Source organism: Homo sapiens, chromosome 3 (assembly GCF_000001405.40).
Source record: "Homo sapiens chromosome 3, GRCh38.p14 Primary Assembly".
NCBI lineage: Eukaryota > Metazoa > Chordata > Mammalia > Primates > Hominidae > Homo > Homo sapiens.
In genome coordinates, this window is record NC_000003.12 from 108,249,169 (window position 1) to 108,819,281 (window position 570,113).

At 37.9% G+C, this 570,113-nt stretch overlaps 5 protein-coding genes, 4 long non-coding RNA genes, 1 other non-coding gene and 2 pseudogenes across 39 annotated transcripts, besides 10 other annotated features; 4 read left to right on the forward strand and 8 right to left on the reverse strand.

Moving 5' to 3' along the window:
• Positions 38,093-38,142: a silencer, noted in NCBI's record as "silent region_14596". NCBI's record gives its function as "represses an Ori minimal core promoter by ATAC-STARR-seq in GM12878 lymphoblastoid cells {active_cell/tissue: GM12878}" and the evidence as "EXISTENCE:reporter gene assay evidence [ECO:0000049][PMID:35858748]".
• Positions 47,380-129,117, forward strand: HHLA2 (HHLA2 member of B7 family). Of its 14 annotated transcripts, none has more exons than XM_005247080.4 (11): positions 47,380-47,431; positions 61,487-61,573; positions 79,102-79,179; positions 102,620-102,709; positions 104,259-104,612; positions 105,947-106,213; positions 108,676-108,993; positions 113,174-113,278; positions 126,582-126,632; positions 127,325-127,389; positions 128,090-129,117. In XM_005247080.4, the coding sequence occupies exons 4-11, from the start codon at positions 102,646-102,648 to the stop codon at positions 128,108-128,110; spliced, it is 1,245 nt and encodes a 414-aa protein (XP_005247137.1). In that variant the 5' UTR covers positions 47,380-47,431; positions 61,487-61,573; positions 79,102-79,179; positions 102,620-102,645; the 3' UTR covers positions 128,111-129,117. The 14 variants fall into 14 exon arrangements, with proteins under 14 accessions (XP_005247137.1, NP_001269488.1, XP_047303325.1 ...); NM_001282559.2 differs by having other exon boundaries at positions 104,521-104,612; XM_047447369.1 differs by having other exon boundaries at positions 47,380-49,886; positions 127,325-129,117.
• On the reverse strand, positions 76,340-77,646 carry HNRNPA1P17 (heterogeneous nuclear ribonucleoprotein A1 pseudogene 17; annotated as a pseudogene).
• Positions 127,621-128,820: an enhancer, noted in NCBI's record as "CDK7 strongly-dependent group 2 enhancer chr3:108095636-108096835 (GRCh37/hg19 assembly coordinates)". NCBI's record gives its function as "activates an origin of replication core promoter dependent on BRD2, BRD4, P300/CBP, MED14 and CDK7 cofactors, with strong dependence on CDK7, by STARR-seq in HCT116 cells {active_cell/tissue: HCT116}" and the evidence as "EXISTENCE:reporter gene assay evidence [ECO:0000049][PMID:35650434]".
• Positions 129,118-131,199: 2,082 nt separating the features above from the next.
• On the reverse strand, positions 131,200-301,904 carry MYH15 (myosin heavy chain 15). Of its 2 annotated transcripts, XM_011512559.3 has the most exons (43): positions 300,243-301,904; positions 280,095-280,223; positions 261,275-261,419; positions 256,555-256,661; positions 252,544-252,687; positions 250,950-251,106; positions 250,287-250,314; positions 248,884-248,977; positions 246,612-246,704; positions 243,946-244,009; positions 243,332-243,427; positions 237,255-237,358; positions 235,923-236,061; positions 227,229-227,347; positions 221,530-221,679; positions 220,874-221,044; positions 215,470-215,646; positions 213,943-214,075; positions 211,132-211,199; positions 210,194-210,281; positions 207,598-207,715; positions 206,568-206,691; positions 204,838-204,974; positions 195,472-195,727; positions 191,850-192,092; positions 190,569-190,745; positions 188,386-188,531; positions 181,664-181,754; positions 179,324-179,713; positions 171,920-172,046; positions 167,644-167,762; positions 165,064-165,260; positions 161,415-161,764; positions 159,112-159,236; positions 156,170-156,285; positions 149,907-150,099; positions 149,469-149,672; positions 144,863-144,988; positions 142,592-142,762; positions 139,802-139,906; positions 135,519-135,614; positions 134,427-134,561; positions 131,200-132,391 (listed from the first exon to the last, which is right to left on the reverse strand). In XM_011512559.3, exons 2-43 carry the CDS (start codon positions 280,095-280,097, stop codon positions 132,377-132,379), a joined length of 5,841 nt encoding a protein of 1,946 aa, XP_011510861.1. In that variant the 5' UTR covers positions 280,098-280,223; positions 300,243-301,904; the 3' UTR covers positions 131,200-132,376. The 2 variants fall into 2 exon arrangements, with proteins under 2 accessions (XP_011510861.1, NP_055796.2); NM_014981.3 differs by lacking the exons at positions 280,095-280,223; positions 300,243-301,904 and having other exon boundaries at positions 261,275-261,428.
• On the forward strand, positions 132,372-138,886 carry LOC124900545 (uncharacterized). The gene is made up of 2 exons (XR_007095998.1): positions 132,372-132,483; positions 137,812-138,886. It is a non-coding gene; the product is annotated as an uncharacterized LOC124900545 (long non-coding RNA).
• Positions 137,034-137,328: a silencer, noted in NCBI's record as "tiled region #5857; HepG2 Repressive non-DNase unmatched - State 24:Quies, and K562 Repressive DNase matched - State 24:Quies". NCBI's record gives its function as "represses a minimal TATA promoter and a strong SV40 promoter by Sharpr-MPRA in HepG2 and K562 cells {active_cell/tissue: HepG2 | K562}" and the evidence as "EXISTENCE:reporter gene assay evidence [ECO:0000049][PMID:27701403]".
• Positions 138,876-138,925: an enhancer, noted in NCBI's record as "active region_20218". NCBI's record gives its function as "activates an Ori minimal core promoter by ATAC-STARR-seq in GM12878 lymphoblastoid cells {active_cell/tissue: GM12878}" and the evidence as "EXISTENCE:reporter gene assay evidence [ECO:0000049][PMID:35858748]".
• Positions 139,786-139,995: an enhancer, noted in NCBI's record as "active region_20219". NCBI's record gives its function as "activates an Ori minimal core promoter by ATAC-STARR-seq in GM12878 lymphoblastoid cells {active_cell/tissue: GM12878}" and the evidence as "EXISTENCE:reporter gene assay evidence [ECO:0000049][PMID:35858748]".
• Positions 157,659-157,758: an enhancer, noted in NCBI's record as "active region_20220". NCBI's record gives its function as "activates an Ori minimal core promoter by ATAC-STARR-seq in GM12878 lymphoblastoid cells {active_cell/tissue: GM12878}" and the evidence as "EXISTENCE:reporter gene assay evidence [ECO:0000049][PMID:35858748]".
• Positions 157,819-157,878: an enhancer, noted in NCBI's record as "active region_20221". NCBI's record gives its function as "activates an Ori minimal core promoter by ATAC-STARR-seq in GM12878 lymphoblastoid cells {active_cell/tissue: GM12878}" and the evidence as "EXISTENCE:reporter gene assay evidence [ECO:0000049][PMID:35858748]".
• On the reverse strand, positions 275,573-278,120 carry LOC124909406 (uncharacterized). The gene is made up of 2 exons (XR_007096000.1): positions 277,542-278,120; positions 275,573-275,757 (listed from the first exon to the last, which is right to left on the reverse strand). It is a non-coding gene; the product is annotated as an uncharacterized LOC124909406 (long non-coding RNA).
• On the reverse strand, positions 294,206-294,707 carry RPL13P8 (ribosomal protein L13 pseudogene 8; annotated as a pseudogene).
• Positions 300,696-340,270, reverse strand: CIP2A (cellular inhibitor of PP2A). 3 transcript variants are annotated; one of them, XM_006713716.4, is made up of 21 exons: positions 340,106-340,270; positions 335,897-336,044; positions 333,809-333,912; positions 332,940-333,034; positions 332,247-332,343; positions 330,398-330,520; positions 330,113-330,258; positions 327,103-327,178; positions 320,221-320,439; positions 318,987-319,146; positions 317,329-317,470; positions 316,187-316,286; positions 313,958-314,076; positions 311,481-311,673; positions 310,786-310,860; positions 310,589-310,699; positions 308,050-308,246; positions 305,208-305,321; positions 304,480-304,562; positions 303,066-303,205; positions 300,696-302,151 (listed from the first exon to the last, which is right to left on the reverse strand). In XM_006713716.4, the coding sequence occupies exons 1-21, from the start codon at positions 340,205-340,207 to the stop codon at positions 301,981-301,983; spliced, it is 2,715 nt and encodes a 904-aa protein (XP_006713779.1). In that variant the 5' UTR covers positions 340,208-340,270; the 3' UTR covers positions 300,696-301,980. The 3 variants fall into 3 exon arrangements, with proteins under 3 accessions (XP_006713779.1, NP_065941.2, XP_011511359.1); NM_020890.3 differs by having other exon boundaries at positions 333,809-333,915; XM_011513057.3 differs by lacking the exons at positions 330,113-330,258; positions 330,398-330,520; positions 332,247-332,343; ... (2 more) ...; positions 335,897-336,044; positions 340,106-340,270 and having other exon boundaries at positions 320,221-320,408.
• On the forward strand, positions 325,397-325,530 carry LOC124900556 (small nucleolar RNA SNORA70). The gene has a single exon (XR_007096303.1). It is a non-coding gene; the product is annotated as a small nucleolar RNA SNORA70 (small nucleolar RNA).
• Positions 340,271-340,341: 71 nt separating the features above from the next.
• On the forward strand, positions 340,342-445,672 carry DZIP3 (DAZ interacting zinc finger protein 3). 13 transcript variants are annotated; one of them, XM_005247916.4, is made up of 34 exons: positions 353,624-353,739; positions 353,851-354,066; positions 356,167-356,270; positions 358,921-358,990; positions 362,006-362,161; positions 367,373-367,489; positions 375,276-375,356; positions 376,677-376,801; positions 379,894-380,008; positions 383,785-383,904; positions 385,703-385,804; positions 387,448-387,540; positions 388,328-388,380; positions 393,270-393,346; positions 394,996-395,613; positions 397,449-397,481; positions 398,775-398,944; positions 399,750-399,794; positions 401,969-401,994; positions 404,977-405,142; positions 412,709-412,804; positions 412,962-413,089; positions 420,513-420,581; positions 423,392-423,488; positions 424,910-425,013; positions 426,618-426,705; positions 428,329-428,430; positions 435,048-435,173; positions 437,277-437,416; positions 438,808-438,928; positions 439,425-439,568; positions 439,655-439,756; positions 441,619-441,735; positions 444,192-445,672. In XM_005247916.4, the coding sequence occupies exons 3-33, from the start codon at positions 356,239-356,241 to the stop codon at positions 441,727-441,729; spliced, it is 3,627 nt and encodes a 1,208-aa protein (XP_005247973.1). In that variant the 5' UTR covers positions 353,624-353,739; positions 353,851-354,066; positions 356,167-356,238; the 3' UTR covers positions 441,730-441,735; positions 444,192-445,672. The 13 variants fall into 13 exon arrangements, with proteins under 13 accessions (XP_005247974.1, XP_005247971.1, XP_005247975.1 ...); XM_005247917.4 differs by lacking the exons at positions 353,624-353,739; positions 353,851-354,066 and adding an exon at positions 340,342-340,401; XM_005247914.5 differs by lacking the exons at positions 353,624-353,739; positions 353,851-354,066 and adding an exon at positions 340,554-340,928.
• Positions 340,469-340,748: an enhancer, noted in NCBI's record as "active region_20222". NCBI's record gives its function as "activates an Ori minimal core promoter by ATAC-STARR-seq in GM12878 lymphoblastoid cells {active_cell/tissue: GM12878}" and the evidence as "EXISTENCE:reporter gene assay evidence [ECO:0000049][PMID:35858748]".
• Positions 428,705-428,876: a silencer, noted in NCBI's record as "fragment chr3:108396720-108396891 (GRCh37/hg19 assembly coordinates)". NCBI's record gives its function as "represses an EF-1alpha promoter that drives an FKBP-Casp9 reporter gene in an ReSE screen in HepG2 liver carcinoma cells {active_cell/tissue: HepG2}" and the evidence as "EXISTENCE:reporter gene assay evidence [ECO:0000049][PMID:32094911]".
• Positions 445,673-464,380: 18,708 nt separating the features above from the next.
• On the reverse strand, positions 464,381-478,462 carry LOC105374033 (uncharacterized). Its single transcript, XR_924321.1, has 4 exons — positions 478,007-478,462; positions 475,680-475,725; positions 465,126-465,196; positions 464,381-464,912 (listed from the first exon to the last, which is right to left on the reverse strand). It is a non-coding gene; the product is annotated as an uncharacterized LOC105374033 (long non-coding RNA).
• A 14,858-nt stretch (positions 478,463-493,320) lies between these two features.
• Positions 493,321-499,094, reverse strand: LOC105374034 (uncharacterized). Of its 2 annotated transcripts, none has more exons than XR_924323.2 (6): positions 498,768-499,094; positions 496,263-496,343; positions 495,115-495,535; positions 494,236-494,323; positions 493,934-494,139; positions 493,321-493,358 (listed from the first exon to the last, which is right to left on the reverse strand). It is a non-coding gene; the product is annotated as an uncharacterized LOC105374034 (long non-coding RNA). The 2 variants fall into 2 exon arrangements; XR_924322.3 differs by lacking the exon at positions 498,768-499,094 and adding an exon at positions 496,634-497,486.
• Positions 494,934-496,133: an enhancer, noted in NCBI's record as "BRD4-independent group 4 enhancer chr3:108462949-108464148 (GRCh37/hg19 assembly coordinates)". NCBI's record gives its function as "activates an origin of replication core promoter dependent on BRD2, P300/CBP, MED14 and CDK7 cofactors, and independent of BRD4, by STARR-seq in HCT116 cells {active_cell/tissue: HCT116}" and the evidence as "EXISTENCE:reporter gene assay evidence [ECO:0000049][PMID:35650434]".
• Positions 499,095-506,469: 7,375 nt separating the features above from the next.
• Positions 506,470-508,242, reverse strand: RETNLB (resistin like beta). The gene is made up of 3 exons (NM_032579.3): positions 507,891-508,242; positions 507,340-507,420; positions 506,470-506,737 (listed from the first exon to the last, which is right to left on the reverse strand). Exons 1-3 carry the CDS (start codon positions 508,015-508,017, stop codon positions 506,610-506,612), a joined length of 336 nt encoding a protein of 111 aa, NP_115968.1. The 5' UTR covers positions 508,018-508,242; the 3' UTR covers positions 506,470-506,609.
• Between the last annotated feature and the right edge of the window lie 61,871 nt (positions 508,243-570,113).

Below are 570,113 nucleotides of genomic sequence, written 5' to 3' on the forward strand. Positions count from 1 at the left end.
CAGTGGAATAATAAAGCCCTATTGGTGAATATCTGTGCAGCATTCAGCATGCCATAGCTAAAAGAAGGAGACCCTTTGTTTAGTTTTCCTTCACCCACGCGAACATTCTTGGAAAACTGCTAGGCCCACATTTTCTTCTCCCAAAAAGGGGGAAGTAATAAGTTATCCTCACCAGGAGATTTGGCCATAGAAATAGCTCTTACCCAAGTTCCTATCTATTCAGTTGACCTCACCAATGCTACCCACCCTACTCTCCAAGAGCTGCGTGAGAGTTTTGGGGCACAATCCAACACCAATGATAACCCTGCAGATTATAATTGGGGCCACTTTCAAGGATGTGATTTACCCAGAGAGGTTAACTCTAGTGAAGGAGCTAGATTAGGAAGGCTTCTGGGGTCCTGGTTTGTACTAGGTTGTGTTTGCAACAGATACATGGTCAGAAACGTTTCCCACACTGTTAATAGGGTTGCCCACTTCACCACCCAAGCCATCAGGACACAGCAGAGTTCCTTAGACAACCACATTGCTATCGACTATCACCTCACTGCACAGGGTGGTGTTTGTGCTGTTGCTAACACTTGCTGCTGTACCTGGGTAAATATTTCCAGTCAGGTTTAACTGGGAACACCTAAGGCCTACAGCGAGCCAAATCTCTGAAAGGGACACCTTCAGGGAGCCTCCTAGCTGAACCTGGTGGGTACAATTTCCAATGTCGAGATATTTTCAGAGGATTTCTCCTAGTATAGGATTTCTTCTGTGTTTCACCCTGCAAGTCTTAATGATTCCCCTTATATTTGAGCTAAGCATTTAGCTCCTCTTTAAAATTGTTCTAGCCTGTTTTAACAGATGTCTGTAAGAGACCCCCACCGGGATCTTGCTCATGCAATCTTTGAGACTTTAAATTCACTCCAGCTGGAAATCAGAACAACCCAAGAGACTTTGGCTCAAATTTAATAGGTAGCTTAGTGCCTCTCAAAAGTAAGTGGGTCTAGTTGTTCAATTGGCCACTGCCCTGCCTCTAGGATCCCTGAAAGGGACCAGATGGACCTGAAGCAGGTAGCCAACTACTTCTGCACTGTCGTACAATGCAATGTGGTCCACCAACAGATTTACGCCAGTTCTTCAAGATGGATCCTGAGTGGCTAACTGGGACTCCATTTAAAATAGAGCAAAGCAGCCATTTGTTGAGTAGGGGTGACATACATGCCCTGAGTTCCAGGAAAGCCTGCAGCATTTAACTTTGAGGCTTTCAGGATTCACCTGAACCAGTCAATTAAAGCTCACCCGAGTTGGCTAATCAGGGCTCAGCTATATTGACCAATCAGAACTAAGTCAGTTTCAAGTTTCAACACTACATTTGCGTAGACAGTCTTGATTTGGAACCTGGGTGGAAACTTTTGCTATAAGACCTGGGGTTCTGTTTGTTCTCTGGAACTGGTAATGTTGTTAACTCTTTATGCCTTTACCTATAACCAGATAAAAACAACATCTGAAATGTAACTCTGACACCAGGGCACTAAACAATTTCATTCCTCTGACCAAGGTCTACCCCGCTAATCAGCAGGAAGTGGCTAAAGTAGTCATAGCTCGTATTCCCTCAAGATTGAGGAATGGATATAAAAAAGGGAGGGATGTGTAGCTGCACCAGACCAGTCTGGTTCAACTTTTATGTAACAATGTTGTAAGTTGTTTTTCAGTTGCCATGGACCCTTAGGTCAATCAACCTGAGCAGGCCCAGATGAACCAAGTATGTAACCACAGGAGGAACCTCTAAGTACTTGGACCAAGGAGTGGGAACTAAATAAATAAGCAGATCCAGGATCCAAACAGATCAAGCTTTTGCATCACCCCATGGCAGGATCCAGTCAGATCATACCCCCTGGCATCACCTCATTACAAGATCCAATCAGGTCACAGCTCATTACCCTATGCTTATAAAACCTGATCCAGCCCCCAGCTTGGGGAAACACTGCTTTGGGAACTAATGCCCAGTGTTCTCCTTACTTGTTACAAGTAATAAAATCCCCTTATTAAATCCTCCTTGGTTGTGGTCATCGGACTGATACCCCCTAAACGACCGAACCTACTCATTGTGTGGGTAACATGCCTAGTTGAGTTTCTCGTTTTTACACCTTGTCCTAGAATCTGTTTAATAATCACTTATCAGGTATAACATAGAGAACACAGGAAACAGTTGCTTGCTAAGTAATTGTTTTGATTCTCTCTCCTTCATGACAGCTAGCATTTAAGAACTTATTATGTGTGAGGCGTAGTGCCAAGGTTCGAAGTACAGTGTTTTATATATCTGATTTAGATATTACCTTGCTTAAGCCTTAAAAGAGATCTCGTGCTTTGTAGATGAGGACACTGAAGCTCAGATTGCCCAAGGTCACACAGCTGGTATGTGGTGGGATGTATTTGACACAAGGTCTCTAATGACAAAGCCATAATCTTTCTACTACAAAGTGAACATTACCATACTTCTCCCATACCACAGTACTTGGCTAATATAGCAGCCCCTAACAGAATTATTTATGTAATAACTATACAAATTAGACAAATAATTATACAAAAAAACTCCATTCCCCAGCTCTTCAGTGAAATTCTTTTATAGAATTAAACTTAATTTTGAGGTAATTTTAGATTCACATGCAGTTGTAAGAACAATACAAAGAGATCAGATATACCCTTTACCCAGCATACCCCAATGGTAACATCTTGCAAAACTATTGTAGTACAATATTGTCACTACATTATTGACATTGATACAGTCAAAATACAAACATTTCCATCACCACAAGGATCCCCCATGCTGACCTTTTGTAGCCACATCCACCTTCCTTCCTATACCACTTAACCTCTGGCAACTACTAAGCTGTTCTCTATTTGTATAATCTATCATTTTAAAAATGTTAAGTGAATAGACTCATACAACAGGCAAACTTTGGGGACTGGCTTTTTAAACTTAACCTAATTCTCTGGTGATTCATCTAGGTTCCTGTAGATAGCAATAGTTGATTCCTTTTTATTGCTGAGTAGTATTTTATGGCGTGGAAGTGTCACAGTTTATTTAACCATTCACCTATTGCAGGATATCTGAGTTATTTCCAATTTTTGGCTATTATACATAAAATTGCTAGGAACACTACTGTATACATTTCTGTGTGACTATAAGTTATTATTTATCTGTGATAAATGCTCAGGGGCACAATTGCTGAGCTATTTGGTAGTTGCATGTTGTGTTTTCAATGAAACTGCCAAACTGTTTCCGAGAGTTGCTCTATCACTTTATATTTTCATCAGCAACGTATGAATGATCCAGTTTCTCTACATCCTGGTCAGTGTTTGGTGTTGTCATCATTTTCTATTTTAGCCATTCTGAAAGGTATGTAGTTATATCTCATTGTGATTTTAATTTGTGTTTCTTTGATGTCCAATAATGTTAAACATCTTTTCAGGGGCCTATTTGATATCTGTATATCCTCTTGGATGCAATGTCTTTTTATGTCTTTTGCTCATTATCTCATTGTAGTCTTTGCTTTTTCACTATTATTGCATTTATTCAAGATACTAGTACTTTGCCAGAAATGTGCTTTACAAATATTTTCTCTCAGCCTGTAGATTGGTTTTTTATTCTTTCTCTTTTTTTAAAGACAGGCTCTCACTCTGTTGCCCAAGCTGGAGTGCAGTGGCATGATCATGGCTCAATTCAGCCTTGACCTTATGGGCTCAAGAGATCCTCCTGCTTCAGCCTCCTAAGTAGCTGGACTACAGACATGAGCCACCATGCCCAGCTATGAATAATTTAAAATTTTTTGTAGAGATGGGATCTCACTATGTTGCCCAGGCTAGTCTCAAACTCCTGGCCTCATGCAGTCCTCCTGCTTTGGCCTCCCAAAGTGTTGGTATTACACAGTGGTGCCTAGTCTCTCTTAATGGAGTTTTTCACAGGGTGAAAGTTTTAAATTTTGATGAAGCCCAATTTGAAACTTTTTTTTTTCATGGAATCATGCTTTTAGTGTCAAGCTCAAGAACTTTTTGCCTAGCTTTAGCTCCTGAAGAGTTTATCATATTTTTTTCCTAAAAAGTTTTACAGTTTTATATTTTACATTTAAGGCCAGGCTTATCTTCGACATTTACTATCCTAGTGCTAGAATCAGCAGTTTCTCCAAGGAGCCCCTGTTTCTTTTATTGGAGAAAGGTATTAGAAACCAAGATCTGGGTGCTAGGCATGCTCATTGTTGTTGAGGTGTCATTGCTTTTAGGTTCTGTCAGTCCACAAAGGAAGAAAATACACTAACCCATGTACTAAAGTTTTCATATATGTTTCAATAAATATTTTATATGCAAATATCTATATTTATATTAAGCTAAACATGAGTTTATATTGATATTGATGTCTTCCACTCTACTCTATTGCCACATGGATCGTTCTATCTTCCTTTCTTTGCTTACTTGTAAATTCCCAATACTGAGAAAATTGACTCCTGTTATGTACCATCTATTTACTTATTCATTCTAGTATCCATGTGTAGAGGTATCAGAATTGTTGGGCTGTACCCCAGTGAGAAATAACTTTACTAACTAGAGTACAGTGTATATGTACAGTAACTTTTGCTTTAGTGTTGGAGACTCCACTCATTTCCAAAGTTACTTAGGTCAACACCTATTTCCTCACCCTCTTCAGTGAGATTGTTCCATACATTTGTAATACAATTGGATCATTTTATCACCATCTGCATTCTGTCCTGAGATTTCCTGACCTTCTAAATGCTTTTTTAAAATGTGGATACATTAAGGTTTATTCTTTGTGCTATAAAGTTCTATGGGTTTTGATAAATGTGCAATATCAGATATTCACAATTACATGATCATAAAGAACATATGCCCTAAAAAAATCTCCTGCACTTCACCTATTCAGCCTTCTCCTTTCTGGAAACCACTGTTCTCTCTATGGTCTATATAGTTTTATCTCTTCCAGAGTGTCATATAATTGGAATCATATGACACGTAGCCTTTTCAGACTGGCTTATTTCACGGTGTAATGTGTGTTTAAGATCCATCCATGTCTTTGTGTGGTTTGAGATCTCATTTCTTTTTTTTAATCTCTGATTAATATTTATAAAATTAAGATTCACAATATCCAATATAGTGCATATGGACACACCATAGCTTGTTTGTCCAACAACAATTGAGGGACATCTTGGTTGCCTTTAGTTTTTTGTGAAGATGAATAAAGCTACTATAGACATTCATGTGCAGATTTTTGTGTGAACATAAATTTTCAGATCAGTTGGGTAAATATCTATAAGCATGATTGCTAGATGTATGGTAAGACTATTAACTTTGTAAGAAATTGCCAAACTGTATTCCAAGATGACTGTACCTTTTTGCATTTCCACCAGCAATGAATGAGGGTTCCTATTGCTCCAGATCCTCACCAGCAATTGGTTTTATGTGCGTGTGTGTGTGTGTGTGTGTGTGTGTGTGTGTGTGTGTTTTAAATTTTAGACATTATAATTGATATGTAGTAGTCAGTTATATTTTTTATTCTTAAAAACTACCAAAGGACAGCATTTTTTTGTTTTTTTTTTTTTGGCAATGCAGGAGAATTTAAGGCAAAGATACTGTTTAAACACCGAGAATCACTGACTTGGCCTCCATCTTAAAAAATGAGGATTGGCCTCAATGGTAAGGAATTTGCTTTAAAGCCTGGGAGAGCTCATGTTTATAAGATTCCCTTAAATCTATGGTTCTCAGTCCTATCAGACTCAATGCTCCCTTACAATAAATCTTTGTAATGCCCTGTTTGCTATGCCAAAATGAAAGTTATCAATAATATAACCTAACTATACAGTTTTTAAAAAATCAGTGTAATACCGTTACATAAAAGAGAAATTTTTAAAAATTAAGAAATTCTATGTCCCAATACATAAATGTTCAGTCTTAATCACATTAAAAGACAATGAAGTAGTGAGATACCACTACCTTCTTGAATAAGTAGGTGAGAAGAGCAAAAGTCATTCTATAGAAGACAAACAGAAATTGAAGCAGTGATATCTTAGTCCATTTGGGCTGCTATAACAAAAATATCATAGATTGGGTGGCTTAAACAAACATTTCTTTCTCATAGTTCTGGAGGTAGATCAGGGTGCCAGCATGGTTGGGTTCTGGTGAGGGTGTTCTTCCCCATTGCAGATTGCTGAGTTTCCATTGTATCTTCACATGACTGAAAGAGAGCTAGAGAGATCCCTGGGGTCTCTTACATAAGGGTACTAATCCCATTCATGAGGGGGGCACAGACATTTAGTCTTTTGCAAGTGGTATGGGCAGACACTGGAATAAAATCTAGTATTACTCTTGCATATGAGAAAAAGAGGGCTTATTTGTATACAATGAGAGGGAACAACCCCAGTCAAAGTGTGAATAAATTATAGACTTGAAGTGGAAACAATGAGGATATATGGTTCTTGCAAATGAGCTCAGCATTACAAGTATGCTGTTAAAATTTCCTATATTATGATATAGGATATAATAGTGACAAAGTGTCACATCTCCTCCTATTTTGAAATCCCATTACATATTAGAGCGTATGTTCAGTCTTGACTAAAAAGGCATGGGAAGCTATATTCTTCAGTAGGCAATAGGGATTATAGAGTGGACTAGAAAGAAACAGTAAAATAAGAGGCTATACAGAAATTGTGTGGTCAACCATCAGGGATAGCTGTGAAATAAGAACTGAAAACAGACAACCCCAAAGTAATTCCAATGCTGGTTTCACAACACAAGGTTTTATCCTTGTACTATAAAAATAATATAAGATGGTAAAATGTGAAATTTAAAAAAAAATTATAGTGAAATGTAGTGAGATCTCCATGCGTTCTGATAATTTAATAATATTTAGCATCAAGTCACTTAAAAGAAGTCCCACATCTATTATGTATTTGCAATCTGCCTTGTCATTTTTGCAGTAATTTCACTTCTGCACTAAAACCCTTTTTAACTAATATGCAATTGGAAAGCTACACTACATTGAGTAGATGGAAAGCAAAGAGTAAGTAAATTATTCAATAGTTTCAAAATAATGTCTTTATCCCATTTAAGCTTTTCTCTCTGTAACATTCTTCACTTAAATTACATTGACTTCTTGCATAAATATATGCAAATATTTTCAGTATTTCATCTAGTAAAGTATCGTTGATTTATACTTGTAGTGGGTTTGGCGTCATGGGACATTAAAACATTGTGCAAGAGGGTATTTCCTGCATTGGATTGTCCTGTGTGTTTTAGAGTATCCAGCATCCTTGCTCCTACATACTAAATGCCTGAGCTTCCATGTCTCTGTCCCCAGTCATCAGACAACCAAAAATGCTCCTATGTTTCCAAGATGGCCCCTAACCTACAGTACCTGACTTGTTAAGAATCACTCAGCCTAAATCTATGGATTCTATACTTGCATGAAGAGTATTATAAGTTTCAGCTGTTTGATTTTATAAAAAGAAGTTTGGACAAATGGGTTTTGTAATGATTTCCTGGTCTCAGAAGAGGATATAATATATATATGTTTGATGAAATGGGAGTGTTGGAGCTGAGGTTAAGTAAGTGTCATATTTTTTAAAGAGGGGTACAGAAAATGTTCTTAAGGAGTAAACCAGCTATTAGCAAAGAAGACAGCAGGAAAGCTTAGATTAGAAACTAATTTGCTCTTATTTTGTTCTTGTTCTTATTGTTTTAGTTCACAAAGGTAGGTTAGCATAAGGGAACTAAAAAGAAAAACTGCTATGTAAGCATGTACCGTGTACCATGTACCAAGGCTCTGCTGATACTTCCAAATCTAATTTCATGAAGCTCTTTCAGGAGATTGTACTGTCATCACTTAATAGTGGAGAAAAATAGTTTTCTGAGAAATTATACCTCTGTTGCAAAATAGAATCTGCCAAAAAGAAGAACAAGGAGAAAACTGAATGTTGGAAATGGAGCATATTGGAAATTACCCATTCTGTTGAATAGACAAGCAGGCTCATCGGGTGAGCCACATCAATATGTTTTGAGGGAAATGGAAAGCATTTGTAAACTGGTAGGTCCAGACTATCTGTACTTTTTAACTTGATCTATGATCTTTTGTCCAAGTTGTAACAATATACCACTGTTGTACTTTGTTCCTTATGGGTAATAACAAAATAGACCACCCAAGGTTTAGGCTTTTTGATTCAGGTCTAGCTAGACCCTTGTTAAACAATGGGGTCTAAGTTTGTGTAGTAAACATTTCAATCTGAACAATGTAAGAGGTTTCCCCTAGTTCAGTTTAAAGAGTCAATGCAAGTGAAATGAATTACTTTCTGAGAGATTATGGACAGGAAACCTCTAAGTGTTTTATGTGCCACCCTTGGCAAGCTCTACATTTAGATTACTGTATCTCATGCTTTAATTCTGGAGTTTCAAAGGCAGTGTGCTGGAGCATGCTCCTACCAGCTTGTGAAGGTCAATTGTTAAATTTTTAAGAATTTCGCCTGGGAGGAGCCAAGATGGCCGAATAGGAACAGCTCCAGTCTACAGCTCCCAGCCTGAGCGACGCAGAAGACGGGTGATTTCTGCATTTCCATCTGAGGTACCGGGTTCATGTCACTAGGGAGTGACAGACAGTGGGCGCAGGTCAGTGGGTGCGCGCACCATGCACGAGCCGAAGCAGGGCAAGGCATTGCCTCACTCGGGAAGCACAGGGGGTCAGGGAGTTCCCTTTCCTAATCAAAGAAAGGGGTGACGGACGGCACCTGGAAAATCAGGTCACTCCCACCAGAATACTGCGCTTTTCCGACGGGCTTAAAAAACGGCGCACCACGAGATTATATCCCGCACCTGGCTCAGAGGGTCCTACCCCACGGAGTCTTGCTGATTGCTAGCACAGCAGTCTGAGATCAAACTGCAAGGCAGCAGCGAGGCTGGGGGAGGGGCGCCCACCATTGCCCAGGCTTGCTTAGGTAAACAAAGCAGCCGGGAAGCTCGAACTGGGTAGAGCCCACCACAGCTCAAGGAGGCCTGCCTGCCTCTGTAGGCTCCACCTCTGGGGGCAGGGCACAGACAAACAAAAAGACAGCAGTAACCTCTGCAGACTTAAATGTCCCTGTCTGACAGCTTTGAAGAGAGCAGGGGTTCTCCCAGTACACAGCTGGAGATCTGAGAAGGGGCAGACTGCCTCCTCAAGTGGGTCCCTGACCCCTGACCCCCAAGCAGCCTAACTGGGAGGCACCCTCCAGCAGGGGCACACTGACACCTCACATGGCAGGGTACTCCAACAGACCTACAGCTGAGGGTCCTGTCTGTTAGAAGGAAAACTAACAAACAGAAAGGACATCCACACCAAAAACCCATCTGTACATCACCATCATCAAAGACCAAAAGTAGATAAAACCACAAAGATGGGGAAAAAACAGAACAGAAAAACTGGAAACTCTAAAAATCAGAGCGCCTCTCCTCCTCCAAAGGAACGCAGCTCCTCACCAGCAACAGAACAAAGCTGGACGGAGAATGACTTTGACGAGCTGAGAGAAGAAGGCTTCAGACAATCAAATTACTCTGAGCTACGGGAGGACATTCAAACCAAAGGCAAAGAAGTTGAAAACTTTGAAAAAAATTTAGAAGAATGTATAACTAGAATAACCAATACAGAGAAGTGCTTAAAGGAGCTAATGGAGCTGAAAACCAAGGCTCGAGAACTACGTGAAGAATGCAGAAGCCTCAGGAGCCGATGCAATCAACTGGAAGAAAGGGTATCAGCAATGGAAGATGAAATGAATGAAATGAAGCGAGAAGGAAAGTTTAGAGAAAAAAGAATAAAAAGAAACGAGCAAAGCCTCCAAGAAATATGGGACTATGTGAAAAGACCAAATCTACGTCTGATTGGTGTACCTGAAAGTGATGGGGAGAATGGAACCAAGTTGGAAAACAGTCTGCAGGGTATTATCCAGGAGAACTTCCCCAATCTAGCAAGGCAGGCCAACGTTCAGATTCAGGAAATACAGAGAATGCAACAAAGATACTCCTCGAGAAGAGCAACTCCAAGACACATAATTGTCAGATTCACCAAAGTTGAAATGAAGGAAAAAATGTTAAGGGCAGCCAGAGAGAAAGGTCGGGTTACCCTCAAAGGGAAGCCCAACAGACTAACAGTGGATCTCTTGGCAGAAACCCTACAAGCCAGAAGAGAGTGGGGACCAATATTCAACATTCTTAAAGAAAAGAATTTTCAACCCAGAATTTCATATCCAGCCAAACTAAGATTCATAAGTGAAGGAGAAATAAAATACTTTACAGACAAGCAAATGCTGAGAGATTTTGTCACCACCAGGCCTGCCCTAAAAGAGCTCCTTGAAGGAAGCGCTAAACATGGAAAGGAACAACCGGTACCAGCCACTGCAAAATCATGCCAAAATGTAAAGACCATCGAGACTAGGAAGAAGCTGCATCAACTAACGAGCAAAATAACCAGCTAACATCATAATGACAGGATCAAATTCACACATAACACAATTAACTTTAAATGTAAATGGACTAAATGCTCCAATTAAAAGACACAGACTGGCAAATTGGATAAAGAGTCAAGACCCATCAGTGTGCTGTATTCAGGAAACCCATCTCACGTGCAGAGACACACATAGGCTCAAAATTAAGGGATGGAGGAAGATCTACCAAGCAAATGGAAAACAAAAAAAGGCAGGGGTTGCAATCCTAGTCTCTGATAAAACAGACTTTAAACCAACAAAGATCAAAAGAGACAAGGCCATTACATAATGGTAAAGGGATCAATTCAACAAGAAGAGCTAACTATCCTAAATATATATGCACCCAATACAGGAGCACCCAGATTCATAAAGCAAGTCCTGAGTGACCTACAAAGAGACTTAGACTCCCACACATTAATAATGGGAGACTTTAACACCCCACTGTCAACATTAGACAGATCAATGAGACAGAAAGTCAACAAGGATACCCAGGAATTGAACTCAGCTCTGCACCAAGCGGACCTAATAGACATCTACAGAACTCTCCACCCCAGATCAACAGAATATACATTTTTTTCAGCACCACACCACACCTATTCCAAAATTGACCACATACTTGGAAGTACAGCTCTCCTCAGCAAATGTAAAAGAACAGACATTATAACAAACTATCTCTCAGACCACAGTGCAATCAAACTAGAACTCAGGATTAAGAATCTCACTCAAAACCGCTCAACTACATGGAAACTGAACAACCTGCTCCTGAATGACTACTGGGTACATAACGAAGTGAAGGCAGAAATAAAGATGTTCTTTGAAACCAATGAGAACAAAGACACAACATACCAGAATCTCTGGGACGCATTCAAAGCAGTGTGTAAAGGGAAATTTATAGCACTAAATGCCCACAAGAGAAAGCAGGAAAGATCCAAAATTGACACCCTAACGTCACAATTACAAGAACTAGAAAAGCAAGAGCAAACACATTCAAAAGCTAGCAGAAGGCAAGAAATAACTAAAATCAGAGCAGAACTGAAGGAAATAGAGACACAAAAAAACCCTCCAAAAAATCAATGAATCCAGGAGCTGGTTTTTTGAAAGGATCAACAAAATTGATAGACCACTAGCAAGACTAATAAAGAAAAAAAGAGAAGAATCAAATAGACACAATAAAAAATGATAAAGGGGATATCACCACCGATCCCACAGAATTACAAACTACCATCAGAGAATACTACAAACAGCTCTATGCAAATAAACTAGAAAATCTAGAAGAAATGGATAAATTCCTTGACACATACACTCTCCCAAGACTAAACCAGGAAGAAGTTGAATCTCTGAATAGACCAATAACAGGCTCTGAAATTGTGGCAATAATCAATAGCTTACCAACCAAAAAGAGTCCAGGACCAGATGGATTCACAGCCCAATTCTACCAGAGGTACAAAGAGGAACTGGTACCATTCCTTCTGAAACTATTCCAATCAATAGAAAAAGAGGGAATCCTCCCTAACTCATTTTATGAGGCCAGCATCATTCTGATACCAAAGCCAGGCAGAGACACAACCAAAAAAGAGAATTTTAGACCAATATCCTTAATGAATATTGATGCAAAAATCCTCAATAAAATACTGGCAAACCGAATCCAGCAGCACATCAAAAAGCTTATCCACCATGATCAAGTGGGCTTCATCCCTGGGATGCAAGGCTGGTTCAATATACGCAAATCAATAAATGTAATCCAGCATATAAACAGAGCCAAAGACAAAAACGACATGATTATCTCAATAGATGCAGAAAAGGCCTTTGACACAATTCAGCAATGCTTCATGCTAAAAAACTCTCAATAAATTAGGTATTGATGGGACATATTTCAAAATAATAAGAGCTATCTATGACAAACCCACAGCCAATATCATACTGAATGGGCAAAAACTGGAAGCATTCCCTTTGAAAACGGGCACAAGACATAGATGCCCTCTCTCACCACTCCTATTCAACAGTGTTGGAAGTTCTGGCCAGGGCAATTAGGCAGGAGAAGGAAATAAAGGGTATTCAATTAGGAAAAGAGGAAGTCAAATTGTCCCTGTTTGCAGATGACATGATTGTATATCTAGAAAACCCCATTGTCTCAGCCCAAAATCTCCTTAAGCTGATAAGCAACTTCAGCAAAGTCTCAGGATACAAAATCAATGTGCAAAAATCACAAGCATTCCTATACACCAACAACAGACAAACAGAGAGCCAAATCATGAGTGAACTCCCATTCACAATTGCTTCAAAGAGAATAAAATACCTAGGAATCCAACTTACAAGGGATGTGAAGGACTTCTTCAAGGAGAACTACAAACCACTGCTCAAGGAAATAAAAGAGGATACAAACAAATGGAAGAACATTCCATGCTCTTGGGTAGGAAGAATCAATATCGTGAAAATGGCCATACTGCCCAAGGTAATTTACAGATTCAATGCCATCCCCATCAAGCTACCAATGCCTTTCTTCACAGAATTGGAAAAAACTATTTTAAAGTTCATATGGAATCAAAAAAGAGCCCGCATCGCCAAGTCAATCCTAAGCCAAAAGAACAAAGCTGGAGGCATCACACTACCTGACTTCAAACTATACTACAAGGCTACAGTAATCAAAACAGCATGGTACTGGTACCAAAACAGAGATATAGCTCAATGGAACAAAACAGAGCCCTCAGAAATAACGCTGCATATCTACAACTATCTGATCTTTGACAAACCTGAGAAAAACAAGCAATGGGGAAAGGATTCCCTATTTAATAAATGGTGCTGGGAAAACTGGCTAGCCATATGTAGAAAGCTGAAACTGGATCCCTTCCTCACACCTTATACAAAAATTAATTCAAGATGGATTAAAGACTTAAACGTTAGACCTAAAACCATAAAAACCCTAGAAGAAAACCTAGGCATTACCATTCAGGACATAGGCATGGGCAAGGACTTCATGTCTAAAACACCAAAAGCAATGGCAACGAAAGACAAAATTGACAAATGGGATCTAATTAAACTAAAGAGCTTCTGCACAGCAAAAGAAACTACCATCAGAGTGAACAGGCAACCTACAAAATAGGAGAAAATTTTCGCAACCTACTCATCTGACAAAGGGCTAATATCCAGAATCTATAATGAACTCAAACAAATTTACAAGAAAAAAACAACCCCATCAAAAAGTGGGCAAAGGATATGAACAGACACTTCTCAAAAGAAGACATTTATGCAGCCAAAAAACACATCAAAAAATGCTTATCATCACTGGCCATCAGAGAAATGCAAATTAAAACCACAATGAGATACCATCTCACACCAGTTAGAATGGCAATCATTAAAAAGTCAGGAAACAACAGGTGCTGGAGAGGATGTGGAGAAATAGGAACACTTTTACACTGTTGGTGGGACTGTAAACTAGTTCAACCATTGTGGAAGTCAGTGTGGCGATTCCTCAGGGATCTAGAACTAGAAATACCATTTGACCCAGCCATCCCATTACTGGGTATATACCCAAAGGACTATAAATCATGCTGCTATAAAGACACATGCACACGTATGTTTATTGAAGCATTATGCACAATAGCAAAGACTTGGAACCAACCCAAATGTCCAACAATGATAGACTGGATTAAGAAAATGTGGCACATATACACCATGGAATACTATGCAGCCATAAAAAATGATGAGTTCATGTCCTTTGTAGGGACATGGATGAAATTGGAAATCATCATTCTCAGTAAACTATCGCAAGAACAAAAAACCAAACACCGCATATTCTCACTCATAGGTGGGAATTGAACAATGAGATCATATGGACACAGGAAGGGGAACATCACACTCTGGGGACTGTTGTGGGGTGGGGGGAGGGGGAGGGATAGCATTGGGAGATATACCTAATGCTAGATGACGAGTTAGTGGGTGTAGCACACCAGCATGGCACATGTATACTTATGTAACTAACCTGCACAATGTGCACATGTACCCTAAAACTTAAAGTATAATAAAAAAAAATTTAAAAAAAAAGTGATAAAATTCTGACACATGCTGTAACACAGATGAACCCTGAAGACATTATACTAAGTGAAATAAGCCACAACGAATAACAATACAAAGTAACAAACAGTTGGATCAGAGCCACACCCTGATGACCTTTCCAGCACGTCGGGAAGCCAAGGCAGGTGGATCACCTCAGGAAGCCTGAGGTCAGGAGTTTGAGACCAGCCTGCCCAACACGGAGTAACCCCGTCTCTACTAAAAATACAAAACATTAACTGGGTGTGGTGGCTGGTTCAAACTTCATTATCTCCATAAAGGCCCTTTCTCCAAATACAGTCACACTGGGTGTTGGGGCTTTAACATGAATTCTGAGTAGACTCAATTCGTTCAACAGCATCATGTAAGAGGAATCATACAGTATTTGATTTTTTGGTGTGTTATTCTTCATGTCCTTATAAGAAGAGACACAGAGGCTGGGCATGGTGGCTCACGCCTGTAATCCCAACACTTTGGGAGGCTGAGTCAGGCAGATTGCTTGAGGTCATGAGTTCGAGACCAGTCTGGCCAACATGGTGAAACCCCGCCTCTACTAAAAATAGAAAAATTAGCTGGACATAGTGGTGGGCGCCTGTAATCACAGCTACTTGGGAAGCTGAGGCAGAAGAATCTCTTGAACCTGAGAGGTGGAGGTGGCAGTGAGCAGAGATTGCACCACTGCACTCCAGCCTGGGCAACAGAGTGAGACTCCATCTTCAAAAAAAGAAAAAAAGAAAAGAAAAGAAAACATACTTTCATTTCCAAAAAAAGAAAAAAAGACACAGAGACTTCTGTTTCTCCCTGCCACCTGAGAACATAGTGAAAAGGCCACAGCCTACAGCTAGAAAGAGAGCCCTCACCAAAACCGACTATGCTGGCACTTTGATCTCAGGCTTTTGGCCTCCAGAACTTCAGCCTGTCTGTTAAGTTACCCAGTTTGTGATATTTTGCTGTGGCAGCTCAAGCTGACCAAGGCATGCGAGGGACCTAGAGTAGTCAAATTCACAGAGACAGAAAGTAGAACAGTGGTTACCAGGGGCTAGGGGGAGAGGGGACTGGGAAGTTACTGTTTACTTACAGTTTCCGTTTAAGATGACAAAAAATTCTGAAGGTGGATGGTGGTGATGGTTACATAGCAATATGAATGTATTGAATGCCATTGAACTGTACATTGAAAGATGATTAAAATGGTACATTTTATGTTAAAAAAAAAAAAAAAGAATTTCGCCATGTGTTAGTTAAACTGTTGATAATTTAAAATCAGCCCATGATGGGAATATTTACATCACAGAAATCAGCAAGCCCTTCAAATCAAGTCTCTACTCCTCCCATCCAGAGCCGGTTGTTAAACATTTATCTGCATACTACTGTTATAAAATCATTCTCCTATGTTTACTGGCCTTTGCTTACACTCAAAGGATCTTGGATTTCTCAGGGTTTGTTTATAGGGCTTAAAGTCTTTTGTCATATGACAATCACTGAAAAAAATATTTGCTTTCTGGCTATAACCAGTTGGAATGAGGAAAATAACAAAGTTACTTATTTGGGGGTAGATGTCTAGTGCAGATGGTAGTGATAATCAATTTGTGGCTCATTATCATTAAGGCTTTTATCATTTCCATTTATCTTCATTCTTTACTCCCATTGTCCTCTGGTGTCATTGGCAAACATTCTAATCAATTTAATGTCAGTCCTCTTTTATATATGTTCTTGTAAAATGTGTACTGTTCTGCATAAATCTATGAACTTACAGAAACAGTTTGTCTCATTCTATTTTATTCTATTTAATACCGTTTACACCCAGAACTAGTTTTAAGGATTCTTCACTTGACTGCATTGGTGACCAGTTGCCCTGTGGAAAGACTGCACTAGTCCACTTCCCATCAGCCATTCTTGAGGACTTCCTTTTCTCAACATTCTTGCCAACAGTTAACAATTATCTAGCTTACTATTTCCAGGCTAATAGGTATAAAGTGATATCTTTTATAAATTTACATTTCTGATTACTTAAGAGTTTGAGCATCTTGTTATATTCTTGCTAGCCTTTTGGGTTTTCTTTTCCATAAACAGCCGATAGATATATACTTTGCACAGTTTTTTTTTTTTTTTTTTTTTTGCCATGGAGTTTCTGTCTTTTATTATACATTTTAAATATTAATCTCTCATCAATTTCATATCCTGCAAATATATTTGGAAGAACAAATTTAAGCACCATTAATAATCTATTCCTTAGAAGCCCATAATTTTATACTTTTTAGGGATGGTGTAAAAAAAGAAAACGGGCCAGGCACGGTGGCTCACGCCTGTAATCCCACCACTTTGGGAGGCCGAGGCAGGCAGATCACAAGGTCAGGAGATCGAGACCATCCTGGCTAACACGGTGAAACGCTGTCTCTACTAAAAATATAAAAAATTAGCTGGGCGTGGTGGCAGGCACCTGTAGTCCCAGTTACTCAGGAGGCTGAGGCAGGAGAATGGCGTGAACCTGGGAGGCGGACCTTGCAGTGAGCCGAGATCGCACCACTGCACTCCATCCTGGGCAAGAGTGCGAGACTCCGCCTAAAAAATAAAAAAATAAAAAAAGAACGGTCCCTATTACCTTTTCCTTCATCTTCCCCATTGGTTCTTTTATCAGTCAGCATTGATTAGATTATGTTGCACTACCAAACATCCCCCAGATCTCTGTGGCTTAAAAGAGGCTGCAAGCCTGAGTGAGAAATGAACTGTCAAGTATAGATCAACAGAGAGTTTTTGCTTGTCATAGTCGCTCAGGGACTGATGTATCAGCTATCACTTTAAGCATTGCTGGCTGCTAAGACAATGGAAAGAGAATTCTGGAGGGTCTAGCACCAACCACTAAATAATTTGCCTGGATGTGACACATATTGCCCACAAGTCACTGGCCAGGAGTAGTCATGAGGCCTTATGCATTTCCAAGAGAACAAGGAAGTAAAATCCTGCCATTTTCTAAGAAAGCAGAGCAATACAAACAGTCAACAAAATACACTAATTTGCTCTTCTGGCCACAAAATAGGCAGGTCACTTCTTTTTTTCCCCTACTGCAGACAAAACATCCTTTTTTGAGAGAGACCGCCCCAAAGCCACCTTCCGTCAGCACATACAACTCAAAGCCCAACATCCCAACTCAATGAGAGATAAAGTCTTTACATCAGGTCCAGGTGTGACTCTTCATTACCTGAAAACCTATAAACTAAGATGACAAGTTATTAGTTTCTCACACACTCAATATACTTTGCCAGAATAATGAATGGATAACAACAATAAACAGTCTTGTTCAGGTGGGAAAAAAAATGGGACACTTGGGGTCAATGGGATGTAGCAATTCTGAAATCACCCTGTACATATGTGCAGGCCCAGGGCCCTTTATGCTGAGGCTGGGGGGTTTCTAGTTAGGGCTCAATTCTACTTCCTGGGAGAAAATTCCTAATTCCCTGTTCCCCAGTGCCTATGGCTTCACCCTTGGGGAGTTTCTTGCTTCTTATCTTCCTCGGCTCTATCTGAGGAGAGCATGAGAGAATATATCCTTCTTAGTGGTCGAGAAGCTTTCTCAGTCTATGCTTTAGGGCCCAAGTGTGATTTTAAGTTTCAAATAGTCATCAAATTTTGGTCTAGTTTAATGCTTCTTTAGAGTCAACTATAAATGTAATTAGGTCTTATCTGTTGGATTACAAGCAGCAGCATGTGCCAATAGACATGTTCACAATTATTTTCAAGACTGTGCTACTTTTAATTAAGTGCTCAGCTTGAGCTTACAAGGTTGTAGTGGGAAAATCATAGCCTTTGTCTCCTTTTGCTCAGCCTTATTGTCCTCTTAAAAGGATGCTATAACCTTAACGGGCCCTGTGCTCTATGATAATTGATCATTCAGAAGTTTTAAGCTTTGGCCATGACTTTGATGTGGTTCTTGCTGTAAAACTAATTTCTAATAAATCTTTGTTACTCAGAAGCCTTCCCATTTTTCTCTTTTACCAGCTGGAGATGAGAGGCAGTGCCTTTCCCAATAGGGCAAGTTTCAAACCTTCCAGACCCTCTCTGTTCCCTTTTATTCTTGCTTGTAAACCAGCCAATTCTTTCCTGAGTTAATTAATTTCTTGTTTGTTGACAAATATAGCCAATGGTAACTAAAATTCTCTTTTCCAACCTCTTGTCTCACAAATACAAGTTTAGCAAGCATATACATGATCTGCCTACCACTGTGTCACAAGTGACATTTTTACCAAATGTTTCACCACTCTTTAACATGGATTGTTAACCTTCCAGCCTCTAACCTTCTTGCCACTTAACCCCTAGGTCAATGCCAAACAATTTGGGACTTTAGTTATAGTAATGCCCCATTTCTATATGTTTATTTGTAACATGATCCAGGTGTTCTTCCCTCCAAGATGGATGACTAATTTAGCAGTTAACTGTGAGGTCCTGCTGTTTACTGGACTATGTTTCCCTGTGTCACTGAGTTAGAAGAAGAAGACAATTAATTGGTTCATTTTCTTGGTATGGTTTGGCTGTATCCCCACCCAAATCTCACATTGAATTCCCACATGTTGTGGGACCCAGTGGGAGGTAACTGAGTCATGGGGGCAGGTCTTCCCCATGCTGTTCTTGTGATAGTGAATAAGTCTTATGAGATCTGATGGTTTTAAAAAGGGGAGTTCCCCTGCACAAGTTCTCTACTTGCCTGCTGCCATCCATGTAAGACATGACTTGCTCCTCCTTGTCTTCCACCATGACTGTGAGGCCTCCCCAGCGACATGGAATTGTGAGTCCGATTAAACCTCTTTCTTTTGTAAATTGCCCAGTCTCGGGTATGTCTTTATCAGCAACATCAAAATGGACTAATACATTTCTCTTAAGGCCTAATATTTCTGAGTCAGTTGCCCAAATATAACATTGAAATAACACTGAATGAATATCAAAATCTAAATCATCAGTATCTACAATTAATAGAGCTAATATCTCTTTTCCCCCTTGCTACAAATGTAGTGATATTGAGGAAATTCCTCATATGATTTGCCTTCTTACCGGACATTTTAATACTGGTATAAAGAATAAATGGATAACTTGGTAATACCCGTCTTTTGTCAAAATTTGTTTGCATAATCAGAAATTTTCAGGGAATTACATTGAGGTTACTCAGGGTCCAGCCTCATGGATTTGTCCTTTTAATGGATCCTTGAGTAATTTTAGACATTAGTGTATTGTAGTACATATTTTGAGACATAAGAGAAATGAATGATGCTCCTCTACCCTGGGGGTTGGGGTGGAAAACAGACTCTTTCATAAGGCTTGAGGGGGCTGGAACCAGCTTCATGTTTAGAGTAGGAACAGGACCCAGAACCATGTGACAATGCTAGGACACAGGAGGTGGATGGAGAAGGTAAAGAAGTCTGAGTAGGCTAGAGAAGGCCAAAGCAACCCCTAATTAACCACATATGAGCTTAACATGAAGAAGACTCAAGCTCCTCATGAACCTAGGTGGTTAACACTTGATCATTGATTATAAGAGCACAAACACCACAGAACTGGCAGATGGAGAGAAGTGACGACATCGAAGAGAAATGTGGGCCAGCTCATGGGATCCCTATGTAGAGCAGTGGTTGGCAATTTTTTCCTCTAAAGGGCCAGATTGTAAATACTTAAGGCTTTGCAAGCCATATATGGTCTCTGTCTCTCCTCTTTCTTCTTTACAATCCTTTAAAAATGTAAAAATCTTCATAGTTCCTAGGTCATACAAAATCAGGCTGTAGGCCATATTTGACCATGGGCATCGCTTGCCAGTCCCTGGTATAGTCTGGTCAAATCTTCGAAGGATCATGTATATTTGGAAGCCACCGGGGAAGCAAGGAGCATCTGCAGGAAAAACTCATGCCATATGATGGAGTCCTCATTGACCAACGTCTGTGCTATTGAAGATGTCTGTGCTTCTTTTGAAAGACCAAATCTCTAAGCACCAGCAGCTATGCAGAGGAACCTAGAAAAGATATGGATGTCCCCTTTCTCCCCACAGCTTAGTGGACATCACTTCTCAGAAACCCAGACAGTGGATGAAGAGAAATCTTCAAAATGTACCTTTAAACATGAATGCAATTAAATATTTTGAACTTGGCTGGAAAGAATTGTTGTTTTAGACCACTTTTTCTGGTGCTGAATGGTAATGAGGCTCCAGAGCTAAGAAGAAATTGATTATAGAGAAAGAGTTTCTGTTATATTCTTTCCAATTTGACTTTCAAATCTATACGTTTTTTATGAAGATTTTTGAATAATCACCAGTGAATATTAGGGGCAATCAACATACATCTCTCTGCCATGGTCACTTTGAGTGTCAAGCTTGCACACTGCCCATTCAATACCTCTTTTACTCTGTGGATACAGCTTTTGTACTCCTTTTGCCTTACGTACATTTAAACCTCTGATAAGAGATAAACGTATCTCAGAATCCCCAATTATTTTTAATCACTTTGTACAAGTGAGGTAAGATCTGTTTCCTAAATACTTTATTTATTTAAACAACTTTTCTAGACTGTGAAAATTTGGTACTTTCAAACCAATCCTGACAATACCAAACCCAAGGAAAGATACTATCAAAACTTACCTGATTAGGAAAAACATTAACACTATCTAGGCTATAAGAAAATATCAGAAAAAATAATTCCAATTACTGGAAACATTCAAGCTTTTAAAACATATCAAAAGTTCAATTATAAAAATAAACTTCAAAATAACTGCTATACTTGTAGTTTGCTATTCTCAATACAAAGATCTGTAGATCAAAGATGTCCTCAAATCTCGAGCTAATATCTATGAAGGGTTTTTTGGCTCCTTTAATGCCTTGTGGGTTTTTTAGCTTAAGAAGTAAGAACAATCATGCTCACTTTTGGGGCAGTTAGACTCTTTTAATTACAACTTTTGAGCAGTAACACTGGGAAAATGTCTTTCATGGTTTGAGAAGTCCTAGTCCATGTGTTCAATTTTCATGCCTCTTCTTTTGAAAGTCTTACTGGGGTTTTTTCCCTGGTTTTTACCTGTGCATTCTACCTGCAGACACATGTCAGGAAAGAGTTGCACAGGGTTTGAGTTAGGGTGGTACATATGGTATAAACCAGGTTGGGCCCTGTGGAATCCCTAGGGCCAAGGCAAACAGGAATCCCGGTACTGGAGTATGGCTGTCAAAAGTGTATATACACCAGTTTCATGTCTTTGCTGTCTTTAATTCAGAGGCAGCCCAGGTCCCCCTGCCTATTTCTATCCTGACTTTTCAGTACTGTAAAATTTGGATTTAAAAAGCACTTGCCAGTTTGGAAGGCTGAGGTAGGAGGATCACTTGAGTCCAGGAGTTTGAGACCATCCTGGGCAAAATAGCAAGACCCCACCTTTAAAAAAAAAAAAGCAGCCAGGTGCGGCGGCTCATGCCTGTAATCCCAGCACTTTGGGAGGCCGAGGCGGGCAGATCACAAGGTCAGAAGATTGAGACCATCCTTGCTAACATGGTGAAACCCTGTCACTACAAAAAATACAAAAAAAATTACCCGGACATGGTGACAGGCACCTGTAGTCCCAGCTACTCAGGAGGCTGAGGCAGGAGAATGGCATGAACCCAGGATACGGAGCTTGCAGTGAGCCGAGATAGCGCCACTGCACTCTAGCCTGGACAACAGAGCGAGACTCTGTCTCAAAAAAAAAAAAAGAAAGAAAGAAAAAGCTGAGCATGGTAGTGCATGTTTGTAGTCCTAGCTACTCAGGAAGCTGAGGCAGGAGGGTCACTTGAATCCAAGAGTTTGAGGTTGCAGTGAACTATGATTCTACCACTGCCCTCCAGCCTGGGAGACAGTGTGAGACCCTATCTCTAAAATTTAAAAAAATTTAAAAATGATACTTGCATTTTATCTCTTGGTCTTATATACAGTAAGATTATATACTTGAGATGACTTAGGCATCTTCAGAAAAACTTGAGCCAGCTGTTTTTCAGAGACAAGTTACTGTTTTAACAGGATCTCTACGAGATAGGCAGAAATTCTTTGAAGGGCATGTAGTATGTGCATCTGGGAATGATTCTGTCCTGGTCAGTCCCTAGTGTATCCAGTTACTCCTTGTCTGACCAATCCTTGAGCAATAGAGAGTATAACAATGAATGGTTCTGGACATGTTTAAATTTTGGGCATGAGTGAACTTCACGCAGTTAGTGATCTTCTTGAAGTTAGCATTTGACTTGTAGGTCAATTCACCCCAGCAAGATCTTGAGTCAGCAGTTGACCTGCAAGTTCTCTGGAGAATGCTTCTAATGGTTGAAAGTTACAACCATTAAAGTCTCTAATGGATGTAACTTTCCAAGTCTGTTAAGAATCTTTCTACTTTCCCAAAGGATTTGGGGTTAATAAAGAGTGAAGTTTCTGAATAAAAGACGAAGACTTTTCATAAACCATGAATAATTGCCCCCATAAAATGTCTTTCCCTAGCAATGAAGAGGATAAATGTGTTAGGATGGCCTGGATTGAAACCATGAAGACTAAGGTCTCTCTCTCTTTCTCTTTTTAAAAATTATGCCACTCTAATTGCTGTGACTTCAACCTATCCAGAAAGTAAACATGCTATTACTACTACATTTTCACTCATAGTGGACAATTTTATAAAATTTATTTGAAGATGCTCAACCAATTCTGTCGTTCATGGTTTCAGTCTCTGTCACTTTTACAGTTTTTTCAACATTATATTAGTTACAGATGAGACATGAAAGGACATATCTTCTCTTATTCTAGAAAAGTTTCCACATCAATGTTGAGTATCAGAGCCAATTTGTCTCAGTGGTAATAAATTATACAATGGAAGATTTTAGCAAAGTCCATTTGAAGTTACCTGCTGACACCAAGCATCCTTCCTGGATTTGACAGACCTTCTCTTCATGAATTTTAAAACCTGATGATTCCCATTTATTTTCTAGCACTGATGAGTACTAGTTGGCAGTCCAGATTTCTTTGGGCAATGAGAAAGGGACAGAGAACCGATGTCCCCAAGGCAAAACTATAAAGAAATTTTCTTTGTTCTATGTGAGTGCAAGTATTTCTGATTCTCATTCTTGATGAGGCTAGAAAACATTTATTAAATTCATGGTTGCATACCATATACCTGAGGCCTTATTAATCTTCTCTAGCAATGCTATCACATCCAGCATAGTGGCTATGATACAGGCTACTGTTTGGTTGAGCTTATATAATGCCTAAGGTTCTTGCCTAGCCACGCCAAAGAATTGGTGTAGCGGCTGACCTCGGCGAGTGATAGAGACACAGACTGAGAGAGAGACAAAAAGCTGTAGGCTTTATTGAGCAAAGTGAAAGTACAAAGCTTCCACAGCGTGGAAGGGGTCCCGAACGGGTAGCCAGAGTTAGATTCTGTGATTGCCTTTTAAACTCTTTTTTTTTTAAATGTAATATTTTTCTTTATTGTATTGACTATTAAGGCTTTTGTCCATTTTGAACTTTTTTCACTTTTGTGAAATGCATGAATATTTTCTAGTGTTGTAAGCATGTTTGTATTTAACATACCAACTTTTTATGTCTACCTCTTTCATCTTTATGTACCACATGTAACAAATTTTTATCACAGTGACTGCATGCGTCTAGTCTAAAAGTGTCAAAGAGAATTGACAGTCTTATAATGACAGCTGTCATTCCTTCAGTAACGTCAATCCAATTCCCTGGAGATATCCTATTATGTCCTAAGATCATTCCTCTATACTTTTCTTTTTTTATTTTATTTTATTTTATTATTATTATACTTTAAGTTTTAGGGTACATGTGCACAATGTGCAGGTTTGTTACATATGTATACATGTGCCATGTTGGTGTGCTGCACCCATTAACTCGTCATTTAGCATTAGGTATATCTCCTAATGCTATCCCTCTCCCCTCCCCCAACCCCACGACAGTCCCCGGAGTGTGATGTTCCCCTTCCTGTGTCCATGTGTTCTCATTGTTCAATTCCCACCTATGAATGAGAACATGCAGTGCGATAGTATGCTGAGAATGATGGTTTCCAGTTTCATCCATGTCCCTACAAAGACATGAACTCTTCGTTTTTTATGGCAGCATAGCATTCCATGGTATATATGTGCCACATTTTCTTAATCCAGTCTATCGTTGTTGGACATTTGGGTTGGTTCCAAGTCTTTGCTATTGTGAATAGTGTCGCAATAAACATACGTGTGCATGTGTCTTTATAGCAGCATGATTTATAATCCTTTGGGTATATACCCAGTAAAGGGATGGCTGGGTCAAATGGTATTTCTAGTTCTAGATCCCTGAGGAATCGCCACACTGACTTCCACAATGGTTGAACTGGTTTACAGTCCCACCAACAGTGTAAAGGTGTTCCTATTTCTCCACATCCTCTCCAGCACCTGTTGTTTCCTGACTTTTTAATGATCGCCATTCTAACTGGTGCCAGATGGTATCTCATTGTGGTTTTGATTTGCATTTCTCTGATGGCCAGTGATGATGAGCATTTTTTGATGTGTTTTTTGGCTGCATAAATGTCTTCTTTTGAGAAGTGTCTGTTCATATCCTTTGCCCACTTTTTGATGGGGTTGTTTTTTTCTTGTAAATTTGTTTGAGTTCATTATAGATTCTGGATATTAGCCCTTTGTCAGATGAGTAGGTTGCGAAAATTTTCTCCTATTTTGTAGGTTGCCTGTTCACTCTGATGGTAGTTTCTTTTGCTGTGCAGAAGCTCTTTAGTTTAATTAGATCCCATTTGTCAATTTTGTCTTTTGTTGCCATTGCTTTTGGTGTTTTAGACATGAAGTCCTTGCCCATGCCTATGTCCTGAATGGTATTGCCTAGGTTTTCTTCTAGGGTTTTTATGGTTTTAGGTCTAACATGTAAGTCTTTAATCCATCTTGAATTAATTTTTGTATAAGGTGTGAGGAAGGGATCCAGTTTCAGCTTTCTACATATGGCTAGCCAGTTTTCCCAGCACCATTTATTAAATAGGGAATCCTTCCCCCATTGCTTGTTTTTGTCAGGTTTGTCAAAGATCAGATGGTTGTAGATATGTGGCATTATTTCTGAGGGCTCTGTTCTGTTCCATTGATCTATATCTCTGTTTTGGTACCAGTACCATGCTGTTTTGGTTACTGTACCCTTGTAGTATGGTTTGAAGTCAGGTAGCGTGATGCCTCCAGCTTTGTTCTTTTGGCTTAGGATTGACTTGGTGATGCGAGCTCTTTTTTGGTTCCATATGAACTTTAAAGTAGTTTTTTCCAATTCTGTGAAGAAAGTCATTGGTAGCTTGATGGGGATGGCATTGAATCTATAAATTACCTTGGGCAGTATGGCCATTTTCATGATATTGATTCTTCCTACCCATGAGCATGGAATGTTCTTCCATTTCTTTGTATCCTCTTTTATTTTGTTGAGCAGTGGTTTGTAGTTCTCCTTGAAGAGGTCCTTCACATCCCATGTAAGTTGGATTCCTAGGTATTTTATTCTCTTTGAAGCAATTGTGAATGGGAGTTCACTTGTGATTTGGCTCTGTGTTTGTCTGTTATTGGTGTGTAAGAATGCTTGTGATTTTTGTACATTGATTTTGTATCCTGAGACTTTGCTGAAGTTGCTTATCAGCTTAAGGAGAATTTGGGTTGAGACAATGGGGTTTTCTAGATATGCAATCATGTCATCTGCAAACAGGGACAATTTGACTTCCTCTTTTCCTAATCAAATACCCTTTATTTCCTTCTGCCTAATTGCCCTGGCCAGTTCAACACACGCAAATCAATAAATGTAATCCAGCATATAAACAGAACCAAAGACAAAAACCACATGATTATCTCAATAGATGCAGAAAAGGCCTTTGACAAAATTCAACAACCCTTCATGCTAAAAGCTCTCAAAAATTAGGTATTGATGGGATGTATCTCAAAATAATAAGAGCTATCTATGACAAACCTACAGCCAATATCATACTGAATGGGCAAATACTGGAAGCATTCCCTTTGAAAACTGGCACAAGACAGGGATGCCCTCTCTCACCACTCCTTTTAAACCCTTTAAGGCGGGAAATATGTGCAGCGAGAAAATGCTACCAGAGCAAGAAACAAAAGGCAATTAACCGTTTGTGACATGTCTTAGATCTTGAGGAAAACCGGAATTGCAACTTAGGTTTTGTCTACTTTATGACCTTGCAGCAGCATGGCAAAAAAGACAGGATCTTACAGGACTTTACAAAGTATGTTCACAAGGAATTGGAATTGGGAGGATAGATAAGGCCTGGTGGTCACAGAAAAACAGGCAGTTAACATTCCTTTTAACTTTAGTTTTGTGGGAGGGGGAAGGGAGAGAGGGAGAGAAGGACACAAGGAAACTTACAGCAACATTTTTGCTGTTTATAGCTTTCTTGGGGAAGAAAACACATGCACAAATCCTGGTGCTAGGAATAGTTTAAGCATATATCTTCAATATTATCCATCCTGGACCGAAGTAAGTCCTGATGCAGGAAATGAGTAAGTTTCACAGCTTTCTGAGCCCCTACTCGACCCAGGAAGCCCAGCCGGCCCCTCCTCTCACTTGCAGTGGTCTGCAGTTTTTCTCCAGGATTCACTCAATTTCTTTACAGTCAGAGTAATAAGCTAAATGGAGATGTGATAGGGACCACCATGCTTATATCCTTCAGATCTTTAGGGATAGAACTCTTCTCTGCCACTTTTTCTGAAATGTGGGTTTTTTGTTTTTTTGTTTTTTTGAGACAGAGTCTCACTCTGTCACCCAGGCTGGAGTGCAGTGGTGCGATCTTGGCTCACTGCAACCTCCACCTCTCAGGTTCAAGCAATTCTTCTGCCTCAGTCTCCCGCGTAGCTGGGACTACAGGCACATGCCACCATGCCGGGCTAATTTTTTGTATTTTAGTAGAGACAAGGTTTCACCGTTTTGCCCAGGCTGGTCGCAAACTCCTGAGCTCAGGCAATCCACCCACCTCTGCCTCCCAAAGTGCTGGAATTACAGGCGTGAGCCATTGTCCCTGGCCTCATTTTTTACTGTCTATTGAGTGTGGGGTATTTCAGAGACTTCCACTTGATCTTCCCTACTATGATGGTTCCTACCAATAGAACCAAGACCCAATTTGAGAGTTATGCCAACTTCCAAGTATGTCAACCCTAGTTATACACTTGAAGACTAGTGAAATGATAACTGCTAGTCTCATTAACTAGCATTAATGAGAGCGGTAACTGCACCCTCATTAACTGCTAATTTATTTTGTCTCTAGAGACACTGCACCTCCTTGTAGGCTAAGCCCCCTAGGCTGCACCTCTGTCCCTGCTGGTTGAGACATAATTTTGACCACCTAGTTTCTGGCATATAAGCACCACCACCCGGTCCCCATTGTACCTCATTAGCTCCAATGCTATTAGTGAGCCAACCTAGACCAAGTAGATATACTGTAAGCCAGAATCTATTTATTATCTGGTGTTTGCATGCCAGCTCTAACAGCAGAGACTTGATTTTGATCCTTGGGTATCAGTGTCAACTAAGAACCTATATCTAAAAGTCCTTGAAATGTCTGGGTATTCCCCTTTTCCTTATGTTCAAGTAGATCTTGTTGGGAAATGACTGGTGGAATCATTACAATGGATGGTTTTAGTAGTTCATTTTCATGCTGCTGATAATGACACACCTGAGACTGGGTAATCATAAAGAAAAAGAGGTTTAATGGACTCATAGTTCCACATGGGTGGGGAGGTCTCACAATCATGGCAGAAGGCAAAAGGCATGTCTTACATGGCAGCAGACAAGAGAGAATGAGAACCAAGTGAAAGGGGTTTCTCCTTATAAAACCATCAGATCTTGTAAGACTCATTCACTACCATGAGAACAGTATGGGGGAAACTGCCCCCATGACTCAATTATCTCCCACTGGGTCCCTCCCACAATATGTGGGAATTATGGGAGCTACAATTCAAGATGAGATTTGGGTGGGGACACAGCCAAACTGTATCATTGTGACCCTGGTCCCTCCCAAATCTCATGTCCCCACATTTCAAAAGCCATCAAGCCTTCCCAGTAGTCCTCCAAAGTCTTATTTCAGCATTAACTCAAAAGTCCACAGTCCAAAGTTTCATCCAAGACAAGGCAAGTCTTTTCTGCCTATGAACCTGTAAGATCAAAAGCAAGTTAGTTATTTTCTGGATACAATGGGAGTACAGGTATTAAGTAAATACACCAATTCCAAATGGAAGAAATAGGCCAAAATGAAAGAGCTAAATGCCCCACAAAAGTCTGAAATCCGATGGGGCAATCAAATCTTAAAGCTCCAAAATGATCTCCTTTGACTCCATGTCTCACATCCAAAGTGTGCTGATGCAAGAGGTGGGTTCCCATGGTCTTGGGCAGCTCCACCCCTATGGCTTTGCAAGGCACAGCTTCCCTCCTGGTTGCTTTCACAGGCTGGTGTTGAGTGTCTACGCCTTTTCCAGGCACATTGTGCAAAGCCATGGTGCACCCCCTTCTGGGGTCTGGAGGACAGTAGCCCTCTTCTCACAGCTCCACTACACAGTGCCCAAGTAGGGACTCTGTGTGAGGGCTTCAACTCCACACTTCCCTCCTGCACTTCCCTAGCAGAGGTTCTCTATGAGGGCCCTGCCCCTGCAGCAAACTTTGGTCTGGACCACCAGGGGTTTTCATACATCCTCTGAAATCTAGGTGGAGACTCCCAAACCTCAATTTTTGACTTCTGTGCACCCGCAGGCTCAACACCACATGGAGGCTACCAAGGCTTGGGGCTTTCACACTCTGAAGCCATGGCCAGAACTGTACTTTGGACTCTTTTAGCGTGGCTAGAATGGCTGTAATGCAGGGCATCAAGTCCCTAGGATACACACAGCAGGTGGGCCCTGGGTCTGGCCCATGAAACCATTTTTTCTTCCTAGGCCTCCAGGGGAAGGACTGCCTCAAAGGTCTCTGACATGCCCTGGAAACATTTTCCCCATTGTTTTGGCAATTAACACCTGCGTTAATCATAAATTTGCAGTTATTTATGCAAATTTCTGCAGCAGGCTTGAATTTCTCCTCAGAAAATGGGTTTTTCTTTTCTATCACATTGTCAGGCTTCTATTTTTTTTTTTAACTTTTATGCTCTGTTTTTCTTTTAAAACTGAATGCATTTAACAGCACCTAACTCACCTCTTGAATGCTTTGCTGCTTAGAAATTTCTTCTGCCAGATACTCTAGATCATCTCTCTCAAGTTCAATGTTCCACAAATCTCTAGGGCAGGGGCAAAATGCTGCCATTCTCTTTGCTAAAACATAGCAACAGTCACTTTTACTGCAGTTTCCAACAAGTTTCTCATCTCCATCTGAGACCACCTCAGCCTGGATTTTATTGTCTATATCATCAGCATTTTGATCAAAGCTATTCAACAAGTCTCTAGGAAGTTCCAAACTTTCCCACATTTTCCTGTCTTCTTCTGAGCCCTTCAAACTGTTCCAACATCTGCCTGTTACCCAGTTCCAAAGTTGCTTGCACATTTTCAGGTATCTTTACAGTAGCACCCCACTCCTGGTACCAATTTACTGTGTTTGTTCTCACACTGCTAATAAAGACATACCTGAGACTGGGTAATTTATAAAGAAAAAGAGGTTTAATGGACTCACCGTTCCACGTGGCTGGGGAGGCCTTAATCATGGCGGAAGGCAAAAGTCATGTCTTACATAGTGGCAGACAAGAGAGAATGAGAACCAAGCGAAAGATGTTTCCCTTTATAAAACCATCAGATCTCATAAGACTTATTCACTACCACAAGAACAGCAGGGAGGAAACTCCCCCATGATTCAATTCTCTCCCACCAGTTCTCTCCTATGTCATGTGGGAATTATGGGAGCTACAATTCAAGATGAGATTTGGGTGGGGACACAGCCAAACCATATCACTAATGAATTCTTGCAGTTCATTTGGGACTCAATTTCTCTTCTCCCTTAAGAAACCTGGCACACCATCAGCTGGCTTGTGCTGTGACTTAACCCTAGTTATCAGCCTAAAATCTAGGAGACAAAATGTGGTCATTTCCTGAAATGAGTGCCTGATGCCTTGTGAGGAAGAATCCTTTGAAGAATCTTCCTGCATGAGGTCAAAGTTAGCCTTTAATAGGGAGGACTGGGCCATTTTTATAAGTTCTGTCTCAGGGTGTCCTCAGAGCCACAGTTCACAAGGACACCCATCCAGACACCTTTTTACCATGTTTTCCCAAACAGGGCCTTGTCTTTAGCATTGCAAACATTATCTTAGCTGAGCATTATCTTGAAAGCAAGATAATGATAATTATTGCTTTCAATAGTCTTTGAACCTTCTCAGTTTTAATTATGAGATTTGGAGTTTGTTCATTAGTTGGGTCTGCTCTCCTGTTCTGAAAAACATAAGGGCTTCTTTGTAAGTGACTAAACAGGCCCTCTAGTTCTCACACTTAGTTTTCAACCTTTTTAACTGCCTTTAGTGTCTCTTGACCCCTCTGTAGTTAGTTAATGCAACTTATTAATAACCAGCCAATTCTACTTTCCTTGTATATATTGTTACTCTTATTATCTTTTAAATGCCTGAGTTGTCCCACTGGCAAAGGTATACCTCCATCAGAATATTTATCTTGTCCTAAACACCAGTGAAATTTTCATCAACTGGGCCTCTACCTTGTGGCAGGGAGTAGCCTTGCCCCATATATCACTTAAGATGGGGTACTTCTTACCACCCGGCTGGTGAGTGACAAGTCCCCAAACTGCATCTTACTACCTGCCTTCTTAGACCATCCAGGTATATCAGTTGTGTTAGATTTGCCTTCCAGGAAGCAGTCACAAAGACAGAGATAGGAATGCATGAGTTTTATTGTTGGTAATGCCTATGAAACATAAGGGGAAAGTAAACAGGAATAGGGAAAGCCTTCAGACTGTGATGCAGGCCTGACACCTATGAAAGAAGGCAGGGAATGAAAGGGGATTGGATAGAAGCAGCATGAGACTGAAGTGCAGCTTTGAGAGTCTTGGCCAGCTTGATAGAGAGCTCCAGAGCAAAGATTGCCTATCACAGGAGGTTTGCATTGGCCATAAATAGCTGTGCTTTGGGATCCCTGATGTTCTAAGTCATTGACTGGGAGCTGTCTAGGAAGGGTTGTCCTTGGCTCAAACACAGCAATAGATCCCAAAGGTGCTGCAGCTAGAGGCTGTCAATAGACTACACTCCTCATTACAGGTTCTCTCTTAAAAGGAGATCTGAGCAATGCATTTTTGAACTATTATGCTGCCAAATTAGGTATTAGCTACAGGCTAGGCATTACCTTTTTTACATTTCATCCCCTTCATCTAGAATTATTTCCCATCTGTTTGAATAACATTCATTAGAATTTACTAGAGAAGTTCTGGGTTGAAAAAAATAGTTTTTAATATCCTGTTTTCTTGAGAATGTCTCTAGGTATAGAGTCCAAGTTTTCTCTTTTCCCTACTTTCAATAAATCAACTGTCTTCTGTCTTCCGTGCTACTCTGATGGTTCAGTCACGATTCTAATTATCTTTATTTTGTAGATTATCTTTCATTTCTTTCTGACTACTTTCACAATGTATCTTTCTGCAACATTTATGATGTGTTAATGTGTGATTTTATTTTTATTTTTACTGCCTTGGACTTCTAAGTCTTGGCTTACTAGTAATTATAAAAAGTTACCAGCACTATCTATCTCTCCCTTAGGCTCTCACATCCTTTTGGAACTCTGGTTAGAATTCTGTTACTTTTTATTCTATTCTCCATATTTCTTGCCTTCTCTTTTATATTTATATATCAATCCTTCTGGGTGTGTTTTGGAAGTCTCTTCAGGTTAGACTTCCAGTTTAGGCAGAGCAAAAATAAAATGTATAGCTTAATTCGTGCTCTAAATTTCACATTTTATGTGCTGTAGTCTTCTTTTCTACATATTCTATTTGATTGTGTTTAAAATCTCTTAGTTCTTATTCTCTAAAAATCTCTTCTTCCAAGCTTATTTTTAAGGATCTCATTTCTTTAAACATATATGCTTTTTATTCTGATTGATAATTCTGATATCTGAAACCTTTGTGGTCTACTTCTGCTGGTTCTTACTCATAGTATGTTTTCATTATTATTTTGTGGTCTGTATTTTGATATGTGTGTGTGGATGCTCAATTTTCTGGAGATTTAACCATGGGAATTCCATAGGACCTGTTAAATTACTCAGAGAGGATTGATATTTTCTTTTCTCAGTAGCTTGCTGGTATGACAAATCCAGGAATTCAAATTAAATTCTATACTTCAGTTTTCCTTGGACCATACAGGTTATTTGAATTTAGACAGCAAACCTGAGAACTGGTATATGATTATGTGCTCTCAGGGAAGAATTTATTTTCTTTTCCCTTTACCTACAACTAAGTTTGAGAAGGTATGTTTCCTTGATTTCATCTTTTTTGGCAACTTTTTTTTCCTTATATCCTGAAAAAGTCAAAATTTTATGCAGGATCTCCCCCTAGGTTCCCCAACTAGATAGGCCATAGGATTTAGTTCTTCATATTAGCTCACAAAGAAGCAGCTCAAAAATCTCCAGAGTTCAGCAGAAACTGACAGGTCAAGAGGCTGATTTGGTGATACCTGAGTATCACCCAGCATTCCTAGTTTTACATAATTTGAAGAATTTTTCATATTCTTTAATTCTTTACCAGCCTGTTGACACTTTCTAAAAGATTTTTTAAAATATTTCTAGTCATTCTCTTAGATTCATTGGGTGGGGGTTTTTTAGGATATCTAATCTACCATACTCCTGGAAATATAAATATTGATAACTCTTTATCTATTTTTCATGGAGTCCCAATTTTTCCCTAAATGTTTCTTACTGGGAAATAAGATTGCATATTCTGGCAACTGAGTACTTTAAATAAAACCAACTTTCAATAGGAATCTAACTTATCCAAAAATATTTCTGTGAGAAAAGCCCCCTGTTAAGGAGAAAAGAAAAAGAAGTTAACATAGTCCAGGACAGATGAAGAACCTGTTTGTCACCAAAGGATTTTTTTTTCCCAAAGTAAACTTGATGCTTGCTATATTATCTAATATATCTTGATATCAACAAATTTCCATCTCTTTCTGGTTTACTCACACTCAATTTCTAGAACCTGCATGTTTCTTTCTCTTGATCGCTCATCTGTTCCTTTCCATCCCCACTAGAGTCCAAATTTTCAGGCTCTGTTTTGAATGTTCTTAAGTTAAAGCAGCATTCAATCCATTGGAAAGTAGACACCTACATTTCCACCGACCCTTGAAAGACCCTATTCACATCTGTTTCCCCTCCACCTCTCACTAAACCCTGTTGCCACACCATTGTCTGCTAAACCATGGCCTCAATCTTGAGTGTCTTATTCCTTGCAGAACACTCAACTTGAGCACTCAATATGTTGCAACACTTTAAATAAGTGTTTGAGTGGACTCCTTTTGATTGTGTGGTTTTTAAAAAAAATCTTTTCACATTCCTTTCATTCAATTAATGCTTATTAGTTTCTAGGCAGTTAACTAGGTGCTAGGGTGACAAGGAAAATAAATATGACCCCTGTCTTCAAGGAGACCTTTTAAATAAGTTACATAAAGAGTAAATAGTTTCCCTGTGACTTGAGACATTCTTCACATCCCTTGGTAACCAGAGAAATATAATCCAAAATCTGGGTAAACCTGGTTTCTACGGAGAACTAGGAGAAAAGAACAGATGAAGGTGTATCAGACTATCTGAAGATTGCAAGCCTATATTTTTGAGCATGAGAGTTCCTTCTACAACATGCACAACATGCACAAACAAAATATATTTCCACAGAGGAAAACATCTGATATTCACATAAAATAGCCTGTTCTTAAGGAATCTTATCTTCCAATTCCCTTGTTTATGGTAAATAAAAAATTTTAAACAGACTACTGGTATTACAATCTGGTTACCATATCTTAGGTTCCTCAAAACACTTGAGAGAATCTTCACCTTAAAATCACCTTGACTTGACAGAATGCAGAAGCTGAACCTATTAACCTTGAGATTATGATTTGCATACCTTGTAATTTTCTCCAGCTCTAAACCTGAACTAATTAAGAATTAGTAGTAACTAATAACTATTCAATAACTTAAAGAACCTATCATTGTACTTCATTGTTATATAGGTCTAAAATTAATTAAAAGTTAGTATTCTTCACCCAATAAATGATATATTTTTGAAATGTTATAGTTTAGACTTGCTATGCAGAGCTCTCATTCAACAATTTGACATAGAAGAAACAAGACTTCATCTATACATTACACTAGCAACGTATCTATAGTGCTGTTTTATAGTAAAGGAAAGCCTGATCTGTGATTACCAGAATGGAGTCCTGAGTTTTCCCTTGTGGTGGCTGTAACTCTTTTACAAGGTAGTCCTTGAGTTTACTGGCAACTGTCTCTACCTCTGTTCTACTGGCATCACGATAATCTTACTCCACCCTGCTGTGAAACACTGGGAAACTGGGAATAAGAACAGGGCAAGACCCATGATAATAGCAGGATGTTATTGCAGTTATGTGCTTTTTTTTTTGGTAAAAGGTGAAGATATTATTCAGAAGAGAGTGTTTATATGTGTAGCCACTTTGTTCCTATGAAATATATGTCAGATGTCATTCCCATTTTGTTACTGAGGAAATAGCCCTGTTGCTGAGGATGGGCCTAAAGACTCACTGTAAAATCATAATAGTATAGGAGGAACTTGCAAATGATTAGGCATTTGAATGTCTACTATGTGCTAGGGCTTTGCTAGGGAAATCACATTTGCCTATACATAGCAAAATCACCAATCCCAAGCGGGAAAGTCAGGGGTAGTTCTAATAGCGTTGAGAAGTTATGAGGGTCTGGCAGATATTAAGTCTCCCTGGAACTAGAAAATTCAGAAGTCTTTTGTGATATATGTTTGAAAGATCAGAAGAATGGTAGCATAGTTTCATTTCAAAGAAGAACAATTCAATATTTCAGTATAAGTCAAATACTTTTTATAGATTTCTTGTTTAATCTTCTAACCACCCTGTGAGGTAGATGTTTTCCCCCTCTCGAAGACTAAAAAACTGTGATATAAAGAGATTAGGTAACTCACCACAATCAGTAAAGTAGCAATGAAAGACTTCCAGGAAGATCAAGTTGAAGTACTTGTCTATTCTCCTTCCACTTAGTACAATAAAAAACCTAGACATTATATTTTACACACACACACACACACACACACACACACACACACACACGGCCCTAAAACATAGAGAAAAGGCCCACAGGCTAGGAACCCTAAGATCCAAGATCAACAGGTTGGGGTATTCCCAAGGCTTTCTTTTAGCCTCATATATCTCAGAGGTGGAACTGAAATGGCTAGCAAACTGGAAATGCCAGTGGGCATAGGCCAAAAACATCCTAACAAAATCTTTCTTTCTTTACTAAAACAATCAGGAAAGGGGGAAACGTAGCAAGGCAGAAAACTTTTAGTAACAACTTCTCTACTTCAGCCAAATATCACAGAAAAAGTGGTGGAGAACTTAGGGTTTCACTTTCTGGAGGCTGTAAGGTGGTATCAGGAGGCTGAGTAGGGAATGTGGACTTTCATCCTCTTAGGCAGTATCAAGGACCCTGCCCTCACCAGAGTGTCAGTGGAGGCTGTGTGGAGTACCTGGACTTCCACCTCCACTCTGTAGTAATGAAATGGCACCCCCATTTTCCCCTGCTGAAGCTGTGTCAGAAAAAAAACAGCTGAAACACCATGTAAAAATAAGATCTAAAGTCTCATAAATGAAAAACTTTCACACTGCAAAAGTATCTGTTAAGAGGATGAAAAAATAAGCTACAAACTGAGATAAATTATTTGCAAACCATCTATTTGACAAAGGACTAGTATCTGGAATGTATCAAATACTCTCAAAATTCAACAGTCAAAAGAGAATCCAATCTGAAAATGGGTGAAGGACATGAACAGACATTTCACCCAAGAGTGTATACAATTGGTAAATGATAGTCATTAGGAAGAGTGTATACAATGCTGAAAAGATGTTCAACATTAGTAGACATCAGGGAAGTGAAATTTAAAATTACAATGAGATATTACTTTACACCTATGAGAATGGCTAGAATAAAAAATACTGAGAACACCAAATGCTGATAAGGATTTAGAAAAATTGGACCACTTATATTGCTGGTGGAAATATAAATAATATAGACATTCTGCGAAACAGTTTGGCAGTTTCTTAAAAAAACTAAACATTCCAGCAATTGCACCCTGAGTATTTCTCCCATAGAAATGAAAACTCATGTTTACTCAAAATTCTGCACATGGATATTTATGCCAGCTTTATTCATAATAGCCAAAAACTGAAGACAATTCTGATATTCTTCAATGGATGAATGGTTAAACTGTGGTACAACCATACCATGGAATACTACTCAGCAATAAAAAGGAATGAACTGGACAACCATCTGGATGAACCTCCAGAGAATTATGCTGAGTTTAAAAAGACGGTCTCAAAAATTATATACTGTATAATACCATTTGTAAGACATTTTTGAAATGATAAAATTATAAAAATGTAGAGCAGTTTAGTGATTGCTAGGGTTTAAGTGGGCTGTGGCAATGAAAGGTCAATATGAGAGATCCTTGTGGTGATAGAAATCGTCTGTTTCCTGCCTGCATCAATATCAACATCCTGGTTCCTAGGGGCCAAATTGTGTCCCCTCACAATTTGTCCATTGAAGTCCTAACTCTCATTACCTCAGAAAGTGACTATTTTGGGAGACAGGGTCTTTAAAGAGGCAATTAAGATGAAGTCATTAGGATGTGCCCTAATCCAATATTTCTGGTTTCCTTGTAAGAAGAGGTGATGAGGACACAGACACATAGAAAAGGAAGACCCTGCAAAGACACACAGAGAAGACAGCCATTTACAAGCCAAGCAGAGATGCCTCAGAAGAAACAACCCTGCTGACATGTTGGTCTTGTACTTATATCCTCCAGAATTGTGAGGAAATCAGTTTCCATTGTGTAAGCCACTCGGCTTGTGGTACTTTGTCATGGCAGCCCTAGAAAACTAATACACTAGTTATAATATTGTACTATAGTACAATATTGTTGTTGTCTTCCAGGGAAACTGAGTAAAGCATACATGGTATCTCTTTATATTATTTCTTACAACTGAACGTAAATCTGCAATTATTTCCAAATAAAAAGTATCTTTGTGAAGTTATTCTGAGGTTCAAATGCAGGCCTGTCTGTTGCTAAAGTTTATGATCAAACTGGCCCAAACTTTTGACTCGGTCCTGTGTCAGAGCAACTAATTGTGAGGCTATCAGTTATCCAAACTATGAATTCAGACTCAGGAGTTTGACATAGAGTCTTAGCAGTGATGGGTCAAAATGTAGCATTCTATGGGGTTTTCTAATTTTCTTTCTTGTGGTTCATTACTTCTGGACTGCCTCCTTCCGCAGAGAAATGACCCTATCTCACAGACCCAGAGCTTTGCATAAGGAGTGACCTCAGTGCTGTTGCTTTCATCTGTAAGTGAAAAGGCCTTAGCAATCTTAAAGGTAATTGATGCCACATGGTGTTCTGAGACTTTCCAAAAGTCATACTACATAATTTTGAGTGCAACCATTTTGTAGTCTTTAGGAACATATTGCTTTTAAGATGTCATTGGCACCAAATTTCCCCTAAATGTAAGCCACCTACATTGGGTCTGCAACTGAAAAAGTAATAATCAGAACTAAAGAAATAGTAATTGTTTCCATGCTTTAAAAATAAAATAAAAATCTCCTGTCAGACTCAAGAAGCTTCTCTCTGTTCCTTATGTGGTAAGGGATTTTCATAAGGCATTTTCAGGGGTAATTTTGACTTCATGAATGTTTTGCTTCATATGCTGACTTTAGAAATTAACCTCCTCATAAAATTCAATCCCACTTTGCTATTTTGACATTTCCTTTGTTTGAAAGTATTCATTAACATTTCACATAATTGCCCTGTTTCCAGAGCAAGTATGTAATTTCCTACAAAATGAAGACCTCATAATGCATATCCAATAAAGTCCACCCTGTCTGCCACTAGTTGATACCTTAGCCTTATCAAGGGATTGAAAGAATGATTTTTCTGCTGTTGGTCCTGTTGGATCCTGTTGAATCCTGTTGGTTGTCTCCACCACTAAAATGTGACCACCAGCCACGGCCATTTATAGCACCTACTATTCTTCAGTCATTGTTGTTCTCTTTGTTATGAACTCCTGGCTCTTTTTCTTTTTTCTTCTCTTTTCTTCTTTTTTTTTTTTTTTTTTGAGATGGAGTCTCACTCTGTCACCCAGGCTGGAGTGCAGTGGCACGATCTTGGCTCACTGCAACCTTCGCCTCCCAGGCTCAAGTGATTCTCCTGCCTCAGCCTCCCAAGTAGCTGGGACTACAGGCGCATGCCACCATGCCCAGTGAATTTTTGTATTTTTAGTAGAAATGGGGTTTCACCATGCTGGCCAGGCTGGTCTCGAACTCCTGACCTCGTGATCTGCCCTCCTTGGCCTCCCAAAGTGCTGGGATTAGAGGCGTCAGCCACCATGCCCGGCACTCCTCGCTCTTTTCTGAATATGTATACTGCCAGTGATTATTGCCAAGTCAGCATATAGAATGTCAAGCAAATTGATTAGAGTACTTTCATAACATTGCCTTTACCGAGATGGCCATGTAAACAACAATCAAATTTTCATACAATTGGATGCTAGGAAAAGCCATGATAATATACCTATGAGAACTTACATTCCAGTAAAATGTGAAGTCAAGGGATGGGCTTATAGGAACAGAGGTATTTCACTCTCTGACCAAAGAGTAAATTGCACAGAGCTTCAAGAGGAATTTTTAAAAATGAAATGTGTGTGTGTGTGTGCATGATTAAATATATTTAGTCAAGGGATGGGCTTATAGAAACAAAGGTATTTCACTCTCTGACCAAAGAGTAAATTGCACAGAGCTTCAAGAGGAATTTTTAAAAATGAAATGTGTGTGTGTGTGTGCATGATTAAATATATTTAGTCAAGAGATGGGCTTATAGAAACACATATAAATATATTTAATTTAAATATATTTTTAAACATTTTTAAAACATATTTATATATAATTATATATATTTATATATATTTATTTAAATAAAAATATATTTTCCTAAAGGATTAAAAGCAATTATGTAAACAGCTTTCACTTTATAATTTTTTCAACTGAAGTAATCTGTTCCAACAAACTATAATTAAAATGTTATTTAATAATTTTATCATTATTAATCATGTGGATAATTCTGGTGTTCAGATTATAGAATAGTAACTGACATAGGTATCTCTATTCTTTCAGGGAAATGGATTACTTGGCTAATCTATACAAATTGTTAATGTGTTCTTTAGGCAAGTCATGGAATAAACTCAATCGGTTGCTCCACAGTGTTAAATATTTTAGTTACTATATCTAAGATCCAGAAACTGGGTCTTAGTTTCCTTTCTTCATATTTATAACATAACACATTGCCTCTCAATCTTTAGTGACAAGCAAGCACAGCAATGTTTACCCAGGCTGCTGATTCCTGGTATCTGTCAAATATTATAAAGTGATACTTGTTGGCTCTTGTATTAGAAGCAGTGTTGCCAACTGATCTGATAGTCTGCATACACTGAATAGAATTGCTCCCTTTGGACTACTATTTAGGTCTAGATCTGTCCTTTCCAAATCAAGAATTGTTTGATATTCAGCAGTTGGTTTTTCTTGATCTTGTGCTCGTATGCTGGTAGCAAGATTGTACTTCATCAAGAGTTTTCATTTATTTTTTACTCAATATCCTTATTGTACCAGAAATAAATATAAATGGCCATGTTTCATTCTTATAAAATTATTGAAGGACAAAACTCCCTTAATACATATATGCATATATAATTACACCTGGCAAATACTGATATTATTGCTATTTTAGAACTCAAAGCTATAAAGACGTCATTCTGTTTTCTCTCCTCAGTGAGGCTGTTTGAAATAAGCCATCAATATATCTAAAATAAGCCATAAGAATAATCTTATGGCTTATTTTACATCTTATTAGAAAACATAGTATGAAAGGAAGCCAGGCAGAAAGCTTTATAGACCTACCCTAGAAATGTCTTTGAGTAAAGATAGTTACTTCCAGCTCTCTCAAACCATCTGTTGAATAGCAACTTACGTGTTTTTCCTTATATTTATATATGCATCCTTCTTCTTAAACAATTGCTACCTTAAAGGTCATCACAATTCTTGTTATTAAACACCTAATGTGTGCAAGTGATACAGAGCATAAAAAGATTATACTTGGTTTTCAAATATTAAATCTTATAGCCTTTGTCTGTGATTGGAAATTAAAAAAAAATGAGTATTGAATTTCAGGTCTGGTGATTAATAGGGTAATGAGAAGAATGAACCAGAAAAATCGAAAGAATGTGTTTGTAGCCTGTTTCAACTGAGATTTTCCCAAGCAGAGCCTGAAATAAGTCTTTCATGCAAGTACTTTTTTTTAATTCAGAGAAAATGTCCTTTAATATAACCCTTTCAAATTGTTTTCTTTATTTTTAACTTTTATTTTAGGTTCAGGAGTACATGTGCAGGATTGTTTTATCGGTGAACTCATGTCATGGGGGTTTGTTGTACAGATTATCTCATCACCCAGGTATTAAGCCTAGTACCCCATAGTTATTTTTTCTGTTCCTCTCCCTCCTCCCACCCTCCACTCTCAAGTAGACCCCAGTGTCTGTTTTTCCCTTCTTTGCGTTCATGAGTTCTCATCATTTAGCTCCTACTTGTAAGTGAGAACATGTGGTATTTGGTTTTCTGTTCCTAAGTTAGTTTGCTAGGGATAATGGCCTCCAACTCTATCCATGTTCCCACAAAAGATGTGATCTCCTTCCATTTTAATAGCTGCATAGTATTCCATTATGTATATTACCACATTTTCTTTATCCAAGCTGTCATTGATAGGCACTTAGGTTGATTCCAAGTCTTTGCTATTATGAATAGTGCTGCAATATACATTTGTGTGCCTGTGTCTTTATGGTAGAATGATTTATATTCCTCTGTATGTACCCAGTAATGGGATTGCTGGGTCAAATGGTAGTTCTGTTTGTGGCTCTTTGAGGACTCCTCCCCACCTCACTCTATGAGGCCAGCATTATCCTGATACTAAACCCAGGCAGAGACACAACAAAAAAAAGGAAACTTCAGGCAAATATCCTTGATGAACATTGATGCAAAAATCCTCAACAAAATACTTATAAACCGAATCCAGCAGCACATCAAAAAGCTAATCCACCATGATCAAATAGGTTTCATCTCCAGGATGCAAGGTTGGCTCAACATACAAAAATCAATAAATGTGATTCATCATATAAACAGAACTAAAGAATAAAAAACATGATTATCTCAACAGATGTAGAAAAAGCTTTCCATAAAATTAAACATCCCACATCCCTTCATGTTAAAAACTCTCAATAAACTAGGTATTGAAGGAACATATCTCAAAATAATAAGAGCCATTTATGACAAACCCACAGCCAACATTATACTGAATGGGCAAAAGCTGGAAGCATTCCTCTTAAAAACTGGCACCAGACAAGTATGCCCTCTCTCACCACTCCTATTCAACATAGTATTGGAAGTCCTAGCCAGAGCAATTAGTCAAGAGAAAGAAATAAAGGGCCTCCAAATAGGAAAAGAGGAACTCAAACTATCTGTTTGCAGATGACATTATTCTATATCTAGAAAACCCCATTGTCTCAGCCCAAAAGCTCCTTCAGCTGATAAACAACTTCAGCAGTTTCAAGATACAAAATCAATGTACAAAAATCACTGGCATTCCTATACACCAACAACAGCCAAGCTGAGAGCCAAATCAGGAAGGCAATCCCATTCGCAACTGCCAAAAAAGAATAAAATATCCAAAAGTACAGCTAATCAGGGAGGTGAAAGATCTCTACAATGAGAATTACAAAACACTGCTCAAAGAAATAAAAAATACAAACAAATGGAAAAACATCTCATGCTCATGGATAGAAAGAATCAATATCATTAAAATGGTCATACTGCCCAAAGCAATTTACAGATTCAGTGCTATTTCTATCAAACTACCAGTGACATTCTTCAGAGAACTAGAAAGAACTATTTTAAAATTCATGTAGAACCACAAAAGAGCCTGTATACCCAAGGCAATCCTAAGCAAAAAGAACAAAGCTGGAGGCATCACATTACCTGACTTCAAACTATACTACAAGGCTACAGTAACCAAAACAGCACGGTATTGGTACAAAAACAGACACATAGACAAGTGGAGCAGAATAGAGAGCCCAGAAATAAGGCCACACACCTATGATCTTCAGCAAAGCTGACAAAAACAAGCAATGGGGAAAACACTCCCTATTCAATATATTGTGCTAGGATAACTGGCTAGCCATATGCAGAAGCTTGAAAATGGATCCCTTCCTTACATTATATACAAAAATCAGCTCAAGATGGATTAAAGACTTAAATGTAAAACCCAAAACTATAAAAACCTTGGAAGACAACCTAGGCAATGCCATCCTGCCATAGGAATGGGCAAGGTTTCATGACAAAGACACCAAAAACAATTGCAACAAAAGCAAAAATTGACAAGCAGGATCTAATTAAACTTAAGAGCTTCTGTACAGCAAAAGAGACTATCAACAGAGTAAACAACCTGCAGAATAGGAGAAAATATTTGCAAACTATGAATCTGACAAAGGTCTAATATCCACCATCTATAAGGAACTTAAATTTGCAAGAGAAAAGCAAGTATTTTATTTTGGGAAGTGAATCCAGGGAACAGGGGAGGGGCCCTTGAGAAGAGTAAAACAGGAAGGAGGGAGAGCTAATCCAAGAGTGTGCTGTTCAGCTGGCTATGCCTGTGGGTAACTGGGGCTTAGTCTTGGTGGGGATGCTTTAAGGAACCACATAGAAGACACTTCAGGATTGTCAACCAGAGAGAAAACAGGGGAACAGCCTGACCTCCATAGGCTAAAATTAACACTGGAGGGTTTTTATTTTCTCTGTTTTAGGAGTCTCACTAGAAAGCAGAGAATCCCTGGGATAACAAGCAAGACAGACGCATAGTACAGCTGGGATGAAGTGCTGGTAAGGGCACCTGTGTAGAGCCTGTTGCCTCAACAATGTCCAGGACAAAAAGGTGAGCCAAGGGGATGTGAGAGGAGTATGGCAGATGTTTAATGTAATGCCCAACTTTGACACTTATTCATTAGGTGTATCATTTGTTCACTCTTAGCACCTGTTTCTTCATCCTAAATGAAGCAGGAGGATCACTTACCCTGGCTGTTTCCCAGAATGATCATTAAGAGAGTTGTGAAAGCACTTTGAAGCAATTTAAAAGCTAACTCACTGCAAAACTGAAGGTGGTTGATGCTATTCTAGACCTGAATATGAAGCAATACCAGGAAAACAGAGAACTAAGAATAGATCACAGAGAGCATCTAGAAGGCCTCAGGAAGTCCCTGCACTGATGTGGCAGTTCTGTTGTTACATTAACTAAGAAAAAAATCAACACAGATGCCAAAGAAAGTAGAGTATATTTGGGAAAAAAAGAATTGCAATTCAGGTACACTGAATTAGGGCAACACTAAATAGTGTCCTTTAAGGCAAGTTCAGGTTTTTAATAGGAGATTTCTTGAAAAAGTTGTTTTGAGGGGCAATTCACTGGCTGGACAGAAATCCTAAATTGCAGAGCTGTTCTGAATTGTTAGTTAATTAGGGTACTCCCAGCTGAGAGATGTTGAAGTCCAGTGGATTCTGACTTAAGGTGTTATCCAAGTCTGTTGGAACCTTCTGTGGCTTAACATTTAGCAGGTATGAGTGCAGTCCTCTCTTGATCTTCCAATTCCACTTTAATGCCTAGGCCTAAATTACTTTATGTCCTTTCACAGCAACAATGGGCCAGGAAGGCATGACATGCACAAATGATGACAGGCACCACACTTAGCATCTTGGAAAATGAATATGTGAGTTTAACACCTCAAGGTTTTTAATAGCTGAAATATTAGGAGACTTTTTTGCTGGAAATAAATATTGATTGAACTGATTCAGTAAATGCCTAATATATGAGGACCGTAATTCCTTATCTCCCTGTCAGACCAATTTAAGATCTACATTTTAGCCATGTCTGTCCACCTCTCAGCTTTAGAGTTTAAATTCACTTTCTTCTGCAGTATTTCGACAACTGAAAGACTCCAGTTGGATGACTAATTTCAGCCCTATTTGATCTGAGGATGCAACCGGTAGCTGCTCTCACATCCTCAAGTTACATGACAGTTATACTTTTTACTTCCTCAGAACATTTGCCAACTTAATAAATGTTCAATGCCAACATTAAATTCTCCCCTGAGCCTTAGTGTAGGTACATGTGCATAGATATAATCAGGATTAACCATATTTCATATGCCGTTTCTTCTCCCAGTCACTTGAAGACATCGTGGAGGCACTTTGCAGAAGAGAACCAAAAGTGGTGTTGAAATGGTAACAGATCCCAAAGCCTAACAGTTGAGCTCTTGCAAGCAGTGGCCCTACAGGTTCCCCTAATATAGGGTCCTAATGGTTCATCCTACTTCCTTTCAGGTACCCCTTCCTGAAATGAAGAATATGTTGCAAGGGAAAGGTTTGTAACCTAAAACTGTTGATCTAGTCTTCAATAATGGCATACATATCATAGCCACTTTCTCTGTGACATAAATCTCAGAGAAATTGTTCTTTCCTTCCTCAGCCATTGATATTATTTAAAACCGTGATTCTATTTTTACCTTCAGCTTGAACAATCTCTGCATAACAGGTATGTTTGTATGCATACGGCATTTCTTCCTAAAACTTCAAAAATCTTCAAAAAATATGTAATTCTTCTATTTTCAAATTCCGTGAGAGTCTGCTCTCCTCATGTGTATGCTTTAGGAGCTCTGCTATTTCCCTAAACTAATATTACAGTGGTGTGATGTACCATTAACTACATGGCCATGGAGATTCAGAGGTGAAAGCAGGGATTGCCTGCATCTTTTAAGTCCCAGTTTGATTTTGATTTCATTTCATAATAGATCTTATTAATGATAAAAGTTGGCGGCCGGGCGCGGTGGCTCACACCTGTAATCCCAGCACTTTGGGAGGCCGAGGCGGGCGGATCACGAGGTTAGGAGATTGAGACCATCCTGGCTAAACCAGGAACCCCAGCAAAACCCTATCTCTACTAAAAATACAAAAAAATTAGCCAGGCGTGGTGGCGGGCGCCTTTGGCACAGCACACAAATCCCCTGATCATATAATCATAGGGCCCTGTCTAGCTTTATAGCCTTTGGACATTACTGACCACATCAACTTTAACCTCCTGCCACACATGCACACTCAGGGGAGAGGGCAAGGTACATTTGGGGAACTCCCCCTCCTCTTCCCCATCTCTTCCTTGACTTCCTTCTTCTCTAGTCAGAGTCATCCATAGTGAGCCTTCTGCTGCCCACTGGAAACTGGGTTGAAAGTCCCAGCTACTCGGGAGGCTGAGGCAGGAGAATGGCGTGAACCTGGGAGACAGAGCTTGCAGTTAGCCGAGATCGTGCCACTGCACTCCAGCCTGGGCGACAGAAAGAGACTCTGTCTCAAAAAAAAAAAAAAAAAAAAAAACGAAAAACAAAAACAAACAAAAAAGAAAACGTTGGCGTGGGTGACTTTGGGGATTCTAGGAAGAGCCCTGGCGCTTTCAACCCAGTTTCCAGTGGGCAGCAGAAGGCTCACTATGGATGACTCTGACTAGAGAAGAAGGAAGTCAAGGAAGAGATGGGGAAGAGGAGGGGGAGTTCCCCAAATGTACTTTGCCCTCTCCCCTGAGTGTGCATGTGTGGCAGGAGGTTAACGTTGATGTGGTGAGTAATGCCGAAAGGCTATAAAGCTAGACAGGGCCCTATGATTATATGATCAGGGGATTTGTGTGCTGTGCCAAGGCTTGGATGGCATCCTTTGTTCCAGACAGAAGGGTCCTGTTTATTGTCCTCCTAAGGTAATTTTTGTTCACTTTGTAACTTTTGCTCCCATGCACTCAGCAAACAGATATTGACCAGCTACTATGTGCTAGTAAGTAAGTGGTAGTTGTTTGGGATACAATAGTGAGTAAAGCATGACTCTTAGCATCTGTTGTATGTGCATGCATGCCATGCATGTGACACTGAGGGAGAGAGAGATTAAATGATATGACAGCATAGAGGCTGGGCACTGCCCAACTTTCCATGTGGAATTCAGAGAGGTCTTTATTTCTCTGAAGTTGAGTTTAAGCTTGGGTGTTCTAGCGACCAGAACTGTAATGGGAATTGTAGGTGCAGATGAACTTTGTGTAGGGTTATGGTTCTTTCTCACAGAACTATTGGCACCCACTGCAACCAGCTACACAATTTTCTTTACAACTCTGCAGCAAGCTAGACAGGTCACAGGCAGTCCAACCTCAGGAGGTTGCCTGTATCATGTTGATGGTGAAGCTGACACCATAGCATGGAAACCAGAGTCCACTGCTCCCACAGCTCAATGCTTAGCTGTTTCAATATGTTGTCTGAAACTGCATCTTCTAATTCCTGGACTTTTCAGATCTGTACTGACTCAGATCTGGGTGGGGCTTAGTTTGAAGGAGGGAGTCCTTGGTGATGATGTGATTTCCTTGGTCTGTCATAGGTAGCAAATCAAACGTACCTTGGACTTTACTCTCTGAGAAACTCATAGCTGAATTCAATGTTTATTCTTATGGACTACTTAGCATTTGACTAGACGGTATGAATTTCTAAGTAAGGTAAGGATTTCTTTCTAAGTTGTTTATACCTAGAACTTAAAAGTGGGCATGAATAAATCAAATATGGGTGGTTTTTAGTTGACACTTTATTTTCCCGTTAGGAAAAAATTAGTGACTGATCTTTTAAATTGATTTAGTGCATATACTATGTATTGTGCATATGCACCAAACAAATACTTAGTAAAAGGTTGTCTTGAAGGAACATGCTGATATATTTCAAATAAAAGAACTTAGCAAAAATGAGGAAAATACCTAACATTCTGGTAAGACAGTGAAAGAGGGATGAGCAATGTTTGTTTTGAAAATTATCTGCGAACTTTAAAAAAATCTCTAAGAGTGTATTCTTACTTGTAATTGTTCATCTAGTTACACTACAGAGTTTTATTAGCTGCTCCAAGATGCACTGCGTTCCATTCTGTGGTGGAAACAAAAGGACCGTAGTAGTGGTTATCTAGCAGAAGAATCGTGATCTTTGAATTCTAATACAAGAAACTTAGAAGTCTCCTAGATATTTCCACTGTCTCAGGGAAGAATCATTAAGTTTATGTCATTTTTTAATAACTAAAACAAGATTCAAAAAGTTAAGATTCAATTCTCATTGGGTTTCTATTGTTTGGGACTTTGGATAATAGAAAAAAATATGAACAGGTAATTTAGGTTTTTTTGTGTTACTGGTACCTGACAAAACAAACTTGAGCTTCCCATTTCCTAGAAACTTGGAGGAAATAATTTCTGTCCAGAATGGCAAATTGGTGTCATATCCCATTATAAGCATATTTTAATCAAAAGATGCAATAAAGTGTAGTGGTCAAGATCATAGTCTCTAGAGTCAAGTAATCCTTGGTGCATTTACCTGCTTCATCATTAACCAGTTGTATATTTTTCTCAGAGCCAGTTTCCTAATCTGTAAAATGGGGGTAGACTAGTATTGCTGTGAAGATTAAATGAAATTTATTAAAGTGCTTAGCAAAGTGCCTGGTATGTAGAAAGTGTTTAATAAATATTATTATTTCAGAATATAGATGTAAAAGACAAATGATTTCCTATATAATCATATTGAGTAGCCTGAAAGTTTGGTGGCTCTTAAATAAATCCATGAATGAAGGCTCTGCCTACTTTTGGCGTGTGGCCCACCAGCATGTTCTATCAGTTGGCCTGAGCTGGGAAAGAAACCAATTCCTGTGTTGAGTTTTCCTCCAGGTGCTTAAAATAGACCATAGCTTAATATTTTGATCATTAACCAGTGATTCTGGGTGGCTTCTCCTTGCTCTGGTCAGTGACCGGTGTAGGTCACGTAGTACAGCATTAAACAAGGTGTTTTTCCTCCTGAGGTTGTCATGTCAACTCTAAATTCCCAGAGACTTGCCTAGGAGTGGAGAGTTTGTTCTGAGTTACATAACCAGCATTCTCTTTGAGGCTTTGAATGTCTGTCTAACTGACTTCTGACTGCAGGCATGCAAACTTTTCCCCTGCCTAGTAGGAATGAATACCCCTTTTCCAAGTATCTGCATAGCAGCGACCCAGGGGCTATCCAAGAGCCAGTTGCTTCCTGACTTAATTTCTGGGAAGACCAATTGCCTATTCAAGAGAAATTCCTTCCTCCTTATTCTTCTGTCAGATGAGACTAGCTATTAGGTATTCCCTATCTAGGACTCTGACCTGACTCTCCTAGAAAAGAAAATGAGGATCCAAGTCCATTCCGTTTAACTGGGGCTATAAACATATGCCACCAGAAAAATCCTGCTATTCTGGCTTATTATAACTTTAGGTTCTCCTTTCTAACACAATACTATCTTTATAACATGTACACACCTTTCCTTGGTATTCAGTTGTAGTGTTTATATGTTCAAAATCCTTCTAATTTAGCCCCAACTAAAGTTTCCAGTATATATTTGCAGGCCCCTTTTACTGCACCATCTTCAGTAAAATGCATATTTCTCTTTCTTCAGCATAGGCTTCACCCTTAGAAGCTTGCTTTTCTCTGGATATTCATTTCCAGCAGGTCTCAGAGATAATGTACTGTATTGCATCTTTTTCTGTTGGAGACTAGAATGCAGTTAGCAGGTGCAGCTTGTTATAATAACTGCAGATTCAGATTTTTTCTCTCTGTAAATACTGTTAAATGTCCCCTCAGAGGCTCATTTTAAAATTGAGTAACGAATGGGGGCTTGTTTTTCCTTAGTCCTCGATCTTGGAATCTTAGAGTCTGTCATTGCACATTGCTGCTTACCATTTAGAGTTCAAACCACTAATTCCCAAGTGATAAGAGATTAAGATACAAACCTGAGATAGGCAAATGTACACTTGCAGCTTCCTTGCTTTAATACTTCTGTTTCAGGTGGGATGTCTTCTCCATGGCTATCCAGGTCTGTCCTAGACACCACCTTCGAGAAATGAGATCCTTTCTATCTAATTTAACCTAGATTAGAGACATCACCAAGAACACCTTCTGAAGGTGAAAACCTTTTACCTTTTCTTTTTGTCCCATACTCTATATTCCTTAACTGCAATCACTACAATATCCTGTCAATTACACAAAATTAATGTTACTATGACCAACTTTGATAATATTTCTATTTCCAAATTGACAAATTATATTCCTAATCTAATTACATTCATGCAAAGCTAGTAGCTCTGTAGTTATATCAACTTGGCAACAAGGAAAATAAACTTAGTTTAAAAAAAGACTCAAAAAGTTAAATCACTTTTGTAAAAGACCCAGAAAAAATATATATATATAATCATATAACTATTATAATACATAAATATATAAATGTTATATAAATATAATACATATTTATTATAGATAATAAGTGAAAAGGGTGAAATTGATGGAGTCAGAGCTTAGAAATCTTGTTAGTGTGGTGGGAGGAGAGAAAGGTGAGGAGTAGTCAGATTATGAAGAATTCCGTCAGAGTAGTATGTTCTGAGTTGCAAATTCAGGGGTGGAACAGAAAGTTCTGGGTGATAAGTGCAGGAATCTATGGAAATGCTACGCTGAGTGGAGTAAAAGTAACTAGTTTTGGAGTTCTTGACTTTTTCTTCCTAGAGTTTTAGATTTGCTGATAAGAGAGGAGGAAGGGACATAGAAAACTCAGATGACCCAAGTGGCAAGCATTTCTTAAATATTTCAGACCCATAAAGGTACAAATTATACTCTAACTCAACCTTATATGCCCTATCCAGCTCAAATACTATTGACATTCGCTAGGTACCATTTCGTGTAGGAGCAAGGGTCACTCTAGAATAAACTTAGATTCTCACAGTGAGATACAGAATCCCTAAAGGTACAGGAGCGATGGCTTGGAAAGAGCACAGTTGGATGACGAGAGTCCCAGCTTTATTTTCAGATTCCAGTGTGGCGAGAAGACGGGAAAATGAGCAACTCTTCTTAAGAAAAAGGAGATAGGGAAATGGCGCTTTGGGGAAAGAATTGAGTTCCATCTGAGGAGGGAAAGCAGCAGGAATCTGAGCAGGTTTTGGGTAACAGGCAGTTTATTGGGTAATGATGTTTTCAGAGTACACAAGGAAGAGGTTTGAAAGGACCAACAGAAGGGGAAGGCTGGGTGGGTCGAGGGGAAACAGCACAGAACCTGGGAGAGACAGTGTGTGAGAAGATGAGTAAGCAAGCGTCCTGTTCACAGCATGAAGTACCAGCTTTTGCAGAGACAGGAGGCAGGGTGGGAAGAAACAGCCCAGGGAATTCAAGGACAACCTGCCATGGGGTTTCACTGTATGCCTTTGTTTCATAGAAAGGATTTCACCACAAGGAGTTGATGAGTCAAAGATTCAGGTGCAAGTGATTTATTAAAATAGTGCTCTTAGACGAAACCAGTTAGGGGGTAGAGAAAGCCAGAGTGATGGGTAGATTAGGAATATAAACCAGGTGAGCCAATAATAGGAAAAGCATGGTTTGCTGGGGCTTCCAGGAAATAAGCTTCTCTCCTTAATAAGAAGCGCTGGTGAAGCTCCAGTTCTTTTCGTCTGGGTTTAGCGGTGTGTGAGGTCAGGCCTGAAACATCTACAGCCACTTCATTATCACGAGGGAAGCTAGGTTGTGTATAAGGTAAACCCACAGGAGGCAAAGCAGAGACGTGAAACCTAGTGACATACGTCCTGGGTAGAGCTGGCCAGAGGCTCCTAGAAGCCTCAGTTATGTTTCTCAGAAGATTCCCTTTGTTGTCTAAGCCAGTTCCAGGATGTTGCTCTTATTGCTTGTAACAGAAATCTAAATTCCCAAACACTTTATTTTAATAATGCTGTCATATTTATCTAAATGTTCTTTAATCTGGGAATTGAGAGTAATCAAAAATGACTAATGACATCAAATATTTACGTTTAGCTTCTAACACAGCTGAAATATTTCATAGCAGTACAATGAAATGAGAGAATTTCCTTTCTCTCATTTTCACTGAAATTTTCTCTTCCTTTCACTGGAAAGGAAGGAATTATACATGCACAATATCTCTTCTAATTTATGTCTTCTGATCTTGGAGTTAGTCTCCTTAAAATTTGAGTGTGAGGAGACCTAGGCCCTCCAAACCAATGTTCCCTATTGAATTTAGCGTTTTATTTTATATGCAAAACATTATATCCTAAGTGTGCTTTGTAGATTACATTTCTAATTCCTGTTCACTCTTGTGCTTTTAGTGTTGCATGCTCTGACATAGTTCTGCAAGCTGTCTTTGAAAAGCTTTTTACCTCTTCTTTTTACTGTACTTTTGTCTTCCCTGTGAATTCCAGAGACGTGACTGCAGAAATAGATGACTGAATACTAAGTATGTATAGGTTCTATTTTCCCACTTTTATTTACGTTTCTGAGGATTCCAAACACGTTTGTTGTTCTTGAGGCATTTCTTCTAGAGTTATCTTCTTACAGTCTTTTTTATTAAGGTAACTCCAGTTCAATTCTTACCCCTTAGTTCCTCCCCACCCCACCACAATTTTCCTCCCCTGCCCCCAATTATTTCAATTGTCCTTGTCTCTTATATTCCTATTTTCTTCCGTAGGCTAATTTGAGAGACTGCATTGTTTCTCTTTCCCTTTTGGAAGTTGAGGGTGGCCCGTGGTAGTTTTAATCTGCTTGGCAAATTCTTGTAATCTTTTCTCATAAGGATTCTACCCCTTTCTCCCTCAACTCAAGCAGCCTCAAGGTCATCTTGCCTCCTCCTTTCTTCTTGGAACCAAGCAGCATGCTTTACTTTTCACTTCTTCCTGCTTGCTACCTTAACTCCTCTATTGTTTCTCTTCTGCTTCTAAATTGGTTTCATCCGAGTGACTCGAGTGACTCGCATTTACCAAGTATTGCCTATGAGCTCTGTGGTTTGTGTGCTGCCTGTACAATATAAAAGGTAATCCACATAACTGAGCTGAGGTAGTGGGTTGATATTCTCATTTTAGAAGAAAGTTGAGATATGCTATAGTTTAGGAAATAAGACAAGTAATCTAGATTTGATTTCTGTGTTGCTATTTATATTAGTAATCTAATTCACACAAGAATGTATACTTGTGAGTTACATAGATCTGATTTTTATAGTAGGGAAATGAATATTAACATGAAGATTAAACAGTCTGACTTTAAAATGGTATATAAATGAGTTTGAAAGAGAAAATACCTGATTTCATTTTCTGTTCTGTTGTAGTAGGAGGGTTAGTCTTTCGATAACAGGTCTGAAATAGCATGATACCTGGAAACCATGATTACTGGAAACTGTAAATATTTTACCATCCAGGGTTCAACCTCCTACCCCTTATTCTCCTGACAGTACGCTGAGACAAACATTTTATTAACTAACATCTCTCTCAACATTTTCCCCTGCTAATTGCATTTTGATTGGTTCAAATTCCGTGTGGGGATTCCTTGATTCTGACAGTACAAGACATTCAGTTCTCTTCAAGTCATGTAATCGACTTTTTTGAATTAGTTTTCAGTTTCATTTTGTTTTCCCTAATTCAAGTTGGGAACACTTCATTTTCCCCAATTCAAGTTGGGAACACTTCCTTGGTATTTCCTTGCTACATGGACTTTAGCAAATGCTACTTTACTCTCCTTCCAGCTACTCAGGAGGCTGAGGCAGGAGAATCGCTTGAACCCGGGAGGCGGAGGTTACAGTGAGCCTTTTCCTAGTTTTACTGTTGGAAGCCTAACTCACAGGAGAGATTATGCAATACAGTCCTGAAGTCAAGGGAGGAGAGGTAGGAAGGGAGAGGGGAAAAGAAGTTCCTTGAGGGCATTTACTAGAAATGCCTCCTGGTGCTGCCTTTTCTGTTCTGGGCTAGCTGTCTCCTTGAAAACAGCACACACTAATAGGAAATTTAAAAAAAATCCTGGACTCGGTATGCTCTGTTGTCTTTTGTGGAGAAGTCAAAGCACCTTCTTTTTCTTCTCCACCCATGCCCCATCTCTTTGTTGCTTGTTTAGGCAAAAAAGTAAAATATTTCTTCCCCTTATTTGGCATTCAACTGCTTAATTCAGTTATGTCTTGGTTCTGAGTTTTCTGTATCAACTTTTCCTACAATGTGGAAACTTTAGATCAACAGATTCAATTCTGTCTTCATTTTAGAAAAGTTTTCTTACATTGTATTTATGTATCAACTCCTTGATTTGATGAGTTCTTGACTTCAGGGGCCAATATCAATTATCCTAATACTGTGTCATTTATGTGCTATAATGTAACCTCATCTAATTGCATTCAATTTATGTTCTATAGCTCAACCTCATCTAGTGCATTCATCTCTTTCATCTGAATTCATGAAGATATCACAAATCTTCCTCTACTTTGGCTTTCAGTGATATCACTTCTGTACTTTGCTAGCTCTACATTCTTATTAGTTATCTCTAGAAATTTTAGTCCATATTTTGTTTCCTCATATCTACAATCCTCTTCTCATCCTATCATTTTGTTTAGCTTGTTTTTGAGTACTTGTTTTGTTGTGTACATATGCTGGTCATTAATTTCTAATATAAAACATATAATTATTTTGTATATTTTTTTCTAGAGGGTATAGACCTAATTTAAGTGAAGTTTTCCTTTCTGTTCTTTGAACTGTTTTATTCCAGGTTGGGCTTTATTTTTTGGTCACTTGCATGCCATTCCTGTACCCCACCTATTTTGGATTATAGTGTATATTATGTAGCATGTCAGTTTTTTATTTTGCCCAGTTAGTGGCCAGGTAATTAAATCAGTTCTGACATAGTAGGTACGTGATGGGCTCTTGATTTTTTTTTCTCATTTTGTCTGAGACCTATAATCCATTATTGCAACCACCATCGCCACCACCTCACAGCAGGTGACTCTGGTGGTTGGGTATTTTGTGTTCTCTCATTTGCTTAGGCTGAGTTATTGGCAGGGGTGGAAATAAACTTTTTGTTAGATAATTGAACTGACTCTCATTTTTGGACCTACTGAATATCACATTCCAATGTTTATATCATTTAGTTGGTGGTGTGTATACGCGTGTGTAGTGTTCTAAAGGGGAATGCACTGGCGTTTTGAGTGGCTTCTCTCTGTTCAATGTATCATTGTATAAGCTATGCTCCCATTGTCATGTCAACGCCATTGTTTATGTTCCCATTTGTTTCCTACTCCTTCCCAGTCAAGAAAGAAAGAAGAAAGATTTCTCTCCAAATTTAGGCATTGTGTTACTTTCCTCAGGCTCCTTTAACAAACTACCACAAATATGGTGGCTTAAATTAAGAAAAACATATCCTCTCAGTTCTGAAGGCTAGAAGTCCAAAATCAAGGTGTTGGCAGGCCCACACTTCTGAAGATTCTAGGGGAGAATCCTTCCTTGTTCTGCCAACTTCTGGCGACTCCTGGTGTTCCTTGTCTTGTGTCAATATAAGTTCAGTCTCTGCCACCGTCTGTGTCTCCTTTCATACCTCTCATAGGACTTAAGACACAGCCTAATCCAGTATGATTTCATATCAGTCTTCACCTTAATTACATCTACAAAGACCTATTTTCAAATAAGCTCCCATTCTGAGGTTCTAGGTGGATGTGAAATTTTGAAGAACAACCAGTCGATCCACTACAAATATATTAGAAAGGACTTTCAGGGCTTCAGCAACACACCACAAATCTACTGTGTCTGAGAGTGGGCTTCACCTCCCTACTAATGGTCTGTTCTGCAGATCGCTAATCTCTCTAGATCTGGTAAATTGCTCCTTCAGCCCAGGATGTTAGGGTACTTGTCCATGTTGCTAGTCTTGGGGGTACAGCATCATTCTTGTTAGTTTCACTTAACCCTGCCTGCAGCTGTATAAATAGTCACATTAGTAAACTATTGATGATTACCACAATATGTTGTCATATTTGCTGCCTGAGTAGGATTACTGGTTGACTTTGCATCCTTGCCTTATAATTGATTTTTACAGGGACTATTTCTAATGTTTCCCCATTGAAGATTCTGTCTGTTTTTATAGGGTTTTCAGACATATTCTTTGTCACATTAAAACCTTTTACTCATCAATGAGGAATTTGCAATTACTTTGTACATTATCTATTTTTTTCTGCATGGATTCAGATGATTGGTTTTTCAACTCTAATCTGCTTAATATGCTTTTAGCCTGGGTTTTCTAGAAAACAGAACCTGAGCAAGGATTAAAATGCTGATGCTTTATTTGGGAGGTTAAAAACTCAGGGCTGTGAGAGAGAAGGAAAGCGGAAGCAAGGCAAGGGAAGATGGGCAGCTTTGTAAACGGACAGATTACCATGCTGGCTACTGCTTCACGAGTAGTCAGAAAGACCCAGCAATTCTCTTGGTCGTAGCATTCATCAGTGTGAAGGACTTTTCTGAATGGGAATGTAGAAAACCGTGCCTCAAAGTCCTCCACGGGAGGAAAGAAGATGGGGGGATTCATCTGCCCAGATCTAGTCGTTCCTGTTGGTTAAAATTTACCTCACAGGAAATAAGCAGTTCCATATATCCCAATGTCATCATCTAGTCCCTTTAATAGCAGCTCAGAGTGCTGAGTCCCATGCCCTGCTGTATAGAGTTCCATTCCATTCCAGAAGTATCAGGAGGAACCAGACACTCCAGGTACATGCCTGGTTGGCTCAGCTCTGGGTGGTGGCCAAGGAGGAAGGCTTGGCACTCTCAGGGCAAATGACTCAACAGAGCCTCACAGTGACAGTTAAGGTCAGTGACACATTTGAGCCAAGGAAATCTGAGGCACACAGACTTTGGTCTGATACATGTGATAAATCACATTTATAAATCTTCTAATGGTAAATCTTCTTTGGATTCCTGGAGAAAACCCAACTTGGTCACTGTGGCAGCCATGAAAATGTGGGCTCACATCTGCTGTGGGGAGTGTGGGTGATTGCAGCCCCAGGTGCTGCTGTCTGGATCATCACCACCTTTGTGTCATGGCCATGACTGATCTCAGCTGATGCTCCACTGATTATTCATTCCCTCAGTGATTGAGCACAGTGGCAAGGCTAACAAGGGAATCCTCTAATGGATGACTTTGGTGCAAGGGTTCCCCAGTCATCTAACAAAACTTTCTTAGAACTGCTGCAAGCCTGACGTTCCTTTCACTCCATTTCCACCCTTCCTCTCTCCTTTAACATCACAGTTGGAAAGTTCTCCTCACTTCTGCTTTCCCCCTTTATCCTTCACAGGAATTTTCCTCACTAGCATCCCTTGAACATCGTGTCCCATCTTAGTGTCTGCTTCTTGTAGAACGTGATTAGCACAGTCATAATACATTATCTGTTTTAATATTGTTAGATTTGGTTTACAACATTTTGTCCAGATTTTCATATCTCTTTTCCTGAGTGAAATAGATTATCTTCTGTCCTCATACAGTCTTTTCCTGGGTTTAAATAATGCTGTCCTTGAAGTTTGGTAGAATTTGTCTGGAAAACCATCTGGGCCTGCTCGAGCTCTCCCTCTCTCTCCCTCTGTGCGTGTGTGTGAAGGTTTTAAACTGCTATCCAATTTCTTTAATAATTATAGGACTCTTTAAGATTTCTATTTTGTGTGTATGTCAGTTAAGGAAAGATTCTCAGAAAACTGTTTTTAAATCCACTGGCAGAATGTTGCTGATACTATTATCTTTTCACATCTCTGCTTTATCTGTAGTTAGGCCAACTTTTTTAACATACTACATTTTCTCACTTCATTTTGCCAGAAGTTTGTCTATTGTCAATTTGTAGTCTTGTTAATCAATTTTTGACTTCAACCTTTTCCATTGTATATATATATATTTTTCTATTTTATTTCCACTGTTATATTTTCCTGCTACTTTTTTGAATTTTTCTTTTTTTGAGACAGAGTCTCGCTCTGTCACACAGGCTGGAGTGCAATGGCACGATCTCGGCTCACTGTAACCTCCACCTCCCAGGTTCAAGCAATTCTCCTGCCTCAGGCTCCCAAGTATCTGGGATTACAGGCATCCGCCACCATGCCTGGCTAACTTTTGTGTTTTTAGTAAAGACAGGGTTTCACCACGTTGGCCAGGCTGGTCTTGAACTCCTGACCTCAGGTGACCTCAGGTGAGCCACTGTGCCCAGCCCTTTTTAAAAAAAATTTTCTAACTTAGATTTTATACTCATTTAATATCTGCTTACCTTTATTCCTTTTTAATACAAATGTTTGATTAAATTCTCCTTAAAACTGCTTTTATTGTATTCTACCTCTTTGTATATGTTGTGCTTTTTCATTTGGTTCTGAGTAATAACCATTTTTATGTTAGAATAATTTTAGAGTTACAGAAAAGTTATGAAGATATTATAAGAGTTCTTGTTGGCCAGGCGTGGTGGCTCACGGCTGTAATCTCAGTAATTTGGGAGGCCGAGGCGGGTGGATCATGAGGTAAGGAGTTCGAGACCAGCCTGGCCAACATGGTGAAACCCCATCTCTACTAAAAATACAAAAATTAGCCAGGCCTGGTGGCAGGTGCCTGTAATCCCAGCTACTCGGGAGGCTGAGGCAGGAGAATCACTTGAAACAAGAAGACGGAGGTTGCAGTCAGCCAAGATCACGCCACTGCACTTCAGTCTGGGCAATAAGAGTGAAACTCTGTCTCAAAAAAAAAAAAAAGAGTTCTTGTTAACTTTTGCCCAGCTTCCACTTTGTTAACATTGTATATACATGGTTCATTTGTCAAAACTTAAGAAATTATCATGGTACAATACTACTAACTAAACTACAGATTCTATTTGAAGGTCACCAGTTTTCCCAGTAACTTCCTTTTTCTGTTTCAGGATCCAATCCAGAATACCACAATGCATTTAGTAATTAGGTCTTTTTTTTTATTTTCAATTTTAATTTTTGTGGGTACATAACAGGTATATATATGTATGAGATACATGAAATGTTTTAATACATGCATGCAATGTAAAATAAGGACATCATGGAGAATGGGGTATCCATCCTATTAAGCATTTGTCCTTTGAATTACAAATAATTCAATTACACTCTTAAAATTATTTTAAAATGTGCAATTATGTTATTGATTATAGTCACTCTGTTGTGCTACCACATAATAGGTCTTATTGATTCTTTCTAACTATTTTTTGTACCCATTAACCATCCCCACCTTCCCCGCAACCACCACTACCCTTCCCAGCCTCTGGTAACAAACCTACTCTCCAGGCCCATGAGTTTAATGGTTTTGATTTTTAGATCCAACAAACGAGTGAGAACATGTGACGTTTGTCTTTCTGTGCCTGGCTTATTTCACTTAACATAATAATCTCCAGCTCCATCCATGTCGTTGCAACTAATTGGATCTCATTCTTTTTTATGGCTGAATAGTTACTCCATTGTATATATGTACCACATTTTCTTTTATCCATTTATCTGTTGATGGACACTTACGTTGCTTCCAAATCTTAGCTATTATGAGCAGTGCTGTAACAAACATAGCAGTGCAAATATCTCTTTGATATACTGATTTCCTTTCTCTTGGGTATATACCCAGCAGTGGGATTGCTGGATCATACAGTAGTTCAATTTTTAGTTTTTTAGGAACCTCCAAACTTTTCTTCATACTGTTGTACTAATTTAGATTCCCACCAACAAGGTATGAGCATTCCCTTTTCTCCACATCCTTGCCAGCATTTGTTATTGCCTGTCTTTTGGATAGAAGCCATTTTAACGGGGGTGAGATGATATCTCATTATAGTTTTGATTTGCATTTCTCTGATCAGTGATGTTGAGCACCTTTTCGTATGCCTGTTTGCCATTTGTACATCTTCTGAGATATGTCTATTCAAATCTTTTGCCCATTTTTTTAAATTGGATTATTAGATTTTTTCCTATAGAGTTATTTGAGCTCCTTATATAGTCTGGTGATGAATCCCTTGTCAGAGGGGTAGTTTGCAAATATTTTCTCCCATTCTGTGGGTTGTCTCTTCACTTTGTTGATTGTTTCCTTTGCTATGCGGAAGCTTTTTAACTTGATGTGATCCCATTTGTCCATTTTTGCTTTGGTTGCCTGTGCTTGTGGGGTATTGCTCAAGAAATTTTTCCCCAGACCAATGTCCTAGAGATTTTCCCCAGTGTTTCTTGTAACCGTTTCATGGTTTGAGGTCTTAGATTTAAGTCTTTAATCCACTTTTATTTGATTTTTGTATATGGCAAGAGGTAGGGTTCTAGTTTCAGTCTTCTGCATATGGATATCCAGTTTTGCAAGCACCATATATTGAAGAGACTATCTTTTCCCCAGTGAATGTTCTTGGTACCTTTGTTGAAAATGAATTTACTGTACATATGTAGATTTTTTTCTGGGTTTTCTATTCTGTTCCACTGGTCTATGTGTCTGTTTTTATGCAAGTACCACACTGTTTTGACTATTATAGCTCTGTAGCATAATTTAAAATCAGGTAATGTGATTCCTCCTGTTTTGTTCTGTTTGCTTAGGATGGCTCTGGTAGCAGTTAGGTCTTCTTAGTCTTCTCCAAACTTCAAGTTTCTCCTTTTTTGTTTTTTTGTGACCTTGACAGTTTTGAGGTATAATGCTCAGGTAATTTGTAGACTATCTTCAATTTGACTTTGTCTTATGTTTTTCTCATTATTAGACTGGGGTTGTGGGTTTTGTGGCAGAGTACTACACAGGTGTAGTGCCCTTATCACATGTAGGGATACATAATAGCAACATGACTTACTGATAATGTTAATCTCAATCACATGGTTAAAGTAATGTCTGTCAGGGTTTTCCATTATAAAATTACTATTTTTTCCCCCATGCTCTGGTTGTTGGAACTGAATGACTAAATCCAGCCCACACTCAAGGGGAGGGAAATTAAGCTGCCCACCTCTTGGAGGAGGGTAGTATGTTTATATATATTATTTGAAATTATTTGGTATGGAAAAAAGTTATGTATTCAACCATTTATGCACATTAGTGGATTATTTATATTACATGGATTTTTTATTCTTTGGGTTATAATCTAATATTATAATTTATTTTGCTGCTTAAAATTTCTAGCTGCTTTGGTCATTACAGGCTCTTTAAAGTTGATGCCTGTGTCCTTTTGACATACCCCTACTTTTTAAAAATTAGCACTTTCTTTCTCCTCCTCATGACTCCCCAAATTTGTATTCTTATACCGCTTATATTTATCTAGATCAGAGAAAATATATTTTTCCAGAGAGAAATTAGGCTAAATTAATAAAAGATGTTATATTAGTCCCAGTTTTGATATTTATAGGAAAAACAAGTCTTACATGAATAAAAAGCAATTATACATTTTACATATTACCTTCAGGGGAAACATACCCAAAGAATTCAAAATTCATCAAAAATACCTGTTAATATATTTGTGTTATTTTCATCCATCATATTCTGTAGAGATTAATGACATATTGTTCCCCTCTTATTGGAAAAAATCAGCTGGCTTAATTGTTAATTTTTTTGAAATTTCTTGGCAAGTCAGAGTAATTCATTTGGATTATCAAGAGAAATGTTCATAGTATAATGATCTGAATTCTGATTCTCACAAGTCATTAATCACTGAAAATGAACTGCATCCCACATCCACATTGGCAGTGAGAATAAATTTGCTTGTTTGTTATGATTATGGATTTGATTTCTCATCTCAGCACATATAGAACTGGATGCCCTTGTGGTACATCTCAAGGCTGATTTGAAAGCTTGAGAGACCATCAAGAATTGGATTTGGGGAAGAGGTGAGTATTTGCTATACTATATTTTACTCTATGTGTATAAATTCCTTGAACAGAAAAATTTTAATACAACATTTAAAAGACATATTCAGTCATCATCTTTAGCACAAATGAAGTTTTGGCAAATGTATGCAGATATTCCTACACAAAAATACTATTTCTTGCACAAGAAATAGTATTACCATTCACCAAAATGCACTATAAATCTGGTAGAGGGTTGTAACTTATAGACCTTCCATGTTGTTTTAAAGAAATATAGAATTAAGAACATTTACAGAAATCTGTTGTTTCTCACTTTACCAAGTGTAAATAGGGGTATGTGTCTGTATCTAGCATATGTACTTAGGAAATTGTTCTACTCATAACAAACCTATGGTCTTTTATCAGCGGTGTGATTTGCAAGTAGTAGAGAACAACACCTGGGAAGCTTGTCTTTCTGTGTTTTCTAATAAGCCTGTAATCATTTTGTTAAGCCCCTTGGGATGGCCTTGGTCTAAACTGCCTCTTGAGTAATCCCAAGTACTGACACAACTTTGCAAATAATAATCAAAGACACATGTAAATATGCCAACTAAATTTGGACCTATGTTTAATGCTTACTTATGTTATTTAGTGCACAGTGAAATATTTAAAGTGATGGCTAACATTTTGAAAACATCAAGTAATATCAAACATTAAGTATTATTTACCCAGATATAAGAAGGAGAAAATGGAAATTCAAGTGAGAGGAGCATCATGGTAAATCAGTCTGTGCCAAAATTATGAATGAAATGGAGCTGCATTCTTGATACTACCTTCAAAAATCCTCCAACTTTTCTAGAGCCAAGCTCTAGAAAAAGCTTATCCCTTTTTCTAGATTTAAGATTGGGTATTGGGCACAAGAAAGGAGTGTAGCTTTCAAGGTTGGTCTTTTCCATAGTTGAGAACTAGAAACTGAGCTAGAGAAATCATACATGGTATATACACATTTGATTGCAGTAACTAGGGCCTGACATAGATTTGATTACTTCTATTTTAATCTCAAGAGATGTCTATGTCCCCAAACTAGTTTACTCTACATCATAGCAGAGAAAATGGACAAAACACAGCTGTTTTGGTAAGTATATAACTCACTTGGTATGAACAGAATTGTGCAGATGTACTGCAGCGGTGTGTCAGTGTCTGCTTATCAGTTCTTGTTCTCTTTTCTGCCCTTCCTCACTCTGCTATGTGCCACATTGCAAGAAACCACATTTCCCAGACTGCCTTTCCCTCTGGCTTCTGTGTATGTCCAGCCAATGGCAGGCACAGGCGGAAAACGGGAGGGCTGGAGGAGAGGGGAGGGAAGAAGCCACGTTCCCCCCATTCACCATTCTTACTTCCTGAGGTGTCCTGCCAGAGGCTGCCTCTCTTCTGCATCCTCTTAGTGGCTCTAATCCCCCCAGACGGTCCAGACTCTCACCAGTTCCTTCTTCTGTTATCCCTCCAGCCTTATGGGTTATAGCAGCTTCTTGTTACTGCTAATTTCTGGATTGCCTCACTCACCCCTATTGCTTCCCAGCCATCACCCATGTGGCCAATTTTCTGTAAGATAATAAATTTCTTCTTTATCAAAAACCTGTGGTGTTTCTGCTCCCTGGCTGGACCTTGCAGACTACTAGCTATGTCAAGGGACAGGGAAAAGTATGAACAGTAGGGCCTGTTGATGTCCTGCCCAGATCCCCTTTTCTAGGCAGGTGCACCCAAACTCCAGCTGCTGTGAGTGCTGGCTGCTAATGGCCTTTGTATACACTCTTCCAGAGATTTACCTTTGCCCAGAGATGCCTGGGAAGCTATGATGTTTCCCCGGGGGTGGCCCATGCCCAATGACAGGCTGATTTGAGGACAAGCTGGCCCCTTGCAGCAAGGGTGAGCAAGTCTGTGGTGCCACTCAGGTTCCAGTGCTCCTGATGCTATGAGATAGAGACCAGACCTCAGCCAAGCTCATTTTTTGCTTGGCTTCTTCCCTTTCTCTGTCCTACTTCCTTGATTCCTTACAATTTTCTCCTGAAAGCTCACCCTCAGTAATTCCACTGCATGATAATCACCATTTCTGGCTCTGCCTCAAGGGAACCTGAACTAAGAGTATATTTTACAGAGGGAATGGAGAAAATCTGTTTAATCTGGTGAGATGGTGAAATGGAGGTTGTGAACAGAGCTTCAATGTAGTGATGATGAAACTAAAAAAACACAACAGCTGAACATTCTTGAGGAACGAACAGTTGTGGGAGGACTCAACATTTTGAAATTAAGGAGAAAAGTGGTGCCTTGCCAAAATTAAGGTCTGGAGAGGCTAGTTTTCATGGCAAAAGGATGATACTGTACTTCTGACCAGTGTAATATGGCATTCCAAGAGTTTTCAAGAGTATCAATACCTGTGGGGTAGTTAGAAATGCAAGTCTGTTTTAAGACTAGAAATATATATTCTGTGAGATAATTATATAAAGACAGTTTTTCTCAGGCTTGAGTCATGCACAATTCTTTATTTTGGAAAAAGGCTGGTGTGGGTAGTCTTGTACCAACGAGCAGGATTGTGATTCGGGGGAGTGAAACCAGCAGTGAGGGAAGGTCAACACAGATGTGTTACTGATTGGATCCCAACCATTGGGAACTATGCTTAATCCCGGGGGATTTTCTGGAGAACATTAGTAAATATGTTTCAGAACCACTCAACAAGGGCAAGGAGTGGGAGCATTTATTCATCCTCTCCAGGGCCCCCACGGATATTACCTCCTCTCTTTCTGGGTTGTGTGTGCATGTGTTGTGGGGGTGCTGAGAGGATTCCTGTGGTGCTCTCAATCTCTGCTTCAGAGCTCTTTGGGCAGTGGTGCAGCACCAAGGCAAAATGCCACTGACTGCCCCTGTAGCTGCCGGTTAAAACCTTCACAGAACTGACTGCTACAATGTGGCTGGAGTAAGAGGTGGACTAAGTAGGTTGAAGTCCTGCACAACAGGTGTCCTGTATGGACCCTACCTGTAGTTATATCCATGGGGTAGTGAAAAGACTGGATATGGAGTAAGGTCTGACTCTTTGCCACATAGACATTAACCTCTGTGACCTTGGGCAAGTCAGTCCTAACTTACTAGCGTGGAAATCGAAGCTAAGAGTGTTCAGGAACTGAACTCCGAGCATACATCTTTCAGGGTTATGATGACTTCATCAGACCCCTCCTTTTTGTCTCCAGACCCCAACTAAGTCCTTCTTAATTTAAAATGCACTATTTAATTATCTTTGGGGACTATGATCAATTTACAGAGGAGGTATCACTTTCTCTTCTGAGTTCCATCATTCCTAGCATTAACTCTAGTACACACCGTGATGTCGCATAATTGTATATACCTTTACTTCTGCTGTGTGGAGTTCAGATTGATTTTTTTTTATCTTTGTGCACACAAACACTAGCAAGCTGGCAATCTGTTGTACTAAGATTTGTGCCTATGAATACTTGATACAGAGAAAGAGGTCAAAGGAGAAAGAGATGGAGGAGATTGGGGGAACAACTGTAGCACTGCATTCCATATTCTTGTGAGCACTTAATCTTGTCAGCAGGAGCAAAGCAAATCCATGGCCCTATACTGTCTCTTAAAAAAAAAAAAAAAATTCCTACTCCTACATCCTTAGGCTGGCCTTTTTTCCATTTTGTGGATTCCTTCCCCTTTTGAATCTTTTCTTGAAGTTATTGAAATTCATTGCTTCCCAATTTTTAAATAGGATAAGAATATTGTTGGGCAGTGAGGAAGATTGGCAGGGATGGGGAGGGGTTTTCCTGACCCCAGATACCTTGAGGCTGGGCCTGGCCACACCATGGCTCCTCTCTCCATGTCACCTGCAACCTCCCCGGTCAAAAGGAAAGCTGAGAAGACGGGAAGGTGAGGAGAGGGCGGTAGGCTGTGAACGAATATTTGTGTACCTATTATAGAGCCAGACATTTTACTTCATCGATTGATGTGTGGATGAAATACATTATTTTTATCCACTGCCACCTTGAACCTCCATTTCACAAGGAAGGAAACAGTTTAAAGATTATCATATTATAAGTCATCTCACTTGTAAATTTTGGAGCTATAAGTCACAGCCAAGCCTGACTCCAGAGCCCATGCTCTCACTGCTTCCTGCTGAAACACCCACTGGGTTGACCCCAAGGCTCAGGTGTCACCACTGTCAAAGAAGCCTGCCACTCTGAATTGGGATTTTTTCCCCTACTTATCTGAATAGAAAGTTTGCTGTCCTACTAAGCAAGATATCAAGCTCCGGGCCAAAATTTATTTTCAGCTCTTCAGTAGAACAAACACCCTTATTTTCCCAGATGGGTGGGAAATGGTGCTTTTGTACCCACGTTAAGCATTTTATCAGAGGCTCTCACCCTGTGGAATTAAATTCAAGGGGGCTCAGCAAGTGTGTGCCAGGGGTGCATCCTCTTGCCTCTCTGCCCTTAGAAGAGCCTTAAGTTCAGAGCTGAGCCCTGGATATTCCATAAAAGTGCTGTGCATGCTGATTGAGACTTGCAGCTTTGGAGACAAGAACTTCAGCTATCAGAGAACCCTCAGATATGACCAAGATGGATCCTGTTCCATAGAATGGGAATTACAGTCTCTTATAGCTTAAACGTGTGTCCAGGATCCATGTCAGTATACTTTCTCAGAGCAACTACCCTATCATTGCATGTGATATATGTCTTAAAGGCGTCATTAAGCCAATTAGGATATGTTGCCTTCTGTATATTTTGTGCTAAATCCTCTTTATTAGAAAATAATCAGAATTTGAAGCTTGATTGATGTTTGGCCCAGTTTTAAGTATTATTTACCAAACTAGAGATAGCTACTCTAATCCATTTAGAATGTTAAGAGCAGACCTATATAAGCCTCATGGGAGAATAGAGTCGTGATGCTTGTTCAAAATTTTTGGAAAGCACCCCAGCTGGCAGCTGGCTTCTCTTGGTATTTTAAAAGGGCATATAATAAGCATAAATAGAAGTATATGTGGTAGTTTTCTTATGGTTGTTTGTTTGTTTTTAAACTAGAATGCTATACCTTGCGTTTTCTTTTATCTTGATTTTTCAAACATCTACCTGGCCCTTAAAGCTACCTCCTTCACAAGCCTGGTCTATTTGTGTGGTTTATATGTGCTGGATGTTTATTTGGGTAATCTAAGGTAGCAGAAGAGGAATATATTTAGTCATCTAACCTTTACAATAAGGAACATTTGAAATGTCAGCATTTTATTTCAGGAACAGGTGAGCTATTGCATTATAAGGCTTTTATTTATTTATTTACACCCTACATGTTTCTGAAATTTGAAACAGCTTAGAACAGCTTATGACAAACAGTAAAAAAAAAAAAAATGAAAAAAAAAGATGAAAGAGGAAAGAGTAAATATTCCAGCCGGAAAAGTCAACACAGTTGCTGTGATAAAGTATAATCCTGTGTCTAAGATTCTTGGAAACAGGGCAAAGTGAGAAACAAATTATAAAATCTTTAATATTCAGAAAGAAGGGAAGAAGTTCCTCTGGTTAAAAACAAGTACTAAGGTGGCCAGATACTGGGTCAGGTGCCAGAGGCAAAACTACATAGACATGAATGCTATTCTCATGAAGCTCACAGTATAGTAGGCATGATAAATATTAAATCTATCGATATATAACTAATTATGCTTAGCTTTTGTATCATTTATGGAAAAGTAAGAGTTCCTAAATTTGCTTAAATGTCTCTGGCTTAGAATCCTTCCTTGACTCCCCAGTCTAAGACCTGAAAGATTAAAAGGCATCACCCAGGTTCAGAGACCAAGAGAAGTGATGGGGTAGGCTGGAGAACCTGCAGACAACTGGTGTACCTTGGAAGAGAAGGGCCCAGAGGATGCTGGAAAGGGAGACAGTTACAGCTAGGTCAACCACATCCCAATGCACTGATTAAGCTTTACTTTATCAAAGAAAAAATGTGGATTTAGGTAAACAGCTTTTATTTCTCCAGAAATATTGGCTTTTATTTTGAAATTACTATGCTTACTAAATCGCACGCTTTAGGCCCTATTTTTTTTTCCAAATAAAATTTGGCAACCCTATGTCAGTTCACGAAAACCATTTTCTTTAGGAATTTAACTGGTCCATGAAATCCAAAAAGCTGTGAACATTGGTCCACTAAGACCCTCAATAAATATGGCTGGAGAGATAGGAGGATAGAAAAAGTTTAGAGGTGAAGCATGACTTAGTGACAGGATTTCTTCATGGGACTAAGTTAATGTCTTCTAAGCACAAAAATCATGGCTGTTGTGGACAGTTATCCAGATTGAACAGTGTACTAGGCTCATGGGGTAAATAGAAATTGCAATCCAGTCCTGGTTCCTCTCACCAAAGCATGTACCATGGTAGGAGGCAGGGTCTACCTGGAAGAAGGGGAACCTTTTGTCTTTATAGAAAGACACTGTGGCCAGTGACAGCACATATTCTTCCTGTGATCCAGCTTAATCCAAGGGTAGAGTTTAACGAATCTGTAGAAGTGGATATACGGTGTGCAACTAGGATCTCTGTGACATTTCTAACCAGGATTTTTTTAAAGTATAGACACATTCTTCACTATCCTCTAGTAGGGTGGTCTAAAGTCCCAGCTGTTGCTGATTAAAGATGGCTATGTAGGCTTTAGAAATTAAGCAGGCAAGTGGAGGACTGAGCAGCAGTGAGGGAAGAAGGGAACATCTGGATGTCCCAGCCCTTGAGGTTGGTACTTTATTATTTTACATAGGCAGGATGTAAGTTTACTAATAGAATCCTGATTAATCAAATCTGTAAGAGGGTGAGGTAGCCTAGGATAGTAGGGAGATTACTTCTTTTTTTTTTTTTTTTGAGATGGAGTCTCACTCTGTTGCCCAGGCTGGAGTGCAGTGGCACGTTCTTGGCTCACTGCAACCTCTGCCTCCTAGGTTCAAGCGATTCTCCTGCCTCAGCCTCCCAAGTAGCTGGGATCACAGGCACGCACCACCACAGCTGGCTAATTTTTGTATTTTTAGTAGAGACAAGGTTTCACCATGTTGGTCAGGCTGGCCTTGAACTCCTGACCTTGTGATCCGCCCGCCTCAGCCTCCCAAAGTGCTGGAATTACAGGCGTGAGCCATCGCACCCAGCCTGGGAGATTACTTATTAAAGAAAATATTGTCGGGCATGGTGGCTCACACCTATAATCCCAGCACCTTGGGAGGCTGAGGCAGGCAGATCACCTGAGGTCGGGAATTCGAGACCAGCCTCACCAACATGGAGAAACCCTGTCTGTACTAAAAATAAAAAATTAGTCAGGCGTGGTGGCACATGCCTGTAATCCCAGCTACTCAGGAGGCTGAGGCAGGAGAATCACTTGAACCAAGGAGGCTGAGGTTGCAGTGAGCTGAGATCATGCCACTGCACTCCAGCCTGGGTGACAGAGTGAGACTCCATCTCAAAAAAAAAAAAAAAAATTCAATATTAGCTTTGACTGTAGCCAATTTTGAATTTGGTCCTTATGGAGCAATATTTTTCTTCAGACCTCACTATAAAGCAGAATAGAATGGTTCTAGACAATAACTTTTCATGGAGGGTATAGCCAGTCATCATCAATGGCCATGGATAAAATCCTAACTAAAAATTCCACTTTGACAAACATGGTCTCCTAAATATGTCTACCAGGATGCATTAGCTGCAAAGTGCATCCATCCATGGGTTACAGGGTAAACTGACCTTCTCTATGGAGTTCTCTTATAATTCACCAGTTATATTGGAAACTATGCTGAAAACAATGCCTGCACTTAGCTAATGCTCAGTCTAATTCCTGGAAATAAAAAATCACCCAAATTATTTTCCTTTTCCCCCAACATCTTTTTCTTCGTATTATACTAATTCATGTTCATTGAGGAAAAATTAGAAAATGGAGAAGAAAAAAAAATCACAACTCTATCATGTAAAGAAACAATACTAACATTTTACTCATGCTGTCAAATATTTTCCTACCCACATATATTTTGCCTGTGTCTGTCTTTAAGCTATAAGTTGTGTTGATCCTGCTTCTTACAACCTACTTTAGATCAGCTTTACTTCCATCCTACACCATATGGAAGTGCATTCTCCAAGATTCCTGGAATTCCCCAGAGATTCATATTTATCTTTGTCTCTTTGTCAACATTGGTTATGACATCTCATTTCTTTCATTTTGTAGCTATTTCCTTTTCTCCACTTCGCAAATAGCTCCATTCTCCCCAAACACATACAATATCACTCACAAGGTAGCTCTAAGTTCTTTGGCCACTGACTACCTTGTTCCTATGCTCTTTCTCTGTTCCTTCTCTCTTCTCTCCTTCCCACATCCGAAATTCCTGTTTATTTCTTATTTATGGTACCTTAGGAACATGCCTTGATGAGATAGTTCAGAATATGAGGGCCTGGGTGGGAAAGAGGCAAAGACCCTAAAAGAAACCATAGTGATAGCTAGTAAAATACTTTTTTTTTTTTCTCACACCACATCATGTACTTGACTTAAAGAAGGAAAATAGAGTCATATGACTTTGGCATACAACTTCTCCATTGGTCAGGCTGAAGCTTTCTTGGAACCCCACTCTAATCTGAGACTCTTCCCACTTGATCTTCCTTCCTTCCTCGACTCTTTTCAAGTGTTAGAACTTTATTATGATCTTAAGCTTCTTCTTGCCTTCTTCAGCTCCTTCTCCTTGTCCTTCTTGAATATTCTACCAATAAATCTTCTGCAATAATTCTGTCTTGGCATCTGCTTCTCTGAAGAACCCAAAATAATACACACACACACATTTACCAAGTGACCATAAAGAGTCACAAAACCTGTTCTTGCAAAACTTGGTGATGTGCCAAGCTCGTTTCTTTTAGGTACTTGAAGTTCCTTTCATGACAAGTTTACTAGAGGCAGACACTAAAATATTCTAGTGCTAACTGCTCTTGCGGTTTCTATCATACTCCTATTAATGCAAGAGCAGATGTGCTTGTACATTTTTCCAACAATAAAATATTTTGAGTATCTCTTTTGCTAGTTAGCAAACCCGATACTGATGGAGTTAGTTCTCATTGAAGCACTTGCAGTAGCTGCTTCTAAAGCACAGATTTGTGGAGTGCTTGCTCTGAATAGGATTCTTCAGATATCAACTAACCATCCCTGTGGAGCAGATTCGCCCCGTGCATGCATGTACATATCACATAGCCTATGCATATTTGAAATAAATTTCAGTATAATGTCGACTTTACCCATGACAGTAAACAACAGCATGTCATGACTGCATAATGGTCAATTGCATGAATATCCCACTTATTTTAATAAATTCTGCAAGATAGGTTATTTTGGGCTCCTAAGTTTTCACTGTTTCTGATTTAGCAAATCTGTATACTTTGCAGTGTCCAACTTTTCATAGACTATTTCCTAGAAGAATTATTGGCTTAAAAAGCATGGCCAATTTTAAGGTTTTTGATATTTGTTGCCAAGAAGTCAGCCAGGAAGTTTGTTCCAATTTACACTTGAACCATTTCTATATGAGTAGGCTTATTTCTTTTCCTTTTATTTTCTGCATGTGAAATTATGTGTAAAATGTACAGTCCAAAGAACAACAGAAAAAAACCTAACCCTTGAATCCTCCACCAAGGTTATGAAATAGAATTTATTAAGTTGGTGCAAAAGCAATTGCGGTTTTTGTCATGACTTTTAATGGCAAAGACCACGATTACTTTTGCACCAACCTAATAGAATCCTCCTGCATTTGCTGATTCTCATCATACTTCTTCATGCCTCCCCTCTTCACAGGTAAATCATCTAGAATTTAGGGTTATGCATTCCCTTGGTTTTCTTCATAGTTTTCATAGTTAAATGATAGAGTGTGTGTGTATATATAACTATTTGTAGTCCTAAATATTATATAGATTTTTTAAATGTGGGCGGCAAATACAAAGCTAGTTGTGTGAGGAGGGTATGGTCACCGCTGTTAGGTAAAGTTGTCTAGGACAAGATGAACTTGCAGTCTTCTGCATCCTGGGACTTTATAAGGGGGCTTTCTGGTATATTCAGAGGGAGAGACCATGAAGCTCACCACAGTCCATACATTTGCAAGGACTGTAATGCAAAGCAGGTACTAACCACGTGATCAGTGGGAGTGGCATGAATTACCCTGGGTTTCTTGCTGCTAAGCTTGTTCCAGCTCGCAGAAGTCAGTGATAACAGAACACTTTGGCAGAATGAATAAATGTCCACAGTTGATTTAGGCAGCAGGACCTGGAAGAAAGAATAAGGAATTTATTAGCAAATTGTCAAGATCACTAGATTCGTATCCGGGCCAGTCTCACCAGAACATTTCTCCAGGTGTTTAAAAAAAAAAAAAAAAAAAAAGACTGTGCCAAAGCAGTGGGGATCATGGTTCTAACAGGCAGAGGCATGTCCATTTAGACTCACTCCTCTCCAGTCTGGTCCAGATTCCAGCTAGCATTTTGGAATGTCTGTTCACCATCCTCCTAGGAATCCCTTGACTCCTCTTCTATTTTGAACTAATTTTCTGTATCACGTTGTCGTCTTTATTGGTTTATACTCTTATTTTGGTGGAGCACATTTTCCCATAGCTTCTTGAAAAGAGAGGATGGGTAATACATTTATTTTGTTTTTGAGATAGTGCATGTCTGAAAATGTCATTCTGCCCTCCCGTTTGGGAGTTTGACCATACTTGCAAGTTACAAGTAATTTTTCTTTAGAATTCTGGATGTGGTTGCGTTTTCTTTTTGCTGGCAAGTCATGCTGTTGCAAAGTCTGAAGCCACTATGATTCCTGGCCCTTTCTATTAGCTTTTTTCTCCTGGAAGTTGATGGACTCTTCTTTTTCCCTAGTTTTCTGAAATTTCAAAATGGAGTATCTTTGTGTGAATGCTTTCATCCACCACTTTTATTCAGTAAGCTTTTTTTCAGTAATAGCAATTCATTTATTATTCTGGAAAATTTTCTTAAATACTTTTGTTTTCTACCCTGTTTCCTGTTTTCTCTTTTTCTCTAGATTTTTTAGAGTTGTCACCTGATTTTAAAAATCTTTTTTGCTTATTTTCTGCCTCTGTGTCTATTTACTGTCTAGGAGACAGTCTCTACTTTATTTTCTAACCCTGTTAATGACTTCTGCTCTTATGTTCTCAATTCCAAGATGTCTTTTCTGTTAATTTCTTATGCCATTCTGTTCCTTTTTTATGAATGTAACTTTTTCTTATCTCTCTGAAGATGTTAGTTATAGTTTTATTTCATTTGTTTTTGTTGATTTTCACCCTCGCTTGCTTGCATATTTTTATTTACTCCAGGATGTCTTTTTGTAAGGGAGGTTGGTTTCATTTATTTCTGTCTTCTGTGACAGCTTTCCTCAGGGTATCTGGTAATCCCTCAATGTCTGCTTAACATTAAGAATGAGGGAAGCTTATTGGAGGCTCTAAGAGCTCGGACTGTGGGCCATGCCTCTCAGGCGGAAGTCACTGGAGGGTGATACAGGCTGGGTCTCTGTGTTCAGCATTAGATATCTGTTTGATAAATTAGTCTTAACCTCTACCTTAACTCTAATCTGTGCCTGGACCATCAATTCAGACATTATTATGCTTTGTTTCTCCATGGATTTCTCCAAAGAAAGGGGCAATTGTTCAGTAAAGTGGAGTGCAGGAGAGAATCTAGGGGGTTTAACTTCTTAAATCGTTTAAGAGTCTGACTCCATTTTTATCTTTGACTGCTGAGAGCTTTCATGCCCACCTCCTCTTTCCTCTTCTGCCTCATATTTGAGCAAGTTGGTAAGAAAGCTGGTGCTGCCCCCTGGACACAGCAGAAAGTTCAACCTATGTGGGGGAGTGGATTTTCCCTCATCCAACCGCCTATCTATGATAAAAACCAAGTCTACTTATTCTCATTCTTGCTTTCGAAACGTTCTCAAGCTCATTCCAGACTAGCCTGGGTGTTGTCCCACTATGTTTAGAAAGTTCCATGATGTAATACAATGTGTTCTCACCTCTTGGTGTGTACATGGCGTCATCAGTCAGGACGTCTCACCTATTAATTGGGAGGGGTTCATCCCACCTGCATTGGATGGCTGTAAGAAATAGCTTTCCTATGAGGTTTTCTTATCTTAGTCTTTTTCTTTTTTTTCCATTACCAGTTCCAAAGCAGTTCCTATGTCTTTTGAGTACTATATGGTACAAGTTGGTGGACTTTCACATTTTCCCATTAACTACAGATTCATTTTCTTGGGTTTACTAAGTCAGTTACTACTTGCCCATTTTTCTCTAGTTTCCAAATTTTTGCTGACTTTTTTGTTTGTTTGTTTGTTTGTTTTGACCTCACCTCTTTTTCTGCTTTATCCATTTCTTAAAAAACAAAAACAATCCTTCCCATAGTGGGGGGGTCTGTGGTTGGGGGGCAGTGAGGTGGGGATGGTTAATGGAATAGAAAGAATGAATAAGACCTACTATTTGGTAACACAACAGGGCGGCTATAGTCAATAACTTAATTGTACAATTTTAAGTAACTGAAAGAGTATAATTGGATTGTTTTTAACTCAAAGGATAATTGCTTGAGGGGATGGATACCCCTATTCTCCATGATGTGCTTATTTCACATGCATGCCTGTATCAAAACTTCTCATGTACCCCATAAATATATATACCTACTGTGTACCCATAAAAATTTAAAAAATTTGAAAAGAAAAATCCCTTCCCTAAATTTTTATTGAGTTAAGGAGATAAGAAACAAAATTATAAACATGTATTTAAGCTGCTGTCTTTACCCAGAAATCCTGAGTGGGCTCATCTCTTCACACCTTGTCAACAATGGGTGCTTTTCTCATTTATTTAGTAAATGGATTTCCCTGAAATCCGTACTATGTTCTAATTGCTTTGACAACTGAGATTATTCATATTATTGGATTCTGGTCTAAACTACTTGTTCATATAACTAAAAGCCTAAAGGACAATTTCATGATTTGTGGCAGATTCTCACATTTAGCCATTTGGTTTACCCTAAATTTGCTTCCATTTTTTAGTAGTGCTCTATTGTAATGCAGATGGAAAACATCACAATGTTCTAGAAGGGAACTGAAATGAAAATGAATTATCTATACCTATCTCCACTCCACTTATGTAAGGGAAATTGAAAGATAATCACTTCATGGGTATCCATTTAAAATAAAAGCCACTTTTCTTTTCTTATTGCTTGTGAAAATTCAACCCATCTTTTGAACAAATTTAGCAGTGATTTACAATTTTTGGTTAAAAATGCCAGACTTAAGATTTCAAAATGCACTCCTTTGTTAGAAAACAATGATTTCATCAAATGGTAACCCTACTTTGTCTTAATAGTTAATTCACAGGTTGGTGAATCTATTTATTATTAAATGTAATTCAAAGGTTATTTTCACAGTAAAAGCATACAGATAAAAATTAGCCCCTTCTCATAAATACCAGAGTCCTAGTCTCCCCTCTCAGAGGCAGTGGACTACATTAAATTTATTATTACATACGTTTTGAGAAATTATTTATGTGAATACAAGCATATATATGAATATGTAAGCTTTTTTCATATAACAAGAGCATTTTTGCTGTTCCATGCCTTATTTTATTAACTGTACATTTCTGAAGATTTGACTGTATCAGCACATTTAGATCTTCCTTATACTTTTAATATTTTTGTGAAAATAGAATAAATACAGAGAAGTGCACAAAACATAGCTAAATGAATCAACACAAAACAAAAGCCCACAAGATAACCACCTGGTTTGCCAGGCAATCAAGCACTCCTAGGCTTTCACAAGGCTCCTTCATGTCCCCTCCAAGTCACTACCTTCTCTGTCTCTGTCAAAGGAAAATACTTTCTAGCTTCTAGCTTCTATGGTAATCCTGTCCTTGCTTTTCTTTAGTGTTATACCTAGGTGTACATCCTTAAACAGTACAGTTAAGTTTTGCCTGTTTTCAGAATGTCAGGTAATTCAAATCATACAGTAGGAGTTATTTTGTGTCTGACTTACTCCGTGCTTTCTATTCATCTCATCTATTCTAGGGCTTTTATATGCTCTAAATTTTTCCTTCTTTCTGGGCCTTGCTGCAAATTTGTAATTCTGTTTCTCCCCCTACCTCTTTAGAAGTTATGCATTCTATAGTTCTTTTACTTGTGAACCACCAAATTATGATATACTTCATTGGTTCTTAAAACCTTACATTAATTGGTATTTTATACTTTTCATGGGCAATGAAAAGATTCTATATTCCTTTCAGACATCTCACTTTTTTTTAGCCCCTTCTAAAGTCTTAAGCCATTATTAGGTACTTTAATTCTGTCTTTAATCTGTATTTAAAATATGAATGTCAGTGTGTTTTATTTATGTTTAAAATTTATATATTTAAAATCTTATTATTGTCATTAGTCTCATTTATTTTTTAGAAAGACATTTATTCAGTGTCATGACCAGACTATTACATTTAGAAATAAACAGCATGGGTGCAAAAAACAAAAAAAAACTATGTTAAAACCCTTTGATGGAATGCTTTAAACGTTCCACAAACAGAAACTAAAATAACCTCTAATGCAATTAGTCACAAATATAGTTCTTCAGTTTTTTGCCCATGCATATGAGTATTGTCTTAAATGTGTCATCTTTGTAGCAGGTAGGCCTTGCCACCACTGTGCTTGGCTGAATTCACAAATCTGTTGTAACCTGTACCTCCCCTGTCACTTCTCTGGCTCTCCTCTCCTGTTAAGCTTTGCTTCCTGGCAGTAATTAAAACCTTCTGCTACTATTGCTACTGGAACCATCATAGCCATCTTGGTTTTGTAGTTTGGCAAAGTATTGGCCTCCCCCACCATAGGAACTAGAGTTTCTGCCTCCAAAGTTCCCTCCCTTCGTAGGCCCAAAATTTGAAGATTGATTATTGTAATTGCCAAAAATCGTTATAGCTTTCTCTACCTTCAAAATTGTTTCTATCTACCAAATCCATTATAGCCGTGCCCGCAGCCACCATATCTACGATCACCACGGCTGCCACCAAAGCCACCACAACCATTGAAGTTTCCTCTACTACCAAAGTTGTCATTCCTACCAAAACTACCTCCACGACCACCACTCACATCTCTAGAACTACTTTGACCTCTTTGGCTGGATGAAGCACTAGCCATCTCTTGCTTCAATAAGGCTTTCCTTATTTCATGATTGTGGCCATTCACAGGATGGTATTTCTGAATGACAGTATTATCCAGGGAGTCATGGTCATCAAAAGTTATGAAAGCAAAGCCCCTCTTCTTGCCACTGCCTCAGTCAGTCATGATTTCAGTCACTTTAATTTTCCATACTGTTCAAAATTATTTCTTAGGTGATGGTCTTCGGTGTCTTTTTTTTAATGCCACTACAATCTTTTTCACATTTAAGTGGTTACCTGGTCTCTGAAGTTCTTCATTTGAGACAGCTCTGTTTGGTTCCACAACTCTTCCATCCACCTTGTATGGTGTATTCGTCCAATTTGATGCCACTGATAAAGACATACTCAAGACTGGGTAATTTATAAAGGAAAAGAGGTTTAATGGACTTACAGTTCCACGTGGCTGGGGAGGTGTCACAATCATGGCAGAAAGTGAAAGGCACATCTTACATGGCAGCAAGCAAAGAACAAATGAGAACCAAGCAAAAGGAGTTTCCCTTTACAAAACCATCAGATCTCCTAAGACTTATTCACTACCATGAGAACTGTATGGGGAAAACTGCCCCCATGAATCAATTATCTCCCACTGAGTCCCTTCCATAACATGTAGGAATTATGGGAGCTACAATTCAAGATAAAATTTGGGTGGGGATACAGCCAAATCATATAAGATGGCTTTGCATTCATGGCTATATCTACCTCCATGGTGACATATGGGACAACCCAAAACCCCTGGAGTGCTTGGTGTTTGAGTCTCTCATTACTACACAGTCCATAAGAGTTCTCACTGCTCAAAATGGCTGTAGAAACCCTCATCAGTTATTTCAAAGATCAACCATGTGATGAAAAGCTTCTGCAGCTGTTCAGGCTTTTTAGGAGACTCTGACTTAGACATGGCTGCTATGGAAAGAGAGACTTTAATGATGCTTCTGCAGCAGCATCCATGGGGAGAAAGCTAGTCTACTTATTTAAATTTGCCCTATATTCATAGCTCTTCATCCCTTCCTGAATTTGAGCTTCCACCTGGTATCATTTTCCTTCTGCCTGAAAAACATGCCTGTAGTATTTCACTTAGTGCAGTTCTACTGGCTTCAAATTATGTTTTCTGTGTCTGAGAATTATTTCACTTTATTCTTGAAATATTTTTGCTACAATTTTGGGTTGGAAGTTATAATTTGGGGGTTGCAATTTTGGGTTGGAAGTCCTTTTCTTTGATCACTTAGAATAAATTTTTCTCTCATCTTTGGCTTCTATTACCTGTGTTTAAAAGTCAGGTATTTGCCTAATTGTTGCTCTTTTGAAGGCAACCTGCCTTTTTTGTTGTGCCTTCTGACTGCTTTAAAAGTTACTTTCTCTTTGGTTTTTAACATTTTTGGTGAGGTACCTGGTTGTTTATCTTGTTTGAGGTTTATAGGGCTTCTTGAATCTGTGAATTAATGTCTTTCAGTTTTGGAAAATTGTCCTTCATTATTTCTTCAAATAATTCCTACACATTCTCCTTTCTTTTTCCTAGGATTTCACTTATGCTTTCTCACTGTGTCCTCTGTTTCTCATCTTTCTTTCTAATGTTCCATCCTTTTGTTTCTCTTTGCTTCATTCTGAATACTTTCTTACAGATCAATATCCAGGGTACTGGTTCTCTTTAACTGTCTAGTCAGCTGTTAAATCAATCTATTGTTGCTAATTTCACTTATTTCCCAGTTCTTGTAGTTTCTGTTTGGTTCTTTATCATGGTTTTCAGCTCTCTGCCAAAATTCTCTATCTTGTCTTGTCTCTTTGAACAAAAAAAGTATGGTTAAATTCTATATCTAAAAACTAACATCTGAAGTGCATGCGAGTTTTATTTTCAGTTATCTGTTTGATTGTTTTCTTGTCTCTGAGTGCCTGGCTATTTTTTACTGTGTGTCATTGTATTTGCAAAAATGTTGTAGAGGCTGGGCATGGTGGCTCATGCTGTAATCCCAGCACTTTGGGAGGCTGAGGTGGGTAGATCACCTGAAGTCAGGAGTTCGAGACCAGCCTGGCCAACGTGGTGAAACCCTGTCCCTACTAAAAATACAAAAATTAGCAGGGTCTGGTGATGGGTGTCTGTAGTCCCAGCTACTTGGGAGGCTGAGGCAGGAGAATCACTTGAACCCGGGAGGCGGAGGCTGCAGTGAGCTGAGATCATGCCACTGCACTCCAGCCTGGGCAACAGAATGAGACTCTGTCTCGAAGAAAAAAAAAAAGTTGTAGAAGTAATTTTCAGTTTGGTATAATATTTTCTTCCAAAGGGAATTTGTTTTTATTTTACTGGTCATCTGGGGCATTGATACTCTGGAATCACCTTAATCTAATTTTATCCACACAGCATGTAGGAGAATACTAACCCTGCACAGATTGTGATGGTGATGTGGAATATACTAAAGCCTAGAACGCACCTCCTCTGGTAAGTAGGGAGATATACAATGAGGTTCCAGTATTATCTGTGCAGCTATTTATTTGAAAATTACTGCATGACCAGGAAACATTTTAATTGCTTTGCAAATATTATTAACATAATTCTTATAACAGTGATTTGGAGGTGAATATTATTATCCCTGTTACTAGATGTGAAACTGAGGCAAAAAGGAGTTAGGTAACTTGGACAACAGTACACAGCTTTAAATAGACCTGGGCTTTGAATCCAAGTAGTAAGAGATGATGCTGTTGAGGTGAATTTAGACTTTGCACACTATATTATTCTGAGAAATGGTAAATTTTGGAATTATGGGGGAGGGCAGTTAGGAGTGGCGTTTTTTACTTTGTCTTATGACTATAAATTTTAAACTGCATTATCTATGTGCTACTTTGATAGTGGTGCTGGGGTGTTCAGGAGAAAATTGCAGTAGTAGTTGTTATATAGGGAAGGGAACATGCCAGGAAAGATCTCAATTTGTGTTCACTCATTGCTGCAGTTCAGAATTGGGAGGAGGCGGAATTGTGGATTAAGTATGGGGTCTCTAAAGACTCTTTTGCACTGAGAGCAGCAAGTATGAAGAAATTACATCTTAGAATCAGAGTTTGTGCTGGATTCATGCGTGGGATTTGTTGATTGTGTTTCTCTCCACAATGACTGCTCAGGCTGCTTCAGCATGAACAGTTGGCTCAGTACCCAGAGAGTGTTTGATTAGCTAAGTTAGGATGCAAAAAGCCACACACTATAGAGGAAATTTACCCTGGAATAAATGTAGATCATTTAGTCAAATTGCTATGTTCTCAGCATGTTAAGACTTCCCTGTAAGAAAGTGCCACAGGAGCTTTCTTAGAAGTACAAGTAAACAGAACTTACTTTCCAGGAAACCTGAAAAGCATGACCTAACATGTGATTCAGGATCAGCCAACATGGCCTTGGAGGAAAAGAGCCCCTAAAAAAAGAAACGTCCTGACTGAGTCGTGAAACTGATCCTATAGGGGGTTTTATGAGTCAAAACTCTTGGTTGCAAATGACAGAAATCAGATTGAAGCCTAATCAGAGGCATCAAAGTAGGGGAGGGGTGGGCAGCACAAATTACTGTCTTTGGCTTGACTGCATTGCATATTGGTATAAATTTGTGCTTGCTGGAGTTGGACAGAGACCCAAAATGTTTTCAGCGGGTCTAAATATACTTCAAAGATTCTGAACTTAAAGGGGAGTGGAGGAATGTATTGGCTCATGATACTGGGAACAGGCATGGCACTAATTCACAACTGACTGGGTCCGGTCCAGAGGCTGAAAAATTACCACTGCTGATCTTGCATCATCAACCACTCTCGATGTCTGCCCCTCTCTTTGTGGGCGTGTTAACTTCTGCTGCACCTGTGCTTCTCCCGTATTGCTATGGAAGAGGGACACAGGCATCTTTCACTCTTCCTAGATTAGTCAGCCCTGGGTCAGGTATTTATGAACAATCTACTACTGCATAACATATTACTCTAAAAATTAGCATCTTAAGACAAACATTTATCATCTCAGTTTCTGAGGGACAGGAATCTGGGAGCAGCTTAGCTGGGTCATTCTGACTCAGGGTCTTTAATGGGGTTGCAGTTAAGATATTGCCCAGGGTGTCCATCATCTGAAGGAGCTGGAGAAAATGCTTCCAAACTCATTCATGTGGCTGCTGGTGGGAGGATTCAGTGCCTTGCCATATGGGCTCTCTGTGGGGCCATTCACACAGCACAGCAGCTGATCTCTTCAAGAGTGAGTGATCAGAGAGTGAAAGAAACCAAAATGGAAGCCACAGTGTCTTTTATAACCTCATATCAGAAGTGACATATCATAATTTCTGCTGTATTCTATTGGTTATACAGACCAGCCCTGGTACAGTGTGGGAAAGGACTATACAAGAGTCTGGATACCAGGAAGTGATAATCAGAGGCTGTGGTAGGACCACTGCAGGCAGAACTCTAAGGTGGCCCCCAAGATTCTTGCCCCCAATGTACACACTATGTAATTCTCTCCCTTTTAATGTGGGCTGCACCTGTGAATATGATTGGATAGTCACTGCTTTAATACGGTTACCTTTCATAACAAAGGTAAAGGAATTTTGCAGATACAATTAGCAATAGCAATAGATTTTTGAGTTAACCACAAAAGAGATTATTTGGGTGGCCCTGACCAAGTCCAGTGAGTCCTTTAGCAGAGACTCAAAGACTTAAAGCAGTGGCCCCTGATGGCCTTGAAGAAAGAAACTGGGATGATGTGAAATGGTGGGTGTCTCTAGGGTCTGAGGGCCTCAGTGCTACCGCTGCAAGGAACTGAATTCTGCCAACAACAAGTGAGCTTGGAAGGGGATCCCAAGCCTCAGATGAGACTGGAACCCTGGCTGACAGCTGGACGGCAGCCTGGTAAAAACCCTGAGTGGAGGACCAAGCTGAGCTGTGCCAAGATGCCTAACCCACAGAGATAGTAAGATAATAAATGTATGCCATTTACCTGCTAAACTTAGGGCATTTCGTTATTCAGCATATAAACATATATAATGCCTGCTTGTGAAAGATAAGGGTTAGGTGAAGGTCTTCTCTGTCCATATTTCCTCAAATTGTGAATTGTGGTGAGGTCCCCAAGGAAAGAAAGTGCTGTTAGAGGGACAAGGGGAATGCAAAGGCTGCTAGGCAAACAGTCTACAGCTGCCGCAGTTTATTAGGGTGTTTCAAACCTGGGCATCCCACCCGGTTCGAGAATATGTCATCAAGCAAACAGTGCTCTCCATTGCCGTCTAGAACATTGTTCTCAAAATGTGGTCTGTGTACAACCAGTGATGGAACTCTCTGGAGTGTTTGTTAAAATGCAGGCTCCTAGGTCTCACTCCAGATATATTGACTCAATCTCTATGGGGATTTGTATTTTTATTTATCATTTCATAGTTTTTATATTTTGAAGATTTTTCAAAATCAAAAAAAGTTGAAGGAAACAGAAGTGTGAGCATTTGTTTGCCTCTCACTGAGGTTCATCCATTGTTAATATTTTATCCCATTTTCTCCTCATATACATATTTATGTGTATAATTTTATTGCAGAACCATTTGAAAGTAAGTCACAGTAATCATGACATTTCACCCCTAAACACTTTAGTACACATAGCCTACAAATAAAAACTACCTCATATAATCACATGCCCTTCTCACACTGTAGAAATGAAACATTGATGTATTAGATAAAATACAGTGAAATTTTTCCAATAGGCCTCAAAATGCCCTTTGGAGTATTGCTTCTCAAAATTTGATCCTTGGACTTGTAGTATAGCACCAGCATATTTTAATAAGAACCCAGTGAATGACAAGCACACCCATTTGCCCTGTAGCAAGTTTTTGATTGAAGATCTAATCAAAGATTGTATTACATCTGGCTATCAAAGTTTTCTTTACTCTTTACCATCTCTGAGCTAGAATAGTCCATTTTTTCCCTATTCTTCCTTCCTCTGCTGCCTGCCTCCCCCTCCCCATTCTACCTTGATGAAAACAATCATGAAATTTTAAAACACTCTCATGCTTTTGAAACTAACCACATAAAGTTGTATAAGTGCTTAATGACTGGTACAAGCAAGATGGAGAGGAATCTTGTGGCAAGCGAGATCACTAAAAGTTGACAGATTTCATGAAAGACGTGGCATTTCTGTAGATCTTAAAATTGTAGACCACGTTAGTTTCTTTTGACTAACTAGTCTAGGAAACAAAGGACATTCACTTTAAAAGGTAAGCTGGAGCCAACTGAGGAATTTGGTTCAAAAGCAATCAAAATTTTAATTTTTAAAAATAATTTCCAGACTCAGAAAAATGTTAAAAATAATTTCCAGACTCAGAAAAATGGAGGCTACTTAACTGGGCACAGTTACCTCCAGGCGGTGGGACTAGTGAGTTCCAATATTTTAGTGTATTTTATGTAATTCCTTTGCAAAAAGGCATTATTGTAAAATTCTGACTTGCATTATAAATTTCATATGAAAATTTTCCATAACAGTAAAAATCCAGCATTAAAAATCATTTCATAAATAATGTACATTTGCATATCATAGTTTTCTTTCTTCCCTGTCATTGGACATTTAAGTTGCTTCCAAATCTTCACTGCAATAAGAAGCCTGTTCATACAATTATTACTTCTCTGATTATTATAACAGAGTCCTAACAGTAGAGTTGCTGAGACAAAGCTTACAATAGACTCAAACTGGAGTGTGTGCCCAACTCATGCAAATTCATTTGCAGGCTCTGATAGTGCCATCATTCTCAGTCTTAACCCTGACCGTTCTGAGCCAGTAATAGAATATCTAGATTCAAGTTGGGTGAAAAGAAACCTGGAAAGCTGACATACAAACAGGGAACTCTCAGGTGAGGATCTGGTGCAAAGATATCAGGCTTCTAAGCTGGGTTTTGATGTTGCTTCTCCTGTTCCTCTCCTTCCTGAAGCTGGTTTATGTAGCCCTTCCTTAGGTTGTGTGAGCAACCTTAGAATCCTTCCCTCAAAACTCCATGGTTTGCTTGTTATTCTGGGTTCCTTTCTGTTGCCAACAAAAAAAGAAACCCCCAAATAATATTGATGGTGGATTGTATATGATAGACACCTATAGAAAGGTAATATTTGGAATTAGCCATTGGACTTCATTGGAGTAAAAGGCAGTAAGGCTCCTTTCTGCATTCTGGTGCAGAAATTTAAGAGCTCATGGTAAGTGATGGCCAAACAGCTAGTACATCTATCACCCTCAGGCAACTGGGCATCTCTTTGGAAGTGAAACTTCAGGTGTCTGGATAGCTGATACCAAAACGAAGAGAATGGAGGCTGATGAAGCATCCCGACTTCATAAATTATGTGGCTAATTCTGGTCCAGAGTCACATAGTCATTAAGTAGAGGTGACGTGATTCAAACCCACACAATCTCATGTCATAACCTTAATTCTCAACCACTTCTTTTTATTCCCTTGCAAAAAGCAGCAAAGTCTCTTTTATATGAAAAGAAGTGAATGCCAATGGCTCTTACCCATAGAGTTGTCAGATTTAGCAATTAAAAATACAAGATTCCCAGTTAAATTTGAATTTCAGTATAAGTATGTCTGAGGGCTAGGATATTCTTGTACTAAAAAATTATTAGTTTATCTGAATTCAAATTCAACTGGACATCCTGGATTTTATCTTGCAACCCTATGTGGTCCAACCCTATATGTCTTTTCAGTGTTGCTCTCTCAGTAACCAAAAAAAAAAAAAAAAAAAAAAAATTAATTTAAATTCAGCACATACATGCCTCAGAGGATAGAGAGGAAAAAAACTTTTTAAGAGGAAATTTTAGAAATTCAGATCTCGCTGAAATCATTGCTATAGTACTCACCAGTTAGTCTGTATTCAATGAGCTAGCCTAGGCAGCCAGCTTTAATTTCAAGTTTGATGGCCTGATGAGTGCAAACCATTGCTGAATGCTGTCCTACGCTAGATGACATTGAATTCCTTCCCCTTCATTATGCTGGGGTCTTTTTGGCTCAAAAGATTGTAAGAGCTAGTATTGATTTGGACACATGTATCTGTGTGTCTCTGACCCACCTATCTCTCATTCTGTTCTGCTTCAGGACCCAGAAGAATCTTTTCTTCCCATGGGAAGTAAATTGCGAAGGCAGGCCACAGAATCCTTTAAAATGCACATTACTGTTCTTCATAGGCCAAGACTGTGAAGTGGGAGGGTGCAATGAAAATGGGGTTTCTAAATGAGCAGAGTTAGGAGGAGTCATGCTGAAAACAGGCAACTGGAGACTCCAAGTGGGTGTAGTCACAGATCCAAAGGCAATGCAATAATCAGGGCTCAGGAAATGGTCAGAGAAGCAGAAGTCTCTGGCTTAGATTAAACATGGAATCTTTGGGAACCAAATTGATGAGCCAGCTTTTAAGGTCTGTGTTTCAGTTTTACTTTTTGATACAAAACAAAACCCAAAACTTTCATTGCCCAAGTGTCATCAGTGCTGTATCAATGCTGAGAAACTAGATGGGAATAAGGTACGAGTATCTGCATGTATATCGTTCAGTCCTTTGAAAATAGCCTAGGATGTGGTGTTGCTTCTGATCAACTATTTTAAATGTATGAGGTAAACAAATTACTGCCACTTGGCTCTCCTATTGTAATAGACTTTTTGAAAAAGGATGGGGAGCTAATTTGTGGATTCAGAAAGTTGCCAAGGATAGACATCCATCCCTATTATATACTCAGAGACAAATGTTTTAATTATATCCCACAAGGCCTATTATGAGTCACTTTAACTGACGCACAGGTATAATCTATCCAGGAAAATAGTATCCACCAAGTATTTGCAACAGAGGGGATTTAATTCAGGGAACTGGCAAATGAAATCAAAGATGGTGAGGAGTGCAGGTAACAGCAGAACGTCACTTTCATGCTGGAAGGATGCTATGGGATCCCAGGGGTGAGGTCACCTTATGGAAGCTGGAATGGCAGATCTGCCCATCAGGAGCTTGAGTCATGGAAAAGATGGAGCTGGTGCCAGAAAAGCTGTCCAGCATATCATGACTTAATCAGGTGGTGATTCTCACTGCAACTGCTGTTCCATATGTTGTCCCCTCATTGGAGCAAATTAATGCAGTGACTAAGGCAGATCTGAATACTGAATGATTCCTGTGGCAAATCCTAATAGAATTGCAATAAAAGTTTCTAGATCTTGGAGAAAGGCTTTGCTCCCTTTAGCAAGTAATTAATTATTCTTTTCAGAAAATGTATCTGAGTGAGTCAGTATACAGTGCATGAAGATGTTTGAGTTTTAGATTCTATGATCAGGGATCCAGGATCCACAAGAAAGACAGGGACAAAGTTGAATGTGCCTGGCCACATTCCATCAAACCCCTAAAGAATAAATGAGTTGCATGAGCAGATTGTTTACATGCCCACTGAGCCCACCATACTGCTGTTTCATCCACAACCTGTGCTTGTGGCCTCATGGGGAGTCCCTTTAACAAGCTATTGAGTACAAAGGATGACTTTTCAGGATAACAACTACCACTGACTATAAGTAGATTTTGCAGCTTTAGAGTCTCTGACAGGGCTAACCCTAAAAGACGATGGAGAAGGGAAAGCCTCCCATTAGGTAGAATGTTGGGTAATACATGTCATTGTAACTTTACCTGAATGAAGATGAGGCCTAAAGTCAGGCTCTGTAACAAGTTCTTGGGCATGTTGGTCAAGAACATAGAAGAAGATTGACTATACAATTAAGAAAAAGGATGCAATCATGGAACATTCAATGGATCCAGAACATGAGACAGTTAAGGAGTGTGTTGAGCAAGCATGAAAAGGAGGCTGAACTGACCTGACGGTATGAATGCGTATTCATGTGATTGACAGCTGCTGCTTCGGACTTTCTGATGAGCATCCAGATAGAACATGACTGAGGCAGCCACAAAAGTAGTGATAGGGGCTTTGTACAGACTCCACCACACAGTATTTCCCTCATCAAAGCAGACCATGCTAATACAGTAGCTGAGTGATCCATTTGTCAACCTTAGAGACCAGCCCACATCTCTGATATGGCATCATACCTAGTAAACACAGTGAACTCCTTGTTGTATTATATCTAGTTGCTCTCATTATGGAAGGGAACAGCATTCTCTTTTCCTACTTCCTCCCTGTTGTGCCCCTGCCAGTACTACCAATTATGAACTTTCCAAATGCTTCATACACTATCTTGTTATCCCACCCAAATTGGCTATGAGGGGAGTTATTTGATCAAAAAGAAAGAATAAAGGCAATGGACTAATTAAAATGTAATTCACTGTTTTATGTTCCCTATTTATGAAGTAGTTAGCCTTATGACATTGTGCAATGGTCACTAAAGACAGCACCGCAATCTCACAGGGGATCTTCTTCCATCTGATGATGTAGCTACTTTGTAGACCACTGGTTAGGCACTGAACTAGTGTTTGAAATAAGAAATACTTTCCCCACAATTAAAAGACATGGATCTAGGAACCAAGGAGTGAGGAGGGACTGATGTGTCTAACAATGATAACTAATTAACCTATTCCCAAAATTTTTACTTGCTGTCCTTCTTAGGGTGACCCATCTCTTGTTAGTACTTAAGGAATGCTTTCATCATGTAATATATACTGTGATTCTTCTAAATTGGAAGCTAAAACTGGTAATTTGGGCTCTTCCTGCTAGGGGACAACAAATGGCAGAAAGTGGGATACTGTGTTGGCTGAGGTGACTGACCTTGCCTAGTAAGGGGAGATGCAATACTGCTGTACAACTAGATCTAAGAGGAATGTGAAAGGAACTCTGTGGATCCTTACTTTTCCTCATGTGCTCAGTGGGAAAGATTAATCAAAGATGATTGCCCTTCTATGCACAAGACCACTAGGAACTGGAACAGCTCAAGAACCAAGGTTCAGGTTATTCCATTAAAAAAAAAAATGAGGGGCCGGCCAAAGGTAAGGAGATTACATTATGGGTAATATCAAAGAGAATACCTAATACCAGTTCTGGGTTCTGGCTTGGGGATAAATGGCAGAAAGATCTGTTTCCTTGCTTGATGTGTCATGACTTAGCGCAAAATATTTTCTCTCCATATTTTACACACAGTGTGCTGGTGGTGGTAAATTATGCCTTTTGGACCAGAGGTTGAAGCGGATTTGAGGGGAAATGGCATTTCCAAGAGTAGTACTATTCAAAGTGGGGGGTCTGCAGACTGATGCTGGTGTGTGAACTGTTTATTACTGGTTCATGATGAGAGAAATGCAGAACTAGAGTATTTAAAATTATGCTGTCAAGGTAGCATTAACATTTCTATGCCTATTGTATATACTAATAAAAACTGAGGCTTGCATTTGATGTTAATTTCATTTTTCTAGCAATTCATTTTTATTACATTTTCCCAATGAATTTGTCCATGACAGATTAGAAACAAAAGTTTACTGCCGCTTTGCTACTTATAGTTTGAGAAACACTGATCTTAATGAGCAGTGGCCTTGTGAAATATATTGTAACTCCCAGATGCAGCAGCTGTGGGTAACTTTGGTCGCTTGCCACTGTGAAGATGAGTGAGCTTGCCATGGTTCATAGAGTATTTAGGTGGGTTAGGTGGAGGTATCTTTGTCTATGTGGAATCTATGTGTTTGTACCGTCAAAGTTGAATGAATAGAAATATACCAATGAGTTAACTGAGCAGCTTATATCTTGATGTCCTCCCTTAATCACTGGATGTCCTAGTCATGGCCAACTTTCCCAAGAGTGGAAATACATAACGAAAGCTCACCCTCCCCAGAAACTTTATAAGGTGGAACAGAGACCTATCCAGGTGGAATTTGATTGGAACTGAGTCACTGTATGACAGAACCCAGGAAGTGTCCAGGGTTCCTGTGTTGACTTTCTTGGAATTGTCTGGGCCTTTGCTCTTTTTGGTGCTTGGTCATTCTTCCTTGAGTTCTGGAGTTACCAGTGTCCTTCTAATTTCCTTCTTGCTTATGTCCTAAACCTATTTGTTGCTTGTCACTAAACTCACCTTAAATGATACAAAAGGTCTTGCAATTTTAAAGGCATTTGAAAAATATCACCAAGTTACTTTCTAGGAACTTAATTATCAGTGTATGGCCTCACCAATAATATAAGCCACTGTCTCCAGGTATTTTTCTCAGAACTGAATATAAAATGTATATAAGTGTATGTACAAACGCACACACACATATGTATATATGTAGCGATACCTGTCTATATATATAGAAATATATATCATAGATATCTAAATTTGATATCTATGTATCATATATCATAGATATATAGATTTGATATCTATATATCAAAGATATATATATATATCTTTGACATTCTGCCAGGTAGGATATTGGGACTTTAAAATATTTCATATATTTGAATATTATTGAAGGTGAAATTGTAGGAGATATGAGGTGTCAGTACACTTTTATGTGCAAGTTATAGAAACACATTTCAAATGAGCTTAAGCAGAGGGATTTTATTAGCATTACATAGAATAGCAGGTTACTGGGGAAGTTTGTAGAATTGAATTAAGAAGCATGGGAACCAAGTTATGAGGACATGCTTGTTGGGGGGCACTCATGTGTGCTCCTATGCACTTGACTGTTTACCATCAAGCACTCACCCTCAGCCTTCCTGTTCGCTTCTCATCATTGATTGATTTCTTTCTGTTGAAGTTCTCTTTGTGTGGCAGGAATTATTGCTGCCAGCAGTTCCAAATATATGTTTTCTCTCCACAAGCCTAGCAGAAAGAGCCCTTGTTTAATTTGCAGTAAGTAGTACTCTGGCCCTTCTTGGATCACATGTCCCCCTCCCACCTTGGACAGGTTGCCATGATTATTCACACCTGGATTAGTTAGCCTATCCTTAGATGGAGTGGTGGAGCAGACCATTGTGATCAACAGTGGTTAATAATCCCTCCAGAATGAGATAAAACAGGGAGGGAGAGTTGTCCTGGAGGCAGGATTTCTGGGCATTCATAAATGTCCCCTACACACTTAGCAAGAGCTCTTTGCCTTTTGGGCAGATGTATTACATATTCAAATCAATGTTTTCAGGAGACTAAGATGGCAATGGTACATAAGTAGCTTGATCATATAATTTATCATTCAAATTGGGACACTTTTGAAAGTAAAAGAGGCTACTGTTAATAATTAATGGAATGCCTGTTTGCCACAGGAAAGCTGAGCAACTGAAAGCAGACAAATGATTTTGGAGTTGTTGCACTAACTTCTGATGTGATACAGGTCTAACAGTAGTTATGACTATAAAACCATACACAGTTTTACAATCACTATCAACCACTTGCTGAGAGGAAATAACTTTTTGGAACCAGGTATAAGACTCACAAAAAGGTCAAGATTCACAAAAAGATTAAATCTACAATGAAATAAACTATCAGCTTCTCCATAGTTTGTTCTCAGGGGAATCACCCTGGGGTGGTGCTGTGACCTGTGAGATTTCACAGTAGAGTGGTTAGTAGAAGGCCTCAAAGTCATAAGCCCAACTTAATTTAGTCTTGACTTTGCTGTTTGTCAATTACAAGCTTGAGCAAATTACTTAACCTCTCTGAACCTCAATGTCTTCATCTATAAAATGGAAATTATAATACTTCATGTGATTGTGCCTAGAATTATGGTGTATTACTATATGCTATATTAGTATATAGCACATATATATATATGTAATGCATATATTAGTATATGTTTAGTAATACTGAAAGGTTAGCATTAATACTACCAAAAGGGTTAATAAAACGCAAGAGAAAAGAGAAAATTATTGATTTTTCTTTTAGCAGGTAAAATCTCCTAGTAAACACTGTTCATTGATTCTTTCTTCCATCTGTTTTTACTTACGTGGTCTGCTCCTCTGATCTGACAATTCCTCCTGTCAAACTTACCACAAGTACAAAAGAACACTCCATTTGTTGGCCAGGGAAGAGTGGCTGGACCTCTCTCATTTGGTTTAAAGATGTCTTTGGTTTGTCAGGTGTGTCACTTTTGCCTTTCAAAAATAGTTTCAGGATTGGTAAGAAAGAAAAATCTGGTTCAAAAGACTTTGAATAGTGAGCATGGAGTGAGGAGTGGCAACAGATGTGGCCCCAAATAAGACTTGGACGGTAAAGGTAGATGGGAATTAGGATCATAACTAGAGAGGACAACAGGGTCAAGGAATGTTACTCAGTGTGTGGGAGCCTGGGGAAAGAGCCCATCTGTGAAGGGCCAGGCGGATTAGAAGGAGGGCTAAGGTTTAGGGAAAGATAGGAAGGGAGAGAATTGAGGCAAGGAGGAATTGCCAGAGATAGGTTAAATAGGGAGAAGTGTAGATGACAGAATTTCTATTTCTCAAAGAAGGTGGTAGCTGATCTTTAGACAGTAAGAGATTGGAAGCCAATGCAAGGAGACTCATTCTCTAGTGACTCATGCTGGGCCTGGATCTCACTGCCTGAGCAGATGGGGGCATGGGTAAAGATGCCCCACTTAAAGAAATCTTCTTATTCTATAAATCGCTCAGCATTGGTTACACATGCTCCCTCTCTCGCCTAAATTTGCCAGTCTTTACTAAACTCAGAAAACTTCGTTGGAGAATTTCTAGTTATAGAAACAAATAGAACCAAACAAAGGTTGACCTACCTGGTATATCTGGGCAGCTTGATTTATATAAACAGACCAACATACCCATCTGTTCAAATGCATCAAACTCAAGTTCTCTGCATTTGAAAGTCTATATACCAAATTAAAGCTTTTATACTCTCCCTTCTTTAGTCTTTAGTGTTGAATTTATAAAGTTAAGGCATTGAAATACAAATAGTTATGTCATAAGATGTCAAATTCATTTTTCCTACAAATATTTAAGTCCCAGCTATACAATCTGAAGTTATTTTATTACCTTATAGCCTCATTTTTAAAGATCTCTTGAAAACAAGGATTTACTCTTTTTTTTTGTTTCTTTGAAAGAAAGAAAGAAACAGGGGTCCTGGAGAGTAAAATAGCCAAACTCTTTTCTTTTTTTTTTTTTTTCCTTCCTTCCTTCCTTCCTTCCTTCCTTCCTTCCTTCCTTTCTTTCTTTCTTTTCTTTCTTTCATGGAGTCTTGCTCCGTTGCCCAGGCTGGAGTGCAGGGGTGTAATCTTGGCTCACTGCAACCTCCGCCTCCCAGGTTCAAGCAATTCTTGTGCCTCAGGCTCCTGAGTAGCTGAGATTACAGGTGCTCACCACCACGCCTGGCTAATTTTTGTATTTTTGGTAGAGAAGGAGTTTCACCATGTTGGCCAGGCTGGTGTCGAACTGCTGACCTCAGGTAATCCGCCCGCCTCGGCCTCCCAAAATGCTGGGATTACAGGGATGAGCCACCACGCCCAGCCTCAAACTCTTTTCTTGTATAAAAGAAAATTCCCACATTTGCAAGATAATGCTTCAGTTAATAGTATTTTCCTTTTAATGTTGACATAAAAATAAATAGGAATTTTTAAGTTAATGTGGTTTTTCTGTCAGAAAACTCCTATAAAAACCATAAGGCACATTAAACTTACTACAAACTTCTAATGGCTCATAACTAACGTTTGTTTTAGCTTCAAGATTAAAAGTGTTTTTGCTACCATTACTAAGCAAATGTGTGTCTCTTACATTTTACATTACTCTGTTAAAATATAACACATCTTCTTTCAACATTTTGTTGTGAAAGGAGACATTTGTTTTTCATTGATTTATTTAAACAAACAAAAAAAAACAGAGCCCAGTTCTTGTGTCAGTAGCTCTTCATCCCTTAGTTTTCTTAATTAATTATCTTCATTATGCGTTACTTTCAAATGTTTGGAGACATTTGAAAATCCAACTCACAGTAGTTTAAATGTATTACTTAATTAACAGGAAGACTAGAGGTAGAGGACTCAGCACAGACAGGAGCAGAGACTCAACAGTGTCATCACAAACCCAGCTTCTTTCCATCCATCTGCTCTGTCATCCTTGTTACTGTGACTTCTTAATCCCCCTACTTGTTTCCTCACAACTGTAAGATAGAAGCTCCAGCTCCAGACATCAAATCAATGCTCTGAAAGTAGAGGGACGGGGTTTGCCATCATGTTCTGCTCTTGCATCCAATTTAGAGGCTCTCACTTCCATCCCAAGCCGGACATGCTCATCTCATTTACCTTTCTGAACAATTTGTCAGTTCTTTTCAATAGAGGCAGTCGCGTCCTGCAACACAGCTTGACAGAGGAGTTGTTAGCAAGGAAGGAGGGAAATGGTACTGGTGTCTGTCACAGTGTCCTTCCAAATTTAATCATATCCTACTAAAGTCTTCTTTTAATGGTATTCTATTACATTTAGCTAGTTGATGCTTATCGGCTGGCTCCTTTTTCTTCTTTCTCTCTTTTTTTTTTTTTTTTTTTTTGAGATGGAGTTTTACTCTCGTCACCCAGGCTGGAGTGCAACGGCGCGCTCTCAGCTTACTGCAACCTCCGACTTCCAGGTTCAAGTGATTCTCCTGCCTCAGCCTCCTGAGTAGCTGGGATTACAGGTGCCTACCACAATGCCTGGCTTATTTTTTGTATTTTTAGTAGAGACAGGGTTTCGCCATGTTGACCAGGCTGGCCTCGAACTCCTGACCTCAGATGATCCACCCACCTCTGCCTCCCAAAGTGCTGGGATTACAGGCATGAGCCACTGCGCCTGGCCTGGCTCCTTTTACTCAACCACTGTAATCCCACTGGTGTGATCTTTCTAAAACACAATCTGACTTCATCATTAGCTTTCTAGTATGGCTTAAAATAATGGTCATGCTGTACCCCTGGGACATCTTTCCAGCATTTTCTCTTCCATGTGGACTGCTGGGTATTATTATAATCGCATAGGATTTATGTTCTCTCTTGCTGCTGCATCTTTGTTCTATTGTCTGTCCAGAATAACCTTCTACTCTTCCTTATAGGCCAGTGTCTCTTTGTACCTCAAACCTAATGCTTTGAGAGGTCTTCCTTAACACCCTGCCCCTTCCAAGCTCAAGCGTCTTTCCTGTTTCCTTCCACAGCACCTGGTGGGAGCCCTTCTTCCTGCCTGCATCTCTGTATTATGATTTGTTTATGTAATTCACCTATCTTTTGGTACCAGATGGAGCTTTCTGAGATTAGGGACTGACTCATCCCTGTACAGTTTGTGACCCGTAGGTGATGCTGAAATCATATATTTTTAATGGCAGCAAGGATGTTAAAACTTTCTGGATGACAGTGTGGGGTACCATACAAAGAATGACCTAGTCCTGTTTCCTAGGAGGTCAAGATAAGTTGGAGGGCATTTTATTTTTTCTTGTTTCTCAGAACTTGAACCTTTCCTGGCTCTAACTTACGTATGGATTATGAGTAGAAGACAAGGCTTCTGAAGCAATGAAGCTTTACAAACCAAAGTTATTTGGAAGAATTGACTCTGAGCACCAAAAACTCACTGGTACAAAGCCAGCATGATAACCACTGTACTTAGGAAATGACTCACTGAACTGCATACATAGAACTAGGCCAGGAGATTTTCTTTTCTTGTGTACCAGCTAGTCAGGTTAGCAACCGCTTTAAATTCTGAGGACTGATAGCCACTAATTCAGATGTACATAGGTGCAAGTACTTGATAGAAAGCAGTCTATTTTAAAGTATCACTTAATAAAAGCTCTAAGCAGTCTATGCAGGTAGGAGTAAGTCTTATAAAGATTGGATTTGCCTATTCTTCACACCAATTCCTTGATTCTGATATTCAGTTACAGGTCACCCGCCCCAGCACCTTGATATGTAGATACAAGTAGGCGTTCTTTACTTTGGGATATGAAAAGATGACAAAGGGATTGAGTGGGAATGATTAACCTCATACTGGGGAATGACGATTGCTGGATATATCACTTACCACACAATAGATGTATTTAAATGTAACAGCTGTAACCAGCATAGGATGGAATTCTGATATCAGGAGTAGGTGATAAACTTAAATTGACATTGGAAAAGAAGTTTCCAGCTTCGTAATTCAGTTAGTCCAGATGTTTTGACCCCACAGACTGTTGATCCTCCTCAATGTTACAGAAACTTGGTCCCAGATTATGTGTGTTGAGAGTTCACTGTATCATTGTAGAGCTTTCATTACTTCAGTGGAAGTCCTTACATCTGACATAATCAGATGTGTCTAGTTAAAAACTAGTTAGTCTAGCTAAGAAAAAGTTATTCAAATTATACACTTTGAATGTTTTAAACCTAAACATAAAAGTCCACTCATTTTCTAGTCTTTTGGGAAAAACAGTCAAAGCCTTGTCCTGAGTATGGTGCCACTGTTTGATTTTTTTTTTCCTGTATCCATAGAACAATTTAATCAATAATGCATTATTCAGTATTTCCAGTTTTTGTTTCTTAAAAATGGCCAGAGACCTTTGCATTCAAATATGTACAAAAAAGTCCAGTTCCTCCTAGGCTCTACAATTGGCTTTGAATCTTTTGCCATTGTCTCTCCCACACCTAATACAATAACTGATTTTTTTTCATCTTTGTTGTGACTTGCTTTTATTTAGCTTTTCCAAAGCATTCATCTTATTCAATTAGTCATTGAAGATAGACCAGGTTTGGTCTTGTCCTCCCATTTAATCAATTAACATAACATTTTGTTAAATTATTTGATGATAACCCACTGAACTGCAGGGGGTAGAAGTGTACAGAAAGAGTGCACTGGCTTTCCAGAAGCACTTGGTGTGCCATGGGCATCTAGCAATATGTTTTACAGAGAAAAAGGTGACTAAGAAGTCCTTGGCCTCACATGTGCACATGTTCAACACTAACTTTATTTAATGGAGTTTTGTTCAATTGCTCACTACCTTGATGTATTCGACAAAATGCCTGCTGTCTGCCGTGTTAACCCTGGCAATTTCTTTTGTCTGTTTTCTTGGCTTTGCAGCATTCTTGCTAAACAACAACAACAACAACAAAACCCCACTCTGTCTAGCTATATTCTTTCTGATATAGAGAGCTATTAAGGAGGATTATATTATCTACCCATTTGACAAGAAGAAACATTTCGTGATTGAAGGCTGAGCTGGAAAATGGTCCCTGGAAGCAGGAGTAGTTCCCTGGACTTTACCCCACCTTGTGTAATGTGGATTCCTATTCAAGTGCTTCATCCTGGGCTCTGCTTCCAGGGAACCAACCCCTCCCAAGATGGGGAATTGAGGGCAAGTAAAGAGAGCAGTGTTCTCATTAACTGTATGAAAGCTGTAAGGAAGATTGAGAAGGAGGATGACACAGAGAAAGATGCTAAGAAAAAAATGTGGCTTCAGGTGAAGGCTCAGCCTGAACCCAAGGGAGCTCTGGGCTACAGGATGTTTCTTGCCTTGAAGCCACCACTGGGGCAGGGAGTTGCAAAGCAACATAACCTGAGAACTGCAGCTTCCATCATCCAAGTACAATCCTCCAAAGAAGGCTGAAGTTATGTGAGCAGGTAGCAGCAGCTAAGCAACACATGTGTGAAAACTAAATTGATAAAAGCAGTAAAAGGGGATCTTTGTAGGTGATTAACTGCAAATTCACAGAATATCAGATAGTAAATGTGTGGTATTGTTAAAATAACTACTTTTATTGGACCCAATTTACGAGCCTCCCTAAATTTTCTGGGTTTCTCTTGTCTCTTGGGCCCTCAACTGGTTAGACAAAAAGAGACCAGCCCCAATTTCCAAATGTCACCAGCTGACCCGTCTCCTCTGGGAAAGCCAACTTCAACATGTCCTCTATTATGCCTTCCTCCTTGGGAAGTGCAGCAGCTGCAGAATCCAGACATGACCCAAGGAAACACACAGACTGCGGTTTCACCTTTCACCTGTTTCCAGACTCAAACACAAAGCATCATACAGTTAAAATGCCACACAGTAAGGCATGGCATTTGGCTTTCGTAGTGCTTTTCCCAAGGGGCCATAGGCACAACCAGGAAGAGCATAGGAGCTAATGCCAATGGGGAAAACTTTAACCACTGGGGGGCAACTTATAGATAAATTCCTTTTTGCTCTCTTCCTCTGATGGATTGTTTTGAGCTGCTGTGGTTCTGTGGAGCATGTCTAGAGATTGTCCCTTGTGACTGAGCAGGTGGCTCTATTTTCCATTCTGAATCTGTGGCTGGCAAAGCAAGCACCACCTAGTATCTGTTTTCCATTCTTCCTTGTTTCACTTCCCCTTTTCCCTCACTCTTCCTGCCCTGCAATTGCACCTCCTCACCTCCCCCAAAACGTTAGCACATAATCTTAGCTTGATTTCCAAAATCAAAAATAAAAACACACCAAAACAGAACCGAAGGCAAAGACAGCACCCCTAGAGATCAAAGTTTCAGTACATGTACAAATCCCCTAAATGGTGGGATTTCACTGTGAAACATCAGGAGAGATATTTTGAGTAAAGAGAGGGTAATCCTGAAATTGTTCTTTTGTTCTTTTTCTGTCTAAACAGTCAATCTTATTAAAATCTAAGTGGATGCTAAGGAACATCCCCAGGATGCTACAAAGAGTTTTCCTTTGTTAAGACGTCTTTTACAAACTAGCTCGGTGTCATGAGCACTGTGGTGAGGCACAGAAAGTAAAAACAATGCAGAGGAGAATGTAGCAACCTAGAAGCTGCTTTTCCTCAAAGGAGTGCAGAACATTCATGAACTGGCATAATGATGAGAGTGATGCAAAACATTCTTATGTTTCAAAAAAGAGAATTGACCTGTTCTTGTGGCTCTGGTCAGATTGAGACCAGCAGTTATGAGGCCAGGACTAGTCTTTTAAAAAATATATTGACAGATAACATTATATGTTTTTATCGTGTACAACATGATATTGTGAAGTACACATACATTGTGAAATGGTTTTGAGCGTTACTAATGTGCAGGCTAGAGAATCTGTCCCAACTGCAAGTGATGTTTGCATCATCATGTCACAATTAGTACTGATGGCTGTGGTCAATTTAGTCTGGAGCTATTAAGATGGGTATGGGGGAGCTGTTCTGTTTTCGCTATTTTATGCTTGTAGAAATGGCCTCAATTTTCTCTTCTGTCTGATTAGTCTTAGCATATGGATTTCTTTTTTGCCATATTCTATTGCAGAGGCTGCCTCTCTCTGCCTTTCTCCCTCACATCTGGAATCCAGCCAAAAGTACCAGAACAAGATGCTTCTCACATTTGGGCCCTTTTGTAAGGGTGCTGATTGCAACTTGGGCAACTTCAGTATAATCTAAGGTGGAAGCTTTCTGCTGCTTTTGGGGAAAAAAATAAGTGTCTAAAAATAAAACCTAGGCATAAAAATAGGGCCAAATACTCATTAACTGCCTCACTTAGCTGAATGCTGAAATTATTTCAACAGCACTAAATCAAGCCTTTGTGTAGAAGAGGTTGGGCATTTTTTTATTCATAATACTTTATCTTAGATGATAAATGGGTTACTGTAATTTCTCACTTTATTCAAAACATGAATTAAATAGTCCTCAGAGACTCAATTTTTGGCTCATGCTCATGCTGACCCTTGAATTGGAGCACTTGTGTTCACAAGTCTCCAGGAATGTATTTTGTGGGCTGCTGTGGGAAAGGATTGGGGGACAGACAGGACCAGGAGTGGTGGATTAAAGGCTTGGGATGCTAGGGTTAAGAATTTGGATCTTACATTAGGTGTGGTGGGAAGCCACTGGAGGGATTTAATTAGGAGAATATTATAGAATGACTTCTTTTTTTAAAAAATATGACTCCTGACTGCTGTATTGACAGTGGATTGGAAGGAGACAACAGTAGGAAAAGGGTAACCAGCCGAATGCGTATTTGTAGATATCCAGGTAAGAAGGGATAGTGGCTTTGGAGCAGGATGGTAATGGTAGAGTTGGAGAGTAGGCAAATAATGGAGTTTATCTAATTCATTAACAACAACAAAAAGATTGGTTAATAGATTAGATATGGGGCATAAGAGAATGGAAGAGTCAAGATTGATTTCTAAGTTTCTGACCCAAACAACTGGAAGAATTTGGTACTAGGTGAGATGAAGACTGGAGAAAGAACAGGATAGTTTCTGCTGTTTTGTTGTGTTTGGGGTGGGTCATAGAGAAATGGAAAAGGAAATGAGGTGGAAATGGCTCATGTTAACTTAGGGAATCTAAATGAACAGTTCAGAAGAATAGTTAAACATATGACCTTGATCCAGTAGATAAGTTTGAGAATCCTTGATGTACAGATTATATTCAGAGTGTGAGATGAACTCGCCTAAGGAGAGAATAGAGAGAAAGTAGAAAACCTGGTAACATTCCATATTTCCACATAAATAGGGCAAGCAGAAGAGAACCAGTAAAGGACTTAGAAGGAACAGCAGTAAGGAAAGAAAAACTAGGAGAGTATGATGTTCCAGAAACCAAGAGAAGACTCTTAACAAAGGCAGGTAACAGTCAATTACATTAAATGCTGCTACGAGGTTGAGTTAGATGAGGACAAATAATATCACTGTTTTTGGTGTTCTTGGTAATACTGACAAGGGCAGTTTATGACATGTCATGCAGAAAAGAGCCGAGAGTTGGTAGGACATTTTAAAGTGGGAAATGAAGACAGCTATTTAGACAATTATTTCAAGAAATTAATGGAGCTGAGAAATAGATAATCAAGAGTAAGGGGAGAATTTTTTGTTTTTTCTCATGTTTCTAAGATGGGTGATTGGAGCTTTTATGCCTATAGAATTGATTCAGGAGAGAGAGAGAGATCCTGATGATGTAGTAGAAAGGAAATATGATTGCAGGGACAAATTTCTTTTTTTTTTTTAATTATACTTTAAATTCTGGGTTACATGTGCAGAACATGCAGTTTTGTTACATAGGTATACAGGTGCCCTGGTGGTTTGCTGCACCCATCAACCCGTCACCTACATTAGGTATTTATCCTAATGTTATCCCTCCCCTAGCCCCCCACCCCCTGACAGGCCCCGGTGTGTGATGTTCCCCTCCCTGTGTCCATGTTCCACTCCCACTTATGAGTGAGAACATGCAGCGTTTGGTTTTCTGATCTTGTGATAGTTTCCTGAGAATGATGGTTTCCAGCTTCATCCATGTCCCTGCAAAGGACATGAACTCATCCTTTTTTATGGCCGCATAGTATTCCATGGTGTATATGTGCCACATTTTCTTTATACAGTCTATCATTGATGGACATTTGGGTTGGTTCCAAGTCAAAATTAAAAGAACTAGAGAAGCAACAGCAAACAAATTCAAAAGCTAGCAGAAGACATGAAATAACTAAGATCAGAGAAGAACTGAAGGAGGTAGAGGAACAAAAAACCCTTCAAAAAATCAATGAATCCAAGAGCTGTTTTTTTTAAAAAAAAAAATCAACAAAATAGATAGACCACTAGCCAGACTAATAAAGAAGAAAAGAGAGAAGAATCAAATAGACACAATAAAAAATGATAAAGAGGGTATCAGCACTGATCCCACAGAAATACAAACTACCATCAGATAATACTATAAACACCTCTACGCAAATAAACTAGAAAATCTAGAAGAAATGGATAAATTCCTGGACACATACACCCTCCCAAGTCTAAGCCAGGAAGAAGTCAAATCCCTGAATAGACCAATAACAAGTTCTGAAATTGAGGCAGTAATTAATAGCCTACCAACCAAAAAAAGTCCAGGACCAGATGGATTCACAGCCAAATTCTACCAGAGGTACAAAGAGGAGCTGGTACCATTCCTTCTGAAATGATTCCAAACAATAGAAAAAGAGGGAATCCTCCCTAACTCATTTTATGGGACAAATTTCTTGAATACAGAAAGGTGTGAGATGCAGAGTACAGTGAAGGGTTTGGCCTTGGATAAGAGCAGAAGGAGAGACAAAAAGAGTGCACCTAGATGTTAATGGGTTGGTTGAGTCAGTGATAGGAGGATGAGGGAGTAGCCATAATCAGTTACAACAATTATGAAGTAAGAGCATCAGCTGGAAAAGAGATGAGAACAGGGAATGTCAGTTTCAAGAGAAGGTAGCAAATATTGGAGTCATTCTAGGCAATGGGAAGATGAACCTCTAGCAAGACAATGGACATGGAATGTTTCAGGGTTACGTTAAACAAGGTGAATTTGAGTTAATTTTTGCTTGGAAAGAGACAGTAATTAAATTTCAAGGTTTTTTTTAATGGCATATAGAGGCAAAAGGTATTATTACATGTTTACATATTTTCATAGTAGAAAAATGAGTTTAATGATTACTTGTAATCTTACTCTTCCAAAATAATCATTGTGATATCCTTTTATATATTATACATGCAAATACTTCCATAGGAAGAAATATAAAGGTCTCAATTTTGATAACTAATACTATTTTGGAGCAGTTTTGACTTTACCAACTATCTTAGTTATTGCTCTAAGAGAAATAAAAGCAATTGGACTCATAACTTTGTCATATTGCAAAAGTATTTCTATATTTTGTTGCTTTTTCCATTTTTATAGAGATAATAGAAAATGTACAGTTTTGTTAAAAGGCCTTCTTCCTAAGGTCGTGTTTTCAATAACTTTCTTATAGTCTTTAAAATGTAAAAATGAAACTCTAAATTATTAATCTACCAGGTTTTATTTTGATAAGATGTGATGAAGGAATCTAATTTTACTTTTTTAAAAAAATTGTTATTTTAACAGGAGTTACATGTGCAGGCTTGTTACATGGGTATATTGCATGATTAATTTCACTTCTTAAAATAGTTTCAAGTCATTCTTAAATCACATACCTCACAACAAATATAGAATATATTCTTGTAATAGTAGAGCTCCTAAATGGTATCTTTTTTATTTATTTTATTTTATTGTTACTTTTTTGAGACAGAGTCTCACTGTCTTGCCCAGGCTGGAGTGCAGTGGTACAATCTCGCCTCACTGCAACCTCCACCTCCCTGGTTCAAGCAATTTGCCTGTCTCAGCCTCTTGAGTAGCTGGGACTACAGGCACATGCCACCACACCCGGCTAATTTTTGTATTTTTAGTAGAGACAAGGTTTCACCATGTTGGCTAGGCTGGTCTTGAACTCCTGACCTCAAGTGATCCTCTTGCCTTGGCCTCCCAAAGTGCTGGTATTACAGGTGTGAACCACCATGCCCAGCCACCAAATGATACCTTTAAAACTTTCTTTTAGAGATTTTAAAACCAATTGTATGCTATTCTTTAAACAAGCTATTTCTTACAGTGTAAAAATTAACTTTAATCCTATCATCTGGGAAAATCAGTTACATTGTACTTGCTTGAAACTGTATTTTTGTGTATACACGTTTTGCCATCTATATTTTCTCACTTTTTTGAGTTTTTGAAACATGCTTTGTAACCCATGAATTTAATGGCTTGCACTAGTATTGGATATGTAAAAATATATTTTCAGGTTTTAGTTGTTCTTTATGTGTGATTATAAATAACATCATAGTTTACACCACTGGCACTTAATATTGAATTTAAATTGGTTTTAGTATTTTCTATCATAAAAGCAAATGTGTCCATGTAGAAAGCTTTAAAAATAACAAATTATTATCCAGAGAACCACTGTTGCAGATATACTAAATCTTTATTCATTCAAGAGCCATGTTTCAGCACCTGTTAATAGCAGTCACTGCTTCAGATATGAAACCTGCTCTTCAGAATTAACATCCTCATATACTTAGTCATATATCTTGTCAGTATCCTATGATCAGAAATGTGTATGTTTTAAAAAAGGAACCATGCTATTTAGAAATTGTATTGTAATCTAATTTTTCTCCGATAACCTATTAAGAAATTCCTTCCATGCCATTGAACCATCCTTTACAATATTATATTTAATGGCCACAAAACAATTATTTGTATGAATGTACCACTCTTTTCCAATTCCCTTTTGCATTTTAAATCCATAACATGTGCACTTTACTTCTCTTTGATAGCATGACTAATATGTTCTGCACAAGACATGAAGGCACAGACAGCACTGTCTTTCTTCCTCATTCTCATAACATCTCTGAGTGGATCTCAAGGTAATTTCGTTTGTAATACAAGTGTTAGTTATTTGCATTATCAGATAGAAACATGAGCACACAATGCAAGGTGGCTATTTCCTCCATAGCCACAGCATCGTGAACTTTCCTAAATCATCAGTTAATCAGAAGCAAGGAACAGGCTGGAAGTCTGCATGAAGACTAAAAATTATATATATTTTTTCTGTCCACTCTGATTAAGACTCTTTCTAATCTGTTGTCTGCTACCAGAAGTAAGTTCACTGGAAAGGCAAGTTTGATTGATTGATTTTTTTTTTTTTAAGTGTAAGCTTGGTACTTACCACTTGACAGAAGGCATTATCAGCTTTGCTAGGTCCTATGACAGGCATTCTTAATTATCCAGTGAAACATTAGAGGGGTTTAGCAGAGCAATTAGAGAGATCGACAGTCACTCTTTTCCTTTCCCATCTTTCTGTGTCTTTCTTTCAGCATGATGCCACATCCCTCTAGCTCTCTGCAGAGAGATTAAGTCTCTCTGAGGAAGAGAGGCGGGACATGGTAGGGTAGAAAGAGCCCCAGAAGGGAAGGTAGAGGATAAAGACTGTGACAGAGCCACTTGGGCACGCAGTTCTTCCATCTTGGGTGGCCTGGGCCATGAGCCAAAGGAGTTACTCCATTGTCCAAAAAATAAGGTCCTTTCCAGTGCTAATATCTTAGAATCCATAGACAGGGCACAAGATCTACTTAAAATATTTTGTAAATCAAAGCAGTTAGATTACCTCCTTCAATGATAGGAAGTGTCTGGGTATATTTTCTTTGCAAAAATCTCTTATTCTGTTGATTTCATTTGCTTTTTGAAATTAACTTGTGAAGTTGACAGTGAAAAGAAAACAAAACAAAATAAGTAAATCAAGAGAATTGGGGATTAGGCTTCCAGATTTATCTCCAGATATTCCTTACCTACATTTTGACCAACTCAGGATATCCTGAGAGCAGTCTTAAACTCAAAGCAAATGAATGACTCTCTTTCCCTTTTGGACTCCTCCTGCTCATGTCCTTCCCTATTTAGATCTAGTGTACAGATATCAGATTCCTGAACCCAGCATTGTCTTCTATGTGCTCCAAATATTTTCTTACCCAGTCAAGCTGAGTTTATTCCATTCTTTTAGGGCCTGCTGGCTGTTGCTAGCTGGATAAACTAATTTATTGTTGCTATAGTAGGAGTTAAATGTGAATGTGTTCTGGGAATGAAATCCAATGGAGTCTTTTAACATACATGATTTCCAGGCCAGGATTGGAAGAGAGATAAGATTATTGATCAAGTGGGCAGCAAACCAGTGTTTCTATGCCTTGGGCTGTTACCAGTTCTCCCAGTTACATTGCATAAAACAGATATTCAATTAAAATTAAAACTCAAACACAGAGCTTCACAGGTTTGTTTCTAATAATCAGACAAGTGTTTTTGATTATGTGGTCTACTAATAATCAGGCTGCTAACCTAGGATAGTTCTTCTGGGTAGTTCTGGTATAATCCTGAACAAGCACATGGCATTAATTCTCTTTATAACTTCTCTGCTCTTGACTGTAGGCATATTCCCTTTGGCTTTCTTCATTTATGTTCCTATGAATGAACAAATCGTCATTGGAAGACTTGATGAAGATATAATTCTCCCTTCTTCATTTGAGAGGGGATCCGAAGTCGTAATACACTGGAAGTATCAAGATAGCTATAAGGTTCACAGTTACTACAAAGGCAGTGACCATTTGGAAAGCCAAGATCCCAGATATGCAAACAGGACATCCCTTTTCTATAATGAGATTCAAAATGGGAATGCGTCGCTATTTTTCAGAAGAGTAAGCCTTCTGGACGAAGGAATTTACACCTGCTATGTAGGAACAGCAATTCAAGTGATTACAAACAAAGTGGTGCTAAAGGTGGGAGGTAAGTGTGCATGTAAAGTTTCATGAAACAGCAATGACATCATTCCATGTTATTAGTAAGCGTCTTTTTCCTAATATGCCATGAGCTTCCTTCCAAGTCAATACATGGAAATCTACTTATTTTTAACGCACAGCAACTTGTAGTATACTAATGTTATAAATGATACAACTGTTCCCCTGTTGGTGGGTATTCAGGCATTTCCAGTGTTTTACATTACATGGTTGTGATGAACATCCTTATAATTGTACTTAATACTGGGAAATAATCTGAAAGCAAAGTACCAGAAGATTTAAATGGGTTACTGATACTAGCAGCATAAGACTATCCACTTTCCCCTTAGTCTTATCAGTACCAAATAACTGCCAATATCATGACTGAAAAAATATTGAATTGCTGATTTAAATTGCATTTTTCTATATTATAAATGAGGTTAATTTTATATTATATGCTTTCCTTCTCTGTATTAGCTATATATAACACTATACCTATATAACTATAAGCCATTAATATAGTTAATACATACAGTTATATACAGTTAATATCACTCAGACAGAGCTTCATGGTGGTTATATTATACAGTTAATATAACTATATAATATATTAACTGTATTAATATATTAACTGTTGCTAATTCTCATAGTTACATTGAACCAAACAGGTATTAGATTAAAACTGAAGAAATTCAAAGAGCTTCATGGCTCCTAATTACCGGATTACCAAGAGTTCCTGATGATGTGCTCTGTTAATGATCAGGCTGCTGATCATTTATATGCAATATAGTTAGTATGCATTATAATATATAGAACAATCTTACATATAGATATATATACACACACACACATACATGCAGTATTTTCTAATGGGTTGTTTTTCCCAGCACTTGTTTCTTTTTCTTCTGTCCCTTTTAGCTGCTTCAGACCTTGATTCAGAAATCACAAAATTATGTGTAAACAGTCAAATAGGTGCTCTGAGTCAGTATTTGAGGAGTGTAGAGTGCCGCATGAACTCTACTTTATAGACTTAGACATCCTCATTTTGGTTTTTCAATGAGGCCATTAGATTTCTTTTCCAGCTATGTTTCTAGAAAATTGAGATTGCTAGTTGCCACATACCCATGCCTGCTCTTTTTTTATTTCTTCTAGATAACCACACTATATCTTAAGGTTCTACAGAGGTGTGTGTTTGTTGGTTTGTTTTCCCTTTCAGTAACTGCCAAGTTTTGCTCATAAAATTTAGCTTTTCATTTCATGGATATTAAAAAGTATTCTGCACAGACGGCCTATAAAGAAGCTAATGATGGCAGTTTTTCATGCGCCCTTCTTTCTCCTATGTAGTTTTTCTCACACCCGTGATGAAGTATGAAAAGAGGAACACAAACAGCTTCTTAATATGCAGCGTGTTAAGTGTTTATCCTCGTCCAATTATCACGTGGAAAATGGACAACACACCTATCTCTGAAAACAACATGGAAGAAACAGGGTCTTTGGATTCTTTTTCTATTAACAGCCCACTGAATATTACAGGATCAAATTCATCTTATGAATGTACAATTGAAAATTCACTGCTGAAGCAAACATGGACAGGGCGCTGGACGATGAAAGGTAGGCTCCACAGGACTTTCTGTGTACACGTGCTGTTTCAAAGTTGGGGGGTAATGGGGACTGATTTGCAAAAAAAGAAAGGAAGATGAAAGAAAAGAAAGCAAATCCATCTGCAGCGGTTAGAAGACCAAGACCGAAGCCCTAGGGCTGGTTCTTCTGGCTGTATTACATTAAGCAATCATTCTTACTTTTGAGCATTAGTACCTCATTGATAAAATAGAAGTAATTCTTACCTTGCTATGTATTTATGAGTTGAGTGAAAACATTCATGAAGTGGAAAGAAGCAAATCTATTCTTGAATATTAATGTATTTGTCAATGGCTCATCCTTCAAACAGGATTTTCTACCAGCATTGCTCTTTAAAAGATCAAAGGAGAAAGAATACTTGTCTTTCAGCAGATCACAACTTCCAATCTTACAATTAAACAAAATATTAATGAGTATTATTGCTTCTTTTTAGTTTCTTTACATAGTATTAGCCCATCAATCTTTATCCAACACCTCTATCACAACATGGTCAGTTTTTAGCGCTCGTTCCTCTCATTTATTTGAACAGATCCAAACTCTGATCAATCTCTATATCCAAAACCTGTTTAATAAAAAGTAATTTGCTATCTCCATATCCAAGTCCAAGAAAATTTGTTTTCCTTTTTTTTTTTTTTTTTTGAGATGGAGTCTCCCTCTGTCGCCCAGGCTGGAGTACAGTGGCATGATCTCAGCTCAATGCAACCTCCACCTCCCAGTTTCAAGTGATTCTCCTGTCTCAGCCTCCTGAGTAGCTGGGATTACAGGCACATGCCACCACATGTGGCTAATTTTTGTATTTTTTTAGTAGAGACAGGGTTTCACCATGTTGGTCAGGCTGGTCTCGAACTTCTGACCTCGTGATCCACCCATATCGGCCTCCCAAAGTGCTAGGATTACAGGCGTGAGCCACCGTGCCCAGCCTGTTTTTCATTTTATTAGTAACAAAGCAAAAATTTTCTGTCAGTCTCCCTTATAGGGGGAAAATGGAGGTTATCTTTTTTTTTCAGTCTTCTCTTTCCTAGCATCTCATATTCTCAAAATGCTCACCAAAAATATACTGAAATTGTGGGTGATTCACCACATTTACATGAGTCCAGTGTTAAAGGCATGAGTACCCAATGTTCATTCTCCATCAGTCAGGCAGCAATGGAAACATGGGAAAGGGTTGCAAATGTTAATATTATAAATATTGCCTTTGGAAAATCCTAATTTCTCATGTTCATTTAGAATTGAGTGTCTTGAAGCATGAACAGTTCTTTAGGCTCAGTACTGTTTGGTCTCATTGAAAAGCTATTACGTGCCAAGTTTTGTTGCTCACAGACTGTGAACTTAAGAACATGGTCTCTACTGATTTCTGGATCCACAGCATCTAGTACAAATATAAAAATTAAACTAGGAACATAGCTTACAAAGGGAGTGATTAATTCTATTCTCTGTGGTTGGACATGAATGGGGTTGTCACAGAATATGTGCTTAAGAAAGTTGCATAAGGGTAGAATTTTAGAAGAGTAGTAGGACATTCCAGGAGAAGAAGAATATTCCAGGTAAAAAGCACAGAAAAGTAAAATTGCCTGGATTTGTGGAATCAATGGATCAAGAGATGAACCTGGAGAGGGAGGCCAAAAACAGATGAAAGACCTTTTACACGTTGCTAAGGAGCTTGTTGAGTCTTGGAGGTAGGATAGATCAGAAGAGGGATTTGAACCATCAGAGAGGCCCTGGATTTGCCTTTTGGAGGGCTTACTTTGGCATCACTCTCCTGCAGGTAGACTGGAAGCCAGGTGAGTCTAGAGCCAGGGGGAACAGTCCATGACAGTCCATAGAGGTCAGCCTACAACACTACAGAACGGGAAGGACAAGATGGAGCTGGGTCTGGAGGGGCAAGCCAAGAAAATTCAGCAGTCTCTCTTTAAAAGAGCTCAGTCCAGTGGGGGTTGCCTGCACACAGCTGGAAATATTCTTATATGAAGAAAAAGAGATTTTGTCTAGAAAAAGAGATTAAGAAGTAGTGAGGCCATAAAAGTTAGAGACCACTAGGGAGTAGGTAGGGTACCAAAAGGGGTGTTCTGGGGACCACCAGCATTAGAGGGGCCAAGAGAAGGAGAACATTGAGTTTAATAGGCTAGTAACTGGTAGCAACATTCCTGAGTGCTTACTGTCAGGTTCTAAGAGTTAAAACAAGTATATCACCCCTCTAGCTGGCCCTGGCTTAGCCCTCCTTGAAGGTCTAAACTAACCTTGGTGGGAAACTTTAAAATAGTGGTAGTAAAACTTGTCTTTTAAGAAACCACAGTACAAATATAATTACTTTCCAAAAAGTTATTTCCAAATATATCAGTATTAGTGCCTTTGTTCTCTGCTTTCTAAGTGTAACTTAGAGAATTCTTTTGAAATGTTTATCTTCATTGATGTTTTCTTTTCTATTGTGTTGTTAGATGGCCTTCATAAAATGCAAAGTGAACACGTTTCACTCTCATGTCAACCTGTAAATGATTATTTTTCACCAAACCAAGACTTCAAAGTTACTTGGTCCAGAATGAAAAGTGGGACTTTCTCTGTCCTGGCTTACTATCTGAGCTCCTCACAAAATACAATTATCAATGAATCCCGATTCTCATGGAACAAAGAGCTGATAAACCAGAGTGACTTCTCTATGAATTTGATGGATCTTAATCTTTCAGACAGTGGGGAATATTTATGCAATATTTCTTCGGATGAATATACTTTACTTACCATCCACACAGTGCATGTAGGTAAGTTGCAAGTAGGTTTGGATAATGGGTTTTGGCTGTAGCATTAGAGGTTTGTGAATATCAAAGAGAAAATTAGGTTGACTTTTCAAGAATACATTGATACCCTCTCAAAATATAATCCACAGGGATATTTCTGGTCAGGATGTCGATTACCCTCCCTCCTTCAACCACACAAAAGTCCTGTTTTGAAAAAAAAAATTACTCCCACAGATTTCCTTTCAGGATTTTGGGGCTTCAGAAATGAGGAGGAAACACATTTTGATGACTCCATGCGCTGAGCATCTTCCATTTCTGCTCACTGCTGTGCCTAATATATACCTTAGGCCTAGGGTTTGGGGATTCAAGGCTAGAGACACATTAGGAAGTTACAATCGGGGTCCTGAAGAATGCTGGGAAATCATGACAGTGTCTATGAACTTGGAAATAGTCACCACACAATATTTGAAGCACCAAGTATATATTCCTAGTTCAGTTCATTTTTACCTCTGTTGATAGTTCACTGCCAAAAACCATTATCTAAAATATTTCTAGTCAACTAACCATCAAGTCATGGAATATATACTCATGAAGCTGACCTTCTAGGTGAGCTGGATGGTCCCACCCTTAAACTATCAACTTCACATCATGGCAGACCATGGCAGCTCTTTCTGTCCTTCAATAAAGGTATTTGAACCAGTGGAACTTATGTTTTAGAAATATTTCTATCATTTCAATTGTGAAAATTAGGAGGAATAACATTTGAAGTTTTGGTGATTCTACGTAGTGAGATTTGGAGACAAGAGCACAGAGTTGTCCTTTAGGTTATGTGATCTTCAAATACTTGGAAGCTTCTGGACATTGAGTAATAACACTCCCTTTGTAGAGCTGCCACTTTGAGAGTAGAGAATGAAAAACTGGGGCTGCATTTGAAGCTCCTATTTTTCTCCAAAAATAAAAGTGTCAGTTTTATGTAAAATACAGTTAAGCCTGCAATCTATTTTTAAAAATGTTGCCTCATGTTGGATTAATTTTGGAGTGTAAAAAAAAAAATAGTCAAGAAGAAATGTCCTAAAGACTACATATGGCCCGTCTTCCCACCCAGAGATCTAATTTTCAGTTCACACAAAGTGAAACATCAGGACCATTCCATCTCTGACAAAAGAGTATTTTCAGAACCTCTCATTCTCAAATAAATGTTGGCCAGGTGGGGCTGGGGGAGGGTGTGCTCACCCTTCCCCACGAGGAAGAGGACTTGGCAGGAGCCACCCCAGCAGGCCAGGGAACAGGGCAAACAGTCTTGGTACCTTAAATATCATCCTTTCAAGGATGACTTTTCCATTTGTTGCCTTTCCCAGGAGGTGCTACAACAAGATGGGGGGTACTTATGATTCCTCGAATCTAGATCTGCTCAATTAAGGTTGCACCAAGCTGAATGGAATTAAATAATCCTTGCTAAGTTCTGCTGCTGAATCAATATGTGACCTTGGGCAAATATCCTTACAGATGGGGGAACCTGAGGGTCACGAGTACAGTGAGAAGTAGCTATACCTTGTAGGATTTCCTTTAGGAGGAAGAAAAATGCATATGAAAACCCTGTAGAAAGTCAACCTAACATTCCTACTTAATCTCTCCTTTATATAGGTACAGTAGTCCCCCCTTTCCTTGGGGGATATGTTCCAAGACCCCCAGTGGATGCCTGAAACTATGGACAGTACTAAACCCTATATATGCATTCCCACATGGTACGAGGATTAATCTGTCCTTCCATGTTTATGCCTTGGTGCCTCATTCACACTTCTATGAATACAGGTTCTATTGGGCATCTTCTTCCAGCAGAGCTTGCTTTCATTGCAATTAAAGATTTGCTTTAGATGGAAATGTGGCTGTAGCTTCTTCATCAGCAGACACAGCCTCTCCAGTAATTTTTATATTTTTCAGTCCAAGCTGATTTCTAAATCTGTGTAGCCATCCTCTATCCTCTACTTGCAATAAATGGCCTGTTTCAAGGGATCTCTTGCTGAAGTCTTCATATAAGCCCAAAGCTTTCCAGTGCAACATATCATCAACCAGAACACATTTCTGTTATGTCTTCCACCCTCAAATTTAATGCCATTTCCATCTTAACTCAGCATATACAACACACTGTGGCCATAACTGTTGTAGTTTGAGATGTGACTGCAAAACTAACACAAATTTTCTTCTTTCTTTCTTCACAATTTTACAGATAGAAGATTCATTTTCACCATAGATCTCAGCAACCTCAATATATGATTTTTCATAAGTCAAGGGCTTTAATTGTTTTAGTTCAAAGAAGCACTTTATGGCTTCTTTTTGGTATATCCAAATTGCCAGCATCACTACTCTTGTGCTTTGGGACCATTCTTAAAGAAAATAAGGGTTACTTGAACACAAGCATTGTTATACCATGACAGTCAGTCTGATAACTGAGATGGCTAGTAAATGATTCATGGGGGTAGTGTGTACAACGTGGATATGCCGGACAAAGGGCGCAGTCACGTCCCAGGTGGGATGCAGTGGCGTGACACGATATTTCTTCATGCTACTCAGAATGGCACACAATTTAAAACTTAAGAATTATTTATTCCTGGAATTTTCCATTTGGTTATGTTTGGACTACAGTTGACCATGGGTAACTAAAACCTCAGAAAGTTAAACCAGGGATAAAGCGGACTCCTGCGTGGAATTTCAGAATGACACAAATAGGTGGAGAGATTAATATTTTATTAGTTGTAAAACACTATAGTATGTTCATAGAAAATTACATTTGTTATGTAAAAAGAGGTATTCATTCTAAAGGATAGCCACAAACATTTTCCCCCTGAATTGACCTTTGTGCTCTAATGCTTGCTGCCCTCGTTTTAGCAGAACATAGACCATAAGGTTAGCAGGGTTCTGACTTTGGTAACCCAGGGTCTCTGGAGTCCCCATTTCCATTAATACTAATTTCAACAATTCTAGTCCTGACCAAGATGCTGGAGAAAGTTTAGGCTCCTCCAGTTATTTCTGAGGAGCTCCAAACACTATCAGCAGGTCCTCCTTTTCTGCAGTTTGTTACACAAAGTCAACCACTGTCTGAAATTTTTAAAAGGAAAATTCCAGAAATAATGTTTTAAATTGTGTGCCATTCTGAGTAGCATGATGAAATTGCATGTCATCCCGCTCCATCCTGCCTTGAAGGTGAATCCTCCCTTTGTCCAGCATATCACACCGTGGATGCTACCCGCCTGTTAGCCCTCCTGGTAATCAGATCTACTGTCATGATATCGCAGTGCTTGTGATCAAGTAACCCTTATTTTATTTAAGAATGGCCTCAAAGCACAAGAATAGTGATGCTGGCAGTTCAGATACACCAAAAAGAAGCCGTGAAGTGCTTCCTTTAAGGGAAAGCTCTCAAGAGGAAAAAAGAGCCTATGTCGAGGTTGCTAAGATCTACAGTAAGAAAGAATCTTCTACCTATAAAACTGTGAAGATGGAAAAAGAAATTAGTGTATAGTATGCATAGCGTTCAGTACTAAGGTTTCAGGCATCCACTTGGGGGACTTGGAATGTATCCCCCAGGGATAAGGCGGGGGACTACTGTGCCTATTATCTCTGTGGTCACCTGCCACCTCTAACTCAAGACCAGGGCTTCTACTCATCTCCTTTTATCACCTCTGAACTTACCACTGTTCCCTTAGGACCCTGTCTTCTCTAGGCCAATGGCAGACTGCACTCTTACTTCATCCTCCAAGGTGAACACTGGGCTGAGGCTAATTTATGGACATAATTATTCCTTTATAAAAATGTGTTGTTTCTTATTACAGTATAAAGCAATAGAAACTGAAAATGCATAATAGATGTATTACCTCTCCAGTTTTCAGACTTTTCTCCCAGCTCCCCCACCTCCACCAATCTCCAATAATATTATGGTATCTGTAGGTTTCCCACAATAGATACACTGAGACTAGGAGATATTTATGCTCAAGACAAACTCTCCTGTCCAGTCTGGGCTCTTGGCTTTATCCTAAAGGACGTTTTTATTATGCAAAGTGTTTTCATATGAATTCAGCCTCCTACCTGTAATGCAGAAATAACTAGTTTTTAAAATAGTAAACATACTCCACCCTTACCCACCCACACATTTCTTATCTGGTAATTTTTCTTCCAGTTCACAGACTTTGTTTCTCCTTTTTTTTTTTAGAACCGAGCCAAGAAACAGCTTCCCATAACAAAGGCTTATGGATTTTGGTGCCCTCTGCGATTTTGGCAGCTTTTCTGCTGATTTGGAGCGTAAAATGTTGCAGAGGTAATAGAAGAATTTGGGCTCTGCCCCACGTGTTCCACATCACGTATATTAAAGATAACATGGAAATACATGCCCAAACAGCTACTGGGCATGTAATTGATCTGAATTTTCTGGAATGTCATTCACAAAATTCACCCAAAATCTTTTAAAATGCTCCTACATTTCCACCTAACCATTCTACTTCTAGGAATTTATCTCACATTAAATGAGCAGAGGTACACCAAACTATATACAAGCATATTCACTGCAGCACACTGCTATTGCCTTTAGGTTTCCTACTATTTTCAATAAATAATTGGGAAATTAATTAAAGATCATACTTTACTTTTTAAAATTTTAATCTAGTATTAAAATGATAACCAGGATGACTTAATCATCCTGCATTGAAAAGTAACTGGAAAGAAAAAAGCCAAAGCTTTAAGATGTTGCCTTTGGAGTGATAGGACCATGAGTTCTTCCTTACCCTCACACCTCAGAAGGAAGCCAGATACCTCCTTAAGCCCCTGGGCTCTGCCTGTTCTCCCTTGCTCTGAGTTTAGTCAAGGTTGGTGCTCTGATTGAAACTGCATTGTTCTTTTCTTATGGGTCATTTCATTTTAATTGTTGTTCAATTAATCTTTTTCTAAATTTTAGGCAAAAAATCTTACCAGTAATTTAAAATATCTTAAGATGCCATGATCATGGGAAGTACTTTTAGGGAATACTTTCCTAAAGTACTTTGCTTTTAGTACCAGAATTTTGAGCTAGAGAGCATCTGGGCAAAACTTAGATCTAGTTGATCTCCACATTTTACAGATCAGGAAACAGGAATCCAGGAAGTTAGCTTAAGTGCCAAGTAGGCATGTGAAACAGATTTAGGTGGATCATTTAATATCACCAAGCCAGCTAATGGTAGAGGCAGGTTGAGGCCCCCAGAAGCCCTCCCTTATTCCATTATCCCCCTGAGAAGGCTCTGGGTGTCCTGGGAACTTGAGATAGATCCTATGTCTCTTTTATCTGTCCTTCTGGTTGATATTTGGCTATTGCCCCTGCTGAAGTTAGGAGATTAGGGTTATAGCAGAAACTATTATTGAAGATACAGTTTTAGGGGCAATGGAGAGCAAGCATTTCACCAATTCTAGCCCTGTGATCATTCGTACTAATAAGCAGGATAGTTCCTGTCCCTTGGCTGGCCAGATGGAGTAAGACCACAGGCAGTCTAGCCTGTCCACGAAGATCAACCGTTGACCTAATATACTGATATTTGTGATTGGATTAGGTTCAAATTATGGGAGGTGGTGCTACATCCTACTCAAGAATGATAGTTTAGTTTCTTTAGTGGAAGTCTGCATAAGTCAGTTCTCAACTGAAAACACATGGCACACTCAAAACTGGATAAAGAACTTATGAGACAGTATATTCATGGCTGGGAGCACCCGAATCACTAGCAAACTTAAACTTGAAGGGACAAGGACAGAGAGCAGTTCCCAAAACTTGGAAGGAGAGAGTCACGTAAGATTAGTTGCCTTGTAAGGAGAGTGACTTACTTCTTTTTTTTTTTTTCTTTCTTTTTAAGTTCTGGGATACATGTGCTGAACATGCAGGTTTGTTACATAGGTATACATGTGCCCTGGTGGTTTGCTGCACCTATCAACCTGTCATCTAGGTTTTAAGCACCACATACATTAGGTATTTGACCTGATGCCCTCCCTCCCCTTTACCCTCATCCTCCAACAGGCCCCAGTGTGTGATGTTCCCCGCCCTGTGTCCAAGTGATCTCATTGTTCAATTCCCACCTATGAGTGAGAATATGCGGTGTTTGGTTTTCTGTCCTTGTGATAGTTTGCTGAGAATGATGGTTTCCAGCTTCATCCATGTCCCTGCAAAGCACATGAACTCATTCTTTTTTATGACTGCATAGTATTCCATGGTGTATATGTGCCACATTTTCTTTATCCAGTCTATCCTTGATGGGCATTTGGGTTGGTTCCAAGTCTTTGCTATTGTGCATAGTGCTGCAATAAACATACATGTGCATGTGTCTTCATAGTAGAATGATTTATAATTTTTTGGGTATATACCCAGTAATGGGATTGCTGGGTCAAATGGTATGTCTGGTTCCAGATCCTTGAGGAATCGCCACACTGTCTTCCACAATGGTTGAACTAATTTACTCTCCCACCAACAGTGTAAAAGCATTCCTATTTCTCCATATCTGATCTCTAGCATCTGTTGTTTCCAGACTTTTTAATGATCACCATTCTAACTGGTATGAGATGGTATCTCATTGTGGTTTTGATTTGCATTTCTCTAATGACCAGTGATGAGGTGCTCTTTTTCATATGTTTGTTGGCTGCATAAATGTCTTCTTTTGAGAAGTGTCTGTTCATATCCTTCACCCACTTTTTGATGGGGCTGTTTATTTTTTTCTTGTAAATTTGTTTCAGTTCCTTCTAGATTCTGGATATTAGACTTTTGTCAGATGGGTAGACTGCAGAAATTTTCTCCCATTCTGTAGGTTGCCTGCTCACTCTGATGATAGTTTCTATGGCTGAGCAGATGCTCTTTAGTTTAAGTAGATCCCATTTGTCAATTTTGGCTTTTGTTGCAATTGCTTTTGGTGTTTTAGTCATGAAGTCCTTGTCCATGTCTATGTCCTGAATGATATTGCCTAGGTTTTCTTCTAGGGTTTTTATGGTTTTAAGTTTTATGTTTAAGTCTTTAATCCACCTTGAATTAATTTTTGTATAAGGTGTAAGGAAGGGGTCTAGCTTCTATTTTCTGCATATGGCTAGCAAGTTTGCCCAGCACCATTTATTAAACAGGGAATCCTTTCCCCATTGCTTGTTTTTGTCAGGTTTGTCAAAGATCGAATGGTTGTAGATGTGTGGTGTTATTTCTGAGGCCTGTGTTCTGCTCCATTGGTCTATGTATCTGTTTTGGTACCAGTACTATGCTGTTTTGGTTACTGTAGCCTTGTGGTATAGTCTGAAGTCAGGCAGCATGATGCCTCCAGCTATGTTCTTTTGCTTAGGATTGTCTCGGCTATATGGGCTGTTTTTTGGTTCCATATGAAATTTAAAGTACTTTTTTCTAGTTCTGTGAAGAAAGTCAATGGTAGCTTGATGAGAATAGCATTGAATCTATAAATTACTTTGGGCAGTATGGCCATTTTCACGATATTCATAAGTATGAAATTTTTTTCCATTTGGTTGTGTCCTCTCTTATTTCCTTGAGCAGTGGTTTGTAGTTCTCCTTGAAGAGGTCCTTCACATCCCTTGTAAGTTGTATTCCTAGGTATTTTATCTTCTTTGTAGCAATTGTGAATGGGAGTTCACTCATGATTTGGGTCTCTGTTTGTCTGTTATTGGTGTATAGGAATGCTTGTGATTTTTGCACATTGATTTTGTATCCTGAGACTTTACTGAAGTTGCTTATCAGCTTAAGGAGATTTTGGGCTGAGACAATGGGGATTTCTAAATATACAATGACATCATCTGCAAACAGAGACAATTTGACTTCCTCCGTTCCTATTTGAATACTCTATTTATGTCTCTTGCCTGATTGCCCTGGCCAAAACTTCCAATACTATGTTGAACTATGGTGAGAGAAGGCATCCTTGTCTTGCGCCGGTTTTCAAGGGGAATGCTTCCAGCTTTTGCCCATTCAGTATGATATTGGCTATGGGTTTGTCATAAATAGCTCTTATTATATTGAGATATGTTCCATCAATGCCCAGTTTATTGAGAGTTTTTAGCATGAAGTGGTGTTGAATTTGATTGAAGGCCTTTTCTGCATCTATTGAGATAATCATGTGGTTTTTGTCACTGGTTCTGTTTATGTGATGGATTACATTTATTGATTTGCATATGTTGAACCAGCCTTGCATCCCAAGGATGAAGCCAACTTTATCATGGTGCATAAGCTTTTTGATGGGCTGTGGATTCAGTTTGCCAGTATTTTATTGAGGATTTTCGCTTTGATGTTCATCAGGGATATTCGCCTGAAGTTTTCATTTTTTATTGTATCTCTGTCAGGTTTTGGAATCAGGATGATGCTGGCCTTATAAAATGGTTAGGGAGGAGTCCCTCCTTTTCTGTTGTTTGGAATAGTATCAGAAGGAATGGTACCAGCTCCTCTTTGTACCTCTGGTAGAATTCGGCTGTGAATCTGTCTGGTCCTGGGCTTTTTTGGCTGGTGGGTTATTAATTACTGCTTCAATTTCAGAACTTGTTATTGGTTTATTCAGAGATTCGACTTCTTCCTGGTTTAGTCTTAGGAGGGTGTCCGGGAATTTATCTATTTCTTCTAGATTTTCTAGTTTATTTGCTTAGAGGTGTTTATAGTATTCTCTAATAGTAGCTTGTATTTCTGTGGGATCAGTTGTGATATCCCCTTTATCATTTTTTATTGTGTCTGTTTGATTCTTCTTTCTTTTCTTCTTTATTAGTCTGGCTAGCAGTCTATCTATTTTGTTAATCTTTTCAAAATAGCAGCTCCTGGGTTGACAGACACCTCATACAGGAGATCTCCAGCTGGCATCAGGCTGGTGCCCCTCTGGGACAAAGCCTCCAGAGGAAGGAGCAGGCAGCAATCTTTGCTGTTCCGCAGCATCCACTGGTGATACCCAGGCAAATAGGAACTGGAGTGGACCTCCAGAAAACTGCAGCAGACCTGCAGAAGAGGGTCCTGACTGTTAGAAGAAAAACTAACAAACAGAAAGCAGTAACATCAACATCAACACAAAGGACCCCCATACAAAACCACATCCAAAGGTCATCAGCCTCAAAGATCAAAGGTAGATAAATAAATGAAGATGAGGAAAAACCAGCACAAAAATGCTGAAAATTTAAAAAACCAGAATGCTTCTTCTCTTCCAAATGATTGTAACTCCTCTCCAGCAAGAGCACAAAATTGGACAGAGAAAGAGTTTGACAAATTGACAGAAGTAGGCTTCAGAAGGTGGGTAATAACAAACTCCTCTGAGCTAAAGGAGCATGTTCTAACCCAATGTAAGGAAGCTAAGAACCTTGATAAAAGGTTACAGGAACTGCTAACTAGAATAACCAGTTTAGAGGAGAATATAAATGACCTGATGGAGCTGAAAAACACAGCATGAGAACTCGTGAAGCATACACAAGTATCAGTAGCCGAATCGATCAAGCAGAAGAAAGGATATCAGAGACTGAAGATCAACTTACTGAAATAAGGTGTGAAGACAAGATTAGAGAAAAAAGAGTGAAAAGGAATGAACAAAGCCTCCAACAAATATGGTACTATGTGAAAAGACCAAACCGGTGATTGATTGGGGTCCCTGAAAGTGATGGGGAGAATGGAACCCAGTTGGAAAACACACTTCAGGATATTATCCAGGAGAACTTCTCCAACCTAGCAAGACAAGCCACTATTCAAATTCAGGACATACAGAGAACACCACTAAAATACTCCTTGAGAAGAGCAACCCCAAGACACATAATTGTCAGATTCTCCAAGGTTGAAACAAAGGAAAAAAATGTTAAGGGCAGCCAGAGAGAAAGGTCAGGTTACCTACAAAGGGAAGTCCATCAGACTAACAATGGATATCTCTGCAGAAACCCTACAAGCCAGAAGAGAGTGGGGGCCAATATTTAACATTCTTAAAGAAGAGAATTTTCAACCCAGAATTTCATAACCAGCCAAATTAAGCTTCATGAGTGAAGGAGAAATAAAATCCTTTACAGACAAGCAAATGCTGAGGGATTCTGTCACCACTAGGCCTGCCTTACAAGAGCTCCTGAAGGAAGCACTAAATACAGAAAGGAAAAACCAGTACCAGCCACTGCAAAAAAACACCATAATATAAAGACCAACAACACTATGAGGAAACTGCCTCAACTAATGTGCAAAATAACTAGCCAGCATCATGATGACAGGATCAAATTCACACTTAACAATATTAACTTTAAATGTAAATGGACTAAATGCCCCAGTTAAAAGACACAGACTGGCAAATTGGATAAAGAGTCAAGACCCATCAGTGTGCTGTATTCAGGAGTCCCATCTCACATGCAAAGACACACATAGGCTCAAAATAAAGGGATGGAGGAATATTTACCAAGCAAACGAAGAGCAAAAAAAAAAAAAAAAAAAAAAAAAAAAAAAAAAAGCAGGGGTTGCAATTCTAGTCTCTGATAAAACAGACTTTAAACCAACAAAGATCAAAAAAGACAAAGACGTTACATAATGGTAAAGGGATCAATGCAACAAGAAGAGCTAACTATCCTAAATATATATGCACCCAATACAGGAGCATCCAGATTCATAAAGCAAGTTCTTAGAGATCTACAAAGAGACTTAGACTCTCACACAATAATAGTGGGAGAGTTTAACACCCCACTGTCAATATTAGATCAATGAGACAGAAAATTAACAAGGATATTCAGAACTTGAACTCAGCTCTGGACTAAGCGGACCTAATGGACATCTACAGAACTCTCCACCCCAAATCAACAGAATATACATTCTTCTCAGCACCATATAGCACTTATTCTAAAATCGACCACATAATTGGAAGTAAGGCACTCCTTAGCAAATGAAAAGAATGGAAATCAAAACAGTCTCTCAGGCTACAGTGCAATCAAATTAGAACTCAGGATTAAGAAACTCACTCAGAACCACACAACTACAAGGACACTGAACAACCTGCTCCTGAATGACTACTGGGTAAATAATTAAATTAAGGCAGAAATAAATAAGTTCTTTGAAACCAATGAGAATGAAGACACAACGTACCAGAATCTCTGGGACGCAGCTAAAGCAGTGTTGAGAGGGAAATTTGTAGCACCAAATGCCCACATCAGAAAGCAGGAAAGACCTAAAATCAACACCCTAACATCACAATGAAAAAAACTAGAGATTCACGGGGGGAGGAGCCAAGATGGCCGAATAGGAACAGCTCCGGTCTACAGCTCCCAGCGTGAGCGACGCAGAAGACGGGTGATTTCTGCATTTCCAACTGAGGTACCAGGTTCATCTCACTGGGGAGTGCCTGACAGTGGGTGCAGGACAGTGGGTGCAGTGCACCATGTGTGAGCCAAAGCAGGGTGAGGCATCACCTCACCCAGGAAGCACAAGGGGTCAGGGAATTCCCTTTCCTAGTCAAAGAAAGGGGTGACAGACGGCATCTGGAAAATTGGGTCACTCCCACCCTAATACTGCGCTTTTCCAATGGGCTTAACAAATGGCACACCAGGAGATTATATCCTGTGCATGACTCAGAGGGTCCTACACCCACGGAGTCTCGCTCATTGCTAGCACAGCAGTCTGAGATCAAACTGCAAGGCAGCAGCGAGCCTGGGGGAGGGGCACCCACCATTGCCGAGGCTTGAGTAGGTAAACAAAGCAGCCAGGAAGCTCGAACTGGGTGGAGCCCATCACAGCTCAAGGAGGCCTGCCTGCCTCTGTAGACTCCACCTCTGGGGGCAGGGCACAGACAAACAAAAGGCAGCAGTAACCTCTGCAGACTTAAATGTCCCTGTCTGACAGCTTTGAAGAGAGTAGTAGTTCTCCCAGCACGCAGCTTGAGATCTGAGAACGGGCAGACTGCCTCCTCAAGTGGGTCCCTGACCCCCGAGTGGCCTAACTGGGGGGAACCCCCAGTAGGGGCGGACTCACACCTCACACGGCCGGGTACTCCTCTGAGACAAAACTTCCAGAGGAACGATCAGGCAGCAGCATCTGTAGTTCACAAGTATCCGCTGTTCTGCAGCCACCACTGCTGATACCCAGGCAAACAGTGTCTGGGTGGACCTGTTTAGTGGACCTCCAGCAAACTCCAAAAGACCTGCAGCTGAGGGTCCTGACTGTTTGTTAGAAGGAAAACTAACAAACAGAAAGGGCATCCACACCAAAAACCCATCTGTACGTCACCATCATCAAAGACCAAAGGTAGATAAAACCACAAAGATGGGGAAAAAACAGAGCAGAAAAACTGGAAACTCTAAAAATCAGAGCGCCTCTCCTCCTCCAAAGGAACGCAGCTCCTCACCAGCAACGGAACAAAGCTGGACGGAGAATGACTTTGACGAGTTGAGAGAAGAAGGCTTCAGACGATCAAACTACTCTGAGCTAAAGGAGGAAGTTCGAACCCATGGCAAAGAAATTAAAAACCTTGAAAAAAAATTAGGTGAATGGCTAACTAGAATAACCAATGCAGAGCAGTCCTTAAAGGACCCGATGGAGCTGAAAACCAAGGCACGAGAACTACATGACGAATTCACAAGCCTCAGTAGCTGATTCGATCAACTGGAAGAAAGGGTATCAGTGATGGAAGATGACATGAATGAAACGAAGCGAGAAGAGAAGTTTAGAGAAAAAAGAATTAAAAGAAATGAACAAAGCCTCCAAGAAATATGGGACTATGTGAAAAGACTAAATCTACGTCTGATTGGTGTACCTGAAAGTGATGGGGAGAATGGAACCAAGCTGGAAAACACTCTGGGGAAGTTCTCCTGGATAATATCCTGCAATCTAGCAAGGCAGGCCAACACTCAAATTCAGGAAATACAGAGAACGCCAGAAAGATACTCCTCGAGAAGAGCAACTCCAAGACACATAATTGGCAGATTCACCAAAGTTGAAATGAAGGAAAAAATGTTAAGGGCAGCCAGAGAGAAAAGTCGGGTTACCCACAAAGGGAAGCCCATCAGACTAACAGCTGATCTCTTGGCAGAAACTCTACAAGCCAGAAGAGAGTGGGGGCCAATATTCAACATTCTCAAAGAAAAGAATTTTCAACCAGAATTTCATATCCAGCCAAACTAAGCTTCATAAGTGAAGGAGAAACAAAATCCTTTACAGACAAGCAAATGCTGAGAGATTTTGTCACCACCAGGCCTGCCCTAAAAGAGCTCCTGAAGAAAGCACTAAACATGGAAAAAACAACCGGTACCAGCCACTGCAAAAACAGGCCAAATTGTAAAGACCATCGAGGCTAGGAAGAAACTGCATCAACTAACGAGCAAAATAACCAGCTAACATCATAATGACAGGATCAAATTCACATATAACAATATTAACCTTAAATGTAAATGGGCTAAATGCTCCAATTAAAAGACACAGAGTGGCAAATTGGATAAACAGTCAAGACCCATCAGTGTGCTGTATTCAGGAAACCTATCTCACGTGCAGAGACACACATAGGCTCAAAATTAAGGGATGGAGGAAGATCTACCAAGCAAATGACAAACAAAAAAATGCAGGAGTTGCAATCCTAGTCTCTGATAAAACAGACTTTAAACCAACAAAGATCAAAAGAGACAAAGAAAGCCGTTACATAATGGTAAAGGGATCAACTCAACAAGAAGAGCTAACTATCCTAAACATATATGCACCCAATACAGGAGCACCCAGATTCATAAAGCAAGTCCTTAGTGACCTACAAAGAGACTTAGACTCCCACACAATAATAATGGGAGACTTTAACACCCCACTGTCAACATTAGACAGATCAATGAGACAGAAAGTTAACAAGGATATCCAGGAATTGAACTCAGCTCTGCACCAAGTGGACCTAACAGACATCTACAGAACTCTCCACCCCAAATCAACAGAATATACATTCTTTTCAGCACCACACCACACCTATTCCAAAATTGACCACATAATTGGAAGTAAAGCACTCCTCAGCAAATGTAAAAGAACAGAAATTATAACAAACTGTCTCTCAGACCACAGTGCAATCAAACTAGAACTCAGGATTAAGAAATTCACTCAAAACTGCTCAACTACATGGAAACTGAACAACCTGCTCCTGAATGACGACTGGGTACATAATGAAATGAAGGCAGAAATAAAGATGTTCTTTGAAACCAATGAGAACAAAGACACAACATACCAGAATCTCTGGGACACATTCAAAGCAGTGTGTAGAGGGAAATTTATAGCACTAAATGCCCACAAGAGAAAGCAGGAAAGATCCAAAATTGACACCCTAACATCACAATTAAAAGAACTAGAGAAGCAAGAGCAAACACATTCAAAAGCTAGCAGAAGGCAAGAAGTAACTAAAATCAGAGCAGAACTGAAGGAAATAGAGACACAAAAAACCCTTCAAAAAAATCAATGAATCCAGGAGCTGGTTTTTTGAAAAGATCAACAAAATTGATAGACCGCTAGCAAGACTAATAAAGAAGAAAAGAGAGAAGAATCAAATAGATGCAATAAAAAATGATAAAGGGGATATCACCACTGATCCCACAGAAATACAAACTACCATCAGAGAATACTATAAACACCTCTACGTGAATAAACTAGAAAATCTAGAAGAAATGGATAAATTCCTTGACACATACACTCTCCCAAGACTAAACCAGGAAGAAGTTGAATCTCTGAATAGACCAATAACAGGCTCTGAAATTGTGGCAATAATCAATAGCTTACCAACCAAAAATAGTCCAGGACCAGATGGATTCACAGCCGAATTCTACCAGAGGTACAAAGGAGGAGCTGGTACCATTCCTTCTGAAACTATTCCAATCAACACAAAAAGAGGGAATCCTCCCTAACTCATTTTATGAGGCCAGCATCATCCTGATAGCAAAGCCTGGCAGAGACACAACCAAAAAAGAGAATTTTAGACCAATATCCTTGATGAACATTGATGCAAAAATCCTCAATAAAATATTGGCAAACCGAATCCAGCAGCACATCAAAAAGCTTATCCACCATGATCAAGTGGGCTTCATCCTGGGATGCAAGGCTGGTTCAACATATGAAAATCAATAAACGTAATCCAGCATATAAACAGAACCAAAGACAAAAACGACATGATTATCTCAATAGATGCAGAAAAGGCCTTTGACACAATTCAACAACGCCTTCATGCTAAAAACTCTCAATAAATTAGGTACTGAGGGGACGTATCTCAGAATAATAAGAGCTATCTGTGACAAACCCACAGCCAATATCATACTGAACGGACAAAAACTGGAAGCATTCCCTTTGAAAACTGGTACAAGACAGGGATGCCCTCTCACCACTCCTATTCAACATAGTGTTGGAAGTTCTGGCCAGGGCAATCAGGCAGGAGAAGGAAATAAAGGGTATTCAATTAGGAAAACAGGAAGTCAAATTGTCCCTGTTTGCAGATGACATGACGGTATATCTAGAAAACCTCATCGTCTCAGCCCAAAATCTCCTTAAGCTGATAGGCAACTTCAGCAAAGTCTCAGGATACAAAATCAATGTGCAAAAATCACAAGCATTCTTATACACCAATAACAGACAAACAGAGAGCCAAATCATGAGTGAACTCCCATTCACAATTGCTTCAAAGAGAATAAAATACCTAGGAATCCAACTTACAAGGGATGTGAAGGACCTCTTCAAGGAGAACTATAAACCACTGCTCAATGAAATAAAAGAGGATACAAACAAATGGAAGAACATTCCATGCTCATGGGTAGGAAGAATCAATATCGTGAAAATGGCCATACTGCCCAAGGTAATTTATAGATTCAATGCCATCCCCATCAAGCTACCAATGACTTTCTTCACAGAATTGGAAGAAACTACTTTAAAGTTCATATGGAACCAAAAAAGAGCCCGCATTGCCAAGTCAATCCTAAGCCAAAAGAACAAAGCTGGAGGCATCATGCTACCTGACTTCAAACCATACTACAAGGCTACAGTAACCAAAACAGCATGGTACTGGTACCAAAACAGAGATATAGACCAATGGAACAGAACAGAGCCCTCAGAAATAATGCCGCATATCTACAACCATCTGATCTTTGACAAACCTGACAAAAACAAGCAATGGGGAAAGGATTCCCTATTTAATAAATGGTGCTGGGAAAACTGGCTAGCCATATGTAGAAAGCTGAAACTGGATCCCTTCCTTACACCTTATACAAAAATTAATTCAAGATGGATTAAAGATTTACATGTTTGACCTAAAACCGTAAAAACCCTAGAAGAAAACCTAGGCAATACCATTCAGGACATAGGCATGGGCAAGGACTTCATGTCTAAAACACCAAAAGCAATGGCAACAAAAGACAAAATTGACAAATGGGATCTAATTAAACTAAAGAGCTTCTGCACAGCAAAAGAAACTACCATCAGAGTGAACAGGCAACCTACAGAATGGGAGAAAATTTTCGCAACCTACTCATCTGACAAAGGGCTAATAACCAGAATCTACAATGAACTCAAACAAATTTACAAGAAAAAAACAAACAACCCCATCAAAAAGTGGGCAAAGGATATGAACAGACACTTCTCAAAAGAAGACATTTATGCAGCCAAAAAACACATGAAAAAATGCTCACCATCACTGGCCATCAGAGAAATGCAAATCAAAACCACAATGAGATACCATCTCACACCAGTTAGAATGGCGATCATTAAAAAGTCAGGAAACAACAGGTGCTGGAGAGGATGTGGAGAAATAGGAACACTTTTACACTGTTGGTGGGACTGTAAACTAGTTCAACCATTGTGGAAGTCAGTGTGGCGATTCCTCGGGGATCTAGAACTAGAAATACCATTTGACCCAGCCATCCCATTACTGGGTATATACCCAAAGGACTATAAATCATGCTGCTATAAAGACACATGCACACGTATGTTTATTGCGGCACTATTCACAATAGCAAAGACTTGGAACCAACCCAAATGTCCAACAATGATAGACTGGATTAAGAAAATGTGACACATATACACCATGGAATACTATGCAGCCATAAAAAATGATGAGTTCATGTCCTTTGTAGGGACATGGATGAAATTGGAAATCATCATTCTCAGTAACTATCGCAAGGACAAAAAACCAAACACGGCATATTCTCACTCATAGGTGGGAATTGAACAATGAGAACACATGGACACAGGAAGGGGAACATCACACACCAGGGACTCTTGTGGGGTAGGGGAGGGGGGAGGGATAGCATTAGGAGATATACCTAATGCTAAATGATGATTTAATGGGTGCAGCACACCAACATGGCACATGTATACATATGTAACAAACCTGTATGTTGTGCACATGTACCCTAAAACTTAAAAGAATAATAATAATACAAAATAAATAAAAATAAATTGTACATCAAGTAAAAAAATTAAAAAACTAGAGAAGCAAGAGCGAACAAATTCAAAAGCTAGCAGAAGACAAAAAATAACTAAGATCAGAGCAGAAATGAAGGAGATAGACACACGAAAAACCCTTCAAAGAACCAGAGAGTGACTTTCAATTGAAGGACAGAGCCATACCAAGGTGACCTTACAGGGAAACAGCTGGGAGAGTAAATACCTAATTTCACTCTTCCCTGTCTCTGATCTACAGCCCAGCTAGAAGCCAGGAGGAGCAGACACCCTGCTGATGGAGCCCAACAAGGTCAGCCTCCCATGTCTGAGAGAAGAATGGATTCTGGTTCTGGAGGAGCAGTCAAAAGATATCGGCAAAAACTCTGTCACAGTATTGGCCACTTTAAAAAATAGATATATTCCATACTTCTGCAGTGAGATGGGCTGAAAATATATTTGAAGCTGTTATATGAAAAGCCACAAAACCTTTCCTAGCTCCAGCTCCCTGGTTGTAGTTTCATGACTGTGGTTCATATGTTTTATTTTTAAATTCCCTTTTCTATTACTGTTTTAAAATGTACTTTGTCTAAGATATGTATTAAAGGGCCATATTTTAGGAAAGTCCATAAGGAGACCTTCTTTGAGAAATGACATATCCCTTTTTCTTTAACCATCACTCTCATCCCCTCTTTGGCTATGACATTTCCATTGTTAGCAGTTGGTAGGAACCAGGCCAAGGATCACAAGGAGCCAGGAATTGCTGAGCTGACTGAACTGCCTTTATTCCCCGGCTTTGGAGCACCTGGATCAACCATACACATTTACTGCTGCTTCTGATGATGTGTTTTTACACTGAATGCATTTTTCATGTTGTTTGTTAAAGATATGCAGGGAGAGTAACTCAGATGATTCTAATAACATGATTATATTGAGATAGGACTAAGGGAGAATTTTGGTGTTTGCAAAGAAATTATTTTTAAGTTCTCTTTTTTTTTCCTGTAGAAAGATGTTGTGTCCCTCCTGGTGAGCGCTGTCCCAGTGCACCCGATAATGGCGAAGAAAATGTGGTAAGGCATTATTTCCTTTATCAAACCATATACAGTATAAAAATGCTTCTTTAAAAGGGTAATTGAAGTTCTGACTGATTCACATATCATCAAGCAAGACTTTTATACAGAAAAAAACAGCAGCAGGGGTTGCAGGATAATATAGCACGAAAAATATAATTAGGCTTTTCCCAATGTCTATAATTAAACAGGCTCTACTTGCTTAAATACATGGTTGTTCTTCTTGTCTCCTATTGTTATTTGTAGAGAAGATCTCCAATGGCATTGTGCATATGAGGGTGAGCCAATGTACTTATTCTTATGATAGAAGCATGAAACATGGGATTGTATACAAGTGGAAAGAAACACAACTATAATTCACTTGCAAATTATAGTTTGATTGTATACTTCCTTTTTACTGCATTCCTTTTAGTATTTATGTGTTCCATTAATCAGAGTATAAATAAGGGCCAGGAGTGTGGTAAACTTGTTTTTTCCACTGTTAAAAACCATGAAACAGCTAGTAGGGAGATTAAAATTAACTGATAAGACTCAGACTTATTTTATAATGGTCTCATGGATCTTTAATTTCAGATGCAAGCAATAGACTAAAGCTTTTTGCCGCCCACCCCAAAACACTACTATCAATAAATATTTAAGATATAAATGGTTATTCTGACTTGAACAACAGACATTTAGAGTCTATTTTTCTTGCTTCTAGCCTCTTTCAGGAAAAGTATAGGAAATGAGAGAAGACTGTGACAACTCATGACCTGCATCCTTAATATCCAGTGACTTCATCTCCCCTTTCTTCACCACAATTCCAGGCAATGGCCTGTCGGAGCAGACAATTCTACCACTGCAAAGAGTTGTAACCATTTTCTGGTATCACATTTATTTTTCAAGACATACTTTTCAAGACATCATTCACTGACCCACTACCTGCATTGAGTATAAATGCCTGGATGTTAAGGATTCCAATTTAACTTTGAAAAGAACTGTCTCATTCATTTACATTTCTGTTACAGTCAGCCCAGGAGGTTACAGTGAGCTCTCCACTAAGAATCTGGAAGAAATGCATCACTAGGGGTTGATTCCCAATCTGATCAACTGATAATGGGTGAGAGAGCAGGTAAGAGCCAAAGTCACCTTAGTGGAAAGGTTAAAAACCAGAGCCTGGAAACCAAGATGATTGATTTGACAAGGTATTTTAGTCTAGTTTTATATGAACGGTTGTATCAGGGTAACCAACTCGATTTGGGATGAATCTTAGGGCACCAAAGACTAAGACAGTATCTTTAAGATTGCTAGGGAAAAGGGCCCTATGTGTCAGGCCTCTGAGCCCAAGCCAAGCATCGCATCCCCTGTGATTTGCACGTATACATCCAGATGGCCTAAAGTAACTGAAGATCCACAAAAGAAGTAAAAATAGCCTTAACTGATGACATTCCACCATTGTGATTTGTTCCTGCCCCACCCTAACTGATCAATGTACTTTGTAATCTCCCCCACCCTTAAGAAGGTACTTTGTAATCTTCCCCACCCTTAAGAAGGTTCTTTGTAATTCTCCCCACCCTTGAGAATGTACTTTGTGAGATCCACCCTGCCCACAAAACATTGCTCTTAACTTCACCGCCTAACCCAAAACCTATAAGAACTAATGATAATCCATCACCCTTCGCTGACTCTCTTTTCGGACTCAGCCCACCTGCACCCAGGTGAAATAAACAGCTTTATTGCTCACACAAAGCCTGTTTGGTGGTCTCTTCACATGGATGCACATGAAACTATGAACATAAGAATCTCTGAAGTTAGGTTACACTTGACCACACAAGGCTTGCATAGTTGAGTGACTAGCCATGAAGATAATTTAAACAACTCTTCTGGCTCAATTGGCATATTGCTAATCAATCTTCTAATAAATTTAGATTTTCATATAAATTTTTAAGCAAGAGAAGGGAGAACTCAGCTAACCTAATCTGTTTCCCTTAATTTTAGTCATCAATTTACATAAAAGAAACAGTCTAATGTTAATGCTTGTGAACTTGTCACTATAACCAGGCTTTTGTGTGACTTAGTAGATCAAGGTTTCAACTCTATAAGAGAAAGCAAATTCTGAATTGTGGTGTAACTGCCACCTGGTCCAATTTTATCTGACCTCAGTTTCACAATCCTCTCCTTGTATGTAGTTAACTCTGTTTTTGCTACAATGTTGTGATGGGTTATCACAAATAGCAAAGTATTAAGAATTCCAGTCAGAATGTTAATTATTAAAAAGTCAAACAATAGATGCTGGCAAGGCTGTGGAGAAACAGGAATGCCTTTACACTCTTGGTGGGAATGTAAATTAGTTCAACCATTGTGGAAGACTGTGTGGCGATTCCTCAAGGATCTAGAAACAGAAATACCATTTGAACCAGCAATCCCATTACTGGGTATATACCCAAAGGATTATAAATCATTCTACTATAAAGACACATGCACATGTATGTTTATTGCACTATTTACAATAGTAAAGACATGGAACCAACCCGAATACCCATCAATGGTAGACTGGATAAAGAAAATGTGATACAAACACCATGGAATACTATGCAGCCATGAAAAGGAATGAGATCATGTCCTTTGCATGGACATGGATGAAGCTGGAAGCCATCATTATCAGCAAACTAACACAGGAACAGAAAACCAAACCACATGTTCTCACTCATAAGTGGGAGCTGAACAAGGAGAACACATGGACACAGGGAGGGGAACAACACACACCAGGGCCTGTTGCAGGGTGGGGGGCGGGGGAGGGAACCTAGAGGACGGTTCAATAGGTACAGCAAACCACCATGGCACACATATACCTATGTAACAAACCTGCATGTTCTGCACGTGTATCCCAGAACTTACTTAAAGTAAATTTTTTTTAAAAAAATAAATATAACTTAGATATCTTTTAAAAAAATTCCATTGTGAAGAAAAACTCCATTGAGATAATATTTGTCTACCATCTCTGCTTCCCCCTAGCCTTGGTTCCTTTTTAAAAATTGTGTCCTAGTGAGAGAACATGATACTTAATAACAAAACTGGATGCATCCCCAAGCTGAAGTTTTACTTTACTGAGTATGTGCCTGGGGTGTGGAGAAACAATAGCATCCTAACTTCAGGATTGGTAATATGACAACAGCAAATTTCTAAGAAAAGGTTTGGGATATAGAGATGTTTCCTGAATATAAACATTGGCTTATTAAAGGATAATTCCAAACATTTTTTACTGAAGTTTTAAAAAATTACTATTCCAGGAAAAAAAAAAAACCCTAGAAAAGTTCCATGTTAAATGTTTCATGTTGTTTTCTCATTGCGTTAAGACCGATGGTAAGAAGGAGCGACTGCTTTGGATACAGCCCGACACACATACCTGCTAGTTCACTCTGTGGCTGTGCATCCCTCTCCGCCAACCACAAAACTCAAATTTGGTTCACCTTGCTCAAAATGGTACCCTGATTTTTCAAGAGCATCCACTTTGATCTGTCTGAGCCAACCCTGACAATTGCAGTCCTCTTGCCACTAGACTGGTTCAGCATAAGCAGATAAAGAAATCTGCTCACTAGGGTATGAGGAAAATTATTCCAGAGGTCTGTTTCTGGGAAAGTGTTTCTCCATTTTAAGAAGAGACAGGTTATCGTATGGGGAGAAAATGCTCAGGACTGCTGAAGTCCTCTTACGGCGACAAGAGATTCCGACAAGAATGAACCTGGGTCCTCTGATACCACTGAGTCCCTGAATTAATCGTCAAGCTACCCATATGAGTCAGGGTTGGATCAGGGAGGCAGAATCAGAGAATGACAGAATAAAGATTTATTATAGAGCTTCAGCCTTACACAATTGTGGGTGCTGGTGGAGAAGTCTAGGCCAGGCTGTTCCCTCTGCATCTGGTTCTGGGCCTGAAGTCACTGTAGGTCGACTGTGAATGCAGCAAGGATGAAGGGAAGTCCATAAGAACAAACAGAACCCATGTCTGTCTCACGGCCTCCACTGCAATGCTGTGTGTGATCTCAGGAAAAGCTGATGCTGGTTGCCATGGAGCTGCACACACACCTGGCCAGTACTTTGCAAAGCTGAAGGAGGAGGCTGGCAGGAGCTGGAAGAGCTCTGGGTCCAGGGAGCTGTCTCTGGTCTCTTCTAGCTCCCCTTTTTGGCCTGGAGTCATATTTTCAAGCTGTCACCATGCTTGGGTCTGTACACTGACCTTATGAGTATAAAATAGCTGCTGATCAAATTAATGCAAATTTCTTTATGACCTACTCCAATCCAGAACCATGAGAGAGAGGAATTCCGGGACATGTTCCTCCAGCTGAGCCAAATCGGTACTGCACAAATCCAGCATATTACCTGTCACTGAATGTCTCGTGTGGGGTTACCTCCATGTTTAAAGCATGTACCAGCATATAGCCTACATGTGTGTTGATTAGGAGAGTTTTGCCTACATGTTCAAATTGCCTAACTATAGCTATATTTATATCACAATGCTGAGGAGATCTTATGACTTCCATTCTACCACTGCTGGCTCACAATATACATTCATAGATTTAGGGGTGAATCAAGCCAAAGTTGCCTAACTTTAGTAAAAACCATTCACCAACATGCCCTAGTCCCCATGAAGCGTGACTGGTCTAAGGACATCTTCTATGAGTCCTACCCATTAAGAGGAAATATGGACAAAGGATCAAGTATTTATTCATTTTTTAAACATCAGAATTGAAAAGGTTCTTCCATTTATTTAATCTGTCATGTGAAGCATTAGAAGGTAGTTTACTTGCATTTGAGGATCAAAAAATCCCCATTAACTGTGGAAGCAATGATATTCCCTTTAATTATTTTTCTAATTGCCTTGTTTATATGGTGTGAAAAGCAATTTAAACATGTTTTTAAAAATGTTTCCATGCAACCTAAGTTTTTGGCCATGAAACAGCACCTTCCTTGTACTTCTCCAGCTGTTGTCCTTTCAAAGCAGGGGATGCTATTCTTCTTGAACCTGAAAAACAGAATGTCAGTGTGTTCTGTGAATTTCCTGTGATTTTCACCAGTGGAACACATGTCCAGAACCAAGCTGAGTCCCTTCCAGAGGTAAGCAGGCCTTAGCCAACTCTTCATTAACTTCAAAGGGAGGCAGGGAATTGAGGCAATTATCTGCATTACAGAAAGCAGACCCTGGTAATTCACCCCAAGGGCATGCTCGGTCACTCTCAATTTTCTGCCTGCCTTGTCTTGCCAATGAAGGCAGCGCCCCCCTTTGCCAACCCCATAAGGAGAAAGATTCTGCAGCCACATCACCAGTTTGCTCCCCAGCCCTGACACAGAATTCTATCAGCAAACCTCTTCCTTGTGCATATGACAGTTGAGGATTTTTTGGCTTTTCTTCTGTGAAGGGGAAACAATTAGTCATTGCACTGCCAAGGAAGGTTTTCCTATTCCTCTCTGGCCTCTCAAAAGCAATTTCTACTTCACTCACTCTGTTCTTTGTTGAAAATAACTGTGACAAAGTCGAATGCATGGCATCTGTTTTGAAGGCCCTTCAACCTCCTGCAGCTGAATGCAATTGCAGCACATGGGAAGCACCTCCCTAAACAAGTCATTACATGGGGTTGCTGGTGGGCTCTGCAGAGAAGACCCTAAATCCAGTGCCACAACACTTCTCAAATTGAGGCCAAAGTTCAAACCACTTAATTGCCCCTCTCGCATAGGACTTATCCTTGAGGCAGCTATTCAGGCATCAGTAAAAAATTTCTGGAGTCTCTCAATGATTCATATTTCTTATATTTAGATCTAAGTATATTCAATATAACCAACTCTTAGGCTCTCCTTCAAAAGAGATGCTTTTGACCTCCCTTAAGGTAGTATTTATGCATATTATTGGCAACCCTATCAACTTACCTTGCAGGGTTACTAGTAATTCAGTTAGGGCCTGGATTCATTTGTATAAAATAATCAGGAGTCCATGGAACAAAGATGATTTTAAAAAGCACAGATGGATCGGCTCAAAATTTGGAGTGAACTCTTTCCATAGTAGACACATGTGTGACTTTTTACCATGTCAATATGGAGTCCAAGAGGGAAGACGTTTAAGATTGAGGCAGTGAAGGAAAACAAATGCAAGAGTCTTGCTTTGTAGTTCTCTGCTTTATATTCCTGATTCTGCCCGAAAACACAGAGAAAGAGGGCTGGTGATGCACCACGTTTAAAAAAAAAATAATAATAATGAAATGATGGTGCCTAACTATGCCAGAAGCTATGCTCAGTGATTTCAGGCAATCTATTAGCTAATACCACATTATCCAATCTCCTTTGATTCCTTTCGCCTAAAGCCAGACCTCGTTTAAAAACTGTGTGTTCCTGGGAAAATTTCAACAAGGAAGCCAAGACTACCTGACCCTACCAAACATTTAGTACATTGTTCTTTGTCACTCTACCAGTAAAATCAGGGCAATGGCCTCTACCATTAGATTAGAAGAGCCATTTTGTGGACCAAAGAGACATAGAAAGATCCTTTCTCTGTGTTTTTGGGCAGAATCAGGAATATAAAGCAGAGAACTACAAAGCAAGACTCTGGTATTTGTTTTCCTTCACTGCCTCAATTTTAAACATCTTCCCTCTTGGACTCCAAATTGATATGGTACAAAGTCACGTATGTGTCTACTGTGGAAAGAGTTCATTCTGAATTTTGAGCCGATCCATCTGTGCTTTTTAAAATCAACTTTGTTCCATGGACTCCTGACTACTTTACACTAATGAATCCAGGCCCTAAATCTTAGATCCTGCAAGTTAACATGGAAGTAAGCATTTGAAAAGTATAAATACAATGTGCATGTCACTCAAATGCTTAGCATTTCATCTACCAGGACAAGTATAATTTAGCAAACATGGGAAGATTTTATTGGAACCCTTTGTTCTTATCTTTTAAAAGCTTTTAAGGAGAAAAACAAATTTCTTGTTATACTGGTCCATGCAATGACATCAGCCCTAAACAAACATGATTAAAGAGTTAGAACAGAGTTGAATATCTGCCATACCTTTTTCCCAAACTCTCTTGCTTTAATTTTGAGTTTATTGACTTGAGATTCTGCCACCTCTGCCCTTTCCTTCACTTCATTCAACTCATGTTGCTGTTTCTTATACTTGGAAAGGTATTGATTGGCTTGTGTTTCCTATAAAAATAAAAAAAAAAAAAAAGAAATCTCCATGCCTATATAGTCAGGTGTTTTTTTTTTCTGCTCTGACATGAGAAAGTTGAATAATGTGAAAAGAATCTAAACTTCTGAGTATTGAATGGGATATCATATTTTGGTATGATATATTAGGATTCAGACTTTCTAGCAGGTATAAGATCCATTTTTTTATAACTTTTGTTCCTTGGAAATTCAGAACCTAGTTGGCACTTTTCATCAACTGGATGCAGTAAAGCTCTCACAGACTGAAAATGTGCTAGAATAACCACAGTTGTCTATTTTGTCATGAGTTTAACATCCTATTCTACCCCTGGGTAGAGGGGGCTTGTCTTTAAAATTATATGGGTCAACAGGTAATTATTAGACCTTGGGCTAGAACAGGTAGTGTTTTAGGCCAAATCATTGAAATAATCAAAACCCCTCAAGAGTTAATATTAGGGATAAATCAATATATATGACACTTATCAATTACATTCCCTGTAGTTATAGATACTGACCCAGGGATGGCAAGTACATTTCAATTTATGGTGGTTTTGTCCACAACCATATCCAGGATCATCAAGAACAAATACTGTGAACCATGTTTATGTTTACCCAAGGTTTTGGGATGAGGGAGGCCCCAGGGTGACTACCTTGCCCAAAACTGGCCTTCCCTACGTGACACTCTGCTTTTACCTATCTCATTTCTTGTTGTGTACCTGTTTGGGTGCAACCACAAAGGTAAAGGAGAGAGCTCTGGCTTCCTGGAGGGAAAAGCCACGCACATTTTTGCCATGGGTGAGAATTCTAACTTGAGAAAAAAAACTGAGGATGAGCAGACTCTAAGCTGAGCAGGTCCTCTCTGACAAGCTGCTTGCTGAGCTCAGGGTCACAGATCTCCCTTAATCAAAACAACACTGGGAAATCCATGAGGCTGAAACTTCCCCAGGCACTCACCGCCACCTCGACTTGCTGCTTGTAATTTTGCACTTTTAGCTGAAGTTTATCCATCTGAGTTTGCATCCTGCTCAGATTCTTCTTGTCTTCCTCTGCCTGCAATACATAGGCATGTATGGGAAGGTGATTCAGAGGATCCAGCAGTCTACGTTGGTGTAGTCTCATGTGGGGAAATAAGGATCAGGGAACTTTATTAAACATCATCTCAGAGTTGTGATTTTAACAATGGGTTTAACTCACCCAAGTTCCAAGAAATTGATAAATAGAACTGTCAGTACTAACAGTCATTTGTCCTGATCCATCAACCTTTGCTGAAATGGGAGTTAAACCCATTAGGTTCAGTTTGGGTCTTCAGTCTTTCCAGCTCAACCAAGCTATATCTGCCTGAAGCTATATCTGTATACTTAAAATTAGTAGTGAATTATCTACTGTTATATTTTACTTTAAGGTGGTGGTAGTGGGGGTGCATTCAGATGACGAAAACAGCAATAGCTTTAGCTATAGCTAAATAAAAAGCTGTATCTTTATTTAGCAGGAATGAAGTGCATTATTATAAAAGCCACATATGCAAAACTGAAAACCAATTGCTCCCCAATCAAAACAACTATTCCTTTGAACTTTCTAATTGACTCTTGGTTTTGAGTAATAGAACTATAGAAAAGATAAATTTTCTGGAATTCTGATGCGGAGATAGCAAGGAAGATTCTACAAGCTGTGGGGACCATGGTGTGCCCATTCTCATTGCCTCAATTACAATCCAGCCTCGGGCTGAAGAAAGGAAATCTGGTGGGATAATGTTTCTCAACTGTGCTCTGCAGAGCCTTTGGTATTCCAGAGAGAGAGGAGGCTAGAGGCAGGCAGGTAGATAGGGGTCTGCCTGCCCCCTCTTTCCTCATGCCCCTTTAACTGGAATATTTCCATATTGGAGCTATTGTACTTTTCAAAGGAAGAAAATATCTCAATTTGCTCAGGGTTGAGAAGCTGATTTAATCAAGAAAGATCTACTACTGCTTAAAATTGTTTTCTGGCTCCATTTGACCTATTCCATCAAGTATGAACTTTTTTGGCAGCTTTAATGTTCCCCCTACTTACCTTCCATTCCCCCCACCACCACGAACCCACTCCAACCAGGTCACATTCTCCTGTTTCCCCAGAGCTCCCCTGCTCACTCTGTCCTCCTTAGGTTTAGCCAAGCTATTCTCATCATCTGGAATGCTCCCCCGCCACACACACCACCACCTTAAAGTACCATGTAAAAGTAGATATTAATAATTACTAATTTTAACCATCAGGAGGCAGGGATGAATATATATGAAAGAACCTAGTTGGGGAACTGAGACAAGTCTGGTTCAAATAAAATCCCTTCTTTGTTTTTATCTGCCTATCCCTCAACTTGTCAGGTTTATAAAATTCAAAAGACTCATAGCATTATGTGCTTACAGTAAATTATAAAATCAACACAGGTTTAATTGCTAATAATCAGTTTACTGAGAAGAGAGTAAATTGGTCATAAAGGAGGCCACACAGAAGAAAACTGAAAAAAGCTAGAAGTGGTTGCTGATGTTACTGATGTCCCTCCCACATGGGAAGGCAAAGCCATTGATGTTAGGCCTAGGTTCCCATCTCAGCTCTAGGGCATTGAGTAACTGGTGACCATGACTATGCACGTCCTAGATTTCCTATCAAGAAAAGAACTTGACATTCAGCTGTGAGAAGTGCAGTTACCTGATAACCTCCAACTGCAGTGCCTTTGGGACCCGCCACAGCATTAGCATTGAGGCCACACACTTCCCAGGCAGCCCCCAGGCAATAGCTGGGCATAGTGAAGTCACTAGTGTCTGGCCATTTCTGCCCAACATGGGAGTCCTTTCTGGGCAATCTTTGTGCTGGAGACTTGCCCAGAGCTGCACTATAGTCTGACGCTCTTCCCTTCTCCTCTTCCTCCCTCAGCCTCTCCCTTCACGTCTCTGCCCCATCCTGCTTGCTTGCATCTTCATCCTTCATAGATGTTACTTCTAATAGATCTCTTGTACATCTAACTCTATCCTGGCATTTGGTTCCTAGAGAACCCTCTCAACACAGCAACTTAACCAAATTGTATTTCCTTATCCCTAAAAATGATACTACATTCTTGACTAGATGTGTAAAGATTAAATAATATCTATACAGATTCCTGGATGTAGGAGGCAGTTGATGGTAGAACCGAGTAGATGGGTGGAGAGTGAGGGGCAGAGGAACTATCTTGACCTTCTATAGCAGTTACAAGTACCTAATCTTATGTTCTGCTTTATAGCACATTTTTCTAGGTGCTGGAGAGAGAAAATAGGACAAGTTTCCAAATGCTAAGGGGATATAAAGGAGAAGATAAATGCAGCATGGGGACCAGCCATAGAACTGTCATGGAGTGGGACCACACTTGACTCCTTTCCAGTAGCAGAATCTTCCCAGAGGACTTTTCCTAAGAAAATGATATTTGTGTCCCTTTCAAAATGACATTTTTAATTGCACCTAGGAATGGGCTATCACCAAACACCCTGCCTCCTTGTCCTGGTGGTTATTTTGATGATTGAGATGACTCAGCGTTAACCTTGAACACTTCAAAACCAAGTACCAGGAAATGTGGAGTGTCCTCTAATGTCTTTTTAAACTTACAGGGTCTAGCCTAATGATATTAGCTGATTTGATGGCAGAAAATAGGCCTATCTAAGCATTCTGCAGACACTTGGAAGAAATTAATAAATGTACCTCATTCTAGTACATGAGAAACACTAGGATTATTACAATGAAGAAACAAAGGTAAGACACGATAGAACAAGAATGCATTCCTTGGGACAATGAAAACCAAAAAAATATATAACTTTGGTTTTTTGTTCCATAATGAAGTTGTTTACAGAATAAAACAATAAGAAGAATCAATGGGAAAATAAAAAGGAAAATCCAGACATTAAAGCAGCATTTCATGTCATCAACATGGGTGGCTTCTCCACCTTCCTCAAAGTAGAATAGCAAACTTTTAAGTTCCCAAGGTGTTTACCTACTTAGCCACACATACCATGGGCCCACTTCTCAGTGGCTTTGATATACCTAGCATGGTCTAAAGAAGTGTCAGACTAACTCATCTTACAAAAGGAACCGCTTAATAATAAAAGAGCTGTGCAAGTAGCTTGTTTCATCTTAATTAGCCCAAGATGATGCTTCTGAAGTGCTGTGCTTTCTTATCTATCCTTCCTGCTGCAAGGGAAGAAGACTTTGACATCTTTAACAACTCAGCCTCAGGAACCAGAATCAGGAGTAGCAGATCTTGCATTGGCATTGTCAAAGAAGCTGTAAAAATGGGTGCCTAAAATAAATTTGCCTTTGTATTGGAATAAGCTGTCATGTGCAATGTGAGAGGGCTGGGATAAGCTATCATGTGCAGTGTGAGATAGCTTACTGTCCAGTGTGAGATAGCTGGAACAAGCTATCATGTGCAGTGTGAGAGGGCTGGAAAGTGACTTTTAGCATCTGTGTTCAACAGTGGAAATCACACATCTACTGTGTGATAGGAGGATGCCAGACCCTGGAGGGGAGAAAAATACAGTGCCTCTGCCATCAGAGAATCTATGTTGACTGCATTAGAAGGAAAAGGGAAGCAATGGTTGAAAGTGAAAATGTAGATGATGATATTTTTACTTTAGAAATGCATTAGTCACTTGTAAGAAGTCTGCCCACCTCTTTTCAATTATTGCTTGAGACCAATGTTAGTCAACAGGTTAGATTCAGAAAGCTTCAGAGGTCTCTCTTTAGTATTTTGTTTCCACCTGGCACCAGCAACAGTGTCCTCAGTGGCCTTGAGTGTTTGCGCAACCAGAAAATAGGAGTGGAAATGCCCCCCGCTGCAATTGAATCAGCATCCCATGTAACCTGCCAGCTGGGTAGCCACCCCGAGCCTCTGCCATTAACTTCATTTACACATTGTTCTCACTCAGCCACTCACAGGAAGGCATCTTTATGAAAGCACTGCAAACACTATGTGTGAAAAAATCCAGATGGTATAAATAGCTTTTCACTTCTAATTGCAACTTGCCCCTCACATTTTGTTTCCTGAGAGCTCTGAAAAGAGACCGATCCAAACCACTAATAGCACAGGAGCTCTGGGAGGGTGAGTCAGTGTCTACTGCTGAAGGAGAACAAAGATGAAGAGAGAACGGCAGGAGTCCCAGAAGGCCATTTCAGGCTTGAAGGAGTACTTTTCTGCAGGGTAGTGCCCAGCCAGACAAACAGGGAATGGTTTCCTGGAGTACCTGATAGGTCAGCTCTTTGATGCATCGCTCAAGTCTGCGGGCTCCCCTCTGGGCCTCTGCACTGCGACGGATTTCACCCTCCAGTTCACCTTCCAGTTCACGAACCTGCAACCAAAACGTGACCTCAGACCAGACGCTGCCACCAAGTCTGGCATTCTATTTGCTGATTGGCACAATCATTTGAAAGACAGCAAAGTGTCAAGGGAACATGCACACACTGTTTTTGGTGCTTAAACAGGACAGTGTCTCTGGGAAAACTCTCTCGCCAAAAGTAAGATCTTTTATGGATTCATAAAAGAACTATTTAGACTGAAATATGTGAAAGGCTAATTCACACAGATATGAGAAGCTTTTTTCTTGAATTACAAAACCACACCCAAAGTGTATGTATGAATGTATATGTAAGTATAGAGAGTAAGCAATGTGTAGCCCATTTGAGGATTTGGTCAACATACTACCTAATCTTAAGCTGCTTTCCCTATGTTCAGCTCTGACTCTCTAAAGAAATCAGATGCTGAGTTTATGTCACATGTATGTCACCCACAACCCTCCAGTCCTGCTTGAGCTGCCTGCTGCCTTATAGAGTTACACAAATGAGCTTAACATTCATTCAATGCAGGTGCCTGCTACATACCACACCCCAGTGCTAGCAATACAGCAGTGAACAAAACAAACAAAAATCTCTTCCCTGAATTAGCATACGTTCTAATGAGGGGAAGCAGACAGACAAAACAAAGTAAAATGTAGGCTATGTTGATGGAGATAAGTGCCATAGAGAGAAATAAGGCAGGAGAGGGAGTAGGGAGTTGATGTTGGCTGCTCCCCCTGCCTAGGGGGCTCTTACCCAGATATCCTCTTTTCCTGCCTTCTCCTTGACGCCAATGCCACCTTCTCCAAGGGGCCTTCTTGAGAACGGGAAGGCCAGTGCCCTGAGGCAAGAATGTGCCTAGCACATCTGACCCCACCTCTTACTCCCCACTGGAGCCATTCTTCCCTCCTGTACCTCCTCAGAGAGGTGCAACGTGAAGGGAGGGGAGCAAGTGTGAGACTTCCTTGTGGATAAAGCCCATTTAAAGCAATCTTCTGACACCTGCTATATAGGAACCTGACACACAGTTCTGTCTGTCGGGATGTGAGCTCTTACAGGCCCCTCTACTTTTTTTAAGCACTCCTTAAGAATTTTGGGGGGGGATTAAAGTGATTAAAACACCTTGGGGAAAAACTGCTCTACTAAAGCAAATCCTAGACATTATGTAATTCCACCTGTAAATACTATTGGATATCATTCTAATAGGTAATGATGGTATCATGGTTGTGTCTTTAAGAATATTAACCATAATTCCTTAGTATTATCTGATATTAAGGAGTTCATTGCTGGTCGTTGCTACTGAGTTATCACTGGTTCTAGGCCATAATAGTGAACAAACAGCAATTGGAAATAAAACCTGGCAATCTTAAAACTGAGTTGGAAAAACCAGTTTCATGTATTTTTTAGGGGAAAAATGCATACTTTTAAATTTTATACCTATATGCCGTTTCTCTTATACCAAAAATCTTGGTTCTTATATATGTCATTGGATAAACTTACTGCTAATAGCAATTAAATGTTGGTATTTTGAAGTTATAAATGCATGGTTTTTGCCATTCTTTTGTTATTTTGTCCTTATATTGAGGGATGTATGGACAAAACATTATGTTTAAAAGTCACTGAGAATAATTCTTACTTGTGTATGTTTAATGCCCCCAATTTAATATATCATTAACTTCATTTGCTTCCATTGGTGTTAAAATTTTAGAGACTGCTGAGTTTTTTTCTTTGACTTAAACTTGTTTTTTTAATTATAAAGTATGCAAATGATTTATATGATTTTCCAATCAAAACAACTAAACAAGGTACATTAGGAGGGTCCAACTGTCATCTCTGTGTTATCCTCTCATAGATAGCCATTTTTATTTTTCTGATTTATCCTGTTACCATTTCATTTTGAAAATATAAGCAAATGTGTACACCTTCATATTCTCCCACTTTCTTGAACAAAAGGGTATATACGCTTTCCACATTGCCCTCACTGTATGACTGTATGGAGGTACCCGAAATGGACATGGGTATTCCATTGTATGGATATACCATAAACATGCAAAGGTGATACCTTATTTTTTAGAGGCCCTTTTGAACAATTGAATCCTAGTTGAATATTCTTTCCATTCTTGTAGCATTTATCATATGCCTTGTCTGTAGTCATTAAAATTGATTCAATAATTTTACAAATCTTATTTTCAAGATGCTATTACTCATTTTTAAGCTCCCTGAAGGCAGATACTACATCATTTCTGTCAGTCCTTACTGTATCTTCTCTAAGTCTTTCTTGATCATTGATTTAGTTGTTTTCTCTCTCCTTTCTCTGGCTGTCAGAAAATGGGCATTCTCTGCAGAGGAATTAACGGGAGAAAAGGCACAGAAACAAGACTGCCAGGGGTGTGTTTGGAAACACCAGGTAGCCTTGGAGTGAGAGCCTGGAGCTGGTGAGGTGAGCAAGAAGGGCTGCAATGTTAGTTAGCAAGAGGGAAGGCAGATTTCATCCAGTCCAAGGAAAGTCCTATGTGCTCACCCAAAGTCAAGCAAAGAATGAATGCATATATTGAGATCTGACACTCTTAAATATCTGAAAGTACTAAAAGCAAAAGTGATAAAGGGTATGTGTGTTGGGGGGCAGATCTAGTGTCACATTCCAGGACAAAGAGGTCTTGAATTGGGGACTGTCAAGCCCTCATGATTACCCAGACTCCTACCCTGGATTCTAGTTTCTGGATTTGCTTTCTACTCCCCATCAGGGCCATCTGTTCAGCTTCAGCCAGCCTTTTCTGTAAGTCTGTAATTGTCTGCTCCATATTTTCTCTTGTCCTTTCCAAGTGGGCAATGGTGTCTTGCTTCTTCTTCAGTTCTTCTGACAAGTTTGCTGCCTAGGGGGTTAAAAAAAGGGACTGAGCTAGTTCAGCAGTCAATTGATCTTAACATTTTTACCCATGATCTTTAGTTCCTGGTCTGACTGGCTGCCACGCCTTGCCTCTATGTATGTGATCTCTTCCCATTATAATCTCCCTAACCACTACCACCCTCGAGTTTGTTAACAGTAAGGCAATAGAGACAGCAGTAGCTACAGGAGAGAACAGGGTAAGGAGTGGTGGAAACAGACTAAAGATGAAGAAACATATGAACATTATTATGCAACACCTGTATTAAAATAAAGATGACCAACTGAAGCAATGGCTTTTAATTGAATAAAGCACTGGGATGACTGATTATTGAATAAAGTAACCGGTGTCACATTAATGCACCAGGAAAGATATGGAGAAGTGCCTACAAAAATCTTTTCACATCTCACTTCTATAATTCTGTGATTCACTACACAAACAAGTTTGGCTCCAGGAATTTGGCAGTAACAGATGCTCTCACTGCCAATAATCTGGCAAGAAAAAGGTTAATTGTGAAGCCTGCTCTTGGCTTTGGCTGTGTGTACAAGGGCTTGGTGTCTCAATGCAATCATTAAGAACTGTTTTGAGAATCTCTAGGTACATTTAATGTAAGAACATGGCCCTCACAGCCCAAGCTTTTCTGTCTATCAGGTTACCAACCATCTGCAGAATTTAAGTGTGAGACTTCTATGCAGATGGTGAGGGCAAAGAATGAATTACATTCTGTGATGTGGGGTTGGGACTCAGAGCTAAACTGTGGGAGGCTTGGAGGCTGGGGTCAGAGATGAGTTCACTTTTCAACACTGTCAAGAAAATCTTATCAAGGCAAGATTAAGCAGAGAGCATCTTCATAATATATGATTGCATATGTTTATCAAACAGGAGCAGCTATTTTTATTCCTTTCTACCTGTGTGGATTTTCATAAATGTTACACATATTTGTTCCCTTGGCCATCAAACATCTTCAAGATTTCACACACCTCGTTTTCCTCAGAGATCAGAATATCCGCCTTGATACAAAAGGGATGAGTGAATAGGCATGGTTGCCCATTCTTAGAGGGGGCTGGATTCTACAATGATTAGGTGGTTGGGATTTGGTGCAATGGTTTTGTTTAGTTCCCCAAGTGTTAAATAACTTGAGCAAATATAGATACAAGCTCTTCACCTCCTTTGAATTTTAAAGTGACTAATGTAAAATATAATCAAATGTCCTGTCTCCTAGTTTAGCAGGGGAATCTGCTTCCCTTCATGTGGGAGGATCAGGGCTGTTGCATGTGGCTGTGCATTTGATGGGCTGCACAAAAGCTCTTGATGGAGAAGGGGTGAGCAGAGACAGAAACCAACCCCAAGCCCCACTCTGCAAGCTCTGGGACCTTCAAAGCTGAATCTGCCACACACAAACCTCCCCCTCCACTAACATATTTTTCCCAGTGGTACCTTCCGCTAACCATGCCCGCTGAGAGAAGTGCTGCATCTGCCCACAGGGGGTGCCCAGAGGGTGGCCTTTTTTCAGTCCCTATGAAGGTGCGCCAAAGCTGGCAGCCAACTCTGAGCTCAACATCATTTAGGAAAATCACTGCCATCATCAACTGGAAAATAAAGAAAGTACAGCAGCCCTGAAACCCTTTTTTACCAACCTGATTTTGCTCTTCAAGCAGTAGTACAGGTTGTAAAAAAAATAAGTGAATTAAACATTCTTTCCAAATCATCATCATAAAACTGTTATAGACCCTAGGAAAAATAGCTTTTTGTAAGGAAACACAGAAAGAATTGTTTCTAGACACTAGATGTATTGATTCACAAATGAAAAGTGGCTTAACCAAAACAAAAGAAGACTCCTGCTTTTATAAGGTTTTGCTTATAGCAATTCAACTGCTCCTTTTCATCACCAGGGTATGTTGGTGGGAGGAGCTAATTGGCCTAATTTTTCAAGATGAGAACAGGGAGGCAGAGAGGTCAGACTAACCTCCCCCTGGCTGTATGGGAAATCAATGGAATACTTTTTGGCTGCAGATGTGGCCCTGCCCCTTGGCCACTGCGCCAGTGAACTCTGGGAGACAGGATTGAGTACGTGGTCAAGGGACCCACCTCAATGGCTGCCTTCTTGGCCTTCTCTTCTGCATTTTGACACTCCTGCACCACCTCTTCAGCTTCTTTCTGCATCCGGGCAACATCAGCCTCCAGTTTCTTCTTCTGGCTGAGGAGGCTTGTGTTCTAAAGAAAAGCAGCATTCCTATTAGGCAAGTAAAAACCAGCAATGCAAATGCAAGCTGGTCTGTTCAGGACATGCAATGGGAGTCAGCTCTGGCCAGAAGCAAATTTTATTATAGTGAGCCATAGTCCCTTAAGCAGTGCTCCCAATCCCGAAAGGCTTTTGCCATCAAACTTGAATGGAAGGGATTTCACCCATTAGAAGTTCAAGACTAAAGAGATGGCAGCCTGAATCAGAAGGGAAGAAGGGTATCTAGATAACCTACAAGCCCCAAACGTGTTTGGTTTTCAATGGGTTGAGGAAATGTTTCTCTGCCACTTGCTTTTGGATGTGGTAGAAACAAGTGTTCTAGAGCAGAAGTTGGGGTCAGTTGCAGACATCTGAGGAGCAGAGGTTGGGGAATAAAAATTGTAACTCCAAGTATGCTGCTCCAGAAACAAACAAAAAAAATCATTCCTCTTCTTTTTGTACTTCCCTTCCTATCTTACTTTACAGTGAGGAGGTGGGGAAAGTAGTTCAGAATAAGCCTCCTCCAGCCCTTAGGTACCCTCATTACCACGGAGGATTCTTTGTGTTCTGTGGTTGGTGCTGCCCTAATTCTTTCCTTCCTGAGTTGTGACACTAGAGGCCAAATATCCTTTTGCTGCTATTTGGTCTGTGTTTGAAGCCCAGCTTTTCTGAGGGTGTGAAAACTCGCAGTGTATATAAAAGGCATAGGCTTTCTATTTTTTTATTTCTCCTTTCACTTTATCCGTTTCACATTCACTTGCCTCTGGCTAGTGCCTTTCTCAGTAGCAGGATGAAGACTTGGAAATAGAAGGATACTCCAGGCCAGGTGTGGTGGCCCATGCCTGTAATCCTAGCACTTTGGGAGGCTGACGGGGGTGAATCTCCTGAGCTCAGGAGTTTGAGACCAGCCTGGGCAACATGGTGAAACCCCGTCTCTACCAAAACTTTTACCAAAAATAGTTGGGTGTGGTGGCATACAGCTGTGGTCCCAGTTATTCGGGAGGCTGAGGTGAGAGGATTGCTTGAGCCTGGGAGGCGGGGGTTGCAGTGAACCGAGATTGCACCATTGCACTCCAACCTGAGTGACAGAGTGAGACTCCGTCTCAAAAAAGAAAAATAAAAAATAGAATGATATTCCAGCATCACTGGTTCTATCTACCCCATTTCTCTATGGCATGAAGCATCTTTATCAAGACTGCCATCTTTTGTCCTTATGGAAAGCCAGGCCCTGTATACCTCCTAGATTTCCACTGCCATGGCCTGAGAGATGGGGTGGAATTAAGTTGTATTTTCCTGAAGTGTTTTTTGGATGCTCACAGCACAGACTCCATAGAAACTATTTCTTTGTAGAGGAAGGTATAAGTACAAATACTAATTTGTTTGTACATAGAATCCTTTAAAATTTGCTAGGGAGACAAGGGTTTAAATCTTTGCAAACTGAATTACTCTCTAATTTGTTTTTTTTTTCTTTCTTTTTTTTTTTTTTTAGGAGAAAGGGAGTTAGGAAGTGCTTTGCAGAAAGGTAATCTAGATTGTCACAGCTCAAGTTTGAAAAAGACACCTGTAATCAGTCAAAGATAAGTTTAGCCTCAAATGTTAGTCCTAGGCTGGAGATCTGGAAATGCAGGAGGTAGCTAAGAAGGCTCCCTAAAAGGTTCAGTATGTTTTGCTTGATAATGTTCTAGTAACTGCAAGGTGCCGCAGCATGGTTTAGGTTGGGGAGAGGTCCTTGTGAATAATATCACCTAGACCAGTGCTGGTCAAAGGGTAGTCTTTCTATGAGCAGTAGCACCTGAGAACATGTTCACTTTCTAGGTCCCATTGCAGAGCTTCTGATTTAGTGGATCTGGGGTGAGATCTGAGAATTTACATTTTTGTGTTAGGGATTCTTATATGTACACATCAAGTTTCAGAAACTCTGCCCTAGAGACCAGGTCTCCTCTACCTAATTTTCTTCTTCCCCAAATCCTCTCCTCTCTATGAATGCTTTTTCTCTAGCTGATCCTCATCTCTCTCTAGGCTAGTGATTTTGCATCATATTGGATCCCACTGGTGCATTATCATGTATGATATGCATGGCAAATGATTTGTTACCAACAGCAATTAAGTACTATAGACCAGCGGTCCCCAACCCATTTGGTTTCATGGAAGAAAATTTTTCCATAGACCAGGTAGCAGGGTTGGGGGGAGACGGTTTGGGGATGAAACTGTTCCACCTCAGATTATGAGGCATTAGATTCTCCTAAGGAGCATGCAACCTACATCTCTCACATGAGCAGTTCATAAGAGCATTTGCACTCCTATGAGAATCTAGTGCTGCTGCTGATCTGACAGGAGGCAAAGCTCTCTCCCCTGCAGCTCACCTCCTGCTGTGCAGCCCAGTTCCTAATAGGCCCCAGACCTGTACTGGTCTGTGGCCCAGGGATTGGGAAACCTTGTTCTAGACAGTGGATGAGTTACTTTTTTAAAAAAAGTCTGTAGTCTATTTTATAAGAATCCAACTCATTGTATTTAAACTTTCTTGAAGGAGAAAAAAAAAATGTTTGAGTTAGCCTGTTGGGAATTATCTATAACCTACAGACTATTTGTTCTATACCACATGGTACCCAGACGGGATTGTGTCATACACATGGACACAAAAGTCAAACTGTAGGCACAAACTAATTACAACATCTTTCAACAGGCACATTTCTGGTTTATACTTTCTTTTATCCAGTATTTTTCAGTAGGGGGAACATTGGCATTCTGGAAGGGGCAGTTCCTTGGGATTATCCTTCACCTTGAAGGAGTTTTGGTATCTCTGGACCCTACTCACTAAATGCCAGTGGTATTTCCCAGTCACTGTGGCAACTAAAATGATCCCACAGATGTTTCTAAATGCCCCAGAGTGTAGCAGTTCTGCCCCTAGGTGCTTTAATCTGTCCTTCACAATAATCACCACAGTAAAACTTCCTAAAATGCAAATCTGATAACTTCACTCTTAGCTACTCAAAATTCTTCAGTGGCTCTCCATGAGCTGCAAGATAAAATTCAAACTCCATCACTCTCAGGCTCAGGGTCACTGGTGACCTGGCCCCACCTATCTCAGCATGATTTCTGATCCTTCTGGCTATCCACCGAATACTCTAGCATGTGAATTTCCCTTAGAATCCTAAACTCCTTCCCCCTGCCCCCATGTCTCTGCCCTTGACTTTCCTCTCTACCTGGCTGGCTTCTTACATGTCCTTCATGACTCAGAAGAAGCATACTGTGCAGCTACCTAACTCTTGGATTGTCAAAGAAGGCTTTCTGTAGGGGTGTGCTTGCTATATCATTATACTTTTAGCAGTGTACTACAATTGCTTAGTTCAATCTTCATTTTTTTAGGACAGTGGAGACATTCTGTGTCTATACCATCCATACCAGTCCAGGTTATGGTGGGGGTGCCCTATAAACACTTATCACACAACCCATTTACTATAGATGTTTGTCCTAGAAACTATGGCTTCTTCTGATTCTAGGATAAGGAGAAGGATCTAAGAATTCTTGCTTCGTGTCACTTACATAACCTTCCATTAGAAGCCAGAGTCCAGACGGTGTATCATATTTGTCAGCAGCCACTCAGAATTGTTAGGGCTTTCCTGGCTCCAAGACAGGAGCATTGTTTTTATCCTGGGATGCTGGGGAAGCACATGGCTTAGAGAGAGCAGGAGAACCAGGAGCAGGAGTGGTTCTGGAACATTAGGGAATGTTCATCCCTCCCTCCCCAGCATCCTGGCTGTGGATGCCCTGACAATCCATTCTTCTGGCATAAGGCTTATTGTTATGGGTTGAATTTTGTCTCACACACACACAAAAAGATATGTTGAAGTCCTAACCCCTTATTTATCAGAATGTGACCTTATCTGGAAATAGGGTCTTATTTTGTTTAAAAGGAAGCTGGAAAAAAGGGAGGTAGGGGGTAAATGAGTTAAAATGAGGCCATTAGGGTGGACCTTAATCAAATATGACTGGTACCCCTATAAAAAGTGGCAATTTGGACAGCAACAGACCCTCGCAGCGGGAAGATGCTGTGAAGACACAGGAAGAACACCATGTGAAGGCGGAAGGTTAGAGTGATGCATCCATAAGCCAAGGAATGGCAAAGATTGCCGGTAAGCCACCAGAAACTAGGAAGGGGCAAGGAAGGATTTCCCTACAGGTTTCAGAGGGAGCATGGCCCAGCTGACACTTTGATTGCAGGCTTCCAACCTCCAGGAATGCGAGAAAATAAACTTCCGTTGCTTTACGCCACCCTGTTTGTGGTACTTTGTTATGGCGGCCTGAGGGAAATAACACACTTGGGAACAAATGAAGAGTATGAACATGCCTTGCTTCACAGGCACATCCAAGACTTAACAGGGCGACTGTGCATGGTCCAAGGCCGCCCCAAGTGTGGGAACCACTGCCTTCAACCAACTGGCCCAGCTAATAGGGAGAGTATATGGGCCCCACCTGGGTATAGAAAAGATTGATTCTTTCTGTTGCTTCCAGGAGCTCTTCTTCTGACAGCCTGCGGCCACGCTCTGTCTGCTCTTGCAGGGACCTTAGATCCTCTAGTTCAGACTGAAGAAGAGAGTTGCGCCGCTCAGCCACAGCCACCTGCTCCTTCAGATCACTGTTCAGTTGTGTGCTGTCATCCAGCTGCATTTGAAGGTCCTGGGAGAGAAAAGATGGGTCTGGAGTACAGATCCCTCTGAGTTCAACATAGACTATGCACCTACACATGCATGATCTGACTATATATTTAGACATAAGCATGCTCCTTCTCTCTGGAAAGATTAGATTTGTTGTCCTCATCTTTACTGCTGAACACAATCTGTTGCTTAGTTTGCTTCCATAAGCAGAAACATTTTCCACCCCTCCCTACCCCATCTTACAGTTTTAAAATACCTTGATTTGAATCTGAAGCTGGCCCAGGGATTTGGTTGCTTCTGACACCTGCCGGTTGGCACAGCTAAGCTGGAGTTCCATCTCATTGAGGTCCTCTTCCATCTTCTTCTTCAGCCGGGTAACCTCAATTCTGCTCTTAGCTTCAGAATCCAGACTAGACTGCAGGGAGTCAATGGTACACTGCTGCTTCCTCCTAATTTGAAATAACATTTGGAGTGGGGGAAATGACACATCCAAATTAATCAAATTCACCTGCTATGTTTAAAACAGTACAAGAAACAGAAAAAGAATAAAATCCAAGATAAATTTTAAGTAACTAACAAAATGAGTCTAAGTGCTTTTATTTTAAAAACAGAGAGAATGAGAAGTTAGGTTAGTGAGTATATGTCCACCATAATGGACTACGTAGGGTTTCCAGACCAACTTCCCTGAAGAATTCAGGAAAATACAAGAAGCTTTTCAAGGTCCTGTGAGGCAGCTTTAGTCTTATCTGATATCCCATAAAGGATGACCTAGGGCAAGCACCTGGGTTTCCTGTGGTGGCTAAGGATGAAGGAAGGATGCTCTTTCAGACAGCCGTAATATTTCAACTACTTTCAATGATGAAAAATGTCTGAACAAGGCAGGAAAAAGCCACTCAGGTTGGAACAATTCTTGAGATGCAGCAATACTGCTATAGTAGCCTGGAGACACAACTCTCCTAGAATAAAATGGTTATCTTTCTCTAGGAGTTTGAGAGTACACCCAAGGATTGGCTGAGACAACCAATTGTGTGATATTGAATTACTTTAACACTTTAAATTCCTTCCTAAGAAAAAAAACTAGAACTAAAAACGTATTTGCAAAGTGACAGAAGACAATAGCTATGTGTTTAGGAAGGCCATAAAAAATAAAAAATTGGGAGAATCCATGGGAATTTGTATTTCCCAAACTGTTTGTAGTTAGTTTGGGACTATGTGACTAGATTCTGGTAAATGCACTGTGGAGAATAATGAAGTTTACCATTCCAGGGCTGGCCCATAGAAATGTTCACTTGTGAGATCCTGCACTCTCCCTTCCCCCTTTCTACCAAACTTGATGGCCACATACAGAAGGTCATGGAGTCACAAGATGGAAAGAACCTGGGTCTTTCAATGACTTTGAATGTTATTGACCGACTCTTCATCCTACCTCACAATGGCCTCAAACATAGGCAAAAATAAACTTCTATTTGTTTTAAGTCACCAAGATTTGGTGATTGTTAGGACAGTTTAACTGCTGTAATTGACACATGACCTGTTAAGCTCAATTCATGAAACAGGGACCTGGTGCTGGACAGATAATAGAGAACAGAGAAGGCAAAAACCTTTCTATTCTTCTTTCTCATAGAGCCTATCTCCACAAATCAGATTAGATCAGAATTAGATTCCATGTTGAATTGTCATCAAGCCAGTGTCCTAAGCTCTGTGAGGTCGATTAAGAAGGCATACAGGCCGGGCGCAGTGGCTCACACCTGTAATCCCAGCACTTTGGGAGGCCGAGGTGGGCAGATCGAGACCAGCCTGGCCAACACGGTGAAATCCCATCCCTACTAAAAATACAAATATTAGCCAGGCGTGGTGGCATGTGTCTGTAGTCCCAGCTACTTGGGAGGCTGAGGCAGGAGAATCACTTGAACCCAGAAGGCAGAGGTTGCAGTGAGCCAAGTTTGCACCACTGCACTCCAGCCTGGGCAACAAAGCGAGACTCTTGTCTCAAAAAAAGAAAAAAAGAAGGCATACGGCCTACAGGGGGAAGAGAGAGGTCAGAGCTTGAAATTGGTTGACAGGTGGAGGTGCTACTTTTCGTGACCCCCATTCTGCCCACTGGTGAGGGAGGCCTCAGAAGCAATTATGGAAATGTATAGAAAATAACTCTGTCTGGCTCCAGAGCCCAATGTGAGCACCTATCCTCTGCCAACCCCATCTCCCTGGTCCTCACAAGCTGAGGTTGGTATCTCATGCCTGTCCTTAGGCTCTGGGCTTTTGTCCAGCTTCCAGATCAGAATCCTGTAGGGATCCCACTAGGTAAAGTTAATATGGACTTTTAGGAACTGCATTATGTCCCCACCAAAATTTACACGTTCTTGCCGTAACCCCCAAGACTTCAGAATATGACTATATTTGGAGATAGGGCCTTTAAAGATGTAATTAAGATTAAATGAGGCTGTTAGGATGGGGCCCTAATCCAATGGGACTAGTTAGCATCCTTATAAGAAGAGGAAGAGACACAGGGATGCATGTGCGCAGAGGAAAGCACAGATGAGGATGCAGTGAAAATGTGACCGTCTGCAAGCCAAGGAGGATCATCAGGAGAAACCAAACCTGCCAACACTTTGATCTTGAAGCTTTAGTCTCCAGAGCTGTAAGGAAATACATTTCTGCTGTTGAAGCCACCCATCTGTGCATTTTGTTATGACAGCCATAGTAAACCAATACAGGGATGCTCACACTCACATCACCAAAATCTGTCAGACACTTATCTGTCCTACATTGGGAAACTCTCATTTTTGCCACAGCTGGCTCTCCTTACACAGGAACACTGAAGCATCCCCAGCCTGGTGTCAAAATCCTCTGTACAGAAATACATTCTACTTAAGCAGACAAACTGCATGTTTCAAACTGCACTTTTCCCACAGTTGTTTATGAAACTTCATGAGTGCCTGCAGACAAGTAAAAAGTGAGATGGTTTAAAAGGCATGGGTATAATACAGTCCTGTAGAATGGCTGCTGAACAATCAACATGTTTCATACAGAGTCAAGAAATCTTTAAAATGAAAACTCCCTCAAGTACATTCTTTAAGAAACATGATGCATTCAGGACCAAGGGCAATATAGGAAGAAGTACCTTCTTTTTCCTAAAATGTGAAATACAATTTAAAAAACAAATGCAAAGAAAAATCAAGATGATAGAACTTGGAAGAGCTAATGATTTAAAATCATTAGCTCAGCATTTAAATCATTGACAATGCAGTAGGTCATTTATTTCCCTTACGATATTGCTAATCTATGTATGAGAAATAAGAGATTTTTTTTTCTTAATCCAAATACATATGAGCCAGCTTTAAAATAATTAACAAGCTATTTTGCTACCATGTCTGAGTTTGAGGTTCTAATTTTCAAAGACACTCGAAAATATTTTACTTAGAAGTGAGAAAAGATTTGAGCATATTCTGGCAGAGATTCACTCAGACAATAAAAGAAACCAAGTCAGATGGTGTATATAAATTAAGACCACGTGGCAAAGTTTGACATGACTGAGTTCAGAGGAGTGGACTTTACAGAAGGAACATTACTATATACCTGGGGCTGTAGACCAGGGTTGGGAAAACTATGGGCTGTGGGCCAAATCCCACCATGCCCATTTATTTCCTATTGTCTATGGCTGTTTCCAACCTACAACTACAGTGTTAAGTAGTTGCCACATCTCTGTGGCAAACAAAACATGTAGCTAGCAAAGCATTTAACATCTGACCCTTTAGAGAAAAAGCTTGCCTAGCCTTTCAATCAGTGATCAACCCAAAACAAACAAGCACAGTATGATAGAATAAAGAAGTTCAGTGCCTCATTCCCAAAAACACCTCTCTGGGTGTGTCTGGGAGAGCAGAATACAGCTCAGAAAGACCATGGCTGTGGACCAGTGTGATGACTCTCACATTTCAACATTTCCTCCAATCAGAGAATTCCCTGAAGATGCAGGATGCACCTGACCAACCTGTTGTCAGCTCAGTCTTGGGCCATGCAGTAGGGCTTGACTAACATGGCAATTATGGCAATGATTTGGCCTTCAAGCTAGCCTTGTTTCCTGTCTAATAAGATGGGAAGATCAAAGCCAGCTACCAGCTCTTCTTCTCCTTCCATCAGTGACTGCACCGTCACCTCCCTACCTCTACCTGTGTCAACTATAACATTATTTATTTATTATAGAAATAAATGGAATACCCTATCATCCAAAAATGTCTATGAAGCCCTGACTAGAATATGAGGCACAGTGTCTGGTGAACATTAAGCACTCCAATATCTGTTGAACAAGTGAAACATATCACATACATACCAGCTGCTTGTACTTTTCACCCCCAACAGGCCTCCAGGCTGGGCTCATTCAGAATCAGGCCTCACCAGAGTGGAAGACATGGCTTGGCAGCAGAGAATTAGTTGAATGAGTTACCCAGTTTGCTGTACTATCAAGGTTTTGCCTTTGCCTGTGGGTCTCTTTCTCTTGCTTTCCTGGTCCCTTTAACTTACTTACCAGGTCCTGTCTTCCTGGGCACCTTCTGTTTCTGTGGAGTTAATGATGGGTTATATGGGCATAGGACCTTGAACCTGATCTTGCCCTCAGGCAATATTTTCCTTGTTCTATAACTTCCCTGGCTTATCGTTGATTGCTTGGAATCTTGTGTTTGGCTTTTTTTTTTTTTTTTTCCTCCTGGCATTCTATTCAGTTTCCTTAAGATGCCCTTGCTAGCCCCAAAGTGAAACTATCAGATTAAACCTTGGCAGTTTGGTACAATCTGTGCTCAGAGCAGAAAGGGTCTGGGCTGGTATTTGTGATATTTTGTAAGATAAGCTCATCTTTTCTTTCTGGATCTACCTATTATAGTTATTATGAATCATTAACTAAAATTTATGAATAGCTCACCCCCCTGCCTCCAGTCCACCCCTTCTTTTCTCAGCTCCTCATGGCTCATGCTTATCCTTCAGTTCTTTCTTCTTCCAGCCCTAGCTCTTTGGATCTCTGGCTTTTTTTCGCACTAAGATTATTATAATTGGTGAACTGCTCTACGACATTCAGATGTAGCTGACGAGACACAGGCTCTCTGAGGATTCATTTCTCCTCAGCTGGGTTTATTTATAGGCACAGGTCTGATATTACTTGAAATCAGTGTTATTTGTTGCTTTTTTTTTTTTTATCTGCACAAGGAGACATTCATTTTTATTCCTTGTGGAAAGAAGTAGGGCAAATATCAAGGCCCAGGGTTTTTGCCCTTCATCAAAAAAATTCTTTTAGACACTGACTCAGAACCTCTTAAGTAGATCAGAATTCCTCGCCACAGTCAGTCCTGTAGAAGAAAATGCCAGTGAGTGAGAGCAAAGATAACTCAAAGCACATAGAAGGCCAAATTTGGCTTGACACCCTCATTAAAAAATTGACCCCCTTGAGAGTTTTGTCTAAAAATGGGCTGTGGGAAAGAGGTCAGTTCAATTGAACATGTTAACAGGGTTTTTTTTCTTTTTCTTAAAAAAAGACTGTTTAACAAATACATTGAAAGTAAGTTGCCAGTTGAATCTCAGGCTCAAATGATTTTTCTTGCTGACATATGGCATTGACTTAAGGGAACAGATTAGATAATATAATCATCGTTAATTCCATGTGTTTATAATTGTGCCTTTGATCTACAGCGTGTGAAGTGCTTTGCCAACATCAGCCTACTGATCTTCCTCACCACCTTCTGTGACATGTAGGGACTGCTTTTATCCCCTCACTTCACTGAGAAGCTAAGAAGTGGAATGTCTAAAGTCATCAGCTTGTTATGACAAAGCTAAGAAAACATTCTGCAACCCATGAGTCCTGTCTAATTCAGTTTCCTGACTATTAAGACTCAGCTGCTTTAACAAGGATTCAATAAGCAGCTTAGCTCTTGGCTTCTGCTCCTCTTCAAACAAATGGCTACAGGTACAGGCAGGGGGTATGTGAAAACTTCACTCTGGTCTGAAAGTACAGCACTGAATTTTTTAATTTTTTAATTTTTTTCTCCATGGCTCAGCATTTTCAGTCAATTTCTTAATGCCCAAGAACGTGGCATTATAGGGACACGCAGACAGTATGCACAGTCCTTATACATATAATCATTTATTTGGTGTTGTCTTGAGTCTCACATGACAGTAGAAGCTCCTCAAATATAAGAAAATTATAAAATCTGGCAATAATCGTATATAGATAGCTAGTAAGCTCACCACTATTGATATAAAGGAATATCTGTACACAATTGTGTATAAAGGGATATCTAATTGTGTATAAAGGAATATCTATACACAATTGTGTATAAAAGGATATCTAATTGTGTATAAAGGAATATCTATACACGATTATAGATATTGTATATAAAAGAAAATAATATAGAGTTACACTAAGTTTCTTTGGTAATGCTCCAACAGGGGCCATAAAAGCAGCCAGACATAATGAGCTCTGTTTAGTCAAGGATTCAGAAATACATAATTGTTACACATCAAAATCATCTTAAATACCTAAAATTTTCTATTTCTTCATCTTTCTCTGAAAGCTTTCTTTCAAGTTCTGCTTTAGCTTCCAAGAGTTCAAGCTGGAAATGAAGAATCTTGCTTTCATTACGTTCCAGGGCTCCCTGGAATACATAAATAAAAAGCATTAAATGAAGTCCACTTTTAGACAAAATTGTATTTTTTACCCAAAACATATGTCGCTAATGTAGCTCTCTTAGAGTTACTGGGAGAGATATAGGTTCAAGCCAGGTCCCTAGAGATTGCAACACAGTGAGACAAGCAACTGCTTTCATTTGTCATTTCACTTATAGATTTGACATTCTTAGGTCTTTCAGCTGTAGCTCCAGAACTAGAATTTTAAAGCCTATTTTAAAATAGAAAATTTCACTCTTGTCTGTGACTATATTTAAACTTTTTAATGTATTACCCTTGACTTTTTCTAACATATTCCAACTTTGGGATAAATTTTAAAAAGTATCAGAGCTAGAACAAGGAAGGTGATAACTCCTACCTGGAATCTTCTATTAAATTCTGGACATCACGAGGGGATAGAGGAAAAGTTGGATGTATTCAGAGAACAAACAACAGGGTAGTGTCCAAATATTGTCATATGAAGAACAAATAAAGGAATTTACAATGTACCTGACATGTAACACTCAGTGTGAGCCATTAACACCATAATTGGTACCACTACTGCAAATGAATTTCTTTGACAGGCAGAAGATTCCTTGCCCCTTTGTGTATTCAAATATAGTTAAGGCAATTATTTGCAGGGATGTTATAAAGGCAATTCAATTCTAAAAGCATAGGTTTGGCTAAATCTTTAAAACCCGTCCTGAAGCTAAAAATGTATATAAAAGAAGAAATCCAAAAAACACTTACAGAATACCAAGGATATAAGGGCATAAGGGGTGATGCAATTTTGTGGTCAGTTAGCTACAGGCAGTCCTAAGGGCAGAAGTAATTTTTTCATAGCCTCTTTTGAGGCGTGCTTAGCAGATATGACAAAATGTAAAAAAGTAAAACTGAGTTGCAATTTTAAAATAAAAATAAAAAGATGATGGGAATTTTAATAAGACCTCCCTTGATGTTATCTTGATACTACCTTCAATATAAAAGAAAATAAAATTGCTAACGCACACTCAAAAACAAATGCTTGGATAACAATTTCCTCAGAGGGAATAGTGTAGTAGTTCCTTCAAGAGGAAACTGTCACCTCTAACCCTCTAAAATGCACTGAGAAAGTGAATCTTTAGGGAACATGACCTGGGATAATGTGAGTTTTATGGCTTTAAAAAAATCTGATAAAGTTTCTCATAAAGGCTCACCCAGGAAAATAAATAACGCAATGTTACAAATACATGTCCAAGTTGATGAAGTATTTATGGATGTGGCTGAGGACAGAAGTGGAGAAAATGCGAATAGAATGTGTTGCCATCTAGTGGTACTAAGTGGTTTGAGCATTATGGCCTTCCTGTCATTCTCACCCTTGACCCACGTGATGATCGACTGAATACACAAAGATGCCTCTGTGTTATACAGGACATAAATGGCCCGTGCCAGTTGTATTTTTCATTGGCTTGTCATAGTACTTGAAATTTCTATCATAAAATTTACTTCTTTCAGTTAAGGTGGTGGCTTCAAAAAGTCCCTTGCCAGGATAGCCAGAGAACCAAAGGGAACGAGTAAACAAAACAAAGTTCACCAACTGTGTAAGGACCAGCTGTGCTACAGGGCACCACACTGCCAACGAAAAGGAGTCTGTATAAAGTTAGATAGCCTCAGGAAACATTTATGTATAACAGGGTGAGAGCTGCTGCCTGACAACTCTATACAGAGGGTAATATGGACACATTTGCTTGGAAGTTTCTTCTGGAATCACAACGGTGAGGTAAATTTAACAGACAATGCTTGGCACAGAGTGGTCCTTTGGGGTCTTGTTTTCCATCGCCATACCTTCCAAGAGACCCCTGCCTAACACTGACTGCCACACCTTTCAAAAATCTTTTTTCTTTTTCTACTGGTGGGAGGATCAGGGCTGTATTTTAATGTGTCTGAATACTTGTTCAAAGGCTGAGTCAGGAAGATGAAGTTCAGCTCTGAGAAGAGGCTGCACAGGGCTTCTTAACCACCTAAGAATCATGATAAGATGACTTCCTTGTTAGTTTACCTTCTTTGGCGAAATGTCTTCTTAGAGGTCCTTTCAATTGCTAATGCACACCCAGAGATACAGCCAGAGACTTTTCCTGAACTGTGAATCCATAACACTGAAAACCCTCCTGTCAATCTGCACAAAGATGAGCTTTCAGAAACAAATGTTTGACAACATCACTTTGAATCTTATTTCTGAAACTACCGAAAGTTTTTGGGGAAAAAAAATTGAAAAGCTTTTGTGACTGACTCTTTAAAGAGGGGGCAGCTATGAGAATATTTATTCATTCAACATTTGACAAATATTTACTGAGCCTCTACTACATGCCAGGCAATGTTCTAGGCCAGTGCTTCTCAAATATTAATGTGCATATGAACCACCAAGGGATCTTGTTAAAATGCAGATCCTGATTCAACAGAGATGGGCAGAGGGCTGAGATTCTGAATTTCTAACAGCCTCCCAAGCGATGTCCATGGGCCACATGTTGAGTAGTGAGGGTCTGGGCACTGGGGATAAACTGGTGAACAAGATAGATAGTTCCTGTTTTTACTACAATCAGGAGATTTGCATTCACTGTTGTGTATCCTGCTCTCTGAGTCTCAATTTCCTCTTTTATAAAATGGGGACAGTAGTTTCCTACGGTGATTATATTAAAATTATGCATTTGGCAGAGTGCCTAGCATATAGTAAATAAACATTTGAATACGTGTCCTTTTGTTGGTGCTGCTGTTATTGCTGAATGCAGATCTTCTGCCTTGTCACAGTGAAAACTTTCTTTTCTCCCTGGTGATAATACCTCTGTTTCTTCCAGTGTCACCTGGACTTCTGTCTTCTCTTCTTCAATTAGTTTCTTGACCTTTTCCATTTCAGTTAAGTTCTTGGTCCCTTCTCTAACCTGGTTTGTCAGATTAGAAATCTCTTCTGGAGACAGAGGTAAGAAAAACAAAGTTAGTGAATGGGCTCAGTCTCAAACCAATGATACCAGGCACAACAGATTCTTCCAGCCCACTGGAACAGTGACCTCATGCCACCCTTGGTAACTTGATGACCTATCCTATATGGGACCGAGAAATTTTAAAAGGGTATTCATTTTTTCATATAGTCTTTTGCCATCTGAAAATTGAAAATTGTCTACAACAAATGGTGAGGGTGGTGCTTCAGAGTATTGTACACTGGACAACTTTTGCAACTTTTACATGACAGTCCTGCTCATTAGAGCCATTCCAGGTTCCACCTGGAGGAACACAGACCTGGAGTCCCTACCCTTCCAGTGTAAGTGCTTAGCTATCAACATTAGTGGCTGCCATTGTTTCAGCCACCACTCAACACTGCGACAGGAACTTAAAGTAAAAGCTGGATCAATATCTGCCAGCATTCAAGGCATGGCCCCAGATAGGCCAGAGAATCAGAAGGGGCCCAAGGAAGACAGTGGCTTTAGCTCAAGCACTTGAGTGTTTTTTCCTAGCCTCTCATGAACATAAGCCTTTGACAAACAGAATAGGGCATCCAGAAGTCACAAAACCTCTTCCACCTGATATTGTTATGGTCAGTTCTGCCTTTAGTACCTAAGAGGTGTGGTATAGGGCCAAGTAGCTCAGAGAATTACCCAGTTCAGAGGTGGTGGAAGGAGCTCAATAGGTCACCTGCTCCTCTGGTTCTGAGATCCTGGGCTGTGATGTGATATGATGAGAATTTTTAGAAGTTACAAAGACAAATATGTTAGATGGAAATTTTCATTGCATAATAAATTCTTCTCTGAGAAGTGCTCTCCTAAAGATGGGTTATCAAGAAGAAAATCAGGGAAGAGGTTCTCAACTCTGACCGCACCTTAGAATCACCTGGAGAGCTTTGGAAAAAGCTCACTCAATATTCAAACCCCGCCCCAGTCCAAAGGTGGTGCCCAGATCAGCAGCACCGGCCTCACCTGGAAAACTGTCAGAAATACAAATCCTTCAGACCTACTGAGTCAGAAACTCTGGGGGTGGGCCCCAGCCATCTGTGCTTTAACAAGCCCTCCAGCTGGTTTGGACGTAGCTAAAGTTTTCTAACCACTGTTTTAGCACCCGTCACGTCTCCATCTAGTGCCTTGATCATAGACTATGTAGGTCAACAGAAAGTAAGCTTCATTTACGCCTCCAACAGTAATGAACTTGCTTCCAGGGCATCTCAGGGTTTTCATGCACATTGCTGTTGGTGCTGGGATAAGTTGGCAGCCTCTTTGAAGGGCTGTTTGGCAGTAAATCAAAATTTAAAAATTCATTTCATTACCCCAGCAATTTCTTTTCCAGGGATCCATTCTACTGAAATATTTTTACATGTGCATAAATACATGTATAGGGATATATAATGTAGGATTATTCATATTTGTGAATAATTGGATCTAAAATGAATAAAGTCTAGTTAAATGATAGCCATCTTTATTACAAAACACTATGTAGCTATTAAAAAGCTTATGGTAGGTCTCCATGTACAGGCATGCAAAGACCCACAAGGTACGTGGGAAGGTTGCACAGCTCAGTAGTTAAGTGCGTATATGCTGGAGCCGTGCTGGCTGGGCTCAAATCCCAGATCTGCGACTTATCAAATGTGAATTTGAACAAGTTACTCAACTTATGACCTATATAACCTTCATTTTACAGATGAGAAAACTAACACTAGACTATTCTGAAAATTTAACAATAAATAGTTAAACAGTGCCTGGTACGTAGTATGGGCTATAGAAATATTCATTAAATCGGGAAATATATTCATATATGAAAAAAAGGTGTAGAACAATATGCAATTTGGGTAAAAACTACACACTTGAGTATAGCACACATGGAAAATCTTGGTACGGTTGTGGATATCAAGAAATTTTCAGCACTGGCTTCCTTTACAGAGGGGAACTGAAGTTAAAGGTAGGAAACTAGTCTTACTTTTAGAATTAATTTAATACAAACAGCATCTAAAGTAAAAAAAAAATAAGTCAAACAGAAGTATAAAAATTGAAAAGTTAAAACATGTTGGGAATGTGAAAATGCTGAAGACAGCCTTGCCTGTAGCCAGGGCTCTTCCTGAGCTACCCGCTCTGGCTTTGGCTCTGAGCCCAGCTCGGTGTACCTTGGAGGTTCTTGTTCTCCCTCCTGAGTGTCTCCTGGCCCACGATGCTCTCCTCATAGGTGTTCTTGAGCTTGAGGAGCTCTGTACTGAGAGCCTGAACTTCCTTCTGAGAGGCATCCAGCAACGCCTGGGACTCCTCGTGCTTCTGCTTCCAGTCGGCAAGGGCCTTGCCAGACTGCAGCTGCTTCTGGTCCAGCCTGGCTGCTGCAGAGCGGACCTTCCCGAGGTCAGACAGGGCGTCCCCGAGCTCCAGCTGCAGCTGGTGCCTGGCTCTCTCCAAGGAGGCATTTCTGGCATTGGCCACCCCCATGGCTTCGGCTGCCTCCTGCAATCTAATTGCCAGTTCCTTCCTGAGAAAGGAGGACACCCAAAGAGTGAGTGAGGCAATAACTCTCAGAGAGCTCATCAAGTCTGCCCTGGATTAAAGATAGAGCTTGGGTGCAAAGTAAGATGGCGCCTCTGCAGTGGACTTAGTGGTATAAAGCAACAGCAGCTCCTATCTGAAAGTGACCTCACTGTCTATGACCACCATCCTCTGCCTCCTGTGTGCATGGGGTCTTTATTTTCCCCCTTTGCCAACCTGCACTTGGAACTCAGAATCTCTTTGAATTCCTACAAATATTTGCTTATCCTAAAGCTCTAATAAGCAATACTGACTTGATTATTTCCTAAGAAGGGGGAGAAAAGGAAGATTGTACTGAACACCCTACCAACAGTAAGCACCTTACAAATCTGTAGCCATATGTAGTCACTAAAGAGCTCCTTGGCTGTGTTGCTTCTAAAGAACACTCTCTTGCTTTTTCCTGCTTATTTTCTCTCATCATGTGGCTCCTCAACATGACACAATTCTTTCTTCTCTCCGAGTTTGTTCTCCACCTCAGCTCCTCTCTCCAGATTTATATTCCCAAACCCATCTCATTATGCTCACTTAACAGGTCCTACTGTTCTTATGGGGTTTTTTAGCCCCCATCTGCTGTTCCTTGGGCATCTCTGAGATGGAGTAATTTATTACAGTGCTTCTTTCTCCACCACCCCCGTAATATGCTACTATTAGGAATTCTAATGGATGAAATGTGTTCTGTTTCTTACATCTCCTGCAGGGTTGCTGGCAGTCCCATTCTTACTCATTCATTATACTTCTTAGATGAAAAGTACTGTATGTACCAAAGCTTTTTCTCATCTACTGCTATTAAACAGAAAAAAAGGTTCTCCGGAATTAATAGGACTGCATAACTAGCCCAACAGAGGAATGTGGTAATAAAGTCCCCTTTTGGTGGAATCCTGCAAAAACCCCTATGTGCTCAGGATCCAGGAAGCATCTAGGCTCTAACAACACTCTGCCCCCGGCTTCCTAGCCATACTCACTTCACTTTTCTGCTTCATGTTTCTTAAACGTTAAGAGGATATTCTGATGCTTTACCTGACTTAAGGCAGTAGGAGTCAAGTGAAATAATTACATATATTTTAACTACTTTAGAAATGCTTGTTGATAAAATAGGAGTTTCACTTTGGGTGACTGATCATACTGGACTGCCTGGGACTGAGGGGTTTCACCAGGTGATATGGTTTGGCTGTGTCCCCACCAAAATCTCATCTTGTAGTTCCCATAATCCCCACATGTCATGGGAGGGACTAGTGGGAGGTAATTTAATCATCGAGGCGGTAACCTTCATGTTGTTCTCATGACAGCGAGTAAGTTCTCATGAGATCTGATGGTTTTATAAGGGGCTTTCCCCTTTTTTATTCACTCACTTCTCTTCCTGCCACCATGTGAAGAAGGACCTATTTGCTTCCCCTTCCACCAGGATTGTAAGTTTCCTGAGGTCGCCCCAGCCATGGTGAACTGTGAGTCAATTAAATCTCTTTCCATTATAAATTACCCAGTCTTGGGTATGTCTTTATTAGCAGTGTGAGAACAGACTAATACACCAGGACATGAGACTTTCAAAGCTAAAACAGGAAACATCCAGGGCAAACTGGACAAACTGGTTACCCTTGTTTTACCAATAACTTTGTTCTACGTTTAATATCAACTACTATTTTGCTCCTTAACTTGCCAACCATAAGCACCTACTTAGTTATCTCGAATATGTAAAGGGATATTGGAAATTAAGAAACTAAATCCTTATCCTTGGGGAACTTAGAATTCAGAAGCAGTACAATGGGTCTTAGATAAGCTTGAGTCTGCTAAACTAACTCATCATTTGAACCCCAGCCTGGAAATCAAAGCAGGCAAATCTTTAACTTTAATAATAACAAAAGAAACCAGGACCCTAGATTGTTTTGTAGCTGCCTACCTCCCTGAGGTGATTTAGAGGAAAAGCATAATACAGACAAAGTTTTATTTATTCTATGTCCCACCAATTTGAAAGTAAAAAATTGTCTTCACAGAGTACCATGTTTGCCCTTTATTTTCTTTAGTTATTACATACTACAGAACTAGTTCCAACAAACCCATGTGGTCATAAAGTAATCTATATTCTTTTGCTCTTTCCTACCCAATCCCAAAAGAAACCATCAAACAGAATGATAGATAGGCAATTTCACCTGAATTCTTCAATCATTAGAAGGGGGAAAAATCTTACTTCAGAAGTAAATACCATATTTGGATATAAGAGGGCATCTCAGTTCAAAGCCAAAACTTTCTGTGGTCCAGAGTTTTGATAAAACATCTACTGCAGGTATTTTTAGTATCTGTCATTCTAAAGCCCTTTTTAAGTTACTGTGGGTACAGAGATGGATCACTTGGTACCCCTTCTGGGACAAAACACAGCAGCTGTTCAGCAATTGCACAGCAATGCCTCTCAAAGATTTAGGTGAAGAACTGAAAAACATTATTTCTGGTTGAAGCTAAAGAGAAATGTATTGATCTTCCCTGGATTTTTGCCAAGCTACCAAGCCAGGGACACATTCTTTTGAGTAAACCTTGAATGATTATAAGCTGGGGTTTGACAATTTCTCTTAAAGGTACAGTTTCCTGGCCTCTAAGCAAAATGCTTCAGTTCTATACCCTGGTACTGAGTCTCAATTCAGCTGTGCCCCAAACTTGTGTAACTCCTAAAAACTTTTAAAACCTTTACATAGAAATGGCTATAAAATTGATATTCTAATCTTAGGGGTGGCCTGGGGATGATTTCTTTTCAAAGCAACCTTTGTCCTAGAAGACATGACGACAGATCCTAACATTTTTTTCCAGCTTCCCTGTCCATCTTCACAGACTACTTTGTAGTCTACAAGTTGTAGACCAGGGACACAACGACTTTGATGGAGACACGTACACACATGGACTCAATTATTATGGCGTTACAAATGAAATACAGGGTTTTAAACGATAGCCTATTTTCACACCACGGCTCAAAGTCACATCTTTTATGAAAACTTCCCTTGTGCCCCTAGAAAGAGCCTCCTTTCTCTCCCCAGGACCTCTTTATAGTCTCTGTCACTTTGTATTATACTTTTTATATTTTTAGTCCCTCTACAGAGTGTGCTTCTTACCAGCAGTGCACGTTTCAGCTTTGGTTTTGGGCTTGTTCCTGCACTCGGCAAGGATTTGTTAAGTGCATACCATGAGGCCTTGGAGACAGAGTCATTATTCTCATACTGCTCCATGTGAGTAACTCCAGGTTAAGGATAGCCTTGCCCTACTCACTTGGCATCCTCCAAGTCTTCTGTTCTCTGGATGACATTGTTTTCATACTTCATTCTCCATTGCACCATTTCAGCATTGACTTTGGATAAGGTCCGGTGCAGCTCAGCCTTGACCTCTTGTTCTTCCTCATACTGCTCTCGTAGAAGGTCACAGTCACGCTGAGCCTTCTGCAGGGCATGGGCCAGGGCACTCTGGGACTGTAGGGGACACACATTAACAAAAAGGTCATGACCACCATGAGCAACACAAGTCTTGAAAGTAAGCTAATTTTTTTTTTAGGTAAGATTAATAACAACCTGCCACAAATTCAAGCCGAACCTGAACCTAGTAAGATAACACTAGGGAGAGAATTTGAGACAAGAGAAAGGATAGATAGTATCTAATTGCTGCCATTAAAACAGGGAAGGGAATTCTATTTAGAGAAATGCCAGCTTGGCTCTGTGGACTTAGACAGGCCTGGAATTCTAGAAATAGTGGAGAATGCAAGGATAGCAAAGAGAACATTCACTATCATTTAGGCAATAAGATTTATATTTAGCAATATATTAGACTCAGAGCTTGTTTGAACCAGAAAGAACCACTAAAATTTAGCCTTTTTATTCCACTGATGAAGAAAATAAAATCTTTTATTTCACACTGAAATCTCTAAAAACCTCAGCTCCTAATACTTCAAAATAGTACTACTGCCCAACAGAACTTTCTGTAATGGTGAAAATGTTCTCTATGTACACTGTCCAATATGGTAAACACCTAGCCACATGTGGCTACTGAACATTCAAAATATGCCTAGTACAATGTGTGATCAAAACTGAATTCTTAATTTTATTTAACTTTAATATAAATTTAAATAGTTACCTGTAGTGTAGTAGAGGCTTCTATATGTATTGGACGGCCCTGCTGGGTTTAATAAACATTTTTATCATTTAAATGGTGATCTGGCTAACCTAGCAGCATTATTCCCCAGAGATAATCTAGTGTGGAAAGAACACTAGATCCTGACGGGTCCTCAAGTGTCCTTTATGCAAATTAGGAAAAAAGCACATTTTCAGGAAGATACAGCTCTGAGGGCACAAGGTTTAGTTAATGGCAGCCTCAGCCAGACCCCTTTGGGTGGTAAATGAGGAGCCACAATACACAATGACTCTGAAAAGGATGCAGGCTTTGGAGTCAGATGAACTTGGGTTCAAACTGTGACCTCTCCTCTTGTTTAATTTTATTTTTCTTTAAAGGAAAAACTTTTAAAACCTTTATGTGGCATTTACATGGCATATATTTAATTATAGAAGTAAACAAGACAAAGACAAAATCCCTGCCCTAAAGAGCCCAAAAGAAATAAGGGGATACACAAAATACACAGGCAAATACATTAATAAATAAAATTTCTAATAGCAGTAAAACAAACACAGCAGATAAACACGATCTAGAATGTTTGGCTCCTTCTCATCATCCCTCTAAGACTTCGGTGAAGGGCCTTTAAGCAACGGGAAGGGCAGTTATAAAAGTCCTAAGGCAGGAGTGATGGTGCCTGGTTTAAGAGGCAGAAGGGAAGCCAGGGCAGCTGGAGGGGAGTAAATGAGGGAAGCAGATGTAGGAAGTAGGTCACAGAAGGAGGCTGGAGCCAGATCAGGGGGGCTTGTAGGCCAATTGGAAGTCACTGGGAAGGCAGCCAGAGAGATCTTCTAAAATATAACTCATTTCACTATGCGTTTAAGTTCCTTCACAGTACATCACTAGGTGTATGACCTTGGACATGATATTTTTCTTCTCAGAGCCTTGGTTTTTTCATATATAAGGATGCAATTCTATCTGCTTCATTTGACTGATATGAAGATTGAGATAACATGACAGAAGTATCTGGTACAATGTCTGATGCACAAACAATGATACATTTTTAAATTTGTATATAATATAGAAAGTATGGAGAGTTAAGGGAATAAAATGGTACAATATTTTAAAACAGACTCAACTACCTGTGTTTTCACAGTATACGCCTTCATAGTATGGTCATGTACAAGTAAGATAGTTTGGGGTCTTAGTAATAAGATGCCTTGACTATGAACTAAGAATTCATTTAAATATCAGGGCTCAAAGAATTCATATCTCATGTTAGTCACTATGCTTTCATCTTCCAGAATCACTTCCACTGGAGTCACCTTCTAGCAACATTATACACTCATAGGAAGAAATGACTAATTTCTATAATTTATTGACAATTTAAAAGTAATATTGAGCTAACCCAGTCCCACTTATTTTATTCTAGGCTTTTATTTAATTTCACTTTTTTATGAGCAGTTTCAAAATCAAAATCCTGAAAGAGCCTTGCTGCCCTTCTGTTCAAGTACTTATACAAGATGGGAACACACACTTTGCTTGCTCTAAACCTGCAACGAAGCAATTTGAATCACCGAGGAAGATCCTTCAGTCATCAGGGTTCTTCCTGGCATGGTTTTTCCCCCATAACTTCTAGGGCATTTTCCCTTCTTCTTTTACAAAACATCTTCAGGCTGATTCATCAAGCACTATTTTTTAAAAAAAAAAACACACAGTCAAGAAACTAGTGAGAAATAATAGATACATTACTTTGGTCTCCTTTTCCAGCTGCCCTCTCAGGTCTTCAATCTGCCGAGTGAAGTTGCTCTTTTCCCTGGAAAGTTGGTTTATCAGAGCCTCCTTCTCTTCAAGCCTCCGTAGGAACTCGCCTACAGAAAGATTTCACAAAACTACATAATTACAGTCTTCCTATCTATTGCCTCCTTCACTTGACTTACTGACTTTAAGGGTAGCCAGAATGACTCCTACCCACATATTTTTGATATTTAGGAAGGGTCTGAGAGTCCTATTATTCAGCAAAACCGTGGCAATGATCCTTTCCAGGACTCAGAAGAGAGTCCTAAAAATGAGCTGATTTTTAGTAATAAGTATGAATCGATAACAGATGATATTAGTTACCATTTATTGAGAAACTTCTATGCTCTAGGTACTTAACGTATGTTATCTAGTTTAATTTTCATAACTCCTTGATAGTGTAGGTATTATACTAACCATTTTGCAGAGGAGGAAACAGAGCAACTTAAATATGACTGAAACAGAAACATACACAGTTCGTAATTGGTGAAGGTAGATTCAAATGAAGTTCTTGAAGACCACATTCTTCTATACCATACTCCCTTGTTTATTATATGTGGCTTTGTACACTTCTGTCTATATAATTTTTAGATAATTATAACTTTTATTACCTCACTTGTAAGATGAAGATAACAATAAGATTCTTAATGAAAACTAAATTAGTGTGAATATATTTTATAGACTGAAATGCTAAATAAATATTAGCAGTAGTCACTAAATGGTAGGAAATGTGACGATGAGAGGGAGAAATTCTATCATACTCTAGTCTATCGTCCCTGCTTAACTTATCCTATTAATTATAGTCGGGCCTTCCATATCTGTAAGTTCTGCTTTGTGAATTCAACCTACCGAGGTCCTACAATTTAACTCAATTCTGACACTATTTTCCTGGAGACAGTGTCAGATACACACACACACGTACAGGTATGTATATATATATACACACACACACACACACACACACACACACATATACACACTTAAACACACACATATATACACACCTATATGTACATGCATATATCTTTTTATAAATCACATCGCATACAATATTTTAAAAATCATATTTGTTAACATCACTGCTGAGCTCATCAGAAAAGTCCAAGAGTTGAGAGCCATCAACCTAATGATGGCATATACATGTTTTCTAAAATATAATTTTTACCTAAAAGCTCCTATTTTGTTATTGGCAACAAATGTTGTCAGTTGCTTTCCTTGAAGTGACAGGTTTCCTTTGTTCATTTTTGAGAAATCATCTGCCAAACATGTAAGCCTAAATAAGCCTAGTTTGTTTGTCAGTCATTCTTTCAAGTAAAAGTGATACTCCCTGAAAAAACTACTAGCTCAGCTCAGAGCTTAATCACACATCTTACTCCAGTATGAAACAGGAATTCTTTATGCATACTTCTTGTTTTGTCACACAGAATAGTAAAAAGATATATACTCAAGTTGAGATGTAATAAAATTCATTTTTCCTGCTTCTTAAGGACATCCTTAAGTGAAACTGACTTTTTAAAAAACCGTGAGTACATATTAGCGAATACAATTTTTACCAGTATGTTTTAGTGCTACTACCTTGACTTGTGATCAGGCTGCAGCAATTTTAATCATCGTTGCTTTTGCACCATCAATACAAATGGCAAAATAATTTAAGTTGCAAATAGTATCTTAGTACTATACTAAAATAGCTTCAACCTCATAGACCCCCTATAGGCTCCTGAGAATCACTTGGGATATTTAAATCAAACTTTAAGGGTATTTGGATGAAAACATCTTGTGGCTTTTTTTTTTTTTGACAGAGTTTTACTCTTGTTGCCCAGGCTGGAGTGCAATGGTGCGATCTCAGCTCACTGCAACCTCCACCTCCCAGGTTCAAGCGATTCTCCTGTCTCAGCCTCCCGTGTTGTTGTTGTTTTGTTTTTTGAGACAGAGTCTCACTCTGTTGCCCAGGCTGGAGTACAGTGGTTAGCTGCAACCTCCGCCTCCAGGGTTCAAGTGATTCTCCTGCCTCAGCCTCCCAAATGGCTGGGACTACAGATGCCTGCCACCACGCCTGGCTAATTTTTGTATTTTTCTGGTAGAGACAGAGTTTTGCCATGTTGGCCAAGCTGGTCTCAAACTCCTTGCCTCAAGTGATCCGCCTACCTCGGCCTCCCAAAATTCTGGGATTACAGGCATGAGCCACTCTGCTGGTCCAAAAACATCTTATTTAAAAGGATTCTGAAGAAATATAAATCCACTAGCTGGTTGAGACTAATACATCACGTATATATCACATTTACTATTGGTTTCCTCTGAAAGCAGAGTATGGTAAGCTGACAGAACAGGGCATGAGAAAGAAACTTTGGTGATAGCCACCAACAAAAAAACAAAAAACAAAAACAAATAAACAATCTGGAACGTGGACCCAGTGAGGGGAGGATAGGCTTGAATAAATTTGTACTTCTAATTTAATTTACACAAAAGCCAACCAAAAGGTAAAGTTAAAAAAAGGAAGAAAAAAATCCTGCAGCCTAAGCAGAATTATCATCTCAGACCCACTTTTATTTTACTCGCTACCCACTAATTTCCTCATCAAAAAAGTGAGTAGAAAATTAATGCCAATAACTAGGGGTAGACAGCCAATGCCTATCAAAATAGATTTTACACAGCACTTCCTTTAGGGCCAGACATCCAGGTATTCTCCAGCTTTGTGTCTGGACTGTGGAGTCTACATACCAACTAAATCCTAAATAGCACAGATCAAACTGGGGGCTTGGTAGCAAGGCCAGGTGTCACACACCCTGTGGGCAGTATAAGAAGAGTCCTATTCAGAGTCCTTAATAGAACCAAAAACATTTCCTTCTTCTAGATTTCCAGGTTTTTAGTTTTATCAACTAATTTTTATTTAGCTCTCACCCTAGATTTAGCATCTGGAAATAGAGGTGTCTACTGGAGGAATTGTGTTATATGTAGCCCAAATGTGTTCATTCTCTTTTTAAAACTGTGTGCCTCTTAAGCATCAAGAATACATTGTTTATTTTCATTGACCTAAGAATTCTATCTCTCAGAATATATTACTAAAACTGATTTTAGTTATAGATAAACATCTAGCCACATGCTATTCATAGCAGAGAGGCAAGTCAAGTTGCAGGCAAGGTTAGGTTTAGTCAATCTCAATGAATTAGAAGCAGTCATTATAAATGACCGAGTATGCAAAATACAAAAGCTTATGATAAATTGAAAAAGAAAAACCCCCAACAGATTGCTACAATGTAATAGATTGGAAAAACAGAAAAAAAAAATCCATAGTGGTTGATAATAATGAATAAACTATGGGACATTTTTCTACTTTTAATTTATTTATCAAATGTTTATGGAGGATCAATAAATGCCAGGCAGTGTTCTAGATGATTGACATACATCAATGAGCAAAGACCCTTGACCTCATGGAGCTTATATTCTGACAGATGGAGACAAACATATTTATTGTGTCAAATATGTAGTTAGTTTGAACTTAATAAATAGTATGAAAAGAGAAGCTCTTGAGGAAATGAGTTGACAGTATTCAAATGTCACCTTCTCAGCAGGGCCTATCCTGACTTTGCCCAGATCTCCACTTGATTAACCCTTATCCCCAAGTCTTTCCAGAATTAATAAGGTGTTCCAGGCAGAGTAAACAGCTAGGGCAAGACTCTAGGGTGGGAGTATGCCCGGGGTGTACAAAGCACAGCATAGAGGTCGACGTGGCCAACGCAGATTGAGAGTTCAAGGGCAAGTAGGAAAAGAGGTCAGAGAGAATGGGGTCCAATCATACAGGCTCAGGTAGCCGGCTGTACAGACCATTGGTTTTACCAGGTGTAAAGAGAGATGTAGATTCATTATCCAAACATTAAAAATTTTAAAAAATTTAAATATTCAATGAGGTAGAAATTGTAAAAATGTCATGACTAGTAGACTGTGGATTGCCCCTCCCATCCTTTGATCTTGAGAGTTGCTTCTACTGATGGCATATTATTATAATTTTCTACTTCTTGGAAGGGAACTAGGCAGGGGTTCCCAAGTGGCACAGAGGTAACACTTCCTAGACAAGAGGCATGTGTGTGGCAAAGCTGTCTCAGAGGCTGCATTCCTCCCCTAGGATCTTCAGATGCCCACTCAGCCTCAGTGGGTAGTTCATTATCTCAGTTGTGCCTTCATGAGTCTGCTGGGATTGAGAATTGCCTATGAGTCAAGCAGCATACTTACTTACCACTCTCACTCCACAGCTTTGTCTTTTGTGCTGCCAGGTCATTTGCCAACTGAGTCACCTTATCTAGCTTTGCAGTTGCTTCATGCAAGCGCTCTTCATATAGAGTACAGAGTTTCTCAGCATTTGCCTATAAGTTGAGAAAGAAGGGCTGGTCAGGGCTCACAGAGGATACTCTGAATCAGCTGCACAAAGGAAGAGGGGAGGAGTGGCTCCAGGGATCCGCATGCTCTCTTCTGTAGTAAAGAGCTCAGCCAGCATTGGGAGATCACATCTTCTGATTTCAGCAAGCACAATTAACTCTAGGGTCTGGACCCCAAGAGGCCTAAACTTTGCAGAGTATAGGTGTCACGGGAGACACCCAACTTCCTGGGTATTAGGATCCTTTCTAGAATTATTTACTTTTCTGGAGAAGGAAACATGTCAAACGCTAATGAGATACATGATCCTTTTCTGACAGTACATATTTAACTGTCTTTTTCACTAGAATATAACTCTCATGAGGGTAGAGATCCAGTTTAAAGATATACCCCCTATTGTATAGAATAGTGCCTGGCACATAGGAGAGCAATATGCAAGGGTGGAGAGGCAGACGAAGGGGAAGGAAGAGAGGTAAGAAGGGGAAGGAGGAGGAAGGAAATCTAGAAGGCTGCCCAAGCAGGATAGAAGAAAGGGATGGATCTAAGCCGCAACAGCCTAATAACAAAATGTGAGCTGCCAAAGCAACTGTACCCTCCTGATCACTATGGCTACAATCTCAAGATGACCCTGTTGGGTTAACACTTCAATCCCCAAACCCAACTTCTCAGAATTGGCTTTTCATGCCTGGAGAAAAAGATATGACATTGGCCTTTGCACTTTTACCCAATTAAAGTAACCAGTCTAATCGCCAGACTCTTGCCACACTCTGAGAACTCATGCTAGTGGTTTTGAGACCCAAGATCCTCAGACGGGACTAAGAGTTGCCAAATGTAAGATGAGGTATCCCCTTCACATACAAATTAACTATAGTTTGCATTCTTATTATTTATATGGTCAGAAACAGTAAAATTACATTGGTGGTGGTCTTCCATGGTTCTACAGATTTTACATAGCTGTTTTGATGAAACTCATGTATAAATTATCTTTTTATTATCTTTTTTTTTTTTTTTTGAGACAGAGGCTCACTCTGTCACCAGGCTGGAGTGCAATGGCACGATCTTGGCTCACTGTAACCTCCACTTCCCAGGTTCAAGCGATTCTCCTGCCTCAGCCCCCTGAGTAGGTGGGATTATAGGCATGCGCCACCATGCCCAGCTAATTTTTGTATTTTTAGTAAAGATGGGGTTTCACCATTTTGGTCAGGCTGGTCTCGAACTCCTGACCTTGTGATCCACCCGCCTCAGCTTCCCAAAGTGCTGGGATTATAGGCGATCTTTGAATGCCTTCCATCTGCCCCATCGTGGGTGATGATGATGATGACACTATTAATGATAATAGCAGCAGCAGTTAATTTATTGGGTGCTTGTTACATACCCAGCTCTCTTCTGAGCTCTATGTTTTAAATCTCAATTAATACAGCAGTCCATGAGGCCTTTGTCTGTACAAAGAAAGTATGCTATGGAAATGGAAGAACTGGGAGACAAAGAAGAGATTACACCAATGAAATTTTGAGAAAACAGTGAGGTCTGGTGAGATGATGAAAGCTGATGGTGAGCCTAATAGTTTTCAGTGTTAACCTAATTGTTATGATAGAGCAATGGCCAAAGGACCAGGAATATTTCAAAGGTGATGCCAGGTTTAGTCCTCTGGAAAACTTCTGTATCAGCCAAAACCTAGGCCATCTCTAGCTGGAACCTACGCTCTGTTTAAGATTGCTTCCTTCATGCTATGTTGCAGGACTTTTCCTTAGTTCAGCTAAAGATGGGGTTCTTTGTCCCCGGCCACAAAAAATCAGGCTCACAGACAATTTGAATGGTGAGTAAGACAGGGTTTGATTAGGTGAAAAGGAAGAAAAGGGGGAAACAGGGACTCTCACAAGGCCAGAGTCCCTGCTTGAGCGCTTGCCGCCCGCAGCTTGAATCCCAGGTTCCACACAGGAAGAGGAGGGGCCAGGCTTCAACCCAATGCAAATGGCGTGAAGTTTCCGAGGCTCCACTCCAGTGGGCAGGCTGGTTGGAGTTTCTCCAGGGACCCCCTCCCACCTGGCTGTCTCACTTACTAATGGCTATTCTCTGAAAGACTACTGAATTATGTCTTCTTATATCTCCAATGCAGTGTTATGTAGTTCCAGTTCACAGATGTCCTACAGCACACCCAAGCTTGGTAGAAACAGACTTAACAGAGATTCAATGGCCAGTTTCTCGAACGATGCCATCAACCTCACATAGGTTAGAGCATTAATGTTAAATGCCAGACATGCTCAATTGTCCCCACTCTCCACTCCTAACTAGAAGAAAGCTATAGTAGTGATCAATGTGACAATTTTTAGGTTGTCTGCACAGTTTCTAATTATATGTTGAATTTGTTTGCTCTCACTTCTGAAAATGACTTTGACAGTCAAAGTTGGCATGCTCATTTTCTTCCTCACGATATCTCTCAAAAGTTCAGATTGCCTCTTTCTACAAATGAGAAAACTGAGCACCAGAGAGGCTAAATAACTAGCCCAAATTCACACAGCTATTAAATGTCAGAATTGGAATTCGAACTGAAACTGCCTGTGCAGATGCACACACACACAGAAAATGTCAAATATTAGATTTCTAAACATCTGTTGTATGAAGTGGTGATAAAGGAAATATTAAGGATTAATCGACTTGATGTCCTAGGTGGCCCAAATTGTCATGAATCCTGGGTTCCAGAGGAAAATGGATAAAAATAGGATGATTATGAAAACCATTTTTATTTTATGATGTCTCCAATAGTAAATGACCTGTTAACTGAGCCAGGAGGAACATATCCAGGTGTGAAAAATGGCATCTGTTTAGGGCCCTGAATATGCTGTGCTATGCACCTGTGTGCTTAGGGTGAAAAAGCACGGATCTCTACAAGACAACTTAGTCAATGGTGCGTGGAAATGGTAAGAAAAAGAGCCAAAGACTTCCCAGTTTTTCAAGAGAGGTCTCCACGTGGTGAAGGCCAGCTGGGCTGTGTGTATCTGTAGAGTGGGCAGCCCACTTGGACAGATAGAAAAGGCACTTGCCCTTAGGTATAGCTTCACATGGTAGGTATCCACATAGGCACTGCTAACCACTGGTATAGTGTTTCCATGTATAAAGTATTTTCATAAACAGGATCTGCAAAAAGACAATTAGATTGTTTATCTAACAGTGGCCTATATGGGGATATAGCATGCAAAAGAGTTGTACCCTCAAAAGAATTTTTAATTTAAGCATAAGGATAAGCGGTATGTTTTGATACCAGGGATGAGAAGGTTAATAGAATAAGGCACATTTATCTTATAGCTGATTCTTAAAATGATGCATAAAAATGCTGCCTCCCAGAAATGCAGGGACCAATGGGAATTCAAAATAATCAAGATAATTGTGAAATTTCCTATAACTTCTAAATTGCCCTGAGCCTCTCTGTCAGCATAACATGCTTTTGAAAATGCTTCAGTCTCCACTGTACCACTCAGCATTGGCATTCTTGCCATTATAATTCATAAAATGATAAAGTAAACAATTCAAGGAACAGTTTAGCCTAATGTATATGCCTATGAGAGTTAACAGAAACAATTTATCATGCCAACAAATATTTAAAGCAGTAACAGGACATGCTCACCAACAGACATACACAGGATTTGGAATTGGAGTTCATCTCTTCCATAGAATTGTGTGACCTTGGACAAGTCACTGAATCTATGAGCTCCAAGAGGTATACGTAAAAGTTGATGCTAGTAATTGAGTGCAGAGACTCTACAAAGCACTGTAGTAAACATGAAAAATGAGACCTAGTTTCTGCTTTCAATGTTAGCAAGGTTAAAAGACTAGATAATGCATAAGTATAAAGAGGGACCCCAAAAGTGCTACAGGAACTCAAAAACAGGTAAGTCTTTAATGCAGGAGGTTGAACTTGAGCATTCCAAAGAGAATAATTAGTTTGGAAAAGGCAGATTGGTGTAAAAATGAATATTTGTTTAAAGGCAACCTGAAATGGAAGGTCCATGAAACAAAGCAATGGGATCTAAAACTGGCAAGACTGGTTGACTCTGATCAAAGGTTACAAGGTACCTTGAAAGCAGAAGTTTGGAGTTCATTTTTAAGCAGGGACATAATTCAATAAATCCGTGCTTTATGAATATTCTAAATACTTTACAAATATTAATTTGGGCATATAAATATAGGATGGTTTGAAAAAAGGAAGACTAGAAGCAAAAAAGATAATTTAGGAAACCACTGCAGTAATCTACTTAAAAAGTAGACAGACCTACATGGGAATGGGAATGGAAAACTATGAGATGGTAAAAACTGACCTGCTGCGATAATTGACTGAAAAGCAAATAGGGAGGAAAGAAGTGGTTGAGACTTAGAACGTGAGTTATAAAAAGAAACCAGGTGCCAGTGACAGAGATGTTCAGAGGAAGTGCCAGCTTCAGGAGAAACAAAGACACATGGCAGGGATTAAAGAGTAAGGAGGTAGTGAGATACACACCTACTGCTAGAAAAAGCCTATATTCCCATGAATGGAACATTAAGAATCCTTCTGATGAGGACTCACAAGAAGAGGAGAGCTGTAGAGAGAGAATTAATCTTCTTAGAGATAGTTGGATGGCTGTGATTACAATGCTGGTAGTAAAACAGACAGTAAAGGCAATTCTGCTGAGGTCTTAAATGGAAATGGGGAATATCCTATTGGAAACTGGAAGACAGACCATCCTTGTTACAAAATGCCAAAGAACTTGGCTGAACTATGCCCTGGTCCCTTGTGGAAGGCAAAATTTAAGAGTGATAAACTAGGATATTTGGTGGAAGAAATCCTTAAAGAAAGTGTTCAGGGCTCCATGGCTTCTCTTGATTGCTTAAAACAAAATATGAAGAGAGAGAAATAAAGATGAAATGTATAATCAAAGAGAAGCAGAATTGAAAGATTTAGAAAATTCTCAGCCTGGCCAGATTGTGAAGAATAAAAAAGTATTTTCAGAAAAAAAAAAAAAACCCTAAGGACATAGACAACCAAACATTTGATAAGGAAATTAGTAGGGATAGAAAGAAGACAGGTGCTATTCATCAGGAGGATGGACTAATGACCCTGAAGGCATTTCTGAGACCTTTGTGGCTGCCCCACCCACAAAGGCCCAGAAGGCCAGGGCCTTGATGGAAACGTGATTTCAAGAGAGGATTCCCTTGAGACCTCAGAGCTTGCTGCCCAGGGCTGCCTCAAGTCTTTGCTCCCCACATGCCAGTTCAGTGCTCCTCTGCCACTCAGGCAGGCCCAGGTTCAGCTCAGGTCACCACTCTGGAAGGCACATGCTGTAAACCATAGCAGCATCCATACAGTGCTAACTCTGCAGGAGATATGGAAGCATAGCTCTTCCACCTAGATTTCAAAGGATATTTTGGAGAGCCTTGGGGTTCAGGCAGAGAATTGCCATGGAAGCAGGACCACCACAGACAGCCCCCACTATGGCAGTGGTGGTACTGTGAGGGCAGAGCTGCCCCCAACACCCCAGACTTGTAGAGCCACCAGCATGCAACACTAACCTGGGAGAGCCACAAGCACCCAACTTCAATTCCTGAGAGCTCCTGCCAGGGGGGGGCAGTGCTACATGGGGCCCTGGGGACCCAAACTCCACCCCAGTATGTCCAGAAGGTCAGACATGGAGTCAAAAAGATTATTCCCCACTTTCAAGATTTAATGTTGTTTGCTGTGTTTTCTGTTGGGCTTTTCCCTTTGTCACCTCTTTTTTCTTTCTGATTTCTCTGTTTTTCGGAATGGGAATGTCTATGCTATGCCTGTTCCACTATTTTATTGTGGAAACACATAACTTGTTTGATTTCACAAGCTCACAGTTGGAGGAGGAATTTGCCTCAAGATGAATCATGCCTTGAGTTTCACTCCTATATGATTTAGATGAGACTTTAGACTTTTGAGTTGACGCTGAAATGACTTAAGTCTTTGGAACCTATTGAGGTAGAATGAATGTATTTTGCTTATGTGAAGGACATAAATTTGGGGGGCCAGAGGTAGAATGCTATGGACTGAATATGTCCCCCTAAAATTCATGTTGAAAGAATGGCCAGTGTGATAGTGTTAGATGGGGCCTTTAGGAGGTGATGAAGTCATGAGGATAGGAGCCTTCATCAATGGGACTGGTACAAGGGAGCATCTGTCCCTTTCCCCTTTTTGCTCTTCTGCAATGTGAGGATGCAGCAAGAGGCACCATCTTAGAAGCAGAGAGACCTCACCAGACAATAAACCTGCTGCTACCTTGATCTTGGACTTTCCAGCCTCCAGAACTGTGAAAAATAAATTTCTATTATTTGTAAATTACCCAGTCTGTGGTATTTCATTACAGCAGCAGGAATGGACTAAGACACACACACACACACACAACACACACACACACACACAGAGAGAGAGAGAGAGAGAGAAAGAGAGAGAGAGAGACTGTTTCTTTCTACTCAGTATGGTATTTAAAAGGAATTAATATTAAATATTTCAGAAACCACTCCATATCACTGAAGATATTCTACATTTTTCTAACCATAGTCCATGGAGATCAAGCTTTATTGTCAGGCCATGTCTTTCCCAGATGACTTTATAAAATCTGCTCACAAGGAGAGAAGGTTGCAGCAACTAGCCATTTGCTCTGCTTAATCTAAAGCAAAGCTCCTCTCAACTACCAAAAGACAGGGTCGCTGATTTCGATGATCTCATAGTAACCATTTGACATGACAGCTTGCAGCATATAGGCTAATGGGCTCAGTAAAGAAAGAACATGTGATGAACCTTTCTTATAGTACTGGCTGATTAAAAAGATGCCAGAGGACTTGAGGGAGAAAAAGTTCCCTCCTCTCAGCAAAGCTGTTTGTGTACACCATTCATTCAGATAGGTTCTAGGAGTATCCAGGCCATCACTGAGGAGCACTTATAACAAAAGTCATTCTTCAAGACAGACATAGATAGTGGCCTCAGATTTCCAGCTCACTTACTTGTGCAATCACTAAAAAAATCCATAAGGAACATGGATTTGAATTCTGTTAAAACCAGAGGCCACTGTCAGGTCACATTCTGGTGATGGCTGTGTGACCTTAACAATGACCACTAAGGTCAGGCCTGATCTATTCCGTCCAAAGGACTATAGTCTTCATTAGAAAATACACTGAGTCACTAAGCTGGCTTATTTTTCTTTTCCCTCCCCTCCCATTTCTTCCCCTCCCTACTTCCATGTTCAGAAGACCACGAGGATGGCATGGGAGTATCTACCTTAGCTCTTGTCATCTGCTCAACACGGGTCAGGAGGTCATCTACTTCTAGCTGCAAGTCACTCTTGTCTTTTTCCAGTTTCTGCTTGACCTGCTGTAGATTTTCTACCTGGCCCTCGAGCTCAGCCAGGCTGTCTGCATGTCTCTTCTTCAAAGATGCAGAAGTTGTCTCAAAGTGCAGAGTGGCCTCTTCCATGTCTCGGTGCAGCTTCTGGAATTTGGTTTCCTGTTTCTTAGTTATTTCCAGCTGAGCCAAACTGGATCCTCCTACCTCCTCCAGCCTCTCATTCAAGTCAGCCAGGTCTTGGGTGAGGTCAGCTCTCTCCCTTTCCATCTTGGCTCGAGTGGTCCTTTCAGCTTCTAGTTTCTCTTTCAAATCCTTTATTTGAGTCTGTAGCAAGAAATAATTTTGACTTTTACTAAGCACTTGTAGCAAGAGCTTTACTCTATTTTTTTTTAATCACAAAGCTAACATGAAACTTTTGGTTCCCAATTTACAACTAAAGAAAACAGAATACACAGAAGTTAAGTGATTTGCCCCAATTCAGTACCAAGACCAGAATTAGAATTTGCAGTTCTGCCAAATTGCTCAGCCCCTGATGATGGGCAAGCTCATTAAATTATATAGATGGAGGGGAAAGCTTAGTAAAGAGCACTTCCCAAAGAAACAGGAAAATATCTTTCATACGACCAAAAAAACTGTTTAAGAGCATTTATAAAAATTGGAATGGTAAATTTTATATACAAAAATCTTCCTCATTTGAAATTCGTTTATCTGATCTCAACTATCTAGGACTTGGGCAAAAATCTGATCAATAAAATGAACATCTTCAAGTTCAAGCAATTTAATTGTAAGAAATAGCATCAATTTAATTTTACACACAATTCTAAAAAACTTGGTTACTTGGTTTTCTAGTCTGCAGGAGATTTCAAGGAAGAGATTTGAAATAACAAACGAGAGCTGGTGAAGGAATGTGGACTACTAAAGCGAGTAGAGATACAGTATCATCAGAGGCAGGATTATTGGAAAAAAAAGGTGATAACAACTCTCAGAGCCCCAAGCCCTTTTAGTATAGGCCAAACAGGTCTACAAATCCTGAGAACATTACTGTATTACAGTACAATGAAGCCACTGATGTTATTATCATCACCTTAAGTAATTAGGCATAGATTAGGATAGGGGAGAAAACAAGATAGAAACTGTTTTAGAATATGTTTTCCTTTCCATTAAATAAGACTACTGTGGCTTAGAAAAAACTAATTTCTAGATTATATCAAATAAGTAGTCTATCAGTTCTATAGATGAGGTATGACAGAAAAGGTGCTTAAAGAAAGTATGATTTCCACATTCAAGTAACCATGATCCTCTTCCAACTGGTTATCATGGGATCCAAGAAAATATTTATCCCAAATAATACCACCATTGAACCAAACATTTCTGAAATGTTTTGTCAGAAATAATCTTTAGAGAACTTTTTGAGTCATCAAGGTAAGGAAATTTGTCTTTTGGATATATAGAAAAGTTTGTGTTTTTTTACTTTATTTTGGATAAAGTCAAGAGTCATTTGAAGACAAGCCCAATGAATATGATAACCACTTGGAGATTAATAGTGTGTCTGAAACTAAAATGTTTACAAAACATTGAGACTGGTTTTCTTATTTGGCTCAAAATATCTCAGAAGATAAATATCAGAAAGATGTTCCAAAATTATTTTGAGTCATGGTTATATTACTAAGATATTTATTTAGCTTCAAAGGGAAATTATCCATCTAAATGTGTATGTGTGCAATTGTGTGTAAAATTACTTTACAACATGGTCATATGCTATAAAACTCACATGGTCTAAAACTTATAAATAGCTATCCATTATCAAATAATGTTTTGAGGCCACAAGTACCTATAGAACTTACTGATTTTCAATCGCCTTCTAATCACAAAGAATAATCATCATAAAAATTAAATTGCTAACACTGAATGCATACCATGGGTCAGGCACTGTGCTTACTACTTAAATATATTGTTGCATTTAGTAATATGAGCTCAATCGTTGCCAGAAGGATTCATGAGTGAAAAAACAAGTTTTGGATTTTAGCACAATGCCTGGTTCACAGCAAACAGTCAACCAATTAGCTATTCATTTTTATTATTCTCATAAGGAAATTTAAGCTTAACTCTATCTGTGGAATGCCACAGTTTCCCTTCTTAACCACTGTTCTTTTCTGCCTCTGCCTGTGGTTGGCTAAGGGTATGAATACCTTGGCAGAGAATTAGTCATTGAACCACCAGTCATCACCCATGGATCTAAATATAAATACACAGGCATATTTGATAATTGATTACCTGAAGCTCTTTAACCGTCTTCTGAAGCTGAGCTACCAGGCCTTTCTCATTCTCCACTTTTGAATTCATCTGACTCAATTCTAATTCTTTTCTGTTTAGAAAAAGATATCAAATACAATTGTTCAGAATAATAACATTTTGTTTAAAGTAGTTAGAATTGTAATATTCCTAACACAAAGAAAAGATAAATGTTTGAGGTGATAGATATCCCAATTACCCTGATTTACTCATTGTACATTGTATACAGGCATCAAAATAGCACATGCACTCCAAAAATATGTACAATTATTATATATCAATAAAAAAACACAACCAGGCTTTAACCAAAAGTAAAAAATACCATTTTGTTTAATTATGTTTTAAATTATAGATATAACACAATAATTCATTCTCATTTTAAAACTTCAATGATTATACCTACATCTGAAGTTTTCTTGGCTATGATACCTGATAAGGTTTGGCTGTGTCCACCCGAATCTCATCTTGAATTTCCACATGTTGTAGGGGGGACCCAGCAGGAGGTAATTGAATCATGGGGGCAAGTCTTTGCTGTGCTGTTCTTGTGGTAGTGACTAAGTCTATCTAACAAGATCTAACGTTTTATAAAGAGGAGTTCTCCTGCACAAGTTCTCTCTTTTTGCCTGCAGCATCCACGTTAGATGTGACTTGCTCCTCCTTGCCTTCCACCATGATTGTGAGGCCTCCCCAGCCACATGGAACTGTAAGTCTGTTAAACCCTTTTTCCTGTATAAATTACCCAGTCTCAGGTAACTTTTTTATCAGCAGTGTGAAAACGGACTAATATAGAAATTGGTACCAGTAGAGTGGGGTGCTGATGAAAAGATACCCAAAAATGTGGAAGCGACTTTGGAACTGGGTAATAGGCAGAGGTTGGAACAGTTTGGAGGGCTCAGAAGAAGAAAGGAAAATGCGGAAAGTTTGAAACTCCCTAGAGATTTGTTGAATAGCTTCGACCAAAATGCTGATAATGAAATGGACAATGAAATCCAGGCTAAGGTAGTCTCAGATGGAGATGAGGAACTTGGGAACCAGAGCAAAGGTGACTCTTGTTATGTTTTAGCAAAGAGACTGGTGGCATTTTGCCTCCGCTCTAGAACTTTGTGGAACTTTGAACTTCAGAGATATGACTTAGGGTACCTGGTGGAAGGAATTTCTAAGCAGCAAAGCATTCAAGAGATGACTTGGGTGCTGTTAAATGCATTCAGTTTTGTTTTGTTTTGTTTTCAGACTGAGTCTTGCTCTGTCACCCAGGCTGGATTGCAGTGGTACAATCTTGGCTCACTGCAACCTCCACCTCCCAGGTTCAAGCAATTCTCCTGCCTCAGCCTCCTGAGTAGCTGAGACTACAGGCTCATGCTGCCCTGCCCAGCAAATTTTTTGTCTTTTAGTAGAGGAAGGGTTTCACTGTGTTGCCCAGGCTGGTCTCTAAGTCCTGAGCTCAGGCAATCTGGCCGCCTTGGCCTCCAGAGTGCTAGGATTACAGGCATGAGCCACTGCACCCTGCCTGCATTCAGTCTTATAAGGAAAGCAGAACATAAAAGTTTGGAAAATTTGCAGCCTGACAGTGTGATAGAAAAAAAAAAATCCCATTTTCTGAGAAAAAATTCAAGCCAGCTGCAGAAATTTGCATAAGTTACAAGGAACCAAATGTTAATACCCAAGACAACTGGAAAAATGTCTCCAGGCCATGTCAGAGGTCTTCACTACAGACCCTCCTATCACAGGCCTAGAGGCCCAGGAGGAAAAATTGGTTTCGTGGGCTGGGCCCAGGGTCCCCGTGCTGCGTGCAGCCTAGGGACTTGGTGCCCTGCGTCCCAGCTGCTCCAGCCATGGCTGAAAGGGGTCAACATAGAGCTTGGGTCATGGCTTCAGAGGGTGCAAGCCCCAAGCCTTGGCAACTTCCACCTGGTATGGAGCCTACGAGTACACAGAAGTCATGAATTGGGGTTTGGGAAATTCCACCTAAATTTCAGATGTATGGAAATGCCTGGATGCCCAAGCAGAAGTTTGCTGCAGGAGCGGGGCCCTCATGGAGAACCTCTGCTATAGCAGTGTGGAAGGGAAATGTGGGGTCAGGGCTCCCACACAGAGTCCCTGCTGGGGCACTGCCTAGTGGAAGTGTAAGAAGAGGGCCACTGTCCTCCAGATACCAGAATGGTAGATCCACTGACAGTTTGCACCACGCACCTGGAAAAGCTGCAGACATTCAACACCAGCCCATGAAGGCAGCTGGGAGGGAGGCTTTACCCTGCAAAGCCGCAGGGGAGGATCTGCCCAAGACAATGGGAACCTACCTCTTGCATCGGTGTGCCCTGGATGTGAGACACGGAGATCATTTTGGAGATTTAGGATTTGACTGCTCTGCTGGATTTCAGACTTGGATAGGGCCTGTAGCCCCTTTGTTTGGGCCAATTTCTCCCATTTGGAATGGCTGTATTTACCCAGTGCCTGTACCCCCATTGTGTCTAGGAAATAACTAACTTGCTTTTGATTTCACAGGCTATTAGGCAGAAGGGACTTGCCTTGTCTTGGATAAGACTTTGGATTGTGGACTTTTGAGTTAAAGCCGAAATGAGTTAAGACTTTAGGTGACTGTGGGGAAGGCATGATTGGTTTTGAAATGTGAGGACATGAGATTTGAGAGGGGCCAGGGGCAGAATTATATGGTTTGGCTGTGTCCCCATCCAAATCTCATCTTGAATTTCCAGGTGTTGTGGGAGGGAACCTGTGGGAGGTAATTGAATCATGGGGGCAAGTCTTTCCCATGCTGTTCTCATGATAGTGAGTAAGTCTCTTGAGATCTGATGGTTTTATAAGGAGGAGTCCCCCTGCACAAGTTCTCTCTGTTTTTGCCTGCCGCCATCCATATAAGATGTGACTTCCTCCTCCTTGTCTTCTGCCATGACTGTGAGGCCTCCCAAGACATGTGGAACTGTAAATCCATTAAACCCTTTTTCCTGTATAAATTACCCAATCTTGGGTATGTCTTTATCAGCAACATGAAAACAAACTAATGTCATACCCAATCCCTGCTTTCCCACTAGAGGAAACTACCATTATCCATTTAGTGTAAATCCTTCCAGAAATTTAAGTACTGACATATGTTTGTGCTTACATGTGTACATGTAGCTGTAGAGTTTCATTTTCCTTACTGTGATAGAATATCACATACATTTGCATGTATAGATTAACAACTTGATTGATATTAATATATTATTACATTAAGATATTGATAATAGCATTTATATTAAATATGTATTTAATATTAAATATTGTTGTATTTAATATTAAATATTGTTGTATTTAATATTTTAAATATATTATTGAATTGAGAATGGTTTTTTTTTTTTTTTGAGTTTCACTCTTGTTGCCCAGGCTGGAGTGCAATGGTGTGATCTCAGCTCAGCTCAATCTCTGCCTCCCAGGTTCAAGCAATTCTCCTGCCTCAGCGTTCTGAGCAGCTGGGATTACAGGCATGTGCCACCAAGCCTGACTAATTTTGTATTTTTAGTAGAGACAGGGTTTATCCATGTTGGCCAGGCTGGTCTCGAACTCCCAACCTCAGGTGATCTGCCCACCTTCGCCTCCCACAGTGCTGGGATTACAGGCATGAGCCACCACACCCAGCCTGAGAATGTATTCTTATCAATATATTAAGCTTAAAAATCTTAAGCTATTATATTTTAAGCTAATTATTATATTAATAACATATTAATTCAATATTTTTCTACACAAGCCTACACAGAGTACTCCATTTAAAAATTAACTATGACATAATATTTCACGATTTAGACATTCCTTAGTTTGAATTTCACAATTAATAAGCACTTAGGTTTTCCTTAATATTTTGCTTTTACAAATCAAACTATTCATAATCATGCCCCTTGTATACATGAGAGTGTTCCTCTAGAGTGGACACTGAGCAGGAAATTACTGGGTAATGTATAGGTGAGTGCTAAAAAAATAAGATAGCCCTGTCCCTTGCTCTCCATTAGCAGTGTGAGATCATTGCTTCTCTACATTTATTCTTAATATCATACTTCTGAAATTTTCTTAGAAAATAGATTACTATTTCATTGTTTTATTTTGAATGCCCTCGTTTACTAGTAATGACTGCATCTTGTCAACTATTAGTATTTTTAAATGGCCAGTAAACCAAATGGACCGCCTGTGTATGTTCTTTGCCCATTTTTCTGTTAGGTTTGTTCATCTAATTATTGAGTTATAGATTTTCCTTGGATTCTTGACATTTTTTATATTTGTTACAAATTTTTATCTCACTTTATAACTTGTCTCCATTTTATTTGTGTTGGCGTTTGCCACATGTTTAAAATTTTGATGTCAAATATATAATGCCTTCCTTTTGTCTTTGGCTTTTTGTGACTTGTTCAAGAAGACTTATCCTGTCAATTTCCTAAGAATTATTGACTGTATTTTATTCTAATTTTTTAAAAATTGTGGTAAGAACACTTAACATGAGCTCTACTCTCTTAAATTTTTAAGTACAAAATGTAGTATTGTTAACTACAGGCAAAATGTTGTAAAGCAGATCTCTAGAACTTAATCATCTTACATAATCAACTTTATACTCATTGAACAGAAACTCTCCATTATTTCTCCCTCCTCCCAGCCCTTGGCAACCACTTTTCTATGAATTTGTTTCTATGAATTCGATTATTTTAGATACCTCTATCAGTGGAATCATGCAGTCTTTTTCCTTTTTGTGACTGGCTTATTTCCCTTAGTATAATGTCCTCCAAATTCATCCATGTTTTTCCACATGGCAGGGGTTTCTTTTCAAGGCTCAATAATAGTCCACTGTGTATGTATATTTTATATACATATATATATATATATATGTATGTATACAGATGTATGTATGAATGTATGTATGTGTGTGTTTGGGATTTTTTTTCATTTTTAAGTTTATTTTTTATTTCAATAGGTTTTTGTGTATATGTATATATACATATATGTATATGTATACACACACACACACACACACACACATCACATTTTCTTTATCCATTCATGTATCAGTGAATATTTAGGTTGCTTCTATATATTGGCTATTGTGAATAATGTGGCATCTTCTAATGGTTTTATGGCTTTGTTTTGACATTGAGTTCATTAGTGCAACTGAAGTTTGTGTTTATAAATTGTATGAGGTAGCAATTTCTCTCACCTCAGGAAATTAATAGCTAATAATTCCAATACCATTTAAGTCTCTTGTCATCGCTAATTTGAAATGCCACCTTTATCGCTTATTGTTTCAGATATACATAGGTCTATTTAGGGGAAAAGTTTTATAATAAAGTTACAACTTTTTGAAAATATGGATTTCTAAAATGCTAAAACTCTTGACCTGTGGCCTACACGACATACAGTATCATTTACACTTTGCTGGTTATCATTTGCACTGAAACACAACTTCAAAATTGAATGCTAAGGGAACTCTATCATCATTTTGCTTTAATTATTCCATTCCATTCATAAGGTCGCTTGTTTCATCGTTTCTAAACACCTATTAAGCCCAGTAACTTGTTAGCAGAATATGAGTCAAGCCTCACCAAGAGCATGTATAATAGCATATGTATATACCAACAAGAAAGCCAGATGCTCACAGCTGGTCACTGGACTCTCTTCCCTCTTTCACTGTGGGCCTCAACCATTGATATACTACTATCTTTAATGTGGCCTTTTTTGAGACAGAGTCTCGCTCTGTCGCCAGGCTGGAGTACAGTGGCATGATCTCAGCTCACTGCAACCTCCGACTCCTGGGTTCAAGCGATTCTCCTGCCTCAGCCTCCCAAGTAGCTGGGACTATGGGCACATGCCATCACGCCCAGCTAATTTTTGTATTTTTAGTAGAGATGGGGTTTCACCATGTTGCCCAGGATGGTCTCAATCTCTTGACCTCGTGATCCACCCACCTCGGAAACCTGACCCATCTTACTCTTCATCCTCACTGTTTTCTTCTCTTATTTGGTATAATCTAAATAAATTGAAAATCCCTAATGGTTAAAAGAAAAAAAAAAGTCTAGTTAAACAGAGGAAGATGACAAAAGGGAGAAGGTGAGAAAATCCATGTCACTGACTAGTAGAACTAAACTGAGAAAGCCAAGTTGCCCTGAGTTCTTTGGGGTGTAAGGAATCCAGATGAATTGAAAGTTTCCCTAATTTTGATCATTTTCATGGCTTGTTTTAGATTTTAAGGTTTAATATTTATATAGTAAATTATTTCACCAAATTCCTATATAAATATTAAGTTATGTCTGGCAAACATATATTATTTAAGTAATCTGAGTATGTAAGTCTTCACATCAGGATCAATTTTTTTTTTTTTTTTTACATTTTATGCCATTGGTCTCGTCATGAGTAAAAAGAAGAGTGTCATTTTTATTTTTTTGACGTATAGCTGCAAGTTCCCAAAAGTTTACATCTCATATACCTTACACCATTCTTTCTCATTTGCTAGTCAGGTATTTTCTGTTACGTCCTTCTAGATTATGCATCTGGTCTCTTTACAACTATAAAATAAAGTCCAGTAAAGAAAAAAAAAATTGTTTCCTAGGCTTGTTATCCTTGCCTTGGGTCTTGAGCTATCTGGCCCTGGAGTCCTAAGGATAAATGAAATGAGAAAGCTGTTCCTTCTAATATAAGGTCTCCAGCAATCTCATGTCAACAGAAAGGTGGCTTACTTCCTCAGCTCTTCTGCCAGGTGTCGCTGGCTGCTTTCCAGGTTCTCCATACTTTCCCGATTCAGCTTTAAATTGCCCTCCAGTTTGTGCAGTTCCCTTTCACAGTTCATTCTCGCTTTTCTCTCCTGCTCAAGGGCACCCTCAAGCTGACAAAAGGAAACATTATTTAGCTAAATAAATAGGTAGAGTTTATACTTCACTAGATGTGTTCATTAACCACTTACCTTCTGGAAAAAGAAAGACACAAGCACAAATTCTATAAATGATGCCCAGTAACATAGATATTTCCAAATAAATATTGCATATGTCAATAGGTTAACAAAAGAATCCAGAAATCACAGGGATGGAAGAAAACTAGAAATAACAGAATATGAGTTCTGTCTTAGGGAAGGAACCAACAAGAAATGGCCAGTGAGCCCTTGATTGATCGTTTTCCAATGATAGGAAGCTCACTTCTTCACATGGCGGCTCATTTCACGGGTGGATAAGTCCATTTACTTGGGAGTGCTTCTTCATAAGAAGCCAAAATATTCCCTGTAAATTCTATCCACAAGTACAAGCTCTGCTCCCTGGAGCAACACCAAGCAAATCAGTTTCCGCATGATCATCCTTAATAATTTGCAAGAACCCCCTGGCATCACTGGCCCATTCAAACACATTCTCACATGTCATGATTTCCAAGCCCCGTCACCACCTTGGTACCCTCTTCCAGTTCATAACATTATGTCATATTCTGGTTCCTCACTAAATGTTCCCCATCAGAACATTCCAGTTTTGTATGGATTAGTATTGCCAGGAATTATATAGAGGTTAATTTTCCAGGAAGCTAGATAACAGTCACAATATGGCTTTTTATTTATTGATATGTTTACTTTAAAACAATGGAAGATATCCTCTGTAACCAGCCAAAGAGATGAAATTCAAATTGGGAAGGAGGGAGAAATTCTGGAAAGGATTCCAAATTCATACGCTGAAATCCTAATTCCCAGTATGATGGTGTTGGGAGGTGGGCCCTTTAGGAAGTGATGAGGTCATGAAGGTAGAGCCCCCATGAATGGAATTAGTCCTTATAAAAGAGATCCTGGAGAGCTCCCTTGTTCCTTGTGTGATGTGAGGACACAGGGAGAAGTCACCCTCCATAAACCAGGAAATGAGTTCTCACTAGACACCAACTCTGCTGGTACTTTGATCATGGACTTCCCAGCCTCCAGAACTGTAGGAAATAAACTGCTATTTATTTGCCACCCAGTTTATGGTATTTTATTATAGCAGCCTGAATGGACTAAGACACCAGGAGAGAATAAGTGTGTGGGTGGGTGTGTGGGTGTGGGTAGGTGTGTGTGATGTGCATATATAAGCACACATATAAACACCCAAAAATCCTTATGCTGAGGCTTTGTGAGATATGTTATTATTGGAAATAGGAACAAATGTAACACAACGAATAGATAATAGAAGAAATTTATATAGAGGCAGGAAGAAAGAGCAGCAGATAAGAAGAAAAAAAAAAAACCTAACCACTCTTGTCAACAATTTTATAAAGGCTACACTTTGGGGACTACTGTGAGCATAAATGCATACACTATGTCAGCTGGGGTGGGAAAAAGGAAGAATTATGAACCCACACATTGAAACTGGTGTGAAACAGCTTTATTTCACAGGGCATTTAGAGGCAAAATAGGGGCATCATCTCTAGAATCTTAAAAGTATTTTCCAATAGTGTAGGTAGAACACAACTTGTGGCTCACATATCTTTCAACCATAAATAAATCTCAGCACACCACTGGAAACACACATGGCCTTTAAAACTAATCCTTCAACACTAGTGGTAAATAGAGTACCAGCATATCTGTGGGGCAAAATACCAGGTTCTGTGGGAGATATGGGGAAAAGCCAGTCACCTAGAGTGATAACCCTTTACCATTCATCTTAATGTTCTTTTTCCATTGCCCAGGGTTGAATGAAAATTGCATTTAAAAACCGACAGATTATATGCAGAGACCTCTCTTATACTATCGTGGTTTTGTGTATAAGAAAAAGAACCCTTTTATTCTCAATAATCAGGAAAACAAACTATGCTACTAGGTTTTTCTGAAACTGTCAAGATAAATTAATGAAGTAAAAACTGGAGTTATGTGTATATGTAGACAGATAGATAACTAACCAGATACACCGTTACTGACCTCATCAACTTGCTGTTCCAGCTTCAGATTTGCTTTGCTCAGGCTGCTGAGCTTCTCCTCCTCCATGTGCAGGTCATCCAGGGTCTGCTGATGGGCCTCCTGCACAACCTTGGCTGCTCTGTTAAGTTTGCTGATATCCTCATTTAGAAACTCTACTTCCTCAGTCAAGTTCTTGACCTGTGGGAAGAAGATGACAGCTTCATTAAAGCCACTGCTGGAAAGTTGGGCATAACACTGAGGGTCATTTCTCTTCTGTCGTCCAAAACTACGCATGAGGTATCCAATGTCACAAAAAGCTGTATTTAGCCAAATTCCTGATACGCTTTCTAAAGCTACATTTAGTTTTTCTCCCACAAAAATGATCTGTTATCTGTCATGGTGAGGAAATGGAGTATTCTGTTTAAACATTAATATGGGTAAATAATTAACATTATTTATAATTATTTAACATTATTAATATGAACTAAATTGGATGGCCAATTTAATTCACATTATTATATAACAGTAACAACACTAAAAGCAATTGCAATTTCTTTTGAGGAGTCATGGCATGTACTGATTGTGTTGTGCCTCAGTATCCCAAGAAAGTGGCAGTTAAAGAAAGGTTCCAGCTGATAAAACATGCAAACATGGAAGTTGACTGTATCAGGCCCATGTGCTTTTTATGAAAGGGAATCAATAAAAATAAGAGTGCTACTTAATAGCCTGCCAAAATTACGGTGTCACTTTGGAGATTGTGTATCAGAGGCTTGATGCGGACTCCTCACTGTCCTCAATCCACACACAGATGCGCAAGTTAAAACCCTCAAACAAACTCTCAGCCAAAACAAAACATGAAAGCCCTTAACTAGAATTAAAGTGACATCTTCAAGGTCAAACTCCAAATCAATGACACAGCTGGGGACTCAGGCACATCCCAAATTATCTTTTAGCAAACCATATCATGCTCCCTCTCCTTCCAAAAAAAAAAAAAAGGGTTCTTACAGGCCCGATGAAACCATTTTACTCTATTACAGAGTTCAGATGCAATAGGATTGAAACAAATGAAAATGTTTCATTTGGGAGATTAAATAAGGTTCCATAAGTTCAAATTGGAAATCTGAATTGGGACAGCATAGTTTATCAGACTCTATATTTTGTGCCAGTTCTGACTCTCAATGCTGTAAAGTTGCAGGCCACTGTGTTAATTAACTTGAATAGAGCAAGTCAGATACCAAAACCTGATTTGAGAGTGGAATTCTGGCTGCTAGGCCTTCTTAACTAACATTATGGAAAAAGTACCTTGTGCTCTGTAGTACGCTTCTCCTTCTCTGACTTCACCAACATTGTTTCCAGGTCATCGATTTCTTTCTTCAACTCAAAACATTCATCTTCGAGTTTCCGCCCCCTGGCAGTCAGCTCAGAATTTATCTCCTCTTCTTCCTCCACCCTCTCCGACAGCTCCTTTACTCTGGCCTCCAGCTGGATCTTGGATTTAATCAGCCACTCGCACTGCTCTTCAACATTTGCCAGTGTCTCTTGCTCCTGCCATGATGAGGAGAAAATTGTTGCCAACAGCTGGAAGTAATTTATCAGCTAGGCGAAAATGCTGCTTAACACACAGCAAAGAGATAATTGCCTGCCCTCTGCCCAGCACTTTCACCTACCTTTCCTAAACAGCTGCAATAATATTCCCAGGTCCCTGATCCGATCACTGAGAAGTGGAGAAGTTGCTTGTGTTTGGAGGTGCTTTCAATCTCTCAGGCCAATTCAGTAGATTAGATTACTTCTTCTAAAGCACTTAATAGAATCCTGGTGGCCTAAAGGAGCTAGCATGCCTCCAAAAATCAGTGGTGTGCTGCTTAAACCACAGCTTCTGGAAATATCCATGTAGGCACAGAGTTTGAGGTTGATAACTGCTCAGGAAATCATCTTTTAAGAAAGCAGAGTTCCCTCTGAATATTGCACTGTAACTGTTATAAGTGCATGGATGTACGTGTTTAATATACATCTCTTCTAATAAATTGAGCTGAGTCATATGTTTTTTAAATTCATAGGCTAAATTTAGAATTCATAAGGTTATTTGCAAGTCACTAACTAGAGTTCACTGTTATTTCCAACTAAAATTTTTGCCTCAATGATTCTGCCAGCACGGAGTTACACAAAGAGCATGTGGTACTCTTTCATTTATCCTTTCACAGGCACTGCCTCCAGCTCTTACTGGGTGACCCATTGTTTCTGTGTTATGGGTCAAGTAAAAAGCAAAGGGGCTTTTTACTACAGAGCACCTTTCATAACTTTAGACCCCTCTAATTTGTCTTCTTTATTGGCTAAATAAAACCTCTTCTTCATGAGCAAGTTCTTAATTGTTGCGGGTCTTGCTGTAATATAACTTTACATACATTTTCACCTTCCATCTCGAGACCTCACCTATCCTTCATAATATGCCAGTTTGGGCAACATATTAATGATCCATTTGCCTCACTTAACTTGTGTCTGCTAATTAGATCAAGAGTGGGGGGCTGGGGGGAGGTAAAAATCCAGGCTATTGGCCTCTGAGTAGCTCCTGGCTGGAGAATGGCTGCCTACCCAGCAAACGGGGCTCAAAGAAGCACAGATGGAGAGAGGTATAGAATAATAAATGTACAACTTCACTGAAAACCCCAGAACAGGGGCTAAATAGAAAGAAGTATCAGGACATTTAGGAAGGGTCAATGCAAATCAGAGAAGCTTCCAATGTATGGGAAATAATGGGGACATTTTATCTTAGTTCACCCCAGGTTGACAAGCAGAACAGTTTTTGCTGCATTCCATTCAGCCTGTATACAAGACCTGTCACCATCACTGAACAAAGAGGACAGTCCAATCGACCATCATTGATCTCTTCATTAAACATGACAGCAGGATTTGGGGGCTGAGCAATGGTGTGGCAGTTTAGCAGTAGGAAGATTCTTTCCCCAATGGCAGCTCTCTGACATACTCACAATGTTAATTGAAATGGGGTCACTCAGTTCTGCTGGAATTTTGACTAAGCAAAGAAGGATTTCAAAATATTTCTTTTTTTTTTTTTTGGATTCTTTTGTGTTTAGCTTTCTCCCTTAAAATAATCATAAATAGATATTATATATAATAATATATAATGATAGCTCTGTCAACTTCTTAATCACAGTTACAATCTGAACTCATCTCAGCCTTCTTGGGTTTGCTCTAGAGTTTGCTTCCATGTGTTTCCCATGCTCCCTACAATGACCTTTGACATGCATATCAAGCTTTTGTCTACCATGCCCTACACAAGCTGGGTCCATTTCTATCTCCTGCATCACCCCAGGTAGCACTGGCTACTTTCCATCAGTAGGAAGAATGATAGAAACTGGGAGGCGAGGTCTCAACCAAAGTTACCTATTCCCTAAACCAAAATATTTTACAAATTGTGATTCTTACAGTTTCTTACAGTAGCTTTGAAATGGGGCCCAGGAATTTGTATTTTTAACAAGCATACCAGGTAAGACTGTATACATTGAAGTTGTAGAATCACTGCTATGTTAAATACGTATCAGAAATGGGGGTTTGGGTGTAAAGTCTTACATAAAATACAGCCTGTTGGCATGCTGGTAGATAATACAGCTCCAAAATATTAAAAAGTAATAATAATAAAAGAATAACTTGTGTCAGTCTGAAAGCACTAAATTTTCTGTTTTTAGTAGAGTTTAAAAACAAGAAAAACTGTTGTTTCTTGTTTAAAAAGCAAGATAAATTATATTTGAACACAGCATTTTTCAACTTAATGCTGTGCTAAGTAGAGAGGAAAGTATTATAAAGGTGGTTAAAATTTCATCCTGGCCCTTTGGGCTGTTTCAGGATCACAGTAGTCCGAGGGCTAGGGAGGAGTAACATGAAAGAGAGTGAGTAATGACACGTTAGCATCATACTGTAGACAGAGGCTTGAATGCCAAAACCAGGTGTTTGGAATCTAAAAATGTATGTATTATATGATCTGAGGGTTGCTCACCCATAAAGCGACATGATGCTTTTTTAAAGACAATGGTTCTTAATCTGGACTGGATATCAGAGTCACCCATAGAGATTATTTGGACCCACACAGAGTCTGCTTAATCAAAATATCTGAGAGTGGAGTCTAGGCATCTTTATTTTTTTTTTTTTAATGTTTCACAAATAAATTTGATACAAAGCCAAGGTTAAGAACTGTTTTAAAAACTCAGCTCATTGAACAATGAGAACACATGGACACAGGAAGGGGAACATCACACTCTGGGGACTGTTGTGGGGTGGGGGAGGGGGGAGGGATAGCATTAGGAGATATACCTAATGCTAAATGATGAGTTAATGGGTGCAGCACACCAGCATGGCACGTGTATACATATGTAACTAACCTGCATATTGTGCACATGTACCCTAAAACTTAAAGTATAATAATAATAAAATTAATTAATTAATTAATTTTTTTAAAAAAAGCTCATTAGTAATGTTGATTTGGACCCAGGAAGGGGAAGCAGGGAGACCAAAATCAGGATATCCGACTAGAAGCACACTGCAGCATTCCTGAAGATCTCAGTCAAGCTTTTCTTGGGACCTACTAAAATCCTGTCTGCTGATTTGCTAATGGGTCATGGGCTACATAGAAACTTTAAATTAAGACCCAGAGCTTCCTGGCCTCCATGATGTGCTATTATACAGTAAAAACCCATCTGATAATTTGTCCCTTTTTAAAAGACATCTTGCCAATTAAATCACTTCACTATGAAACAGGGTATCTCTTTGTTTTCATTGTCTTTGGTTTTATAAAATCCTTTGGTATTTGAAAACCACATGCATCTATTTTTTTGTTTCCGTGTCAACACTGCCTGCTTAACAAGGGAGTCTAATTAAAAACTTGATTTAAAGAACAAATGGTGGGGCTACTCACAGCCTGAAGCTGAAGAATCAGGTCATTTTTTTCCTGAGTGAGGGATACTTGCTTTGCTTTCAGTTCCTCCCTCTGAAACTCTGATTTCTCCAAGGCTTTCTGTAATTGTGCACACTCTTCCTTCAGTCCAGCTACTTCTTCTCCTACTTCTGAAGATTTAACAAGAGGCTTGATCTTGAAGAAGAGCCTCATCCAGGGCCAGTTCTTCACAGCCATGAAAGCTCTTATGTTCCATTGGATCAAAATAAGTGCATCCCTAAATCAAGAAAGAAAAAAGAAAAGCAAGTTAGCCCTGACTATAGGAGAATTAGTTCCCAAATTAAGATCCTCAATAAACACATATTTTTAGGAGTCATAAAAAATTCTTATTAGTCTTCAAAGCACTTTTATATCTGGACTTTCACTTGATTCTGGCAAAAACTCTCCAAGGGATATCTGGGGTTAGCAGTATTATGGACTAGATATCCTAAAAATGTTCCTACCACAAACATTCTTTGAATGAGAGCTGAACCTAAAGAGAGTAAGACATATAGAAGGCACCAAAAACTTGAACAATAAGTGAATGCATGCATAGCTTGGCCATCTTTATGGAAGGAGGAAACAAGTCTTGGTATTGTAAGAGTTTGTATTTTCATATTCACATGGATAAAAAGGCAAGGCAGAAACCTTCAAAGAATCTTACCCTTAATAAAAAGGAGGACTGAAAAATCCACCTACCAGCAAAGAGAGATATCAAATTAAAGCACATCTGATTTGGTGTGAGTGAAGACAAATCCTGCTTCAGATTTTTTTTTAATGATCCAGTACCACTGAAGTATTTAAGGTCTAAATTATACTGCCTGAATGATACACAAATATCCAAGAAATTAGCACAGTGATTTTTTTACTGATAATAAATACCTTTTCAACCCTTGGGGTAGGAAAATACAAAATTACACTGAAAAAAAAATACCTTAAACCCAAGCACCAGAAGTTCTCCTACATAAGGCCCCCTGAAGAGGGCTTACAATCCAAAGTTACAAACCACATATAGGAAAATGAAGTTGAGTGCATATAATAAAAAGTTTGATGAAACCCCCAAGATTTTCAGATAATTGAACTATCTGATGGAGACTATCAAATAATTATGTTAAAAATTATTAAAGGTATAAAGGAAAGAACTTTAGAAACAATGAACCACTATGACAAAAGGACACACAGATTTGAAAGAAGACCAAATAAAATGTCTAAAACTAAAAAACATAGCAGTTGGAATCAAATACTCAGTGGAAAAATTAAGCAGGTTATTAGAAATACTGGGGAAAAAAAACTAGTGAATTGAGAAAAGAATAAACCCCCACAGCTCCAGACTCCAGGATGACCCTTACAACCTCAGGTTCCAGGCCTGCCCCAGTGCCAGTCCAGACATGCAGCCCCAGACTGCAAGCCTACCCCCAGTGACCCAGACTCTAGGACCATCCCAATAATCAGTCCAGTCCCCACAGACCCAGGCCCCAGACCTATCCCCATGAACCCAGTCAACAAGGGTGTTCCAGTAGATCCTAACCACAGACTGATTCTCATGGCCCCAGGATCCAGACATACCCTCACTAAGTCCACTACCATGGACTTAGACACCAAGGCCTGCCCATGTGGATCTAAGATCTAGTGTATACAGCCTCCAGGCTAATCTTCATGGACCCAGGAACTGGGCCTGAATGTGCACTGAAACTACCACCAGGCCATCATGCCCCAAGACTCCAGCAGCATTCCTGCCAGTGGACAATGCCAGCTGGGCTGCCAAGAATCTCTGACCAAGCTTACTGCTGAAGAGGTTTTCCTGTTGAAGCCAGCCTATAAAGACCAAAAGGTGTACTACTTCAAACGCACAAACACTAATGTAAGGCCACAAGGATCATGAATAATCAAAAAAATGACACCACCAAAGGAACAAAACAAAGCACCAGTAACCATCCCTAAAAAAATGGAGATCTACAAAGTAACAACTGGAGAAAGCAAGAAATTACAGGCTTCTGAAACAAATGCACAAACAAACTGGACACCTGGAGCGGTTAGCAACAACGTCCTAAAATCTCTAGCCAAGATGTCTGGTGAAGATTTTGCCCAGTCAAAGCCAGTCCATAAACATGGAGGAGGGGGGATGCTGTTTCTTCAAATGTACAGACATTTATGCAAAGCTATAATAAACATGAAGAATCAGGAACACACAAAAGAATAAAAAGAATAAAATAAATCCCTAAAAATCCAACCTAAATGGAGATCTATGAATTGCTGACAAAGAATTCAAAACAATGATCTTAAAAAAAAGTTTAGTGAGCTACAAGAGAACAACTAAACAAAGTGAGAAAAATAATACATGAACAAAAGGGGAAGTTCAACAAGGAAATAAAAACCATAAAAAAGAACCACATAGAAATTCTGGAATTGAAGAACAAAATGGCTGGACTGAAAAAATTCCATGGAAAGTATAAATGCAATCAAGGGGAAGAATCAGTGAGCTCAAAGACAGGTCACTTGAAATTACTCATTTAGAGGAACAAAAATGAAAAACAAATGAAAAGAATGAAGAATGCCTACAGCACTTGTAGGACATCGGCAAGCTTACCAATATACACATTATGGGAGTTACAGAAGGAGCAGAGAAAGAGAAACAGAAAGCTTATTTAAAGAAACAATGACAGAAAGCTTTTAAATCTGGAGAGGAAAACGAACAACTAGATTCATTAAGCCCAAAGAACCCCAAGTAGATCAAATATAAAGAGATCTTCACCAATGCACATTATAATGAAATTCTCAAAAGTCAAAGAGAGAATTTTGAATGCAGCAAAACAAAAGTAACTTGTCACATATAATGAAACCCTCATGAGACTATGAGCAGATTTCTCAGCAAAAACCTTGCAGACCAGAAGAGAGTGGTGTGATATAACCAAAGTGCTAAAAGAAAAAAAAAAAACTAAAAACCACCAACCAGAAATACTGTATCCAGCAAGGCTGCCTTTCAGAAATGGAGAGATAACAGACTGCCACACAAATAAAAGCTGTGGGAGTTTATCGTCACTACTTGCCTTACAAGAAATGCTAAAGGGTGTTCTTCAAGTTGAAACAAAAGGATGCTAACTAACCACACAAAAATATATAAAAGTGTAAAACTCACTGAAAAGAATATAGTCAAATTCAGAATAATACTGTAATAATGGTGCATAAATCACCTTTAACTCTAAAATTAGTTAATGTACAAAATTATTTTAAAAAACTATAGCTATAATAACTGATTAATAGATATACAATACTAAAAAATATTAAATTGTGACATAAATAACATAAAATGTGGGGACAAGATAAGTTAAAATTAAGAGTTTTTATATGTAGTTGAAGTTAAACTATTGCCAGCTTAAAATAAGATGTTGTCAGCCTTAAGATAAACATATAACTACAAGATGTTTTATGTAAGCCTCATAGTAACCACAAAGAAAAAACTTCTAGTAAGTATTCAGAAGATAAAGAGAAAGGAATACCTAGCATTACAAAATATTATCACATCACAAAGGAAGACAGAAAGAAACAATTTTTTTAAAAAGTTGTAAAACAATTAACAAAATGGCAGTAAGTCTGTATCTATTAATAATTACTTTAAATATAAATGAAATAAGTTCACCAATCAAAAGACAGAGTGGCTGAATAGAAAAACCAAACCCAACTATATGCTGCCAACAGGAGACATACTTTAGCTTTGAGAACATACACAGGTTGAAAGTGAGAAATGGAAAAAGGTATTCTATGCAAATGGAAATTGAAAAAGAGCAGGGATACCTATAGTTACATCAGATAAAATATATATAAGTCAAAAACTGTAACAAGAGATAAAGAAAGTTATTACCTAATGAAAAATGTGTCAGTTCATCAAGATGATATAAATATCTTTATATTTGACAAGATTTAACATCCATCCATTCATCCATCATAAAAATTCTCAACAATGTAGGTATAGAAGGAAAGTACTGCAACATAATAAAGGCCATATATGACAAGCCCACAGCTAACATCATACTTAATGGTGAAAAACTGAAAGCTTTTCCTCTAAGGTCAGGAACAAGACAAGAATGCTCACTCTCAATAGTTTTTTTCAATATAGTACTGAAAGTCCTAGCCAGAGTAATTAGCAAAAAGAGGAAACAAAAGTCATTCAAATTAGAAACAAAGAAGTTAAAGTATCTCATGTAGAAAACCCTAAAAACCACCAAAAAAACAGAATTAACACGCTTGTAAAGTTGCAGGATAAAAAAATCAACATAAAAAATTAGTAACATTTCTATATACTAACAATGGACTATCCAAAAAAGAAGTCAATTCATAATAGCATCAAAAATTAAAATAAAATAGATAAGAATAAATCTTACCAAGGAGGTAAAAGAGCTGCATGTTGAAAACTATAAAACATTGATAAAAGAAATTGAAGACACAAACAAATGCAAAAATATCTTGTGTTCATGAATTGGAAGAACACAGGATATTTTTGGTTAAAAGTCCATAGTCCCCAAAGTTATCTACAGATTCAATGCAAACCCTTTTAAAATTCCAATGGCATTTTTTACAGAACTAGGAAAAATTCCTAAAATTTATATGGAACCACAAAAGACCTCAAATAGCCAAGACATTAGAAACAAAGCTGGAAGAATCACATTACCTAATTTCAAAATATGCTACAAACTATAGCAATCAAAACAGCATGGTATTAGCATAAAAACAAACATATAGTCCAATGGAACAGATCAGAGAACCCAGAAATCAATCTATGCATTTATGGTTAATTGATCTTCAATAAAGTTGCCAAAAACACACAGTATGGAAAGGACAGTCTTTTCAATAAATGGGGTTAGTAAATTAGATATCCACATGCAGAAGACTAAGTGGATCCTCATCTCACACCATATACAAATATGAACTCAAAATGAACTAAAGACTTAAATGTAAGATCTGAAACTGTAAAATTACCAGAAGAACACTTGGGGAAAAAGTTTCTGACATTGGTTTTGGCAAATTTTTTTAATGTGACCCCAAAATCAAAGGCAACACAAGCAAAAATAGACAATGGGATTACATCAAACTAAAAAGCTTCTGCATAGCAAAAGAAACTATAAACAAGGAGAAGACAACCTATGGAATGGGAGAAAATATTTGCAAACTATACATGAAATAAAGGGGTAATATTCAAAATTTATTAGGAATTCAACTCTATAGCATGAAAACAACCCCATTAAAAATCAGCAATGACCTGATAGACATTTCTCAAAAGACTACAAATGGCCAATAATATATGAAAAAATGTTCAACATCACTAATTATCAGGGAAATACAAATCAAAACCACAATGAGATATCATCTCACACCTGTTAGAATGGCTACTAAAAAACAAAAGATAAGAGTTGGCAAGTATGTGGAAAAAGGGAACCCTTGTACACTGTTGATGGGAATGTAAATTGGTACAGCCATTATGGAAAACAGTATGAAGGCTCCTCAAAAAATTAAAAATGGAACTACCATAGGATCTATCAATCCCATTAATATTTCAAAATACTAATGAAATTAGAATTTTGAAGACATATCTGCACTACTATGTTCATTGTACTATTATTTGCAATAGCCAAGATATGGAATCAACCTAAGTGTTCATTGACAAATAAATAAAGAAAATGTGTCATAAATATACAATGAAATATTATTCAACCTTAAAAAAGAAAACATTGTCATTTGTGACAACATGGGTTAACCTAGAGGACATTATGCTAAATATAATAAGCCAGGCACTTAAAGACAAATACAGCATAATCTCACTCATATGTGGGATATTAAAAAAGTCAAACTCACAGAAGTAGAGAGTGGAATGGTGGTTACCAGCAGCCAGGGCATGGGGAAAATGAGGAGATGTTGCTCAAAGGACACAACGTTTCACTTATGCAAGATGAGTAAGTTCTGAGGATCTAATATACAGCATGGTAACCACAGTTAATAATACTGTATTGTATACTGGAAATTTGCTTAGAGAGTAGACCTTAAATGCTCTCACCACACACACAAAAGATAACTTTGTAAGGTGATGATTAATCAGTTTGATTGTGGTAATCATTTCACAATACCTACATATATCAAAACATCAGATTATACGCCATATATACAATTTTTGTCAATGATAACTGAATAAAGTTAGAAAAAGGAAAAAAATAAACACAAAGAAAGTAGAAGAAAAGAAAGAATAAAGGTAAGATCAGAAATTAATGATCTAGAAAAAAGTTTAAGTGATTTATTAAATAGACTAAATAAAGATGTGGCATGAATGTTCAAGAAAAAGGAGAGAAGCCACAAAAAAATACTAGAAATGATAATACTCTAGAAATATAAATAATTTAGGATTATGCTCTAGGAATAGAATTAGAGATACAGTAGAGATTTAAAAATAATAAGGCCAGGTACAGTGGCTCATGCCTGTAATCCCAACACTTTGGGAGGCCAAGGCAGGCAGATCACGTGAGGCCAAGAGTTTGAGACCATCCTGCTCAAAATGGTGAAACCTTATCTCTACTAAAAATATAACATTTAGCCAGGTGTGGAGGCACACGCCTGTAATCCCAGCTGCTCAGGAGGCTGAAGCACAATAATCACTTGAACCAGGGAGGCAGAGGTTGCAGTGACCCGATATCATGCCACTGCCCTCCAGCCTGGGCGATAGAGAGAGACTCTGTCTCAAAAAATAAAATAAAATAAAAAATAAAATAAAAATTGATCAAATTGAAAAATTCAAAAGAAATGTAAAATTTTTTTAATAAAAGAAAGCTTTCCTGCACTAATTCAAGAAGAAAATATCTCATTAGACATGTAACCAATAAATAAATTGAATCAAAATATAAAATCTATCACAAAAGAAACACCAGATCCAGATGATTTTACTGGCAATGTCTACCAAAGATTCAAAGACCAGTTATAAACTGGTTCATGTTTTGAAGAGAGAAAACATTCTTCAACTGTTTTATGAGGTTAAGATAACCTTGATTCAAATTCAGATAACATAGCAGATGAAAAGAAAATTACAGGCCAATCTTATTCATGAATATTGATGCAAAAATCTCATGGTGATATTACAATCAAACCCATCAATGTATGAAAATATTTCTTAACCAAAGTAAGTTTAACATTTTTAAAAATCTGTTAATATATTTCCACACATTTATAGATTAATTCAGAAAAACCATGTGATTGTTTCAATAGATGCAGATAAATGATTAAATAATTTCCTGATAAAAATGCTTAACAAAATAAAATAGAGGGAATGTCCTTCATATAATAAGTCATTTCTACAAAAAAAAAAAAAACCTACAGAAAACATCATTTGTTAAAGGGAAATGATAGCTTTCCCCAAAGTCAGAAATATGAAGACATTTGGCAAAAGTTTTTAAAGGCTGATATACCACAAGTGGGTGAGAACATGGGACAAGGGGACTCTCATACATTGCTGGTGGAGAGTATGATATATTAGAAAGCAATTTGGCAACATCTTGCAAAATTGCAGTTGTGTGTGACCTACAACCTATTATTAATTCATGCCCTAGAGAAGTGCCACTCAAAGTGTGTGCCTCAGACCAGCTGCTATCCACAAATTGTTATCAGAAAATGGAGTATTTTGAGTAATGATGCCCTCAAGAAACTCTTATGTATATGAATGGGGAGACATTTACAAAAATATCACTGCAGAAGTTAGTAGCAACAAAAAAAAAGGAAATAACAAATATTTACTTTAGCTGGAAAATTGATAAATAAATTATGATATATTTATATAATGGAATACTATACAGCAGTTAAAATCAATAATCTAGCCCTAGATTCATTAACATTGATATATTTCAAAGAATAATACTGAATATAAAAGACAAACTTCAGGACAATATATACAAAATATTATTTACATGAAGACTAAGCACATGTAAAATCATGTCACATTTTAAGGATATCTGCATATCGAGTAAGTAAAGGTATGAAAACATACTTTTATATAACATATATAAAACATGGAATGAGAAACACAAACTCAGGATCTGAGAAGGAAAAGGTAAGACTTGGATTACAGCAGAACTATATGGAGGCTTCAACTATATATGTTAATTTTTTTTAATGTTGTTAGCAATTACAGAAAAAAAATATTGAGTTGGCTGGGTGCCATGGCCCATGCCTGTAATCTCAGCAATTTGGGAGGCTGAGGCAAGAGGATTGTTGAGCCCAGGAGTTCGAGACCAGCCTGGGCAACATAGGGAGACCCTGTTTCTACAAAAATAAGAAATTAATAATAATAATGTTAAGAATTGATATATCTTCATGATGGCTCCATGAGTATGCATTATAGTATTTTCTGTATTTTTTATTTACTTGAGAGCTTTCACAATAACTTTTGAAGTCATGATTTAGAGAGAATGGATCATAAAGGCTTCACTTTAGACATGAAGAAAGTAAACTATGGAGAAATTCAGAATCTTACTCAAGTTTACACAACTGGTCCTAGAAGCCATGTTCTGTGACCCCCAAACTCCCATACCACATTGACCACTATATGAGAGTCACAGAAGACCCTTAAGAGTCATCTCTCTAATATCTTTGACATCACCATGTAATAATCTTTTTCTCTTGGGAAAAAACAGAATTAACAAATTGTCAATTAAACAAGTTACACCAAGATCTGTAGACCTTTCTTCAGAAGACAATATATGCTAACGAAAAAGTAAATACAACTTCAGCATCCCTTGCTCACAGTCCCTTTGTTTGGAGATTTTGCTAGCTTGCTTTTCATGATTCTATTAAACAATAGACAAAACCAATGCCTAAGAATGTACAAGCATGGTGATAAATGTCCCTAGTGAACCTGTCTGAAATAAAGTAAGAAAGTTATGATTACATGTCAACAAGAGCCACAGTTTCTGACCCAGGGGAGGTAACAAAGGGGTCAGAACACCTCGGTCTTTGAAGCACACTTCCCCAAAGAGTTGGCTGTGGGATATATGCAAACCTTTCCAGGTCTGCTTCTGATATAAATTGTGAGTCACACCACTCTCAGAGATCCAGACTTCTCAGAACATAAAAATCTCTCTCAAAGGGAAGCCTGAAAGCATGACAAGAAATATCTGAATTATGCTTATATTTGGTTGAATAGGGCAATAAAAGCCCTTTGCACTCTGTCCTTTTGTTATCTCATGATTTAAAAATGTTTAAGACCCAGCCTAAGCAGAGGAGGCAGCTCTTGACCTACTATAAGGCAATGAGATTAGTTGCACTGGTTGAGGCACACTATTACCCTAGCAGTTGGGGAGCAGGGTGGGCATATAATACCTTTCTTCCAGAATCTTCTGGAATTTGATTCGCATCAGTTTGCCCTGTGCTCTGGCTTGGAACAATGTGAAGACTTTAGATAGTCTCTCATCTCTTATTGCTTCCAGTTGGCCCAGAAACCCAGCTTTAAAAAACACCTAAAGGAAAAGTCAGATGTTAGCTCCACTGATAATGGGTATTCAGCAAATGTTTATTAAATGATCCTGTGAGCAACTGTTGTGTTCCTAGGGATAACTGTATCAATTCCATTTCTTGTAAGTTTTATTTAATGTGTAAAATCTACTTCTTAGAAAGTTTGATTTTATAAATCTAAAATGTGAAAAAAAAAACGTTATTAAATCATGTGGTTCTATTGTTTGCCTAAGAACTTAAACTATTCTTCCCCTTATCTATTAATAATGTCTCAATTGTTTAGGGAACCTGGTTTAAGTTTTAAGATGGGCTCAGGCATGCAGTGTGCCAAAGTACCAGGTAGGGTTCTGCAAACATTTTCTGTGAAGGATCAGATAGTAAATATTTTTAGGCTTTATGGGCTATACACAATCTCTGTAGGATATTCTTGTTTTTTTAAACAATTCGTGAACCATCTAAAACCATTTTTAGCTAGTGGGCCATATATTAAAAAAACAGTCCATGGACATGGCTCTTGGGCCATAGTTTGCTGACCTCTGTTCTAGAGTAAGGCACTTTTGTCTAGGCATCAAATAATCCACAAAAGTATTTTTTCAAGAATGATTACTAACAAACAAGGTGAAATGAGTGAGGTGCCTAAAGCACACATTTTATGGAGGCACTAAGTGTGAGAGTGCCCTGAGAGTGTGTGCCTTTCAACCTCACTTGCCCAACCCTGAGAATGAGAGCCTCTTTGAAATTTGTGCCTTAGGAGTTTCACTTGCCTCAGGTCAATCTTGGCCCAGATGAATAGTATACAGTAAAAATAACTAAACACACAAGGAAGGAAGGCATCATCAGTGAAAATCAGCAGAAACAATAAACAGCAGAAACTGATTCTCAGGTACTCAAAATATGGGAGTCAACATTTTATAACCATATCCTACAGAGTTCTAATTCTATGAGGTCTTTATCCTGAATTTTTTAACTCTCCTTCAAATAATTTGTTCCTTATATGAATGTCATTAGGAACAAACTGATGTTGACTGCCAGATAACACCAAATCTATTGATAAGTTAGAAGTTTCCCAAAATATGTGAGTCATGCCAATATCATCTAAGATGAAGTAGAATTTAGGGAATCACATTTAAGGAAGTTGGTTTTGGATTAATTTTTTGATAGTGGGTTAACTTTAAAGTTTTAAATTACTCAGAAAAATTAGTCCCTAAGAGAATACTGTCCCTGAAAGAATATGGTGGATGAATCAGTTCACACACAGACAAGCCATTAGCTCCAGGAAGCTGATTCACTTTTTCTAGCTCTGATATATACACATTTTCTCATAACATCAGGTTGATTCAGTATTTTATATCTTGACACAAATTTGCTTAGTTGACTAATTATAAAAATGTAAATGTAGTCAAAACTGAGGTTTAAAAAACATTGAATATTTTTCTCAAACAGCACCGAAGTTTTCACCTTCAGCTAAGATCTGTTTGTGATATTTATGGTCATGAGAGCTGAAGAATGCCTTATAATTGAGCATTCACAGGTATTTTAAGATACACAGTCTTCCCCCCATTCGTCTCCAAATGCATTCTTTGCAGTTTTCTGGTTACCTTAGTGATTCCAAATCGGTACTGGGTATGGTCTATCTCCAAGGAGCCAAGTAATTCTTCAGCTGCTTTTCTGCTGCTCACAAACTTGCTCTTTGGAAAGGTCCTTGGATTCAGAATGCAGTACCTAATTTAAAATAAAGAAAAAATCATGAGTTTGGGAAATCATATTATTCAAATAAAGACTAATCTAGACAAATGAGGTGAAAGGAGACATAGATTTTTATCTCTGTTACTAATATGTTCAATTTTCACAAGATTCTTAGTAACAATAATGAGGGTACAAGCAATAATCCCTTGCATTGGTATAATAGTTTGTACTTTTCATATTGCTTTAGAGGCAACCTCATTTGATTGATTGCTCAATTAGGCAGGGGCAGGATTGGAAGAGGAAAGAGAGGGAGGGAGGAAAGCATAAGTATCTCTACTGTATAGATAAGGAAACTGAAAAGCAGAGACATTAAATGTCTTTTCCAGGATTCCTTTACCCTGTTGGTGAGTTGGTGGAAAACAAGAAATATGCCTCCTAATTCTAAAGCAAGAAATATGCCCCTTTTTACTCTACCAAACTTTGCTCAAATTGATTTGATGACCTATAATTTAAACTTCTAGAATCCAAGAAATAGAAAAGATGCCACTCCTGCCTCCTGCCATACACCCTGCTGGCTTCCTTCCTTTCAGGGGCTTGCTAGTAAAGCCACAGCCTGCTTGGATAGCAGCTACGATTAAGTATACACAACATTTCAGAGATTCAATTCAGCCTCCATATGTTTCTTCTGTATATATTTCTTCTATATGTGGGTCTATTATCTTTGTTAATAGAGATTTAAGGATATTACAGTTACATGGATGTTGGATTTAAGGGGAAATAATAATGGAACTCTGTCATCATATATCTTCCCACCACCAAAACACATCGATTTGTAGTCTGGAGGACATCAACCAAACAAACAATGCATGCCTAAACACTCGGAAAGGGAGGAAAACAGAATGAACTGCCTCAGGCTTCTTGGATCCTAGAATGTAGGTTTACCTTTGTTTAAAATCAGCATACTGCAGTCGGTTTGGAAAACCTTCACGGCATATCCTAGTCCCTTCCAAGACACCATTACAGCGCAACTGCTGTAGAACCAAGTAAGGGTCCAGTATACCTGGAAAAAAAAAAGAGTCATGGTGGATCTGTGCCTGAAAAAAAATTATTGGGACAGATTTTGAACCAATTGCTGCATCTTGGGTTAAAAAGAAAGTCTGAATTGGATAGTTTCCACATGATAGGTCATAGATGTTCACTCACTTATGGCCTGATAGTACTCACAGTAATCATCCTATTATGTAGGCATCTCCAAATATGATTTCCCTGAAATTCCTTTAACATGGAACAAGCCCCTTAATTCACAGTCAGATGAGATGTTTATAAGCAAATATTCTTGGAAGGCAAAAAGATTACATTTTTTGCTAGAATGTAAATGGCTGCTCTACGTTCATTTGCCAACCAAAACCAGCCAGAAAGGGTGATAAGAACACAAAAGAGAACTGCCTTCTCCGTGCAGGAGGGGGAAGGGATAAGAACAAGGAAGAATAAAAGGAAAGGGGAAGATAGACACAACCACAACATTCTGTTTACAGTTTTGCTTAGGAAGGACCTGTCCACATCCCAGACTTCATTCTCCCCTTATTTTCATGAGAGTGCCTAAATTCTATTCTGTAGTATAAGCATCCTTCTGTCACCTTCTCGTTCATCAAAAGAAGCTCTACTGCAGCTGTCAGCTGCAACGTCCAATAGAAGCCTTTGAAAAACCATCCAAGAAGCCACTGTCCCTGCCCTCAGCAAGTCTTCTGAAAGAAGCCAAGGACCACATCTCCTAACACAAATTCCTACTATGGTATTACATGAAAAATAAAAAAAAAAAAGGACTCCATGCCCAAGGTCACAGAAATAAACTTAAATCATATACCCATATTTCTATACTCGAATCCCTTTCACAGATAGAAACAGATGATGTATAAGAAGGCACAAGTAGGCTGGCACAGCGGCTCATGCCTGTAATCACGGCACTTTCAGAGGCTGAGGCGGGCAGGTCACTTGAGGCCAGGAGTTCGAGACCAGCCTGACCAACTTGGTGAAACCCCATCTCTACTAAAAATATAAAAATTAGCCAGGCGTGGTGGTACATGCCTGTAGTCCCAGCTACACAGGAGGCTGAGGTACAAGAATTGCTTGAACCCAGAAGGCAGAGATTGTGGTGAGCCAAGATCATACCACTGCACTTCAGCCACTGCACTCTAGTCTCAGCAACAGAGCAAGACTCTGTCTCAAATTATTTTTTTTAAAAAAGGGAGGGGTACAGGGAGTAGAATCCTATGACACCTTAACATCAGACTCACTCATTCTCTTTAAGTACATATGAATAACTGTTTTGATTAGATCATGAAGCTTTTCTTATGACTTTGTCTTATGACTTTAAGAAAAAAACCAAACCTGCTGAAATCCAAGTTGACTCGATGGGAAGCAACTCTAATAGGTAACAGAATTGCTCCAAAATAGAACTCAGCTAATTAGATTCCTTGATAGATGGAAGCAGTGTCCCTAGACACATCCAGAAACCCAGCTGATAGGAAACAATGAGGCACAAACATACAGCCGTGAATGAACATGAAAGTATTTGTATCGCAGAAACTCAAACTGCAGCATCATTGTTTTGTATCACACTTTCCCAAAATAGGCCATAGACTGTCAGGATTGGGGTCTTAATTACAGGAGGTTAATAAAAATGCAAGCTACTATGGAACCTCAGAGATCAGAACCAGCAACATCTGGCTATGTATTATAAGGGTGGTTAGTGCTCTGAAGACATAGGGCTTGTCATATACATTCCTTGGAGGCTGACAGCCTCCAAACCAAGCTCCAGAGGGGCCAGTAACTCCAAAGAGGTGGCTGGGAATCTTCAAGCTCATGAAGTAAGGAAAGCAATCCATGTAGTTAATTTTGGTAAAACCCTTGTTTGGGGAATTGAAAACATTAAAAAAAAAAATCACTACCATCCACCTATCACATCATCCCCCTACCACTATTCACTGATCAAAAGATAGCCACTACCCAGAGTTACATAACTAAAAAAAAAAATGAATGCTATTAGAAAGAGGGAAGAAGATGTTGGCATTGGCAAGGAGGACTAGAGGGTGTTCTCAACAATTAGAAATGGATTTAGGAAGTGTCTTTATGGTCAATTTAGATAACTCAGACCAAATAACTTCCTTTATGCTGAAATATCTACCTTAATCCCCTAATTGATTATTCAATTCCATTTTTATTATAGTTTGTCCTTGTAGACAATGGCATGGGAGCTCACTCATGTTCAGCATAAAATTCAAGGAAGAATTTAAATAGTAATATCAAACATTCTAATGTTGCCCAATTGAGACCGCTTTGTGAAACCCTTCTGTACATCCATTTCAATGGCAATATTGAGGAGGTTCCAAAGACCTCATTTTTAACATATTTTCATTTTTCTATATGAAATTCTACCCTTATATAAAAGGCACCAATAAATATTTCTTTAAAAGATATTCAATATAGCTAATATCAAATCTATTTCCTAGTGTGAATTACAAAGAAATCTAGTTCTTACCTGGTATTTTGTTCACATTGGGATTTATGCATCTCACAAAATGAGGTGCTGTTGATTTCAGATTAGTCATCAATTTATTCAGGTTTTCCTAAAATGGAGACCATAATAAACACAAAATCACTTTGCAAATCACTAAAAACACCAATCCACCTCACAAATGTCTCCAAATCTATCAACTTAATCTCACAGCCAAGATGTATTCTAACAGTAAAATAATGAATTCAACATTCTTTACTGCCTACCAAATGCACATTATTTCTTTCCTATGGCAAGTCAATATTTATTTGACAGACATAGTTAAATTGTGAATCATCTCTACCTATTTTGAATTTGATAGCAATATCAAAGTTATGGCTGGGCTATAAAATGGCTTGAAAAAAGAAATTGTTTCTCAAGTTCTCTCTCTGTGGAAAACCTTTATCTTAGGTCAGATTCTCTAGAAGCCAAACCTGAGATGGGAATTCTGGTTCAAGAGATTTTTAGGGAGTGAAGAAAGCTGGGAACAGCAGGGGAAGAGAAAAGCAATGATTCAGACTCAGCTTTAGTCTGATCCTTGCAAGCAAGAGCTGTAAACACGAATGCACCAATTGCAGCATAGGTGGTCTCCCTTGAGGCAAGGGAGAGGCTAAAGTCTGGAGAGGAGGGCAAAGAGGCAGCTTAGTTTCCCCTTTGGCTAAGTGCAATTCTGACAACTCAGAGTTGTTATGAGCCAATATGCACATCAGCTGGAAGATGGGTGCAGGCATGATAAAGGGGATGTAAGTGGGAACAAACAGTGTCCTCTAAAGCCCTTGATAATAACAGCATAAACTTCAACTTTTCCAACTTGCTAGCTCCTGATACTTTATCCTTATTTGAAGATGTGAAATGTCAACTAAATAATAACATATGCAGATTGTGAGGCAATTAATATATGAATAGACGCAATTAAAAATTACTTTATGCAGAGATGCAACCGTTTGGAATGAAGCTCCTTTCTTTCGTTTCTTCTCCCCAAATGGTATAGCTAGCAAAAAAAAAAAAAGAAAAAGATGAAAACATGTAAAAAGCTCATTTTTATCACATTATCCTACCCCACTGATGGAAGCATAAATTCACCAGAGTTCTAGAACAATATGGCAATATCTACCAAAAGCTTCAAAATATTTATGTCTTTTATCACAAAATGTATATTTTTAGTGTTTTTCCTTAAGGATATAATCAGGCAACTGTGCAATGATACTCACTGAAGCATTATTTAGTCATTGCAAAAAAATTAAGCAAAAATAAAATTCATCAACAAATGCACATCATAGGAGATTAATTTATGAGAGAATATGCATACAGTGAAACACTGTAAGCTTTTAAAATGATGATGTGGATCCATATAACTTATATGGAAAGATTTCTAGGATGTTTTTAGATAAAAAGTTAGTTTACAAAGCCTAAATTTTATATATGATGACCCTGAGTATGTATACATGTTTTTTTAAGTGCAGCTGTGTTATAGGTGACTATAAACATGAAAAATGTTGGGAGGTGTAAATACCAAAATGTAAACAGTTTGTTAATCTATATGAGATTACAGATAATTTTTATGTTCTTCTTTCAGTTTTTCTATATTGTCTGTGTTTTTAGCAACATTCATGTATTTATTTTCATGATTTATAAAAAATAATAAGTCTATTTCCATTTTCTTGAAGAAAAAGAACCTGTGCTAGGCCAACCAGCTTTACAAACATTTGAATAGTGCTAAGTTACTAAGATGTGCAACACAGCAACAACAAAATCCATAGGCAAGCTGGACAGAATAGGGTAGCTGTCAATATGGAAAACTAATAAAATATTCTCTGCGCCTGAGTAGCAACTGTGCGATGGCAGATGTCATGAAGCTCAATCACTAATGTTCTTTTGAAACACCCCAGGTCTCTCAGTGAAACACTTGACTTCTTTGTACTTCAGTTTTTCCATCTATGAAAAGGGAATAACACTACCTTTCATTAATTTTTTAAAAAGAATTATAACCCTGGTTTAAATTATTTGGATTCCCCAGGAGAAAGTATGGTTATCACAAGCAATTTAATGTTCAGATCCGTCAGAAACTTGGAGGCAAGTATTTTCAGAGGGTGCTTAAAGAATTATTTAAAAAAAAGGCCATTCTGAACAATTCTTGTCTTTTAGTTCCAAAGAACACAGTACACAACCTGAAGAGTTAGAAGACGATTTCTCCTCTAATTCTCTGCCCAAACCATTCTCTGATCTCTTATGATCAGAGAATTACTCAAATGGGAGTCATAAGCTTATGTGGCTACTATCAAACAGACTTCTCAGAGGTACTTTAGCAGCTATTAGAATCAGGCAAATGTACTGCCTGAAGATTAGCCGGGTCCAGTCACAATAGCTTCCATCTCTTCTTGAGGCAGGCCCAGAGGATTTCAGGCATGTTCCAGAATTATGTCATCATGTGCTGATGAAGCCAGAAAGTGCTAAATTTTCTCTCCATTCCCTATGTCAGTCGAGAGAACCAATCAGCCTGATAGGGGCTGGGAGTTAACATGCAGCTGGGTGTAAGATAACAGCAGGGTATGTTCGAAAGTGAGAGTACACACCCCATTTAAAGAACAGTTGGTGTACTGTTGCCATGGGGAAATCAGAACCCAGGCTGGCTAGATTATCTATTTCCCCAGAATTTCCATTTTTCAAAAGAAAACGGAAACTCAAATGTGCATGTGAAATCTGATTTTTTTAGCTTGTGTGGACCAAACAAAACGTGTTTGAAGGCCAGTTTCTGCTCAGAGGCTGTCGATCTGTGACTTTTGCTGTAAATCATGGAGAGCTTCCCTCTGTATGTAGTTAGCATTTCGTTCAGTGAGGCTGGTGTTAACAACTTTGGCTCAGTATCTTCAAATCCATCACATGATGGTGCAGAAGTTTTCACTGCATCGTAAATGCATGTAGCCTGTCTGTCTCTGTTTTGTTCATTCCTGGGAGACAGTGAGTAGAATAGGCACTAAACTAGAAAACAGAAGTCTATCTTTCTACCTAGCCTTTTGCCATATAGTAGATTTGTAAAATCAGGGATGCTACTTAACTTCTCTATATTTGTTCCTGTGAGAAGTTAAGTAGGATCCCTGATTTTATAAATCTACGACATGGCAAAGGCTAGGTGGAAAGACAGGAACATTCTGTATATATCTTAAAGTGTCAGGTAAGAAATGAGTAAGATAATGTATCTAACAGTACTTTGTAAATTACAAACTACTAAACAAGATTAGTTGTCAGAATAGAATGCCTGTTAAACAGGTATTTGCTGCATGCTAGAGGCTACAGTTGAATAAATCAGACATAATCCCTGCCCTCGTGAAGCTTCTAATAACCCTAAGTGCACAGAGTGCTGTGAAAGAGAATATTCTAAGATATTTGGGGCAATAACTATAATTATATATATATAGTTATATAGATATTTGGGACAATAAGTTATTGCCCCAAAATCATTCATCAAAACATGTTTTTTGTTTTCCCTTTGTAGCTAGGTGAAGTAGAAGACAAAAGCAGGCCAGGAACAGACTTCTTGAATCTATCTTAGAGCACTAGTACCATCTCCCTGAAGAACCCCCAGCCTGAAGACAGAAAGACTAATAAGAGGGGACGACTCAGACCACAGGGAGCAGAAACATATCACAGGAAAGAAGCAAGAATTTTTGCAAAAGCTGAGGCAGCCATGGGTTCCATTCTGAGGCTGAAAAATCAAGGAAGATTGTATGACTCACCACTGTCAGTACTCATGTAATTTTCAAAAAGGCTCGCCAGGAGTCTGTTGGAAGACTTCTGAAATACAGCTACCACTGTTTCATTAAGGAGGTCTTTGTTCTTTTCCAGCCAACCACTGATATTATAAGGTACCTTTGGAAAGGCATGCATTTCAGGTTAAAAAAAGAAAAAAAACTGCATAAGTTAACATGGAAGGCTGTGCATTACCCCTTTTTTTTTTTGAGACAGGGTCTCATTCTGTTATCCAGGCTAGAATGCAGTGGCATAGTCACAGTTCACTGTAGCCTCGACCTCCTGGTCTCAATCAATCCTTCCCCCTCAGCCTCCAGAGTAGCTGGGACTATAGGCACATGCCACCATGCCTGGCTAATTTTTTTTGTATTTTTATTTATTTTGTGTATGTGTGGAGATTTGGTTTCCACATGTTGCTCGGTTTGGTCTCAAACTCCTAGGGCTCAAGCAATCCACCCATCTCAGCCTCCCAAAGTGCTGGGATTACAGGGAGCCACCATGCCCAGCCTTTGCATTACTTTTAATAAATCACAAATTATATGGGTCCTTTACCTTTAAATCAGTTTAATGTAATAGTACAGAATAACCTCCAAAAGCCCATTGTGCAGCCCAGAAAGATTCTCAAGATTCTTATCATTAACATTGTCAAAAGAAAGGAACAGACAGGAAGGGAAGAAGGGAGAGAGATAGGGGAAGAAGTAGAAGAGAGGAGAGAAAAGAAAGGGGGGAGAGAGCAACAGAGAGGAAGGAAGGATTGAATGGCATTTCACACCAGCAGTCCTTTAAAGGCAAGAATGGTGAAATAATCCAACTGTCTCTGACATACAGTGAACATTCAAAAAAAAAACCAGCAATTGCAATGGTATTTTACTGTATATATCATTATAATTAATATGCCAGGATATCAAAGAAGAGAACTATAAACATATCTGTGTACAGCTGGCAGGCCATTTTTAGGTCGAAGTATTATTTTATCTTTTATCAATTCTCTTTTTGTTCCACCAGAGTCACCAGCCAGAAGTAGAAATGCAGAAAAAGGGGCATATACACTGGTGAGGAAATGAGGAGAGGTAGCAAGGGTCATTAGAAACCGTTTTTGGCCATAGTTTGGAGACCATTACTTCACATTGACTATTTCTTTACGGGAGAATAAAAAAATCTTCAACAAAAAGATCAACTGAAATCATTCATTCACACAACGTTAAGTTAAAAGGAAGGACAAATGGGGGAAAACCATGACTTTGATGGTCTCCATGCCTTTCTGAAGCTGCCTTGCTTTGAGTTGAGGTTGACAGAGTCCATTTGGAGATTTTTGACCTCTGTGCACATGGAATGCTATTGTTCATTTCCTGAGTGCTAAAAGGCTACACTACCTTTTTTGTGGAACTGAGATGTATTTTGTTCTTCTCTTCATTTAATCTAAACATTACTTAAATATCATCTAAGGACTTTGGCTGAGCGCATTTGAAACAAAGTCAGGAAAATTCAAGACCGGGGGTCCAGAGGTAACTCACCACTCCTGCATAATGGACAAGTTCAAAATGAGCTTCAAATTTCTTCTTATCAGGCTTGGGCTTCTGGAGATGAACCGACTTTCCAAAATGGTTGTCAAAGAGTTTGGTCTTGAAAGTCAGGTCTGTAGCCTTAGGAAACATACACTCTTCTTCAAGGATGGAAAGGATGCCCATTGGCTGTTGAAGAGACATAAGAGCAGCAGATTTCTTTAAAAACACCGGCACTTTCAGTAGGGGGTCAGTATAAATTCTTTCCCAGGAACCTAATCAGTTGACAAAGGGAAGAATATTCACTGCATAAAACTAGCAATCATCCATTCAACAAATATTAATTAAATATCTGCTACTTAATAACGATACCAATAGCCGCTGGTGATTGATGCAGCTGTGAGCCACATATACAAAGTGCCTGTCCTCAGGGTGCGTACATTTAGTGGAGTGGCAGACAGTAGGCAAGTAAACAAAGAAATAACTCCAAAAAACAAATGACTTAGTTTCATATAAATGCTCTGAGGAAAACACTCAAAGTAAAGAAGTAGAGAATGACAGGGGGTAAGGAGGTTTTAGATAGAGTCATTGGGTAAGACACCTCTCCTGAATGAGAACAACAAGCTGAGAAGATCTGTGCACAAGTATTCCAGGCAGAAAAATGAAGAATGCAAAGGCCCCGAGGCCAGAGCCCACTTGGCAAGTCTGAGGTCCTGCCAGAGGCCAGTGTGGGCAGAGAAAAGCTAGCTTGACGGAACACATTTTAAGAGATAATGTCAAAGGGGTAAGGAGCAGCTGGAGCTCAAAGGCCTTATAGGCTGTAGTAAGACATGTGGCTTTCATTTTAAATGTAATAGGAAGCCTTTGGAGGCTTTTTAAATGAAGTGCTGTGATTTGATATATGCTTAAAGAGGATCATTGGTTTAGAAAGTAGGGCTCATGGGCTCAGTCCTGCCTGCACTCTGTACTGGAAAGCCAGTGAGCTAAGAATGGCTTTTACATTTTTAAAGAGTTTTAAAAAACAAACAGATTGGGTGAGGTGGCTCACGCCAGCACTTTGGGAGGCTGAGGCGGGCAGATCACCTGAGATCAGGAGTTCGAGACCAGCCTGGCCAACACGGTAAAATCCTGTCTCTAGTAAAAATACAAAAATTAGCCAGGAATGGTGGTGTGTGCCTGTAATCCCAGCTACCCGGGAGGCTGAGGCAGGAGAATCGCTTGAATCTGGGAGGCACAGGTTGCAGTGAGCCCAAATCACACCATTGCACTCCAGCTTGAGCAACAGAGAGAGACTCTGTCTCAAAAAACAAAAAAACAAACAAAAAATGTTACTGCAAATCTCATGACCTCCATTAGCACACTTTTTCTCTAAAGGACCATATAGTTTCTGTCAGACCCTTGCCATCCACTTAGTCATTGAAACACTGAAAGCAGCATGCAACAACATGTAAACAAAATGAGTGTGGCCATGCTCCCATCAAACTTGATTTACCTAAACAGGCTGCAGGCTAGATTGGGTCCACAAAGTCAGTTTGCTGACCCCTGGTCTAGAATAGTGGTAGTGTTGGAGCTTATGAGAAGTCATTAAAAATAAGATATGCGTCAAATTTAGAGCTGAGTGCCAACTTGCTGATGGAGAGAATGTGGTGTGTAGGAAAATTTTATTGCATTTATATAGCGCATAATTTTTAAATGCATTTTTACTTTTATTAGACTTACAAATCCTTTACTTGACTGCAAATTTCCTGAAGGCAAAAACTATTTATAAAAAATGCTTACATTTTTCTACAGCATTTTACGCAGAGTCTTATACACAGTAGTGTGGTAGAAGGCCTAAAATTAAGGCCCAACATTATGTGTGCCTTGACATCTGGGAAAAACCAGGAGGGGCTCAAAAGTTCCCTTTCTGTTGTGCTCCCATGTGTTAGATCCCTTAGCCAAACACCTTCCTTATGGCAGGGACCATACATAGTGCCTGCTTATACCTGAGTAACGGGTTTCATTTCTCTATCAGCCCATGAAATTATTCAAACAAGCCTGTTGCATCCTTCTGTAGGATTCTATTGTCACGTCACCTATAATTACTACAAAGCCTGCCTCCTAAAGCCCCCGCTTGTTCACTCTATTCTCAGCATAACCCTCTCATGGCCCCGCATGGTTCAAGGTGTCCCCCCTGCAGGCTGTGAGCATAAGTGGCTAATAAAATGCTGGTCTCATCTGTCTAGTGTTGGATGTCATATGTTCAGCCTTTCCCATAAACCTAGGGCAGGATTTCCTCCTTCAGCAATGGGGTGAACAGGAAGCAACCAAAACAAATAGTTGCAAAATAGACTTACTTATTGGTTTAATAAAAAATAAAAGCCTCTGTTTTAAGGCTTATTTCCAATAATACTAGAAGTTCCTGGAGTGCCAGGATGATGCCTTCTGGGGTTTGTACATCATAACCCTTATCATAGTAGGTTCCGAGGTAACTAAAGTGTAGGCCCTCAGCACATTTCTGCTGAGTAATTAATTGACAGGTGAACCCTGAGACATACAGGTCTGAGTTCTGGGAACTTGACTGCTTTGCTGTGATCAATTATCAAACAAAATGTAAGAGTTGCCAATCAAAAAAAGGATGGAGTTATGTGTTTAAAGAGAATACTCATGTGCATACAAGATACAACTAGATATTAATATGATTCATTTTATATTAAAAACACAAGAATTAACACATCTGAAAAGCTTCTTTTGGGAGGTGATAACACATAATGCCAAGATGCTGCCAGTATTTAAAATATTTTAGAACTTTCTTTGGGATACCTGATACTATTGACTACTAACATGAAAAATTCCTGTTGTCTGATGGTATATCATTACATGCTAGGTAGTATAGTTTGGACTCAAAAACCAGTGAATGAAAAGTATTGAAGCCAATTTTCTCTTGAGGCTGGTAAAATTCTAAAATCTATCCTAATCCCAATATCGTGAGAAATTTTCCAAAGAGCTAAATTATTGGAAGAAGTATGTTGCCTTCTAGGGTGTTTACACCAAATGAATAGTAAGTTTTTAAATGTATAACTTGGAGAGTATTTATTAGGAAATAATAGGGAAAATCTCTTTACCAATGCCTTATGTATAACCATAAATATGTAATCATATATTAATACTTTAATATGTAAATTATTGATGTACAAGTTCTAAACAAACTAGAATATTTCAAGTAATAAAATAAGTATGAGCAAATCCTATAATAAATTTGTTCACAGCACAAATGTGAAAGGAGGTCACGGTAAACTTGAAGACCAAATTAACAATTAAAGTTTGTGTTAGAATACATTTTTTACTTTAGTTTGATATAAACTTTTTTTTTTTTTTTGAGATAGAATCTCACTCTGTTGCCCAGGCTGGAGTGCAGTGGTGCGATCTCAGCTCACTACAACCTCCACCTCCCAGGTTCTAGCTATTCTCCTGCCTCAGCCTCCCTAGTAGCTGTGACTACAGGCATGCGCCACCACATCTGGCTAATTTTTGTATTTTGAGTAGAGACAGGGTTTCACCATGTTAGCCAGGCTGGTGTCAAACTCCTGACCTCAAGTGATCCACTCACCTTGGCCTCCCAAAGTGCTGGGATTACAGGCATAAGCCACTGCACCCAGCTGATATAGACTTTTTTGTAAACTTACAAATATGAAACTTTTATGTAATGAAAATCCTTTTTTCTTATACGTATACAGAGATGCATGTTATACAACATTTTATATATATTGATGTGTTTTAGTACTTTCAAATTTTAAAAACATCCCATTATGCATTTTATTTCAAGGACTGAGTTTGATCATTAATATTTGCTACAAATCTTCTTCAGATAGCCCCAACGAACATAATGGGTCTTTTCAAAATTTAGAATCTTTTCAAGGAAGGCTTTGGTATTTTCATTTGCCTGACCTGGATCCTGTTAAAATTGTTTGTAGAAAACCAAAGACTTATCTTTTCCTTTTATCATTTGGTCAGTAATTTTTTCTCATTTTATTATATCAGTAGAAAATACAACAGGAAATTACATCCGTGATGCTAGTGTGTTATTTGGAATAACCAAGACTGGCATAAATGAGGCAACAGACTTCAGATCAACTAAAAATCAGTAACATTCACAGAACTTGTCAGGATCTGAACAATGTCTATGTCCCACGTTCCTGCCTGAAAACAGTATCTTGTCATAATCAAAGTGAGTATATATTATAGGTGACAATCGCCAGAAGATAAATCTGTTCCTCTGAGGACCTCCAGTTCTTTTGTTTCATTTCTAATGAGACAACTACGGCTCTTATAAGGCCAGAATACATACCACATCATAGTTGGTTCATCTTTATCACTGTTTTTAATCAGCTCATGTTTGATTCATTATTAATATGTTTTAATCAGCCTGTCTTTCCCCCAGGAAGTTCACTTGTTATAAAATAAATAAAATCAACGGGATATCTACTCCTGTTGGAAATAATAGTTATTTTCAAGAAGATCTAAAGCCTAATAAATGAAATTGATAGGACACGGATTGATAAAACCCAGGGCTTGCAAAGGACAGGGAGAGGTCAGTTGCCCTAGCTCCTTCCTAGCAGGATTGTTGAGAATCAACTGTGACAGCATAGCTAGAGTATTCAGGAAATGAAAGGCTTCAGACTGCCCAGATCCATCTTGAAGATTCACTGCAATCCACGATTATGGCGAGGCCCAAGAGGCATGTAACTGCTAACATGCCGCCATGCTTGCTCCCATGGAGAAAGCCACAGAAAGGACCATACGTAATCCCCCAGCAAACCTTGCTCATCTTTCCCAGAACATGCAGAAAGATTTCAGAGTATTGGGACATCACCAAATTCAGAAACTGTACACTGCAGCTAATTTACTAATAAGCCATGAAGTATTGTCATAAATTACTTAAACTAACTGGTACTTGTCCAATTAAATGAACAAACTACATCCTGCAAGGTAGTGGCCTTGAGGATTGATGGCAGTTGTTTGTTTGCATGCTAATTTGCCAAATTTTGTTAAGCTGCTCTGGGTCTACTCATTCACCTTATGTTAATCAGTTAGGCCCTACAGTGCTCATATTTTTAGCTCTGTGTTTTTCCAGTCAAGAGCATGACCATTTTTAAACTCAACAAGTTTCCGCTCACGTTAACAGTGGAGGCCATGCATTAGCATCAAATGTGCAGTGAAAGCCTGCATTAGAGATGATGGAGTGGGGCAACTGACAAGAGAGTTTCGTTTGGATGCCACAGGTGATGCACACAAACACCATTAAGATAAAATGTGCAGGGCTTTCCGCCCCCATTTCCCATCCTCTGATAGGGCCTAAGTCCTGACATGGATCAACATAGCAGGCAGGGACAATTCTCCCGAAATGAAAATGGACAAAGAGAAAAACATATATTACCTTCTCAATGAGATCTATGCAAGCTTGCAAATCCAGACCAAAGCCAATAGACACCCATTCAATGCTTTCTTTCTTATATTCCTCTTGCTCCAGAACAAACATGTGCCAATTGAAGAATTGTTGTAATTTTTCATTGGTAAAATTAATGCAAAGTTGCTCAAGGCTATTATACTTCAAGGATATGAATAGGTAAGAAGAAGAGATAAAAATAAAATTGAGGTCCACTTTCAAGAATGTCCAGTAAAGAAAAAACCATAACCATTATTATATGATCAGAAATAGACCCAACAAGTAACAAATGCTCAATTAACTTAATTAATTGTAATTTTGAATTGTAATATCATTAAGTACAATTTTCTAAAGATTATTACAATAATATAGCACTTAATGGTATTAAAATTTAAAATCATAATTAATTCCTTTACCTCCATTTACCTTTATGTAAGCCAGAATTAAGAAATCAATAAATACTTAATACCATTAAGTATAACAATAATTATTATTGATATTAATTATAGCTCTTTTCCAAACAAGGTAGCCCTTAAGGTTTGCATAGAATGATCCCCATGCTTTGACCATATTTTCCCATCTTCAAGTAACGTTTTCTAATCTTCTTATAAATATGCATTGACTTCCTTCTTACCAGATACACTTACCTCAAGGATTTCAAAACCAGTGATGTCAAGAATGCCAATGAAGAACTGCCTTGACAGCTTGGCATCCAGGGCCCTGTTGATCCGTGCCACTAGCCACTTAAACATCCTTTCATACATTGACTTGGACAGGGCACCGACAGCACAGGTTACCTAGAAATCACATTGAAAACACTCCTTCATCTGACTGAAGTGTTCATTTTAATCCCGGGCATTCTCTATCAGCAACTGCCTTCTAGTCAAATTAGGATGTCTTTATTGACCTTCTGTGCTTCCAACATTCTGCTGAATACAATGAGAAAAGGAAGAAAAGAAAGAGAGAGAGAGAGAAAAAGAAAGAAAGAAAGAAAAGGAGAAAGAGGAAGGAAGGGAGGGAGGGAGGAAGGAAGGAAGGAAAGAAGGGAGGGAGGGAGGGGGAAAATGAAGGGGAGAGGAAGGGAAGAAAAAGGAGGAAAGGAGATGGGTAGGAGAAAGGAGTAAGCTAGCCTGGTGCCTCTTTATGAAAACACAGATGAGAGGAATCATGTTCCTATTATTAAAGGACTAACTATCCCGGGGTATGGTGTGGTGATGTGTCCCAAAGCCTTGCTATTCAAAGTGTGATCCTAAGACCAGCAGCAGCACCACCTAAGAGTTTGTTAAAAATGCAAACTCTCAGGCCCAGTCCCAGACCTACTGAATCAGAATCTGTAAGCTAACAATCCCCAGCTGATTCCTATTGACAAAGACTCTCTCCTTGACCAAACTTTAATGAGGATCCTCTGACCCCTTGCCTCCACCTTACCTGTCCTGTCTTCAGCCTGTCTAGCCCAGCTGCAGGAAGAAGTCTGCTGAATCACTCACCCTTGATCTCTGATTAAATTCCTTATCCCTCACCTTTGATGTATATGTTCTTGGCCTGCCTTTAGCAAGAATCCTGTTAGGTCAATTTAAAAAAATCCTCCTACCCCCTGTTAGTAATTTTCCATCCACTGATCCCCTCCTTCTGGTCTTGGGCTGTAAATCCCCACTTATCCTTGTTTTACTTGCAGCTGAGCCCAGTATCTCTCCCCTGTTGCAATATATCTATTGCAGCAGTCCTGAATGAAGTCTTCCTTACCATCTTAATAAGATTCAGAATATTTGTAATACTATGCACAATAGTTTGAAAAGTAGTGGTATAGTACATTAGAAATTTATAATCCCTAACCCTTGTTCTGCCACTGCTGTAGCTGCTATAAATTGTGTAACCTTTGGCAAGTGATCTAACCTTTCTGGAAAGCAACATCTTCATCTGAAAAACACTCTTAAAGGATCTTCCTAGCCTTAGCTTCCAACTCTTTATTATATTAGTTCCCAGTTTTGCTCTCAACAACCTGGACAGAGAATAGCCATTTGTGAATCATTCTGACTCAGATTCTCCTGCTGTAAAACTGAGGCTGCCTTTTCCTTCCCTGGAGGGGTGTGGAAAAGGTTCTAAAGTAACCTACTGGGGAGAGCGCCAACCTTTGTGCCTGGATGATGCTCTACAAATGCAGATCCTACTTCCATAACTCCAATAGCGCTGCTGTAGTAGCAGGTTTCTGACATACTCCAAGGAAGGGAGAATTTTAGCTGGCCATTCTCCAAGCCTGGAAACAGAACGTGCTCCAATCACTTAACATTTAAAATAGACCTATCACATCCATCCTTCTGCCCAGGAGAGAGCACACAGCAGGAGCCAGTTGGTGTCTGGTGGTGATTTAGTTATGAGTCACCCACTCCCTGATCAGTTATCTTGAGTCATTTCCACAGTAATCCATAAGCCGGATGGCATCACAGTTTTTTATTATCAGCATCAAGAGCACACACGTACAAATAAAGCATCAAGAATGATTTTCATCCTCTGTAACACTGAAGAAATCACTCTGTCTACAGCAGTCACTCTGAAACTTTAAAAAGAACATGACTAACTTGCTCACCCCCTTTTAATTCCCTAAATACTTGAGAAGTGGGAGTGGGAGAGACACTGTTAGGTCAGGTGTGGCAAGTAGTGGAGAAACACAAGAAGAAAGCCTGGAAATGTAGGCAGTAGGATAAATGGATGGTAAAGGTCTGCTGAATGAATTCATGAAACAGATCAATATGTTGCTCACTAATTAATCATTTTCATCATTTTCTGTCCAATGGAGAGGAAATGAGGTGGCTAAATCTATATTTCCACTTTTCAAGGGTTAAATGCACCCATTTCTTAGCTCTTTTTAAAATAACCTCACAGAAGGCTTTGGTTACTGGGGGGCAATAGTGCATATAGAAAACAACAACAGAAAAAAAATAACAAAGTCAAATAGTTAATCTTTTTTGTTTGTTTTTGAGACAGAGTGTTGCTCTGTTGCCCAGGCTGGAGTACAATGGCACGATCTCAGCTCACTGCAACCTCCGCCTCCAAGGTTCAAACGATTCTCTTGCCTCAGCCTCCCAAGTGGCTGGGATTACAAGCACACACCACAATGCCCGGCTAATTTTTTGTATTTTTAGTAGAGACAAGGTTTCACCATGTTGGCCAGGCTGGTCTCAAACTCCTGACCTCAGGTGATCCACCCGCCTCGGCCTCCCAAAGTGCTGGAATTATGGGCGTGAGCCACCGTGCCCAGCCAAAATTTTTAACTATGTTGATCCCTCTCTTTCTCATCTGTAAAATAATAATAATGAAATATGTGTAGCTCAGGGTTGTTGTGAGATATCCAGTGAGACAGAGGATATAAACTGACAGCATATTTGACGCTTAGTATCCAATAAATGTTAATCCTCCCTTTTCCACCCCTTTTCTGCTTTTATCACTTTCTCATCCTCACCCCAGTATTTACTTACTAGTTGTGTCACCTTGAGTGGTTAATCTTTCTAAGGGTCACTATCTGTAGCTGTAAAATAGAAATAACAAGACCTACTTCATAGGCTTGTTATTCGATTAAATGAGATAATCCATACAAAGCACTTAGTACATCACCTATAGTTAGTACTCAGTGGACATTATTATTATTTTATTATTAATCATAAAGTAACTTATTTCTAGGTGACATAGTTAGAAATATCATGGAATCATAAAATACTAGACCTGAAGATCCTTAGTTCTTGATAGTCATATATAGCAGCTTTCACCTTGGGATGGTATCTCCTCAAAGGAGGAATGCATTTAGAAATGCAAGTGGCATTTTCTGGTTGTCACAGTGACTAAGAATGCTACTGGCATTCAGTTACCTGGGGGCCAGGAATCCCAAACATCTACAGTGTGCAGGACACTCTCATCCATAAAGAACTGTCCCATCTTAAATGCCAATTACCATTGAGAAATACAAAGTTGTTCAACCACTTCACTGTGGGGCTCAGAGAGATGAAGACAATTAACCAAGGTATCAGAGTTAGTTAGCATTATAGCTAGAACTAAATTTTGTATAGAATGTTAACGTTGCAAAAATTTTTCCCATCTTTTGCAATTGTCATCAACAGAGCATACATGTCTCTATTTTTAGCAATGGCAATTGTCTCTATAAAATCAGAAAAATTCCTAAGGGAAAAAAAAAAGCCTTAGAGCATGCTTTCTTACTATGTCTCCAGGAGAGAGAGAGAGAGCGAGAGGAGGAGGATTTTTTATTTTAATGTTGAATAATAATATATTAGCTTGTTTCACTGGTCCTATTATAGTAAAGGCTGGAGTCCTTACTATAATATTGTGTCTTTAATTCCTCAGAACACAATATTAGAGAGCTGAAGACTTGTTCTCAGCCCTCCTAGGGGCTCCTTATTTTTTTTTTTATTTTTTATTTTTGCTTTTTTTTGTTTTTATTATTATTTTAATTGATAAATAATTATATATATTTATGAGGTACAGAATGATATTTTGATACATGTATACAATGTGGTAATGATCAAATCAGGGTTATCAGCACATCTATACCTCAAACACTGATCATTTCTTTATATTAGAAACATTCCAAATCTGCTCTTCTTGCTATTTGGGCTCATTAGTTTTATACAGAGAAAAACCCTGTTCTATAAACATAGCATGTCATGCATGCATGTTGTGGTGAATGTCTAAGAAGGTATGAAACTGCTGAACAACTCTAACCCCCTGCCAAGAAATAGCTCAGTTATGTGTCCTGCTGATCGTGATTCAAGTTTAGCTCAATGTAGTCTATTTTAACATGCGTGGAGCACTTACGGCTTACAGGGCATTGTTTTAGATGCTTGGAGTACTAAGATGAATTAGACACAGTTCATGCTTCAAAGAGGTTAGAAGACAAAAATCTAAGCAGATTATTTCAATATAGTATAGTTAGTATTATAGTAGAGGTAGAATTATCCATTTATAGAGTAAGCTAAATTAATAAATTGATTTTGATCAGTCATTTAAATGTTTTAAATAACACAGACACATCAGTTACCTTAATATACCAAGGGAAACACATCTATTCTAGTCATCATATATAAGATGACTGTCTTATATTACAAATTTGTACATTTGTCTATCTCTTTTTCAGAGTTAGGGTGTATACTGAGTAAGACAATCAGTATCACCTGAGTACTAGCTATATATCCTTTGGAATGTTACTTAACATTCTCTTTGACTCAGTTTCCTCAACTAGGAAAAACATAAATTATGCATTTCTGCCCTACTTAGCTCTGAGTATTATTGTAAGAATAGAAGGCAATAATACTGTGAATGCTTTATCCATACTATGTGTGACACCACTTCCTCTTTCCAGAAAGGCTACATTTCTCAGCCCCTTTCTGTAGCTAAAGGTATTATTTTACTAATTCTTACCAATGGACTGTTAGTGAAAGTGATATTACTTCTAGCCCAAGCAGTTAAAGGTGGTTGTACTTTCTCTGCAAATGATCTTTTCTCCTTGTGCAGTCACTTGGGAGGCCGTGTGTCCCAGATGGCATAGAACTACAAAGAACTACATAGAACTACAAAACAGAGAAGGCTGTATACTCTGTATTGCACTTGATGTAAGAAATATTTTGTTGTCACTGAGATTTTAGTGTGTGTGCATTACTGCAGCCCAGCTTATCTCATATTTTCCCTTACACACTACAGATATAAATTATTATTTTTGAAACATACTAGCATGCTTAGATGGTCTCATTACCCAGTGGCCCTGGGAATATTTACTGCATTAAGGCAAAGCCTCAAAGAATTTGTTATTCTCTACTATAACATTCTCCTGGATGCTAAACAAAATCTGCATGGCGTTCCATCTCTCATTTCTGTTTTCAACACACACCTCCTTTCAAATATTGATTTTTAGCATATGTCCTAAAACTGTTTCTCAACTAACGTGTCACCATGTGTCTTTTATGCCAAAGGAGCCAATATGCCAAATACGTGAAGCATGCCAATTTGCCAATTTTATCCATGTTAGGAATGAACAGCTTTGAAAGCTTCCTCGCTGGATGACAAAGATGTTGATCACAACAAGTGGAGGGTTTGTCTGCATCTGCAAAGATACTTGCTACCTAAGGGAAAACTTTCAAAATGTATGTTTCAGACAAGAGCATTTACTGTGGTGTGCATCACAAGTAAAAACATTTGGAATAGTCATCCCAAGAGCTCTTTTTTGCTTATTTATAGAAGCTTTCATTATTGCAAACATCCTTAGTAGTTGAAAAATATACAGTACAATATATATACAATTATTGGAAGATCATAGAATAATAATGCTCTTGAAATATCACCTTACCTGTTCTATAGTTTGACCTCTGGTAACATATTCGTTACCAACTTTGATTCTAGGATGGATCAAGCACTTTACCAACTCAGAGGAGTTAATGCCCATGAGGAAAGCAGCTTTGTCAGCATCTGGTCATCAGAAATAGAAGAAAAGGAAGGAGAGAGGAAAACACTGTTAAGATTCATTCCATTATAGCCAAACTAACTACCCAGAGGACAGAAAGATAGTGTGTTTACATCAGCGTAGCAAAGTAGATTGTAGTTTTCAAATAAATGCCTGAATCCTAAAAGTTTAAAGGAAATTATTTCTTCGAAATACAAGTCAAAGCCACATTGAAATCTCACTTCTTCAGTTTGTTGGCATTAAGGAAAAAGAAAATATAATGCCACTCACAGCCACTAGAATGACTATAATCAAAACGGCAGACAATAACAAGTGTTGACAAGGATGTGGAAAAATGTGAACCCTCATGCATTGTGGGTGGGAATGCAAAATGGTGTGTATTTGCCGTGAGAAACAGTTTGACAGTTACTCTGAAGTTAATCATAGAGTTACTATGGAACCCAGCAATATCACTTTTAGGTACACACCCAAGATAAATGAAAACATATGTTCACACAAAAAATTGTACACAAATGTTTCTAGCAGCATTATTCACAATAGTCAAAAGGTGGGAAAAAGTGAAATGTCCATCACTGATGAATGGATTAAAAAATGTGGTATACTCATATAATACGATATTGCTAGTCATTTTACAAAAATGAAGTATTGATGTGCACTACAACATGGCTGAAACTTGAAAACATTATGCTAAGTGAAAGGAGTCAGACACGAAAGGCCACATATTGCAGGATTCCATTTCTATGAACTGTTCAGAACAGGCAATCCATAAGGACAGAAAGTCGATTTTGGTTGCCACAGGCTGAGGAGAAGCAAAAATCAAAATAACTACTAATAGTTGCTACTAAAAGTTTATTTTTGTGATAATAAAATGTTCCGGAATTAGATAGTGGTGGTTGCACAGCCTTGAGAATATACTAATACCCAATAACTATACAGTTTAAAAGGTGAATATTATGGTGTATGAATCTTCTAAAAGAGGACTAGTATCAAGAAACAGAATCTTTTAAAAATTGAGATATAATTTGTCTGAAGGACATGGAAAATGCCATCTTTATAATTTGTTTTCTCTTTCTATGTATGTACTTGTGGACTCTTTCAACAAAACACGGACTTGGGCCATGTAATCTGATAATTATAGACAAGCACCAATCAACAGAAGCCAGGACACTTGCCAGCTATCTGTAAAACACCCTTCCTTTCCCGGCAAGGTCTCTGTTTGCTCCGTAGTGCCCTCTGCTGCCCAACAATAATACTTACACCCCACAAAATTGTTTTATGAAACAAAGCTTCCATTTCCTCAAGAAGTGGAGAATAAGTATTATCAGAAGGAAAAGTAAATAGGCATGTATCACTTCAGGTATGAAAAAATGACACAAAATAATGACACAGGCAAAAATTTATAAGCTTATTTCAAATTGTAGATTATTTCAGTTACCAACAAAATAAATATTCCACTCATCCAAAACCCCTCTCTGCTTTCTATTTTAAAGGAATTTGGAGATATGCTAGTATGTCTGGCATAGTCATTCTGTTGAATAATGTCTTATAATAGAAGGTAATGCAGCCTTTCTTTAATTCACTAAAGAAAAAAAAAGCTGCAAATTTTCCAGAGCAATAATCACGAACAGAAAATAAAGTAAAAACAAAACACAATTAGAGAGCTCTATCTCGTCTGTATTAGCAATATCAATTTCCTTTTCACAGCCTTTAAAATGTTTACAAGGCTTAAAATGTTTGAAATGTTTGATTTTCTTATAAACTAAAATCAATATATATAATACATACATTGCTACAAGTTACATACCTACTTTATGTTAGTTTATTTGCAGTGATAATAGCCTGGGTACTTGGTTGCTATGAAACCTTTCAAAACACAAAGCCTATTTGGAAAAATAAATGAAAATCAAAGGTAGAGCAGACATGCCCATCCTATACTGAGATGTGCCTGCTAACAGTGCCAGGTTTGGCGGCAAAAGCTTGATAATTTCAAATTGAGAATCCAGTATGTCAAATCATAGACTTTTTGAACTGAAAGAGACTTTATAGAGTATCTAATCCAATGTGAAAATATTTAAAAGACGGGAAGAAATACAATGTGCCTGGCAACCTGAGTGGAGATGAACAGTAACCAACAATGTGAAAAACAATTTTCCAGTATCTGTCCAGGTTTAAAAAAAAAAAAAGAGAAACATTTGTTTTTTCTAAGCTTTGGAAGCATGAAGAGAGATAATACAGGTAATAATAGTCTCAAAGAATAGTTCCCCATGCCGAGTCTTCATATATCCTTTTTCCAGTGTTAAGCACAGTCCTTTGAGTCTATTTTTATCCATGAACAAAAGAAATTCAGATTCTCTGAGGAGTATCCCACCTTAAGCTTAACAGAAATAGCATCTAACATTACAGGATTATTTGTCACTTACTCCAGAGATAGTTGAGTATCTACAGACAGGACTAGTGTACCCTGGATTTACTCCAGAGATTTACATTATACATCACATATGTTCTCTGTTTTGGGGGGAAAGAGGAAACAATAGAGGTCATCATGTTCCAAAAAGTAAATTACTTCATTTGCACTAAATGTTTACAGTTTGCAACCAAGATGAAAATGGCGTAAATCTATGACTAAATGCCCATCTGACATTCAGGAACTACTGTTGTAAAGATAGCAATATGTGTAAACATATTTTAATCATATTCCCAAATAGGCTTTATGAAATTCCCACCCATAAGCATCAGTTCCTTCAGGACCTTGTGAATGAACCCATGGACTTCAATTAGGCTGCATGATCTTACCTGGGAGAGGTAACATTTAGCTAGAGAGGTGGTTCTCAAGCATCAGTGTGTATTGGAATAGCCTGGAGAGCTAATCAAAGATTAAACAACAGGCTCCCTGAAGCAGGTTAGGGGCTGGGCCGCTCTAGTTTTATCGTGTTACCCAGGTGATTCTGATACACATACAAGTTTGAGAACAAAGTTGTTATTGTGGTAGTCCTCAACTTTGACTGCACACTGGGGTCCCTGGCAAGTTGTAAAAACAAATACTGATGCCTGAAATTCACCCACAGAAATCTGGCTTGTCTGGCTTGGGTAAGGCCTGAGCTTCAGGATTTTAAAAGTTCCCCAGCGATTCTGTTGAGCAGCCAAGTTTGCAAACTACTGTCTAGAGAATAATAACCAGGTTTCGTAAGTTTATTTTGAAATCAGGAAGATGGAAAGAACAAAGTATGACTTCACCTGAAAACAGGTAAAAAGGTAGAGAAACTCAAAAAGGAATCTTTTCCAAATTTCCAATTCTGTCCCAGTTCAGTCCCATCTGCAAATAACCAGATATGAAAGAATGAAGCAAAATCCAGTTTTGTCAGTCTACAGGGGTTATGATAAAGATATTAATCTCTTTTATGGAAGGTTATAATACAATTTTTGAGCTGTTCATATTTCATTAATTTATTAAACAAAGTTAACTGAGCATTTGCTATGTGTAAGCCCTGATGCTAGATAATGTAATAAGAAGATAAATAAACAAGGCAAAAATCCCTGGCATCAAGAAATTATAATCTATGAGAGTAAATAAGACATGGGAAAAAATAGTATGTCAGTAAAACAACTGCATAAGAGACACACAAATCGAGTATCACAAAACTGTGAAGTAGGGAAAGAGCCCTTCTGGACTGCATGACTGGGGAAGGATTAAAAAAGAAACAACATTCAATCTGAGCCTTGAAGGATGACAAGAGTTTTTGTAGGCAAATATGGGAGAAGAAGAGTTTCCTTAACAATGAACAGCACGACTTGAAGCCACAGGCGTTGAAGAGTACAAGGTATGGTCAAAGAAGAGGTTGTAACCCAGAGGGACTGGACTACGATACCAGGGAGTGAGTGAGAAACTGAGAAAAGCGGGTGACTTCTGGTCGCAGAAGACATCTAATGCCGCTATAACATATTAATTAAAGAATGGGGAAATGTTAAAGGAGCTGTAAGCAGAGAAATGACATAATTAGAGTCATGCTTTAGGATGCTTAATTTTGGAAATGTGCAAGACAGACCAGAGTAGGAAGTTTTAAAGTACAGAGTGAACCCATTGCAGAATGCTGAAGTGTGAGATGCTGAAGCTCCAAATTTGTAATGAGAAAGGGAGAAAGAGAGACTGAGAAATATGACTAGGAGGTTTCCAGTCTGAGAAGTAGAAAGAAGAACAATACCATAAATATGAATAGAAATGCCAATAGGAAGACATCACTTAGGGGAGAAGATGATGGACTTTTAGCCATGCAGAGTTTAGGATACTAGAAAATATGCAGCTGAGAGTTGGAAATATGGAGTTGGAACTCAAGAAAGAGGCAAAGGCTAAGATGCCCCTTTGGGTTTGGGTGCCCTTCCCCGTTCCTTCTTCTCCATCTGTCCAGCTCCTTCAAAACCTTCCTAAATAATTAACTGGGAAAAATTTACCAAAGCTTAATATATTAAGAACCCTTAGAATTAAAGAAAAATTCAACACCTCCATTTTTAAAATGAGCTAAAGGTAGAAGCATACTGAAAAAAACTCAGTATCCAGTAAGATGCTTAAGTTAATTATGGTACATTCATACAATGGAATATTTTGTAGCCATCTAAAAAGATATTGCAGAAAAGACAAAAAGATGTTCACATATAATTTGGTAAAAAAATACTAGGCTGAAACAACATGAATATGATCACATTTTTATTTTAAAAAGTTATATGTGCATATTCAACTAGAAAATGCGTAAAAAATATGTCCTTTGGCATTCACAGTGATTGTCTCTGAGTAGGTAGGGTTCACTTAATGAATAATTAGCCATTACTATGTGCCAGGCACATTTTAAAACCTGGAAATATAGCAGTGAACACACCAAATGAGGTCCCTGCTCTTACAAAGCTTACATCTGGTGGAGATTGAGGGGTGGAGGCTAGGACATTCAATAAAAACTAGCTGTATGAATGACATGAAGAAAAATATTTAGATTAGGGGGATAGTGGTGGAGGTAGCTAGAGAAGGCTTTTCTAATAAGGTAACATCCAAGAAGTTACTTTAATAAGTGAGGGAGTAAGACATGAGGACAGGAGAAAAGTTCCAGGCAGAAAGAAGAGTTAGTGAAAATAGTCCTGCAATAGGAGTGCTTACATGCTCCAAAAACATCCAAGAGGCCAGGACATGTGAGTGGAGGGAAATGAGAGACGAGAAAATGATAGATTTCGCTACTAACGGTAGGGATTAGAGAGAGACAGAGAAGTATTGGTTGGTGCAAACATAATTGCGGTTTTTGCTGTTAAAAGTAATGACAAAAACCAAAATTACATTTGCACCAACCTAATATCATAGAGGTTAAGGAAGCTGTGACAGGAACGTGGGGTTTTATTTGGAGCCATTGTTGAGTTTAGAGCAGAAGCAGGACATGGTGGAACAAGGGCTGACTGACACTGTGAAAGGACTGACAGTAGCTTCTGGGTGCAGAGCTATCCACCTATCCATCGTAGGCAAGGATGCAAGCAGGGAGACCAGGAAGGAGGCTGTAGTAAGAAACGGTGGCTCGGGCTAGGTGGTGGCAGTGGGCATGGCCATGGTGATAAGTTGTGAGCTTTTGGATGTATTTCAAAGGTAGAGACAATGAAAAAGAGAGGAGTCCAGGATGATTCTGAGATTTGAGTCAGGGCAATTGGGAGAACCTAGGTGGCATTTTTGAAGAAGACCGAGAAATGAAGAGTTGGTAGTAAAGGCAGGGTGGGATGAAGAGTTCAGTTCTATTCATGTTGAGTTTGAGATGGGCACCAAAGAAATGAGCATAGAAAGGGAAGAGGAAAGATTCAAGGCTGGAGCCCTGAGCAGCCCTAGAGCAATTAGCAGTAGGGAAGATAAGGAAGCTCCAGCAAAGAACCTGAGAAGAAGCCAAAAGGGAGAGTGGAGGAGATTACACATTTCATTTGCTCATCTGTGTTTTTTGATTTATCAGTAAGTATGCCTTGTTTTTGTAATAAAAACCATTCTTTAAGAAAAGCCTTTGTTTTAAAGCATGGAAAAAGCAAACAGGATGGCAAAAATAAAATAAGATGCCATAAAAGCATATGTGAATATGTTAATATATAAGATGTTTACAAGATCTTCATAACACATTGTCTCACTTCATTCACATCTGTGCTGTGTCCTCTTCTCTGAGGGACTGACTTCCTGACCACCCTATCTACAACAACCTCTGTATCCTATTATTCCTTATTTTTTTAACTCTGCTTTACTTCCTTTTTGTATGGAACTTGTTACGTATTTATGTATTTATTGTCTAACTCCCACACTAGACAAGACAGGGACAATATCTTGTTCACGGATGTATCCCTAGCATCAAGAATAGTCCCTAGCACAGACTGGCCTCCAAAATTATTTGTTGCACAACAGGCCAGGCATGGTGTTTCAGGCCTGTAATCCCAGCACTTTGGGAGGCCGAGGTGGGTAGATCACTTAAGGTCAGGAGTTGAGACCAGCCTGGCCAACACGGCAAAACCCCATCTCTACTAAAAATATAAAAATTAGCCCAGTGTAGTGGTGCACCTGTAATCCCAGCTTCCCAGCTACTCGGGAGGCTGAGGCACAAGAATCGCTTGAACCTGGGAAGCAGAAGTTGCAGTGAGCTGATATTGCCCCCCTGTACTCCAGCCTAAGCCACAGAGCAAGACTCTGTCTCCATAAAAAAAAAAAAAAAAAAAATCACAAACTTGTCAAACAACAACAAAAAAATCCTAATTTTAAAAATAGGCAAAGGACTTAAATAGACATTTCTCAAAAGATATACAAATGGCCGATAAGCACATAAAAAGATGTTCAACATCACCAATCAGTAGGGAAATGCAAATCAAAACCACAATAAGATACCACTTTATACCCATGAAGATGGCTACTATAAAAAAAAAAAACCAAAAAACAGAAAACAACAAATGTTGGCATGGGTGTGAAGAAATTGGAAACTTTGTGCATTGCTGGTGAAAATGAAAAGAGGTATGGCCACTGTGGAAAACAATATGATGGCTCCTAGAAAATATAACAGATTTACCATTTATTCTAACAATTCCACTTCTAGGTATATACACAAATGAATTGAAAGCAGAGACTCAAACAGATATTTATATACTAACATTCATAGCAGCATTACTCACAATAGCCAAAAAGTGGAAGCAACCAAGTGTCCATAGACTGATGAAAAGATAAGTGTGTTATATGCATACACTGGAATATTATTTAGCCTTAAAAAGGAATGAAATTTTGATACATGCTACAACATGGATGAACCTTGAAGACATTATGCTAAGTGAAATAAGCCAGTTACAAAAGGTCAAATATTGTATGATTACACTTACATAAGGTGTCTAGAGTCAGAAGGTAAAACAGTGGTTACCAGGAGTACAGGAAGGGGATAATGGGGAGTTTTGGTTTAATAAGTACATAGTTTATTCAGGCTGACATGATGAAAAAGTTCTGGCAGTGGATTACATTGCTAATTACACAACAATGTGAATGTTCTTCATGCCACTGAACTGTACACTGAAACATGGCTAAAATTGTAAATTGTATGTTATATATATTTTATTCATTAAAAATATAAAATTTAAAAAAGTAGTTGTTGAAAGAGTTGAATGAATGGGTTTTCTCTTTTTGTTTCGGTTGTAAGGAATTTTAATATTAAAGGTAATAACAACTATGCTTTCTTCTTTTCATAATTGTGGGGATTTATTTTAATGATCATTCTAGACAGATCATTCATTGTAAGATGCCTCAAATATTTCTGGTAAGCAGATAAGAGTATAGATTTTTTTAAATGTGAAGAAAAAACAAGGAGAAATAAAGCCTCCTGGTCTCACCCCTGTGAGTTAGTTACTTCCCACTGGAATTCCAAGGGCCTTAGTTCACATCTCCATTATGTCACTTAATACATTTTATCATAATTTGCTCCTTATTTTTGTATTTTTATTTTATTTTATTTTTTTGAGACTGAGTCTCGCTCTGTCACCCAGGCTGAAGTGCAGTGGAGCGATCTCGGCTCACTACAACCTCTACCTCCCAGGTTCCAGCGATTCTCATGCCTCAGCCTCCCAAGTAGCTGGGATTATAGGCGTGCGCAACCACGCCTGGCCAATTTTTTGTATTTTTAGTAGAGACAGGGTTTCGCTATATTGGCCAGGCTGGTCTTGAACTCCTGGCCTCAAGTGATCCACCCACCTCGGCCTCCCCAAGTGCTGGGATTACAAGCGTGAGTCACGGTGTCCGGCCATAATTTGTTCCTTTCTCTCATTGTTCTCAATAATCTATGTGCTAAAGGCATACTGTGTCTTAATTCTCCTTCACCCAAGTTTAGCAAATTGACTGGATCATCAATAATTATTGAGGAGTGCTTCTTATTCTGTGATAGGAGGATTCTACATTAGAATGGTAGTTGACAGAACCGTTTTTGAAGAACAGCAATCAAGGGAGACACTATTGATTAATTTTAAGTAAGAGATGAAGTTAACTGCAAGGTAAAGGGGAGCAGGCTTGGGCCCAGAGATTTGAAGTATATACCATATCTTCAAAGTAATTCTTACTTTCTGTGCCATCTGCTTCCAGTTGCTCTTCTCTAGGTTTCTGTTTAAATTTCATATTTCCAAAGTGCATGATGGCTCCAGTGAGTTTATAGCATCCATACTTCTCATCAGGAAGAAAGCCCAAGATGTCCATGGCTTGCTGTAAAAAGAGAAACAGATGGCCCTGTCTTCATTTGCTTAATGGCTGCAGTGAGCACCTCACCCCCGCTGTGTTACACCTCGGGCTGTGGGCTGAGGGGAATGAGACAGACAGCTCTGTTCAAAGCAATGCAAATCAGCCCTGTTGGCACTTGGTCACCCGCAGTCTGCTCATCCCTTTAAAAGAGAATTAGGAAGGCACAAGACTAGGCTTGTTTAGTTCCCAATAGTTTTAGAACTTTCCTTCAATGCCCTGCCTCTCTCTTGTTCCTTCCAGCAACAGATCACTAACTGGCTATATGAGGTCAATTATTTTGCCTTTCGTGGTTATGGCAGAAAGCACCATATCTGCTGAGTTGCTTGTTTCTGTGATCCCACAGGTTCTGACTTTATTCCAGAGGAGACACATTTCAAAGACTGGTGAAAAGAAAGGTTTAAGAAAAGCCACCTCACCATAAAATTGCATCCTAAGAATCCACTGCACAAGGTGTGCATTCTCATACACCCCAGGAGGGAAAAAATTGGTACAATCTTTCTAGTGGTTAATTTAGAATATGTACCAAGAGACTATAAAAAATTCATAATCCTTAGTATTTTCACTTCTAGGAATCTAGCATAAGGTGAATCTGATATACAGAAAAAGTGTTTAGCTACAGAGATATTCACCTCAGTGGGAGTGAAAAAAAACTTGAGTCTAACACTAAGAGAATAGCTCAATAAACAACAGGACAAATGCCTGATAAAATCTTAAGTATCCACTTAAATGTTTATGAAGAGTTCCTAACGATATTTGAAATGCTTAAACGATTAAACTGAGAAAGCAAATTCTATATGCCAAATGTCTATGCAGCATAATTACAGTCTTTTGGTAAAAAACAAAAAACACTAACATGACCATACAAAAGCAGCTGCAAATAGATAAAAACAGAATAAAAACTGTAAAGATATACACCAAATAAAAGAGATGTTTGCCATTGAGTTGAAATATCTTTCTACTTTTTCATAGCTTCCAAAGTTACTATATTGACAATGTGCAGTTTTCTCATAAATAAGTAAACTTTGGACAGAAGCAGCCCTACACCCCTACGGAAGCAAGACCACTTCTCTGGGTCCCTAAGAACAGAACTCTAAGATTCTGTCTTTCATTTCTCATTGCCATTACCAGATTTTGCTTTGACAACTAACAAGCCTTACTTCTGTGGCCAGCAATTCTTCAGCATCATCCAAGCTCTCCACAGTAACTGCTCCACAGGAGCAAAAGTGGAAGTCTGAGGGATTTGCAGATACCAGGAGCAGGTCTAGAGTGGGAAAACGATTCGTTAAACAGCTTAAAGAAATCTGCAAGGCCTTAGAAAATAATTGGTCAATATTCGCAGTTTAGTCTACAGTTTATATCATACTTGTAAACAAGCCAAAATAAAATCCATATTTTAGACCCAAACTTCTACAATCAATGTTTGCCCTCTATTAACTTGTCAGTCATGTGTTAATGCCTCCCAAGAGAAGACAGGCTGGCAAATTCAAAAAGCGGATTCAATTGCAGCAGTTTCAATTGGTGTAAAAAAAAACAAAAACAAACAAACAACAACAACAACAACAAAAAGACACGTAATGTGTGTTGGCAAAACTCTGAAAACAGGAATTTGGCCTAGATTTATGACTGAGGGCTGGAGGATAAAAGTATTTTGTAAAATTATAAGTAGAACAGACCTGAGCTTCAAAAGCTACGAAGCAGCCAGAAGCTGGGGTCAGCGCCCAGGGAACATTAGCAGGGCAACCCTGTCACATCACATCCTCGCTATTAGAGAACTGAGTCTGTCTTTCAAGGGATCCATAAATCAGCTGCTGTGTTCAGTGCTGCACCCTGATATGTCTAAGAGTCCTGACATGATTCACTTAGTCAGGAAACATAATCCAGGCTGAAGCAGAGGCAGGCTGTCAGCCGCGCATCATCAGCTGACTTGGCAGAATCACATTAACCTTTCACTGTCCAACACTTGCTCCCAGTGAAGTTTTTTTGAGCTGATCTTATTTTTCTATTTATTGCTCAATAAAGTGAAAATCGGTTATCTTGAACTCCAAATCTCAGAAACAAAGAAATTGGGCTACATAAATGTTCATAGCAGTTTTGTTAGAAAACAAGTCAAATAACCATCTGCAGTTGAATGGGTTAACAAACTGTTGTATATTCATACAGTGGATTATTATTCAGCAAACAAAGGAATAAGCTATAAATACGTGCTAGAACATGGAAGAATTTCAAAATAATTATGCTGGGTAAAATAAGCCTGACAAGAAGAATATACACTCTATGATTTTGTCTTTAAACATTCTAGAAAATGCAAACTAATCTGTGGTGACAGAAAGCATATTAGTGGTTACTTAGGGACTGGGGCTGGGAAAGGAGGGCTCCAATGAGTGAAAAGGGACAGGAGGGAGGTATTATAAAAGATCCAAGGACACTTTTGAAAGTATACATGCATTATGTTGATTGTGGTGACAGTTTCATACACACTCATATATATGTTAACACTTACCTGTTATATACTTAAAACACGTGCAGTGTACTTTAGGTGAAAAGAACATCAATAAATTTGTTTTATAAAACTTTAAAAATAAAATTGGCCTAGCTTAAATCCAGCAGAAGGTGAATATGTGTATTTTAATAAAAATATCCTGTAAAAATTTTTACAGTACTTGTTTTTGAAATGATTTTTATTTTTTAAATTGACAATTTAAAATTGTATATATTTATGGTGTACAACATGATGTTTTGATACATGTATACATTGTGGAATGGCTTATTCCAGCTAAGTAATGTATCTGTCATTTCACATACTTTTTTTTTTGTGGTGAGAATATTTAAAATCTACTCTGTTAGCCATTTCAAGTATATAATACATTGTTATTAACTATAATCACTATGTTGTACAATAGATCTTCTGAACTTATTCAACTTTTTTAGATTCTACATGGGTGAGATCATGTGGTATTTGTCTTTCTGTCCCTGCCTTATTTCATTTAGCATAATGTCCTTCAGGTTCATTCATGTTGCCATACTTGACAAAAATAACAAGATTTTCTTTCCTTTTCTTTTGAGGCAGGGTCTCATTCTGTCACCCAAGCTAAGGTGCAGTGGCATGATCACAGCTCACTGAAGCCTCAATCTCCCAGGCTCAAGTGATCCTCCCACCTCAGCCTCCCTAGTAGCTGAGACCACAGGTGTATGCCACCATGCTCAACTAATTTTTAAATTTTTTGTAGAAACGGGGTCTTGCTATGTTGCCCAGGCTGACCTTGAACTCCTGGGCTCAAGCAATCCTCCCTCCTGGGCCTCCCAAAGTGCTGGGATTACAGTCATGAGCTACCATACCCAGCCAAGATTTCCTTCTTTTTTTAAAGGCATAATAGTATCCTATTGTGTATATATACCACATTTTCTTTATCCAGTCATCCTTCATGGACACTTAGGTTTTTTCTCTATCTCGGCAATTGTGAACAATGCTGCATTGAACATGGAAGTACAGATACCTCTTCAGGATACTGAGTTCATTTCCCTTGGATGTATTCCCAGTAGTAGATGACTGGATCATATGGTAGTTCTGTTTGTAATCTTTTGAGTGACTTTCATACCATTTTTCATAATGACTGTAGTAATTTACAGTTGACTCAACAGTGAAAAAGGGTTGCCTTTTCTTCACATCTTTGCCAACATTTGTTATCTCTTGCCTTCTGATAGTAAGACAATATCTCATTATGGTTTTTGCTTTGCATTTCCCTGATGATTATTGATGTTGAGGCTTTTCTCATAGACCTGTTGGCCATTTGCATGTCTTCTTTGGAGAGATGTCTGTCAGGTCCTTTATCCATTTTTTAATCCAGTTGTTTTCTTGCTATTGAGTTGAGTTCTTTATATATTTTAGATATTCAGCCCTTATAAGATGTACAGTTTGCAAATATTTTTTCCTGTTCATTCAGTAGATTCTCTCTTGATGATGCACAATTGTTGTATACTTTATGAAGTGAATACACAGGGTTGAGGCCAAATGTCAAGGATTCCAGGACGGAAGGACCTCTTGGTCACTTACCATCACTCCTGGAATTTATACACTAGTTGAATAGCAAGAATAGACACAATAAATAAATAGAAAGAAAAAAAGTCAAAAGAAAAAGAGGAGAAAAGGGAAAATATATGTAGGACCAAGCTATACAGACGGCAGTAAGAACTAAGGATTTTGAATGAGCCCTGTCCAAAAGAACTGAAGAAATGAGCCTTAGCTATGCCTGGAACAAGGGTCAGATATAATTGAGAGCAAAGGAGTGAAGGGGTGCTCATGGCCATGTAGAGGTCAAATAGGGGCTGGCTCTGAGGTAACATGTCACCTCATTTCCTTCGCTCCTTCAGTGGGTGACCAGCCTCTCTGCTGTGATTTCCATACCCAATTCTTTTGTAGTATGGACAAATCCTCATATTTCAGGATATGTGGACATCATCCTCATATCGTTAAGATATGCCCTCTTGTATTAAGCCTCAGGATACTCTGAAGCTCTTCTTTAGCAAACATGGATGGTAAGAGTTCCAGATCATCTTTTAAAATGTCCCCCAAAAGGACAATGGGTGCTAAAACAGGTAGACTGACAATACCCAATTTGGACCACCAGATGTCAGACTTTGCACAGTAATCAATCTCAGCAACCCCCAAAGACCGAAGAAGATAAATGAACTCAGGATAAGCATGCATTTTCCATAGCAGCCCAAAGGCATCAGATGCTTCTATTAGTAAACAGAGTTGCTCTGAAAATAATCTTGCAGTCTCTGCTGGTACCCACATTAGATCTTACGTGTCAGTTGCTCTATACCATCCAGAAACACATGTCAAGAGTGTTAGATTTGATAGGACTAATCAATGGAAGATCAAAAAAAATCCTGTTCCAGGTTGAGGTGGAGAGAAGGTGGGGAGGAGAATACGTGCTGCTTACATGACACCAATTACATCTATGGCAAAAATAATTGTCTCGTTTGCAGAGCTTTCCCCATTTGGTAAGGGTACTTTAAAAACCAAGTAGTCAAAACACTGCTAGATTTATACCATACTTAGTCTAAGCATAATGGACTGGGAGAATTGTTCCCATCAGTTTACTAGCCTGGATCTGTAATCTTACCCTATGTCCACTTCTGTGGGAGCATTGTTGTCCTCAAAGGCTTACCTCAAATGCAATACCTCGGAAATCAAATCAGCGTGTAGTTCTCCCCTTCCAATGACTTCCTATGCCACTTTAAATGGTCTGCCATGGCCTGCAATGCACTGCATGGTCTGGCCCCTGCCTATTTTACCCTACGTTACCCTCTCTACTCTACCACCCACAGTGGCCATTTTGCTATTCCAAGAATAAATCAAATGCATTATTGCCTCAGGACCTTTGTACTCACTGTTCCCTCCTCCTGGGATTTTATTCCTGGAAATCTTTGCCTACTTGCTCCCTTACTCATTGAGGTGTCTGCAAAGAATGTTGTCTTTTCAGAGAAATTCCCTGACAATTTCATCTAAAATAGAACTATCCACAACCCTACCAAACCCCATTTCTTTCTGTCCCCTCACTGTACTTTATTGTTCTTTATAGACCTGCCATATAACCTACAAAGAAATTAGATCATGGTTTTTTTTTTTTCTTTTTTGAGACAGAGTCTCACTCTGTTGCCCAGGCTAAAGTGCACTGGCACATTCTCAGCTCACTGCAACCTCCGCCTCCTGGGTTCAAGTGATTCTCCTGCCTCAGTCTCCTGAGTAGCCAGAATTACGAGCACCTGCCACCATGCCTGGCTAAGTTTTGTATTTTTCGTAGAGACTGGTTTTTACCATGTTAGCCAGGCTGGTCTCAAACCCCTGACCTCAAGCAATCCATCTGCCTCAGTCTCCCAAAGTGCTGGGATTACAGGTAGGAGTCACCACGCCCAGCCTAGATCATGTATTCTTTACTCATTTGTTGCCTGTCTTCCATACTAGACTATAAGCTCATATGGGCAGAGGCCTGTCTACCTCGTTCACCACTGTACCCCCTATGATTAAAAAGCAGTGCCTGGTGTACACATAGCAGCTCCATAATAAATATTTGTTGAATAAATACATGAAATTCATTCCCTTATTCCACATTTTTTTTCTTATTTTATGTTTATGGCACTATCATTCTCCTAATCAAATCACAAAACTTGGGGATATTTTTGACTGACTCATCACTCTTCCTCATTCTTACATTCAGTCTCTACCAAGACCTGTCTATTCTTCCATGCATCTATCCCTTTTCCCCCACCCTTCCATTCTCAGACACTCTCTTAGATCACTGTCTTGTCATCTCATACTGGGACATTTGCAATCCCTTCCATCCAAGTCTCTGCCTCCACACCATCCTGCCCATTACCAGCTTAATCGTCCCAAACACTGCCTTCAATAAATCATGACCTCCTATTGCCGCACCCCCCACAACACACTTGCTCTGCCAACTCCCTGAGTTCAGAAACCATCGGAATAAAATCTCCACTATTCCTCTGTGCAAACCTTTTCCTTTAATCAACCTGGTCTCTCTGTTCCCTGCTCCTGCTTTGCCCTTTCCCAACATTGTGTACACTCTTCCTCCTACCAGAAGTAGCCTCCACTCTTCACTTTGTCTGACTGAATCCCCTTCCCATTCTTCATATCCCAACCTAAATTCCCCTTCTTTATAAAACTCCCTGAGCCAGACACGGTGGTTCACACTTGTAATCCCAGCACTTTGGGAGGCCAAGGTGGGAGGATTTCTTGAGGCCAGGAGCTTGAGACCAGCCTGGCCAACATGGTGAAACCCCATCTCTATTAAAAAAGAAAAAAGAGAGAAAACTCCCATTGACCACCACACACTATGATGCTATTTCCCTCCCCTGGTCCTTATCTATACCACCCATGTAGCTCTAATTAAGGCCTTAAATTAATGCTTTTATACACACACACACACACACACACACACTCACTCACCTCTGCTGGGCATCCTACCCATTTCCAAATACTCTGCTTCTTTTTGCTACCAAATTGAAAAAGAAGTGTTGCTATTTACTGTCTGTCCATATAAAATTATACAACACTAGTTCTATAATTGATTCAATTCCCTAAGTTTTAAGGATGAATATACTGAGGTCTAAATAGGCTAAGAAACTTACCGAATAACACTTTTTCATCCCCCAAATATGACTTATTTTTCTTGTTTTGGAATAACCCTAAGCTCCAGAATCCTACACTTACCATGAAGCTCTTTTTGTCCAGATAGAATTTGATAGAATATGTGGTAGTTCCTCTCTCCAGCCTGCTGGAAAATCACCCTGGACTTTTCAAGCAAATCTGGATGATGAGAAATGAATAAAAATTCATACTTAGGCATTCTTGCAAAATGTAGAAGAAAAGTAATCAGGCTGAGCGCAGTGGCTCACAACTGTAATCCCAGCATTTTGGGAGGCCAAGGCAGGAGAATCACTTGAGGCCAGGAGTTTGAAAACAGCCTGTGCAACATAGTGAGACCCCATTTCCACAAAGAAAAATTTTTAAAATTAGCTGGGCATGGTGGCACATGCCTGTAGCTGCAGCTACTTGAGAGGCTGAGGTAGAGGATTGCTTGATCCCAGGAATTCGAGGCTGCAGTGAGCCATGATCATGCCACGGCACTCCAGCCTGAACAACAGAGTAAGACCCTGTCAAGAAAGAAAAGAAAAGAAGGAAGGAAGGGAGAAAAAGAACGAGAGAGAGAGAAAAGGAAAGAAAGAAAGAAGAAAAGGAAGGAAGGAAGGAAGGAAGGAAAGAGAAGGGAAGGGAAGGAAGGGAAGAAAAGAAAAAAGTAATCAGACAGTGCAATGACTACTTACAGATATCAATGTCCACAGATGACAGCATGCCTCTGGCACCAAAGTGCATCCTGATGAATTTGCCCTAGTGTGGACACAGAACACAGTCAGACACAAAACACAGTTTCCTATTCACATTTTCCAAGCACTTGCAATGGCTTCATTATATGTAACTCTCAAAAGGACTACTTCCCCAGAAGTAAAAAACAAACAAAAAAAAAAAAGAAAGAAAGAAAAGAAAAGAAGAGAAAAATGCAATGTGGGTTTGAGATGAGACAGCACCAGCTAATATCTGGAGGAAGCCAGAATGATTGTCAGGACTAGCAGTGGTTCTGGCTTGTAGCCCCAAATCTGCTGATTGCTACCTGTGTATTCTTGTGGGCATTGTGAAATCTCTCTGGGCCTCACTGTTCTTATCTAAAGATGAGAAAAATATTTCCTCAGCATATTTGTTTATTCATGCAACAAACATTCATTGAGCATCTACTAAGATCCAGGTAACCTTCTAGGCACTGGAGATACCGCACAAAAAAAATAGACATGGCCCCTACCCTCATGAATCTTATAGTCTACTGGATAAGCAGCTACTGCAACAGCTCTGACATAAAATCACAAGAAAAGCCAATATCTTAGAATTTAGAAAGTCAGAGAAAGGGGGGGCATAAAATGGAGTCGAAGAGGTAGACAAACTCCATATCATCTAAGCCATGTAGAACACGGGAAAGGGTAGAGTTTTATTTTATGTGTGCTTGGGAGACATTGTAAGGTTTTAAGCAGAGGAGTGATGTGATCTAATTTATGTTTCATAGCACACCTTGGCATAAATAATAGACGGGCACCCTTTCTTCCTTATCAGTGAAAAGTCATAAGGCAGGATCTAGAGGGGCAGAAATGCTGTCCAGAGGTGCCAGTGCCCATGTCAGAATGCCAGATGCAGCTGAGGAGGTGGCACCATCTGGTGGCAGCTAGAGCCTGTGGGATCAGGATGCTGGAACAGGGAGGAAGACAGCCTGGGGGAGGCTGGCCCATGCCAGGAAGGCATCAGGGCAGGACAGCAGCCTGGCAAGAAGACGTGAGTGGCTCTGTACAGGGGGATCAAACTAGTACATTAAAATATGTAGGACAGTGGGAGTCACACACACAAACATACATGTATATATACCCATACACACAAACATGCAAGTAAATATGTATGTGTGCACATACACATATACAGAAGTATATGTATACATACCTATTTAGTATTAATTGAAAATTTTAACCCAGATTTCTTGATTTTTTTGAACTCCTTTTTCTTTCTCTCTTCTTTCTTTCCTTCCATTTATCCATCTTCATGTTTATTTTTCTCCTCTACTTCTTTCCTTCTATCTTTCCAACTTTTCTCTCCTTTCTGTTCTCTTTCAATTGCTTTCTTTTCTTTAAGGCAAATTCCTACTCTGTTACCCAGCAGGAGTGTAGTGGTATCATCATAGCTCATTGCAGCCTCAAACACCTGGGTTCAGGCCATCCTTCAGCCTCAGCCACTTGAGTAACTGAGACTACAGGTGCGCACCACCACTCCAGGCTAATATTTTTATTTTTAGTAGAAACAAAGTCTCACTGTGTTATCCAGGCTGATCTTGAACTTCTGGGCTCAAGTGATCCGCCCACTTCAGCCTCCCAAAGTGCTAGGGTTACAGGCATGAGCCACCACACCTGGCTATCTTTCTTTTTACCTGATGTTCTTCGCTTTCTTCCTTTTATTTTTTTCCTTGTCTTTCTTCTTTCCTTTTTTAAAATGTTCTTTTTCTGTCCCTTTATTGCTCCCCTTTGCCTCCCTTGCTTTTCCCCCAGCTTTCTATCTTTCATATTTCAGCAGAAAGTCCTTTAGCATTCTAAAACATCCCAAATCTACCAGTTGTTTTATGAACCAGTATTAGCACCTGCTATGACCAGCCAGACACTGTAAGCTCATCTAAATGTGGACAGAGAAGCTCTAAGGCTTTGGATGGAAACTAGCCAAATCGGCATGAGGTTATTATTTAATTATGCCCGGAGACTCAAATAGGAAGCCTTCTGCAAATTTTCTTGTAAATTATACAGTGGCTCCCTGCCACTGATTCTTGGCATAATATGGATTTGTTAAACTAGGTTTAGAAATCCAAATTCTTCCTCTTTTATGGGAGTTCTAGTTATCAAAAGCTACTTAAAAATACTTTCTCCCCAGCCCGCCAAAATGTCTCCAGTGAAAAATATGCAGGGGTTAAGGAGGCCACAGGCAACAGTACAAACAGTAATTGTAGTAAGTGAATTAGGAAGTGCCTACTAAACTGACTTGTTATAAGGGGTTTAGGAAATCATGAATGAGAAAATAATTCAAATATGTAAAACATAATAAAATATAAAACATTATTATAATTTTTTGGATGAGCTTCTCTACTGGGAGTGGAATTTGAAACTATTAAGATAAATGCTTTTTTCTTGAAATTGACCAAATAGAAACTCCTAAAATGCATATTTATTTATAAAAATTTAATTGTCTTAATGATATAGATAGTAATTTTTTTTGAGAAATCTAACATTACAGACTTTAATCAAAGACCTTCTTTGGTGTTCTATAATTTTTTCATACCTATGTGCTTACATATAAGTTTTACCATTGCTTACAAATTAAATACTTTGATATTATGCTAAATCATGTTACTTACAAAACGAGAGGAGTTGTCATTTCTCAGGGTTTTAGCATTTCCAAATGCTTCCAAGATAGTATTCGCTTGCATGATTTGATCTTCTAACGCCCCCTGAGACACATGCAAGAGAAGTACAGCTGATGAAACTATTAGTAGAATTCTGTAATGCGGCAAGCCCTCCATCTCCAGGTCAAACCCCATTCTTGCTTTGATAACCAATGGCCAAAAGCTGCTTCCAAATTTGGTTATATTATCTTCGAATGAGAAATCAGAAAAACAGTTGGATGACAGAGGCTAACAATATACAATACCCCTATGAATATGTGGGAGCTCGTTTATTTGCAATGCTTCTTTTTTGGTTGGCATTGGCCTGAGGGGGAAAAGCAAATGGTCACCAAATAAAAAAGAAAAACATACCAAAGCTTATTTCCAGACAAACATATCATATATTTCCCCCATCATTAATCTTCCTCTCTTCCCATCCGATCTTTGCACTTGGAAATTTATCCTAGGATAATACAACAGACTCTTGGTGTTATTAAACTATACTTTTGCTTGCTTCTTTTCCTAAGTAATCTAGAGGTTCACATGAGTAGTGACTTTTAATAGTATTGATCTTGAATTTGAATCACGTGTGCTCAGGCTGATAGGCAAAAACAGATCATCTACCTATCTACCATATCTACATGGCTTTGTTGTTTTCCAGTCAGCCTCAAAGACCAATTTTATGGGGGTAATTATGTAGTATATGGTATTTAATAATTTGTGGATTTATAAATATTATATCCCTTCTTATATCCCTACTACTATATAATATTCCCCATCTTATGGGGGGACTTATATAGTATACTGTACTCAATAATTTATGGATTTATAAATATTATATCCCTTTTCAGTAATATGGGTTTACTGTCCTTCAAATAAGTTAGAGAACATTATATATATATGAGCAAGGATTTCCATAGGAGTGTTATATTTATGTATTGTATTATATATTATCATAAAACTCAATGGCTAGACCAAACCATTTAATGCGCACCAAAAAAAAAAAAAAACCACAAACATCTAAAATGCTTGTAAAAACAAAGTTACATCTAGTGAATAAAAGAGTTCAGTGATGGCCAGGGGCGGTGGCTCACGCCTGTAATCCCAGCACTTTGGAGGCCTACGCGGGAGGATCACGAGGTCAGGAGATCGAGACCATCCTGGCTAACACAGCGAAACCCCGTCTCTACTAAAAATACAAAAAATTAGCCGGGCACGGTGGCGGGCACCTGTAGTCCCAGCTGCTCAGAAGGCTGAGGCAGGAGAATGGCGTGAACCCAGGAGGCGGAGGTTGCAGTGAGCCGAGACAGCACCACTGCAGTCCGGCCTGGGCGAAAGAGCGAGACTCCGTAAAAAAAAAAAAAAAAAAAAAAAAAAAAAGAGCTCAATGATACCCAAAGAAATCAATAATCAAATTCAGGAACGTGGTGGTAAAAAAAAGAAACTTCTATAGTTTAAAAATTAGGTCAGATGGCTATTTTAATATATTTCTTACTTTGCAAAAACAGCAAACATCCAGTATCGAATTGAAAAAAGCAAAATAATCATTCCAGACATAGAAAAATGAGAGGTCTAACAGCTCAATAACTCATTGATTTTGAGTTCCATTCAGCATTACCTGATTTTATTTTGCATACCAATGTTTATGGTCTTAGTTATCCTCAAGTTATTATGATGTCCATTAACATGTTAATGGAGCTAAACAAAGTAAGCTAAACTAAAATGAACAAGGATTTTTTTTTTAATAGGGAAGGCAAAGTTTTTCTGAATGTGGTATGTGATTAACATTGAGGGGTATATTCATTGGGCATTTAGAATTTGATCCAGGAGTTAGGTATGAATGAAGAAAAATTTTATTGGTGCATATTTGTGGGAATCTGATATCTCACAGTAGCTAAAGGGATTCAGAAATATCCAAGCCACTGATGACCCTAGCCTTTAGGTAAGATGGTTTGAATCTTGAGGACTTAACTTACAGGTCCAATAAACAAAGACCAGGCCAGAAAATGCCCCTTTAAGCAGATGTGAAATTAATTACATAATTCATGTTTTCATGTTATTGTTTGGAGCACTTGATGATCCTCTCAAGGACCAAAGGAAATATTTAAAAAAATACTTTTCTATAATTTGCAAATTGTCCTGTGGTGCTTGTGGCCTCACTTCCCAAAAGTGGTCCGGACACAACCTCCATGATCCAGTGGATAGGGCCACCTCATCTTTTCTACCAAGCTATATAAACACTTACCTGCTTTTTCCTGGATTCAATCATGGCTGCTATGGTGGCAAAATACTGGATAATATGTTTGCTGTTCACAGTCTTTCCAGCACCAGATTCTCCTCTGTGATTTGAAATTCAGTGATACAGTTAACTGGTTCTGATTATCAATGCAACGAAAGTTAGGTAATTTTGATTATATAGGCTATGGCAAGCAGGGAAGCTTTTACATAAAAGTAGAGCTTCAGATGGAACTTGAGGATATATTGACATTTAATTGGTTGGGAGAAGGGCAAGGACATTTCAGGCTGGAAAAACAGCATGAGCAAAAATCTGGAGTTAGAAAGATCACAACTTTTTGTAAATATTAGGAAGCCTGTTCCTTGTGGTCCTAATAACAAGCAGCAGGAAAGCACCTCTTCTAACTAGACAAGTCTCCTCATTACCAGCTGTTCAAGAGATTTTCATGTATGAAGGCTACCACACAGCCAAGTCCAACCCTCTTCTCAGAAGAGGGCTACCAATCACTTCACCAGGCAGTTGGGCTTTAGGCTTTACCTTACCTTTGACAACCAGCTAACTTTGCAATGTGGGAAGAGCACAGTGGCAAATTTATAGCCTCCTCAATGTAAGCATCATAGAATCAAGGCCTGCCTGCCTTTATCTATACAAAACTCCAGAAAATAGTTTATCCTGTCTGTGAAAGGCTGAACTCCCAACTGTTCATGTAGCTCTAAAATTCTGAGACCTCATGATCCCTCTTGGGATAACTGAAGCCAATGGAGAGCCCAATGTACAAGGTGGTAACACCATCATTGCATGGGAAGGTAAAGGACTTTAGCACTTCACAGCCCCTTGAGTCTCAGCCACCATGCTGACACTTTACCTGGCCAGCCAGGGCTCTTTTCATCAAAATTCACATACAATAAGATATCACTGTGACACTTCCGTCTATCCTTTTTACGCCCTTTCTTATTTCTCTAAATGTCACCATCTTTTAGTTTCCACTGCTTCATGTACTTTGACCTGCCCCAATCTGGCTGCCCACAACTGCTTGTTATCTGTTCCATGGGCATACCTATTGGACGTTCAGCCCCTCTGCTTAGCCAGTCCAGAGGCCTTTGAAGATGACCATTTGGAACAGTGTAGCTCTCTTAATCCTCAAGAAGGTAATTAAGACCAGCTTGTGCACTATTTCTAAAGGATCTCTGAAAATGAGGGAGGCAGACTAGCTGACCCCATATTTGGAGTCATCACTGACTAAAGCACTATGACAATTTCCTGAGTATCTTTTTCTTACCTCAAATGTATTGCATCTAAAGGGCAATTAATTCAAAGATGGCGAATCAAAGTTTTATTCCCAGTGAAATGGAGGTATCTATTTCACTGAAACTTACTTCAGGCCAAAAAAGAAAAACAAGGCAAACACTTACGTGAAGAGTATAGACTGATTTTCTCGATCTACAAAAGAAAGAAAAATGCCAGAATATTCTTATATTCGATATTTATGTATTAGTATGAACTTACTCAAAATTTCCCTAGCTACAATTTGAAATCAGACACAAGGGAAAGGATTAGCATCATTTATAGTTAGAAAAACATACCCCTCAAATGGTACAGGGTAAAATCGATTTTCTCTTGCCCCTATGTATGCCAATCATAAGAACATATAAAGGCCTACTTCTTTGCGCTACATATAAATGGTAACCAACTAATGATTGAGATTCTTGCCATTTTAAGCCTTTTAAGAATCGTTGTGTAATAATATCTATAGAATAACTTCTTTGTGCCAGACAATATAGAAGATGCTGTATATAATAAAGGCTAACATCTGCAGGGGGCTTACTCTGGGCCAGCCACTGGGCCGAGCACTTTAAATGCATTATCTCACTTTGATGTACAAACTAATCGGCCCAATAACCCTAGGAGGTAGGTACTATTTCACCCACATTTTATCCAGAAGGAAACAGAGGCTTCAAGTGATTAGCTAACTGTAAAGGCCATGCTCTGCTCACAATGCCTAAGTGCCTCTTAGGGACATAGAGAAAAAGTAGATCAGATATTTTTACTTTTCATTTTGTAGGGCAGCTACTCACTGTGAAGCATGTCCTGAAAGGCGTTATTGGCAACAGCAAAGATGTGAGGGGGAGCCTCTGATCGCCTCTTCCCTTTGTAGGCGGCCATGACTTCTTTCTGATACACGGGAAGCCATTTGTAAGGGTTTATGGTCACACAGAAGAGACCTGAATATGTCTGAGGGAAAATCAGAAAAGATTTCAGAAACTAGATTAGAAATACTTCCAGGTTTGTCAGCTCTTCCAGTGTCAAGTAATATTTGCTCAAATATTACTTATAAAGGAACTCAGAGGGGAGCTTTTGGAATCATGTAGAGAAGGGACTTCTAACAAGAAGAGACAGAACCAGGTTAGAGTAACATCAGGACCTGGGATTACCTTTCTCCTGGGAGACCTGCTAATTACTAACAAGTCTGACACATGAAGCTTCTGAAGACAGAGAGGACCCTGATGGCAGGACTGCAGAGATTTCAGTAACCAGCCATCAGGCATTTGAGGCCAGCGGGGACTCTGCCTCAGCAAGATTAGGGGTTTGATTTTTAGGGCACTGAGAAGGACTAGCTCATGTGGGTCACTCAGTCACTGAAGGGGTTGAATTGTCGCCCCCAAATAGATATATTTATGTCCTATTCTCCAGAGCCTGTGAATGTGATCTTATTTGGAAAAAATAGTCTTTACAAATGTAATTACAGGTTAAGGGTCTCAAGATGATGACATCCAGGTGGGTCTTGAATCCAATAACTTGTGTTCTTATAAGAGACACACAGAGGAGAAGGTGATGTGACAATGCAGGCAGAGACTGGAGTGATACAACCAAAAGGAATGCTAGAGCCGCTAGAAGCTGGAAGAGACAAGGAAGGATTCTCCCCAAGAGCCTCCAGAGGGAGTGCAGCCCTGCTGATTGGATTTGATTTTGGACTTCTGGCCTCCAGCATTGTAAGAGAATAATTTCTGTTGTTTTAAGCCACCCAGCTTGTGGTAGTTTTGTTACAGCATCCCAGGGAAACTAATACAGTTACATGGTAAATCAGAAAGCTGAGGAGCAAGCTGGTTGCATGCCATGGCTCCTATGGCCATGGGTCCCAGATGCTACATCTTAGCTTAATCTACTCAGCACTGTTTCTGCTGCATAGGTTTTGAGTAAGTCAAAGAACTTGAGCAACCAACCATCATCAATTTAAAGATGATGAAGAAATCATCTCACTCATTAATCACTAACTAGGTGACATGCATTGAACTACGTGCTTTACCTACATTCTTTTATTTAATCCCCCAAGCTCCCATGGAAAGGCAGACATTGTTATCCCACTTTATAGATAAGGCAACTTCAAGAAGTTAGGAAACTTAACAACTAGTAAGTGACAGGGCTGGTGGCTACTCTGTCAGGCTCTAAGCCTCATGCTTTTAACTAAGGATGACCTGTGGGAAGGCATATGAATGTTGACAAAATAAAATTGGGGAAATGCTAAGATAAGGTCCCTTCCCAGTAGACATTGCTCAAGGACTATCCCTGTGCGAGCATGCTTAAACTCAATGTAAGAGATCACCCAGGAGAGATTGGGACATGCAATGTGACTGCCAACATGACAGTTTAGCAGGAAAGCATATTACACACATAGATCATCCACTGGCCATAGCGCCGCTTCAGGGTATGCAGCACGGATGCCTCATTGAGGTGAGTCAGCATTGCCATGTCTTCAATCATTTCAAACTCTGGAGGATTCATCTGCTGGATTTTGTCCTCCTTTATGCTCAGACTCTGCAGAGAGAAGAAAAATATATGATATATTCCCCTGTCTCCTATGCGTATTCATTTTCCCATGAATTAGAAAGAATATTCAGACTCAAAAAGAAAAAATGATGCCTCATTAGGGGATGGGGCCAGAAGAAATTAAGCCAGCCTTCATGGAAAAAAACAGGTGTTCTCCCTGAAAAAGCCCTCTCCTTCCCTAAAGATGAAGTAAACATAGTATTTTTGTTATATCAAGATTTTCTATCATGCAGTACCCTAATCTTATGGCTTCTGGCTAGCCCTGATTCCCTCTAAGAGTACATGGATCATATTATGTACAATCTAACCCCTAACTCCCAGCCCTTGATGTCCCAACACACCTTGGAGATTTAAAAGAAGAAACTTAGAGTGGAGGATTAAGGAGGCAGACCTTATCCTTCCAGACCTAGTTCAAAACCTGTCTCCTCCCTCAAACCTTCCCAACTACTCCAGCTTATTAGTTTGTCCTCTTCTGTTAAGTCTTACCATTTGTACTATCTTTACATTAATACTCTTTTGTATATTTTAATAATTGACTATGTTAGACTATTTTCTGGCTAGATTATAAATACCTTAAGAAGGATTTTTGATGTTGTCTTCTTTAATGAAGTTCAAAAACTTGCAATGCATGTTCATTTTTGATGTTGTTGTCATAATAACTATAGTTATTAAATATAGTTATTAAAGCACCTATCACAATGCTTGGGATATAATAAATAATCAATAAATATTAATATATTGATTAATATGGATGCATTTCTACTATCAAAGTTTCTTGGGATTCTTCTCACAGGTTTCCTAACACCCTTTCTATAGCCCTTTTCCATGATTAATACATATTTGTGTCAACTGATTGCCCCATTTAATCCCAGTTGGTGATGGCTTCTTTCCAAGGCTCTCACACTCTTTACATTCTTGATTCAATTTCTATCCATCTGTCTTCTTTGACATTGTTCTAACAGTAATCCCTCTTCTTTTGAGTCCCTTCACTTTCTGTATTTCAAGGACTCATCTCCCCTCAAACCCATGCAGAACGTAAACATATCTCATACATCTTCAAAAACCTCCCCTTTTCCCTAATTCTATTTTTCTATTTTTTTCATTTCCAACTTTCATCAATAAGTAGTACTTTACACCCACTAGATTTATTGCCTTTGCTAATGTTACAAAGACCATTGTAACATTGTGATTGGAAGTGTAGTCACTTCTAACATGAGGAAGAGGAATCCTGGAGCCAGGGAGATAGTGAAGCTGGGGGAATGGGACCTTCATTACATCAAAGAAGGACAAGCAGGACAAAATAAACCACCTTCAGACTCTTCTTTCTACCTGCATTAATGGCCTTTTCTTCCTATGGTTGTAACCACATTATAGTCACAAATCACCTTAAGTGCTGTTGAAGGGACAGTAGTTTGTTTTGGAGAATGTGCTCAGAAGAGCAAGCCTCACATCTGGAGGCCTAATAAAATTTAGTTGGTCATCATTAAGAAAATGAAAAAATACATAGACTGAGAGAAAATATGTACAAATAATACATGTGGTAAGGGATTTGCAACCAGAAAGTAAAAAGAACTCTTACAACTGAATAATGAAGAGGCAATAGCCCAATTTAAAAAAATGGGCAAAGAGCTTGAATAGACATTTCTCTGAAGGAGATAAACAAATGGCCAATATGTACATGAAAAGATGCTCAACATCATTAGTCACTGGGGAAATGCAAATAAAAATCACATTAAAATACCACTTCATGCCCAATAGAATGGCTGTAATCAAAAAGAAAATAAAATGTGTTAGTAAGGATGTGGAGAGAGTTTAATTCTTATATGTTGCTGGTGGAAACGTAAAATGGTAGCCACTTTGGAAAGCAGTATGGAAATTTCTCAAAATGCTTAGTATAGAGTTACTATATGATCCAGCAATACACTCCTAGCTATACACCCAAGAGAAATGAAAACATGTGTCCCCACAAAAACTTGCACATGCATGTTCATAGAAACATTATTCATAATAGACAGAGCATACAAACAACCCAGTGACAATCAACTGATGAATGGATGAACAACATGGTATATCCATATAATGGAATACTATTTATCCATAAAAAGGAATGAAATATTTATTCATGTGACAATGTGAGTGAACCTCAAAAACATTATGCTTAGTGAAAGAAGCCAGAAACAAAAGGCCACCAATTATATGCTCCTATTTATCTGAAATTGCTAGAATAGGCAAATCTATAGAGTTAGAAAGTAGATCAGTGATTGCCTGGGGCTAGTGCAGGAGGAAAGAAGGGGGAGTGACTGCTAATGGGCACAAGATTTCTTTGGGGGATCTTTTCTAATAAAATATTGTCCCAAGGCTAAGTGACCCTGATTGAGTCTATTTCTTAGTTTACTGATTTAGGACTAAGGAAAATTTCTTGCTGAATTTTCCCTTGTCCACCTATTTATGTTCCAGTTAAAAAGCACCAAGTTCTTTTCTTAATTTCCTGAAGAGTTAAATAACATCTACCTAATTTGAGATTTTTTTACGTAACAGATATTGACTGTCAGGAAGACATATGAAAGCATTCTATGTGGTAGTTTATGAGTGGCTTCCAGAATTTTAAAAATCAGATGGCAACATGTTAGATCGTAAATTGCCTAAAAACAAAGATAGCATTAAAAAGACAAACTTTCTCGATATCAATAATATCTGTTTGTTACAGGATGTGGCTTGTTATGGATTTGGGAAAAGGAAGAATTTAAAGGAGTTTAGAGAAGTGAATATTGGCAGGGAATCATCTGTAAAATCTATAAGGAAGAGTTCATTTAAGTAGGACAGAAATGGGGCCCGGCTTACACCACGGGGTGGCAGGTAATGTGAAGTCAGCAATGTAGGCAAAGGTTCTGAGAGTGAGCTGTCTTCTCAATGTTACCCTGCTGCTCTGAATGCCTTGGTGGCAGGGAGAAGGGGCTGGCGGGTATTATGGCTTCACTACACATTTCTTCTGTGAACCTTACAGTCTAGCTTGTACCCCAACACTTGATATAACCTTTTCTTACAAAGGTCATAGATGACCTCCTAATTCTGAAATCCAAGACTTTCTCCAACTCTTAATCTTCTTCTGTGGCATTTGTCATTACTGGCCATTCCCCCATCTCTTGGCTTCTGTGACACTATGCCATTTTTACTCAAATTATACATCTCATTCTTGATCCTACAAACACAGCTTGCTTCGTGGTTCCTTAAGTCATTATTCACCCCACAGGATACCTTTTTTTAAAAATACTGACTTGAAACATTGATGAAAAAGTAGAAATGGCTGTGAGTTCTAGTCAATAATCCTTGCCACTGGCAATTGTTTTACTCTGATTTATTCACTGTTCTTCATTAAATCTTTGATGGTAAGTGGAGTTTTTTTGTTTGTTTGTTTGTTTTTGGTGACAGGATCTCACTCTGGTTGCCCAGGAGTGCAGTGATGTGATCTCTGCTCACTGCAACCTCGACCTCCCCAGACTCAGGTGATCCTCCCACCTCAGCCTTCCAAGTAGCTGGGACTACAAGCATGTACCACCACGACTGGTTTATTTTTGTATTTTTTGTAGATACAGGATTTTGCCATGTTGCCCAGGCTGCTCTCAAACTCCTGGGCTCAAGCAATCTGCCTGCCTCGGCCTCCCAAAATGCTGAGATTACAGGCATGAGCCATTGTGCCCACTGACTTAAGGAGGAGCTTCTTAAAATGAATGACTCCGAAGTGAGTCAGTGGCATCTCCTACCCCAGATCTTTAATTAAAATATTATAGAAATAATATATTTAGTTATTTGATAGAGAACATAGTCATCACTGCAATGAAATAAAAATTTCTTTACCTCTCCATCTGCTGTCTCAACAATTACTGTTCCATCATCTTCACTCCCTTTTACCTCAGCCTCGATATAAGCATTCTCACCATCAGGAATCCAGCATTTCTTCTTCCCTGTAGAGCAAAAAAAAAAAAAAATGGATTATAGCTATAGTACTTACAGAAATACATACTGGACACTTTCATACTGATAGATCTAATCTCATTTCTGCTAAATCAGCTTGTTGACTACAGGAACTTGCAAAGTCAGATAAAATCATGAAAGCTCATTCTGAAGATACACTCACTCACATAATGGCACTACAGGAACAAGAAACATCTCAGCAAGCAGCAGCTTGGGGGCACCATAGACCATTTTGCTACAAGAAAGTTACCTCCCAACACCCCTCCCAACCCCAACACTTTCCTCCACTCACACCCCAGGACTTTGGTGGTTGCCCTGGTGCTTGCACCCCTTCCAGATTCCCTCCCCCGAGAAAACTCATTCAGAAAAAGTCTGGGAACAACTAAGTGAAAATTTAGATTAATGGTTATGTTCTTCAGGGTTTCTTTAGACCTTATTTCTAATCTTGGAATGGAAATCAGCTAAGTGAATTACATGGTGGAATTGGCAGGGGGGCAGGTTGAGGAGAGAGAATATGGGTTGTTTTTGTTAAACAACATAACCGGCTCATATTATTTCCCCCAATATGTTATTTTTCTCTCTTCAGCGTCCTCAGTTCCTATACCCCATCCCTAAGCAAAGTAGCCCTCCATAAACTGATTAACCAACAAGAGGTCTGGGGTGAAATGAGCCAGAACTCTTATGAACACCTGAGGCAGCTTCTCTTTCTCTCCCAGTTGAAGCAGATAGACAGTGATGATGAATAAAAAATATGATTTTAAGGGCCTGGGTGCAGTGGCTCATGTTCATAATTCCAGAACTTTGGGAGGCCAAGGTGAGAGGATCTCTTGACCCCAGGAGTTCAAGACTAGCCTGGGCAACATAGCAAGACCCTTTACTCCCCCAGTCCTGTCTCTACAAAAAACAAATAAGGCAGGGCACAGTGGCTCACGCCTGTAATCCCAACACTTTGGGAGGCTGAGGCGGGCAGATCACGAGGTCAGGAGTTCGAGACCAGCCTGGCCAACATGGTGAAACCCCATTTCTACTAAAAATACAAAAATTAGCTGGGCATGGTGGCGTGTGCCTGTAATCCCAGCTACTCAGGAGGCTGAGGCAGGAGAATCACTTGAACCAGAGAGTCGGAGGTTGCAGTGAGCCGAGATCGTGCCATTGCACTCCAGCCTGGGTGACAGAGTGATACTCTATCTCAAAAATAAAAAATAAAGAAATAAAAATTAACCAGGTGTGATGGTGCATGACTGTAATCTTAGCTATTCAGGAGGCTGAATGGGGAAGATCACTTGAACCCAGGAGTTGGCTCATTTTCTTTTAAAAGCATATTATATATATGTGTGTCTATGTATGTATATGCAATATATCATACTTTCCTTTTAAAGGAAAATGAATATATATATATATATATATATATATATATATATATATATATATATATATACACATATGAAAATGAGCCTTAGTAGAAGCTCACAGAAGTCCCCAGGTCACAGCTACTCAGGTACATGGGGAAAGCCTTTGGCTGAAGGAGGGAAAATGTTAGCCAATGGCTAGGGAAGACACAGGTGAAAACCCCACTATAACCACAGCACTAACAGGTAATGCGAACTCAGTCACCAACCATCACCTCCAATATATGAGTCACAAAAGCTAGAGAGGGCTCACTGCCGCAGGACAGGTGGTCCTTATTTCCCAGAGGAAGGCAATAAGACTGGGGAAGGAGTGTGTACAAAGGAGCTGAAGTTGGGCACCATTTGCCCCTTCTTCCACCATGCTTGTTTCTGCAAAGAATTTGGTTGCTCACGACTTTCTTGCTATCAGTGCTGCCTTCTTCGTTTCCCTGATTACAAACAATTCACCACTAAAACTGCTTGGCAAGAGGAGTTTATGTTCCCATCTAGCTGATTGTGCATTTGCTTTCTACTTATCATTTGTGTTTTAAATACTGGCTTTGCATTGTATTCATTATTTTGGTCCCTTTTTGCAAAAACTGATTTTGCTTTGTGTTATGTCTATGAAAATATGCTTGTTTTTGAAAAGCACCCAGTTAGCATACATTTTGTGTGTGTGTTTAAGGTAAAATGCTCTGCATTTTAAACCAAATGTTATCACTTGAAAGAAACTTGAAGGTCACCTGGCACAGTCTCTCTCCCTCTGTCTCTCTTTCTCTTTCTTTTTAGAAAAAGAACCTTGGGAGAGAGATGAAGAGAGTTGCCCATAGTCACATAGCTAATTAGTGGCAGTCACTACAATAATGACTCTAGAAATGAGATCATCCACCTCCTGAATCAGTGCTCCTGCATTACAGCCTGCCTCCTCTAACACATTCTTAGCTTTTTCTCCTCCAATTCTTCTCTCCAGGAGTAGGCTCACCACCTGCCTCATGATGAAGTCTCTCTCTTACCACCCCTGGAAACACTTAGTGGGGAATAAAAATTATCAGAAATCCTTTCTCATAGGAGACCCAAACCCTGACAGGGACATTTTAAAAAATGAAGTAAATGAACTCTGTCAATTTTAATTCCTGGTGTTCATGAATAATGCAGAGCTGGAAATGTAGATAGCAATGGATTTGAGGGAGGCAGCCAGGATTTTAACACTGGCTTTGCTGGTAAAAAGATATAAAGCCACATGACTTCATCTCTTTTGGCCTTCGTATTCTCATCTGTAAAGTAGGCCTTTTTCTATATGATTCCATTTTTTAGACAATTAAATATCTTTTCCAATATAAAGCTAATATGTGCTTATTGAAGAAAACTTGAAGAATAATGTATGAAGAAAAGAATGTTTTTAATCACCCATAATCAAACAACTCAGAGATAACCACTGTTATGTATTGAAGCATTTCTTTTGAATCTTTTTTCTAGGATATTGATTAAAACAGGGGTAATACTATATTCAGTCTTATAGTTATTTTAAATAGATCGCTTACATGTTCTAATATAAGAATTATTTACATTTGGCTTTCGAATGGTGTTTTGTCCTAGCTCTACAACCACCTGGGCTTCTTCACTGTCACCCAGGAATTCTAGTTTTCCTTCTCGGGTATCATAATAATGCATTATATTTATTTTTCACATTTATAGTCTCATTTGGTCCCCACAGCAATGGAGGAAGGCAGACCGGACAAGTATTATTATCTCCTTTGATACATGAGGAAACCAGGGCTCAATAAAGTGAAGTGATTTGCTCTAATTACCCAGCCAGAGATGGTCAAGGACAGGGAATTTGATCCCAAGACTACCTGCTAAATACTCGTCATCACACTACTTCCATTTGACCCGAGTTCAAAAAAGCAAACTCCATTGTCTACCAGCCTGGGAAGATGAACAACTTTTGCTAACACTTGTCTCTGCTGCCAGTGCATTTCTATGAGGAAGGATTGTTTGGTCCAAAAAATTAACAGGAAATTATGTAGATTGCTATGTTTTAAGTAATTATTTATGGTGCTGATTTTAATAAATGCATCATCCAATTATCTCTAATGCTTAGGCTCAATTTTTTTTTCTTCCTGGCATCACTATTATCTTGTCCTCCATTATCTAACTACCTGCGATAAGCCTCTGCATGACCAGTTCTGACCTCAGGGATAGTTCTGTTATCGTATTTGATTTGATGGATTATAATTAGCCTAAAATCCAATCACAGTCATGAATCCAATGACTGGAAACTGGGAACTGATCCAGGACTGGTCTGTGATGGAAATATAATATCCTCCATAACTGGCTTGAATTATAATTGGTCATATTAAAGTCTAATGTTGACTAATTCTGAATACTAGAACGACATTCAGCCAGTCCTTATGTTGCACTGCTGAATAATTTTGGATTAAGACATGTAGGTAGCTTCATGTTATATCATACTGTGAATCTGATTTCTAAATCTCCAATTAGCTGAAATTCAACACAGACATGTAAAGGTAGCAGGAAAAAGAATAACATTTATTTAGAGATTTCAATGTAGAACTTAGCCTTTTTTTTTTAAGGCTAAATCCTCATTAACCTTTGTCCTTGCCTGTAACTACCAAGGAATTATGAATCAGGGTGAGCAAGTCTCCTAATTACCTTTTGCTTAGTGTTGGCTGAGTGACCCTGCTGACCTAGAAGACCGCTAGAGGCAAGGCTCCAACATCAAAAAATTCTGGAGAGCCAGAGACAACTTCAAAGTCTGCAGCCTTACCAGAGTCTTTCCCTTTCTTCTTCCCCACAATGTACAAACCCCACCCACCAGTCTAAGTCACAGGCCCCTCTCTCTACTGTGGCATTCACTGATAACTAAGAGGTTTCTAGGAAAGGCTTTGTCTGGCCATTCCTGCAGGTGTCTGTGTTACAACAGGGGCTCCTTGAAGAGAAAATCTGTCTTAGGATCAAGTGTGTAGGGCCCGGGCCTAGACTGCCTCCCAGCCACCCTCCTCTTCTGTGGGTACTTCCATTCCTACCCTGGATACTCAGAGGCCCTCAATTGCTCAGTTTCCTAGAGGCTGATCATACCCTAAGCAAATAAGTTAGGCTCTAGAACTGATGGCTCTTCTCTGTCAATCAAATATCTTAGTCACCATCTTGAAGGAGCAAAATAAAGTGAAGCCAGCAACCACCACATGTCTCACCATCCAAGGCTGTGGCCTGTAGTAGAAGCAGCTCAGCTTCACTTCTTCTGAGGAAGGCTGCGGCTTCTCCAAGGTCTGACAGATCCATCTTTATTAAAGCAATCCACCAAAAAAAGGCCCTAAACGTGAGTAGGCAAGATTCAACCTGAAAAAAAAAAATTGATACAGAGAAGAAAAAAGTGGAAATAAGGCATCAAGCTCTAAATGAGCAACCATTCACATAGATAGACTAAAGAGTGTTAAGTTTTCCTGTAACTACCTGTGCCCCTTCTTTCTCTTCGCTATGTCTCAAATTTATACAAAATTGGACTCAAGAATATCTGACTCTAGCAGGGCTGACTTACCCACTAGACATAGAAGGCACAGTGCCTGAGGCCCACAATGCTTTTAGGGGCCCATGAAAATGTTTAATTTATTTTTAAATCAGAAGAAAAATATAAAAGTAATATGAATGATACATATTAATGAACAGAGCCTGGATTATATTCATCTTTAGGCCAACACAGTTATGAAATCTGATTTTTAATATTTTTTTGTGGAGAAATGGTCCTTAAAAGACAGAAGTGCCTGTAGTCAGTGAAAGTCATAATGCCACCCTGCGCCATGGAGTTCTGACAGGTGGTAGGATATTCCAGATGGAGAAACATCAAGTTGCGGACACTAGGCCTTTGATAGGCGTGGAGGGGGGTTTCGAGGTATCTAATTACCCCCAAGCAGACAGACCGTTATAGACAGAGTATGGTTACAAAGAGAAGTGATTCAGATAAATGTTCAGTAATAGACAGTAAAGGGATAAAAAGATAAGTATCTTGGCAGAGATAAGTGTCTGGGAGCAAATGATTTACAAAAATACAGGCACAGCTGGGCATTTGGGAGGCCTGGCCAAGAGCAGTAATGAAGAAGCCCAGGCTGAAGGTGGCAAGCAGGTTACATGGTGATGTGAGTGAAGCTGGAATAAATAAAGAAGTTCATTGGCTCAAGCAAGGCAAGTATCAGTCTTAGAGGGACTAAGTTGCTGGACAAATTACCAAGGCTGAAGTCACTGAGCACCCACTGTATACCAAACACTGGACATAGTTTATCTTTAATTTTCACACTTTACATTTGATAACAGGGAGAAGAAGAAATGGAAACTGGGCCTTCATGATCTTAAATGAGAAGCTATTCTCTCTATTTGGACAAAAAAAGTCTTCCTCTTCACTCAAGCATGCAAGGCAAGTGTTACTCATCACATTTATAGGTAAGAAGGTAGAGAAGGACTTGCCAAGTTTGCTTAGCTCAGGTGCTGTCTTTGAGGACAGATCAGCACCCACTTCAGAATGAACTGTAATCACTTACTATCTTGCAATGAACAAATCCAATAAACTAATGTATTTTACTGCACTTAATCTGCTCTCTTCTTTGTGGTGGCTTGGATAGGTATAGTGATACCACTTGTAGGATCTAGTTTAAAGGAGTATGATTTAAAGCAAAGCCTACTGGTTCAGGCTAAGAGTTAGTTTTATTTCTGCCAGCAAATAGGCATGTGACTTGTGGGAAATCACTTAGTCCCTGTAGATGCATTTTCCTCACCTATGTAATGCAAGGACTAGTCTTAATGTATAGGAACATTTCCTAAAGTGGAGAGAAGAAAAGATGCTCAAGAGAAACAACATAAATGATGGCCCTCCAGAGATGCGACTGAAGGCAGCATTTCTCAGGGAAAAAGACAAAACTGATTTTTCTGCGGGTGAGCATTCAGATTCAGGTTTTGTAATCATTATAACAGCAATAACATTGTTAGACATCTGAATATAGAAGAACTCAAGGTAAAGGAAAGCTCTGAAAATAAGGCAGAGAAATTTAGAAATAGATGGTAGGAAACATCATCAACTCTGTGGGCAGGAACATGAGGAAAGCAGTATTTTGGGAAAATGGCTCTGGTGGCATATTCTGGGTAGATGAGGATGAGGAAAAGCTGTAGTCAGGGAGACAAGTTGTGAGTCTGGATTTGTCTGGGTCCTCCTCCTCTCTGTATGTGTGACTTCCTAGTGGCTTGCACTCAGTAGACAGTAGAGCTTGGGAAGTATATTTGGAATATAAAAGATATCCATTAATACATGTGTGTACAAACTTCCTGAAACATACCTAAGAAATGGATGTCTGTCTGAGTAGTGAGAGAAGGAGATGGGTGGGAGAAGGAGAGAACTACCTTTCATTTCATTCCATTCTAGTCTGTCAATGTGTGCCATGTGCTTATATTTCATAATTAACAGATTTTTTACAAGTAGTTCTTATTATAACATCAGAGATGAAAAGATCACAGCAAAACAGAGCACACAGCTGTGTAACTCTCCTTCCAAGTCTGGAGCATTTAACATATTTAAAGGTGTACAAAGAACAGAATGTGTAGGAGCAGGCACTGGAAAGTAGGAAACATTAGGTGCCAGGAGTGGGGCGGGCCTGGCAACCATTTGGAGATAGGTAACTGAAGCCAAGAGAATGATTCACCTGAGCAAAAAAAGGATCGAAATCCTTCTATCTCCTTGGCCCCATCCAGCTTCCATTAACCCCCTAATGTCCTACTGACCTCTGGGTCCCTTTAGGTTCCAGTTGCACATATGGCTTTACAATTTTATAGAATAACACACTTGTCACAGCCCAGTCCTAGCAACATCTTAAAATAGAAAATGAAAGAGCCCGAATGCCCAAAAGAAGTAAACAAATTAACCTTGCCAGCAAAAGAATCAGGAAGCTATATTTTGTGAATGACAGAGAAACACAGATGAGTATAGAACTGAAGGTAATTCTCTTAGAGGAAAAGTTCATCTACATGTTGAAAGGAAATTATATTTGAGACTGGTATACTCACACATGTTTATCGGAGAATTCTGACACCATGATAAACAAACTTGTATCTGATACTGCATATATTTACAAGACAGAAGAGAGCAGGGGGCAGCACTGGAATCCTGGAAGGAGAATAGGAAAGGATAGGGCAGACGGGCTGCATGCACAATGCTGGGAGTACCTCACTTCTAGGACCTAGCTCTGCCTTTGAACATTCAGGAGCTTGATTTATCAATACATACTGATTAGGTTCTGGGAATCACATAACTATGCTCAGAAGTGTGCATACAATTCATCACCCAAACCTGGACCTATTTTTTCTTACTGGGATTTTTAAGAGGGGATGCCATTAATATTTAAATCAGGACAACAAACTTAATCTAAGACTGACCCAAGTGAATAGGGACATATGGACACTCCACTAATAAGAGAATTGAGGACTTGAGATGGCAATTTCTAAACTGACAATGAATGTACACATTTTCCATAACTGCAAAGTCCAGGTTACTTGTCTGCATGATCCACAGGGCACATAGACAACGTCATCACTATCAGAAGGTTGGATTCGGAGAAAGACATTAGATCATCATGTACATGACATAATTCAGTTTGTAACACAGCAAAATAATGCATCCTGTTCTGTTCTAGAGTTCACCTTTACAGGGACTGAGCACCATATAAGCCATCCGTATCCTGTTTATATTGATACGGCACAATTTCCAGGTGTATCTTAGTTACCAGTTGATAAAGTAAAGACAAAGAATGGGAAGCCCTTACTGGGAAGGGAGAGCTGAGATGTAAGCTTTTCCTCTTAGCCAAGAAAGAATCATGTTGGTCTGACCTAGCTGCCTTTCATAAAAAATATGTTTGAACAGCTGCCAGCTGAGACAAGTCACGAGCCCAGATGACCAACCATCCCTGTCTTCCCGGAACTGAGGTATTTCCCAGGGCTTGAGATTTTCAGTGTGAAAACCAGAAAAGTCCCAGGAAAACTAGAACAAGTTGGTCAACCTACTTTTAAGTGTAGTGCCTGTAGTTCTTTTAGAAATTCAGTCACAATTTTGGAAATTAGCTATTTTTATACTGGTTGTATTTCTGCAGCTATCCCCCTCTCCCTCCTCAGGTATTTTGCAAACACCTTTTTTGAAAACGTCCTTTTCAAATATACGTTTGAATATATTCATGCAATATATATGTATTGCCCATCTGTAATTGCCCATGTTAGGCCCAGGGGTACAATAATGGGCAGAATAAATACTGTGCCCTCTTGGAGTAATAGATTTGAATAGGGATAGAAGTTTCTTCTGTCTTGAATTATTATGCATTAGACAAATCTGTAGAGAGAAATTTTCACACTTTGGGGTGGGGGGGTGGAGCTGGTCATATGGCAAAGTTCAGAAAAGAAGCCCAGAGGGGGACTGTAGCAGTGAAGGGAAGAGGTAAGCTTATACAGCCACGACTCCTAACTCACTAGTCTGAATGGAAACTGTAGGCAGAGTTATGTTTTCTTAAGATGAGAAAACACGTTCCTCACATTATTGTTTCACAGGCTCTTTCACTGTCTCATTCTCTGCCCACCATTCCAATGGAAGGGTCTCATCCTGGAGCCTCCTAATCCCCTAGGATAGAACCCTTGGAGGCATCTCTAATTTTCCTTCTATCTCATGCCACATTCAATTCATCGTCAACTTTTATTGATAATTAATTTTATTGATAATTAATTGTATAATTACCAGTTCTTATCCACTTTTAGACGACACAGTTTGGAGTGCCTGTTGAGCCCACACTCCTATTAGAAGTGCCTGCTCTCATCCACAGGAATGAGCCGCAAGTAGCCATGTCTGTAAGGTGACACTGGTGTCCTGGCCCAACTTATAAACCAGGCTTCAGTATCTGATCTGGGACAATCAGAGACAATCAGGGTATCCCCCTGGAATACAGATTTGGGATTTAGATGCCACTCTCCATCTGGGCTCTTTGCTTGAATGGAGTGATGCAAACTTGAGGGTTGAGGTTGGCATTGTGGTGTGGTCACATGGTGCCACATGCACGCTAATCAGCAAAAGCATCCATAGAGAGGGAGTCACAGGGATGAGGAGAAGCAGCAATAAGGGACCAAAGGAAGAGAGAGATCACTTTCTTATATCTCAAAGACCCTTCCTGGTAACAGTACCTCCTGAGACCTATATTTAATTTCTGCCTTTGATTTCCATAAGCGCTCTCAATGACCTTCCAGTACATTCTAATTTCTTTCCCAACTTTAAATAATCTGAAGTGAGTTTTTGTTATTTGCCATCAAAATATCCTTAACTAACGCATTATGTCTCAGTCTCTGTCCCAACAAAGTTTCTTAGTTTCTCTCCTAAGATGATGTGAAGATTGTGTATAAAACTCAGCACATTGTCTGGTGCATAGTAAAACCTCAATCACTGTTAACTGTTCTTTTTACTATTCAACAAGCATTTATGCAGTCTTTGCACACTGTGCTAAATATGTAAGACAGTAGCTTTGCTTTCCAAATTGCTTATTGAATCTGAGATGTGCAAAATCATAATGGAGGATGGTACCATGGGGAAGTAAAGAGGGAAATTCACATAGTGGCAGCTACTAGCTGAGTAGATGGAGGTGAGACAAGGGAATTGTCTATTTAGATGGTGATCGCTCCTGAAAGGTCACACTTTCTAGTCTTCTTACTGCTGACCACAGTAAATCTATCACTCAGCACTCATCTCTTTCAATCAGAGCTAGACAATAAATATGGGGATGAGGGGGTGCAGAAATTCATTTCACCTTGGCATTTCAGTGCCTTAACTATAAGCAGAAACTCAAATGATGCCTATGAAGTAAATTGTTAAAAGAGTTAAACTCTTTTCATGTTAGCAGTCCTGACACATTTTTAAGTCGGTTTCATCATAATTGATTAGATTCGCTTGAGTTCTTCATCAAGGTACGTTATTATGCATGTTTACTTTCAAAGCCTTCTACTGCTGGGAAGCCATGATGCAAGTAATAAGAACAAATATTAATATTCCTTTGAGTAAACAAACACTAAGCATCTTTTGACATAGCCTCTTCCATTATTAAAATTGGAGACAATGCCTGAAAATGAGAATGGATTTATCTAGATGTCAACAGCTGAAGGGAAGAATTATCAAGCACTTAAATGATCCCAAACAAGCTGAAACATATGTCTTAAGGCAGTAAATGAAACACATTTGAGTTACAAGGCCCAGTGAATGCCACAAATCTGGGGAAATGCTGCAAGATGCTCCTAATTAGGGACACTACTAGGTAGACAAATGATGCTGCTGCTTCCTAGTATTCATGCTGCTGGGATAATCATGTTATGTGCCTTAACTGAGCAAGGTTTCCTCCATAGAAAATCTTAAGTGGTTAGTCTTTAGGCACACATCTACCACCCCTTAACCAGCTACGCTACCTGCAATTTATTTATTTATACGCAGCTTATTTCTCTACAAAAGCAGGGGTTTAGGCAGGTTTATCTTCTTCAAAGAGGAATGTTAAACGGTTGAATTACAAATCAAGAGTATTGCACAAATTATTGATTATTTAAAGCATTTACTTCAAAGGGTGATTATTATTACAGCTATAGGTCTCCAGGCAATGGAGTTTACACTCCTAGATTCTGCTCCCCGCTCCCCTCCCACTGGGATGTGGCTTTTCCTCCCATCCCTCCACAGAAACTGTTCTTTCTAATGATCTCCTGAAGAGAAATCCTAATTGTGTGCTTTTCAGTCTCTAATCCTACTCAACCTCTCTGCAGCATTTGACACTCCCTGGTTGCTGGGGTCCCTTCTTCCTTTTCTTCTCTTTCCCAGTTGTTCATTTACTAATCAAAGGTCCATCCACAATACAAATTGTGAGTATCATTGACATTTCTCTTTTGCTCCCTCTTTTCACTAGTTTCTATCTCCCAGCGTTTGCTGGCTCTTTAATCCTTTCAGAACTACCTTCTCCTACACTTTACTACCTCCCAATCTCTGATCAAAATGCTGGATCTCTGCACTGAGCTATTCGCTATTGATCCAGAGAAGAACTTCTGATTAATTTTTTTTTTGAGACGGAATTTTGCTCTTGTTGCCCAGGCTGGAGTGCAATGGTGCAATCTCGGCTCACCGCAACCTCTGACTCCCGGGTTCAAGTGATTCTCCTGCCTCAGCCTCCCAAGTACCTGGGATTACAGGTGCCCAACACCATGAATGGCTAATTTTTGTATTTTTAGTAGGAATGGGGTTTCACCATGTTGGCCAGGCTGGTCTTGAACTCCTGACTTCAAGTGATCCACCCACCTCGACTTCCCAAAGTGCTGGGATTACAGGTACCCACCACCATGCATGGCTAATTTTTGTATTTTTAGTAGGAATGGGGTTTCACCATGTTGGCCAGGCTGGTCTTGAACTCCTGACCTCAAGTGATCCACCCACCTCGACTTCCCAAAGTGCTGGGATTACAGGTGTGAGCCACCGCACCCGGCCACCTTCTGATTAAATTCTGTCATGCATTCATTTTAAAGTATGTCCTCTTAGGATCTGTGGATTAAAAGAGTAATAAGACCTCAAGAAGTTTCCACTCTAATGGACATGGACAACAGAGATATAATCAGTGACTATAATTCAGTATGATAAATGCTAGGTGCTAGGATAGAGCAATGTACAGGGCCATACAGGTCAAGGAGGCATAACGCTCTCATCTACATTTGTATTTTTAAGAATAACAGTTTACAACTTAAAGGAAGGAATCTCAAACATCCCTGAAATGATACCTTTGGAAACAGTGCCAATATACTATTTAATAAAAGCAAATCTGAGTTCTGAGTGTGTATCACACACCAGGAACTAGGTTAAGTGTTTTATACATAATAACTCTTTTAACTTTACAGTAGCTCTATGAAGGATATATGTAATAACCTTTATTATATGAAAACACTGAGTCTCAGAGAACTAGCAAGTGTTATCTCTAGTTTTAAATCCAGATACATTAAAGTCATTCTTGTTTCCTACTTTGTTCACCTTTACATCCAATCAATTGCCAAGCTCTGCTGACTCTTTCTAAATATCACTCAAAACCATCTCCATCTTTCCATCACCCCTGCCAACATCTGGATCAAGGCCATCATCATTTTTCTGGGGGCGTATTGCTGTATTCTCTCAGTCTCCCGACAGCAGCCAATCCAGAATGAGGCCCCCAAGTAGAGAAACACAGTTACTGTACTATCTTATTTAAAATCATTCCGCATCCTATGATAAAAGCCCAACATGTTAACAGAGCCTATAGAGCTCTCCATCCTCTTGCTTGACTGACACCCACACCTCATCTCTCTTGCTGTCTCATCCCCAGGCCTGACCTGGCTGGGGCACTACTAGTAGATGCCAACAGCACTCTCTGACCTCTGGGTGTTCACACGTCATGTGACCCCTGCCGGGAACATTCAGCCCTGTCCCTCATCTGGCTAATTCTTAATCATCCTTTGGGTCTTCAGTAAGCAACATTTCTACAAGAAGGTATTCTCTAGGTTCGTTCTGTCAGCTAGATGTGTTCTTAGATTTCTTTGCTACTTGCATCATGATAATTTTCATCCTATTTTATTATTATTTGTTTAATTGCCCATCTTCCTAATGAAACATAAGTAATCTGAGGGCAGGACTAGGTCTGCAGCACTCAGAGAAGACTCTAGTTCTTTGGGTAGAGCATTAATAAACACGTAGGGAATGAACCAACAAATAGAGCAGACCCATCAGTCTGACTCCTGAGTCCTTGCTCTTAAGCATGATGCTATACTTCCTCCTTGGCTGAGCTCCAGCCAGCAAGGAGGCTGATGTTCTTGGTTAGAAAAGCATCTAACCAAGATGCAACATGTCCATACAGGCAACATGTCCTTGGTTTAAAAAGCATCACCACTTCATTTTTAAGTTGGATGAGAAAAATTTAGATTTGTGGTTCAAAAGAAGTATGCTAAGGATAAAAATCAACTGGTATACCATATCAAGAAAACCAGACTGGTAAGGAAAGATTTAAATAAGTAGTTTATTTTTAAAATAAAGGTATTTAAGTCAATACATCTGAATTGTATTGCTCCAAGATTTTTGAATCCATGGAGTCTTAGAACTAAAAGTTCTTTAATAACAGCTGGCTCATTGCTCCATATTTTACAGGTGAGTATGCAGGGACCAGCAAAATACATGATTGGCTCACATTCACCAACCAATAACAATGGAGCAGGCTGAAAGTATGGATAGTTTTGAGCAGAGTTGAGAGAAAAATACTGATGATAGCTCTATGAAGAGAAACTGAAGGAAACTAAGATCGAGGGCTATACTTTTGTGCTTCAGAATTCAAGGCAAATATACCCTCCTATAAAATACTAGGTAATACCACAGTCAACGGAATAAAGATTAGCTGAAATGGAACATTGTCATGATAATATTCCTTAGGGTCAGTGACCCACGATCTGCATAATAGAGTAACACTTACTTTAGAATTGCAGGTGCTGTTATTCAGCACAAAAGACATGCATTAAATATATTTAGTGATTCTAAAAGATGATATATAAATTCAAGGTATTAATAGCATTATTTTCATCGATTTATTGGTTTCATATTTTCTGAATGTTCTTAACTCAGGATAATTATGAGTTTTAACTAAGTACAATTGTAGTCAACATCTTTGCATAATAGATATTCAGATACACTTATCTAAAATAAAACTAGAATATTATGTATTCCAGTTCAATTAAATATAACAATTTTTTGAACATTCAATAAGTGCCAAGAATTGTCAAAATGCTTGGGATACTAGAATAATTAAGATGTGGCTTCTGTTTCAAGATTTAAGTCTAGCAGGGACCAAGACTTGTCAATATAGTTTTCAGTATGATAAGTAAAAGACATACATTCTCCAAAAGATTATACCGAAAGTAAAACAAATTGCTGTTAAAATTCTCACCTCAGAGCAACTATTCTATTCTATGAATACACCATCTTTTTCTTAAAATATTTTGTTTCGTATAACAACCCCCATGCGAAAACTATCAGTAAAAATAGCAAATTGTTTTTAATACCCACTATTCAATGTATTGGTGGAAAAGGGAGAGATAGAAACCTACCTTGGAAAGATCAAAAGAAATGGGCAGACCAGTGCTGAGTCAAGACTTTATACACTCTTGTCAAGGTCAAGGATGACAGCTTCAGTCAACTTTGCCATTGTTTCTAAATTTGTCTACTGGTTTTTAAGAAGTTGAACCCTTGGATCTGGATTTGGCACCCCAAATGTCTCTGAGGCAAGGGTATGAGATGTCAGAAAACGATCCCATTTCTATAACCAAAATCCGCAGACTAATTTAACTCATTCCTCAAATGCTTGCTACATAATAGGATTAGACAATATTAAAAGAGAAGCAGCAACACCGTCTCTGGTGGCATCAATTTTGGAGTCTTGGGCTCTAGTGCTATCTCTCCAGTGATTTGGAGCAATTAAGTTAAGGGTCTCAACATTTTCCATATCTCCAAGAAAATAGTTAATCATAGATATCTACTATTTATTTAGGCTATTCTGAGAATACTAAGAAAGAATATTTATTAAGGGTGGATTATATTCCAAGTGATTGTTCCAATCAATTTGCATATGTGAGTTAATATAATCCTCATAACAACCTTGTAAGATAGGGTTTATTATTCCCATTTTACAGATGTGGAAACAAAGGCAGAGGTGATAAGCTAGTCATTTTGGGAGAAAAGATTTGAGCCTAGATGTTGAGCTTCAAAATATATTCTTGTAATAATTATAATATATAATTTTTATCTCATACATCTCATTTGGTTCTTTAATTTCTTCCCCCCTCCCAAAAGTGTAATTTTTAAAAGTGTCTTGTCTATCCAAGGAAATGTATTTCTATTTGCCTCTTTCAACATTGAGAAAATTTTCTTTTACTGAGTGTCTAGGTGAAGCAAACAGCTAATTGATTGCTACAAAAGGGGAGATTAGCCAGTCGACCCTTGACTTTGAATTACTTTCTTAGGACTTATAAGCTTTTTACAAAACCTGAAAATGTCTTTCTGGAGCAAAGGACTTTCTGAACTTTTTTAAAATGACTTTTGGGAAATGATGTTAAAAAAAAAAAAGGAAACTCTTTGAGTTATAGGAAATAGTTCATGCGATCAGTTCTCACTACTCATGGGTCAGTTCTGCATAACTATTTCCCAGACCAATTTATTAACCATTTCCCACTGAGCAATAAAAGAATAGAGAGACACCTCTCCTGAAGCCTATTACAACAGCATTGAGGGCAGAAGTAAACTAATAAGAAATGCTGAAGCAAGTACTGTATAATTATACCCAATCAATTTTTACCAAAATGAATCAATATGGCAGTCTAATTGAGATGATCTTTGTTGCTTCATACAGGAATGAGATTTAATTAGAATCTCCAGTGATTGTAAATGGGTAAACTGAAGTCACCAGTAACCTCACAGAAATCCCAGGCAATATGAGATGAAGCAATAGATACAGCGCCCTGGCTGGCTTTTTGTTCACAGGAAATGGACATTAAAGTGCCCTACTTGGCCTTTGGGAGACTGCAAACCATTTTCAGGTGTGCTTGGGGCCTGAGTAAAAGGGTGTGGTATTGTGTCCAGACATTTGTAAAAGATTCAGTTCAGATAAAGCAGACAAAACAGTTTAACTTGCATTTCAAGGAGCTCTGAGGATTCAAGATGTTCAGTTGTGGAAGAAACTAACAAGACCGGTTTTAAGAGGGGTTTAGTTTGAAATAAATGAGAGACAGCTGTTAATAGTAATAAGCCTGTTTCCATTTTTGAAAGGTTGGGAGGGACATGCACCAATAGACTCGGAGGGCAGGTGGTGGGGAGCAATAGGAGATGTATGTGGTGAAGATGGTGGAAAGACAGAGGGGGACTGTGGTTCTATCAACAACAACAAAAAAATCCCAAGAAAGGGCATGAGGCATGATCAGGGAGATTCTGATGTGGCTTAGTGGGTATTTGGTAGTTGACAAATCTAAAGGGTAGATAGGTGTGGTGACCCTGGAGATTCAAATTTTTCCTAGGGCATTATTATAACCCCAGAAATGTGAGGCAGTGTTACTTCTTCTCTGGGTTGAACAGAGAATAAGGATCAAAACAAGGGTCTTAATGTAAAGTAAGTGGTGTATTTTAAAACAATCAAGTGAGAATAAGCTCTGTCAATAGTTGCTGTATTCAAATGATTGAATTCCATAGAATCTATGGATAATTGACTTGACGACAAAATTAAAGTAACTATGCCCACCATAGAAGCCCCTTTGAAGATTTCTTGCATGTTGACAACCACAAGTTGTTCTGCTTCACATGTAGTTGATCTAGTAGTGTAATTCACAGAACCAAAATTCAAACCTGAAATCTTACTAATTGATTAATAATTGCTAAAGAGGAAATGTTTTATAGCGTTTACTATACAGATGCTACAGAACTATTTGAGGGCGAAATAATTCATACGATGGTGTTTTGAGACACAATTTAAAACATCCGTTATTCCTTCCTGTTCCTAATCTCAATAGAAGGGTTGATATCATAAAAGATGTTAGAATGTATTAGGTGATACAGGGAGGAAAAGAGGGCATCTTCCACGCAGATTTGCTACAGATTTACAAAGGAAAGAAAAAATCCTCTCACTTCCAAGGCCCCCATCTTCTTCCTTTACCAATTTTGTTGGTGTGATTTGAGAACAAGAACATTTGCGAAAGGACTTGATGTGTGGATATAAAGTGATAGTTTCATACTTGTTACAATGTAAGATCATATGCTTCTGAGAAGGAGAATTCATTATTAAAGATGTTTGTGATATTTAAATAAGAATGAATTATAAAACAGTATTTACAGTATATTTAAGATTATATGCATAATAAAAGTTCCAAATTGGCTATCTCTGGATGGTGGGATTATGGATTCTTTTAAAAATTATTTTGCAACTCTAAATTTTCTACTCTTCTCTTTCTATAATGAAAATATCATTTTGTGCAATAAAGATTATCTTAAAATAAAATAAGGTGATGGTCAGTATTTCTGGGTATAAATTAGGGTCAGAATTAGATATATATCATACTGAAACATTACAGTATACCCTGTAAATATATGCAATTATTATTTGTCGAATAAAAATAAAATTGAACTTCCAAAAACATTAAAGAATTATGTAAATGTTTTTGTATACATACATATATAATACACTCCTGTACATATATAAATAACATATAATTAATTTTACATATCAAGAAGTTAAACATGTGATAAAGCTTGGGGTTTTTTTGCTTGCCTTTGTCCTCTTGCTACAGCCCATATTAGATCTTGGATTCTCTTACCCTTCTACTCACATTATCCTTCTTGCTTTTATTCACCCCACACATAATCCAGATTAACAATTTAGGATGTATTCTTCAATATTTTTCTCCGTGCTTATGTGTTCAGGTAAACAAATATACAGACATATCACATATTGTTGTAGGTCATTTAACAAAATAAGATCAATTATATACAGGCCTCTATGTCCTAATTCTTCTCACTCAATAATACCTCATTGAAAATCTGCCAAATCAACTGCTACAACTCAAATGCATTATTTTAATGATTCTATGATATTTCACATCATACCATATGTATCATAATTTATTCAACAATTCCCCTATTGACATTTCCAGAGGTTTTTTGCCGTTATAAAAAAATGTAATCAGCATCCTTGTACGTGTGTCATTACTCATGATTTTATTTATTTGAGAAAGTGTCCTAGGAGTGGGAATGTTAAGTCAAAGAAAATACACATTTAAAATTCTAATAGATATTGCCAGATTGTTTTCCAAAAAGGCAGTAACAATTAACAATTTCACCAGTCATATATGAAAGTACTTTTTCCTGCATTACTGACAGTAATAGGCCTTTTCATTCTTTATAACTTTTTGACAATCCAATAGGTATAATGTAATATTTCATTGTTAGTTTAATTTCATTTCTCTGTTAAAGAATTTGAACATCTTTTCGAATACTCATTTGGATTAGTTCTTGTCTGAATTGTTTGTTCTGTCTACTTTTTATTTCGTTTATCTTGTCTACTTTTCTATGGGGGTATTTACTTGTTCTTTTCAATTTGCAATTGTTCTTTGTACATTTTGTGTGCTAATCCTATGTCTTTTATTATTAATTTAATTTACCAAATCTATTATTTTTCTTTTGAATTCACTTATGGTAACTTTTGTCATATTTTTTACAGTTAAATATGCCTATCTTTTCTTTTTATAACTTAACATTTTTTTTGGTCCAGCTTTGGAGGATTATAAACAGTTATATTTAGTCAGTATTTCTTGGTAGTCCTGGTATTAGTTGCCAAGGGTAACAAAAACAATAACAAAATTGCCCTTTGCAAGTAGCGTAGTTAGAAACAGAAAAACCTCAAAATAACAATGACTTAAATACGGCAGAAGTTTATTTCTCTCATGAAGTCTGGAAGGAGTTAATCCAGGGCTCCTATGTATACCCCAGTGTGAGGGATCAGGTTTCTTCTGTCTTGATCTACTGTTCATGGCTTTCATTCCCCAGGTCAAGGCATGATTCAATATTCTGCTAGAGACCCAGCCATTTTGTTCATTTACACTTGGGAAGAAACAAGAAGAAGAAAAGAAGAGCCATGTCCTTTAAAGATTCTTCCCAGAAATTGTCTGCCCTTTTCCATTCACATCACATTATCAAGAACTTAATTACATAGTTACACCTAGTTGCAAAGGATGCTTATGTTTTCCTGGCCACTACTATAGAAAGTCTATTACATTGTCCTAATTTCAGCTAAAGATTGGGGGTTCCAATCTTTAGAAGATGGGGAAAATGGATATTGGTCACTGCAATTACTTCAAAATAGTAATTAGCTGACATATTTTAAAACTAACGATTTGGGGTAAAATGATTTTGTGAAGATGTTATACTACTCTAAATAAAACAGATAGATAAATAATGATGAATAAATGAATGAACTCACTTTTAATATTTTTCTAGAGCTCCTTTATTTATTTTAACCTCTCTTTTCCAACACAATCACTCTCCAGTAATAATCTTCTGTAGCTACATGGGTACAGATGTTTTAGCAGATAATGCCTACTTATTTGGAAATTTTCTGTCAGCCAGAATGACCCAGCACATTGCATTGCTCAGTTTCATTAATTGTTTATCTCACACATCTGATGCTTTTAGCAATCTAGAAACTTCCCTCGTGAACCTGGTAAAATGATAAATGAAAGAATCAATTGGGCCAAAAACACTTTCCAGCTAGAAGGATTAATGCTACTGGGTGTTTTTTAACGAGTGGCTGTATTCAAATGAGTAACTTCTGTTTAGATACTCTCATGTCTACCCTATTTTTAATAAGATTACACATTGAAAAAAATGTAATACATTTTAACAGATAATGATGGCGGCAAAGCAGATGCCATGACTTATAATGTGGGTTGTTATCTATCTGCTGTTTGGACCCGAGCAATAAATTTCAAAATATATTTCACTGATGTCTGCTATATATTAAAAATAATGCAGACTATTTGAGCAAATCAGATCTCTAATTTTGAAATAAATCATCTGTATTATTAAACAAATGGTCTGGAATTAGAATTAAGGGCATATAGTAGGCAAACAAACATCTTTGATTTTATTCTTTGATCATGTCTAGTAGTGATATGGAAAAAAAAGAAAAGGGAAGAAATATCCTGTTCTGAGCTGCTCATCTATAATTCCAATATCTGTGAAAACTCCCAGGTCTGTCATTCAGAAGGACGACTTCTTCCCTCATGATTGAAACTGAACTCAAATGTGCCAAATGGGCCAATAAAGCTAGACTCTTATACAGTGATGCTTCGATAAACAAACTCACCATGCAGCACTTTATTAATCAATTCATGCCACCAACAAGTACATTAAAATGACAACTTATGCAAATTAGAGCTACCTAATTTTCCAGCTGTGAGGCATATATTTGCACATAGAGCTTCTATTAGTCTTCACTAAACTGAAGAAGATAAAGTTGTCAACTCTGAAATTTATTTTCCCTGTTCCCAGTTTCCCTGTTCGCTTCCTTTTTCTATTTCTGTTCTCTCACTTGTGAGGATAATGCTCTCTGATCTATTCACAGGTTTCCAGTCAGTTCAGCTCATGATCTGTTTATTGAGCCTGACACAGAATGAGCACTGGTGAATAAGGAAGGTACCTGCCCTCAGGGAGCTTGTGCTCTAGAGCAGAAGTCAGACCTGTGTTAAGACCCCTGATAGTTACTTGAAACAAGCCAATAATAATTGCATTCAGATGTTTTCCAGGGATTTTCATTTTAAAAAGTATAAATTAGAATAGATTTTAAAATATCCATCCATTAACACTTACTACTTGCCATCACTCACATGTTTTCTCCAGTGGAAGGGTCTGGCTGACACTTTCTCATAAACTGCAGCCCATCTGATCGATGTTGCAAGCCTTATTAAGCCTTGACTTTAATGAACATGAGTCTTGCATGTGGCTGAGGAAAAGGGTGAGGACTGGTGTTTTGGTTGACTTATTTCCATCAAAAAGAATTGAAAAACAGATCAAACGCAGTGAGTTAAAATTTATTTACATTTATCTGTAGCTAATCCACTTTGAAGAGCTCTCACCTATGTTCTTACATTTCAATATTCTTACTTCTAGTTGTAGAGCTCAAAAAGTTTTCTGCTTTCAGTTGTTCTTAAAATTTAGTGTGCATCAGAATTATTTAGAGGGTTTGTTAAAACGCAGATTGCCATGTGTCACTCCCAGAGTTTCTGATTCAGTAGATCTTGGATGGGGCCTGAGAAGTTGCATTTGAACAAGCTCCCTGTTGATGCTACTTGTCTGGGGGATCTCACTTTGAGAACTACTGTGCTAGACTAGAGGAATTTTCCACCACAGTAAGCAAGCAGGAGGATTCTGTTTAGCCACCAGGGATTAGTGAATTCTCATCAGATCTGCCTACCCAGCCAGCCCTACAAAACAGCCTCAATTAACCTTTCTCTGGTGACCCAGACAGACACTGGCATTCCACAGCCCTTCTCCATAGTCCAGGAGAGGCAAATCTTGCTCCTCCCATGCACTTTTCAGGTCTGCCTAAAAACATCCTTCACCACCTCTCATTGTAAAGGACTCTCAGCTATAGACAGTTACATGTTTTATGAGACAATTTATGTTATTCTAATAGAGTTTAATTATTTTTTTAAAAAAATCATCTCCTATCTTACCCCTAAGAAGTTATTTGCAATGCATTTCCATAACTCCTATTTTGTGTTGACCATGTCTCTGAATTTCTCAGTATCTACACTAGTCAGATCAATTTTAGGTTTGAAAAATATGTCACCATAGAAAAAATCTTATGGCTTATCAAGGAGCTTAGAGGTTAAGAGTGGGCTCTGAAGTCAGGCTGCCTGAGTGTGAATCATAACTCTGTTCTTGTCTAACTAGGTGATGCTGAGCAATTCTTTATTCTCTCTGGGCTATAGTTTTCTCATCTATAATATGCCTTCATCTTAATCTGTTTTGTGCTGCTATAGCAAAACCCCAGACTGAATAATTTATAAAAACAGAAATTTATTTCTTACAGTTTTGGAAACTGGGAAGTTCAAGGTTGAGGAGTCTGTATCTGGTGAGGGACTTCTTGCATAATTATCCCTTGGTAGGGGACTGAGAAAAAGGTGGATGGGGAACTCAACTTTTTGTAAGAACCCACTTCCTTATAACAGTATTAATCCGTTAATGAGGGTGAAGCCCTCATGACCTAATCGCCTCTTAATACTGTAACAATGGCAATTAAATTTCAACATGAGTTTTGAAGGGGATGCATATTCAAACCATACCAGTCTACCTCATAAGGTTTTCATTTTAAATACAATAATATCTGTAAAATATTCAAAAAAGCACCCAGAACAGGTTATTTAATAAATAGAAAAAAATAATTATTGCAAAATTACTGTGATTATATTGGGGGCATATATAAGTAGAATTTGATTCAGTTTCTTAATAATAAAGAATGGCCATATCATTGGAAGACTAATAGGCAGCATAAGGTATGATGGATTTCTTTGAATCTTAAACTTCTTGCAATAGTCTTCTTGGTAAAACAGTTGAGATTACAGACACACTAAAATCTGGATGATGGTTGGGTTTTTCTGCACTCTGCCATGGGTTTTAAATAGTTTGATAAGGAATTTTGTCTTTAAAAGCCATGACCTAATTTAGGTGTATGAACATGTATCTCAATTCAATCCAAAAGCAGTAAACTCCCACTGAGTGTGCAGAAAGATGATCTAAGTTCTTGTGTTTACACAGAACTCTATGTGCTGGGTACTATTATTGTCTTCTATTTGTAGATAAGGAATTGAGGCTTGGAAAAGAGAGACGACTACACAAGGTCACAGTGCTAATTAATACTCAGCAGAACCAGTACTCCAACTCATACAGTCTGACACTATAGACCATGCTCTTAACTATTCTGACTTTTTGCCTTGGGGTTGGTCCCAGAGAAAACTACTCTCAGTAAATAATTAGAATTCAGGCAACTCTGGTATCAGCAAAAATAGAGAAGGTGACACGTCATACTCCATCCCACTAAGTACAGAGAGGAAATTCAGTGGAAAATTTCAGCACCATGACCCTTGGTGTCTGAGAAAAGGGAAGTGAGAAGTTGTGTGTTGGGGACTGGACACAAGAGCACACAGAATGAAATCACATGAAGTGTTTTACCATCTGGATTTTTAAAAAGCAGACCGGCTACATTTATGTCATATAATGATCACTCAGAAATTACATCATAGCCTATTTTTATACTATCATGTAGTAATTGGTGTGCTGCTGATTAAGACCATCAAGAATAAAATTCTAGGCTGCTACTGTCAGGCTATTCAGCATTCTGTTAGACAAATTAAAACATATGTTGGGAGTCCACTCACCATGATCTTTTTGGTAAGATGAGGTAAATACAATTAAAATGATCATATGAAGTAGAAATGACCTAAATTGAGGATCCGATGAGAGAATGATAGCCAGGAAGGCAACATTATGTTGACAGCATGGGAAATCTGTGAATAAAGAGGTGGAAACATACAAGATATATTTAGTCATTGTGCTTGGGACAGGGAAATAATTTCAAAATTCAGACTGAGAGCACATTGTGGAAGGCTTTGGCTATCTCGCTAAGGAGTTTAGATTTTATTCTATATTTCAAAACATTCTTTTAAGGCAAAACACATTTTTTCAAACAATCTCCAACATAGGTCTCTTGACTGAGACATTTTCTTCCAACAAGGTGGGGAAACAGGGAAAAGATTTAGCCCCCTACCTAAAACAACTTAAGAAAAAAGCACAGAACATATGATACAATGGGTTTAAATAATTGATTAATAAACACAAAGGACACTGATCCCTGAAAGAGGGGAGCAAACAAGGTGAGCTCCATGACTGCCTCAGCTTGAAGAGTTTCCAAGACATAACACAGGGAGTTTTCAGACCATGACCAGCAACCTCTTTGAGTTAAGGAGATGAAGCTAGCAGTCTGTAGTGGCTGAGATGGCTAGAGTTTATAGAGCAGAGTACTGGATAGGAGAGAGCTGCTCAGAGAGAGCTCTGGGGAACTGCAGAGGATCCTTATCAAGTCATCAGTAGTGTAGTGATCTGTGCATGTGTATGAGGAAAGGACCACCCAAATAAATTAGAAGAAAAGTCCTTGGAGCCCTTTAGAAATAGTTTTTGTTCCTGCAAGCCAGAGTGGAAAACTTCATACTTCATGGGGAATCAGGAAGTGTATTCACAAGGGTTTCATGTCAATAGTGGAGATTAGCCGTAAACTAAACACTGCTCTTGTCCTTTCTAGCAAAACTTAAAAATCCAAATGGAAAGAATCAGTTTCTAAGTAACTTAACTGCAACTCAAAACAAAGCTCAAAGATATCTATAGGAATACAAATATATCTACCACCTAACAAGCTAGAATTCACAATGTCTGGCATCTAATTAAAAATTACCAGGCAGAAAAGGCTATACACTGTTTGACAATTGTATGACATTCTTGAAAAGGCAAAACATGGAGACAGTGAAAATATCAGTGATTTCCAGGGAGTTGTGAAGAGGGAGAGATAAATAGGTGGAGCATAGGGGATTTTTTAGGGCAGTGAAACTTTTCTGAGTGACACTATAGTGGTGAATATATTTGTCCAGACCCATAGGATGTACAATACCAAGAGTGAACCCTAATGTGAATTATGGACTTTGAGTAATAATAATGTGTCAACGTAGGTTCATCAATTATAAGATGTGTACTCTGGTGGGGATGTTGATAATGGGTGAGGCTATGCATGTGTAGGGACAGGGGATATATGGAAAATCTCTGTATTTTCCTCTCAATTTTGCTGTGAACCTAAAACTGCTCTAAAAATACTTAAAAATTACCACACATTCAAAGAAGCAGAAAAATACAGCTTAAATGAGAAGAAAAGTCCAATCAAAATGGACCTAGAAATGATATAGATGATGGAATGAGTAGATAAAAACATTACAATAGTTATTATAACTGTATTTAATATATTCAAGAAACCATAGGAAATATTGAATACAATAAGTAGAGCATGGAATAGCTGTTCTGGTTCAAGAAGTGTTGACTTCAAGATGAGCGCTATCATGGGGTTCAGTGAAGCACAATTTGAGAATTATTGCTGTAAGTTATTGGAAACTATTGAAGGCTTTTCAGCAAAATTTGGCTTAAAACTAGTGGTATTTTACAAAGACTGAATGGGTAGCAGGATGCAGGACAGAACTCATGAATGAGGGAGAATGAGACCAAAGATTTCAGGCAGGTGGTAACCATAATACAACAGAGAAATGAGAAACCTAAAACCAGTGGGAATACAAAGAAAGATATTATTATTTTTAAAATTAATGTGTATGATAACATGACAGATCCCAGAGAAGCCGGTGGGACCCCAGGGAGAGTTCTCTTTCCTTTGAGAAGGGCAGGGTGTGCTTGAATGGCTTCATTCCAAGAGAGTGGCCTGTGCGTTGTAAAGTGTCATGGTTCCTGCAGCATCTGGTGAGTTCTCACGGGCACTTGAAACTCTGGGGGAGAGGGTGTAAATCGCCTGCTGGGCCATACCCATATTTGCAGCAGGTCTCCAAGGTCAATGGCCTCTGATATGCTGGAATAACATAGGTAAGAGAGAATATTTCTAAAATATTATAAAAGTAAAGGCAGATCACGAGGTCAGGAGATACAGACCATCCTAGCTAACATGGTGAAACCCTGTCTCTACTAAAAAATACAAAAAAATTAGCCAGGCCTGGTGGGCACCCATAGTCCCAGCTACTTGGGAGGCTGAGGCAGAAGAATGGTGTGAACCCGGGAGGCAGAGCTTGCAGTGAGACGAGATCGCACCACTGCACTCCAGCCTGGGCGACAGAGCGAGACCCCATCTCTAAATAAATAAATAAATAAATAAATAAATACATAAATAAAATAAAAATAAATACTTTATTACTAAGAACACCTATTAGCAACAGGTCTTGCCATTTGAAAAATTAAAACTTGACACTTAGAGAGGTTACGTAATTATCCCAAGGGCACAATATTACAGTAGAAACTGAAAGAGGTAAAAACTGAAAAACAACTGTCAGATTTGTAGGAGAGGTCCACTCTCATCTTAGAATAAGTAATTTTTAGGGAAGCACTGGAAGGGAGGGAAGCATGGGGAGAAAGTAGTTGAGCTTTTCTCAAGAAAGAGAAAAAAGAGAGATCAAAATTAAAATAGAACATTTTCCCTATATAAAGATCCTAAATGTTGTCATCTGTGACAGTTAAATTTTTGTCTTGACTTGAGTGGGCCACAGGATGCTCAAATATTTGGTCAAACATTATTCTCGGTGTGTCTGTGAGGGTGTTTCTGGACGAGATTAACATTCAAATTGGTAAACTGAGCAAAGCAGATTGGTCTCACTAATATGGGTAGACCTTATCCAATCAAAAAATCTGAATAGGACAAAAAGGCTGACCTCCTGAGAATAAGAAGGAACTCCTCCTGTTTGACTCCTTAGAGCTGGGACATCAGTCTTTTCTGGTCTTTGGACTCTGACTAAAACATTGTCTCTTCTTGAGTCTCTATTCTTCCAGCTTTCAAACTGGAACTTACACTGTCAGATCTACTGGTTCTCACACTGAAACTACACATTGGCTCTCTTGTATTTCCATCTTGCTGACTGAAGATATTGGGACTTCTCAGCCTTCATAATCATGTAAGCCAATTTCTTATGAGAAATCTCTCACTCTTGCTCTCTCTGTACACACATACAACACACCCTATTGGTTCTGTTTCTCTGCAGAACCTTGACTAATATGTCATCTTAGAAGGACTTTCCTACTATTGATTTAGGAAGTACTGTAGTTCTTTAAGATACGATCAAGGGTATGGAACCCTTGTTGTTTAAGAGAAGGCAGTAAAATTAAAGGTCAGAGGTGTACCAGGGAATAACATCAAGGCCATGCCTATCTGGATGATGAACTCATCAAGAATAAGTATACTGCCAAACCAATGTATTGGCTACTGAGCGTGTAGTTCCACTTTACCAATGTTTCAACAACTGGTAACTAATGTATTCAGGGTTGAAACATGATGACAGTGATTATGATGATAGAATTAAATAAGGTTTTCTATGGGCCAGGGTCCTTATTTATGAGATAAATTTGTTGTTCCTAGTCTCAAATTACGTCTTTTGTGACTGTACTTTCATTTGATTCAGATATATTTTTAAAAACAATAAAAGCTTTTTTTTTTTTTTTTTTTCATGAGTATTGAGCAGGAGGTTAGGCAAAATGGGCGAGACCAAGTTTGCTCTGAAGAGCAACCTGTCCTTGAGAAGGTCCCAACAGAATGCAGTAGAAAGAAGTTCAGGCAGAAGTGCATGCCAGAATTTCAGGGAGGTCTGGCACAAAGGCGGGGCAATAAAAACACTAAATTAATGCCCAGAAGACCTGATCTCCCCTAATTATCAATTATTTACTAGCTCTAGGATCCTGGGCAGTTTACTTAATCCTTCTGAGTCTTAGATTTTCTGTAATTAAATTATTGAATTAAATTAAAATGTGACCACCATGCTCACCTGATAATTTTTGATGATCAAATAAGAGAATGTATAAAAAGATTAAGGTGGTTTGTTAAAGGTAAAGTCCTATACAAATATTGGTTATGATGATCAACCAGGGAGAGATACACTGGAATCTCCAATGGGCAAGCAAAAGGTTTCAAAGTATAGGGTAAGGTGCCAGACTGTGAGGAGGGAGTTGGGACTATATTTCGTGAAAGACTTGGGGACTGCATAAGACCTTAATCATGGAGGAATTGGGGTTCTGTAAAGGAAACCAGAATACATGTCATAGGTCAGGAATCCATTTATTAGGACTTGGTTTTAATTTAGGATTTGATTAAAAGACGAAAGCCTAGGTAATGGAATCTGGACATACAACTACAACTGGCTAGTCAGCAAGTTCAACAAGGTGAAACTGCTACCCTGCCTTCCCCTGCAGGGGGTTTAAATACCTCCAGATAAAAGCTAGGACTGACCTGAGAATATTGAGTGAGGCTGAATCTATAGATGAAGGGAAACAATGTATAACCAAGTAGATCTTTACCATAAGCATTTTTTAAAAAATACTCTTAAAACGATTGACTTATACATTTGAAGAGCTTTTTTGAAAGATTCCTGCTTTCCATTCATGGGTCACTACCAGGCATTTCTTGTCATTAATCTAAGGAGTCCTGTGAAATACATGAGCCTTCTCCAGCTGCTGCACAAATGATTGCACTGCTCAGAAACAGAATTCTAATGAGATGCCTAGGTTTTATAGAAAGCTGAATGATAGTAATCACTAAGGCTCACATCAGAAAACTCCAATTGCATATTATAATAAAACCCAATGTCAGCCATATTATTTATCTTGAAAATAGAAAATTAGACCAGCCTATTTGATAGTATATTTTCTTCTAATATTTTTATCCCTAGAAGGATGTCTCACGAATGCTCTATCAAACCAATGACATTTAAAGCTAAATTAAAACTATTTGGTCTTTCATAAGTCGAAAAAGTGAAGTATTCAATTATCATTCAGCCAGAAACTGGTTTAATTTTGTCTCAACTTTTTATCATAAAGTAATATGGTAAAAATAGTCTCATAATTGTCTTCTTTACAAGTTGTTTCTGAAGCTTAAGAAAAATGATACAAGAAATCATTAGGTCAGATTCAGTGGTTTATGCCTGTAATCTCAGCACTTTCGGAGATCAAGGCAGGAGGAGCACTTGAGGCCAGGAGTTCAAGACCAGTCTGGGTAACATAGTGGGATCACATCTCTAAAAAAAAAAAAAAAATTTTTTTTTTTTAGATTAGCTGGGCGTGGTGGGATGCACCTGTAGTCCCAGCTACTTGCAAGGCTGAGGCAGGAGGATCACTTGAGCCCAGGAGGTTGAGGCTGCAGTGAGCCATGATCAAACCATTGCACTCTAGCCAGGGTGAGAGTGAAACATTGTCTCTTAAAAAAATCATTAAACCAAGATGAAAATAAAACTTCACTGTTTCTTTCTGAGAAGGTAACTTTTGATGATGTGCTTGGTATTTCAGTTCTTCTGTATTCCCACCTGGTGGAAATTTAACATAACACACAGCTCCTCACAACATCCAACACCAACTGGGGTCTATTATCTCAAAATAGGTGTGGAAGACAATGCAGCATTGGTATTGTAGGACAGCAAATTTCAAAACATGGTTCCCAGATCAGTGCCATTAACATTGCCTGGGAACTTGTTAGAAATGCAAATTCTTGAGCTGTCCCAGACCTACTAAATTAGAAACTCTGAGTATGGGTGTCTTAGTTCCATCTGGGCTGCTATAGTAAAATACCATGAACTGGGTGGCTCACAAACAGCAGAAATTTATTTCTCACAGCTTTGGATGCTGAGAAGTCAAAGATCAAGGCATCAGCAGATTTGGTGTCTGATGAGGGCTTTCTTTCTGCTGCATAGATGGCATTTTCTCACTGTGTCCTCATGTGGTGGGGGGGCATAGGTCTCTCTTGAGCCTCTTTTGTAAGGGCACTAATCCCATTTATGAGGGCTCCACTCTCATGACCTAGTTACCTCCCAAAGGCCCCACATCCAAATATCATCATATTGGGAGTTAGGATTCAACATATGAATCTTATGGGAATGCAAACATTCAGTCTATAGCAGTGTGTCTGGTGGGTCCCAGTAATCTGTAGTTTAACAAGACCTCCAAGATTTTAATATACACCCAAATTTGAGAACCACTAAGGAGATTCTAACAATGTGAGAGCCTAGTAAAAGCTATAGAGTGTTTTTTGGGGGGTTTTGTACACTAAGGTAAGTGTATTAAGAAATAATATTAACTGTTTCGACTTATTATTTGATCTTCTTATAGTTAATAAAACAGGCCACCCCCCAAAAGACAAAACAAACAAAAACCACACACACATCCAACTCTGGCATGAGTATTCGCTAAACAAGATGTCCCCTAACTTGCAACTCAGAATAGTTGGTAAGGGTTATTTATATGCATATTGACATTCTCTTTGTTGTTTTTGTTGCTGAACAAATTGCATTAGAAAAACAGTTGCATGTTTAGGCAGGGCGAGGTGGCTCATGTCTGTAATCCCAGCACTTTGGGAGGCCGAGGTGGGCGGATCTTCTGAGGTCAGAAGTTCGAGACCAACCTGGCCAACATGGAAAAACCCCATTTCTAAAAATGCAAAAACTAGCCGGGGGTGGTGGCACATGCCTGTCATCCCAGCTATTTGTGAGGCTGAGGCAGAAGAATCACTTGAACCTGGGAGGCGGAGGTTGCAGCCAGCCAAGATTGTGCTACTGAACTCCATCCTAGGTGACAGAGTGAGACTTTACCTCAAAAAAACAAAACAAAACAAAACAAAACAATTGCATGTTTAAGACAGAAAGGAGGAGGAAAAGGGGGTTGATGACATTTGTATCTATTTTCTTTTATTAGAAAAACAGTTGTTCAAGAACATCACTCCACTCAGCAGATTTCTACAGCTCATTGGCCAAAACCATGTCTTGGGACAATGCCTAGCATCAAGGGATGTTGGAAAAGCAAATGCAGAATCTTATTTCTCACACTGTAAAGTTTATAGTTCTTTAAGAAAGAACTCATACAGGTAAGGAGGGGAGAAAGGTGCTAACATTGATAATGGGTCAATCTATAGAATTACAAATAGGGGATGCCACTCAGGGTTCTACCAAGGGGGAATGGCCCAGGTGGCCATAATGAAAGTAAGTATACAAGCAGCATCTTTGAGCTTCAGTGACAAAAGAGTAAGTGGGGTATGTCAAATAGAATCTAAGCCCCCAAGTTTCCAATAAGGGGCCTTCCCATACACCTTCAAAGAACTATATTAGAATGTACACTTACGGGATACCTCAGCATTTATCACTTGCCCCTCCTGGAAGTAATAACTTATTGGCCTGGCAAAACTTGGGAGACTCTCCTATCAAAGAACACAGCATCCTGGTGACAAGGTTACTGTTTGAAAACAGATAGTGCAGATCTCTCTTTTGAAGCTATTTCTAAGTGAAACATATTCTCCTTCCTCAGCTACTTCTCCCACGTGGCAAATACACTGGATAGTTCTCTTCAGAGTAGGAATGTATTTAGTGCTCTCTCCCTGCAATTGGATGGGGAAATTCAAATTGAGTCAGGAGAGAGGCAGGCTTGCCAATTTGAGAAATCCACCCTTTCTATTATAAAGCTAAATCTATATTTTGACTACTTTTGTTTTTAATTGATTATAACTTACAGAGATGGGAGCAGGTATGATCATTCCTCTAAATCTCTAACAAAGAAAGAGTAAAGTCATAGGGAGGCCTGTACAACCAAAACAGCCACACACTCTCCTGAGAGGACACACAGTCCCATATATCACCTCATTCATGGGTGATGTCTATTCCTCTTTAGGCTCAATCATTCTACCCCTCAGAAATCTTGTGTTATGGTCTAAATATGTCCCCAAAAATTCATATGCTGAAATTTAATTGCCAATGTATTAATAATAGTATTAAGAGGGAGGGCCTTCAGGGTGATGATTAAGACATGAGAGCAAAGTCCTCACAAATGGGATACATGAAATATTTTACCCATATAAAAGAGGCTAGAGGGAACTAGCTAGATCTTTTGCCCTTCCACTTTCTGCCACGTGAGGACACAGCAACAAGGCAGCATCTTAGAAGAGAGCAGCCCTCATCAGACACTGAACCTGTTGGCACTTTGATCATGGACTTCCCAGATTCCAGAACATAGTTTACAAATTACCTCGTCTGTTTTGCTGTAGTAGCACACGTGGACTAAGATATTCTGTAACCTAAATACTGGGCTACAAAGTTAACCACTATTAATATAGCTTACCTTAGACAGCAGATAAATGGGAGACGGGGAAAAACAAAGAAAAATAATTAAAATGGGAAGAAAATAATACATAGCCCACTTCAAGGTTGGGATAAAATATGCATAATTACTACAGTCTTGTTTCTCAAAGTGGGCATGTGATCATCGCTGATATTTCTGTCTCCTTGCACTATTCATTCTGTCCCTTTCCCCTTGGCAAACACTTCAGTTGGTCAGTTTGTTCCTTGTGGGATGATCCAAACTGTCATTTCTGAAAGGCCTGGGTCCATTAGCAGTTAATGTGGTTTTCCACTGATTTTTATCCCAGATCTAGGAATACTAAGAGGTGCTCCAGATGTTCTCCTGTGTTTCGGGCATTCTTCTTACTGCTTCCGTTGTGTATTGTGTGGGATCATTCATCCTAGCTAGTTGACAAACTCCTCCTTTCCTGATGGCTTAATATCAGAAGCTCCAAGTTGTTAGATGCCAGACTGAGCTTCCAGTTTAAGGAAATCTTTATTGTATCTCTTGGCAAAAGAATTTCCTACTTGGGTAACCGGAAACTCTAATCCAGCAGAACCTAACGTCAAGAACAGGAAGCTGAAATCCTGCCTGATCAATGAGACTAGAGGAGCTCATCCTCCTTGCAGATAAAGCATTTGATAAATATTTTAAATTCTTTCAAACTAAGAAGTAAACCTCTTTAATTTCATAAGGCATTTCTAGGAAAAACTTGCATCAATTATACTTAATTGTGAAATGTTAACAGCATACACTTCAAGATTGGGAAGAAGATAAAAAATGTCTATTCAAAGCAAAATTTTATTGCAGGTCCTAGCTGCTGTAATGAAGTGACAGAGAGAAATGAAAGTCATAGAAATTTGAAATAAAGAAATAAAACTATCACTGTTTTGTGGACAATGAGATGTGTATATAAAAGTTCCCTTTAATTTCATAATTTATGAGATTGAGTTTATCAAGTTGGCTGGTTGAGGTGTCTTAGTCTGTTTTGTGTTGCTATAACAGAATACCAGGGACTGGGTAATTTATAAAGAAAAGACATTTCTTACAGTTCTAGAGACTAGGAAATCCAAGGTCAAGGAAACCACATCCCGTGAGGGTCTTCTTGCTGCACATCACCCCATGGCAGAGAGTGGAAGGGCAATGGAAGGTGAGAGAAAGAAGGCAAGAGGGAACTGTTCTCACTTTTGTTAACAAGCCCACTCTTGCAATACTTGCAAGCCCACTTTCTTGGTAACACTAATCCATTCATGAAGGCAGAGCCCTTATGTCCTAGTTACTTTTTATTAGGCCCCACCTCCCAACACTGTTGCATTGTGTAGTAAGTTTCCTACACATGAACTTTGGGGAAACATTCAAACCATAACACAAAGTTAATATACAAAAGTCAACTGTGTTTCAATTTAATAAATTTAGAAAATAAAAATTTAAAACAGCTCTCATATTATTGAGTGAAAGACACAAATACATACTAATGAGTCCATATATATAAAGCTCAAAAGCAGGTGAAACAATACCGCCGTGTTAACACTACCGTACTTAAGTTTGAGGAGGAGGGAATGATAGAGGTTTAGCAGGGACATGAGGTGGACTTTTGACTTGGGTAGCTGTTCAATGTTATATATATGGGAAAACATGTGTTGTGCACTTTTCTACATGTGTATATTCTTCACAATATTTTAAATAAATAAAGCAAGCAACTATGTATTAGCAGATAGAAAAATGATAAAGTAATAGATCTAATACCTGGTTATTTAAAATAAATAAATAGATAAACTTCTGGCTGATTTAAAGCAGAATAAAAAGTGAAAAAGTCAATTACATAAAATAGGAAAATATAATTTACGGGTAACTAAAGAACCAAGGACAGTAAAAGCTTATCAGTATACTTATTTGTTCAAATATATGCAAAACAAATACCTGGAATTAAATAAAATTCTAAAAATATAAATGAACACAATTTAGAGTAGAGATAATATTATCTGAACAAACCAATTAGCACAGAAGAAATATAGACAGTTTCCTGGCTGTACCCTTTTCTACCCCCAGAAAGCCCATTCCTAGATTGTTTCACAGGTCAGTTCTACTAAGTCTTTAAAGAACATAAGCCTCCAACTCTGCTTACATTTTATACAGGAGCATAAAAAGTAAGTTAAATACTCTTCTTTTTAAAGCTAGAATAATACCAAGCCCTGACAAAGACTGCCCACATGAGCACACACAAAATAAAATGTATCTCACTTATATCCATGTGAAATTCCTAAATATTGCCAAACAGAACCTAAAAGCACACTAAAAAAAATCCATGATACATTCATTTCAGAAATTTAAGATTCATTCAAATCAAGAAATGTATTAATATATTTAGTTATATATTGACCAAACACTTCCACTTCTTTTCCAGGTTACATGGTAGAATTATTTGACCTCTTCTTCGGTTCTCTGTGGCCATGTGATTTGCACTGGTGAATAAAATGTTAGCTAAAGTCATGTGTATTATTTCCAAGTGGAAAGTTTAAAAGTCAGTGGCTGACCTACCATGTTCCCTTTCTCTCCACCACAGACAGCATCTCTCAAAATGCCAGATGATGGCTGCTCTATGAGCCTGGCTCTGGGAGGAAGGAAAGTATGGAATTCCACTGACATGGAGTATGAGCCAGAAATAAACCATGTTGTTTAAAGCTACTGAGATTTTAAGGTTATTAGTTACTGAAGCACAAACTAGCCTATAACGACTGATATGATACTAAAAAAAAGAGAAAAAAGTCACATTATCTTTATAGATATCGAAAAGATCTGATAAAATTCCATTTCCATTTTGGTACAATCATTCCCAGTCTTAATAAAAATTTTTAGTAAAATAGAAATAGATGAATACTTAACAAGTTAAAACACGTATATCTTAATCCAAAAGTGAGCATTGTGCTTAATGGGAAAACACTAAAATTGCTTCCATTAACACCAAGAGCAAATTCCTTTTTCATCATATTAAAAAAATGATCTGGATAAGAGAAATGTTATTTAAAACTTGGATATGAAAATGTAAATTTTTTTACAGATGACAGAACGGGTTTATTATTTATAGTAGTTTTAGTGATTCTCTTGGATTCTTCAGGTAAATTCACTATTGGTTTGGGTACAAAATATGTATATTCATATATTTTATGAATACAATGAACATATAATGAACAATGACAAAAAGCTAAAACTTAACAAGGTATAAAAACTATATTCAAATAAAGCATTATTGAGGGTCATAAAGTACTACTGAAGATCATGAACACATGAAAAGATACACTATGTTTTAGAAAAGATAATTTAACATCATAGAGATGTCAATTCTTCCTAATCTAAAAACCTATAAACCTAACATTATTCAAACAAGTGTCAACACTATTTTTTAACTAGACAAGATGAGTCTAAAATAAATAATATAGAAAAATAAATGAGCAAGTGTACAGGAAAATTCTCAAATAAATATGAGAGATTGCTCCTATAAAATACTAAAACATTATCAAGTCACAATAATAAAAATGATGAAAAAATTACAAATAAAAAATTCTTCACAGAAAAGCTAAACCATAAACAAAGTCAAATGACAGCTAATTGAAAAAAAATTTGCAATTTTTATCAAGGACAAGTGAAAAATGTACTTACTAAAGATCATCAGGAACCCAGTTAAAAAAAAAAGATGAATAAAAAAAAGATGAATAACCCACAGGAGAAATTGGAAAGGGATTAAACACTTTACAGAAAAGGAAACAAATAGTTTTTACATATATGGTAGCCATGAAAAAGTTTGTTAACACCATAATGGTTGAAAAACTTGGATTACAATGGAATGAGGATGTGGGGAAACAAATATCGCTAGTGGGTTATTTGTAAATGTACATACACTTCAACTAAGTAATATTTTGAATGACATCTGTATAATAACTGCAATGTCTTCATTATAGCCAAAGATGAAAAAACAATGTGTTCATTAATATGACTTAAACTATATTGATCAATGAAATATTATGAAACTGTCAAAAATGATCAAGAAGCCCTATACGTATTGATATCATGAAATGATTTCCTAAATATCACATAGTGAAAAAGGTACAAAACAATATGTATAAAATACTTGCATTTCTGTAGCCCACCAATATATAAATATAGGTATACACATTTATGTATTGCATTATCTCTTTAAGAATACATAAGAAATCTGGTCAAAAAAATTAGTGATTCTGTGGAGGGTAACTAGATTGCTGAGAGAGGGATGAAAGGGAAATAACTGTCATGTATCATCCTTTTTCTGTATTAAAAATTAAGACTTACAAATTTTAGTAAAGTTTTAGATTTTGAGAAGATAGTTCTCACACTATCTTCACACGGAAGATAGTTCCGTGTGTCCATTGAGTCCCCTGGCACCCCTATTATTTACATCTTGGATTACTGACACATTTATTATAATTAACGAACCAGTATTAATACATTAACCATAGTCTACAGTGTAAAGTTCATTTTGTATTACACAGTTCTATATGAATTTTGACAAAATGAATGTCATGTACCCACCATTATAGTATTATACAGAATAGTTTCACTGCCCTAAAATGCTCCATTTATTTTTTGCTCCGCTCTTTCATTCTTTCAAGTGTTCTATAGTTTTGACTTTTCCAGAATGTCATATAGTTGTAATAATGTGTGCAGCCTTTTCAGACTGGCTTTTCATTTAGCAATATGCATTTAAATTTCCTCCATGTCTTCATAGCTCATTTATTTTTAGCATTGAATATTCTTTACTCCTAAAGTTCCGGATACATGTGCAGGTTTCTTACAAAGGTAAGCATGTCACATGGTGTGCTGCACAGATCAACCCATCACATTGGTATTAGGCCCAGCACCTATTAGCTATTCTTCCTGATGCTCTCTTGCCCCCCACTCCTCCCCACAACAGGCTCCAGTGTGTGTTGTTCCCCACGTGTCCATGTGTTATAATTCAGCTCCCACTTATAACTGAGAACATGCAGCGTTTGGTTTTCTATTCCCGTTAGCTTGCTGAGAATAATGGCTTCCAACTCTATCCATGTCCCTGCAAATGACATGATCTCGTTCCTTTTTTTTTTTTTTTTTGAGATGGAGTCTTGCTCTGTTGCCCAGGCTGGAGTGCAGTGGCACGATCTCAGCTCACTGTAACCTCTGCCTCACGGGCTCAAGTGATTCTCCTGCCTCAGCCTCCTGAGTAGCTGGGACTACAGGCAAACACCATCATGTCCGGCTAATTTTTGTATTTTTAGTAGAGATGAGGTTTCACCATGTTGTCCAGGATGGTCTCGATCTCCTGACCTTGTGATCCGCCCGCCTTGGCCTCCCAAAGTGCTGGGGTTACAGGCGTGAGCCACCGCACCAGGTCAATCTCATTCCTTTTTATGGCTGAATAGTATTCCATGGTGTATATGTACCACATTTTGTTTATCCAGTCTATTATTGATGAGCATTTGAGTTGATTCCATGTCTTTGCTACTGTGAATAGTGCTGCAATGAACATACATGTGCATGTATTTTTTATAACAGAATGATTTATATTCCTTTGGTATATACTAAAGAACTTCTCCTTGGTGATGACTCTGGCTTTCTCCTTGAAGACACTGATATGCACATTACTGGTCCTGTCAGCTGGGTTGCCAATTTGAGTTCAGCAGAGCTGTCTTCCTTCGTGGGGTCCAAGGGCTTCCTGGGGAAGCGGATGAGCTTGTAGCAGTACTCCTTCAACTGGAGTTGCTGGCATTTCAGGACTCACCCGACTTGTTCTAATGTCTCCTTGGATCCACAGATACCAAAGGTCCGGGTCACCGTGTGGATGCTGGCCACCTTAACTCTTCTAAGCTGAAGCTTCTGCTAGCTTATACTTTGGTGTGATATCTCCCTGTGGGACATCCTACTATGGGCTAGATGGGTCCAGATGCAGGATGATAGGCAATGGTGGTGTGCTTTTGCTTGCTGGGTCTTGCATCTGTGGATCTTTTGGGTCAGCTGGCTGAACCAAACTGCTACTGCCACTTCTTGTGGAAGTGAGGCATCAGGATCATGCCATTCTGGCAGGGTGCCATAGCTGCATATGGTTCTCCTCCGAAGGAGAACGGTTGGCTGGAAAGGCTCTCAACAGTTTTAAATTCCCAAGCTAGTTCACATGTCATCTAGTAATTCGACAAAATTACAATTTAAGTGTTCCTACCAGAGCTTCAGATAAGTTGATCCATACTTCAACTGTATTCTCTACAGTTTTCAGAATGATGATTTGTCCTGTGACCTCAATTCTCTGGTGGATCTAAAAGAAGCCACTGATTTTTCAGTTTGTTCAGCTTTTTTTCTTGAGAGAGTGAGAGACAAGTTCTTTGCATGTTAAAACAGAAAGTGCATGTATCTTTTAATTTTTGAATTTTGTACCACGTGCTCATATTCTATCTCTTACTCTCCTCTGGCCCCCCACTTTCCTAAATAGAGAATCACACTTACAGTTGGTAAAATTAAGGTGATACTATCGTTTGTAGAATGGGAAAGATTTAAAAGAGGCATAAAGAAATAAATTTGATTAGTATGTAATGACCACAGAACTAACCTTACAAAGAAACATAGCCTCTGAAAATATTAGCAGTATGATCATAAGTTGGGTGGATCATATCCACCCAGGCAACATGGCAAACAAAATATGCTCCTTGGATCGACCTACAACATCAATAATCCAAGTCTCTTATTCAGTAGCTCAGGGATAGCAGCAATTCAAGTCATGGCTTCAGTCAGTCTAATCTGAAGGGTATTTGCATGAAATGTCATTCAGACTAAATGGCTCAGGGTGACCTTGCTTATTGTTCTCTCAAAGTGTTTTTACACAGCCAGCTTCAAATATTTATTATTGAGTTCTCTCTCCTCTGGATTCTGTACAAATTCCCAAGATTCTTGTAACCCTTCCTTGATATTATAATTAAAGGTTTGTATTTTCATTATCTCTGTAAACACAACACATACATCTCTACTTTAAGGTAGATAACACTAAATGTCTTTGGACTTTTAAAAAAGAGCCTACTACAAAAATGGTATTTCTAAATAGAAATACTAACATAGATTAGGAAAACTTTTAAATCTGTCAAAAGAGCTGGGAACATAATGGGATCCAAGTCCTAGACATATTGTTTTACCACTAAAATTTGGCAAACTTTTCTTAACTACATCTTTTCCTCATAATCTCCTCCAGGAAATTAAAGAAGTAACAATGTACAACCTCACAATGAATTTTGTAGGTACAGTCATTAATTAGAAACTACTATGATACCTAAGGCTAATCTGAAGTATGAAAAATGCTTCTTTCAAAAAGAGATGTTAATTTACCACTGCTTATAATTGATATCTAATATAAATAAGTTAGTCTGAGCAACCCAGACTAGTCTAGTCAATAAAAGTGTTACTCTTGGGGTGTAGACAATAATTTAAAGATTTAACCCCTAATCTCTCCATCCTCTACTACTCTCGAAAATAACAGAGAATCTTTACCGTTCATTTTACTTTCTCAATTGGCCAAAGGTTTGATGAAGAGAAAGAGGAAACCAAGGACAAAGGACATAAAACTTTTTACTTCGTTCCATCTCCAAAAGGGAGATAAACCATTATTGAAAATCTACTAAAAGCCATGAGCTTTATTTGTATTTTTTCTAACAAGTATGTGTTATTCTCATTTTACAGAAGAATAAAACATTAAATAAAAACTTTCCTTAGGTAGAGCCAGAACTCAAATCTAGATGCGGTTACCAAACCAATGTTTTAAAACATGGTTTTAAAAAGTTAAAGTAACATTGTACTTCTAGAAACCAAAAAAGTCAATTATAATTTCATTATGCAGAGGTTACCACTGTTCACTGTTTCTAATATACACATACACACACACACACACACACACAAACAAATCTTAAAGATATTCAGGTATCTGAATCATTGTTTACAAATAGTTTGGTTTACTTTTTTTCACTTAACACACCAAAAATCTCTTCCCAATACCTATTATATATTTCAGTAACTTTTCAAAAAGGATGCATGATATTTTACTCCATGACTGTACCTTATACTGATTAACCAATCTCCTATTACTGTATAAATTGTTTCCAATTTTGTGCCATAATATTACTGTACATAAATCTTAGTGCACAACCTTATTTCTTTCAGATAAATTGCTAGAAGTGAAGCTTCTGTGTGTTCCATAACAACACATACTAATTTAAAAGTCATATCAGTTTGTGTTTGAATCATGGGACTTCTTTTCTGAGAATGCATCTTTTTTCACATCGTTTTTACACACAAAGGGGTTGGGATCACTGTTCTTTCAGAATTCTCTCAGCTCTAAAATGCTGATTAACTGTGGGTATTACACAAATTAGTATGGAGTAGTTGATAGTAGCCTTTACTTTCAGTTAAAATGAAAACCCTGCCTAATTGAAGATGAACAGTGCTGTCTTTTGCTAGGGCTAATCATAAGCCTTTTTATTTGAAGTTTGAGAAAAGCATAACACTACTCTAATACATTATATCTTTTGGCTCTTTGAGATAAGTGAGATGAAATATGATACTTAGAATAACAGTGAAGATAATGTAATGGAGAGGCAAAATCATGTTCATTACTAAATCCCTGCCAAATGCTCAGCTACTTACTGGAAAATTAGTTTTTAATAACATAATGAAAGTGAAAGCCAATCCACTCTGTTGACTTTGAAAATGTCACTCTCTAATGTAGTAGTGGACAGAATGTAAAAAGTCCTTTGCTATGTATCCTGGGATTATCCATCATATTTTGAGATATCGAGAGAATATAGATACTGGGTCCTTAGGAAATAGACAACTAAAATGTTATATTTAGTTGGAAGGAAAGAAGCTTACTCCTTCTTGCATTTATGAAGGGATACTTGTAGCTCAATGTGCAAAAAAAGGTGAGTTTTAAGAGTTATACCTCTTATTCATGGTTATGTGATAATAAAGTTTTTTCTGGGGTAGTTTTGAAATATTTAAATGAACACAAGTATAAACCAAACGGGACTCACAGAGGTCTTCGATGACAGGAAGAAAGTCAGTTCGCTGCAAAATGCTTAACTCAGTGAGACTGTGTAAGGTTTCAAAGTGATTTGCATGTTGAAAATAAACCATGATTTTTTGAGTTCACAATGTTCCCTCTCAATTTATGGAGTACAGAGGTATATAATTTCAAGGACTTATCATGCTCATTATTCACAACATAAAAAATCAATGAAACATCTGCCTTTAAAAAAATAGGCCATATATATATATATATGTCTGAGGTGTAGCGGTGCAATCACAGCTCACTACACTGCAGCCCGAGGGACATGTCACCACACCTAACTAATTTTTTTTTATTTTTTGTGGAGACGTGTGTCACTTTGTTGCCCAGGCTGGTCTGGAACCCCTGCCTCAAATGATCTGCCTGCCTAGGCTTCCAAAATTATGGGACTACAGGCATGAGCAGTGACCAAGTTTTAATTTTTAAAAGTTAATTATCTAGAATGTAAACTTAGTGAAGGCTGGAAATGTACAATTATTTTCTTAATCCAAAATACTTTATTATGGGTAATACTCATTTAATATTTATTGGTAATCACTGAGAGCCAAGGTAAAGTGATGATCCAAATGAATTGAATGTCATGATTTAAATAGGCAATTCTCAAATTAGGGGGTTTGGGTAGAAAAATAATATCAAAAAGTTCTTGTAGTTAAAAAAAAATCAATATGCTTAACATGCCTATTTATTTTCTTAAACTACAGAAAGCAAATCTCACATGCTTTGCTTGTAAGAATATGCAAAAAAAGTAAATGCTGTATTAACTGAAAAACTCTAAGTACTATATTTTAATTTCGTGAATGATATGGGTGATGTCATATAGACTGCTATTTTCAGTACATTATAAAATTACCAAAATGTTCAATTTTCTACCTTTAAAAAGTAGGAAAATATCCACTTGGCAACCAACCATCAAATTAATAACTGATTCAAGTAAGAATTATCAACAATACTAAAAGTAGCAGATGCAAGTTGGAAGAGAAACAGCCTATATGCAGTATCTGCCCACAAATTACTTATTATTTCCAAAAGGAAAAACAGGAGTGTTACACTGAAGAAACTACTTTGTATTGGTGCATGCAAAGAGGTGAACATACTGATGTTGACAGCCAGAGTCTTTCCATGTAATTGCTTAAAGCAAAAATTATCACATGGTTTTGAAGGTTAGCTACATAAGCAGAGGTAATGCACATGTCAACTATAGCATGAAGGATGAGAAGAGGACAGATGGACCTATATAGTTGCAAGGTTTCTACATTTTAAGTTAAGTGGTACAATATTAACTCTAAGTGGATTGTTAAAGGACTTATTTTGTCAAAATTGATAAAAAAGCAAGACCCAATTCTATTTGTTTACAAGTCATGAATTTTACATATAAACATAACAGGTTAAAAGTAAACTGATAGAAAAAGATATATCAGGCCAACAGAAAACATAATAAGGACTAAGTGGCTATGTTATTATCAAATAAAATAGACCTCAAGATAAAGATTACCAAACATAAAAAGACATTTCTTAATAAGTAAATGTAACATCTAATAGCAAAGTTTTGACTAGTTTTGTTACTAAAGTTTGAATGGAACACAGCCATGACTAATCATTTATGTATTGTCTATGGCTGCTTCTGTGCTGCAATAGCAGGGTTGAGTTGTTGTGACAGAAACTATGTTCCAGAAAGCCTAAAATATTTACTATCTGCCCCTTTACAGAAAATGTTTGCTAAATCTTGCAAAGGATTAAGTCACAAACAGGACACATGGCTGGTACGATGGTATATATGCCAAAAGCAAAGTTGTAAATATAGTTCATAACTATTTGAAGGCAGGAAAAGAATCAAATTACAGTAAGACTTTGAGTTTTAGGAAATATAACTTGATAAGTACCTGTAACATATGAATGAATGACCAAAGGTAGAAGTAGAAATTCAAACATATTTTCATTTAACTGACAGTGCTAACTCATGACAGAATCTCTTTTTATTCTTAAGTAACTAGTCCTTATAATATATAAGTAAATAGACCCAAATGGACACTGACCTGATAATTTCCTAAGACACAGCATACAGTTTCATTCTTTTTTTCCTGACATTAAATTAATGAACAATTTAATATAAACTTTAACCAACCAAATTTTATGAGATGTGTCTATTTGTTCAAGTGGCAAGTGTAAATAGTAACGGAACTGTGTTAATGTATACTTTGGAGACAAACTCTCCCCAGCAAAATTTTAAGAGGATGCGAGTAATCCTAATATAATGATGCACTTCCTAAGTTTTGTTTTTTCCATTAGGAAATGGACATGCATACACACATACAAAACCCTGACTATGGTGGTGGTTCAAATTTGATTAAATTTTTTTTTTTAGAAAAAAAATATTTACACACACTTTTGCTTTTTTAATATGAGGTACACAGTCCAACAAGAAAAAAAAAGTAACTGATATAGTAAAGGCACTCAGAAAAACAACAGAAACAATATGAAAGGTGTTACAAGAGACAGAAAGAGATGAAGGATGATGATTAGTACTCACCTTCTTCAAAGCTGCAGTACGGACTTTCTTCTTTAGGGAGAGAAGATTAGAAATAAACAGGTTAAAATTACATTAAGAAAGGGCTACTACATATATATAATGGGGTAATTATTTATATAGATCTTTAAGAAAAGGCAAATTGAGTTCTTTAAACACATACTTGTGAGAATGGGACAGATCTGCATTATCTAACAGGATGGTTATCAAAATTAAATTTAATAAAATCAAAAATTTAGTTTTTTCAGTTGCAAAGGCCAAATTTCAAGTGCTCAATGGCCACTTTTAGCCACTGGCTATGGGACTGGACATCATAGAACACTGTCATTATCACAGAAAATTGTATAGGGTAGCACTAGGCTAGGCTGTCTCAAGATGTCTAAATTGGAAAGATAAATTGATTTTCCCTAGAATTTTTGGTTCATTCATTCATTTCTTTCTTTAACGTTTTGTCTCTTTTATTTTATAGACCCTTTTATTCTTCAGTCTTATCTATCCACTTAAACTTTTTCATATTTGGTTGAAAATGCATGCAATTTCAAAAGAGAAACAGAATGTATCTCCTCTATAGAACAAATAGTAATTTAAAATGTTTTACTCTGCATAATATTTTTTAAAAAATTTCCAGAACTGTACAAATCTAAATTCACTTAAATCAAACAGACATATGGTGAAGAAAACACCAAGTAAAATTAATGACTGTATTGGTATAGCAATAAAATCAATCAAAATATTGATGTAAAAACGTTTCTTACAGAGTAGTTAGAGGATATGATTCAAATGAAAAGTACAGAAGGACCCTTGTATTTTAAAAAAAATAAAGATATTTAACCTATGCTTTAAAATTAAATGAACCAATTAAAAACTATTAGGACAACAAATTAAATACAATTCATATCAGAATTAACAGTAAATAATATTTTTCTGAATATGCAGCAAGAGTAGAATCCAAATTATCCTTATGTAAATCATAAGAAACTTATAATTAATTATAGATGATCTGGACCACTATGCAACATTTGAAAAAAGAGAAAAAAACACTAAATATACCTTACAAATAATTCTACAAGTTCTTAGATTTTTTATGAGACAGCTATTGTGTTAAATGTAATCATTTAAATGTAATAGTTTAACACAATGACAGTTTTCTAATTTTTATACATTTTATTACCATTGCATTTTTTTCAAATTTAGAAATTATGCTACAGCAGTATAAAAATTATTTTAAATTCACTAATATTTTCTTTTGTGCTTCTTCAGAGACAAACTTCTCTAGCAGTAAAATCATACCTTCTCTCTTTTTACTTTACTTTTTACTTTTACTCTCTCTATATTTTTATTTTGTAATCTTTAGGACTGTTATACCAAGAAAGTTTGGTCTTAAGATCTAAATAATCACAAATGAGAATAAATAAGACAGGCAAAACAGAATAGAAAGCAACTAAGAAAAAGGAAAGAACCTTAGAAAAATGATAATGGAGGTTAAAAATGATTTTCTAATGTAAGAACCAAAGAAAACCTTAAGCCATAAAAGCCAGAAACAAAAAGTAAAACTTAGAAAATTAAATTTCTATTCAAACTATCAAATAAAAAACATGCAACAGATCAGGGTCTTTACTAAATTAGATAATAACTTCTTATTGTTACGAAGTCACAAATTAACTCCCCTACCCACCCCCCCTCCAATAGATAAATACATCAAAAATATCATGAGATTACAAATTCCAAAATGCCATAATGTCTATATACTGAGATTCACAGTTTCTGGATTTATTTTTCCACCACTTAAACTGTGGATCATTGCTATCATGTGGGAGTGTTTGTTCAATTCCTCTTGCTGAAGTTTCACCAAGGACTCTTTCTCTTCCAAACGACCTTCTAATTGTGCCTTTTGAACCTCTAGGGAGGAAGCCTAAGGAATTGGGGTTGGGGGAGGAGGAAGAATTGAGAAGAAAAATAACTTTAATGTTTTCTCTATACATATATTTTAAGATGCTTTTATTTTTTATTGTACAACAACCATTTCAAGACATACTATAAATATTATACTTCAGTTAATTCAATTACATGGTAAGTTTAAAATGAATAATCATTAAACAATATAATACAAATTGAGAATACACTTTCAACTTGTCTTAAGTTAATGCCAGCAGCTGAAATTTTGCAGAAAATACTACACACTACATATTAAAATTACTAATAAGATAATCACATTAAAGCAGAACCAGAAAAACTGTAAATGTGGTACTAAATTTTATGCCTCTTCTGTTACTCAGTAGTAGTAGTAGATCAGTCTTTAATCCTAGTCTGTTCTCATCTTCCTGGTAGTAAACGGGCCAGAAAGTACAATTCATAGCTACCACTCAAGCTATGCAACCATGGTAATATAGAAAGAACCCCGGACTCAGATTCAGAATATATACCTATTGATTCACTTATTAGCTGTGTGACTTTAGTAAGTAACCTCAGACTCAGTTTCTTCAGTTGTAAGTTGAAAATATTTATTAACACATTATATAATATTTGTTAAAGTGAAAATTATACAGCTACCTATATATGACATCAAGTACTGGTAACCCCTTTCTGTATTCTTTGCACACTTGAAAATACCAGGTGCTGACACAAAGTATCTGTTTAATAACTGCTTAACTATTTTAGAAAATACATTATGAAAACCTCATAACAAATGATACTCAAGCTGCTTTGAGATCCTAATATCTTCTAAAAAATTTGCTGAAGAAACAGTACATTCCTTTATCCATATTCACCCTTTTCACAACAGACTTTTTTATTTTACTGCAAATGAGAAATGGAACAGATTCTTACCTTAATGCTCAACTCTTTTCTTATCTGTTCTGTTCTGCTTAATTCTTTTCTAAGGATATCAATGGTTTCTTCCTTATCTTCCCTTTCCTTTTGTAAGGTTTTAATCTTTTCTTCTTGTACTTTTGTTTTTTGATGCAAATCTTAAAAGAAAAAAAAGTCAAGTATTATACTCAGAGGTCTTACACTGACTACTCTGAAATGGTCTAGTAGCTACTGTAAGAGCAAAAGAGAAATAACTAGAACAAGGAAGAGAAACTTCTCTTATGACAGTATTCTATAGAAAATACCAAATCTCCATGTCTTTCTTCCATCCTCTGTTCTAAATATAATATGCTATATAGGTAAAGGACAATTCTCAAAAGTGTAAGGGTTAGAAAAGGGAGAGCTACAACTATGAAAAATTATATAGGTAGGTGCCTGCGCTCTAAGGCAAGTGAGAACAAAAATGTTTTTCAGGATCATTTCAAATATACCATTAAGAAGCTAGTAACTAAAAGTTACCTAATACTGCCACCTGCTGTTACGTTCCTTCAACATTTTTTTATTTTGAAAAGGGCAATCCATAATCCTATGTGATTTAACGAAGGAACAGAAAACCAAATACTCCAAGTTTTCACTTCTAAGTGGGAACTAAACATTGAGTACACACAGACTTAAAGATGGAACCAATAGACACTGCAGACTAGAGTTGGCAGGAGGTTGAAAATTACCTATTGCTACCTATTTGGTACTATGCTTACTACCTGGGTGATGAGATCCATACCCCAAACATCCGTGTCATGCAATATACCCAGTGTAACAGACCTGCACACATGCCCCCTGATTCTAAAAGTTGAAATAATAAAAAAATTAAATTAAATTAAATGGTCAATCATCTCTTTCCTTTTGTTTTTTTTTTTTTTTTTTTTTTTTTTGAGACAGTCTTGCTTTGTCACCCAGGTTGGAGTGCAGTGGCGTGAACATAGCTCACTGCAGCCTTGACATCCAGGTTCAAGAGATTCTCCCACTGTAGCTTCCTGAGTAGCTGGAACTACAGGTGCACACTAACACACCTGGCTAAATTTTTGTATTTTTTGTAGAGATGGGGTTTCACCATGTTGCTCAGGCTGGTCTCAAACTCCTGAGCTCAAGCAATCTACCCATCTCCAACTCCCAAAGTGCTGGGATTACAGGAGTGAGCCACTGTGCCTGGCCAATTTCTTATAGCTCCTAAATTTAAAAAACGTACCACTTTTTCAACTTGATTAAACCGAACTGCTTTTGTGAAACATTATGTCAAGAAAAGGGAAGCCATTCCAAATATGATTTAAAGTTTAAAACAATAAGTAGAAAATAAAAAAGCAAACAAAACCACTCATGCTTCCAAAATAAATACATTAAAAATAGAAAATGTATTAAATAAGAAGCCACTTACTTGCTAGCTTATGTTCTCTGTCTACTAGCTGATTCTGTACTTCTTTTCTCTGTTCTTCTTTCTCTATTAATTGGGCAATACTTCTGAAGTTATTAAAAAAAATAGAAGAAAACATTAATGAACCATATACCATTTGTAACTTTTTCTCCCTACCAAGCACTTTGGGAGGCCAAGGCGGGCAGATCACAAGGTCAGGAGATCGAGACCATCCTGGCTAACATGGTGAAACCCCGTCTCTACTAAAAATATAAAAAAAAAAAAAAAAAAAAAAAGGTCTCGTTCTGTCACCCAGGCTGGAGTGCAGTGGCATGATCTTGTGCTCACTGCAACCTCTGCCTCCCGGGCTCAAGTGATTCTCCTGCCTCAGCCTTCTGGGTAGCGGAGATTACAGGCACCCGCCACAACACCCAGCTAATTTTTGTATTTTCAGTATTTACAGAGTTTCGCCATGTTGGCCACGCTGGTCTCAAACTCCTGACCTCATGCGCTCCACCCACCTCAGCCTCCCAAAGTGCTGGGATTATAGGCGTGAGCTACCATGCCCAGCCTTTAAAACAAAATTTCTAAGAACAGCAATTGCCTGTAACTTCCACCAAATACATATCTTATATCTAAAATAAGTGACAATTCTATTAATTTTATCAATAAAAAACAATGTTCTATATAAAGGGAATCATTTTGTTTTTGAAAAATCCCACATATTCAGAATATAGAACTAGAGATTTTACTTTTCATTTTGTTCCTTGAGTGACTCATTCAACTTTTTCACTGTCTCAATTTGTTTATTCAGAGAATCACATGTGATCTGTAAATCTTTATTCTTCTTTTCAGTACTTTCATTTCTGAAAAGACAAGAAAATGAGTTGGCATCATTATGGAGGAAAACATATGAAGGAGAAAAGAAGCTCACAGTGTTTTCTTTACTATCTCTTCTAACCAAATTGCATATGCTGGAAGAGAAGGAATGTTATGAACAAGCAGGACATAAACAGAATTTCATCTACTCTAAAAGGCAGTAAATACATGTTTTGGTTGACTGATGTGGTAAAAATTACTATGAAATAGAAATGTGTGGGGCATTAATCTCATATTTATGGATATAAAGCCTTATTTTACAGATGATATTGCATTACATAATTTGCTATAAATAAGTTTAGGGTTCTACATTTGTCTCTTTAAAACTCTGCATCTAATAGTCCTAAGTATTTTACCTGCAAGGTAAACACAGAAAAAAATCCTTTCTAAAGTAATACTTTGATACTCAACTACCATAAGCATAAAATGTCTTTTTTATTTCACTAAGCACAAAGATTTTTAAAAAGCAACCCAAAAACCAAACCAAAACAAACAAAAAAAACCAGTAGCCAAACTTGGCCAGCAGTTTTTGTATCTAATCCATACAGGAATTTTAACAATCTGAGTTTGAGTGCCTTTAGACAGTCCTGACCATTACAAATGACCTTTTCCCCAGCCAGCTTCATTTACATGTTATCCACTTGTCCATTCAAGGAATTTCACCTTCTAGCCCCTAAATCACTAGCTGGAACATAAGCAGGTCTTAGAAACCACGTATTTTTCTTGGACGCTGCCTATCTCTTAGGTTCTCTATGTGAGACAAAGCAGGTATCCCCTTTTTAGGAGGTCTGAGGACCTCAAGCTGGAAAATAAAGGAAAATCCTGAGTTCACTCAAGGGAAATTCCAGGGACCTAGATAGCCCTAGAAGTAAATAAGTAACTTGTTAAACAGGAAGGTAATAGTAGCCTAAATCAAAGTTAACAAACTTAAGAGTACCAGTGATACTTGATTCTTTATAGAACTTAAAGAAAACAACTTAACACATGTCCCTGAGTTGTATTTCAGAGACCCGGACCCTCATTGAGGAAGCCCACTGACCAGATCCATTGACAAGTAGAGCTCAGGTAAGGAGAAAATGAAGGCTGAATTTTAACCACTGTTCTTTGTTCTAAGTTTCTTTCTCAGGGTCTTGAACAAAGTCACTCTCCCTAGCTAGTTAACATTTTTCTACTGACCCCAAATGTTTAAACAAAGCTGCTCTTCCTTAACCAACTGCAAATCGAAAAATCTTTGGGTCTACCCATGACCTGTAAGCCCCTGCTTCACAATATCCTGTCCTTTAAACTTAAACCAATGTATAACCTTTAACTATTTATTTATGATTTTTGTCTGTAACTTCCACTTTCCTGAAATTTACTCGCCTTTAAAAATCCTTGCTTGCAAGCTATTGGGGAGGTCAGTATTTGAGCATTTGGCTGCCTGCTCCTCCTTACTTGGCACCCTGCAGTAAAAGCCTTTTTTTCTATCACTGCAAACCTTGGTGCAGATACCTGGTTTTACTGTATTGAGCAAATGGAACCCATTTCAGTTCTATAACGTATTTTCTTCACTGCTGACGTTCTCAACTTGGCTTATCACTAATACTACACTTTATCAGTGGTGCCTCAAACAATCAGACTTTGTAAAAAGTTGCTGGGGTAAATATCCTGTTAAAAAATCACTTTGTCATCATTTTCTAGATACTATTCATTTCTCACCCTTCATTATTATTGATGGGAAATAAGCATATGTACCATGCCAAGCTAAAAATTTCTATATCTCTGTATTAACAACATAGAACAATCTTAAAATATAAAGCAATAAACAAGTTCCCCCAGAGTGTATTTACTTTTATGGGTTGGTAGAAAATACATAATTGTTCCTGGTCTTCCCTGTAATTCAGAAGTTTTACAACTGGCCTAAAAAGATAAAAGAGTTTATAAGGGAGGAAAAACCAATCAAACTTTGCTAGTAGGCACACAAATTGGTACAGGTTGAGCAACACTAATTTGAAAATCCAAAATCAGTCTAAAATCAAAAGTGCTCCAAAATATTAAACTTTTTGAGTGCTACCATTGTGTTCAAAAAGGACACTCAATCTGTATCACATTTTGGAGGAAAATTTAGAAATATCTATCAAAATATTAAATATACATACCCTTTAACTTAGCAATTCACCTATGTGAACTTATTCTACAGATGTAATCACACATGGAAGTAAACTATAATCAAGGATATTAAGAGATGAGTTAAACACTTACACCTAAATTTCCATTCTATTAGGCAGAATGATATGAAATTGCCAATATTCAACTACTTTTGATCTGCAGAAATGACCATTCAACCTAATACTAATTTGACAACTAAGTTTATTTAAAAATTATTAATGAAGTGCCTAACTATGCAGCAAGCACTCCTACAGGCCCTAGGGATCTGTCAGTGATCAAAACAGACAAACTTGTCCTTGTGGAGCTTATCTCCCAAATGACTGCTGACTGTTATGAATACATAAAAGAAGTCAACTGGAAAGACCTGTATTTTGTTTCCAACATTGATACTGAGTTTGAGGAAGCAACACTTCATTTCACAATGACTTAAGTTTCTTGCTAATTACTTACCTCATGTGTTATCAGAATATATGAAATGCTTACAAAAGGATTTTCGGGTCTCAGAAAAGAAATGCTGCATGTTCATTCTAGGTTCTAACCTTACACAGAAGATTTTACTTTATTTACCTCTGAAGAAGTTCCATGTAGGATTTTGTCAGTATTTCATGTTCTTCAGCCACAGACTCTAACTTCCTATTATGTTGAAAGAGATGCTCAATATCACTCTGCGCTCTTTCTGATTCAACTTGCTGCGCCTTCAGCAACACACTAAGCTCTTCATTTTTTCTCTCAACTTCTCTCAACATACTAGCAAGTGTCCGTGCCTCAAAAAAAAAAAGAAGATAGACTTTACCACTATCATCTATATCATATGCTCAACACATACCTACAATTTAAAAGTTTACTAAGTATCTAATAAGCTGGTATCTGTTGGGTCATGCAAAGCTGTATTAGTCACATATACTTAGGACTTTACTTCTAATAAGTTGGATACTGTTATATTTTTTTAACTTAATACATTATCTGATAAAAACAATCTCACTATGATCAAATTAATGGAAATGGATACAACTGCAGCAACATGAAGGTCGCGCTACATACAGTATTCAATTAAAAAGGTATGGTCCTCAGAGGTAGCCATTAACACTAAACTGCTAAGTGTGCACACCATCAGCATTCTCATTTCAGGTGAGAATTAAGAACAAAATCTTAACGACATCACAGATGCTTAATCAAACACTTAAAATTAAGCTAGTATAATCAAAGAATGTAACCTATACCATAACCTGCATGTATTTATTATGTGATATGAAACACTAAAAAAGCAGAAAAGTCGCTAGAATAAAAAGTTGGTTCCCCCCAGCCCTTTGGATTTTATTTTACAATGCTAGACAAAACCCTAAGCCTTTCTCTGTTTTTACGACTTTGTGAAGAACCTGTATCCAGTTATTTAGTGCTATTTTTATAAGAACTTTTCCAGTAACATGAATAAAATATTAAACTCTCTAATAAAATACAAGACATGTCCAACAGACAGAAAATATAAGAATGTGCTATGGGGAGAGGGAAAAATTATTTTAATATCACTAATGTTCTTTCTTGTAATTTGTGACAAATTCAACATACCAGTTAAGACAAATGAAACCATGTTAAAATAAGCAAAAAAGAAAGAAATATGGGGGAAAAAAAGAATACCATTATTCTGAAGAGACTTAAGAGGCATTTTACTAGTCACTTATTTTGATGCATCTTTCAAAAGCCAGGAACACTTTATTATAATTCATTCATTATAAATAATATCAAGTTGTATAGATTCCATTTGTATCTGCTGGGAATTTCATATTACTGCAGTAAGTTCACTCTTAAGGTATACATTATATATGTACATAATACAATGCCAAATTTACTGAGCACCTATTATGTGCCAAGTGCTATGCTAGGGCCTGGAGCTATAGAAGCAGTCTTTGATACCATGAGTGAGGGAAAAAAGAATTTCCACGTGGTTTGAAAAATGTTATTAAGAGATAAGCGTAGGTTTGATACACAGAGGAAGGATCGTCAAACACGTGTGGGAAGGAGACCAGAGTAGGCTTCTGGGTAATGAGGATATTTTAACTGAAATCTGAAGGATTATGAGTTAGGCAGAAGAGAGGAAATGGTGTTCCAGACATGGAAAGTCAAGTGCCACGACAAGGAAATACGAGAATATGTCAAGTTTCAGAAAAAGCAAAGTGGCCTAACATGGCTGACTGCAAAGAATGCGCAGAAATGAAAGATGTGGATTGAGGCCTATATAGTTAGAATCCTTATATGCCAAACTAAAGAATTTTAATGATATTTGAAAGCAATAGCAGCTACTGTGAAAGATACTCAGCACAAGAGGGACAGGATCATTTTACTGCCTTAGAGATCCTTGGGGGAGCGGCTAGGTGAAGGGGGTAGAACCAAGGAAAGATGACTGGCTGTAGAGTATCTGAGAAGAGGGTAGAAGACTACAGGTAGGAAGACTAATTGCTCTGCTATGATTCATACAAAAAATGAAAAGGATCCAGCCTATAACAAATAGTGGTAGAAGCAGAGATAGGGCAGAAAAGAGTAATATTTAGAAGGTAGAATCAACTGGACTTGGTGAATAATTATAGGAGGTAAAAACTGTGATTTCCAGGGTTCTTATTTGTAGAACACTAAAAACAGAAGAGGGAATACATAAGAATAATTTTAAAAAGGGAAGGGTGATTAGTTCATTATTGGTTATGCTGAGTTTGTGGTATTTGCTGTATATTTAAATGGAGCAACATAGGCACATAGTGCTCAGGAAAATGATCTGTGCTTGACATATAAAATTAGGAACATTACTATTTTGGTAACCATTGAAACCACAGAACACATAACTAAAGGAAAAAGGTTTAGAATATAAGTCCCAGAGTCCCCAACACTTAAAGGTACAAAATAAATAACATAGGAAAATAATACAAGGTAGCAAAAAAAAATCAGGTAACGATGTAACCAAAATTAAAGAGGACAGAATTTCAGGAAGAAGGAAGGAGGCATGTCAAATGCTAAGGAGAATTTACTTCAATTAGAGTAACAAATACATAACTAATATTTTGCATGTTTTACTTATTAATTTTTCTACAAATCAGATGTGTCTTTATATTCTACACACCTCTGTTTCAGCTTGAGTTCTTTGACAGCGATGCTGAGCAATCAGTCTATCAGCCTGTGCAAGGGCTAGAGCTTTTGTTTCCAAAAGATCTTGTAGCCTGCTTTCTTTGGACTACAAGAAAACATATCATTAATTTTCATTTTAGGAATACATCTATTAAAGCTTATTACACATTGTTAAAATAAGCTTATACTCACAGCTAATGTGGATAGTTTCATTTCATATACATCCATTATGTCAGATATTCTCACATCACAAATCTGATCCTTTACCTACATTTTAAGAGTAAAAAAACTTAAAATTTTAATAAAATATTTTGACACAATGACAAAATAAATGCCTACTTCAAAACTAAATCATTAAAACTTAATGATGAGTAACAAAATAAAAACAAATGCTACATCAGGTAAGTCACAAATATTTCTTTTTTTTTTTTGAGATGGGTCTCACTGTCACCCAGGTTGGAGTGAAGTGGTATGATCTTGGCTCACTGCAACCTCTGCCTCCTGGGTTCAAGTGATTCTCCTGCCTCAGCCTTCAGAGTAGCTGAGACAACAGGCATGAGCCAACACGTCCAGCTAATTTTTTGTATTTTTAATAGAGACGGGGTTTCGCCATATTGCCCAAGCTGGTCTTGAACTCCTCAGCTCTGGCAATCTACCCTCCTTGGCCTCCCAAAATGCTGGGATTACAGGCGTAAGCCACCGCACCCGGCAAAATGTTGAAATTTTGACTGATTTTTCTTATTTCCAAATTTTCCAGAATATTGTTATTTCTTATATTAAGGTTTCAATAGTGAAATCTGTACCTGACAGTGTTTAGATACACGTTATAATTGGGACTGACATATAGCTAATATGTACCAGGTTATAATTGCTATTTTTTCACTCACCACCATTCCAGACTGAAGTTTCTCTATTAATTCTTCAATATTCAATCCAGGAACACCATCTTTCAAATGAGGAGTTAAACACTTTATTGATGTTGGAAAACTGTGATTTGATGATTGCCAGGGCATTTTTCTGGGTATATGTTCTGTTTCCTGTTGTCTATAGGCATTGTTTGCTGCTATACTTTCTCCAAGTCTGAATGGGAGTCAAAGAAAGGAAAAAAAAATTATACGAAAATAGAAGAAAAGGCAGACTTAGTGCAGAATTAGGGAATTTTTAAGAATGGGTCCTTTTTTTGAATAGAAGTCTTCAAATAATCTTGGAGACCATGATGAAATGAAGTCTTGGGAAATATTCTGAATTTTCCAGAGCACCCACTTTTCTGTTTCTAACCTTTTATAATGACAGCTTCACCTCTGGTTTGGAGGCATTGTAAGACTAGTTTATGAGTGTGGATTATCTGTAATAAGTACAAAGTTATTGGTACTGGTCAGAATAATGTTCTTATCATGGGTGATATCACCTGGCCTTTACGTCCTTAGTCCTTTTCCTTTCTCACTCAGTACATACTTTTCACCAACCTGACTTCCATTCTAACCCTTTAAAATCCTCTCTTTCTCCTACCTCAGGCCTTCATATGAGCTGTTCCTTTATCTGGAACACGCTTTCTACCACAAAACAAAATATTTTTTTCACTTATCTCTTAACTAAAGTGCAAACTGCAAGATGGCAGGCACTCAGCCTAATTTATTATAGGCTGGGCATGGTGGCTCACACCTGTAACCGCAGCACTTTGGGAGGATCACTTGAGTCCAAGAGTTCGAGACAAGCCTGGGCAACCTGGTGAGACCCCTCTATAAAAAAATAAATTAATTAAGCAGTTGTGGTGGCACAAGCCTGTGGTCCCCGCTACTCAGGGGGTTGAGTTGGGAATATCACTTGAGCCCCAGAGGTCGAAGCTGCAGTGAGTCATGATCACACCACTGCACCCCAGTCTGGGTGATAGAGTGAGACCCTGTCTCGAAAACAAACAAGTAAATACACACACACAAAAACCCTACCTACCAATGCATCCATAATATACATTCAGTTTATTAAACGCCCAAGATAATGTCAAATAAGGGCATTAAATAGTAAGCATAAAATGGACATCTGAGATAATGCCCAAAGAGAAAATTATTTACAACACAAATAAGACAGGGAATGCCAAGACACAGTCAAAATGGTGGGAAGGCCTCACACACAGAGGCAGAGGATAAGACTTCCATGTTCAGTGAGGCTGCAGATTCCCCTTTGAAGCTCTTAAGGTTTTGTTTCATGTCAGATTACCAGTTTATGCAAGCAGGCCATCACAAAATAGAGCAGCTTTACAGACCACTTTTAACTTGTAACTTGAAAAGCTTCCTGTGTATTTTTGTTGTTGCTGTTAAAAAAATATTTATTATAAAATTAAGGGAATTTTGGTTATATGTTCTCTAGGTCTTACATCCCATACTTTAACTCTTAAGGTATGATGACCTAAATTGCTAATTCTGAAAAGTGGAATCGCTAAATCAGTGAATAGCATATAGCATGGACCAGCACTTTTTCTTATAGGTCAAGATAGTAAGTATTTTAGACTCAAGGACCTATCTGGTCTCTGTCACAATTACTCAATTCTGCTTTTATAGAGTGAAAGCAACATAGACAGAGTATAAAAATGAGTGGGTGTGGCCATATTCCAATAAAACTATTTACAAAAACAGATGCCTGTCCACTGGCCAGTTTGCTGATCCCGGTATACAGGGAATATCTTACCTGTTTATCAACTACTTCAAATTATTCAAACCATTTTTACAAATTCATACATATAAATGACTTAAAAAAATTTTAAACCAGACTCCTAATAGACATTTAGTTCAGAGAGCCCTGAAATCTGAATTTTTTTTCAAACATAATTGCAAATATTCTTATTGCTTGAAAGTAACGAGTATAGTAGAAAATTTTGCCTGGTTGTCATTTTTCCACTTTCTGATAAAAGTTCAGATTTTTTTCTTTAGGAACTCTCCTATTCTCCTATCCCAACTAACTTTTAGTCCACATCGTTCTCATGGATAACCCAGGCCTGGTCAATGACTAATGCTTAGACCTTTTCCTTAAACAGTCAGGAAGGAAAAGCTCTTTCTATGGAGGAACTAAACTGGGAGGATGTAGGCTTAAGAGTGTCCAGAAGTTATCATTAAAAAGAAGTGGCTAGAGACATAGAGGGATAGTACCTGAAGAACATTTAACTGCCTGGATCTAGCTTTTCCCTGAGTGAGTATACATCTGAACTTTTCATTTATAAGAATCAAACATTTTTAGAAATCACTTGAAAAATTACTATTACAATGAAGTCTTCAATTCACTAATTTGCTTGTGTATCTATACTGAGGACTAAAGAGACATAGCAGGGTATTCCAACACCACAAGAGATACACTGCAAATGATTACAACTCACACTAAAGCAGGAAAATCTGGCAGTGGAGCAGCCTCCAATAATATTCTCAGTCCAGACTGTACTTGTTCTCTATTATCTGACGTTAAAGCAAAAGCCAAAGGAGTAATCAAACGTGGGTCCTAAATAAATCAGAAACCAAAAAAGAAGCAGCAGAAAGAATAAACAATGTCAGCTCTTTTAGATAGGAGGTGAGTAAATATATGTAAATCTTAATTCTAGGCAAATTCTAAAATGTTTCTAATGTTTGAATATATTATAGTCTATATAGTTTGAATATATTATACCTTGTTATAGCTGTTTACACTGCAATGCAATCAATATGAACAGTTTAAAAAAATCTGGCAAAGGTTTTGAATGCTTTCAAATGTGCCTATAAAAATTATGCCTTATATATTTTCGTGGATTAAAAAACCCACAACTGACTGATGTGTAGAATTAATGTTTTTTTCCAAGCTATCATTTAAAAGAAAAAAATGGCCAATCACTTCCAAATTAAGGCTATAAAATAAAAAGTAAAATTCAAATTAAATTAGAACATTTAAATTTAAAGATCGAAAAAATACAGTTACTTCAATCATTTATGTCAGTAAATATTTTACATTAGTATTGTAAGCCCCAAGTCATCAACATATATCTAAAATGTCTGGGACCAGAAGTGTTTCAAATTTCTGATTTTTTTCAGATTTTAGAATATTTACATGTACTTACTGGTTGGGCATCCCTAATCCAAAAACCCAAAATGCTTCAGTGAGCACTTCCTTTGAGTATCACCTTTGAGCCTCATTTTGGTACTTAAAACGTTTTGTTTTTTGGAGCATTTCAGATTTCAGATTTTCAAATTAGGGATGCTCAACCTGTATTATGAAAAACATCTTAAATAATGGACATAACATCAGTTTGACTCCTTTAAAAATACATTGAGATATTAGTGAAGAAAATATTAAAATATAAATCCCTTATAATTAAAATATTGAGTACCTTGTAGGTACTTGAGTATAATCCAGTGTCACAGAACTGTGATAAGAGCAGAGCTTTATCTCCAAAACCCTCAATGGTAAGCCTCATTATTTCCAGTTTGTAGTCGAGGAAATTGAAGTCGAGAGAGGTGAAATAACTTACTCAAGCCTGTACTAAGAACCAGTAGAGTCAACATTTGAACTCAGTCCCTTAATCTCAAAACATGCCAGTGGTCCCTGCCTAAGGTTTCAGTTTTGGCTTCTACACTGTCTATACAGTCACTAGAGATGTCTCTGTTAAGCTACTGCAGTAATTTAATTCACTCATTTTTGTTAAACATCTGTTGTAAAGGTAGGTGTTGTAGATATTATTACACAAAGTTTTTAAGAGGCTAATATTTTGGAGTAGTCTCCTCCACTATGCTTTAGCAGACCAGATCAAACCAGAAAGGAGTCACTTGGATGAGTGCCATGTAATCAAACTGCACTTTGAAATGGGCCAGTTTTCCAAAAAACCAGGAGATTTCAGTCAACCTGAGTTAGTATAATAAGGAAGCCCCCTTTATTATAATTCTATAGGAAAAGTAACTTTGAAATGACCAATCTGCTTTTAGTTCCCTATTTGTGCTTTCTTCAGCCCTTTTCTGGTCTATAAAGTCAACCTTCTCTGCTTAGCCCAGGGGAATGATTCATTCTATTTTATAGAATGAGGCTGCCAAATTCTAGAATCATAAATAAAAGCCAGTTAGAACTTTGAACTAAATTTGTTGTACTTTGCCTTTTGATAACAGCTAGAGATCATATTCAGCTACTATTATCATTGAAATTTGTGAGTTAGCTATTTTCTGCACAGCCCTTCTAATTATCACAATCCTTTTCTTCCAGCTGTCTCCCTATCCCCTTAATACCCTACATCAACCCTAACCAAAAACAAAAACCCTAAAACAAATATCACTCTTCCTCCAATGCCAACAGAAACAAATGAAGAAATATACAAATACAACACAAGAAAGGAAAAGGCTGAGGAAGCAGCACTATTGTGAACATTCTCTACATTAGTGTCATGAGCACTTATGTTCAATTCCTGTGAAAGTATATAAAATAACTGTGCAGTGAGACTATTATAACTGCTTAAGACAACAACTTTAAACTTTCTTCTCATTGCCAATTCTAAGAGAATTATCTTCTAAAGATTAAGAATATTAAAACAGAAACTTATATTAGGACCATTTATGTATGAATAAACTTCAATGTTTGAAGAGTTTAAACTCACCTGAAGTATTTTGTAGAAGCTTACTTCCATACCAGGAACCAATGGTTTAAGTTTGTTAATCAAATCAAGAGTTTTCAAAATTACATCAGCAGCAAGTTTGCTTTAAAGATAAATCACATTTAAATTAGATAACTGAAAAATTTCTTAGAGCTTGTTTCTGTCCAAAATTCTAAAGAAAATGAAAAAAACCAACACTTGTGTTTTTTAAATTCAAGATGATAAAGTCCTGTTTCTATTGAGAAGTAAAAATCTCAATCAACATTCTTATAACTCAAGATCCAAAGAGAACAAACTGGCATTAATAGCCTTAGTTTAGACAGTGTTTCTTTTACTACCAACCTGCTTCAACTTTCTGTTTCAAGTAAGTAGTAGTTTCGAAACACAGTTCATTTAATTCTTAGCTTTGTCACTAGAATATCAACAACAGACGGTAACCTTAGGCAATATAGAATATCTAATACGTAATGAATGAATTACACTAGGTCATGTTCTGAGTTTTGTACCTGAAAGTAGTATACAAATATAAAAACAGATAATTCTTACTCTAAAGGTCCACAATTACTGACAATTGTGACATCTGTGGAAACAGAAACAAATCATAGTGTCTACCACTCAGCAGGTCCTCAGTAAAGATTAGATGGACTTAATTCATGAGGAGGGAAGGGGTATAAAGTAATATCTTATTACCATCAGTGAAAATCCACCTTTAACCATAATTCCTGACCTGCCAAGGAAGGAGAGTTGTCTGTTATTAAAAAGCCTTTAGCAGTGACTGATTTCCTTGTAATAAAACTACTCTTCTGTTTTTTCATGCTTTTCATTTAAAAAAGTAAAATTGATTACTGAGGCAATGTCAAAAAGGAGCTCCAGAAATGTTCAGAACCCTTAGATAATTATAGTAAGTTAAAACAAGACAAAACAAACCTAAACAATAAAAAACAACAAATGTTAATACCTTTCTTCAAAAAGCACACAATCTACAAATTGAATGAATTTACAAAAAATTCATTATGAAAATATGTTTGTTAATCTGTTATATCTTAAGTTATAACCAAAGGATGGTCCTCCAAAAGGATGAGAATCACCACATCTTTCGATTTTTTACTGCCTTGCCATTTTGTCATTAGAGTTTATATACTCACCATAATTCAGAATCTGCAACCTTTGTTCCAAATCCCAGGTCAATCTTGCCATATGTAAATTGTTGTTCTATAAGAGTGGTACACTTGACAGTTGTCAAGATTTTTGCAATATGCATTTTTAGTGTATCATCTCCACAGAGAGGTTAAGTTTTGTTAAGATATACAACAAAAAAATTCTCACTTTATGTGTAAAAGATAACATTCAGGATGATTTCATACAAATTATATCATCACTGTCATCCAGTATAATTATTGTTAAATTAGCTCAATGACAAACAAGGAAACTGAAACTCACACAATTTAAATGACTAGCAAGTGGTAAGAGATGGACTGGCACCAAAGGTTTCTGACTCAATGGTTAAAACAGCGAGGATATCTTTCCATTGGATGTCTGTTTTTTGTTAGCAAGAATCTCAATGGTTCAATAAATATTTATTGAATAAGGGTAAGTTGTTTTGTCATATTTGTATATTATAAATTAATGTAAATAGCTATTATTTTAAAAGTTGTGGTCCAATTCAATGAGAAGGCCCCACTTTATTAATTATAAATATCTCCAAGGTCAAGCAATCATGTATCCCTACTGCAGTGGTTCTCAACTTTAGCTGCATGTTAGAATCAACCAGGTAGTTTAAACAATCACAAACAAAAAAGCCAACATGCAAACACACACCACCTAATGATTTCAGGGTTTCACATCACTCCAATTAAATTAGAAACTCTTGAAGTAAGGTTCTGGCATCGATTTTCTTTTTTTTTTTACATGTTCTCCAGGTGATTTTAGGTAGGAAATCAGGGTTGAAAGTCACTGCTTTAAAGGAAGAAAATTAAGGAGCAGTACCTTAGAAGAGGATATTAAACAGGGGTGGAGTTTGCTCTAGGACAGAGTAGAACATATTCTTGTTGCTCTGAGATACAAGGAAACCTGACTAGATACATTTAAGAGATCTGGTTGAGATACAGTGGCTCTTTGCTCATAGTAAAAAAGTATTAATGAAATATTTTAAAATTGGGACTTCCAGCAACTCAGAATTAGTTGGTCTATGAAAAAGTAAACACAAGGAAGACCTAGAAAATCAGTATATAGAAGTTAAGCAGTGAAACTAAAAGGTTTCTTTTTAAATGAATGAATTTGTGTTGATATACTTGTCTTTTCTTATAACCATTATTAAAGCAATTATGAAGGCTTTATTTTTAAAACATAAGGTAAAACAACTGAGCTAAAATCATGACAACTCTATCAGCATTTCTTTATCCACGAATACACATCACCAAAAAATGGCACTACTGATCGTCCGTCCAGGGGAAATAATTAGCATCAAGCAGAAAACAGTAACATGGAGTAACAGAATAGTCATTTTAGAATTTACCACCAAATGTCAAATTGTGATACAAGTGTCAAAATCAAGCTTAAACAGCATTTTAAAAAATGTACTTTAACTTAAAAGTTTCACACAGAAAAATAAGGAAAAAAAATCATGGATCTTTTTCACTCATTGAGAATTTTTTCTACAGTTCAAATTTTAGTTCAGTAATTCTAGATAAATATGAGCATAAAGTGACAAATTACAAATAAAGACAAAATGCAGTGAATGCAATACTAGAAAAAAAAGAATGGTTAGTTATACAGTTTTCACGTTAATGACAGTAAAGGATATTTAACAAAACTTCAATGGCCTTGGCAATCCTTTCACATTTTTTTCTTGTTAAAGCCTCATCTAGATTTTGTTCTGTGAACTGAAGTTGATCAAGGATTGTAGGCAGCAGAAGGGTCACAAAACGATCAGCCGAGGAACAGTTAGCAGCATCTATGACATCCTGGAGAATTATCCATCACAAATGATTAAAAGCAAAGATGGAATATACAATACAGAAAAAGTCATCACTGAATTGTAACACTCTCTTTAAATTTTTTATATTTCCTTCAATATGCCATTGACCTAAGTCTCCTGTGAATATTTAAATTTTTATTTAAAATTTATACTTCTAACCAGTTTTGAGGGCTATGGCTTTTTTCTCAAATTAGACAGTAAGGTTTTACAAATAAGACTTTTTTAAACAGACTTTGTGATTTAAAAATTATTCTAAACTAAAAGTATCTACTGAAAACAAATATCCTGAATCTGCTAAAAGTAATAACAATAATTAAATAATAGACATTGGTCTTAATAGTTTATGACCACAAATAATTTCCCTCAAGACCCTCAAAGGGCTTTTTAAATGTTAAAACTGATTGTTAAATAATCAAGACCAAGATAAAATAGAAAATTTTGTGAATAATTCTTAATGAACATATTTAATCACTTCATACACATATTTGTTTGTGTGTAAGACCCAGTTATGTGAAGGGAAATACTTTCAGGAGATATTGGGTTAGACAGAATGGATTTATAAACAGGGAGAATAGTAGAGAATATTAAATTGCCCAGATAGTAAGATCTACCAGAATGTGGAGTTTTGTCTGTATCTTAAGTGCCTAGCACATTATCTGGCATGCTCTACTCCATTTCACTGACTGAATCCAATATGCCTCTATTGTCCATTCAATGGCCTACTAAACTTGGTAGATGGCATCTATTGCAATGGAGAGACAATGTAACTATCCCCAGTAGTCAGGCAACAAATTATATAAATCTTTTTAATATCTTTACTTATTACACTGAAATGAGCACTATATATATATATACATACACACTACTCAGTGAAAAAAAAGGAAAACACTAATATATATGACTGGCAGAAAAAAACCTAGCGAGTCTAGTATGACTGTTAGTAATTGAGATGTTTTCCTCAAGTGTATGAACTGTAAGTTTACAAAGAATGTTTTTGAAGACAAATTGTTAACTGAGAGTCACAAAAGTAGAAAAGTCAATCTGTCAGTCATCCTATTACCTCAAATATTTCCTTGAACAACTCCAATGCTAAAACAGAACAGTTTTCTGATCCGTCCAAAGGTTGGCTTAACCAGCGCAGTAGAGCCACAGTAGGTTCTAAACATTTAGTATGGCTTCCCAGAGTGGCGCTGCCAGGTGGAGACTGTTCAAACATCATCTGAGTGAGCATATGGCGCAGCTGAGTCACTGAACAGAAGGCAAGAAGTAATTCTAAAACCTGTGCAATATAAAGTGTTCATTAAACATCAATTTCACAGAACTTTAATATACAAAGCAAGTGTATGATGAAGCTGAAAATGCTACATATTTTAAAGAAAATATTCTAAAACAAAACTTAAGTTTTTTCTTTCAATATTATTTTTCAAATGTGTGAATAGGTTCTAGAAGATTATAAAATAAACTTATTAATGGTGGTTACTCCTGATAAGCAGGACTGTGAGAACCTCAGAGGGAAGGTCAACTTCAGCCAACGTTAAACTCCTCCCACTCCTTCCATAGTACTTAAATTATTTTTAAACAGAAACCTGTTTTGTTTATAAATGACCAAAAAAACCCTAAAAAATAAAATTAGAATTAGTAATACTTGTTATAATCCTAAAATTCAATAACCGCTATAAAGGATACTGTAGCATAGAATATAAAACCTTCAGGATGGTTATTTCCACACTGTTTGCATACGGTTGGCATTATGACCCTTAGCTCTCCTACTGTACCCCATTTTTCCTCTACTTTATAAACTGGGCCTTATACCATAACATCCCCCATCAACCAGTTTATTAGATGTTAAGATAAATTCCACCTCATTTCACATACTACCAACTTATCACTAAAAAAAAAAAAATTTCTTAAGATCTCCTTGTCTCTCTATTTCCAACTTTTTAAAAGTCTGTTTCTTACAAATGATATATAATTGGGATTTGTGTTTTAATCAACTTGATAGTATCTGAATTTAAAAGAATCCAGTCCATTAGCATTTACTATAACAAATGATAATCTTTAATAAACTGTAGTACAGTCATGTGTCACTTAGTGATGCATATGTTGCTTAATGCATCATTAATTCCGTTGTGTGAACATCGTAAGAGTGTACTTACACAAACCTAGATGGTAGAGCCTACTACGTCCCTTTATTGCCCGTGGGCTACAAAACTGTACAGAATATTACTGTACTAAATACTGTAGGCAACTATAACACAATTGTAAGTACTTGTGTATCTAAACATAGAAAAATACAGTATAAAAGATCAAAAACGGTACACCTGTATAGGACACTTACCATAAACAAAACATGCAGGACTGGAAGTTGCTCTGGGTGAGTTAATGACTGAGTAGTGAGTGAATGTAAAGGCCTAGGACATTACTGTATATTGCTGTATATTTCATAAAGACTGTATGCTTAAGCTACACTATTTTTTAAAATTTCTCTAATAAATTAACCTTAGCTTAGCAGAACTTTTTAACTTTATAAACCTATCCATTTTTAAAGTTTTTGACTCTTTTGTAGTAAGAGAAACACACTGTACAGCTATACAAAAATACTTTATTTACATCTGTAGTCTATCAGTTTTTTCTATTTTTAAAATGTAGGCTTTTTCTTTTTAAACTTTTTTTGTTAAAAACAAAGACACAAACACAGACATTAGCCCAGGTCTACACAGGGCCAGGGTAATCAACACCACTTCCACCTCCACATGTTGTCCCACTGGAAGGTCTTCAGGGGCAGTAACACACAGGGAGCTGTCATCTCTAATAACAACAATACCTTCTTCTGGAATACCTCCTGAAAGACCTGCCTGGCTGTTTTACAGTTAACTTTTTTATAAGTAGAAGTACACTCTAAAATAACAAAGAATAAGTGGTAACACGTTTATCAAAATACTATGTACTGTATACAATCTTAATATGTGTTATAGTTTTATACAGCTGGCAGCTCAGTAGGTTTGTTTACACCAGCATCACCACAAACACATGTGATGCATTGCACCACCATGTTAGAATGGCCATAATGTCATAGGCAATAAGAAGTCTGTGTCTGTCATTGACTAAAATGTCATTATGTAATGCATGACTATATTTATTTTTGAATAGGTAATACATTCACATGGTTCAAAAGACAAACCCTGTAGGCAAGCAATGTTACCAATTGTTTGTGTATCTTACCATATGTCCGTTATAAACATAGAAGCAGATAGCTTTCCATGTACATTAGTTTTCTTTTAATGTACACATATAAAAGTAAAAAAACTAATTACTAGTGCAGAGCTAGATGACTTTCCCAAAATGAACATATTCCACTGTTAATGGCATTTGGGTTATCATTGTTAGCTATTAGGAGCAGTACTACATTTTGTACACATGTAAACAATTCTTTGGGATAAATACCTATAAGTGAGATTTCTGGGTCGTAGTTTATACATATGCCCAGTATTAATAGATACCAGTTTTCATAATTGGTTGTTCTGTAAGTACTAAATGAGAGTTAAAGTATGTTTGCTATTTTCCTTATTTTTCATTTTAATCAACTGGTGGGTGTCAGATGGTATGATACTACCATTTAAATCTGCATTTCCCTTAAGATTGATAAAGTGGTAAATCACTTCATGTTTATTGACCAATTCAACTTTTTTGCTCAAGTATCTGTTCGGCTCTGTGTTTTTTCGGATATATACATACAATGTAGAAAAATAATATATTTTGGATAAGAGTCCTTTGTTAGATATATGCATTGTAAATATCTATTCCCATTCTTTGACTTTTCATTCTTTTATTAGTGGTCTTTTCATAAATAGAAACTTAATTTTAATGTAGCCCAACTTATCGACTTTCTTACTGTATAGTTAGTGCTTTTGTTTCCTGTTTAAGAAAATCATTGTCTACCCCAAGGCCATGAAGATACTCTTTAGGTGTTTTTTCTAAAACGTTCCTTATTTTTACTCTTCACATTTAAATCTACAACCTGTCTTATACTGATTTTTGCATTTGGTATGAGGAAGGGGGTCAAATTTCAGTTTTTCCCCATATGTATATTCAATTGACCCAGCGTCATTTATTGAAATGACCATACTTTTAAGACTCTACTGTTGTCAATCTGAAGACCATATGCTGTGGGTTTGTTTCTGCTCCATTATGTTCCACTGGGCTGTCTATCATTATGACAAAATACTGCACTGTCTTTAGACTAATCCCCTAAGCACCTGACATTTAAAAAAATCAGTTAATAGCATCATTTAAAAACTTCATGTTCTATTTGTCACGAGAATATAAATAAAATATATATTTACTGATCTTGTATCCAGCCAACTTGTTAAATAGATTCACTTAATTTTAATAATAGATTTTAGATTTTCTATACTCTCACGTCATCTGAATAGTGAGTTTTATTTCTTCCTTTCCAATCTCTATATCTTTTTAATTTATCTTGCCTTATTAGGTTGGTTGGGACCACCAATACTAAGCTGAACATCACTGGTGATAATGAACATTCTTTTCTTATTCCTAATCTTGAGGAAAGCTTTCAATAATTTGCCATTTAAAAAGATAATGCAGTAGATTTTTGGTAATTACTCTATCAGGGAAAGGAAGTTACTGTTTATTCCTAGTGTGCTAATCTTTATCTTGAATAGGTATTAAATTTTATCAAATGCTATTCCACCTTTAATGAGATAATGTAATTTTTCTGCTTTTTTGTTAATGTGGGAAATTATATTAATTTCTAAATGTTAAACCATCTTTGCATTCCTGGAATAAACCTCATTTGGTAATAAGACATGATCCTTTTTATGTGTCACTGATTTTGATTTGCTACTGTTTTTAGAATTTTTGCAGTATGTTCATGAAAGATATTGAGCTATAATTTTCATTTGTTGTAGTATCCTTGTCAGGTTTTGCTATCAAGGTTATACTGGCCTTATAATCAAAGACACTATACGCTATTACATATTTAAAAAAAGACACTCAACTATATCTTCCCCACCAAGATGTATTTTGCTTTCACTTCTCCCCACTTCTATCATAACGCGAATTATTTTTTACTTTAAAAAATTAAGTTTTAAATTTTTATTTATTTTTATTTTTTTACTTTTCCATTCTCTTTCAGGTTTTGATACCCATAGAATGCTTCTACTCCCCTGTGCTACCTGACCTCCTAAATTCCCTGAGACAGTTTAATACCTTTAGATTCGAATACTAGATTTTTCCCTTGCTGTGTGTTTCTATTCCAAGAATCCTTATTTAGCACTTATATTACAGATTCCTAGTCACTTTCTTAAGATCCATTTAGATACTAATTAGAAATAGTTCTCATATTGCACATGAGAAAGGAATTTAGAAATTCTAGGGTTCGAAATAAAAAAGAAAATATTGTTAAGTAACAAACTTTGTACTGTTTCAACCTTTCTACCATCTTTTAGATCATTGTTGCAAATGATTAGTTCAAAGTCATTCTAATTTTTTTCTTCTGTAAAAACTTGTAAGGTAAAGGCTGACCTGGAAAAGTCGTACTTCACAACAGACACAAAAGTCACTTGTAGGAAGATTACAGATCTATATGTGAAAGTTAAAAAAAACTAGGAAGCTTTTAGAAAAAAACAATGGAGTCCATCTTTGTGACTTTGTAATAGGCCAAGAGTTCCCAAATGGAACACAATAAACACTAAATTGATCTATGTTAAAATCAAGGCACCATTAGGTGAGTAAAAAGGCAACTCACAGAATGGAAGAAAATATTTGCATGTTATATACCCATCAAAAGACTCCAGAATAACTCCTCCTACTTATAAGAGAAAGACAACGCATTAAACAAATGAGCAAGAGACATAAACAGACACGTCAAAGAACATACAAATGGCCAATGAATATGTAAAATGATATTTTTATTAATTAATAAAATATTAATTTAAATTATAATGCAATACTACTGTATAGACATTAGAATTGCTAAAATGAAAAAGTGAAAAATATCAACTGCTGGCAAGAATGCAGACTGACCAAATATTCATAAACTGGTCCAACTGACTTTTTTTGAAAACTGTTTCATAGTGACTACTGAACTTACGTATATCCTATGACACAGTGATTCCACTCCTAGATATAAAGCTAAAACAAGCTGTCCATAAGCTCACCAAAAGACATGCAGAAAATGGTAAATGCAGGTTTCTTTATAATAGCTGATGTTCATAAACAAAAGAACACCAATTGTGCTCCTTTCCTCCTGGGGCCCAGTGTGCAATGGCTGCAAACAGCTGCCTCCTTGGTAGTATACATGGCCTGTTGCTTGTATGGGTTGGCCTAAGAAACCTGAGAGACAGCCCTTTCCAATGTACATTCATGTCTCTGACCTCCTGCTGTCCCCCATCTAGGCTTCTGAGAGCTATTATGCAAGGTGTCTTTGGAAAGCCCCCAGGGCACCGTGACCAGGGTTCACAGTGGCCAAGTCATCATGTCCATCCACACAAATCTGCAAAATAAGGAGCATGCAACTAAGGCCCCATGCAGCGCCAAGTTCAAGGTCCCTGGCTGCCCAAAGACCCACATCTCAAAGTGGGGCTTTACCAAATTTAATGTGGATAAATGTGAAGACATGGCGGCTGAGAAGTGGCTCATCCCAGATGGTTGTGAGGTCAAAAACATCCACAAATGTGGCCCCCGGACAAGTGGTGAGCACTACATTCGTGAGGGTGTTCACTGTAATGTCCCCTTATTCATGCTCACCAATAAATCATACTCCCTTGTCCAAAAAAAGAATCAATCTAACAATCTACAACTATATGAAATATGAGTGAATCTCATCACATTATGTTGAACCAAAGAAAGTCTAGATAGAAAACGTATTATATGCTTTTATTTATACAAAGTTCCAAAATATATATGTACATGTGTATATACACACACACGTGTACGTACACACACGTGTACGTACACACACGTGCATGTACACACACGTGTATATATACATATACACACATGTGTATATATACATACACATATACATGTATGCGTGTATATATGTTCACATGTGTATGTATACATATACATGTATACATACACATACATATATACATATACATGTATACATGTGAGTATATATACACATATATGCACACATATGTATATATGTATATATACACATACATATATACACGTATATATACTCATATACATGTGTATATATACGTGTATATATACTCATATACATGTGTATATATACGTGTATATATACTCATATACATGTGTATATATACGTGTATATATACTCATATACATGTGTATATATACGTGTATATATACTCATATACATGAGTATATATACGTGTATATATACTCATATACATGTGTATATATACGTGTATATATACTCATATACATGTGTATATATACGTGTATATATACTCATATACATGTGTATATATACGTGTATATATACTCATATACATGTGTATATACGTGTATATATACTCATATACATGTGTATATACACGTATATATACTCATATACATGTGTATGAGTATATATACATATATACATATACGTATATATACATACATATACGTATATATACATATATGTGTATATATATGTGTACATATATATGTATGCTGTTAGAAGTCAGTATAGTGGTTATAGCAGTTTACCAAGCAGTCATCCTTGGTAAAGGTAAGGAATAGGAAGGGGTAGGTACTGACTAAAAGGGAGCACAAGAAGAGTTCTAGAATACTGGTAACATTCTACATCCTGATCTAGACACTGGCTACATAATTGTGTCCCTATTATAAAAATACAGAAATCTGTGCATTTGGATTTTTCTGTATTTTGCAGTTTTTTAAAAGTTTCGGCATTTTGCAGTTTTTAAAAGTTTAAATGAAAAGTCATGTTTTTACATACCTTTGAAGAGGAATCAGGATCCTTTCCATTAAGAAGACCTAATACTTGGTGAAGACATGAAGAAAAGTGCTCATATCTAGGTTTAGAATAAAAATATACATCAAATGATAAATATAAAATTGATACATCAAAAGGGATTTATCTACAAGATAAATATAAAATTTATGTGTATTTTCTTTCATCTATTTATTTGGGCTTCTAATATAGAACACACTCCTGTAAAGTTTATACTTAAAACATATGTCTTACAATTATGATATACATAAATTGGCTGTGTCATTTATTAAAACATAGTGATTCATGTGGCAATAAATAAATCATTAAATTTCTTTATCCACGAATACACATCACTATTAAAATTTTCAGTGTCTCAATTGCTCTATTTTTTTAAGATTGTGTTCACTTTGTAAAAATTCAAAGGACAGAAGAATATCCTAATACATTATACAGCTGCTTACTTATAAAGCACCTAAAATTACCAGGCATTAAATTTGTCTCTGCAAATAAAGAAGTAAGGGGCAGCAACCCGCGTTACACAACTCCAAGAGGTACTGTGGGACCCCTAGCATTATATTCTATGTGACTGATGTATCCTAGATTTGGGAGATGGTGCCCTGACAGGGAGTTCACAGTCTGAAGATGACAGAAAGAGATAATACAAGGTAATATAAAATACAATGCTATAATGGAGGAATGTAGGAGACACTATGGAACAAAGAATATTGTCTCAGTATTAAACCCAGACTCGAGTCTTAAAAACAAAAATAGAAGTTAGGCATATAAGAGAGAAAGTATTCTAGTCTTCCAGAGGGAACACTCTAGAGGAAATAGCACATGGATACATAAAAGGGCATTTCTAGTGAGCTGGAAGTTCTATTTATTGTCTGATATTAGACAAAAAAACAAAATGTGTGAAGAAATAAGGTTGAGAGGTTGTTAGGGATCAGATTTTGAAGGGCTATACTGAGAATCTGGATATTCACCTTGAATGCAATGGTAGGTCAAAGATTTTAAAAGGGATATCTGGTTGAAGAAAAAGTTTTGAGCATATTTGTAAGTTAAAGGGGAAGGGTCAACTGAATAGGAGGCCCCGAAGAGAGAGGAGCAACTGCTTCAGAAAAGACAAAATGAGGCAATACATAGAGTAATGGTACATATTTATGAGTGAAACTGGATGAAACTAAGTAAGAATTTGGTATAAACATAGGTACGTTTGTCCAGGGGCAAGGATTTCAGGGAGCTCCAATCAAATGGGGCTCCATTTAGATATTTATTTTCTGTGAAACAAAGATAAGGTCATCTTCTGCATAAAAGGTAGCAAGAGAAAAACAAAAAATTTCAAAGACCGGCCAGGCCAGCAGCTCATGCCTGTAATCCCAGCACTTTGGGAGGCTGAAGCGGGTGGATCGCTTGAGGTCAGGAGTTCAAGACCAGCCTGGCCAACACGGTGAAACCCGTTTTCTACTAAAAATACAAAAATTAGCTGGGCGTGGTGACGTGTGCCTGTAATCCCAGCTACTTGGGAGGCTGAGGCATGAGAATCACTTGAACCCAGGAGGCGGAGGTTGCAGTGAGCCAGGATCACACCACTGCACTCCAGCCTGGGCAATAGAGCGAGACTCTGTCTCTAAATAAATAAATAAATAAATATGAAAGATCCACTGTAGGAAATGAGAAAGCTGACAAGTAAATATAAGAGGTCTGGCCCAGGTAAAGTTGTGTGATTTTCTAAAGCTGTAATTAGTAACCATGCAGTTAAGTTAGACTTTGGAAGAGATTCAGGATTGGGTTATTGTTCAATGGCATACCAGAAAAACAAGAGGAATTGCCAGAGGTGATTCTGGGATTCTACGATAGAGTATAAAATAGATAATAGAACTGAGAGATTTACAGAATAAATGATTAAGCTACCTCTTATTAATGCTAAACTGGATTATCTTTTAGTCTTCCAGACGAGGTTTATTCAAAGGAATTTTTCTGTTTACTATGAAGATGCTGAATAAGCACTATCTGGTGGGTAGAATAGATATACATGGATATTGGGAGAATCTCACAACAGATGAAGAGAAGGCAGGTCATGGGAAGGCACTCTGGAAGAAAAAGCTCACCTATCTAGAGATTCTTAAGAGAAGAAAAAGTGAAATGCTAAAGTGAATACTTCTTGGTTTTGCAAAGTATCAGCTGAGCCATATGAACAATGGTCAAGTTTGCCCTAGTGCTTAGCTTTCATTAAAATAAAACTTATAGATTCTATGTTTCTTAAACATCAGGGACTGTGTCTTCAAATCCTATTGCTGCTAAGTGCCTGATCATAGGTGGGGTTCAGTAAATGTTTTCTTGTGTGTGAAACTCTTTGAAACAATTTCAATTATTTCCTAATTTAGGATGACAAAGCAGCATAGGCCCCAGCAAAATTTAAGTTAGAATGCACAAAGGCCACAAGCTTGTTGGAAAACAATTACTACCTGATCTCAAAACATAAATGATCATATGAAATACACTGAGATAGAAAGGACATATGTTCCTATTTTACCTATGAAAAGAGGCACACACCAAAGGAAACATTATCCATTTTTATACAAAAAATAAAGACACAAACATAATGACATCAATGTTTCAACACTGTTTCATTTATTTATAATTTATGTAGAAATATTTATTTTTATTGTTCCTATAATAAAAATACTCTTTCAAATAATCGTAATGCTACTTACGTTTTAAAACTGGTTTTAAAATAAATTAGCCAAGATGTCTATATTTTGGAGAATGGCACAACCCTATTGATCTAAAGCAAAGACTGAAATACACACATAGACAATGACCTGTTATACTTTCCATTTCAGTTCAGGAAAGAAAAAAGAGTGTGAGTAAAGCACATCAAAACATTTTAGTCTACTGTGAATCAGTAGAATCCAAGTTTATTATATTTTAAGAAGACAATTCTGTTTATAACCAACACATCTTGGTTTAAAAATAAAAAAGTTCTAAAATTGACTGAAGTGAGTCATACCTGGTGAGATAATCAGCAATTTTAGGATTCTTAAGGAGATCCATCAGTAGGTCAACTGAATACTTTCTAGTTAGAGTGCCATCACCGTTTATGAGAATATTAAATATTAGTTGAAAAGTCTGATGAATGTTTCGAGCATGGAATAGCTTAAGGACAAATTAGAAAAAGCATATTAGACAAAAAATTAAGTTGACACCATCCTAAAAGGTAAAAATAAAAAAGTCTCAATGACTTTTAAAATATCAGACTATAAACTTCAGAATAAATTTGAAAAATTGTATTTACCTTTTCCCCCACCTCTTCATTTAATGTCAAACTGGATAATATTGAAAGTGCAAACACAACCACAGTTAAACTACTATGGGCCAACAAGGTGATAAGAGTTCGATAAAAAGATTTCACATTACTCTGAGGAAAAAAAAGTTAAAAAATAAATTAGAATTATAAATTTTATGTTTTGGTTTAAAAAGTATATCTTGCACAGAGTGGGCAAACTTTTATTAAACATCATTATCAACTCTATTAAATGATTGTTGCATTTAAAAGATAAATGTTCTACAGGAGAAATTTAGATCAGAGATAAATTTAAATTCAAAAATTGTTATAAAGAGAGTACCTACAGAAAAAAATAATTTGGTAAATGCGTGCAAACGAGTTGGAGATAAATATTTCCAAAGTTTTGTCACCTTAGAATAAATAATTCAATGATGGTAAATCAGGGTGTCAATTCTAATAAAGGGACACATGCAGAGTGGAAACAAAAGAGCTACCTTAAATACTGCAGGATTTGTGTTAACAAAAGAACTGTAGCATTTGTTAGCATTTGTGTTAACAAAAGAACTGTAATGAGGAACTCTCATAATTGTGGTGGAAGCAAAAAAAATTCAGCAAATTTAAGAATTTGTTTTACGTTACACACCGTGGAGCAGCAATTAACTTTGCCATATTTGCTGATTAGCATTTAGATTTAAGAGATCACTGCATGTGTGAGCAAGATGGGTAGTTTCGTATATTGCTGACAGTCATATAGATAGCCACAATCTTGGTGAAGAGCAGTTTCTACACATGAAACTATGAGCAAATGTTTATTCTTCCTTATATTTAAGTGTTTCCTAAATATGAACATATGAACTTTTTTTTCAATTCAGAAATTGAAACACACACACACACACACACACACACACACACACACAGTTACTCCACCTCCAAAGTAAGACCAGGGCAGAAAAATGTAGCACTTGAACAAGTGAGATATTAAATTTAAAATCGAACGGGTAATGCTGAATAGCACAGCAGGGAAATTGTTCACCAAGCACCTTAAAGAATCAGTGACTTGCTTGATTTAATATACTTTGTTTTTTTTTTTAAGGATGGAGTCTTACTCTGTTGCCAGGCTGGAGGGCAGTGGCGCGATCTCAGCTCACTCCAACCTCCACCTCCCGGGTTCAAGCAATTCCCCTGCCTCAGCTTCCCAAGTAGCTGGGACTACAGGCGTGTGCCACCACGCCTGGCTAATTTTTTGTATTTTGGTAGAGACAGGGTTCACCATGTTGGCCGAGATGGTCTCCATCTCCTGACCTTGTGATCTGCCTGCCTTGGCCTCCAAAGTGCTGGGATTACAGGTGTGAGCCACCATGCCCAGCTGATTTAATATACTTCTAAAAGTGATTCAGTTAAATTCATTTGTGTGTCTTCATTTATCACAAGTACTGTTGGTTCATACTGAGCACTTAACTCATGAATCTTTCTGGTGGGGTTGCCATTGATTTTGTGGAAACACAAGACTGAGATAAATGGGACTGCCAGTGATGTGCCTCCCTTCTAAGAGCACAAAATAATTTAGTAATTCTTGTACTACTCAATGTAATAAATAATGGGATGCCATGCTGAGGAAAACTTTTAGAAATAAGTGTTTGCATTAACCCTTAACACACAGTCTTCAATACAACATACACGAAGGCTGAAGTGCTTCAAGTTATTTGTATGTCAATCTGACTCTTAATTTTGATGGGTCATCCGATAAGACACAGAATCCTTGTTCAAATTTGTTTTAAAGAAAAAGATAAATACAATTTTCTTTAAGCAGAGAATCTACCATAAAACAAGAAACATTAAAAAGAAATAAACTTCTTACCAATGTCTTTATGTGCGTTTGAACAGAAAGATTGTGCCGACAAAGATTTGCCAATAATCCTAGACAAGGCATTTTTAACTCATCTTCAGAAGATTGACTGTTGTTTTACATTGGTGTTTTGTTTAAAGAAAAAATAGTAAAAGAAAAAAAGCATTAACATTATTCTAAGTCAAAATGATATAGTTAAGTTTATACATTTCAATTCCCTTTTACACGCAAAAAAAAAAACTAATTAACATAAGAAGCCAGGGAAGCTTTGAATAGTATTGATCATTTATCTCATTTTAAAACCAAATTACCCTATTCAATTCCATCATGAAAACATGGAAGTAACTGTCAGCGTGGACCATGTGCTGTTTCATCAGTATATTTTCCTACAAGAATAACTACACAATTTTCAATTTCAGTAATTTTTTTCTGGCCAAATCAATTCAGTCCATAAATTTTTCTTATGAAAATTAAAGTTGCTTTACAATTTTTTTTTCCTTTTTACATTTTTTCACCAATGAATGAGGTCACATACTTTTACAACTTTTGATCCTTAAAATCATCTGGGCAGAACAAATAAGAATCGGAGTCTCACTCAGTTTATATGTTAGAAAATGTTATCTAAGAAAAATTAATCTACCACATGGTTGTAATTTAAAAATAAACAAATAAACTATTTGGTTTTATGTTTGATTGCATACTCACATGTGATCTATCAGGAACGTAATTAATTCATCTATATTGGCACCAGAATAGAAAATTTTGACATTATATGTTAACTTCTGTAGAAGTTGAATGCACTGAGAATAAGAAAATAGTTATAAATATAAAGATATAAAAACATTGCCTGCTTAAAATAATGGACTCTCAGGCACATTCTGAGCATGTCCTTTTCCATTTCCTAAAACAATTTTTTTAAAAAACACATGTAAAGTAATGTAAGAACCTTAGGGCTCTTCTCTCAATTCACACATTTCTACGTATTCTGTCTCAGAGCATGGTTATCAACCTTGTTCACTTAGTCATCTTAAACTTGAATGCAGTTTGAAACACACATGTAGTCCATCAATTAGAAGATACCCTTCTTCACATTTTATCACCTCTAAAACTGCATGTCAATTTAATTTGTGATGTTTTTCTTTCTTACAATTGATGACATTTTAGAGTCAATGAAATATGAAGAGCTTTGAATCTATATTAAATAGACTCTATCTACAGCTTTAATTTTTGTAGAACGTTTCCTCCACAGATTGAGACTAGATGCCAACTCACGTTACAATTTTAATATAAATAGCTTATGTCTCAAAACACAGACATCTGTGTTTATAAGTCAAAGCAGTTATAATGTAGATTTGTTTTTCTTCAATAGTGGTGATAGAAATGGATAAGCTTCTCTTCTCTAGAAACATTTAAATTGTATGTGTGCAACCAGCTTTTAATGAGATGAACTGTGCCTAATCATGTAGTATTTATTATATAGCATATATACACTGTAAGTCAGCAGTTTATGACAGAAACTATCAATTTTGATCTGACAGTAAGGAAAGGGGAATACACTGTGTGGGTCTGTATACCTGCAAAAACACCGAATCAGTGTGGCTGCTCCGACAAACCACTCCCGCCAGCACACTATTCAGATTATATGTATTCTGAAGACAATCTCTGGTTTCAATGTCTACTGCTATAAGTTAAAATAAAAGCACAAAATATATCATTTTCTTACAAGGTTTTGCAGATAATTCATACAGAATTTATTTCATATGAATTTATTATTAAAAAAGGTATGATATGGCTATTTTCTTATTTTCTTTATGATAACCCTCCAATTCAGAAATTCAAATGATTTCTCTATGTAAAATAAACTAGTATCAAAGAAAAAACTTGTTTACACATTTGTAGCAAGCTTTTTCTTTGATACTAATTATTTTAGTATCAAATTAAAATCATTTACTTTGAATATTAAAAGATTATCACTTTATGGTATATTTACACAATGGAATACTATTTGGCCATATAAAAGAATGCATGCCATTTGCAGCAACACGGATGGAACTGAAGGCCATTAGGTTAAGTGAAATAAGCCAGACACAGAAAGAAAAATATTGCATGTATTCATTCATGTGTAGGAGCTAAAAAAGTTGATCTCATGGAAGTGGAGAATGACAGTTACCAGAGGCTGGGAAGAATATGGGTGAGTGTGTGGTGATGGGAGGTGTGAGGGGGAGCCGTTAGTGGGGGAGATGAAGACAGATTGATTAATGGATATAAACACACAATCAGATGGAATAAGTTCTAATGTTTGATAGTAGAGTAAGGTGACTATAGTTAACAATGTATTGTATATTTCAAAATATGACTTGAAATGTTCTAAATACATAGAAATGATAAATCCTCATTTGTGATGGATATCCTAAATACCCTCAATTGATCATCACATACTTTATGCAGGTAACAAAATATCATATGTACCCCATAAGTTTGTATAAATATTATGTATCTGTGAAAAAATTAATTTAAAAAGATTATCATTTCAATTTTTCTGGAAACCTCAAATGCTTCTAAAGTATAAACACTGGAAGTGACTGGCATATTCATTCAAACTGTTGGTGGATGTTAGAAGTGGAAGAATCTTTTCAGAAAGCAATTTAGTAACGGTTATCAAATTTTAGAATGATCTAGAAATTCTAATGGAATTTATCTAATAGAAACACACTAATATTTGAGCAAAATTACATAGAATGTTCACTGCACTATTGATTCCAATAGCAAAAACTTAAAGACAGTTGACTGTCCACTATTAGGGGAATAGTTGAATAAATTACAGTACCCTGTAATTAAGGCACTAGGCAGCTATTAAAGATACTGATATGGAAAGAAACATCTGGTGCTCCACAACACCATTTGTGCTGAAAACAACCAATTAAAGATCCAAAAGTATTGTTTTGTTACAGCACAGAAAAATATCTGCAAAGAAACATACCAAACCATTAAATGAGATTATACCCTCAAAGCTGAAAAGATGAGGGCTGGTGGTAATGGGTACAGGCTCACCCCATTTTACTCTATGTCTGGGCTGTCTAATTTGGTAGCCACTAGCCTTCATGTGGCTATTTCAATTTAGATTAATTAAAATTAAAGATTCAGTTCCTTAGTCTATTACCCACACTTCGAATGCTTAATAGCTCCATGTGGCTAGTGGCTGCTACATTGGATAACACAGTTTTAAAACCATTCTGTCACTGAAGAAAGTTTTATTGGACAATGCTGCTCTGTGTTAATACTTCTGGATCACTAGAATTTTTTAAACTATGCATATATTACTATTATAATCACACAAAGAAATATCCCCACCGCCCTGCCCCAAATTGGAGTAGTGACCACTAAATGAACATTTAAGAACTAAAGAAATGGGGGAAAAGATAGAAAAAGCAACATCAGTACTTTTACCCTTTAGTTCTAAATTCAGTGTAATCTATTACAGAAGGATCATTCTTTGATCGGTAGCTATGACTTCCTCAGTGTCAAAAGATTCACAATGCACACTAGACTGAGAAGTCTTTGAAGGTGAATCATTCTTTAAGAGATTCTATAACTAAGCCTGCACTTTAAAATATTGTTCATACATCTTCCAAAAACTAAAAAGGAGAAATTAAATGCATTACCTAGTTGAGACAGCAAACCGATAATACTTAAGATCAGTGAAGCACTTATGTTGGGGTCTTCAAGTAGCTCTACAAGGCAACTCAAGCATTCACTTGTTAATATCTGATTTGATGTAAATAGTCGTGTGAGTTTCTGTCCAGAAATTACCTATAAAATAGTAATCAAAATGTGTTGGTTAAGCGATGGCAATTTTCATCTCTTCTCCATTTCAAATAAAAAACTCAGTTCCCTCAAAGTGCCACTGCTACCTTCCCAATTTAAAAAATTCACACATGCTGTGAAAAATTCACCCCTGCCTAGAGTACCCATCAATTACCTAATCCCTCCCTCCCTAGCTAAAGTAATCATTTGGATCTCAGTTTAAAATAATTTCCACCAGGAAGCTTTTCTTAGTTTCTTATACCATCTCAGTTCGGTCGGCCTATTATGCTATCCTATAGTACATTATATTTCTATTTCCTAAGTTAGCAAACTTTTGAGTTCCTAGCAATATTTCTCCTTCACACTACATTGAACATGCGATGAAGGCATAGCCTACAAATCTGCACTCTAGTACCAATATATTTACTATGCAAATAAATTCTAATACATTCTACTTACTTTGAGGGAGGAGAATGAAAAATGAAGCCCAGAGGGTAGTTATGGGATTATTCCTTCTGCTTCTTCCCAAAGACAATAGGTGAGCTCAGAAGTTAAGGGATTAAAGAAGGAAGTGAAAAGTGAATCTTTTTTTAAGTAGCCAGGCAAGGCATTGAAAAATTTTATTTCTGATTATTCCATTGTTTTTTTTACTTTCTTGTAATCTATAAGCCACATACACGCATGCACAGACACATACATACACACACACACACACAGAGTGAAAGAGAGAAGAGAGGAGGTAAAGCTGGAACTAAAGGCCAAAAGCAGTTGTCTCAAAGCATGAATTTTCAACATACTTTATGGATGTATTTATTACAAAGCATATCTTTTCTACAAAGATGGCAAAACCATTAGTTACCTTAGAATAAGACTAACTCTGTCCTGAATACTTATTTTAATAAGATCAAGCCTAAGCAGGCTGCTTTAGCATCCCTCTAATCTTTCCTTTCTGTATCCTCCCTTTATTCTCTCACCCACATCAGTTTTTCTTCTAAGGCTTTGCTGATAAGAGTTTCACATTATCTGTTCCCAAGGAGTGTTTTAACATTACTAAAGTAAAAGTCTATACAAGAAAAAATAAGTCCAAATATGAAAGTGCAGATGCCAGTAACAGATATTCTGGGGTAGGAAATACTGTGGGCATTACCCTGTTGCTTATTTATAAATCTAGCTCTCCAGAATAAGACACTTGCTGTTTTAAAAATGATTCTCTATAGGATTGGTCCTGTATCTCATTAACATAAATTGTCTAACATGTAATAATTATATGCACTAGGTAAAATAAAAATTGCTTTACAAGTTTTCCCTTTACTTATACTGAATCTCTTAAAACAAAGATAATTTATTTTAATAATAACTAATACTTATACAGCACTTACTCTGGCCTAGGCATCGATCTAGGCACTTTACATATGTGAACTCTTTTCATCTTCATAATAACTCTATAAGGTAGGTACCACTATTTTGTTTTGCAGATGAGTAAACTGAGGTACACACTGATAGTAAAGAAGCACAACTGGAATTCATATCTAGGCAGCTTGGTTCCTGAATTCATGCTTTTAATCACTACACAAAATTAGTGTTATGAAACATCATCATTAAAAATCAGATTAGCTCAGCTTTGCCAGTCATCAAACATTCAAAGCCTACACTCTGCATGGGGCTATAAAAGTGTGGGAGAAGTACAGAAGAATGAATAATCTCCTTTCACATGATACCCATCTCTCTTTGCATACTCAGATCTCGCTCTCATGAAGTCTGTACAAAGACATTCACCATTAAAAATACAAATACTGTCAACCAAAATGGTTAAAATTAAGAAATATGAAAACATCAAGGGTTGGTGTGGATAAGTGATGGTAAATTTCACATATTGCTAGTGGGAAGATAAAATGGCATATTTCAGAAAATTGTTTGGCAGTTTCAACTAAAACGGAACATATAGGCATATGTTCCAATGCTCTAACAATTCTACTCCTAAGTATATAAATGTGTGCATATATCCACAAAAAATGTATGTCTACAACAGCTTTATTCTTAATTCCACCCAGAAATGTAAACAACCCAAATGCCTATCAACAGGAAAGTGTATGTAAACTGTGGTACACTTATACAATAGAATTCTACACATCAATAATAAAAAAAATGAAGTAGCGGTACATGTGCAACATGAATTTCACAGATTTTATTGAGTGGAAAAGGCCAGACACAAGAGTACATATTGTATGAGTCTACTTACCCAAACCTTATGTGAAGAGGCAATGAAGAAACCCTATGGGGCTAGAAATGTTCTGTATCATGATACAGGTGGTAGCTACTCTACCTATATGTTAGCTACCAATATGGTAGCTATGGTACCTATATATTAAAAACTATCAAACTCTTCACTTAAGATTAATGCACTTTATGCTCTGTATGTATTTTATCTCTTAATTACAAAAAGTCCTTTTTAGTAGTAACCTGAAGCCAGTGCTCTTCATACCTTTGCAACAACGGTAGAAGAGTTTTATGTAAACCCCTTGAAAGTTTAGGAATACAGTAAAGACCCCATCCCATATTTTGTTTAAGTCTCTCTTTTTTTTTGTTTTGTTTTTGAGACGGAGTCTCACTCTGTCACCCATGTTGGAGTGCAGTGGAGCGATCTCTACTTATGCAACCTCAGCCTCCCGAGTTCAAGCGATTCTCCAGCCTCAGCCTCCCGAGTAGCTGGGACAACAGAGAGACGCCACGCCCAGGTAATTTTTGTATTTTTAGTAGAGACGGGGTTTCGCATGTTGGTCAGGCTGGTCTCAAACTCCCGACCTCAGGTGATCCGCTCGCCTCGGCCTCCCAAAGTGCTGGGATTACAGGTGTAAGCCCCTGTGCCTTAAATCTCTTTCAGTGCACAACCTTCCTGTTTATTCAAAGAAAGGTAATGCTTCAGAATAGCATACAAAATGCTTAACTCCCGATTTTTAAATTAAACGGACTGCCCTGCTTATTCTGCGGCTTCTGGAGCCTATGCTAATTCAGAAGCAAAGCCTTAAGCATTTAACAGCTAACACCTTAATTATTAGGTTTGCAGGCACTTCTTAAAATAAAGAATGAAAAAGAGAAAACAAATGTACTTAGGAGATGGGCACTTGAAGTAGGGAAAAGAGGAGCACCAGTGAAGCTCAAGATAAGACAGACACATTTAATACAACAGCAGCTTCACTAACAGCTGCTGTTGCTCTACTACTGGAAATCATTTTTTTCCTGTAATATTTTACAAATTTTTGGCACATTAGTCTTTTATCATAGGGTTAATATAATACAATATATTTTAAAATTATGTTCAATTCTACCTTAACAGAGGAAAGCTGTGACACAGAGAGTTAAAATAAGCCTTAATTGAGCTTTAAAAAAATTAAACTGAGGTCAATGTTAGTTTGAATTCCGTAAATGCAAAACAAATGAAAGCAGAAGATTAAGATCCTAAAACAAACGGAATCGTCTGGACACATATCACTAGAATAGAAAAAAAGGCAATTCAGCATTCTAAGATTAAAAAACTGTAAGCAATGTATTTTGGTAAAGAAAAAGGATTACGCTTACTAGGAAGGGGAAGTGCTTCTTAATGTTGAAATAATGTTTTTCAAGTTTGAGTTCAACCCGAGTTCAAGTAAGAGCAGTAAGCAACAAATTCAATTATAGATTACCGAAGGGCAAAACCAAGTTTTAATCATGACTTTCCGTCACTGAGAATAGTTGTGTATTGAGGGCTTGGTTTCGTAGAAAAACCAAAACTAGAAGCAAAGGAAAAGATAAAGTTCCGAGCTTTTTCCGTTACCTACTCGAAACAACCTGAACTTCCCAACCTTTTGCCCCACTCCCGCTTTTCCTAGAGCCTTCAGTGAGCGCTCTTGCCTCTCGCTGCGGCCAGCGGAACCCCGACACTCACTAGCCTTTACCAGTACGAAAAGACAACAGAGGGATCGAAGGACTGTCCTTTCTTTCCCAGGCTGGGGCCGCCACTCCTCGGCCTCACTGTGAAATAAGAATTGCTAGGGGAAGCCCCATCTGTCCTCTACCCCAGAGCCTCTCACCTCCAAGTGCCGCAAAAGCTGAGTGGCGTTCGCCTCTGACTTCACGGCTTTGTACTGACTGACAGTCAGGAGCAAGGACTTCAAGCAGGCAGTGGAGTCCATTGCACCGGCCGCGGCCCGGCTTAGGGACCACCACCGCCCAGCGTGCGCCGGCCTTTAGCTTTCGCCGCGCTTTTTTTGATTTTCGGCCCCACCCCCTCGCTCTCAGAAGCTTCCGGATCCGGTCGGGCTCCGGAAGTCCCTAGGCACCCTAGGGGACCGTTCTCGGTGACGGCCGGGGTGGGCCAGGGGTCGAGGTGATTTGTGGGTCCAGGACGGGGGTTGGGAGCTGCCCCCGCTAACCCACCCTCGTCTGAGAGGCCGCGAGGTTTCGGCCTGAGATCCCGTGAAGGCGAGAAATCTCGCGATTTCTCGGGAGAGGAATCGGTTAGGAGAAGGGGGATTCCTCACTCAGCTGTGCGCTCTGATTTCGTGCGCTTCCTCGTCCTTCATGTTGGATGGCCAGTTTTTCGTTTGTGCGTCATCCTCTACCTGAGAAATGGTCGCTTGCCCCTAGTCTAGACACGGTGAGGAGCTCTGAGGAGAAGAATCTTGGGCCCTAGATTTTGAGGCGGCCTGGGAGGGGCCTCGTTTTTAAATCTCTCCTACACCCGCCCCTTCTGCCCGGGGATGGTAGTTTCTCAGAGTCAACCTATTGGCATTATGTGGCAAATTAGTCATGCCCTGACCAAAGTATTTGTCACATTTATTCGAGAAGACTACCTCCTGCTGACCCTGGGCCAGGTATTGCTCCGGAGGGTGTTACTCGTTAGCGTCAGTTTTTGTAAGTGAAGGTGTCTGTTTCTCTCTGGCATGATTGATTGTTTTATAATTCTCGATGTCTACGAAAATGGCACTATTATTTGCGTTTTTTAAATCGGAGATAGCTTAATATTATTGCATGTGTATGTAATGAAGCGAGTCAGTTACTGGTTTTGGAGCTTTTTGCTTAATATTTCCTAACGTCGAATAAAGCTTTAAAAACCAGGATGTAGAAATTGTAAGAATAGGGTACATTTCCATTTAATTAAATCGTTTATCAGAAATCATGTTTTTTCACTTCAAAAGAATTTTTTTGAATTACTAGATTTTTGAAGACAGGTTTGGTGTTTTGGTTTTGTTTTTTATAAAAGTTTAAATCTGAAAGATAAAAATGATTTAACCAGTTGGGACATTCATGTAAAAATCTTTGGGTAGCTTGTGTGTTCATTTATGCTTTCATTCATTCCGTAAACAATTATAGAGCGTGTAACATGGGTTAGAAACTGCCAGTCAGGGAACAGAGATGAAGTAGTATCCCCTGCTGCGAGGGAACTGTCTAGTAAGGGAAACATACAAAATAGTACTTTTGAAATTCACCACATAAATGAGAGGCACCATGCAGTAACATGCAGCAGTGGTAAAGAGTAGAGAGCCAGGTTGCTTACAGATTCTAGCTCCACCTTTGACGATGTGACTCTAGGCAAGTTCTCACTGCTGCAGAATCTTCATTAGGTAAAATCTGGCCAAGGGAGATACCTGGTTCATAGGACTGTTCATTCAATAAGTAGTTCATTGAGAATCTACAATGTGCTAAGCACTTTTCTAGACACAATAGACTCAGTGAAAAAAACAAAAATACTACTGGCATGCAACTTACATTTTGGTAGGGAACCAAATAATAAACACAATAAATAAGTAAGGAAAATGATATAAAGAGAAAAATAGACGTTATTACTCTAGAATAATGTTGGTAATTGATAAGGGAAATGGGAAGGTGACCTCATTAAGAAAGCAACATTTGGGGAAATGCTTCAAGGAGTTGAGAAAGGGAGCCATATTCTATGGGAAAAGGTTTTTAGATAGAGGAAATGGCAAAGAAAGACCCTAAAGTGGGATACTGTATGCCAGAAACAAGGATGCCATGTGGCTAGTGTAGAAAGAACGAGGAGGAGAGGAGTAGAGATGAGGTCCTATACGGTCTTGGAGATGGTTAAAAAATGAATTAATGTAAAGTGTCAGCTGTCATCTGGCATAATTAAGTTCTCAGTGTTACAGTCAGTGCCTCATTGGCAAATGAAGTGATCAGAGTTTGATAGTGTTGGACTTTTCATCTGTGATGATGTGTCAGCATCGTCCCCATTCAGAGGCCCAGGGTAATGCGCAAAGCTGCGTGCTATCAGTGCCATCTTTGTTGGATTTTGACTTAAGCAGTCATACAAATTTTGTATTCTCTTCTGTAATTAATATCAAATGTCTTTCTCAAAAAATCTTCACCAAAATTGATGTTGTAAGTTTAGTAAGAGGGATCGTTTCTAGCTGTGATAAGTCTTGACATTTTTAATCAGAGATACTTGCATATCCTAATTTGAGAAACACCAATCCATACTTTTAGGCCTCAAAAAGGGAAGAAAAGGAGCAGGAGGCCAGGAGCAGTGGCTCACGCTTTTAATTTCCAGTTTTTTGGGAGACTAAGGCAGGAGGACCTTGAACCCAGGAGTTGGAGCCAGCCTAGGCAACATAGTGAAACGCCATCTCTACAAAAAATGAAAAAATTAGCCGGGCATGGGTGTGCTCACTTGTAGTCCTAGCTACTCTGGAGGCTGAGTTGGGGGGATCACTTGAGGCTGCAGTGAGTGTGATTGTGCCACTGCACTGTAGCCTGGGTGGCAGAGTGAGACCCTGTCAAAAAAAAAAAAAAAAAAAGAGATGAGTCTGGGTCCCAATGACCAAAGGCCTTATTAGCCTTAAACTTGGACTCCATCTTGAAGTCCGTGGCAATCTCTGGTTTTAAACTGGCACCTGGTCTAGTCAGGTTTGTTTTTAGATTGATTACTCTGGTAGCTGAATGAACTATGATTTTGGGGAGGATAAGACTGGAAAGAGGGACACTAATTTTCTGGAACCTTCTAAAGGATAACCAGGATAATTGAGGTGGAGATACAAAATAGGTGACAAATTCGAGAAGTATATATGAAGTAAAATAGGTAGGATTTGGTGACTGATAGTGGATGTGAGGCATGAAGAGAGGGATGAGTCTAGCAGATACTAAGTTTTTAGGTTGGATGAATGAGAAGATACAGATACTGCTGAGTTAGTTAATAGAAAGTATTAAGGGTGTGCCAGGCGTAGTGGCTCATGCCTTTTATTCCAGCACTTTGGGAGGCTGAGGCAGGAGGATCTCTTGAACCCAGGAGTTCAAGACCAGCTTGGGCAATATGGTGAAACCCCACCTCTACTAAAAATACAGAAAATTAGATGGGTGTGGGTGGTGCATGCCTGTAGTCCCAGCTACTCAGGAGGCTGTCATGGGAGGAACACCTGAACCTGGGAAGTCAAGGCTGCAGTAAGCCATGTTTGCCCCACTGCACTCCAGCCTGGGCAATGTGGGCAACAGGAGGGAGACCCTGTCTCAAAAAAAAAAAAAAAAAAAAGTATTCAGGTTATATTTTATGTTCAGTGAGATTTTATATAGTTTGTCATACTGTCTTGTTCCATTCTTATTATGTTTATTTATCATTACGTTTATTCTAATAGAGATTGGTTTACTTAGACTTTCTGCCTATATATCATCTGCAAATAATTACCTCACCCCTTCCAGTATTTGTTGTCTTACATTATTGCATTAGTGTAAGCTCCAAAATATGGAAAATCATGTTAACTTTGAACAGCTTTTTTACATAATTTAATGAGAATGAACAGTGTTTTAACACAGTATAATTTGTGCTATTGGCTTTTGATATTCATCATGTTTAAGAGATTGGCTTTTATATCTGTTTCATTCTAAAAAATGTCTGCCAAAAATTATCCAGTTTTCACATTTATATATTTTATTTTTCACTTTAAAATTATAACACAGTGGATTATGTTGCCTTTTTGTTCTTGGGATAATAATAGTTTACACTTATTGAGCATTTGCCATGTGCCAAGCACTGTCCTAAGGACTTTCTACTTACCTATCTAATCTTTATAACAACCCCATGCTGTAGGAACTATTATGATTTCCATTCTAGAGATGAAAAAACTAAGATAGGAAGGGGAAGTAATTTGCCCAAGGTCACGTAGACAGTAGTAACAATCCTATGTTTTTCTTTGCTTCAGGTTTTGATTTGCTGGTATTTTATTCAGGATTTTATTATATACCTGTTCATAAGTGAGCATTTTCAGTAATATTTTTCTTTATTCTCACATCAAATTTGAATTATATGTTACCATTGAAAAAGAAATTGGAAGTGTTTCATCTTTTTTTATGCTATGGGATAATAAGAATCATAGAAATTATCTGATCCTTGTAGGCTGTACACAGCTGTCTTGTAAAATCATTAAGCTTGATAGCTTATTTAGTGGTAGATGGTAGAAATTTAGCAAATATTTGAATTTCTTTCTTTTTTTTTTTTTTTTTTTAATATGGTTTCACTCTGTTGCCCAGGCTGGAGTGCAGTGGCATGATCACGGCTCATTGCAGCCTTGACCTCCCCGGGCTTATCTTCCCACCTCATCCTCCCTGGGAACACAGGCATGCCCCGCTATGCCAGGATAATTTTTCTATTTTTTGTAGAGATGGGGTTTCACCATGTTGCGCACGCTGGTCTCGAACTCCTGGTCTCGAGTGATCCGCTCGCCTCAGCTTCCTAAAGTCCTGGGATTATAGGCATGAGCTAACATGCCTGAGCTTGAATTTCTAGTATAGTTACGGATCTGATCATTTATTCTGCCTTTCCTTAATTGTAGATATAGAGCTTTTTAGCATAATAATTGCTTCTCTATATTAAAAATTTACCGATAAAAAGTTGCATTCAGCATTCCAGTAATTCTCTTAATCTCTTAGTAGTTTTAAATTTCCATTTTCATTCTAATGTTATCTATATTTTTTTCTTAGTTGGGCTTTCCAAGGGTTTGTCCATTTTATTCAGCTTTTCAAGAACCAACTTTCATTTTATTAATTCTCATTTTTCTTTGATTTCAGAATCACCACTGTTGTCTTTATTAATTTCATCCGTATACATTCATCTTTTATTTACTTTGTTGTTTTTCTAGGTTTTTAAAAGTTGAAGTCTTAGTACACCTAGGTTTTTAAAAGTTGAAGTCTTAGGACATCTCTCTCTCTCTCTCTCCCCCCTCCCCTCCCCCCTCCCTCCCTGCTCCCCCCCCATATATATATAACTTTCAAGTTTGGGGTACATGTGCAGGTTTGTTACATAGGTAAACTTGTGTCATGGGAGTTTGTTGTACAGATGACTTCATCACCCAGGTTTTAAGCCTAGTACCTGTTAGTTATTTTTCCTAATCCTCTTCCTCCTCCCACCCTCTGCCCTCCGATAGTGCCCAATGTGTGTTGTTCCCCTGTATGTGTCTATGTGTTCTTTCCGTTTTGCTCCCATTTATGAGTAAGAATATGCGGTATTTGATTTTCTTGCATTAATTTGCTAAGGATAATGGCCTTCAGATCCACGCATGTTCCTGAAAAGGACATGATCTCGTTCTTTTTTATGGCTGCATTCCTTAGTATATTTTTAAATAAAAATCATTTATTTTATGCCATGTATTTTATATTTTGGTTTTGTTTTGTGTTTTTTTCTTCACAGCAGAAAGTAAAGGCTAATAGACCAAAAACTTTTAAAAAGACAGTAGCTAAAGTAAACATCTCCATTTCACTTAAAAAATGTATAATAGTTTTAACCAGTCAGGTAAATACATTTTTAAATGCTAATAGTCATTTATTCATCAAATGTTTATTGAATGCCAGTTCTTTTTCAAAGAGATTAGATTTTGTTGGTGAAATAGACAAACCAGAATAAGTACTGTTAAGAGAAATAGAATACTGTGGAAACACATGGTATTTTTTAGGGTAAAATATTAAGTATCCACTTCCTTCATTCTTCAAAGATTAGCATAAAATTTCTCTTTGTGATTTTGTTGTTGTTGTTGTTGTTGTTTTGTAGGGGAGACAGCATCTCACTTGGTTGCCCAGACTGGAGTGCAGTGGCATGATTAATAGCTTATTGCAGCCTCTAGCTCCTGGGCTCAAGTAATCCTCCCACTTTAGCCTCTGAGTAGCTGGGACTACAGGCATGCACCACCACACCTGCCTAATTTTTAAATTTTTTTTAGAGACAGGGTCTTGCTATGTTGCCTAGGCTGGACTCAATCTGCTGGCCTCAAGCAATCCTGCCTCAGCCTTCCAAAGTGCTGGGATTACAGACATGAGCCACCACACCCACCTGTAAAGTTTTATTACTTGTCTGTACTTTAGATTTTGCATAGATATTTTCCGTAATTTATAGTTTCAGAAATACACCTGATGGAAGTAAATAACACTTGCTCGGCATCTTGTAACTCAAATTTAGGGCTGTCTAGCTCCTTTATTTCTTCTGGAAAAATCTAGAAAGAACATATTGTCTTCTATCCTGAATATATAATCTCTAGTAACCAGGGTTTAAGTAATAGTAGATGAATTAGACTGAATGAAGACTTGAATTATAGCTTTGACAGAACTGCAGAGTTTGCAGAATACTAAGTTTTGTAATATGGGAATTATACCGGGGTGTGAACACAGGGCTAATTGTTCATTCATTCATCTCCTGTATATTTAATGAACACTTGATGCTAGGTCCATTTCTAGGTTCTGGGAATACAGCAATGAATCAAATAGACAAAAATTTCTGCCCAAGTTGTTTTCTTATAATGGAGGATATAGACAATAAGGCATATAAGTAAAATTACATGAATGATAGCGGTAAGTATTAGGGAGTGAAAAAAGGGAGGAGGAATAGGAAGTATCAAAGTCAGGATAAGGTGTTACAATTTTAGATAGGATGGAGTACTAATTGATGTATGCCAAATAACAAATCACCTCAAAACACAGTGGTTGAGACCATGAGCGTTTATTTCTTGCCCACAGATTTGTGGTTGACTGCAGTTTGTCTGCTCCAGGCCTGATTTGACTGGGTGGCTGTGCTTCAGCCTTTTCGTGGAGAGGGGCAGATACCTGGATTTCTATTTAGGTTATGTTGTGATGTTAGACATCCAGGAGAGATTGAGTAGGCTATCAAATTACTGGTAGTTAAAGGAGCGGTCAGGGTTGGAGATAGAAATTGAAAGCCTTGAGACTAAATGATATAGGACCAAGTATGGATAGAAAAGACTTTTTAGGACTGAACTCCCTGATATTTAAGTATTTAGAGGTTGGAGAAGTGTGGAGGAACTGGCAAAGGAGACAGAAGTTAACTGCAAGAAGACACAGGTTCTGTCTTGACGCCATGGTTGCCTACAGGTACCAGCTTTACTTGTAGCATATGAGCTGCCTCTTGACTTCTAAAGGAGAATTTTAGGTTGGCCAAGAAGGCTGTTACAATCTACACACGGGCTCCCTCTTTACATCTGCCTTCAGAGGCCTTGAGGTGTGCAGAAGGGTGGGTGAGTTCATTTTTTAAAGCAATATTGAGTGCTTAACGTGTGCCAGGTGCTATTCTAGGCACCAAGGAATGAAAACAAAGTTTTCCTAACTTCATGGGGCTTATATTCTAGTGGGGACATGAAGCCAAATCTAAAACTGAGGGATTATTCAGTAGACATAAACGGCTGGTAGAACAAAAGTTTCACTGGCCCAGTTTCTAAAGCATGAAATCAGAAATCCTGCAGTAGAAAATTGGCACAGGTCTAGGCATGGGGTCATTTAGATAACCATGTGCCCAATATAGCTAAAATAATTCAAATGCTAATATTAATCTGATTCTACCCCTTATGCAGAGTCAGGAAACTAAGTGTATGATTAGTGTCAACTCATATTTTTCAGAAATGTTACCTTTGTCACAAAGCCAGAAAATCTAAAAAAAATTAATTCTCCTTTTACAATTATTTTTCCTGTTTTCTTTCACAAGTATCAAGTATTACAGTTCAGCTAAACTCTAAATGATTTGCCCAACCATGAAGTTAACTTTCACTTTTCAAACAGTTTCTGCTTTTTCTTTTTATACATTTCACAGCATTCAACTTTAGGTTAAGAGTACAAGGTTTGAATATTTTGAGTATATATTCCCCCATTTTCATATCTTATACCACATCTCAAATCTAATCACATCTATCCCAGAATAAGAATGTTGCCTTGCCTTTTTTTTTTAATGCAAGTACTATCCATTGTTTCTGAATCCAGTGTTAAGTATAAGTAGAGTGTAAGTAAAGATGAAAATGATATACTTTTAAGTTAAGGAACAGTAATCCTGGTAATTACTATTTCTTGAAGACCTATCTTCAAGATAGGTGCAGAGCATGGGTCTTTGCTTATCTCACTTTTAAATTTCTGGTCTTTCAGAAAATAAATACTATCAGGCTTATGAAATGAGTGGATATCTATTTCCTGAATTAAAATGTGAAGCTGTTTTCGAAGACAGTAGTGTCCAGAGTACAGTATGCACACCTCAGGGGATATGTGAAACTGTCCATTGAGGTGTGGGAACAAATATTAAAACGTTTTTTACTTGCTTTTATCTTATTCTTTTTTTATGTTATAATAATTATGCCTGCATATAATTTATAAGTGAATTGATATTCTTATATTTTCAGCATATTCTCAGATCTTTTACTGTTTTAGGGCTATGTGATCAAAAAAGTTTGGAGATTTCATTTTTAAAAATCTTTAACTTTGAGAGATCATTTAGCCAGGTGTGAACTATTGTCCATTTCATTGTTTATTTCAGTACCATGTATAGTATCTGAATTGTTTTGTTGAATAGAAAAACTCTTAGCAAAAACTAGTGTGACTAGTGACTATGAAATATTAGGCTGGCATGATTAATAACTTTTATAGTATTACTAAGAATGTGTAAATAGTTTCATTTCTGAGTATGCATATGTGCATATTATCTAGTCCAGCTCATAATTATACACTAAGCTTATATAAAATTAAATATGTTACTAGAAGTAATGGGACATGGAAGAAAATAGAATTGCAGTTGGTAAAATTTGGGCATGAATTTCTGCTCTTACGGATTTATTAGCTATGAGACTCTATAAGCCTCAGTTTCTTAATTTTTAAAACTTATTACAATAATGTTTATCTTCCATAGTTGTGTAAAGATCAGATGTTTATTCAAGGTGCATAGCTTAGAGCGTGGCACATAGGAGCTGATGAAAATTAAGCTTATTTTCAATGCAACCCAAGGTAATACACTCAGTTAATACTATATGAAAAGAAACTCTTTATAACCAAAAGCTCGCTCTGCCTTCTTACCTACACGCTTCTTACAAATGTATGCTTTTCTGAGATAACAGTGAGCTGCCAATTTTCTTACATGGGGTGGAGCAAGCTGGAGGTGGATAGGGCAAGCTTTCATTGGTGGTGGTAGAGGCAAGTACATGAAAGAAGTATTCCCATTCCCTATTTGATTACCATCTCTGCGTGCGTTATGTCTCAGGATTCTCCCTTCTTTTCTCATTATCTAACAACTATAATGACAACATAATATTTTTAAATTGCTGAAAATATTCCACCTTTGGAGTATGTGCTTAGGGGTAGCATATGCTTCTTCCAGTGGTTTCTAGCTACGTTTCTGAAGAGTGTGGTTTTAGCAGTGCTATCTGTAAATGTTTGAAACTGATGGCTTGTTTAGTATCTGGATAGTTTTTCAGGTAAATCCTAACTTGTGCATATTCATTGTAGGCACATTCCAACTATTCAAAACAAATTAATATGTATACTATAGGTTTACCTGTGTAAGTCCAAAAGTAACTAATTGAATAGATCTGAACAGAATTTAAAACCTGCTTAAGACAAGATGTTAATTTTGCTTTAGGAAAGGATGTTTCCCATGTTGGCAGATTTGTAACAAGGGGTGATGAGTATACATTATAAGGCACTTATTTCCTGGTTTAAGCAGATATATTGCTAACAGTGATCTTTGCAAAGTGGCAAGAGCTAACATAAACAGTGATCTTTTGGGATAGAAAATATCTTCCAGTTTCTGATAACTTTTGCAAAGATTTTTCCACCATCATCCATAAGTTCTGGAGTTTGAATAAGCAAACTGTATGTTCTTTGGGAGCAAATAATATTTTAGCTACTGGTGTCTAGGTGTATTTATTTTGTAGCTTTACCAGGAAGTTAAACAAATTAAAAAATGGAGAAATTAACAGTAAATTATAAAACCAAGTAATCAGTATATTTTGTTCATACTAATTATTGCTAATACAAAATAATGGTGCAACTTGTTAACTTGTTATTCTTTGAGTCTAACCTAATGGCCTCAGCCATTTTTGTCTACACAGAGCTCACTAACATACGAGAAATAAAGACTTTCATAGTGCTGTAACCACAGAACAACTGCACAGTGGACCGAATGTTTGTGTCCCCCCTCATTCAGTGTTGAAATCCTAACCCCCAATGTGATAGTATTAGGAGGTTGGGCCTTTGGGAGATAAATTAGGTCATGAAGGTGGAGCCTTCATGAGCAGGATTGTAAAAGGCCAGAGAGCTCTCTCACCCTCTTTCTACCATGTGAGGATACAACCAGAAGTTAGAAGTCTGCAGCCCAGAAGAGCACCCTTATCAGAACCAACTTTGCTGACACATTGATCTCAGACTTCTAGCCTCCGGAACTGTGAGAAATAAATTTCTGTTGTTTCTATAGTACTTTACTATAGCAGCCCCAATGACTAAGACAGTCATTTCAAAAGCCACAAAGAATGGCTAGTTATTGCTGCTAATCTAGCAGATGTACTCAGATCAACAATAGTTAAAATTCTGATTCCAAGGAACTCCTATCACAAAATGTCCTGCCATGTTCTTTGAAAGTGTTTTCTTCAGTGTTTTTAAGGGTTGAAGTGACCATAGCATCTTGATGTGTCAACTTTGAGGAGTTTTTTGGAATTCTTTTGGTAAAATTTAGCAGAAATGATAACTAGCAGTGTCAGAGTCTGCTTGTTAACAGACCCATGATCTTCTGGAGTACATTTAATTCAATGTTGAGTTAGGAAATCCAGCTTTTCAAAATAGCTATCAAAATTTTAACCAAGTTGCATGTTCAAGGTGGTGGTATTACAGCATTGTTTGTAATAGCATTTTTTTTTTTTAAAGTCAAACCTAGAGACAGCTGAAGTTTTTAATCAAAGGTCTGGTAAAATGATACATGCATACATTGGTATATCATGCAGTTTAAAGACTAAAGTAGATGTATATGTGCTGGTATGAAAAATGCAAGGTGCTGAACAGTGTGCACACATTATGTTGTCTTTTGTGTCATGTGATGTATTTGAAAAATAATTTTTTATCCCACTTCTTAAATCTCATTAACATTCCTTTCCAAACAATAGCATTTCTCCTTCACAGTAGGGAATTAGAAGAAAAGTTAATTAATTTTGCTGCAAACCTAAACAGTTAAATGATGATGATTATGATTATGAAAATGGTGATGATAGGAACACTTATATAGTGCTTACTACGTGCCAGGTACTATTCTGTCTTTTAAGCATTTAATCTTTACAACCCTATGAAGGAGGTACTGTTGTACCTCCTATGGATCCCTATGTTTTAGATAAGGAATACCCTTACAGTAGTTTAAGAGCACTGTAATCACTCTGTAAGGGTATGCTTTGACACACACTCTGCTTTGACACTCACTAGCTAGCTGTGTGATTTTATGTGAAATTAATAAACTTTCTCTGTGCTTCAGCTTCCTTATCTAACGAAGAAACTCAAATAATTTTGACATTAATGGATATCTGCATACTTTATGTCATTTTGCTTTCTTGTAGACGTAAGTTTGTTTGTGTCTGTACATGTTGTATAATATCAGGATGGTCTTATTTTTCTTCCCCAGAACAATCTCTAGGTCCACTTAATTAAGCTTGTTAATCTTAACTCATTCATTTAGCTGAATGTTTCTCAATGGAGAGTAATTTTATGCCCCAAGGGATACTTGGCAATATCTGGAGATATCGTTGATTGCCACAATGGGGCTGAGGTGTGTGGATGTGTGGGTGTGGGTGTGTGTTGGTGGGGAGCTGCCTCTGGCATCTGGTGGATGGAGGCTAGGGATGCTGTGAAACATCTTAAAAATGCATAGGAAAACTTCCCGTAACAGGGTTATCCAGGCTGGAATGTCAGTAGTTCCAAAATTGAGAGAGCCTGATATACTGGGCATAGGAAAAGTTCTTAAAAACTGTATTCCTTTCCTGAAAAAGACAAAATATATTACTTTGTTTTAAGTTAGTAGCGTGGAGAAAAGTATGAGCTTTATTTTTATTGTTTTCCACACCGATACTCACTTTTTCCTCCTGGCATTGTATAATCTGTAAGTGCTAGAGTTGACAAGGGAGGGAAATTCACGGGACATCCACCCACACTTTGAAATGTAAACTTGTTGGCATATTAGAGTCTCTATCTTGGCCAGGTATTTTTGAAATCAACCCAGTAGTGCCATAGATAGTTGTTTTTGGATAAACATAGAGATTGACCCTTCTGGTGTTAAAGCTTGAAACTTGTATTTATTTGAGTTTCTTCCTCAGGAAACGACCTTTAGGCCTCTCAAAAAAAAGTATCCAAGAACTGAAAATTACCAGATCACTTCACCAGATGCCTCTTTGCCCCTCCCTAGTTATTATTTTTTTGCACATTATTACATTTCTTCCCTGCTATATAAACCCCTAGTTTTAGTCAGTCAGGGAGATAGATTTGAGATTGAGCTTCATCTCCCCAGCTGTAGCACCCAATTAAAGCCTTCTTCCTAGGCAAAACTTGTTTCAGTGATTATCTTTCCAGGCGGCCAGCAGTAGGATCTAGACTGAACCCTTGGTATTTTGGTAACATTTTAGTCAAGATGAACATTTGAGTGGATTTTTATAAAAATGTGCCTATATACAGTTTAGGAAGGTGATAGTAACACAAGTTAAATGTTTAAGTGGATTATTAAAAAATTATGCATAAGAGCTGTGCCTGCTTTGACGTGAATAAACACAGCTTTAAAAATGGAAACAAAATACCTTTACAACTAAAAAAAATTGTTAAAATTTCAGTAAGTAAGAGGGAAAGTAGGAACTGAGAGTTCAGGTAGAAGGAACAGTAAGGAAGGCATGTCACTGTTTATTAAGATATGGATGGTATTACCTTATTTTTCAACCAGTAAAACACAGCCTACAGATAAGATCATCTTGGTTAGTGGATAAAGGTGTGCTGTAAATTGACATTGAACTTTAGCTTGCCCTCAGATCAACCAACAAGGACCTAAATAGATTTCTGGAGAAGAGCAGTCTCTTAATCCCAGGAAGTCAGAGTAAATTTAGTTTACTGCCGACAGGGAAAGTCTATTGAAATGAATACGCTAGGGGAAACTAGATTTACCTTTCTTTTTTTTCCTTCATGTTAACGCTTTCTTAAAAGGTTTCCTCTTCTAGAATGGTAAAAACCTTTGGGTTATTTTAGCAGCTCAGTGGTGACATTTCAGGCTGACTGCTTCCTTTTGGTTGCTAGGCACTTCGCCTTTCTCGCAACAGAGGCTGTAAAGTGCTACTGCTGTTGCTATTGCTGGTAGTGTTTGCCACACATACCTGTTTAGCTCCTGGGAAATGATGAGATTGATGATTCTTTCTCCTGGAAAACCTTTCATCACAGAGATTCATCTCAGGTTGTATTTTGAGCAAGCTGAAAAAGCCCTAGCCTTTCTTAACTCTGTTAATTCGGGATCCAAGTATCTTTTTGATTTGTTGATTAATTTTCCACCCATTTCTTTTTCAAGCTGAACACTGAACAGCTTAGCAGAGGCCTTCTGTCCTCTCTTATCTCATCACCAGAGGATTTTCCTCCCTTCTTTTCATCCTTGCTGTGATCTATGCAAACAGCTACTGGCCAAAGAAGAGCTTAGCAGAGGGGGAGGACTCCAAGTCTGAGCTTTGATAAATTCTGGAAATGAGGGGATTGTTATCTGGAAAAGGCGTACATTTGTATTCTCTAGGTATGAAATAATGCCTTAACTGTTGTTACTTTTTATTAAAATAACACAGAGAATTATAGAAACCATAAAAGTAGTTTGATCACAGTTCTAAAATCCTCAGTTATGTCTTTTTCTATACAGCTTTATTAAAGAGATGAAGCAGATCTGATCTAGTGTGAATGACAAGGTTTATTCAACCTCTCTGCTTCGTTATTAGCTGTAGTTTGTATCTTTCATCAGTATTTGAACAGAGAATACAAATTAAAATATGACTTGGCTTACTGAATTTTTGAAATGAGTAAAACTATAGAATAACAATTATCTAGGAAAACTGTATTCATTCTGTGTAGGCAAGATGTAATACAGCAATGAAGTGTTTTTGTTGGGGATGAGCAAGAAATTAAGAGATATTAGAAGAAAGCTCTTTTAAATGAAATTTAGAAGGAAATCTCTCTCTCTGTGTATATATGTGTAATTTTGTGTTTTAAGATATCAGTAGCAAATTGTTGCAGAATTATTCTTGTCTCTTAATACTTTCTGTGTTACTTAGAGTTGGTGTGAGTCAGATGTAGAATATTGGTATGTGGTATCATAATTAGGAATACTTGTTTTACAGATGATTTCCACAGGACTTCTTTTAGTCCTTATACCAGGCCTGAGTTGTCCCCTCCCTTGATCTAAGCTTACTGAAAAGATACACAGACCTCAGGGTGTTTTAGATGGGTTCAGGTTCTGCATTTACTTCTTCCTGTCTGTGGTAAATTGCTTTTTTTGGTGGGGGAGGGGCAGGATATCATTAAAACAATGTTTCTTTGAGTAAACACAATCTGAATTCTTAATAAGTGACTTACAGTTGATCTTGTGGAATATATTTTATTGATTTGGGAATTACCCTATGCTGAATTACCTTTTAGTAATGGGCCTAGCTAGAAAGGCTGTACCAATCTAATTTATGGAATTGTATTAAATATGCTGTTACAGAAATGGCTACCCAATTACTGGATAAATAAGCAGTTCAGAGACAACAAATGAGAAACTTCATCCAGTCTTGTGCTTGGCAGCAAGGCAGCCTACGTCCATTTTATTTATGCAGTTGCTGCCACTTTCTTTTCTATTTCTTCTTTTGCCCCAGAGCATATAACAATAGTTTTATATATAATTTAACACTTTCCGGGCTTAGGGTAGGATCAGAAAAGGAAGCCAGCCTAGCACAAAGCACTGGAGTCTAGAGGCTTGAACTTTCAGTAAGAAGATTAAATGGGACCTGTTTTAGAAGAGTTGTTCTTGGAATAAATAGCTATGTAAATAAATATATATACTTATGATACTCTAGTCTCTTTGTTTTCATTTGTGTTGCCTCAGTGTTATTTTTCTTTCAGGAAGTATCCACAACATCCATTGATATTTGAACCACAGATTGTGCAAGTGTTCTTTACATCCTGTGTCTTCTATTTTATGGAGATGTAGAATCATGATTTGGGGAAAAAGTAGCTACATGTTATTTGTAGACTAAAAGAAAACAAAACAGTGCTGTCAAGATTGTATTAAGCAGGAACTCATATATACCTCATGGGAAATAAATTAGTATAAACCTTTTGGGAAGCCATTGAACAATGAAATATTTGTGTCTTTTGATCTATTAATTTTACTTTTGAGAATGTATTGTAAAGAAATAATCACAAATGTGGAAAAAGCTGTATGGATAATTGAGTTTATCATGGAACTATTTATAATAGAAAAAAATGGGAAATTAAATGACCAACTATAAGGAAATGGCCAAGGAAATCCCAATCAACCAGCTGTTGTATAGCCATTAAGAATGTTTACTAGGAGGATAAAATAACATGAAAGATTCTTTTGATATAACATTCAGTGGTGAAAAATGTGGGGTAGAACATCTTTTATTTAATATGATTACAAATTGGTAAAATATACCTATGCTTGGTAAAAAATAAGCATATTAAAGGATGAGTAGTGATTATGTTTGGGTGGCGAAACTATGATTCATTTTCTTCTTTTAGAGCAGTTTCAGATTTTCTTCAAATGATCACGTTCTGTTTTCATAGTGGGGAGAAAGAGTGTAACTTTCCTATCTTCATAAAAATATTATTTTCCTTACAGCATTAAAGGGCAGTATTTAAAGTCAGTTGGCAAGCAGTGGAATAAGATTTTTGTAAAGAAACCTTGTGCAGCATGGATTCTCTACCAGATGAATTTTTTGTGAGGTAAGGCCACAGTCCCCAACCTTTTTGGCACCATGGACTGGTTTCGTGGAAAACAATTTTTCCACGGATGGTGGGGGTGCGGGGAATGGTTTTGGGGTGAAACTGTTCGACTTCAGATCATCAGGCATTAGATTCTCACAAGGAGTGGGCAACTTAGATCCTTCACATGGGCAGTTCACAATAGAGTTTGCACTCCTATGAGAATCTAATGCTGCTGCTGATCTGACAGAAGGTGGAGCTCAGGTGGTAATGCTTGCCCACTGCTCACTTCCTGCTTGCTGTGCAGCCCAGTTCTTAACAGGCCATGTACCTGTACTTGTCTGTGGCCTGGGGGCTGGGGACCCCAGAGGTAAAGGATAGGTTGACAAAAACCAGCTGCATTTGTTGTATTCCTAAAGACATAATGTTTGTTTTTTCCACGTAACCTTGGGAAGCCAGTATGAACAGGAAACCCTTATGCTTCAAGACATTTCAGCAAGTTTGGTTAGTGGGTGATGTAGACTGGGTGAAATCTAATTTTACAAAAGTTCACTAGGGATTACATCCTCACTGAGGAGCTAAGAATTGAAAAATGTGCCATACCTTATTGTTCAGTCATTCTCACAAAAATGTTTTATGATTTAACAAGTGCTTACATAGACTTACTATGTCAGCATTGTTTTTAGTGTTTTTACATTATGTTTTACACATAAACCTCATAACAACTCTATGAAGTGAGTGCTGTTATTATCCCTATTTTCTAAAGGGTAATTTAAGCATGATGCAGAAGACCCTGCTGAGTGGTTCAGTGGGCCAAGGCCAAATGACATTCTCTTTTCTCCAAGCAGGGCAAGTTCAGCCCACCTCTACCTCATATAATACTAAACAGGGTCGTATTGGAGATCTCCCTCCAGGCTTGAACTATCTCATATAATAAGCAGTGTGACTTATTAATTTATTTTACAAAAGCATTTACTGATTCCTTGGTGCTTAGGGAATAAAGACTAAGACAATATTTGTGTACCTAGAGATAGCTTATTATATAGTGGGAAGATATATAAAAAGTAATTATATCTTTAGGCAAATTGCATAACTATTAGAGATTCTGTGGCTGTCTATAGGAAGAAAAAATAATTATTCCACAAAGTAACATTTGAACTGATCTTTAAAGAATGAGAAGCATTGTGATGGGTTTACAAGCAAGGGAGGATAAAAGGTCATTTGGCTGAGCTGAGGAAATAGCAAGAAAAAATACTTAAGAAAAATTTTTGGGGTGTATTTTGACTATGTTGCTAAGAGGTTTTGGCTTTATTTGTACAGAGGAGGAAGTGAGGGTAAGTTGGAGTTACACATCAAAATTTGTAATGGAGCCTATAGAAAATATAGCAGCCCACATGGCACTTTTGATTCAGAAGACATGAAGTAGGTTTTGGGCATCTGGATGTTTCAAAAGCTTCACAGTTGATTTTAATATGTATCTGGGATTGAGAAGTATTGGGTTAAAGAGGGAATGATCATGAAATGGAGTTTGCTGGTAGAGTATACACTTGAGAACATGTTATACTCTTTCTCAAACCTTGAAAGACTTCAGAATACTGCTGCAGTATTTTTCATTCCTTGATAGCACAAAGATATAACTTGTGTTTTGCTTTATTTTTTGTAGGGCAAGTGGGGCTTGGAAGTGGAGGAAAAGACAGGTTTCTTTTTACCGTGGCACCTTAAAGAGCACTGAGAATCATATTGTGAAATGTTGGCATGTGTATATCATCTTTTGTAGAAACTTTCACTAGAAGTTTGAAAATGGACAATACCATTTTATTTATCTGTCCCAATTTACCCCAACAAAATCAATTAGCATATATTAGATGATAAATGGTTGTCTGTCAAATGAATGCATAAATGTAAAGTCAAATAAGAGAATATTTATAAAGTACAATTCTGAATAAATCAGTCAATATAAATTTCTCACCTCAGTGTTATCTCTGCTGGTGTCCAGAATTAACATAGAATAAATCACCTATGACCCTATATTATGGTGCCTTTATTATGGTTCCTATACAATGGTTCTGTATGCAGGCAAAAGCAACATTACAAATAAAATTTTCAGTTCAGTATATAATACTGCAGTGTGTTCACATTTTGAGCTAAGGTTAAAAGCAAAACCTGTCAAGTGATCCCTTATTACTCAAATAGTTTCTAAATATGATACTTTTCCTCAGTTAAAAATATTTTGGAAAACTGGACAATTGTAAGTTTAGGAACCCCAAACAGAAAATAAGATGATCTATTTAAGATAGATCTCTCCCTAACCTGTAATATCTTCATAAACACACAAAACATCAACCTTTTTAAGACCTCTTTTCCCTTTACCTTGGAACAGTGCTATAAGGTTTTTTTCCCATTAGTTTGGTCTACTGCATATCTGTTAAGGATGCAGTGTTTTTCATAATTGGCTTGCTGTTTTCTCTACCACCATCCAGTAAGGGCATGGCCAATTCGTCTTCTTTAACATGAGTCTCTAAAGAGATATGGCACCTACCACCATTACCAGTCTTTGATACATTTTGGTTACACTTTCAGACAATAATTCAATTGTTAGATTCTTTACTACTACAATTTGTGTTCTTTGTGAGAAGATGCTCTTAATATACCTCATTTTCATTTAAAATAGGCATCCTGCTGTGGAGGATCAGAGGAAGGAAGAAACTGAGAATAAGCTAGAAAAATCATCTGGTCAACTGGTAAGAGAAAGTTTAATTTTCATTAACTGTTAGTTAATTGATAATTAATTATATATGCAAATGCAGTAATACATCTAGTCAGTTTAATTACGTGTTAAAATTTTTTGAGTGAGCCTACTTTCCTACCTTCATAAGTAAAATGGTCACAGTTAAATCTTGCTTTGATGATTGATACTGTATCTCAAGGTTGTCATTCTAAATACCATTCCTCACCATAACTAAAAATTAGTAAAAAAAAATTGAATGGAATCATCCAGAAATAACCCAACAATCATTTTTAAGAAATCCCTCATTTGTTTTTTGAAGGGGAAATTAAAGCAAAACAAAACCTATATACATATAAAGAAAACACACATACACACATACAGAATTTTATTTACTAAGACGTTTGAGTCATTTCTGAAGTTAAACTTATTCTTTATTTTTATTATCTTTATGGTTAGAACTTCTAGGTCTAAATGAAAGAGAATAACTCTGAATTATACATAAAAGGCTTTTATTACCAGTGATATACTTTTATGGTAGTTAAAACTAGTTGTATGAACATCATATGTTCATATATTTTGTGAAAGACTGATTAAGAGATATTTGTTAGGTTCTCATTAGTATAATTTTACCTTCCACATAGTTTTATATAATGATTGATGTCCACTTGTTAATAAGTGTATTAGTCTGTTCTCATACTGCTGTAAAGAACTACCTGAGACTGGGTAATTTATAAAGAAAAGAGGTTTAATTGAATCACAGTTTCTTAGGCTGGACAGGAGGGGGCATGGCTGGGTAGTCCTCAAGAAACTTAGAGTCATGGGGGAAGGCAAAGGGGAAGCAAGCACGCCTTCACGTGGCGGCAGGAGAGAAAGAGACCAAAGGGGAAGGTGCCACACACTTTTAAACAACAAGATCTTGTGGGAACTCTTATCATGCGACAGCACTAGGGAGATGATGCTAAACTATTAGAAACCACCCCCATGATCCAATCACCTCCTACCAGGTCCCTCCTCTAACACTAGGAATTACAATTCAGCATGAGACTTGGGTAGGCACATGTTTGCAGGAACATGGGTAGGAAAGTTTGCAGAGGTTATCCTGTAACTTAGGAGGGGAAAATATATAAACATAAAATAAGCACGGTATTCACCTGCATGAGGTTATCGCTGTAAAAAATGCTGCAGAGGAAGTATGCTATATGCACATGTATGTAGGGTTGTACAGTTGAGCAAAGGCAAGAACCAGGGGACTAGATCCAGAAAAGACATTTCTAGATGCAGAATCAGGAATACAAAAAGCAAGGAAGGTGGACACTTTGACCTGAATTTTGTTTAGATATTTAATCAATTTTGCCAAAATGGATTAAGCATCAAATATTTTTTGACAACTAACTTAAATTAAAAGTGTGGACCAGGCATGGTGGCTCATGCCTGTAATCCCAGCACTTTGGGAGGCTAATGTGGGCGGATTGATTGCTTAAGCTCAAGAGTTTGAGACCAGCCTTTACAATATGGCAAAACATTGTCTCTGCTAAAAATACCAAAATTAGCTGGGTGTGGTGGTGCATGCCTGTATTTCCAGCTACTTGAGGGGCTAAGGTGGGAGAATCACTTGTGCTTGGGAGGTCAAGGCTGCAGTGAGCCGTGTTCATGCCACTGCACTCCAGCCTAGGTGACAAAGCAAGACGCTGTAGGCATGACACTTACAATATTTCCTGTTGAAAAATTTTTATTCATGCTATAATCTTGCCCATGTATAAATTTGTTAATTAGTATCCGATGATTCTACAAGTACTTTTGAGTAGAATTGACCTTTAGTTTGAATTATATGCACTACTGATATTGGTCATTCTTTATAAGGGGTTTTTCTAGTTACTTTGTAGAATTTTGTTTTAACTTTTTGAAAAATTTCAAACCTTTAGAAAGATTGCAAGATAGTAAAATGAATAGTAGTACAATGAACATCCTTCATAGAGAGTTAGTAAACGGTTAACATTTTTCTACATAAATAATCTTATGAAATGCTATAAAATCTAAGGTATATTTGTGGAATATAGATGGGGATGGAGGAATCTTAATTTAGTACTCAAACCCATTTTTTACAATGATAACCTCCTACAAGTGGATACCGAATACCATGGTTATTTTATGTTTATATATTTTCCCCTCCTAAGTTACTGGATAATCTCTGCAAACTCTTTTCCTTGTGGCAATGACCTAGGGGAGAGAAGGGCAAAACACCATAGTTGAGATTAGACAGATAGTCCTGCAATGGACTTTATTGGTTTCTACTTACTTTCCTGTGTAGCTCCAGGTCTGTTAGAGAACTGAAAGTGAGTTAGCCCATACAAGGGCATTTCAGCATCTCAAGCTCTATGGGGCTTCTGCAATAAGAAGTTCTTATTTTCAGAGATCAACAGCAACATAATCATATTCCTAGAATTCCCACAGAGTATAAGAACTCTGGTTTCTTGTTAAGGTTTGAAGGAAGGCCATCATCCATCTGTTCTAGGCCATTTATCCATCTCTGTTGTCCACTAGTTCTTCACAACTAATGTTAGTAGATATTCCAGCAGGACTTGATTGTGTAGTTATCAGTTAACAATTACTGTGCCTTATTAATTCTGTAAGAATAAATTCCTGAAGATTATTACTATTTATACAGCTCTGACTGAATTGAGATGTTGAGTCATTCTACTTTACTACTTTGTTTACAATTTGAACTATTAACAACTATTCATTTTCAAGTTGCTGTGTGTTTAATAGCTGACGCATCAGTCATATAATGTAAAAAGCACATTTAGATATAATTTTCATGTTACAGAGAATAATATATGTAATATTTTAAGTTCCTAGAGAGCAGAGAACATATTATTCTTCCTTAGATTTTTTATAATTCTGTCATAGAAGCTAGGAGAACAAGGGAAAATGAGCTTTGTTCCTTTTTTAATGCTTTGGCTGATCTTAGAATTAAGAGTGAATGAGAATATGCAAACTGTGTAAATTTTTAATCAATAATGTCTTCTAGAACAAACAGGAAAATGACATACCTACTGATCTTGTCCCTGTTAACCTACTATTAGAAGTGAAGAAGTTATTAAATGCAATTAATACTCTACCAAAAGGTGTGGTTCCTCACATTAAGAAGTTCTTACAAGAAGATTTTTCCTTCCAAACTATGCAGGTAACGTCATAAGTTGTTATTTGGGGCAGAAGTGCAGCTGTCTGTATATGACTTTTTTAATTAAAATTCTTTTTAAACCACACAGTATAGCCAAGGTCTTGAAAAAAATCTCCATCTTACTTCTTGTAAAGGGCTTTGTTGTCAACCTTGACTGTAGACTTCTAAAAAGTTGAACAAATAGAGTCATTTGGTGCTAGCCTTTTAAGAATAATGGTAGGAATGTGGGTTGGTAGCTTGTAAGCTGTTGACTACAAGGTCTAGTGTTTATTCCAGTCCTGCTAATAACCTGTAACATGCCAGTCTGGGACAGGGGACTGCTTTTGTTCTCCTAACTCATAAAATGTTAACACATTTGGCCAGGCACAGTGGCTCACGTCTCTAATCCTAGCACTTTGGGAGACCGAGGTGAGTGGATCACTGAGGTCAGGAGTTTGAGACCAGCCTGGCCAACATGGTGAAACTTGGTCTCTACTAAAAATACAAAAATTAGCTGGGCATGGTGGCACATGCCTGTGGTCCCAGCTACTTGGGAGGCTGAGGCAGGAGAATCGGTTGAACTCAGGAGGTGGAGGTACAGTGAGCCGAGATCATGCCACTGCACTCCTGCCTGGGAGACAGAGCAACACTCTGTCTCAAAAAAAAAAAAAGTTGACACATTTGTCAAAAATGCATTTTTAAAAATCATATCCAAATATTTGGAATTATTTGTATAATAAATATTCTGGAAGCTATATTGTAGATTTCCATCTTGAAAGTAGTTTTTCTGTATAATTTGTGGTAACTTTCAGCATAAGAAAGATACCATTTCTTAATGGAGTTTTCTGAAGTTAAAGAAAATTATATACTCTTTTCTTTGTGGCAATTAACTAGAGAAGAGAAGGGTAAAGCACCATAGTTGTCTTGAGAAGGCTACATTTGTCTTTCTATGAAAGAATATATGGTTATTTCCATGAAACACATTAATACTATTATGATTAAAAATTCCAACAAACTGAAGATATTCATAAGACTTTATGCACAATTATAACCTTAACCGAGATAATTTACCACAGTATAAGTGAATTCTGGCTAGAAATTGATAGAATAATGCTACCATTTCCCTCTTATCTTTTGGAAATCACTTAGAAACAACAAGACAGAAATCAGTGGCCTTCAGATATGCAAAAAATAGCAACTAGAAGGTAAAAATAGAAGAATAGTACAGTCATCTTTTGGTATCTGTGGGAGGTTAATTCCAGGACACCCCCGGTACAAAAATCCAAGGATGCCCAAGTCTCTTATGTAAAATGACATAGTATTTGCATACAACCTGTACACATTCTCCCGTATGTGTTACACCATCTCTAGATTACATCTAGGTATTACATATCTAATACAATGTAAATGCTATGTAAATAGTTGTTATACTGTATTGTCTTTTCAATTTTTTAAAATTATTGTATTCTTTCTATTTATTTATTTATTTATCAAATATTTTCAATCCATGGTGGGTTGAATCCATGGAGGCAAAACCTGTGGATATGGAGGGCAAACTGTACTTATTTATAATGATAACAAAAGTAAAATACTGAGTAAAATACTTAAGAAATGTACAAGATAAACTAGTATTTCTTTAAGCTTGTTCTAAACCACTTACATGAGAATATCTGACCCCTGTACCAGTTCTAAAGAATCAAAATCTCTGGGGATAGGTCTTTGAATTTGTGTTTTAGTAAGTACCTAAGCACTGATTGTACTCACATTAAATTTAGAAATCAATACTGCATATTAAAACAATAAGTAAAACTTTCTAAAACTCTATTAAAGGTAAGAAATGAGGACCTGAATGGAATAGTACATGTAGGAAGACGCAGTATGTTAAAGCAGTCAATTTTCTATAAATTAAAATCCACAAATATCGCATGATTCCACTAAAATAATGGGATTTTTTTGGTTAGTGTCGCTAAATGCTAAGTCTAAAGTTCACATGGGAAATAAGAGGAAAAATAGCCAAGAAAATTATTTAAGAAAAGTATGAAGGAGTAGGGCTGGGAATTTGCCCACTTAAACATTAAAAGTTGTTATGAAGCTCTAATAACTAAAAGATTGTGTTACTTGTTCTTTATACCTCAGACATATCTAGAAAATAGAAGATAAGTTCCAGAAGTAGGACCAAATATATACAGAACCTTTATGAATGATAAGATGATAAAAATAGATAATACTAAAGGAAAAAGACAAATCAATCCCAGTGGGATATTTTAACATACTTCTCTTATAACTGATATAACATGGACACAGAATTAGTAGACCTACAGCAGACTTGCTCTAATTGAGACACACATGTATAAACACTGCACCCAACAGTGGCAGATTATGCATTCTTTTAAGTGCACACAGAACATTTACAAAAATTGGCCATATGCTAGGTCACAAAGCAAGCCCCATCAGATTTCAGAGTATCAAAATATACAGAGTATGTTCTCTAACTACTCTTCAGTTAATCTAGAAATCAATAAAAGAGATAATCTAGAAAACCGTATGTTCATAAGGTAAGATATATACCTCTAATCTAGGTAACCAATTGGCCAAAGAAGAAATCACAATAGAAGTTAGATACATTTTTGAACTGAATAAAAATATATATCAAATCTTGTGTTATTAGATAAAGCTGTGCTTCAAGGAGAATTTATAGCTTGAGATGTAAATATTAGAAAAAGAAGCAAGGTTGAATATCAGTTATCTAAGCATGACATTCAAGAAGTTAATGGAAGAACAGCAAATTAAAAGCACTTGAAAAGGAAGTAATAAGGATAGTTAAAACTAATGAAATCTATTTAAAACATAAAATAGAAAGGATCAATAAATCCAAAACTTGCTTTTTTGGAAAGACCAATCAAATTGACAAATGCGTAATAAGTATGTCCAAAACCGAAAGCAAAAATATCCAAAATCATGAATGAACATGAAAACATAAATACAAATACTGTAGTCATTGAAGATAATAGAGATAATTCTGCTACTTGGAGTAGCTACCTGGTTTGTCTCATAGCAACCTGCCTCTGTGAAGAACTTGAAAAACTGGACACATTTTTTTCTAGTAATTCTTATTTTTGCTTTTCTAGTAAATTATTTAATTCAACCTGGGATAGAAATGATTCCAACCTTTACTTAGTTCTTTTGAGGAAGGGTCAGTTTCTCTACCTTTTGTAGCAGATTCTGTCATTGCCCCCCCATACCAATTGGACCCTACCTATATTTTCAGTATGCTCTGGACAATTCTAGTTTTCCATGTCTATATCTCTATGCCTCAGGGCCTTTTTTTCTAGAACAGGAGAAAGCTACTTCTCATGGCAGCTCAGAAGACCCAAGGAATTAATATTCCCCCATCACCCCAGAAAGCACTCAATCAGTAGGTCTTGGGAGTTATTATATGAATATCCCAGTTGCCTCTTCCCTTGAGTTGGTTAATACTGAGGTTTGTATTTTTGAGTTTTCCAAAATTTCCCCGTTGTGATAACCGCAGTGGCCCACCATGGGTAACTAGCATAATAACACATCCTTTAATTAAAACCTACTTTTCCTTCACTTTATTACTTCTCCACTTTCCTACCATTGTCTCTGTACCTCCCAAATAAACTATTTCCATTGAAATCCTTTAATTATGGTCTGCTTCCATTGGAACAAAAACAGGGCCTCAATGAAAAGAATGGGCTGTTTACCAGGGCTGCTCCTCCTTATAGACCATGCACTCCAATTTTCCCCCAAGCCTTGCAAATCTGCTGAAGGCTGTGCCACAACTGAATATGGCAATTACTTTAATGAGAAAAGTAGCTCCAAAAGTCAGTCAAAAGTCAGCTCTCCAGAGATTGCCTTTCAGAGGTTTTTATTTTCATTGTGTTAGTAGTTTTCCATTGCTTTCAGATAATTAGTTTTTATATCTTGTCCCGTTGTTTTAGTTATTCTCATTGGGAGACTGATTTGAAACCACCTAGGCTGTTTGACAGAGGTGGAACTTCAGTATTATGTTTTGTATTTCTATTCAAATTCAAGAGATATTGTTTGAGCTTGGAATGTAGGTGAAGTTCTTGGCTAGAAATGTAAATTTGGAAACTGTCAGTATGTAGACACTATTTAAAATTATGATACTGGGTTACTTTACCTAGAGAACATGTATTGATAGAGAAGAGGCTCATTAAATTGATTGCTAGGGAGACTGAAATAAAGTATCTAGTCAGCTAGGAAAAAAACAGGAAAATGTTATATATGGAAACCAAGTTATGGAAGTGTAGATTAAATTTTCCATGCAGATTATACATTATTAAACAGATTATGTAATATAAACCAAGCCGTTGTGGGTAGAAAACATTGGGGAATGGACACAAAGACATAGTCCTACCTTTCATTTCAACCATGTAAATAAACTATAGTACATAATAAAGCATGCATTAGCTCAGTTGCAATCAGATTGCAGCATAAAATGGTTTACCCTTGTATTGGTATTAATGCCAGCATTCCTGTTTACCACAGGTTCAGGGCTGGAATATTTTAGCTATGTCACACAATAGAAGGTATGAGAGTGAACTGGGATTACCATTTTCCTCTGAAGTAGGTGTGGATGTTGCCAACCCTTTGGCAGGTATAGGAATGCCTTTTTAAAAAATGTTTTAAAGAGGCTGGGCGCAGTGGCTCACGCCTGTAATCCCAGCACTTTAGGAGGCCAAGGCAGGCGGATCACGAGGTCAGGAGACCAAGACCATCCTAGCTAAAATGGTGAAACCCCATCTCTACTAAAAATACAAAAAATTAGCCAGGTGTGGTGGTGGGTGTCTGTAGTCCCAGATACTCAGGAGGCTGAGGCAGGAGAATGGTGTGAACACGGGAGGCGGAGCTTGCAGTGAGCTGAGATTGCGCCAGTGAACTCCAGCCAGGGCGACAGAGCGAGACTCCATCTCAAAAATAAATAAATAAATAAATAAATAAATAAATAAATAAATAAAATAAAATTTAAAATTGTTTTAAGGAAATAGTTACAAACGACATTCATCGGACTACTTAAAAGCAAACATATGAGAACAGTGTATCTGGTTGGTATGGATTTTTTTTTTTTAAACCGTCTTTATCTCTATTTTTAAAATTTTCTCCAATGAGCATGAATTATTTGTATAATGTAAACATATGTAGATGTTTGTTCAGACTTATAGACATTTTTAACTGAATAATTTTCCACAGAGAGAAGTTGCAGCTAACAGCCAGAATGGTGAGGAAATTGTTCCTGCTTTGACTTTACGTTTCTTGATTACACAGCTAGAAGCAGCACTTAGGAACATTCAAGCTGGCAATTATACCGTAAGTGTTTTCTTTTTGGAAATTTGATATAATGGACTTGGTCAACATTTCTCAGTGAGAAAACAGCCAATGCATGCTTATTTTAAGGTGTGGGCCAATTTTTATTTTTTTCTTTTACCTCTAGAAAAGGGTATGTATAAATTGATTGCCTTCCTGTGTCTTGTACTTTCTTATATGACTGGTAGATGACTTATGTATGTCTTGTACTTTCTCATGTGACTGGCTCTGTAATAAGCCTATTCTAGTCTCCTTCCCTACCACAAAATTGTTCATCTTAAGAGAAACTTGAACTAATAGAAATGGGCTTTCCCAATCAGAAATGGAGAATCATAAAGTTAAAAAAAATAAGCCAAGTATAGAAGGACAAATACTGCATGATGTCATTTGAATGTGGAATCTAGGAGCTGAACTCACAGAAGCAGAGAGTACGATGGTGGCTAGGGGTAAGGGGTCAGGAGTACAGACTGAAGAGATGTTGGTCAAAAGATACAAAATTTCAGTTAGATGTGAAGAATAAGTTCAAGAGATCTATTGTACAACATAGTGACTATAGTTAATAACAATGTATTATAATCCTGAAAATTGCCTAGAGTAGATTTTAAGTATTTTCACCACAAAAATGATAAATATGTGAGGTTATACATATGTTAATTAGCTTGAGTTAGTCATTTCACAATGTATACATATTTTATAATGTCGTATATGATAAATATATACAATTTTTATTTATCAATTTAAAAAAGAAAAAATATTCTGTCTTTTTAAACCATAATTAATCAGCTTCTCTTTCTTCTGAGATTTCTATATTTGTAAAAGTTGGAATTTCTCTTATAGGTAAAATTAACAAAATGTATTTATGTGTTTAAGATCAAATGATACTTTAGAAATAAATAGGGTTATCTTCAAAAAAGGACTACCCAGACACCAAAAAAGGGAGCCTAAGACATTAAATCTCATATTATAATGATGTACAAAGAGACGGAAAAATAATACTTATTTAGGATTCTGGGGATTAGGGTTCTTACAGGGTGAGTTACACCATTCAGAAGGAGATTCTAGTTGGATTCCAATGAGGAAACAAAGAAAATGGGGGATTTGCATCTTGTAATCCTGAGAACTTGGGGGATATGGCAGACCTGCTATTTCTCCCACTGACCAGATTGCCAGTCAGTGAAACAAATCAATGTGAAATCAGCCTTAACAGGTACCCATTGCTTAGCCTTCTTTACTTAGACATTACTTCAAAGATGAGTCTTAGACTAGGAAATGGAAGAGTTTCTCCCTTGGTAGCTCTAGGTAGTACTTGTGAGCAGAAGTGGCATTGTGATGATCAAAGCAGTCTATTGCTGTATCTAAATTACTCTATCTGTCCTTCAAGGCCACCAAAAAGGGAAAAGACAACCTTGTAGGAGACAACAGTGGATTATGTATTATGGGGGTGCAGTTGCGAATAGCATCTCTATATTAATTTTATTCTAGTTCTTGGAATAATCTTTGCTGATGGGGAGAAGGTAGGAGAAAAGGACAGGGGCTTTAGGTTAGAAATGTACAACTTGCATCTTTAAATTCCAGAGTTTTTCCTCCTCTAATTATAGCATTACCACAATTCTGCATCTTATCTTGTTCTTAGAAATGTTTTATTTAGAATTATATTAGCTAGTCTCTGTTATGTTATTCATGAAGCTGTTTTCTTTTAATTACAAAATAATAGCTCACACTTCTTTAGTGTTTGCTGTATGACAGCCACTATTCTAAGCGCTTTGTAAAAATTAGCCCTTTTACTGTTCATAAGTACCCCATCTTAGGGCACAGAGGTTAAATAACTTGCTAACTTGACCAGGTAGTAAGTAGTGGAGTCAGGTGGCTCTAGATTCTATGGTCTGAACTACTGCCTCTTCAGGGATGAGAATTTTAAGGTGGGAACCACTTAGATGTTATGAGGAGTTTATATTTAATAGACTCACTTAGTCCATCAAGAACAAACACACGTCTATCTCCACTGAGATCAGTTTGAAGCCAAATTTATAATCCCAGTCAGTTATCTCCTCAATGAATACTGTTGGTCATTAGAAGCATGCAAGGTGAGAGTATACAGTTAGATCAGTATAAACAGAAAGCTTATGGGCCGGGCGCGGTGGCTCACATCTGTAATCCCAGCACTTTGGGAGGCCGAGGCGGGCAGATCACGAGGTCAGGAGTTCGAGACCAGCCTGACCAACATGGTGAAACCCCGTGTGTACCAAAAATATAAAAATTAGCCAGGTGTGGTGGCATGCGCCTGTAATCCCAACTACTCAGGAGGCTGAGGCAGGAGAATCAATTGAACCCAGGAGGCAGAGGTTGCAGGGAGCCAAGATTATGCCACTGCACTCCAGCCTAGGTGACAGATTGAGACTCCATCTCAAAAAAAAAAAAAAAAAAAAAAAAAAGAAAGCTTATATCCTATGGGTATTTATCATTCTATGTACCTAGAAAAATCTTGTTTATGGTATGGGGAAATCTTGATGAAAAAGGGTAATGTGACAAAAGATAGGGTTATAATCTTCAGTCAATATAGAGCTTATGAGCAGAGGAGTCCAGGGTTCTCCAGAGAAACCAGACTGGTTTTTGCTGTGTGTGTGTATGTGTGTGGGTATATGTGTGTATGTGTGTGTGTGTGTGTGTGTGTTTTGTTTTATATACATAAAACATACAAATACTTATATACACATATACATATACATGATTATAAGGAATGTATATGTGATTTATTATGAGGAATTGCCTCATGTCATTATAGAGGCTCAGCAAGTCCCATGATCTGCTCTCTGTAATCTGGAGACCCAGGAACGCTTGTGATATAACTCATCCCAGTTCTGAAGGCTAAGAACCAGGTATAAATCCAAGGATGAAGGCAGAAGTTGAGATGAGATGTCCAAGCTCCAGCAAGCAGGCCGGAAGCAAAAAGGGATGAATTCTTCCTTCCTCTACTTTTTGTTCTATGCAGGCTTTAATGGATTGGATGATGCCCACCTACATTGGAGAGGGCAACCTGTTATACCCAGTCTACCATTTCAAAGGCAAATTTCATCTGGAAACACGCTCAGAGACACACCCAGAAACAATATTTAATCTGGGCACCCTGTGGCCAGTCAAGTTGACACATGAACTTAACCATCACAAATACAATGGACAGGGAGGTCTTGGTGTACCCCTCACACAGTTTCCCTAAATAGTTACATAATTACATTACTCCAGAACATATTAAAAAAAAAAAAACAGGAAATTGATGTTGGTCCATGGGGCTTTGTGTCTGGGTTCTCCAAGACCACCCTCATGTTCAGAGATTTGCTAGAAGGACTGGACTCAGCATATGGTTATACTAACATCTAAGATTTATTATGGTGATGTGATAAGGATACATAGTAGATCATATGGGGAAAAGACACAGGTGAAGTCTGACGAAAGCCATCTGCAGGTTCCTCCATATTTTCTCCCTTCCATGAGAAGCTACACAGCATATACGGCCACCTCCAGCAATGAAAATGTAGCAACATCCACAGTGTTTCTGCCCAGGGAAGCCTATAAGAGACTCAGTGATCAATATTTTTATTGGGCGTTGGTCATCTAGGTACCTGCTGCCTGGCATGTATCAAAATTCCACACTTCCAGAAGAAAATCCCAGGTGCTCAGCATAAATCATAGTGTTTGCACAAATAGTCTAGACATAGCAAGGCACCTTTATCAGTTAGGGAACACTGCCAAAATTCAAGTTCCCAGACATCAGCCAAAGATCAACTTTGCAAGCAGGACTTAATAAGGATAACAGCCTCAGGCCAGCTAGGTTAGCTTTTTAATGCCCAGGCTTGTATAGTTCTGTGCCATTTTATCAAATGTGTACATTTATGTAACTACTGCAATCAAGATAAAAGAACTATTCCACCACCACAAAAATCTCTCTTATGACTTTTATGGTCACACCCACCTCTCTCCCTCTACAATTCACTGATCCCTAATCTATCTCATCTCAGTAATTTTGCATAGACCATTTTTATACGAAGGAAATATCCACATGGTTTAATTTTTCATTGAAGAAGTGATGAGCTTTATGTTCATACTATTTTGCAGAATCCATGTGGGAGAGTAAAGGATTTTGATTTAAAAGATCATTGTTTTTGTTTTGTTTTGTTTTGTTTTTGTTTTGAGATGGAGTCTCACTCTGTCACCCAGGCTGGAATGCAGTGGCACGATCTCGGCTCACTGCAACCTCCACCTCCTGGGTTCAAGTGATTCTTCTGCCTCAGCCTCCCGAGTAGCTGGGACTACAGGCGCGTGCCACCACGCCTGGCTAATTTTTTGTATTTTTAGTAGAGACAGGGTTTCACCATGTTGGCCAGGATGGTCTCGATGTCCTGACCTTGTAATCTGCCTGCCTCGGCCTCCCAAAGTGTTGGGATTACAGGCATGAGCCACTGCACCCAGCCAGATCATTGTATTTTTAAAGGTGGATGGTAGATACTTCAGTGTTCGTTATATTATTATTTAATGTGTTCTTGATACCTAAAATATTACATAATAAAAGAGACAGAGTGAATGAGAGTTTTTGAAAGGTTTAATGTAACAAATTTTTATACTTCTTTTTTACCAGTTTTTAAAAAATTTTATTTTTAATTTTTGTGGGTATATAGGTGTACATTTTATGGGGTATGTGAGATACTTTGATGCAGGCATACAATACATAATAATCACATCAGGGTAAATGGGCTATCCATCACCTCAAGCATTTATCCTTTGTATTACAACAATCCATTTATACTGTTTCTTATTTTAAAATGTACAATGAATTATTGTTGACTGTATACTCATTTCAACAGATGCTGAAAAAGTAGGGTTGGTATTTTTGTAGAGATGGTGTCTCACACTATTGCCCACTTAGGTTAAAATGGCTTATGTACAAAATACAGGCAATAACAAATGCTGGTGAGGATGTGGAGAAAAGAGAACCCTCTTACACTGTTGGTGGGAATGTAAATTAGTAAAACCACTATGGCAAGCAGTTTGGAGGTTCCTCAAAAAACTGAAAATAGATCTACCATAGGATCCAGCAATCCCACTGCTGGGATATACCCAAAAGAAAGAAAATCAGTGTATCAAAGAAATATTTGCATTCTCATGTTTATTGCAGCACTATTCACAATAGCCAAGATTTGAAAGCAACCTAAGTGTCCATCCAGATGAATAAATAACGAAAATATGGTACATATACACAGGGGAGTACTATTCAGCCATAAAAAAGCACAAGATTCCCCCCAGCACTTTGAGAGGCTGAGATGGGAGGATCACTTGAACTCAGGAGTTCAAGATCAGCCTGGGTAATAGTGTGAGACCCCATCTCTAAAAAAAAAAAAAATTAAAATAATGAGATCCTGTCACTTGAAACAACATGGATGGAACTGGAGGTCATTATGTGAAGTGAAATAAACCAGATAGAGAAAGACAAACTTTGCATGTTCTCACTCATTTTTGGGAGCCAAAAATTAAAACAAGTGAACTCAAAAAAATAGCTAGTAGAATGATGGTTACCAGAGGCTGGGAAGGGTAGGTGGGGGTTGGGGAGACAGTGGTGAATTCTTTAGCATGTCAATTGCTTTTTTAAGCTCCAGAATTTCTACTTGATTTTTAAAAATTATTCTCAATTTCTTTGTTCAATTTATCTGATAGGATTCTGAATTCCTTCTCTGTGTTATCTTGAATTTCATTGAACTTCCTCAAAACAGCTGTTTGGAAGTTTGTGTCTGAAAGGTCACATGTTTGTCTCTCTGGGATTGGCAACTGGTGCCTTTTTTGGTTTGGTAAAGTCATGTTTTCCTGGATGGTCTTGATGCTAATGGATGTCCATCGATGTCTGGGCATTGGAGAGTTAGGTATTCATTATAGGCTTCACTGTATGGCCTTGTTTTGTACCTGTCCTTCTTGGGAAGTCTTTCCAGGTATTCAAAGGGACTTGCATATTGTGATTTAAGTCCTTGGTCACTGCTGCTATATCTGCATTAGGGGACACTCTAAGCCCAGTAACCCTGTGTCTCTTGCAGATTCATAGAGGTACCATCTTGGTAGTCTTTGGTGAGATCTGGAAGAACTCCTTGGATTACCAGGCAGAGACTCTTGTTCTCTTCTTCCTTTACCCCAAACAAACAGAGTCTCTCTCTCTCTCTCTCTCTCTCTCTCTCTCTCTCTCTCTCTCTGTGTGTGTGTGTGTGTATGGAGCTGCCTGGAGCTGGGGGAGGGGTGACACAAGCATTCTTGTGGCCACGACCACTGAGACTCCTCTAGTTCAGATCCGAAGCCAGCCCAGTACTGGTTCTTGCTCAAACCCTATGGTGACGACTGCCTTGCTACCACCTATACTGAGTCTCTTCTTTCTGAGCAGTGCGTTTCTCTCTGGCCCAGGGCGAGTGCAGAAGTGCCAGACAGGACTTGAAGTCTGGAAGTGGGAACCCTGGAAGCCCACTTGGTGTTCTATCCCACTGTGGCTGAGCTGATACTCAAGCTGCAAGACAAAGTCCCCTTTACTTTTCCCTCTGCCTTTCTCAAGCAGAAAGGCATCTCTCACCATAGCCACCACAGCTGGGAATGTGTTGGGTCACATCTGAAGCCAGCATAGCTCTGAGTCTCACCCAAGGCCCATGGCGAGTACTGCTACTACTGTTGATTATTCAGGGCCCAAGGGCTCTTTAGTCAGCAGGTAATGAACCCCGCCAGGACTGGGTTCTTACCTTCAAGGCAGTGGATTCATTTCTGCCCCAGGATGTGTCTAGAAATATTGTCTTGGAGCTAGAGCCTCAGGATTCTACTGTGACTGAGCCGATATTCAAGTGGCAAGGCAAAATCGTCTTTACTCTTCTCTCTCCTCTGCTCAAGCAGAGGGAAGGTGTCTCTCCCAGACGTGTGAGTTGTTTTCCCTGGAGTTGGAGGGGTGACATAAGCACTCCCTTGCCTGCCCCATCTGGTATCTTACTAGGTTGTATACACCACAAATCCACTGGCTCCAAGCCCAGCACAGCACCAGGACATGGCCAGGAACTGCAGTCCTTGTGGCCTAGACTGCCTTTTATGTAGGACCCCAGAGCACTTTGGCCCACACTGGCAGGGCTTGCTGGAACTCAGGCTCTGACTGCTGGGATGGACAATTTACCTATGGCTAACACTTGTCTAAATGCTACCTCCGTGATCACTGACTGAGTTCTGCTCAGTATGGCTTTCTGATGTGACGGGGCAGCACTGAGTTCCAGTGCAAAGTCCTTCCCCCAAGCGCAGATTCTCTCTCCATGTCACATAGCTGTAGTCAGGGGATGGAGGAAGGGATGGTATAGGCAACTTAAGACTGTCTTTCCTACCCTCTTCAGTGCCTCTTTCCTTAATATGATGTTCAAACCAGGTAATGTGATCACTCACCTGATTTTTGTTTCTATGAAGGGGCTTTTCTATGGGGTATTTGTTCAGTGTGGTGTTCCTGTGTTGGTGACGATTGTTGGAGCTTCTATTTGGCCATCTTTCTTCCATATCCTTTCCTTTGATTAAATTTTAATGTTTTATTTTGAGATTATTGACTATCCTCTTTCTTCCTGGGTCAAATTATCAAATATATCTAAAATACATTATCGTTATTATTAGATGACTGATAATGTTTTGATAATTTTTACTTGTTTTAATAATTATTAATTAAGCTTAGGATATTTAATTAAGCTTGTTGTACTGAAAAGTAGCTTAGTCTAAATAACCAATTAACATATTTTTTTCTTTGTAGGCACACCAGATTAATATTGGTTATTATTTGACATTACTGTTTTTATATGGAGTAGCACTCACTGAAAGAGGAAAGAAAGAGGTATGTAACATGTTATTTGCCCTTTATAAATCTTTTTACATCTTGGAATAATCAGGCCAAAGATTATAATATGAAACTAAAAATATTAAAAAAGGAAACTTAATATTAGCTTATAACTTCATTTCTTTTATTTATCTTTTGAATGCTTACCATTCATGTAAAATAAAAAATTATTTAGCTTCTTTCACTTACATAATACATTTTAATCCATTTTCTAGTATAGCTTAATCCCTCTGGTTTTAATCGTATCCCTTTTGTAAAATATGAATTGTACCTCAAATTATTTGTCAAACTTAAGTGCAAATAAGTACAAATCTGGGAATTAACTAGATAATTTCTAAGGGTTCTGTTGAATTTAACATTTCCTTTTTTTTCTGATTTTTAATGATTTCTCATATTTTCTTCATAGCTTTGATATTTCTCTTATTTTTTCTTCCCAAATCTGTATTTCTGACTTCATAAATTAAATATATAAATATGACTTGTTAATTAGAATTAACAAGTGAAGTAGAATTGATAAGCAGCGAAACTGAAAACATTTCTATTTTAAATACTTTAATGTAGTACTAATTGTTTAGTGTGATGTACTAGGGAATATTTTAAAGTAAGGCCAGGCAGCATTTTTCCAGCTTTTTTTTTCTAGAGAGACTGAGGCCATTATGCCTTTTTCACTGAAGCATCTATTATAACAGATCCTGATATTTACTTCCAGACCTATGTTGTTTATGATTAAGGTGGTGATTCCCCAAAAGAGTTTATATCTATGGGCAACAAATCACTTACTTTCTATCTGAAATACTGTGAAGAATTGTGCTCCCATTAGGAAGAATGATAAAGAATTGTGCTCTAACAGTTATCAGAAAAGCCCTTATTTTGGCTAGTAGTACTTGCCAGTTAGATATGTATATGTATGTATTTAAAAGATGGCGTCTCACTATGTTGCCCAAGCTGGACTTAACTCCTGGGCTCAAGCAATCCTCCTGCTTCAGCCTGCTAAGGAGCTGACACTATCAGTGTGCACCACCATGCCTAATTGCCAGTTTTAGATACACAAATTTTTGTTACCATCTTAATATTCACTTTGAAATATTGGTTAAAGAAGGTCTTAAGTTTATTTATAAATAAATATTTTAAACACTGACTACATGATCTTTGTAATCACATGCAGAGATGCCAGGATTCAGAATGTGAATAAATGACCAGATGATTGTATTATTTTTAAAGCTGCCCTAATTTCTCCAGTTTGAGAAGTAATTGTTTATTGTAAAAAAAAAAAAAATGACTTTTACAGTAGCCAAACCTAGTTTTATGTTACTACAGGATTATACAGAAGCTGAGAATAAATTTCTGGTGATGAAGATGATGATCCAAGAAAATGAAATTTGTGAAAACTTTATGTCTTTAGTTTATTTTGGACGTGGTTTACTGCGATGTGCTCAAAAGAGGTAAGGATTTTAATTAACGGGTAGATGTTGCCTGTGAAGTCTCAGCATTGTGAAATGGAAGTAAGTGTGCACAGTATATCAGGCATTGTGACATTTGTGCTCTACTGTTTTATCCTTTTCTTCTTTGCCTATTTGTATAGATAATTTCTTTAATGTAGTTGAGAATATTAAATAGCAAACTTAACAGGCCATAGCAATAAGAAGCAGTCTAGCATTAACATTAGGAGCATAGGCTTTAGAGTCTGATAGACCCGGGTTCAGCTACATTTTTTATCACTTATGCTAAGAAACTTAATGTTGTTAAGCCTTATATTTTTTTCTTATCTCTAAAATAGAACTAATAATAGTGTAGGGTTCACTTCATGAGGATTTTGCAGGTGATTAACATTGCCTAGGACACAAAAATGCTGTACTTAATAAATAAATTATGGTTGGAGTTATTAGTATTATCACCACTAACTTGGAATAGTTTTTAAAAGTATAAAATGAGCTTATAAAGAGTTGAAAAGGGTCCAAATGCTGAGTTTTTGGAGTATTGGCTACTACTTTTAAGAAAGTGAAATTGTATGGAGGAAACTATACAGATTATCTGTTTACTTCCTATATGGAGATCCATAACCATTTGTAACATCATTCATTCATTTTATTTACTAAGTATCCATTATATTCCAGAAACTGTTAGGTGTTGAGGTTACAGTGGTTTACAAAATACAGTTCCTGTCTTCATGTAACTGAAAGTACAGTGAAAGATATAGATCTTAATCAACTAATCAGTCATAAAATATTTATGAGATAGGATAAAGAGTTATGAAGGAAACTAGAGTGAATAACTAAAGTGTTTCCTGGAGGCTGGTTCTGGGAATCAGAAGTCTCCCTGAGAAAACAATGTTTGACTAAGATCTGAGGGATGAATTTGGAAAAGTTTGCTTGGGCAAACTCTTATGAAGGATTACTGCTGGGCCAAACCACTGGATCCCTAAAAGTGTCACCTATGTGGTAGTTCCCTGATTCTTTGTAAGGTTGATATCCTATTCTCTGGCTTGCCTGTTTTTTTACTAGGGTATCCACAAGACATCTCACTTCTTGTTCACTGGGTCTGAGCAGCATGTGCCATCAATATAGTGGGGCTAGTGTGATGCTTTGTAGAATGTCAAAATGATCCAAATCCCTTCAGTCTATACTGTGACAAAGTAAGAGAATTAACATAGCCTGAGACAAGAACAAAGAATATATCCTGCTGTCCTTCCTCAGATGTGAAAACTGTTTTATTCTCTTTACTGATGAGCATTGGAGAGAATTCATTTTCCAGATCATTGACACTAGAAAGTCCAGTTGTATGGCAGTATCATTACTTTCATCCCTGGCCTATAGAGGACAACCACCACTGAGCTCCTCAAAGACACTGGTGCCCTTCTTACTCTGTAGTTCTTATTGTATTAATGAATGGGGTATCCTCTGAGCCTTTCTAGGAACACTGAATTAGTGGTGGGTTCTGTGTTTTTATGTAGTAAGTCAATTCTAACCTTCTCACTTCCTTGACTCCTTTAATATTCCTCAAGAAATTTTCAGCATTTCTTCTTAATTTACTATAGACCATTATTGTGTCCAAGTTTCAAGGAGTCTTCTCAGCACCATATTAGGACTGGATTCAGGTGTCCTTTCTAGGAAAGTAAATCTTGAATTACGGAAGAGTTTTTCCATATCAGTGTACACTTCCCCATTCAGCCTTGTGTTTACCCTTGGTTCAGCACTTTAAAGATCCACTCCCACTCATGTTCCTGCCAGTACATTCTAGTAGGGTTCTGCAATTCTTATGATTAACAAGCTTTTTCGTCCTGGGCAAGGGCTCTGTTTTCTCACTTGGGCTCTCCACCTGACCTTAGATTTATTGTCTGAAGGCAATGAGGTAAGGGAAGTTTTTTTTTTTTGAGACGGAGTCTCGCTCTGTCGCCAGGCTAGAGTGCTGTGGCGCGATCTCGGCTCACTGCAACCTCCAACTCCCTGGTTCAAGGGATTCTCCTGCCTCTGCCTCCCAAGTAGCTGGGATTACAGGCATGCGCCATCATGCCTGGCTCATTTTTGTATTTTTAGTAGAGATGGGGTTTCACTATGTTGGTCAGGATGGTCCCGATCTCCTGATCTCGTGATCCGCCCACCTCGGCCTCCCAGAGTGCTGGGATTACAGGCATGAGCCACCGCACCCAGCCAGTAGGGGAAGATCTTAAGAAGGAAGGGCATCATCTTTTGAGACATGCGTCTCAGCTGATATTTTTGCATGGTCTCTAAATAAAGGTAGGCTGCTCTCCTGTGGCAAGGAGGAGGTCTTTGCCAGTCAAGAGGGTTCATGGGGGAAATTTAAGGATTCAATATTTCTAAGCACATTCACCTAAATATCCCCATTTTAGATCCTAGGGTCTACTCATTGCATATCAAAGCCCTAATTTTAGTGTAGTTCTGTTGAGGCTGTGTTTTGGGTCTCCTTTGCAGCTGTTCTACCCTTATGGTTAAATCCTGAGCTTCATTTTCAGCATAGTCTGCCTTATGTCTAGAGGAGGTTCTTTTGATGTTGCCATAGAAGCCTTCTAGTTTTCAGTGTCCTGAGTTGATGGTATTAGTCTTGTTGAGGCTGTGCATTCAATATCAGTTTGTTTCACTTTATGATTAAATTTGGGCCTTATTTTCAGCACGGATTATGGCCATAGGGGATGAGAGTCTCTTTCAATTGCCCCCATAGAGGCCTTCTGGCTTTCACAGTGTATCCTGAGTTAATAGTTGGCTGACCTGTGCCTGTCATTCTCTTTCTTCAAGGCCTCCAAGACAGTTTAAAGCCAACCAACTCTACAGTCCCTTTAATTACCATGGCCCCCATACTGTTCAAGCTTGAGCTACTACATAATCTAGTGCCTCCCCTTCCACCTGTATTTCATGCCAATCTGCCACAGGTGAGAGTGCTAGTATTTGTATTTCTATGGCATGCCAGAGGTTATCACCACCCTATTTACCACAAAAAAAGGGTTATTTGTTGTCTCATTGGTAAACCATGCATCTACACAGTCCCGTTCAAACTAACCTTATTTTAAAATGCCTTTCAGATATAATGGAGGACTGCTAGAATTTCATAAAAGCTTACAAGAAATTGGAGACAAAAATGACCATTGGTTTGACATAGATCCTACAGAAGATGAAGATTTACCTACAACTTTTAAAGTAAGAAATTATTTAAGAGTAACATTTTATTTGTAACTAATCAGAATAACCAACTATATCATATTCTTACAGCAAGCATGTTCTTTTATTGGCACATAACTTTTTATACAAGAAACAACCTTTATTGCATTACCTAGTGCAGAACGTATGATTCAACAAGGAGGGAGAAGTGAGGTGGCAGTGTTAACATTTTCAAATAATGAGAAGATTAATAATGATACTAGGCCAGTACCCTGCATGGTTAGAGTCAAATGTAGCTGTTAACTTTTTTTCCTAATTATCTTTACCATTATTTTGCTGTTGATTTAAATTACAAAGTACTAAATGCTTAGTTCAGAAAACATGGAAAATATAAAAATGCCTAAAGATAAAGATGAAATTCATCTATATTTCTTCTTCAAATGGAAAAACCATTGTTAGCATTTTTATTTATATCTGTCCAGACACACACACACACACACATATAAACACCAATAGCTTTTATTTTGTGATTTTAAGTTGTGATGTTGTGCACACTTATTTGTACTCTGGAAATATATAGTATTTTTTATTTCTCAGTCATTAGACTATTATACAATGCGATTTTGCCATATTATACAATGCGATTTTGGCATAATGCGATTTGGCATAATATATATATATAAATATATAGTATTTTTTATTTCTCAGTCATTAGACTATTATACAATGCGATTTTGGCATAATAATGTATTATATAGCTTTGTTTTAATTTGCTCAACTAGTTCCCTGCTAAGTTTATTCTAAATATTTCCAGTTTTTCCTTCTTATATAAAGTGATCTTTGCATATTTCTCACGTCATTTCATTAGAATAAATTTCTAAAGGTGGAATTGTGGAGCAAGTGTTCACACAATTATAAAGTTGTTATATGTCTCTGTATTTTCTCTCAGAAAATTGTACCACTTTATATTCTTCAAATAGTGTGAGACTTTTCATTTTCCCACACCTTCTGGGTGTTCTTTACCTTTTGGGTAATTATTAACCCATCTGATAAACCATTTGTGTCTTTTTAATTTGTTTAATATGAACATAGCTAAACCAGGTTTCTCTTGGTTAATGTTTGAATGACATATCTTTTTCAAAACTTTAAAAAACTTTAAATCTTTCTTGATCTTTATGTTTTACCTGACTTTAAGGCCAAAAGCATTACTCAAAATAAAGAGAGACATTTTATTAAAATATAAAATTCAATTATCCAGGAAGATATGATAACTCAAATTTGTATATACCTAGTAATATAGCTTCAAAATATATGGGACAAAAACTGACAGAATTGAAAGGAGAAATATTTTTAAAGCCCCAATCACAATAGAATATTTTAATATACTTCTTTCAGTAATCAATAGAACATGCAGACAGCTTTTGGCATTGTCAAGGTAATCATATGACTTTTAATTTTGACTTGCTAAAGTAATAATTTTATGCATTTTAAAAATACTAAATTTTCATCCCTACTTTACAAAGCAGTCCCTTACTTGATCTTGGTTGATTTACTCTTTTTCTTCCTCTTTTTAAAATATTTTGCTTTCTTTATTATCTAACTTTTTTAGTGAATTTTTATTTTATGCACAATAATATATATATATTCAGTTTGTCAAATAATCTTTAAAGACTTAAAATAAGAGTTTCTGTTTTGTTATCTCTAACTGAAATTCTGCTTCCTAGAGTCATTCTTCCAACTTTCTAGACATTTTTCTTTGATGTTTACCTATTTTTCAAAAGAAATACTGCTATTTAAAACATATCTCCAGGTTTTTCTGTTTTGACTTCTCACTGTGAAAAATGAGAGTTTAGCTTGCTTATACATCCCCTACACACACACACACACACACACACACACACACACACACACACACACACTCTCTCTCTCTCTCTCTCTCTCTCTCTCTCTCTCTCTCCTATCCTACTGGTAGTTATGTTTTTGTTAAGCTGGCCTCAGGGTTTCCCTTCACTCTCATCCTGGGAATTTTCCTCACCTTTCTTGTATGTGGAATCCTCTGTTTCTCAGAACTCAAGTTTTCCTTCCTAGGGTTGCTTCCTTGTTTTGGTGGTGCAACTCCTCTATTCTCTAGCAGCTTCCCGTAAAAGAGAGCTTGCATGGGAGGTAAATTTTTTGAGACCTTTCAAGTATCAAAATAATTTATCCTTTGTATACTCTGTTCATATCTTGCCTGAGGATAGAATAATTTTTCTTTTCGGAGACAGGTTCTTGCTCTGTCACCCTGGGTGGAGTGCAGTGGCATGATCATAGTTCACTGCAGCCTCAACCTCCTGTGCTCAAGCAATTCTTTTCCTTCAGCCTCCCAAGTAGCTGGGACTACAGGCACACGCCACTGCACTTGGCTAATTTTTTAAAAAAAATTATTATTATTATTATTATTATTCCCTTTTTTTTTTTTTTTTTTTTTTAGTAAAGACAGTCTCAGTATGTTGCCCAGGCTGCTCTCAAACTCCTGGGCTCAAGTGATCCTCCCACCTTGGCCTCCAATTTTTTAAAAGCATTTTTCTGTTATCTTTTAACTTCTAATCAACTTCTAAGAAACTTGATTTCATTCTGATTTTTAAACTTTTGTATTTGACCTGTTTTATTTTCTTCTTTCTGGGAATTGTTAAGGATATTTCCTGTATCACCAGTTTTCTGAACTTGTGTTTTTTGCTTCTGGGACATTTTCTTGTTTTATATATTTCATAATATTTTCTTAATTTTCTCTTTTTCTTTGTGAAATACTTATTATTCAGATGCCTTGTAGACTAGACTGAGTCTCTAATTTTCTTATTTCTCAAGATATTTTTTTCTACTGTCTGGGAAATTTTCTCAACTTTGTCCTCCTACATTGAGCCGATATTTGTGAAATAATTTCTAGAGGCTTATTTATCATATATACCTTCAATACATTAGCAGTAATACTATTTGAAATTTTGTAACACTATCCCTCTAAAGGATAAGTATGAAGGACCTTATCTAATCATTTAACTTAGACCTGATTACATGATTCACTTGTATTTAATCAGCATTTCATTTATTTGTTATTTGTTTTATTCTATTTTATTTTATTTTTTAGAGATAGAGTCTCATTCTGTCACCCAGGCTGCAGTGAAATGGTGCTACCATAGCTCACTGCAGCTTTGAACTCCTGGGCTCAAGCAGTCTCCCTGCCTTGACCTCCCAAAGCACCATGATTACAGGCATGAGCCACCACTTCTGGCCATTTAATCAGTATTTTAAAATGAGAAATTATATTCTGATTTGTAACTAAAGACATTGAAAACATATTTCTCTACTGTACTTTTGCCCATTATAGCAGTGAATGGCATATTGCACTACCACAGTGGTTCCACTGCCAATGCAGTGACCTACAGGTTGCTTCCAGCCAAGATTCTCTTGGACACCAGTGATTTATTGTCTCTCTGTGTGTATATAGTAGAGCAAATAATTCTTGATAGGAATATGCCAGGTGTTATGCTATGAGTTAGATGATAAAGAGATGTGTGGCTTCAAACATACACTTCTCTCCATTCTCCATGTTTATATCATTCATTAAGAAATCCCGTACTTCTAATTTAGGACCTTCCTATACATTGTTTACTTTGAATTAGGGAAATGTTTTATTACTATTAAAAAAATACATATATACAAGTACTTCGAAAAGGGATATGATATGGACATATTACCAAGGTAAAACATGGGTAGTCTTAATTGTGGTGTTAATTTATTATTAGTAATTCATGAGAATTCTTTCTGTTTTTAAAATCTAGGATCTTCTTAATAATTTTATCAAGACAACTGAAAGCAATATAATGAAGCAGACGATTTGTAGTTACCTAGATTGTGAACGATCTTGTGAAGCTGACATTTTGAAGAACACCAGTTATAAGGTACTGTAATTGTCAATTAACAGTATTTTTAAAAAGTAATTGAAAAATTATATATAACTATATAAAATAATAAAAATTATATTATGTATAAAATATTTTAAAAGAGCATTTAGTTTAATTACAATGGTAAAGCAGTTGAAAAGTTATTTTACTATGAGAACTTAGATTCAGAGTGATCAGGAACTATTTATATTCTGTGAGTCAATAAAAGAATAAATTGGTTTCACTAAGGTTTTTGTAAGATTCACATGCATCTGAAGTTATAAGTATTATTCCTGCAGTCAGTCATACAGTGAAAATGATCTAAAAAATGCTTTACTTTATAGTTAGAATTGTTAGAGGTTAAGAATGGTAGCATTTTACTAAGGAGAAGGCTGTCACTCCGCAGGAATGATACTACTAAATAAGTGATCATTTTCTCTTCTATGGGCCTTGGCAGGGGGAAAAAGTAACCAGCCTTGATTTGAAGAAATTTAGCTATCAGAATACTTCTGATAGATCTCTCTCTCTGGATCTATCAGAATACTTCTGATAGATCTCTCTCTCTGGATCTATCAGAGTACTTCTGATAGATCTCTCTCTCTGGATCTATCAGAGTACTTCTGATAGATCTCTCTCTCTGGATCTATCAGAGTACTTCTGATAGATCTCTCTCTCTCTGGATCTATCAGAGTACTTCTGATAGATCTCTCTCTCTCTGGATCTATCAGAGTACTTCTGATAGATCTCTCTCTCTCTGGATCTATCAGAGTACTTCTGATAGATCTCTCTCTCTCTGGATCTATCAGAGTACTTCTGATAGATCTCTCTGGATCTATCAGAATACTTCTGATAGATCTCTCTCTCTGGATCTATCAGAATACTTCTGATAGATCTCTCTCTCTGGATCTATCAGAATACTTCTGATAGATCTATCTCTCTGGATCTATCAGAATAAGACTTTGTGAAATCACAAGATAGGATGAGATGATGTGAAAATCAGACAATACTCTAAAAAAAATAACTGATATCTTAATTGCGAGGCATGATGTGTACAGCCAATCCGATAGGTGGGAAGAAGGAGAAGACCAAGATCTATTCAATAGAATAAGACAGGGATTGAAAAGTGAGCCTGGTGAGATGTAGTGCTCAGGGTCAGGCTTGTTCAGTATTGGTTTAGATGACATGGTGATATGGTCCTAAGGTTTCTCAAGAATGCTTTAGGGTTCTAATCAAATGAACAACAGCATGCAGCAGCAGGAATACCTGGGCACACAATTTAATTTTTGTCATCAAAGCAAAAATTTTAAAAAGCAAGGTTGTAGTTTCCAGGCAGGGTACAGTGGGAAAGACAAGCAATCTATACCCTCGGATTATGCAGTAGCTCAGGAGCTGTCAGCAAGGCAGAAAATCTGAGTTCTCATGATTGGTAACAGAGGGGATTCAGGCAGTAATGGTATGGAGCTGGGGATGGAGGAAAAGAGAAATGTAAAAATGGAGATGAAGATGGGTAGGTAGCATGTTCCTCTGTAGACACACTCACTGGGTTTCTGATATTTTGTTGTACGTAGAATATGGAAAATATATTAATTTTTTCAAATTATTGACCTTTTTTTTACTGTCCTAATTTTCCTATCTTTAGTGATGTAAAAATGACTTGTAAAGTTATTTGGTGATCTCTGATTTCTGTTGATAAATTTTGAATGCCATGTAAAATCTATCTAATTATAGAATAATTTTTAAAGTGACAATATAATTTTTTTTATCTATACAAGAATCACCATGTCCTTATTGATAACTTACTTTTATTTTTTTCCAGGGATTTTTTCAGTTAATGTGCAGTAAAAGTTGCTGTGTTTATTTCCATAAAATTTGCTGGAAAAAGTTCAAGAATTTAAAGTATCCAGGTGAAAATGATCAGGTATTATATTCGTTCTTAAAACTACAACAGCATTTCTTCCTCTACCCTTTCCTCTTTTGTTCTCTTCCCCATCGTTTCTTCCTGTTCATAACTTCCCTCCTGCTTTTTACTTCCTCCTTTTTTTCTTTTTCTTTTACTTCCTTCTTTGTTCTTTCCCAATTCTCTCTGATGCTTATCTCCCTACCACTTTTCATTCATTATCATCATTTATTAAACAGCTCTTTGTAGGTGATACACTACTAGTTAGTTGGTTTGCTTAGTGGTTTCTATCAATTTGTTCCCTTCCTTTTAGAAATGTATACTCTTAAGAATAGAAATATTGTTGCATATATGCACATAGGATCATAGAATAGAATTTCTTAGTAAAAACACAGAAAGGATAATTATACAGTTTTAAGGATTTCCATTTTAGAGGTGAAGAACAAGGACAAATTTCATAGTCTTCAAAAATATATATGGAACTTTTAATATTTACATTTAGTTATAATAGTTACATATCATATGTAGTTATAGATAATATATAATTATATAACATATGGTTATACATTATATATAATAGTTATAATTATATAAGTTATAATTATATATAACTGTATAACTACATAATTATATATAACTAACTACATAATTATATATAACTATATAACTTATATAATTATATAAGTTATATATATATTATAATATTATAAATATTATATAATATATAACATAACTGTTATTAGCTATTATAATATATAACATATAATAGAGTTGTTTGCCACTAATATTAAAGTGGAAATACAAAGCCCAGTTCTGAATTAATTACTCTTTAGTGAGCTGATGACTGTAAGTTGGGTCTATAATGTGTGGTTCTATAGTGTTTACATTCTACAAACAACAGAAAACCCGTTTAAAGCAATTGTGGTGTAGTAGAAAGTGTATTGAATATGGAGTTGGGAGATCTGGGTTCAAGTCCAGACTGAGCCACTTACTAGTTTTATTATATTAGACTGGTAACTTAATTGCCCAGAGACTAATTTTTTTAAGCTCTGAAGTAAGGATAAGATAAACCTATTTCATAGGGTTTTTGTAAGAATTAACAGATAAAACAGAGGAACTCACATTGTAAACTGTAAAAACAATTGTATAAAGATTTACTTATTCATTTTTAAGTGGTATATACTTTACAATTTCCTTGATTGTAGGGGCAATTAATATTACTGAATTTTAGAAAGAGAAGTAAAAGAAAAATAAGTAATTTAACCAAAAGAAATAGCAGGCCAGAACTAGAGAAAGGATGTAACATTTTTATTCTTTCCTTTTCCCTAGAATCCTCACGTATCTGATAGAAATTCAGTAATCCTCTTTACCCATACTTAATTAGTACATTTTACTTGAAGTTGCTTTCTCTGGAGCAGCAAATGCATTTTAGTCTGTAATACAGCTACTTGAAGATTTTGAAGTAGAGTGAAATCATACATTTTAAATAGGATATCCATTGATATATGAAATGGACCATCTTTTAACAGCTACATGTCAAATATTCACATCTTCCAGTTTACTGTCTAGCAACATTTGCTTCTAACTACATTTATTTAAATATAATCAGATTTGCACATCAGTGATTTTTTTCTATTTTTATTTTTTTCTATTAATAAATTTAGAGTTTTAGTGGGAAAAAATGTTTGAAGGAAGGATGTACAGGTGACATGGTAAGGATGCTGCAATGTGATGTACCTGGAATTGTTAAAATTTTGGTGAGTATCTTGTTTTGTCCTTTTTTTTTTTTCTTGCTTTCCTTCCTTGGAAAAATATTTTTGACTTGAAACAGACCTGGGGATCATCATAATTAGATTCCAGCCATATTGCCTTTAATGGTGACTGAGCTCTTGAACCTTTTTATTACCATGATTTATACAAAGTAATGTTTAAGTGGTCCTTAAGAACAGTAAAAAATTAAGAATAAAGAGAAAGACACAAAAAGAGAAACAAAGACAAAATATGCCATAAGTATACCAATAAGGAAAATATCGTGAACTAAGGATAATTAATCCTTTGACACCTAAGGTTAAAAATAATTTTAGACTTTCTGAACCTCTTTTAGTCTGTAAATATCCTCCTATGAAGGTATCTACAGAACATCACATATAGTACCTGTTACATAAAATGCACTCAGATGATATCCATTTTATGTTTTAATTAATGAAATATCTTGTTGAATTTTTGGTTCATAACTAAATAGACCAAATTATGACTAGAAATGTATCTTATTTCTTTATTGTAAAATGTGCTATTTTTGTATTTCAGATTTGGCATTTAAATCCTATAGTGATATAAAGTAGAACTGCTTTTTTAAGGTCAACTCTAGTTCGTTTTTTTGATCAGGATTATTTATTACTTACCTTGTTATTCATGTTTTGTTTGTTTTATATTCACTGTGGCTTCACTCTCATTGTATGTTTCAAATGTTAAGCTAAGAAATAACATTAAACATTTTGAAAATTGAACTACTTTAGGGCTATTTTTTTTCCCCATTACTTGCAGTTTGAAGTTGTGAGAAAGGATGAATATATCACCATTGAAAATTTAGGAGCAAGGTAAGCTTAAAATAAAATACTCTGTTACCTTTTTTGGAATATGCATATATTTTTTGGTTGCTTAATTCTTCTGTGTTTCTGTCACCTAATAGAGCTGCATTAAATTTTAAGGTATGTGAAAAAATCATATTTAATTGCCATTTCTTTCCCTCTCTATCACCACTTATTGTAGACATTTACATTCTAAAGCGGAGATGGAGAAATTATGTGAATACTTTCCCATTAAATATGAAAATAATCCTTTTCTTTAAACAAACATATTTTTCTTAAAGTTAGTTTGTTATGAAATACTTTTCTATCTTTCAAAACTTATCCAAACCACTAAGCTTGTCTTACAATTAGAATCTTCCTGTTTCTTACATGAGAAAACTGTATTGCAGAGTAATATATTTGATAAAGCTAGAATTAATAGCGGTATTATAGAGTGTTGCTACTGAAGTTAGAAGTTTCAATATAAAAGTTTTCCCAGTCAATTGATTCTCTTTTTCTTCTGTTTAACGTGTAAATGCCATTTTTCAATCTAGTAGGGACATTGCATTGACATCTAAAGCATCAGTTTTCCCTTATTAGTTAATGAAGCCCAAATCTTTATATCTAGCACAAATCTCTCTCCTAAAAGCTTGACCTTATATACCTACCTGCATACTGAGTATCTCCATTTTTATTTTTCAAAAATATTTATAATCCAGCATGTCCAAAACTGGACTCATGATCTTTCTTTCTAACACTGCTTTGTAACTTTTTAAAAAGTCCTATCAATTTAGGTTTTTTTGTTTGTTTGTTTTGAGATGGAGTCTTGCTCTGTTGCCCAGGCTGGAGTGCAGTGGCACAATCTCGGCTCACTGCAAGCTCTGCCTCCCGGGTTCACACCATTCTCCTGCCTCAACCTCCCGAGTAGCTGGGACTACAGGTACCTGCCACCATGCCCGGCTAATTTTTTTTGTATTTTTAGTAGAGATAGGGTTTCACCATATTAGCCAGGATGGTCTTGATCTCCTGACCTCATTATCTGCCTGCCTCGGCCTCCCAAAGTGCTGGGATTACAGGCGTGAGCCACTGTGCCCGGCCAATTTAGTTTTTAAAATATAAATTTCTTCCTATTTCTACCCTGTCTCTACCACTTCACTAAACTAAATGAGGATATCATTATTTCTCGTTTGAAATTCTCAAACAGCTTCTTAAAACTGTCTTTAGCCTTTACTTTATCCAGTCTGTTGTTTTCTTAACCATCAATAGGACTTTTCTAACAAAAATTGGAATATATAACTTCTGTTCATGAAGATCTTTCAGAAGCTTCTCATTGCTCTTAAAATAAAGTTCAGATTCTTTAGCTTGGCTCTTCACTTAACCTTGTACACAGCTGAACTCATTCGTGCCATCTCTTGTCACTGTACTCTTAACCATATATGTACCAACTATACGGAGCTTCTTTTGGTTTCTTCAGTGTGCCATCTCAAGAAACCTCCCAAGTTATCACATTGAAGTATATCTAGTTTACTATTTGACCTTCAAGCTTTGCTTGGAATACTCTGCTCCTTTGTCTAGTTAAAGCTTTCGAAAAGCCTTACTTAGATTACAGTAGATGTTCTATCATGTATTTCCTCTATTTCTATCAAAACATTTACTAACGTTTATTACACTTTCTTGGCTGTCTTCTCCATTTGAGTGTAACCTCCATGAGGGCAAGAACTTTATCTTGTTTTCTAGTATGTTCCTAGCACATAGCATAATATCTGGCACATAGCTAGGCCACAATAAATACAAAGTAGAGATTCTGGATTCCATTATTCCCCAATGGGCAATGTTACTTTTATTTTGACAGGCCACTAATTTGGCTAGATATGAACTTTGAACACTTTCTTGGGTGGTGGATCCAGTCTCAGTCCAGATCTTTTGGCCTTAGTTGAGCTGCTTTTAGTCTGTTCTACATATGTGGTTCAGTGTTCAGTCAGAGACGTTGTGGGAAAGAATTTGGGGATCTCTTTTCTGATTACTTCCACTTATAGGATTCCCCCATTCTCTTAGTAGTCATGGTTCCATTTCAGTTTTCTGGTTTCTTCAGCCAAAGAGACCTTTTCTCTGTAGCGATGTCACCTTTCTCATTCCTAATGTTGGCAATTTGTGTCTTTTTTTTTTTGATCATTCTGGATAGAAGTCTATCAATTTTGTTGATCTTTTCAAAGAATCAGCTTTTAATTTTATTGATTTTTCTATAATATTTTTGTTTTAAATTTCATTGATGTTTGTTCTTTGTAATTTCCTTACTTTTGTTTGCTTTAGGTTTAATTTGCTTTGATTTTTTTTTAAGGTGAAAGTTTTGATCATTGATTCGAGACCTTTGTTCTTTATAAACTGATTTTACATTAAGCATTGCTTTAGCTGCCCCATATGTTTTGATGTGTAGAAATTTATTATTAATATTTTCAGTGTATTTTAAATGTTTTCTAGTTTTGTGTGTGTGTGTATGTTTTAACCATGGGCTCTTTAGGAGTATTTGTTTAATTGCCAAATGTTTGGGAATATTTCAGCTCTCTTTCCAGATATTCACTTTTAGTTTAATTCCTTTGCAATAATTTATTTTATGATCATACTACTGTATATCTTGGTGAATGTTCTACTTGGATTTGTAAATAATGTGTCTTCTGATCTTGAATGAAATAGTCTGTACATTAGATGAAATTAGTTTACAGCTCTGTTTCAGCATTCTATGTCATTTTTGATTATTTACTTTTTCTATCAGTTACTCAGGGAATGTTGAAGTATACTATTCATTTTTTTTTTGTCTACTGTCTAATTGTATATCTAGAAACTCTTATTAAATGCTACACACACATCTAGAATTGTTACCTTTTTTTTTTTTTTTTTGACAATTTGACTCCTTTATTCTTATTTAACATCCTTTTTTTTTTTTTTTTGAGACGGAGTCTCGCCCTGTCACCCAGGTTGGAGTGCAGTGGCACGATCTCGGCTCACTGCAATCTCCACCTCCCAGGTTCAAGTGATTCTCCTGCCTCAGCCTCCTGAGTAGCTGAGACTACAGGTGCACACCACCACACCCAGCTAATTTTTGTATTTTTAGTAGAGACGGGGTTTCACCACATTGGCTAGGATGGTCTTCATCTTCTGACCTCGTGATCCACCCTCTTCGGCCTCCCAAAGTGCTGGGATTACAGGCATGAGCCACCATGCTCGGCCTTAACATCTCTTTTTAACCCTGATAATATTCTTGCCTTAAGTGTTTTTTGTCTGATATTAATATAGCTACTCCAGCTTTCTTTTGATTAGTGTTTGCATGGTATATCCTTTTGCATCCATTTACTTCAACCTATGTATTTCTTTGTAGGTGGCATAGGTCTTTGTTGTTTTATATATACAATATGACAATCTCTGCTTTTAAATTGTTTTTTTTTTATTCCATTTGTATTTTCTTTACTAATTTATATGGTTGGAAATCTACTGTCTTCCTTGTTGTTTTTAGTTTTCCCTATCTGTCTTTATTGTTTATTTTCTGGTTTGGTTTATTAGTTTTACCCTTTTTTAGTGGTTGCTTGAGGACTTACAATACATATTTTTAACTTGTCAAAGTTTATTTTAAAATAATTATACCACAGCATGTATAGTGTAAGAACCTTGCAATAATAGATTTCCATTTCTTCCCTCTTTTGTGCTATTGTTTTCATATGTTTTACTTCTACTTACTTTATAAATTACATAATATATTGTTACTTATAAGTGTAGTTTAATTTTTTCTGTTTTGAACATTATATATGGAAACATTTGTTTTATGCATTTTAAAATCATATTTAGTGTGATTCCATTCTTACTATTATAGTTGTAGTGTTTTCATTTTTATTGCTCTAATTTTATATTATTGCTTCACTAATTTAATTATTCTACCATTAACAGATGTTTATTTCTAGGTCCTGGCTATAACAATAGTTTTGCAGTGAACACTCTTGTACATGTCGCTAGGTCAATATGAGCAGAAAATTTTCCAGAATATATACCTAAAAGTAGAATTGCTAGGCCACCTGTGTATATCTATAACTTTACTAGCTTTTGCCAAATTGTTTTCCAGAGTGGTTTTACAAATGTACACTCCCCACCAACAGTATGGGAGATACCTTTTACTCAGTATCTTCCCCAATAACTTCATATTGTCAGAGTTTTACATTTTTTCAATGTAATGTGCAACTAACAGTGTTATAGTGGTACTGGAGATAGAATCAGTTAACAATAACAACCACCACCAAAATCCCTTTCCTCATTAAGCTTACATTGTAGCGTTGTTGTCCAATATTTTTTTGTTTTGTTTTCCGTGGTTCATTTCAAAGCCAAGCCATCTGTTTAACGGCAGCATTTACCTAGTGCTTAGTCTAGTTAATACATTTTGCTACTTTATTTTTTATTTTTCTAATTATTTGTATTGATGTTCTACTAGCATCTTTATTGTTTTTAATCAGTAGGTGTTAAATGAGTTGGGGTTTCTTGGAATAGTTATTGCCAAAAATATTATATGGTGAAGAGAGGGCCAGGGAGGACTTCCAGATTTGCTATTTTTTTGTTTGCTTGCTTGCTTTTTTTGTCTTACAATGCAAAGCTTTCTTTCCTTTTTTTTCTGCTACCACACAGCCTTTTTGCAAGGAAGTTTGTAATGTGATAGTTTTAGTATGAAATCTGGCAATACTGCTTACTTGATAATTCCAATGAAAGTGACAGTGTAGGGTTTTCATTGTTGGTGAGCTCTATTTGTTCATTATTTTTTCTCCTTCTTGAATTATTTCTAGGAGAAGATGAAAATACTCACTTAGCCATGCTCATACTAGAAATCTTGACTGACTTTGGTATTATTTTATTTCCACTATAACTTAATTTTTTTCCTTTTGCAGTTATAGAAAGTTGATATCTCTGAAAATAACTGATACTGATATAAGACCGAAGATCAGTTTAAAATTTAATACAAAAGGTATTATTTTATTTTTATATGCCTTCTGTTGAAAAGTATGTTAAAATTTTTGACTTCTCTGTCAACTTTCATGCCATTAACAACCACGTCTTTACTGTGTTTGTCATTCACTGAGCTTGGGTTTATACCAGCAAGCAGCGCTTGGTGTAGGCTGGAAATCACAGACAGGAAGATCAGCACATCTATGGATCTCACATTACCTTGACATCCTATAGAGAGGCATGCTAGGTCTGGTGCATAGCTGTGACTATACCGTGGGATTGTGTTCCAGCAGAGGTTTTCTACCAACTGTTCCTTCCCTTGCTGCATTCCTTCTTAATAGAGCAAGCATTAGAGTACCCTTACATGAAAGGAATGAACATTTTGAGTTTGAGGCCAAGTTTTGAGGCTAAGTAATCTAAACTAAGCTGCCAGCTTCTTAGGAGTGTGCTAGGAAATGTCCTGCCCAGAACCTGGAGGCCTTAATTAAGGGACCCTGGGCCCATAGAAGAATAGTTTGGTGGCAGTCCAGCCAACTTTTTATTTGGTAACCCAAAGAAAGCTCCCTGTGTCATTAGCTTTTTAACTTGCCTCCACAATGTATATCAAGTATTTCAAGCAAAAACGTTAATTTAATAAATCTCTTGAAACATAGAATCTTGAAGGATAAAATAATAAGGCTGCATTTTGTGACAAACACATATTTTGATATCCATATAACACCAAATGCCATTATATACTAAATTATTAGTACTTTCTAATTCACTTCAGCCGACTTTTCTCCTTTGAAAGCACTGTTAAAACAGGAAAATACCAAATAGTTCAGTTTCATGCCTTATTCCATGTTATTGATGAAATACCTACTTATCTTTTTTTGAGGGGGTGAGAAGATGAGGTTTATTAGATCACAGTTTCTCAAGCATTATACATATATTTGAAATATCCGGCAATTTTGTTAAAAGGCAGATTTCAGTAGGTCTAGAGTGGGGCCTGAGACTGTGCTTTCCTAACAGGCTTTCAGGTGGATGCTTGATGCTGCTGGTCTCTGGGCTACCCTTTGAGTAGCAAGGAGCTAGATCTTTTGGCATTTCTTGATATAGATCTGAGCTATCTAGTATAGCAGTCCCTAGCTGTATGTGGCTACTTAAATTTAAATTAATTAAAATTAAATTTAAAATTCAGTTCCTTAGTCACCCAAACCGCATTTCCAATGCTCAGTGAGTATTAGTGCAAATATAAAACATTTTATCACATGACGTTCCATTGGGCAGTGCTGATTAGGATAAAGTATAATTGTTTAAGTAAAGTATAGTTAGACATTGACAATTAGCATTCTTGGCAAATTTCAGAATTTTTAAAGACCTAATACTGTGATGCCATGTTGTTGCTAAAGGTCATTTACTTGAACAAAACCTTGGATGACTGAAAGACTTCTGTGGTGATTAGTCTTTGTTATTACTTTTGCTTGGGAACATGTTGTTTTTGTTTAGGTTTTTTGACAGGCAGAAAGCAGCATGCTAATTGAGCACTGGCTGTGGCAAAGCACTGTACTATCCTTCATTCTTTTGGAATAGTTTTTATCCTACAGGAGCTTAGGATACAATGTGAGAGACCAAATAGAAAATGAGCATTAATGTGGAATGTCTTGACTTCTCAAAATTTATTTTCAGATGAAATGCCTATCTTCAAGCTTGATTATAATTATTTCTATCATCTGCTTCATATAATTATTATTTCTGGTACTGACATTGTTCGACAAATATTTGATGAGGCTATGCCACCTCCTCTTTTGAAAAAAGAGCTTCTTATACACAAGAATGTGCTGGAATCCTACTACAACCATCTTTGGACCAATCATCCTTTGGGTGGATCATGGCATCTGCTTTATCCTCCTAACAAGGAGTTACCGCAATCCAAACAGTTTGACTTATGCCTCCTGTTAGCTCTTATAAAACATTTAAATGTGTTCCCTGCACCCAAAAAAGGATGGAATATGGAACCGCCATCTTCTGACATCTCTAAATCTGCAGACATCCTGAGACTGTGCAAATACAGGGATATCCTCCTTAGTGAGATTTTGATGAATGGTCTCACTGAGTCACAGTTCAATTCAATTTGGAAAAAAGTTTCAGATATTCTTCTGCGCCTTGGGATGATGCAAGAGGATATTGACAAAGTGAAGGAGAATCCCATTGAGAATATCTCCCTTGATTACCATCAGCTATCTGTCTACCTAGGCATACCAGTACCAGAAATCATACAGAGGATGTTATCCTGCTATCAACAAGGTACTAAATGATTATTTACTTCAGCCAATAAACTTCCATTGATTGAATGTCTGCTCTGTGCCAGGCACAGTGCAAAGGGCAAGAGATTCAGTGAGCTCATGGTTTTGGGAAAATGGACTCATCAGGAAGGTAATAGAAATTATAGTGCTAGAGATGTTTCCAGAATACCATGGGAAATCCTAGGCTAAAGAAGTCCAAAAAAGCTTTCTGGAGAGTATCATAGTTAAAGAACTATTAATGGTGTGCAGAAGTTAGCCAGGTGAAGCAGACTGAGAAGAATGTTTCAGAGGGAAACAAAAATAAAGGTATAGAAACATAAAAATATACTGCAGGCAACTAAAAAATGTTGGCTTCATTGAGATTAAAGTAGGGGAGAGTTCATAGAGTACATTCAAGAGGATTTTTTTGTCACATTAAGGAGTCTGCATTTTTCAGAAAGAAATTGTTGAAGACTTTTGAGTACAGTTTTATCACTTTAAGTGGAGTTTTATTCTCCAAAATTAATAAAGTTTAAAACCATGACATGTAAGTACTGTGTGGTTTCAAAGATGTTCGTTTAGACACAGTGTGGATGTATGTTTCTTCTACTTTCTAGCAGAATCTTGTTTAGTTTACAATTTTAGCAGCTATTCATTGGCTGTAGATAATTTTAAAAATCAGGTAACATTCATGCAAGTGTTTGTATTGGCCACTCCCAAACTTGTCTATTGATACGGAAAAGACTTCAGACCTCCTTTCCCACATCTCAGGATACCTTCTCAGCTATTCTTTTGGAAAGCAGAGTTCAAGGCATGACAACATCTCTGAAACCCTGCTGTGCTATTCAGGATGACTTCCTGGTCTCAAGTTATTTACAGCCTAATGAACAACTGATAACCACACTGATGCTATATAAACATACAACTGTAAAAGTTTCTAGTGAACTGGTCCAGATTTTCTTCAGAGATAATTGATGTGCCCAATTTCAGTCCTGGTATTTACTAAGGCTCTGGAATACCTTTGTTTTCTTGCATAATCTAAGAATGAAAGAGGAGGACACTGAGTTTGATATATAAGAAAGTCAGGCAAGAATTTTTGACTTATAAATTAGGGTTTTAAAAAATACATTTACTCTATTAGGATTTTAAATAATTCATGAGAATAGAGTATTTGAGAAAGAGTTTTGAGCACCCATTCAATTCAAAGCATTTTAAGCAGTTCTTACTCAAGTACACTGAAGAGCTTATTGGTCAAGTCCCTTTACTAGAGGCTTTCTTACCATCTTATATTTCTTTCCTCAGCTATTCTAGTTGCTTTTTATTTGGATATCTGATAATTTGATTAACATCCATCATCCCACTAAATCTCCATGAAGATTGTCTTTTTTTTTCTTCACCATTCAATCTCTAGAGCTTAACACAGCCTGATGTACATTGTAGGTGCTCAATAAATATTAATGGGCAAGGAGAGCAAGTGATGATCAGATAAATCAGATTGCTAAAAATAGGTCCCAACTTTCAGTGGAGGTTTGCTGTGTAATTAACTATTATTTCATGGCCTTAGATGGTAAACATAAATATTCGTTGCTTGGTTTAAAGTGCTTGTGTTCTAGGCTTTATCTGTGATACCACATTTTTGTTTACTTTTTTTTCTCTAATCATGGGTTTATAACCTTTATGTGATAATCTAAAGATTGTGCCTTGTCTAAACTGGATTGATGAGCAAAGCTGGTTATTTTTCCAGTTACTTACAGAATAAATTGGTGCAATATAAAAATATTCTGCCTTAATCCTAGCCAGACATTCATTTGTTGCGTTTGCAATTGTACATCTAAAATTTTTCTTTATGTATTATAGGAATTGCTCTACAGTCAATAACAGGCAGTCAGCGTAAGTATATTTAGAAATAAAATGTGTAAATGACTTTTTAACAAGGGATACCTATGAAATTTTTATTTGTTCAGATAAACTAAATGATAAACTATAATTGTGAAGAACTTGGGCCAGGCGCAGTGGCTCACGCCTATAATCCCTGTACTTTGGGAGGCTGAGGCAGGTGGATCACAAGGTCAGGAGATCGAGACCATCTTGGCCAACATGGTGAAACCCCGTCTCTACTAAAAATACAAAAATTAGCCAGGTGTGGTGGCGGGTGCCTGTAGTCCCAGCTACTCAAGAGGCTGAGGCAGGAAAATTGCTTGAACATGGAAGGCAGAGGTTGCAGTGAGCCAAGATCACGCCACTGCATTCCAGCCTGGGCGACAGAGCGAGATTCAGTCTCAAAAAAAAAGAACTTGGAAAATGATGTGATCAAATCACCACTGGTCTGGCTGAATCGAGAATGAGCTTTATTCTGCCTTTGGCTTAGTGCATGTGCTTCAGGGTTTTCCCAAGGATGATGTTCTAACGTTTTACTCACAAAAACTTCAGCAGGCAAAAATACCTTCCTGCTTTCTCTGTTTGGTGTTTAGCGTGTATAACTTTATTTAGTCTGTCTATTGTTTATAGCTATATACTTTTTTTGCCAGGTGATAAGTTGTAATTGTTTAATTTCCATTTTTGTGCTATTTTTTTTAAGTGTAATTAATATTATTCAATTAAAATTATACTTAAAAAAAACACCACCACAGATTTGTTTGGGATAAAATGCTGGACTCTCTGGAGACCAGTCAGACAAAGTCCACAAGTTTTGAGACTGAGTCTCTGGGGCAATATCAAGGAGCAAAGTCTCAAAGAAAAGGTCACATAATAGGGGGCTCACACCCCTCTTATGAAAAAGAAAACAGAAAAAATAGATCTTTTGTCTTCTTTTTCTTTATATTTCAGATATATGTGCTAAAATAATACTAGTTGCATTATTAATAGGATCAAGGTCAGGACATGCAAAAAGTTAGTATTTAGAGTCTACTTATGTTCTAGAGTATCTAATATCTAGAGTCTACCTAAGATTCCAGTAGGTAACATAGCACTCAGGTTCACACTGATTAGTTCCAGGCTGGTGTTTGTACATATTATTTGGTAACTGATAAATGAACATCACATTTTCATCGAGTAATTGAAAAGAGTAAGATATATTTTATTTCTGTTTTGTGAATGTTGCTTTTTTGGGCAAACATTATAACATTGATAAGAAGCTGAAATTGCTTTCATCTAGATTTTGAGAATTTTGTCTTTTATGTTTAGGTATTGAAATAGAAGAGTTACAGAATGAGGAAGAAGAACTAAGTCCACCTCTCATGGAGTACAATATAAATGTGAAATCACACCCTGAGATACAGTTTGCAGAAATTAATAAAGATGGGACCTCAATACCCAGTGAATCTTCAACAGAATCTCTTAAAGATCTCCAGGAAGTATAAGCTCTCATTAATATTTGAGTTAGAAGAACTTATTCTGGGCCTTTAATTTGTTGCATGTGCTGTACTTAAAGCATCCCAGATAATTTTAGCTTATATTTTCATAGTGTTTATACAGAGCTTGAATTGGAATGGTCCTTTCCTTCCTTGCCTCAGTACTTCCTTCCATAATCTTTCCTGCCATAACCATTTATTTTGCCACCATTTCTTAAACACTTATGTGGCAGGCATTATGCTAGACTGTAATATGTTTTTTTAATCCCAGTTGAAGTGGATGTGGGAAGGTATTAGAAAGTAGAAGAAAGTATAGTCTAAAATAGAGAGGAAAGAAAGGAAGAGAAAAGTGGGATATTTCAAAACCATTTGCGCAGAGGTAGAATGAAATTCGTCCAGAATGGAATCTCCGTATTTCTTTACAAATAAGTGGTAACAGTTATTATATAGTCACTAAATTATCCTTAGATCTTTCATCTTATAGGCATGAATATGTTGCTTTTTAAAAAGTGTCTTCCTCCTTTGTTACATCCATGTGTGTAAGTGAGCATCTGTGAACTTTTATCAGTAACCTACTTATTGACATTATGTGTTGTTCCTTTATTCATCAGTGATTATTTAAGGACAGAAGACTAGGATTAAAATAAAAATGATAAAAACAAAAATAATTGTTTCCATAGAATCTAGAAAGAAATACCTATAATATTAGAAAACAAAAGATCTCAGTGGTGAGAGGAAATATATTTTGCAAAATAACCCATTGGGCAATTTGAATTACATATTTAATAAATAATTTTTTACCTACTAGGTTAAGAGTAAACAAAGGAAAAAGAAGAAGACTAAGAATAAAAAGGTAAGAGACTATAATAGCATTATAATACTGATTATGAACACTTGAGTTAAATACATGAATTCATTGTTAGAACTTAAATTAGTTCAAGTAGACATATAGCACAAATGATTCAATAGCTTACTGAGTATATGATTATAGAGAAGTCTACATATGTTATATCCTGAATGATTTTGAAGTACGAAATACAATTTCATACTTCACGTCCTTAAATTGTAATTTATATATTTGCATATATAAATATAGACTGAATTAGTCACATGGAAATTTCATTAATTTCTACATACCACTTATTTTTAAAATGCGTACTCATTGTTTTAAGAACAGCTTTTTGTCATGTCTTTATTGATATGTTTAGAAGCAGCTTTCAAAACTTTAAGAAATCTTGATTTTTTTCTTTATGTCTGAGACTATGCCAAAGATGCAATAATGTGCACAAAAAGGTACAAATACAAACTTCTTGCGTTGCTGCTTCTTTGATTTTGTCAGTTGCAAAATGAACAAGTCAGTATCTAGCACAGTTTTACCAGTGAGTCTCTTAATTGCTAGGAAAACTATAAGGGAAAGCCACATGTCTTTTTTTAATCAAGCATATAGCTAACCACCATGTTATGCAACTTTGTGGTGAAAAAAATTGTTTTCTAGCCTGAAAAATATATTTAAAATCTTGATATATTCTGTATATTATAAATTGAGTGAGAATATTTGCCCAACCACAATCTGGTGAGCCCATGTTGTTAGTCATTTGAAAGTGTAAACAAATTGTAATCATTAATGAAACTTAAGACAATGAAGATAAATTTGTAAAACACGAAGTCAAGATTTAAAAAAGAATTCATATCGAATCTGATAAGTAAAATATCACTATCATTGTTATATTTAACAATCATTTGTTATAACATTTTACTTAAAAGTTATGAAAGTTAAATTTTATTTTTTAAAGACATGAGTATGGAGATTTTTCCTGACTTTTAGACAGTTCTTATCTGATAAAACAAACTAATTTGTTATTTTGATGATATTTTTAATTTTTGCCAAAGTATTGGTAAGTCATGGGTCTAATACTACATAAAACTGGCCAAGTAAATTCACAGCTGTCAAACCACCAAACTAAGTTGCAAAGGCATATAGTGTGTCTTGCCTTTACTGCCATAAAATTAAAATATGGTAATGCTCAAGCTCTCAAATTTTTGGATATAAAAAAGCCTCGTATGGCTGATATATTCATTGGCATAAAGTTGTCATGGGAGGAGCCAAAAGGGAATTTGAGAAATAATCCATTATGCTAGATGTGTTTATTGTGAACAACCAAAAGTCTTTTCAACTCAGGTATTCAAGTACACTAGAGCAAAGGCAGGAGTCAAGAATTCTAAATCATAGAATCAAATTGGTACTGGATATTAAGCATAAGGACAGACACTGAAACACAAAAATCTTAGTATACAGACAAGAAAGCTAAATGAATTTGTATATACAGCATTGTATCTGTAGAGAAGGAGACCCTGAAGTTTCTTGTATGCAAGAGATGGTAGAAAGTAATACTGTAATACTCTTAGTTTAATATGTTAAATGCCATTGATACTACCTTTATTTGGTATGTTGCCTTTATAGTTTTATTTTAATGAACATAAAATTTAGGGCTTTTAAGATTTTTTTCAAATTGTGATCTTCTTAACACTTCTTTTTCTGTGAGATTCTTAACGTATCAGTCTGACTTCTCCTTATATATAGGTTTTCAAGAACGCTTGTAGTGTAGAAATAAATTGGAATTATATACATTGTGTCTAAAGGTATATGAATACGTACAGACACAGCCCCAATACTCACCTCTATCATCTGAATCAGTGATTTTCAAGTCATGTTTCAAGACTCAGTAGTAGATAATAAGACCAATTTAGTAGATCACAACTGCCGTTTTAAAAAAAGGAAATAGGAATTAAAAAAATACTAGAGTTCATCACATACAATATGAGTAAGTTTTATTTCATGGAACTTATATTTCAGTTTTATACTTAGGTATAAAAGTATATGCATAAGTGCATATGACATCATGATATATATTTCTTTAGTTATGATCAAAAATTTTTTGAGAAACACTGACCTAAATGTAATTATATTACTAGTATGTTGTTTTGATATAGTTGATATAGATTACTAATTCTTATGTTATTTTTCAGAATAAAGACTCAAAAGAAGACCAAGTGTAAGTATTAGTTTATTTAATTTTTAAATTTTTCTTAGTATTTTTAAGGCATACTTTCCTAATATGACACAGGCTTCCTTCCTTTGGGAAGTTTTCTCACTAAGAGAAGAAGGATAGTTCCTTGTCTTAATAATTAACAAGTTGCTGCTTTTTTATAGAAAGTAACAAAAAGTTAAATGATCATTTAACATTTAATTATCATTTGCTTTGGAAGAATAGAACCCCTTACCATTTTTCTGTAAGGCTACTTGAGTCATTTTAAAATATAGTCTACATTGTAGTTACACTGTATTTTAGTCTAGACATTGTAGTCTAGACCAAACCTCAACTAAGACCTAATTTTAAAGGATGCATCACTCCTAGGTTTGTAGCCTAGGAGCAGTAGGTTATGCCATATAGCCTAGGTGTGTAGTAGGCTATACCGTCTAGTTTTGTTATGTCCCAGTGACCCCTTTTACCAAAAAGTTTGGCTTTGTTGTTTTTAAGACTTAACCTGCATTTTTTTAATCCAGTTATTCACAGTGAATTTTGAACCTTTAATGGAAACATTTTAATGGCAAAATAATCACTGTATTTTGCATGCATTGTGCATGATTAATAACAGTGTAGTAGATGAAGGAAGGGGTGGAGACAGTCTAATGAAGAGATCATTATTCTTACCAAAAAGTTTGTTAATTGAATAGTAGTAACTTTGGAGAATTCTGAGGATATAAAGTAAGATATCTTTAAAACAGCAGTAAGATCATATTTTGTTAACTTTAAAGCTATCACTTGTAGTTGATATTTTCAATTGATGTGATCCACTTGGTATATAAAATAGTTCATCATTTAAGTTGTGTTTTCACTTTCTTTGGCAACAAGTTGAGCCACTGGAGCAATAGTTTTGTTTTGTTTTGTTTTTAGGCTGTGTCTAAATGCCATAAATATAGCGTAATAAAAATGAAACAATGTCATCAATCACTTTGCCATTTTGCTTACACAGTGGATCCAAATCTGGATGATGATCAGATCATCCAGGAAGCTTTGTCTTTAAATGAGAATTTTCAAATATACACAGAAGTAAAGAGAATAGTATATATACAATAACATATATACCTATAACTCTGATTCAACAATTATTTATGTTTTTCACATTTGTTCCATACTTCCTTTGACATTTTGTTCTTTATTGAAGTGTTTTCAATCCCAAACATCCTTGTAATTTCATCCCTTCATTCTTCAGTTTACATCTTAGAAATATGAACATCTTCCTATATTATCTCAATGCTGTTACTGTATAGTCTTGTACTGCCTAACAACATTTTGATCAAGGACAGACCTCAGATATGATGGTGGTCCCATAAAATTACAATGAAGCTAAAAAATTCCTATTGCCTAGTAGTGGTGTAGCTGTCATAACATTGTAGTGCTATTACTTTACTTTTTATAAATTTAGTGTAGCCTGAGTTTGTGGTGTTTATTATAAAGTCTACAGTAGTATACAATACTCACCTCTCATTCACTGACTCACCCAGAGCACTGTCCAGTCCTACAAGCTGCATTCATGGTAAATGCCCTATACAGGTGTACAATATGTTATGTTTTATATTGTATTTTTACTGTAATTTTTCTATGTTTAGGTACGTTTAAATACAGACATACTTACGTGTTACAACTGCCTATCGTATTCAGTACAGTAATATGCTGTAACAGGTTTGTAGCCTAGGAGCAATATGTGTAGTAGGCTATACCATCTAGTTTTGTGTAGTAACACTCTATGATATGTTATGACAAAAGCGCTTAATGACACATTTCTCAGAAAGTATCCTTGTTGTTAAGCAATGCCTGAGTGTACTTTAAAAAATTTAGGAATAATCTTGGTGAACTTTTCAAAAATACAAATTCATCTATATTTTTACAGTTGTAGGGGTGCCTAGAAACATTTAATTTTTAAAAGCTCTTCAGGTAGTGTAGAAAAGTAATTGAGTTTGAGAATCAATGGTCTACACAAGCAATTGATTTCATCGAACTTTTCAGAATGTTTGGGTCACTCTAGAATACCTCAGTAATACCTAATTACTGCTTATATCGTGTTTTATGAATTATTCCACAAGCATTAATTTCATTTTTTTCTAGATCTCAAAGTGTTCTAAAAAAGTAATAATGTATCTTAGAGTTTCTATTCACTAGTTAAATAGAGTCATATCACACTCTAAGTAAAAATACTCCTATTCTTGTTGCCATTCAAGGAGATTAGGAAGGAAATTTAGAGCTACTAAGTAGTAGGCCAAGTGAAAGGACAGTAGCATGCAATTAAATTTTAGAAAAAAGTGTAGAAATTGGTTAATTGCCATTGTGTGTGTGTGTATATATATATATATATATATATATATATATATATGTAGTATTTTCATTTTTTAAAAGTGGTCTCTGTTAGTAGTGTAGTTACTGAAATCCATGTTGTTACTGTAGTTCTTTTTAAAAGTTCTGTTACAAAAGAAACCTCCATTTTACAGTCTATTTTATGATGCTGTTTTCAACTCTCTATTTAAACATACATTGGACCTAATCACTGAAGTTGCTTAAACCAACCTACTTGTCAAGAAAATTAAGGGGGAACAAAGAATGTTATGATGGTAAAATAATGTAGCAGATGTGGAAATGCTTGCCAATATTTCTGAAAGTACTGTTTTCCAAAGCAACTGATGTAACTAGTTATAATTTGTAAAGTGAACTCTGTAGTGTCATAATTCTTGAAAACAGTGGCATGAACAGAATTAAACAGGTACCTTGATTGAGTGCTACTTTAAATATGCTAATATTCATTATGAATCTTCAAAAGAAAGACTCAGTATGAGCACTATCCAAACTTCCTTTGATCATGAACCCTTCTAATGCTGAGCATCTTATGAAACCAGTACAATACTAACTTTGGAAGCAATAGCTTAGATGAAAATTACTATACAATTGTAAAAGCTCACATTGATTATGTCACGACTACAGCCCATATGTGGTAGAAAAGGAAGAGCAGTTGAGGAAAGAACAAGCAAATCCACACTCAGTCAGTAGACTTATAAAAGATGATGCAAGTGATGTTCAAGAGGATTCTGCAATGGAAGACAAGTTCTATAGCCTGGATGAATTGCATATTCTGGACATGATAGAGCAGGTAAGCATGATTAGAGAGGGTGCCTGCCTTCTCTTATTGTTATCTGGTTTTTCCTGTGACTCTTTAAACAGCATCACCCTTTGAAAAGCCCAGTGGTTTATACTGTTTGTGAGGAGAAAGAGAAAAGCATAAAAGGTAAGGAGGGATATATGAAGGAAAATAGAATAAGGAAAAAAAAGAACGCCTAGGAGCTGGAAACTTCACTTTAGCCCTCAAACCATTTCCTGGCTTTAATTATAGGGCAAAGTTGATTACAAATGCATTTCTTGCAAACGTTTTTCGAATACCACAAAGGAAAAAAAAAGACTAGCATAATCCTACTAGATTACATGTCATGAGAAAAATAGTTTTGTAATATAAAGCTGCTTTCATTTTTAAAAATTAAATATGATTGTTACCATAAAATGTCTACAGAAAATATTGATGTATAATCATTTTTTTTTCTGGCTCCATTCCTGGTAGTTGTCACTGCTTGGAATGATGTACCTATATGTGAAGAGGCATGTGAACATGATTTAAGTGCTCAACAGCAAATGAAATAATTTTTTAAAAAACTATTTTTTTACCTACTAATGAGAATTCAGTGATAACCTGCTCTGCTGTTTAAATATAGTGGTATGTAATATGTAGGAATACTCATTGTCTAAGGGTACAGTTAGTGCAAATGATTCCCTGGCTGATAGTACAACATTCATATAATTGTCATACCTTTTTTCTCCTAATTAGAATATGTACATTTTAACTGAAATGACATATTCTTAGCTTTGGATGTCACACTACAGTTTAAATATGGGATCTCTGGTTTTCATTCTATAGCCATGAGACTATGGGAACTCAAAGATAGAATTAAAATGACACATACCTTTAAAAAAAGTTTATTCATTTATTCAAAACCCATTTATCACCTGCATATTGTGTCAAGAGCTATGCTAAGACAAAGTTTCTACAATCTATGGATAATGTTTACAATCTAGTGGATAAGTTGAACATTAAACTCAGATGATACAGTGTAATTAAGTGTTTGGGCAATTAAGACTGCCTTAGAATGCAGGCTCCTCCACTTACTGTCTATGTGATTTGGGGCAAGTTACTCAATATTTTATCATCTCTAAAATGGAAATAATGACTGCCTATGTCATTTGGTTCTTACAACAATAAAAGCGTTACCCTTACAAAGAAAATGCTAAAGAAATGGTAAGTGGGGGGTGGAGCCAAGATGGCTGAATAGGAACAGCTCCAGTCTACAGCTCCCACCGTGAGCGATGCAGAAGATGAATGATTCCTGCATTTCCAACTAAGGTACTGGGTTCATCTCACTGGGGATTGTTGGACAGTGGGTTCAGGACAGTGGGTGCGGCGCACCGAGTGTGAGCCAAAGCAGGGCGAGGCATCACCTCACCTGGGAAGCGCACGGGGTCAGGGAATTCCCTTTCCTAGCCAAGGAAAGGGTGACAGATGGCACCTGGAAAATCGGGTCACTCCCACCCTAATGCTGCGCTTTTCTGACGGTCTCAGCAAACGGCACACCAGGATATTATATCCCATGCCTGGCTTGGAGGGTCCCACGCCCATGGAGCCTCACTCATTGCTAGCACAGCAGTCTGAGCAAACTGCATGGTGGCAGCGAGGCTAGGGGAGGGGCGTCTGCCATTGCCAAGGCTTGAGTAGGTAAACAAAGCGGCCGGGAAGCTCAAACTGGGTGGAACCCACCACAGCTCAAGGAGGCCTCTCTGCCTCTGTAGACTCCACCTCTGGGGGCAGGGCATAGGCAAACAAAAGGCAGCAGAAACCTCTGCAGACTTAAATGTCCCTGTCTGACAGCTTTGAAGAGAGTAGTGGTTCTCCCAGCACGTAGCTTGAGATCTGAGAACGGACAGCCTGCCTCCTCAAGTGGATCCCTGAACCCTGAGTAGCCTAACTGGGTGGCATCCCCCAGTAGGGGCAGACTGACACCTCACACGGCTGGGTACCCCTCTGAGGCAAAACTTCCAGAGGAACGATCAGGCAGCAACATTTGCTGTTTACCAATATCCACTGTTCTGCAGCCTCCACTGCTGATACCCAGGCAAACAGGGTCTGGAGTGGACCTCCAGCAAACTCCAACAGACCTGCAGCTGAGGGTCCTGACTGTTAGAAGGAAAGCTAACAAACAGAAAGGGCATCCACACCAAAACCCCATCTGTACGTCATCATCATCAAAGACCAAAGGCAGATAAAACCACAAAGATGGGGAAAAAACAGAGCAGAAAAACTGAAAATTCTAAAAATCAGAGTGCTTCTCCTCCTCCAAAGGAACACAGCTCCTCACCAGCAACAGAACAAACCTGGACGGAGAATGACTTTGACGAGTTGAGAGAAGGCTTCAGACGATCAAACTACTCCGAGCTAAAGGAGGAAGTTCGAACCCATGGCAAAGAAATTAAAAACCTTGAAAAAAATTAGACGAATGGCTAACTAGAATAACCAATACAGAGAAGTCCTTAAAGGACCTGATGGAGCTGAAAACCACAGCACAAGAACTATGTGACGAATGCACAAGCCTCAGTAGCCGATTCACTCAACTGGAAGAAAGGGTATCAGTGACGGAAGATCAAATGAATGAAATGAAGTGAGAAGTTTAGAGAAAAAAGAATAAAAAGAAATGAACAAACCTCCAAGAAATATGGGACTATGTGAAAAGACCAAATCTACGTCTGATTGGTGTACCTGAAAGTGATGGGGAGAATGCAACCAAGTTGGAAAACACTCTGCAGGATATTATCCAGGAGAACTTCCCCAATCTAGCAAGGCAGGCTAGATTGTATTCAAACTTAGGAAATACAGAGAACGCCACAAAGATACTACTCGAGAAGAGCAACTCCAAGACACATAATTGGCAGATTCACCAAAGTTGAAATGAAGGAAAAAATGTTAAGGGCAGCCAGAGAGAAAGGTCGGGTTACCCACAAAGGGAAGCCCATCAGACTAACAGCTGATCTCTTGGCAGAAACTCTACAAGCCAGAAGAGAGTGGGGGCCAATATTCAACATTCTTAAAGAAAAGAATTTTCAACCCAGAATTTCATATCCAGCCAAACTAAGCTTCATAAGTAAAGGAGAAATAAAATCCTTTACAGACAAGCAAATGCTGAGAGATTTTTGTCACCACCAGGCCTGCCCTAAAAGAGCTCCTGAAGGAAGCACTAAACATGGAAAGGAACAACCAGTACCAGCAACTGCAAAAACATGCCAAATTGTAAAGACCATCGAGGCTAGGAAGAAACTGCATCAACTAACGAGCAAAATAACCAGCTAACATCATAATGACAGGATCAAATTCACACATAACAATATTAACCTTAAATGTAAATGGGTTAAATGCTCCAATTAAAAGACACAGAGTGGCAAATTGGATAAAGAGTCAAGATCCATCAGTGTGCTGTATTCAGGAAACCCATCTCACGTGCAGAGACACACATAGGCTCAAAATAAAGAGATGGAGGAAGATCTACCAAGCAAATGGAAAACAAAAAAAGGCAGGGGTTGCAATCCTAGTCTCTGATAAAACAGACTTTAAACCAACAAAGATCAAAAGAGACAAAGAAGGTCTTTACATAATGGTAAAGGGATCAATTAAACAAGAAGAGCTAACTATCCTAAATATATATGCACCCAATATAGGAGCACTCAGATTCATAAAGCAAGTCATTAAAGACCTACAAAGAGACTTAGACTCCCACACAATAATCATGGGAGACTTTAACACCCCACTGTCAACATTAGACAGATCAATGAGACAGAAAGTTAACAAGGATATCCAGGAATTGAACTCAGCTCTGCACCAAGCGGACCTAATAGACATCTACAGAACTCTCCACCCCAAATCAACAGAATATACATTTTTCTCAGCACCACACCACACCTATTCCAAAATTGACCACATAGTTAGAAGTAAAGCACTCCTCAGCAAATGTAAAAGAACAGAAATTATAACAAACTGTCTCTCAGACCACAGTGCAATCAAAGTAGAACTCAAGATTAAGAAACTCACTCAAAACCGCTCAACTACATGGAAACTGAACAACCTGCTCCTGAATGACTACTGGGTACATAACGAAATGAAGGCAGAAATAAAGATGTTCTTTGAAACCAACGAGAACAAAGACACAACATACCAGAATCTCTGGGACACATTCAAAGCAGTGTGTAGAGGGAAATTTGTAGCACTAAATGCCCACAAGAGAAAGCAGGAAAGATCTAAAATTGACACCCTAACATCACAATTAAAAGAACTAGAGAAGCAAGAGCAAACACATTCAAAAGCTAGCAGAAGGCAAGAAATAACTAAGATCAGAGCAGAACTGAAGGGGATAGAGACACAAAAAACCCTTCAAAAAATCAATGAATCCAGGAGCTGGTTTTTTGAAAAGATCAACAAAATTGATAGACCGCTAGCAAGACTAATAAAGAAGAAAAGAGAGAAGAATCAAATAGACACAATAAAAAATGATAAAGGGGATATCACCACCAATCCCACAGAAATACAAACTACCATCAGAGAATACTATAAACACCTCTACGCAAATAAACTAGAAAATCTAGAAGAAATGGATAAATTCCTCGACATATACACCCTCCCAAGACTAAACCAGGAAGAAGTTGAATCTCTGAATAGACCAATAACAGGCTCTGAAATTGAGGCAATAATTAATAGCTTACCAACCAAAAAAAAGTCCAGGACCAGATGGATTCACAGCCGAATTCTACCAGAGGTACAAGGAGGAGCTGGTACCATTCCTTCCGAAACTATTCCAATCAATAGAAAAAGAGGGAATCCTCCCTAACTTGTTTTATGAGGCCAGCATCATCCTGATAGCAAAGCCGGGCAGAGACATAACAAAAAAAGAGAATTTTAGACCAATATCCCTGATGAACATCGATGCAAAAATCCTCAATAAAATACTGGCAAACTGAATCCAGCAGCACATCAAAAAGCTTATCCACCATGATCAAGTGGGCTTCATCACTGGGATGCAAGGCTGGTTCAACATACGCAAATCAATAAATCCAGCATATAAACAGAACCAAAGACAAAAACCACATGATATCTCAATAGATGCAGAAAAGGCCTTTGACAAAATTCAACAACGCCTTCATGCTAAAAACTCTCAATAAATTAGGTATTGATGGGATGTATCTCAAAATAGTAAGAGCTATCTATGACAAACCCACAGCCAATATCATACTGAATGGGCAAAAACTGGAAGCATTCCCTTTGAAAACTGGCACAAGACAGGGATGCCCTCTCTCACCACTCCTATTCAACATAGTGTTGGAAGTTCTGGCCAGGGCAATCAGGCAGGAGAAGGAAATAAAGGGTATTCAATTAGGAAAAGAGGAAGTCAAATTGTCCCTGTTTGCAGATGACATGATTGTATGTCTAGAAAACTCCATCATCTCAGCCCAAAATCTCCTTAAGCTGATAAGCAACTTCAGCAAAGTCTCAGGATATAAAATCAATGTGCAAAAATCACAAGCATTCTTATACACCAATAACAGACAAACAGAGAGCCAAATCATGAGTGAACTCCCATTCACAATTGCTTCAAAGAGAATAAAATACCTAGGAATCCAACTTACAAGGGATGTGAAGGACCTCTTCAAGGAGAACTACAAACCACTGCTCAACAAAATAAAAGAGGATACAAAGAAATGGAAGAACATTCCATGCTCATGGGTAGGAAGAATCAATATTGTGAAAATGGCCATACTGCCCAAGGTAATTTATAGATTCAATTCCATCCCCATCAAGCTACCAATGACTTTTTTCACAGAATTGGAAAAAACCACTTTAAAGTTCATATGGAACCAAAAAAGAGCCTGCATTGCGAAGTCAATCCTAAGGCACAAGAACAAAGCTGGAGGCATCACACTACCTGACTTCAAAGTATACTACAAGGCTACAGTAACGAAAACAGCATGGTACTGGTACCAAAACAGAGATATAGACCAATGGAACAGAACGGAGCCCTCAGAAATAATGCCACATATCTACAACTATCTGATCTTTGAAAAACCTGACAAAAACAGAAATTGGGAAAGGATTCCCTATTTAATAAATGGTGCTGGGAAAACTGGCTAGCCATATGTAGAAAGCTGAAACTGGATCCCTTCCTTACACCTTGTACAAAAACCAATTCAAGATGGATTAAAGACTTAAATGTTAGACCTAAAACCATAAAAACCCTAGAAGAAAACCTAGGCAATACCATTCAGGACATAGGCATGGGCAAGGACTTCATGTCTAAAACACCAAAAGCAATGGCAACAAAAGCCAAAATTGACAAATGGGATCTAATTAAACTAAAGAGCTTCTGCACAGCAAAAGAAACTACCATCAGAGTCAACAGGCAACCTACAGAATGGGAGAAAATTTTTGCAACCTACTCATCTGACAAAGGGCTAATATCCAGAATCTGCAATGAACTCAAACAAATTTACAAGAAAAAAACAACCCCATCAACAGGTGGGCAAAGGATATGAACAGACACTTCTCAAAAGAACACATATATGCAGCCAAAAGACAGATGAAAAAATACTCATCATCACTGGCCATCAGAGAAATGCAAATCAAAACCACAATGAGATACCATCTCACACCAGTTAGAATGGCAGTCATTAAAAAGTCAGGAAACAACAGGTGCTGGAGAGGATATGGAGAAATAGGAACACTTTTACACTGTTGGTGGGACTGTAAACTAGGTCAACCATTGTGGAAGTCCATGTGGCGATTCCTCAGGGATCTAGAACTAGAGATACCATTTGACCCAGCCATCCCATTACTGGGTATATACCCAAAGGATTATAAATCATGCTGCTATAAAGATACATGCACACGTATGTTTATTGCAGCACTATTCACAATAGCAAAGACTTGGAACCAACCCAAATGTCCAACAATGATAGACTGGATTAAGGAAATGTGGCACATATACACCACGGAATACTATGCAGCCATAAAAAATGATGAGTTCATGTCCTTTTTAGGGACATGGAAGAAGCTGGAAACCATCATTCTCAGCAAACTATCGCAAGGACAAAAAACGAAACACCACATGTTCTCACTCATAGGTGGGAATTGAACAATGAGAACACATGGACACAGGAAGGGGAACATCACACATCGGGGCCTGTTGTGAGGTGGAGGGAGGGGGAAGAGATAGCATTATGAGATATACCTAATGTTAAATGACGAGTTAATGGGTGCAGCACACCAACATGGCACATGTATACATATGTAACAAACCTGCACATTGTGCACATGTACCCTAAAACTTAAAGTATAATAATTAAAAAAAAAGAAATGGTAAGCATGCCGGTAGTGGTATCCAGCAGCAGCAGCAACAGGCAAGTAACTGGTACTGTTTATTAAATGCTGTAATTGAGGGGAGGTGGGTTTATCTAAATTGAGTGTTTGACTTGAGACAAAAAACGTGAAAGGAGTTAGATGGCAACTTTAAATCCCTTTCAAATAACTAAAATTTTTTTTTGAGGAAAATAATACATGCATATTTCCTGTGCTCAATAGGGCTCAGCTGGCAAAGTAACTACAGACTATGGAGAAACTGAAAAGGAAAGGCTTGCTCGTCAAAGGCAGCTTTATAAATTGCACTATCAGTGTGAAGTAAGTATTTTTGCCATTAGATCTGATGGAAGTGAGAAGTATTTCAAATATTAAACTTACTGGTGCTTTCTGTTTGAAAAGAACTTAGTTTGCTTTTTTCTTTCAATTTCTGGTGACTTGAACATAATTATCTGAAATAATATTTTTTATTGATCAGGATTTCAAAAGACAGTTGAGAACAGTGACTTTTCGGTGGCAAGAAAACCAAATGCAGATTAAAAAGAAAGACAAAATTATCGCATCTCTTAATCAACAAGTTGCTTTTGGAATCAATAAGGTTTCCAAGTAAGTGTAAATCTTTTGATAAAGGGAAATTCTGCGCCGTAATAAACAGTATCTTTAATAGTTAATCTCTGCATAACCACTAGGTGGCACTGTGACTACACATTAGGAACCTCAACCACACGACTGCACTTGTTTAAAAACCAACCATATTTTTGTCTTGCCAACTGGATTGAGAAATAAGCAGCTGCTCACACTATATATCAAGCTTTTCATGTATTGGCTGAACAAGTGTGAAAAGAATAGAATTACATGAGAAAGATAATTAACTTTCAGGTCATGACTCTAATTTGTAAAAATGTGACCAATGATTGGCTGTTTCTATATAGTATATGAGTACATTCCTTAAAGACACCAAGGAATCAGTTGAGTGTATTTTTATGTTGGTCTTTCATTTGTGTTCTAAGCCTGCGAGATTGAAAACAAATCTTTTTGTTTGTTTGTTTGACTGGGAGAGACTCTTTCCCCCCTTACCCCAATCTCTTTTCTCCTAAACCTGAAGTATTAAATGCCTTCAGACCAAAAATTCTGACTGACTTAGGGAAAAATTAGTAACCTGCTTTGTTCTTTTTGTACTAATCACTGCTTCCAACCTGTATTTGTTTAAATAGTAGCATAGTTTGTAGCACATTATTTTAATAAACAGTAATACCATAAGACACCAGCCATCCAAGAAGTCTAGTTTAAAATCCATTGCAGTTTCTAGAATGCTGATAGGGAGAATAGAAAAGTGCTTCGAATGTCTTTGAATGGGGAGTCCAAGATATTTCTTATAAATTGGGGAAATATTTGCCAGAGATTTAGGTCTTAATTTTTCTCTCATATATTGTATCTACTACATGAAGGGGTTATCAGGAAGAACTAGGTGCCATAGTTCTGACAACATAATTTCACTTACAAACATTGTCAGACTTACCCTGACTAGAGTTAGAGAGATCCTTCAAGTTCAGAAGGCTGTGAGGACTTAAGAAAACTTAGACAAACGAAGCTGGCTGCAATCACTTAAGAAACTTTACTTTAGGCCGGATGCGGTGGCTCATGCCTGTAATCCCAGCACTTTGGGAGGCTGAGGCGGGTGGATCACTTGAGGTTGGGAGTTCGAAACCAGCCTGACCAACATGGAAAAACCCCATCTCTACTAAAAATACAAAATTAGCCAGGCATGGTGGCGCATGCCTGTAGTCCCAGCTACTCGGGAGGCTGAGGCAGGAGAATCGCTTGAACCCAGGAGGCGGAGGTTGCAGTGAGCCGAGATCGTGCCGTTGCACTCCAGTCTGGGGAACAAGAGCAAAAGTCTGTCTCAAAAAAAAAAAAAAAAGAAACTGTACTTCAGCATTCAAAACTTCATCTTTTAGCCTAAAGGGGATGACCAGTCCAGAAATATGTCATATAATATCAAAGATTAGAAAAGCATTGCCATCAATGCAGATGAGCTACCTCTCTTCCATCTGAAGATATCCCTCCGCAACTCTTTACCGCTGACCCATGCACTCTTACATGCTTCAGGCTATAAGCAGTCCACTTTTGCTGATGCATATGTCTTCACAAAATGAACATTTCGTGTTGGGCATTCACCAAACATTTATCAAGGGCCTACTATATTAGAAAACTTATGGAAGGCACATGTAGAAGATACCAAGATGTGTGAGACATTCATTATGATCTAATGGAGAGTGTAGATTAACATGTAAGGATAAAATTACATAAAACAGAGACTTCCAGGTCCACCAAAATGTATAGTCCTATTCCTCACAGCTGTTTCTTCTTGAAACTTAAGCACCCTGGATATAGCACAACAGACAAGCATAGGAACACTCTAGAAGACGGAATAAGAAAGCATGCTGTCTAAAGACATTGAGACTTGAGGAATGAGCTGGCAGTAAGTTTTCTCCTTTGCCTCCCATATATCTCGGGACACTGCAGAAGCCTTCAACCTGGAATTGCTAATAAGCACAGGGGGAGAAAAGCCTGTCCCTTCTAGCCAAAGGATCAGTAAAAGGAAATTATAACAATAGAAAGGCTTTTTGACAATACCCACCGTACTGCAGCCACACACCAGTGGCCCCACACCACCCCTTGGAAGTAGGCAGTACATGCTGATTCTCCTACCTAACATAAGTAAGTAGCAGCAATCTTATTTTCCTGCTGGGGTAGTGTTGGCAGTAGTAAGCAAGCAGCTGACTTCCAAGTTCCACTGGGGAGAAGGAGACAGTGCTTTAATTCCTCTGCCAGGATGTGTCAGTGTGGTCCAGCTGAAAGCTGAACCTCTGCTGCTACCCAGCACCAATGTTACTTAAGCCAGTCTGAGACAAAACTAGTCAATACTAGGCTTCATCCTTACTCCCTCTCACTAGGAATTAAGTCTTCACCCATGGGGCTAGTTGGTATTCCCTTTTCCCCCCTTCCCTCAGCTGGTGCCAGAAGGGCACAACAGGGAGCTGAACTTCTGCCTCCACCCTGCAGCAACAAAGTATTGTCAGTCCTTTGCTTTCTCCTTTCCTAATGTCAGCAGGGCCCAGCAAGGAGCTGATCTTATATTCCACTTGGAGGCAAAAAGGCAGTGTGAGCTGGTGCTCCACTTTCATGGGAAGGTGTCAGTTGGACTGGGAGGGGAGCTGAACTTGTACATCTCTCGTCTGCACTGAGGCAGTGTGAGTCAGTGCCCACTTTTCCTGGGGTGCTTTTGGTAGAGCTCAGTGCAAAGCCATGCATACACACCTCCTTGGCTTTTACATTATGCCTCAACAGGAGACTGCCTGCTAAAAATAGGAAGATTAAATAGAACCCAGAGTCTCATAATATTCAAAATATCTAGGCTACATTAGAAAACACAGATCATACCAAGAACCAGGAAATTCAGACAAGAAAGGCAAAAGACCAACAAATGACAATATTAATATTATTCAGATATTGGAATTATCTGACAAAGATTTTAAAGCAACCATCATAAAAATGCTTCAACAAAATTGAATAATCTTGAGACAAATGAAAACCTAGAATATCTCAGTAAGGAAATAAGTTATAATAAAGAATGAAAATTATATACTAGAAAATACAGTGATTGAAATTAAAACTTGCTGGATATAATCACTAGTAAAGTGGAGATGACAGAGGATTGAATCAGTGAACTTGGGGACAGATGAATAGAATGAACTCAATCTGAAGAACAAAGAGAAAATAGACTGGGAGAAAAAAATTAAAAAGAGTCTAAAGGACCTTTGAGCCAATAACAAAAGAGCTAAAGTACTTGTCACTGGAATTTCAAAAAGAGAGCAGAATGAGAGAGAGACTGAAAAAGTATTCAAAGAAATACTGAAATTTCCCCAAATTTGATGAAATGTATAAATTTACAAATTCAGAAACTAAGTGAACCCCGAATAGCAAAAACTCAAATCCATGCTAAGACACATCATAACTTAACTTCTGAAAACAAAAGACAAAGAAAAGGCTTGAAAACAGGCAGAGAAAAACATTACTTATGAGAACAGTAATTTGAATGACAACAGATTTTTCGTTTGAAACCATGAAGGCCAGAATGAAGTGGCAGTTTATTCAATTACCGAAAGAAAAGAGCAGAACCATGAATCCTGTATTTAGCAAAAAATATTCTGTAGGAATAGAAGGAAATAAAGACAGTCTCAGACAATGGAAAATTATAAGAATTTATTGCTAGCAAATTCATATATCTTACCGTTAAAGTATGGCTATAGGAAGGTCTCTAAACTTTAAAAATATATATATAGTAGAAGCTTGAGACTTCAGAAAGGAAAGAAGACCATCAGAATGAGTAAAGAGTAAGATAAATAATAAGAAGTTGTCCTAATTAATTTCTTAAATCATATTTGATGGTTGAAGCAAAAATTTTAACACTATCTCGTGGAATTCAATGTATGTAGAAGAAACACCAGTATATTTGAAAAGTGAGGAGGGTAAAGGCACCTAAATGAGAATAAAGCTAGGGATATATCATGCAGATGTTTATTAAAAAAAAGTAAGAATGGCTATATTAAAATCAGATTAAATGGACTTCAGAAGAAAGAAGACTGTTGGACACAAAGAGGGACATTACATAATGATGAAAGGATCAATCCACAAGAACCTCAAGGTATATGTACCAAAAACAGCCTCAAAACACATGAAGTAAAACCTGATAGAGCTGAAAGGAGAAATGGAAAAGTTTACCATTATAATTGAACACTTCAAACTCCACTCTCAATTTATAGTACTACTAAACAGAAAATCAGCAAGGATATAGAAGACCTCAATAACCACCATCAACCAGCAGGACCTAACTGATATTTATAGAACACCCCACCCGACAACAGTAGAATACACATGCTTTCAAGTGACCACAGGATGTATCTACCAAGATAGACAATAACCTGGGCCATAAAACAAACCTCAACAACAAATTTAAGAGTTGAAATCATACAAAGCATGTTCTCAGGTCACAATGGAGTCAAATTAAACATCAGTAACGGAGAGATACCAAGAAACCTCCAAAGGCCTGGAAACTATGCAACCCATGTCTAAATAATCCATGGGTCAAAGAAGAGCTCTCAAGAGAAAATACATTGAATTTACATGAAAATACAATATGTCAAAATTTGTGCCACATAGCTGAGGCAGTGCTGAGATTATAACACTAAATACACACATTAGAAAAAGAGAAAAGTCTTCAGTGGATAATCCAAGCTCTCACTTCAAGATCCCAGAAAAAGAAAATCAAAATAGACTCAAAGCAAGCAGGAGGAAATAAGTTATAAAGATTAGAAATAATGGGAGCAGGATGCAGTGGTGCACACCTGTAGTCCCAGCTACTTGAGAGGCTGAGATGGGAGGATTGCTTGAACCCAGGAGTTACAGTTCAGCATGGGCAACATAGCAAGGCTCCATTTCAAAAAAAAAAGAAACTGAGAAAGAATGAGTTGGAAAAAGAAAAATAGTAGAGAAAATCCATGAAACAAAAAGCTGTGTCTTTGAAAAGGTCAATAAAATTGACAAACCTCTAGCAAGACTGACAATATAAAAGACATAAATTACTACCATCCGGAATGAAACAGTGATATGTATCACTGCAAATACTACAAACACTGCAGACATCAGAAGATTATGCTGATTGAAAAAAGCCAGTTCCAAAAGCTTATATATGTTTCCATTTGCTGAACATTCTTGAAATGACAAAATTATAAAAATGGAAAACAGATTAGTGGTTCCAAGGTTATAAGAAGGGGATGAGAGTGGAAGGGAAGTGGTTGTGGCTTTAAAAGGGCAAAATGAAGGATCCCTGTGGTGATAGAACAGTTCAGTATCTTGACTGTATTACCATCAATATTCTGGTTATGGTATTATACAGTAGTTTTGCAAGATGTTACCATGGGGAGAAATTGGGGAAAGGATACATGGGTTCTTTGTGTATTATTTCTTATACACGCATATGAATTTACAATTATCTTGAAATAAAAAGTTTAACTATTTTAAAAAGTACATAATGAAAAACTGTCAAACAAGAGTATACTTAGTGGAAATTTTGTAGGGTAGAGAGAATATTTTTTTGATTGTTGTGATAAGGAACTTCCTTCAATGAAGAACTTTGTTAAAGACATAGTACTGAACCTAGGCATTGAAGGTTAGGTGGGATGAGATGGAAGAAAAGACAGGGCATCAAGGCAGAATGGACATAATGACTACTCTGTGTTCTCATATAAGCTTTTGAACGTTTTCTTCGTTTAATTCATCTGAACATTGCCCAAGAGTATGTGATAAAATATAAATATTCTTTAATTGTAAATGTTGGCTTCTTTCATCTTAGAATATGGAGATTAGAAAGCAAAAATGGTGTGGTTTTTTGGCCTAATTCAATTTGGTATGTGCAGTAAATGTTTGGCAAATATTTGTTGATGACAGTTGAAGTGTTAACAAAGAAGATTTTATGGAAGTGACTTAACTTTGGATAAACTACAATAAGCAGTTAGTAATATGTCAAGAAACTGCTGTCAACAGTCTATAATAAAACTTGATAGTCAGCTAGAGTTAACTTGAGAACTTTAGATTTTTTAGAAAGAAAATCTAGTAATTTCATTCTGTTATATTAAACATGAGAAAAAGACTGAGAAGTTAAGACTGCCTGAACATACGTAGCTGACTCTTATCTGAGCTGGATAATAAGAACTATGCCTACCTTATCCTCTGTTGTTTAAGAGTCTAGGTGTTCTGAATTCCCCACTAGTTATGTCTACTCTTATTGCCCACTCTAAACTAGAGCTGGGTAAAATATTGAAGTAATGGAAGTATACAAAGGAAAACAAGATGGCAGTCTTACAAATTTTACTGCTTTTCAACTCTGTCAACATATTCCTATATATTACAGTAATGAAGCTTGTATTTCTTAATATTTCACTTGAGAACATGACCTCTTTTGTACAGAAAGAGACCTGGTTTCTTTTCACTGCATTCTCAGACCAACAAAACATTAACTATAAGTCTCTAAGTCTTCTAAGAAGCTTAGAATAAAGGTGAATGGGTAGTCTCTGAAATCTGGTAGTGAGCAATCCATCCAACATTAAAGTCGTCATTTCAAAGATGTATTATTCCAACCAAAACTCTTCCATTTATCCCAAGAATTTCAACATATTAGAGACTTAAAGAGAAATGTGCTTTTATTATAAATCTTTTCATATTGAAGTTAATTACTAGGTTTATGTAAAAGCTTGCTTGTGAAAAGAAATACAGCAGCATAAGGGAGGAACATCAGAAATCTGGTATGTGAATATATGTCAACCAAAAAGTATATGCGTTTCTCTTAGTTTCTTACATATTAATTTTGAAGCTGATCACAGGCTATAGATTCTGATTTATACAAAATTTTTACCCATTCTTTCCATGATAAGATCATGTGAGTGACCCCCAGGTGATAATTCATAGTTTTAATTAAAATTTGCATTTGTACACAGCCTCATCACTTCAATATTTAAGGTTTGATTTCCTTTAGACCTTAAATCTTTCATAATTTGCATGACTTGATATAATACCACTTTAAGGAACTTAAAGTTCTCAATCTCACAACAGGCTTAGAAAATCAGAAGATACCATCTCTGTTTTCTAGTAGGTAAGCTGAAGCATGAAGAGCTAGAGACATTTTTCCAAGTCATTGCACTGAGATGCAAGATAACACTTCTCTTTTGCTTTCTAATTTACTGAATTAGAACTTAGTTCCCCTTTCTTTGGGAAGTCAGTAAATCAGACATCAGAAACAAGATACATTTCAAAAGGACCAGGTATAGGAGTTCAGTTGTATTCAGGCTCAAGATTTGTGGCCCCAAATGGACATACTTTATCTCCTCCACAGCTGTAGTTAGAGCTCTTCTGACTGTGTTAATGAGAAATAATTTCTAACATCTTTTGACTTTCTTGCTTGTTTGCTTAGATTACAGCGTCAAATCCATGCTAAAGATAATGAAATCAAGAACCTTAAAGAGCAACTTTCTATGAAAAGGTACAAACTTAGCTTTTTCTTTGGGTGCACTCTCTCTGAAACTGTATTTCACTCAACACTTTCTGGCTGGCATATTGATGTAATTTATCATTCAAACCGGGGTACTTTTGAGGCTGATATTGAACAGTACTAATAATACACTGGGACAAAAGGTGTAAACTGGGAGTATCTTAGGCAAATAGGGAGGTATGGTCACTTTAGCTCTGACTCTAGAAAACTGCTAGAAGAATCTGTATCAGCAAAGTTACAGTCCCAGAGCAAACTACTGCCAGAGATTAGACCTTAAGAGTTACCCCAGTCAGTACTATTAGATGTGACTGCTTTATGAAACTGGCCAAGTTTTATTCTTATTCATCTGTTTTGCCTGTGGGAAATTTTTTTAATAACACCTTTTTGAAATCCATTTCATACAGCATAAAATTATCTCTGTTAAAATATACAATTTATTGATTTAGAATATTCACAGAGGTTTACAGTCATCACCACTATCTATTTCCAGAACATTTTTATCACTCCAAAAAAGAAACCCATTAGATGTCATTCCCTATTCTCCCCTCCTCTAGCTTCTGGCAACTGCTAATTTATTTTCTGTCTGTATGGATTTGCCTCTTTTGGACATTTCATATAAATTGGATCATATAATATGTAGCCTCTTGTGAGTAACATTTTTCACTTAACATAGTTTCAAAATTCATTCATGTTGTAGCATGTATCATTACTCATACCTTTTTATGGATAAATAATATTCCATTCCTTGGCTATACCTTATTTTATTTTTCATCAGTTGATGGACATTTGGCTTGTTTCCATTGTTTGGCTATTATGAATACTGTTATCAATATTTATATACAGATTTGTGGACATGTTTTTGTATTTCTTGGGTATGTACCAAGGAGTAGAATTGCTTGGTGATCAGTCAACTTTATGTTTAACTTTTTGAGGAATTGCCAAACTGTTTTCCAAGTAGCTGCACCATTTTATAATCCTATAAACAGTGTATGAGGGTTTCAATTTCTCCACATTCTGATCAACATTTGTTACACTTGTTAGATTACGTCTTTATTTTACCCATTGTATTATGTGTGAAGTAGTATATAAATGTGGTTTTGATTTGCATTTTCCCACTGATTAATTATGTTGAGCATCTTTTCATGTGCTTATTGGCCAGTTATTTATCTTCTTGGAGAAATGTCTATTCAAATCCTTTGCCCATTTTAAAAATTAGATTGTCTTTTTATTGTTGAGTTTTAAGAGTTCTTGTCCCTTATCAGATACAAGTCCCTTATCGGATACATGATTTTCAAATACTCTCATTCTTTGGGTTGCCTTTTCATTTTCTTAATGTCATTTAAAGCACAAAACTTAATTTGATGAAGTCCGATTTGTAATTTTTTTCTTTTAGGCAACTTTTACATAATATTTAATGGTATAATAATTAATTCCTTTTGTGTTAATATATCTGCTTGAAGATTTTATTTTTTTCTCCTCAAAAAAGTCTAGCCTTAATGATATTTATAATGTACTGTTATCAAGTTTCTCATCAATGTTTGTTAGGTCCTCAAGTATCCAAGTGTTTCTGATAATAAAACATCGAGGACTGCCTTTGTGACAGTCTCTATTATAATGCCGTATTTTCAATTAATTGTTTTCATTAAATTTAGAATTTGGTTTGTATGCTTATAGAATTCTGGGACTCAAGTGTAGGAAGCTGAGATGGGATAGATTAAAAAAGGAACCTCATAGGTAACCATTTACCTAATGTCCTTCATAAACAATGTATTTACCATCATCTTCCTCCTTCCCTCTCAAACTGTAGGGTTTGCTTTCATTCAAAAATGTTGAATGTAAGCACTGAAATAACCAGTCAAATATTTTAATGCAGTAACTTCACGTAATGACGGGGATAATAAAAACCTATGTGGTTGCTATCATTGGGATACAAAAAAGCTTATAGAAATTTTATGTAGAACTTATTAATCATGATACTAGCTAACATTTATTTATTAGTGCTTATTATGTGCCAAACACAAAGTGCTTTATATTATCTGAATTAATTTTCACAGCAGCTCTTTGAGGTAAGTAGTACCGTTTTTTCCATTTTCCTCATTTTTACATGTGAGGAAACTGAGGTATAGAGAAATTAAATAGCTTGCTGTCTTAGGTTGAACTGCTCTGTCAAAATACCATTGATTGGGTGGCTTATAAAAATAGAATTGTATCTCTCACAGTTCTGGAAGCTGGGAAGTCCAAGATCAAGGTAGCAGCCTATTTGGTATCTGGTGAGGATCCTCTTCCTCATAGACAGCCGTCTTCCCACTATAACTTCACATAGCAGAAGGCAGGCAAGGAAGCTCTCTCAGGCCTTTTTCAAATGGGCATTAATTCCATTCATTGGAGTTCCGCCCTTATGACTGATCATCTTCCAAAGGCACCACCTCCTAATACCATCACTTCGGGGGTTAAGATTTCAACATATGAGTTTTGGGGGAACACAAACATTCAGTTCATTGCACTTGCCCAGGGGTTTTACAGTTAATAAGTTGTGGAGCTAAGATTCATCCTCAGACAACTTGATTTCACAGCTAAGTTTTAAATCATAGCCTACACCCTGATAAAACTTCTATACTCTTGATAGTAAAGGATAACAGTAGGGATTGAACAATGTATCTTCTCTTGTTTCTATGTGCTCTATACTTTTCCAAGAAATAATTTCCTACTGATTGTATAACTTATCTTTCTTCCTCCTGAATTAGATGAAAAAGGCTCTGCTTGATGTAATATTGCGAGTCTTTAATGATCATGTATTTCAGATCTCAGTGGGAAATGGAAAAACATAATCTGGAAAGCACAATGAAAACATACGTAAGCAAACTGAACGCAGAAACTAGCAGAGCTTTAACAGCCGAGGTAACAACAAAACGGGGACAGGGGTATGGGGTGAGGGGAAAAGTTTTACTTGTATACCATCATACTAAAGAATTTGTAAAAGATTGTTTTTTGTATAAACAGAAATAAGACATCTTAGGATCAGCCAGGAAAATACAGTTGAAAGTCTTGTGCTTTTTTGACTCATTGGCAAATCATGTGTGAATACTTCAGTTTTGATGTTCTTATGTTGTTTTCTGCCAATGACTTGAAGAAATTGGTCTGTTACAGTATGTATAGCAAATACAGACATCTTGGGGAAATTCTCATGAAGCCAAGTCACTAAGCCAAACTTCTAATAATAGCATTTTACTGCTGCCACAATATCTTCTTTGCTACTTCCAATATATATCTTACAAAAATACTTACACATCATACACCTGAATGTAAAAAACCAGCTTTTCAGACTGCCAGCTTTTTCTAAGTTAGAACACCACAGCTAGGGTCTCTCAAAAGAAATATGATTGTATGTGTGTATGTAATTTTTATTTATACATAACAAAACTTGATATACAGTAAGATTCACATTTTTGGAGAGATCACTGACATTAAAAGCACTACAAACCTTACACCTCTGTCATGGGTAAGCTCTGTTCTCTAGCAGAGTACTTGGGATCCTGGAAGTCAGCAACCAAGAAGTAGTATCTGAACCAAAAATTCGTGAAGAATACTGTTGGGGTACTAGCTTTAACAAAAGAAACAGTTCAGATTACTTTAAAAGCTCGTTTGTATAGAGTGTTTTTTATTGTTTTTAATCAGTAAATTTCTTTGTGCTTCTATTATTAATTTTAGAAAGAACTTTTTAATACTTAATGCTGTCCAACAGTGTATTTTAGTGAATACTGAGTGTTTAGTAGTAAAAAACAGAGGCTAAATTACTGCAAGTAGTGATATGGAAAGGATTCCTGCTGCGAGAGAGACACTGAACTACGTAATCTCCCAAGCCCGTTTCTGTCTTTCTGTATGGTCTTATTATTACCTCTTCATCAATGACAAAAGAATAGATAGCAGGAGTGTTCTCAAACTTTACTGCATGTTAGAATTATCAGAGAGCTTTTAAAAATGCCAATGCCCAAGCTATACTCAGTATCAATCAAATTAGAATATCTGGGACCAAGGCACCATTTTTGAAAGTTTCTGAGACGATTCCAGTATGATTACAAATTTGAAAAGACATGATCTGGAATGTTTACCAACCTAGTAACCATTAAATAAGGAAATTAGAATTGCAGAGGTGGCATTGATTTAAAAGCTTTTGTAATGTATCTTGAATGGTCAAGGAACCTAGATGCTATTGGAAGAAATTGAGAAATAGCTTTAAATTTACTTGAGATGATTGAGAAGAGAATGTTCCTTTACAAGCACACCTTCAACTTCTTTCTCTTTCTCTCAAAAACCTGTAGGTGTATTTCTTACAGTGTCGTAGGGATTTTGGTTTGCTTCATCTAGAGCAGACTGAAAAGGAATGTCTCAATCAGCTTGCCAGGGTGACTCACATGGCAGCAAGGTAACCTTTCCCTCTTCCTTAATGCATCTTAATTTTAGAGATGTTAGCAAGTGTCTCCACGGTTGAATATAATCTGTGATGTGTTTTACATATGTGACATCAGAGTTCTTAAAGAAGCTCTTGTGGTTTTTTTGGGTTTTTTTTCATTTTTTTCCCCCTGAAATTCCTTTTACCAGAAGCTCTTGTTGTTGTTGTTTTTGTTGTTGTTGTTTAAACCTCAAAAGTCATTTAGTTACTTTGATGCTTGTACTTGGCTGCTTCTGCTGAAGCACTGAGAAGTCTAATGAGTACTATGTACAATAATAGCTGCTGAAAGATTTTTTCCCTTCCTCTGTAGTGAAGTAGATCAAAAGTCTCAGAGACATACGTGAACACCAGATACTTATGAAACAAGGTGGATTCTAATTGGAAGACTTTTTTTCTAATTGTTTTCCTTTGTAATGATTTTAAACACCTACAGAATATGTTGAGGGAAACATCAGTATTAACACCTAAATCGTATGTTAAAGGTAGTTTTCTGCTGTGCTTTTATAGTAATTATAGAGTAATTTTCAAATATTGAACAGGTTGCATGAAATTCTCCTTAAATTTATAATCTCATGGGGTACACCAAACTTAAAGAATTAATTAAATTAGAATCTCTGGGACCCAGGCATCATTATTTTTAAATGATTATTATTTTAATAATCAGCATTGTTCTTTCATTCTAAAGAATCAGAGTCTTTGATGTTAGCTAGATTATCAGGATATACTGATGTGCACTCAAGTCAGGGAAGTACTGTTGTAAATGATCAGTCTATTTTTGCTTGCTAGAAGAAGAAAGAGTGCTCTATACATTAGGATATTATGGAACTTCTTTGTATGAGATTATGTTAGTGATAACTTGTTCAGCTCTTATAAAATTGTTGGGCTGGGTGATACTGGCGTGGGATGTTATAATGGATAGAACCTTTTAAAAGGCCATATGAAATCTCTTTTCTAGAGATAATAGACCCTAACAACTTCAAAGTTGTTCCTACTTTTGTTAAGTCATTTGGTAGGCATGAGTTGATAAAACTATTGTTTGTGCAATTTATGTACTATATAAAGGCAGCAACCTCATTCGTACTCAAATAGAAGATATTTCTAATTTATCCTCCCAGAGACAGTATCTTTTTCTAATTTGCAAAGGAGCCATATAGGCCAACCATGGCTTTTTGATGTCAGAGTTAATGTGAAGATAGTCCAAAACTTGCTTCCAACATGGGTCAACATTTTAGAGAACACTGCTGTATTAGATTACTAAGGCTTTCCTGCTTCATTGGAAAGATTCCTTACAAAGGTTTTATAATATATACTAAAAAGACATCATCAAGATAGAAAAAACTTGTTCTGGAAGCATCAATTTTATTTGCTTGTGAAAAATGAATTTTTTATTACTGTTTTTGTTATTTTTAGTAACAAACCTGTCCATACCTCTTTATGTCCATTTGAAGTAATTGTTGGTGATGGGGGTAATTTTGTTTTTTGTTGACATATATGCTAGAAAGCGTGATAGACATGTTTGGAAACCTAAGTGTTATAAAAAGAAAGAGTTTTCTTTTGTGTCTCCTTTTCTACAACAGCAACCTAGAATCACTTCAATTAAAGGCTGCGGTAGACAGTTGGAATGCCATTGTGGCAGATGTTAGAAACAAGATTGCATTCCTCAGGGTAAGTCCTGAAGTATATTTGGAGAAAATTGGCTTAATGTTATAGGTGGTGTAAAGTTAGAAGACATATTAGTAGAAAAATTTAAGGAAGAACATATTTTCCATTTTAGTTATAAAAGTTTATGCCTTCACTTTGAGATTACTTCCATGTGGTTGGTTGTAGATAACATCCTAGACTCACACGTGTAGTCTTTTATATCCTTAGTCAAGAAAATAAACTCAAAAATTGTGCCCTCACACCTAGCTTTCCTAGAATTTCAAAGCTAACAGTGCCCCAATCAAAACTAAATGTTTTGGCCAGGCATAGTGGCTCATGCCTATAATCCCAGCATTTTGGGAGCCAAGGCGAGAGGATCACTTGAGCCAGGTGCTCACGGTTATGGTGAGTTATGATCATGCCACTGTACTACAGCCTGGACAATAGAGTGAGACTCTCTCTAAAACAAAATTTGGAATAAAAACTAAATGTTTTAATGCGGTCTGAGTAATAATGTGTTTACAGAATAAAAAAGAAAATCAAGTAGGCCTGTATTTGTTTTCAATCTAACTTTTTATGTAATTATTCCATAATGCAAAATAGTAAATTCTTAAGTACTGGTGTAGGACCATGCTACAGGTAATCTAAAGACATAATCCACTGAATATTTATTAATTGATTTTGTTTTAGAATCTTTTTATATTTATATACTAAGGTTGATAGATAATGTTGATTTTTTTGTGATTTCACAACACTATCAGCAAAAAAAAAAGCATTGTCATTCAGTTGTGAAGTGCCAAAAGCAACTGGATATTTGTCCAACTCCCTTGGGGGTTTTCACTGTTTCTCTCCAAACTCTTTCTTACTCAGTCTTTAGTGATGCTTAGCGTTTCTGTTGGGTTTATTCAAAATTTTTGCCTCAAAAGACCTGCCCCATGTTTTCTTCCAAGCACATGTCCTCCATGCAGAAGTTTCTAAATGTTTTGTTTTATAAGACTTTCCTTCCCAGTTCCTACGCGTTCTTTACAAAATAATATGGTAAGCAAAAGTGGGGACAATGCCAAAAAATGTTGAAAATGTGTTGTTAAACTTCCAGGTTGGAGTTTTTGTCAGAATCCAAGAGAATAAAATGTGTATGGAGCTAGAACAAGCTAGAGTTACAGATTGTGAGATAAACACAATGTAGAATTTCATAAGTAATCTCTAAAATTTTTCCTTCCGTTTTTAAAATGAACATTTGCAAGTAGTTTAACTGCTTGTTACAAATATATTTTTTCCTGTTTTTTAGCCAGTATAATATTTATAGCTTCTTGAATCTTTAGTCTCTTTTTTTATTTGTATCAGTGGTTCCTATTTTAGAGCTGAAAATTTTGGAAGCACTGAGGAATTATCACAAGAATCTGTGAATTATCTGTGTCTCTGTTTCTTATTAACCAATAACGACTCCTAAAAATACAACTGTTTACATGTGGGGATGGTCTATAGAATTTTTTTTTTTTTTTGGTCAGAACCTGTTTTTATATTATTTCTGACAGGTTGGCAACCACTCTTGTATGTTGTATTATTCAAAACTACATCAGATATTCCCATATGCTGTCTCTTTAAAGTTGGTTGTTCTCTAAAGTATTTTTAGTCTTCTTCTACCAGACACAGTACAATGAACAAATAAACAAAGTCAAGCAAGGATTTGCCTTGAGTACCTTGCCTCCAGTCCAGCTTCCTCCTCCACCACCCAGTCCTGAGATACTGGTAAGAAATACAACATTTTGAATAATTGCCCTTTTCATTTTGACAAAATGGTAAGGGCTGTGAAACACTGAATATGCAGTATGTTTAACGTGTGTTCAAAATGGAATAGGCACATATTGTGAGTATCACTTGTAATTATGACCATACCTTCGAGTCACCAGATGATATAATTAGATGGGTGAGGCCTATACAATAGGTTGTATCACTGGATTTTAGTGAAGCATTTGATATACATAGAGTAATATTTTCTCATTCACCCTATTTCACCTACCTTGTGGGAGCTAAATAATGAATACTCAGACTTCCCAGTGTCCTCATGTTACCACTAGATCAGAGGTCCCCAACCTCTGGGCCACGGACCAGTGCACAGCAGGAGGTGAGCAGTGGGTGAAGAAGCAAAACTTTATCTGTATGTACAGCTGCTCCCCATTGCTCACATTACCACCTGAGCTCTGCATCCTGTCAAATCAGCTGCAGCACTAGATTCTCACAGGAGTGTGAACCATATTGTGAACTGTGCATGTGAAGGATCTAGGTTATGTGCTCCTTGTGAGAATCTAATGCCTGGTGATCTGTCACTGTCTCCCATCACCCCCAGATGGGACTATCTAGTTGCAGAAAAACAAGCTTGGGGCTCCCACTAATTCTACATTATAGTGAGTTATATGATTATTTTATTATATATTACAATGTAATAATACTAGAAATAAAGTGCACAATAAATGTAATGTGCTTGAATTCTCCCAAAACCATCTCCACTCCCCAGTTCTTGAAAAAATTATCTTCCATGAAACCAGTCCCTGGTGCCGAAAAGATTGGGGACCGCTGCACGAAATGACTGAAACATCTCAATGTAATACCCTGCATGGCTGGACCTCACCTCTGCATTTCTACTTTAGACTTTCTTTTTGTGAAGTTTTATATTCTATTCTACCTCCAACAGCAAGGACAGCTTCCACTTCTGCCCCTTCTCTGCTTGTTGTTAGGGGCCAGTGGATCTTAATCAGATAAACTAATCCCTGTCCTGTATGTCTGGGAAACATAGCACCCTAACCCAGTAAATTCACACAGCTTTCCAAAAGACCTTTTAAGAGGGTGTCATTGGATGACAATTTTTATTATCTTAAGAGATCTGGCAGTAGGAAGAGAGGAAAAGTGTAAGTTATGTGGGGACAGATGACTTTGATATCACCACTCCTGCTTATAATAGAAACCTGAAAATGTTATTTCTCCTCATGGTTGAGTATAACAAAGAATTTAAAAATTATATAATTTGTATGGAGTTACACTGTTTCAAAAGCAGGATCTATAGCTAAAAGAATTATGGGATATACATCATGGGCTTTAGTTTAGAATGATAGTTTTGCCTTTTATATTTTTGGTCAATTCAGTTTCTATAGGAACACTGGATTATGAGCATTATTATTCTAGGCTTGGATCATCATCATACCCAACTACTCTGATAAGGAATGTGTTCCAGAGAAATTCCAAAGATTCCCTGCAGTAACACATATTTTTTTGTGGGATGTCTAAAAACACTGTACCTTCTGCCCACATTCAAAATACTGTCCTTAGATTGTAGTTAAATTCTTCAATGGCTCTTAACTATAAAATGGGTCCAGAGACTGTGAAGCTGTTGTTTGGAGTTTCCTGGAACCAGACCAGTATAAGCCTTGGCTGTCTGATACAAGTGATATTCTTTAGCTGACAAACATAGTCAAACCTTGACCTCCAGACCCTCCAGATCCTTTTATCCCTTTGGAGACTTTCTTATGTCTGACATGTCTTACCCGGGTTTAGTTAAGTACAAAAACCTACTGGCAGTTAGGCTGTGTGGTAATTTATAAGCATCCTTTGCTAACATTCTGAGGGGTTCACCTGTATCTTTTGTGCTTCCTAATTAGGGTCACTGCTGTGCTTGATTAAGCTAACAGTTGTGTTAAAGTACAAGCATTGGTGACCACTGAGCATCAGAGGAGAGAGTTTGGGAGAAGAGCACCTAGAAACGTTACAGTGCTATTTGCTGTAAATTGAGATGGTACCTACAATGGAAGTACACTAATGAGGTCTGGGTTCAGATCCTAACTTTGTGAAGAGCTATGTTGATCTTGGGAAAAATCAGCTCTTCTGGACTTTTGATTTCCCATCAGTGAATTAGGAAATTGTACTGGATGATCTGATCACTCAAGTCCCATCTATTTCTGGGATACTAGTGTTCTAAGGAGTGGTCACCAGACTTCCATAGTAGAGACTTCTATGAAAGTGTGGATTGTTCCCAGTTTAACCCAGTAATTCTATGTGTTTCATTGTATCTTGATTTTTGTAGCTTGGCTATTTAATCCTCAGAGAAGTGTTAGTACCATTAAAAAGATCATGCAATGGTTATTTAAAATACACAAATCAGTAAATATGATACATCATATCAACAGAAAGAAGGACAAAAACCATATGATCATTTCAATAGATGCAGAAAAAGCATTTGACAAAATTCAACGTCAGTTTATGATAAAAATTCTCAAAAAATTAGGTATAGGAGGTACATACCTCAACACAATAAAGGCCATATATGACAAACCCACAGCTAACATTATACTAAATGGGAAAAAGTTAGAAGTGTTTCCTCTGAGATCTGAAACAAGACAAGGATGCCCACTTTCACTATTTCTATTAAAAATAGTACTAGAGGTCCTAGCCAGAGCAGTTAGGCAAGGGAAGGGAATAAAAGACATCCAAATTGGAAAGAAGGGAGTCAGACTGTCCCTTTTTGTAGACAAATGATCTTATATATAGAAAATCGCAAAGACTCCACTTAAAAACTCCTAAAACTAACAAATTTGGTAAAGATTCAGGATTCAAAATCAACATACAAGAATCAATAGCATTTCTGTTTACTAATAGTGAACAGTCTGAAAAAGAAATTAAGAAAATCCCATTTACAATAGCTACAAAAAACAAAGATACCTGGGAATAAATTTAACCAAGGAGGAGAAAGATCACTACACTGAAAACTATCAAACATTGGTGAAAGAAATTGAGGACACAAAGAAATGGAAAAATACATCATATTCATGGATAAGAAGAATTCAAGGAAATGCAAACCAAAATTACAAGGTATCACCTCTCTTTAGTTAGAATAGCTACTGGTACCAAAACAGATATATAGACCAATGGAACAGAACAGAAGCCTCAGAAATAACGCCACACATTTACAACCATCTGATCTTTGACAAACCTGACAACAACAAGCAATGGGGAAAAGATTCCCTATTTAATGAATGGTGTTGGGAAAACTGGCTAGCCATTTGCAGCAAAAACTGGAACCCTTCCTTACACCTTATACAAAAATCAACTCAAGATGGATTAAAGACTTAAATGTAAGACCTAAAACCCTAAAACCCCTAGAAGAAAACCTAGGCAACACCATTCAGGACATAGGCATGGGCAAAGACTTCATGACTAAAACACCAAAAGCAATGGCAACAAAAGCCAAAACTGACAAATGGGATCTAACTAAAGAGCTTCTGCACAGCATCAGAGTGAACAGGCAACCTACAGAATAGGAGAAAATTTTTGCAATCTTATCCGTCTGACAAAGGGCTTATATCTAGAATCTACAAAGAACTTAAACAAATTTACAGGAAAAAAACAACCCCATCAAAAAGTGGGCAAAGGATATGAACAGACACTTCTCAAAAGAAGACATTTATGTGGCCAACAAACATATGAAAAAAAGCTCATCATCACTGGTTATTAGAGAAATGCAAATCAGAACCACAATGAGATACCATCTCACGCCAGTTAGAATGGCAGTCATTAAAAAGTCAGGAAACAACAGATACTAGAGAGGATATGGAGAAATAGGAACACTTTTACACTGTTGGTGGGAGTGTAAATTAGTTCAACCATTGTGGAAGACAGTGTGACGATTCCTCAAGGGTCTAGAACCAGAAATACCATTTGACTCAGCAATCCCATTACTAGATATATACCCAAAGGATTGTAAATCATTCTACTATAAAGACACATGCACACATATGTTTATTGCAGCCCTGTTCACAGTAGCAAAGACTTGAAACCAACCCAAATGCCCATCAGTGATAAACTGGATAAAGAAAATGTGGCAAATATACACCATGGAATACTCTGCCGCCATAAAAAAGGATGTGTTCATATCCTTTGCAGGGACATGGATGAAGTTAGAAGTCACCACTCTCAGCAAACTAACACAGGAATAGAAAACCAAACACTGCATGTTCTCACTCATAAGTGGGAGTTGAACAATGAGAACACATGGACACAGGGAGGGGAACATCACACACTGGGGCCTGTCGGGGGGTGGGGGCTGGGGAGGGATAGCATTAGGAGAAATACCTAATGTAGATGACGGGTTGATGGGTGCAGCAAACCACCATGGCACATGTATACCTATGAAACAAACCTGTACATTCTGTACATGTATCCCAGAACTTAAAGTATAATAATTAGAAAAAAAAAGAACAGCTATTATCAAAAAACAAATGATATCAAATGTTGGCGATGATGTGGAGAAAAGGGAACCCTTACACACTGTTGGTGGGAATGTAAATTAGCGCAGCTATTATGGAATACAGTATCGAGGTTCCTCAAAAAATTAAAAATACAACTACCATATGCTCCAACAATCCTACTACTAGGTATAGTGGGAAAGGACATGAAGTCAAGTATCCTGAAGAGACACCTGCACTCCTATGTTCACTGCAGTATTATTTACCATTGCTAAGATATGTCATCTACATAAGTGTCCATAAAGGTTGGATAAAGAAAATGTATATATACACAATGAAATACTACTTAGTCATAAAAAAGAATGAAATCCTGTCATTTGTGACAACATGGATGACCCTGGAGGACGTTATGTTAAGTTAAATAAGCCAGACACAGAAAGACAAATACTACCTGATCCCACGCATGTGGAATCTAAAACAGTTGGTCTCATAAAATTAATGAAAAAACAGTGGTTACCAGAGACTAGGGAGGATAGATGGAAGGCAAGCACAGGGAGAGGTTGGTTGGTCAATGGGTACAATTAGAAAGGAAGGATAAGTTCTGGCGTTCTATTAGTAAGATGATTATAGTTAACAGTAAGGTATTATATATCTCAAAATGGCTAGAAGAGAGGATTTTGAATATTAGAACCACAAAGAAATGACAAATGAAGTGATGAATATGCCAATTACCCTTTGATCGTTACACCATACATGTATACATGTATGAAAACCTCACATTGTACCCCATAAAAATGTACAATTATGTGTCCATTGAAAATAAAAATAAAGTGTTAGGTAATAGTGGTTCTCAAACAGAGCAGGACTGTTGACTCAGTACCCACCATTCATTCATTTTTTTAAGACTTTACATGTAAAAAATTTGACACATATGTAAAAAATAGTATAATCAACCTCTTCAAACCCAGGAGCCAGCCTCAGCATTATCAATATATTGTCAGCCTTGTTTTATGTCATTCCCTTTTTCCTCTCCACTGGAATATTTTAAAGCAAACCCCAGATATCATCCAATTTATCCATTTATGCTTTAGGATATATCCTAAAAGATGAGGAACTCTTACTGGATATAATCATAACACCATTGTCTTACCTAAGAAAATTATAATTTTTAATATCCAGTTAGAATTTTTGTTTCCCAGTTGTTTAAAAAATCTCTTTTTCTTACCTAGCAATCACATAATGTTCTTTTAAGATGTTAAAACTCAAATGCCAGTCCAGTCTATCCATTGTAAAGTTCCCCATTAATTTTTCACATGATATTTTTAGGATCATTACTTAGAGCTATGTTGCTGTTCCTCATTTTTTAAGTTCAGTAACAAATTGTTATTGAACTCCTGCTTTATGCTTAATGCCAGTAGTAGGGCTGGCATGTACTACATATCCAATAAATCTGCCCCCTTCTCTGCTCCAGCCAGCAAGGTATCTTTTCCACAGATAGCTGCTAAGAAGGTCTAGATTTCCATAACCCCCTGGGAAGTACGGTAATACCCACAAGCATATCTGCAAATCACTATAGCAGAGTTTATCTCCCAGGCCCATCCCACTTCCTCCTCCAGCTCTCCTTGGAGCTAAACATTAAGTCAAAATTTCATCAAGTATTACCTCCAATATAAAATATTTTCTATGGATAACTTTGGGTTGTTCTGTGAAATTTCTGAGTATCAATATTGCCCACCAACATAGATAACACTTCCTGAGAATCTCCTTTGCATAGTTCTATGTGATTACAGTTGGGAGGGAACCTTAATGATTACCTTATCCAACCCTCTCATTTTATAGATTAGGAAATTGGTTTCCAAGGTTATTCAGCTACGTAGAGAGAAATGTGACTAGAAGCTATTTCTTTTCTGTCTTTGTCAATGCTGTTTTCAATATATCTCATTGCCCTTTGTTTTTCCAATATTCATATGTTTCATTTTCTGACATACATTGTTTCTAATGTGCTTTGTATCTTGAGTTCAAATGAGTGTTCCCCCCGCCATATTGCTGTATGAATTTAGATGATTGCCTAAATAAATATATAAATATGTGGGGGGGGGTGTTGTTTATTATTGTTTATATTTTCTATTTTAGATGCAGCAGTTCTTAGGAAGACCTCTTGTGAAAGAATCTTTCTTTAGACCCATACTTACTGTTCCTCAAATGCCTGCAGTTTGCCCGGGAGTCGTCTCTGCAACTGGCCAACCTAGAGCCCCCCTGGTAAAAGCTTTCTTGGTGGAATAGATGTTAATTAGTTTTTTTATTACTCTAGTGGGCTTCCTGAATGAGTATCTTCATTTTGTTCATTCATTTGATATGATAATGATGGGGGTGGTGGTGATAATTGAATGAATACTTCCTGTGAAGCACTGTGCTCAGGGTGTTACATATATTATTTAACTGATACTAGCTTCGTTTTGGGATACAAAGATAAATATGTTTTTATACTAGAGAATCCTTAAAATTATAGTATTGCTTCTGAAATAGGCAACAATGCAGGGTAAATTGACATTTTTAATAGATTTTTTTGGCATGGTTGTTGGGAAGATTGAAAAGCAAAGAAGCCAAGTCACAACAAACTATATTATGGCACAAAGCTAAAGAAAAATTTTATTTCCACACACGTACACACACATAGTAGGACAGTATTTCAAGTGTATCTATAAACAGACTATAAATAGCATCACCTTGAAACATAAACTGTAAAGTTATAAATCTTCCCAGCTACAAATAGCCAGATAAACTTTATCCAAACCTGAAGAAGGAACATATAAATTTGAAATTACCAGAATTATCAGTTGTAATCTTGGTGAAGGTTTTTTATTAAAGGAAAATCTTCCAAAAGAATGATGTTAGATGTAATTAATGAAAATTCTCTAATCTTGATTTTCCTATAAGTATAATTAGGTGCAATTAATTGTTTCTTTTCTTTTCTGCTCCCCATATATTGCTAACAGTTTCCTTTTGAAATACATGGTCAGGTGGACTCTGCTTATTATTGTCGAGGCTACCTGTCTATAAACAAATCTGTATATAGTCCTTAATATGTTAAATAAGTAACACATCTTTTTACTACCATGATATTACAGTGTTAACTCTTGCAATTTGCTTGCCCACCATTCTATAAGAAACTATGATAAAATTTTATTAAAAACATTAAAATACCTTAATCTCCTAATAAGATTACTTTCTGATTCCTGGGGTAAAGCTTGACATAGAAGCAAATTCAGATTTCTGGGAAATATTCTGCTTCCCCTCACTTCTTAGGCTCTGTACAAATTATTACAGTGACTGTTAGTAGTTGCTAGTTTTTCATGAATAATAACCTAATATTTGAAAATAACCCATTAGAGCCTTACATAAAAGGTGCAAGTGGTCATAATTATCTTAGTAATCAGATGAGCACTCCAAAAATACTCTGTTATTATATTATTTAATTAGAATCTTAAGAAGGAACTACCATAAAATATGGAGAAAAGTGATGGTTTCATGGCTGCATGTCACTACAACTTCTGCACCACTTTTGTCTACAACATTGATGAGACATTGGGCAGAGCAGTTCTAGTAGTATTCCCATCTTTATTTGGTTGTTTGAAAAATGTAACTTTACTTTCTCGTTATAAAGGTATATATGCTAATCACAAAATGCGAATAATATAGAAATGTAAGCACATTAGAAAACAAAGTTACTGTGCAATTGATCCCTAAGAAATAATCACTTCTTACGCATTGTAATTTACAGACCTTTCTCCGTGTATACATATGCATTTAAAATTTTTTAATGTAAAAGGAAGTCGTATCATAAATACTGTGCCACAGACTTTTTAAAAAATCATATTTCATGCATATCTCTTATGCCCAGACATACAGTTCTATTTTTAAAAACTTGATTAGATGTGCCATAATTTATTCATTTCTCTATAGATGTAAGGTTTTTTCAGTTTTCACTGTTAAAAGAGAAACAGCAGTAAACAGCCTTCATGTTTTGCTGTACATGTATGTAATTACTGAAGCAAGCATGTCCTATTTTAAAAATAAGTTTAAATATTTATAAACAGTTAGAAATATTGTTTGTATTAGTTAAGAGAAAAACCCTAAAAGGGATTGTGTATGCCAGTATTCTTCTTCATTCTACCCTTTTCTTTGTCCTATTTTTAAAATAAGTTTAAAATAGTTACAAACAATTAGAAATATTAAGAGAAAAACTGTAAAAATTGAATGTGTATGCCAGTACGCTTCTTCATTGTACCCATTTTCTGAGGTATAGGAATGTCACTTCTTAATAATTAAACCTGCTGGGCTATAGCTCTCTGCCTCTTACAGATGACTGGCATAGCCTGGGCTCTGCCAGCGCCTGTGGGAGACGCTGTGCCTCCCAGTGCAGGTCTGCGGAGTGATCCCTCCATCATGAATTGGGAGAGAATTACAGACAGGCTGAAAACTGCCTTTCCACAGCAAACCAGGTACCTTAGTTTTTATTTATTGGTGGGTACAGATCATATTCTCCAGTTTTCATAGCCATAATTGTGGCAATGAAACATTTCAGAGAAACATAACAAACACAAAAAAAGTACAGATGTTTCCTTACCTTGACCTTGGTAAGGAAAAAGAAATTTACCAAGAAGAGACAGTGTTCAATGGTGAACCTCTTCATTAAAAAGTTACTTGTCTTAAATCATGAGAGAATAACTTTAAATTTAGGTATGCTCATTTACTAAAAGTACAACTAGATGTAAACTTACCCAATTTTAATGGCACTAACTGCCATTATTATCTTAACCTATCTCCAAAGTGAATTTTAAGTTGATTGTATGCTATATAAGCCCAAACATCTTTAGGATTTAATTTCCTAATTTCCTTAATTTTGAGGGTCCTTATAGTTTCTTTGTTGGAGAACACACTAAAAATGCAAGAAATCATAACTTTACTGTGCTTTTCACAGTCTACCTTTAGTAGAAAGATATTTAATTATATTCCTACACAAATGAAGTTTCTTTTATCTCAACTCATATCTAAGGAAATAATTCTACTTTTCACAAGTATTTTTATTTCAATACAAACATTTAATATATATACTGGCACACTTCATTATTAAATTATAATTTTATAAATTTCATAATAGTGAATAGATAATAAAATAGAACTCTAGTACAGTTGTTATAAATATGTATAAAAACATTATAAATCAAAGGTAGTTGCATAAGGCTGATGACATGACACTTCATTTGGGAAACAAAAATATTTCATTCTACTTTGTCCCATCAAAACTGTAGATGCAGGCTTTGGATCAATGGATCTTGGGAATTAAAAAGGAACATATCAATTAAAATAATTGTGGGTTCTTTCATTATATAATTAATGTGATTTTTAACCCTTGCTTTCCTGTTCTGTTTAATCTTTGTTTTCTGAGTTTTACGAAAGTACAACTATTAACACTGATAAAGAAGAGAGAAACCAATAGCAACATAGTTAAAAATAAATATGTTATCCTGAGCAAGAAACCACTTGAGAGATGGTATAAAGAACCCAATGCATAAATAAGTGGATAAACTTAATTTTCACCTAGTGAGCTCTCAAAAACGAAGTCTCTTTTTGGAAAGAAAATAAGTACTAAACTTTATCACTCATGAAAACATTAAGTATCATTAATGAACACAATTAGGAGTTTTCCTTTTGGTTTAAGATAAATGCAGATGGACCTGTGATCACTTTTTTAGATCAAAGACCTAAAGAGTCCTGTCTGTATGCTACATATCAATCATGCGATAGGATTTTATATCTCCTTTGGTGGGTACATCCTCAAAGGTACTAAGGAAAATCATTACTGCCCTTTCCTTTCCTTGATCTCTTGCAGAAAGGAACTTACAGATTTCTTACGGAAATTGAAGGATGCTTATGGAAAATCCTTGTCTGAACTGACATTTGATGAAATTGTTTGCAAGATTTCCCAGTTTATTGACCCCAAAAAGTCTCAGGTAAAATGCAAAAACAACCAAAAAACCTGTATCTCTCTGCCCTTAACTCTAGTAGTTAACTGTTTTAAATATCTCCATAACCTGTTCAGAAAATCAGTAACTTGTAATCATATTAAATCATCTATTAACAGTAAATAACAACTTCAACTTAACAAATGATATCAGAAGTCTTTTTGAAATACCTGTTACCTAATCATTCTAGAATAAAACTGACCTCCTTGAAATTTGCTCTAGTTTCTTTGAATGAGTCTAAAGAGGGAGAGATTTTCTAATTTTCTTGAAAGATTTATTTTAATTAAAAGAATGTATAGAGTTATTTTTGTTTTTACCTAGCTCTGAGTATATAAGTATTGCCACCATTTTGTTCAAGATTTCTCACAAATCTGATTATTTACCCTTTTGCTAGTTCTTACTATACCCCGTTCTGTACTAATGTTTCAGCTCTTACTGTTTTAGGATAATTCTGAAAAAATAAACATTATGTTCTTATTTTCAGAGTCAAGGAAAATCAGTGTCAAATGTTAATTGTGTTTCACCTAGTCATTCTCCATCACAGCCTGATGCTGCCCAGCCCCCAAAACCAGCCTGGAGGCCACTCACTTCACAGGGTCCTGCCACATGGGAAGGAGCCAGTAATCCAGTGAGACTGAAATTTTTGATTCTGAACACATTTAGATTTGGGAGAAAACAATGAGCTAAATTTAACATTTTCTGTATTTTCCCTAGGATGAGGAAGAGGAAGAAGAAGAGCCTTGTGTGATCTGTCATGAGAATCTGTCTCCAGAAAATCTTTCAGTTTTGCCTTGCGCTCACAAATTCCATGCTCAGGTAACACTTTAAATTTTCCCATTAATCAGCTAAATGAGATTCATACTGCCTTACTTATTATCATATACATGTATCATTATCCATTGTTGTCTCACAAGTTCCACTGGATATAACTCTGAGCTTTTGGGTACCACACAGAAACATTTATGCTTTTCCCATACATAGCCATGGATTGCATTGTGCTCTCTCAGATCTCCATCCACCCTACAGAAGAAGGGGACAATGTTGAGAGTCAGATGGTACACAGTAGGCAGTTCCTTCGAATAGAACTGGGACAAATGTCGATTGACGTGGTAGTTTAGTGGCAGAACTAGCAACAGCACCACTTGAAATTGACATGCTATAAATACCACATAGTGTCCTTTGTCCATAATTAATGACAGCCCCCTTTCATAAAGCATAAGATTTATCAGTCTCTTCAGGCTTCTATATTTGCTTTTGAAAGATACTCAGGCTTGAGTTTTGATGTTAGAAAAATGTGAGGCATGGTGGCTCACACCTGTAATCCCAGCACTTTAGGAGGCTGAGGTGGGTGGATCATGAGGTCAGGAGATCGAGACCATCCTGGCTAACACTGTGAAACCCCATCTCTACTAAAAATACAGAAACAAAATTAGCCGGGCGTGGTGGCGGGTGCCTGTAGTCCCAGCTACTCAGGAGGCTGAGGCAGGAGAATGGTGTGAACCCAGGAGGTGGTGCTTGCAGTGAGCCGAGATCGGGCCCCTGCACTCCAGCCTGGGTGATAGAGTGAGACTCCATCTCAAAAAAAGAAAAAGAAAAATATGAGGTTGGCATGTCTTTTGTTGATTCTTGGCATTTATATAGATTAAATTCTGGTGTTACTGCCACACAGTTGCTATTGGTATATAATTAATGATCCAAGTCCTCTGTTGCAGAGATGTAATTTGACACAGGAAAAGGTAGTCATAGTAAAGAAAGGCTTTTCAGGGAAGTAAATAATAGCCAGTTCAGTCAAGCCATGTTTGTAAGACATCATTTCAAAGATATGATATGTGGTACCTGGTACAGAATTATATTTTGTATTTGCTCTAATATGAAGATACATCCACAAAATGCCTAATCCCAAAAGTTTTCTAGGAAAGATCCTTAGCCATTGACTTTCCCCTTTGAAGTTTATAAGGTTCTGACAATTTAGGAAATACATGTTTAACAAAACTTATCCTACTCTTTGCCATTGCCCACAAGTAGAAAGCATATAATTCATTCAGGTCATTTTTTATGACTATAGTTAGTGGGCCTATTATATATAGTGCTTATTATTAATCCTCTCTCATCTGACCTGGCCCTCCATTATTTATATACGTAAAAATGATTTGTTTTTGGAGAGTCAGCATTCAAGCAAGTGACTTAACAGATAGTTCATAGCCGAAAATTACTGTCATTATCGCCAAAGAAAACAATCTGAGAAGTGTATTCATGATCTAGGGATTTTAACTGCAAACACCATAAGCATTTCATACCAGGTACTAGTGACTTTTGTATCATTAGTTATGACTTTTTCTGGATTATAAATGAGAACAGTATATAGTAAACCAAAGAATATAGCAAGTTTCTCCAATTTCCTTGTCAGGAAGGATTGCTAGTCATCTTGAAAATTGAGGTTGAAGGAAGCATTTCTAGTAGAATAAACTGGCTAAAAGGTATTGTGCAGTTACCACCTATTTTGTTTAGCAAACCACAGGGAAGGTGCCATGGTTGCAGCAATTGGTTTGACGATCCACAGCGTAAGGCTTTAAAGATCCACCAGAAGACATGTTGGTTGGTAACCCTGATGCATAGAGTGACAACTGCCTCTGCTAGGCTACATCTGAGAGACTGACATAAATCTTTTTGCTCCTTAGTGCATTAGACCATGGTTGATGCAACAGGGGACATGTCCAACGTGCAGACTCCACGTTTTGCTACCAGAAGAATTCCCTGGTCACCCCAGCCGGCAGTTGCCCAAGATCTGATACAAGGTCGGGGTGTCTATGCAAAGGAAGCTCAGTTTTCTTTTATTATGAGCTGCTTGTTTGAGTGGTGTAAAACTATGTGCTCTTCAATATAGTGCTAAAGAAGCCAGCTAATTTTATCAAAGCAGCAGCCAAAGAAGTCAGGACAAATCTTCAGGACTTGTGAAATGAACTGAAAGAGCTTGAAGCAGATGGAATTTTAATAGTTACACTATATATGCTCTTAGTAGGTTTTTTTCTTGTAGTGGAAACATAACTGTTAGCATATTTCTTAGGATGTTTTTTCTTGTCTTTTTAAATTCTTATTTCACTCATCCTTTACTCTCCCCTCAAGTATTCTACACTTTAATTTCCTGAAATAAATTTAAGGAAAAGGGAAATAGTAAAGAAGTAGGAATGGGTGCAGCACACCAGCATGGCACATGAATACACATGTAACTAACCTGCACATTGTGCACATGTACCCTAAAACTTAAAGTATAATAATAATAAAAGAAAAAAAAAAGAAAGTAAAAAAAAAAAAAGAAGTGGATATTCACGGAGAGCTATGAGGGGATAAAAGGGTATGATCTAATGGTAAGAAACTGGAAGAAACATAGCAAGTCATTTGTTCAGATTCTTCTCTGTGTCCCTGTGTCTCCAGAGATAAGGATGTCCTTTTCCTCCAGGTATACAGTGGGTACCTCTAGAATGAGGGTCTTATGACCTGCTTCCAGGGAAGGTCAGAGAATCCTTCCTAGGTTTTATGACTTGTTTCTGGGAAGAAGTGCAGGAGGAAAGTGAGTGAGACTTCCCTGCTTCTGCTGTTTTCTCAAACATCAAGATGCCATATTTTGGAGTAGCATGTCTTAAATCTCATCACCCGTCTCAGGTGCAGTTTCATGGCCATGAAGAAGACAGAAAGACCACTCATACCTGCATAAGTATTATCACAAACTTTCTTATCTTCTGTTTGTTCTCCTGAAAACCCATTTGTCTTTCCTAAACGAACCAATTTGTCCTTCCCATAGATGTCTTTCTCCCCCATTCCTTTCCCCTACTAAGTTAGGTATATAAGCCCCAAATTCTAACCACACTTTTCAGTTACTCTTCACGGAACACTCCCACATGTGCGAACATTGTCCGCATAAATAAGCTCTTTTCTCTTACTAATGTCTTTTTTTCAGTTTAATTTGCAGGCTCCTATTGAAATAACAAAAGTTGGTAGAGGAAAAAGTTTTTTCTCCCCTACAAAGGCCAAGAACATTTTGGCTTTATATTTATATTTATATTATAATGTGAATTGATTATAATTATAATGTGAATTGATAGAAATATATATATTTTTTTTCTGCCCCTGCTTGGCACATGACAGAACATGGGCATAGACAGACTGGCTATTGGTAATCCAGTCCTGGGAGATGATCAGGAGGCAGTACTCAATCCTACTTTCTTCTCTACAGCTTCCCATGGGCTAAAGAATTTACATGTCTGCCCACAGCAAATGTACTCAGGCTTCTACACTAACATAAGCCCACGGAAATGAAACAGAAAGGGACAGTTCATATGTTTCTGAATAGATCCAGTTGAATAGTCTCATTCAATTTGAGACTGTTGAACAACTGTTGTTGTTCTACATACATTTAAAGTCAGGGCACATGCGTCACTGCTTATTTTTCTTACTTGACATATTCCCTGCATTTCCATGTCTGCCTGTCCTTTAGATAAACAGTAAAAGTTTCCCATGTGCCAGTATTTCTCAAATGGTTTACATCAGAATCACCTGGAGGACTTTTAAGCTAGATTGTTTGGTCCCATCCCAGGGATTCTGAATCAACAGGTTTGCGATGGGTCCAGATAGTTTACTTTTCCAAGTTTACTAACAAGTTTGCCAAGTTCCCCCAGTTTATTACCATTAGACCATACCTTTTTGTCCAATCATTTAAAACAAATTTTTATATAATAAGTTTTATTTGTATGTAATAAATTTTATTATATAAAAATAAGTTTTAATATATATTATATAAAAAGTTTTAATAAATACCTAATATATTATTTAATATGATAAAACTTATATTAAATGAAATTTTATGCTGTTCTCTTGTCAATCTGTCTTTTGTTATCTTGCTGGTGTGCCTGTCATGTGAGGGACTGCAATCTGATATGCCTGTTTTCCACAGTCAAAGCAATTACAAGAGAATTGTTACAATTACCCAGTTATGTCAAGAGATTTTTTTTTAATTCACTAAGGTAGAGATAAGGAGAATGTATTAAAATAGGATATTTTAATTATAAATGCATGACTGGGGAGGGGGTATTGTTTTTGAATAAAATATGAGGTTATTTGCCATGACAAAAAAAAAAAGAAGTAGGAAAATCCCATGGAAATTTATGTTCCTTCTAACTTTTAAAACTACCTAAAAAATATAATTGATTTAAATTATATCTCAATATTCCCCATTCTTTTATATCCCCTTAAATAGGTACCCATGAAGAGATTATGAACTACTTGAAGGTGGAGACTGTACGGTGGTGTGTTGGAGCTGGCTTGTAATGTCTTATGAGTGACAATCGTTAGTTTGAGGAATTTTGTGAGACAGTTGTCAAATTGTTGCTAGCTTGAAATCTGCGGCAATTGGAGTATTTACACCATAGAAATGCTATAAGTGAAGACCTACCTTTCCCTTAAGAGCTAGTTGTTAAACCTTTACCAGCATACCACTGGACCTTGTCTAAAATTTCTTTGTGTTCCCAGTGTCTTGCCCAGTAGATACAAGATAAATATTGCCAGAATCAGATATCAGGAAGTAGTAAGAAAAGGAGTTAATATGCAAACTAAATCACTCGCTCAATTGAATAATTGAGATCTTCTGTTCATTTGTTCCTTGGACCTTAATCATTTGCATTTTGGAGAAAATTTTTTCTGCTTTAAAAGTCTGTAATTTCAGTTTTTGTGTCGGGGAGAGGGAAAAACTATTTGTCTGTAGTTGCTTTTTGTGACAAAGTGAATACCCACTGGGCTAAGTTTCATATCTAAAGCTTGTCACTAAGAATTTTCATTTTTAGGGGTCAAAAACCTATTTTGAAAATAGTGTTGTGTGAATGCTGTAAGTGTTGTACATGTCTCTGGTTTCAGAATTAAAAGAATTCAGAGTTACCTTGTGAGATAAATGTTCTTTGCTTCATATTCACAGTTTCACCTCCATTTAAATTTATGGGGAAGAATAAATGTTTCCTGACTCAGAAACAATTTTGCCTCCATATTTCAGTGCAAATATATTTTGAAGTTACTTTTAAATATTTATTTAAAACCTCTGTTTCTGTAACTGTATGTTAAACGTATTCTTCTGTAATGAGAATAGACTGGAACATGTGAGGGAAAAATATTTAAAAAAAGATGGCAGTCATCTAGACATGTAAAATGCCAAGAATGTCTTAGAATTGCACAATTTAGAATTTATAGAGCCTTTAATCACCTTGTCTAGCACCTTGTATTAGTCCATTTTCATGCTGCTGATAAAGACATACCTGAGATTGGGCAATTTACAAAAGAAAGAGGTTTAACGGACTTACAGTTCCACATGACTAAGGAGGCCTCACAATCATGGTGGAAGGCAAAGAGGAGCAAGTCACATCTTACATGGATGGCAGCAGACAAGGAGAGAGAGCTTGTGCAGGGAAACTCCCATTTTTAAAACCATCAGATCTCATGAGGCTTACTATCACGAGAACAGCATGGGAAAGACCTGCCCCCGTGATTAAATTATTTCCCACCAGGCCCCTCCCACAACATGGAATAATGGGAGATACAAGATATTTGGGTGGAGACACAGAGCCAAACCATATCACACCTTAAGGTCATGGTCATATAGCTAGTTATCTTGTAAAACCAATGTTTCTTAGTTCATACTTACAACTGCAATTTCACTTTCATTTAGAAAAGAATAAATGTTTCTTAATTGAACAACTATTTTATCTGTGTATTTCATTATAAGCATATTCTGAAACTACTTGAAATCTTTACTTCAAATGTATCTTTCTGTTTAATTGGGCTTAAACTTTTTCTACTGTTTTGAGAAACGTTAGGAAAATGGGAAGGAAAATATCCAAGAAGACAGTTATATAGACTTATAAAATGCCACGATTGTTTTAAAATAACAGAATGCCAAAGTTCATTGGGTCCTTAGTGACATATAATACATTTTCTTATTTTACAGGTATGTTGTACCCAATGTCACATGGCCAGATAGTGGCTAGGCCAGTCTCAGTACTTGAGGGTCTCTGATGCCTCATCACATGCTTTCTCCACAAACTCATGTTGTAATAGGGTATTGGTGTTGACTTGCCATGCTTAGCTCCAAGGATGGGGCCAGAGAACTTAATACAATAGTTGGTATATAGGGAGAATGTAATAGGACAGTGCTCCAGGAAGTTATATTTAATTCTTTAGGTGCTGAAGGTAATGGGATTATAGTTTTTGATGTATACTTTAACAGTAAAGACAATTGCAGGGGTCATTCTACCACACACAGTGATCACTGTCATGCCTGTGCCTACTGAGGGATGATCCAGAACACTCCACCCTGCTGAGAAATCCAGTGAGGACCAGAAAGCTCTTAAAGTGGAAATATTTCCATCAAAAACAACCTGAAAGTATCCGGTAATATCACTGCAGCTGCTGTTAGATGATATGTCTTAGATTTTCCTTCATATTTATTGTCCATGTGTGTAACATTTTATAGCTTCTATGGGACACCTTCAAATGTGTTTAGTACCTCATTTGATCCATGAATAACTCTGAGGTGAATGTTGTTATGCTTATTTTACAAATGATGAACCTGAGACTCAAGTAAGAGGGAAATAATTTGTCCAAAGTCATAGGTACAAAGTGGCATTCTGAGATTTGATTGGAGTCCCTTAGCTGGTATTCTCTTCATAGTTGCAGCCTCACTTTGGGTTGACTTCGTGCACACAAGAAATACAGTATTTTCTTCCTTTTAAAAAAATTTTATGATAAATTTTATTTTATGATTAATTCAGGGAAGGTAGGCTTATATTTTACCAGATTCAAAGTTAGCAAGAACCACCTGCATTTATCAAATACTCCTGGAATACCTTATCTGTGAGCCTCGTAGATAAGAATTCTAGGATCACAGTAATGTACTATTCTGGTTTATACCCAGATAAAAACAACAAATGAATACTAATTTATTATAAAGATACATAGTTTGATTTTCTTGAGTTGGCAGTTTTCAGTAACTAGTGCAGATTTGAACATGCTACTTAACAGAACTAATGAGCTCTTGTTCTTAATTATCCTGGACCACCATCACATTACATGATGTATTTATAACAATGCATATTCCAATAAGCTGTCTGGGAATCTCCATTTGGAGTAAGTACCACAGGTGTTCTGATGCACATTATATTTTGAAAACAACTGCTATAGTAGAAAGCAGATTTCTCACTCAGATCTAGGTTTAGATTTTTGAATTCCATATCTAGCATATTGTATGATCATGAAGACATTACTTTTCTCAACCAGTTTCTTTTCTGGAAAATGGATAAAATGCTACTTGCCTGACTGTTTCATTTTAAATGAACATTTATTAGTTTTCTTTCCCAAAGTAGCAAATGAAATTTCCGTTAGTCATTCAATCTGTTTACACTTACTCCTTGATCATAAAGTTATTAAAGGTTTTTTATCTTCAACTATCCTTACTAAAGCAAAGAGAGGAAAATATAACCAGTAGTCCAACTTCTATTTTCACATGGCCCCAAAAATGTTTGAGTGTTAAGTTTATTGCATAAAAAATATCACAATCTCATAACATTTGCTTGATCCATTTAAACTACATGAACTTTAATAATTCCTAATACTGCCTAGCAAGGTTGAACAAACTGATAATGATCTAGGAGACTGAAAGTTTTGAAGTTATGTAGGAAAGATATCTCCATTTGAGAGGCAAGGACATTAAAGAAGTGATTTGCTCAAGGTCATGCAATGTTTGAGTAGTAAGGTGATTCTAGACTCCTCACATCAAAATCAGTGTACTCTCCATGTGTTTATTGCAGCACTATTTACAATAGCAAAGACTTGGCAAACCCAAATGCCCATCAATGGCAGACTGCATAAAGAAAATGTGGCACATATACATCATGGAATACCATGCAGCCATAAAAAAATGAGTTCATGTCCTTTGCAGGGACATGGATGAAGCTGGAAACCATCATTCTCAGCAAACTAACATAGGAACAGAAAACCAAACACCGCCTTTTCTCACTCATAAATGGGAGTTGAACAGTGAGAACACAAGGACACAGGGAGGGGAACATCACACACTGTGGCCTGTTGGAGGGTGGAGGGCAAGGGAACGGAGAGCATTAGGACAAATCCCTAATGCATGTGGGGCTTAAAAACTTAGATGACGGGTTGATAGGTGTAGCAAACCACCATGGCACATGAATACCTATGAAACAAACCTACACGTTCTGCACACGCATCCCAGAACTTAAAGTAAAATAAAATAATCAGTGTACTCCCCACAACACCATTTTGCCTTAAAAAAAAAAAAAAAAAAAAACAAATGAAACTATTTGAAAACCACTAAATTATTTCTCTGGGTAAATATGGAAGCAAAATAAGATTAAAATAGTCATCACAAGGAGACATTGTTCTAGCTCAGAATAAAGCTGAATTTACAGTATTGTTACATCAAGGTTGATAGTATTTGATTAATACTTCAAAAGAGCAAAGACCAGATTCTTCATCTTTTCAATTTCAAACATTATGTTGGTGTTTAGAGCATATCTCCAGGATTGTATCTTTTTTTTTTTAACCGTGAAATGTAACAACCACAATAAGGATTCTAACATCACAAGAACACACCTCCGCAGTATGAATAATCTCTGTCAGTGCACTAACTCGACTCAGAGAAAATAGCAATGGTATAGGAAACTGTCACCATGGACCTTTGACATCTCCCTTGAAAATACTATGTGCCAAAAGGAAGGGCTAATTACAAGAAATAGTTGTAAAGTTTTGCATTATTCTAATCTAAGGAAAACTAAGTCTGAAGGCCTATGACAAGAGCCATTCCTCAGCAACTAAAGGTGAAATATTTCAAGTAAGAAAAGTAGATTGTTTTAATAAATTATGAACATATTCACAACATTATCAGATCATTACAAAATAAACCTAAACAGACATTCAAACCAATATTTATTTATTGGATATGTTTTTTAAAAGCCAGAAACTTTTAATTGTTAATTTTTGCATACATAATAGGTGCATATATTTATGGGGTACATGAGATACTAAACATAGTCCTTTGTTTAAGCATGCAATGCATAATAATTTCATCATGGTAAATGGGTTATCCATCCTCTCAAGCATCTATCCTTTCTGTTACAAACAATCCAAATATACTCTTTTAGTTATATTAAAATGTAGTTATTGACTATAGTTGCCCTGTTTTGTTATCAAATACTAGGTCTTATTCATTCTCTCTATTTTTTGTACCTATTAACCATCCCCACTTTTTCCCCCACCAGATACCACATTACCCTTCCCAGCCTCTGGTAACCATCCTGCTATTCTCTATCTCTATGAATTCAATTGTTTTAATTTTTAGCCCCCACAAATAAGTGAGATCATGCAATGTTTGTTTTTCTATGCCTGGCTTATTTCACTTAACATAATGACCTCCAGTTCCACCCATGTTGTTGCAAATGACAGGATCTCATTCTTTTTTGTAGTTGAACAGTACTCCATTGTGTATATGCCACATTTTCTTTCTGCATTCATCTGTCGATGAACACTTAGGTTGCTTTCAAATCTTGGCTTTTGTGAACAGTGCTGCAACAAATATGGAAATGCAGATATCTCTTTAATATACTGATTTCTTTTTTTGTGGTATATACTCAGCAGTGAGATTGCTGTATCATATGGTAGCTCAATGTTTAATTTTTTGAGGAACCTGCAAACTGCTTTCCAAGTGGTTGTACTAATTTAAATTGCCACCAACAGTATATGAGGGTTCCCTTTTCTCCACATCCTCTCCAGCATTTATTATTGCCTGTCTTTTGGAGAAAAGCCATTTTAACTGTGGTGAGATAGCATCTCATTGTAGTTTTGATTTACATATTTTCTGATTATCTGTTTGCCATTTGTACATCTTCTTTTGAGAAATATCTATTCAGATGTTTTGCCCATTTTTAAATTGGATTATTAGATTTGTTCTTGTAGAGTTGTTGACCTCCTTATATATTCTGATTATTAATCTCTTGTCAAATAGGTAGTTTGCAAATATTTTCTCCCATCCTATGGGTTGCCTCTTCACTTTGTTGATTGTGTCTATTGTTGTGCAGAAGCTTTTTAACTTGATGTGATCCTATTTGTCCATTTTTGCTTTGGCTGCCTGTGCTGTGGAGTATTCCTTAAGAAATCTTTGCCCACACCAGTGTCCTGGAGCGTTTCCCCAATTTTTTTTTTTTTTTTTTTTTTGGTAGTAGTTTCATAGTTTGAGGTCTTAGATTTAACTATTTAATCCATTTTGATTTGATTTTTATATATGGTGAGAGATAATGGTCTATTTTCATTCTTCTGCATATGGATATCCAGTTTTCCCAGCACCATTTATTGAAAAGACTGTTCTTTTCCCAGTGTATATTCTTGGAGCCTTCATCGAAAATGAGGTCACTGTAGGTATATGGATTTGTTTCGGGGTTCTGTATTCTGTTCCATCGGTTTATGTGTCTGTTTTTTATGCCAGTATTATGTTGTTTTCATTACTATAGCTCTGTAGTACAATTAGACGTCGCATACTGTGATTCCTTCAGTTTTGTACTTTTTTTTTTTTTTTTTTTTGAGACGGAGTCTCGCTCTGTCGCCCAGGCTGGAGTGCAGTGGCACAATCTCAACTCACTGCAAGCTCTGCCTCCCAGGCTCACGCCATTCTCCTGCCTCAGCCTCTCTAGTAGGTGGGACTACAGGCGCCCGCCAATTTTTTGTATTTTTAGTAGAGACGGAGTTTCACCGTGTTAGCCAGGATGGTGTCGATGTCCTGACCTCATGATCTGCCCACCTCGGCCTCCCAAAGTGCTGGGATTACAGGCGTGAGCCACCACGCCCAGCCAGTTTTGTACATTTTTTTGAAGATAGGTGTGACTATTCTGGGTCTTTTATGGTTTCACATAAATCCTAGGATTGTTTTTTCTTATTTCTCTGAAAATGTCATTGGTATTTCGATAGGGGTTGCATTGAATCTGTAGATTGTTTTGGGTAGTGTGGACATTTTAACAATTGATTCTTCCAATCCATGAACATGGAATATCTTTCCATTTTTTGGTGTCCTCTTCAATTTCCTTTACTGGTGTTTTATAGTTGTCATTGTAGAGATCTTTCACTTTGCTTAATTTCTAGGTATTTAATTCGATTTGTGGCAGTTGTAAATGGGATTACTTTCTTGATTTCTTTTCCACGTTGTTTACTATTGGCAAATAGAAATGCTACTCACTGACTTTTGCATGTTGATTTTGTGTCCTGCAACCTTACAAATTTGTTTATCAGGTCTAATAGTTTCTTGGTAGTATTTTTAGGTTTTTCCAAATATAAGATTATATCATTTGCAAACAAGGATGATTTGACTTCTTCCTTTCCAATTTGCCCTTTAGTTCTTTCTGTTGTCTGATTGCTCTAGGTAGGACTTCCAGTACTATGTTGAATAACAGTGATGAAAGTGGGCATCCTTGTCTTGTTCCAGATCTTAGAGGAAAGGCTTTCAGTTTTTCTCCATTCAGTATAAGACTAACTGTGGGTTTGTCATATATGGCTTTTATTATGTCAAGATATTAATATGTTTATTCTATACCCAGGTTCTTAAAGGTTTTTTTTTAAATCATGAAATGATGTTGAATTTCATCGAATATTTTTTCAACATTAATTGAAATGATCATGGCTTTTGACCTTCATTCTGTTGATATGATGCGTTATCATTGATTGATTTGTGTATGTTGAGCCATGCTTGCATCCCTGGGATAAATCTCACTTGATCATGATGAATGATCCTTTTAATGTATTGTTGCATTCGGTTTGCTAGTATTATGTTGAGGATTTTTGCATAAGTATTCATCAGGGATATTGGCTGTAGTTTTCTTCTTCCTTTTATTGATATGTCTTTCTCTGGTTTTGGTATCAGGGTAATACTGGCCTTGTTGAATGAATATGGAAGTATTCCCTCGTCCTCTATTTTTTGAAATAGTTTGAGTAGGGTTGGTGTTAGTTTTTTAAATGTTTGGTAGAATTCAGCAATGAAGCCATCAAGTCCTGGGCTTTTCTTTATTGGGAGCTTTTTATTACAGCTTTGATCTGTTACTTAGTGTGTTCACGTTTTGGATTTCTTCATTGTTTAATCTTGGGAGGTTATATGTGTCTAGGAATTTATCCATTTCCTCTAGATTTTCTAATGTGTTGGCATATAATTGCTCATCGTAGCCACTAATAATCCTTTGAATTTCTGTAGTATCAGTTGTAATGTCTCTTTTTTCATCTTCGATTTTATTTATTTGGGTCTTCTCTCTCATTTTCTTTAGTCTGGCTAAAGGTTTGTCAGTTTTGTTTATCTTTTCAAAGAACCGACTTTTCCCTTTGATCATTTGTATTAACTTCTTCAATTTCATTTATTTCTGCTCTGATCTTTCTTATTTTTTACTACTAATTTTGGGTTTGGTTTGCTCTTGCTTTTCTAGTTCTTTAAGATGCAGCATTAGATTATTTACTTGAAGTTTTTTTTTTTCTTTTCTTTTTTGAGGTAGGCATTTACAGGTATAAATTTCCCACTTAGTACTGATTTTGCTGTATCTCATAGGTTTTGGTATGTTGTGTTTCCATTTTCATTTGTTTCAAGAAACATTTTAATTTCCTTCTAAATTTTTTAATTGACCCACTCATCAGTCAGGAGCATATTGTTTAATTTTCATGTGTTTGTATAGTTTCTAAATTTTCTCTTGTTACTTATTTCTATTTTATTTCATTGTGGTCAGATATTATTTGATATTATTTTAATTTTTTAAATGTTTTAAGACTTGCTTTGTAACCTAACATATGGTCTATCCTTGAGAATTATTCATGTGCTGAGGAGAAGAATGTGTACTCTGCAGCCTTTAGATGAAGTGTTCTGTAAATATCTATTAGGTCCATTTGTTCCATAGTCCAGATTAAGTCCAATGTTTCTTTGTTGATTTTCTGTCTGGAAGACCTGTCCAATGTTGAAAGGAGTGTTGAAGTTTCAAGCTATTATTGTATTGAAGTCTATCTCTCTCTTTAGCTCTTATAATATTAGCTTTATATATCTGGGTGCTCCAGTATTGGGTGCATATATATTTACAATTGTTATGTCCTCTTGCTGAACTGACCCCTTTATTATTACATAATGACCTTCTTTGTCCTTTCTTACAGTTTTTGCCTTAAAATCTGCTACCTGATATAAGTATAGCTACTCCTGCTCTTTTTTTAAAAATTCCCATTGGCATGGGATATCTTTTTCCATCCCAATATTTTCAGTCTGTGTATATCTTCATAGGTGAAGCATGTTGCTTGTAACCAACAGATCATTGGGTCTTTTTTTTTTTTTTTTCAAATCCATTGAGCCACTCTATGTCTTTTGATTGGAGAGTTTAGTCCACTTACATTCAATGTTATTATTGATAGGGACTTACTCCTGCCATTTTGTTGTTTTCTGATTGTTTCATGGTTTTCTTTTCTTTTCCTTTTTTCCTTCCTATATTTCCTTTTAGTGAAGGTGATTTTCTCCGGTGATATGTTTCTTGCTTTTTATTTTTTTGTGTATTCATCATGTTTTTAGATTTGAGGTTGCCATGAGGCTTGAAAAGAATATCTTATAACCCATTATTTTAAACTGATGACAACTTAACACTGATTGCATAAACAGACAAACAACCAAGAGAAAACTAACAAAAACTCTACACTTTGTCCCCCTATGTTTTACTTTTTTATTATTTCTCTTTATATCTTATTGTATTGACTATGTCTTGAAAAGTTGTTGTAGTTATTATTTTTTATTGGTTCATCATTTAGTCTTTTTACTTGAGTAGTTTACATACCACAATTACAGTGTTATAATATTCTGTGTTTTTCTGTGTGCTTACTATTATCAGTGAGTTTTGTACCTTCGGATGATTTCTTATTGGTCATTAATGCCTGTTTCTTTCAGATTGAAGAACTCTGATTTGCATTTCTTGTAGGACAGGTCTGGTGTTTAGCATTTCTTATAGGACAGGTCTCAGCTTTTGTTTCTCTGGGAAAGTACTTATTGCTTCTTCATGCTTGAGAGATATTTTTACTGGGTATACTATTCTAGGGTAAAAGTCTTTTTCCTTCAGCACTTTAGATATGTCATGTCCCTCTTTCCTGGCCTGTAATGTTTGCACTGAAAAGTCTGCTGCCAGATATATTGTAGTTTGATTGTATGTTACTTATTTCTTTTCTCTTGCTGCCTTAGGATCCTTTCTTTATCCTTAACTTTTGGGAGTTTATTAAATGACTTAAGGTAACCTTTTTGAGTTAAATATGCTTGGTGTTCTATAACCTTCTTGTACTTTAATATTGATATCATTCTCTAGGTTTGGGACATTCTCTAATATTATCCCTTTGAACAAACTTTCTACATCTATCTCTGTCTCTGCCTCCTCTTTAAGGCCAATAACTCCTAGATTTGCTTTTTTGAGGCTATCTTGCAGGCATGCTTCATTGTTTTCTTTTGTCTCCTCTGACTGTATTTTCAAATGGCCTGTCTTTAAGCTCATCAATTCTTTCTTTTGCATGATCACTACTCGCGTGAACCCGGGAAGCGGAGCTTGCAGTGAGCCGAGATTGTGCCACTGCAGTCCACAGTCCGGCCTGGGCAACAGAGCGAGACTCCGTCTCAAAAAAAAAAAAAAGAGACTCTGATGCATTCTTCAGTCATTCTTCAGTATGTCAGTTGCATTTTTAAACTGAATTTCTGCTTGATTCTTTTTAATTATTTCAATCTTTGTTAAATTTATTGAGTAGAATTCTGAAATATTCTCTGTGTCATCTTGAATTTCATTGAGTTTCCTCAAAACAGCTATTTTGAATTCTCTGTCTGAAAGGTCACATATCTCTGTTTCTCCAGGATTGGTCCCTGGTGCCTTAGTTTTTTGTTGTTGTTTTGTTTTTTGTTTTTTTGTGTGAGGTCATGTTTTCCTGGATAGTCTTGATGCTTGTGGATTTTCATCATTGTCTACTCTTTGGGCATTGAAGAGTTAGGTATTTATTGCAGTATTTGTAGTTTGGGCGTGTTGTGCCCATCCTTCTTGGGAAGGCTTTTCAGGTGTATTAGTCCATTCTCTCATTGCAATAAAGAACTACCTGAGACTGGAGATGGAGCTTGCAGTGAGCCAAGATCACACCACTGCACTCCAGCCTGGGTGACAGAGTGAGACTCCATCTCAAAAAAAAAAAAACAAAAAACAAAAAACAAAAAACAAGAAACAAAACAAAACAAAAAAAAACAGTCTATACTGTAGGTTGCTTTTTCTCCTCAATGCATTTTCATATTCAAGGCTCAGGGCACAGATGCTGAAAAGAAAGCAACTACATATTACTTGAGGAAGAACTGGATTAGGGAGGAAAAAAATGGAGTTCATGGTGAATAAGATATTCAGAACCTAAGGTGCTAATGTTCCAGAGACAAAAGAACCATAGAGAAGTGAGAGTGACACTCTTCATGCATTTCCCCCTTGAAGCATTTGCCAATTCCTAAGCTGTACCTATGCCAGCCAAGCAGCCAGAAAACAGTTGCTAAGAGGTGAAAAGTCAAAGCTGAGATTTAGGCTTCATTGTCACCCTGGAGAGAAAATTGGAGCTCAGGTTCATAAATGCCAGACATTCCATTGAGACCCTGAAAGTTTCATGGGTATGGACAAACCAGAGAAAGGCCAGGCTTGATTAGATCAAGGTGATTTGCTCATGTTCTACCTGCTTGCTAAAGAGGAATAAATATCTTTAGAGGAAGATAGTCATAATCCAGAATTTCCTCAATTTTTTACTAGGTGATGACTGGCATTCAACAACAAAAAATTACTAAGTGTGTTAAGAAAAAGAACTAAATGACAGAAAACTAAGAGAAACAACAGATAATAAGACCCAGAGATATTCCAAACATTGAAGTTATGAGAAAAAAACCTCTAAAATAACTATGACTAATATATTTAAGAAGACAGATGAAAAGATTGAAGTTTTTAAAAATAATGAAATTTAAATCAAAAACTAAAAAGTATAATGTTTAAGAGGTGGGTTTAGACACAGTAGAAGAGATGATTAGTGAATGGGAAGATATGGCAGTAGAAAATATCCAGGCTAAAGCTTAGAGAACCAAAAAAAAAATGCAAAAAATGAGTAACAGTGAAAATGTTAACCTAAATGTAACTGGATCCACAGACATAAAGGCAAGAGAATGGGTCAGTAATCTCATTTGAAGATATATTAACTACGACTTTTCCCAACTGACCAAAAACAATCAAGTCATAGACTGGATAAACGATTCAAATGACAAGTAGCATTTGAGGAAGAAGCCACTGTCTACACCACCATACTCAGCAACATCATAGATAAACCTCTGGAAAAATAAGACCTCTTGAAGTATTTCAGATTCTAAAGGAACAACAATTAAATTGACAGCTAATTTTCCACAAGAAAAAAGATAGTGCAATGGTGTCTTTAAATGCTGAAAGATAATAACTGCCAATTTAGAATTCTATTTCCAGTAAATATATCCCTCAGAAATGAGGATGGATCAATGCCTCTTAGACAAACATATAAACTAAATTTATTGCCCACAGAACCACATTAAAAATACACCTAGGGAACTATTCAGGTAGGAAAAAAAATGTGCTCAAATGGAACCATATGAATGTAGGAAGGAATGAAGAGCACCTGAAGGGGAAAACAAAGAATTGAACCTACATTAACATAGAATGCTTAAAGCAACAGCAAAAATACCTTACAAGGTTTAAAATAAACATTAATTAAAATCTGTGAATACAATAAAAAAATAGGGGTCATAAATGATTTTAAATGTTCTAGATTCTTAACATTACTCAGGACATGGTAAAAGTACTAAATATAGACCAAATAAGTCAGTATGCATGTTATCTTCAGGGTAACTGCCTAAAATTATAAAAATTATAAAAAGAGACTATATTACTATCAGGTTAATAGAAAGAAAAATATAATAATAAAATAATTACACCAGAAGAAGTCGAGAAAGAACAACAAAAAAAGAACAACACAAAAGACAAATATAATATACATAGTAATATAGTAGATTTAAATGCAAATACACTCATGTGTCACTAAATGATGGAGAAACATATTCTGAGAAATGTGTGATTAGGCGATTTTATTGTGTAAATGTTATAGAGTCTACTTATACAAACTTAGATGGTATAGCCTACTACATACCTAAGCTATATAGTGTAGCTTATTGCTCCTAAGCTACAAACTTGTATGGCGTGTTATTGTGCTGAATACTAAAGGCAATTATAACACGATGATAAGTATTTGTCTATTAAAACACTTGTAAACATAGAAAAGGTACAGTAAAAATACGATATTACAATCTTATGCATATACTGTTGTATATGCAGTCCATCGTTGACTGAAACATCATTATGTGGCACATGACTACATATTAGTAGTTAAATTAAATAACAGTGGCCTAAAATTTCCAATTGAAAGATAAGAATTGTCAGCTCAGATTATAAAAATAAAAACAAACAAGCAAAAACAATTTTTATTGTGAAGAGAGATCTTTAATATAAAAACATGGAAATGTTGAAATTAAAAGTATGGAAAAAGTTACAGGTAAACACTAGTCTAAATAAGCTTGAGATAGCTACACAGGAGATAGACCTATCTTCAATTTGGGAACGTGTAATAACAAAGTAATCATTAAAAGTTACATAATTTAAAGGAGAAATAGATGAATTCATAATTATCGTGAGATATTTCACATACCACTTATCCCCATGTGACATGATTTCAAGTCTTTTAACCATCCTGCTTCTCTAGTTGGTCAATAAACTCATAAGATGTGACACTGCCTCATCTGCCTTCTACTTGTTCTCATTGATAACCAAATCGAAGTGGTTCGCTCTTATTCACCAGTCAAATAGCCTCTTCCATTAAGATTTGTAGAGCCTATATTATTTTGAAATTTTGAAGTTATTTAATCCTGATGCTCCAATTCTTAGGATATGTTTCCTTCTTCTAAGTGTATTCTAATTGAGCCACTGTTTCCATCATCTTCTCCATCAGTTGTCTACTCACACCCAAAGAGATAAATTCAGTCATTGGGTTCATGAATGAAGAGTGGATAATCACCTGTGACCAGTGTACCATTCACATATAAAGCACTGTCTACTGAGTATAACATGCAATAATTGTGATAGGCTAATTCTCAGAGCTTTTTCAGTGTGTGACAAAACGGGCCAGTCAAGAAGATGACAAAAGATAGGACTAGCCAGAGCTAGGATTGGGTATACTGACCTCACTATGAGGCTATCTCTAGGCTTAAAGAGGTTTACATTTTTGTACCCAGTATTTACACAGCTAAGATTTTTTAATGAGGAAATAAGAGTATAGAGAAGAAATTTATATAGGATAACTAGTCTCATTAGTAAAAAAGAGAAAACTTTCTCAATAGCTAGCTAGAGTGAAATTTTGCTTCCAGGCAAGATAGAGTAACAGGACTGAATTTGCCCTCCTGCCCAATAAAACAAAACAAACAAATAGACAAAAATATATTAAACAGTGGGATATCTCTAGAATATTGAACTGTAAGCAATGTAGGACAATGATCCCTGACAGATGAGAAACAAATAGGGTAAACTCTCTAATTTCCCCATCTTTCTGCATAATTTCCAAGCTGTGCTGTGTGGGAAGAGGAAGCCTAGACAGGGCCTGTTAAACTCCCTGCTTGAGTGAATGGAGCTTGTAGTTCATTGCAGCCTGAGGTCCTGTATATCTTTTTTGATGAGGTGTCTGTTCAGGTCTTTTGTCTGTTTTCAAATTGGGGTTTTTATTGTTGACTTTTAAGGGTTCTTTATATATTTCTGATAACAGTCCTTTATCAGATCAGTTGTTTGCAAATATTTTTTCCCAGTCCATGACCTTGTTTTCTCATTCCCTTGACAGTGACTTTCACAGAGCAGAGGTTTTTAATTTCAATAAAGTCCAGCTTATCAATTATTTCTTTCATGGAACATGCCTTTGGTGACATATCTAAAAAGTCATCACCACACCCAAGGTCATCCAGATTTTCTCCTATGTTATCTCCTAGGAGTTTTATACTTCTGCATTTTACATTTAGATCTATGATGTATTTTGGGTTAATTTTTTTTTTTTTTGGATAGAGTCTCGCTATTGTTGCCCAGTCTGGAGTGCAATGGCATGATCTTAGCTCACTGCAACCTCCGCCTGCTAGGTTCAAGCTATTCTCCTGCCTCAGCCTCCTGAGCAGCTAGGATAACAGGTGCCAGCCACTACACTCAGCTAATTTTTGTATTTTTAGTAGAAATGGGGTTTCACCATGTTGGCCAGGCTGGTCTCAAACTCCTGACCTCAGGTGATCCACCTGCCTCGGCCTCCCAAACTGCTAGGATTACAGACGTGTGCTACTGCACCCAGCCTTTGGGTTAATTTTTATGAAGGGCATAAGGTATGTGTCTAGAATCCTATTTTTCAAGTGACGTCCAGTTCTCCAAGTACCATTTGTTGAAAAGACCATAACAACATTTTAACAAATTGAGTGTAACAGCATATAAAAAGGATAATGCATCATGATCAAATCAGGTTTACCCCAGAAATAGAAAGCTGAGTTAGCATTTTAAAATCAATCAAAGGGGCCCGGCACAGTGGCTCATGCCTGTAATCCCAGCGCTTTGGGAGGCAGAGGCAGGTGGATCACTTGAGGTCAGGAGTTCGAGATCAGCTTGGCCAACATGGTAAAAACCTGTCTCTAGTAAAAACACAACAACAACAAAATTATCTGGGCATGGTGGCGTGTGTGCCTGTAATCCCAGCTACTTGGGAGGCTGAGGCATGAGAATCACTTGAACCTGGGAGGCAGAGGTTGCAGTGAGCTGAGATTGCACCACCGCACTCCAGCCTGGGTAACAGAGTGAGACTCTGTCTTTAAATAAATAAATAAATAATCAATCAGGACAATTCATCATATTAACAGACTAAAGAAGAAAAGCTATATGATCATCTTAGCAAATGCAGAAAAAGCATGTGCTAAAAGCCTAACTTGGTTTCTGATAAAAACAACACTCAGCACACTAGAAATACAAGGGAATTTACTCAGTCTCATAAAGGCTATGAGTATTAGAAATGCAAAATCTCAGACCTCACCCCAGACCCACCGAATCAGAATCTGAGTTCTAACAAGATCCCTGGTGAGTTGATGCACATTAAAACTCGAGCAGCATTAGAACAGTGTTTCACAGCCTTGGGCCCATTTTAGCATCTCTTGGGAAGGTTTTGAATATCCTTCCTAATACTTAGTAGTAAAAAACTGAAAGCTCTCCCACTGTGATCTGGAACAAGCCAAGGATGCCCACTCTCTCCAGTGCTATTTCACATTGTATTGGATAGTCTAACCAGTGAAATAAGGTAAGAAAAAATAAATGAAAGGCATCCAGTTTGGGAAGGTAGAAGTAAAATCCTCTTTATCCACAGATGACATTATCTTCTTTGTAGGAAATCTTATATGGTCTACAAATTAACTGTGTGCTTAGCAAGTTTGAGGATACAAGATCACTACATGAAAATCTATTTCTACATAGTAGCAAAGAAAAATTAGAAATTAAAATTTAAAAACAGTATGTTTACAAGAACATCAAACATATATGAAATACTTGGGAATAAATCCAACAAAAGATATGCAAGACCTCTACATTAAAAACTACAAACATTGCTGAAAGAAATTAAGAAGACCTAAACATATGAAGAGAAATGCTATGTTCATGGATTGGAACACTCAATGTTACTAAAATATCAATTCTCCCCAAATTGATCTCTAAATATAACACAATCTCAATTAAAATTTCAGCAGACTTTCTTTTTGTAGAAATTAAACAAGCTGATTCTAAAGTTCATTTGGAAATTCAAAGAACCTAGACTAACCAAAACAAAATTGAAAATGAGGAACAGGCCGCGTGCGGTGGCTCACACCTTTAATCCCAGCACTTTGGGAGGCCAAGGCGGGTGGATCACAAGGTCAGGAGATCAAGACCATCCTGGCTAACATGGTGAAACCCTGTCTCTACTAAAAATACAAACCAATTAGCTGGGTGTGGTGGTGGGTGCCTGTAGTCCCAGCTACTCGGGAGGCTGAGGCAGGAGAATGGCATGAACCTGGGTGGCAGAGCTTGCAGTGAGCCGAGATCATGCCACTGCACTCCAGCCTGGGCGACAGAGCAAGACTCCATCTCAAAACCAAAACAAAACAAAACAAAAATGAAGAACAAGGCTGGAGAATTCCCACTACCTCATTTCTATGCTAAATTTAAAGCTGTAGTAACCAAGCCAGTGAAGTAGTGTGTCTAGATAGGAAAACATGAAAAGCAACAGAACAGAAAGTCCATAAATAAACCTATACAGAGGTAAATAGCTGATTTTTGACAAAATTTCAAGAGAATTCAGTGGAGAATGGATTGGCTTTCCAACAACTACTGAAACAGTTGAATGTCCATATGAAAATAAACTTTGACCATACCTTGCACATGATGATAGATCTTAATGTAAAATTTAAAACTATCATAATTTTAGAAGTAAACATAGAAGAAAATTACTGTGAACTTGGGTTAGGCAAAGGGTTTTTAGATACAATATCAAAAGTACAATCCACAAAAGGAGAAATTGATATATTGGACTTCATCCAAAGTAAGAACTTGTTTCTCTTCAAAAGGCAACATTAAGAGAATTAAAAGACACACCATAGACTGAGAGAAAATATTTGAAAGTCAAATTACATTTATCCAGTATGTCCAGAGAACTTTCAAAATGTAATAATAGGAAAACAACTCAATGAAAAATGGACAAAACATTAGAACAGACACTTAGACAGAGATTCCAAATAAGTACATGAAAGGACCCTCAACATTATTAGGAAAATGCGACTTAAAACCACAATGAGATACCACTATACATTTATTGGAATGTCTAAAATTAAAAAAGACTGAACATAACAAGTGTTGATGCATATGTGGAGCATAAGGAACTCTCCTATACTGCTTTTGGAAATATAAAATGCCACTTTGGAAAATAATTGAGGGTTTTCTTAAAAACTTTAACATACATCTTGCATATGACCCAGACATTACACTCCGAGGTATTCATCCCAGAGAAATGAAATTCATAAAAGGCTTGTATATGAGTACTCATAAAAGCATTATTTGCATGACCCCTAAACTGGAAATAACCTAAATATCCCTCACCAGGTGAGTGCAAGAACAATAAAAAGAATGAACATTTGACACGTGAAACGATTTGGATAAATTTCAAGATAATTGTGTTGATTGAAAGAAGCCAGACCAAAAAAAAAGTATATACTGTATGACTTCATTTGTATAAAATTCTAGAAAATGCAAACTTACCTATAATGAGAGAAAGCAGACTGATAGTTACCTGGGAACAGGGAGGGCACAGGGAGGGACAGGACAGAGTTATTATGAAAAAGCACAAAGAAAAATTGGGGAGGAGGTGACAGATATGTTTATTATCTTGGTTGTGATGGTTTCATGAGTATATACATATGTCAACACTTATCAAATTATACACTTTAAATATGTGCAGTTTACTGTATGTCAATTATACCTCAAGTTGCCAAGAAAAGCGAGCACTGAATTTCGCATAGCAGCATGATCATTACATCCTAAGGTGGTATTACTCAAATGGAGCAGATGCTAGTACAAATTCCCATCCAGAACTACCACCCAGCTTGTTGGATCTGGGCCCCTCTAGTTTTCTACTGATCCTGTCCCCCAAAGAAGCTTCAAGTTTGGGTCTTTCACCACATTCTGTTCTGTTGATATTCATAGATTGACCCTAGAAGTGGCAATCACCCTATTTCTATCATTGCTGAAACTGTGCTCTCACTGAAAAAAATATAATATTAACTCCCTGGAGGCACAAATTGAGAGGGACAGTTGTTCACATGGAGGGGAGGATAATGTCATAGAACATTGGCTTTGGAGTTGATGAACACCACTTGCTAGCTACATAATCTTGGGTAAGTCTCTCTACCTCTCCAAGCCTCGGTTTTCTCGTTTTAAAAGTATTTAACAATTCCTACCTGACAGGATTGTCTTCAAGGTACATATGAAAGACTGAAGCAGAATATCAGGCATGAGGGAGGAACACAGTAGGAATGACTGTCTCCTTTGTGCTGTTGTTCAAAGTGCTCCCCTTAAGCCACGATTGTACAAACTCCCGTTATCATGCTGTCGGGACTCCAGCTGAAGCCTCCGATGTAAACTGTAAATGAGGTTCTAAGCGAGTGGGTCTCAAGCTTAGCTACACATTAGAATCACCTGGGGAGATTAAAAAACCACATAACAACCCAAAAAACCTGATGTTTGCATTCCACCATCAGAGATTTTGATGAGTTGATGGCACAGTTTGACATTGGGATGTTCAAAAGCTTCCCGGGAGATGTTAAAATAGGGCCAAGGCTGTGAAACACTTCTAATGCTGCTCGAGTTTTAACGTGCATCAACTCATTGGGGATCTTGTTAAAACTCAGATTCTGATTCAGTGGGTCTGGGGTGAAGTCTGAGATCCTGCGTTTTTAATAGGCTACCAGCTGATGCTGATGCTGTTGATCCTGGGATGACATTTTGGGTAGAAAAACTAACCCATGGGGAGCATTAGAATCACCTGGGGATCTTTTCAAAGCTGAGAATTCCTAGATCTTCCCCTGAGATGGGGCCCCAGCATTGGCACTTCTTTTATAGGCCAGCCAGATAAGCCTGATGTATTTCTCTTAGGAAGAACCATGGATCTAGTCTGACCTTTTACGTGTGAGAACACTACCCCCAAGAGGGTGTACGACCCTTGTCCTGATGTAACTTTCTCCCAAGAAAGTTTGTTAGTGAATGAAGTGTATTTTCAATGGGAACATATTCCGGTGTGTGGGTCCCCAGTGCTGACTGGGGACTACAATTTGCAGTGTGAGTCGAGCACGAAGGTTTCATTAACACATAGCTCAGAACCTAGCTGTGGAGCAGCCTGTGTGATGAATGGGGTCTCAGGTTCTACTTGAAGCATTATCACATAATATATCAGTTTTATGTCAAATGAACTGATGGTTTTATGGCCTTTCCATTCAATTTGATAGGGCCCTTGTCACAGGCTCTTTCTAATCATGCTAGAGGGCATTTTTTGGTGGCGATGACATAGTGATTTATAAAACCCACTTCATGCATCAGCCACATATATGTAAATCAGAAAAATTTCCTTCTGGGAAAAGGTGTCATTGCCATTCTGTGATAAATAGATGCATAGTCAATGAGCAGACATTCATCAAGACACAGATTTGAATTCACGTTTCTATGTACCAAGTAATTAGCGTCGTGTCTAGGAAGTAGTTTTGTAAGGCAGGACCCTCCCAAATGGAAGACTTGCAGCATGTGAGTTGAGTTTGCTGCCAACTTGACCTTCAAGGTGCTGGAGCAAGATGGCTGGAAACTCAGCTGGAGGTATGGGAGCATCAGCCTTGAGGGTGAAGGAGGGGAAGGGGTGCTTAAAGGAAGCACCACAGACAGAAGAAGAAAAGACATACTTTTAATGTGTGTGTTTCAGGGTTGCTATAGAACTTAATATTATTTTCCTTATTTAGTCCTCAAATCATGGTGCAAGGTAGGAGTTATCTACATCTTAAAGAAAGAAAACTAAAGTGAGAACTCATCTAAGACTTCAACCTAGGTCAGTGTGACTCCAAAGCCCATGCTCTTTCTGCTACACGACAATGTTTTCGCAAAAGCACCTGCACGTCAGCATAAGTGAATTATGTCCCTGTGATACCAGTTTTGCTGAGACCAGATTGCAACTCTCAGCAATTGTACCTGCCATCTGCTTCCTGTGCCCAGCCTTGAATCTGTAAAGACATGACATCAGAAGTGTTAATGCTATATATAGCTTAAAAGGCTTTAAAAAAATTAAAGAAAAATTCTCTTTAATTGATGAAATCAAAGTGTCAAATATTCCTCATTCTTAGCTACTTGTATGAAATAAAATCATGGGTAAATGTCAAAACTTGAAATAATTGGCCACAGAAATAAAATAAATCTGATAGAAATATTTTTATTACCTAAATACTTGTGAAGTGAGTTGGAGGGAGATCCACAACATTCTCTTCATAGGCTAACTGAGATATTATACCTAAGAAAGAGCAATAACATTTTTTTAAAAAAGAGCAATTAACTTTTACAAAGCTTTCAACATTTGCACATCACTTTCACTAATACCGTGTGATCCTCACATCACTTCTGTGATGTTGGTAGGTATGATTTGATCCATTATTAGATAAGGAAATCAAGGCTTAGAGACTCAGAAATTGGGATTCCACTCTCAGAAATGCTCACACTGCCAGTGATCAGAAGACTAGTCTTCACACTCTAAATCCCACATGTTTTTCACTGCTCAAGAGAATATATTATTTAAAAACTACTTTTCTACTTTTCCAAGTCTCTGTATAGAAGCAAGAACATATTTACTCCAATAATTACAGTAGCAGAGTATATTCTTCTTTGCAGAAAGAGATTTGTTGACTCAAATATTTGATTGGGGACATCCTATATAATTTGGGGCCCAGAATGTTATCCTGAATTGGATATTACATATCTCTGTTTTCTCTATTTTCTCTCTAAATATAAAACTAAAGGTGAACATTTGGTACACAGAAAAAAAAAAAAATCCCAGCGGCATCTGACCTCTAAATTTAGTTAGAGAAAATAAAGTCCCCACAAAATAAAGCAATACAAAAATGGGGAAGAGAGATTACGGGTCTCTCTTCAGCTGGCAGAAGAGAGGGCAGTACTGAAAGCAATCAAATCAATAGATTTTTGGCAAAAAAATTTTTTTAATTTGAATTTTTTTAATTTAAAAAATATATAGGGTGTCCCCAATCAAATATCTGAGTCAACAAATCTCTCTCTACATAAAAGAATATACTCTGCTGTAATTATTGGAGTAAATATGTTCTTGCTTCTATATGGAGACTTGGAAAAGCAGAAAAGTAGTTTTTTGTTTTGTTTTGTTTTTTGTTTTTGTTTTGTTTTGTTTTTTTGTTTTTTGTTTTTGTTTTTGAGACGGAGTCTCTGTCTCTTGCCCAGGCTGAAGTGCAGTGGCACGATCTCAGCTTAATGCAAGATCCGCCTCCCGGGTTCAGGCCATTCTCCTGACTCAGCCTCCCGAGCAGCAGGGACTACTGGCGCCTGCCACCACGCCCGGCTAATTTTTTTTATTTTTAGTAGAGACAGGGGTTTCACTGTGTTAGCCAGGATGGTCTTGATATCCTGACCTCGTAATCCACCCGCCTCGGCCTCCCAAAGTGCTGAGATTACAGGCGTGAGCCACTGCACCCAGCCGAAAAGTAGTTTTTAAAGACTGTATTTTCTTGAGCAGTGAGAAACGTGGGGTTTAGAATGTGAAGACTAGTCTTTTGATCACTGGCAGTGTGAGCACTTCTGAGAGTGGAATCCCAATTTCTGAGTCTCTGCGCCTTGACTTCCTTATCTAATAATGGATTAAATCATACCTACCAACATCACAGAAGTGAGCAAAGAAGAAGTATAGCTCAAAGGACTGGTTTGGGGAAGGAATTCTGAGTCTTCCTTGATGTCAAGAATATTTGCTGCTTTTATCCTGAGGTGTCTGGCTGGGGTGGAATAAAAGTGTCTCTTATCAGGATATTTATTGAGAAGACTGAGTTCAAACTTTGCAGACAGGAGAGGCAGTAGTCTGATTGGGGACACCCTATATAAATTTAAAGTCAATAAATCTATTACCAGATATTTAGGATTGCTTTCTACATTAACCAAGGGCAGTAACTGAAAATAATCAAGACCAAGTTCAGATAAAAGCAATCATTGGGGTTTAAATATGAGGCAACATAGATTACAGGTGATAGTGATGGAATGACAAGAAGAGAGAAGATCTGAGTTCTAGTCTTGCCTCTCCCGCTAATTCCTTTTTGGCTTTGAACAAGTTACTGAAACTCCCTGGGCTCAGGTCTCTGTTGTGGAGGGGTGCAGACTGGGAAAGGAGTGTGAGCAAAACCTAGGGAAGCAAAGTAGCTCTGTGATGTGCCAGGCAAGCCCCCTCCAAAGTAGTCTGAAGCAGTGGTTATCCAGAGCAGAGCAGAAAGCTGGGAAGCCCTTTGGGCAGTGGAGTGGTCTGCAACCTGGCTGGGTAGGTAGCATGTGTAGATGGTGGTGGAGACACCCACATTCCAGAGCTGCTCCAAACAATCTGGAAGCCACCTTGATGATAGAAACCACTGATCACATAGGAATATAGAGAAGTTGTATGAGACACCAAGTTTCTACTCCTCTCTTTTGCCACTATTTTCAGCTAAATGGATGACTAAGTAATAATACTGCTATGTTTAAGCCAGTCATCACATGCATTTTCTTCCCCCCCCATTGTTTATTTATTGCTTATTTTTGTGTATTTATTTATTTTTATTTATAGAGATAAGGTCTCGCTGTGTCACCCAAGCTGGAGTGCAGTGGCGGGATCACAGTTCACTGAAGCCTCAACCTCCCAGGTTCAGGCCATCCTTCTGCCTCAGCCTCCTACATGCTGAGACTACAGGCACATGCTGCAACCACATCTGGCTAATCAAAAAAAAAATTCGCAGAGATAGATTTTCACTGTGTCACCCAAGCTGGTCTCAAACTCCTGGGCTCAAGCAGTCCTCCTGCCTCATCCTCCCAAAGTGTTGGGATTACAGGCATGAGCCACTGCACCTGGCCTCCTGCATGCATTTTTAAATTTGATCCTTATGTTCATGAAGTGGGATAATCAGTTCCATTTTACAAATGAGGAAAGGAGCTTAGAGAGGTTAAGATATTTTCCCCAGTATCTCTTTAGAACGGGCGTTTGAACCCAGGGGCAGTCTGCCTGCAGTTAAATCAATGATTGATCATAATCAACATTGTAGCAAATTTCAGAAAGCATATAAAGAAAAAAATAAATAATCATCCCAGATTTTATCACCCACAGACACCCAGCTTGGTTTGTAAAAAACTTTAAGTCAAAATTTATTTTTAATGGCTGTGTGGTATTTCATTTTACGTATGTTTTAAGTTTATCCAATAAATCTGTTACCAGATATTTAGGATTGCTTTCTACGTTTTTTTTTTTGAGCCTCTTACCCAAGGCTGGAGTGCAGAGATGCAATCACAGCTCACTGCAATGCAATGTCTGCCTCCCAGGCTCAAGTGATGCTCCCACCTCAGCCTCCCAAGGAGCTGGGACCATGCCCTGCTAATTTTTGGTATTTTTGGTGGAGACGGGGTTTCACCATGTTGCCCAGGCTGGTCTCAAATTCCTGAGCTCAAGTGATCTGCCCACCTCAGCCTTCCAAAGTGCTGGGATTATAGGCGTGAGCCACCGTGCCCAGCCTATTTTTTACAATTTTAAACAGTGCCATAGGAACAATGTTGCATATACTTTGGGGCTCTCATTCAATTGTCTCCTCAGGAGCAATTGCTAGAAATGAGGTTGCTGTTTTGAAAAATATGCTTTTTTAAAAGAAATGTAAAAGATTGTGTTGTCAGATTGTCTTTTTGGAAAAAGCAGAATCAGTTCCCCTCTTAATAGCAGTAGGTGAGTGCCCATTTCCTTACACATCCACAATAAGTCTAGATAATACTATTCTTTAAATCCTTGCCAATCTGATAAATGAAAAATGTTATCTCATTTTAATTTGCACTTAATTACCAGTGAGGCTGAATGCCTAATATCAAGAGAGTGATTTTTTTTTCATTTTATATTCACAGCTATAGCATCCTTGTATGGGCTTCAAAGATAACAGAAATCATGGTGACTGAACTAGCACGAATCACAAGAGAACGTGCAATTCAACATTATCATTCACCTTCTGTGTACTTAAGTGTTGAAAGTGCTTCTTCTCTACAAGACAGTGACATCTTAGAAAGGAGAGATTTCACTTTGTTCGTCTTCTCCAGAAAGTCCTACTTTCCTCGGGCTCTTAAGGCATACAGAGTCATCTATGAAACTCTTCCAACTTATCAAAAGAGGAGGGGGCTTGCCTGGTACATCACAGAGCTACTTTGCTTCCCTAGGTTTTGCTTATGCTCCTTTCCCAGTCTGCACCCCTCCACAACAGAGAACTGAGCCCAGGGAGTTTCAGTAACTTGTCCAAAGCCAAAAACTAATTAGTGGGAGAGGCAAGACTAGAACTCAAATCTTCTCTGTTTTTGTCATTCCATTGCTATTGCCTGTAATCTGTGTTTCCTCAAATTTAAACCTCAGTGATTGCTTTATATCTGAACTTGGTCTTGATTATTTTCACTTACTGCCCTAGGTTGATTATAGCTCTCCAAGTAGACTTTTAGCATTTCCAGAAAAGAAAATTTTACTCTGTTGATCTTTCCATCCATAGTACCTTCAAGCTGCCAGGGCTAGCCAATCTTCAATAAATATTTGCTCGGGGGAGGCCAGGTCTATGTCAGTTGCTCTGATACAGTTCTTATCCTTTCCAGAGTGAAACTCCTCAAAAATCTCCTAGACGGTTGCTTTTTAAAATATTAAAAGTCAGGCACATTTCCAGTTCTCTTGCTTCAGAATTTTTGTACCCTCATTGGCTGTGTAGCACTCTTTTAAATCAAAACATTGGGAAGTTGTTATGTGCTCTTATTTTATCTTGCATTTTAAAGGAAATGACTTTTTCTCTCTGCTGAGGCATTTCTTTAATAGTCACATGGTGATTTGACATGCATTCAATTTGGTCTGAGCTACATTTGGTGATTTTTTTTTTGTTTTTTACTTTTAACGTTATTAGAATCTGTAGTATTTCTCTTTAGATGAACAAGTGATTAAAAACAACAATACGAAAACACCTCTTTCCTTTACAGTCACTAACTTGACAGTTTAAAATGAAAAAAAAATTTCAATTATAACCAACACTAACATTTAATTCCAATTTCCATGTAACATTATAGAACCTGCATTTAAACAACCATGGAATGCTTAATTCTTGTAGGAGGAAAGACAAAGCTAAAAAACACCAATGAGGAGTTAAAAAAAATTGTGCTAATCACAGTTGCTTTTCCTGATGGGGAGGAGGAAAGAAAAAATACCATTTTCATTAAACCACCCAGAGCCAGTAAAATCAACTATGACCAGAGAATTTCCTGTGGATGGCCCTCTCATTTCCTGTCTGAATTATACTACAGAGATGGTTACCAGATAAAATACCTAGAATTGATTTAGAGTGGGCAGTGCTTCTTCAGCAGTCTTTATTATAAATGTTAATTCTGGGATCTTTGCCATCCGTGGGGCTTTAGCAGATAAATAACACCATTTTTCTTCAGTGTTCACGCTCAGGTGTAAGGCTCACTGAAAGGGAGCTGAGATTTATAGGTGATGTAATTTAGAATTCTAAGCCCATAAGTTAATGCTTTAGAAATGTCTTCTTTATCTTTTCTGGGATTACAAATGGACAGATCCCTGGCACAGCTCCTCATCTTACTTGGTCTCTCTTCTGCTGAAGACCTTATTCTGCCAGATTCATCACTGTTTGCAGTAGAAAAAGCAATGATTTGGTGTAGACAAGAATGAGAAGATTAATGTCAATGACAGAGCAGTGTTTTTGAAATGTCACCTCCAGTGAGATAAATAATGCTATAGAGCACTTACTAGGTACTAGGTCTTGCACTGGTACTTCGGAAAATGGTACGTAAAACGTGTTTAAATTACATAAGCAGTTAAAGCTAATATTTATGTGATGTTTTACATATATTAATCCATTAATTCATTTAATTCTTTCAACAGCCCTATGAGGTATGCACTCCTATTTTATAGATCAGGAAACTGAGGCATAGTAGAGAGATTATGCAACAATTTCAAGTTTACACAAAAAGTAAGCGGCAAAAGCAGAATTGGAAGTCAGCTCTCCTGTTTCCAGAGGCCGTGATTTAACCGCTACCATTTATAAAAGAGTTGAGCTCTTACAGAGAGAGGAAATCCCACTTGATTACACCGCAAATCTGAGCTCCTCCCGTCATGTTTTTCTATGCATTTATGTGCATACACTCACATGTGAATACATTATATGTTTTGTTGCTTTTTGGTTACTGTTGATTTCTTTAATATAAATATTTACTTGTTATACACACTTTATTATTTTAGAATAAAACCCCTTGAATCATCTGTTTTATCAGGGCTCTTTTTGATCATTTATTTAGCTGGTTCTCCCTTTTTCCTATGTGTAGATTCTTTGCTGTCTGTTTTTGTTGAAGAGTGGGCAGCCGGACAGTTCTGTAGATGCTGAGTGTGTGTGGGCACAGCAGCTCCCCACTAGTGGCTTCACTGGAGGGGACTGGCCATGAGACAGCCTTTGTGCCATCAGGTAGGCACGCTGGCAATGACCACCTTCTTTTGGATTGTAGCTTACCAGTGCAGGTCCCCAAATGTTAGTAGGGTCATGGCTTCTGTTTTCAAACAAACAAACAACAACAATAAAAAAACAAAAAAACCTTGAAATAGAAAATTTTCCTACACAGGCTAAAAATTGCTTCACCTTTTTCATCCTAATCCCTAAATTCAAATAATTGCAAACAGAACTTTTAGTGACCTTGGGAATGTTATTTAACTTTTATAAATTATGTTAATCTGATTTGAAAAATGGGAAATGTCCTCACAAAGCTGACATAAGAAACATAACTTCAGAATAATAATAAGAAAGGTAGCATTTTGTTGTCTTCACATGTATACATCATTTAAATCTTACAATAACACCGTTGATTAGTGTATTATATATCCATTTTCAAATACAAGGAAACTGAAGTTTAAGGTGTTAAATAACTTGCCTCAGATAACTCAACAGTTAGTGTAGCCTGACTAATTCCAGGACCATGGTGCTTAGGGCATAGTAGAGGCTCAATAAATGTTAGCTCTCTTGCAGTGATAAAAACGTAAGCTGTAGACTGGGAGCGGTGGCTCACGCCTCTAATCCCAGCACTTTGGGAGGCAGAGGCGGGCAGATCACGAGGTCAGGAGTTCGAGATCAGCCTGGCCAAGATGGTGAAACCCCATCTCTACTAAAAATACAAAAATTAGCCGGGCATGGTGGCGGGCACTTGTAATCCCAGCTACTTGGGAGGCTGAGGCAGGAGAATCACTTGAACCCAGGAGGTGGAGGTTGCAGTGAGCTGAGATTGTGCCACTCTACCCTAGCCTGGGTGATAGAGCAACAGTCCGTAAAAAAAAAACAAAAAACCTAAGTTGTGGTTGAGGTGATGGGAATGAAAAAGAAGGAATGATATGGTAAACAAGTAAGTAGTGGAGATTTTTAAAATGCATAGTACACACAGACACGTTTTATAAAGTGGCTAGTGGAGCCTATGTAGTAGTAGGTCTGAAAGGGTTAAACAGAGATGCTCTGAAGCTGCCGTAGGCAAGGAATCCATTTCACAGGAGCATTTGGTATCTGATGCTAAACACTGCTGAGTTTCCTTCCAAAGTGGGATACATTTCAGCTTCTACCCTGGAATGTGGTAGTAACTTACTGCTCCACCTCTTGTGTCTTGCATCTCCACGTATATCTTCTTTCAACTGCCCATGAGATCTGTCCAAAGGACAAATCTGAATTGCTTTCTTAAAACATACATAAACAAAACATATATAAACAAGAGAGGTTTAACTGACTCACAGTTCTGTATGACCGGGGAGGCCTCAGGACACTTATAATCATGGCAGAAGGTGAAGGGGAATCACTTGAGTCCAGGAGGCCACTACACTCCAGCCTGGGTGACAGAGTGAGAACCTGTCTCTTAAAAGAATTTAAAAATGATAATAAGTCAATTTTTCACAAAAGCCAGGCATGTGGGGGGTAATATTACGCCAGGGCATGAATATTGAGATGTGGGAATAATTGGAGACTGTCTTGGAGGCTGCCTACCACCCAGATATATTTAAAGCTTTTTATTCAAAGCCTGATTTATAAAATCTAGTACCATCCCTACCATCACCCAATTACTGGTCTATCTAGCATAATCTGTCTTACCACTTTCTCACTCTAAGTTCCAATAATACAAAACTGCTGGTGGCCATTCTCCTAATCTCCTTGTATTAGTCCATTCTCACACTGCTATAGAGAAATACCTGAGACTGGGTAATGTATAAAGAAAAGAAGTTTAATTGACTCACAGTTCCATATGGCTGGGGAGGCCTCAGGAAATGTAAAATCATGGCAGAAGGGGAAGCAGGCCCCTTCTTCACAAGGCAGCAGGAGAGAGAAGTGATGGAGAAACTTCCAAACCCTTATAAAACCATCAGATCTCGTGAGAACTCACTCACTATCATGAGAACAGCTTGGGGGAAACTGCCCCCATGATCCAATCACCTCCCTCTCTCGACAGATGAAATTACAGGTCCCTCCCTCAACATGGGGAGATTACAAGATGAGATTTGGGTGGGGACACAGAGCCAAATCATATCACCCCCTCCACCCACAATCACTGGGCTGCCTGAGCTTCCTGTCTGGTACCCTCATTTCCTCATCCTCCTATGGCTAATGCTGCTTCATCTTTTTAAGACAAGTTCTGGTGTCACCTCCTCTAGGTACCCTCCCTGACCTTCAACCTGAGTTAGATATTGCTCACTTGTGTCATTGAACCTGGGACACCCCTTCAACCTAGCATTTACTGCACTGTTTTGAAATTATATCAGTCTGACTATTCTATGAACAGCTGAGTGCGGGTGCAATATCCTCATCACTGAGATCTGCCAAATGTCTAGCACCTACCAAAATGTCTAGTGCACCATAGGTGCTTAAGAAACATTTGCTAAAAATATTTTTAACCAACCACATTTGCAACAGTTCATGAGGCCTTCCTGGTTTGAACTCCAGTTATTGCCCACAAAGAAAAAAGTAAACTTGAGAAAGTAATCTGTGTTTTGGGTCAACCTTTTCTTTGTCTAAGATATAAAAATTCTACCAATCATCTTGTGGGTGTCCTCTCATTGTTTCTGTTCCTTCTAGGCGTGGGCTGGGATGTCACTTTCTTATCCTAAGATCTCTAAGATCTCTAAGGCTGAGACAGCTATGTCCATACGGCTTGCTTAGCTGTGTGTTGTTTGCACTCCCAAATCCTCACCATATGAGAAAGATGGGCTTTCCAAGTGTCTATGTGAGCTGGTGACGGTTAATGACTTGCCGTGAAGGGTATGAGCCAGCCTGTGGCCCCAAGGTCTCTGTCTGAAGAGGAGAACTATCCTACATGCCCTAGGTGATGGTGAAGCAGCAGATGTGGCCAGAAACAAACAAAAATATGAGGGTGTGACTTGTGCTAAAACCACCCATGGGCCCTGATAGGCTCACAAGCCTCATAGGCAAAGGATGGTTTATATTCCACTTCATGCCTCTGAAACCTAAGTAGTACTCAGAACAATGTTCAATTAAAGTTTTGTGAATAGTGAGGGGACTGGGATTACTAGGTATTCATCTTGGTTCTCACAGCACAAGTCCCCTTGAGATGAGATGAGAACAGTTGGGGTTTAGATATGGCTGGGGACATCCTATATGTCCTCATTCTTCTAGGCTTTTAGGAAATTTAACTCACTGGTTTTGGGGCTATCCACTTCAGGGTGGATTAAATGTCTTATATAAAGCTAAGGAACGAAAAAAAAATCCTTATTTATCATCAATCATTTACAAGAGACTCCTGTTGTCCCAACTTCATGGCACCTTTGGAGACACTAGTTGAGGTTACAGAATTATCTGGATGCTAGAATCTAGTCTCCCTGGTAAACATGCGGTACTTATCCTCTAAGGTGTTTTTACTTCATCTAAGTAAAGTAAGGAAGGAAAGTGAGGACACTCTTGCTGTGAAGCAGTTTCACTGTGCCCTTGTTATCACTTCAGCTCTAATATGGTTTTGTTCTGTGTCTCCACCCAAATCTCTTGTGGAATTGTCTTCTCCAGTGTTGGAGGAGGGGCCTGGTAGGAGGTGATTGAATCATGGGGGCGGACTTCCCCCTTGCTGTTCTCCTGATGGTTAGTGAGTTCTCAAGAGATCTGGTTGTTTAAAAGTGTGTGGCACTTCCCCCTTCTCTCTCTCTCTCTCCTGATCTGCCGTGTAAAGATGTGCCTCTTTCCCTTTCAGTTCCCGCCATGATTATATGTTTCCTGAGGCCTTCTCAGCCATGCTTCCTGTACAGCCTGTGGGACTGTGAATCAATTAAACCTCTTTTCTTCATAAATTACCCAGTCTCAGGCAGTTCTTGATAGCAATATGAGAACAAATGAATATAAGCCCGCTGCATCTTGGGCTGCAATTTCCATTTACTTGATAAGTCCAGTGAGACAGAACACTCACATAACAAGTAAAGTGAAACAACTTTATTACTCACCGATAGGCATCAAGGAGAGTAGAAGCCTAGGATTTAGGGTAAGATGGTCCCCCAAGGTTCAGGAAAACTTGCCAGGGTGCATGGAATCTTGTCTGTGCATGCCCCACATGCACTGCAGCTAAAGAACCCCGGAAGCAGACCATCCTGCAATTTATACCCTGGGAATGGCATGACTCAATGGGGTAAAGTGTTGAAGAACAACCTCTTTCTAGGAGAGACTGGAACAGAGCTTGAGCTGATCTGTCCAGTTCCACCTTACCTCAGAATGTTGAATTCTCAGCACGTTCTACGATTATTCTTGAGATCTACAAGTGAGAAAGGAGGGAGACCTGGGTTGGTCCAAGGCCACCTGGAGAACTGTCCTGCACCTGCTACTAGGAGTGCCTTCAGGCTTCTCTCCAACTGCCAGCCCAGGGAACTCTCTCCACCTGTTTTTACTAACACAAAATGTCTTTCAATCACTGCCCACTCAGTGAAACCTTGCTACTTCAGTGGGCTCACATTGGAAGAGTCATGTGCTTGGCACTACTTTGGTCCAGCCAAAGTCCTTGAAGCAAGAGTTGGCAAAACTTGGCCACCAGCTTGAAATGAGGGGGTAGGGGAAAAATGAGGAGAATAAACAGAAGGTGCTATTTTAATTCTCATCCACTATTCCTTAGGAAAATGATAGACTCAAACGAAGAGAAATTCAAAGACCATCTTTATTACCTGGGCATAGATGTCACAGGCAGAGGGGATAGGAGTTGAGAAGCCATAACTCATGTTACTTAGTGAGGGTTTTCTGATTGGGGTTGAAGTTTCTTTAGGCATCACAATAACATGGTCTTAGCTCTCATATCTCAGAGCAGGCAGTGACCCCATCCAAAACAACACACTGGCAGTGACAGATGGATTCCCATAGGACATCCCAGGAGCCACAGCCATAGCCGCAAGCATGACCAGTGACAGGGTACCCTGCATGGGGCATGGAGCAGAGACGTTGGAGCCCTTGGATTTGGAATTAGTAGTGCTATTTAAGAAGGGGGTGAGAAGTCAGAGGACAGAAGAGATGAACTTGAAGGAAGACAAATGACAAAATGTCTTTAAGAAAGAACAAAAGAGATTCTAATAGGAGAGATACTAATCACTAAATGCCTGACACCAGGATTGACACATAGAAAATACTCAGTAAGTGGAATTACACTTACTTAAATGTCTTTAAGAAAGAACAAAAGAGATACTAATAGAAGGAGAGGGAAGGAACAGAAACCAGGGATCTCTCAGCTTCACCCTCCAGGGGAAATAGGGATGAGAGAAGAAGAGTTGGGGACAGTGACTCAGACCCACTGGCCTGGCACAATGAGATGGTGGGTAGAAGCAGGAGCATGGGAATAGGAAAGTAGCCTGAGCTGGAGGGAGAGGGGAGTGTTCAGGCGATGTATTCCTCACTTAGTGAGGAATAATCTGCTACGACTTCCGATGCTAAGATAGAAAACACGTCGCTTAGAGTCACACACCCAGGCCAGGTGCGGTGGCTTAGGCCTATAATCCCAGCTACTTTGGGATGCCAGGATGGGCGGATCACCTGAGGTCAGGAGTTTGAGACCAGCCTGACCAATATGATGAAATCCCATCTCTACTAAAAATACAAAAGTTAGCCAGGTGTGGTGGCATATGCCTGTAGTCCCAGCTACTCAGGAGGCTGAGGCAGGAGAATTGCTTAAACCCAGGGGGCAGAGGTTGCAGTGAGACGAGATTGTGCCACTGCACTCCAGTCTGAGTGACAGAGCAAGACTCAGTCTCAAAAAATAAACAAATAAAAAATAGAGTCACACACCCCCTGTGGGAGAGAATGAGGGATAGATCAGAGGCCTTCATCGGCCACTTGTAATCTTCACCTACTCAAGTACCTGCAAGAAGTCACTGTTTCCAAGCTGAGATTATTCCAGCAACTTCTGGGCCAGGAATTCCATGAAGAGGAAAAACAAACTCTGCCATAATTGTTAGCTTCTGGGATTTAGGATGGACTGGGATGGATTTGGGGAAGGATCTGGGGATGGATTGGATAGAGGCAGAAGTCCAGGGAGCTGAGCATGGGTGGGGAAATGCCAGGTCTCTTACTATGGGAATCCTTTGTTGCCTCTATCTTCTCATCCACAGCTGATCCTGAGATGTGCTGGGCCTCCCCTGGAACCACCAGCTCAAGGGGGTGAAAATGAATAACAGTAGAAACAGCTTTACTTTTTATGTTCTGAGACAGAACAGGAAAAGACTAAGAAAATTGGGAAGATGGATGCTTCTGGAAAAGTAAGGGCTGAAAAGCCTTTTAGCCGGGTTATAGGAGGCTGAGGTTTCAGTAGACAGCTTGGAGAAGAAAAGATGGTAGGAGGAACATTGTACAGTCACTGATCAGATCTCAGTAAAGAGAGGCAGGGGCTGAGCTGAAACATTTCAGTCCAAGAAATGAGGACTCTTTGCCTCTTTACTCCCTGACCAGTGCAATAGTACCTGCAAAGAGTATTCCAGGAGGCGAGTACCACAAAGAATGCAGGGAGCATTATGAAGTGGCCTCTTGGAGGAGCCTCATTCTGTCAGGGTGGAACTTACCTCTTCAGGCAGCCTAGTCTTCTTCTCTTCTGAGTTCATTTCTGATATTTCCAGAAGTTCTTACTCCAAGCCAACCTTGTCTTGCCAAACAGCTTGCACAAACCCTCAAGTCTCTTTTATAATTCAGTGCAAGAACAGCTTGGCCACGATACTCTGTTTGTGGTCTGGGTCATTAACATGTACTGCAAAGAGCCCAGGTATAATCAGATGCTCCAGGTGGAGTAAAGTCATCTTCTATAGTCATTACCCAGATGTTATGTGAGTTGCTTGTATGCCATGGGCAGCTCACTGTCCTCTATCTTGGCTTGCTCCTTTTTCCTGACTTATCACATCCATGTGTGGCCTAAATCATTAGGGGGTTGCTACTGCTTAGCCTGTTCTAACTTACATACCAAAGAGCTATGGCCGGGCACGGTGGCTCACGCCTGTAATCCCAGAACTTTGGGAGGCCGAGGTGGGTGGATCGCCTGAGGTCAAGAGTTCAAGACCAGCCTGGCCAACATGATGAAACCTCGTCTTTACTAAAAATACAAAAATTAGCTATGCATGGTGGTGCACACCTGTAATCTCAGCTACTCGGGAGACTGAACCAGGAGAATCGCTTGAACTCAGGAGGCGGAGGTTGCACCAGCCTGGTCGACAGAAGCGAAACTCTGTCTCAAAAAAAAAAAAAAAAAAAAAGAGCTTGGCACATCTAACTATGAAGTACAGAGCATTTTCTGTACCTAGGACCATAATGTATGCTATATATGTTATAGTTCATTTTGGTCATCTCCCATATCTTTCTTTTCAAGGTTGTTTGTAATCTCCCAATTATTTCTGGCTTTTTTTTTTTTTTTTCATATTTTTAGATTAGCCAATGAGAAATGATCCCCTGATCATTCTGCGGGAAAACCTCAGCTACGATATAGCAATAGAATTATTTCAAAAGCCTGAGGCCAATGACCTTGTGACATCACAATTAAATAATATGCATTCATAATATGCATAACAAAGATAAGTACTTACAACAAAACACAAAGCAAAAGCCATATATCCAAGCCAGTGTGCCACACAGCACTTTACAAAGATTTCACCTAAGCCTGGTAATTTTTGTTCTTTGACATTTTTTGTTATTCCCAGATGGTTCCAATTTTGTCTTATGATCCCTAAGATTGCTCTGATTGAAACCATGGTCTTCTCACTGAACTCAGAGTGCCTCAGGGGAAAGAGGTTTAATATCCACTTTCATGGTGGTAATGTTCCTGTTGGTTAGAGACATTTTTAGGTATGAGATATATCTCAAACTGACAAATTTTCATACCAGAGCCCATTTTTATTTGAAGGGCTAGACATGGCTGTGATTCATAACCAGGTGGTGATTTCAGCTGCCCTTGTACTTGGGAGCATTGCAGAAGTTGATGCTCATCAATTACCTCTCATCCAACCATTCTTCTGAGGCTATTGGGCTGGAATTCAGTCAAAAATTCACCTGTCATGGAACAAGTTCACAGTTGAGAAACAGACCTCAATACTGTTAGTCCCTTATTGACTGGGTTGGTACTATTTTTATGCTCCATGGAATTCATTGCTCCCATACATAAAAAGAACATTATATTAATGCTATCATACCCTTAAAGATGAGCATTCAGCCAATCAGATAATAGGTAGTTTCTTACATTTTGCCCCAGTTTTTCAAGTCTCATAGCAACCTATCCAGTCCAATTCCTGATAAGTTGGGATATTTAAGACATTAAATCAATACCCAGTAAACATAGACATTTACAAGCTCAAGAACATAGTTTAAATATATCTGAGCCCAGGTGACTTTTCAAGCTCACTCATCTGAAGGGGCTTTCCTTTGCTGTGTCTGAAAGATGTTATCTTCCCAGCTCTACTCAGACATCCAGCACTCATTTCAATCACCCCTCGTCTGAGATGGAAGGGCTTATGAATATGATTAACAGTGGTGCATGTCATAAAGAAGTCCTTTAGTAGATGGTCCACTAGATATTGCTGTGCCCTGAAAAGTTCTGTCAGTTTTTAGGATTGGGTAACTGATCATGCTCATTCTAATTAGGGACAATCCACTTTACACTCTAGCAGTCTGTATCTCTTTCAGTCAGAATTACATGGTACTTGTTGTGATCCAAACCACAAATTCATTTAGAAGGCACTTGTAACCATCATGGTGACATCTTTGGTGTTTATCAGCCTGCTGTTGGTGGCTGGTGAAGAGCGGCAGGGCAGGCTGAGACTGGATGACTGTTGGGGTGCTTGTGGGTATAGGATTTTCTGATTCCATGATAATAGCTCACCTGCTTCTGATGGCTCCAGTGTAATCCACTTACTGAGTATTTTCTATGTGTCAATCATGGTGTCAGGCATTTAGTGTAAAAACCCCATCTAATCATTATAAAAATTCTATCAAGAAGGTAATATTATCCCCATTTTACAGAAAAGTCAACTGAAATTTCTAAAGGTTAAGTAAATCAACCAACTTTATGAAAGATCATGAATAGAGATGAGATTTGAAGGTCCATCTGTCTAATTGCAAAGACAATGCTCTCCACACAGCATGTATGTCTTACCTCTGAAATAAATACACAATACTAAGATTGTGTAATTAGCTCCCAGATCTCAGTTGTACTTCATTTAAGTTTCAGAGCATGATGTAGTTTATAAGAAAATATTGAACCCTCTACTATGTAAAACTTTCTGTCCTAAGCACTCTGGAGGATCTGGCACTGAGATTATTCAGAGAGAGCTTCAGAGGGGGATGGGATGTCTGCTCCTGGCCTTCAAGAACAGGTGGCTTTCTATAGGCAGGGATAAGGGATTGGGGATGGATAGTGGTGCCAGGAGGGCATTTTGGGTAGAGGAAATGGGTTGAACAAATACATAGGGAAAAAAGAACTGCATAGTGGATTAGAGCTCCAGGGAAAAGGCACATTTCAATGGAATGGAGATTCTCTAGAGAAAGGTTAGGAAATACGGTTGGAAGGGTCAATTGAAATTGATTGTGGAGGGCACCAGTGCAAAGCTGAAGGTGGTAAGCTTAGTCTGGCAGGCAGACTAAGGGGCGGGGGGCATGAAAGTTTTTGAGTAGGAGAACAATTTGTCAAGACAAGATTTCAGGAAAGAGAACCTTAACACCAATGGGCACAGTGGGTTGCAACACCCAAGGCAGGGTCAGAAAGAGCAGTCAAGAGCCTAAAATGGAGCTCCACACTGGAGAGCATCCTGGCCAAGGGAAAACGTGACATTAGAAACACAAAAAGCAAGGCTAGGGTCTCTCAGCTCAGGCTCTTCCCAGCTGTGTCACCTCAGGCAAATTTCTCAATGGCCCTCAGCTGCTTCTGCAACATGTAAGTAACATCTACACCACAGCATTGTTTATTGGTTCATTCAAAGCATTCATCGAGTGTCCGCTATGTGCCAGGTATAAGGAAGACAAGAGGGGTCAAGGGTGTCTCCAAAATATTTGACCTGTGCAACAAGAAGAGGGGATTTGCCTTTCCTGTGACACTTAAATGATAAACTGTGTGCAAAACTCCTGGCATAGTGCTGGGCATACAGTGGCTGCTCATTAAGTGTAATTCTTTTTGAAGCACTAAGGACCAAATTTTGTTTGTAGCAATGTGATAGAAATGAAGACATTAATAAGAGCTTTTGTAAACAGAGGGAGCAGGCAGGTCTAAAATATATGATTGTCTAGAATATATAAGTTCTATAAAGTTTCTAAAGTAACCTATATAATACCAGGTAATAAATGGTTTAAAAGAACCCTTTCTACCCCCCTGAAATACAAAGGAAGGAGCCTGTTGCATGTCGGGGGACTTGTTAATGGCATCTATGTGTGTCAGGACCTTAGCAGGAGAGAGATGGGACACACTAGCCGGCTGAGTGGCTGGAAAACCTAATAAAGGGTCAGCGGGGAGGAGTAGATCCTGGAACCAGGAGACAGACTCATGGCAGGAGAAATGTAGACTTGGCAGGAGCTCTGGCCTTGGTAGAAGAACACAGTGACCAGCAGAGACTGGAAGGAGCCTGGGTTGAAATACTCCTCTCCACTGAAAACTAAACCCTAAAGCATTACCCATCGCTCAGTGTTTCCCATAGAAGTTAATGGGGAGAAATCAGGAAGAAAAACCATTGATTAATATAAAACACAGCTTCTAATGTCTCTGCTTCTGCAGCTCATCATGAGGCCTTGGTTGACAGTTGTAGCGTCTTTTCCACCACACATTTTGTGTTCCCTACCCTCTCTGCCAGACTTCAGCTGAAGAGAGTTCTTTACCTGCTGGGGAAAATTGTTTTGCTTCTTCATTTCTGTAGGATCTGACTTTTTAGTGTCTCTTTCTTTAGTTGCCAAGGTTTTCAGGACTACTGGGCAAAAGTACTAAGAAGTGCACCAATGACTCCCTGGTGGTCCTCTTTGGCCTTATTTTGCAGCAGCAACCAAATTTTTCTTTATAATTGGAGTCAATACAATACACTAGGTAATACAGAAACCCTCTTATTTGCTTATTGGCTCAGTGGCATGAGAATCAATAGTTCTTGGAAGCGGTCTTATCTTCCAGTTGATCAAGCAGCAGTCTTAGCTTCCAATTCACAGAAACCATGTCTTCTATTCCTTATCAAAAGCATTTTTCTTTTGGATACTAGGACTCTTTGGAGCTCAGGGTTGTAGGTGAGACAAAAACATCCTCCAATGTGTTGATGTAATAGTAGAGGTAGGAAACGCTCCTACCTCTACTCTGTAGTTCCCAGACATGTGCATTCTGGCTATGGGGCTGGCTTAAGGCATTTACCTCATTCTGCAGGAATGCCTCCCAATTTTGAAGGATGGCAACAGAATTGAGACTTCAGCAGAATATATCATTAATTCATCAAACCAGGTACTTCTGTGTTATGGGATACATGGTACAGTTAGTGAATTCTATGGGCATGAGCCCATCACCTTAATTCCCACACATAAAATGTGATCTCTAGACAGAAGTGATGTATAGGATACTATGGTGATGATAAGGCATTATCATTTGTGGACTTAAGTAAAGCGTTGCATCCTCCATCATGAAAGGTGTCCGATATAAACAACCTGCTACTAGGTGGTCAGCTGGTACCTTATGGGGACTGGTGTTGTACTGGAGGCCTAGCACTAACTTCTGACATTGGGAAGTTGAATACTCAGCAACGGTGTTAAACAGACCAGCGTTGGTAAGGGGAATTCCATGCTGTTAGGGTGCTCTTCATTTCTGCTTCCATCACCACTTTGTGCATGCTCCCACTGAGCAAGCACTGGAGTTGGTGGGGAGAGAGGAAACTGGGGGGTTTACAGGATGTCTCTCCTTATTCTGATTATTAAAATCTCCCTCCCTTTCCTGTAGTCTCCCTCGTCACCATTTTTCTGTCATTGGCCAATTCATTAGGCTGTGGGGTGTTTACAAATGTGTGTATGGTCATAATTCCGGCTGCTTTTTCTTCCAAATGTGGTGGGCAGCCCAATGTTCCAGCCAAACTTCTGCTCTCTGGGAGGATTTTCCTTCACTGCTGTCAGTCAGGGCCAGCCCTGAGTGAGACTATAGTACAGTAGCTTTCCTGCAGTGCCAGCATAACACACAGATTTTTTTCCTTCTTCATTAACTGGTTATAGGGAACTCCTTTTGTGTGAGAAGTGAAAGAGAATGCATAGGCTGAGGAGATGAAGAACTTTGAAGAGTGAGCTCATCAAATACAATTCAGACATGAACAGAGATCACAAAGAGTGTCACCAACCTGCACAGGTATGGGTATGCTTTACTTAATTCTAGTCTTACACGGACATAATTCTCTTTAGAGGAATCTTAGTCATTTTTCAGTATATTGGGCTTAAGAATGATACATTGTTACACAAATGACACGTTTTACTTTATTTTTGATAGTCTTGCCAATTAAAAAAAAACTTAGCTACTTCTAATAAAAACAATAACTTTTAGATAAATAATCAGTCACTTTTGAAGTTCTAATTTCCAATCATGGCTCTTCTATCTCAAGGAGTTCTCTGCTCCCTTTTGTCTTCTAAAAATGGTTTGCGTACAGGGAGAATTTCCTGGTGTCAGAGGGAGGGGATCCCTGATCCAGAATCTTATTTATGAACTTCTCATATTCTGTGTCCTCCTGGTCTAGACTCCAGGAACTTTTTGTTTGCTTGTCCTTCTAGCGTTTCCATTTGCCATCACTGATATTTTTGGATTTTCTATACTCTATTTGCAGACCCTCCCCAACCATCTCAGGATTATCTATTATTATCTATTACCTCTCCCTAACTATTCTACAATTCCCAGGCAATTTTGGGAGCAGAACACTAGTCTGGACGTTATTCAATTCACTCTGAGCTTATTTAGGATTTTTATCAAAATGTCTATCATCCTTCCCTGGCTCTGAAGAGCCACGGCTCAGAATAGGGCAGGAGTATGCGTGTATGTGAAGACCCCTTGAAGATGACTTGAGGTCCCTTCTTGAAGTTTCTCTATGTAGTTCTATGCCCTCTGAATCTCTCCAAGCATATTCTAGCAGAAAAGGGCTTTTATAAATAAAAAATAATAATAATAAGGTAAAGGACTTCTTTAAATAAGGTAAAGGACTTCCCCAAGAGTGTAACCTTCATCTTATCTGCCTGATGGTTTAAAGTAAATCTCTATACTCTTTGTCCTTATTATGTAAAGCCAAGGCTTTAGAATGTAGAACATCCCTTATCTTTTCCAGGAAATTCTTGCTGTCAAGAATATTGCCTCACTGTGGATTCAAAGATGCCAGTTTTGAAACCCAAAGCTGAGAGTTGACTACTTTTTCCCCAGGCTCCCTGTTCCCCACACTTGGATTGACAGATTATCAGGCACAAACATTGTCTGTATGATTTGTTAAACAATGTATTTGATCATTTTCCACTGTAGTGTTGCATTTTCTCATGCCTCTCAGTTTTTATTACTTACTTTAAACCTTTGCTCTGTCTTCTTCAGGTGAGCATAAACTTAGCTTCTTTAAGTCCCTCTGCCAGAGGCGTTCGAACCAGAGCAACTCCAACTTGAATAGGGACTGGGTAAAATGAGGCTGAGACCTATTATGCTGTGTTCCCAGGATGTTAAGCATTATTAGTCACAGGATGAGATAGGAGGTTGGCACAAGGTACAGGGTACAAAGACCTTGCTGATAAAAGGATGTAGTAAAGAAGCCAGCCCAAACCCACTAAAACCAAGATGGTGGTGAGAGTGACCTCCATTGGTCCTCATTGCTCATTTTATGCTAATTATAAGGCATTAGCATGCTAAAAGACACTCCCACTTGTGCCATGACAGTTTACAAATACCATGGCAACATCAGAAAGTTACCCTATATGGTCTGAAAGGAGGAGGAACCCTCAGTTCCGGGAATTGCCCACCCCTTTCCTGGAAAACTCATGAATAATCCACTCCTTGTTTAGCATAGAATCAAGAAACAACCATAAAATAGCCAACCAGCAGCCCTCTGGGCCACTCTGCTTATGGAGTAGCCACTCTTTTGGTTCTTTGCTTCTCTATTAAACTTGCTTTTATTTACTCTATAGACTCATCCCGAATTCATTCTTGTGTGAGATCTAAAAACCCAATCTTGGGGCCTGAATCAGGACCCATATTATTCTGTTTTCATGCTGCTATAAAGAACTGCCTGAGACTGGGTAATTTATAAAGGAGAAAGTTTTAATTGACTCACAGTTCAGCATGGCTGGTGAGGCCTCAGGGAACTTACAATGATGGCAGAAGGCACCTTCTTCACAAGGTAGCAGGAAAGAGAAGTGCTGAGTGAAGGGGGAAGAGCCCCTTAAAATACCATCACATCTCGCGAGAACTCACTATCATGAGAACAGCATAGGGGAAACGACCCCCATGATTCAATTACCTCCACCTGGTCTCTCCCTCAATACATGGGGATTATGAGGATTACAATTCAAGATGAGATTTGGGTGAGGACCCAAAGCCTAACCATATCAGGACCCCTTTCTGGTAACACCTCCCCTCACTGTGATTCCTATTTCTGGTCTGTCCCAGTGCTGCCTAGGGACTTTGACTTCTTTAAATAAACATTTTCCATGCTTTCCGTATCCCCACTTAAATCTTGCTTATCAGAGCATTTCCCACAGATAATTCCTCAGCCTGTATTTGGAAGAAATGTAGCCCTTTCATTTAGGTCCTTTCATGTAAGCACACTCTGTCTCAAGCAGCCTTCAGAGCACTAAGTGCACCCCATCTACTCATGTCTTCTCCTGAAGCACATCCTCACTTTCACACACTTTCTATCATCTTCTCCTCAGAGTTCCCTCTCTCAGGAAGCTCTTGGTAGTAGACATATTCTTACTCTTTCTCCCTTCTTCCCTTCAGGGCTTAGCTCCATGAGAACCACAAAGTAAATGGTGTCATAAATATAATTTACCTTTGTGATTTTTTTCCACTTTAGTTTCCACAGCCCTTCCCATTATGCATACAACACTGTTTGATAAGGCTCCAAAGTAGTTATTTTTATTTATTAGAGCACTCAGAGATTTCTAAACCTATCCAAATTAAACTGATGGTAGAATTTGAGCCAGAAAACACAAGGAATATTTGAAGAAAGGATTTTCTCAGCATCAAATGCTACCTTGGTCCTGCAACTGATCTTTGTTGTTCAGAGAAGGGCTGTCCCTGCAGAGGTGTCCAGGTGTCTTTCCTGTGGCTTCTTTAATTGAGGACCTTAAAGAAGAGCCTAGTCCTAAGAAATGACTCCTCTTCAGTTTCTTTCCCAGACCCTAAGGGATTGTGCCCTGGTCGTAGGAATTTACACATACTCCTACCCCTGTGGATCTATAGGGTTGCTTGCTGCTGGTTTTGCCTAAGAGGAAAGAGAAAGTTTCCCCGGGTTGGGCCATTTGGTGCCTATCAATGTGGGAAGAGAGCTTTCTGGGCTGGCTGCTTGTTGTGGCAGGATCCCTCCTGCTAGTGTTGCTTTTCCTCCTGATGTCTCTTGATGGGTTGCGGGGGGGTCTCAGGGGAAAAGGTGTTATTCTCCTGGTTGTCAATTGTCATTGGGGCTTCCAAATGCCCCACTGCTAGTACTGCTGAGCTTACCTAGTATTTCAGTGAGACAACTATTTATTCCAGGAAAACCGAGAGCCTACCTATGTCACCTTCCATTGCTAGGCTGAAGTCAGAAAATGCTAGACCCGGATGACCTTCATCTGTTGGGTGGGGGTTTGTGATAACCACTACCAACATGTTATTCTTCCAGCCCTGGGGTCTAGAATCAGTTTGCCTTGCCTTCCACTGTTCAGAATTTGCCTTTGGTTGCCTCCTGCATTATTGCCAGGGTTGATCATTTACTTAGCAGGATGTAGCAGGGTGAAACATGTTACGTCATATTATCCAGACCAGTAATGCCATCTTTATTTTATTCCCTTCCTAGAGTATTCTATCGTCCTTTTACATTCTCTTATGTAATCTTTCTCCTTTATCTTCATTCCATGATTTTTTAGCAAAGATTAGTCCATTATGTGTGGATTCATATTGCAGTTCTTTAACTTATGTTTGTAATCATTAAAGTATATCGTAAAGTGATGGGATTTAAAGAAAAAGTAGGTTAGATGTCACCTAATTTATCAAGTTTTTTTGTTTGTTTTTTTGTTTTTTTCTTTGGAGAATGTAAGGAAAATGAATATGCTGCAGTTGATAGTAGGCTGAGGCAGGCATCTGGACCAGCGTAACTCGGTGAGTTTGGAGCACAGACACATAACTCCGTTGTTACATAACCTGTTTGTGTAAGCTCATACTTGCTTCTGAGTCACTATTGTCTGTAACAGGTATAACTGCCTTGTTGATGCTGTACATACAGCTTGCTCCCACAGAGAGAAAGGGTTAAGCTGCTGACTCTGTAAGGGAGAGTCACCTCCTTGCAGGCCAGGGAGTGCAGCTGTAAGCGTGCAGGTGGCAGCAGCCAGAGCAGGCAGCCGAGACAAAGGCTGACGGAGACAGAAAACATAATAAAGCCATATATTTCACCTGCTTATGGACCCTGAGTGTTCTTTCAGCTATCTGCCACCCACCCACCCACTCCCCTCGGACCTCAGCATGTGCTGAAACCTGAAATATGGTGTAACAGAGAAAATTCTCATAATTTTTGTCATATAAAAAAGAAGCAAATGTTTGTTCCCAAAACTGAGTATATTTTGCCCCCAAAATGTACTATGAATCTGATAACATTGCATTCGTCATTATGTCCAAGGCAGAGAATGTTTTGATTCATTTAGTGACATGGAGTACGTAAGCAATAGCAACCAGTCCTCACTATCCTATCTGAGTCTTTCAAGAAAATGAGCCAATGATGGCTAAATTTCCTGTCACAGGTAGCTAAACAGGCATGAATGGGGCAGGAGAGGGCTCTCCCCCACCCACTAGGATTGTTGGGTGATGGCTTGGCAATTATCATCACATTTCCTCTCTAAAAGTGATAAATTGGCAAAGGGCACTGGGGAGAGACAATCTCCTAATGGTCCACACCTGTTAACAGTAAAGTGTGAATTGAATGCAGGTGCCAGGGAGAAGCAAAAAGGGGATTCCAATAAAATCTCAGGTATTGGGCAAGTAAGCAAGGGCAAGAGCATTAAGAGGCAAGATGGTGAAGTATCACTGGAAAAGGGAAGGAAACCTCCAAGGGGCATGTGTACAACTTCCTTGTGTGTACTCACTTCTCAAGCATAAGGAGGGCACTGTGCATGCGGGCAGCCCACCCTAAGGGATGAATTATGGGAAAGAGGTGCAAGTCACAGGAAGTGGGCCAGCCTATAAAGTCCTGGGATCAAGGTTAAACATCGCACTTGACCTTCACGTGCCTGCTTGGGTCTCTTCCAGGTATACCTTCCTTTCTTTTCTATTCTAAAACCTTTTAAATAAACTTCCTGCTGTGAAGCTTGCCTTGGTCTCTTTTTCTGCCTTATGCCCCTCCGTCAAATTCTTTCTTCTGAGGAGGCAAGAATTGATGTTGCTGCAGAATTCATTGCCAGTAACTCAGATACCTTCCACCGATAACATCCCTATTTCTAATATAACAGCCTTAGAAGTAAGGAATCTGCGAGGAGCCGACATTGGACTGAAGTCCAGGAACATACATGGTGGAAGAGGGGAGGAAGGAAAGCTCTATAAAAGATCTGAGAACAGATCAAAGACAAACATCACCATACAATTTCCCACCCCAATAACCGCCCTCCTGCGGATGATATCCTCAGAGTGAAATCTGTAGTTCTTCTCAGTGTAAGAGAGACAGGTACTTGAGCAGTGGAAACTTCATCTAAGAGGTGGCAACTCTGATGCCTGAATCACACTACTGGAAGAAGAATGGCACAAACAATATGAATAATATGTTTGGCTTTTCCATGGCAGAATTGAGATATGGGACATTGTTTTTTTGTAAGATTACGAGATCAGACTTTGAATTATTTTTAGTTAAAAAAAGATTTATGAATTCAGTTCAAAGTTTCTCTTTCAGAAAATCTGGATTTGTAAACACTATTTTGAATCTGGAGATTCAAAGAAGTCAATGTTCAGAATCAAATCTAAGAAACGACTCCATGATTCAATGGGTGAGGAAACTGGGAAAACTAGGAAGCAGCTGTTAGTGGGAGCAAAAATGTATTGGTTATACTTCAAAAAATCTGCTACATCAGTAAGTCTTTTTAATGTCTTCATAAATTATATGTGGGTACTTTATACAATTTAAGCAGCTATTATTATGATTATTAAGACTGATGGTTTCTTTCTTTTCTTTTTTTTTTTTTGGGATGGAGTCTCACTCTGTCATCCATGTTGGAGTGCAGTGGTGCAATCTTGGCTCACTGAAACCTCTGCCTCCTGGGTTCAAGCAATTCTCTGCCTCAGCCTCCCAAGTAGCTGGGATTACAGGCGCCCGCCACCATGCCTCAGCCTCCCAAGTAGCTGGGACTACAGGCGCCTGCCACCACGCCTGGCTAATTTTTGTATTTTTAGTAGAGATGGGGTTTCACCATCTTGGCCAGGCTGGTCTTGAATTCCTGACTTCGTGATCCACCCACCTTGGCCTCCCAAAGTGTTGGAATTACAGGTGTGAGCCACCATGCCCGGCCCTATTTTTCTTTTAAGTGTAATAATTCTAGTTAGAGGAGACCACACCCAATATAGTTTACCAATGTGTATTTTTCTCTGGGAGTGTACAATTTTACACAATTTTACAGTCAGTGGGTTATTAACCACTGAATTGACTCACCATCTGTGCTTATCCTACTTATGCCTCTGGTGTTCGTTGCTTATATGAGATAAACAGGCCATTAAGTGTTGCATCAAGTTCCTCCCCTATGAAACCTCCTGCTTGTCCATCTTAATCCTGCCAACCAATCATAGGCTAATAAGAGTTCACAAACTTCTTCTTTTAGGATTTGTCATAATTAGTGAAGCCCCTAAGCCATATGTATAATAACTTTTCTTGATGAAACTCTCAGTCTGTGGAGGGAGGCAACCTAATTTTTGCACCTAAGCACACTCAATCTCAGGTGGTGCTCAGCCTCCTCTTCCCTCTCCCTCAGCCCTTCACTCTTGGCCTCCCACAAGCACATACTCACATCCCTACCATTTCTAACACTTTCTCCTCAGCTGTGGTGCCCTCTCCCAGATAGATTTGACCATTAGAGAATGACTCTCCCTCTCTACCCTTTTCTTCTTCCTTTAAGGCTGAGCTTCAGGGCTGACCCAAGCGAATACTGTAAACTTTGCCTTGGTAGATTTTCTACCTTAATTTCTATCGTTCCTTCCATTATACAAACAACACTGTCTGGTAAGCCTCAAAGTGAGACCCTTTCTATGCATGTGTGTATTTAACTAGAAGAATCAGAGATTTCTGGTCACCTTCACTTTACAAGTGAATCTAATGGTAGCATTTGAGGCAGAAAAGACAGGGACATTTTTTAAAACGAGAACTTTCTTAGATTCCCTCAAATTATATCGTGGGTCATGCAAATAGTCTTCGAGGCTTAGGCAAGTAGCTCCTGTGGCCTTATAGAACTGTCTTCCTGATGCCTTTTCAGTCTACTTAGGGCCTTACAGGAGTTTCTATTCATAATCAAGGGCCTTCTTTTCTACCTCCAGGCCATATACCCAGGGCTTAGGTCCAAGCCTTAGCACTAACATATTCCTTCCCAGATCAATCATGTGCTTCAGCATTTCCTCTTTATGGGATTTGCCAGAGGGAAAAATAAAAATCCCTCTCACCTAAGAGGGGATTTATTTAGCTAAAACTAACACTTAATATCTCAAAAGTAGGATATGTGACAGCTAAAAATAAGGGCTGAATGATGGCTTACTACATTATCAATGTCTTACCAAATGGTACCCATTATGTTTCTGCTGCACAAATGTGCAGAAGCTGGCTTCTAACATTCAGAGAGCACACAAGTGAATAAAAGCAGTTGGCATACAGCCCTATAAAACACAATTCACTGGTGGCTCAAATCTCTTCCTGTTGGGGCCAGTTTTATGGTTTCTGCAGAATTGGAAATCTGCCCCTCAAAATAGCTTTCGGATACTTATTCACTGGCCAATTTAAGCATGTGTAAGAAATATGCTTCTGATTGTTAGTATGTAATGCAGAAGTGTTAACATCAGCTATTGGGAAAATGTTGGGATTCCCTATTACCATTGTGCCTTGATTTAGGTTACAAGCAACCTTTGTGAGAATTAGGGAGTGTAGACACTTATATGTTAGCTTCAGAATGGAGGTCTCTAGAAGGATAGTATTCCTTTTGAGTGAGATGTCTGATGATAGAAGCACACATTCTAGGGAAGGATTTCTTAACCCTTGGCCCTATTGACAGTTCATGCAAGGCAATTCTTTGTTGGCAGTGGGGGTTTTACCTGTGCATTGCATGAAGTTTCTTGACATTTGTGGTCTATTCCCAACTAGATGCCAATATCACTTTGCCTCTGCCAGGTGTGACAACCAAAAATGTTTCCAGATATTTCCAAGTTTTCTGGTTGAGAACCACTATTCTAGTGTAAAGAGAGGACAGCCTATGCTATTTTAGGTATCTAAAGGGCAGCATCCAAAGCTTATGTGGGGTGTACTCAACATTTGAATACAAAGTAAGGAGAACTAAATGCACACACACATACACATACACATACACACATTTTGGCCTTACTTTAATTTTTTTTCTCTTTCCTTTCTGGAATGCACAACCTCCCCAACCTTTATCCATGAATAACAAATTAGCAAAGATTGCTAAACAGTGTATAGATTTCTTAAAAATTTCCTTTGTTCTAGGCCAGGCACGGTGGCTCCCGCCTGTAATCCCAGCACTTTGGGAGGCTGAGGCGGGCGGATCACAAGGTCAGGAGATCGAGACCATTCTGGCTAACACGGTGAAACCCCGTCTCTACTTAAAAATACAAAAAATTAGCCGGGCGTGTTGGCGGACGCCTGTAGTCCCAGCTGCTCGGGAGGCTGAGGCAGGAGAATGGCGTGAACCCGGAAGGCGGAGCTTGCAGTGAGCCAAGATGGCGCCACTGCACTCCAGCCTGGGCGACAGAGCGAGACTCCGTCTCAAAAAAAAAAAAAAAAAAAGTAAAAACCTTTTGGGTTTTTGGGAGGATTGCTTGGGGTCAGGAGTTTGAGACCAGCCTGGGCAACCTAGTGATACTTCTTCTCTATAAAAATAAAAAATAGCCAAGTGTATTAGTGAGCGTCCTCTAGAGGGACAAAATTAACAGGATAGATGTATATATAAAGGGGAGTCTATAAAGGAGTATTGACTCACATGATTACAAGGCAAAGTCCCACAGCAGACCATCTGCAAGCTGAGGAGCAAGGAAGCTAGTCCGAGTCCCAAAACCTGAAAAGTAGGGAAGCCGTCAGTGCAGCCTTCAGTCTGTGGTTGAAGGTCCAAGAGTCCCAAAGCTGAAGAACTTGAGGTCCGATGTTCGAGGGCAGGAAGTGTCCGGCATGGGAGAAAGATGGAGGCCAGAAGACTCAGCCAGTCTAGTTTTTCCACGTTCTTCTGCCTGCTTTTATTCTGGCTGTGCAGGCAGCTGATTAGATGGTGCCCACCCAGATTGAGGGTGGTTCTGCTTTTCCCAGCCCACTGTCTCAAATGTTAATCTCCTTCGGCAACACCCTCACAGACACACCCAGGAACAATACTTTGCATCCTTCAGTCCAACCAAGTTGGCACTCAATATTAACCATCACACAAGTGTGGGAGCACGCATCTGTAGTCCCAGCTACTTGGGAAGCTGAGGCAGGAGGATTGCTTGAGCTCAGGAGTTTGAGGCTGCATTGATCTATAATCATTCCACTGCATTCCAGCCTGGGAAACAGAGCAAGATTCTGTCTGTTAATTAAAAAAATAAATAAATAAGATAAAAACCTTCAGAGAAATGAAGTTTTGAGAAGCAAGAGCTTTGCTGCAATGGGTAATGGTTGTACTGAGGCTGGAGGTGGTGAGGAGAGGAGGCAACAGCACTATAAAATCTAATTTCTGATCCCACCAGAGTTGTTGCATTGGTGTTACCACCTTCTTGTTAGGATGAGAATCTGAAAATCAATCATACTTTTATAGTTCTTCCAAGGAGAGAAATTATGACACCCTACTTCATGGAACCACAAGCTGAACCACTATGTGCTAACTGATATAAGCATTCCCATTTGGAGGAGAAGCATACCTAAATTTGTGAGAGTGTTTCATACTGGACCCATGGGGAAGAGAATATCAGCATTGGATATTGGTTCTGTTTTAACCTTTCTCTTTTTGCCAATACATCCAGTAAGTAGGAATCTTTATTGTTAAGTTTCTGGTGTAGAATTGAAGTAGAATGTCTATGAATCATGGGTGATAGGCTATGCGATTCTATAACAGTGGATGATTTATGCCCTCTTTCTTACCAGAGATGTTGAGAACCAGTCAGCCTGGGATAAATGATTGCAGATTACAAAGGGTGGGGGATGAGTTGTCATTGCATGTTTAGTGTCTGAAGCAGGTGATGGTTCATTTGTGCTGCATGCCAGAGTCAGCAGAGTGAAGATTTCTCCCAGTGGTTTGGGATCCTGGGTCATGATTCCCTAGAGGGGCCATGCATTCAGGGATTGGCCTTGGAGACATCAGAAAGCAATAGGAAGAGTCACCACCTGCCTTTGATACCTGCCACCTTCTCTTTAATTTGCCCTCTTCAAGGACAAAGACTCACCTGTGCTTTCTTGAGTATTTTACAACATGATTCCTAGGTGAATACAGCTCAGGTCTTATGACATCATTAGAGGATCCGGTTCCAGATTCTTAGGAAAAAAAAAACCACTTAAATCCCATGTAAGGGGGAATGAACAGTTAGGTATAGTGAGACAGCTTGACTCTAAGAGTGAGTCTTAAGCACTCAGCTCTGCTAGAAGAATCTGTGGTCAGGTGGTACTTACATTTCACTCAGAGGCCTACAACTTAAGCCTCAAAAATTCCTCATATTATGCCAAATGTATCCTTGCACTTGTGACATAGAGACTCTACATACTGGGAAGGATCTGAGGCAATTGTGTAGGAATTCCCACATGGAGGGAGCATCATAGCAGTCTAAAGGGGAATTACATGCCAGGCTTCTTCAGTGAAGGATGTGGTGAGAAAACTGACCACCTGTAAAAAGTGCATAAATGAACCATGCCTTTTTTCCCTGATGCCTTGACACCTTGAGGCCTTGCTGACCCTGACCCTGGAAGGACGGCCCTCGCCTAGGTTGGCTAATTCCTAGAGGTAGCAAACAACTCACCTTCCCTTCTTTTTATATGCAAAACAACCAATCCAGGGTCATAACTTCACCCACCTCCTTTACTGGGGTCTCACTCTCTAGGCCACTCTCTACCTGTGCTACTCACCGTAGGGCCAGGTGTCAGACAACTAAGGGCAGCCCCTAGGTCTCAGAGCCTGCTGAAATTATTGAAGCTAGCCAATCCTAATCCTTCTTACCCTGTCTTGTGTGTCCTTTCCCATGGAAATCAAAATAAAGTCCTTGCCACATTTTCCCCTTTCTCCCTCTGCCTCCCAACCCACCCCAGTGCTTCTCCGTGTGGCTCCCCATCACCTGGCATGCCGCCTTCTCTTGGAATCTGTGAGTATAATCCTCTTTTCCATGGCAGTCATTTCCTGATCTGTTGGCCTTGCCACACCTAAATAATCATGGAACCTATATTTTAAAGTAGTGACTGGTGATCAGAGAAGTGATGACTAGATCATCCAGGTTGCTCCCAAGCCAAGACAAAGCATATGTGCCTTGATGTTTAGGGAATGCTATAGATGGTGACCATGCACAGAGCATGTGTACAGTTTTACTTTTCTGTACCTCTAGTGCTGAGAACAAACAGATCCTGGAACAGTGTGGCCCTATATTTGTTGAAGAATGAGATGATGGTGGTGAGGGTGGAAAGCTGATTTCAGTTCTTATGGTTCTCCCTAAGGCCTCCCCTTCAAGCAGAAGTTGGAACACGTGACATGGAGGTAACATCCTATGAATAGAGAAGACCCAGGTCAGAGGCTACTAGCACCAAGGACACAGCACTGAGAGATGCCATAGGCAGAGAGACTTGAGTTAAAAAGTTATGGTTTGGATGAGTGGGGGTGGAGGTTTCCTGGTTGTGATCATGATTTTGTTGCCTTCATGGCCTCCAGACTGAGGTGTCAGCCCTCTTTTCTTAGATGAGGTGGCAGCAGTGGGCAGCGGTTGACTCTAGGGGATTGTAATGGCCTTGGCTCGTGGTTTTCCCCAGACATCCCGTGAGTCACAGGCATGGCCAGAGGAACATCTGGTGATGATGTGCCCTGCATGGCCTGGACGGTGGCAGAAGGGGCAAGGACATCAGAGATCCTGAGAGAAGACCTCCTGCAATTTTCTTTTGTCCTATAAAGTAATCTCGCTTCTGATGGGGTTGAAATAGTATGGGATTAGATTGGGAAAGTGAGATGGAGGACAATGGGGAACAGAAACATTTGGGATGTGGGAGATTTAGGAAGAAAGGAGAGCATGAGAATAAACATGAGATCCCTAAGTAGCCCCTTGGGATGAAAAGATGGAAAGGGAAATTATGGGTATTGGGGTTGTGACTCAATCCAGCAACATTACAATCCTGAGGTTGGGGACAGCCTGCTATACAGCGATGGGTTGGCAGCCTAAGCTCAGCACACAGGAATGAGCATGGGGGAGGCAATCCCCTTTAACTTCATACAGCGAGTTACCTGAGGGGCAGGAGGACAGGTTGCTTTCATTAGTGATGTTGGTTCAGGAGAGATGTTTTGGGCAGCCTGAGGGATTGCATTCTGTGGGAAGAGATAAAGAGCAAACACAGGGGCTTTCACTGGCCAATCCCATATCACCCTTCTGCTCATGCAAATAAGTCACTGTGTCCATTATCAAGTCACATCAATAGTTGAGTGCTGTGAAGCAAATTATGTAACTTTTCTAAGCCTCAGTTTCCTCTTCTGTGGAATGCAAAATATAACAGTGCTTACCTCACAGAATTTTGTAAGGAGTTAATAACGTAGTAATAGAATATCTAAAGGTACCTAACACATAGTAAATGCTCAAGAATGCTAGGTATAGTCCTTACCAATGCCATTGCCATTGGTTCTAAGAGTCCCAAAAGGCATAGAGAGGGCAGCAAGTTGAGGATGCATCTTCCAGTTAGAGGTTGGAATCTGGGGATGGGTTAGGAAATGGCTTGTGGTCTAGTAACAGGATTGAGAATCAGGGATATAACTTCCACCCTCATCCCCATATCAATTACTCAGTTTGCTGAGAGCAACTCTTATCCTTTTGTTAACAGCTAACTGTAAGGAGCACTGGGCATCCCCTGCAGGCATAGTTGGAGAAGGAGGATGAGAAGGAGGTGGAAAGAGGTCTTCGTTTTGTAAAAAGGCAGCATCCTGAGCTGAAGGGAAAATGAAGAGAAGATGAAAAGCAGCTCCTGGGTTCATAGGGGAGGGGAGGGAAAGGAGCAGGAAAGGTAGGAGCAGGTACTGTAGGGAGCAGGGAAGAGGCAGCTGTCATGCTTGGGATGCCTGGGTCCCCTTCCAGCACTCCTACGAAGCAGAGATGTCAAGAAGGTAGCCTTGCTCAGGTTCACCTGCCAGACTGAGGAAGGAGCTGCTGAAGATGGGAGGACAGGGACTTTTTATATCTGGCGGTGTGTCTGGTGTGGCATTGTCTCCCCTCCACCAACACACACTCTGGCAGTAACTAGGAACTAAGGTAGCCTGGGAGGGTCAAACTTTTAGAATGAGCCTGGGACAATCTCCAGTTTGTGTCCTGAGAGGTCCCAGCTGCCGTTGCTCTCGTTCTCTGCCTAAGGAATTCTTCCTGCTTTTCTTTCTCCTCTCTTTTCTTCTTGGCAGCCCCACAAGCTCGGCAGCTACTTTGCCAGAAATCACCAAATTGGATGATATATCTCATTATAGGCCTTTTGTTCATTCCTTCATTGGGAAAAGGTACAGAGAGTATGATCTAAGGGCCCTTATTGTCATCTGTTCAGATAACATGACATTGCCCTTGACTAATTCTCTCCATAGACCAGTAACACAAAATTTCAGCTGGGGGAGACATAGAATTAGAATGGAGGCTCTATGAAGGCAGTAATCTTTTCCTGTTTTGGCAACCACTGCAGCCCAGTGCCTTTGTATAAAGAATTTAATAAATATTTGTTAAATGAGTGAATAAGAATACTTTTTATTTAGTTAAGAAGAAAAATAGTTTAAATGATTTCAGAGTTTGTTTAGTGGTAGAATAATGTGATTACAGCTCCAGGTTCTTTTTCCTCTTTCTGCTTCACCATGCTTACAGTTTTGGCTCAAAAGTCACAGGATGATTGAACTAACTCCATGGACACAAGATAGCTGCCACAGCTCCAGACATCACATCCTCACACCAACAGCCCAAGCAAGAAGTGACATGGACAATTTTGAGTCTCTGTTTTTAATTCAAGAAGTGAATTCTTTCTCAGGAGGCCCAAGAAGAACCCTCCCATGTATGTCTTCTTGGTCTGATTTGGGTCACCTGCCACCCCATGCAACTCCACTCCATGCAAAGGTGGCTAGAAAAAGAAATACTTGGCCAAGAGAAGTGAAAGTTATATTATTGGTTTAACCAATATTTTATCCTTCAGGACTGGACACATCAATACCCTGAATGACATCAAGATTCTGTTAACAGTGAGAAAGGGGAAATGGGCCACCAAGTGAGCAGCTAATTATATTGGACAAAGCTACAATATCTACTTTTGCTTCTGCTATAGCTAACCTCTCTGACCTCCATCTTCACTCTCTGGCTTTTCTTTCTCAGAGTGCCCTCTAATGAACAGCTATTTCTCCTACTGACACTTTGAGAATTAAACCCAAGGATCTCCATTAAAACAACATTTGTTCCTCAATGACCAGGATTGAGGTAAAAGAAGAGGAATAGAAAGCAAAAGAGGGAGCTGACTCAGACTCAGAGCTAGACCCAGTAGCAGGCGCATTGTTCATTATAGCTCCTCCATGGGCCAGGCACTGTGCTATGCACTGGGGAGTCAATGGTGTGCAAGTTAGGCAAAGTTTTCTCTTTCATGGACTACATGTTCCAATGCAAGAGATAGTTAATACACTCATAAATAGAATATGAAGTCAACACTGAGAAGCATCATGAAAAAAAAAACAGGGCAAGAGTTAGAGGTGATGCGAAAGGTTTTCTGAAAAAAATTGAGCACTGACCTTTTGTGTGAGAACTGTGTAACTATCTGGGAGACAGGACGTAGGAAGGCCTCAAGGTGGGAGGGTGGCTATGACAGAGAATACCTAGAATGCAGATATGGCCAGGGTGAACAAGGGTTACAAATGAAGTTAGAGATATAGCCAGTGACCAGGGAATGCAGGATTTAGTTGGCCTTGAGATTTTATTTTTTCATGTTGTGGAAGTCACTAGACTTGAACAGGAAGGTGACATTATCTGCTTTCTATTCTAAAAGACTCACTGCAGCAGCTATAAATAAGAGTATACCTATTATTATAATAATTAACAGTGCATATTTGAACAGAGCAGTTATAACAAATTTTTATAAGTAATTAATAAACCCAAACAATATTTCATAACTATATTTTTTTAAATGAGAAAGAGCTTCTCCTCCCACCCAAGTAGTTTATATACTCATGGACATTTCGCTAGAGTGACATACAGTCTAGAACCATTATATTCCTAGCATTTTTTTTTTTGAGACAGAGTCTTGCTCTGTTGCCCAGGCTGGAGGCTGGAGTGCAGTGGCACGATCACAGCTCACTGCAACCTCCGCCTCCCAGGTTCAAACAATTTTCCTGCATCAGGCTCCCAAGTAGCTGGGATTACAGGCATGAGCCACCACGCCCAGCTAATTTTTTTGTATTTTTAGTAGAGACAGGGTTTCACCATGTTGGCCAGACTGGTCTCGAACTCCTGACCTCAAGTGATCCACCCCCTCGGCCTCCCAAAGTGCTGGGATCACAGGCATAAGCCGCCGCACCCAGCCATTCTTACTATTTCTTTTCATAATTGCCAGCTTTGACATGTCTACTTTTTATAATTAAGTAGATAGAAAGAAAAAGTGTTTATTGTAGTAATGCCGTTCAATTTGTCTGAATTCCTTTTGAATGACTTGTCAACAATCTCACACACCAACTTATTATTAAAAATTATTTTTGGTGATTCATCAATTGACAATTGCATTATATCCTCCTTCAATCCTATAAAGACCAAACCATGGAAGCCTCCCGAGCCGTGAAAGGACTTGTTACCCCATCACTGGATCATTCATACACTCATTGTGGATGCCCATATTTTTAATCACTTCTTGTTTGGCATTCTGCAGATTTTTATACCCCAGGATAATAAGATTCAGTGACAGGTGAGGGCTGTGGTTTTCTTTTGTTATGTGGGAGAAAGGCAATGGTGAAAGAAGTCACCTTGATCAAAGCACGTCTCAGGCACTTGAATTTAGTAAAGAGTACATATGCACACTGAAAATCTAGAAATAGATTCCCTTAAAGCTACCCCTGCTTGCCCATCCCTTGAAAAATCTCACACATAGCTCGGAGCCTGTTATTCTAGTTGGTGAGCTCTGTAAGGGTGTGTTATTTTATTTCTCTTTACCCCTTGCCAAGCAGTATGTCTGGCACAGCCATCTTTTTGTTTAAAAATGAGGATCTCGAGCCAAGATGGCCGAATAGGAACAGCTCCGGTCTACAGCTCCCAGCGTGAGCGACGCAGAAGACGGGTGATTTCTGCATTTCCATCTGAGGTACCGGGTTCATCTCACTAGGGAGTGCCAGACAGTGGGCGCAGGCCAGTGTGTGTGCGCACCGTGCGCGAGCCGAAGCAGGGCGAGGCATTGCCTCACCTGGGAAGCGCAAGGGATCAGGGAGTTCCCTTTCCGAGTCAAAGAAAGGGGTGACGGACGCACCTGGAAAATCGGGTCACTCCCACCCGAATATTGCGCTTTTCAGACCGGCTTAAGAAACGGCGCACCACGAGACTATATCCCACACCTGGCTCAGAGGGTCCTACGCCCACGGAATCTCGCTGATTGCTAGCACAGCAGTCTGAGATCAAACTGCAAGGCGGCAACGAGGCTGGGGGAGGGGCGCCCGCCATTGCCCAGGCTTGCTTAGGTAAACAAAGCAGCCGGGAAGCTCGAACTGGGTGGAGCCCACCACAGCTCAAGGAGGCCTGCCTGCCTTTGTAGGCTCCACCTCTGGGGGCAGGGCACAGACAAACAAAAAGACAGCAGTAACCTCTGCAGACTTAACTGTCCCTGTCTGACAGCTTTGAAGAAAGCAGTGGTTCTCCCAGCACGCAGCTGGAGATCTGAGAACGGGCAGACTGCCTCCTCAAGTGGGTTCCTGACCCCTGACCCGCGAGCAGCCTAACTGGGAGGCACCCCCCAGCAGGGGCACACTGACACCTCACACAGCAGGGTATTCCAACAGACCTGCAGCTGAGGGTCCTGTCTGTTAGAAGGAAAACTAACAACCAGAAAGGACATCTACACCGAAAACCCATCTGTACATCACCATCATCAAAGACCAAAAGTAGATAAAACCACAAAGATGGGGAAAAAACAGAACAGAAAAACTGGAAACTCTAAAACGCAGAGCGCCTCTCCTCCTCCAAAGGAACGCAGTTCCTCACCAGCAACAGAACAAAGCTGGATGGAGAATGATTCTGACGAGCTGAGAGAAGAAGGCTTCAGACGATCAAATTACTCTGAGCTACGGGAGGACATTCAAACCAAAGGCAAAGAAGTTGAAAACTTTGAAAAAAATTTAGAAGAATGTATAACTAGAATAACCAATACAGAGAAGTGCTTAAAGGAGCTGATGGAGCTGAAAACCAAGGCTCGAGAACTACGTGAAGAATGCAGAAGCCTCAGGAGCCGATGCGATCAACTGGAAGAAAGGGTATCAGCAATAGAAGATGAAATGAATGAAATGAAGCGAGAAGGGAAGTTTAGAGAAAAAAGAATAAAAAGAAATGAGCAAAGCCTCCAAGAAATATGGGACTATGTGAAAAGACCAAATCTACGTCTGATTGGTGTACCTGAAAGTGATGTGGAGAATGGAACCAAGTTGGAAAACACTCTGCAGGATATTATCCAGGAGAACTTCCCCAATCTAGCAAGGCAGGCCAACGTTCAGATTCAGGAAATACAGAGAACGCCACAAAGATACTCCTCGAGAAGAGCAACTCCAAGACACATAATTGTCAGATTCACCAAAGTTGAAATGAAGGAAAAAATGTTAAGGGCAGCCAGAGAGGAAGGTTGGGTTACCCTCAAAGGAAAGCCCATCAGACTAACAGCGGATCTCTCAGCAGAAACCCTACAAGCCAGAAGAGAGTGGGGGCCAATATTCAACATTCTTAAAGAAAAGAATTTTCAACCCAGAATTTCATATCCAGCCAAACTAAGCTTCATAAGTGAAGGAGAAATAAAATACTTTATAGACAAGCAAATGCTGAGAGATTTTGTCACCACCAGGCCTGCCCTAAAAGAGCTCCTGAAGGAAGCGCTAAACATGGAAAGGAACAACCGGTACCAGCCGCTGCAAAATCATGCCAAAATGTAAAGACCATCGAGACTAGGAAGAAACTGCATCAACTAATGAGCAAAATCACCAGGTAACATCATAATGACAGGATCAAATTCACACATAACAATATTAACTTTAAATATAAATGGACTAAATTCTGCAATTAAAAGACACAGACTGGCAAGTTGGATAAAGAGTCAAGACCCATCAGTGTGCTGTATTCAGGAAACCCATCTCACGTGCAGAGACACACATAGGCTCAAAATAAAAGGATGGAGGAAGATCTACCAAGCCAATGGAAAACAAAAAAAGGCAGGGGTTGCAATCCTAGTCTCTGATAAAACAGACTTTAAACCAACAAAGATCAAAAGAGACAAAGAAGGCCATTACATAATGGTAAAGGGATCAATTCAACAAGAGGAGCTAACTATCCTAAATATTTATGCACCCAATACAGGAGCACCCAGATTCATAAAGCAAGTCCTGAGTGACCTACAAAGAGACTTAGACTCCCACACATTAATAATGGGAGACTTTAACACCCCACTGTCAACATTAGACAGATCAACGAGACAGAAAGTCAACAAGGATACCCAGGAATTGAACTCAGCTCTGCACCAAGCAGACCTAATAGACATCTACAGAACTCTCCACCCCAAATCAACAGAATATACATTTTTTTCAGCACCACACCACACCTATTCCAAAATTGACCACATAGTTGGAAGTAAAGCTCTCCTCAGCAAATGTAAAAGAACAGACATTATAACAAACTATCTCTCAGACCACAGTGCAATCAAACTAGAACTCAGGATTAAGAATCTCACTCAAAGCCGCTCAACTACATGGAAACTGAACAACCTGCTCCTGAATGACTACTGGGTACATAACGAAATGAAGGCAGAAATAAAGATGTTCTTTGAAACCAACGAGAACAAAGACACCACATACCAGAATCTCTGGGACGCATTCAAAGCAGTGTGTAGAGGGAAATTTATAGCACTAAATGCCTACAAGAGAAAGCAGGAAAGATCCAAAATTGACACCCTAACATCACAATTAAAAGAACTAGAAAAGCAAGAGCAAACACATTCAAAAGCTAGCAGAAGGCAAGAAATAACTAAAATCAGAGCAGAACTGAAGGAAATAGAGACACAAAAAACCCTTCAAAAAATCAATGAATCCAGGAGCTGGTTTTTTGAAAGGATCAACAAAATTGATAGACCGCTAGCAAGCCTAATAAAGAAAAAAAGAGAGAAGAATCAAATAGACACAATAAAAAATGATAAAGGGGATATCACCACCGATCCCACAGAAATACAAACTACCATCAGAGAATACTACAAACACCTCTACGCAAATAAACTAGAAAATCTAGAAGAAATGGATACATTCCTCGACACATACACTCTCCCAAGACTAAACCAGGAAGAAGTTGAATCTCTGAATAGACCAATAACAGGCTCTGAAATTGTGGCAATAATCAATAGTTTACCAACCAAAAAGAGTCCAGGACCAGATGGATTCACAGCCGAATTCTACCAGAGGTACAAGGAGGAACTGGTACCATTCCTTCTGAAACTATTCCAATCAATAGAAAAAGAGGGAATCCTCCCTAACTCATTTTATGAGGCCAGCATCATTCTGATACCAAAGCCGGGCAGAGACACAACCAAAAAAGAGAATTTTAGACCAATATCCTTGATGAACATTGATGCAAAAATCCTCAATAAAATACTGGCAAGCCGAATCCAGCAGCACATCAAAAAGCTTATCCACCATGATCAAGTGGGCTTCATCCCTGGGATGCAAGGCTGGTTCAATATACGCAAATCAATAAATGTAATCCAGCATATAAACAGAGCCAAAGACAAAAACCACATGATTATCTCAATAGATGCAGAAAAAGCCTTTGACAAAATTCAACAACCCTTCATGCTAAAAACTCTCAATAAATTAGGTATTGATGGGACGTATTTCAAAATAATAAGAGCTATCTATGACAAACCCACAGCCAATATCATACTGAATGGGCAAAAACTGGAAGCATTCCCTTTGAAAACTGGCACAAGACAGGGATGCCCTCTCTCACCACTCCTATTCAACATAGTGTTGGAAGTTCTGGCCAGGGCAATTAGGCAGGAGAAGGAAATAAAGGGTATTCAATTAGGAAAAGAGGAAGTCAAATTGTCCCTGTTTGCAGACGACATGATTGTGTATCTAGAAAACCCCATCGTCTCAGCCCAAAATCTCCTTAAGCTGATAAGCAACTTCAGCAAAGTCTCAGGATACAAAATCAATGTACAAAAATCACAAGCATTCTTATACACCAACAACAGACAAACAGAGAGCCAAATCATGAGTGAACTCCCATTCACAATTGCTTCAAAGAGAATAAAATACCTAGGAATCCAACTTACAAGGGATGTGAAGGACCTCTTCAAGGAGAACTACAAACCACTGCTCAAGGAAATAAAAGAGGACACAAACAAATGGAAGAACATTCCATGCTCATGGGTAGGAAGAATCAATATCGTGAAAATGGCCATACTGCCCAAGGTAATTTACAGATTCAATGCCATCCCCATCAAGCTACCAATGACTTTCTTCACAGAATTGGAAAAAACTACTTTAAAGTTCATATGGAACCAAAAAAGAGCCCGCATCGCCAAGTAAATCCTAAGCCAAAAGAACAAAGCTGGAGGCATCACACTACCTGACTTCAAACTATACTACAAGGCTACAGTAACCAAAACAGCATGGTACTGGTACCAAAACAGAGATATAGATCAATGGAACAGAACAGAGCCCTCAGAAATAATGCCGCATATCTACAACTTTCTGATCTTTGACAAACCTGAGAAAAACAAGCAATGGGGAAAGGATTCCCTATTTAATAAATGGTGCTGGGAAAACTGGCTAGCCATATGTAGAAAGCTGAAACTGGATCCCTTCCTTACACCTTATACAAAAATCATTTCAAGATGGATTAAAGATTTAAACGTTAGACCTAAAACCATAAAAACCCTAGAAGAAAACCTAGGCATTACCATTCAGGACATAGGCGTGGGCAAGGACTTCATGTCCAAAACACCAAAAGCAATGGCAACAAAAGCCAAAATTGACAAATGGGATCTAATTAAACTAAAGAGCTTCTGCACAGCAAAAGAAACTACCATCAGAGTGAACAGGCAACCTACAACATGGGAGAAAATTTTCACAACCTACTCATCTGACAAAGGGCTAATATCCAGAATCTACAATGAACTCAAACAAATTTACAAGAAAAAAACAAACAACCCCATCAAAAAGTGGGCAAAGGACATGAACAGACACTTCTCAAAAGAAGACATTTATGCAGCCAAAAAACACATGAAGAAATGCTCATCATCACTGGCCATCAGAGAAATGCAACTCAAAACCACAGTGAGATATCATCTCACACCAGTTAGAATGGCAATCATTAAAAAGTCAGGAAACAACAGGTGCTGGAGAGGATGTGGAGAAATAGGAACACTTTTACACTGTTGGTGGGACTGTAAACTAGTTCAACCATTGTGGAAGTCAGTGTGGCGATTCCTCAGGGATCTAGAACTAGAAATACCATTTGACCCAGCCATCCCATTACTGGGTATATACCCAAAGGACTATAAATCATGCTGCTATAAAGACACATGCACACGTATGTTTATTGCGGCACTATTCACAATAGCAAAGACTTGGAACCAACCCAAATGTCCAACAATGATAGACTGGATTAAGAAAATGTGGCACATATACACCATGGAATACTATGCAGCCATAAAAAATGATGAGTTCATGTCCTTTGTAGGGACATGGATGAAATTGGAAACCATCATTCTCAGTAAACTATCGCAAGAACAAAAAACCAAACACCGCATATTCTCACTCATAGGTGGGAATTGAACAATGAGATCACGTGGACACAGGAAGGGGAATATCACACTCTGGGGACTGTGGTGGGGTCGGGGGATGGGGGAGGGATAGCATTGGGAGATATACCTAATGCTAGATGACACGTTAGTGGGTGCAGCGCACCAGCATGGCACATGTATACATATGTAACTAACCTGCACAATGTGCACATGTACCCTAAAACTTAGAGTATAATAAAAAAAAAAAAAATGAAAAAAAAGAAAAAAATAAATAAATAAATAAATAAAAATGAGGGAAGTGGGGGTTTGGAGTGTCAGTTTGTTTTTCCCATTCTTCCCATATCTTTCCTAACTTCCCATCCCACTTCCCAAACTGAGATGTCACCACTGGGACACTGACAACATTTTCTGGATAGGGGAGCCCCAAGCTGGGGACAATAACAGAGATGACATAAGCACAGAGAGGTACAAAGTTTGTCTTTATTACCCAAGAATCAGGAATGGAACAAATGAAGTGGGACGTTTGAGTTAGATTTCTTGGTTGGGACCCTGGTTTCATTACTGTCATGGTCACAAAACTGAGTTCTCAGCCTCCTCCCTGTCAGGTCAGGTGGCAGCAGCGGGCAGTGGTCCAGTCCACCACACTGCACTGGCAGTGGCAGGTGGTTTCCAGCTGAACATCCCACGAACCACAGCCATAGCCACAAGCACAGCCAGTGACAGCCATCCCTGCATGAGCACATGAAGCACAGACATCAGAGCTCTTGGAATTTAAGAGGAGGAAGGGCTACCCACAACCATCTTTCAACCCTGTGCAGTCAGGGGTAGAGCTAGGTTTCGTGGGGCCTCAAGCTCATTCAATTTTGCGAGCTCATTTCAAGAAAAGAAATACAGAAATCACAGAAACAAATATTTGCTGCCATGAAAGAGACTCATGCAAGTGAGAGACTTGGAACTTGGGAGTTTCAGTTTTCTTCGATTTGTGATAAATTCACCTCTCTGTTGGCCCCTACCCATCAAAACAGAGGAATAGATTGGAAAGAGAAATGAAGTATGTGATCATTATGGGACAATGGAGGAGAGGAAGGGCTGAGAAACAGGGGCATGAAGTGAAGGGGTGAAAGGAAGAGGCAGAAGCCCAAGATCCCCCAGTAGCATCCTTCAGGGAAACAAGAATGGGCAAGGGGTCTCTGGGAACCAAGAGTCATGACTCAGCCCCAGGGTGCCAGGGTGATACAGACCTGACATGGGGGAAGACGTAGGTGCAGGGAGATGGACAGGGGAGGATACAGGGCATCGTAGTCGCCATTCCCTCTCAGGGAGTTACTCACCAGCAGGGCAGGAGGACGGTCTGCCTTGGCTTTTGACACTAGCACACGAGAGCTTCTTGCTTATAGGAGAGGGACTGTACTCTGAGTAGGAAAGAAGAAAGGGTACATCCCATGAGCTATCCTCCCCATAATCCCCTTATCCCCTTCCAAATTGTCTTCTACCTTGGAGGTGACACTGTGTCCAGAATCAGCCTACTCATCAGCTTTTAAGGTTAGTTTCCTCATTTTTAAAGCAGAAGTAATAGTTGTCCTTACCTCATAAAATGGTTGTGGGAATTAAATGAAATAATCTACGTAAAACTTGGATTATACCTGGTTCATAATGAGTGTTCATAAATTACAGCTACCATTCTCCTCCACCTCTTCCTCCTCATCAGGAAAACCTCAGCTTTTAGCCAAGACTTCAAACACGGGTAGGGTAGTGTAGAAAGCCCTCATCAGGGGTTGGGCTTGGTTGGGATCTTGGGATGGGATAGAGACAAAGCTAGAGTTTAAGAACAGGAGAAATGAGCAAGGGTCAACCCCCCGCTTCCCCTACCCCAGTCAGTTACCTAGACTGTTGAGAACATCCTTGATCTTCTTATCCATAACGGAGTCTAAGGAACACTGAGTACTCCCCGGGTTGATCAGCTGGAGAAGGGGGATTAGGATGAGAAGGAGGCAAGAGGACGGCCCCATCCTGTACAGAGTCAGTGTCCTGGGGCTGGGAGAAAAGATGGAAAGCAGCTTAGATCTCTGAGCTCCTGGGTGGTGGTGAAGGAAAGAAGACAACGTGGTTAGTTTCCAGGGAGTAAAGATGGAAGAACAGCGTCATCAGTACTGGATCTCTTTAGGCAGTTTGGAGAAGCAGGTAGGGTTGCTGAAGAACAGATTTATTCACCAAAACATTCAGAGAAGGTCTACAAGGACTAGCCAGGCAAGGGCGTTTTAATACACCTGGTATTAACCTGGGCACCTTTAACATACAAGCACACACAAACATGTAAACACACTCCCAGCACACTTTCAAAGACCTGTGCCAGCTAGGGTAACAGGTGACTGTGATAAACTTTGGAGTGTTCATGAGAAGCAACAGCTGCCTTTGCTCTGGATCTCTGCCAAGGGAGTCCTCCTGCCTTTTTGTTCTCCTTCTCCTTTCTTCTTGGCAACCCGATAAGGCTAGCACCTGGGCCTTCTGTGGTCTGCCGGTATTATAGGCTTCTTGTTTGATCCTTCATCAGGAAGAGGTTACTTTGCAGTTAACAAACAAATTAATCCACCCATCATCTATCCCAAACCCAAGTGTATGCTCTTTCTTATCTCTGTTGGCTGAGGGAGGGCCCTACTTGTCACCTGTTCAGACACCATTTTATTGTCCCTGGCCAATCTCATTTGGAGGAAAGTCACAGAAAGACTAATTAATCCTGGATTAAAAATAAGGAAGTTCAGTATTTACTTAACTAGAAGCATGGTTTATGATTCCAGAGTTCTTTTGGGGGCTCATAAAGTTTCCCTTTTTCCCCCACCATTCTCAGCTAATCTTTCGATCTTGTCTCCTCATGGTCACAAGGTAGAAGGTGCCACATCCTCAGCCCAGACCCTGAGCAGGAAGGAAGGAGTGGGGCAAGGCCACTTTCTGTAGGGGCTTTACCTTTTTATTTTAAGAGCAAGATCTTTCTCTAGAAGCTCAAGAAGATTTCCCCTTACATTCCACTGTTTGGTTCTGGGTCACACAACCTCCCTTTCTATCAGCTATGGCTGAAAAAGAGAGCTGGGCTTCACAATTCCTTATCCAAGACCTGGGGCCCAGGTATGTTTCAGAACTCAGAATGTTTCAGATTATGGAAGGTGCAAATTCTGTATATTATGTTAAACCACCAAGGAGGTTGGGGGCAGCACTCTGCAGTCTAATGCATAAATAGCCTGATGCAAAATGTATGAATATTAATGTGGGATAAATAAAAGACCATAAAGAGCCTCACACCAGGCCATGCCAAGTTTTTCTGCCAAATGAGTTAGCCTCAAATTTAGGACAGAACATTTTCATCTTTAGAGCCTTTTAGATTTTAGAATAATGGATAAGGGATTGAGGACTTTGAGGATTCACATATGGCCAAGAGGAATGAGGATGCCATGATTCCTCATCTAGGATGGGGCATGTGGCCACCATGAATAAATAAAATTTAAAGAAGTGCAGATGAAGAAGCAGAGAAAGGGGCCATGTGTTGTGGCTCATGCCCATAATTCCAATACTTTGATAGGCTGAGGCAGGAGGGTCTCTTGAGCACAAGAGTTCAAGACCAGCCTGGGCAACATAGTGAGACTCTATCAAAAAAAAAAAATTTACTGGGAGTGGTACCATGCATTTGTGGTCCCGGCTACTTAGGAGACTGAGGCAGGAGGATCACTTGAGCCTCAAGGTTGCAGTGAGCTGAGATTGTTTCACTGCACTCCAGCCTGGATGACAAAGCAAGACCTTGCCTCAAAAATAAATAAAATAAAATAAAATAAAATGAGAAGCAGAAAAAGGCAGTTAGGTGACTATTCCTTGAGGCAGTCAGAGCTGGAAAGGCTGGGCTCTACCTCTGTGACCAGCCTTTCTGCCCACTTTCCTGGAGATGCCCTCTAATGAACAGCTATTACTTATACATATCTCTCTCAGGCAACTTTGAGAAATGAGGCCTGGAGATGCCAGCAAAAAGGCAAGGATGCTTCCTCAATTACCAGACAGGAGTTGAAGAGAAGAAAAATGAGACTGGAGAATAAGAAAGAGCATACACTTGGATTTGGGATACATGATGGGTTGATTAATTGTTTGCTAATTCAATGAAAATTTGTAGAGCTTCTCTTTACCAGCTCTAGCTCTGCTGACTCAGTGGTGGACAACGTAGACAAGCTCTTTGCCCTTTTGTAATGGGGGAGATAAATACAGTGTATATACATATACTGTATTTATATATATGTATGTATGTGTATATATATATATGTATGTATATATATACATATATATATGTATGTATGTGTATACATACATATGTATGTATGTGTATACATACATATGTATGTATGTGTATACATACATATGTATGTATGTGTATACATACATATGTATGTATGTGTATACATACATATGTATGTATGTGTATACATACATATGTATGTATGTGTATACATACATATGTATGTATGTGTATACATACATATGTATGTATGTGTATACATACATATGTATGTATATATGGTCAAGTATTGAGAAATGCTGTAAAGAAAAATAAGTCAAGACAAGGCAATAGAGTGTGCCACTGTGCTATTGCCCATAATGCAGTATGTTCAGGAAAGGTGTCTCAGAAAAGGTAACAATGACCTGAAGAAGTGAGGGGGTGAGTCACAGGAAAATCTGGGACAAATGTTCTAGCCTGTGGAACAAGTATAAAGAGCCCACGGCAGAGAGTTGGTTAGTGTGTTGAAAGAATGACAACAATGGCAATATGGCCAGAATGAAGTATAGGGGGAAGGCCAGAGAAGAAGTCAGAGAGCTGACCAGGGCCAGATTATATAGAGCTTGTAAGCCAATGTAAGGGCTTTGGATTTTATTATAAATTTGACAGCAAATTATTGTAGTGTTTTGTTCAGGGGAGTGACATAAAATGATTTATGGTTTTCTAATGTTTAATTTTTCTTTTTTTTTTGGAGATAGGGTCTAGTTCTGTTGCCCAAGCTGGAGTGCAGTGGTGTGATCATGGCACTGCAGCCTCAAACTCCTGGGCTCAAGTGATCCTTGTGCCTAAGCCTTCCAAGTAGCTGGGACTATAATAGTGTGCCATCACACCCGGCTATTTAAAAAAAAATTTTTTTTTGTAGAGACAAGGCCTTATTATGTTGCCTAAGCTAGTCTTGAATGCCTGAGCTCAAGTGATCCCCCCATCTCGCTTCCCAAAGGTGAAATTACAGGTGTGACCCACTGTGCCTGGCCCTGATTAATGTTTTATAAAGCTTACTATGGCCACTGTGGAAGAGACACCGCGGAGGGAAAACAGGTAAGATGTAAGCAGGGAAAGCAGGCAGCAGGCTTCTACAGAGTTCTAGGTCTTGGAGAATAATCAAGGAAGGAGTGAGAACCGAGCCTCCATAGGGTTTGCTGATGTATGCAAGGTGTAGAAGAAATAGAGAAGTACAGATCTAGAGTTTTGTTTTGAATAACTTATTGAAGAGTGCTGCTACTTACTGAAATGGGGTTCCCTGGGAGAACAGTAGATATGGTGGGAACATAAAATCATATTTGATCATAGTCAATTTAATGTACCTATTAGAAATGTAGGGGGAGCTGTGGCATACAGAGTTAGGTATACAAATCTGGGGTTCAGGGAAACAGTAAGAGTTGGAGATATAAATTTGTGAGTAATCAGTACACAGGTGAATCTATGTGCAGAGATACTCTCATAGGAAAAAAGAAATCTATTTGTTTTTAGTGAAGCACATAAAGAAAGCAGAAGACTGGGCAGTGGATGAGCAGAAACATATAAGTTTAGAAACATGAATTAAGCTGCATTGACTAATCAATATGTTGGGAATAGCAAGGAAAGAGAAGAGGATAGGCACGCTCAAGAGTGCTCCTGGGTTACAATAAGCTTGGACAGCAGGGATAGTGGCCACCTCCGGGGAACACTTGTAGTCAGTGGCATGTTTAGCATACTTGACACCCAGAGGGGATCACTTTTTAATACTTCTGTCCTTTATATAAAAAAATCATTTTCAGTAATAATTATGTAATGATTACTAATAGAGCTAATTATTATTTTTGATTCATTCTCTGGTATTAAAACAAAAAAATTAACTATCAGAAAGGATAAATTTTAATTTTAAATATATCATTTAAATTCAGTACAATATTTTACATATGAACTAAAATTTGCACTTACCAAACAAAAATATACCTCACAGTTTGCACTGTTTCAATATAAATTTTAAACACAATTAAACTTCACATAATCATATAGAATGATCAAATGGCTCTGTAATTCAAGTTGGTTTAATTTGTCTTTACAATCACTGGGCTACATTATTTCTTTAGAATCTACTGTTTAAAGGCAGGAATATGTAATAGCACAGGGATTGGAGACAAACCTTTAGAAACAAACTTGGGTATTGAATTGTTATGCTCTTACTTTAGAAATGAAGGTGTGTAGCTGAGGCCAAGTATGTTGGGGCCAACTGTATAACTGGAAGTTCTCTGAATTAATTTTCATGTAGAACACAATGTTTATTAAAATATAAATAATAAAAATGTACTAAGTTGAAGTTTACATATATATTGTTAAAACTCAACAGTAATCACAGCAATTGTTTAGAACTTCAATTCACAATGTTTTGGGGGAGGAATATTTTACCATTGATATTACTTAGAATTGCCATGCATGGTGATAATGAAAAGCAGATTAACTTTTATAGGCTTTATTATTGCTTTTGAATTCTCTATGGATAATGCACCCTGCTTCTAGCCAGCGTCGCCACCCTTGGTAGTCGCTGCTGATGGTATAAGGACATTGCCTGGGATTAGTCATTCTCTCATAGAGCTTCTGCCTCAGCATTCTTGGAAAATGTTCAGAAAAACCCTATACAGGGAGAAGAAAGAAAGGTTTTTTTACTTCCAAAATTTGTAGATAAACCCAGTGGAGACTGTTAAACATTCTCCTTTCCCTTAGAGCTACCTTCTTCCTAAGACTGCACTCCTCTCCCAACGACCTAACTGTGGAGGTAACTGTAATTGTCCATAATGCAGGATGTTCAGGGAAGGTGTCTCAGAAAAGATAACAATGACCTTTTAAATCTTATTTCCTTTCCCCCATTCGATTCTCCACTGATTATTTTGTATTTCATTTAATTTTATACACATAAAGTTTGAGAAGTTGTTAGCATAGGGCTCCAGCTGAAAAAGAAAAAAAAAAAAAGAGGGACCATAAACCCGGGTATGGGCAACTGGGAAAGGTAAAGGCAGAGAAGCTGGAGATGAAGCTAACAGGCTCATCTGTTTCAGGCTAAGCTAAGGCACAGATGTGACCATGTCCTATGACTAAGTCCTGTGACTTCTCATACATGGGAGCAGAGGGCTTCAGCATAGAATGTGGAATTCTGAAGGTGCATAAGACAATCCATTGGCTTAGAAGTTAATATCAAAGCTTCTGTTTTTATTTAGTTTTTCATTAAACATTTTCTATTTTTGTATGTTTTATCATGAACATAATGTGTTATTATATATCTCTAGTTCATTAATTACATTTGAATATAGGTTGAATTTTTTTAACTCATGATGTATCTGGAAAAAAAGGAGACCAAAAAATAAGTTTCCAGAATGTTTTTGGCTAGAATTGAGGAACTCTCTGATGTGGCATTGAAGGGCTGATCATTTTTTATATTCTACAGAAATGAATCTTGTTGATTCCTATACTTTAGATACTACACAATAAATTAGTCAAATTGATATAAGACATAAAAATTGAGAATCCAGATTTGTTTTCTCATTCAGAGAGGAAGCTGACCTACCCCTGAATGGAGATTAGCCATAGGTTCTCTTGGTGACAGAATAAAATGTCCCCAAGAAATGATGTTGGAATCTGGGCAAGGGTTGTATAAAACCTGATTAAGACCCAGAGTTCTGCATCATCAAGCAGAGAAAAAAAAAATGGGTTTGTAAAACTCGACGAGCTGATGCTTTCAATTAGCTGTGAAACCATAAAGGATCCTTACCCATCAAGATTTCAATCAGGTACAAGTCTGTTAAAGAAGAAGATTGCATTCCAGTCGCAAAAGGAGTGCCCTAGGGTGGCTGAGTGGATTGATGCGTCCAGTATTATTGCTTCTTAGAATGCTGGAAAATGTCTATAAAGGCAACAGTTTTGTTCCTGGCAGTATTCATTGTAAAGTTACTTATGGTAATACTTGGCTAACTGGTTCAGCTGTTAGATGTGCACAAAAGCAGAGGTGAGAGATAGAGATACTCGGTGGAGAATGATTACAAGAAGGAACACTGGGGAAGGGATAATGAGAGAGGAGAGTTGGGAGAAGGAGAGAATGGAGAAAGGAGGTAAAAAGAAAGAGAAAAGTGTGGTGGAGGCTAGAGAAGCCACAGGCCCTTGCACTTTCCTTGAAGAGCAGTGTTTCAGGCTGGGTGCGGTGGCTCACGCCTGTAATCCCTACAATTTGAGAGGCCAAGGTGGGTGGGTAGCCTGAGGTCAGGAGTTCAAGACCAGCCTGGCCAACATGATGAAACCCCGTCTCTACTAAAAATACAAAAAAATTAGCTGAGCATGGTGGCACATGCCTGTTATCCCAACTACTCAGGAGGCTGAGGCAGGAGAATCACTTGAACCCTGGAGGCGGAGGTTGCAGTGAGCTGAGATCGCACCACTGCACTCCAGCCTGGGAAACAAGAGCAAAACTCCATCTCAAAAAAAAAAACAAAAAAAGAGTAGTGTTTCAGTAAAGTGGTTTAAGGGCAACATAGACAATCCCTGCATTAGTAGATTCACCTGGGGATCACCTGTCAGGGCAGTCATCCTAGCTCAGTGCGCTTTTCCCCACTTGGCATCTGTGTGTAGGTTAAAAAGAAGCCACAGAGGATCCCAGGGTTCTGATTCAGGAAGGGGATGGGTCTAGATGGAGATTGCCAGGAATCCCTATGAAAGAGTACAGACCCGCAGAAACTGCTAGAGGAGGGAATAAAAGGTAATGGGCTATCAAAATGCCTTTTGGTAGTATCATTCCTGCCATATTTTTATGAGCAGACACTCAATTGTTTGACTCTCCAATCAGTGCTTTTTGAAAGAGACTTCCTTTGTCTGCCAGTGAAATGCTCCATGGGTCATAACTCAGTTTAGGAGCCATGTGCCCTTTATTTCTCTAATGTTTTAAGAGGATACCTGAACTGATTAGGGACATTTTATATATTTATATATACATAATTTTATTTTATATATAATATAAATTACATATATAAATTGTATTTATATATAAGTATATACATGTAAATTTTATTTATACATAAATATAAATATATTCAAATATATAAATATAAATTTTATATATATATACACACACACACAAATTACAATCATGCATTGCTTCACGGTGGGGATGCATTCTGAGAAATGTAAGTTAGGCAGTTTCATCATTGTGCAAACATCACAAACTTACCCAAACCTAGATGTCGTGGCTCACTGCATACCTGGGCTATATGATGTAGCCTATTGTTCCTGGCTACAAACCTGTATAGCATGTTACTCATACTGAATCCTGGAGGCAACTGTAACACAATGGTAAGTATCTGTGTATCTAAACTTAGGAAAGGTACAGTAACAATACAGTAGAAAAGATTTAAAAAATGGTACACCTGTAGAGGGCACTTACCATGAATGAAGCTTGCGAAACTGAAAGTTGTTCTAGGAGAGTAAATAGAAAGTGAATATGGGCCGGCGCGGTGGCTCAAGCCTGTAATCCCAGCACTTTGGGAGGCCGAGGCGGGCGGATCACAAGGTAAGGAGATCGAGACCATCCTGGCTAACACGGTGAAACCCCGTCTCTACTAAAAATACAAAAAAGTAGCTGGGCGTGGTGGCGGGCGCCTGTAGTCCCAGCTACTCGGGAGGCTGAGGCAGGAGAATGGCGTGAACCCGGGAGGCGGAGCTTGCAGTGAGCCGAGATCATGCCACTGGACTCCAGCCTGGGTGAAAGAGCGAGACTCTGTCTCAAAAAAAAAAAAAAAAAAAAAAGTGAATATGAAAGCATGAAAGCCTAGGACATTACTATACACTACTGTAGACTTTATAAACACTGGAAACTTAAGTTATACTAAATTTATTTTTTAAATTCTTCAATAATAAATTTTAGCCTGCTATGACTTTTTTACTTTACAAACTTTTATATTCTTTTAAACTTTTTGACTCTTTTGTAATAGCACTTAGCTTAAAATAAAATCACATTGTACAGCTGTACACAAATATTTTCTTTCTGTATATCCTTACTATATATGCTTTTTCTATTTTTCAAATTTTTAATTTCTTTTTTACTTTTTAAACTTTTTTGGTTAAAAACAAAGACACCAATACAGACATTAGCCTATGCCTACACAGGGAGCAGATAGTATCATGTATTTCACCTCCACATCCTATCCCACTGGAAGGTCTTCAGGGACAATAACATGCATTGAGCTGTCATTTTCTATGATAACAATGTCTTCTGGAATTCTTCCTGAAGGACCTGCCTGAGGCTGCTTTACAGCTAACTTAAAAAAAAAAATTAAGTAGAAGAAATACACTCTAAAATAATGATGAAAGTATAGTAGAGAAAATATATAAACCAGTGACATGGTCATTTATTATCATTATCAAGTATTATGTACTGCACTTAATTGTATGTGTTCTATATAGCTGGCAGCACAGTAGGTTTCTTTACACCAGCATCACCAGAAACATGTGAGCAATGTGTTGTGCATGGGCGGAGGGGAGAGAGAGACAGAGAGAGAGAGAGAGAGAGAGAAGAAGGAGAGTGAGAGAGGAAGAAAGAGCGAGTGAGGGAGAGAAAGTCCATAACAAAATTGACTTACATACATTGTAATGATGTTGTTGTTTGGCAGGGTAATTGGGTATACATGGTAAGCAATTAACATAATTAATAAATATGACTTTCCAGAGTAATATTTATTAATTTTTGGTTTTTGGTTGTTGCTTTCTATGTATGGACACTTATGAAGTGTCCATGTTGATAGTATTTTCTGATACCAGGTGTTATCTCATTTTCATTATAATCACTGAATCAGATGTAACTGATATATCATCTTCCCATGTAACTAGGAATAGAAAATGGAATTGGGGGAATACCTGAATACTCTTTTGATTTGCTGTGCTCTTATAATTTCTGGATACTGACCTGTTCACTCAGGGGAGGGTTTGTAAAGTGGTCAAAGAGATTTCTGGAAGAAAAGGGATAGAGACTCCAACACATTTCACTTTGAAGTTCATATTTTTTAGAATCTTATGTTTAGAATAAGACTTTATAGCATTGAGATACTTAACACTCAAAGTCTGAGGATTGAGATGGTACTGTTTGTGTTCTGTTAACACAAATGGACACCAAGATCTCCGACTGGGGACACATAACAAAGGATGAGGGAGTCTAGACTGGGAGACCTGGGCTCATCACCAGGAATTAGTCTCACTATGGAAGACTGGTTCTGGCAAATCCTGTGACCAAGCCTAAAATCCTCATTGGTATTGATCATGATTTGATAGCCAATATAACTTAGGCAGTTCTGTAATAGAGGGTGCTTGTTAAACTACGCATTGGAAAAAAGGCACAATTCTAACTTGTTCATTCTTAGTAGTGAGACAAACTTAATGCCATACATGACTTAAAGTTTAAGGATTATTGGAGTCTCGCTGCAGCACATCATAGGGTCATAGCTCTCATGGTTAGATACCATAAGTTTTCTCTTCCGTGCCTAGTTGTTTGTTTATTTTCCCTAATGCTTTACTAAATTTTAAGTTACCTGAGAGCAAGAATTATTTCTCAATTATTTTCTATATCTCCAGCACCCACCAATAGCTAGCACATGGCAGGTGCCAATAGTTGTTGGTTGGTTGAATACGTGAATAAATGAATGTTGGCTTAAAATCTTTTATCTTTTTGGTCCTACCCCTGCTTTAACTTGAGGATAAAGTAGAGTCTCTCGTGCTGCCAAAGTGCACAATAAGGAATGAGGACCTTTTGTCAGTTTTTCAGGGACAGTCTCTGAGCTTGTGTTAAAAAGTTTCCACCCTGGAAACTTCAGATACAGGAATAATGAGTTGCCAAAGACTCCCTCCCTCAGTGCCAATAACGCAAGAGCTTTGCTGAGAGCCAGATAAGGGTCTCTTTGAAGCCATCTGCAGATACATTGGGGAAGTTGTGCTCTTCCTATGAAGAAAAGCCACATACATACAAAAGCATACTTGCTATCTATTCACCGATCCATTGCTGAACCACTGCAGCCTCCAGTCACAAGTCTTTCTTACAAAACACACTATACCACCATGACAGTCAGAGAGGTTCCATTTAAACCTCTGAAGTAATAATTTCAAGCTCCTTGGTAAATCAAGCGTCAAGCTAGATTTGAGGTAGGAGGTGAAACTCAACTCTGAAGATGGGGCTTGAACTCCGACGAGATTGAAGACACTAGCTGAAACAGGGAAGAGGCAAAAGCACCTCTCCCTAAGACATGCCTGCCAGTGCCATGGCTGTTTACCATTGCCATGCACACCCAAAACTTACCACCCCTTTCCATGGCAATGACCTGAAAGTACCACCCTTTTCTGGAAAATTCTGAGTAACTTATCCCTTAATTTGCATCCTATTGGCACTGAGGGAGGGAATCTTTGGCAACATTCTCAAGTCTCAGAGTTTTCTTACCCAGTGGGATCTCCAGAGGTAGAGGAGAGGAAGGGCTCCCTACTGTTTTGGAAAATATTCTCAAAACCTTTGTTTATTGCCCAGAGAACTGAGAAAGTACTCAGGAATACTACACAGAAATGTTACAAAGTTCTCTGTTAACTCTCTCCTCTGAAGTCTGTATGGGGAAATTTCCAAGAAATCTTCCCAAAGCTTTTTCTTCTAGTGATCCACATATCATTACAGGAATGAAAACTTGAAGATGAGGTCCATGAGCCTGTATCTCAGGCATCAACCTAAATTCCGTATCAGAGTGTTAGAATTCCCAGGGCCCTTGGAGATAATCTAATTCTACCCTATCACTTAAAAGACAACCAATCCAAGACTGAGATGGACGTTACAAATTACCTACGGTCAAAAATGAGCAATCTTGTAGACATAGAACGGGGAGTAGAGCCCAGGTCTCTCGGCTGCATTGCATTGTACTTTGTACAATGTAGTCTTGCTTCTCTAAGACCAAATGAAATCTAAGAGAAAAGATGATACATTGTCTTTGCTAATTTTAAGTACATTTCACATTTCAGAAGGCCATTGACCATAAAAGAATAAAGTCAAGTAAGCTATGCAGCCAAAAATTGTGATGCAATAATATAAATGCAAAAATAAAATGAAATAGCAAAGTGATTCCTTTTTCTGGATGCAAGACTTCCTGAGACCACTGGAGAATGAAGGCAGCACAGATTTAGTTTCACAGGTTGTGTTCAAAGCTGTTTTCAAAGCCAGATGTCTGGTGATGGATGTCGACTCTCTTTTCTCCTACTGGGTAATTGATATTTATTATAAAACTAAACAGGAACATGCAGGGCTTGGGGAAAATAATTCTGGCAACTGCTAGTTTCAATATTCAGTTTTTGCAGTTCATCTCCCCCAAGCATATTCCTCATGGATGTCATACTCACTGACATATCCCTCTGCAATCAGTCTCTATTATTATTATTTTGTCTCTTCCATGCTGAGCCCTGGCCAAGAGCCCTGAGCAGGGCATGAAAATTCAAGGATGTGTTAGCAAATAGAAGGACCATGATCTGTTGCCACATGCAGAAACCTGGGGGCTGTATTCACAGGTCAATCTAGGAGTTGGGCCCCTCTCTTTTCCTGCTTGAGTTAAGAATTCCTGGCAGAGAATTAAAGAAAGAATTTAAACCACTGGCTCTTGGGGAAGCTTCCTGATGCCAACCAAGACATCTGAGGTGTGACCTCAGTACTTCCTATTGGCATCAAGTTTGGCACAGGCTTCATGATATTTGAACTTTCCTTAGTCTTGACAGCGTTGGAATTTTGTCGGTCCTCTGAGTTCTCATTCACCTCACTCTACTGTCAGGAAATCATAGGTTACACTTACACAAATCTGGCAACACCTCAGGATGTTTTGGGAACTGTCACTCTTTGTTGGCATGGAACCCGTACCAACTGCTCTTTGTGGAGTCTGGCCTGGGCATCTCGTGCTAGGATTGGAGATCTGGGCAAAATTTAAGAGCTGGAAAAATCAGAGTGACTACAACCCTTGCTCTCAAACTTCTCTTGGAGAAGTTTTTCATTAAGGTCAAGTTCCAAGCATGGCACTTGGACCAGGACTCAGAACCCAAGAAGTCAAGAGTTGAGCAGACCTCGGTACAAAGTGAGTATCAGAGCAAGATAGGAAGCAAAGGAAGAAGGTCTAACCATACAAAGCTGCAAATTTTGGCTAAAGAGTTTGGCCTACATAATATTTTGAGAAAAGTTAAGTTAATTGTCCATATTTAACTCATAATGTGAGAATAGGATATCTCACATTCAAGTCCAGATTTCCATCTCCTCTTGCTGCACCTTGTAGGTCCTCAGCCCAGGCAAGAGAAGACTATCCTATCTGGAGCTTTCTCTTCAACCACTTAACTCATTCCAGAGGAAAATGCTCATTCTAGGTTTGCATTTTTTGGTACTTATATGCCATTTCATTTTCATTTTCCTAAATAGAGTACAAGGAACACACACTATCCTTTCCTCTGTGTTTTCTTCCTGAGAAACTATTATTTAAACCAAATATTGGTACTTGAGAAACAGAGAATTCCACCTGACATTTTGGATGTTGCCTCTATTCATGTTATGAATTTTTTTCTTACTAAATCCTTCCTTCAAATAACATGCTTAGGCTTGTTCTTGGGGGAGAAATAACATTTGAAGGCTCACATTTGGTTTTAGTGTCACTATTTTAAGAAACTAAAACAGGTTTTTCTAACAGTTTTTTAAACAAAAGCTTCCCTTTTTAACATCAGCTTTTGTGATAGTTGTCATACTTTTTAGTATCCATTAAGAAAACATTTTTCCTATTCATGTATCGTATCAAATATTTATTGAGTGACCATTATGGGGCCAGGCATTAGGATACCAACAAAACAAATATATTCTCTGCCCTCGTGGAGATTATAGTATAATGAGAGAGAAAAACACTAAATATTAAACAATGATTCACAAAATTATTACATGATTACCATTGGGTAAGGGTTAGGATGAAGAAGTAGAAGGGGGTCTTCCCTGTGGAAAGTGACATCTTCATGATGTAAAGATGAGCAGCACTTAGTCCGGCGTCTTACTCCATCCAGTCTGCTATAAGAAAATACCTTAGACTGTGTAGTTCATAAATGAAACTCACAGTTCTGAAGGCTGGGAAGTTCAAGACCAAAGCACTGGCATATTCAGTGTCTGGTGAGGACCTGTGTCTCATAGATAGCACCTTCTATGTGTCCTTATGTGGCAGAAGGGGAAACAGGCTTCCTCAAGCCTCTTTTATAAGGGCACTAATGCCATTCATGAAGGCTGGCCTCATAACCCAGTCACCTTTCAAAGGCCCCCCTGCTTCACAACATCACCTTGGGCCTTAGGTTTCAACATAAGAGTTTTGTGGGGGGGCACAAACATTCAGACCTCGGCCCCTGGTATGGGGATGTGCAGAGGCCCAGGGAAAGAAGCATGCCCTCCCACAGTGAGGCTTCTGAATGGAAACAGTACAAGCTGGGGTGGGAGAGACGCATTCCGCTTAGATGGAACTCGACTACCTAAGAAACTATTGGACAGAACCAGATTTTTACATGCCAAACAAAAGGGCCTATGTGATTATTTCTAGAGTACTCAGAAAATCAATACGACATGCCTGAGAGTTCATCCAGGAATGGAGAAAAGAGTAAGTCCAAAAATGTAGGTTCAAAGGTCCATGGAAGAAGGAATTAAATTGCTTAATATTTTCACACTATCAGGTCTTGCTCATTTGGTATGAGTTAGTAGAATTTTTTTTGTGTTAAAAATTTGCATTTAGAAGGCATTACCTGGCTACCATGTGGAGAATGGATTGGAAGGGAGCAAGAATACATTAAGGGAGACCCTGAGGAGTGATCAGTAATCTTTGTGAAAGATGATGGAAGTCTGGAGGAGAGTGATAGCAGGAGAATTGAAAGGAGTGCAGGCCCTTGAGATATAAATATAAATATGTAACAACAAACTGCTTATGAATTCAGTAACACTTTTACATGTTTGTGTTTATTGTATCAGCATTCATATACCTTTAAAAATATTAAAATACTTTGTGGTAGTTTGGGTCCTTGGAGTTGCAGCTACCAAGATGGGATTAAACACAAGGATTTTATTAGGGGCAATAGCCCCCAAGGAAAGGAAATAGGGAGAGGGTGGGGCAGCCTGGGAGAGCCATGACATCCCAATTCAAGTTTGACCTGTAGTGAGGGGTTGAGGGAGATTGGGTGGCAGCATCCTAGCATGCAGTGTAGGCATTGAGGGATCCTTGAAACAAAGGTCCACAAAGGAAGCCTATCTCCCAGGAATGAGCCTGCCCTAGTACCCCCACTGTGCTCAGCTCCATGCACAGATGGTGTATTAGTCCGTTCTCACACTGCTGTAAAGAACTACCTGACACTGGGTAATTTGTGAAGAAAATAGGTTTAATCGACTCACAGTTCCACAGGTTTAACAGAAAGCATGAATGCAAAACCTCAGGAAACTTACAATCATGGTGGAAGGCAAGGGGGACGCAAGCACCTTCTTCACATGGCAGCAGGAGAGAGAAAGCGTGCAAAGAGGGAGGTGCCACACATTTTTAAACTATCAAATCTCATGAGAACTCACTCACTATCATGAGAATAGCAAGGGGGAAATCTGTCCTCATGATCCAGTCACTATCCATCAGGCCCCTCCTCTGACACGTGGGGATTACAATTCGACACAAGATTTGGGTGGGGACACAGAGCCAAACCGTATCAGATGGGTTTCAAAGAACAGTAACTGGGGCCCTCGGTATATGACACTCCTTGTAGGAGTCAGTCTTGCATTCTCAAGGCCACCATACTTTTTTTTTTTTTTTTTTGAGACAGGGTCTCACTCTGTCACCCAGGCTGGAGTGCAGTGGCATGGTCTCGGCTCACTGCAACCTCTGCCTTCTGGGTTCAAGCGATTCTCCTGCCTCAGTCTCCATAGTAGCTGGGACCACAGGCACCCGCCACTGTGCCTGGCTAAATTTTGTATTTTTAGTAGAGACGGGTTTCACCATGTTGGCCAGGCTGGTCTCGAACTCCTAACCTCAGGTGATCCACCCACCTCAGCCTCCCAAAGTTCTGGGATTACAGGCGTGAGCCACTGTGCCCAGCCCACTGCACACTTCTATATTTGCATTTTATTTACTCAGGCTACAGCTTGACCCTGAGGATTTCCTGCAATAGCTCTGAGGTCTCTCATCACTTGCAACAACTCAGAGACTCACAAAGAGCTGAGAGATTCTGAAGCAGAGTGGGTATATTCCATTGTCTCTCACATCTGTCTTTTCCTGCTTTTTATTTACCTGATATTTCTACACATTCTTCTCTCCTACAAATCTTCTCACATCCAGCATATCAAATTCACAATTCACAGACAATTCCTCTTTGTGTGAAAACGGAAACCGTTTTTCTGATTTTCCATTCCCTGACTTCTTTTCTCTTCCCCTTCACCCTGTCCTAACTCCCCTTTTCTGCCTTGCCAGTTTCCAGCCTGTTATAACCCCTCATGAATGAACTTTTTCCTCTCCTCTCAGCTCTTTTCCTTTCCTCTCCCCCTTTCTCTGGCTCTAGATTTTTGGATAAAGTTAAACTTTTCCACAAAACATTAAAGCTGTGTAGCTTCTGCTGGCCTTCCTGGTGCTCTGTAATCACTTCTTGTTGATAACTTACGGCACGCTCCTCAACAACAGCCTGCATTCCCTGCACTGTCCTTAGGAAACTCAAAAAAAAACCCCTTTGATTCTGTCTCAGAAGATGGTGTCATTTCCTACTGTCTAGCCATAGAACAAGAGGTACTCATCTTCTCAGGATCTCAGTTTCCTCATCCTTAAAATGGGCAAATTCAAGTTCAAGGATAGTGATGGGGATTAAATGGGCTCTGGGTGCACAATTATCATGACAGCCCATGCATATCATTTAGGAAATGTTAATCATTATTACATCTATTAATAAATTATATTACAGTATTATTATCCTCTTCCAAATCAAATGTCAATAAGCCAAGCATTGTTTAACAGGCTTTTGGGTTAACATGGCATATTTTGATGATAAAGAAACAAATCTCTTTGTCAAGGTGGCTAGTTTGCTTTGAAAGATGAAGCCTCAAAATGTTATCTCATTCTATTATGTCTCTAAGGCTGAGATAGTTAATAAATCACACCCAAACTCAGAAGCAAATAATAACCTCATACACATTTTTTCTTTTCAAAAATTATTGCTAAAATGCAATGTTCCTGGTCTTTACATTCATGTGGTATGAATAGCAGGAGAGTCTAGTCAGATATTTTGCTCTAAGTTCTTTATCTGATGCTTGCATATTACTTATTTTATTTTTATTATTTATTTATTTATTTTGGAGACACAGTCTCACTCTGTTGCCAAGGCTGGAGTGCAGCAGCATGACCTTAGCTCACTGGAACCTCTGTCTCCTGGGTTCAAGTGATTCTCGTGCCTCAGCCTCCTGAGTAGCTGGAATTACAGGCACCCACCATTATGCTTGGCTAATTTTTGTATTCTTAGCAGAGATGGGGTTTCGCCATGTTGACCAGGCTGGTCTTGAACTCCTGACCTCAGGTGATCCACCTGCCTCGGCCTCCCAAAGTGCTGGGATTACAGGCATGAGCCACCACGCCCAGCCATATTACTTATTTTAGTTTTGTAAAAAAACAAACTTCCTTATTCAGTGTTGGAAATCACAACCATTAAGCAGATTACCGCATCAGTTTTTCTAGTACTGCACTAATCCTGCCATAAAAATTAGCTTTTTGTCTTATTCCTCAGGACCCCTTGTTAAAACCAGACTTTTCTTATTTAGTTTTATGCATCTCTACTTCTCTCAGGCAAGTTTTTTCTACACTTACAGATTTCTCATTGTCACAAAGAAACAGTGAACATCTACAGGAGAAGGGAAAATGTTGATAAAGTCATTTGATAAAGCATTGATCCTTCTCAACTGCTTCCATGTTTTGAGTTTGCGCTTTGTATTTGGGTTCACAAGGTCAGTTCCATTCTGGGTCTTGACTCTGAGTCAGAAGTGACATATGCTTCCATTTATTGACACCTCTATTCTACCCATTAGTATTAGTTTCCCAGGGCTGCCATGGCAAAGTATCACAGACACTGGGTGGCTCAAATAACAGAAATTCACCTCACAGTTTTGAAGGCCAGAAGACAGATCAAGGTGCTGCAGGGTGGATGTCTTTTAAGAGCCTTCTCTTTGGCTTGTAGATGGCTGTTTTCTCCCTCTGCCTTCTCATAATTTTCCTTCTGTGTGGTGTTTGTGCCCTAACCTCATCTTCTTGTAAGGACACAAGCCATATTGCATTAGGGCTACCCTAATAACCCCATTTTTAAAAGGCCCCTTCTCCAGAGACAGTCACATTCTGAGGTACTGGGAGTTAAGGCTTTTACAGATAAAAACTGGGGGGCACAATTCAGCCCATAACATAATTTTGGAGAAAACCTGGAGGAAATGTTCTTCTGTTAAAAACTGATAGTTGCTGTCTATCAGATAGGGCATCCAGGCAAGTCACTCAAAGTGTATATTTGAATGGAGAATCTTTTTTCACAATGAATTGTGACAAAAGTTTAATGAGACACTTTCATAAAAGTATATAAAGGTTTGTTTTGAATGCAGCAGGACAGTAAAAATAACAGACAATTTGGATCTCAAAAGGAGTGCAACAATGCCTGGGATGGAAAAATAAACTAAATGAATGTCTTATTTGCTAACATAAACATCTTTTCTCTGCTATTTCAATGCTTGGAAAATAAGATAATGAACTGTTTGTGCTGAAGAGATAATATAGTCTAAATTTCAGCCCGGGAAGGACTTGGGCAGAAATGCAGGTACTGACAAACAGATGGTAAGGGGAGCTCTGTTCTGCAATCTGTGTCCTCAGGAACTGAAGAAGAGTCCAGATTAGTTTCAAATCTCCTCACGTCCTTTCAGCTGTGGGGCAGCCTTCTTCTGATTGCTTAAAAGGAATCAACCCTAACAAGACATCTGAATATGAAGTTTAATGTCTGCCTCTTCCAGAAAACTATTTTGGTATCTCTTTTTGACTGGCGTACTTTCATCTTTGCATCTCTCACTTAGTTGAACATCACACAATTCTCCTGCAGATTGTTATTGAAACAAAAACCTAAAAGAAAAAAGAACCTTAAAGACTTAGGCCAATCCTCTCCTTGATTTAAAATTACATCCAAGTACAAGTTTTAGAAAATTAGCTGGAACTCTTTCAACATACATTTACCAGGAGATTTGCACTACAATTCAACCCTTTCTAGATGATCTTGGTCATATTACCCTTTATAAACCTAGGAAGCCGCTCTACCACTCACCATAAAATGAAGATTTATTGTTTGTTATGGAAAACAGGTAGGATTTGCATACTGCACAATGTATTCACATGGGTGTGCAGCATTCCCAGAAAATAATTATCATTTAAACCAATAGGGCATGGAATTCTTGCAATGTTTCTGTAAAAATACTTTCTTTGTTCAAAACTATGTTTGACTACTGTTTAACATTGCATCTAGAGCAGCACTATCCAACAGAACTTCCTGTGAGGATGGATATGTTCTATAAAATCTTTACTATCCATACATAATATACAAATTCATAATATACAAATTCAGAGAAGTGAGCCAACCTTGAACGTCTGACTCATTCATTCATTCATTTGTCAAACATTTACTGAGAGCCTGATTTGGCTTAGGTAATGTGGCTAGGCCCTGGGAATACAATGGTGAATAAGATACAGCCCCTACCCTCAAGGAACATGTGAGCTAAGAGGAACATGTACAGACAATTAGAATACTAGAGGATGTCTGTAAGTTTTATGGTGGTGGTTACAGGGTCCTGAGGAAAAGTACAGAGACACCCAACCCAGTGGGGGGAGAAGGATCCAGGGTTCAAGAGTTGGAATATGCTATGTACTTTAATTAATTTTTCACAGTAAATGTCGCCTCATCCCCATTTTGCAAGTGAAAAAACTTAGTCTCAAAAGCTGCAGTGATTTACCCAAGTCCACATGAAATCTATTCAACCAGGTAACTTTAGTGGCCAAAAACCATGTGATTGCTACTGCTGTACCAAAATAACAATGGACATTTCTTTTAAGAAGCTTTTCAAAATTGCCCATCTTCTGCTTGTTGTTATAAAAATAAGGAAGAGATTTTCAAATAAGGTAAGAACAGTGAGGCGACTCCTGTAGTATTCTATGTTAACAAATGATTTGTTAGTTAATTGTATATGTAAAGACATCTTACTTAGAGTTTATTAGATTTTATGTTTGTCATTATTCCATCAAAAATAATAGATATTATTAACTTGGTTAGAAAGCAGTACTTCACCTTAGACAATTTCTATTCATAGAATACTTCCTGGAAAGTTGAAGGTACAAAGTTTTTCTATATTTCCTCATGAGAATACTTCCAATGACATTACATCTTTGTTTCTGGTCATAGTTCCTTAATCAGATGGCTTTTACAATTTTTCCATCTGTTGTCTAAATCTCCTCCTACATTTAGAGAAACTATAAACAACGCATCCATCGTATAACTCACTAAATGAGACTGAACACTTTGTCAAGATGATTTTTTGAAGAAGTAAGGGAAATGTTCAATTTATCAAGACATTTTCCAGGAAAGCATATTTACTCATCAAGTTGGGCATGTGTGCTCTCTATTATAATATGTCACCAAAAATTATGTGAATGAACTGAATCCTTATCAAACATTTTTGATTGTGGATTGACCAGAAGTCTAATGCAGAATGGAAAATACCCTTGGAAACATTTGTTTAATGAAAAATTTTAATCTCCATCCTCCATTCTCCCTTCCATCTCTCTCTTTTTTTCTTTTTTGTAAAAATCATGCTGAGATTCAATAGTAACTATGTATACAAGAATTTGTTTTCTCTCATGTAGTACTTGCATAAATTCCTAATATTCGGGACATGACATTTGAGGACAAACGTGCTTTGATTCTACCAAACTGCTTTCCTTTATACTTGTACTGCTGAGAAGTAAGTGAGTTTTTGGGACTCCATTCTTGAGTTTTGCAAATCTATATGATGAAAGAACTGATCAAAACAGATTATTCTTCAATGAGTTCTTAGAAACACAGAGATATTTTGGAAGAATCTAAAGTTAAATAGAAGCCACAGAGAGTGAAAACAGTCTCTGAATGGCAGAATTCAAGTTTCTAAGACAGGAAGGTGGGAAGAGAGGGGATGGAAAAAGAACAAACATTTTTATTTTTGGCAACTATAACGTCAGAAAAGGAAGAGGAAAAGTAGATTAAGTTTGTGACAGTTTCATCATCAGCAGGGCCATAAACTCAGTATTATAGTTATGTAAGAATGCTAGCCATTTATGATTACCTCTCATGGTTCAGTATGGTGGGTTCAGCTAGAAAGGTCTCACCAGGGGTTGCTTATGCAGTTGTAGTCAAGTGTTGGCATCTGAAAACTCAACTGAGCTGGGTGCTCCAGAGGGATCCCTCACATTGTTGGCATTTGGCTGGCTTAGATGGGGCTATTAATTTGAGTACTACATGTCCTTTTTCATGAGCTTGGGCTTCCCTCAGCATGGTGGCTGCATTTACAAAAATAGTTTCACAAGAGCAACTAAGAGACCCAAGTGGAAGCTGCAAAGGTTCCTGTCACTTAGCCCTGCAAATGCATCATATCACTTCCACCACCTTCTATTCATCAGGTAAGTCATTAAATTCAGATCCTATTCAGAGGGAAACTGATGGGGAATGGAAGAACACATTGCAGAGGAGCATGTGTGAAGGCTGATCTTATTACATCCATCTTTGGAAAATACAATTTGTTACAGTCTGGACACACATTTCACACATCTCTTACATGCAAAATACAATTACTTCCAAAGTCTTATCAGCTCCAAATCCAGATCTTGTCATGAGATCAAGTCCCAATTGGTTAAGGATTCTTTGGTCTGGGCGTGGTTCTTCGAGCACAACTCCTTGGGGACGGTCCTTTATCTGCTCCTCTGCTGTGGTTGTCCCACCAACCTCTCTGAGGGTGGCACAATGGATAGGGAGAAAGGTGAAGGGGGCCAGAATGTTTACCTGTAGTACTGTCTTAAGAATATTGTGTAGGCCCTGGGCCTGGTAGATGTTTGATCCTGTCCCTTTTTCTGTGGGCACTTTTGTGAAGTCCTTAGCCTCTCCTACTGAGCCCCTCTGACTGTGGTTCTTTTTCGGGGAGGTCCACCCTTCACTAACTCACTCTGTCTGTATCACACTGCCCTCCCAGCGAGTCTTTCTGAGTAAAAATAAGTTGTTTCTGGCTTAGTTTAATAAATGACACAGTTTATTTCATCTCTTCCTAGTTCACCCACATGATTTCATCAAAATGATAAAGAGGCTTATTTATTTATGGACAAAGAGAAGTGTAACCAGCTATTTTCCTCCCCATTTTCCTACCTCTGGTCCTATGTGAAATGGTTTTCACTGTAGGAACATCTTTTTCTCTTTGGGGGAGCATGTAGCTTACTGGGCATCCAGGAAGTGGCTCAACCCTACAGGGCCTCACATTTCCTAACTCTCAAAGAGGTAAAAGAGTAAATTCTAGAAGAAGGGTTTCAAAGTGTTTTCCAAGAAGAAATAAATGTCATGTTAGCTCTATTGGCTCTGGTGCATGAACTTTTATACATTTCCACTCTTCTACTGTTTTGCTAGTTCCTGGATACCAAAACTAAGTCTTCATTGAGCTCTACCCTCAACACTGTATTATTATTATAATGAGACTGGGCTCATTCCTCATTGCCTTATTTCTTCTCCAGGTCCAGGCAGCTGACTGAGGTCCAATTATCATAGACTCAACTACTTTATTTAATGAAAGTAATTTAATAAATCAGGCAAAGTGGAATTTTAAGCCAAAAACACTAAGTCAGATAAAGACAACTAATTTATATTAATAAAATATGTAATCTATCAAGAAGATAAAACAGGGATGAATATTTAAATACTGATTAACAACATAAAATCCATAAAATTAAGAAATGAATAGAAGTAAAAGGAAAAATAGAAAAAAAAAAACCCACAGTGTAGGAAACACTCCCGTCAAAGGTTGACATTTCAAGTGATAAAATAATAATAGTCATGTAAGGCATTTTGAAAACAGTTAGTTCAATTGACTTAACAGCCATAAAAATAGAATTTGGATGCCTTGCTATTTGGCACCTCTCTGCTTTAAGTCATGCTGTTCCTTCGGTCTAGAAAGCCCTTTCCTGCTGTCTCTATTTACTTATTTTTAAGTCCGTCTTCAAATGCTGGTTTCTCAAGGATGCCTTCTCCCCAGTAGGATTAAGCACAGCATCCTACATATCCCTGCATCCTGGACTTATTTTATTGTGCTTTCTAGTGTCTCTGGTTATTTCCTAGTCTGGTTTCTCATAGATCATGAGGGCAACAGTCATATTCCCATCTTTGCATCCCCAATATTCAGTACACTGCATGGTGGGTGTGGGTCTCTCTCTTTCATCAATGGAGGTGAGGCCTATTTTGGAAAAACTAGAGTATGCTCAGTAGCTAGACCATTGAGCCAATAGAAGGCCCATCTATATTAAGATGATTTCATTCCTTCTCAAAACGGCCAAATTACCTGAAGGGCTCTGCTATTTCCCATAGAAGGAAATGGCATTAGAGAGAAAAATCAAAAGCCATCAAGTGTAGAAAGTAATGGGTTCAAGATATTTAAAGATTGGAATTGTCAAAGAAAAGATAAATATCAGCCCAACAAGAAAGCAAAGCGTTTTCCTCTTCCTGACTAAAACACAGCATCCAGACAAGCTACTCAGCCGGCCTCTGCCTCACATGCCAATGTGGTTCGAAGTGTGCCCACCCACACCCACTTCCCAGGAGCTGTGTTGTGGCAACTGAGAACCAGCTGAGCTCAGCCGCACTGCTGCACCTGAGGAAATGGAGCAGAGAGGCCTGGTGGTGCAGGTGTTGGGCTTATATCCTGTCCTTTCACAAGAGCAGCCTGAAGCCAAAATGTGGGTGGGGAGTGTCTTCTGAAGACTTGCTAATCTCATTTAGTACCTTGGTTTTGGAAGGGTTTCTGAGAGGCAACTTGTCACTGTGACTATGAGGGAAGATTTATCTGCTTAAGTTGGTCCATGTCTAATTCTGCCTCCTGATATAGGCACTCTCCGTTAACTCGATCTTATTTTATCATAGTGGTGACAGATGGGAATTTTTGTGAAGAATTTTACCAAGAAACAGATATAAAATAAAAACAAACAAGGGAAGCATGATAGCGAGAAGCAACTGAATGTATTTTAATTCATCGGTTCATTTAAGAAATATTCTTGGAGGGCCTACTTGTGATAAACTCTTCTTAGGATTTTCTGTGAAAACTTTTCAGAAAGGTAACGTCAGAGGTGGGTAGTAGATGTTCACCAGCTGAAGGAGGAAGGGGGTCACATAGCAGGCTTTGCAGGCAGAGAGTACAGCATGTACAAGAATGCATGAAAGAGCATGGTGTGCTTCATGAAATGATAAGGAATTTGGTGTTTTGGTGTAGTCAAAATGAAAGAAGTTGGTAAGGGAAGGGGATTAAGAATCAGGTCCCAACCAAATCCCAAATCCCATTTTTGGGATGAGTTCAGCTTTATCATTTTCTATTCTTCTTTAACTGAGATACAAACTCCCACGGGGAGCACAAAATGTTATATGCAAGCGATGAAATAATTGTGACTTCCCTGTAGAATTCTCGGGTACTTTTGAGTAATTGGGGGATCTTTAACAGTTTGATCACATACATGCACAAGAAAAATAATCAGACTAGGATCTCCTCCATGTTAACCAACCTTTCTCAGAAAAGTCCAGACTAGGCTGGGCATGGTGGCTCACACCTGTAGTCTCAGCACTTTGGGAGGCCCAGGTGGGCAGATGATTTGAACTTAGGAGTTCGAGACCAGCCTGGGCCACCTGGCAAAACCTTCTCTCTACACAAAATACAATAATTAGCTGGGCATGGTGGTGCATATCTGTAGTTCCAGATACTCAAGAGGCTATGGTGAGAGGATCACTTGAGACCAGGAGGTAGAGGCTGCTGTGAGCCATGATTGAACTATGGCACTCCAGCATGGGTGACAGAGCAAGACCCTGTCTCAAAAGAAAAAAAATCTAGATTATATGCAGTAGTAATTTAAAAATTTGTTACGCTTGTGTTATTGGTGTGGAGGGGAATATGTCATAGAGTAATTTAAGTTAATACAAAAAGTTTACCCTAACTAGCAATGTTTGCATAACTAGTTTGTAGTTGCATTGCTAGTTTGTATGGCTGGAAATTGTCCAAGAAAAAAATGAGTAAGCTGGTATATTTGATTTTAGTGATTCTATACCTTGACTTTAAAAAACGTAGTTTTAAAATTTTTTATAAGCAATGATTTATTTTATAAGTAAGATTTTCACCTCTCAAATCAATGTCTGTTTATTAGTTTGGGTCACAGTAAAAAGCATTGCCTTTAAAAATCCATTCATCTTCCTGCCACATTTTATTTTAAACCTAGACATAGATTGGTGGTTAAAAAGAGAAGTTTGAAACATTAGGTTGAAGCCAATGAAAATAAACATAATGAAAGAAATTCAGAACAATCTGAAATCATTAAGGGTTGTGACAGACATGGCACAGTCTCTGAGGTTGCCTCCAGGGAATCTGACCATGAAGTAAATGATAGGTCTCCCCTCAAACCCAAACAGTGAAGCAGAAGCAGTCCATCTAAAAGGAAGAAAAGAGATTTATATTCTTATCTTAAAACATGGATTTACTTCCTGGGAAATGCAATGAAACTAAAACGTGATTCCTGTGTGAGAAAGCCCTGAGCAATAATTGCATGAACCAGTCACTCCTGAGGTGACATTTAAAAATCAGTCATTTATAAACCATTTCCATCCTGGAGCCAGATAGTCTGATTTTGACAGCAAAAAAGGTAATTTTTTAATTACCTTCAATATACTTAAAAATAATATATTTAATATATTATATTTAATAATTTAATTGGTCACTCAATGGACCATCGAAGAGGAAGTCTATTCTTTTTTATGTTTTTATTAGGGTAAGAACATTTAACATGAGATCTGCCTTCTTAATGAATTTTTATTAAGCACAATACAGTATCGTTTTTAACTTTAGGTAAAATATTAGATAGCAGATGTCTAAAATTCATTTATTTTGTATAATTGAAACTCTATAGCTGCTGAAAAGCAACTCCTTGTTTTTCCCTTCTCCAGCTCCTGGCAACCACCCTTCTACTTTCTGTTTCTATGAGTTTGACTATTTTAGATGCCTTAAGAAAGTGGAATCATGCAGTATTTGTTCTTCTGTGGCTAAGATATTTCACTTAACATAATGTCCTCCAGATTCATCCATCTTGTCACCTATGGCAAGATTTCCTTCTTTTTTAAGGCCAAATAAGATTTCATCACATATTCCACAATTGATTTATCCATTCATCATTGATGGACATTTAGATTATTTTCACATGTTGGCTATTATGAATAATGCTACAATGAATGTGACGGTGCAGATATCGCTTTGAAATCCTGTTTTTATTTCCTTCGGATGTATACTCAGAAGTGAGATAGTTGGATCCTGTGGCAATAATATTTTTCATTTTTTGAGGAACATTTTCCTTTGTGTTTTCCTTTGTGGCTGCACACTGTTTTCCTTAGTGTTGTACCACCAATAGTGTACAAGGGTCCCCCTATTTTACATTCTTACCAACACTTTTTATTTTTTTGATTTTTGGATAATAGCCATTCTAACAGGCATGATGTGATATCTCACTGTAGTTTTGATTTGCATTTCCCTGAGGATTAGTGATGTTGACTACCTTTTCAATAGGTATCTATTGGCCATCGATATGTCCTCTTTGAAGAGATAATTCAACCTTATTCGGGTCCTTTGCCCATTTTTAATTAGGTTATTATGGGTTATTGATTTGTAGGAGTTTCTTATAATATTTTGGATACTAGTCAATTATCAGATATATGATTTGCAAATATTTTCTCCCATTCTGTAGGTTGCCCTTCATTCTGTTGGTTGTTTCCTTTGCTGTGCAGAAGCTTCTTAGTTTGACATAGTTTCACTTGTCTAATTTTGATTTAGTTGCTTGTACTTTTGGTGGCACATTCAAGAAATCATTGTCAAGCCCAATGTCATGAAGATTTTGACCTATGTTTTCTTCTAGGAGTTTCACAGTGCCAGGTCCTATGTTTAAATCTATTTTGAGTTGATTTTTATGCATAGTGTAAGATAATGGTTCCATTTCATTCTTTTGCATGGGGATATCTAGTTTTTGCAATACTATTTGTTGAAATGACTGTCCTTTCCCCATTGTGTATTTTTTCACCCTTGTCAAAGATCAACTGACCATTGATGCATGGGTCTATTTCTGGGCTCTATATTTTGTTCTATTTAGTCTACATGTCTGTTTTTATGCCAGTAACATACTGTTTTAATTACTATAACTTTGAAATAGCCACACAGGGTCAGGTGCAGTGGCTCATGCCTGTAACCCCAGCACTTTGGGAGGCTGAGGGGGGTGGATCATGAAGTCAGGAGATCGAAACTATCCTGGCCAACATGGTGAAACTCCGTCTCTACTAAAAATACAAAAATTAGCTGGACAAGGTGGCAGGTGCCTGTAATCCCAGCTACTGGGGAGGCTGAGGCAGGAGAATCACTTGAACCAGGTAGTCGGAGGTTGCAGTGAGCCGAGATCATGCCACTGCACTCCAGCCTGGGAACAGAACGAGACTCTGTCTCAAAAATATGAAAAAGAAAAGAAAAAAGAAATAGCCACACAGTAATAATGGGGGACTTCATTACCCCCACTGACAATGTTAGACAGATATCAAGGCAGAAAATTGACAAATTCTGAACTTAAATTCAATAGTTGAATAATAGGACCTAATAGATATCTACAGAATACTCCACCCATCAACCACAGAATATATTCTTCTTACCTGGACGTGGAACATATTCCACAATGAACCACATGCTTGGCCATAAAGCAAGTCTCAATAAATTCAAAAAAATTGAAATTATACCAACCATACTCTCAGACTACAGTGGAATTGAAATAGAAATCAATACCAAGAAGACCTTCCAAACCATATAATTAAACCATGGAAATTCAACAATTCACTCCTGAATGACTTTTGGGTAAATAATGAAATTAAGGCAAACATAATAAAATTCTTTGAAATAAATAAAAACAGAGACACAACATAACAAAAATCTCCAATACGGCAAAAGCAGTGCTCAGAGGAAAGTTTATAGCACTTAACACCTACCTCAAAATGTTAGAAAGATATCAAATTAGCAATGTAACATCACACCTGGAAGAATAAACTAACCCTAAAGCTAGGAGAAGAAAATAAATAACTAAAATCAGAGCAGAACTGGACAAAATTGAGACCCAAAAATCCATACAAACAACCAATGAAACCAAAAGTTGGTTCTTTGAAAGGATAAACACATTCAATAGACTACTAGCTAGATTAACAAAGAAAAAGAGAGAAGATCTAAATAATCACAATCAGAAATGACAAAGGTGATACTACAACTGATCCCACAGAAATACAAAAGATCTTCAGAGGCCATTATGAATACCTTTATGCATACAAACTAGAAAATCCAGAGAACATGAATAAATTCCTGAAAACTCACAACCTCCCAAGATTACATCAGGAAGACACTGAAACATAAAACAGACCAATAATGAATTCCAAAATTGAATCAGTAGAAAACAAAAACACCTAGCAACCAAAAAAAGCCCCAGACTAGATGCATTCAAAGCCAAATTCTACCAGATGTACAAAGAGCTGATACCAACTCTACTGAAACCATTCCAGAAAAACTGAGGAAGGACCCTTCCCTAACTCATTCTATGAAGGCAACATTCCCCTGATACCAAAGCCTGGCAAAGACACATGAAAAAAGAAAATTACAGGCCAATATTTCTGATGAACACAGACACAAAAATCACCAAAAAACACTAGCAAACCAAATCCAGCTGCACATCAAAAAGGTAATTCACCATGATCAAGTAAGCTTCATTCCTGGGATGCAAGGTTGGTTCAACATAAGAACATCAATAAATGTGATTCACCACATAAACACAATTAAAAACAAAAATCATATGATCATCTCAATAGACCCAGAAAAAGCTTTTGATAAAATCCAACATCCCTTCATGTTAAAAACCCTCAAGAAACTAGGCACTAAAGGAACATGCCTCAAAATATTAAGAGCCATCTGTGACAAGCCCACAGCCAGCATCACACTGAATAGGCAAAAATGAGAAGCATGAACACAGGACATCTTTTACGTATTTGTGTCTTCTTCAATTTATTTCATTTACTGTTTTATTTCATTTTCAAGTTTTTGTGTAAGACCTTTTACCTCATTTAAATGTATTCCTAAATATTTTATGTTTTTCTGATGCTATTATAAATGGGATTGTTTCCTTGATTTCCTTTTCAGCTATGTTGGTGTAAGAAATGGAGCTAATTTTTGTATGTTGTATTTTGTATTCTGCAACTTTACTGAATTTGCTAATTAGTTCTAATAGTTGTTTTGTGTGTGGAGTCTTTAGAGCTTTCTATATATAAGATCATGTCATCTGCCAACAGAGATAATTTTACTTTTTACTTTTTCCTACTTTACTTTTTCCAAATTTTACTTTTTCCTGATTTGCATGCCTTGTATTTCTTTTTCCTGTTTGATTGCTCCTGCTAGTACTTTCAGAACTATGTAGAATAGAACTAATGATAGTAGGAATCCTTGCCGTGTACTCAGCAGGAATCCTTGACTTGTGCCTGGTCTCAGAGGAAAAGCTTTCAGTTTTTCCTCACTGACTATAATGTTAGCTGTGGGCTTTTCACAAATGGCCTTTCTTGTGTTGACCAAATTTCTTTCTGTACCTATTCAGTTGAGAGTTTTTTTATTATAAATATATGCTGAACTTTTTCAAGTGATTTTTCTGCATCTATTGAGATGATCATGTGGTAGTTTTCATTCTTAACCTAATTTTACACCTCGAGGAATTAAAAAAACAAGAGCAAACTAAACCAAAAGTTTGTAGAAGAAAAAATACATATTAGGGCAGAAATAAATGAAATAAAGAAGAAAAAAACTATTTAAAAAGTCAACAAAACTAAGAATTGCTTTTTTGGAAAAAATACACAAAATCAACAAACTCTTAGCTAGATGAAGAAAAAAATATGGACAACTCAAATAAAATGAGAAATAAAAAAGGAGATATCACAATTGATATGTCAGAAATAAAAAAGATCATAAGGGACTATTATTAAAAATTATAAGCAAACAAATTAGATAACCTAGAAGAAATGGATACATTCCTGGAACCATATACCCTATCAAGACAGAATCAAGAAGAAATGAAAAGCCTGAACAGAACAAGAATAAATAGAAAGTTGAAGTAGTAATAAAAAAAAACCTTCCAACAAAGGAAAGCTCAGGGCCAGGTAGATCCATGGCTGAATTCTATCAAATATTCAAATAATAATTGGTGATACTTATTTTTTAAATTCTTCCAGAAAAATAGAAGTAGAGGTAATACTTTCAAACTGTTTTATGAGACTGCTTCACCCTCATACAAAAGCCAAATGAGGACACAAGAAAAAAAGAAAACTACAGACCAATATCCCCAATGAAGATAGATGTAAAAATCCCTAACAAAATACTAGCAAACTGAATCCAACAGCATATCAAAAAAAAAAAAATAGCACAATCAAGTGGAATTTATTCCAGGGATGTAAGGGTGGTTCACTATACACAAATCAATAAATGTGATTCACCTCATAAGCAGAATTAAAAACAAAAACCATATTATCATCTCAATAGATGCAGAAAAATTTGATACAATTCAGCATCCCTTTATGACAAAAACCCTCGAAATATAGTAAGCATAGAAGGAACCTACCTCAAAATAATAAAAGCCGTATACAACAAATCCACAGCCAACATCATGCTGAATGGGGAAAAGCTGAAAGCATTCTCGCTAAGATCTAAAACAAGACAAGGATGGCCACTTTCATTAATCTCATTCAGCATGGTACTGGAAATCCTGTCCCAAGCAATCAGGCAAGAGACAGAAATAGACAGAAATAAAAGTCATCCAAATTGGAAATAAGAAAGTCAAATCATCTCTGTTGATAATATGATCTTATATCTAGAAAGCCCTTAAGATTCCTCCAAAAGACTACTAGATTTGATAAATGAATTCAGTAAAGTCTCAGAATACAAAATTAACATGCAAAAGTTTGTAGTGTTTCTATACATTAATAGTAATCAATCTGAGCCCCAAATCAAGAAGTCAATCCCATTTAAAATAGCTAGAGAAAAATATATTTCAAATATATTTAACCAAGGAGGTAAAAGATCTCTATAAGGAAAACTACAAAATACTGATGAAATAAATTGTAAATGACACAAATGGACGACCACTTCATGCTCATAGATTGGAAGAATAAATATTATTATAATATTATGATTAAGAATAAATATTATTATAATATTATGATTAAGAATAAATATTATTAAAATATTATGATTATACTGACCAAAGCAATCTATAGATTTAATGTAATTCCTATCAAAATACCATGCCATTTTTCACAGAATTAGAAACAACAAACCTAAAATTCATATGGAACTTAAAAAGAGCTCAAATAGCCACAGCAGTCCTAAGCAAGAAGAACAAAGCTGGAGGCATCATATTATCTGATTTCAAATTATACTACAAAGTTATAGTAACCAAAACAGCATGGTACTGGTATAAAAACAGACACATAGAACAATGGAATGGAATAGAGAACCAAGAAAAAAAAGCCACATTCCTACAGCTAACTTATCCTTAACAAAGTCAACAAATCATACAATGGGGAAAGGATACACTATTCCATAAATGGTCCTGGGAAAATTTAATTGCCATATGTAGACGAATGAAACTGGACCCCTATCTCTCACCATATACAAAAATTAACTCAAGATGAATTAAAGACTTAAGTTTAAGACCTGAAGCTATAAAAATACTGGAAGAAAACCCAAGAAAAACTCTTCTGACTGGCTTAGGCAAAAATTCATGACTAAGATCCCTAAAGCAAATGCAACAAAAACAAAAATAGGCAAGCAGAATTAATTAAACTAAATAGCTTCTGCTCAGCAAAAGAAAGAATCAACAGAGTGAACAGACAACATGCAGATTGGGAAAAATATTTGCAAACAATGCAACCAACAAAGGACTAATTCCAGAATTCACAAGGATCTCAAACAACTGAAATATATAGAGAGAGGGAGAGAGAAAGAGAGAGAGAGAGAGAGATACCCCCATTAAAAGTGTGCAAAGGACATGAACAGACATTTTGCAAAAGAAGACATAAAATGACCAAGTATATGAAAAAGTGCTCAATACCACTAATCATTAGAGAAATGGAAATTAAAACTGCAATGAGATACCATCTTACAGTAGCCAGAACAGCTATTATTAAAAAGTCAAGAAACAACTGATACTTGAGAGAATGTAGAGAAAAGGGAATACTTATACACTGTTGGTGGGAAAGCAAATTAGTAAAACCTCTATGGAAAACAGGATGAAGATTTCTCAAAGGACTAAAAACAGATCTACCATTCGATCCAGCAATTCTTCTTCTGGGTACATACCAAAATGAAAAGAAATTATTACATAAAAATGATAACTGCACCTATATGTTTATCTCAGCACTATTCACAATAGCAAAGATACAGAATCAATCTATGTGTCCAGCAATGAATGTTGGGATAAAGAATATGTGATATGTGTGTTTGTGTGTGTGTGTGTGTGTGTGTGTATATGTATATGTGTGTGTGTGTCTCTCTCTCTCTCTATATATATATATCACATAAATACTACACGGCCATAACAAAGAATGAAATAAAGTGTTTTGCTGCAATAGGGATAGAACTAGAGGCCACTGTCTTAAGTGAAATAACTCAGAAAGTCAAATACCACATGTTCCTACTAATAAGTGGGAGGTAAATTATGTGCACTCATTGACATAGAGAATAGAATAATAGATTTTGGCGACTCAGAAGGGTGGGAGGGAGAGGGACGAGAAATTACTTAATGGATACAATGTACACTATTCAGGTGATGTCTACACTAAAAGCCCAAACTTCACCATTATGCAATATATCCATGTAACAAAACAACATTCATACCCTCAGATTCATTTTAAAAATAAAAGAAATGATATGAGGGATTTACCATTGAAACAGAGTAAATTTTAAAAAGTAAAAAATACTGCTTTGCAGAATTCTACATAAACACATTTGAAAACGTACATGTGATGGATACACTCCTAGGATAATACAATTCTCCAGAATTGATTCTTCTAAAAGGAGAAAGCTTGAACAAAACAACTTTCTCAGACAAAATACTAGATAAGTTATTTTAAAAAATAACCTACAAATATGCATCAGGGCCAGGTAGTTTCACAGAGGAAAGTGTGCCAACTTTTCAAAGACCAGATAATCTCAATCCTGTTGAAATTCTTGCTAGGCATAGAATAAAGGTGAAAATCTTCCCCACTTCTTTTTATAAAGCAAGTAGAATTTTCATAGCTATATTTTATACTTTATAAAGAATAGGCTGAGTGCAATGGCTCATGTCTATAATCCCAGCATTTTGGGAGGTCAAGGCAGGAGGATCACTTGAGCCCAGGAGTTTGAGACCAGCCTGGACAACATAGTGAGACCCTGTCTCTACCCTGGGCATGATTGCCCAGCTACTCAGGAAGCTAAGGTGGGAGGATCACTTGAGCCGGGTAATCAAGACTGCAGTGAGTTATGATCACACCTCTGCACTCAAGCCTAGGCAACAGGGTGAGACCCTGTCTCAAAAAAAAAAAGTTAACATACAAAAATGAAAGCTATATGTCAATACCGTTCAAATGTTGATGCAAAACTAGAAAAATATTAGCAAGCTGAATTTATCAGCATGTTAATAAGTGGCATATCATGACTAAGAGGAATTTATTTCCCAAATACAAGGATCATTCAATATAAAGGAATTTATGAATTTAATTAACCATATTAATAGTCTAATGGAAAAATTATTTTAGTATCTCTACACAGGCAGAGAGATCTTTGAGAAAAACCTTAACATCCATTTCTGATGAAAACACTCAATAAAGTAGGAATTGAGATTACTTCCTTAACGTGATAAAAACCATGTCCTCTAGTACTTAAAATAGCCACTTTATTTAATGGGTAAACTTTCTCAATAAAGCAAGAATAACAACTATTTCCATTACTTTTTAGCAGTATATTGGAGGCCTCTAACTGGCAATATTGTATTTCTTAATGTGAGTGGTTACATGAATCATGATTTTATAATTATATCCTAAATTGTACATGTATGTTTTGTATATTTTTTGAATATGTATTTCAGAATAAAATGGTTAAAATATGCTACATAAAGAAACCATACATACATACATTTAAAAGAACTGTTTGTTGTAATTTATGCTTATTTGTACATTTAAGATTTGTGTCTGGCTGATGGATATAAAACCAGACATTTTCAGCAAAATAAAGAAAGCAGCATAGATTCAAAACATGCATCGTGATATATAAAATGGTTTTGTGGCCTTTTTATTGCTAGTGATAAAATTTTAAATCAGAGGTAGTTGATGTATTATTGTCAAGAAGAAAAGCACGCATATTTTTGAGATTTAAGTGTAAAACTCATCTGCAAAAGACAACCAACGAAAGTTAAATGCGGGTTTCAGTTCTGACATTTAAAGAGCTGGCGGTTATCATTTCCATCCTTACAACAAAAAGTTGGACAAAATGAAAATCAACACCTTTTCTTGGACCCATCAGAAAACTGATTTGGGGGGCAAAACACCACCCTGAAACCTAGAGAGGCAAGCAACTCTAAAGAGCCACAGCAAAATTTGCTTTCCTGGAACAGAAGCTACTGAAGCCTTAAACAGATAGAAATACTTAAATGGCAATTTTGATGGATTTCTGAAGGCTGCCCATGGACTTGTGTGAGAATATTTCCTGGGAGCCTTAGTTTTAGGGCGTACTCCACAAACACTTTTATGACTTTTCCCTCCAGGAAACCCAGCGAGTTCTCGTGAAGATCTGAGAAAGATTCCCCTTATGGCTCTGGCAGAGGGAAGGGAAGAGTAAGTATTGTGAAAAGTGCCTGCCTAGAGCCTTCCCTATAACAAAGGTCTACTTCTCATGGGGAAAGATTTTTCAGAGACTTGTTCCAGAGCTGTAGAAGAAATGCACTTCTCTCACTCTAGCCCCATCTAGTTTTCTTGCCTCATCTAAAAGGAGGAGGAAAAATTACACAAGAAGAATCATTTGTGAAAGTCACAGGTCAGACACAGGCCCACTGAAAGGCTGAGATTTAATTGGAAGATTAGAGTATGCTCACTCCCCACAACAATACACTTTACCTCCATACCAACAGGGTTCCAGTAAAATAGCAGTAAATTATAGCTGAAAGACCCATGAGACACAGATTTTTTTCTAAGGAGGATTACCTAGGGAAGCCCAAAGTGAAGATGGGAGACAAAAAATGAGGACATTAGAGATTCTTGAAGTTCTTTTACCTACAGCTACAAGGTGGATTAAAAATACCCAACTACGTGTTGTTTACAAGAAAATGTTTTAAATAAAAAGACACTAATAGGTTGAAAGGAAAAGGATAGAAAGATACAGCATGTTAATGCTAACCAAAGGAAAGCTGTAGTAACTACACTAGTTTTAGACAAAGCATTGCAGTGAGCCAAGGTAGCACCACTGCACTCCAGCCTGGGTGACAGAGCGAGACTCTGTCTCAAAAAAAAAAAAAAAAATTCATGGATAACATGGGCACCACATAATAATAAAACAGTCAATATTCTAAGAAAAATAAAAAAAAATCCTAAGCATGTATGCATCTAACAATAGGGCATTCAAATATGTGAGGCAAAAACTGATGGAACTGAAAGGATAAGTAGACAAATCTACTATTATAGTTGGAGTCTTCAACATCCTAATGTCAGTAATTGATAAATCGAGTGGACAGAAAATCAGTAAGAATTTAGTAGAAATGGAGAGCACTATGAGTAAATTTGATCTAACATTTATAGCATTCTTCATTTAACATCAGCAGAATATACATTCTTCTCAAGTTCACATAAAATACCTCCAGAAATCCACCAAAAGGAATTTGTATTGACAAAAATAAAACATGTTTTTACATATTTCGAGTGATAGAACATAGCATAGCAAATTTCAATCATGGCAAATATTAATATGTTCTCAGTCAATAAAGGAGTTAAACTAAAAATCAATAACAAAAATATAGCTATACAATCTCCTAAACACTCGTGAATGAAACTACACACTTCTAAATAATGCATGGGTCAAAGAAGCATAAAAAGAAATTAAAAATTATCTTGAACTAAATAAAAATGAAAACTCACCTTATCAAAATATGTGGAATGCAGCAAAAGCAATGCTTAGAGGGAAATTTATAGCATTAAATACTTATACAGATGGTTCCTGGCTTATGATGTTACAACTTATAATTTTTCAACTTTATGATGATGCAAAAGTGATATGCATTCAGTAGAAATTGTACTTTGAGCCCCCATACAACCATTCTGTTTTTCACTTTCAGTGCAGTACTCAATAAATTACACAAGATATTCAACACTATTATAAAATTAACTTGTGTTAGATGATTTTGCCCCAACTGTAGGCTAATGTAAGTATTCCGAGCATGTTTAAGGTCAACTAGGCTAAGCTATGATGTTTGCTAAGTTAGATATATTAAGTGGATTTTCTACTTCTGATATTTTCAACTTATGATGGGTTTATCAGGATGTAATCTCATCACAAATTGAGGAGCATCTGTATTAGAAAAGAAGAAAGATCTAATATCAGCAAACAAAGTCAATTGCTTTTGTATATTACATACCTATATGCACCTATAAACATACAAAACAGCAATAAAAATTGGAATTTGGAATATAAAAAAGTAATATTATTATTATTATTATTAGAGATGGAGCTTTGCTCTTGTTACCTAGGCTGGAGTGCAATGGCACGATCCCTGGTCACTGCAACCTCTACCTCCTGGGTTCAAGCGATTCTTCAGCCTCAGCCTCCCGAGTAGCTGGGATTGCAGGTGCCTGCCACCACGCCTGGCTAATTTTTGTATTTTTAGTAGAGACAGGGTTTCACCATGTTGGCCAGGCTGGTCTCGAACTCCTGACCTCAGATGATCCACCTGCCTCGGCCTCCCAAAGTGCTGTGATTACAGGCATGAGCCACCATGCCCGGCCCTGAAAAGTAATATTATTAAAAATGGCGCCCGGCCTTGAAAAGTAATATTATGAAAAATGGCATCCTGGGGGCCATTCTGAATTAAATTTTGTGAAAAGTATAAGGTCTATGTCTAAGTTCAATTTTTCCTACAGACGTTTAATTGTTCTAGCAGCATTTGCTAAAAACATCATCCTTTTTCCATTGAATTTCCTTTGTTCTTTTGTAAAAGACCAGCTGACTATATTTATATGAATCTATTTCTGGCCTCTGTATTCTGTTTCATTGATCTATGTGTGTATTTTTTCATCAATACCACACTGTCTTGCAATTGGGTAATGTAAACACTCTAACTTTCTTCTTCTTCGGTATCATGTTGGATATTCCCAAGTCTTTTGCCTTTCCATATAAACTTTAGAATCAGTTTGTAACATCTACAAAACGGCTTGCTGGCATTTTTACTGGAATTGCATTGAACTCACAGATAAATTTGGAAAGGATTGGTATCTTAATAATACTAACTCTTGCCATCTATGAACATAGACTTGGCTCTACATTTATTCAGTTTTTTTATTTTTTCTGGCACTTTTGCAGTTTTTCTTATATAGATCCCATACATATTTGGTAGACTTACATTTATGCATTTATGTATTTAATTTTGGGGAATGCTACTTTTATTTTTTTGCCTTTTATTGATTTATTTTTATTTTTTATTGATAAATGATAGATGTACATATTTTCATGGTACATGCAATAATTTGATACATTCATAAAATCAAATCAGGATAATTGAGGTATCCATTGCCTTAAATATTTATCTTTTCTTTACACTAGGAATATCTGCATTATACTCTTTTAGCTATATTGAATTTTACAATTCATTAAAGTTAATTATAGTCACCTCACTGATCTATCGAATGCCAGGTCAGGACGCCTTTTTTTTTTTTCTTTTTCTTTTTTTTTTTTTTTTTTTTTTGAGATAGTTTCTCTCTTGTTGCCCAGGCTGCAATGCAGTGGCATGATCTCAGCTCACTGCAACCTCCATCTCCTGGGTTCAAAAGATTCTCCTGTTAAGGCACTGTTAAGAAAAGAAAGACTAGGAAAATGCATTTGCAAAACAAATATCTGATAAAGAAATTATATCCAAAATATTTTTAAAACTATTTAAACTCAACAACAAGGAGCCAAATATCCCAATTTTTTTTAAAAAAAGGGCAAAAGATCTGAACAGAATTCTCATCAAAGAATATATATGGAAAAAAATTAACATATGTAAAAGTATGCAACATTATTTGTCATTAGGGAATTGTGAATTAAAATAACAATTAGATACCACTACACACTCATTAGACACACTTTTTAGAATAGCTAAAATCCAAAATATTGACATTACCATTTGCTGTCAAGGGTACAGAGCAGAAAGAACTCTCATTTACTGCTAGCAGGAGTGTAAAATGGTACAAGCTCCTTTGGAAGATGACTTGGTAGTTTCTTACAAAGCTAATATTTCTTATCACACGATCTAACAATCATGTTCCTAGGTATTTACCTATTTGACTAGAAAATACTGTGCACAAAACTTGCACATGAATGTTTATGGCAGCTTTATTCATAATTGGTAAAAACTGGAAGCAATCAAGATATCCTTCAATGGATAAATGGCTAGAGAAAATGTGGTACACCCGTAAAATAGGATATTATTTAGTAATGAAAAGAAATGACCTATCAAGCCACAAAAGACATAAATAACATAAATAACTCTTTTCAAAATTTGTTTTATTATCTTCTTTTTTTTGAGACGGAGTCTCACTCTGTCGCTCAGGCTGGAGTGCAATGGCGCGATCTTGGCTCACTGCAACCTCCGCCTCTCAGGTTCAAGCAATTCTCTGCCTCAGCCTCCCAAGTAGCTGGGATTAGAGGCACCTGCCACCATGCCCAGCTAATTTTTTGGTATTTTTAGTAGAGACTGGGTTTCACCATCTTGGCCAGGCTGGTCTTGAACTCCTGACGTTGGGATCTGCCCACCTCGGCCTTCTAAAGTGCTGGGATTACAGGCATGAGCCACTGCGCCCAGCCAATAAGTTTTTTTTTTTTTTTTTTTTTTTTTTAGAGGTAGAGTCTCACTCTGTTGGCCAGGCTGGAGTGCACTGGTATGATCATAACTAACTGCAGCCCTGGACTCCTGGGCTTAAGCGATCTTCCCATCTCAGCCACCCAAGTAGCTAGGATGACAGGTGTACACCACTGTTCCTGGCTAATTTTTATTTGTTTGTTTATTTTTTTCGTACAGACGGGAGTCTCGCTGTTGCTCAGGCTGGTTTCAAACTTCTGGCCTCAAGCAATCCTCCTGCTTCAGCCTCCCAAAGTACTGGGATTACAGGCATGTACCACCACTCCCAGCAACATGAGCGTGTCTTAAATGCATATTGCTAAATGAAAGAAGCTGGGCTGGAAAAGTTTCATACTGTATGATTTTAAGTATATGACAATCTAGAAAAGTAAGACTATTGAGATGATAAACATATCAGTGGCTTTGGGGAGTTTGGAAGTGGAGACTGGGGAGGAGTTGAAGCAGAGGATTTTTTTAGCACACTAAAACTCTTCTGTATGATACTTTATGGTGAATACAAGATATTAAATATATGTCAAAACCATTGGAATTTCACAGCACAAAGAATAAGCCTTATGTATGCAAATTTTTAAAATTATTTATGAGATCTGAGTACCTCAATATAGAATACAGAATGTGACAAAAGAATTTAAATGTATTACAAATGTATGAAACAATTTTACTAAACAGAATGAGAGAATAAGATGCTGACTGAAGTAACTTTGGCAATAAGTGAAGTGTGATAAAACACTACATAAGAACTATACTCTGGTTGATAATGTTGTTTCCCTCAAGGATATGGACTAACAATTCTGAAACTACTATACAAGTATGCTGGAATTCAAAATCAAGTAATGGATGGTAAAAGGTAGAAGGCAGGTTTCTCAATGTGGGAGTGGGAGTTTATAGATAAACAGGGGAGGAGGAAGATAGAATCACCCATACAATAATAATGGAAGAGAGTTGGAGAAGTGAGTATGAACTAATGTTTAGCTTACTATAGGACACAGATGGACACATATAGAAATATTTACAGATGTGAGTATATACATGGATTAGTATACACACATATTTCTTTGCTCTGTCAGTTGTCAGAGCCTAGAAGCAACAACAGTCCAGTGGCAATGGGCACACTTGACACCCAGATCTTGATTTCTAATACCATTCTCCAATAAAAGGAACCAGGGTTACTAGAAAACATAACTAATTCTAGGACTGGAGTAGGAAATATACAAGATGAACTGGGAGCATCTTGTAGTACCAGGAAATAAGAAAGTTCTCAAAGAAAACCAATAAACAAACACCATACATGGAATGATGGTGGTATGTCAAAAAGACCCAAGAGCTGACTGAAAGAGCTTTAAATGGCCAAAGCTGAAACAATTTTAGCAACAAAATATGGTAGTATTCAATTAAAATGCAAAGTATAAAATAAGTATCTATTAGTCCACACTGATAAAAAATGATTAAATAAATACATGGGCCAGAATAGAAAAATATCTCGTGAAGAATTTCAAATAATTTATGTAAATACTCTGCCCTTAAGAATACAGATCATAACTCTCTGCTTCTTAAGGATGGACTGTGCATAATAACGTTCTTTCAAATAGTACAGTGTGGGAAAAGAGAAATAAAAAGAATAAATTTTAATACAGAAAATTGACAAAACTTACCCCAAGCCAGGTGATCCAGAATAATATCTACACTGATAAGTTATATGGATGGTATGGGCCTTTGGTATGATGTGATGAGAATGACTCTACCTCTGTGGTCTTCACCAAAACACACTACCCCAGTATAGTCACGAGAAAAAAAATCAGAAAAATTCTAATTGAAGCACATTTTTCAAAATGTTGGACTACTATTCTTCAAAACCTCCAAGGTTATCAAAAACAAAGAAAACCTGAGAAACTATCAAAACGAAGAGAAGCCCAAAGAGACATGATTCCTAAATGCAATGTGATATTCTGGACGTGAACACAGAATAGAAAAAGGCATCAGGGGAAACCGGTGGAAGTAAATTGAGAGATAAAATTTTTAAAGTACATGACAAAATGAAGTATTTCACAATATTTAATGGTAAAATGTGGATAAGTAATGGTATAATTTAGGACTGTCTGGGTTTACCAATTTCATATAGCATTAACTCCATTCTGTTCCTAAATAAACATTGAGCACCTCTGACAATCATGGAACTCTTTCTGACACTATGGAGAATCATAAAAATGCATAAGAAATCGTCTGGGGTCAGGTGCAGTGGCTCACACCTGTAATCCCAGCACTTTGGGAGGCCAAAGTGGGTGGATCAACTGAGGTCAGGAGTTCGAGACCAGCCTGGCCAACATGGTGAAACCCCGTCTCTACTAAAAATACCAAAAAAAAAACACACAAAAAAACAAATCAGCCAGCCATGGTGGCAGTCACCTGTAATCCCAGTTACTCGGGAGGCAGAGCCAGGGGAATTGCTTGAACTGAGCCAAGATGGTGCCATTCCACTCCAGCCTTGGCAACAAGAGTAAAAACCCATCTCAAAAAAAAAAAAAAAAAAAAAAGAAAAGGAAAAAAAGAAAAAGAAGAAAAGAAGTAATCTGCTCTAAGAGGCTTACATAATACAGTTTAAAGGCTTTTAAATACAATTTCTATGACATTTATACTTTCTTACAGATCCAGATATTTATGACCCTAATTGAGTCAGTAAATAAGTTGAATCTTTGCCTTGTGGGGTTTACTGTGAATCTGTGTATTTCACTTATAAGGGAGAAACTGCTGATTTCTCAAATACATGATAGCTCAGTGTCAACTGAGCTAACAGAAATATTTTGTTAAAATTTTAAAAAATTATCTGCATTTTCTTACCTGGCTAAAACTAGTTTCACATTTTTCTTTTGGACATTAACTAATTCAGTGTTCAAATACATGGCAGCTCCTGAAAGAGCTGTGAAATTCCAATATTTATCCTTAGCCATAATTCTCAAAGTGATTTATTAGCCTTTGCTTTTGCCTGGAATGTATTCAGTGTCTCATCGTGACAGCTTTTTGGTATCAAATGAGAACCTGGATTACTGGGCAAAAGGATATCCCTCTGCTGTGAAATCTTCCACCCCAGTTTTGCTTTTATTAACAACAGAGCAATACTGAGCTTTTTGTATAATCATCGATGGCTAGCAATTTGTTTCAACGTTTCTAATACAGTGTCTTCACTGATAGAAGAGGGACAATGGCAAATAGGAGCAATATGTATAAATACTTATTAGGTTAATTTAGCAAGAAAGACACTGAAGTATGAAAATGAAAACAGGCAAAAGATCCTTTTAAAAAATTAATTCTCTCCATAGGGAAAACAGATTTAAATTGAAAGCGTTGGAACCAATGTATGCAAAATACTTCAACAAGAACTATATAAATACCAACTGTATACATAACACTTATATGTTCCTTCCTTTTTCTCCTTTTCTTTCCTAGAAATATAAATGCTTAAAAATGTGCTAACTCTGCAGGGCTTCCTTGGAAATGATGCCAGTTAAGACACACTGGTAGGAGAAAAAGGGTTAGAACTAGAGTGGTGGTTCCCCCCAGGAAATCCATTTTTCAGCTTATAGTGTCACTTCAAGGGCAGGTTAATGAGATTGCAGCTTGCAGAATATCCAGAAACTTATCATTTGCCATTTCCAAATAAGATGGCAATTATCAAGCAGCTTTATCTTGTAACATCAACAGCATTTAGGTCCATCTCTAAACACTAGCATTCTAAATTGATCTATACATACAGTGAATAAAAAATTTCAGAAACTGATTCTATTAGCCTGCTGTGTGTTTAGCAGCATGTAACACCTGATTAGTAAAATCATACAAACAGTTTTGTTGCATTCACTGTAGATAAAATCATCAGGAAAATACCTTCTCTCAGGTTGCATATGCTATTCAATTCAACAAATATTTAAGACAATACCATGTGAAATCATGTGAACTGGGCAGTTCGAGTGCTACAAATAGAAATAGCTAAGACCCTGCAAGCTATGGCCCCAGATTTAAGAGAATCGATTAAATGGCTTTTAGTGAGAGAAAAATTGTCTTACATGCAAAATAAGAAAATTGATGCCAGACACGGTGGCTTACACCTGTAATCTCAGCACTTTGGGAGGCTGAGGTGGGTGGATCACCTGAGGTCAGTTCAAGACCAGCCTGGCCATCATGACGAAACTCTGTCTCTACTAAAAATACAAAAATTAGCTGGGCATGGTGGCACACACCTGTAGTCCAGCTACTCCAGAGGCTGAGGCAGGAGAATCACTTGAACCTAGGAGGCAGAGATTGCAGTGAGCCGAGGGCATGCACTTCAGCCTGGGCTACAGAGGGAGATTCCATCCCCCTCCCCTGACTCAGAGAAAAGAAAATTGAAATAATTTGAATGTTAGTACCCTCCAAATTTTACGTTGAAATGTAATCCCCACTGTTGGAGGTGGGGTCTGGTGGGAGGTGTTTGGGTCATAAAGGCAGATAACTTATGAATGGCTTGGTGCCCTCCCCATAGTAATGAGTTACTGTGAGAGCTGGTTGTTCAAAAGAGAATGGCACCTCCTCCCCTCTCTCTTGCTCCCTTTCTCGCCATGAGATGCCTGCTCTCCCTTCACCTTTTGCCATGATTGGAAGCTTCCTGGGGCCCTCACCCAGAGCAGATGCCAGTACTATTCTTCCTGTACAGCCTGCAGAACCATGAGCCAAAATAAACCCATTTTCTTTATAAATTACCCAGCTTCAGGTATTCCTTTATAGCAACACAAAACAGACTAACACAAAATCATGTCTTTGCTATTTCTTCACTATTTTATGAAACCCTCCCCTTAGCTCTCAGATGATATGTTGTCTAACTCCACAAAATACCCAGTGATTGTATTGTCTAAAGCCTTCCATTGCAGAGCTATATCCAAGGCCAACATCACCAAGCTCCAAAGCATCTTCTGTCCCACACTGCTCCTCCTTGCATAGCTGACCAGAGTCACAATCACTAGAAAAAGAACCAGCTACTTTATCCCTCCTTGTAGAATACTTCGGTCAAATCTATCTAAACATGCTTAGCTGTTATACAGAGTAGTTTCCACTGGGCCTTGTAAGAGCAGTGTTGACTGTTTTAGTCCAGGGGTTAATAGCAACATTCTTGCTTAGTCCTTGAGGTAGTGGTTTCGGATAAGCAGGTAGTAGGCTGAGGAAATCTCAGAATGAAGTCCCGTTATCTTTTGAAATCTCTTAGTCAGAGTGATGTCAGCAAGATGGCAGAATAAAAGATTAGCATCACTCTCCCCATAAAAATTTACCTAGAAATTTCAAAGACGACAATATTACCCTGAGTACACCAGAACTCAGGAGAGAAGTGGAGGACCCCTTGGGCCCACAGAATCGAAAGATGTTGTGACTGGTAAGAGAAACGGTCATTTCAGACTGTCACTCTCTTCCCCAGCCAACATAACACCATTCGCAGAGAATTTTTCTAGGCCCACAAGTGCTGAGGTGAACGGACAGAACCAAGAAGCTGGATGGTGCTAAGTCATTCGTGAGAAACCGCCTCCATGATCCAATCACCTCCCACCAGGTCCTACCTGCAACATTAGAGATTACAATTCAACATTAATTTTGGGAGGGGACACAGATTCAAAACGTATCAGACCAATAACAAGTAACGTGATTGAAACAGCACTGAAAAGTCTTCCATCAAAGAAAAGCCCAGACACTGACAGCTTCAGTGTTAAATTCCACCAAACACTTAAAAAATAACTAATACCAATTCTACTCAAAATATTCCAAAAACCGAAGAGAGGGATTACTTCCAAATTTATTCTACGAGGCAAGCATTATCCTGATACCAAGACCAGACAAAGACACACAAAAAGAGAAAACTACAAGCCAATATCCCTGACAAAAACAGATGCAAGAATTCTCAACAAAATACTGGCAAACTGAATTCAACAGCAAATTAAAAAGATCTTCACCATGATCAAATGGGATTCATCCCAGGGATGCAAGGATGGTTCAACATACATATATCAATAAATATGATACATCACATTAACAGAAGCAAGAACAAAAAACATATGATCATTTCAGTAGATGCTGAAGCATTCAATATATTTAATATCCCTTTATGATAAAAACCCTTAACCAACTGGTAGAGAAGGAACAGAGCTCAAAATATAAAGGCCAGATATGTCGAACGCACAGCTAATATTGTGCTGAATGAGAAAAAATTGAAAGGCTTTCCTCTAAGAGCTGGAACAAGACAAGGATGCCCGCTTTTACCACTTTGAGTCAACCTAATATTAAAAGTCCTAGTCAGAGCAATCACATAAGAGAAAGGAAGGGCACCCATATTGGAAAGGAAGAAAAACTATTTTTGTTTGCAGATGCCATGATCTTATACTTAGAAAATGCTACAAACTCTGAAAGAGTTAGAATTGATCAATTCAGTAAAGTTTCAGAATACAAAATCAATATATAAAAATCAGTAGCATTTCTATACACTGACAGTGAACGGTCTGAAAAAAATCAATAAAGCAATTCCATTTACAATAGCTCCAAAAAATATAAAACATTTAAGAGTAATTTTAACTAAAGGAGTGAAGGCTCTCTACAATAAAAATGATAAAACTCCAAAGAAATTGAAGAGGACACAAAAAATGGAAAATATCCCATGCTCATGGACTGGAAGACTTACCATTGTTAAAATGTCCATACTACCAAAGCAATCTACAGATTGATAAAATCCTTATCAAAATACCAATAACATTCTTTGCAGAAATAGAAAAAAAAATTCTAAAATATATGTGAAACCACAAAAGACCCAGAATACCCAAGGCAATTCTGAGCTAAAAGAACAAAGCTGGAGGAATCACACTATCTAACTTCGAAATATACTACAAAGCTATAGTATATTAGCATGATACTGGCATAAAAACAGATACATAGACTAATGGAACAGAATATAGAACCTTGAAATAAACCCACACATTTATAGCCATATCATTTTTGACAAAGGCACCAAGAACATACAGTGGGGAAAGGACAGTCTTGTCAATAAATGGCGCTGGCAAAAAAGGACAGTCTTGTCAATAAATGGCGCTGGCAAAAAGGGATATTCATATGCAGAGGAATGAAACTAAACTGCCATCTTTCACCACACAAAAAAAATCAACTCAAAATGAATTAAAGACTTAAATGTAAGAGCTGAATCTATAACACTTCTAAAATAAAACTGGGGAAATTCTTCAGGACATTGATTTGGGCAAAGGTTTTTTGGCTAAGACCTCAAAAGCACAGACAACCAAAGCAAAAATAGACAAATAGGATAACATCAAGTTAAAAGGTTCTGCATAACAAGGAAAATCAACAGAGTGAACAGACAACCTATGAAATGAGAGAAAATAGTTGTAAGCTATCCATTTGACAAGGGATTAATAGCCAGAATATATAAGGAATTCAAACATAAATAGCAAAACAATTTGATTAAAAATGGGCAAAAGATCTGAATAGATATTTCTCAAAAGAAGACTTACAAATGGCCAACAGGTATATTAAAAAATGATCAGCATCAGTAATCACAAGGGAAATGCAAATCAAAATCACAATGAAATATCATCTCATTCCATTTAGAATGTCTATTCTCGAAAAGGCAAAAATAGAACACATTCTGGTGAGAATGTGGAGAAAGTGGAATGCCAGTATACCGTTGGGAATATAAGTTAATATAGCCACTATAGAAAACAGTATGGAAGATTCTCAAAACACTAAAAATTGAACTGCTCTATGATCCATCAATCTCACTACTGGGTATATATCCAAAAGAAAGGAAATTAGTATACTGAAGAGATATCTGCACTCATATGTTTATTGCAGCACTATTCACAGTAGCCAAGATATGAAATCAACCTAAGTGTCTATCAGCAGATGAATGGATACAGAAAATGTAGTGTATGTACACAATGGAATATTATTCAGCCGTAAAAAAGAATGAAGTCCTGTCACTTATAGCAACATGGATGGAATTGGAGGTCATTATGTTAAGTGAAATATACCAGGCACAGTAAGATATATATTACATGTTCTAACTCATATGTGGGAGCTAAAAAAATTGATTTTATAGAGGTGGAGAGTAGAATGGCATTACCAGAGGCAGGGACAGGTAGGGAAAAGTGAGAGATGAAGAGAGGTTGGTTAATAGGTATAGAAATACAGTTGGAAGGAATAAATTTTAGTATTCAATAGCACAGTAGGATGATTATAACAATAATTTATTGTGTATTCCAAAATAACTAGAAGATTTGAAATGTTAACAACACAAAGAAATAATAAATGTTTAAGGTGATGGATATCCCAATTACCCTGATTCAATCATTACACATTGTATGCATGTATCAAAATATTACGTGTACTCCATAAACATGTACAGTTACTATGCATTAGTTAAAAATTGGAAAAAAGAAATCTCTTAGTCATATTAAGATGCTAGTCACACTTCTGACAAATGGATAGTTTTTGTAAATCTTGTCTTGCTCCATACTTTCCAGAGTCGGCAGTCAAGAAATATTTGTTGAATGAATAGATGCATGCATGAATGAATACAACTAGCAACTTGACTACCTCTAGGAGCTGCAATAATAGAGTCTTTGTTGTTACCCTCTCATGCATTCTAGGCTGATTTGAAGAAAGAGCATTATATTTCCTATGGAAGTTTATACTGGAGATGAAGCTAAATGATTGAATGCCATTCAGGAAAGTGGGTTACAATTGTTACTACATTAAATCAACAAATATTTGATGAGTACTTACTACGCACAGCCACTTTCCAGGTATTGGAGAAGGAATGCTGAAGAAGATAGACAGGGGCCTGGCTTCCTGGAGCTTACATAGAGTCTTATGCAGGCAAAGTAGACAACAAACAAAAACTTAAGCAAGATATTTCTATTTTAATGTGTGCTATACTGTCAAAAGTGGGATATGATGGAATGGCATGTACCTGGGGAAAAAAGTGCCCTACTTTACTTGAGTTCTAATGGGAAACCTTTCTGTATACTTGAGCTGAGTTTGAGCTGAGTCATTGAGGAAAAGATGAAAGAAGCTTCATAAAGAACAGAACCCTCGCCAAGCAGAGGCTTCGGCAAGTGCAAAGGCCATAGGTAATAAAGAGTTTATCTTAAGGAGAGAAAAGGAGGCCAATGAGGCTCTAAAGGCGGGGTTGGCAAACTTGTTCTAAAGGCCTTGATGGTAATATTTTAGGCTTTGCAGACAATATGTTCTCTGTTGGAACTATTCAAGTCTGTTACTGTAGTATAATAACAGGCACAGATGATACATAAAGGAATGAATGTCGGTATGTTCCAATAAAACTTCATCTGCAAAAACAAATGATAGGGTGGATTTGGCCCATGGGCTGTATGTAGTTTGCTAACATTTGCTCTAGAGTAGAGAGCAGAAGAGAAAGTGTTAAATATTGAAATTGGAAAACAGGGCAGGGTCCAGACTCTGCAGGGTCTTAGGGGATGGGAAGGAGTTGAAATTTTAATCTCAGTGCAATGTAAAGCCATTGAAAACTCCCATTAATTAAGGGAGTGGCTTGATCTAAAATAGTTTTAAAAATATTATTCTGGAGGCTATGTGGGGAAGGGGTCATAAAACCCGTAAGTGTAGAAAGAGGTAGGGAGGCTAGGGATGATAATGCTTGGCCTGGAGGAGGCAGTAGAGGAATGGTGTGAATGAATTACCAGGTCTTCTGGCCAGGCATGTTGGCTCACGCCTGTAATCCTAGCACTTTGGGAGGCCAAGGCGGGCGGATCACTTGAGGTCAGGAGTTCAAGACCAGCCTGGACAACAGGGTAAAAACCTCACCTCTACTAAAAGTACACAAATTAACAGGACTTGGTGTTGGGCACCTGTCCAACACCAATTCCAGCTACTGGGGAGGCTAAGGCACGAGAATCATTTGAACCCAGGAGGCAGAGGTTGCAGTGAGCCAAGATTACACCATTGCACTCCAGCCTGGGCAACAGAGAGAGTATGCCAAGGTAGCAAGAATGAGTTCCAGATTTCTGGCTGGAACTAGATTTCTGGGTGATGATAGTGCTATTATCAAGATGTGGAAGATGGAGGAAGAAAAAAAGTTAGGTTTCAGCGAGTTTTAATTTCTTAATTAAATTAAGATCTACAAGACATCCTGTGTCACTCTTCAGAATGCCTGAATCACTACAAATAAAAATAAAGCATTTTTAAAGAAGCAGGTGAAAGAGCAAAGCAAGCCTCATATCCAGTCATTCACACAAGAATGGCTGGGAGGGAGTGTACTTAAGCCCCTCTCAGCAGATCACGATATAATATATAGAGATACCAGGCCGTGAAGCTACACAATCAAATGCAACTCAGGACTTTTGTTAAGGTGGCCACAACTATCACTTCCTTTGTCAAAATAGAAGAACTCCTTCCGCATAGGAAGCTGCATACTCTACCTCTTATCTCTGTTTCTGCACTGTCAGTAAGCAAAATGGTAGAGCAGTGAAAGGGGACTGATTGCAGGCAGATAAAAATAACTGGTGTAGAAAGACACAGGATGTTAGTTGTGACCAGCAAATGATGCTGCAAATGTGCTGCTACACATATTTCTCTGTTGGGCTTTGACCACATCCTAAAACACAACTCAACATGTCAATACGTCAGAGCTAGTTTGCTTGGTGGAGTAATCTAATCATAGGCATAAGAAAAAAAGTAACTATATTTTACTGTTTTGACTTAATTCAACTTAAACCGGATACTCCTAGGAACACTACTTCAGAAAGCAATCACAGAAATAGGGAATGAGTTAGTGGACTGTGAGTTAGAACACAAGCGAAATAATGTTTCCCAATCTATTCTGTATTAGTAGGTAAAGTTTTAACAGGTGATTTTTGGTCAAATATATTTAAGATAAAATTTAAGAAGCATATTTTTCTGAAGCATAAACTTGAAATAGTCATGTTTATGACAGAACATCTAAATGCTAATCTTTAACACCATTAAGGCTAATGTGCAACATGAAACCCCAGAAGGAGGGTATAGTATTTGATGTTTTCAAATTTATTAAAAATACACCACAATTTGGTAAACACATGCACCCATCATACATATCAACTATATATTTTAACAAAATCCTCAATAGAGTTACCATCCCATTTTATAATTCTAGGATCTGTTTGGATTATGCTTTGCTGCAAGTAACAGAATAATCCATTTTAGCTACTTAAACAATTATGGATTATTTTTCTTTAAAAAGCAAGAAACCCAGAGATAGATTTATGGCTTTTCAGCAGCTCAGCAACGTCAGAACACACTCAGAAGTTTTCCTGACCTCCTCCTCTTGGTTATAAGAAGGCTGCTGCAGCTAAAAGCACTGTAGCTGTGTTCAAGAAAGAGGAAGGTGTATTAGGAGAGGTCAGGGGATGTCAGCTTTATCTGTACCTTTTAACAATAAAACAAGGCCGGGCACGGTGGCTCACTCCTGTAATCCCAGCACTTTGGGAGGCTGAGGTGCGCGGATCATGAGGTCAGGAGATCAAGACCATCCTGGCTAACATGGTGAAACCCCGTCTCTACTAAAAATACAAAAAATTAGCCTGGCGTGGTGGCGGGCGCCTGTAGTCCCAGCTACTCCGGAGGCTGAGGCAGGAGAATTGCTTTAACCCGGGAGGCAGACGTTGCAGTGAGCTGAGATCGCACCACTGCACTCCAGCCTGGGCGACAGAGAGAGACTCATCTCAAAAAAATAAACAAATAAATTTTAAACAATGAATAAAACAAAATATTTTTCATAATCCCTATAGCAAACACTTCCTTGGGTCTTATTATCTGGAATCAGGCTACATGATCTACTACATCTAACAACTGTGAAGGATGGGAGGGCAGCGGGAGGCTTCAGAAAATCAGTGAATAGGCAGAGCGTGGTGGCTCATGCCTGTAATCCCAGCACTTTGGGAGGCCGAGGCGGGCGGATCATGAGGTCAGGAGAATGAGACCATCCTGGCCAACGTGTTGAAACCCCATCTCTACTAAAAATACAAAAATTAGCTGGTCGTGGTGGCACGCACCTGTAATCCCAGCTACTTGGGAGGCTGAGGCAGGAGAATCGCTTGAACCAGGGAGTCAGAGGTTCCAGTGAGCCAAGATCGCGCCACTGCACTCCAGACTGGCAACAGAGTAAGACTCCATCTCAAAAAAAATAAAAAGAAAGAAAAGAAAATCAGTGACTAGGTTTCTCATAATTGGTTTAGGTGCCTATGTTCCCCTATGTGGGTTGGGCACATTCATTGTTTCAAACAAATGAGACCACAGGGAGAAGTTGAATTTTGACTAGGCAACTAATAGCATCTGCTATACAGGCTCTGTTGTAAGACAAATTTAGTGTACCTCATTCGTTATTTTCAAATTGTAATGAACACTGTAATGTACCACCCAGATCCCCCTTCAGGAATAAAGTGCTGATTACCCAGCTGCTGGGAGGGTTTCTTGAAGACTAGCCTCAAGCTATCAGCTCCCTTCAGGTATTGCCTCAACTGAAGAGAATCACCTTACCAAGGACATACCCTCATCACTGGGCCACTTGCATCATCATGGGCCTACAGGAACCTGACCCCTCCCCTCCCTGAATCTGAATCTCTAATAACTATAGATAGCAGAGATAGGCATTTTTGTTACCACATAAATCATTCAGGACTACATACCGATTGTATTCAATAAAAGATTCAAATAACATAGAATTTTACAAAGTAAAATCTTTTTCACAGAAACCTTTCTTCTCTTGTTTTTAATTACGAATTAAATTACTTATTTTGATAGATCTATTCCATTTTTCTATTACTTCTGAATCATTTTTGTAATTTGTGTTTTTCTAGGAATTTATCTATTTCATCTAAGTGTTAAGTTTGTAGGAAGAAAGTTGTTCATAATATTTCCTTATAATTCTTTTAATTCTTATTTGGTTTGTACTTAATGTTTATTAATGTTGTGGATCTTTACAAAAAAACAGCTTTGGGTTCCATCCATTTTTTTCTGTTGTGTTTCTGTTCCTATTTCATTGTTTTTTGCTTTGATCTTTATTGAATTTTCTTCTGTCTACTTTGTGTTTTACTTTTTCCTTCTTGCTTCTCAAGGTGAAAGATATGATGGAGACTTTTCTTCCTTTATTATAGAAGCATTTCATGCGATGAATTTACCTCTAAACATTGCTTAGCTGCATACCATAAATTTTGATATGTTGTATTTTTATTTTCTTTTGAAGTGTTTTACAAGTTCTCTTTTGATTTCTTCCTTGACTAATCTGTTATTTAGACGTCTGTCATTTAATTGCAAAATATTTGGAGATTTTCCAATTATCTTTCTATTGTGGATTTCTAATTTAATTCTATTATTATAAAAAGGACTTATTTCAATGCTTTTTATTTTTTGAGACTTGCTTTATGGATTTTCATACAGTCTATGCTGAAGATTCATGTGTGCTTGAAAATAATTTGTATTTTGCTGTTCCTATGAGGAATACTCTTTTATTTATTTATTTTTTTTGAGATGGAGTCTCACTCTGTCACTAGGCTGCAGGCTGGAGTGCAGTGGCTCAATCTCGGCTCACTGCAACCTCTACCTCCTGGGTTCAAGCGATTCCCCTGCCTCAGCCTCCTGAGTAGCTAGGACTACAGGCACATGCCACCATGCCCTGCTAATTTTTGTATTTTTAGTAGATGCGGGGTTTCACCATGTTGGCCAGGATGGTCTCGATCTCCTGACCTCATGATCTGCCCACCTCAGCCTCCCAAAGTGCTGGGATTACAGATGTGAGCCACCGCGCCCAGAGAGAATACTCTTTAAATGTCAATTAGGTCTTATAAGTTAGTAGTGCTGTTCAAGTCTTCTATATCCTTACTGGTTTTCACTCTAGTTTTATCATCAGTTAATGTGAAAGGAATGGCTAAATCTCCAACTATAGTTTCTATTTCTTTTTAAATTCTGTCACATTTTACTTTATTTGTTTTGGGGGCTCTGTTGTTATGAGCCTATATATTTATAATTGTTATATATTTCTGATGTATTGACCGTTTTATCATTAGAAAATGTTATTAACAAGATAATGTCTAGTAAAATTCTTCATCTTCAAGTCGATTTTATCTCATATTAATATAACCATTTCAACTCTGTTATTGTTATGGTATGCATGCATCTCTTTCTTCATTTTTTACCCTTCCCTATTCATTCCTTTGAATTTAAAGTGCATCTTTTACAGACAAATAGGAAGATCTTGGTTTTTAATCCATTCTACCTACGCCTTTTGATTGGGTGTCCAGTCTATTCACATTTAATGTGTCATTAATTGTATCAGTCCATTATCACACTGCTATAAAGATACGACATGAGACAGAGTAATTTGTAAACAAAAGAGGTTTAATTGATTCACAGTTTGGCATGGCTGGAGAGGGCTCAGGAAACTTAACAATCATAGTGGAAGGCAAAGGAGAAGCAGGTACCTTCTTCACAAGGCAGCAGGAGAGCAAGTGAAGAGGAAGTGTACACTTTTAAATCATTAGATCTCATGAGAATTCCCTCACCATCATGAGAATAGAATAGGGGAAACCCCCTCCATAATCCAATCATCTCCCACCAGGTCCTTCCCTCCACATGTGGGGATTACAATCTGAGATGAGATTTAGGTAGGGACACAGAGCCAAACTATATCATTAAAATATAGTCATTTTCCATATAATGACATTCTGGTCAAGGACGGACTGCATATATGACAGTAGTCCTATAAGATAATAATACCATGTTTTTAATGTAACTCTACCGTGTTTAGATATGTTTAGATACACAAAATACCATTGTGTTACATTTGCCTACAGTATTCAGTACAGTGACATGCTATATAGGTTTGTAGCCTAGGAGCAATAGGCTATATACAACATAGCCTAGGTGTGTAGTAGGCTGTATCATTGAGGTTTGTGTAAGTACACTATGATATTTGCACAACAAAATCGCCTAATGACGTATTTCTCAGATGTATCCCTGTCGTTAAGTGACATATGACTGTAGTTAAAATTATCTGCCCTTTTGCTATTTGTTTTCTATACATCTAATGTCTTTTTTGTTCCTCTATTCTTTCATTACTGTCTTCTTTGGTATTTTTGAATATCATTTTTAACTCCTCTCTTGATATTTTGGCTGTATTTTTTTGAGACAGGATCTCTTTCTGTCACCCAGCCTTGAGTGCAGTGGTGTGTTCCCAGCTCGCTGTACCCTTGAACTCCTGGATTCAAGGGATCCTCCCCGCTCAGCCTCTGGAGTAGCTGGGGCTGCAGGTGTGTGCCACCATGCCTGACTTGACTGTCTTTCTTTTAATGATTTTTAAAAATTAGTTGCTCTAGAGATTGTAGTATTTATCTTTAACTTTCACAATTCATTTAAAATTAGTACTGACTTAACTCTAGTAAAATACAGCAAATTTGCACCAGTGAAGCTCCATTTTATCTTTCCCCATTCCTTTGTGTTATTAATGTCATACACATAAAATCATCACAAATAAACTGAACAAACTGTGTTACAATTATTACTTTAAACAATGTTCTGATTTTAAAGAAATTAAGAAAGGATAAGAAAAGGTATATGTACACACATACAATCTTTTCATCTACTCAAATATTTCTTGTGATCTACATTTCTTCCTATGGATCCGAGTTACTGTCTGTGTCTTTTCTATCAGCCCAAAGAACTTTCCTTGTTGTTCCCTGTAGGTAAAGTCAGCTAGCAGTGAATTCTCTCGATTTTTGTTGTGTCTAGGTATGTTTCCCTCTGTGAGTGTATTTGTTGGTGTTCATTGAGTTCCTTGGGTCTGGATGTAGATGTTTTTCATCAAAATGGAAAGTTTTCAGCCATTATATTTTCCAATGATTTTCTGTCACTTTCTCTCCCCTCCTTTTATAATCCCCAATAAACGTGTGCTGGAATTCTTGAAACTGTCTGGTAGATCTCTGGGATTCTATTCCTTTTTTTTCAATCCTTTTTTTCCTTGAGCTTTGGATTGCACAGTTTCTATTAATCTATCTTCTAAATTACTGAGTCTTCTGTGAACTGAATTCTGCTGTTGAGTTCACCTAGTGAATTTTTAAAATCTTAATTATTATACGTTTCAATTCTAAAATTTCAGTTTGGTGCTTATGTGTGGTTTCTATTTTTATGCTGAAATTTCCATGAATTAACTCATTGATTGGTTATTTCCTTTCAATTCCTTGAATATATTTCGTTTAATTCTTTCAACAAATTTGTAAATTTGCTTTGAAGTCTTTGCCTGATAAATTCAACATTTGGGCTCCTCAGAGTCAGTTTCTATGGTCTGTTTTTTTCCTTTTTTTTTTTTTCCTGAGTATGGGTCATACTCTTCTATTTCTTTGCATATCTTGTAATGTATATGTGAAAATTAAAATTTTAAATAATAGATTGTTACACTTTTGCAATTTTATTTTTCAAAGGTGCACTGGTTTGTGTGTGTGTGTGCATATGTGTGTGTTTGTTTTAGTAACTTGCTTCAACTTAAAACTACATAATTTCTTTTCCCTACAAAGTGAGGCCAACAGTGCTTCCACTGAGAATTTTTAAACTTATTTCTTAGTCTTGCTTCATTGAGGCAACCCCTGTGTCTGTATAGTTTAGTGGTCAGCAGACACCTCATTTCCCCAAGCCTTCCCCATCCATTGTCTTCTGAGCTATGTGTGGACTGAAATAAAACATTCAAAGTTGTGGCCAGCTTTCATGTCTGCCATGGCTTTCTTTCTTCCATGGGCCTTCTTGGGTTTCTTCCACAACATGCATAGTTTAGCAGATAGACAGGGATGTGTGGATAGCTTACCTAAGGCCTGCTAAGTCTCTTACCATTAAATTTGTGTCCGGTGAGCCTTTCCTCCAAAACCAGATCTGCAACTTTGAACTAGCAAAATTATGGTCTTTGACCATTCATTCCTAATGGAGACTGCCACTTTTAGCCAATAATATATGGGTTTTCACGTGTTACTCTTGCCTGACTCCAAATCAGGGATGCCACCCTACCAAGCAATGTAGGATAAAGGACAAAGTAGGAGAGAGAGGATGTGAGCCGCCCAGGCTAGAAGGTCTTGTACTACTGCATTCTTACCTGAAACTGCAGCAATATTCCAAGAATAAACATTTTACAATTTGTTGTTTGCCTTTGATCAATTTCCAGATAGTTGTTTAAGATATTTCCCCCCAGTTTTATACTTGTTTTCTGCAAAAGGAAATTCTATAATCTATTCATGCCACTATTACCAGAAGATCATTCTCCTTCTATTTGACTTATATATGAAATTATATGTATAATATAATTTTGATTAAAAATGTAGAATATTTGAAGATTATTTCTTTAACATGATAATAGTGATATCTTTTCTACATACCTGTTGTCTCTATAATTAAATGTTTGTCCAAATATACATCTATACTGAACCTCTGCCTTGAGCCAAATTGGCATTATGTTCAGTATCGAAACACTAAAAAGATTCCCAATAGTGAAGAGTTGTCACATTTTAATGAGTAGATCCTTACTATAATATTTTCTCAATTTCATGAGAATTTTCCTGTTTACATGTCTTCTTATGGGGTCAGTTTTGATTATTTATATTTTTCTAAGAAATCTTATCTATCAACTAGGTCTTCAAATATATTTGCCTGGAGTTAAACAATGTACACTTATAATCCCGTCAGTTTCCTTTCTACGTTATTTTCCCATTCTCATTTCTTGTATTGCATATCTGTACTTTCTCCATTGTAACTATACTTGAGTAGCCAATAATTTATCTATTTCAATGCTGAGGTCTCAAAAATTAGGTCTTTAGATCTATTTATTAGTAGGAATTTTTTATTGTTTTCTAATTTATTATTGCTTTTATCTTGACCAATTAATATATTAATTTTCTTTAGATTTTATAGATCTATAACTTATTGAGTTGGGTGCTAGATTTGCTGATTTAATTGTCTTTTAATTATTAACAGTTGGCTGGGAGTGGTCGCTCACAACGGTAATACCTGCACTTGGGGAGGCTGAGGCAGGATGATCACTTGAAGACAAGAGCTTGAGAACAGACTGGGCGACATAATGAAACCCTGTCTCAAAAAAATATAAATAAAAATAAAGTAAGTTAATAGCTTAACATTGTAACTTTTCTTTTGAACTGTAGTTAAACCACAGCACATAAATTGATAGCACAAAGTTGTTGCATATACCCTTTATCCAAATACACCAATCATTAGCATTTTCACCCCTTTGCTTTGGGATGAATATATCATTTGCTCTCTCTTCCTCCTTCTTTCTTTGCACGTATTTTGAAGTTGATTGTAAATTTCAGAAATTGTACTCCTTAATCTCTCAATCCTTAGTATATATTTCCTAAGATCAAATACTTTTTATTTCATAACCATTATACTATTATCAAAATAAGAAAATTTAACATTGATATAACATTGTTATCTACTTGTCTGTATTAAAAGTTGGGCAAGTGTCCCAATAATGTTCTATATAGCTATTTTTCCCCACAGCCCAGGATCCAATGTAAGATTATGCTTTACCTTTACTTGTTGTGTCTCCTTAGTTCGCTTTAATCTGGAACATTTAATCATTCTTGATCTTGATGTTTTTGAGGGATGTGAGTCAGTTATTTTTGTATTATGCCTTTCAGTTTGGACATGTCTGATACTTCGTGATTGCTTAAAGTTTGGCAATTTTCACAAGAATACCAGAAAAATACTCGCCAATGCACTGTATCAGGAGATGAGTGATTTTGGTTTGCCCCATTATTGGTAACACTAACTTTGATACTTAGTTAAGGTTACATCAGTTAGATTTCTCTAGCATGAAGTTAATGGATTTTTTAATTAATAAATAATTTGTAGGAAGACATTTTGATACTAGATAAATATCTCTTTGCTTATTAATTATTCACATATTACTTTAGCATCTAATGACAATCTTTTTCTGGATCAGTTACTAATTTGATAGTTGTAAAATGGTAGATTTTCTAACTCTAGCATTCCTTTTTCAATTTTTAGTTGGCATTCCATTCTAAGAAATAATTTTCTCTTTTCATTTATTCAGTTGTTTGTTAGTTGGTTTACCGAAACGGACTCATTGATTTTTTTTTTCTTAGCATTTTAAAAGTGAGATTTATTGAGGTATACTTTAGAGACAGTAAAAATTCACCTTTTAAAATTTTCCCCCAAAAGTTTCCTTGTGTTCTTTTGTAGTCAATCTCTATCCCCCAAACTTACTGATCTCATTTCTGTTCTAATTTAATTTCAATTTCTGATTGTTTGTTGACAGTATTACAAATAAAATCAGTATTTTTGTATATTATTATTGTATCCTGACACTATGCTATACCTGGCAATTAGTTCTAGCAGGTATTTTTTAGGTTCCCTAGAATCATGTCATCTGTAAGCCGGTTTTTCTTCATTTCTAATTCATATGCATTTAATTTCTTTACTTATTGATTAGGCTAGAACTTCCAGTACAATACTGAATTAAAGTGGTGAGGGTGAATATTCTTGCCTTGTACCTATTTTAGGGGGAAAACATTTGGTATTTCACAATTAAAGATGATGTGAGTAATATCCAGAATCTACAATGAACTCAAAGAAATTTACAAGAAAAAAACAAACAAGGGCGAAGGATATGAACAGGCACTTCTCAAAAGAAGACATTTATGCAGCCAAAAAACACATGAAAAAATGCTCATCATCACTGGCCATCAGAGAAATGCAAATCAAAACCACAATGAGATACCATCTCGCACCAGTTAGAATGGCAATCGTTAAAAAGTCAGGAAACAACAGGTGCTGGAGAGGATGTGGAGAAATAGGAACACTTTTACACTGTTGGTGGGACTGTAAACTAGTTCAACCACTGTGGAAGTCAGTGTGGCGATTCCTTAGGGATCTAGAACTAGAAATACCATTTGACCCAGCCATCCCATTACTAGGTATATACCCAAAGGATTATAAATCATGCTGCTATAAAGATACATGCACACGTATGTTTATAGCGGCACTATTCACAATAGCAAAGACTTGGAATCAACCTAAATGTCCAACAACGATAGACTGGATTAAGAAAATGTGGCACATATACACCATGGAATACTATGCAGCCATAGAAAAATGAAGAGTGCATGTCCTTTGTAGGGACATGGATGAAACTGGAAACCATCATTCTCAGCAAACTATCGCAAGGACAAAAAACCAAACACTGCATGTTCTCACTCATAGGTGAGAATTGAACAATGAGAACACATGGACACAGGAAGGGGAACATCACACACCAGGGCCTGTCATGGGGTGGGCGGAGCGGGGAGGGATAGCATTAGGAGATATACCTATTGCTAAATGACAAGTTAATGGGTACAGCACACCAACATGGCACATGTATACATATGTAACAAACCTGCACGTTGTGCACATGTACCCTAAAACTTAAAGTATAATAATAATAAAATTAAAAAATAAATAAATAAATAAATAATAAAATAAAAAAAGAAGTTAAGAGCTGGGGTTCTCACAATATGGCTTGCAGACTACAAGTGTGAACTGAGGAGGTCCCCAAAGTCACTTCTTACTAAGGTAATATTTTGTTTGTTTTTTTTAGAGAGAGGGTGTTGCTCTGTCACCCAGGCTGGAGTGCAGTGTTGCAATCATAGCTCACTGCAGCCTCCACCTCTTTGGTACTAGCCATCCTCCCACCTCAGCCTCCCCAGTAGCTAAGAGTATAGGTGTACACAAAGTAATGCTTGATTAAATGTTTTATTGCCTTTTTATTCTAAAAGCTATACTTGATCAATATAGAAAATATAAAATAATAAAAACTACAGAAGAAATTTATCAACAATTACCAACTAAAAATAATCACTTAGACATTTCATCACTCTTGCAATATTTCCATTAATAGTTATTTATCTAGTGGATGGAATATTTTCCATGCTATTTCCTCATTAGTCATGTCTAATATAAAAGGAAGTTCTTGAAATCCATCTTATATATCGATCCTTTGATTATTTTTTAATAATTTTAATTAAATCATTTGCACTTTCGAAGCAAATTATCTTTTTCTGAAAATTATTTTCTGTCTATTGTATACAACATTTCTGTTTCATATCTTATGCATTGGTTGTAAATTCTAGAACAATGTCAAATAAAAATTGTAATACATGACAAAAAAAAGATGATGTGAGTTGTAGGGTTTTTTTTGTAAATACTCTGAATTATATTGAGGAAGTCTCTATTCCTAGTTTTCTCAGAGTTTAATTTTTATTTAGTCAGGAACACATACTGGGATTTTGCCAAATCATTTTCCTACTATTAAGATGATTACATGTTTTTTGTTTGTTCATTTTTAGTCTGCTAATCTTGTAACTTACATTGATTGATTTTCTAATATTGGACCACCTTTTTATTCCTGGGATAAACCTCACTCAGTCACTATATATTATCCTTTTATTGCATTGGTAGATTTGACTTGCCAAAATTTTGTTCAAAATTTTTGCTATCTGTGTTTATGAGGAAAAATTTGTCTGTAGCTATCTCGTCTTGTAATGCCTTTATCTGATTTTGTTATCATGGTAATACGGACAACATTAGCATCTAGCACTTACTGAGCATTTCACAGGTACCAGACACTGTTCTAAGTAATTTACATATATTCAAAAACTTTCATTTTGACATAATTCAGAGTTTTCAAAACAATTGCAAGAATAGTACAAAATATTCTCATAAACCTTTAATTTAGATTCATCAAATACTAACCATTTACAATATTGACCTTATTGTTTTTTCATTCTCTCTGTCTCTGAGTCTTCTTACTTTAAAAATTCAAACACTGGGAAATTTTTGTATATAGTTTTCATTATTATATCCCTTCTACCAGAATTTTTGTACAATCTATGGACAAATTTTATTCTTAGCTTTGTTCTACTATGCAGAACCAACTGAATGTTAATTAAGACATCTCAGGTATTCTTCTAAGATCAGTAAAATTGTCCTGATGAATCTAGTTCAATATATAAAAATAAGTTGCTCTTATTTACTCTTCTGTGCTCTGGAAAATGAGTGTACCTATAACATTTTGAATTCCATGTTAGGCAGAACAGATGGTAATTATCTAAACTTACGCTCATTCTCTGCACATCTTACTCACATGTTTATCACTCCAAGTCCACTCTCTCTTCTTCTTTACCCACCTTTGAGCCTTGCAAGGACAACTTCTATGGACTGCATCATCAAGGCTGCCTTTTCCTCTGACTGTTGGGTTTGGCCAATGAGGAAAATGGGTGGAAGAATGGAAGGCAGAGGAGGGCAAAACTGAGATTTTTTTTTTTCTCACAGTTCTCTTGCCAGGTTGTAACATGGCAATGGCTGGTTTTTGTTGTTGTTGTTTCACTTTTGTTTTTGTTTTTGTTTTTCTGAAAACCATAGCTCCTGTCAGCAGCTCTTCCATAGCTACTTACTGGTTTCCAGTTACTGATAACTCCTTCAAGACTTTCAAGCCCAGGGGTGGTCATTGGCTCCCTCTATTGTTAACCCAGAGGTGCTTCACTTTCCCTTGTGCTTCCTGCTAGCCCTGCCTGCACCGTTGTACATGTATTCTCTTCATTTAACTCATTCTACCACCCCCTTGACTGTTAGTGTCTGTTGCCGGCCAGAACCCTGACTGGTGCCTCACTTCTTAGTGTTCCTGCTTCCACTCAATGCTCCTATTCCCTGGGGTCCTTCAACTAAAATTTCCCTTCTCCTAAAAATAGTTTAGCACCAAGTCTCTTATTTTAATCAAAATTAATCTATCACATATCTCATTTGGTAGAGGACTCACTAGAGCTAAACTCATTGTGTAAGCTATTCTGAGGATGCTAATTGTGTCCTAGGGCATTTGAGTTGTAAGGACTCATTCTTTTTTAATCTTAAGAAAACTATCTCCAACGATAAAAATTGACATTCAGTTGTTACAGTTGATATTATCATGGTGTCCTCAAGTAAGCCAGTCCCTAAATGTCAGAGGAGGCCAGAAGGTAAGAGCCAGTTCAACAGGAAGAAAAAGTTGCCTGATCCCATGTTTTCTAAAACATATGCTTTATAACAGTAATCTTGTAAAATGCTTTAAAAATAAAGGATATTTTTAGTGTTTAATTTTTAAGACTTCTTGTTCTGTAAGGCATGATACTTGTAATAAAAAGAGAAAAATCTGATGCTAAGTCTATGCATTGTTCTA

What these genes read in the sequence shown, in the direction of transcription:
- HHLA2 (XM_047447369.1), top strand. Translation starts at nt 102,646, where the DNA reads ATGAAGGCACAGACAGCACTGTCTTTCTTCCTCATTCTCATAACATCT. An exon ending in AGTGGTGCTAAAGGTGGGAG is followed by an intron (nt 104,613 to 105,946) that starts GTAAGTGTGCAT and finishes TCTCCTATGTAG; the next exon opens with TTTTTCTCACACCCGTGATG. An exon ending in TGCTGATGGAGCCCAACAAG is followed by an intron (nt 126,633 to 127,324) that starts GTCAGCCTCCCA and finishes TTTTTCCTGTAG; the next exon opens with AAAGATGTTGTGTCCCTCCT.
- DZIP3 (XM_005247917.4), top strand. Translation starts at nt 356,239, where the DNA reads ATGGATTCTCTACCAGATGAATTTTTTGTGAG. An exon ending in ATTGAAAATTTAGGAGCAAG is followed by an intron (nt 388,381 to 393,269) that starts GTAAGCTTAAAA and finishes TTCCTTTTGCAG; the next exon opens with TTATAGAAAGTTGATATCTC. An exon ending in TTGACCCCAAAAAGTCTCAG is followed by an intron (nt 438,929 to 439,424) that starts GTAAAATGCAAA and finishes TCTTATTTTCAG; the next exon opens with AGTCAAGGAAAATCAGTGTC.
- MYH15 (XM_011512559.3), bottom strand. An exon ending in AAGAATTGCTGGCCACAGAA is followed by an intron (nt 236,062 to 237,254) that starts GTAAGGCTTGTT and finishes CTCTTTTTACAG; the next exon opens with CAAGCCATGGACATCTTGGG. An exon ending in CAGAAGATTCTGGAAGAAAG is followed by an intron (nt 195,728 to 204,837) that starts GTATTATATGCC and finishes TTCTTGATTTAG; the next exon opens with GGATGCACTTATTTTGATCC.
- RETNLB (NM_032579.3), bottom strand. Translation starts at nt 508,017, where the DNA reads ATGGGGCCGTCCTCTTGCCTCCTTCTCATCCTAATCCCCCTTCTCCAG. An exon ending in GGATGTTCTCAACAGTCTAG is followed by an intron (nt 507,421 to 507,890) that starts GTAACTGACTGG and finishes TTTCCTACTCAG; the next exon opens with AGTACAGTCCCTCTCCTATA. An exon ending in ACCGTCCTCCTGCCCTGCTG is followed by an intron (nt 506,738 to 507,339) that starts GTGAGTAACTCC and finishes GTGCTCATGCAG; the next exon opens with GGATGGCTGTCACTGGCTGT.
- CIP2A (NM_020890.3), bottom strand. Translation starts at nt 340,207, where the DNA reads ATGGACTCCACTGCCTGCTTGAAGTCCTTGCTCCTGACTGTCAGTCAG. An exon ending in AGCTTTTGCGGCACTTGGAG is followed by an intron (nt 336,045 to 340,105) that starts GTGAGAGGCTCT and finishes ACTATTTTATAG; the next exon opens with GTAATTTCTGGACAGAAACT. An exon ending in ACGTTCCTGATAGATCACAT is followed by an intron (nt 332,344 to 332,939) that starts GTGAGTATGCAA and finishes GTAAAACAACAG; the next exon opens with TCAATCTTCTGAAGATGAGT.